At 36.7% G+C, this 521,091-nt stretch overlaps 10 protein-coding genes across 22 annotated transcripts; 7 read left to right on the forward strand and 3 right to left on the reverse strand.

The window, feature by feature from the left end:
• The first annotated feature begins 7,792 nt into the window (after positions 1-7,792).
• fkbp5 (FKBP prolyl isomerase 5) lies at positions 7,793-25,464 on the forward strand. The gene is made up of 11 exons (XM_055022014.1): positions 7,793-8,153; positions 15,863-15,996; positions 16,116-16,260; positions 16,579-16,721; positions 18,019-18,133; positions 18,218-18,374; positions 20,071-20,161; positions 20,280-20,363; positions 20,448-20,633; positions 20,734-20,973; positions 21,704-25,464. Exons 2-11 carry the CDS (start codon positions 15,892-15,894, stop codon positions 21,803-21,805), a joined length of 1,368 nt encoding a protein of 455 aa, XP_054877989.1. The 5' UTR covers positions 7,793-8,153; positions 15,863-15,891; the 3' UTR covers positions 21,806-25,464.
• A 1,762-nt stretch (positions 25,465-27,226) lies between these two features.
• Positions 27,227-45,107, reverse strand: slc6a22.1 (solute carrier family 6 member 22, tandem duplicate 1). Of its 2 annotated transcripts, none has more exons than XM_055022024.1 (15): positions 44,986-45,107; positions 35,490-35,671; positions 35,014-35,148; positions 34,476-34,616; positions 33,633-33,720; positions 33,420-33,552; positions 32,784-32,918; positions 32,309-32,412; positions 31,986-32,110; positions 31,745-31,857; positions 31,381-31,518; positions 31,204-31,306; positions 31,024-31,124; positions 30,340-30,510; positions 27,227-30,258 (listed from the first exon to the last, which is right to left on the reverse strand). In XM_055022024.1, exons 1-15 carry the CDS (start codon positions 45,051-45,053, stop codon positions 30,151-30,153), a joined length of 1,845 nt encoding a protein of 614 aa, XP_054877999.1. In that variant the 5' UTR covers positions 45,054-45,107; the 3' UTR covers positions 27,227-30,150. The 2 variants fall into 2 exon arrangements, with proteins under 2 accessions (XP_054877999.1, XP_054878006.1); XM_055022031.1 differs by lacking the exon at positions 44,986-45,107 and adding an exon at positions 41,534-41,719.
• Positions 45,108-47,094: 1,987 nt separating this feature from the next.
• Positions 47,095-55,302, forward strand: slc6a22.2 (solute carrier family 6 member 22, tandem duplicate 2). 2 transcript variants are annotated; one of them, XM_055027033.1, is made up of 15 exons: positions 47,095-47,180; positions 48,379-48,577; positions 48,916-49,050; positions 49,192-49,332; positions 49,421-49,505; positions 49,578-49,710; positions 49,803-49,937; positions 50,268-50,371; positions 50,458-50,582; positions 50,672-50,784; positions 50,877-51,014; positions 52,067-52,169; positions 52,266-52,366; positions 52,835-53,005; positions 53,280-55,302. In XM_055027033.1, the coding sequence occupies exons 2-15, from the start codon at positions 48,385-48,387 to the stop codon at positions 53,442-53,444; spliced, it is 1,842 nt and encodes a 613-aa protein (XP_054883008.1). In that variant the 5' UTR covers positions 47,095-47,180; positions 48,379-48,384; the 3' UTR covers positions 53,445-55,302. The 2 variants fall into 2 exon arrangements, with proteins under 2 accessions (XP_054883008.1, XP_054883007.1); XM_055027032.1 differs by lacking the exon at positions 47,095-47,180 and adding an exon at positions 48,067-48,251.
• A 10,488-nt stretch (positions 55,303-65,790) lies between these two features.
• LOC129352093 (green-sensitive opsin) lies at positions 65,791-69,606 on the forward strand. The gene is made up of 5 exons (XM_055020945.1): positions 65,791-66,247; positions 66,354-66,522; positions 67,480-67,645; positions 68,252-68,491; positions 69,033-69,606. The coding sequence occupies exons 1-5, from the start codon at positions 65,884-65,886 to the stop codon at positions 69,129-69,131; spliced, it is 1,038 nt and encodes a 345-aa protein (XP_054876920.1). The 5' UTR covers positions 65,791-65,883; the 3' UTR covers positions 69,132-69,606.
• Positions 69,607-78,958: 9,352 nt separating this feature from the next.
• On the forward strand, positions 78,959-81,023 carry LOC129358530 (green-sensitive opsin-like). Its single transcript, XM_055027655.1, has 5 exons — positions 78,959-79,433; positions 79,526-79,694; positions 79,847-80,012; positions 80,112-80,351; positions 80,438-81,023. The coding sequence occupies exons 1-5, from the start codon at positions 79,049-79,051 to the stop codon at positions 80,534-80,536; spliced, it is 1,059 nt and encodes a 352-aa protein (XP_054883630.1). The 5' UTR covers positions 78,959-79,048; the 3' UTR covers positions 80,537-81,023.
• A 3,446-nt stretch (positions 81,024-84,469) lies between these two features.
• synprb (synaptoporin b) lies at positions 84,470-90,870 on the reverse strand. Its single transcript, XM_055021874.1, has 6 exons — positions 90,537-90,870; positions 89,304-89,471; positions 88,602-88,726; positions 87,294-87,492; positions 86,981-87,172; positions 84,470-86,909 (listed from the first exon to the last, which is right to left on the reverse strand). Exons 2-6 carry the CDS (start codon positions 89,325-89,327, stop codon positions 86,538-86,540), a joined length of 912 nt encoding a protein of 303 aa, XP_054877849.1. The 5' UTR covers positions 89,328-89,471; positions 90,537-90,870; the 3' UTR covers positions 84,470-86,537.
• A 10,154-nt stretch (positions 90,871-101,024) lies between these two features.
• Positions 101,025-187,887, forward strand: cadpsb (Ca2+-dependent activator protein for secretion b). 8 transcript variants are annotated; one of them, XM_055027692.1, is made up of 32 exons: positions 101,025-101,610; positions 118,430-118,543; positions 120,553-120,885; positions 133,112-133,192; positions 133,497-133,730; positions 136,563-136,684; positions 141,659-141,770; positions 143,253-143,392; positions 143,781-143,847; positions 144,098-144,206; positions 144,293-144,505; positions 148,753-148,764; positions 154,618-154,754; positions 154,845-155,032; positions 156,431-156,532; positions 156,612-156,675; positions 156,769-156,892; positions 158,628-158,696; positions 159,497-159,529; positions 164,024-164,130; positions 165,255-165,284; positions 168,899-169,055; positions 169,152-169,293; positions 169,984-170,145; positions 172,350-172,505; positions 173,009-173,156; positions 173,246-173,320; positions 173,410-173,493; positions 174,431-174,463; positions 174,615-174,722; positions 186,373-186,477; positions 186,565-187,887. In XM_055027692.1, exons 1-32 carry the CDS (start codon positions 101,278-101,280, stop codon positions 186,736-186,738), a joined length of 4,068 nt encoding a protein of 1,355 aa, XP_054883667.1. In that variant the 5' UTR covers positions 101,025-101,277; the 3' UTR covers positions 186,739-187,887. The 8 variants fall into 8 exon arrangements, with proteins under 8 accessions (XP_054883667.1, XP_054883660.1, XP_054883662.1 ...); XM_055027685.1 differs by lacking the exon at positions 158,628-158,696; XM_055027687.1 differs by lacking the exons at positions 158,628-158,696; positions 165,255-165,284.
• Positions 187,888-192,948: 5,061 nt separating this feature from the next.
• On the reverse strand, positions 192,949-341,080 carry LOC129355036 (receptor-type tyrosine-protein phosphatase gamma-like). The gene is made up of 29 exons (XM_055024589.1): positions 340,315-341,080; positions 308,528-308,632; positions 259,919-260,098; positions 246,121-246,269; positions 236,680-236,775; positions 228,815-228,881; positions 225,736-225,893; positions 222,797-222,989; positions 217,663-217,847; positions 214,297-214,405; positions 214,126-214,175; positions 212,610-213,360; positions 211,204-211,342; positions 207,924-208,015; positions 205,829-205,920; positions 203,270-203,366; positions 203,059-203,141; positions 202,627-202,761; positions 202,401-202,535; positions 201,064-201,236; positions 200,797-200,932; positions 198,261-198,407; positions 197,774-197,867; positions 197,348-197,424; positions 197,107-197,235; positions 196,846-196,992; positions 196,346-196,488; positions 195,607-195,742; positions 192,949-193,687 (listed from the first exon to the last, which is right to left on the reverse strand). The coding sequence occupies exons 1-29, from the start codon at positions 340,397-340,399 to the stop codon at positions 193,541-193,543; spliced, it is 4,230 nt and encodes a 1,409-aa protein (XP_054880564.1). The 5' UTR covers positions 340,400-341,080; the 3' UTR covers positions 192,949-193,540.
• Positions 341,081-452,839: 111,759 nt separating this feature from the next.
• cfap20dc (CFAP20 domain containing) lies at positions 452,840-492,440 on the forward strand. Of its 4 annotated transcripts, none has more exons than XR_008604872.1 (17): positions 452,840-453,075; positions 453,236-453,325; positions 453,893-453,986; positions 454,083-454,155; positions 455,486-455,600; positions 455,746-455,887; positions 456,331-456,477; positions 459,860-460,011; positions 461,738-461,846; positions 464,410-464,517; positions 464,597-464,692; positions 466,009-466,322; positions 472,727-473,068; positions 476,593-476,832; positions 481,890-481,984; positions 482,080-482,179; positions 482,357-482,567. XR_008604872.1 is itself a non-coding variant. In XM_055021281.1 (17 exons), the coding sequence occupies exons 1-17, from the start codon at positions 453,055-453,057 to the stop codon at positions 492,020-492,022; spliced, it is 2,319 nt and encodes a 772-aa protein (XP_054877256.1). In that variant the 5' UTR covers positions 452,840-453,054; the 3' UTR covers positions 492,023-492,440. The 4 variants fall into 4 exon arrangements, 2 of the variants coding, with proteins under 2 accessions (XP_054877256.1, XP_054877272.1); XM_055021281.1 differs by lacking the exons at positions 481,890-481,984; positions 482,080-482,179; positions 482,357-482,567 and adding exons at positions 486,316-486,377; positions 490,950-491,044; positions 491,904-492,440; XR_008604871.1 differs by having other exon boundaries at positions 481,890-482,179; positions 482,357-482,568.
• Positions 492,441-508,352: 15,912 nt separating this feature from the next.
• On the forward strand, positions 508,353-513,447 carry si:dkeyp-67f1.2 (uncharacterized protein LOC556106 homolog). The gene is made up of 9 exons (XM_055027315.1): positions 508,353-508,479; positions 508,557-508,646; positions 508,749-508,781; positions 508,894-509,017; positions 509,109-509,167; positions 511,682-511,732; positions 511,827-511,911; positions 511,992-512,118; positions 512,242-513,447. Exons 1-9 carry the CDS (start codon positions 508,467-508,469, stop codon positions 512,341-512,343), a joined length of 684 nt encoding a protein of 227 aa, XP_054883290.1. The 5' UTR covers positions 508,353-508,466; the 3' UTR covers positions 512,344-513,447.
• Positions 513,448-521,091: the final 7,644 nt, after the last annotated feature.

A 521,091-nucleotide genomic window follows, 5' to 3' on the forward strand; every position in this document is an offset into this window, starting at 1 on the left:
TTTTTATAATGTGACAAAATGTTAAACAGCTATTAACTGTTTTACTAACTTTTAGTGTGAAACACAGTTTTAAACTGAAATGTTGGGTGTCATCTTCAGGTATTAAATTGATTGAAGAGTTTCGTAATTCTCTAAACTAATTATTGTTTTATAAAAAAATGCCAGAGTATTGCTGTCATAAAAAGACAACACGTCATAAATCTTAGAAAATCTTCTGTTGCATAGTCTGAGAAAACAGAATGAAAGCAAACCTATAAATCTCTGCAATATTAGCTTTAAGTTGAGATGAAACATTTCTCCCCTGCCCCCTTTAATTTGTTTTCAACATTTTCTCAGTTATCTATTTTGGATTCTTGGAAGACAGCCATAACAAGCTCTCTTTTCTGGGGGCAAAAGTTCAGGGATAAAAGGAATCGCTTGGGAGATTACTCCCATGTACGTAACATGGACGCCTGGAACACAAACAAAGAGCATTATGCTGCTCAGCTTTATTTCAGTCAGAGCGTGCTGCTCCTCAGACACTCTGTCCACCTTTTTAGCTTTCATATCACCAAAAAAAAATGAGGAGTTAGGACTCAATTTGTTTTCTTAGCACAGATCCTCCCACTGCCATGGGGTCTCCTTGTAGCTGTTTAAATAAAACATCTTTTTTTTTCATACATCCACTCAGGGCAGTGTTTTTCAATCAGATTAGTACAGCACATTCTGTTCTGTTTCACTTCCTGATGACTGTGCACAGCCTCTATCCCTGAATGAACTTACCCTCGTGCTTCTGGTTACAGCAAGGCACTCATTCAAACACATGTATGCTTGCAAACCGCCTGTTAGATTTCAGGACCTTGTACAATGCTTGAGAAATTTGTCAAGCTATTATAATTTTATTAAAGTGACATTGCTTATTTATGACAATTTGCAAACATGTACACAAACATAGTGTAAAAAGCTACAGATGAGGCATACATTTATAGTTATATGTTGTGTGTAAATAAAAAAGACGCTGATTTAATCGGTCATAATTTACTTTGTCTGTGTCCTTCCATGCTTGTGGTCTTCACTATATCGGAAACAAGATCCCCTCAGTGCTCCAGGAAGGAAAAACAACATCTCAAGCCATGTGTTTCTTTTGAAATCTAACCATGCGTGACAGACTGACTCAGGTCACAAAAGTTTATTTGACCTCCTCTTAAATAGTAAGACCGAGGGAGGTGCCAATAAAGCTACTGGGGCAGAGCAGGTCAAGAGTTAGGGCAGAACTCATTTGCCTCAGTTCAGAACAGCATTTCACTGTCTTCAGAATTTTTGCTTCTAATTAAGTGTGCATCTATTTGTAATAGCTGCAAAGAGGTGATGATGTGTGGAGAGGTTGTGGTTGTTTTTCTAGATCACAGGGCCATAGCAGTTCTGTTTCTGTGCTATTTTTTTTCCTTTTTTTTTTTAAACAAAATGTTCTAAAACAAGTGAGTGTGAAAACTGCTTTCTTCTGTTAACCAGATGGTCGGAGGATTACTCAGCTAGTTGACAACATCCCTGTGGGTTTGCAGAATCAGGTTGACATGCGTTATGTCACCTTTGTAATTAACAGGATCATAATGTTCTTCCCAATAGCTCCCTGTTGTCAGCCGGCCGTGTCGTCAACAGTGACACCTGGCTTCAAGACTCAACAACCGGAAACATGCTCTGAACTGTTCAAAGTTCCCATTTCATACTTGTAAGGAGAATTTCTGATTTACTTCTTGATAAGGATATGTTCACAAAAATGAGTCTAACCATTCTGTATTATCTTTTGTAAGGCATTTTATTGTGAATAGATAAATAAATAAAGTTAGTATGGCCACACAAACACCAGAATCATTAAAAACACAAAAGCATCACCAAAAGAAAAATGTTTGATATTTCACACAACTTTATTTAAAATATCTGATTAGTACAAGTTAGCAAAGACATTGTTATGAGCATTAAATAAAACAATATCAAAATAGTTTTTACTCAAACACTCTACGAGGAGAAGTAATAAAGCTACAGAGTCCGAGTGAAAACAATAAAAGCAGAAAATTCTTGGAATTTAAATATATTTCTTCATTATTGTATTACATTTACAAAATTGCATTACATCTGTTGAAAGACATTGGGGCCAAATAATTCCACTGTTATAATAAAAAAAAACCCACAACTATTTAAATTAATGCATATTTGTTTATGTATTAATTTTACAAGATAAACCTAAAAGATGAAGTACTACCATTGACCTACATGAGATCTGCATAATACAATTTAACAACTGCACAACTAATTTCTCACTCCACACATTCTACAAATGTTAAAATTATTCATCAGCACATTTAAGACCACAGTATTAGGACTAGTGCTGAACAACAAGATGAAACAATAAAAAGAGTGTAATAACACATTTATTCAGTAACTTTTGGGGAGAAAAATCTGCACTATTAATTTGTACTTGAGTAATATAAGTAAGTATTATATTAGTAAAATTTCCGAATACTCTACCCACAGTAGGCAACCTCACTGAATGACAAAACAAATCTGATTTAGCCAAAGAATCACCAAACTCAGAAACACACCTACAGAAAATGTTGAAGTGAAACTTCTCATTTTTACACCAGCTTTGTTGTTCAAAAGCCATCTGCTGAACCTGTTGTGCCATTTGAAGGTCAAGAAGACCCAGTAAACACTAGATTTGTCACTAGAAGTACTTTGCTTTACCCTCTCATTACCTACTATACGTGTTAGTTTCATAAGTTTTATATTGACTGGAAATGTTTTGAAAAAGTATTTCTCATACGTTTATGTTTTTTGTAATTAAGTTATGTATTTGTAGTAATGTTTCTTCATTCGGGTATACTATTCACCTCTGAAAACACGTAAAGAACATATATGGTGAAAATAATTATGAGAAGATGAGACTGCTATGCAGTTGAAGCATTTTTACTTATATTTTAGAAGCTGAACATCAGAGATAGTTTTTGCATAAAACACATCAGACTTTTCTTAGAATCTACAGCACATGTTTTCTCTTTCACATGACATAGTCTTTAGGAAAGAGAAATTGGAATAAGAGGTTCAGAAACCCATAATCTATATTTAATCTAGCAAAACACTGACCAGTATAATGATTAGTGTGCTAATAAAACCAAGGAAACCTTGAGACAATCAATGAGGCTTGAAAATGTTTAATATAAAATAACTTGATAAGAACACAATGATTCAGTGTCTTATCACTGAAATAATGGATTTTGATATCGTGACCCTTTCTCTTCCATTTAAACTCAGAAAGAAAATAATCTCCATCCAGGAAAGAAAGCAGGCCCATGATACAAAGGACCTGTATCACATATATTTTAGCTCTTTCTATGGTTCAAGACAGCTAAATCAAAGGATGGTTCAACAGCAGGCCTCTGCAAAACTTTGACATTTGAATCAGTACGATTTTAGTACGAACACATCTATTGCCTCGATATCACTGCGCATGATGCACTGGTCAGATTGGTTTAATATGCTACTTCATAGTTCAATCATGAGAGCTTTTACATCAGCAGTTGGAAATGTTATTTTGTCCATTTCCTTGATAAAACCAGTCGGTACAACCAATCTGTACCGCATCATCCCTGGTTCTCTTTCAGTTGTAGGTTAATAGAATAACGTTATGGTATGTACTGGGGTAGCTCAACACAATTCATTAATTGGGTAGAGATAAAAACATCACTGTTTGACAAGAACAAGTACGTCAAGTTTGTTGTCAAAGAGGTATGACTCAATGCTGGTTGTTTGTATTTGACCACTCCTGCACTGAGAGTCCTACTAGTTGAGTACCTTGTCTCCATGCATGATTGTTTGTCTTGGAACATTTGCAGGTTTTCCAAAGTCCTTACTATTCATTTTGAACATGATAAGATCTATGTTAAGCTTGGTCTTCTTGGGACTTAAGCAAAAAACTAAGCAAATCCAAGTATTTGTCTTCAACAAAAATGGGGCAGGTTGAGCCTCTCGCTTTCATTTTGTGGTTTGCTATTGGATTTGGTGCTCTCTGTGCATGAGTACGTTCCAAAACCAGTTGCATGATGATGTTAATATGTATAATTGAAGGATTAAACATTTTTAAAAATGTATTTTAGGATATTATTGGTTTCATAAGTTTTAAATTGACTGGAAAGACTCGAGATGAACACCCATGGCCTAATTGGTGCATTTCCGGAGAACATGAGTAATTTTATCCATTACGATTATTTACAGTTTAAATACTTCATGTTATTGCTTCATGTTTGTCATTGCTTCAAAAAATATATAGAAAAAGAACCCTTTGACTCACAATGAAAAAAATGTGTCTGAATCAGTAACATGGAAAGTACCTTAACCTACAGTAATGTTGAAGCCTTTCTTACTTTTTCTCATCTAAGTATTAAATAAACCTTTGCATACACCACCAAACTATTTTTTTTTAGTTTTAGGTCATGCTTATAACACCAACTATGGATGCATACTCAAAAACATTTTGATTATGTTTAATAACTAGGAGCGTGCTTTAATTGTCAGTATTTACAGGTGATTCAGTATACTATAAACATCTCAGCTTCCTGGTAGTCTACAAATTAGGCTACCAGGAAACTACAGGAACATTTATGTGTCAGGGGAGATTCCTTAATGTTTGCCTACCATTTTTTACTAAGCAACTGTTACACCTAATGTCACTACTTGATTAAAGACATAATTATATATATATATATATATATATATATATATATATATATATATTATATATATATATATATATATATATATATATATATATATATATATATATATATATATGACATGTAAATGTGATAACTCCATCGTCACCGCTTTTTTGGCAAAGTGTTTTTTGTGCCAAGTTAACATTTCAGATAAGACAAAGTTCTTTGAGTAATTATAAATCAGCTACAAACAGCAATGTTAATTGTCACTTCCACAGTCTAGAAATGGTCTTAATGATCTTTACAACTCCATAAGACACAAATTAATGCAACTGACTGTGAAACTGTCTTGATAAAAATGTTTTGTAAAATGGAAAATTATTCATTATTTTATTATGTCACTTATTGCTTTTAAAACTACAGACTCTGGACATTAAACTTTTCTTTGTCATTATAGCTAACTATCATGAACAGGCGTTACTGATGTCCGATGCATCCTTTTTATTTATTTTTTTTCCATTCATTAAAACTCAAAACGAAAATGAAAAGTTAGACATATCATTTATACCATTTTTGATTGATGTCAGGTTTATAGCATCGTGAAGTACAACACAAACACTTGGATAATGTCTAATAACTTAATTTGACTCTCTGTGTTGTGTTTGATTATAATTAGTATTTATGGGTGAATTATTCACCACTACAGTTATAAAATTTAATTAACATTTACATTTCTTTGATATTCAGTCATGTTGCCAGTCCAAAATCTTGACTTTGGTCTGGTAAGTTACACGTACAATCAAAATTAAATAAATTTTGATTAGGCAAATTTTTCCAGATTACAAGTACTTTTTGAGAATTGAAAACATGTAATCACATACTTGTCATTAAGGCTACATTTCTGAATAAACATTTCTGTATTTTTATTGGTCTGGTGTAATATTCTGATTTTCATTAACCATAATTGGAAAATCATCATAATTAACTGAAATAAAAGCTTTTCTACACATCCATATGTGTGTAATTAGTCTGTACTGTGACTATTTAATAACATTCCAATTTACTGAAGTTTCAAGTACTAGCAAATTGGCTGCTTTAGGATGACTTGACATTTTAAAGTTTTATAATAGGATCACAACAATGACATGGTTTTCTTAATCTTAAGAGATTAAAGGTTGACTTGCAAAACAAGGTAATAAAATATTAAACATTACATTTCTCAACATTACGAAAGGGAAGCAATCTAAACAATGCTTAAATATGCTTATACTGTTGTTTCAACATAAGGGAGATAAGTTAAAAGCATTAGGAAACTGCACATAAAATAAAAGTACATCCAGATTCATAACTGGGTTCACATGCATGATACATTCTTTTACCTCTATAATAATGAAGATACAATAAAGATACAGATTTACTTGACTGCATGAATTGAGTGAAAGCTTTCCTCTCAAGACAAATCAAAGTTTCACATTCTTTCATAGTAACCATACATGGTTTGTCTCCGTACTTTAAGTATCTCTCGCACTGCATAGCCACAAGTGATGTCAGCAGTCATATAAATGTTAGTATGTGCCATAAATTAGAAATGTCAACAATATGGGTCAACAGCACAATCTGATAACAGTAACAAAAAAGAGCATTTGAGAATCTTAAATATAGCATAAGTAAGTAAAGATATTAGATAAAATGAGATACTAACTTTAAGGTAGAGAAAAAGTGTAAAGGTTATCCTTTGATTGTTATAAAATATTCATGCATGTTTCTGACTCTTTGAAGATGGAAAGATAAGGAAACGTCTTTGCATTTGTATCTTCTACAGAAGAATTAAAATTAGTTTTTTATCCATTCTAACACATGGCTTTGTATTTTAATATATCAATCACCTTGCAAAGAAAAAAGTGATGTCAGCTATTAATGACTGTTAGGATGTGCTATACACATATATATCTTCTTCTGTGATGTGTGATTTCAACTCATGAGAAGAACTGAACAAACATATTTTACTTACACTTTATCTGCAACATTTTGTAAAAATGTTGGTCTGAATTTTGCGTTGAGCTCTTGCGCCCCAGTGTTTACGCCCCTGGTAAATGAGGACATTTATTTTGAAGCTCTGGATTCAGCCTATTGCCAGGGAATGTCTGTCACTGTATTTTGGGAACTTAATAGGAACCAAAGTTTTGGCGTCAAGTTGCTGGCTTAATGCGATTGCTTTATTTTCTTTCTTACATAGTAATTTCAATGCATCAATCCCTATAGACCTTAAACAATCAATTAACGCAGTTTTTATTTGCATTTATTGTCTAGCTGATATTCCCAACCCTTAGTTTTTTGGACGCTGCTGCTTGTTTCACCGCTCTGCAGCCTGAAGGCACCAACGCATTGCTGATTTATTTTCTTTAACAACCCCCCCCCCCAAAAAAAAAAAAAAAAAAACTACACATACTAAAACAAACGACGGCAATGTTGACTAAAAATAGCATTTTCTAAAGCGCTTCCTGGCGGAAACAAGGCAGCTAGTACTTTAAAAGCAGGTAGAAAACACGTTGGAAGATAAGACAAAAGGCGGGTATTTTTTTTTTTTTTACCGTCCCTCTCAGACACAGTAATCCGTCAAAGCGAGCGTCTTATCGGGCTCTGAGGTGCGCATTTATTTCGGTTCTTACACATCCCCGTGTGTGAGTGCAGGCAGGCAGGCAGTGTTGTTGATATGTGCTGTCAGCTGAGCAGAGAGAGAGAAAGAGAGAGAGAGAGAGAGAGAGAGAGATAGAGAGAGAGAGAGAGAGAGAGAGAGGACAGTCTGCTGCGGAACAGGCTGTTCCCGGCCTGGCACGGAACGGGTTACAGGTCAGGGTGTCTATTGGAACACAGTGTTCTCATCAGCAGCGGCAGCGGTACAGCTACAGTACAGCCGGAACATTGTGTTACTTTGTGGCTGCTTTCCAAGACCTGCCCGTAATTTTACACTAAACACCCTCCCACAACTCTACACGTTTCTGCTCCCCTCCTCCCCCGCCACACACTTTTTTTCCTACCCCCCCCCCACCCCACCTCTCTCTCACTCTCTCTCTCTCTCTCTCTCTCTCTCTCTCTCTCTCTCTGTCAATTTCTGACTCCGTGCGTCTCTATGTGTCTTTAGTGTCTCCACAGTGTCATTTTGAAGTCAGACAGAGCTGCATGTGGGGGACTACACCGACACAGCCAGTCATCATCAAGTGAGGACAGGAAAAAGAAAGAAAGAAAGCAAGAAAGCAAGAAAGAGGGGAGAGTGGGGTAAAAGAGAGAAAAGAGCCTACCTAAAAACCCACATGGGCAGAACACTTAGTACCCAGCTGGATTTAAGATAAGAAGAAGCGCAGGCTTGAACTGATAGAGGGAGAAGACGCGTTCAACTGCAGCGACCGGGGAACATTTTTATACGTATCATATACAACGACAAGAAAAGGCGGATCACGACGTAATGTAAGTGTATTTTTTTTTCTTCCTTCCTATTTATCAACTCTGTTGCAGGGAAAACTTGGATCAAGAAGTTGATTTCAAGCCGACCGGCTTTTCTGATTCTGGCAGTGAACGGACACTTGTTATGCGCAACGATTTTATTTCAAAACCACGCAAATAAAAACAAAAAAGAAGTGAGGCAAATTTAATGAAATTTAGAGCTATTGCTAGATTGTTCATTTTATTTCTTTATTCTTTTTGCACGCGTCTACGTTTGTGTGGGTCCCAGAGGAGGAGAAGGAGGAGGATGAGAACATCAAGAATCCCGAGAAGGCTTAGATGTCTTTGTCATAAATTACAGGTTTCATGGCTACTTCTTAGAATTATAACATTAACTCCAGTACATTGTGTGCTTCGTTTTTAAAGCCGTGATGCTTATTACAGGGCAGATTGCAAGTTCACCGAGTAACTCTAAATTTATGGCTGTATTAGATTCAAACCAGGTGAAGAGGATAAAAGTAGAGGCACAGTTTTTTCCCCCCACTATTTCTGTCTTTGAAAATAGGTTTATAGTTAATTGAGGTAATACAGATATATAATTATACAGTGTTTATGTCATTTTATTGGCTAAAACTTAAAAAAAAAATAAACTGAGAGGCACACTTAGTCATTAAAAAAAAAAAATCTGTCCACTGTTGCAACATTTCCAAAAAGTGACCTCTGTGAACTTGACTTTCCAAAGCTTTCGTGCTAAATTGTAACAGGTTGGAGCGAGGAAGGGAAACTAGACTCAGACCTTGCTTTGGGATGTTGGTGTACAGGTTTATCGCACACACAGTGTCTCCACTTGTTTAGGTATGAATCAGCAGCTGAGTATGGATGTGAGACAGAATGTACAGATACACTGCGTGCGTCTCTGGATGTGCTCTTTGGCTCATTGTGTTCTCTTCCCGCATTCCTCCGCAGGATATCTTAGTTTTTTGGTACATGAAGTCTATACTTGCCACCTTATCTGTATCGTTAGCCATATTCACACCCTGTTTATTTTTGTGCCTCACACTTGATAATACAGCAGATGGAAACCACAGCAGACGAAAACATCAAAATGGGTGAAATTGGAAACTTTTACTCATGCTGTGGGAAATGTCAGTTATTTAGAGTTGTTGCAGTTGTTTTCTGGTTCAGATTATGCACCGGGATAGCCGAAACGTGAACGTACACCCTCAGTTTGGCAATTTTAAATGGGATGTTTCTGTAGCCCCCCCAAAAAAAGATTTGAAGCTGGATCGTACGTGAGGGGGTCTTCGATTGGCGAACGCTGTCAGGCTTTGCCAGCGGGAACTGTGAATAGAAGGAACATTGTGTTCAGACACAAACACACACACAAAGACCGACACATGCATAAGTTACATCTAAGATGAAATCTATAAAATTTATAAGTCCGTAAAAAGGGCTTTGTGGCTGATGGAGGGAACATTTTGTACTCTTCTTGCAGATAAACACTTTATTTCTAAGAGAGGCACAAAAAGTCAAGGAGCAGAACGATGGGATGCAAGTCATTCAGGTCTTCATGATTTTGACCTGTGGATAGTGGGGAGGGAGGGGGAGAGAAGTTGCACTGGCCAATTTATAAGAATCATTTCAAAATTTGACCAGTGTTTAGAAAGACAATCTCATTGCTGCCTCATCCACCTGTGGTTTAATATTTATATAATAAAATGAATTCAAATTTTTCATTATGAAGGCAATCCCTGCAACAAAAATGTTTTTTTAGAGAGTTGTAAAGCAAATGAGATTCAGAAAATTGTTGCAGCTAATTAAAGCTGCTGTTGAAGTCACCTTGCAGATGTTAGCTGACTGCTGAATTGCAGTCAAGGCGTAGGCCATCCTCCTCCTAATGTTACTACCTGCTGACGTTTTAGCCAGGATTTTTACTTGCTTCGGAAAACTAGATCTGAATTGTAAGTGTTTAATCAGTGGAAACAGAGAAGCAATTTCCCCTAATCTGTCTTAACTTGAACAAAATTGAAAAAGTCATGATTTTTTTCCCCACTGAGAAGATATAATCTGTTATGTTGCAATTTGTCTAATGAGCAGAATATTTTGCATTTCTATAAGAGTCATTTGTACATGTTGAAAACAGAAATGCTTCTGTTCTTTTCAGAATATCTGAAAAAAGGCTTTTCGTCCAGTTTTAGGTCAAATATATGCTTTAAAACATATTCCTCCACAATCTTTATGCTTTTTCATATCAGATAATTGGCCAGAACAAACTTCTGATGTTGCAATTAAAAATCTAAACTAATTATTGTAATGGCAGCCACAAAAGGAAAAGATGTCACTCCCTAATGAGACAAAAATACTGTCAGATGTGGAGTATCACATTGTGAAAAAAACCTTTTTTGTTACTTCCTAAATTTTGTCAAAATCTGCAAGTGTTGATATCTCAGCTGCTGCCTGTGAAAGCACATTGGCAATCACCCTGCTCCACAACATGCTTTAACATGACCGTTCCTTTTCCATTGTACTTTCGCCATACCAGGATAATTCCATCAAAGCGGACTTAGTTGTTGGGATTGATTTGGGAAAGTGGAACATAATTGCTGACGAGATAAAAGAGTCAGCATGCAGCAGCTTTAACAGCAACGTGTCATTAAAGCTTTTATGGGTTTGGCAAACTTCTGTTTTCTCTTCTCCCCTCCGCATGGATGTCTGTGATGTTGGCAACGGACCTGTCTGTTGGGCTACATACTGAACATTTTTTCATACAGACCTGTTTCATCATCGACTGTTATGTCACTGCAAGTGTCAAATACTTCTGTAATTTTTGTTACCTCTCACTTCTGTGAGGCTTTACAGCTGACGATGTTCTCATGATAATGCCAGTATAAAGGTCAAATTTATGCAATAAAATTTTAATTGTTCTTAAGTTTGAAACCTTTTTCCTGGGGTGGCAGCGTGTTGATCAGAACAGAGCAGCTTGTCTGTAAAATGCAAAGCTTTACATTTTCTATTTAATTAAAGATTTTTGTTTGTCTATTCATAACCACAGTTTTTGTCAATAAAAAAGAATATATATATTCGAAGCATTTAATTCAAAATTACATTTTACTACGACTTAGCACGACTGTAGTATATCTTTGAAGCTCTTTTGTCTTTTATTAGTTGATATTAAAACTATTTATAAAAATTATCCAATACTATTGTTATTCATTCTAACACCTTTGGAAGACTCATTATCAAATAATAATAATACTAATAAAAATTCTGCTGTAGCGTTGTTACTAAAGTGTGTCTGAAATTTATTCTGGCATAAAATGTTGGTAGTATTCATATTTATAAACACAAGTAGTGAACTGAGGTAGGTCAAAAAATTCAAACACTCAAAACAAATTTCCTTCCTGTGTATAAATTTAGACCCATCGTTCCACACAATAAATTCTAGCAACTTAAAAACACTTCAGCTGCATTCCCAAAACCGAAGATTTACAGTGATGGCATCCGGTAGACATTTACAGCATATGACTAAATGACTAATAGCCAGAGGGACTTTAATAATTGTGCCTGTTGTTCAACAAGCTACATCCGCAACAAAAATGTTACTTACCACCAGCACAACTGCCTGCCTATTGCAATATGGATGTAACAATAAAGCTATCCAATAGACTCCCACCACCTATAATCCTCAATAGATTGTCAAACCATTAGTTTTCTATCTTCTTGTCTCTGCTCATTGTGCTGCACCACTAACAACATCTGGAACATAAACAGGAACAGCACATCTTATTCCTGGTATAGCAACTAGCTGGAAACAAAAAACCCTGAAAACAGCTGTTGTTATTGTAGATGCACATATTTATGTTAAATAAAATACTTATTAGGTTTTAGTAATTACGTTATATCTATTACGGTTTTAACAAAATGCGTTTGATATTTCTTGTAGTGTTATTTAGTGTATAAATAAAATTAGAAGTGTAAAAGTATGGAAACAGATACACACAGGGACTTAACTCAGTGTCTGTAAGTACATTTAAATTGATGCACTATGCTACAAAACACAATGTTTTACCTCCCAATATCTGTAGAGGACAGATAGTTGAAGTCACTGACACCAATTGAACATTTACAAGGCTTAGTTTTGCCAACTTAGATGCTCTGTTGTTACGTTCGGTAAGTTTTCTACTGCCTCCTTTTCAAAAAAGCGAGTCCCTCCCAGCTTCAGTCGGAGCTGCTACCTTTGGGTCCTGACTGCTAATAAATCATGCATGTGTGAAGTTGCCACTGCCTGAGCCTCCCTACAGCCAGCCAGGATGCACACATAACATCTTGTTTGTCTAGAGAGAAAATTATTACAAAGATAAAAAGATGCATTTCTAATTTTGGTTCATTCAGATTATTGATGCAGATTGTATGCCAAAAAAAGGTAACCATAATGTTGTACTGTGACCTTCAGTATTTCCTAAGGGAACCACAAGGCTAAAAGCAAAAGTAGAATTTACAAACTTAACTAAAGAAAGTAAAACTCAAAAATATGTGTAAGAGCTAAAACAAAAGTTCATAAATATAGTTTTGCTTTACTAATTTATTGTTACTTTTTCAACATTATTGATTTCTCTGCAGTCCCTCTGTCGTGGAGGAAAGTAAGTTTTTGAACACTGTCGTATTATAAAATGCTAATTATATTGTACGAACATGGTAATATAGTGTATAAACTTGATAATTATATTGTGTGAATGTGATCACTTCATCCAGATGGTGGATGATGATAGTTTCCTTTTATGCTGCATTGAAAGCAAAACTCAATATTAGGTAGAAGTTTGAACACCAGGTTAATCTGGGATACATGTGGAGAGGAATGAATGACTAAAAATATGGATAGCCTACATAAACTATCACATCTATGCCTCATAAAATTAGGCAGAGGATTTACATAAAAGTGTCGCATCAGTCGCCTACTTTGCCTTCGTTCCACGCTGGTAGGGGCCATGAATTTTAAGAAATATCTCATTGTACTCAGTCACAACATCAAAATTCAAGGTGTTGAAACTGATGCCTCCCATAACTCTCCACCTGGTCAATAAGGAGGGCTGCCATGTCTAGAGGATGGGTCAGATTGTTTCTTCTGTGCAGGGCCATTCTGTTTAGAATCCTTATTGTGCTAACAATAACTTCAACAACAATGCACAGCAACATCAGTGTCATCAGTAAATAGTAAAACTTGTAGTAAAACTAAAATTTGACTAACTTGGCCTTTGCGCTAGTCTTCATAATGAATGCAGAAAAAGCATGCTGTAGACACCTTCTAGAAAACATTATGTTTATTCAAGATAATTATCATGTCTGTACAACATATTGTCATGTTTTCTCAAGATATTGAAAAGTTTATACAATGTAATTATCATGTTACAATACAGTACTGTTTTAAAAAAATATATTTTCTTTTGTTGAATATGCTTCTTCAGCACTCTGTTATACCTTTATGGAAATGGTCATTTAAGCATCAACTAACATCTTTTAGGACTAAACGTCATATACCAGGGCTGTTAAACTCATTTTCATTTCAGGCCAAATCAAGATCATGAATGTCCTGAAAGGGCCACTTATGGCAGACTGTACTGAGAAAACACCTTTTCGTACTGAAGTAATTTAGCTTAATACAAACAACATCAAATTTGATTTAAATGATAAAAAAAAGACTTCTCAGCATTCAGATGTTTTTTTGAACTTCTATTTCTGTGGCCTTCTCGAGTTGTGAGGCCCTTTATAGCTATGGCCGCATCACTAGATCACATGGACACAAAAAATATAAAAACCCTGAGCAGAGTGACTGAGGATAAATCTGAAAACTAAAAAGTAGCAAGCACATTTCTAGTGTCCGTATAAGACTTCTGATTTTTATTTTTATTATTAGATTAAACAACATTTCAGATTTGTTTTGCAAATTCCTTCCCAGTTGACCTAAAAATTGAGAGATTATTATTAAAGGTACATTTTCTTAACTACAGAACAGTCGTCATTAAGATGTACCAGAATAAAAATGGGGGCTAGTATGAAAATCTTATACTAATACTGCTGGTACGGCAGTAGTTACCAATATTTAATGATATCATATACATTATATTTCCCTACACTTTCAGCACCTTTTAAAACCAACCATGCTGCCCACATTGCTTCTCTGCCTCTTTTAAACACTCAATAATCCTTCAGAAAATATCACTGAACAAATACCACATGGTAAAACCATGTTGGTTTGTGGTATTTATGTTTAAAAACTGCATAAAAATACCAATGTTGATTGTTTCATTGAAGTGTCTCAGAATTGGGACAAGTGTCCTCTTTTTTGGCAATCAAAATATGGTCACCCTCTTGTACATAAACAGTAACAAAGGGAGCTTTGGTTTAATCTGTGTTGTTTTTGTTGCTGTTCTTTTCAACGCCATTACTAGAGCTAGCTGTGCTGTTCTTTGCAAATATAGCATTGTTTGGTTCTGCTTGTTTAAAGCACTGGGTAGAGTCACTATGCTCTATAACCACAATAAGGCAAATGCGTCAGTGGGCCTCCATAATCATGGCGCTCCCTTCGCTCATGCCCATACAGTCTTTGTCAATGTTTTTTTTTCCCTCCATTTTATTTATGGCAAATCATTCAAATGTTCCTTTAAGTTTAAACAAATTCACTTCAGTCTATTCAAAATGCATATAAAATATTGTCCTACTCTTTGTTTTTTCAGCATCACCGTGCGCAAAGAGTGTGAATGCGATGAAGTCCCGAAGGCCTCTTTTCTCCCATGCTAATGTTGTTCGGTGCTAATAGAAACATTGCTTTATGACCCTGTGGCATAATTTATCTGAAGTACTGAATAACTGTTGAGCTTGCTATTTTGTGAATCGTTCAGTTGTGTTGCTGACCAAATGTGTGTTCACATTGGCAAAAACAATGAGGAAAGTAACTGAAAAGATCATATTTGAATTATATGACAGCATTTCATTAAGAAAATCAAAACCTCAAATTTTGAAGAGGCATATTGTGAGCGTATTGATCCATTTCAGGAATATCTGAGCTTTGTTTTTCTTTTTGAGACGGCACAGCTTTATGAGCACAGAGTGTGAGCGTGTGGCTAAGCCCACGCTCTCCCTTCGTGTTTAAGGCTCTCAGAGAGAAGACGTCACTAATAATGAAGAGGTTTTTAGAAAAAAATAGACTGTACAAACATCTGAATGCCACTCTGCTGTGTTGCAAGGTTTGGTGCTTGTGCAATACCCTGACATTATTTAGAGAGAGTCAAAGAGCACAATGCCAAATAACGTAATTTGTGAGGGAACACGGCTGAGTGAAGAAAGCGACATGCACAGAGTTATGGTTATGTAATGACCTAATCTGTGTGGGGATCAGACAAGGTGCATTATAGCGATGCTCCTCATATAGCTGTTAATGAGGCATTTTTCAGCAAAGCTATTAATATGAGCTCAACTCAATGCATAGCTTCAAAACACATGTCTTTAAAAGGTTCAGGTTATATAATGTGAAGATGAAAGTTGTTCATTCCAGCTTGATTCTGTTTAGCATTTTATTCGTGGTTTTATTCATGGTTCAGGTCACACTGTGGCAAAAAAAAAAAAAAAAGAGTTACATAATGTTTGATTTTCCATAAGCAAAGCTAAAAACATAAAAGAATCAGCAGAGATCAGACTGTTAACTTGTTGGCTTGTGTGTTTCTTTGCATCTTTTGCAGTGTTGTTGTGTGATGCCCTTAAAGCAGCAATGACCACAGATCAGTTTTTGCCCATGGACGATAAGTCAGCAACAGCTGTCTTTGCTGCGAATGGTATTGACGTAACACCAAGAAAAGATCAGGGAGTTTTCAAGGTGTGCATTATCTTTGCTTACATTTTCTGCATATTGTTTTCAACTTTGACTTTTTACAGCTGCTGTTCCTTTAGATGTTGTTTAATGGAAAATTCTTTTTCCGTCTTTTTTTTTTCCAGGTTGTGAAGCGTCAGGGACTCGGTGGGGACCGGCCAATGATTGGGGACAAAGTGACCGTACACTACACTGGAAAACTGCTTACTGGGAAGAAATTTGATTGCAGTTGGGAACGGAAGGAGCCTTTTTGCTTTAATGTAGGAAAAGGTAGCTGCCATCAGTCATTTCTGTGAAACTTCCTGAGTCCTTTGTGCCATATTTTAGTTTAAATAGTAAATAGCAGAAATGCAAAGGTACTTAGTGACAGACCTACTTTTTTAATATCTGATGGGAATATGAAATTTTTTACTTGGACAAATACCAGAGAAGCATTTCCTTGTTTCCAGTCTAGCTTTTATGCAAATATAAACTAATACTCTCTGGAAGTAGCGTCATGTTTTACAGCAAATGTATTCATAGTGAACCACATTTCTAATTTCTTTGTACATTTTTTTATGACTTTTCTGAATCTTTCTCCTCTCACAGGACAAGTCCTGAAAGCATGGGACATTGGTGTGCTGTCCATGCAGAGAGGAGAGGTGTGCACCCTGCTCTGTAAACCAGATTATGCCTACGGACCGACTGGAAATCCAGACAAAATTCCTCCCAACTCTTTAGTAATATTTGAGGTAGGTGTGCCCTGTTGCTGCAGCCTTAGATTAATTATAAATCAATCTGAGGAACTCTTCTAAAGTGGAAGCACATCTTTTGTGTCTAAAGCCTGAGTTTGCTGATCATAAAACTTCCAAGCTTTTCTATTTTAATGCCTCATTGGCCAAGCAGCTGCCTTGCCTAAGCTTTACATATTCTTTAAAGAGCTATGTGGCTCTTCAAAGACACACTCTGATGTTTTAATTAACTGAAGGTATTGAACATTTCAAGAGGAATGTAATTTTGCTTAACATTTCCAAACTTCATAGGCATTTTTGTACTATTCTTCTCAATTATATGTTATGTTACATGTCAAACATATGTTATGTTACATTTAAAGGAAAGTAGGGGAAGAACACCATCCCAACTGTTAACTATCTGGGGGCGGCAGCGTCACGTTATGTAGGAGTTTTGCAGCAGGACAGAATTGTGCACTTTCCAAAATAGATGGCATTATGAGGATAGAACATTTTATGGAAATATTGGACAACGACACTAGTGGCTTGGAGATAAATAAATTTAGCTTGGCATGCTATTCACAAAGACATGATGTAAGTGTCCAGATAACCTGTGTGTGTGTGTTTTTGAGCAAGGTTGCCTACAACACTTTCTAAATTAGAGCGGTTCTGTCTGGAAGAAAATTACAAAATTCCATCAAATTAATGTGAGACATTTATGGCAGGACACTTAAAACATTTAACATAAATAATACAGTTTAAAAGGCAGTTACACTAAAACTTAGAAAATATATGCAAACTTTTGATTTTTCAGTAGCTAAAAAGATATTCTCTTATTATTGTGCCAAATTAATGTGTAAACCCAATGAAATGTCATTTTGGAAATTACACTTCATTAAAAAAATGAATAGTAACTTATGGACCAAGAAAAAACAATCAAGTTCACAGCCACAGAGTCACTGGTTACTGTTACCTTCAGTAACCAGTCATTTACGAATCACACAGGCGCCACATGTTTACTTTCACAGATCTAGATAAAACTTCTGTACTTTTTAATACTGTTCAAAGTGTTAAAAATAACATGCCATTGCAAAAAAAGACTTGAGATGAGTTTACCATTAATTCCATGTTGTCTCTGGCAGACATACTTTTCTCCCGTTTTGTTTTAATGTCTGTTACCTGATTTATTTAAGTTCTCTCCGCCTACATTCTCTGAAATGCTGCGTTTTACAGAGATACGATGTCATACTCTGCCTTACATCATCTAATTTGAGAGAAATGGTGAGAAGAATTTCTTTCTTTTTCTTTTTTACAACAGATGGAGCTGCTTAACTTTGAAGGAGAGATACTTACAACGGATGGCGGGATTACGAGGAGAATAAAGGTCAAAGGGGAAGGTTACAGTAATCCTAACGATGGAGCGAGCGTCGATGGTAACCTCAACATTTCTGTTACGGGTCAATACCTTTCTGATTAAATTATATTGTTGGAAGTTGAGTGTGTCATGTTTCACACAGTGCACCTGGAGGGACGCTGTGGGGACCGGTTGTTTGACTGCAGGGATGTTACCTTCATTGTTGGTCAAGGTGAAGACAAAGGCATTCCTCTGGGGGTGGACCGAGCGATGGACAAGATGCAGAGAGGAGAATGCTGTTTACTTTACCTTAAACCAAAGTAAGTTTCTCACAGATCTTTAAATCATGCTAAATGTGTTACTGATCCCTGACTGTTTTGTTCTGCTGATTGTAAGTTTACAATAACTAACCAGAAGGTCGACCAGAATTAAACAGAAATGTGCAATCTATATAAATGTCCATATTCCAAAAAACGATTGAATCAAAACAATTACAGAGGCTTGTTAAATTATTCATACTGCTTACAAATTTTTACTTTTTGACGGGTTACAAACAACAACTTCAAGGTAGCTTTTGAAATTAAAGTAATCTTTTTTTGGAGCACAACTGTATTTTGTGGAATCACAAATCTTTCTTCAATCTGCTTTCTGTACAGAAAACTTTATTTATTATGTAATGAAATGACATTTCCGACCTTCCTCAACACTTTTTTTTGATTCTTTGAGTTGCTTTGAGAATGTTGACAGAGATTATGTAATTTTTTTGTCACAAGGCAGAAATGATAGGCATTAAATATTCCAATAGCAAGATAACAACTGTGTAGGAAAATGTGCTTTGCGACTTTTCAAGGGTTGCTAGATTTGTAAGTTAAATTGCTTAATAAGTCAAAAATCAAGTTTTTCATATTGTACAAATATTGTGCTAAAACAGCTGAAATTCATAATTTTTCTAAGAAAACATGAATAAAAAGTACATCACTGCTCTTTATGTGAAACAGACAATGGCTAACGTCATGTCACATTAGCAATCGTTCATGCAAATTTAAACTCTTTTAGAGAAACTGAAAACAGACAAATAACTTTTTAAAAATATCCATTTACACACAGTGACCAGTAGTGTTACTTTCTGCTAACGCATGAGAAAGGAGGTATTAGCAACATGTAGCAAAAATGTTTTGGACTCACACAGTAGATAACCTTGAGAGTCAAGGCAGAGTCAACTTAAAGAGAAACAAGTGCTTCTCAGGCTCAGAGCATTAAAGACTGGAAAGTATTGTTCATGCATGAAGCAGAGCTGTTCTTTCTGGCTCTTATCCTTTTTTCAGAGGCTCCATCTAAATCTGCAGATTTATTGTGTCGATTTGCAGCGGTCTGTTCTTCATTTAACTCATATACGTATGCATTTTTCCATCCTTGCAGTTAAGCTAAATCATTTGGTTTGTAACAAATGAAAGAGAGGCTCTAGAATGTGCTTCATATTGAAATCCTTTGGTTGCCTCAAAATGCAATGATGTCAACTTTTCTTTCACAAAGTCTTGTTAGGTTGTGGGTCATCATTATTAACGTTCTGGGATTAGTTCTGAAATGTTTGGTCATGCAGGCTTATTATCAAATGTTATTGAAGGTTGGTATGATGTGTATGATTACAGACATTTAAGCATTTTTTTGTGCCTGGCAAAAGCAGATCTTAACATGTAGCAACGTTACAGCCACAAATGTTTTTATTGGGATTTTGGCTACTTTTACGCACATAATTCACACTCCTTTACTCCAAAACACCTAAATAAAATCTAGGGCTGATAAGGAATTAAATGTACTTATATGTGTCTGTTGAGAGAATACCTAGGAGGTCTGAATACATTAAATATCTTTAGAAATTGAGAAGTTGAGGCTTTATATGGCAAAATGTGCAAAAAGCCAAGGAATATCACTAATACATCTTAGTTACTATTTGGGCCATTAATAATTATTGTTCTGTTTAATTATTAAATTTGTGTGGTTTTGATTCATTTGCAGGTATGGGTTTGGCGATGAAGGCAAACCAGAGTACAAAATTGGACCAGATAAAGAAATTGTGTATGAAGTTACTCTAAAAAACTTCAAAAGGGTGAGCGACAGTTTTTACTTTTGGGAATTTTATGAATAAAATGCAGAAATGTTGCTTTACAGACAATTAGATTAGAAAATTTTAGCTTTTTACAATACAAAATTATTTCTCTCTCCAGGCTAAAGAACCCTGGGAAATGGACTTGAATGAAAAGCTGGATCTCATCCCTGGAGTGAAAACTAAAGGGAATCAGTATTTCAAGGTATAGTTTTCAATGCTGGCGTTTCCCATTAAAGTGCTCTAACTATGTATCTGTTTAGAACTGATGCGTATTTTTCACTGGTAGGCGGGGCGGCACCACCAGGCAGTCATACAGTACCAACGGATCATTTCCTGGCTGGAGTTGGAGTGTGGTACTGGGATGGAGCAGCATCGGAAGATACAAGAATACGTTTCAACAGCTCACCTCAATTTAGCACTATGCTTCCTTCGGCTAAAGGAGTTCTCTCAAGCAGTGGACAACTGTAATAAGGTGAGCTGCTGATGGCTATGCACGTCTACACTCCTCCGGCTATGTTTTCCAGCTGTTACGTGTTAATGTTTCTCCATGTGCGTGTGTTTATGTGTGCAAGGTAATTGAGTACGATGAGAGCAACGAGAAGGCTCTGTATCGCCGAGGGGAAGCACGGCTTCTCCGCAACGAGTACAGCCTGGCCATGGCAGACTTTCAGAAGGTCCTGGAAGTCAATCCCTTGAATCGTGCTGCTCGCGCTCAGATTTCCAGCTGCCAAATCAAAATGAAGGAACATCAAGAGCAGGAAAAGAAGATCTATGCCAACATGTTCCAGAAATTTGCGGAGAGGGACTCCAAGGTCTGTAAACTGTCCATTCTTGGCTAAATATAGTTTAGCACATTTTTTCCTTTTTTCCCTCCTGAACTGAAAATTAATAAGTACATGTAGTTAAGTAATGCTGTAATGTAGCCTTTAAATACTTTCATAAACTAAAGCACTGAGAAAAGAACTTACTTGTTGATGTTTGTAAGACTTTTAAATTATAGTTATTATTTAACTGTTCATAAAATGCATCAAAAAACATATTTTCTGATATGTGCTAGTTTTTTAAAATAGTGACCACAACACGATACGTATATTTTCTCAAAAATTACATAAATAATCCTACCTAATTTTGCATATTCCTTAGGATAAAATTTGTTAAGCAGCCAAATAGAAATTATTTCAATACATTTATATACATATTTTTTTAATTTTACAGTGTTTATTTAGTTCCTTGAAGGAATAAACCATATATTGTTCTGACACGTCCTGCCTGTACTTCTTCAGTGTTATGCTGACCTCTAGTGGTGAAACATCTCATGGCGATTCATGGCTCCGTAGAAAAAGACAAATACTTGAAAAGGAAGAGAAAGAAACTGTTAAAAAAAAAATAAACATTTGATAAACATTGGAAACTTTAAAGTGCTTGGTACAGTTTTCTGTTAGATGATCATTTTTATGTGTAATCAGTGTTTCAAGTATCAGTCTTACCTCTGGCAGTGGTTTCTTCTACATGCTCATGTCAAATCCCATTTCCTCCAAACAGGCCGGGAGAATGAAGAGGATAAAGGATGAGAGCATGCGCAGTGGCATGAACGGCGAAGTGGGCATTAAACGGAGGCGACGAAGTCAGGACTGCCCATCATAGCAGGAACATTTGAAAAAGGGAGAGGAGACAGCCTCCTATCTCCAGGGAGCAGAGGCGGTGAAAAAGCTGAATAAAAGCCTCTAATCCGCACCTCTTCAACCCCAAAATCCAGCGGGACCATTCCTGCATATAAAGCAGAGAGTGAGCTGAGCAGCATTTATTTGTCACGTGTACTGTTGGACAGCCTGAACGTTCCTCCCTGTGGGGACAGTACTACAAAAATCACAGAGTGAATATTGACAAACACTTTTTTGTCCAGTGTGTTATTAGAAAAAAGTACTTTCATTTCTTCAAAGAAACCCAACAAGAATTCACCCCTTTTTTAAGAGTCATTTGGCCACTGTGCTGACATGTGCCTCCATAGTGTGTTTCCAACACCAGTCTTGCTGGTTTTCAGGCTTCTGACTTGGTATTAGGCCTTTTTAGGGCAGCTGCATGCGTGTATCACGTTTGGGAATCAGATTTGAAATGTTGCAAAATTTTTAAAATGTGCAATATGAACTTTGGATGAAAAAAAGGCAGAACCTGTTATCTCAGTAGTGTTTTAAAAAAACACACACACAATAAATTATGTTTCACCCAACGACCTTGGTTAAGCTTGGGTTAAACATGAATAAATAATAGGGACAGCTCATTTTTAGACAATAAAGATTTTATAAATTACAGTTCAAAACAAATAAAAAAAAAGCACAAACAGATGCCAAAATGGTCCTAAAGCAAAGATCTGTATTTGTAGGGCATGGTAAATTCCTGATTGACATTTGTCTGTAGATATTTTTTGAAACGTGTCAACAGCTGAAAAGGAGTGAAAATTGAGCACTTTGTTTTTCTAAACTTGTTTTGACAATGATAATGCACTAAAATTTATATATCCATGATAATAACTTTTTATTTTTTTAATTTTATATACTTCAACCTATCAGACAGTATTAAAGAAAAGCCAAGTCTGGTACTGTGATAAGTTCAATTAAATGAGGACAAACATCTGTGCGAGGTTTAGTGAAAGGCACTTATTACATTTTAAGCCACTTGCAGCTGCAAAACTGTTAGTCTGATGAAAAATACAAAATACTGAATACAAGTGTACTCTCTAAAAACTTTAACATCATTCTAAAGTTTATTTCAGTAATTTAGTTAAGACATGAAAAGTCAATGGCATCTTTTAAATGTTTGTTACTGGATTTAAAGATCACAGATTAGGTTGATGAAAACCCATTATCTTCATCAGAATATTAGAATATTACATTAGATCAATGGAAAAATATTTTCTAGGCCTAATTATGGAACTAACAATCAATCAATCAATGACACGATCAAAATTTTAGTCAGACCTCTTTTCGTACAGTGAAATGTAACTCAAAGTCCTAAAAGGTATGTGTATATACTGTACAGTACATAGAAAAAGTCCCTAATCAGGGCTCCTTTAGCATGAAGCTATCATGGCTCAGAGGTGATCAGCTTGTGGCTCTGAGGTACTGAAGAAGACCGGCCATCGGCTTACGCTGGGCGTGTCTCATCTTCTTGACATAACTCCATATTTTCTGTCCAGCCTATTCAAGCACAGCGATGTCAAATAAGTATTGGACATTTGGCATGGTGCACAGGAGCCAAGTTTGGCTGAAAAATGTTTGTCTCCATAAAGCCTTTCACCAGCTTAAACGTGAAATGAACACAAAGTTATTTGACTTCGGACTTGAGAAGTGGACCAAACACCAGCAGAAGACATGACTCCCAAATCCTCTTCACTCAGGACCTTAAGCGACTTGGATTCTGTGCCTCTCTGCTCTTCATCCAGACTCTGGGACCTTGATATCCAAATGATATACTAAATTTACTTTTATTTAAATATATGACTTTGGACCACTGACGACTGGCCAGTTTTTTCTTATTACCCCACATAAGATACTTCTGGCATTTGTGTTTCTGGAGTAGCTTGACACAATGAAGCAGTTACAGCCCATTTCCTGAAGACCTTCTGTGTGTTGGTGGCTCTTAAAGCTTTGACTCCAGCCACTTCATGCTTTGTGAATACCCTCGTCTGGGCTTTCCTTGTGCACCTTTTGGCTGTTGCAGTTTTTCCTTCAGCTCCACTTTCTTGTCTTTTGATGTGCTTGGATACAGCAGTCTGTGAGCAGCCAGCTTCTTTATCTGTGACTTTCTGACAAACCCTCGTACAAAAGGGCTTCAATTATTATCTGATGGATGACGATGGATGTGGAGTTCACGTTTGTTTCATCAGTATTTAGGCCACATAGCATTTCTCCATTAAAAATGATCTTTTTACTGGCTTTATGTAATATTCTAAGTTTCTTATGAAATTTTGATTTGCTTTAAGTCACAATCATCTCAATTAACATAAATAATTGCTTTAAATATAGAACTCTGTGTTTAGTGATTGTAGACAATATATAATTTAAATTCTCTAGTTAAATTATTGAAGCAAATAAACTTTTGGATGATGTCAGAGGTTTTTGAGAAGCACGATGCAGTGGTTTAGCACTTAGATCTCGCACAGCAGGAAGGTTCATCCTGCAGGACGCCCAAAGCCTTTCTGTTTTTTTCTTGTCATCAGTTCACTCCCACAGTCCAAAGATGTGCACCTTTGGTTAATTGGTAAAACACAATTTAGTTCTCTAACTTTGTGTTTCGTGTCAGTTAGAGTAGCTTGCAATCCCATCTCCTTCAAACCTAAATTATTGTTTACACTCTGGAGCTTTAAATACATTTAAAGAGTTAAACTGAACCCGTGTCCTCTGTAAAAATGGCACAATGTGTTCGAAGGCTTATAGTAATGATAGAACCCGAAACATAAGGACATCACCCCTGCCTTTGTGTTTGGCTTCTTTTTCTGTGTGGAAAACTTTGGAATCATCACAAATTTCTTTAATTTATTTTTCTAGCGATATGAATTATTATTTTTTTGCCTCAGCTCTGAAAAATGTTTTTTCTTACTTCATACTCAATCCATTTTTTTTAAAACGAAAAAAAAAAGTGTGTTAATGTTTGTGTAAAGGGCAATATTGCACTTTGGTCTCTGTCCAACCAACACTGTTATTCTTGTATGTCATGTCCAAATGTCTCTGGACAATAATATTGAGATGTTTTAGAAACATTTGGCTGGTTCAGAATGAAAACCTTAGCTGTCTTAAAGATTTTGCATAAAAACAAACAAACAAAAAAAAACAACAAAAAAATACACAGTGAAAACATTGTGTTTGTGTGTCTATATATTATTGTATCTTGGCAAGGTTTCTAAACAGCTTGTTGCTAAATGTTTTCAAGTGCTGCTGCCTCTAAATATTCAAATATTTTGTATAGTGAAAATGAGCATGAAGTACTTTTTCCTAGCCGTTTTAATTTGTAGACTTGGATTTACAGGCCATTTTGCAACTAAAAGTAAAATATTTCAGGCTTCTTTTCTGTCACTTCTTGGTTAATTTTAATCAAAGATTCTAGATGTGAAATAGATAAAAAGAACTGTAGAGAAAAAGCAGCTGGGTAAACTGCAGTGTGTCTGATGTGTGATTGGATTTATCAAAACTGTTGAGGCTTTTCTGTCACAAAATGTGTTTACATGTACTGAAATGATCATTGTCTTGTAAAGAAATGATCCATGTTTTGAATCGGCATTTATGCAAAAGAAATATTTTCTGACTAAATGTGTGTGTGACTCATGTCGTCTTTACACATCCACGATCACAAGCACACACACATCAGTAAAATAAACCAACTGTATCAGAGGATAATCCCCTGGTGGAATCACAGTCGCTCTTAAATATGTATAAGTCTCTGTTCAAACGTCAGGCTTTTGTGACGTGAAATAGGAGACTTTGATCACTAATTTTAAAATGTTTTAATGTGACATTCACTCAAATTCAATGGGAAAACAAGGCCATTTATTTCATCTATTTGAGTACAAAAGCAGCAAATATCCACACCCTTAAATTGCTACTCAGTTTGAAATACCATCATTTATAGTGAATTTGATGAACGTGAAATAATATTTCACTGTCCCAGAAGGATTTCTGTCACAGAGAGGCTACAAGTGACCAAAGTTAACTCATTGTGCAGATTTATCAATGGGGTTGAGAAAAGAAATTTAGAAATAAATATCTTATGACGAGCTCTTCCCACCTGGACAACCTTTAGAAAATGGAGTCTGGTAAATATTGTAAACTATGTGAGGGATACCAAAAAAAGTATGGACACTGAAATTTAATCTAAAGAACTTTAACAAGATATTAAATATGTGTATTGTAGGTTATTGTACCTATTTATGTATACAGATGTGTTTTTCAATTGGATTGTGGATAAATGTCACGTCACACGTAAAATACTTTTGAAATGATTCATCACGGCCTCATTGTTTTGCAACACTAAAGTCTGATATTTTAACAGGACTTTACTCCTCTGAGTGGCACTAAACCTATATACTTTGTGAATCTATTGTGAAGTAAAAGAAAAAAAACCCATAAAAATAAATGTCTGCATGTGTTTAATTTAAAATAACTATATGTAATACAAATAGCAATTTTTTTGTTCAACAAATAGTGCTATTGTTAGCTTATATATAAACAGTAGATTGGAATTTAATTTCTGCCCTCACATGTACAAGAAAAAAATCTGTTTATAAAAATTTATTTTGCAGCGATTTTCTGATATCACAACAAAACAGGGCATTTTATATCATGATCTTTTATCACTGGATTAAAGATTAAAATCTTGACTCACAACATGCAAGTCAGAACACAGTTTTCTCTCAACCTTCATTTTGATGATGAACGAAGTATTTGCTTTATTTATCCACTAGGGGGCAGTAGAACTAGTTTTAGAAAGCAACATATGAAGAGCCACTACTTAACTTAGATTTAGTTTCATTTTTCCTTTTTAATAAATAGCTGATGTTAGCATATCTTTGAGATGATAAAAAATACAGTTTTGCTGTTCCAGCATAAGGTTTGTATTTTATTCTTAGAGGAGTGAATCACTTAAAGTTTGAAATTACTTTTAAACTTGGAAATGAAAAACTGTGATACTGGCGTTTTTTAAAAAAAAGAAATGGGGCCACTTTCTATCAATTAAAGGAATTTTTTGAAGTGTGGTTTTGTTAGTCTGTTTTTGTTTAATTTTCCTTTTGTATTGTTTTATTCTGTTTGTTGAAGAATTTTTGTGCTTTTCATCTGGAAAGGTGCTATGTGAATAAAGTTTTACTTACGTTTTCACCTGCTTTCAGTATCTCATCTGCAGCAGATAACTCACTTACCAAAGAAAATGAATTGATTTAAAAGGAAGAACTCCAAAGACTAATCTACTGCTTGCAATTTACAACTCATAGTATGTCACAGAATACTAATTATAAAATATGAACTGTATCTTTAGCAGTCTCTGATGAACTACAAACAAAAGAGTCTGGAACTAATGTTAAGCAGTCATTTAAGACTTTATTAACATTTTTGAATATCAAACTTTGCTAAGGAAAACTGTTAACAGATTAGCTACAATTTATGTGATAACCTGAGGTTCTGAATTGTTGTTACCGGTTAGTTTGCAGGAACAGAGAGGTCGTAGAAAGACATCCTCAACAGCTCTAATGAAACCAATCACACACGTAATTGCATCGGCACAATTCTTGCTTTTGATGCATTTCCCAGATTCATAAAACCGTTAGTCACCAATATTGACACAATCTTTAGTGATACATGATAAAATCACACAAAAATAATATAAACAATAACATCCAAACAAGGATCTCCAAAAAAATAGAGTTAAAAGTAAGATTAAAAAGGAAAAAAAAGATGTCAAAAAATACATATCTGTCTACTTACAGTGATTTATAGTGTGAGAATCACATTCAACTCAAAACTGACGTTAACAGCTCATCCACTCTCTCACTGGAGTGGCAGAAAAACAAAATCACAGTTGGTCTTTCTTTACATTGTCTTTATAAGCAGCATCAGTAACAAATACAAGGTAGTTCAAGATTAAACTTGCTAAAAAAATGTTATATTTATGTACTTCAATGCCACATTCCTCTTTAAAAATCTGTTACTGACTTTACATCTTGTTGTATTTCTGCAGGACTAAATTTTAGGTCACTTTGCAACATTATATTTATTTAAAAAAATAGACTCTCTCTTTTGTCTGATCATATATCTATGGTTGTCTTAGAAATATTAAAAAAAGAAAAAAAAGACAGTCAGTTATGTTTGTAAACACAGAATTTGATGGAGAGACAATTTACGGTGCATTAACAGTTTAATGCTTTGCTGTCTTTGCTGCAAAAAGACAGAAAATCACAAGTCCATATATGCATTAAAGTCTTTGAGTCAAGTCTCGGCTACAACAGTTAAACATTTGTTGTGTTGTCTTTGTGTGCAGGATGTAAAAAAACAATGAAAAATATCATATTTTTTACAACAGAAACCATTTTTACACTTCAGCAGTTCTCTCGGGGTTTTGAACCAAACATCAGGTCATAGTTAAAGTAAAGCACATCAACTCTGGTATGTTGAATAAGTCTGCAGCACTCCAGAGATCTTTGCCTATTAGCATTCCACATCGCGTTAAATCAACAAGCATGTTAATCCGTGTTGACAAAGCGTGGTTGAAAAAGGTTGACTAGACACACAACTCTTTATATAAACACTGGTAACCAAAGGAGCTTGATAAACGCAGATTTTCTGCATCACTCAGGCCATTTGGCTATGAGAAATTGAAACACTACAAGACAATTTCACATTTATGTTTCTCCCTTTTATACTGACATGAAAAGAAACCAAAGAAATGTCATTTTAAATAATAGTAAAGAACATGTGGTCAAGCAGAAACAGCTTAAACACCCTGATGTGTTGAAGCAGGGAATATATGCCCAACACTTTCTTAATTTTTTTTTCCAAATTGTTTTTGTTATTTTAAATATTATTTTATTACAGTTTGTTTGTAGACTGCCCAACAATTGAGCAGGAAGAGTTTTTACCTTGACCTAAAACTCAGAATGACATTCAAACCCCAAATTATTCACACTCCTGGCAGATTTAAATAGCAAAGACATTGTTTCTGTTAGAAAACAAGACAGTTATCCCTTACAATAATTGCTATGCAGCTTTTTTCTTTTTTTACATGGTTTTATTGCAATTTTGACAATTTATCTCTGGTGATAAACTCTAAGTCTTCTTCCCTGGCATCAACCTCCTCTTTGGCTTCCTCTAGAGTTTCTCAAAAATTTTAAACTTACTTCAAGCCTGGCCTATATTGTGTCTATGTTGACTCTTTTATACTTGTTTGAGAAATCCTTCAATCTGGCAGCCATTTCTGGTGCCTAAACAAAGTTTCTCCTTGGAGCTTCAGTCTTCAAGTCCAGCTTCTTCCTTGCAGAGAACCCTTCCCACAAGACTCCCCCACTCAGATCACCCAGAATTGTCTGGAAATTAGTCTGTTCAACGCAGGTAAAATCATTGTTGACAGGATAATAAAGGAGTGCTGTTCTGATAACGTACTAAAGGCAGCGTGTCGGAAAGACAAGGAGCTTCTTAAAGAGACAGAGACCCAATTTCAAGCTAATAAATTGCTAAATCAAATTTCTTTTAAGTCATGTTTTATGTCTGTACAGTATTTTTAACAAGTGAAGGTAAAAATGCACTTGATTGTGCTATTAAATGGCACTATGTGCCTTGAAAATACATAATTCTGCCCCTTCAAATATATACTTTTGACATAAATTTGCCAGGAATATGAATAAATTGCAACTGTGCATTGTGTTGTTTTCGGGAAAAAATAATCTCCAGGAATATACAGGTACAAGTGCAGTTACATTAAAAACTATTCAAAATTAGCAACCAAAGCACCACCTAGATTTATTGATTATATGCCTGTAGAAAAATGTTTATTACTGTAGGTTTTGATTGCAATAACAAGCTCGTGCACCAGCTTGTTTGTGCTGACAGGATCATAATAAGAGGGTTAATATGGTTTGATTTAATGTAACAGGATTTATAAAATGTCAATTTTCTAGGAATTATTTTCCAACAAAGAAAATAATTTGTGCTTATTTTGTTTTAACAACAAATAGAAAAAACCCCTCAAACATTTTAAACAGCCTTTTAAACTCTGAGATGTTCAACAAAGTGTAAAGTAACACATTTTAAGTGCATTGGTTCTTATATTGATATCTTATGAGAGCCTAACATTAAAAGAAAGATAGAAAAACATTGCTTGAAAATTGACTAAGTTTTTTTGCATTTCAGTTTCTAGAAATAGAATGAAAATGCAAAGCTGTTTAACTCTACGCCTTAACGACGGTACGTAGGAATCAGGTTCATCTCTCCTGATCGGACAGATTCGCCTCGTCAATCCATGTCGCTTTGAGGTGGGGGCAGGCTGAGAAGTTCAATAGCTTTTTTTTCTGATTTGGTCAGAGGAAGGTCTTCGGCTGGAGTGCACAAGATAGAGAATCTCTGCAACAGAATCACATTAGTTTTAATTCAAGTTTGTTTGAAACTGCTTTTTTAATCTTTGGTGGTGTGACGATAACTTACCTCTCGCAGGGTGCCAGGAGTGATGAGCAGATTGTACAGCATCCAGAGGGGAACCATGAGTGTTGAGGAGAGAGTGAACCACCAGCCCAGCGCGTAACCCCACCACGGATACTCTATTGTGTTGTCGAACTTCAGAGGGGTGTACTTCACCAAGGAAAAAACAAAAGTCCCCTGAAAATATTAATGAGAAAAAGATAGTAAATGATAGTTAAAGTGTTGGCAACTTTTCTTTAATAATATTTTAAATAAGCAAATACATTTTATTACAAGTCAATCTCAAAAAAGCAAGTTTAAGCAACAGTTTTCAAACAGTTTATGAAACAACCTCACTCACACAGTCCTCCACAGCAACTTTAATACCAAAGCAAATATTTAATTCCACAAAAATATTTAGCTGTCACCAGTTAAAAGGTGCGAAACAATCAGATTTCCGAGTTAGTTATATTTAGAACGTGTATCTTTACAGATGATGAATCACAAACCTAATTAACATGTAACCTTGCAGCATTCACCTCTACATGGAAAATAGAAACCAAACAGCACATTTCAAGTCAGATATCTGCAGATCAAACATCTGCAGGCATGTTTTTGCCTAAATTTGCTTAGAAATAATTAAAACTGACAGGTCTCTCAGTGCAAATGTAGGAGGCTGTGCTGAGTTTTCTAATCTTAATTGGAACCCACCAGGCAAATCACTGGAGTGACGTATTTCAAACAATACTTAATGAAGGGGAAAGGCCGGTATCCAATCATGTCCTCAATGTTGTCGTAAAAGTGCTCTGCACCTGTGAAAGCATGGGAATAAAGACAATTAAGATCCACCGTGAAGAATCTGCGTAAATTTCCTCCCGGTGATGGACTCACCGTACACCCACCCAACACACACAGACTGCAGAAAGGCAAACAGAAGCAAAGTCATTCCACTGCAGGCGTAGTAGTCAAACACCTGGAAGACGTACAGTCCTCCCTGTGTGCGATATTAGATATTTTACTGTCATGTTGTTGGAAGTGTGAATTTTACCACGTGAGATTTAATCTTACTTCCGTCACCATAACAAGACCGATGAAAAAGCTGAAGACGCAGACGAACAGAAGCAGAAGTTTACGTCGATGGCCGACAAGGAAGAAGGCAGGATACAGGTCAGATATTGATGTTGTGAGAGCTTCCAGACCTACAAACTGAATCACAGACGTCTGAGTCAAAATCTCTGAAAATCTGTGATTTTCATAGTTTTTCTTTTTCATGAAATATTCACAATTTCATCACTGAAAATACAATCTAAAGTTTTCACAGTTTTCAATCATTTATTTCTTTAACAGAAAGTAACAACCTTGTTTAGTTTTATCATTTAAAAAAATAATTTTCTGATTTATTTTGATCACACAAAGCGAAACAGTGCTCCACCTCACTGTCCAGTCCCAGAAGAATGATCATAACAAAAAAGAATATGGACCAAAGTTGAGGAAAAGGCATCATGGCGACTGCCCGAGGGTAGGCAATAAATGCCAAGCCAGGTCCTGCAGAAATACAAAGGTGAACATTTCCTCAACCAACCAGCACCCACGGCAACTTTTACTATGGAACTTCAACTTGTATTTAAAACATAAAATTAAGTTTTAAGTTTTTTTATTTTTCACAAGCTCACCTGATTCTGCCACTTTTGATATGTCAGTGTTCTGCTCATAGGCCATGAATCCAAGCGCAGAGAAGATGGCAAAACCAGCAACAAAACTGGTTCCACTATTCAAAAGGCACAAATAAACACAATCCCTGCAGAAACCAAACAGGTGTTCATTTAAGTTATTTTCTTTTATATTTTATACATTTTTTTCCACATAAAATATTCCTCATAAAGTCTCTGAAAGTTTACCGATGACTTGTATAATCACCTAAAGCACCAAATATTGTGACCTTTGTTTTCTTTTTATTAAACAAATAGGGTATTTTCATTAAAGCTGCTGAACTTACTTGTAGCAGTTATTGTTGTACTTGTTATAGCTGCCCAATGCAACTAGACAGCCAATGCAAATTGCATAGGAATAAAATATTTGTGTCCCGGCATCCATCCATACCTGCCAGACAAACAGATGTCACATTTTAAAAATCTGCCTTACAATATTTGCAATGAGCACTCTGTTGCATATTACTACCTCAGCAAGTACGCAATCCTTATTGAGTGTTTTCTTTAAAAGGCTCTCTACTTGTGTGGCATGCCGAGATAGAAAGTTTTTAAATCAACAGCCAGAAGATTATTCTTGAAGTGGTAAACCAAAACTAAAAGACAAAGGCACGGCAGATTGTTTAAAAACTAAAAAATGCTGTTGTCATCAGGAGCGAAAGCCTTGACAAAGCCACAAAGAGAACGAGAATTTATTTGAAATCTAAATTTTTCTAAAATGACTTTTCAACTCAGGTACTGAATTGGTGAATAAATTATTTTGACCTGTGGGTCGGCGAGGCGGGATGCATCTGGGTAAAGGTAGAATTTGATCCCATCCATGGCTCCTGGCAATGTGAGTCCACGAACGAGCAGCACAGCAAGCATCACATAAGGAAACGTAGCTGTAAAGTAAACGACCTGTGGGGCAAACATGAAGAGATTTCTTCGTGGACGGTAGATGTTTTCATGGGTAAGATGTTTTCATGGGTAAAAATGCTAAATTATTGAAAATTCAATTTAAGAGTTACATTTCTAAAATTCTTTAATACGTTTTTTTTTGTTTTCTTTGTTTTCTATATTATCAAAAGGCAGTATAGTAGGAGCTGTTTCCACAAGAAAGGAGGAACGCATTGAGATGAGAAAGAATCTTAAATTAAGCTTTAAGAGCACATTCCTAATTTAGCTTAGCACAGTCCACATGACTCTGCCTCACCTGATACACAAAGACAAACAAAACATTTCAAAACACTAAATTCTGATCTTATCGCTTCTGAAGAAGAATCAGGGTTAACAAGTGAACATGCTTCAACATATTTTGACAGGGTTGTGGTACCAAAAAAAACCTGTTACGACAGAAAATGCATGTCATTAGATGTAAAGGTTGTCTTCTGTGTATGTGTGACATTCAAATTATTCTACCTTCCCAGTTGACTTCACTCCTTTCCACACACAGAAGTAACAGATGATCCAAGACAACAGCAGACAGAGAGCCAACTCCCATCTGACACTGCCCAACTCATTGATGCTGCCCGTGATATTTAAAACTCGTCTCCTGAAAATCAATCACACCAGTCATTTCTTCAATATCTTCATGAACAAATGTTAAACTGTGTCCCCTTTTCTCATACTCACTCCCAAAACTCTCTCACTGGTGAAGTTGCATTCTCAGGTATCGTCAGGTTGAAATAATCTGGTCTTTGATTAAACTCCACACAATTTTCTGCAAAATACAGAAATTTTGAAAAATATGTTCAAGCAAATGTAGAGACCTTGTTAAAGCTATAGACAGTATTATGCTGTTCTTTGAATAATTATTAACATAACATTGGTCACCTATTTTTGCAGTACATTCTTAGTTTGACATATTCTTACGTCACCAACATGTTTGTGACTGTTCTTATCTTTTCTTTGTTCGAGTGATTTATCTGCTTAGGCTCATAGTCTAACGCAGGGACATTCACAACTTTGCAAAACTGGTTTGCAGCAGGAAAGAGAACAACTTGATGGTGTTTTCTCTGCTTACTTATTTGCAAAAAGCAGTTGGAAGATTAGTCAACAGAAACAGGACCAGTATTTCAAGACAAAAAAAAAATCATCATAATAAAGAGAATGAAGAAAAGTCTAATAAGGTTGTGCAAACGTTTTTCTGAAAACCTTCACGTAACGAAAACATAAATCTGAAAGAGAAAAAATAATGTGCCACTTAAAGGTTTTTTAAATCAAACTGCTTAAAACCCTGTGTTTAATGGGAACTTTTGCACATCAAATGCATTGCAGCACCTGCACCAGGTCACCTTATGAAAAGCACACAGTCGCAGACAGAAGTTTGACATCCAGTTTTCTCTTTGACATTTAGTTTTCTCTTGTAAGTGAGGAAACCTATTAGAGTTCTGACTGTCATTGCAAATGCTCAAAAATAAAGTTTCTTGTTTTGCTGTCTTTTTCATCCTCCTGGTTGGGATGTCGTGGGCCTACCTGTGTTCCAGCTGTTCCTGCAGGTCGCCCAAGGAAGTTCAGAGCTGAAGGAAGAGAACAGATACAGGAATGCCCAGGCTAGTATCACTATATAGTAGATACTGGAGTATAAAACCACCACCTGACTGCCATAACCCATCCCTGAAAGAGAAAGAAAAACAAGGTGGTATAATCAGTCAGATAATTTGTTGTCTAATAAGTTGTTGAAATCTTACAACATGAACAGATGCTAATATTCTAAAACTCAAAGCAGATTATTTTCATATTGCAGTGTTATATTAGAAAATATTTATTGAACAAAATCATCAGGAAGCAACCAGCAGAGCAAACACGTGGACATAACATATTTGTCACATAGTAATCTGTCTATGTTTACATTTTTTGTTATTGCTTTTTTTGTTCTAAAAAAGTAAAAATGGTGTCACAAACACAAAGAATGACAAATGGCCATTCATGCAAACCTCATTTTTAAGATTAGATGTGTCCAGAATTACAATAATGTTCCTATTTAATTGTGCTTCTGTTCATTTCAGTTTACCTTCAAAGAGCGGGCAAATTTTTCTCCAACAGGTGATGCATCCCTGCTTGGTGTACTGGCCAAGGGATGTCTCCAACAGAAACAAGGGAATGCCGCAGGAGAAGAGGAAAAGTACGTACGGGATGAAGAACACACCTGAAAAATATTAAACGTGTCACCTTATGCCTCTGCACTAAAAAAAAATATTTGAGCCAGCTTAGAAGGAAATAATCTAATTTGTTACAAGTAGTTTTATCATTTTTGTTAAAACTATAATTCTGATTTCAGGATTATCCAAATGAGAATTATAGTTTGAGCAAATAAAATTAACTATAATAAATTAGAGTCTTTTTTTTTAAACATTTGTTTCAAAGTAACATTTTACTGGCTATATTTAGCCAGAATTGTTTGTACATTACTCTTTCACATTTTAAATTGCTAAGTAATATTGTAATTATCTAAGGAAAAAAAAAGCTTTTTGTCAATTTTAAACCTACCTCCTCCATTTTTGTAGCACAGATAAGGAAATCTCCACACATTTCCCAGCCCTATAATTTGTCCCGCCACAGCTAGAAGAAACTCAATTTTGCTTGACCATTGTCCTCTCAGGGCTGTGGGATGATCAGGGCCCTCATCCAGTCTGAACTTGACCTCTGGACTGTGGGCATTATCCATTGTGCTATGGTGGGAGAGGAACAAACTTTAAACTGGGAGACTTATGTTTTTTTTTTCCAACCAGAATAATATTTCATGTATTTAAAAAATAATTAAATGCACACAGCACATGTTGGTCTGCAACATAACACAGGACATCATGTGCCAGAGTATGTTACAGATCAACATGTGCTATGTTGTCAACTTCTGGACATCATATCACAAATTGAGAAGTGTGTAAAACATGACAGCTATTCAGCAAAGCATGTTGCTCTCTACTATCTACACAGTGTGAGCAATCTTTCTGCATTAGGTTAACAGAGGGTAATTCTTTTCATCAATGTTGCTTTTGTGTGGCTGCTCTAGTTTCACAGTGGGAGCTGCAAGTAGAGTGGAAAATATGTGCTGTCCAACATCGTTGAAAGCTTAAAATCCTGAGATGCTGAAATCAACATTCTTGAAGTCCTTTATTGATCGTTTAAGGATCTGAAGGAGTGGGAAGATCACTGATGGATTACCGCTGGCAACGCCAGGGCCTGGACAGTCCTGTTTGATAAACTACAATATTATTAATATAAGAAAGTAAATAGTCAAGAAAAATAAATTGACTATTTTTTCTATGTAAATAGAAACAATGATGATTTAAATAAAACAAAACAAAACAAAATAATAACAAATAATTTAATATTATTCTCAGTGTTGTTAAAAAAACATGGTTTCTCCTGCCACGATATGCCTGGCTCACCTACTATTAATGCAAGTTTTAATCATTTTATTGTCATGACCAATTATCCTCACAGTGATGTTTTGTGGTTATGGGAGGAAACATGAGAGTCCATGCATGTGCAAAGAGAATATGCAAAGTTCATGCAAGACTACTGGCCAGGATTTGAATTTAGGACCTTCTTACTCCAACTCTGCCCCTATACAGCCATAATGGTTTACTTTGTGGATTAAAATTGTTTATTGTAATAGCATAATGCAAAACTTCCAAACTCAGTTATCTATAAACTCGGGGGACAGAAAGAACAAAATAATACATACAGTTTTTTATACTGGATATTTTTCAAGTAGAAGAAAGAAATATCAATTAGGTCTTTGGTTTTTGGAACTTCATATATAATGGGAAAATATATTTCTTGATTGAGATCACCCAGAATACTTTCTTTAGTTTATTGTTTAAACAGTTCTAAACTCTCGAGGCATTATTGTCTTGTTTTCTTGGTCTAACATTTGGCCAAATTTGCAAATGTTGTTTTCACTATGAGGAGTTCATTTCCTACAAGTTGTGTGCTGAAATAAAGGTTTGCCTGCCGGTTCTTCAGAACTTTGTGTTTTTGTTTATGAGAGGAATTCCTCTCTCTGGTTCTTTGCTTCAAAAGACTATTATACAGACACACAGCATGTAGCTGCCATGCTTAGCATCTGCTCAGTTCATGCTCTACAAAAGACAACATTGTTGTCCAGGGAAAAAACGCTGTGTGAGAACAGAACCGCTCAACACAGGAAGAGTCTTTTCACAACTGCTGTGGGTCTAGTGTGTTGATATTTATCTGAATTATGTCAGCGAAAGAGTTCATGAAGCTGCCTCACACTTTCTAGGTACTAAATAACACAAGCAACCATGCAGATCAAGACTTTTATATATTTATAAATAACATAACCAGTTCAAATAATTTCCATGCTGTTAAATTTAAATCATTTTTAAATTTTTAGTTTTTTTTTTTTTTTTTTTTTTGCCCACAGCTATATGCTTTACATGAACAACAGGAAATTGAGGTTTTTATTTTTTGCTAAGCATCAACATTCACCTCCTGACTATCTAACATCCTACACAATAAACTAGAGCTCATTTTAAATCCCATTAATAGGAGATAGGAGGACATTTTGCTTAATTTCAGGCAGTCTTACTGCACTGGGCATATAAGCATCTAAGCATAATAAGCAACTTTATGATAATTTATCACTTATACTAACGTCTTAGAAAAACCAACATTAAACTACAACATGACTGAAATGGTTTTTCACATAGTAAAAATCATCCGAATGACCAACTGGTGAATGATAGTTTTCATTTGCTACATTTATATGCACTGTTCACTCAATTATATAATACTAGAAATATCATAGCACACAAAACCATGGCTACCTATCTCAACTAATGAACTGCATATTAACATTATTAAAAGAAGCAATTCATTGTAAGTTTTGAGGAGCTGCAGAGGTCTAAAAGCAAAGCGTTTCACTAAGCTGGCCTTTATTGGAACGTGACAAAAAGTGAGCACTCGTTGAAAAAATTAATTTTCTACTAAAACAAATACAATGGACATGTGGAGGAGTGGTTAAAATTTAACTCCAATTTGAAGCATTTGCAAAGTGATGCAGGTGTTTATCATTGTTTTAGTTCTTGATTGAGTTTCAAATTTTGTTGGAACATTCCCTTTGTTTTGCTTTGAGTATGACGATTGCATTTCAGAAGTTATGCCATCCTTTGATTTGATCCAATCAGTCCATCCTTGAAAACTGACACTGAGACAGTCTAAACATATAATATTCATAGAAAGAGACATATAACTGTGTACAAAGAGTAAACTCAAACCTAAAAGAAACCCGATATCAGTTGAAAGGATAGCTGCCAAACTAACTAATAGCTCTCTATTTTTATCTGTCATATGACTATAAAATTGTGCCTTGGATAGAAAACAACTTTGATTGAGTGGTGCTTTATTTTATATTTTTGCTTATTCAAGTTTCTTTTTTAGTGCAGCAACAGGTTTGATGGGGCAGAAAAATGTTGAGTACATTGCAGGTCCTGGATCAACACTCTCCTGGCAGCAAGTGGATGAATTCCTTTAAAATATTTTCCTCTACCGTTTCAGGGCTTGTGTAAAAAGGGGATCAGATAGAGTAAACAAGTTGGGTTTGTGTGGTGATGGGAGGGCTTTAAAAAGAGAGTACATAAGCTGTAGTGCAGAAAACAGATGTATGGTTAAAACCAGATGTTCACATATGCTGGATGAAAAGAAACACATATTTTTTTCCTCATTGCCTGAAGTGAAATCAGACCAAACTTCTCCTGTTCATTAGAATCATCCAAATTATTAGTTTTTCTTTGCTAAATGCCACAGTATTCAGAGAATCTCTCGTATATTTATTTATTAATATCTTTAAAATCAGACGTTTACAAATAAAATGTCTGACTTGTGCCAGACATTTTGAGTTTCCTTCCACAAGCATCTTAAAATTGTTTTCCTGGAGTTCTGGCCCGACCCTTCTGACAAAACGGCTATGACTCAGTCAGCTTCGTAGGCTGCCTCACCTCCACACACCTGTTTTGATCTGCTTAGAACTGATATCAGGGCTTTGTGATGTGAAAACACTGACTTTGTTGTCTTTAAGGTATTTTATAATCAGACTGTATGTTTATGGATACTGTCCATCCGATAGATCCATTTGAGCCTGAGCTAAACGTCCTGCTGTTCCATGTCCCAATATTTCTCATGATGCCATTTACTTGCACCAATTTGTCCAGCAACAAAAAAATATGCTTGGGATGGTGCTCCAAGTCTTATAATCGTCATCCAAATGTAACAATGGTCATGAGACCAAATAGTTCCACTTTAGTTGCTTTAGACTACAGCACACGTCTCCAAAAAAGAAGGTCTTTGTCCCTGTGTGCATTTGCAAACTGCAATCTGACTTTTTTTTTTTTTTTTGAATAATACCTTCCTCCTCTCTGAGTACTCTTTCATGACAGTACAGGGCAGGTTTCACTGTGGATAATGACACTGTCTTACCAGCTCCAACCAGCATCTTCACAAGGTCTTTGTCTTTTGTTCTGTGGCCGGTTTGCACATTTCAGACCAAAATACTAGGACACAGTCCCTGTCTCCTTTCTCAGGGCAATGACGTTGAACATTCCCTTCATGTTTATTCTTGCTGTGTAAGTGCTTGAATCATGGCTGGAGGGTTTAGGACTGGTTTTATTGTTCTCTGCAAAATCACAACAAGCTGAATCTGAAATAACAGCAAGATGATAAGGGTGCGGCTACATAGCATCAAATAAAAAAAATATTTGTTATTATTGCAAAATTGTGTTGCAAGTCAAGTTTAAAACAGTTTTTGGTCCTTTGATTTAATAGAGTGCTTCTGTAAATTCACATGCAGTGCAGTAGAGCTTTTGCTGAGCAAACATATGCAATTTGACCGCAGAAAAATGATTGCCCTTGCTTTTCAAAAACATAAAGAAAGGAAAAAGGGAAAGAAAATAAAGCTAAGTAACTTGTATGTTTGTTAACTCACATCAACCTTTGGGCAAAAGTGACAACAAATTCTGAAAACAAGCAACCCTAGTGCGACACTACCTTTGGCTACACAAGCAACCTCTTTGAAATAAGGCACAGACTTTCTTTCTAGTGGTATCAGTATCACCACTCTACATGAAAACTTCCTTAACCAGCAGCCAATGATTATGAAAAATTAGGCTCATCAAACTAAAAATGGAAATTCAGTCTTATCTCCAATGTTCTTTGGTCATGATCCTTGTTAGAGAAAATATTTCCAGTTGGCTCCTAGAATTTGTTATTCCTACAATGCAATTTTTGAAAATCCCACAGATTCTATTTTATTATTTTTAAAATATCTTTTTAATATGGCAAACTTTGATTTACCGACTATTAAAAGTATTATTAGTAGGCTAATAATGAGACTGATACAGTATTTGACTTCCCATTATCATACAGTCACATGTTTTTTACTGTGTCATATTACTATTGTGAAAGTTGATTAATTCAGTTTAGAGAATGTATATCAATGTATGTAAGTAGTAGAGCATTAATTGCCCTACTACTTAGGGCATTTAGATTACAATGTTATCATAATAAACTAATAATATGTGTTCGTATATAAATATTATTATAAACTAATCCTATGTCCTGACAGAAGTAGAATATGGTTGCGTAATTTTTCGTGATGAAAAACAAGAAGTTTGGTCTGACTTTACTTCAGTCTCAAACAAAGTGTGTGGGTTTTTATTTGGTCTATGTAAACTTCTGGTATCAACTTTACCAAAGACCAAACAACTTTGTACAAGCTATTCAGCAAACTGCATATCATGTAGAATATGTATGTCAGACTTGTTGTGAGAAAAGGTTAATCACTTGTTCACAGTGTAAACTTCCTGTTTTAACAGAATAACCAGAAATCCATTAGCAGAGAAGGTGAACTGCCTCAGCAATGTGTACAATCTGAGCCTTGACAGGACATACTTGTATCTTTGGAAAGTAAGGCATCATTTACCACTATTGCTTTTTGAAACACAGGGCCATTCCTTTCTTGAAATTATGAGCTCATGATTTCAAGGACATCTGTGGAAACTTTCCACTAAACTTTCAGTTTACTCTTTGTGTGCAAGAGATTCAGATAAGTATAAAATAAGTATAAGTATGTTGACCTGCTGTTAGTTAAGTACATGCGTCAGAGCTGTAATAAAACATATTTACACATTAGAAAACAAAAGAGCACAATTGGTCATGTAAAACCTATTTTCCTAAGACAATTAGAAACTTAGAGGAGATCTTTTTTAGAGCTTTATGTGAAGACTGTTGAAATATTTTCTTAAGAAGAATAAATGATTTTGTTTGGTTTTTACTGCCGGTGTAGGGTGTTGTACTAAACAAGAGAAGTAACCGCCTCACTGCAGCATAACTAGTAACCTTTGGCCTACATATTCCAAGCTCCAAGCCTCACTGTACCGCCGAACTGCCAGGGTATCAGCTATGACTTTTGCTTTGCGGAACTGAAATAGCAGAAGACTCCACTTGGAAAAGTTATAAACTGAACACAATATGAAAACCATGCTGAGGCAAGAAAGAAAAACAAAGAGTACCTTAAAAAGATGCCACTTTAGTTTTGAGTCATGCATCCATTGCAAGAGACTTCATTTGGTGCCTCCAGAGCAAAAGACAAGTGCAGAACCCCCAGCCTCACGAGGATACACTTTATACCCAGAACTGACCATGAGTGAGTCCATGAGGAGGTTTGAGAGAGCTGAGTGGTGTGATAATGAGTTGGAGCCACAGAGTAAGAAGGACAGAGGAAGGAGGGGGTGGGACTGTTTCTGAATGAGCAACTTAAGGCGGGGACTGTGCAGGCAGCAAAAGAAAGAGCTCTTTGGCCACATGGTCTCAGTAAAGAAGGAGGAGATTCACTAGTGAGTGAGTCATTAATTGCTGCTTACTTGCATTCATGTTGGCTCTCTGTATGTTTGAACAGTTTTAACAAAATACTTTTGATTTGCTGTACTAAAATAAGAAGATAATTTTTTTAGAGGTTTTAATAGCTTTTTTAATAGAAATATCTAATATTTCCTTAAGATTTAGTAGTTTTGCTGTATGACTTTGAATAAACGTCTTGTACCTTCATACAAGCTTCTCACAATAATTCCTCCTGAAAGACTGCTGAGAGCATTTTTTGATATCCACTCTGAAACTTTAGTTCCAATTTATGGTTGAAGTGTGGTGTGTGATCTGTCAGTTAAGAAATGAGCCAGCTTTTCTTTTCACTGTTTGTAAATGTAAAAAAAAAAAAAAAAACGTTTTAAAAAAGAAAGGGGGGAGTTGGCGCCACCTGGTGTTTGCTGAGAGTAAGAGAAATATTTTCTGATTTACCTGCTCCAGAATTTAGATTAAAAAATTGATTTACAAACTGGAACCACAAAATGAAAGCATCTGCAGTAAATGACAATTGTGGTTATTTCTAGTTAGGCAGATAAAATAAATGTATATAAATTGCAATAATAATAATAAAAAAATCTTTCTTGAAGTTTTCCTATTATTTAATCAATTAGTTTATGGTAGTGAAAATATTTTTTATTTTCCTTATACAGCATAAAGAATATACCATTTTTACTTAAAAAAGCTTAGCTGTGCCAAAACTGTTAAAAGTTTAAGACTTATATGTAATTTTGTTCATAAAAATGCATAATATATACTAAATAAACTGAAAATGTTGGGAAAAATATACACAAAATTGGCCTGCTTTCAATGCACAAAAAGCTTAAACTTTCATTGGTCGTATTAAATATTAAATAATAAATATTAAATGGGGAGGTGATTTGGCGCCCTCTAATGGTTTTTGGGAACACGGAGAGCATTTTAAGGATTTTTACCAGGTTTTCGTTTAGTGTGCTGTATGCTTGAACCCAAATGTTTATTTTCTTTTTGTGTTTACAAAATAGACATGAAGGACTCAGTAGAAGCATTCAAGTCAACCATAGAAAATGTATTTATTAATTTATAACACCCTTTGTTATAAGCTCTGTTATCAGTAATATGACATTCATTAAGCCATGCTTGAGTTGGCAGATTACATAAAGCAAGATAGCATCATGAGACCTCTTTCTCCCACTTAACTGTACACTACATCCATCTTGTAATGTCACAAAAATAAAATGTGATGTTCATTTGTGTGTAATTTCTAGAGAATACAAGTGTTCCATTTTTACAGTTTTAATGGTTTATTGTTCACTAAATACAGAACACTGAGTATCAGACGTCAGTATCTGTGAACTGGAATGTACCCTGGCAAGATTTTAACCTGAAAAAAGCTCGCCAAGTCTCAATAGTTAAAGACTTTCAAACTGCTGCATTGTTAATCGAAACGTAAATATTACTGAGAAAGAGATCTTTGACCTGTTGCAAGTTGAAGTCCCACAGTTGTAAATAGAAACATAGTCATAAAACACCAATCTTAAAATTTATTTATGCAGATATACGTAAGCTGTTTCGTTTTTTTCTTTTTTTTTATGGTGCCCAGGAATTTAAAGTAATAAAAAGTTGTCACCTTTGTTACAACGTTGTCGTCACTGCAACAAACAATTTGCAAAGAGGAGCATTGTTTCAATAAATTTCATCTTGATCAAAGTCCTACAGAGCAAAGGCAAAGACCTACTCAAACAAAGGGGGTTTAGCATGGCTAAGTAACCTAATATGCATGTTTCTGGGATTTACTAACCATTACTGTGCATTCCAAATTCAAAATCAGCAATTCAAAATGAGTGATTTCTAAATAAAGACCAAAAGTAAACAAACAACAACAACTTTATTATGAAATGAAACATAAACCCATACAGAAAACATATTGGTGGCAGTATAACAAAATATTCTGCTGCCAAAATTATCAAAATTATTTTAAAACAAAAAAGAGAGGTTTTTTGTGTTGGACTTTGCTTGTAGTACAAGTTGTACTTTAAAGCCTTTGCAGAAAGCCTCTAACATGTAATCAAGGTGTAACTTTACCCTCAGCTTTGAGCTCAGCCCGCCCCACAGTATTACTCTGAATACGTAGGAAGGAGTACATATGTCTGATAACATTTACAAGGGTGTAAACGTGATTCACGACCTTTCAACTAAATAGACTGAAGGCAACTGTGCAAAGCTCTGCTTTTAAATGAAACACCTTTCACCTTCAAAATATATGGAAGCAGACAGAAAGTAGGTGAAAAACCAATGAATATGTAGAGCTGTATCTACTAGAGCTTCCTGTTAATGATCTAGTAGCAATGTCAGATTTAATATAATAGAATTTAATAATGCACAACAAAACTTGAATGTGAACAAAGTATTTTGGTTATAAAATGGTGCAGTATTAAGAGAGCGGAGGCCTTATTAGCATCAAAATCATAATTTTTCACCTTACTATTTTTCAATTCTAGTGGAGTCAGGCACTCTGAAATAACTTGTGTTTATTCTGTTTCTAAAATAAATCTAAAATGAGCTAGCCCACTGCCTGGAATAAGGTGGAGGACATTGAAAATAACTACAGCATGCCCAGGTGTGACAAGTTTACCCAGAAAGAGGGACTGCAACTGACCACGTGCCACAGATTTAGTCGAAATGATGTAATAGCCTACGTTTTCTCAGATAGCAAAAATGGCAATAAAAGAAAGAAAAAAACATGGTTATATTTTTCTGTATGTCTATTGTAGCTCTTTGTCTTGTAGAGAGATGGGACTTGTGAATTTCTGCTCCATCAGTAACTTAAAGTTGAATTGAAAGTTTGAATCATGAATCATAATGAGAATAATGAAGATGACTTTTGTTGTCAAGATGTTTACATATAAACAACAATGTGAATATTTACATGTTTTGCTGACATGGAGCTGTTTATACAGGCAAAATGAAAAAGCATGAATGATCTGTTATTTTCATGTGCTTTTTATCTATGACTTCAGATATGAAATTGTTAGATAAAGCTTGACAACACTGAATGACTCATAAAAGTCACAGAGAGATGTTTCTTTAACAGTAAATATGAGCATTAAATGGTCAGTGCACTCACTCATTGCCGCCCTCTGAAGCCTGATGATGTCCAGGAAGTTTCTCTGTCTTTGTTTCAGCATTTTCCATCTCAAAGCAGGTTTTCTTTCTTCAGGGCCACTGCTTGGATGTCTGTTGGTGAATCTCTGACTGAAGGGCTTGCAATGATCACAGGACAACAAGTTGGACAAATCATTACAGGGTTGTAAATGAATTATCTTTGGCAGTGCCTTTCAAAGGTATGCCGCACAAAGTTATATAAGTAATGCAGTTGTGAGCAGATTTAACAGGACAATATATTTTTCTTTAGCTCTTTTTAGTCACACAAGAAATTTTGTGATGGGTTTTATGTCAAAATTCTAAAGTACAATACAACAGGTAAAGTACGCTTGTAAACATACCCTTTGAACTTTATCACATTTTGTCACGTTACAGCAAACTCTAATCTATTTTACTGGTATTTAATGCAATGGACCAACACAAAGTAATGCATAAGTGTTAAATAGAAGGAAAAGGATACAATTTTGTTTTTATTTTTATTTTTAAAAAGCATGTCTGAAAGTGTGGTACAGATACATACTTACATATTTAGTCCCCTTTACTTGCATTCCCCACAATAAAATCTGGTGCAACAATTGTCTGGTGCAAAGACATCGAGTCCACCTGTGTAATTTCACTGATGATTTCTTGGAAAATATTGGCCAAATAAATGCTATGATGAAGATAGAGCAACACAGCAACACAATGGGGAGAGTGTCGTGGTGAAGTAAAGCAGCGATAGATTATGAAATCAATTTTCCAAGCTTCGAACATCTCACAGAGAGAAGCACACCTCAAGAGATGTCGTCCCACCTAAAGTGACAAGCCAGGCAAGGAGAGTGAATTAACCCTGATAGGAAGTGAGGAGTTTTCAGCTGTTAATTGTGCGGCCAACAAATTTGTGCTTCCCCCACTAACAATCCCTTGTAAAAATTACAAGAAAATAAAAATTTTTGTAAGACAGCTATGAAAATTCAAAAATTTTAAGTTAATTGCAATCCTGTAAGTAGATATGTTGGAGGCTACAAGAGTCTTCACCTTTCTTCAGGACAGAGAGTCCAAACATCAATCAACCAACCAACCAATCAATCAATAATAGGGAATGACTACTATAGCGTTCATAAATACAATTCATTTTGGCTGACATGACAGTAAATGATACATTGATAATGTTATAAACCAGTGGAGAATTGTATGGAAGGAACTGGCAAACGTCCAAGAGGATTTGCAGTTTGTTGGAAGGAATGAGAAACTGTAAGTATGAAGAACAGCACTGAGAAGTGTGATTCTGATCAGAGAAATTCAGCAAAGCAGTTGAAAAAAAAAAAATCTGTAATGTCGAAAGTTATGTTAAATACTGACCTCTTGTGATAAATAGAAGAACTAGCCTTTTAAAAGGCCTTATTGAGAAGCTCAGTGACAAAATTTATTACATTTTTATTTACATTTAGACTTGTTACTTGTCATTGTAAATAAATATGTTAAGTACATATTATTTAAATAATTTCTGTGAATATCAGCCACAATGTCACCAATTATTACGTTGTCTGATAATTTTAGCTCATTTTGGGTTTTTGATGTGTCTTAAAAAAACTTTCTGTGGCTTTTTTTGGAGACTTTTTACCAGATTGTTTTGTCTGAGCATGAATTACCAAGAAATGTATCTAGCATTTCTGGGAATACTTGTTCGGGTTATGCATTGCATGCCCTGAAAAAGTATGCACTGCTTGTCTGTTCAGAGTGAATAGACTCCAGGAAGCCTCCAGATTCAACAGTTTGACGTGTGTGAAAATAGCACTGACTTTCCATCATTTTGAGTCAAATGATACAATGATTGACTAATAAGTAAATGCACTATTGTTTGAAAGAGACTAATTTCCTTGAATTAAAAAAAAAATCATTAAAGACAGTAAGAGGGGGAAACAAATGTTCTACATCTAAAGCCTGTAGCCCTTAAGATAAGTTTGAGCCCCTGCATAGGGTCTGAGGCGATTATCTGCGTTATCTGGACAAAACAGTCACTGACAACTGTAAATGTAACTCTGGTCTCTGTTGGTTCTGAGAAAATAGGTTGTGTTAGTCTCAATGGGCACTCCTCCAGAAACCTCCCTCTATGTCTCATAAAGAATCAGGTATTTGATCTTCTGAAGCCGCAGGAAAGAACTTGTTCTGCTCAAGGTAAGACGGAGACTTGATTAAATGCACTAAAAGTTGTTTCAAATTTGACCTTTGTATGGACATGATACATAACAGTTGCAATATGTTAGTTTCTTATTAAGGAAAAAAAAGAGAGCTAATTTTGTTAGTCTGTGTGAAGACTAACCACACCTTATATGTGTGAAGGTGTGTGTTACAAAGATGGATAGATTCGTGAATTTTTACTTAACAATTATGATATGGAAGTTAATGGAGACACAGGAACAACAACAACAACAAAAACAAAACATTTAAAAATATGCACACATACATGATTTGTGTTTAAGCATCAAGCTTGTTGTCGACAAGTTTTTCCACAACAAGGGGGAGCTAGAGAGTCAGAACCCAGGGACGCAGTGACCGGTTTAGGTTTGAATAAATATATTTATTCCCAGCAGGAATATAAAAGGAATAAATCACTTTGTTTTCAAAACTGTAAAGTAAAAATTTCAGGGCTTCCAAGTCCTGCATAAGATTGTTCTCTATTTTCAATTAGAGGAGTCTTAAAAAGCTGGAAACATGTCAGTCAAATCCAGGAGAGGGAACCTCTTCGTTCCACCCCGAAGCCGTCTCGGTATTGGTTTCGTCGTGACGCACACCGGGCTGTCCTCAATTTGCGCCTCGCTGGCCAGCGACCTCCGCCGAACCTCCGCCCTGTAAAAACAAACACGCCGTCTATAAGCGTTGCTCCTGGAAGCAACCAACCTCCTCTTGAGACCCTCCCAAAGAAATAACTCGCAGATGCGGGCAGGGTTCCACCAAACCCCGATGATAGTTTGGTGGAACTGGGGTAACTGTCAGAGCAGTTGCCCCGGAAAAAGCGCGAAGATTTTCAGCTTTTCTCGAACGTGAATAACGTCATTCACCATGGCAACATGGGGGGAAATAAAGAACCCAGAAGTGCCAATCACTCGCCAAATTAAATGATTACTTATCCCGCTTTCTGAAACGGAGCATTGCCGTCTGAGGATTCCACCTTTGACCTTTAGGGAGTTTCTCTGGCAGGTCTGCTGCTTCCAGCACAACCACAATAATAATAATCATAAAGAAATGGTAATATTGGCAATGGAAATTTGACTGATGGAATTTATGATCTCATGCTGTAAATGTTATGCTTTTCATTTAACTAGTAAACACTGCCCACTGCATACCTAATGCTACTTATCTAATCCTGACCAAGGCTAAAATGGACCCAAAACAAATCTCCCATGTGAAAACCAAACCAAACCCTGGGGACGGACCTTTCTGCATTGAGCCAAAAACTCATGTGAGGGACCAATGGGCCACAAAGATGGAGTTCATCCTGGCGGTGGCTGGACATATTGTGGGTCTTGGAAATGTTTGGAGATTTCCCTACCTTTGCTACAAAAATGGAGGAGGTAAATCATTGTTTTTGAGAGCTGGACATTCAGTAGCTATGTCCGAATGAAATGTCAGTTGTCAAAATGCAGTGAGATTTGCATGATTAATGTGAGAGCAATATCAGAAGTTAAGGTTTTCCTAAAGTTACACCTCAATACCACCATAAAAACTGGTCACAGAGAAGAGTTGAGTAGTATTGTTTTGTAGAGTATTTCTTGATAAATAAGAATGACTAAAAATATTCAGCACTGTTGACATTATTAAATGTCAGAAAAAAATGCTAAGGTGTGATAGTCATTAGCAACCTTGTGTTGATATTTCTGAGATACTAATCACTGACCTGTTTGTTTTGAAGGGGTTTTCTTCATTCCTTATATTTTATTTTTATTCACCTGTGGCATTCCACTCTTCTTCCTTGAGACATCTTTGGGCCAATTCACCAGCCAGGGTGGAATAACATGTTGGAGGAATATGTGCCCTCTTTTTGAAGGTATGTGCTAAAGCTGTCACAATACTGATGCTACCTGGGTGGAATCAACTACTATCCAGTTGATGAAATATATACATACATAGCCTTATCAGCTATAAGTATTACACATATCTTGCTAAAGACATACCTGTCTCTCCATAGGCCTGGGTTATGGAAGCCAAGTTGTTGTTTTGTACACTGGAGTGTATTACATTGTCATTCTGGCATGGGCGTTTCTCTACCTGTTTTCATCCTTCAGAACGGAGCTTCCATGGGTGAGCTGCAATAACAGCTGGAACACAGGTAAAAAGCAGGTTCTCAGGATCTTTTACGTCATCGGTCACCTAATTTTTTTTCCCCTCTGCTAATCACGTCTCTGCTTCCTTGTCAGTCGCTTGTTTTGAACATGGTCACAATGACACATCCTTTTTCCACCTGTACGCCAACACGACATCTTCAGTTGTTCAGTTTTGGGAGTAAGTATCAGGAAGTGAAACATTATTTCGGATTGTCTGTTTGTGTGCGTTACTGAATAAAGTCCGTCACAGGAGGAGAATACTGGGGCTGTCCAGTGGAATTGATAACATCGGAAGTGTTCGTTGGGATCTGGCTCTTTGTCTGCTTCTTGCTTGGGTGTTGTGTTATTTCTGCATCCGGAATGGAATTAAATCCACAGGAAAGGTACAGTACAGAACTAACAGATTTTCTTTCTTTTCTGATTTCTTGTACTATCTTGTATCTTGTACTCAGTCACTGTCATCTTTGTGTATTAGGTGGTGTATTTCACGGCTACATTTCCATACGTGATGCTGGCAGTGCTGCTTGTCCGTGGCCTGACATTACCAGGAGCAAAAGACGGGATTCTTTTCTACCTCTCCCCTGACCCATCCCGCCTCGCTGACCCAGAGGTAGCACTTTAAACCTGTAAAGCTGTTTTTTTTTTGTCTTCTAAGACTTAATTCATGAAGTGTTATTTGGTTTTGTACCTATCTTTTGTAGCAAATGTAATTGATTCTCCGCATTGAAAGTCCTTATGATTCAAAATATTTTGCAAAGGGACCATAATCCAGAGAATCCGTGTCATACCATGTTTCTAATATGCAAATGTTGAGATTGTCTTCTGTTTGAATAAGGGAAGGGCACAAGGTGGGTTGCACCAATAAAATAGGCATTGAAGGTTAGTGACACACAGGTAATTATTCTCTGACTGGTCATGTCAAAACTTTGTACATTTTCAGGTATGGATGGATGCAGGCAGCCAAATTTTCTACTCCTATGGAGTTTGCACAGGTGTTCTGACATCTTTGGGAAGTTACAACAAATACAACAACAACTGTTACAGGTCGATGTGATTTTTTTTTTCACTCAGCATGTAATTATTTCATTATGATATAATTAACACTATTTCTTTACACTTCCTCCAAGCAGGGATTGCATTTACCTATGCCTGATGAATAGTTTAACCAGCTTTGTAGCTGGCTTTGCTATTTTTTCTGTGCTCGGTTTTATGGCAAAAGAGCAGAATGTGGAAATTTCCATGGTCGCTGAATCAGGTACTGCAAGTTGATGATTTATGTTTAACAGAAATTACAAGTGATAGTGATAAGACATACCAAATAAACTTTTTGATGTGATCTAACAGGCCCAGGCTTGGCATTCATTGCTTATCCTCGCGCTGTGGCTTTAATGCCTCTGCCTCAGCTTTGGGCAATATTTTTCTTTGTCATGATCATCTTCTTGGGATTAGATAGTCAGGTAGGAAACATAGCAATTTTTTATTTAAAACTGAAAGTCTTATGCGAAAGTACAACAGTAATTTTACTGAACAATATCTCTTTCCTCAACAGTTTGTATATCAGGAGTCCTTGGTTACAACCATCTCCGACTTGTATCCCTCCTTCTTTCAAAAACCCCTTCCACGTAGATTGCTTCTTCTCACAATTTGTGCTGCAGGTTTCCTGGCAGGTCTTGTGATGGTAACGGAGGTGAGTGGTTTGAACAAATGCAAACAAAGGTGAATTTACTTTAATGCTTTACTTTATTTACGACTGAAAGCGGGCCAGAATCTTGACAGATGCTCGAGATTATGACATTGAAAATATTGATATATGTACTGTTCTGTTATGAAAACAAGTCTTCTATTTCCTTTCTTAATCAACAAAGTGATCAGTTCATATGATCTGAATTGTATGAACACCTCACGTAATACACACCTTAATACAAAACTTTGGCATCTTGGGAGTTTTAGTTATTTTTAAAATTGAGCAGTTTAAACAAAAAATGTTCTCAACCATTAAAAACTCAAGTCGCATTCAATGAACTGTAATAAAATGATTGACTTGAAATGATGTGTGTTGACTTGATTAATGACAATAAAACAAACAACAAAAAAAGAAGTCACACAACACTGATATTAAGTGACAACATCTTTGGAAATATCAGTAACATTGTGCATAACATGGCCAATGAATACAGTATTTACAGAGGTTAGGTTAAGTACCTGAACCACTCATGAATAGATGAAATCCACAAATACTTGAGACACTCTTAGGAATGCTTATGTCTGTCCTTTCTAATAGTTCAAGCATCAAATATACCTCAATATGCAATAATATGCATAGTAAAAACCGTCTTTGCAGTACCAAAGAAGCTAATTGCTACAGTTTTCCTTCTTTACGCTATTGGGGTACAGCCAATCAGCTCCAAGGAAAATGAATGGTGTTCTTTGATTAGTTGCTTTTCAAATACCAAGCCAACTATGAACATTGCACCTAAATATTTCAGATATTTTTTAACAAATTTTTGATTTGCTATATAAAACAATCTGTGAATAGACATTTTCCGGGAGTTATTTGGAGTCATGTTACGAAGAGGCATCTGTAAAGCTCAAATGAGAGTTATTATAATAATAATAATAATAATAATAATAATAATAATAATATAATAATAATAATAATATAATGTGTTTCTATAAAGATTTTCTATAGTTTGTATACAGCTAGAATACTTTGAGTGACAGAAACTGTGTTTTTTTCAGGGAGGCCTTTATGTTTTCCAGCTGTTTGACTACTATGCCTGCAGCGGGATGACACTTTTATTTATTGCTATTCTTCAGTCTATCTGTATTGGATGGGTTTATGGTATGCGATCAAACACATTCAATTACCTCAAGTTTTCAATGGGTTCCTCCATTGTGCTGCTGCATGTCAGCAAACTAATAGTACCTACTGTTTCAGGTGCAGATGGTCACTATGATAATGTGGAGGACATGATTGGTTATCGTCCCTGGCCTTTGATGAAATACTGCTGGAGGTACATCACACCAAGTGTCTGCACCGTAAGTGTTTATTTTGTGATATTTTGCATTAATTTATTTCTTGTGCATATCAGCTGTCCAAGTTGAGCACAGCTCTGAACCAAACCAGCCATCCCTTGGACAATGTTTTCTCTCAAAAGAGGAGCACTCTCAGGGTCAGGGGGGAATGTGAGAAACGGGGAAATCAATGTCTTGATTGTTTCCCTCGATCCCATATAAAAACTGTAGTTTTTATATTTTTATATTTCGTATGTATCATATACAGATATGTATGTAAGCAACAGACCACCTCACAATTTCCTCTCGATTAATAAAACACTGACTAACCAAACCTACAGTGGTACAGGGAACTAGATGCTAGAAACATCCTTGTGCATAAGGATGCACTGTAATATGCTGCAGTCCAGCAAATTTCAAAATGTAGAAAATTCTCTGAAGCTTTAAGGTTGCAGTGAACTGATGTGCTTTTTTTGTACCTTTTTCTTCTAGTTCACGTTTCTGTTCTCTGTGATCAAACATAAACCTTTGAAATTCAACAACACGTATGAATATCCATGGTGGGGATACGCCTTGGGACTGTTCTTCACTCTCTCTTCAACATTACTTGTTCCGCTGTGGATGGTGTATGCTGTGAGCATCACTCCAGGGACACTGAAACAGGTAAACATATTGAATTTTGAAATTATTCTATTAATTAGGCATAAAGGTTGAGAGGACACAGGAGTATCGATGTAAAAAAACAACAAAAAAACTTTAATTTACAACAAAAACTGGCAAACAAAATCAACTTTTGCAGGACACCATCTTTGTCTTTAATATATTATTTCTACCATTTCTACTTTTCTAATTAGTACATTGCACCTGTTGCTATTATTTATTATAAATCATCTTAACATACTAAAATAAGAAATGTTTGTTCTTTCCTTCTACACAGAGGCTGAAACGTCTCTGCACTCCAGCAAAGAATGTACCAGCTGGCACAATAAAGAAAGCATCAAACCCTGAAGCATTTCAGTCATTCACAGACTTGTCCACACTGCGTCCAGCCAGTCACCCACAGGAAGCAGAAAACACGCTTCTGAGGTCATCCGTACTTTAATCAGCCATGTCTGTCTGTCTAGTCAAAATTATTCAAATTCTTGGCAGATTTAGATTTAAAATCTTAAGCAAAGAAGAAGAGTATCAGCTTTGAATAATAGCAATTTATAACTCTTTATTTCTGTTTGATTAAAAGATGGCATGTTAAAAAAATAAATACTTTTTTAATAATCAGTTGAAATTTTCTGGCATTACAGTACCTATTCTTACATTGCTCATCAGTTATAAGCATGCTGGTGATGAGCTTCAAGTATCTTACTTAGGAATGCCTCCTTGTGAACATACTAATCCGTGGCTGTCCAACTCTACTTCTTTAGTGCTAAAAAAATTACATTTGAACTGAAAAATTAGGTCATTAGCATGAACCCAGTAGAACTTGATGGGATGGTGAGGAGACAAATTGGACCTGGGACAAATTTAAAAGCTGTAGGACTTTGGCTCTGGAGGAGTGGAGTTTGTGGGATCTTTAGTCATCTCCACAGATTCTCCATCAAATTCTAGCTGGGCTGCTTCAAAACGTCAATATTACTTCCGGTCAGAACAAATGTATTGTTAAAATGCAAATTTAAGTTTAAATCTAAATCTGCCAAATATATGAATTATTTGGGACTAAGTCTGTTTACTAATCCCAAGATGAAATGTGACATTATAGTTTTTGCTGTAATAATAGCTAAGTTTAGGTTCCTTGTAAATAAGTGGATCAAAGGTTTAAACTAATCCTACCTTCTAGAAAGATCGCAAACCCCTGGAGCTACATAGTCTTTTTGAAATACTAATTAGTCAATCACTAGTTTGGTTCTGAAAGTTGAAATTGAGAAAATAATTGAAAGCAAGGGAAAGCAAAATGAAAATATATTTTTATAAGAGTTAATCGCACATATAAAGATTTACTGGAGCGTGCTGAAATAAAAATGTCAAAACTATGTTAATTAACTTTATTAAGTCTAAAGATTTAAAGAATAGCTTTATAAAAGAATAGCTGTGTTCTGTTAGTGTACAGAGGTTTTAGGAAGTGCTTCAAGAGTTACTCTGATTCCCTGTAAGGTTCAGGGAAGAAAAATAAAAAATATATATCAATTGGAAGAAAATCAGCTTAAAGTTTTCTTTTTTAATTTCATTTCAAATATATATTATGAAGCAATGAAAAGTATTTCAGTATATTCAGCCCAGCACTTTAATTGCTGTAGCAAACCAGCTCTTCTCTGACACTTGAAACTGTGAAAAAACTGGCCTGAGGCTAGAACAAAACTGTTTACACTGTCATGACATATTGCACTGGCATGGTGCAACATTCATGTCATGTTGCACCAGGTGCAGCTGGGGCAATATGAAACCTTTTAAGGAGATCCAGACTGAGAACCAGTTACAAAAACAACAAGTTCAGTCCAGACTCTAAATACTTTGAAACACAGAAATCCAGAAATGTCTCTGTTCAAATGAAATAAAGCAAAACTGCCCTATTGAATATTTGATCGTTCTTTAATTACAAACGACTGCTCAGCTCAATCGGGTTGTTTCTTCTATCCATAATTGAGCAACATAACTCATTCCTCATTTCATTGTTTTAAGTTTGTTTTCAGATTGCTTCTCTATCATTTTTGTAACTGCAAACTTTTGGTTTCAAGCACCTGTTTCTGGCATTACAGTACCTATTCTTACATTGGTACTGTGATGTTCATTGCTTGTCTCATTTTCTTATCCTAAACTTCAATATGTCTATGAGGGTATCATGTTTAATTTCATTTCAGAATATATTATGCTGGGATTAAATGGAGCATTAAAAAACTCTTTTGGTTAATGGAAAAAGAACAAAGTTTAGCTTTTGGAGACATTCCTGTGCTAATAAAACTCAAACTGTTCCTGTTTTTGTGCGTATTTGATGGTAAAATAAAAAAAAAAGAGGGAAGCTTACAAAACCCTAGGAGGCCATATCAAATGTAAAGTATGAAGGTGGAGACATTATGCTGACAGCAAATATGTCAGATTTTATAAAGACAGACACACAGAAATAGCTTTTTAATGTGTTTTGTTAGACAAAAGGAGGTGCTAAATTTAAATGTTTTACAAAGAAACAGTCCCCCTCATAAGTCAAAAAGACAATTATGTCTCCCATCTATTGAAATAAAGTTTCATAGAGTTCAGGTGAAGATATCCTGTTAACACAGAACTGTATGCCTCACATCATACACAAGACAATAAAAACATTTAGAGAAATACCCTGAAACATTAGGGATTTTCTTGGGCTATTTCCATCACAAAAAAAAAGATACTCCAAATCTGTGGGCATCGTTAAAGGTTTTGTCTGATTTACCAGAAGACAGAACATAATAAATAACCTTTTATTTTTTTTTGCTATATGTAAATAGAAATGATTCAGAATTAAATGATTACATTTCTTTTACCATTATGACAAATGGGTTGAAAACAATTCCCCATTGTGGGATTGTAGATATTTGTCTACAACCTATTTCTATTTATTATGTTTCTATTCTAGAACTCTTGAGTGAGTTAAAGTTTGCCTCTAGAGGGCACTTCAGCCACAATGGAAAACATTTGACATTTCTTTAACGCTACAGTAAAATAATCCTTGAGTTTTTGCACACAAAGGCATTTTGTGATGGTAAAAATCAATCTCCTTACTTGTCTGGTTTATCTTCAAAATATGCAGTAGGAATCCAGGCATGGTAACAACGCTCAGCATTTTTATTTTTGAGCATGCTCACAGTACATCCATATATGGTCAAATATATACAAGAGGAATAGGAAAGGTGAGGAGGAGAGAGGGTGGCATTAGGGAGTAATCCTTGCTGCACGACTGCGAAAGCCACTGTGAAGGCGGAGATTACACAGGACTGATCACGTCATCAGTCAGTCTATGGCAGCAGGACCTGACAGACTTCTCTCACATCAGTGTTCTTCCCATCAAACAACAAGTGGATTGTTTGATATTGGCTGACTTTAAATTGAATATTTAAAAGTCGCTGCATGTGACTGATCTACATGTATGTCCAAATTAGTCCTAATACAGCTTCTGACTGAAATAGTTTGGTTTCTTATGAGTTGGTTCGGTTTCTCTTGTACTTTATTTAGTACACCATGTTAGACTTTCTGCAGATCCAAAACAACCTGACTTATCGTCTGGATGGCGGATCCGTTTTCTGGGAATCCAAATAAAAAGTTTGAGTTCTCTTTATGTTTTCTGTGGTTTTCTCAAAAAATGCAATTACAAATTAAGATTTATTTCAAGAATCCTGTCATTATAAAGTTACACAAGATAAAGCAATTTATTTGAAAATTAATTGCAGCAACATCCACCAAGATTTATTTACAACATTTTTTTTGTGTGGTTTTAATATATTAAAATCAAAACTGTTGATGTGGTTACATAGACTTTTATCTCATTTGTGCGGATCTGATCACAGAAAACCTGCCATGTTATGCATGTAATGTGTGCTCTTTTTCCTTTAAAGTTATATCTATTACTGGTTTTAACACTTTTCTCATTAACAGATCTTTTTTCAAACTGAAAATGTTTCTCAGGCAGATTTTTTTTGAATGGCTGTTCTTTCTTTTATAACTAACATTCACCCCAGTGAGATTTCTATTTATAAATAAAGTTTAGATGCTTTCACCCATTTTACAATTTTTGTCGTGTATTTCTTATGCACTCGTTTATTATTTAAACATAAAACTATTTGCAGTAGTTCAACTTGATTTCGAGGTATTCTAGATCACTGTTATGTGTCTTCCTGACCGACTAAAAGATTAGATGTAGTTTCTGTTTGCTTCCTGTCACAGTTTCAGCACACTTCGGCCCTACAAGTGTGCTAAGTACTTGTTGCTGCAAAGCAGAGAGTTAATGCCAATTAGCTGTTGTTTATGTGTGACTGTAAGCATGTAGCATGGCACCCCCGTGATCTAAGCTTTTTTTGGACTTCTCACCTTGCTCAGGCTTTTATGTAAATCTCATTTAGCGCTCAGCTCTGATATCCTTATTACAACAGATGTCACATATTTGTATATCTATCTGAAATTATTCACATTTTCGATAGATAGAATACCTTAACACATAGTTATATTATTTACCTTAATATGTATCGTATTCTTATTTACACAAGTCAGATTATGAAAATGACCAAAACATAAAGACTGCAAGCAGAAAAGTTGACATTAACAAGACTTTTCAGTTCTCAAGCCCTCCACTTTATCTACTTGCTTTGATGAGAGGGTGACAGGACTCTCAGGAAAGGCCTGATACCAGGAGAGAAAAAATAATGGGTCAACTGGGGAAGTGCAAATTCAATCTTTCCAGGAATAAGTTCAGTTCACACAGGTTATAAGTAAGTTATACTCATCATCAGTGATGTTTTTTGATATTGACATCGTGCACAATTATTAAGGGCATGTTTAAAAGGGGGCACATCATGTTTAAAACCATTAAAACGTGTCTTTGTGTTAAACACAATATTTCTTTTCTTCACTTTTTTTGCAAATACATTTAGTGAAGATTTGGGCCACCCCTGTGCTGAGAAGGCTCACCCTGTTTGGATCTATTGAATTCTCTGCTGCTGTCTTTACCCATACAAACTCAAAATCTCTGTTCTCATTTACTTATTTTCCTGTATTAGTTATTTGAAGCCAAACTGAATTGATTGTCAAAGAAAATTTGCCTCTGCGGGCTATGCTGTTAAAGCACTATGAGGTCTGTGTTCCTTTTTACTGTAATAAAAACACAAATCCTATACAGATAAACAAAGGCAACGTCAACATTATCTGCAACCTGTGAACAGATGTCATGTTCGTATGAAGAACTCTGCTCAATTCAAGGTCAGATGAGTTCAATATCCTCCAACAAAACTGACACCAATCATGCACTCATCTCTATTTTTTCTCCACCTTGGAGGGCTACATTTTAAAATGAAATATTCTCTGTACAGCAAGTGAACAAAATACATACAATATTTTAAATGTCTGCCATTAGATGGAGTTGATAGTTCAGTGCATCCAAATGACTGACTGGTTTTCCCCAAATATTCAAGCTCTGTGATTTTTAGCCTTTAGCTAAAAAGCAAGAGGCGAAGATAATCTGAAAACACAACATTTTTTTTAAGTAACTAGCTTGAACACAAGTAATAGTTTAAATATATTTCGTATGAAGCATTAAACTTCATACAAATTTTGATGGTAATTTTAGGAAATGCTGTTTGAACATGGCTCCATTCTGCTTGTTCAGTTTTACTGGTAGTGATCCAGAGACTGCTTTTCTCTCCAAATTGAGACTTTTCAAAAAAATACATTTATATCTTCTGTAAGATATAAATATATCTATATCTTAAGATCATTCTTAAATGATCTTACAGAACCCCAGCAGGAAGGGGTGGGGCTGATACTCAGTATTGACAGGCCACCAAAGAATAACACAGATACTACAAAATTTAAGCCTGAAGGTATGTAGGGTATATGTGAAAAAAAGTAGACATGCACTGGGAAAACGTACTAAATTCAGAATGTTCACAGTTAATGATTTATATTACAGTATTTCATTTAGAAATTCTACCAACAATGGCTGCATAATAAATCTTATTGTAAATAAGAAAAACAAAACCACAGAATACCGATTCACTCTTTGATCCCAGTGTTAGGCGAGTTGACCTCTTTTCTGTGAACAATTCAACCTGAATGTAATCACTTCACATGAATTACAGAAGACAGGTGTCACCCCTAACGTGCACCGTGACTCCTAGACAACCTACTTATCACCTCTGACTTGCGTAGAAGGTGTGAATCCAATTTGTTAGGATTGAGGATTAAGAAGGGCCAAACCCCTCCGGTTTAACAGCTTGCTAGTGACAATTTTTGGATGCTAAGCGGATGAGCGCAAGCTCCTTGGTCTAGAAATCCCACTTGTGGGAATTGGCATTCTTGTGGAAACTCTGCGGCAGATGGCTTCCTGTGGATGCATCCAGGGCACTTCCATAAGTTTTTGCATTACAATAACACGTATCACTTTCTTTTTTGGATTAAATCTTTAGTTACAGATTTTCTCTTTATACATTATTGGTTGATCACGTTCATTAAACAAAGAAAAGAATAACCTATTTCCAGGAATCTCAAATATAAAAATAAATTGAAAACATTTGATCAAACTACATGAAGTTTAGCTGTTATAGTAACTGAAGATTTATCACCCATTTAGAATGATGCAAAATTGTAATAGTCATCTCATGGCAAACAAATAATAACAAATATTAAGTTTCTACACAAAGACAGAAAAATATCATCAAACATAATGAAATTAATCAAATAGAATCCAGTTGCTAAACATGTGAATTTGAGGACACCCCAATGCTAGTTATAAAACTAGCATTGCTGTCAAATACAATTTTCCAGGCATTCAATGTCACTATGGTGGTTTTGATATTTCTATTTTCTCTGCAGTAAAATTATTGTGATTAAAATTCACAATAAACCATTATTTTTTATGTAAACAATAATGATAATTTATTGTTTATAAATTATCATTATTTATAAATGGTAAAGCTCCTTTTTACCAGAACACAACTTGTTGATTCAGTGGAAAATGTTGTCAACGTCTCATTAAAATCCAGCTAAATACACAATTTATATAAACAATAATGATAGTTTAGTTTGTGCAGAAATAAAAGACGTCTGGTTACTTGGTGAAAGCAACTTCAGCATATTTAGTTTCATGTACAATGCACAGAAAATTATGTAGTGATAAACTTCCGATTGTGTTTTGTCAAAAGTCAATATTTCTGTACATTTTAACTTTGGAATTTAATCTAAATCCCATTTCATCCTGATGATTTCTTACTTCAGCCACTGATTAGGCAATTATTATTTAACCATGAGCTGGGAATGACCAACAATCCTGAATCATCACATATTGCCAAAGTCCGGATTATGTTTTGTTGAATACATAAAATATATATATATATTACACAAGAAGCATATAAGAACCTACTGAGCTATTCATTAGGTACAAATCATAAATTAGTACTGGAAATTAGTCAACCTGGTCATATCAGCTCCTCTTTACCAGAACACATCTTGTTGATTCAGTGGAAAATGTTGTCAACGTCTCATTAAAATCCAGCTAAATACACATTTTTTCATTTGAATGTTGGTTTCAGCATCATTTTCATTCATAAGAAAACTGAATTTACGGTCTAACACAAAGAAAAGGGGCTTACTATAAACTATATAAAATGTATTCAATAAATGTAACAAATAATAAAAACTAAAATGTATTTGCTCAACATTTTTAATTGATCTGAGGCTTCTGATTCTTTTAAATTGGTAGAAAACTGCTTATTTTTTTTTGGGAGGCTTGTTAAGTAACTGCCCAGAAGTAAAAAAATCTTTTTCATTGGCTAAATCAGCTCTTTAAAAAAAGATTAATTTAGCGAACAGTAGCGCATGAATATGTGATTCCAAATATATGTACTTTTATACAAAATCATTTTTTTCAGTGCATAAAAATTACATGAATACTCCTGCTTCAGTGAATATCCAAAGTGCTGGTTTCTTTGAAAGCAAGGGGCTCATAGAGATGGCTTAAAGTAATTTTACAATTTTGTAGTGTAAAAACAAACAAACAAAAAAAAAGAATGGTGTAGTAAATATAAACTCTAATCTTTGCCTCCAAAAATCAGGACTTGCTTAATGTAATTTGAAATGAAGGGCACTTAAAAAACTACAGCTGTAAAACCTTCTGTTTAGCTGGATAATAAATGAATTATTTAAAATCTTAATCACTTACAGATTTTAGGGCAACCAAAGTGTTTCAGTCAGTATTTATTTTTCTTAAAATGTAACGATTTAATGGGATTTTGAGCATCAAATGGTGTAAGATTACATGTCCACAGACAGGACTTGCATGTAAAGGGATTACCTCAGGTGCTCCCAAACTTTATTCATCGTGAGACGGGTCGGGTAACCCCAGCCAGTAATCTAGTTATTTAAATAGGTATTAGAAACTCAAACAGTTTCTGTTACAAGTTTGTTGGGTGAATGCTCTACATACAATTTTTTAAAAATGTATTTCAAGGAAATATTGAATGGATATATTTATTCTGCATTCTATTAGAAGCTTTAGCTAATGGGTTTCTTGCATGTATCGTGTTGCTCTAATAACTGTATTGAAAATATTGCATTAATTTTCTGGCCAGATAAATTTAAATGATGATCCCTCAGGAAGCAAACAGAAATAGCACAATTTTAGGACACTTGTGAGTTTTTATTAGTATTCATAGGTATATTTCTGTGATGCTCAGCATTAATACACAGACATAAAGATGTGTAGAAATATTTAATAAACTATGAGGCCTTTTCCTTTTTTTAAAGTTCACTTGTGAAGCTCCGTTCACTAAGTACTGAAATCTATGGGTATCAGGCATGTCAATTGGGGTTGTTGAACCCCAATTGACATGGGGCAATTGGAGGCTCCACTTCCGCCCCAAAAAGGAAGTAGAGCAAACCTCCTACAATCAAACAATATTCTAATGGCGGTGGGAGTGAAATGCAATGTGTTACCCCAAAGACTTTTTTGAGTGATTTTTGTCTAATCAGCCAAAGGTCACAGTTTATTCAGCTGGCATGAATATGAGGTTGGCTGCAGGACTTGATCAATTTCTTGTGTTATTCCAGACTCTGTCTGGGTTTTGGAAATGTAATAAATTGTATTCCGCCCTCTACACGCCCTGGATAATGACTGTCTGGATTGCATGTTCCCCACTGACAACACTGGACCATAACTTCTTTTTATTTTCCTCAAATTCTCTATGACCGCAGCTTGTTAGCAGAGCAATGATAAACCCCAGCAATGCTGACGGAAGTTCATTCCTCCAGATTGGGCCGTGTTCTTCGGGACAAATTGCAATCACCGATTGGTCGGTTGCTGACAAACATCCTGGAATGAATGACAGGTGGAGTTATGTCTTCCCTTTATAAATACATGTATACACATTAGTATAATGTCAATTTCATTATTTATTTTAAAATACTAAATATGTTTTTAATTAAAGAGGTGTTTTTGTGAATCACTTTGTGGTTCATTAGAAGACCATTGATATCCACAATGTGAGCCATGTGTGGTTCTTGAGGTGCAACTTAACAGAGCTATTATCTTCAGTTGATATATGTTCTCATATTAGCAAATACTGCTAAATAGTGGCACTCCTGTCCATTAAAGGGTGTAAGCATTTTATTGGACAGGAAGTATTTTCTGCCTGATGTTTGGGTTTGCGAAGGAAGTTTGGACACCATCTTTTTAACTGATACAATAATCCAGCATTGAAGATTGAGATATTGTATTTGGTGTTTTATGGTATAAAAATGATCTTATCTTATTGGGTTTAGGTAAGTTTTGACAGTGTTCGATTCACTGATTGTGGTATAAAGGTTTTTGCAGTGATAATGGAGGCATTGTGTTTTCATGCTTGTTCTCGCTACGTATGTGTGGGTTTTACACCAATTTTCTTCCACAATAAAAACACATGTATGCTAGGTTCAAATAGAGTATTTTATGAAACAGCCAAATAACATAAGTGTTTTTCAACTCTACATACATTTATTTCAATGAAAATTAAAAATTTTCAAAAACTTTTAGCATAAAATAAAGACTCCATAATAAAATTAAACAATTTTAAAGCTTCTTGAACGTCTCTACCAGGGGTGCAGGGAAATATCCATGATTTTAACTGAAGACTAGAAGCAGAAGTCCGTAATTCTACTTTGTTTAAAGCAGCCGGATCTCATTACATCTTTACTGTTGGCTTGTACATTACGTCCGTTAATGGTAAACCAATTGATGCTCGTCAAGAGGATCCGGAGCAGCTCAGCTGTTTGCCTCGGGCCAGAAAACGGGGATCATGTTCTTATTCAATTAGACAAACCAGAAACCGACTTCCTTGTTGAATGATTTGCAAATTGCATCTGCTCAAGGTAAGCATTAGCTGGCCATTGGCTAGAGATGCTCGTTTTAAAGACAGCCAGTTTCAATGTCTGACAGAGTACTGTTTCTTTCAGACATTTCACAGCTTTCTGCAACTCCCATAAATTAGATTTTTCACATCCTGTGATGTAGCTTTAAAGATGTATGAAAAATTAAATTTTGTTTATATCTGGGTCAAAATTTCTACTTAGGATACTTGATTTAATAAATACTTATTAAAACTTATGAGTGGAAAATGAGTTCAGTGAGACATAAATGTGCACCTATCCAGAGTGTTGTAAATTTTAACCAGTTTTAGTCGGGGACATGCAAGGATAATAAGCAGACTTGCAGATTTATTCTATTTCTGCTTTTTTGACACATTTCAAAGTTTTAGATCCTCAAACAACATCACACAATGATAACATGAGTATATATTGTTTCTTTCATGATTTATTCACTAAAGGGAAAAATCTATGCATTCCAGATTAATAATAAATCAAAAAATTTTGCAATTTCAATCTATAGGTCTCATTACTGTCAGATTGAGACAGTAAACAAAATGTTCACACAAAGCACTGATTGTTTCCAGGAATGTCACAGAATTTTCAAATGCCTGTGCTTCTTCCTTATCTTCCAGTTCACCATAATCCTCTAAGCTTAATTAGGAGGCAAATGGACATCTTCTTATGATTAGTGAAGATCTCTCTCCTGTCATTTGAATAACTGGTGTAAATGCATTTTATCATTTCCACTAGAAAAACCTCTGAACTGTTCAAAAGAAGAAAATAGTGTCTGTCATGAACTCATTCGAGTTTGGCAGGAAAACAATCTAACTGTCTCACATTGGCAGGAGTTTTATTTTCAGCTGTTGACAATAATTTAAAGTTAACGGACTGATTTAGGTATTTGACATAATGTGCTTTATGCACTATGCTTTCAGTATCTGCTGAGCAGAGCTCTTTGGAAGCTTTCAATTGTCATTTCTCAATTGATGACTTTCAGTGTGGGGTGCTGAGATCAGACTGGTGATAGGTGCTCGTGATGGAGGCTTTACTCCACAGTAAGTGGTTTATGTCAAGATGTATGACTTGTTCCCCAAGTTGTTAATGGGAAGGCTATGATAGTGATGAACATGTACCGCTTTTGACTTTTTATGTCTCAAGATGTCAGGATGAGGAATAGGAGCCCGCAAGGCATAAAAAAAAACAGAATACTAAATATTGTATCATATCTGTTAGACTTAAGGTTTGTCTTTTCATAGTTTAATACAACAATACCTGGTGGTCGGTGAAAAGGGAAAATCAGGACAAATCTGTAACAGTATTTCTGGTTCTCAACAGTTTGGAAACGTCGTTCCCTGTTGACGCTGCATGTTTCACTGGGATAGAGTGCTAAATGGAGTCTGGATGCCAGTTCATTCAGAGTCCTGGGTCACCCTTTGACTACCCGAAGGACAAAAGTGGAAGTAGGTCGTAGAAAGCCTGGCATGCATATCACTTAATGCCAACAATCCCATGTCTGACACAGCAACGGTTCCAAAATCTGTCTTCAGTGATTGGTTTACACTTTAGCAATTTGTTCAGAGAGCCTGACTGGGATGCTTCCTTCCTGTACCCTAATTCCAGACCTACTGATAAAGCAGACATTAAAGCTTGTTCACTTATTATTTTCATATTCTGTCTTACATTTCAAGTTGATATTTGTCTTCCTTTTACTACAAAAATTGTTATGATTTAATTCCCATTGCTTTTTACTTTACTTACTTTTGGACTTTGCCATTTTGGATGTTAATATAAAACTTGTTTCTTAGCTTTCTAGCTCCTCAAGGAAACAAACTCAGAGATTCAGATTTACAGTGGACACAGACCCGTACTGTGAAATCCTATTTGGGAATTGTTAGCTGTAACCCTTCTAAATGGATAGTGACCCAGGGTTGTCAAACAGGGTCCACCTTTAATTCTGTTTAAGTCATAACCAACAAGTTGTTTTGCTTTGTTCGATTTAAATTGTTTACCAACCTCATGTTCGAGGGTGGGCGAAGCAACTGAAGCCACAATTAGAGTTAACTAAGTTGTTATATACACATATTTCCTGGGAAAATTTGTTTACCACTGTTTTTTGTCACTTCGAATAAGAGAATGCCTGTCGAGTTAGATCAGAAACAGAACATACTCGAAAAACAGAAAAGAAGAAACCTGACAGATCTTTCTATCATCGACCCAATATCAGGAAATCGATTCTGTGACGCCATTTGTTCTAAAACTTGCCCTAAAATCTTGAAAAAAGAGATCACTGATTAACGAGTGATTATACGAAGAGATTATGGGCTGAATTCCCAGATCCTCTTAGCTCATCTTCTTATAACGTGCCTAAGGGGTATATAACCATGGCTCCATGTAAGAAGTAAGAGAGCAGAGACAGCTGCAAAGACAGAGCTTTAGGTTTTACTCTATTCTGCTCATTCAAATCACAGCCTGAGAAGATGGAGAATGGCACAGAAGGCAAGAACTTCTACATCCCCATGAACAACAGGACGGGCCTGGTGAGGAGTCCCTTTGAGTATCCACAGTACTATTTGGCAGATCCATGGCAATTCAAACTATTAGCTGCGTACATGTTCTTCCTGATCGTCACCGGCTTTCCAATCAACGGTCTGACACTGGTGGTCACAGCTCAGAACAAAAAGCTTCGGCAGCCTCTCAACTATATCCTGGTGAACTTGGCGGTAGCGGGATTGATCATGATCATCTTTGGATTCACAGCCACCATTTACTCTTCTTTGATGGGCTATTTTGCTATGGGACCCTTAGGCTGTGATATGGAAGGTTTTTTTGCTACAGTTGGAGGTAAAGTTCAGAAATATGCTAATCGTCCCTAAGTAAATGATTCTTACCTCAATTACCCTTTGACTGGTTTTACATCACAGCTCGTTTTGTTCTTTGTCTACTACAGGTCAAGTATCACTATGGTCTCTTGTGGTCTTAGCTATTGAGAGATACATAGTGGTCTGTAAACCAATGGGTAGTTTTAAATTTACTGCCACCCATTCTGCAATTGGCTGTGGATTTACCTGGATGATGGCTCTCTCCTGTGCGACTCCTCCTTTGGTGGGCTGGTCGAGGTGAGAAATTTACAATAATGGATCCAATAGCATATCCACGTCTATAGGGCAGGATAGCAAAAATGAAACATTCCTTCTTGTGATTCTTTGTAGCTTTATTTCCTTTCAAGTCTGCGTTGTAGATTGTGGATTTTAAAATCTTTGTATAATTTCATGTTTGTTATTTTGCTAGCAAGTAACCTCAAAAGCTGCTGTTCATGCAAAAGAGTTTATTTCCTTTTAGCTGGGTTGTTTCTATAACCTGCAACCAAACCTAGGGAATCATACTCTGTGCATCGCTGACAACCAACTTGGGATTTGTTTTCTTTAAAGTTCCTGATCATAATAGTAGATGAACACAACCAAGGAGAATATTATTTATTTATGGATAAATAATATTTATCCATAAATATTATGTCTCATTCAGCACACTGGCAAGGGAAATGAGAACTTTTGCATTTGGCAAATAAATAAATATATGGAAAAAACATTGATTATTTACCTGAATTTATGTTAAAATATATTTGTCTCAGACGAGGTCTCCAAGACCTTAGCGGGGAAGGAGGTGATGCTGAAATGGAGAAATTTTAGACAAAAAGTAATTGTTTTCAGCATAATGTGATTTAGCTATCTTGTAATGAGACTAAGTGAAGTCAGCAAATTTCTCAAAATATGTCAGATTTTCACAGAAAGGCCTGGTTCCCCTTTCAGAACAAACAAACAAAGAAGGCAAAATATCTTAAATATCAAAGTGAGATGACATTGAAATGCAACTTAAACACCGTTTTAGTTCTTAAACACTTGATTTAAAAATGACTTGCTCACTCACAACTTCACTTTAGCCACAGCACCTTGTAATGTCTTTTTTATTATTATTTTTGTTTTAAGAGCAAGTCTTTTCTTTTCATACATGAACAACAACTTAGAAGAACATAAGCAGAGACAACCAGTTGCTTACATTGTGTCTTTTGTCTCTAGGTATATTCCTGAGGGTCTTCAGGTATCCTGTGGACCTGATTATTACACTTTGGCGCCAGGTTTCAACAATGAATCATACGTGATGTACTTGTTCACCTGCCACTTCTGTTTTCCTGTCTTCACCATCTTCTTCACATATGGGAGTCTTGTGATGACAGTCAAAGCTGTAAGTGTTGAAGTTTAAAATACAGTCATTCATATAAATTTCATGTTTCTACTGTTGTGTTACTACAGAATATTACAAACTGACAGCTAATAGATTAATTTACATTCATCAACACCAACCAGTCCAAATTGCATGAAGCATGTGAATGACAGTATTTTTGAACAAATGTATTTTCTCTCAAACTCTTAAGTGAGTTTCTTTTGAGATTTGTATTGAAAAATAACTGCTTGGTTGAATGTCTCCTGGAATGCTTGGATTCAAGATCCTTCAACAGTATAAGGTGCAAATTGCAAGGCATGTGCCATGAAAACCTCAGATTTAAAGCCATGATAATGGTTAATGAAAAACACTAAACAGTCTGTTATTTATGGAACGCAATTACAGTTTATCTCTTATCATAGTTATTAATGTTTTGAAGTTTTTAAAAAATATATTTCAACAGCTTACTTTCAGGAATTGGTAGCTTGCAAGCTGTCTTGTATGTATAATGGGATTCATTCAATTCAAGTAATTAAAACATCATTCATATTTCACATGAAAATCATTGCTTTCTCTGTCATGTCTGCATCAAACATTGGCATGACTTGTTGTTGAACTCATTTCCAGGCTGCAGCCCAGCAGCAGGACTCCGCTTCCACTCAGAAAGCTGAGAAGGAAGTGACACGTATGTGCGTCCTGATGGTTGTCGGCTTCCTTCTTGCTTGGGTCCCCTATGCTTCCTTCGCTGCGTGGATTTTCTTTAACAGAGGAGCTGCCTTCTCAGCTACAGCCATGGCCATTCCTGCCTTTTTCTCCAAGAGCTCAGCATTATTTAACCCAATTATCTACATTCTGATGAACAAACAGGTCAGTTGTTTTTACAGTGATTATGGGTAGAATATTGCATCTAAAAAAGATCAGAAAAATCTATACATATTTTGTTTTCCTTGAATTTCAGTTTCAGTTTATATTTTTTCTGTGAAAAAATTAAACATTGTAATCATTACTGCAAGTTTGTGATATGTCCTTTCAGACCTACATAAAATGTGTCTTTAGTACAAGTTTTTTTTTTTAACATGAAGTCAAGTTATCATTTCATTTTAAAATGATGAGTTTATTTGTATAGCACTTTTCAGCAAAAAGGCAGTTCGAAGTGAAGAGCATTAGTGTCTTAGAAAAAGATTAAATATTATTGCTGTGGAGAAAAACACACACACACACACACACACACACACACACACACACACACACACACACACACACACACACACACACACACCCACCCACCCACCCACCCACCCACACACACACACACACACACACACACACACAATATTGCCATAATATAGTTAAATATGATTCAAAACTTGAGTGATGTTTCAAATATGTCTTCATGTTTATATTTCAGTTCCGTAACTGCATGCTGGCAACAATTGGAATGGGTGGCATGGTTGAGGATGAGACCTCAGTGTCAACCAGCAAGACAGAAGTCTCCACTGCAGCTTAATGATTACAGCTACACGTCTTCAGACAACCTCCTTCCTTATGTTTTCCTAATTCTGTGTGTTATGGACATGGAAATAAAGAAATGGATTCAAGGCAAACTTTGCTGCAACAAAAGGACTTTAATCTCTAAATACTGGCCTGTGACATTTTGCTGCACACATTTATGAATATTATCTACATTTGGGGAAAAAAATGATAAAAAAAAACAACAAAAACAAATAAATATGCAAAATAAATAAACAAATAAAAAAAGGACTCTCAGATGAGACACAGCCTGATGTGTGTTTCCTTGTTCAACTGTGTTGGTAACATCTGCTTGTGAAATGTTCAGATGGTGAGTGGGTGAGATTCACCTATGTATATTTATGAAATGTGAAATTTTGCATTTGTTTCAGCCTCTGTCGTAATAGCCTGTAAATATTTTCTAAAAAAAAAAAAAAGTATAGAGATACAGATTAAATGCATGCATGAAAAGACGTATTGGTTTGTGCTTCCTTGTTATACATGCAATTGAAAGATGAAAAAAATTATCGGAGCAAGTAAATTGGGAACTGGATCATTCCCACTTGCATCATACCCAGCAGTAAAACTATGTTTTCTTTCAGTAATTTTTTTCTTGTCAGATTTTCTACTGGATGACCCAATGATACCATGAAATCAATGATAACGCATGAAATGTAACTCCCATTTATTTGCAGAAAATTTGCCTATGGGCAGATTATTTCGTAGAGCATTTTTGAAATATTTTAAATAAAATGGAACTTGGGAATTTGAAACACAATTGCTAGTAGATACACTGCTAGTAGGGTAGTCAATGAAGGAGTAAGATTCATTTTCCTTGACACCAACTGGCTGTTCCCCCAAAACTAGAGGGTAGGAAGACCATGGATGTTAAATTCTAAATTTGTATACATTTGCTATTATATATTTTTAAAAGGTGTTTTTTCCTAAACTGTCTTAAAGCTACTACTATACTACTATATAGAAGTTTGCATTTTTTCCCTATGCATTTGCCTCATTCTAAAAAGATGATTAATTGGTCTCTATATTGTTCTTAAAAGTGAGTGTGTGAGTGCATGGTTGATGGGTATTTTAACCTGTACACATGAAGAATCACACAGAGAGTAGTATCACTTCAACCTTTCCAAAGGGGGAGAGTCTCAGTGGTGCCTGAGGACAACTCCAACAATTCATCTACTTGCATCAGCGTGTTTTATTGAATGCGGGGTGGGGTTGGTCATAAAATAGAAATTTATAGATGAGTAGAGAGATCTCTCTGAATTAGCTGAAACAGGTTTCTCCAAGAACAGCATGGTCCACCTCATCTTGTTTCCAGCTTAGAGTATAGAGACAAACTTATTCATGAGATAACTATCGCCAAAACTCTTGGCAATGGTTGTTTGCCCTGAATGGGTTGACAGACAGACAACCCATTCAGGGTGTACCTGCTTCTCACCCAAAACCTGCTGAAAGTAATCACCAGCCCTATTCTCCATTTAGCAGGGATAAGCAGATATATAACATTAATGGTTGTATATCTAGAGCACACAGCAGTTTTTCTCAGCTGAGTTTTTCTCAACATTTGCAAAAGAATAAGTTCATTTCTTAAAACAATTCCTACAAATAGCAAAATATCACAAAGGCCAGTCTCTCTCTCAAAATCTTTAGTTGATCTCTTGAAAGTGGATTCTTGAAAGTGGATCCATACACAGTGACACAATGACTGATTGAATGAACATTTGAGGGGTGTTCTGTTGCAAACTATGGCTACAGTTTTGATGACATGTTCAGTAAATTGTAATTGTGGGCAATCAATGGCAAGAGATTGGACAAGATTCACATTTAGCCTTTTATTTCAATTTGTTAATGGACCATCTCATTGGGAAATCAAAGGAAAATACAGCACTTCAGAGCACAAAAAAAAAACAAAAGCAGAAATGGGAACATAAGACAATCTCCTCAAGGCAACTGTACATGCAGTGCTGTAGAAATTACAGTGCAGTCTTCCTACACCTCCTGGCTTCTGTGCCTGTTGGCCAACAATCATTCACATCACAACAAATTTCTTCTCTGGTGATATGGTGCAAAAATAATCTTTTCAGCCTTTGCAGGCATCTGAATTCATCACCCTCTGCACCATGGCGCATTGTAGGACCATCACTGTATGTGGCTGATATTTTTTAACTCCATGAGGGCATAAAAATTCCTCAATGGGGTCAGAAAAGATTGAATAGTGGGTTGAGCGGAAGTCCACCAGCATCTTGTTGTGCGTCGTAAAGCATTGCCTGATGATGTTGGAGCGATGGAAACTGGTGTCACTCTGCATCTGTTTAGCCTCCTAATTTCTCTGCCACAGCCTCACTCCTCTTCATCATCTTCTTCTCACTGGCTGTTGACCCTTTCCAAATCTTTGTCCTTCCACTGTCAAAAATTTAACATCATGCTGTGCTCTGGTTACATACACTATATGCCTGACAGTTAATAGTTCATGACGTATACCTTTGAGCCATTTAAAAAAATTAGTTGGTTAATATAATGTTTCACACATTTGCCTCCAGTGGAGAAAATCAGGATTCAACTGGACCGATTTACCAATTCAGGACAGATTTAGAAAAAAAAGATGAAAGCAAATTTGTAGAAATATTCTTGACATATTGTAACAACTTATTCAAGCATTTTTGCATGCAAAGACATATACAAAAAATTATGCTTACAATTTTTCTTGATTACTTTGAGTTGTCAACTCAAACTCCACGTTTTCAAAACAGTTAACTGTGTTAACAGTTTAGACACAAATGCCTAAACAGTGGCAGTCATGGTCAAAATTACTCATTTTGTTAGCAAAATGCACTATTTATGCCAAAACATTTAAAATATGAAACAAAAACGAATACAAATCAAAGCACAACTGGCAACCAAGAGTGGGAACTATGGCAATCAATCATTACATAATGGACAACAAGAAAAAAACAATACTTGCTTGACAGTGTACAGTCAAGCAAATCCATTAGATCACTTTCCTGCAAGGATACAATTTAAACCTGGAAAGACTCAGAGAAAAAGCAGCATCACGGCCATCACATTTAAAATATTTCAATATATCCTCAAGTGTCCAAAATACATATCAGAAATTCTACCATTGCAAAGTAAAATCTTAAAAATAGACAATTTAAGACAACCAATTGAGAATATAAAGAGGAAACCTTTCTTTGTACTATGACTAAATCATGTGCTGAAATTGACTTATGTAAAGACATTGTGTCATTTTGAAATGCTTTATGCTTCAAACTTTCTGCTATTCCTTCACACATTTTAGATAATGACACATCTATATTTCTTGGAACGATAAGAGAGCTTTTAACCCAGTGCAGCTGTATTTTTATATACATGCAGATTAGGAACAAGTTTAGATGCATTTTAATAATCTTTTGTGTTCTTTATTTTTAGAGTTCAATTTAAATGTACATGCTGTGAACTTTAATGCTTGTGCTATAGCTTAGTTACATATGTTCCTAAACAGGATCAAAAAGAAAATAGCGTAATTAAATTTACTACCCTAATTTGCCTTACCGGACTGTAACAGGTTGGCCTTTTTCAGTGCAGATAGATGATATGAAGCGGAGTTAGGTGGAACAGCAGGTTTATTCCTCTCAGCATCACAAACACAAGTCACAATCTCAGTCTCACAAAATCTCAGTGTCTGTAGCTCAATCTGCATCACAGGTGAAAATTGCAATCTTAAATAGTCCCAGCTGTGATAGATCAAACCATCTGTAAATTCAGAAGGGAATCCCATTTTACCCTGTTCCACTTAATTAAATAAAATACATTTTATTACAAACACATCATCTTCCTTTTTATAAATATTTTTTATGTTTTATCCTTACCCTTACTAAAGCACCATAAAACAGTACACCATAAAACAATACACCCCTCTCCCATTCTTCTCAATGGTCTCTCTCAGGACCTATATCATTGTCCAGCCCCTTAAGACAATATTTGTCCAAACATCCTAAGGACACAGAAAAGACAGGTGAGTCACTCTATATTAGCACATTCCACACCTAATAAATTATGCACATCATTTACTTAGTTTTATCCACCAATAGCTCATTGCTCTGAGTAACAATTATCCTCTCTTCACAATCAACTACCTCCACTGGCCAATGAGGAGCAGCTGTGCAGAACCCAGAACAAAGGTGACACACTAATCCCTAAAATGCTCAATAAATACAATTAAAACTTCCTGTGTGCAAAATGTTATTCATTTATAGATCTACTTCAAAAGTGCAGTGCTAAATAAAGTGCATTGTGACAAAGTGCAAATTTATTTTTTACAGTGCTATACAATACATTGAATAAATTAACTCCGTAATGAAGGTCTCTTCATTACACGGACAAAGTGTTGTTTTTATTTTGATTCCACAGTTTGTTTCATTCTTTCTGCAAGCCTGTCTTAAGAGCCTCAATGGTCTATCATGTTCTCAGTCTAATAGACTTATTACTCCTGCTAATTGGATTTGTCTTTAAGTCACACTGAACATTTAAAACCTTCGTAGATGCATGCCTCCACCGCTCAATCAAGTTGTCACACACATCTGCTTCCCTTTTCTCATCTGATGTTATTTTTATCTTTTAGAGCACTTTGGAAAAGCTGACGCTGCAAAACTAAAGGATTTTGGCATTAGCCTAAGTGTCTGGCCTGTAGAAGGCTGTTATCTCTGTCACTCATAAGCAGGACATACAATTTAAAAATGCACAACTGATACAGAGGGATAGAGAAAAGGAAAACCCTTTAAAAACAAATAAAAAAAACTATGAACTATGAGGTCTAAAAGTATTTCAGAGCAGAAAGCAAACAACATTCATGTTACTTTGCGTGATATTGTCTGTCAAGCTAGCACTCTGGAAACTTTGCTACTTCAGTCTTGTGCTCTTAATTTGCAGATTGGAGGGACTGTTGCATGACAGCTAGATCTTTTGCAGTGGAAGAGCTGGTTGCAGCACCTGCTGCTGGCTGAGAAGAACAAGAACAATTCTTTCACAAGTCTCCAAAAATAAAATCAGTGCTAAAGAAATAAATCAGGTATGTTTTTTAACCAAAAACGCGTTGAGCATCTTTTTGCCTGTTGAAACAGACATGAATTGAATTATGAATATTCCAAGTGACAGGGATTTAAATTGAAAAACTCTGTGATTCCAGGTGAATATACAATATACGGTTGATAACAACAAACCTAAATTATTACTGGTATGTTGGATGCTTTTCCCATAGGTGTAGTCATAAAAATATTCAACCAAATGAACCCTGGTATTATGGCTTTTGCCCGTTGTAGTAACCAGGAGAGCATTTCACACACTTGTTGTAAAAGACTGGAGTGGTGATTGCAAAGGTCTCTGTGTGAGAGACACCAAATTTATCACAGTCGGGTTACATATGAGATAAAGTAGATCTGGGAAAAATTATCTTCAAAATTTCTATTTTTTTTTTAATGACTACTTGTTTATGACAACCTTGTTCTGTATTTTCAAAAATACAAATCACCTGATGTTGACTAACCCTCAATAAAATACTCAAAAATAACTAAAAAAGTGTCGAAGGAGTGTTTGTCTAATGTGGGATTCCAGTAAGATATGTGCTTTTCTCTGATCTTGCTTTATATTTCTCAGGTTTGTGTTCAGAGTTGTTTGAACAGATGGTCTGATTCTGGAGCATGTTGTGTGGGAAGCGACACCCCCTGCTGGTCAGATACAAAAACTTGTTATTGTAACATCAAAAATATTTACTGGAGTACCTCAAATACTGTGCTGAGAGAGAGATTACAAGTAGAAGCACAGGTACATAAATTAAACTCCTCATGCAAAACAAACATTTTGAGTTGCTTTAAAAATAAATTCTGATCAATCTCTCATCAGACAAAAAGGGAATTAAGTCCCACTGTTACAGCTTTTTTATAGTTTGCTTTTTTACCTTTACATTGTGAGGTTATCAGCTCTTACGGTACCATAAACATTCCCCTATTGACAACATAACATGACTAAAGTGTATTTAAGAAGTGAATAAAGATAAATTGTGACTGCACTGGCTTACAAAAGCGCCAAGCTACAAATTGAAATATTTGAACTGTCACATCAATCCCAGGTCTCACTATTATATATGACATGTAACTTATTGAGTTAATTAACAGCTTACTTTCATTGCATTTACAAAAGAAATTTCATGCCATACAGAAATAGAAAATGCTATATATAAATATAAATGCTATATATATTCCAATGTTATATATTCCTGTATGTGTAGATTATATATATAAGAAATTGTATTTATGAGTCAAAATATTTAACATTTGTGCATCAAGTACAGGACTTAATATAGATTATGGTGCTACTAACAATCGTCAAACAAGTTCAATAGGTACATTTTATTAGATAGATAAGTTCTTGTTAAAAATAATGTAGCATAAATTTTACTAACATGTGTAACTATACATTGATGATGATGAAGACATTTAAAGAGACAGGAACAATTATGGTTGACTTGCTGTTCTAAGAAGATGTAATGCTGAAGACAGAGGTTCACTATTTCAGACTACATGGAATAACTATCATGTAGATATATTGATTGATGAATTAGCGATTAATAACTTCTTTTTCTTTTCAAATAAAACTCATTAGATTGTCATTTTTTAAGGGTAGAAGTTTGTAGAAGAGTGTTTATTTATTCATTTATTTTGTGATAATCTTACGTTTGATCTTCGTCCAACCATTCACACTCTCAGTGTCCATCACTGCTTGAAGAAACTATAACTGCCTCTGACCTGATTGGATTAACCTTAGTATCCCCTTGTCCTGCGAAGACCTTGCCAAGGTTTATCAAAAGCTTACATTAAGAAGTGGGGAGTTTGTTTTTCACATCAACACATCAGTGGTTAAGAACACCTATTACTTGGTCACCCTATGTTTAATGAGAAGAGAGGCAGCTAAAGTGGCAAGTAAAGTGCAGGGTTCATTTGGTAAAAGTGTCTGTGATTTTGTGTTTACCTCTAGATGAAAGCATAATTGTTTTCTTTTTTTTCCCCACAAAAAAATATTTGAGCAAATAATAAAACTGAACAATGGTGCAGTTGGTAGCATAATTGCCTTGCAGTAAGAAGGTCCTGGATTCAAATCTTAGCCTTAGATTTTCTACATTTCTTCATATCTAGGTTCTCTCTGGGTACTGGCTTCCTCTCATGGAGCTAAAACAAGACAGTAGGTTAAATGGTTGTTCTGAATTGTCCTGAGGTGTCAGTGTGTGCGTGTATGGTTATTTGTCCTGTGCGCCTCAGTTTGCATGTTCTACCCATATATGCCTGAGTCCTCTGTGTTTTCTTTACACAGTCACAAAAAAGCAGTGGTAAAATTGTTACTCCTGTTGAGTGCTAGCATTGTTTATCTTGTGTACTTCTTTGTTGTCCAGTAATTGACTGGTGATCAGTCACCTAGTAATACAGGTGAATGTATGTAAAAACAACCTTTTTTTTAGCTTTACATCATGTTAAAATGTTATTTGCTCATAAAAACATGCCTCCAGTGTTGACTTGATTCTTTCATGCATGTTCAAGAAATCCTTTAATGTGCCAGGGCACCCATTCTGCTGAGTGAAAAGCCTTTTTGAACCCAGTGCCACCGTCAAGATGCAGCTCCTTCTCGGAGTTTCCATCTCACAGACAAGCCCTCCCCCATTCGGTTCTTTCAAGCTAGCTAGCAGCAATTAGCAAACACCTGGTGAAACTGTGCATCTGCTGAGCTCATTATACCAGTTACTTCTAAGTCCAAAGCTGATAAAAAACATTAACGGGTTAATAGAGGAGCGATGGCGTCATGACTTTCTGAGACAGAATGACTCTGTTTCTGCCTTCAGAGAGTAAGATGTGAAATAACAATGTCAAATTTTTAAAGTAGGCTGACCTCTAATCTTCCAAAAATTTTAAAGTGATCTTACTTAATAGTCCAAGCTTTATATTGGTTTTTCTGGTTATATCAGTCCTTGTACCTTCCCATAGCAGCAGATGAAGTGTAAGCTTATAAATTAGAGAGAATGGAAAACAAGGAAGGTGTTTTAGGCCTCAAATTATTGATTAAATTCTCTACAGAAAAATTTAGAATATTTTCCTGGATTTAGAAGTTTTAGTAGTTTTAGTATTTTAGTAGTTTTAAAATAATGATACATGTACTATGTGAAAAACAACCTATTCATACCAACCTAGCCCTATGCAATAAACAAATTGCCTACTGATTCTAGTAAATTATTATGCCACCCTTATTAGCAATAATTACCATCCAGCATTTGCAATATGCAAAGCTCAAAGCTACTTATTGTACAAAAGTCACTTTGAGATTTCTTTTGTAATTTTTTCATTAGCATCCAGTTGACTTAACTTAATATTATATGAAGACTTATTGATGGTGGTTAAATATATTTGTACCAATGTTTGTTTGTTTTCTTGTGTGTAGGGGAAACACAAAAAAAAAAAAAACAATATGAAGCCTTGGTATCATTTCTTACTGTCTGTGTGCAGTGCACTTTGCTGTGGTAAAGTAGATAACTTGGATGTGCATATAATCATACCACAGTTGTTTAAATATTGTCTATTAGGGTACAATTTAACCTCTTTTGTTTTAGATTTTATAATAATCCAACCAATGGATGTTTTCCCAAAGGCTGAAAAATAGTTTGTCACAAAAGCCAGGCTGGTTTGAATAGCTTTTCAACCTGATAAAGAAGATCTTGATTGAAATTGAACAGGTTTAGCTGAGTTTGTCTGATATACAACTTGGTTTGAAGATGTAAAACATTTACATATGACAAAAAGTACAACATAAGAAACCTGCACTGGAGCACTTTTAAATGGCATTATAGCTAGGATATGCTTTGGCCTCCTTCTGCCTCCAAGGTAATAAATTAACCAAACAAAATCGTTAAACATGGAGAACTCAGCACTCTTTAAATTAAAGATTTAATTACAGTTCAAATGTAGGTCGATGACCTACATTATATATGATTATATATAAATATTTATAAAATCCTTTATATAAATTTGTGGATGTACCACATTTTCTTAGTTATACGAAGCAGGTCGTGCACTGTTTATAAAACCATTGGACAAAACGTTCTCTTCCTTCCTTACCGGATGAGGAGCGAATGTTTGGGTGAAGCCGGACTTTGTCTGATCCCTCAGTCTTTCCTGCATTTGTGCTCACCGGGGATTAAAAATGCAAAGTCATGGCTACTTAGCTCAGCTGAACAACTCAGACAAACCTTTACTGTCTAAAAATACTGTCTTGTCAAAGAACATGACTCATGCGGCAAGTCAATAAAATTTCCAAGTTTTATAAATTTTTCCACAAAGTATGTCAAAGTATGAAACTTTTATCAGTCATGCGTCATCTTTAAGAATTTTACAACAAACTTCATTGTAGCTCTATAATGATACATGTGCCATATTTTAAATTCATGTGTAAATTAAATCAATAAAGAAAATTTCTATGTGGCATTTTTAATTGACATTTTTAATTGTAATTTCTGGTCTTCGAAATAAGATCTATATTTCAAAACAATTTCCAAGAATGAGTGACACTGAAGAAGAAGGACAGTAATTCATCAGGAAACATAGGCTGTGTGTCAAGCAGAAGAGAGACATTTAACCTTAAGGTCATTACCCTGCGGTGCTTTCTTAAAGTCAATTATCCATCAGATTTGAGCTGGTCACTTCCTCACAATCCTCCTGTAATCTAATTTTGCTAATGTGGAGATAACCCTGAGGAGGTATAAAACATCCACGTCCACATTAACTACCAGTGGAGGGTTGGCATTTACCACTCTGAAGCTTTTGGCACTTCTCTCAGCGAAATCTCCTCCTCACAAGGAAACTAAAGATGGCTTGGGACGGTGGATACGAGCCCAATGGCACAGAGGGAAAAAACTTCTACATCCCAATGTCCAACAAAACTGGCATCGTCAGAAGTCCCTTCGAATACCCGCAATACTACATGGTGGACCCAATGATCTACAAGCTCCTAGCCTTCTACATGTTCTTCCTGATCTGCACTGGAACTCCCATCAATGGCCTGACGCTGTTCGTAACTGCTCAGAACAAAAAGCTGCGCCAGCCTCTCAACTACATCCTGGTGAACTTGGCTGTGGCCGGACTCATCATGTGCGCCTTTGGTTTCACCATCACCATCACATCTGCTCTTAACGGTTACTTCATTCTTGGACCCACCTTCTGTGCCATTGAGGGATTCATGGCAACACTCGGAGGTGAGATGAAAGCAACTAAACTTTTATCAGAAATCATGCTTCAGTGGCTTGTCTACAGTTAGTAATATAATACATTTGTTTTGTCTTTGCAGGTGAAGTTGCTCTCTGGTCTCTGGTTGTTCTGGCTATTGAGAGATATATTGTTGTATGCAAACCTATGGGCAGCTTCAAATTCACTGGAACTCATGCTGCTGCTGGAGTTCTTTCCACATGGATCATGGCTCTTGCTTGTGCAGCACCTCCACTTTTTGGATGGTCAAGGTAAACCTTTGCTTGATTCAAAATGATTTTATCGAGATTTCTGTAGCTCTTCTTTTACTACAAGTGAAATAACAATAGAAGTGAATCACCATAAATAAACATATTAACTACTGTCTTCTTCAAATAATGTTATTGTTTCTTATGTTGTACAGGTACCTTCCAGAAGGCATGCAGTGCTCCTGTGGACCTGACTACTACACCCTGGCTCCAGGATTCAACAATGAATCTTATGTGATCTACATGTTCGTTGTTCATTTCTTCATTCCTGTTTTCCTAATTTTCTTCACCTACGGAAGCCTCGTCATGACAGTCAAAGCTGTAAGTGAAGTTTACATATGTTTTCATCCAACTTCTTCTGAGCTCACTGAAAGAGTTGCACAAGTGTTTTATTACCTTTTACCTTACTGAACTCTGTAGGCCGCAGCTCAGCAGCAGGACTCGGCTTCTACACAGAAAGCTGAGAAAGAAGTAACACGGATGTGTGTCTTGATGGTGTTGGGCTTCTTGGTAGCTTGGACGCCATACGCAACCTTCGCTGGCTGGATCTTTTTGAACAAAGGAGCAGCTTTCACGGCTCTAACTGCAGCCCTGCCTGCTTTCTTTGCAAAGAGCTCAGCCCTTTACAATCCTGTTATCTACGTCCTGATGAACAAACAGGTTGGCATATTCTACAGACACCACAACCTATGTTTTTATGTATTTATATGCAAGCTCTTAAATATTCCCCTTTCTCTGACTTTCAGTTCCGTAACTGCATGCTCACCACTATTGGAATGGGCGGCATGGTGGAGGACGAAACCTCAGTTTCAACGAGCAAGACAGAAGTCTCAACTGCTGCTTAAGGACCATATGTCTTAATCACGTCTTCAAGTCCGTGGACAAGTTCCTGAATGATTGCTTTCTGATTTCAATAGTCCACTCAAAAGAGAGAGACTTTTGCCAAATAAATTGATGGATTTAACAACTGTGGACAAAGGAATTCCATCTCATTTGGTTATCCATGTAAAGCATCAAATGTAAATTTTACCTTAGAATTTATCTTGTACAGCAGCTGTGTGAATGTGTGAATGATATGCGAGCACATATGTTTGAGTATGTGTGGCTGAACTTGGATCTCTCTGTACACCTCAACTACAAAAACACAGGCTGTGAACTGCTGAAAACCTTTCATTGCTGGATGTTCAAAGCAAGTGTGGGGTGTTTTCTTGTAATTATATGAAGCAAAGTGTTTTACTGGAGCACCAGTGGAATTATTTTTATGCATTTTGTGAAAAACAAACAAAAAATATGTAGTGCTGAGTAGATAATAAATACATGCATCAAAATAAACATTGTGGTGTGTTTATTGAAATCTGATTTTGGAGGTTCTTACAATAGAAAACGTTACTTAGCTCAACCATAAACACGTTTCAGAAAATAAAAGTTATTTAATTGTAAGCATTGCAACATAAAATAATTTCTCGATTTGAGTCTAATCATTTCAGTACTAACAGTAATATAAGGGTGATAAGAGTCTCATTAAATGCAAATCCCAGTCTGAGCAAGCAATGGATCAAGTCTTTTTTTAATTTAATTTTTTACCAGAAACAGAGCAGAGATACTTTTCTGCTTTAACAGTCTCCAGTTTGGAAGGATAGAAAAAAACTAGTAAATTCGCCAATGTATACCTGGCAAGAGAATTAGGTAGGTATTCCACTTTGACCTCCATCATAATGTTAATATACACTATGGTATACAAAATAGAAATGTAAAGAGGCGTTGTTTAGAGCAACATACAGTAAGATAATAATGTTAGGGTGAAACACCAAAACTAGCAGCCATAAAAGAAATTCAGGAGTGTTTATTAAGCCCCTGAAAGGCAGAGCGAAGAGTGGTGGGCATGCCAAAGAGAAAGGACAGTCAGAAAAGGTTGCTATTCTTTTAAGGTTGCTAGTCCTCCTGCCTTTTAAAAGTACACCAGAAATTACAACAAAATACAATTAAGATAATGGGAGTCAGTGGAAGAGGTAAGGAAACGTATATAATGGGTCATTGCCCTGCAGATCCACTTTGATGGCACCACTGGTGGCTTTTCAATGACACATTTATTGTAGAAAATTACATTTATCCTCGTTAATAATAAATGGAAGAAATTTTGCCAGCATTTTATCAATCAAAATCTTCCTATAAATGCTGACCAGTTTGTTTTCATGTTTTCACTCTTTTGATAATTTGTCGTTGGTGTAGATCTTCAAGTTTTTGACCTCGATTCACTATCCTAATACTCTATTCAGTTCCCACTGCAGATTCTCTATCATATTCAAGTAGAAAAAAAAAGTCAGTAAGTAGTTAAGCAACGACTTGCTCAAAATAACTTGTATGTAAGACTTTAGACTGCTCATCTTAGAGGTATGTCGTAAGAACCATGCACTTGTTTTCATAAACCTAATTCAATTTAAGTCTCTGCCTATAAATTCTGGATCAATATCTCAATAAGTTTCAGTTAAGATCAAAAGAGGATTTAGAAGAAAGGCTTATGGGAAGCTGTAAAATAAATGTGCTATTTTAATTGTTAATTTGTTGTGAGAGACCTGAAGGAACAAGCTCATGTGTTTTCCATCGGGTGCTGTGTTATAGCACCCCCCTGAGGTTGAGCTGTTGATGTGCAGCTATACGCTGACATAAAACCTTTGCAATATGACATCATAAACAACATAAAATAAATAAAAACGAGGCATGGTTTTACAACTAAATAAAGAAAGAAAATTACACAACTTGAAATTATATTGGTGCTATTCCTTTAATAGCACCAATACAATTGATATATCAGCTGAAACCCTTTTTTTTGGAAGGGTTTCAGCTGATATATCAACCAGATGGTGCCCCCTGGAGGTTCCCACCGAAACTGAAAACATGGCCTCTGGCAGCACTATTAATGGTGAATATGTTTCACATTATGGAACATCTGAAAGTAACAGTAATGGCTGCTTCATGCTCTGCAGCAACTACCAACAAAATCTACACAGCAGTCTACCCTGAGAAACAGATCTAAGGGGTTTAATTATTTTCAAACATGCATTTCTTTCTTACCCAGAGAACCATCTATATCTTGATGTACCCCTTTATTTCCAGCTGATAACCCGATACTAATTATCATGCTGTGGCCACATGCACTGTAATTTTCTTCAAAGAGCCTGCTCTGGACACCTGTGTGTGCTTAGTCTCTCTGTCAGGGGGCTGGCAGAGGCGAGTGTCGCCTTTCTTTGTTCTAATTGCTTGGATCAGACAGAATGGGCTGCATGTAGAGGCCATAATAACAAACTCTGGGATGCATGGAGGAAAATCTCTAGGCAAAATCAGTACTGTGAGGCAGGATAGAAGAAAATTACTGTTCTGATAGCTACAGCATTTTTCTGTGGTTTGCAGTGTTTCACGAGCGACTATGTCACTATATATTCAGAGAGGTTCAAATTTCAAATGAATCATTTGGACAACCCTCCAAAAAAGTCAATCTAAGAAAACAAAGTCCTCAGTGGGTCTAAGTTTCCTTGTTTCAAAAAAGCATTTAAGTTTAGGATAAAGCTTTTATGTGACAATTAATAAAGTTTTTCTTACAGTTTTAAAACAGAAAATCAAGGTGGTACAAAATTGCGTACATTGCATGATCAATAGATATTGGTAGATGTTTTTCCCTTTTGAAATCTTTCCAGAGATTTGCTGCAATACCGCCACAGCAAAACCTCATAACTTTTTATTTGGTCTTTGTTTCTTCCCTAGGTATGTTCAGGAACCTTTGTCTCTTCACACCAACTCCTTTCTGCTGAACAGCTAGGTTGGTTCACTGCAGTTAAAATTATTTTATGGCAGAGTATTAGTTGTTTGCAACAAGGATCAAAACAAACCACTCAGCTTCTGCTAACGTGGTTCTGATCTGAGAAAGTTCAAAACCTTGGATCTCTTGGTTTTTTTCCTTCCCAAACTACTCCGCTTTGCATTACAGTTAGACATTGTAAAGCCACATTGGGTGCAAAGCACTTTCTTCAAAATCCAGAAAGAGCCCAAAAAATTTATAAAAGTAAATTATTTCCTAAACTTTATCAGCTTAGGTAATAATTTTAAAGTTAATTTCTTATTTAGAGAACTCTGCTCTCTAAATAAATCCTAAGTGAATGTTGTGTTTAAATTTTTGTTTTGCTGTGTTTGTACAGTTGATGCACAAACACAGCAAAGGCTTTTTAAAAGGTTTTCTCAGCTCTAGTGTCCTTTGTTTTACAGTTGTCAAACAGGCAAATGAGTAAGGAAAGAGGAGTAAAGCATTCAGCAAAAATGTAAGGAATCTTAATTGAATTAATTTTATTTTTGAGAGGTGTTAAGAATGTCTTTGGGTCTTATATTTGTGGTAGGGATCAGTGAATACAGAGGAAAAAATTCAATGAGCTGTTAATTTCAGGATGCTGGACCTTTTCTATAGAAAACCTGTCACTAGGGGAGCAGTCTGTGACTGTTTGATCAGTTTAGGCGTCATTTTGATAGCTTGAAGTTCAACCAAAACTCATTCAGTGTCAATTTTGTGCTTTGTCACATTTAAAGAGTTAGATCTATGACAGTCAATGAGCTAAGCCATCTCAGGTATTTGGCCCGTATTATTTTAACGTTCTTAACAGGATAAAATAGATTCAAGGAAGGATTATCCCTCTGGCCTTGCAGACAAGATAATCCTAATACACTCTGGATTGCACCCTTTGACAAAAGTTGGAGTTGCGAAGAAAATAAGTCTCCATTATGGCTTTCAAATGTAAACTTCTCACATTTATTATTTATAGAAGATTTTACATCAAATCGCCTCTGTTTTGACCCATTTACCACAGAAATAAAGAGGAACAATGCATTCTCACATAAAAGTAAATAAGAAAAAGCATTAACACCTGCTTCAAAGTACAATTAAAATCTAAATGTTAAGTATTTAATGAGTATGTAAGCAAAAGATAAAATAACAATTATTTTTAATTTTTCAAATAAATGAAAACCTGCAGTATTTTTTTCAAAGACAAAAATCCTGACTTCTTGTTACTGTACAAGGGTTTATCTTTTTACTTCTGACCTTGAATTAACCTTTTTTTTAAAAACTGCAGGATTTGCAATCAAGAGAAATACAACATTTCAGATCTCCAAATGAAGATAGGGAGGAGATATGCAAATTAGAATATCAAGAAATCCACCAATACAAAAAACCATGCAACAAAACGTCAATGCCAAGTCACAGATATCAGTCACACATTAAACACTTTCTTCTACTGCTACTGCAATGTTCATACACATACCATATGACCTGACCCAAAATACAAATGGAACATCCAGGAATATCAACTTTTATAACACAATCCTAAAGCAAAGATCAATAATTTCTTTGTATTTTCAATCTTAGAGACATAGACTTTCTTACAATCTTTAAAACTAGGCTTTATCAATATTTCATTAGACTCTATGATGGTCTGTTCAAAGTCCTTTTTATCTTCATATTCATTTCCTCTGTCAGGGGAATAGTTTGGAGTTTGACATAAACCATTCTGGCATTTAAAGGCTCCAAAATGCAACATTTGAAGAATAAAATGCTTTCACATAAACTGAACTAAGAATCGGTGGTAAAAAAAAAAAGAAAAAAAATCTAAAAGGTTCAAACTACAAATTTGAACTACCTTTTAGAAGTCCTGAAAAATACAAATCAAGATCCCTTCAGAATATTCCCAAAAAAGCAGGGCACATTGAGGGAACTGTGTAGAAATGACACCTAGGGTAGATTTACAGATTTTGGAAAACACTTAAAGAAATCTGAAACAACTAGATTAATAGCAAGATGTAATTTGAATGTTTTTTTTTTTTTTAAACTGTTTTAAAAAGCCTTATTACGAGATCAGTGAAACGTTAACATTAAAAATAATTTTTCATTAGACAGCAAAACTGCTCACTAGAGATTAACTAACAAAATCTTTCACTTGCTGACTGAACCAAACATTGACACTAACTTATTTTTTAGTGAATGTCCCATAAAAAGTCATAATAATAAGAATCAATTATAATTCATTGTGGGAGTATCAGAAAGCTTCTTTGAGCCATTTTAAGTATCACTGAGGTATTTTAAAAAAAAATTCAATTATGATTTATTTCAGATTTTTACCTCAACAATGATCACCAATGGTGCTCCTTGTGAAATACTGTACTGGGATATTGGGAGTTTTATTGGGAAATATTAGAGTTTTCTATTTAGAGAAAATACATGAGACGTATGACTACAATTAGTAGCTATAATCCTACCAATGGTGCTAATCCCTATAATAAGACATTAAAGACTGTAAAGAGACAGGTCTGCTATAGTTTTATTATTTATTTTAAAGTGTTTGAATTCTTTTGGAGAGTTGTGGCAAAATGACTGCTTTCACAGAGATCTTGTACCTAAAATCATTTCATGACATTGTGTATGCAAAAAAAAAAAAAAAAAAGTTCATGAACTATTTTGTTTTAAAGAGTAATTGAGATGAGGTTTAATTCTTTTTAGTTTTGTTTTATCTGTATAGATGGCTATTTTCTATTACCTGGAGGTTTTTACTGTATTGTGTTTATTGTAATGAATTTTCAGTAAAGCAAAGATAAATTGCTCTGTAGCTAAGGACCTCACTAAGGTTACGTCCTGAGTGACCTTACCTTGTCCTTGAAATCTGACAACTGTTAAACTTAATATTTTTCCAATAATATTTTTGTATTACACAAATTTTAACTCATACATCTGGAAAATTAGCTGATTTCTAATTATCTTTGTGAGTAGTAATATAAGAATACAGCACTACTTTAGCTCACATTATGTTAAGGTCACATCTCATTAACAAAAATCACAGGTCCTTGAGAAGCTACTTTATTCTCTCTCTCATAAATCACTGCTTTGCCCAGATATGTCTCTGGTAAGCTGAAGCTTACTTGTGATTGGTTGATGCTAGCTTGTCTCACAAACTGTTTGTCGTAGTCCCCTCTTGACTCGATGAAGCTGTCCTGTCTGAAGGGGCCAAAACTGTCATCTGGCTGGTCAAAGCTGGACTCGCTGTAGAGTCGCTCTCGCATTTCACTGGATCGTTTCCTGGAAGAAGTCCTACTTGGGTATCTCTGGCCGGTCTTGTACCAGCCTGTCTCTTTAAAGACAAACCAAATGTTTCCAGACCAGAGGATTGTATTAAGAAAACCAAAAACCTGAAAAAAAAAGGAACCATCATAAGTGAATTATCACATCCAGACAGTTTCATTTTTGATCAAATACCTACAGTGGAAGTGTTTAGACGAGACCAGAGAGGCTCCTGCGTGGTCGTACATCTATTTTCCTTCTCTCTACAGGAAGCAATGAGAAGGAGTACCTCTGTTGGGTTTGTGGCTGCCTTGATATCAGTGAGGCTTTTAACCCAATAGCAGCTGCTGAGCAGCCACAGCAGAGAAAAGGTAACAGTGACAAGAAAATCCTGTTGCAATGTTCAGGACAGAAACACAGAAGTAGAAGAAAGTCACAAAAAGTCTCTTATTAGTGTCATTTTAACACAATGCTCCTGATTTAACTAATCGTTGAAATCAAATGTCACTGACCACCAGAGGGCCTCTGTTGTTCTTCAGATACTTGTTCTGGTAGAAAACGTAGACAATTGTTGCAAAGAAGGAGTAGAGAAATGCCAAAACACCCACAGTTACAAAAAACTGAGCTGCGGCAGAGAAGTCGCCATTGAGGAAAATGACTTCTTCTCTGCTTGTGTCGCATGAGGGAGCTTTGAAGTGAATCTGCTGCAATCTGCAAGACATAAAGAGACGGCAGAGAGCAACAAGTAAAGGTTGTCATTAACTCTGGAGGAAGGATGTGTCTATCAACATTTCATTGGTCTTTAAAAGCATATTCATTAAGATGAAAACAAGAGCTCTGTTAGGATACTTAAGAGAAATGTAATCATTTCTAATTGAATAATTTTTATTCATATTTTTACTAATATGTTATTAAAAAATATTAATATTTGTAATAATATCCACAAACTAATTGATCTTAAAAATGCACCCATTTGTCAACCACAAATTCTGAAAAAAAAAAATCTGAGAAAAATTATCTGCATTAATATGACTATTCAATGTCCTACCAACAACGAAAATCTAAGACAGATAATGAATACCAGGATATTAATTAGGTACGGGAATAATGAATCAGCATGTTACAGGTATTTAGATTAACCCATTTTGTCTGAATGCAACTCACTCACATTCCAACCTGCCATAAAAGGGTACAGAAAAGGTAAGGAGAATGGAGACTGTGCAAGTGCAACAATGACTGTTTTGAAATGTGACATTTGAGATAAAATATTATTAAAAATGGACCTCATCCCTAAAAAAACAACACCAAAGTCCTTATCGCTTTAGATTTATAAAACCAACTTCTTTAATCTGTACCCTGGTTCCATCAGTTATTTATGTAGTTTGTGTTGTCAAAGTAATACTTCAGTTTCCATCTTCCATTGCCTAAAATTCTTGCATTAAAATGGCAACATGCTTAAAAATATGCATGAGGGACCAGCTGAGGGGACCGTTTTTACTGCAAGCACAGTTATGTAAGAAACACTGAAAACCTAGAGATGTTAAAGTGGGTCGGCATATCCACTCAGCCTGATTTAAAACTGGGTGAGCTTCAACAGAGAGCAGCTATGCTAAACTGGACAGCTAAATGTTAGTCTCTTCACAAAACTTTACAGTAAGACACTGTTGATCCAATATCTAAATATTTGAAGTTTTTGGTTGCTTTTATCTGAGACAATTTGTCATACAATTAATAATTTTGTATCTCCTCGACTTTAAGATCCTCTGTTTTCACGATAAATCTCTTTTTTAAGAGTTACAAAAAAAAAAGTCCTGATTTACCTGAAAGGATAGCCAAAATCAATATTGATGCTGAGGTTGTTCTGTCTCTGGGCAGAGCAGTCCACTTTAACCTGAAGATGGCCATGGTATCCTCCACAGGTGGCAAATGCACAAATGGCAAAAATCTATAAAAAGAAAATGTTTAAAAAAAAAAAAAGTTTTGAAAGTGTAACCATCTGTTGGTGATTTCCTTCAATGAATTCTTCTGAAGCACCAATTGATTGTGTGAGCTTGCTGCATAATGAATGCACATCAATAAATCAAGTGAGAGATTATTACAGTTCAAAATGAGTTTGAAAACAAAGCCTGAATAATTTAAAGGAAGGAAGATAATTAACAGAGCTGCGTACTGTGCCCTAGAGGGAGCCCACAGCGGTAGAGTCAGAATCTGTTTGTTCATGTACCACCAAATCTGGACTCTGTTATTGATTTGTCTTCACATTTTTCAACATCCCTAACATAAAGATGAAGCCAAAGACAGCTTTACTGAGTCAACAACTTTTTCTTTTGATACTTTTAAACAAGAAAAATGCCTTTCATCATCTTTCCAAACTATCAGATACAAAAAAAAAAAAAAGAATATCATCATGTGAAAGTCTTGTTATTAATAAGTATTAATTTGCAACCAAAGGCAAAAAAATAATTAGATTTACAGTCAATAATCAGAACACACTTGAAAAGGAAGAAAGAAAGGGGACTTACCGGCGCAAATATAACCATACACATTTAAAGACCAAAGAGCCTTACTCCATGCAGCGCCGGCAGCTGTAGTCATCAGGCTGAGATGTAACTGATGCAGACAGGAAAACCAAAGCCACTCTTCCAGGAGAGAGGGGTGGGCTGACAGGGGTTGTCTCCCCTGAAGAGGAGCTGCAGATGAGGTCAAACTGCATTCAATCATCAATGCTCTTAACTGCAACCTCAGACAAATATTTGCAAAATATAATGTGTTTTTTAAATTTTTTGATCTGGACTACAAATGAATCAAAAATCTTCTTTTTTGAAGCTCTGTAGCAAAATCTAGAAGAAAAAAAAGTGAGGCTATATTTACAACATGAAACAAATCGAGGATCTGGGACAGATTTTGATCATATAAATAATTTGGGTGGTCACAGAGTCATTGCAGGATGCACAGAGCTGAAGTGTGTAAATAGAGATCAGTGAACATAAGATCCATATTTGAAATTGACAATCAAAACAGTTATGTTTCTGTATCTGGTAAATTTTCTTGCAAAACAAATGGTTTTGTTGTCAGATTAAGCATTAAGTTGACTCAAGTTTTAATTGGGAGCCCTTTATAAGTTGATTAGTGCAATTTTTAGTGCAGTTTATCACTGCCTATCAAATACGAACCTACAATCATTTTTTTTAAATTCCATAAATGTTTTCTCTATGTTTCCTAGAAAATGTCTTGGCGTATTTATATAATGATTAGTTCATGTTCACAGCATTGTCTGTCAAAAAGCATGTTGCTGACCTCTTTTGGTGAAAAATCTGTATTACACATTCATGTTGAAGCTTTTGCCTGCATTTCAACCAAAGCTTAAGCCAGGATGCCTGAACATGGTGTTTGGTTATTCACAAGTCTATTTGCTCCTTTTCCTTTTCTACTCAAGGGTATTCACTTTGCTCCCAGGCAAATTTTTTAATATCATTACCTAAAGTCAGGACAAATTTATGTGAGAAACCATTTCAGACCTCCGTTTTGTATAAATAAACCACAAATTGACCTAAGGGTAATCCGTAGGTCCCAATTAATGTATTTAAGTACGTTTTAAAAGATTTAAAGGCACAGGATTTTTTTTCTTTTTTCAGGTGAATATATTGTTCAACTTAAATTCAGCTTAAGACAAAAAAAATAAATAAATAATAATAATAATAATAATAATAATAATATTTTTTTCCAAAGAAAACTGAAATGTGATTGTGACTCACATGTTCAAAGATGTTTTTTGGGTGGTCATGTTGTTGGCAGTAAATATTTCCTGTAGCAGTTCATCTTGTGATGAATGTCAGTTCTGTTGCTCTATGGAATCTCACAAATATCATGGGATGATAACATCTCAGCTTCCAATCAGCAGAGGCAATATTTCACAGTAATATGTGTACTGCATGACCCCATTAAGTATTGGCAATCCACCTCATCTAATCTTCTTTAAATCTCTGTCTGGCCTGCGATATGGTTGGACAGAGAGACATTGGAGTCTGGGATATGATTCTTCCCCATTAGGATGGATGGAGGAGATGATTTGAACTTCGTCTGCCCCTCTTTGCTCTTTGGTTCTGCTCTGCATCCATGAAGTATCTTTTTAAACTCCGCTGGAATTTGGGGTCATAGTTCATACATTATTTGAGCTTTTTGAGATGCCAATCAGCATCTGTCAGTTGTAAAAACAATCTCCTGTTGCATGGCTGAACAAAAGCAAAAATCTTCCTGGCTGCACAGCGACAAAACCAGAAGGTCCATGAGTCATATAGGCCTATGTGTTTCATTTTTTAATTCTGAAGATTAAACCAACTACAGCTCACTGTTAGAGTTAAATATGTTATCTTTTTTAATAAAATGTTGTGCACTGACGGAAATCCTGGCCAGGTCAACCCCTGCAAATAAGATTGTAAATCAAAGTCGGGTTTTCCTACTAAATTGAAACGAATAAATACATTTCATTTTAATACATTTCCCCTGTATCCACTTGTCCATGCAGGGTCATCACCTCTCTCCAGGGGCAACTGGGTAAGAGGTGAGGTTGACAATCCACCACACGGTAACACAGAGCTACAGAGGATAAATAGCCATGGACATTCACACCTAAGGATAATTTAAAGAGACTAAACAACAGTTATGTTTTTGGACTGGATGAGGAAGCTGGAGAAACCAGAAAGAAACAGGACAACATTCAAACTTCAAGCAGAAAGATCAAACACAACACCTTCTTTATTTTGAAGCTCTATGATAGTCTGCTGAACTTCATTTATTGCTTTACATTTATGGCCAAAATTCATACTGCTGGCAGATTTGGAATTCTTTTAATTTCTTCAACATTTTCTGACTAGTAAAAAGACAGATATCTGAAGTGGAACAACCTTGAGTCTGACAGAGAATCTGTGGAGTTAGCTAAAGATTCGAGGGATGGTAAACAGACCTTCAAAGACTTGCAGTTCATCACTAAAGATGAGCGATGAAAGATGATTATTTATCAAAAAAGAGTCAATGCAGTAACAAGTGTTTCAAAATTCATGTTCTCTTTGCATTGCTTTATTATCTTTTGATAAATGTTGGTCTCACTTTCTAACATTGATTTAAAGAGAATGATTTGTAATCAAAACATATCAAGAGTCTGAATGATTTTAAGACTGAATGTGACTATTTGTAAGACCTAAAATAACTGGCGTTTTATCTCAATGGATTTTCAACATCTACAAAGTGCTTCTGATGTTCATTACTTCAATCTATATTTCTCTGCGATTGATTTATGGTGATGCAGGATGAGGAAGTAAGGACAGAAGCAGTTTAATCACAGGTGCCAGTGTGAAGGTAAAGTAATTACAAGTATTAACAGGATTTGATTAAAAATGGGAAAAAAAGTTTAAAAAAATTAAAGACATTTTCCAGCTCATATCATGATGTGGTAAGAATCGTTTTAATCCTTTTACATGTTATTAAAACAGGAAGGTACTGAGACAAAACACTTGAACAGATGAAGTTGTGTAACCATCAGCATCAGCAGGCTATTTATACATGAAATTTAGGTTTATTGTTTTCAATCACTGTGATGGTAATTACATGTGACTGGATGCCTGCTGTTATTTAAAGCAAATGGATCTGTGGAGGTGTTTGCCGCAGGAACGCTGAAAAACAAGGAATGTTACTGCTAATCAGTCCAGAAAAGGTTACAAAAGAACACATGAGGGCAAAGAGCTCACAACTTTAAGACGCATCACAATAACTGAACCTGATTAAACAGCGCTAAAGATACATGCTGCTCTTCTCAAAAGGTCACCACCAAACCTTATAAATCCCAAACTGTTGCATCAATCTGAGCTCCAACCTGAACTGTTGTAATCCAAGGTTAGTTCTGCTTAACTCTGACAGATCATATAAGTTTAACTTGCATATATTTTCTATTTATTTTCTATTCAGGCTGGCCCAACATCAAATAGAGCTTATTCTGATTAATCTAAGTCTTACTTGTTTTTTTTTAAATTATGATAGCTTGATAATAATATACCTCTAGCTTTTCCTTCTTTCAGTAGTAAAGCCTGTAAAGAACATCAAGGATTACAACAAAGTATGTTTTTATTTTATCTCTTAATCTTTGCTAGTGCACAGTTATCTGAAAATAATTAAAATTTTATATTTTTGATCAATCACTTCCCCACCATGCCAAGTAGAGTAGATTTCTAACATCAATGAATAAAATCAAGTGAATAAAATCACATTTTCTCACCATATTTCCATGCTCACACACCCAACTAGAGCAGAAACAAACAAGATTAACACTTTCTATTCTGTTCTGTTAATTGATTATTTTATTTTTGCATCATACGGTAGATTTTGTTGTATGGTTTTTATGCAAAGTGCAAAACTCTGATTTCCACCCCTTCACCTCAGACCTGTGTTCTGACGATTGTCTCTTCAGAGTATTTTTTTTTTTTACCTAACTAATCGATTGAAGTCAGAAACCACCAAAACATTCAACAACCTGGACCAGACGTGAAAGCTTGCCAGCAGATTACTTATGTTTAAGTGAAAAAAGGATTGCTTAATACAAAATGTAATAAATAATCCTTCAGACTGATACTGAAATTACGAGACTGAGGCAGGAGAAGTGCTTTGCCAAAGGAAACAACGACTGAGACAGAAGGTAGATCTGGGCTTCAAATCAGCAAACCACCATTGTCTTCCTTTTGACACATTTATTCTGAATCAAAAAGTAGATAAAAGGAGTGTAGGTAAATAACACACAAAACAAATATAAACCCATGTCAGCAATAGCCTGCAAAAGTAAAATAGAGTAGAGTTTTTCTGTGGAATGAGAGAATGGCCTTTCGACATGTCATATTGAATGTGTTTAAAATCTTGATCGAATTGACAGACACCCAGCGAGGGAAAATGAAGACACATGACATGAGATCTCTTTTAATACCCGTTTTCTTAATGCTTGGGGCCAACGGGGATATTTAACTGATGTGGCAATCTTGATGAGATGAAAGATGAATCCTGCCAACCCCCAGGTGTGGCCAGAAATATGAATAAGCTCTTCTTCTTTGCAGGACAAGGATCTTCCTAACATGAATTTTTATTTCATTGATCTCTTTTACTTTGGTGTGCAAAAAAGTCCAGACCTACTGTGCTTTACTGTATGTTTTCTTCCCCGCTATATTTTTCTTGTTGTTCTACTGTGAAACTGAGGTCTCTAGAGCAATGAAATTTGTACCAAATGCAAGAAAACCAAGCCAAATTGTAAAAAAAAAGAAAGTATGTACAAAAGTTAAACACAGTAGAATGTATTCTAGCAGCAATAAGTTTACATGTTCATTTTCTGTAAGTCTCTCACAAAATTTCATTTTAGCTCATTCCTTTTTGTTGTAGATTTGCTGTACTTTGTTGTGCTGCTGAGCATCTGCAGCAGTACTTTATTTCCTCACTGTTTACTCAGAGGAGGAGCAATAAAAAGGAACTAAAAGGAAATAATAAAACTATTTCAGATTTATTTCAGATTTTGTATCATTTGGCCCCTGATAATTTAACTATCCACAAGATTTCTCTTCACCTAGACTTTTCAGTTTCACATCCATAATATTAATTAAAAATAATGCAACACTTACAACTTTTGGCTCCTCCACCAACTTGGCGTTACTTCACTGAATAAAGAACCAGAATGTTTTATCAGACAGGCACCAGAAACTCTTTCAGTAAAATTAACAGAGACAATAATTTGCACTAAATATATGATTTTGGCCTTCCTTTTCTTTGTGCACACCCAAAGAATCACGTTAACATAGTACTTTCTTGATTACTCTGTACCAGTAGTTTAGTGCGGGCTTTTCACCAACAGGGGGCAATACTGAGCTGTTCTGAATTAGAAAAAAATTATGAATCTGCAGCTATGTTCTCTTCCTACTTTCTCACTGCACTTGATGTTTCTCCTCGCTGCAGAGTACGGTTGACAAATGAGTGTCCTACATGCGGGGTGAGTTAAATACCCAGCTGTCGAGTGCCATCGATGGATAAATCATATTCTGCAGTTTCTCAGAATACTGTGCTTCTTCTACAGCTGAGGGGATGCTTTTTTTTTTCTTTTTTTTTTGTCATGTGAAAGTGGTGAGGCTCCAGCATCTCGCCGCATTCATTATTAATGAATCTTTTTCTGGCATCATCTTGCCTCTCTACCCTGAAAACTGTTGGTAGGGAAGAGATGAGCATAAATCTGGTGAGAGTCCTTGGTACCACATATCAGTCTTACTGCCTGGTGTAGATTCTGTTTCCTGCTTTATGGGACTTGAACTCATTCCTAATATGTAATCAGGACTAAAGATGAATAGGTTTCGCTATGAATATGTTTAGAATTAGTCGATGTTTGTAGCCTGGAGTCACCCAGGAATGTCCTACATATAGGCTTTGGAAATAGTTGGATTTTTTTTTTTATTTGTTTTTGTTTTTTGTTATGAATAGAGAAAAACCTGCTGAGTGTTTGGGGATTTTACCTCAAATTCAATGTGAGATTAATGTCAAAAAGGAAACATGATGAAATAAAAAATATATATATTTAAAAATGGTTGGGTGTGGGTGTTTAAGACCGTGTTATATAAAAGGATTTGTAGATTGTAAATTCTTCAAAATAGATTTTTCCTGAAGCCATGCACAACGTGAACCTATTTCCATCTATGAACCTTTTTTTTTTATTTCCCTGAGGCTCCATACATTTTGAAGCTTTTACAAACAAACAATAGCTCCATATTACATATCACAAAGTATCAGACCCCTCTGGATCCAAACAAATTCCTGGTGAAAAGTGTTAAACGTCATCCTTTGCCGGGTGGGAAGTCCTTTTCTAAGACAGCGACATAATAGCTGCAATGCTGACACTGACCCTATTCCATCAATCTCACATTAAAAACGCGCCCGGCATTTAAATATTTCAAAGAGCTCCCCAGTAAACTTCTGAGAGGCTCTGACACTCTCCCTCTCTTTCTGTGTTGTTCTTCTGACAAGCACTTTAATGCAGTTAAACCTGCAGCTTACTGCTCATGACTGAAGACCAAGCACTTGTCTATAATGAGGAATATAGATCCAAACGTCCTGAACTCAAGTGCAAAAGATAAATCTGTGACTGGGAAAAAACTTTGCACCCTTTGCGTCACACCCTCCCACTTATGCTACAGCAGTCTGAAAAAAATCCAGCATGGAACCGTAAATAGAAAGAATAGCCAGGAGGCTTCATAAATGAGGGAAAGTGATGGAGGGAAGTCATGAATATCTTATTATGCAGAGTCTGTGATGTTGCAGCTGTTTGGTGCGTTTCTATGGCATGTAAGACAGCTTCATTGTAGCACACATGTTAAATCAATAATTGTGTCTCATTGATCCTATAGGTTGTGCCCGATTTTCTTTTATTTATTTTCTCAGATCTTTTTATCTGCATTTTGCCACTAGCTAAGATGTAATGAAAAGAGCATAATTGGGTCAAAAAGACTTTCAGATCAGCCTAAGATAGGCTATTTCTGACTGAGTATAAGAGTGATTAAAAATGAATTCCTAGCATAGAGGTCAAAAGAAGTTCAAAGCATTTAGCTCATCTCTGAAGTCATTTTTCTTCTCGTGCAGTTTTTTAATTTCTTTCCTCTGAAGTCCATGTGACAGTTATGTCTAAATATGTGCATACATCTAAAGAAGTTATTAAGCTCCTTTCAGCTTTGCATGTGATGTCTAATCACCAGAAAAATCCCTCTGAAGCTGACATACTGGACACTTTTGTTTTCCCTCCAATAAATGTTGCACACATTGACTGGTTACTTTATTAGGTACACAGAGCGTGACCTATATTTCGCATTAATTCTTCATAGCACAGATTCAACATTTTCAAATGCCAAAAACATTCCTTTATTGTCCATATAGATATGACAGCATCACTGCAAATTTGTCCGGTGTACATACATGAAAATAATCTCCTGCTCTGCCGTATCTTGATTATTGTCCTTTGGATTTAGAGCTTGTGGGGTTTTCTGCTGCTGACTTAGAAAACCAGACAACAGTGACGGAGGGGATCTAATAAACGAAAGGCAGAACAGAAAGGAATCACACTGAGACCAGAAAATTAACAACAAAGCATATACAAAACATGACACAGCACGAGAAAGACTCAAAACACAAAACCAACTGGAGACAGGAAATCCAGGAAACAGTAGAAAAAGAAAACAGGAAATAATTGTTTGTTCCATCAACCACAATGAGCAAGGATCGTAGATAGGTCAATGTTATAACACCTCTCTGGCCAGTTTTCTAGCGATATGTCGAGAAAGAAATTTAAATGGTGGAGACAAAAGCAAATGAGGTGGATTAGCAGTGATTGCTAACAACTGAGTGATGTCATCTAGGACATGCTACTGCTTTGCTGTCCAGAAACTGAGCTGTTACCATATTGTGACAGTCATGGGACAATCAGTCAGAGACCTCTTGAGAGTCACTGCATGACTGACGGCTATTGGACATCCATCTTGCCCAGAGAATAACCATCCACAATGACCTGTTAGAGATAAATAGATGATAAGAGTTATGACAACATTTAATTCCCTTTGGAGTAAGTAATTTGTAATAGAATTAAATTGAGTTGAATTGACCTGAATTGTAAAGAGAACATGGAACAAAAAGGATCAATCGCAACATAATGCAAGAATACAGATAAGAAAGCCTTTGAACAGATATACATGAAGATTGTGATCTTAGCTGCTTGCTTAGCTTAGGATAACTTCCACATTAACAAGACAACTGACATGTACTTTCCTTCAACATACCAACCAACAACTCACAATTTTTAAAGGGAAACATTTGATATTTGTACATTTTGAAGAAAAAAAAGGTTTTGTTGCTCTGTAAGTGTTCCATCTATTTGCTCCTTTATCTGTGTGTTTTTCCATTAGGTGAATGAAGCATGGTTCACTATGTGCCAGCGGTCTAACAGCAAATAGAGATCATTCAGTGTCAGTCTCATTCTCTGCAAAGTGAAATGTTTTGAACATTCAACGCCTTCCAACAAGTACTCACTCCTCAGCACCACCACACTACGGACAATTAGCATGAGAATACAGCAAAACAAATGATCTATCAATCCATTTTCTACTGCCACATGATCTTTGTGTCATCACAGGGGAGGTGGTGCTGTTTTCCTTCTGTCAATGGGTTAGATAAGATAAAAGATAACTGAACATACTGGAGAACAATTTAGAGTGACCAGTTCAACTCAGCTATGGGAAGCAGGAGTACCATGAGAGAATCAACCTATACAACGGCCCTACCATGCAGCCATGAATGTACTTAAAACAGAAAACAATGCATCTAATAATTTTGTCCTAACCTCTGGGATTCATATAACTATGAAACTGATTCTTACACATTACAAGTTCTGTATTTTCCCAAGCAAAGCAAACTCATGCAGATTTACATGAGTTCGTAAGTCTGCAAACTTACCATTGCAATGTGTATCAGGGTACACATTGCAGGGTGTTGGTCTGCAATGTTTACCATGAAGAGCACCAACAGATAATGTGTTCACAATCTACTTTGAGCAGAGAAGCAGGAGCAGAGAAGATCAGTCAATTATTAATGTTTAAAAGGTTTAAAGAGCTCTGATGCAGGGATTAGTGCTTGTCCTCTCCAATGGAGCTAAATGGCGTAAAACTGACAACAAACTAAAACATGCCATCAATAAACCACCTCATCAAACAGTGACAGATATTGTTCTATTAAATTGTCCCAAAGAAAACATCTACAGAGATACAAGACAAAGTTCAAAGCTTTTCTTACTATTTTTTTTTACCTTTGTGTACCTTCCTTTATTTTGTTATTTTCAGTTTGTTTGATCTTGGTGCAGGATATGAAACACTTTTGAGGAGCTGAAAAAAATACTTTTATGAAAGAAATTCCCCATATTCCTCCATAAAAATAAAACAAAACAATCCCCCCCCCCAAAAAAATAACAGGCTGTCTGAAAAAGAACATCTGGAGTGACAGCCAAGTCAGAATCAATTTAATCTCAGAGGTAAAACACACAGGCCTCTTCATCCACTCTGCATGATGCTGCCACTGCTATGCATGACATTGGCCTAATGATGAGACGTGCAAAGTTTCCTCCAATTATGATGGCTGGCATTCGAACAAAGGGTTCAAAATTCGTCTCATCATACCAAAGAACTGTGTTTCTCATGGTCTGAGAATCCTTCAGGTGCCTTTTGGCAAACTCCAGATGGGCTGATATGTGCATTTAATTAAGGAGTGGCTTTCATCTGGCCACTCTACCACACAGGACTGATTGGTGGATTGCTGCAGAGGCAGTTGTCCTTCTGGAAATGTCTCCGCTCTCCACAGAGAATGCTGAGGCACTAACATAGTCACCAATAAATGTGATTTTATTGGTTTTCTATTTTTAATAAATTTGCAAAGCACTCAAACAAAACAGAACATAAAATATCCAGCATCAAGATTGTACTTGAAAATGATAAGAGCTTTCTACTTCCAGAAAACCAATGAGACTTCACATTTACTACTGATTCTTAAAAAAAGACATTGGGCAAGACTCTCATAACACACTGTTCTCACTGTTTTTCCTTTTGAAGCAACAGTGTCATACTCTTTAACATTTGTACCTGGGTTTTATTTTTAGAAACTATTTACTCCAACATCCTATCATTTCTGTAGGACTGGTAACATTTCTTAATCATTAAGAAATAAATGCCTGTTGTCACCTTTAAAGTGAGACGGTGATCTTAATCAGTAGTTATTCTGTTTGTGACTTTTTTGAAGTTTTTGAATTTTTTTCTTACGACTTTATCTGCTTTTTGGCTTTTTCTGTGTCCAAATAAACAAAGTTACTTTGGGCTCCCTTTATTTTGAAAGGACACCTGCATCTGAAAATTGATCGCTGTTCTGCTGGTAAAATCCAAGAAAAAATATGCGCAACTTGAATTTTTTTCTTTTCAGAACGATAAATTTAAAAAAATGTGTAGCGTGTTTATATATATTACATTATGCTATGTAATAAAGCAACATCCTGAGTTTTGAACATCTCACAGAGCACTGTTCAATAATTCATCTGAAAATGTAAAGAGAATGGCCAAACAGCAACCTGCAAAGATATAGTAGTCCACCAAAAATAATAGTCGTGCAGAAGGATAATAAATTAAAGAAGCATTTGTGTATTGAAATAGCTCAGTTCAAGTATAGAGGGTGAACATAATGTTCACCTACATTTCCCATTCAGTCTGCTAATGTTCAAAGATATATATCAAGAAAATAAATGACAAAATTTTTAATTTTAAGAGTTACAAAGCTGGCAGAGACACATGCAAAAACTTGGATCCGTAAGTGCAGAAAAATGTAATTCTGAAATGTAGTTCTAGTCCATAAACTCCAAATGTTTCAGTTTTGTGTAAAAATGTCAAAAAGTATTCATTTTTATTCACCTTTTTTATCATTATGTACTGCAATGTGTTCTCTGGTTCTGATTGTATTTGAAAAATATATATATTTTAAAAAAAATCCAGAGGTACAAACAGTATTAGGAATATTATTTTGATTAACAATTAAATATCCTAAAAACAACAGGAAATGTAGATGTCCCTCAAAGGCTGGCTTTCAGATTAAGGATAATCAGTTTTCAGCAAAATGTAGCACCAACAGTTGACATTTTTGTCAACGAGCGCTGACTCACACACACACACACACACGCACACCCCACCCCTCAACAACACACTGCATGAGAGCAACATTTAGGGATCATTTTTGACATGTTACTCTCTTTGCTCCCCCCTGCTGTGTTCTGTCCTTGCTTTCAAGAACGTTTCCCCCATTCAAGCCAGTGAATTCAATCAGTGACAGTGTATGAGAAACCCTGTGGCAGCCATCTTAGGTGTACCACCGCAGAATGACATGATCTCCAGCACATGACCAGCGGTGCATTCTTCATGCAGCCTCTCTGCGCCTCTTCACCGATCAGCACCACGGACAGCTCCTCGGCAACCTCGGTCTCTGGAGGGAGAGGCCATCTCCCGCTTTCACCAGAGAAAAGGCAGCTCCAGTTCCCTCATCTGTAGCTACATTAAACTCCCCTCCTGCCCCTCCCCTCCCCTCTGCTTCCTTGTACACCGCCCCCTCCCCCCTCTATACTCCCCCCACCTCACATCCGCAGCACCGACCGACCAATAAAACAGGGCAAACGCGTAAGCATCGAGTGCTCGGCGCAGGCGGAGAAAGCTGAGAGTGGAGCAGACTGAACCTCCTCCAGCACCACTCGTACTGCTGACATCTCTCAGCTAAGTACGATCAGGGCCTCATCCCTGTCTCCACTTCGGAAACATTTCACCTTAAATCTCGGCAAGGGATCACAAGGAAGCGACACAGCTGCCACCTGGGAGATCAGTCTGCAAGGTTGTAGCAGGGACGCATCCCTTCTAGAGCAAGATGTTAGATCCGTCGTCCAGCGAAGAGGAGTCTGATGGGATAGTGGAAGAAGAAAGCAAAGAGGCGATGGCACCTCAGACCGGGTCCCGCATTTCTCCCAGCAGGACCAGCGAGAGCTCTGGTGGACTGGCACCCAGTAGCAGCCGCAGCAGCGCCCGTCCGACCAGCCCGAGCCCGTCCGCCGTCAGCGAGGAGAAAGAGGACCTGGAGAAGCTGCACAGAGAGGAGGAAGAGCGCAAAAAGAAGCTGCAGCTCTATGTTTTTGTCATGCGATGCATTGCATACCCCTTCAATGCAAAGCAGCCGACTGATATGGCAAGACGACAGCAGAAGGTAAGGCCCCTCCTTCTCTACTGAAGGCGGCATTTGTAACTACTTGATGATGAATTGACTTCTTCCAGGCGGCAGATGTTGTCATTGATGACCTAGATAAGCTGGGCAACAGAGGGGGAGGTACGGCCACAAGGCCCGTCGGATAGTGCGTGAAGGCATCACTGTCCCAGTGAAAGCACACTTTTTTTTCTTTTTTTTTTCTTTTTTTGGCGCAAAAAATTGTTTGCAATTCTCGAAGCATGACAGGAACATGGAAGCAAAAGCTCGGATAGTGAAGGGACTGGTGGTGCTGCAGAGCTGCACACTCACCACACTTCATGTTCCTCCAACCCTGCAAGCTCATTAACAGAAAGGGCGTTCAGGATTCGCTAGATGACGATTTACAGCAGGACGTTGTCATTTGTCCTACTTGGCCTGTATCTTCCCTTACATATGCGTCCATGCAGAAGCCACATGTCAGGTTCACTTCGGAGCCATTTACTTGTCTCTTTAATTTGGCCTCCCAAGGTGACTTTAAGGCACACACCTTCTTAGGATGCCCCCTTTCTAGCTTTCTCCCTTTATGGATTAGCCTTACTTCTAAAAGGTATCCTGTCATGTATTTGCCTCGAAATACTCCACACATTATATTTTAATACTGTTTTCCAAGCAAAACATAGTTGGATAAAAGAGATAAACCCCTCATCCTAGTATACACTCCTGCTGAGTTCCTCCATTGATGCTGGAGCCAGTTTTGGGTCAACGAGCACTGACTCACACACAGACAGTAAGGACAGTGTTGTCCTTACTGTCAAAGTCACAGGCCTTACTGTAGGGGAGGAGCCTTACATATATTGTCACTGTTCTTACTTTTACACCAGAATAGGTGGATGCCTGTTTCTGTGCTGAATGCAAACGCGCACATGATAGTTAATGTCACGTTTTATATAGCAAAAACTAATGTTATTTTCTACATGAATCTGAAAAAGATTAGTTTTGGGTATATTCTCACATGGTTTATTATTATAAATCACTATAAATGCAATTGAAGCTGCTTGTTTTTTGCTCAAACTGCAGATCATACTTCCCTTACTCCAGACACTGTTGAGCCATACGGTCTGGATTTTCTGCTGACTCACACGCAATTGCACGTGGGAAGCAGAAACCACCACGTTTCCATGTCTTTGTTTGTTTGTGGTCCAGTTGAGTATGTAGGTTATTTAGTAATGCACTCTGGTTTCTGTGGCCAGTCCTGTGCTGTGGGTGAGCAAGAATCTGGATAACAATTCGAAACTCCATGTCAGACCAGTAAATCAAAGAGCTTCACATGTCTGCTCCTTGCCTCTAAACAGGTTTGCAAAATCAGCTCTTAGTCTTATACGTGATTAGATCTTGAAAGCCTTTTCAATGAATGTGAAATGAGTTGAGTTATGAGGTTAATCAGGAAGATTGAATTCACAGAAAAAGTTTGTGTTAATTACATCACAGAATCGGTCTGCATTTTTAGTTTAAAGCTAATGTGTAGATATCTCTTATTTTTGTATTCATCTTATGATTACGCAGGGCCTGAATTACTTTGGAATAATTTACAGTAAAATTGCAATACTTTCAAGGAACTAACAGAGAAATGTCTGTATGACTGATTAAGTTTTAGCTTTGATCACATCCTAAAACAGCTTAACACTGATTACTGATACAATAATATTGCCTTGAACAATATGTATGGTTAGTTTGAAATCTAACTAATCATAAAACTTCAACAAAATATTGACATCTGCCTAATTTGATTATCCAAATCATATCCTGAACTATACTGTCAAATCAAATTAGTCCATCACAAACAAATTATACAGGCTGATTCAAATTTAAAACAATATGTATAAATTCAGTCCTGTAAATCAATCCCGTCAAATACAATTTTTAATGTAAATAAGTTGAAAGATATTCATCTAAGTTTCCTAGCTTTTCAACTGTAGTCATAAAGGAGCTTTAAGTTTTTAAAGGTTAAGAGTGGCACTCTTCCATCATGTCACAATTTGTGATTTTTGCGACAAGAATCATTTCCCCACTTGTCTTTTCTTTGAGTGATGGATTATTGTAGTGTTTTTTTTTCAATGAACAGGAGCAGGTGTGTGTGCTTGGGGTGGGGACAGTTGTGGAGTCGGAGAAAACAATAGCTTTCTCTTCCATCTCAATAAAAACAATTTAAATGTTGAAACAACTGAAGAATATGGTGGCCTGCAATTTATAGCTTGCCGACTGTATTTGTAAACCAGTGTTACCTGTATAAGAGTGATAGTTATGATATTTCACACTTCCACACCCTTAGTGTCTGTTTTACTGTGACAATAATAGATCCAGGCAGTCAAATATGTCTTGAAAGTGAAGAGAAAGGGTAGGAGCTTTCTTTTAGCCAGCTGACTGGCAGTTTGCAGCAAGATGCAAAGAGTACCTGAAACATAAAGTGTTTGATTCTGAGTCTTTTTAATTCATTGATGATGTTTGTGTTTAATTTGTTGTGATGAGAACAATAATAATGCAGTTCAGCTTTTTAAAGAACAAACATTCACCCTGTAGAATCATCATTACGGCTCTTCAGACGACTGTATGCAACAAATCATCATATAAAATTCTCCCTGCATTGGATCCCCACTTTAATATGTGGCCTTTTTACCATTTTGGCTATTATAGATTAGTCACAGAAATATGATGAAACAATTTATGTAATGAAAAGACTTAAAGGGCCTCAGTGAAACATGTGGAGCAGCTCCACAATAATCCTTTATTAGAAGCTCTGGCACACAAACTGCACCATCGATGGGCTATCACACAGAAACAGGCCAGGCTGCAAACTATGCTAGCTCTGCTGATGCTGCCCCTTAAAATGTATTGCCATAACCTTGTGGAAGGATAAGCCATGGAGGAGGCGGGGTGGGGTGGCAGGAGCAGTTGCCTCCTTTTTGAAGGGCAAAGGAAAATGTTTTTGTTATTTAACGTGAAGGAAGCAGTTCGCCAAACGACGGATGAGTGCTCATGCATAATTAACTGGTGGCATGCTTATTTGAACACAAGGCTAACCATCTTTGGGCGTACTTACACTAATGCCCTCGTCACAGTGAAAAGGAGTAAATTATTGAGATTCTTTGCACGTGTATAGATTTGTGTTAGTGCAATCATTGTGATTGTGCAGGAGGCGACAGTTTATTCAGTCTCAATAATCTCCCGAAGTAGCTGAAGCAGAGGTAGAAAAAAATATATAAAAACTCACGGGAGATGAAATTTGAAAAATCTGAATTATTTCTGAAGATTTATGCTGAGAATTTTTTTTTAATTATGTCCATTTTTCTAAGGACACAAATTTGTTTTTTGAAATGTTTGCGCAGTCTCGTTTGTCTTGAACATGTCTTGTTTATTTTGTTTTTTGCTTTTCTATTGTAAAAAGCTATTTTATAAGCTTGAGTGATTTAGTTAAGACACACAACACAGGGATTTTCTCTTGAGTAATGTATTTATAAATTAAATGTAGAGCTATCATAGCCTTATTTAACTTTTGCAAGTGAGAATTATAAAAGAGAAACTTCTATTAATTAATTAAATCTGATCCATAACACCAATTTGTTTTACAAACTACAATGTAGCAAATTTTCAGAATGTAATTTGACCTACTTATCTGCCAGCAGGTTGAATCAATGCCTTAATGTAATTAGTACTGTTGGCAGATAAATTAGTGAGTTCCATCTTTAAGGTGGCCTTTGTTTATTAATATGTTAAAGCCCAATAACAGCTTTGCAATGCACTCCGCTGTGACTCTGCTGCCTTTGGAACAGACCTGTCCATATGGAAATTTTTCTCACCTCCAAATTGCCATTTGGTCTGTAAAAGTGGAAATCTGGAGTAAGAACAAAAAGTGCTATGAGTTGCTGCTTACAGATTACAAATTGTAAATTACAATGTGGACAAAAGCAGAGGAAGCTGTTCTTGTTGCTTTAGCTGTTTAGAGAGAGATAGAGAAGGAAGGATGCTCTCATGGATAACTCAGTTACATTATCTGTGGTACCTTGTGAAGCAATGTACATTAGCTCACTTTCTGATATTTGTCATTTTGCAAGCACAAAATTTTGATTTTGAAAATTGATGTTGACAGATATTCTCCATTTAATTTGATTGAGCTTGAGTTTTTCTTTTTTGTGCAAACCAATGTAAACCTAATGCTAAATTCAACCCCATATGTTCACATTTTACAGCCTGGATGCTTATTACCCCTCTATTTTCCACGTATGGATTTATACATTTCTTTTGAAAGAAATCGAAAGTAAATGGCTCAAATTACATATAAGAGACAGAAACAGGCCATTCTGCATTTGTTGCAGCGAAGGGACAATGTGACACTGAAATTATTTACATTATTATATGTCTTAATGGTGTTGTACCTCAAAAGATAAATCAACCAAGCATACTGTGGTAGCAATTGTTAAAGTCAGGTTTCCAGTTAACGTTCCTTCCTGTTTCACAGGCGATTCTGTTGAAATTTTTTGTTGCGGTTGTTTTTATGGCATGGCATAAATACTAAAAAGTGAAGGTGTTCCACAATGCTACAGATATGAAAGTGGATTCAAAAAGGGTGACAGCTGAAAAACAGCAGGTGAAGTACCCCCTCACCAGCAATCTGTGCAGTCTCCTGAAAAATATCACAGCTTCACAAATTACACATCCTTCACTCTCTCAGAAGCAGCCAAAAAGGGAAAACGGCAAGATTTAATTTTTAATGTTTTTCCTTTAAAGATAAATGGATGTGGAGTCCATTTGATTCATGTTAGACTAATTAAAGTATTCTGTTGTTGCTTGATTCTCTCTGGTCAATGTAGTGGTCACAGAAATAGCTACTTACAAGCAAAAATTACAGCGAGTCTTTGTGTTAATGTGCAGGAATATATTGGTTGCACTGTGTAAGGATTTTCTCTACTGATGAAAGCAACAATAATGAGTTATTTGTTTTGTATGTGTTAATTAGAATGTGTTAATATAGTCTAAAGCATGTGTCCTTGCAGAACATTTTTATAATTAACTTCACTTCACATTGGTAGTCTAATTTTAGTAGCAAGTGCAAAAACACCTTCATGTTTTGTTGCATCTAGATTTTGAAAAACCCAAATTCAGTTCCCTGCAAAAAAAATAAAAAATAAAAAAAAAATACTATTTTCAGTCCAACTCTGCTGGTGAGATGTTTAGAAATTCCTTAAAATCCTGCACAGATATTCAGAAAAAACTAATTTACTCAAGTATGAGAAATAAAATGAAAAACCAAAATACAATTGCACACCAGTGTGTTTCTGCAGATCACCACTCCTTGAAAGGGAAGCAGATTTATCTTCTAGAGAACAGTTGTTGTTTTCTTCACACTCCCTTCAGTGGCTGAGACAGATAGATCTACTGTTTCTTATGATTTTATGTTATAGGCTACTAACTCATAAGAAACAGTATGATATCTGGTGCCCATGCCACACATTACAGCAGTACTAAAGAGAAGCAAAATGAGGGCTGGTTCCTTGAAAGTAGATGTTAAATTTTTAAAACAGCACGAACCCTTCTAAAATTGCATCCATCGATTTTACACTGACTACTCTGCACACACATCCTCTTCACTTACAGTTATAACCATGTACTATGAACAATTTCTATCCCAAACCATAAAAACTTGAACACATACCACGATATACATACTTCCTCTATGAAAGACATTCAATTTTAGGAATGAATAACAAATATTAGAAAGCTTCGTTATCTCAGAGACATCAGCCTACATGTGAGATTTTGGATTTATTCAACATGCTTAGGCTGCACTGTTGAATAAATTCTGCACTGTTACCTTGGAGCAAGAAGGTCCTGGGTTCAAATTCTGGCGGGTACCTGTGTTGATCATACTTTTTACAACATTATTTTTGACGATTCAATTTTGCATAACCTCTCTAGACTAGACCATCTAGTCCTGGATTTCCTTTTATGCTTCCTTCTTCTCACCTCAGTCTACATTTTTTCAAAAGAATTTGGGTCTAGAAATTTTGTTGAAAACACATAGTTTTGCTTTAGGTGAACCAATTTTGCATTATCCAAAATTATTCTATGACAACCTATTTTTTGTTTTCTGGCACAAAAGATTAATGATGCCATTGACTCTAACAAGTTTGCAGGAGTCTTTGGAGGAGGAATTGTACCACAGTATTGCAGACCCTCCACCTTATTTGGTTGTTGGCATAATTTATCATGTCAAAACTGCATTGTTGGTTTCTGAGAAGCTTAATCTTGTTCTCATTTGGCAGAAGCACACATATCCAGCTAAATTAAGTGTTTCTGAATAGCTGGAATACAGACATTTGAATTTAATTCAAGTCTACCTGTAGAGGTTGTAACCTTCCTCTCGCCCGTTGACCACTGGAGAAAGCCACCAGCCCCCCTGACAAGCCTTCAAATAAGAGTGTTAGATAACGGATAGCTAATTAAAGTCCTAAAAGAGATTTTGAGGCATCTGAAGGTTGTTATGTAGACATGGTAACCACAAGATGTCTCTCTTTGCTTTGGTTCACTGACAGTGAGCTGTGGAGATTTTATTTCCTCTTTAAGTGTCCTGCTCGCCTTGTGTGTTGGAAAGATAAAGGAGCAGCTCAAATAATTGGGCCTCTTTTTTGTGTTTTTTATCTCATGTCATAGCCTAGGGCAGTGGTCCCCAACCCTGGTGCTCAGGGTCAATAGTCCTGCGACCACTACAGCACAATTATTCAAACTATTGCATGGCTTCTGTAATAGTCATGTAATAATGAACTTTATTTTTAATGTCCTTTTTATGTCAAATTGAAATCTCAAATGCATACATTCTTAGCATGTCTTCAGAAGCTTATTTACCCATTCATTTAATTCTCCTGTGCAGCAGGTGAACTCCTAAAACATGCAGAGCAGTGGGCAATGAGGATCAGGGGTGGAGACCAACAAGTGTACAAGCAGTGTGTCATACCTATTTCTGTTTTCTGTAGTGCAAAGCATTTGATGAGGCCAAGAGAAAGTATCCATCTATGTAACGTACAGCTTCGCTTAGCAAGCAAAGGCCTCAAAGACCGAGGAGTTTCCTGATCGTCTTTAATTACATTGAGTACTTGAGGGCTCCTATCCAAAGTGAGATTTACAGTGAGAAAGGAAAATACTCCTCTTTAAACAACACAGAGGAGACTTGATTGCTGATTCAACAGATGCTGATAGAGAGCAGATGAAAATAAGACAGCTCTGCTGGCGAATACAGCTAATGGCACCTATTGAAAAGATGGGGCCTTATATTAGTCATGTAAAAAAAAAAACTTGAATTAGTATAAAATTAGTGTTATGTTAAATTTTTTATTATTTGATAGAGAAAAATGTGATCTTTTTTTTTGGGCAGTGTGGTATTTTGGTTTACATAACGTAATACACTGGTTTCTCGTTTTCATAATTCCTGATTAATACCGCACTTACAGAGGCACTTTGTGTGTATTGTTCCACAATATCCCTCTTTGCAAGAACTAACTCACAAAATGTGATACAAGTTAACACTGAATTAATTAGTGTTCACAGTTCACTTTATTTATATCTCCAAAAGGATCCAGTTTATACTCATTTAATTTGCATTTAAATTATGCTTTCTGTCAAATTTGTAATAGTTGTTTGACTTCATATACGTTTCTCATATATATTCCTGGGCACATGTACTCTATTTTCTCAAGAATTCATTATTAAACAATCACTTTTTTACTTTTTTAGAAAGGGCAAACCATCTGATATTGTGTGAATGTGTTTGTATGTGTGGGTAAAAGTGACTTATTAAGACTACAATTTAAGTATAGTGGGAGTGATGCCCTTTCCTGAAAAAAAAAAAAAAAATCCAGCTTCAATCAGCACATCAGCTGACTACATTTGCACAAATTTAAACTAATACATAAAGTGTCCCAATACTTTTGCTGTACTTAAATGTACAATGGTCCAAGACATAAATTTGAAATGAAGCACTCAAGATTTTCTTCATACTTCCCCCTCCTTTTCTCGGTATGCTGAGATCTGGTTGGACCACAGTCAAGAAGGTTGCTTGCCATGCAGGCACAACTTGGTACAAACCACTGAAATTGATTGTTCAATGTCCATCATCAAACTTAATGTTACACAGAAAATTATGCAATTCCACAAAGTTAGTGGTCCACAGAGATGCTTGTGAGCAAGACTAAACCCTTGGCATGCATTCAGAGAACAACCAGAACCTTTTTTTAAGAGGACATTTTTAACAATTTTCTACTCTGGGAAGAGTTTCATTTTATGCAAAAGTGACTCATTTTACAACACGTGTTGGGTATCCAAAGGAAGGTCATTTAATTTCAAAACAGTGAGCTAACGCTTGCCAGATAAAAGAAAAGGAAAAAAAAGAGGAAAGCACGTTCAACAAAAGGTTTCTTAATGGATACATTTGGGTACAACTCGCAAATCTGTTGGGAATTTATGTCTCTTTCAAGTTGAATTTCACCTCGCTGCCTTTTAGGGAAAATTAAAGGCTCGAGAATTATTTTTGCGATCATGGGCAATGTTATGGAACACTGATTCAAAAGAAAAGCTGCTAACGCCTGGAAAGTACAGGACAAAGAGGAAAGAGATTGCGAGGGAGATTTGTTGTGGTGATTTTCCACATTAAAGACAGAGGAGTCGGGACATGGCCATTACTGCAATCCTCTCTGCCTCTCACTCTGATGGCTCTCACTGAGGCATGAAGAACACAAAGAGCGGCTGCCGAGCTGGCACGAGGCTGAATGTCAGGTAGACGCTCAGCAAGAGTCATCCGTCCTGAGCTTCACATGTTCGTGTCACAACTCCTTTGAACAGAGTCACCAAGCAGCACTCTGTGTCTGACAGACTTTTAACATAACAGTGCTCCAGTTCAGAGGCTCTTTGATTTTACTCAGACTCACGGCTTTGATCTCCAGCATTGAGTGAGGAAATACTATTGACCAAACATGTGTCCAAGAACACACAGGAATAACGATGGAGAGAAAAGGACGAGCGAAAGATCAGATCGTGAAGATTACTCTTACAAAATAAAGATGTAAATCTATTGCTTGAATTATTAATCAGATCTTGTTGTCCTTTTACCTTAACATAGCTGGAAATTATAATTTTGGTAAGATTTAATGTTTTTTTTTGTGAAACATTACTTTTGAAATATCAGCATTACCTTTAATAGAGAGTTACATAAATCCCAAAAAAGGTTTGGGATTTAAAAAAAAGGTTTGTTGTCTTTTTTTTTCTTTATGGATTTTCACAATCCGTAAAGAGTAGGAATGTCCTGCTAACTGATAGAGAAACTTCTGAACATAAAGTGAGGAACTTGATATTTCCAATATGTGGTCAGTGGGAAAAGGTTCAAGCACTGATTATGATTTCACGAACATTTTAGAGGCGACACTTTTACAGTCCATCTTTATGGACAGCTGAACAGGATTAAATGTCATGGTTTTGAAAACTACAGCCTTATTTTTAATCACAAGATAAAACTGTCTTAATGTTTTATTTCCAGTATGTAGTTCTTATTATCAATAAAAAAAATCTGTTTCCCCAACAAATCTAAGGCTGTCAGAGAGGTTTTTTTGTTCCAACAGATCTCTTACTTCTTAATACTCAGTCATGAACCTTTTTCACACAATCCAGCAACGACTAGAGAAAACAGAGCACAAGAGGGGAAAGATGGAAAATCAACTGTATTTTAAAGAAAAGTAAAAAATGGGAGGATGGAGTAATGTGGTAGCGATGGAAACAAGAACTTTATGCCTTACTGAAAAATATAGTCATATAATTTTTTATGTTTCATGCAAAATTAAGCAAACTCTTCAAGGGGCTGTCAGGAGAAGTAATGTTATTAAATCAAAACGTTGGCATAGCTCAGCAATTATATATATATATATACCTAAGGATTTAGGTTTATATATATATATATATATATATATATATATATATATATATATATATATATATATATATATATATATATATATATCACCTCCTAAGTATCTGAACAAAGAAATGTTTAATTTATTTTTCCCATTAAGAAAATGTTCATTCACCTGTGATTTTTTTTCATCAAGTGTATATAAAAGCAATTTTTCTATGTTATGCATTCAGAAAAATGATAAAATTCTTCCTTCCGGCAGAACTGACTCAGTTGTAATGAAGGAGCCACTGGCAAAAAAAGAATAGTGTGCTTATTTCTTTGTTTTTGTTTTTATTCCTGATATTTGCACCAGCGGCAGCTTTCTGCAGTTGCTCTGCTGATGTTTCATCGTCGGTATGCTCCTGAAATGTTCCGCCCTCCTTTTCTTTTTTATCAAAGGAGAAAAATGTTGAGACATTTTCTGATGTTTGCTCAGAGGCTTCGCTGCTTATGGGAATTTAACTGGTAATGCTTGCACTTTCAAAAAGTTGCTTGCATACATCGGGAGTTGAACTTTTCAAATCTGCAGGCATTTCTGCGAAACCTCAAATCCACATGAAATAAAGAGCAAAAAAAAAAAAAAAGAAAAACAGGTGAAGGACTGGAGCAAAGGGTGGGTGCTGCATAGCTCAGTGGTGGATCAGACACATGATATACAGCGGCTACAGTCCACAATGCAGTTGTCGCTGGTTTGATTCCCAGTCATTACTGAACGCTTTTCCGTTCTCTCTTCCTGTATTCTTGTCCATCTACTGTTGGACAAGAATACAAAGGCCAACTGTTGCCACAAAAGCCTTTTAAATACTGTAGTAACCTTTTTCCAATATACTTTTTCCTTCAACTTAATCTTTATTAAACTGCTTCAATATAGCATTCTCTGCACAGCCAGCTAGCAGTGACTGCTTATTGCTTCAGTCACTTTCCATGGGATAACAGTTTTCTAAATCTTCTCTTTCTTTGTGTTATTTATAAAATGTTCATAACATAAAGTTTCTGTATTACAAATATATATTTTTAATTGGTCCAATGTCATACTCTAAAAAAGAATACATTTTGGGTTTTTATCAGCTGTAAGCAACATTCATCAAAAGTAACATAGATGAATATGTAGTATGTATGAACATGTTTTACTTTGGTGAGCAAATTTATTTTGTACAGGCAGCCACTCAGTGCATGACTGTGTGCTAGAAAATTCTCTGGCTACAATATCTCATTTGCATATGCCAAGTTTGCTACAGAAAGGACAGATTTTACTGTTTTAAACCAAATTTGTGCAAAATTTCCTGCAGATTTTCATTTTACAACTCCGTAAACTTCTTTCTGCTTTGCACGCTGTCACTGAGTGCTGATAGAGAGGAAGCCGCTGAGCTCCTGGCAGCAAGTCGGTGGTGTGATTATGGATGACTGTTATAAGACGGCACTTTGCTTGATATGAACACAGTGTTCTCCAGGATATAACAGCGGTGCCACAGTGACAACGATGACAGTAGTGTGAAGGCTGGTTGTAAAGCGCCAGCGTTTCTCTGTTTTATCCATGCTTGCAGTGTATCAAGCTTTGCTCAAAACATGCACTCGGCTGTTTATTAACCAAACGGACAGGTATTTGCTCTCATTGCATTTGTGTGCTTTGTGAATGCTAGTTTGACTCGGGATAATAGCTTGTGCATCTGTATTTATACAATACTAGATTGCAAAAGCAATCACTCCACAATCCTGGTGGTTTTTTTTGTGTGTGTTTGTTTGAACAGACTAGCTGCTGGTGGACTTTTTGCAGCTGCCATGCAGCACTTGTTCTGATACTCAGTGTGTAATCAGATGTGGGCCTCTGTTATTGTCTACAATAAAATGCTATTTGTTTGTGTGGTCGATCCAATGACAACCATGTTTGCTGAACACTGCCAGTACAGACTGATTTACACACAACGGGAGCAGTTGGTTTGTAAGTTACCTTTTGGATGATGTTAATACAGATAGTATTGTTAGTGTTTTCCCAAATAAATTGTGGAGGTTAACCTCCAATTCTACCTTGAATATTTTTAAATATATATTTTTTACTTTTAGTCAGTAAATGCTGTATTTGCCAGTGCAAACCCAAGCATCTAGACCATTAATTTTGGAAAACAGCCTAATTTAACGTACCCTCTTAGTGTTATATAATTCCAGAAGAACCTCAAGTGTGAGTCAGCACAGCAGAGGCTTTACTGCACCAGCATGCAGTTGCTACAGCTCCCTGTTCGCTGCATTCAATTAGCTAATGACTCTACTCTTCACAGCACTTTAAGGGCAGCTGAAAACGCTTTCTCACAGGTTCATTACATGTGGAATCAAAACCCAGAAAAAAAGGGCAAAATATTAAAGCAATTTTTATCCTTTTAATTTACAAATCAATACAGAAATGTATAGTTGTGCACCAAGCTTTACATCTGTATCATAAGGATTTAGGTTTAAATTTCTCTAAACTAAAATTGTGTGAGCTTAAAACCAGATCTATATTGATATTACTGCAGTGCACTGTGAAGCAATGTTCAGTTTTTCATAGATTTTGCTTCTCACAAAAAAAAAGAGCCATCTGATATTCTTCAAGTGCATGCCGCTTGAAGAATATATTAAACTCAGCGTGAACGAATCCACGGTTCGGCGTTGGAGCTGCGTCCTTAATAATTCCAGCAGATTTATTAGGATTTGCTGCGTCCTTATGGAAAACCGAGAGTGGCGGATATACCAACGGCTTATAAATGTACATTTAATTTTTTTTTTAACTGTAAGTGCGGCTAAAAGTACGGTGCGATCTGTAGTCCGGAAAATACGGTACTTTTAGCCTCAAAAATGTGTCGTTTCACTGTGGTTTGAAGCTTGCATTTTAAGCATAAATGGATAACAATCAAACAGAAAGTGGGAGAAATAATTGCGTCTAAATATTTCCCAATTTAATGTGGTATTATAATAAAGTAAAAAAAAAAAAAAAGTCAGGAACAATATAAAATCAGAAGTTAAAGGAGTTGGTTTCCCTTGGGAAGCATCTGTTCATTTCCAGCTTGGAGCGGCGTTTCGCACACTGGCGATGGACTCCAGAGAATAGCGTAGACATTTTCTGTGGAGTGATGAATCATGCCAGTGTTATGAAGGACTTATCAGGCACAAACAGTGAAAGCAAGCTACCCCTCACCTCAGTCTGAGGCATGTATTCCTGTGAGTCATGCAGCTGTTTATTTATATGAAAAAAAAAAATCTGCCAATAGTCAGCATGTAATTATGAAGTGGCACTCAAATATTAGAAATGTAAAAACACCTCACTGCCCTGCTGAGTGCTGTGGATGTGGAACATGATAGAATGGAGAACAGTTTAAACACAATCCAGGATTTAGAAAAAGGTAAGGGGTGTTGAGCATACTATGCACCTTTTTTGTTTATCACACTGTACCGTGCAGGGCTTTGAGACAGTATCCACACCTCTTGCACATTTGCACATTATCTGAGGTTACAACAGACTTCTGTTTGTTTTATTGGGTTGGCACTTCAATAGACCAGTTGGAAACCATGCATCTTTTTCCTTGCAATTGACAACATGTGTGGATGTTTCACATTAAATCCCAATAAAATGCACTAAGATTTGCAGTTGCACGAGAACAGCTTTGAACATCATGTAAGATATGACAATAATGCTGTATATGCCAACAGAAAATAAGTTTTCTTTTTTTCTGTTTTTTTTAATGCAACTAAATTTCAGGATAAAACTTGTTTGTAATAAAAGGTCAATAAAGGGGCATCACAAAAATTTCAATCAAATTGACATTTGAAAGCCAATAAAGCTAAAAGTTGGAATTATAGAAATGAGAAAACCTATATTTCCAAGTTAAATAATAAAAACTATTAACAAAAAAATATGTGAAACAAATGCAGCATCTTAAAGTGTGGTTCACATATAATTGATACATCTGCAGTACATCTGGACAAATGGAAAATATACATATGTTACTAGACAAAGAAAATACAAATAGTAAATAATTCATTACCACATTTTATTGCGCAGCATTTTGGCTATCTCTGAAGTTCTTTATAAATAAAATGATATGGTAGAATGGTATGGTATAGTGGAATTTCTCCACATATACAATTATTGGAATTAGATACATTTTTTAACCTGTATGGTGATAAACTGGTCAGAGGGGATTGTTTTTATAGTGTTTTTACATTGCCTGCACGCTGCATGGCTCAGGGCTGATCTCCATTTTAATCCAAAGCCACAGAGGTGTCCTCATGAAAGTGCAACAATAGGTCTCAGTCTGTCATAAAAGGCTGGTGTTCTGCAACTTTTAGATGTTTAACGCACCTGAATCACAGAAATTACATCCTTAACATCCAGTGAGGATGTTAATTATTTAATTCAGGCTTGTTGAAGCAGAAACCTTTATGTGGCTGCAGGACCAGACCCATAAAACCTGGAACTTAAGGCGTCTGACTTAGCTAGAATGACATTTCTAACAAGTTAAGTCCTAATTGCAGAATATTTTATGTGAAAACTACTACCTGATACAAATAGAATATTTTATGTGAAAACTATTACCTGTAAGGTGCAGCCTGAAATCCACTGATAGTGTAAAGTGAAAAGAAATTACACTACATATGCATTGCTTCTCCATTGATACGAGAAGGGTGATTAATGTCTACTTCATTGCAGGCAAATGAATCACTTCGTAACACTGCAATCTTGATAAGAGCTACAGAGAGTCGATCAATATGAGCAAAGTCCTCTGAGTCTGGCTTCCCAGATGAAAATGAAAGCATTTTTCCTCATCTATCAGCTTGGTTACTAATCACCACAGTTCTCTAATTAGCAGTGAAATGAAAAGCACTGAAGCTGAAAGTCATAAATACTTAATGCATTTGAAGTGTGCTTTGTTGAGGAAGTGCACAGTATCCACCTGGCTCATTGCAGTGTGCTGCTTGAACTCTCATTCACACAATCACACGTTTAACAGCTTGCTGTGTTGTCACATAAAGTCAGTTTGGTCAAGCGAAACTGTCAGCAGAAGTCAAATTGTTAATAGTTTTGACCTTTCATCGTAAAACTCGCTGGTAAAACACAAATATATTCTGTCAGTGATGGAACTCAAAGTGCCATCTATTTCATGATTTGACTTACACAGTTTTATAGTTATTTGTCACCTACATGTGAACAAAGTTAATATAAGTAGAGGTTATACCAGTCCACTAGCTGTAGAGCTAAAGTTGGAGCTGGATAGTTTTTCTATTAAAATTATGTGAGATTTTTCAAATTCTTCTGCATAACTAATCATCTGTCTTACTCAGAAAAGGGAATCATTTTGGTCACATTGCTCTCACAGCCAGCAAGGAGGCTGATACTTGATTTGTCCCACCCTGATTCTTTCCTCATATAGTCTTTCACACCTGATGGTTACTCTGGGTTTCATAATTTCATTTCCAACCATATGCTTTATGTAGCCCTCCCTATTTGTTAGTTCTGTGTCCAGTCTCCTTTGCCAAATCTACATATAGTAATAATCTACAAAATCCTCAAGTGAGCTTTTAGGGCCACTTCAAAACATAATAGTAATTTGTCACACTGCTCCTGTGAACTACTTTGCTGAAAGGGGTGCAAATGTTTGGAAAATTAGATGAAAAGCTACTACATCAAGGAAAACACCCCTCAGAAATATGCTTTTCTAGTCATTAATTATTTATGAGCATAGCTTTACCTTTATGTGTACATTTGCATAGAACCCACTGACTACATCCAAAACAACTTGGTCCTTTTTGTAATTGCAACTGTTATTGAATTATGAATATAGCAGGCTGGCTGCAAATATTGAAGGCCTAATCAAATTTATAAATTAACTCTGTTTGAGATGTTATGCTGTGACTGTAAGTCTGTTCTTTCTGGAAACTCTCCAAACCTCTAATGTGGCTGAACTAAAACAATTTTTTCAAAAAAGAGTGACCAATGGTCCTCTTACCAGTTTTGATTTTTCACTTTTCACACAGGGCCAGGTTGGGCCAGAAACTCATTTATATTCAATTATGATTTAAAAACTGAAAATTCGAACATTAAATAATAAGGCTTTTTTAAATCTTTAAAAAAAGTCTTATCATTTAAGTTTGACTAACTAGCAGATTGAATAAACCACCATCCAACATGGATTAAAGTAAAAAATGGCTCAGCGGTAATAGAATAAGTCAAAGTATTTGATGTGTTTGCTCTTCTCTCTGTCTTGTTGAGACTGCTGAGCAAGACGACTTCCCATGATTACAGTTCTCATGAGAAGAAAGTCAAAGTACAACTGAGGCCTGGAGGTTTTCAGGAGGGTGACGTTAGGGTGGCATGTCTTCTATTTCTGCCTTTTTTTCAGCTTCATTGGACCATGACATAAAATGCCCAAAATAGTTGTTTTCAACTGAGCATCACATGTGTAGACTGTTGAGTTGCTTAGTTCAGGCGAGAGTTAAAGAGGTCACCCATATGGATGATGTCAGGCAACTTGATTGTGTGACTGTCTGCTTTAAAAGACAATATGAAGATTCAGGCTTATAAATGATAAAGGATGAAAAATCATTTCTTTTATTACTTAAAAAAAGAGTCTTGGGGTTGGAATCTGCTGAAATTAGCTTCATAAACTTTGCACAGTTTTATAGCTGAAGGCAATCCATTATTCAAATGGTGGATTATTATCATCTAAAATTAAATATAACAGGTTAATATAGAAACCCATTTATGGGCCAAAAAGCAAAACCACTTGCTGTTTCTTAAACACTTTTAAATATGATGTTGGATTTTTATTTTAAAGAAAATAATTCTGACATATGTTTTGTTCTGTTTTCTCCTTGCTTCCAAAGATCTCCAAGCAGCAGCTCCAGCAGACCAAGGACCGCTTCCAGGCCTTCCTTAATGGAGAGACGCAAATAGTAGCTGATGAAGCATTCATCAACGCCGTTCAGAGCTACTCTGAGGTAGAAAGACACATTGTACTCCACTTAAAACCACTTATTGAAGCACAGCAACTTAATGCTTTAAAATTAGTTGTTGTGTTTTTACATTGTTGTTACACATCTCTCTTGATGTAGCATTCTATACTTTTGCAATAAGACAAATCTAATTTTCTAATATTTTAAGCCATTGTTAATGTATTTCATTATTGATTTATTTTCTTAGTAAATGTTAAAGCATTGTTGAATGAAAAATGTCAAACAGAACTCTACATCCTTCAGCTGTTCCTTGTCAAAATGCCTGAATTGAGAGGGGCCGTGTGGTAAAATGGTGGCAGAAGCTTTTCACTGCACAGATTATGAGTCAGAGCGTGTGGTTGACACAGCCATTTTTTTCCAGCCTCACAAGTTGATCTGCAAAAGTCATTACTGCCATGCATGCGACACTGAAAAGCACGGCATTAAAAACCTTAACAGCTAACTACAAGATAGAAAAACAAGCCACTGAATTAAACTAAATGATGAGAGCTGGTCACTGTTATTGTTTCTTTTTTGGAAGACAACTAAAGAGGAGCCTACCTGTAATATTTAAAGTTTTGGTGTGACGAGATGCAGCAGGGAGCAAGAAAGGAGACATACAAAATGACTGCAGTTTAATATGATTTATGGCAAACTGTGTAAATCACTATCAACCTGAAATTAAACTTAAAGAGAAATATACTTCTTTACATGGTTGAACATGGTTTCTGCTTGAGAGCACTTTCTTGGAGAATATGATAAAAACAAAATTAAAATGAAGCAATCAGCATGAAATTCTGAAATTTATTGAATCCTGTCAGTTGCATATATAACCCAGTGTTTGGGAAAACAAAATCCACGCAACTGCTTGACTTCAGATCATAACACGATTTCATCAAAGGTTGAAATTTAGAAAAGATCTAAAAGCCAGAACATTGTGTAATGTCACATAATGTATTTTTTTATAACAGTGTAGTGGTTTCTTGGTTAATGTAACACAATACAAGTACCACATTACATCTAGAAATCATCACAAATCTACAGGTGTGGGCGTGGGCAAGTGGGTGCTGAAAAAGACTATAAGCAGTGCTAAATTGCGTTTATATTCATAAGTAGGACTCTTCATGTGCAATGTTCTTGCCCGCAATTCATGGAAAATCAGATTTCTAAATACACTATATAAAAAATTCAAAGTAATGACATTATGGCATTAGTTAGGTGTAAATGTATCCTGTTTTTTGGGGGGGGTTTTTTAAGGTTTTTGTTTGATAAATACCAGAATAATGGGGGAGATTAATTTTTAGAGATTATTTTTTTTCTGCTTTCTTTAAATGCAAAAGTTTGCATGCAATAAAAATAATTAAATTTCTCAACAAATTATGATGGCATCATGGTGTCACAAGCACTATGATGCCAATAACATAACAATAACAATAAACTGTTATTGTTAAAAAACTAATGTTTCTACTTTTGTGTGTTTTATTTTATTATTATTATTATTTTTTTTAAATGTACCTTAATAACAAAGAAAATCAAAACGGCTGACTTAACATCTATTTCACACAGCAAACCTTTGTTGTTTAGTGAAAAGATGCTTAAAAACAACGATAATGTCCTCCTGCGATGTGATGTTTCAGAAGCTGCTGCTTTGTAGCCACAATGGAAGTGAAGAACAAAATGTGACTGTCACAGTGACAAATGCTGTCAGCTTGGATGGCTGCTTCCCTTGATGCAGTGACAGTATTGTCTTGCCTGACTCTGTCTGTGTTAGCTTGTTGTTACCACAGGCTTTCCGCCTCTTACTAAATCACAACATGCACACACTTGCCTACATGGTCCGTTTTGTCGTTACCTCTGCACTGAATGTTTAATTTGGGATGTGTTGTCTCCAAGTTTATTGAAACATTAACTTTATATATGCAAATCAGAGATCGTCTTCAGAGACAATCCAGCATTTATTTACATATATCAGCAAGACAAATATTAAAAGTCTAACTGTGTCTTTCACATGCCAGGTGTTCCTGAAGAGTGACCGCGTGGCTAAGATGGTGCAGAGTGGCGGCTTCTCAGCTAACGATTTCAGGGAAGTCTTCAAGAGGCACATCGAGAAACGAGTGCGAAGCCTCCCGGAGATTGACGGTCTCAGCAAGGAGACAGTTCTGAGCTCCTGGATGGCCAAATTTGACACCATCTACCGTGGTGATGAAGATCCACGAAAGGCTCAGCAACGCATGACCGCCAGCGCCGCCTCGGAGCTAATCCTGAGCAAGGACCAGTTATATGAGATGTTCCAAAATATCCTTGGCATCAAGAAGTTTGAGCATCAGCTGCTTTACCAAGCCTGTCAGGTAGGCTATATCTATTCTATGTGGCACATCCTACAGGGCTGCAGTGCAATGCAAAACAGTTATTTGCATTTTGACACATTACAACCACAAACATCAATGTATTTTGTAGGGATTTTATGTTAAAAGAATGTGAAAAGTGTTGCAAATATTTTAGTAATAAGACATTCCAGACTTGTAGATGTAATTGTATCAAAATGTGGTTCTACAAAGTATTGACTCTGTGGGGCTAAATACAAAAGTACACTACACATACTTTTTCTTAGATGCTCCTTTCTCCAGTAATTTCAGTACCGCTTTGGGTTTATTAATCACCCAAACGATCAGCAAGATTCATTGAAGTTTTCACATGACAAAATGTGAAAAAGGTAGGAGAAATAAATACTTTTACAAGACACAATGAGCGCCTTTTCGAGTAATAAATGATCCAGTCAAATGATCCCAAATCTGGCCAGTGTTTGCATCATTATGTCCTGTTTCTAATTTATTACATATTACGTTCCTTACTTTTTCTCCATCTTGGCTGTGATGTTAAACAGAGATACTATAAAATCAAACTAGTATCTTGAGATGCATCCCTTTACTACCAGGCCAGTAATACTTTATCATGGGGGACATATGTTGAGATTACTGGAAGATAATAGTGGACTCTGGGGTGCTTGTGTCAGACATAACTCTCCTTCGCTTGCTGTCTTTACTGCTCTCTGTGGGTGTGCTGAAAGCAGCCCAACTGTTATCTTACTACTACGAATTGATTAAAACTCTTATACAAGCAGGATGCGGAGAAAACCTCTGACACCTTAACATTTGACACACATTGCAAGGCCTAGTTTGTTGTTTTTTAAATTGCAGATTTTTCTTGTTTCCTGTCAGCAGCTGATTATATTGAAGTGGATGCCACAAGCTGCTGTTAAACAAATTAGATGGTTGAGTATTGTTTTAATGTCTCAGTTGGCAAAAATCAATATAGGTTCTGTTCTGCATGAGTGTTCATTAGTGTGAACCTCCTAATGCAGAGGTGCAATACATCACCACAGCCCTCATATCCATTGTGCATTTTTTCTCACAGTCCTTTGAGGTTGCCTAACCTAGTTTTCTTTGCTTCCTTTTGTACGCTGGCTGCAGAGTTGTTACCACAGGTTAGGAATCTGGATGCAGAACACAATACCATTTCTCTGAACATGTCTTCCTCTGAGCAATGAATAATGCATTATATATGGTGCAAAATGTATGTGGAGTGTTGCCATATGATTTTCCCAATGGCGTAAGAAATGGAATATGGATCATAACTGTGAGAAGAAACACATTTATATCAAAGAGAAAGAAGAGACCTCCTTTTTTTTTACATGTAGTACTTCTCCAAATGCTCTAAGTATCATCTCAATTTAAATTGCTGCAGAAATGAATATATCAGTCTTTACTGGTGATGATATCTTTAAATAATATATTCAGTCATATATGGGTGTCTCAACTCAGTGGAAAAATGCTCTTTATATAGGACATGTGACATCCCCCTCATGCTTGCGAGCTGTTCCTGGATTGGCTTTCACTCACAGGCCAACTTTCTTAGATGTTGTCTCTGGGGAATTACTATTTTTTGCAGTTACATCCTAAATTGTCAGAAGGAAGCACTGTTCTATTTCTGTCTCATGCTGAAGTAAAATCACCCCTGGAAATGACTAACAGTCTGATTAGACTGGTACAGACAGCTGCTGTGCCAACCAGCCGCTACTCCCTGATGGCTCCATGCTTGCTTTTTGGTGCAGAAAACTGTAAAAATATGTTGATACACTGAAAAAAATTGTCAGAAATATGTACTTTTGAAGCAGTTCTTTTTAAATTACATTTCAAAGCAAAATGCATCTTTGAAAATCTACTAAATCCTCAAAATGGTGTCCCACAGTTTTCCTATGTTGGCATGACTGCTGACAAATTGAAAAATATGTTATTTGTGAGAAAATTAGGGGAATTTTGTTGAACGTAAAGTCTTACCATGTCTTTTAAAATTTGTGTGTGCTTTCATTCTGAATAGTACACGTCTGTTCCTTAAAACATGTGTACCATACAATCAAACTCCAAAGTGAAGATGTAGCCTGTTGTATCAAGACCAGGACAAAAACTACTAAGCTTTTCCTTAATCTGAGGTTCAGCAATAGGTTTAATGATGATCTTTTAGTGACTGAAAGACTCTTGCTGTCTATAAAAACAAGGAGGACTGCCAAACTTGGTTGAGCAATCAAGTTTGTTACTCCACAGGTATTGTCCTTGAGTTTACTCCAGGACTGTAGAGACATGACCACCATAAACTCCAACAACATCCAGAGCTTTTGGCAAAGTCTAACATCAGCATTGTGTATATATTTTTATATGTATATAGATATAATTTTATCTCTTCTTTCTGTAATATATCTCAATTTACTTCTACTTACTGCAAAGAGAAATATTTAATTGTTATTGATCACCATTTTTAAAACCATATTCCTCTGGAACATTTATCTGATTTTTCATTATCAGCCAGATTTAAAGTGAAGTCACTCCTCTGCTCACTAAATGACTTCTCAATGGAATGCTCTCTTTTAAGATTAGTGGTTCAGGTATTCTTTTTTCCGACCCACTTAATTTCATTCAGAGTTGTGGGCTGTCTCTGCCGATCAATGGCCAAGAGGCACACAGACAGTAGTCCATCACAGAGCCAACACAGAGACAAACAGTTCAGACAATCATTCCTGCCCTCACACCTGAGGGCAACTTAGCATCCTCGCTTCACATAAAGTGCATTTATTTGGATTTTATGAGAAAGCCAGAGTACTTTTAGAAAATCTGTTCAAGAAAACTGAGAGCAAAAATTGCCACAGATTTAAACCCAGGATCCGGGGCTGAAGTGGGGTAAATTTACAACTCAAGAGTTTGGTGGGTCATTATTAAAATTTTCCCCATGTGTGTATCAGAGTATGTTTTTAAAGTTTATTTGCAATTGAGTGGCTCTATGTCAAGACATTTTGATGTCCTTTCCTGTTATAGCAAATGCATAATGGTGTATAGCTGGGGGATGTTCTCAGCCAATGCTAAAAGGGTCATGGGAGCTTAGTTGCTAAGACCACATGTTAAGTTAAGGGGCGAGATAAGTCTGTGAGGGCAGGATCATTCTGTTCTTAGGTCATACTGTAACAAAACACTGGTGGCATTTGCTGACTGTGTTTAACAACTTTGCTATTATTTTTTTATGTATTGCATCTTTAAGAAATGAGAAATAATGAAGCCCTCATTGCAGAACTGATAATTATTATAATATTTTTTCTCTGATGACAATCAGAAAGCAAGTCATGTCAGATCCAGTAAAGCAAAATCACAAAACCATCTAATGAGATTTGAGGAACAACAATGGCAGAGGCATTTTATTTTAAACAACTTTGAAATCATTTTCTATGAGCACAGTAAACAATTCTCACAGATTTTTATTGTCAGATTTTTTTTTTTTTTCAACCTGCGATATTTAGTCACACCATTTGACTCCTCCTCAGACAATCTCTCCTTCGCTCATATAAAATTATTCCCGGAGTCTCAAATGGGTGATTGAATTACCCAAGCCTGAGTGTCAAAGTAAAGCACATGCACATCGGGATCACGCTTTCCACCTTTCACTACACGATTTATGCGACAGCCACAAATCATGGTCTGTCGCACATCCCAAACTGGCAAACCATCCTCCCATCAGCACTGAAAGAAGGCTCCTCCTCTTCCTCTATAATTTGTCTTGTCAGCAACTGTTAGTTGGGAAATGAGGCCTGAGTTCTCCTTGGCTTAGCCTGTAGCTGATATAATTGCGTAATGGAGCCTCTTCACTGCACAGAGGATTGGGAGAGGATGAGAGCATTGCTATGCCTGCCGACCTTTCTTCACTGAAAGAGCAGTGGTGCTACACTGTATGGAGAAACTGCCTCTGACTCTGGACAATGTTTGCAGTCATAAACATTTAACTGAAATGTATCCTTGATCACTGTACCGTAAATGAAGTCCTCTACAAATATGATTAAAAATCACTGTTAACACAGTTTAGGCAGTTTTCCATTATAATTGAGTAACAGCTGTAGTGGGCTGGTCGTCTTATAGTGGGTCGTCCCAGAGTCCAAAAAGTAGTACCAGGTATGAACATCTGTTTGAACAAAAATACAATACAACAATCAGGACAGGGAAGCCATGTTGAACAGTCTGCTCAGTTTGTTGCTTTTTGTTTGACTCAAAAAAGAAGAGAGCCAGAAAAGGCTGTAGGTGGAGAAGTACAGGAGAGTGTGAGAGTCACTTTGGTGTCACATCTAATGACTCCAACCCCTTTCTTTTCCTTTAGACTAGCCAGCAGCAATTAGTCTGCTGATCTTATTATCGGAAACTGCTCCTAAGAACAGGACCTTTAGAGGCCAATTTCAAAGTGACAAATTTCTTTATGTTTGATATATATCCTGTATTTGAGTACATAATGCTGCCCCTTTAAGAGAAAATTAAGATTTTGTGTGTTCGGCTGTCTGGTTTAAGGGCAGCCTCAAAACACTGATGTAAAAGCTCAGTCCTTTGCTACTTCACATTAAGTAGCATTTTAATCTGCAGTGCAAATAGAGTAGTGAAGGTGATCAAATATTTGTGCTCCACAGAGATGAAGGGAAATGCGTGAGTGATTTTTTTCTTAGATTTTTTTGTAATTGCATAAGTTGTCATTTTATATCAAGAAATATTTTAGGCAGCATTAAACTGTTATAAGATGTAGAGAAATTAAAACGTATACTGAGAAAATCATGCAGAGATGCTACATTCACACATGCATCCTCTATCCCACACTGCATATTTTAGCATACACACATGCACTCTCAACACATCTAAATATAGCTCTTTGCCTCAGCTCCTCCATGTTAAATCATACCCTGCTGTCCGGTCTGTGTTCTTCAGAAAAATTCACCCGAGTCATGTTTTCTGTCTGCTGCTAATGTCCCAGCAGCCACCTGGGAATGTGTCATCAGCTGGGCTGTTAAATACCCACCTGCTTCTAACCTGCTGTCATCTCGGCTAACACTAAAGTAATCTAACCTGCGTTACATTTCTGCAGCTCTAATCAGTAATAAATGCACATTTTTAGATACATTTTTGAGTTTGTAAGGCACCGATGTGTTCCTTACACCGTGTTCCAAATTATTATGCAAGTGATATTTTCTCAGATTTTCCGAAATGGTCAATGGAAATGATGGTCAATATAACTTTCAAGTCATGAACTATTAGAGTATAAATAAAATTCTACTGAACAAAGCTCCCCATGAGAACAGTGTTTTTTTTTTCAAAAATAAAAAACTCAAAATGCACTGTTCCAAATTATTATGCACAGCAGATTTTCTAAACATTTTATGGATTATAAAGAACTGGAAACGGTCATTCTTTGAATGTGCAGCATTAAGTGATCACATGTACCAAGATCAAAAGCTATTTAAATCAAAAACATCTTAACGTAGGACGCCTTCTTGGACATCACCTGCACAATTGTTGCATCCATTGAACTTGTGAGTTTGTGGAAAGTTTCTGCTTGAATTTCTTTGCGGGATGTCAGAAAACCTTCTCAGAGCTGCTGGTTTGATATGAACTGCATTCCACCTTCAGATCTTCTGCTTGAGGAAACTCCAAAGGTTCTCAATGGGGTTGAGGTCAGAGGAGGATGGTGACCACACTGAGTTTGCTGCTTTGCAAGGGCATTTTAACAGCTGCTCTGTTAATCCCATGAATTTGTCTAACAGAAACCTTCCTCATTATGCCTTTATCTGTACAAACCCATCTTTGTTCTGAATCAGCCACAAATCTCTTCACAGTACAATTGCGCTTCAGTTTTTGTTAAATATAAAATTTTTTCATACCCTGTCATACGGCACTGCACTATTCGATGATTTTCGTCAGCAGAAAGATCCTTTCTCTTTCCCATGTTGCTTAAAACCTGCTTAATAATATGCAACATTCTTGTTAAGTAGATTTCCTTTAATTGAGCTCACCAGACAAATTAAACAACCATCTCTCTGAAATTAATTATAGTGATTCAAAGAGTCCTGACACGCAATACCATCAATAAATTTAATAGCGCAACAGAAAATTTTATCTTTATGACACTTAAATCCAATTTGCATAATAATCTGGAGTACAGTGTATAGAGAGCATTTACCTTTCAGTTTTAGAGGGTCCTGTGAGGTTCCGTACACTGAACCAGGTTTTTCTCCTCCCACCCACTTCCGTCTTAAGTTTTCTTGGACATATGGTCTTGGGTTTGTCATGTTTGCTAGAGAGGGAGGAGCACAGATGGGACAGTAAAAATGCACTGTCAGATGCTGACAGGCCAAGCTGCTGATCTCCAAACTTGGTACTGACAGTTCTTATGGGAGTGCACATGTCAGATGTCAGTTGCACCACAGTCCAGTGGAGTTCTTTTATCTTATTTTTTTTTTACACAAGTTTGCTAACAACAGTGGGATTTAGGCAGCTGAGGCAGAACTGAGGCAGGAATTCAATTCGCCCCAATATTTCAGTATAAATTTGTCTTTGCGTTCTTCCTTTTCTGCCACAATCTGGTCTTTATTTAAGCATCACTCTGTGATCTGTGCTGAATACCACTGTGCTTCCTATGCAGACATTCTGCTGCTGCTGGTGGCAAAGTCTGATTATGTGCTCTACTAAACAGGAACTCTGGGTTATAGAGCAGGGTGGCTGTTTAGTGGGCAGTGCTGATAGTGCATCAGACTTAACTGTCTATCCTTGCTGTCCTTTATTTAAGAGGCATCTGGCTAACATAAGTTCATATTCTGCAGACCAGTGAACAAAATCAAGCCCGAGGTGGTAGATAAGATGATAATAAGAACATAATTTTCTGCTTTTTACGTAAAAAAATGTTGCACGTGATCTGGTTTTGTTCAGTTTCAATAAGATCCAACACTGTCTCTATTTGTCTTTTTTCCCCTGTGTTTGTAACATACTGTACTCCTCCCCTGACTGTATGTGCACTTTGGCTCATTCTCTCTTAAGAGGGATTGCTGGAATGGGCAGAAAATCAATATGGTAAAGGTTGAGAGACAAGGCCCGTTAATGTAATAGGAATGGGTGAAGTACCCAGAGGCTGAGGGAGGTCAGTTCTGGCATGTGTCCCACCAGCAGGAGACCAGAGGAGTTTAGAAAATAAGAAGTCAGTAGGGAACATGTAATCCCAACAGCTGAAATCCAGAGTGTGTCAAGGGCAGAATATAATTTATTACATTTCCAAAACCCAAATGGAGTCTGGAATAATGCAAGAAATGGATCAAGGCCTGCAGCCAACCTCAGGTCCAGTTGAATGAAACCTTAACAGCAACTACCACATCTTCATTTGCCCGAAGGTAACTGGTTGTAAACATCTCATTTTCTTTCATAACGACAGGTATTGATAGACAAATCAAAGCTCATGGAGTGGGCATAGTAATTTTTTATTTTATGGGTGTACATTTCAATGGCATTTCTATGGCAGCATGATAACATAGGCTGCAGTAAGTGTAGTATTTTCATTTAAGCAACTTTTTTTGCAAATATTTTTAAGCACTTTCCGGAATGTGGATTTTCACAAGCATGTATTATTTAACTCACGTGGTTTGTCCGTCCAAAATGCATCTGACACAGCTTTTAGATTAGCATCCAATGACACTATGTGCTCCTTGTTTTTTTCTTTGGTTTTTAATTGATGTTTAACATTTGACTTCTTTGTTGTTTTTTGCAAACAACTTTACAGACCTGAAGTAGGACTTGTAGGAGAATTTTCTTGTCTGTGTCTTTGCCTCAGTGTTGGCTTATAAGACAAAATGTCTTGGGTAAGGCATTGAGTTCCACAATCTTTGCTATTATAACACTGTTTCTTTATCTGAGATTTGCTCTACTTCCGCATGGGGGCAAACTTTTATTTGGGCTTTTGTGGCAATGAAATATTTCAAATTAGCAATTCATTACATATTTACAAAAAAACTACATAAAATGTGTTATATGTAGAGGTCAGTACTCTCTGCAGTCAAGTCATGTTTTTCCCATGCCAAATGCAATCATCCACGTCTTTATTGAACTTTGCATTTGGAATAGAATGGTCATAAAATGGCATTTGTCAAACTTCACTGACATTCATAGAAATTCAAAAGCACAGAAAAAGTTTAAACTTATTCTATATTATTTATGTTCTTTCATTTGAGAAAGAATTTAATCAATATATACACCATTACACTTAAAAAAGTAATCACTGTCACTATCGAGGTAAAATTTCTGTTTTGCATGTACACTGTGAAAAATAATTTTTTGACTGCTTTACAGGTAATATAACAGAACAAAAAACATAAATGATTTCACAATTTTAACACAAGCCACAATTCATTTTTTTAGCGTGAACTCAGACCATCCTGCTCTCTGAAATGGTTCATGTCTCCTTAGGTGCAACTCTGGTGGAGATTTGTCCTAATCATCTCACACAGAAGTGTTGACTGGTGACTCACAGCATCAAATGTGATAGGAATGAGATGTTTTGGCTGAGAGAACAACAGAAGAAATACAAAACATAGAGAAGTGGAGAGCAAAATACAGACATCAGGCATCCACTAGTTCATTGTCAGCTAATCTGAAACACTTTTTCAGATTGAAATATATTTCAATTTCAAAGGGAAGATTTTAAGCTAAAAATCAGTAAACATTGTGCCACAGAAAATAATTTGAAGTAGCGCACAGTAATAAACACTGACTTCAACTCAAATCCAATTGAAGTCAAAGCTTTTCTTGTTTCTATTTGTTTTATTTTTAGTGGTTGCTTCAGCTTGGCCATTTTTGAGAAATTATTTTAATTCTGCTGATTGAAACCAATAAGAAAAGGGAAAGCTCAAAATACTTGACACTTCCACAAAAAAAAAAAACCCAGTAAAATGATGTGGTTCATTCAGGTTGCCTGCAGTGATGGCAACATATTTTCTATGCACCAAGGCAGACATTGCTTTTGATTTCGATCTTTTCATGTGCGATGCCACATCGTGCTTCTGTGATTACAGTCGGTTGGAAAGAAACTGGAGTGCTGATTGGCCTTTTTATAGTCATGCTCCACTATTTTTTATAACCGCTAATCTGTGCGAGACTCTTTAAGACTGCACATCATATTTACCTTGACCGCCTCTTTTCAGTGATTTTGATGACAGTAATTCTAGTCACTATGCTTTTATAATGGACCCTTTTAAGCCATTAAATCATTAGTTGCAAAAAGCCAGGTTGCCACTGTTAAAATGCCAGCTGGAAAAAAAACCCTGCAACTAGTATTTTTTTCTTCTGATAACAAGACTAGTCTGATTGAAGCATTTAAATCTGAAAGTTTAAATAGAATTTAAAGTTAGAAAGTGTATGAATCCAACCATTCATGGATTTTGAATCTGTGAATGCTTGGTAGTTGTATTTTCTTCTCAGAAGCCAGCTATGAAAACCAAAAGTGAAACAATTATTGATTTTCATTTAAAATACAAACTATCTTTCTTCTCTGTGTTGCAAAAAACGGATATGAGATTACATTTTGATTGGATTTCCTTTTCATATTTAAAATATCAAAATCAAATCCTGTGGGAAAATAATATTTTTGCCATCCTATTAGATGCGTTTCTGCACTGCAGTCCATACACTGTATGGACTGAGGTGTACAAGTCATAGTTATTCAATTACATTTAGTAACTTTTTGAAAGAAATGTACTTTTAGGAGCAATTTTGCTTCAGTGTATGTTTTACTTTTACTTGAGTAGCATTATGAGTCGAATTATGAGATATAATTCTTCTCACTTAAGTAAAATGTCTGGATTCACTGCTCTCTATAAGTAGGCTCAGGTGCCTCAGGTGGTAGGAGCTCGTCTGGCTGTTGTCTCTGTCTGTGTCTGCTGTGGCAAGACACTTAATCTGCTTTCCCTCCTGGTGTTGGTCATAGGACCTGGTGGTGCCAGTGTGTGGCAGTTTAGCTTTCTAGTTTTCTGGACTAGATACCGACCATTTACTTCACTGAATGAGGACAAAACAAATAGTCAAACATGCACGAGACATAAACACACACTTTATGTTGAGGTGAGACTTGTTTGTACAGGAGGGTTGTGCATTTTAAACTGTTTTTAAACACTTTCTGTATGCCTAATGAAACCCATAGAACAGCATGAAAGGGAAAGGTACACTTCAGCAGGCAGCAGCATGAATAGAACAATGTTGTAATTTTTATTTTTATGCTCAGCTTAACCGTAAGGTTTCCATATTTTCTTAAACAGATTAAATTATTGTATGGTGTGCAAAATTTTATTTAGTAAATTACCCAGAGTCCATCCTGCCTATCCATACTGCATATTACTAGGTTTAGGTCACTGTGATGTTACAGGCTACAGTTCTAGGTTTACTTAAGTTTTCCTACCATTGCTCTCTCATTTTACTTCACCACCCTCTCATTTGTGTTACCATTGTCAGTTGATTTTATGACTGTGAACTGGTAAGATCTTGCTGCAGCAAAGTATCCTCTTCGGTGCTTCGTAGTTGATAGAAAATTCTTTTGCTGGAATACTGTATTTGGTTTATGCCAAACATGTCTTATGTTCTGATGGCCAGATTATTCAGTACAGACTATTCTGTATATGAACATCAGTCCAGAAATCTCTTTTGCTGTCTACTTTCTCTACTTTCGCTACTCCCCTGAATACTATCTGTGTGTTGTATTTTATTTGTTTAAGAACAGAGCTTGCAAACAACCTTGGTTGTTTGCAAGCTCTGTTCTTGCTTTTGGTTCTTGTTAGCGAAAAAGCCTTTAGTTAAATCATTGACCTGTGTGCCTGTTTGGTGTGTTGGAAAAAGAAAGAAGAATATAAAATAATAAAACACTATTCTGAAATTAAAAATTAATTGTGAGGAAAATTAGATTGTTTTATGAAGACTGTTGTCATTACCTTTCTTGCATTAAAAAAATTGGTTATTATAAATATAATAAACAAAGAAAGATTATTTTTACAGATGTAGTAACAGAAAGATTTCTTTGAATAATTAACTAGCACATGAATAAGTGATTCAGAATCATTTGCACAGCTGCTGGAAGGAAAAAGGCGATACACTGAATATGAAGAGGGGAAAACTATTGAGTTACTCATGTATGAACTAATTGCTTTTTTGATGAAGGGCTTATTTCTCTTGTACGAGTTCAGAAGTTTCTTCAATTTATTTCAGCACCGACAGCTGCAGATGAAAACATGAGTGAGGTTATGGAGACATTGCCCACATTAAGGTTACGTCATTAAACATTCAAAAGCTCCCAAAGATTATTGTATATTCTCTGAGATTCAATGGTCCTCATTTTTTTTTATTTTTAGGTCTAAAAAATCCAATTTTTTGTAATTCAGTTCTATAAAGCCATTATGACTCTATTCTGCTCAGCATACAATTTTGCTTCAAAGAAAAAACTAATGATTAATAGTAAGTGCTCAACAACTTAAAAAGAAAAATGGGTTTCAAGGCTGCAGATGTATTATTGTATAAGGTGAAACTTTGATCCTTCTTCATGAAATGTGAGTAGCGTAGAGATATTTATGTAGGATCGTGTTCTTGCTGATTGGGGTTACATCAATGTGGATTTGAGTATGGGATACACCCAAGTCCCACACCAGCTCAAATTGTGTATACAAGATTAGGTTTTTGTGGAGTTATGATTCCATATAAAAAAGCTGTCTCAAATAATTCTGACACACCCTCCTTCAGTTTCATGTCCAAAGTGTATAGCCCACTGTGGATTGTAACTTCAGACAGTGAAGAGAAAACAATCTGCCTTAAATCTGCTGTACTGACCAGACCTTTTAGGTTTGTCCATTTGTGCACAACATTTTACCGGGCAATTTGAATTAATTTGGTACAAAAGCATTTCTACCCTGTGACTGTGAAAATAATCAATTTAGGCAGTATCCTATTGAAATTTTGTTACTACATAACTTTGTACAATCCCTGTGTAAAAAGCTAAACGTTTATGAGCATATTTTAGTACATAAGCTTTTGTTTTCAGTCAAAATTGATGAAATCTTTATATCAACAATATGTGTAGATAAAGATTTTATTTTATATTTGATGCAGACATTATTTCTGTGGGAATAAAGCTTGGGTTTAGAAAGTATTGCATCCTTCTTGAAATGACCCAAATAACCTCTTCCTCTTTGTTTATCAATAGCTGGACAATCTGGATGAGCAGGCTGCACAGATCAGAAGAGAGCTTGATGGTCGTCTTCAGATGGCAGACCAGATTGCCAGGGTGAGTCAGACTCTGCAGGGAGCACTCAGATTGGTTTTAATATGCTTTGTTATATAGTTAATATTTCAGAAATATGGTGTCACTAGTATGGACACCATGGTGTGAGCTTCAGGCCACACATAAGGAAAAATTAATGAAAGAATATTCTATACTTCAGTAGATGTGGATGACTGTGATGGGGAATTTGTGTTATGTCATTTTGAAGTGAAATTATACGACCTGGTCTTAAGAAGCTTTAAATTGTCAAGTTTTTGATTTCAAGCTGTATTAGAAATATCTGATTCTTTCCTGTTCTCCCCAACAGGGCGGCAAGTTCCCTAAATTTGTGTCTAAAGAGATGGAGGCCATGTACATCGAGGAGCTCAAGTCCTCCGTCAATCAGCTTATGGCCAACCTGGAAAGCATGCCTGTGTCCAAAGGTGGAGAGTTTAAACTCCAGAAGCTGAAGCGAGGCCACAACACCTCCATCATCGATATGGGCCAAGAGGACGAGAACACTCTCTCCAAGTCCGATGTGGTTCTCTCTTTTACTTTGGAGGTACTATATTTTTTGGTTTACCAGCTTTAGCCAAGTGCTACAAATATTACTCCTTTACGATGTCCAAGTCTTGTGCAAATCTACGTCTGCCTCTGTGGAACTGGAAATCAAAACTGATGAGAAACACTTCCCTGCTCTATACTAAGAATAGAAACAGACAGCACACCTGTTCAGACGGTCCACCAGACGCTGTGTTAGGAACAGACTGATGCACACACACGTGCATAAAAGCCTATTTACCTGCTCCTTAATGGGAAATGTGACTCATCTTGTTATCAGCTTGTCTCAGATGAGTTATCACCACAGAACAGAGAGCAATCACACCTCTCTTCCTTATGATGCAGTGCTATTTCAGAGTCAGTGAGTTCATAATGGCCTCTGACTTACTTCAATACAATGTTAAAACAAATATTAATAACATTAAAAAAAAACATTATATAATTTGGTGGACAGTTTTGTGCTGACATCTATTTGATTCATAAATGACATAAGCAGATATTCAATAATTTTGGCTCAAAAACCATAATGTCAGGCTTAAGACCTAGCTGGTGTATTAGATGCACAAAAAATATATAATATTATTTTATAAATAGTTTTCTTGGTGTGTCATGACCAAAATTAGGCCAATGTATGTTAAAGCTGTTAATTGATGCACAAAAAAATGACAAAATGTGCCCGAGAGCATTCCTCTGTTGTAAAATCAACATGAAATTGTTACAGAAATTTGGCAAAATTTAACATTTTGAGAAGCAAATCTAAATTAAAACACTTATCATTCCTGATAAGTGAGTCAGAATAATTGTTTTCTGAAAAACAGTCTTTTTAATATTTATGGAATATTTCTGTGCTAGAACTTCAGAGATGTATTCAGTAATTTGTTGAATCTGAAATACAAAAGCATCCAAGTTTCAGCAATGTGAACGTTTTCAAGAACTTTTGTATCGCAGAGTACTTTCCTGATGCATCCAAAAAAACTTCAGAGACAAGAAACCGTGTGACTGAAATCTACTGAAGTTTTGTTCCAAGTTGGAGAGCTATGTAAAACAGCTGAAAACCTTCAGGCTGACCTGGGGCAATGTTGGTTACAGTCCACATCTTGCACTACTCAGACATCTAAGCAAAGCTCCATGAGTAACAACTAAGGGTCTCACCTGTGATGAAACGCATATAGCAGCAGACCTGCTCTGTATGTGTTATAGAGTACATATTGTGTAGCTCTCAACCCACCTTTTAATGCCAACATGGTGGAAATTCACAAAGCAATCTGATATTTTCTTTTTGCTGCTGCCTTGCACGAGCTATTTGCTTGGATTCTGCAGTAGATTCACAAAGTGCGTTACACTAAATACATGCCAGATCAAATATTCACCTGATGGGAGCAATTTGCATCAGGTCCCAGTTAGCCTTTCTTGAGCTACAAAGACAATAGATTAAGTGAAGGAATACATAAAATGTTGTTTTGCTTTTAATTTTTAGTTCTATTTATTTTTCCAAAAATAAATAGAACTAAAAATTCTATTTTACATTAACCGATGAGACATTTCTCAGAACTTTGACTCCAGGGTCAACTCAAAGAACCACGTCTAACTGGAGTGACTTTCTCAGATTGTGTTTTCTAAGTGAGTTAGGATTTCTGATTTTAAAAGACATTAAATATTACCATTAAAAGACATTAAATTAAATTTTATTGAACTGACGAAAAGAAAAATATTACAATATTTGTACATGCACTTTATACTGTGATAATTTGTAAGCAGTGATATAATAATGATAATAAAAATTAAGATTATGCACACGGTTGGATTATCTCCCACACCCGTCAAATCCTCAGCCCTCAACCCTCCGCCTGAAGCCACGACCACATTTGACTATTCTAATCAGCTCTAAAATATATATTCTAGAGTACCAAGTAACTTTCTGACTTGGTATTTTACCTAAATATTGATTAAATGGACCAACCTTCCCCAGAATGCATGAATAATACCTAATTTAAATGTAGGCTGACTGCATCATAGCAGAGATACACAGACGGCTCAATAAGATTAGTTTAGAGCTGCCTTTGCTTCTCGGTTCACATTTAGCCAACATTTACCCCCGTAAATACTCTGTCTGTAATTACAGTTGTGTAACTTAGAATATGACATTTAAATTTCTGATTGCATTTATTTAAACAAAAGAAACTGAATATTCTACTCTAACCTTTTGAAAAATTACATGTTTGTGTCAGAATCAATGTGGAATTTTCTTGAAGTAATATATTCAAACTTTTATGGTTCTCAAAGACACTTGTACTTGATCTATTGTCACACACAGTTGTGTCTGTAGAATGGTTGAACGGGATAATATTCAGTAGCAGGTAACAAACATTGCAGGCATCACATCGACAGTATTGAGCTAAATATTTTATTGAAAGTTGACTCCAATCCTGACAGCACATTTTTTCGCTTCAGGCTGTCCCACTGAATTTCATGGTTGCAGTATTGCAGTTACCCTGGGCCATGGCAGAGCTGCAATGTAGGCACTGAGCTTATAAAGAGGAGGTATAAGACTTTATGTGGCAGATTATGTCTGCAAGCAGTTTTGAGGATTGGGAGTTGCAGGCTCCAACGTGGATAGTAGCAGTTTTCACAGTCTATTTCAGTGGAAAATCATCCAGAATCTATTGTGCACCAAAGACAGAAGCTGTGAGTATAAACACTCATTGTTGCTCTTGTAGTATTTCTGGATGGATTTTCTGCCTGCTCCTCTGCTTCTGACTCTCTTGCTCTCTGACCTCTCTAAAGAGATTAGTCACTTCTCAACAATCTTCTCTAAGGCTATTCTTCTTCCCAGGTGGTGATCATGGAAGTGGTGGGGCTGAAGTCTCTGGCTCCAAACAGGATTGTTTACTGCACCATGGAGGTGGAAGGAGGCGAGAAGCTCCAGACCGACCAAGCAGAGGCATCCAAGCCGACGTGAGTGTGCACACATGGATGTTTGTTTACCACGGGCATTCAACAAACAATGATGTTTGCAAAACACACAGTCTGGTATTGTCAAGAAAATCTGACATCATCCCACTTCCCCATGCTGGAGATTTTTGTTTTACAGTCACAATAAATAAAGTAAACTTTAAAATTAATCACACAAATGACATCCAGACCCAACAGAAGACTTAAACTTCAATAACATAAATCTGGTTGTGTGTGTTATATTTGTATCCTGCAAACTTTGCTTTAATTCCACTTCTTTTTTCTATCTAATCATAAAAAATTTTAGTCAGGCAGAGAGAGTGTCATGAAACAGGAAGAGCAGGTTTCCTTGAAAAAAAAGGAAGTAAGTTTCCACCCTGCTGATGTATAAACATAGTTGAGACTATTTCTCATTTCAAAGCATGAAAGTTTTAAAGAATGAAATCTAAACATTTTGAGTAATTAGATAAGATCCTAAAATACTTACATTAATATTGGTTTACTTATAATAATACTTATAATAATACTTACAAGTAACTGTAACTTTGGTATCAAACAATTACAATAATGAATTATTCTTGGTTTCTTTTCATAAAACATCTGTAATAACTCACATTAATATTATAATAAGAGTAACTAATAAGTCATGGTTATCTTAATATTATAAATGCATGCTAAATCAAAGAAACTAAAAATTGAACTTGAAATGGTGTAAAAGGTGTAACTGCATTTAAAGATCACTGATATGATATGCGAAAGGATAGGAGGGTGGGGCATTTGAATGGAGGTTGTCAGAAACCAGGCCAGTCTTTCTTGACACCAGCTTAAACAGAGTTTACTTCAGTTCTGCACAGGGTAAAGAGAGAGCTGGTAGCACATCTCCCCTCTCAGAAGAGGAAGTAGAGAGTAGAGAGAGAAGGGTGTGTGTGTGCGTGTGTGTGTGTGTGTGTGGGTGTGTGCGTGTGTGTGTGTGTGTGTGAATTTTGGGGGGTTGCGCAACAACACTATTTATATTTCATTTCGAGACTCACAACCGTTTGTTAGTGCAAAAAACAAACTCTATTTTCATGGAAGATAAAACAAATTAAATTGCTGACTATTGCTGTTTTCTTTCAATAAGCCATTACAGTTTTGTGAATAAGATCCTAGAAGAATCTTATCTAAAGAAATTGGCTTTTAAGATGCACTTAAAACTTAAACTAAGCCTCTGTTGCCAAACTCTCCCACATCTCAGTGGTTTCTCAGCTTGCAGCGATACATTCCCAGTGCTCTTCAGGGGCTCTCAGATGCCTCATTTCCTCTCAAAAGCACTTTGCATGTAAATTACGACATTTAAAAGAAATTAGACTGTGTACTTGCACAAAACTTTTTTTTAAAATTAATTTCCTTTAAATATTTTAATTATTTGGCCCAAAGCAGAATAATCTGTTGTAACTGACACACATACTCTAATTTTACCCTAATTATTCTGGTACTAAACATGTTGTTTTAGGTGGGAATTTCTAAATATTTAAAGACAACTCTTTAATAATCTTGATTTGCTTAAGCAGTTATAAGTTCTGAAATTCTCTATCTGAACAAAACTATTTCAGCTGGGTCATTTTTAATCAGAAAGTGGAAATTGATTGATTAACTCTGTCCAACATTGGAAAAGTATTCCAGTTTCTTTACATTTTCCTCTTTTGTCACAATATAATCACAAATGTTTATCTATTTAACTGGAATTTTGTGTGACAAAAATAAAATAAAAAGAAACATAAAGTTGTGTATAATTGTAAAGTTTATTTAAGGAGGAGCATGATTTCGCATCAAAATTATGCATTTTATTGTGTTGGTCTTTAAAATTCTCCCGAAATCCATCTGTATTTCTGGATGTGATGTGATAAAATGTGGAAAGGTTTTGCAAGACACTGTACTGGTTAATAATATAGCTCATCGGACTTTGTGGAGGCCAAGTAAATGTAAAGTAATATTCAGTTACTGTTAAAACATTATTTGTTTAGTATGTAATTTAATAAGTGCATTTGTTGAGGATTAGGTAAAATTATTAGTACTGCATGCAGCATGTTGTAATGTTTGTTGTCAATGAGTGTTTTATTTTAAGTTGTATGTTTAAAGCTTAAGTGTCTATTTTGCGATTTATGCAAATGAAGTGTGCATGCTGGAGCGTTAACGAGGGAGAAAGGAAAGGCGTTGCAAGTTATATCTGCAGAGCCACACGGTTTTTTAACCGAAGTTGTTTGTGGAGGTTAGCTAAGATACAACTGCTCTTGTAAAGGATAACACGTAAAACTGTGGAATAAATTTTTGCTTGGATCCTTATTTCGGAGCGCTGTGGAAGTTTTTATTTTTCCTCTTCAAACACGCGAGTGAATACAACGAATGAACCTTGTGGCAACACAGACTTCATTCATCACATCTGCAATGTCCAAATTTAGATAAATCTATTCTTTCCTTAAAATAGCTTCTCCATTAATCTCAGATTCCAGAATCATACAACTCAAGCTATAAAAGGACCACCCATGAAATATTCATATACAGTAATATTAGTTATTTTTATCCCCAAACGTCTTCTATTGAGACACATTTTTTGGAAGGGTTAAGACAGCGATGAGGACAGGAACTAGAAGTCAAAAGACAAAAGTGAACACGCTGTGATGACAACCGCTTTACGCAAACTTAAATTACTGAATTGAAAGATGTAGCAAAATTGTTTGGATCTACGCTGCATGTACGGTTCAGCCTCTGGAAAGCAAATGTTACAAACTTCGAATGACAGTTTCTTGACAGGTTGTATGATGGGTTGAGTGTTTCTATGTACATGCACCTACACACACACAAATGAAGTCACACAGGATGGATGTTACCCTTCAGACTGCTGCTGGTTATTCACAAACATTAATTAAGCGTGCTCATCCGCCGTGCACTCAGGCTGACATTCAAATTACTGTTATGAATTAACATTGAACTTTGATGACTTGATGGAAGGACTGATTGATTTTATTTTTTATTTTTGTATACTCAGTACAACTGCAAGCAGATTTAGCATGCAGAGTATCTGACCCATTTAGCAGGAGGAGCTTCAAGAACTGCTGTCATGTCCTTTATTAGACCTTCCATTCAGCGACAAGGTCACCTTCATGCCAGAAAGATATTTCCACGTGAAACCAGCACAACTCACCACTGACTATCCGCTGTCTGTCAGCGGTCTCTCTGCTCCCTCTAATTTTCAAGAGCAGCAGCAGTTGATTGTGAAAGATTTTGAGGGAGGAAAATCTTTTCTTTGGATAGAAATTATCATGTTAGAATCTCCATTTGTTGTGACACGACAAGATTTTAAGCATTTAACCAAACTGTGAAGGCTGCAAAAGTTTAGAATTACAATGCTGAAAGCTTAATATTGAATATTTTTTAAAAAAATCTAGTGACTTAAGCCCTCGTGGCTATACAATATTGCACATTTCAACTTGTTCTCTGTGGATTTCTGTGTTTTAAGTGGATCTGAGGAGCTAGACTATTCGAAAATGTCTTTGTTACTACTTCATAATCCCTCAGGTACTGTGTTATTTTTTTGTTTGTTTGTTCATTTTTAAGATGTTGTTTACTCCAACAGACACTAATAAAATAGACTGTCAGATTTTATTTAGGGCCCCCTGGAGCCAAAATATGTTGTCAATTTTTCTTTCTATGCAGACTTTGTTATTAAAATCTGCATAGTTTCCTTCCTTCATGTCCAAAAGTAGAGTTGATTGTTCTGTCTGGTCCACTGCTCAAAAATAGGGGAAAAGTTTGATTAAAGCAAACATTTTCAAGAAAACATGAACATTGTTGGGTCATTTTGGTTAAAGAATGATCAGTCTTTCTTAACCAAAAGAAAAACTAATCTTCCTTTTGGTTAATAGACCTTTTTCACGCTTCCGGGTTTGAAAGCGGATGTGGGGTTGGACAACTTCCGGTAGCTATAGCGTTAGCATTAAAAGGCTAGGAAAATGGCTCAGTCTCGGCGTAGTTGTTTTTGTTCAGTCCGTGATTGTTCATGTGGGGGCAAGAAAACAGCCTTATCTGTCATATCATGCGTTCCCGACGGACCCGGACCAACGTAGGCAGTGGATCCAGGCGATCCGAAGAGATGAAGGTCCGGACTTTTGCATAAAGACGGGGAGCACTTTCGTATGTAGCCGCCACTTCACACCGGAGGATTTTGTTAGGGGGTCCACCACCAGCCACTGCAATCACTAAGAACTGCCTCAATGGATTATTTATACAAATAAATAATCCAAACACTTCACTCACCTTGTCTGCTGGCGGTAGTGTGTGAATGACAACCTTGCTTCTGTCAGTGTACCTGAGGGCAGCTGTGGCTATATTGTAGCTCACCTCAACAATGTGTGTGGGAATGATTGAAAGTGGTGTGAATGTCTTTAGAATCCTCAGACTTCATAAGATGCTATACAAGCACAAGAACTAGAACTACTAGTCTCAGGCAACCATATTGTTAATTTTCTGTGATCTATAAGTGTGCCTTATCTGTCATTATTGTTGTGAGACGTTCTGTTTATAAAAAATACAGTGTTGTTTCCCTGCTTCTTCTGAAAGCCATTTGTTTACAGTCATTTTCCTTCAGCCAACCTTTTAGCCCTGCAAGCCTCACTTTCCACACAAATGTTTTGTTATCATTTGTGTGGAATTTGAAATCATTTGAAATACAGCAATAGTGCATTTCAAGAACAATCATTTGTGTGTTTTAAGCTATTTAAACTTTTAACCATCTTTTTTCTTTGATAACAGAAATATGTTTCAAATAAAAATTTAAAATTTGGAATGATATGCCCAAGCTTGTTGTAACTGTTGTAAATATTCAGGGGCAAACAATGGAATGAAGACTTGCTTTTTTTATCAACTGTTCAACAGGTGAGATCACTGTGTTATACTGTAATGGAAAATAACCTCTTGAGTGTTTTCTGTTTTGTCTTTCAGCTGGGGAACCCAGGGGGACTTCACCACTACACACCCTTTGCCTGCTGTCAAGGTGAAACTGTTTACAGAGAGTACAGGCGTCCTGGCGCTGGAAGACAAAGAGCTGGGCAGGGTAATACCTCTGTTTACTCACAATTTTAGCAATGACAGAAGATCAAGGATCATGGTGGTGATAACCAAAAATGAAAACATACAGATAACAGTACGCTTAAAGTCTCGGAGTACAATCACCTTGAATAAAAACACCATGGTTTCACAATAACAGACTATTTATGCAATAATTAACATCAAAGGTTTTCAGTACATTTATCAACCAGGAAGATGAGAGTTATTCATACAACTTCCAAAATATTGGTTAAGAACAGTTTTTTTTATATATTATACATAAATATATTGATAAATAGTATCTTAGTTGGATAATTAGATGTTAGTAGGTTCAGCTCTCAGCTCAAGTAGAGCCTACAGTCGAATTTGTCAATTATTTGCTATGTCTATATTATCAGTTGTAATTTTAAAACAATGTTAACTTAACCCGAGTGATAAATGGTGCTGATGCCTTTTTCTGATGTCCATGTTTTGTGCTGCCAGAAATATTTTCAAACAGTCAAATTTATATCTCATTAAGCTTTCTTAAAGCAAGCTGGAGTGACATGAGGGGAAGGGGAAGCTCTGTATTACTCCGTGCTTCATTTTGCAGTGGAAAAACTCCTGTCCAAGCAGTTTCATTTGGTATCATTTAACTAAGAGAAATATTCTCTCAGCCAACTGATCAGCAATGCACAGCAGCAGCAAGTGGTGGAGGGGAAGTATTGCATTGCCCCATGATCCATTTATTTGTATATGATGTGATGTCTTTTTTTTCTGCGAAGTGACAGATTGGTCAGCAGCAGGTAGAGGAGGGACAGCATTACTTTATGCTCCATGGAGACGAAGGAAGTTGTGGTCCATTATAGCTTTAGAACAGTATGATAAAAAAACTTTAATTATGCCTTTTTAAAACCTTGGTGCATCTTTACATTGTTTCCTTTTGAATAAGAAACATCTTTTGTAATGAAGTAAAATCCACTTATTACAAAAGAAAAATTCTGGATTCAGTTATTTACTTTATTTAAATTTCATTTGACTCAATTTGATATAAACATCATGAAGGAATGTGTAAAACTACCTTGTATTTTTATGCCTAAAACTGACAGATACCCAAGGGAGGTAGTTTTTCTGTTATGTGTTGGGCCAATGGCGCCTCGGATGTCCCTGTAGTGAGAGTGACCTTGTCTGAGACAAAGTTCTTTGATCTCCCACTGCAAGAGAGTTGGCAGGAAAGCAGGCTTCCTCAAAGCTCTTTAAGTCAGCAAAGAGAGATTAGGTCTCCTCTTTTTCTTCTTCTTCTACTTTGAGGCAGAGAGAAACAGTGTTCTTCTGTTGCTTCACCGCATCGCAATTTAATTTTCACTAGAGGCAAACACACATAATCACCAGCCTCTGCAAAGACTAACGATTGCTGCACAGAAAGATGAAATAAAGACTCCAGCAGAAATTCAGAAGAGATCAGTAATTAACTTTTTTTTTTTGCCATTTGTGGTGTCTTCATATGCAGGTTGTCCTCCACCCAACACCTAACAGTCCCAAACAGTCAGAGCTCCATAAGATGACTGTGACAAAGGCTTGCCCTGACCAAGATCTTAAAATAAAGCTGGCTATACGCATGGACAAACCACAGAACATGAAACACTGCGGGTAAGAGAAAGTCAGCAACTAAATAAGACACAAAGGGATGTTCTTATGAGGATTTAATTTTCTGTGCCTTTCCTGTAAAACTCCAACCCTTCTCAGCTCCTTGGCCTCATTTCTTTCCACATGCTGTGGAAAAATACTGTGAAGTGCACAACTCCCCCTGGTGGATGACAGTGTGTAGATTATATATGCATATCTATCTATGTGTATGTTTGTTTTACTTATTTTTTTGAAAGCAAAGCCAAATTCACACAATTTTTATCACTATCATTTTTGTTATTCAGACTTGTCGTATAAAAGATCTTATGTTAAAAGGCTCGTTCAAAGTTTCTTCATATTAACTGTTAAGTGTTTTCTGATCTGTCATCAACTACGTTTACTGCTGCCACAGGTATCTGTGGGCGTTTGGGAAGAACGTGTGGAAACGCTGGAAGAAACGTTTCTTTGTGCTTGTGCAGGTGGGCTGTTTCTGAAAAATTATGTTATTAATTATGTTATTATATATAAATGCTTTACAAGTTGGATTTTCAAGATTTTTGCAATATAAGATTATGAAACTGCAAAAAACAAATTTAAGTTTTGGACTTATAAATTGGTTATAATCAAAGTCAAACTCATTCTTGATGCTGTTACCCAGCGTGTAAACAGCAATGAAAAATTACCAGGTTTTTTGTCTACTCACTCTGAGCTCTTTAACTTTGTCTCTAGGTGAGTCAGTATACCTTTGCCATGTGCAGCTACAGAGAGAAAAAATCTGAACCACAGGAGCTTCTGCAGCTGGATGGGTATACTGTGGACTACAGTGACCCCCAACCTGGTACGAACGCACAAGGGAAAAAGAATAAATATGCAAGCAAACGTAAGGTATTTTACAAATTTCTAATGTTCTTTGACACCTCGAAGGTCTGGATGGAGGCAGGGCTTTCTTCAATGCCGTGAAGGAGGGCGACACTGTGATCTTTGCCAGTGACGACGAGCAGGACCGCATCCTGTGGGTCCAGGCCATGTATCGTGCTACTGGCCAGTCCCATAAGCCCGTCCCACCCACTCAGGTCCAGAAACTAAACTCCAAGGGGGGGGCTTCAGCCCAAATGGATGCTCCCATTTCTCAGTTCTGTAAGTAACCCATTGCGCAAAAAATATTTGGTTAGGCAGAAAGCAGTTTCCGAAGCTCTAACCCATAACTGTGTCACACCATGTGCTCCCCACCCCTCCTGCAGCTACAAAACATTCCTGTAGAGCTAACACACAAGCACGCGCACAAATGCATTGATCTCTCACGGGTTTTCCTCCAGCATCTGATGGACTTCCACTCATTGTCACCACTCCCTCCGTGTTTAACGGCGCACCTCCATGCTACTCCATCAGTCGGTTCATTAGGAACAACCAACCTGAAAGAGAAGTCAGCATCCAGATGCTCTACACCTGTAGAGTCATCACACATAGGATTCAAATATTCAGACCAGCCGCCTGGTTAAATCAAGTTTTATCCAGACATGAAATAGATTCTAATAAATCTGTGACTGTACTTGCATTCCTAAGCGGTCTCCAGGTCAGGTAGCAAAGGGAAGGTAAGGCTGTCTAAACAGTGTGCCGTCTGTACCAACTTTTGTTTTAAATGTCTCTTGTGTCCTCCCAACCCCCACCCCAATTTGAGAAGGTAATTGATTCTAACAGCAGCAATTTCCTTCCCTAAGTCAGAGCTTACTCAGGTTGGTTTTGACCCTTGCACTCATTGTTTTCTTATCATTCTAATCCACAATAACAGCACTAAACAGACCTCCTACCTATAAGAATTAATGATACATATTAACAATCCCCCAATAATAGATCCTGCTATTCAGAAAAAAAACAAAACTTTTTTGTGTGCATCATTCTTTTTCAAATGTATTAAATATAATTTTTATCAAGAGGAAATGCAGAAAAATAATTGGCTAAGTTTTGCACCAATATTAGTAGTAACAATAAAAAAACATGCTTATTCCAATGTTTTTGACTGTATAAGACGCAAAATATTTAAGTTACACGAAATCCTGTCACGTAAGATTCTCTGTTGTTTCTCCATTGTTTATTTTTCGTCCAGTACGTGATCCTTGTTGTGGTTAGTTGATTCCTCTGCTGCCAGCTGTCTGCCATTCAAAAAGCCTCCTCACAGCGGCACAGACTCCCCTTCTTCCCGAAACATTGTGGCAACACCACCACGCGTACATGTTTCACCCCCTGGTGGTCTTGAATGGCACTGGGACCATTTTACATGCACAACCCTCCTTACCCTGCTGCAGTGGACACCTCAATAAAGAAGTGAGAGTCATATGAAGACTCCACAATTTGTATTTATCAATCTTCTGGTGCACTTTGCACATCAAAATTTATCTGTAGAAAAGGGAAATGTTTGTTTTCTTCATCTAATTTCGGCAAAATATTTACATCTTTTTACCACAATGGCATAACACAGTGTTATTTATAAAGTTAATAGAATAAATACAATTTTCTTTTTTAACGTTCAGAAAATATATTGAAAAGAGACACAAAACAAATGGAACAAAGATGCAAAGTTTATGTTTGATGGAAATAGTCAGAGCAACACACCGCATTTAGTTTCTGTTTTAGTGCCTCTAAACGGTGTGCACGTATTAAAACATATCTTCCAACATTTTTGTGTGTTTGATGTGACACATTTTCTATGCTATTCAACTGAAATAAACACATTTTATCTCCAAATCTTTTTGATTAGGCAGACGTCTCTTTTCGAACTCAGTTTTCAGAAGAGCTGACAGATGTTCTGACAGTTTTAGTATTGCAGTCTGTTGCAAAACATTACTGTTTTTCTGGTGAAGTTATTATTTTGTTAATTGAGATGCATACTTGGACTAGCAAGTGCTTAAAATATGAACATCAAAGCAAATAACTCTCAACCAAGATTTCACACATATGTTACATTTTCTTGGAGACCTGGAAATTTTAGGTCAGAACTGACTGGCTGCTTACTATTTCATCCACCTTGATAACTGTGGGCTATTTTTTTAATGCTCTGCATTACTCATGGTCAAAGAACACATTTTTTTGTAACTGTGGGCTGACAAGTTCCAATTTGGTTTCTTCAAGCCATAAAACATTCTCCCATAAGGTTTAATTAGATTTTTCTGTTGAGGAAAAGGCTTGTGTCTTTTAGCCTTACTCCTTAATCCAGACATAAGGAGAACTTATCAAATTGTTGTCACATCTACAACACAACCAAAATTGGTTGAAAATTCATGCAGCTCCTTCAGTGCTCCAATTGGCTTCTTGATGCTTTAGCAGCTACTCCTGATACCTTTGCACAAGAAGATTATTTTGATCCCTTCCATGATCTTCTCAGACCTCTGCAGCCTTAGTTACAGCGCATGCATGAGAGAGTGTCAGAAAAATCCTACTGAGAAATCAAAACCTTTCTTTAGTTTTACCAGATTCACCATTATTGATACTTACTACACCCTTTTTAATTGTTATATGTGCTCTCCTAACACTTTTGTTTGTTTTCAGTTGAATTGCATGAGATATATGTCACACGACGGGAGTGGGATGCTTTAAATCCTACCTATACACATTTAAACCACCATAATGTATCAGTTATTGGCTCAGACTGTTCAAGAAGCCACAGCCCTTTCAGTGGGTTTACAAAAAGATTCTAGTTTGCTTTGAGAGTTTGGCGCAAAGTTGTTCTAGTTGGACGGCATCATGACTGACTTTCAAACACAGAATAAGCAAATAGTTCAGGAGTCTATTGCTCTTCATAATGTTTCGTTCAGATTGTAACATCTGACTTTTCTTTTCATTAGAAAGGGTGAGTTTAATGGTAGTATATCTAATGGATGTGCTGCATTAAGAGCAGCAATAGCGAGGGCAGTCCTGTTACACGCTTCAAAAACACAGATTTATCAGTTAATTATTTCACATGAAAGCTCTGAAACTGGCTGCAGTAGCAGAGGCTATATCGATCCATTTTTCCAATCTGCAGGATGGCAGTCCAACTACATACTACTTATGAAATATTATGATCCACCAGAGCGTGCCAGGATAGACAAATGCCAGGTGCTTTTGTTAAAATAGAACAGTAAGTAGTAAGGATTTCTTGATTTAGATCTTATGTCTGAGTCATTGGAGATGCTGTATCTGCCTTAAAGGTCAGCGTAACAAGCAGTTTTTTAACACTAAACAAATAAATAAATAAATGCCTCCAGTGGTCTTACGAAGTTTGGTTTATTAAAATCACCAAAATTTAACGCATCATCTAAAAAACACATATTTAAAATTTTTCTATGTGGTGCAGGACATTTTAATAAAGAAAAATGTAAAATAAATAAAAAAAATAAAAATAAAACTCCAGAAGAGGAATTTAAAAGGTATGTGCTACATTGCAGTAGATTGGAATGTTCATTTTCATTAAGACACAGGAGACTAAATAAGATATAACACTATTTGAAAGTTTCAATCAAGTTTAATAAAACTGATTGCCTCAAAGATTGCCCAATGATGACATACATCTAAATACATCTTTTTTAATTACTACTTTCTGGATGCTTTTCGTAAGTATCAAAAACATTATCTGTGGAATAAATAATGACTCTGGTTCAGTCAGTGTCCTACAGAGCTGGATATGGTCAGATTTATGGGATTCCATATACCTACAATACTTTAAAGAAGTAATTCTAGCCTTACATGTGCATTTGGGGTGTACTTCCTACAGCTGGAAAGGAGAAAGTTACCTGGTCCAAAGGATAATCCACATGTGTTCAAAAGGTGCCGAAATATGATAAAAATTCTTAGATATATACTGGATCAGCATATTAAATATCTCCCATATTTTGCTATTTTCTAAGATAAATGTTTGACATAAAACAAACTACCTTTTGTTGATACTTTATGTTCTTGTGTTCTTGCCAGTTTCCCTTTTTACAGTAACATTTGTGTTTGATCAAACTGACAGTACTTAACATACAGCTCTCAGCACTTTTAAGTACTCGTCTTTTTTCCCAGAAGAAACTAACTGCAGTGGAGTGATGAGGATCGTAAACTGTCTTCTCTCTGTCTCTCTTCTTCTTCTCTCTCTGCCTGTCTTCCTCTTTGTCTCTTTTAATATACCTGGACATCTGTTGTTCACACATCCTCACATGTGCTCACACACCACCGCCCAACACACTCTCGTGTTAGTTTAGGCTGTTGTTTTTTCAGTTGTGTTTTTATCTTCTTCATGCTTTGCCTGGACCCTTCTTTAGTAAATTGCAGCTGCTAGGTCAGGGTCTCTCGTGATTTGCTCTCCTCCAGCCTTGTTGCTAGTCTTTATGTTATTCTGGTTTGTCCCTTCTTACCCTGCTGTCTTCTAGCTGGACTCAAGGGTAAGTGCTTCCCTTTAGCCGGCATTGCTCAGATAATCCCCGGCGATTATCTGACAAATGCAACGTTCTTTCTCTCTTCTCTCCCTCTTCTTCTTCCTCTTCTTCTCCTCTTTCACGTCTCGCTTCATGTCTTAGACATTAGCTGATTAATTTTTTTTGTTTTTAATAACCTCAGCTTGAGGATCAAAGTAGAAGCATCCATTCGTGCCCGTATAGGATGCATGTATTTTATATCTAAGAACTTATTATTTGACTCAGTAATGATTGACGTTTATATTAAAGCTGTTTCTGCATAATTGCCTTCTCTCTTTTTTCTTATTGGTGGCTGGATCCCTCAGAGTAAAGCTACCCTGTAATAAAACTTGATTAAAAGATTAGATGGCAAGCTATTTTGTGGTTATGAGGAAGGGAAAGCTGGTGTATTTATTTGCCGAGCAAAAACATATAAATATATCCGATTGTACCTTTAAAACGATTCAAAGTTTATATGTAAACTCAGCAAAAACGAGTCTGGAAATATTCTTTAAGTCAATAATTGTAAAATTTGATTAGTCACCTTTACAACAAGATACAGCTTGAAATGAAATGAGCTCCACAGGTAAATGTTGGGACAGCGTACCCCAAACATATGGCAAATTCCAATGCAATATTCTATCACTGGTATTAACTTGTTCAACTTCATTGCTAACATGCTAACGTATTGACTGATCCGTTCATGGGACCAGAAGGTATAAACATGCTATGTTTATACCTTTAGAATAATACGGCAACTGTGAGTTGCTACCAATGACCAACTTTTATGAAACTGATCAGGTCAAAGTCAAACGTCCTAGAGTTGGGAATCCAAAAAAAAGCCCAAACAGACTAGTGCATTTACTTCTGTCAGAAAAAAAATACAATAAAAAACTGTAAGCTTTGTTTTTACAACAGCATCACTGATCAGGAAAACAAGAACGCCCTTCATCATGTCACTTTTTGCAGGGATGACAACTGCACCACCAGTGGAACGAGAGAAAGAATGTGAGGCAATGTCATGTTAAGTGATGAACTACTCAAAGTATTGAGATGGCATGGAGAATTGCTACACTGATTGTGTGACATCTTTCAATGAGGAAGTGTCATGGTGTGAGGAAATGTCTTTCCTACAGTCAAATGCAAACCTGCCCATCAGTGACTAATGTCTCCACGCACTGAGAAATTGCAATAAAATGCTGCAGCCAATGAAGATCTTATACCAGGACGTGGGACAAATCAGTTGTTCTAGCGTTAACTTCCTTATATTCTAACCCTACACATGAAATAATCTCGTTCTACATGTATGTACTCTGAATAATTTTGAAAAACGTATTCAGAGAACTTGAGACACAGTAGTTTTTTAAGGGTAGCATTACTTTCTAAATAGAGTCTACAGTTCTGCCCTGATGCGGAAAGAGAAAAGAAATGGCAGTAAAAAATTTACATAAAATATAAAAGATATATTTTATATCTTTTATTTTATATCAGAAAGTGTCTAAAAGAGAAGAAGACAGGAAATGCCAAAGCCACAAAGTCAGGATCATAACAGAGTATGTTCACAAGTGGAGGACATGGTAGGAACGGTTCAGGTCCGCTTTATGTGTGAATGAGCTAAACCACAGGTACATTCAGCAATGTTAAGATTACACAATATAAGGAAAATCTGAAATTGCAATATTATAGCTGAATGATGTGATGTCTATCATGGTTAACCAGCAAAAGATTTTATTTTTTTTCACCGTAATTAACTTGCTAACTTAGACCAATATCAGATGTATGTCTTTGGTCAGGAGGTTTTAATACATTGTTCTTGAAGTACAATAACATTCAAAATATTTCATCAAATGAGTCTTTTGTGATATTGCTCACATCAAAATATTAATGACCTTTGTACTCTACTTTGTATGGATCTTGTTTGGGCTGTTGGAGTTACTGACAGAGTAAAATAAATTAAATATTACAATTGACCAATATTTATGCAGAATTTTCCTTTTTCCTAGAAAAACAATCATCCTACTAAAAGCAGGAGAATATTGCAAGAGACTTTTGCACATTTACCCTTCCTGCTTTTGGTATTGTGCAATTTCTTTACAAAATGCAAAAGAGGTAGAAGTAAAGGTGACTAAATCTGATTTAAACATAACCCATTTGTTTAGAAATGATTGTCTTAAATAATATTTCCAGACTATTTGGGGAAATTTATTTATGTGAGGAGAAGCAATACTGATGCAGTTTTGTTTGAAAAATGTATCCGGTGCATAGTAAGTGTTCATTTTTATGCTTTATTTCTGAGGGCTCAATTACTTTTAATTATCTTTTCTTTGAGCTTTTCTTGATGAGAGTTGGCAAATATGTATGCGGAGTATTCTGAATGCCAAAGACAAGGAGTAGCCACTGCCGCCCCTTCTTCCAGTGAAAATACTCCGGACCCCCTCCTCCTTTCTCCCTCTTACTGTAGATGGGCCTGTAGACATAGAGGTTAGACCGGTGTTACGCCTCCCAAAAAAGGAGAGGTGTCACTATGATTTCTTTTGACTGCCCTTGTTTTGCTTGATATAGGACAACACCCGTGTCATGTGTCCATACTTCTGTCCAAAACGAAGAATTTTTCATCCATTCCTCCCCCCATCTCCCAGAGAATGATAACAGTTCTGCCTCTGTCGGCTTCATGCTATATTTACCCATGTACTTGCACCAAATTGTAATGCTTTTACCCTTTTAGAGTTCTCCGGTAGTGGTATGCCTGTTAGTGTGCTCCTTAGAGATCATGAATACACTGCAACATACTCAAGTATTGTCAACTTGCAGATGCGTAGAGAACAGGAAAAAAAGGGAATGCAAATTAAAAAAGAAAAGAAGATAAAATGCAAATTTCAAAAGGGGTCTGCAGATGTGCATGACGATTACAAGCGTATTGAAAACTCCGATCTCCAGCATGTTGAAACATATAAATGTATGCAAAAGTAATATCATATTCACTTTGGTGATTTTTTTGTTTAATTTATTTGTGGTTGAAGTTATTATGAACACATTTATGTGAGTTATGTTCAATGTTTTTGATTTACATGTCATTTAACTAAACTAAAAGAGAATGAATCCTATTTGATGTCTCTCATATTTCAACCTTGCATAGACTTTCATAACCCTCTTTGATGTTTTCTCACCATTTCATTCTTCCACTACAAGATCAATTCTCTTGTCTTAATGTGATTGTTGCTTTCACACTTTAACAACTTGTTTCTGTCTCAATATTCCCCTCAAAAAACCTTGTCCAACCAACCAGATTCTCTTTCTCACCTCCATTGCATCTCCTTCAGTGTTTACAAGCATTAAGTGTTTCTGTCCAGATATTTTCTTTTTACATTATGACTCACTATGTATTTTTCTTTTTTTCCCCCCTCTGTCTCCTACTACCATTTCCAGTTTCTACTTGTCTCATGTTTTCCTTCTCAGACTGAAGTGAAAATGACTTAAAGATGAGTGTAACTCTGTAGGGTTCCTTCATATGTCAAGCCAGGATGACACCCTCTCTCTTACCGATAGGGTGACAGTTGTGCCCTGTTGTGTATCTCAGACCTGACCTGACAAGATCAGGTCTCCACTTCCCACATCCCTCCACCGAATTGCCTTCACTCATTGTCAGTGTCTCCTGAATGTGAAACCTGTCACTCCCACAGAGGACATGACTGTACCTCTGGTCTCCATCACTGTGTCATTGTCTCTCAGCCTGTTACAGTATTTACAAGATAAAAAATATATATTATTTATCAATGCAGTATGTAAACAATCCCAGCAGCGGTTAATTCCCCCAAATTTACTCAGCTGCAATGCCTTGCAAAAGTATTCACACTCCTTGAACTTTTCACATTTTGCCACAAACTTCAATATAATTTCTTTTGATTTTGTATAATGGACTGACATGAGGTAGTGCATGATTGTGAAGTGGAAAGTAAGTAAAATTTGTTTTATATGTATTCAGGTTTATGGAGTCAGTACTATGCTGGACTATTCTCTACTGTACTTGTATCTGGTTAGCTTGTTGTCTCTTGGAGTTTCTCTCAGTTTTGCACATCTTGAACAGATTTTTGCCCATTTTGTCTGCAAAGTACATCAAATTCAATCAGACTGAATTGAGAACATCATTGTACAACCTTTTCCGTGGATTTTGAATAACATTTTGACTTGGACTTTGACTAGGCCATTCTGACAAGGTTAGATGATTTTATCTAAACCCATTTGCTGTGGCTCTGGTTGCATGTTTAGAGTGATTGTTCTGTTCGAACTTGAACCTTTGGTCCAATCTCAACTCTTCTGTAACATCTGAAGAGCTTTCATCCAGGATTGTACTGTATTTAGCTCCAGTCATCTCATCAAGTCTGAACAACTTCCCTGTCCTTGCAGAATAAAGACATTCTAAAGGCATGATGCAGCTACCTCCATGTTTCACTGTAGAGTGGATATGCGAGGCGTCAGTTTTCCCCCTCACCTTGCTTTTGTCAGCCAGAAAAAAATAAGTCTTGACCAGAGCCAATTATCTCACTTCTTTTGATTGTTTGAGCTTGTGCTCAAACAACGGCTTTCTTGTCTTTCATGAATGCTAGATTTGAGACAGGAAGTTATCATATCATATCGACACATTTTTTACTGTTTCTCTGATTAGCGCTCACCTTCCTTAGTCTGTTAGTTCAGGTGGACAGCCATGTCTTGGTATATTTGTAGCTGTGCAATAATGTTTCTTTTTATGATGACGGACTGAGTCGATGAGCTGTTCCAGGGGTTCATCTTGCTTTAAACGTCTGCAGATCTGATAATCCGATCTGTCCGCTGTTTTTCTTGGTCTTCATGACGCCGTTTCTTCAATAATGTTCTTTAACTTATCTCAGAGACCTTCACAGAACAGTTGTATTTATGCTGGGATTAAGCTGCATCCAATTTACTCAACCCAACTTTCAGATATTTGTAAAAACTTTGAAACCCATTTCTTTTCCAGTTCACTATTGTGTGCTTTCCTGTGTTGACGTTTTGCATAAATTTCAGAACATTAAAGATTGTAAGCTGCCAAAATGTGGAAATTTTCAGGGAGCATTTAAAACTTGGAAAAATAATCTTATTATTTTTTTTAGCACATGTCAATCTCAAAATGTTTTTGTATTTAGCAGGTTTCACAAACCAAGCTTAATATTTTAGTGGTCTTTTTTCCTTTTCTAACAATTTTTAAAAATGTGTATGTTTCTCTTGAAAACAGCAAGACAAGTTCATGAATCCATTTTGCAGAATGAACAACAAATTCTAGATTTGTATAAATTTAAACAATATTGCTCTTGTAATGTTTCCCTGTTTGTACCACAACTTAAAATAATGAGTCTTTCTGGCTTTTTGTTGAGGTCTTTTTCACTAGCACACATTTTTCAGGACCTGGGTGGCAATCTTTGAGAATGGCAGAATCTATTGAATGCATATAGACAAATTGTTTATTAAATTTCATCTAGTATTCCTTCAAACATCTTTTAAATCTTAAATGATGTCTTTCTTCTATAAAACAAGAGGCAATGTAACAAAGCCGCATGCATGCACAAGTAGTCAAAGCACCATCCCTTTGAGCTTAACTTTAGATTGATAGATATATCCACTAATAGAAAAATTGTAGACATTAATGCACTCTTTACGCTGTCCAACACAATGCAAGTTGACAATGTTAGCTGTAATTGTTATAATTTGCCCTTAGAAGTAGCTGAACAGTGTTGTAGAGCTGTCCTGAAATGTCGCTGTTTTCCTTCACCTCACTGACATCATCTCCTCTGAACCGTGTGTTTTTCCTTGTGCCGTTTGGCTGGATAGACGCTGACAGAGCTCAGAAACATGGCATGGATGAGTTTATCTCCGCTAACCCCTGTAGCTATGACCACGCCTCGCTTTTTGAGATGTTGCAGCGGCTCACACTAGACCACAGGCTCAATGACACCTTCTGCTGCTTGGTGAGTGACTCTCTGTCAGGTATCATGACAGTGGGGGGAGAAGTTTGCTGTTGTGTAGTCTTTCAGTCTCCACATGCTTGTGTTTTACAGGGATGGTTCAGCCCAGGGCAAGTGTTTGTCCTGGATGAATACTGTGCAAGAAACGGAGTTCGAGGTTGTCACCGACATCTGTGTTACCTACGTGATCTTCTGGAACGGGCAGAAAACGGAGCTATTATAGACCCCACTCTTCTGCACTACAGCTTTGCTTTTTGTGCATCCCATGTCCATGGGAACAGGTGTGCACTCTTCTTTTGACCTGCAAGCCACAAGTTTGGCAGTTTAAAAAAAATGATTTTTTTTTTATTTCTAAATGAAAACTTGGAATTATATTATTACTTATTTGATCAAGTCTGGTTTTGGATTCCTGGATCATGAACCAAATATGTACTTCCTATAATGGCAACACATTTGTTTCAAATAGAACTATTCATGATGTAAAGGTGTTTTATAGGAGAAGGTAGAGTTTGATGAATGGGCTTCTCTATCTCCAGTCAACAACAACATTCAGAAATATTAGTTTGGATAAACAGACTAAAATGTTTTGACCTCCACATGCATGTGCCAATGCAGGATAAGTGGCTGACCCAAAACCGTGTCCTGTTTTTGGGTCAGCTGAATCATTCCGCCTCTTAAATCTTTTGCTGTAACCTTGTAGGTTTTAGAAAAGAAGAAAACAGCAGAAATAAAACCTGGAACTTATTTCCTTCTCTTGTGATCTGACAAAAAATAAATAAATACATTTTCCAAGTATTATATTGAAATTTCAAATTGACAGCACATTAAAAAAATATATCGGATCATTATTTGCTTTAACTCAAAAGAAAATGCTAACTAGTTATTTTTTCCTTGATATTTAGCCGAGTGAGTTCTTTGCTTCACAGACTGACATGCTAACTCTTCTAGCATGTTGCTAACTTCTCTGTTAAAAATGTCTTTGCCCTTAAAAATACTCTGATATAAGCCCCTCTGATATCAAAACTTTTTTTTTCTTGAAACAACATATTTTAAGGAGAATAGTTGATTTCTTACAAAACACAGCAGACAACTCACAGCAACGGCTGGGGAGAGGGGTGCTACTCTCCATGAGCGGACAGAAACCTCCACCTTTTTTTTCCTCTGGTATATTTTTTGTCATCTTTAAGTTCGCTTATATTTAAGTTATTTTGTTTATTTCATGTATTTTATGTTATCAATTTTGTGTCTACATATATTCTTGTTTTCTACCATTTTCTTTGTGTTTCCTTTCTTCTCTGTCCTTTGTTGCATAGTCTCTCACTGTCCATATTATTCATCCTCCCATGCGTCCGTAAAAGTCAGAGAGGGCAGCAGTTACTGGGGGCCGCTGGGCTACGAGGCTCTGGTTTCGCCACAGAGCGCCCAAAGCCCAGATCCTCAGGGTGCTGCTAGGCGAGCATGCATATTCAAGTTTAAGCAAAGAAAGAAGTCCTTTCAGAACGAAAAAAGGTGAGATTGGAAAGAAAAGTCATCTCAAAAAGCTTTGCTGTCGGCTTTTAGAGAACTGGTGGTGGTCCACCAACGTTTTATATCACTAAAGTCAGATGAGAGTATGCTTAATCAGTGGAACATCTAAAGGACTTCAGCTGGGTAAAAGTGGATGGGTGTGATCCTCACAGGCCGGACGGACTGAGCACAGTGAAAGTGGATGAGAAGGAGCGCTTTGAGGACATTAAGGAAAAGTTGCGCGTCATTTTGGAGAACCACATTGTACATTTCAGGTGAGTAATAGTTCAACAATTGAACAATACCTACACATGTTTTTTGTTCTCTCATTAAACATTTGGTCTTTCTTTGCAGATATTTTTTCCCCTTCGGTCGTCCAGAGGGTGCACTGAAAGCCACTTTGTCTTTGCTGGAGAGGGTTTGTAGATGCACAAAAATCACCATGTAACAGAGAAATAACAATTATTATGTAATTGATGTGTCTGGGTTGAATATTTGCTTTCTCATTTAGGTTCTGATGAAAGATATAGTGACTCCAGTTCCACCTGAAGAAGTTAAAGGAGTGATTCGCAAAAATTTGGAGCAGGCTGCTCAGCTCAACTACCAGCGGATCAAAGACTATGCTAAAATTGAAGGTATACAGAAAAAAAAAAATATTTGAACAAAGCGTAGTGGCCTTTGGAGAAAGTAGAAAAACACATTGAACACACATGGTTTAATTCCCTTCATCTTCCATATATCAAGTGAATTCAACAAGTGTAAATAATAGTCCATATCCCAATTGATTCATGGCACACAGATGATTTTTATTTAACAGTGTGCCATCACTCTCTGTCTCTCCGTTCAATAACTCTCTCCTTTGTTTCAGGCCTTCTTTAGCTCTGTGCTGTTCTGTAGGTCAAGTTGGCTTTTGTGTAGAGGTGTGTGAGTAAAAATGCATTCAAATCCAAAGCCCTGAAATCTGTTGATGTGCTGATTTCTCATTGTGCCTTGAGTATTCTAACCTGACATTAGATGGCTGGACCAGTATCTCAGCTTGACTTAGTGGCCACTCTGATTCCCAGTTCTCAGCCGATGCATCTTCCCCATCCCTCCCTCCCACTCCCTCACTTTCTCTCCTAATATCTGATTCCTCAAGCTGATTTTGCGTCCCTCCCCCCACCCTTCATCTTTGTCCAATGATCCTGCTTAAGATCACAATCTTCTGCTCTCTGTCTTTTGCTGTCTGCTATGCTTTTCTCTCTTCTTCCACAGATATAACTTTAAATAGCTTCAATAACATGTTTCATTTATCTTATTTAAAAGAAATGCTGGGATTGCAGAGAAAGTGGTGGTTTCAGAGTTTGTCAGCCCTGCAGGAGTTTTCCAAAAATATATAAGTTATCTGGATTTTCTGTTTGCCATTGTTTGCAATATAAAACTGGACAATATCTCTTAATTAGAATATTTTGTTTAATAAACTGAATGTTTTAAGTCAAATGTAAGCAGAAATGTAAAAACTTATGAGGGGTTTACAAACATTTGAACAACATTATCCAAGCCAGCATCACCCACCTGCATGTGCTTTGAGACATAACAATGTGACCTTTCTTTATTGGCATGAGCTATTATGAAGAAAGACAACATTAAGGCTTAAATTTATCAGTGCTGTGCAAAAATTATGTCAACCCTCATTTCTTTATATACTCCTACCAAAGAACCTGGCTTTCTTGTTATATATTGAAGTCTTGTTCAACTGCAGTTCTTCAGGTTTTCCAGAGGTTTATCCAAGTTTCTCTATGAATATTATGTGATGAGTAACTTCCACGAATATTGGTGGTGAACTTTTTTTGTTTACTAAAATTACCTTTTTTTCTGATATGCAAATTTGCTTATTCACCTATGTGAAATTTGTTTAATTAATATGATATACAAAAATGTAAAAATGGAGAAAGTAAGTAAAGTGAGAAATACCTTTTCACACATGAAAGCAAACTGCAGCGTCTTGAAAATTAAATGTACAAGCAGAAAGAACAAATTAAGACTTTTGCACAGTGGTGACTTGCAGTCTCTTCCCATGTCAAACATTTGACTTACACATAAAAAGTCAAACTTTAACATTGTTTGTGCCTTGAAAGAAATCCCCCAGGGTGCTAAAGATAGTAAGGCTTCAATCCTTACTATCTTTTCATGCTGTGTGTATTTATTTCCTCTCCTTTCCTCGTCAGATGTCTGGCTCAAAATAAACCAGATGTTTCATTTAACTGCCGGGCTTGCTGCCCAGCACAATGCCAGTTTCACCTGGACAGCCCTCCTCCCATTGGCTTCTGAACTCCAGCCCTCCCACTTCTGACCCTAGCCTCTTGCATGCTACAATCCTGTTTTTTATAGGGAAAAAGAGGGAAATGTATGAGCACCCTGTCTTCTGCTTGGCCTCTCAAGTGATGGATTTAACCATCCGTGAGTACCCTGATCATCCTCTCCCCGCTCTTTCATCCCTCTACGGCCTCCTCTTCTCCTTCAAAGATGCTGCTCCTACCGCCATGCTTGCTTTTATCTGTGCCTTTATGTGTCAGAGTGAGTGGGGAGCACACCAGTCCAGAAATCTGTGAAGTGTTGCACTGAATCAGTCGGGGGTCCTCTTTTAGGCACCGTCTGTTTGTGATGGAAATGAATGAGCAGTCTGGTCTGTACAGCTTCTTTCTTTTGGTTGGACGCCCATTCCTTTGACTTGAATGCATTTTTAGACTGCTTACATTGTTATCTCCTGCAGTCATTTGGTCTGATCATGTCAGTGCTTTGCCAAACAGGTAGGCTTCCTTTTTTCTTTCCTCTCGGTGGCACCAGCTATAGTGAAGGAGCGTCTGTCGACTGAGCTTTCGAATGGGGAATACAGTCCAATGTGTGGATTCAAGAGCTTCACTTTTATCTCAACTTAACTCCAATCATATCAAGTTGTCTTTAGTGTCCTGTCTGTGATCACAGTACTTTTACATGTGTCCTGTCTGTTTACAATAGTTCACTCTTTGTCTGGTTAACAAACATATTGCCACTTTTTTAATTTCCTGTTTTCCACAGGCTTTCTTTGTTTCTATTTTTTATATTTATTTTTAACTGTGTGATGTCTGTCCGTCTCAGAAATCTCACTTCCTGCAGCTGAAACACCTGAGTCCCAAAGTACCGTGAAACTAATCACAGAGATGTACTGACTCTAAACATCTGCTTTTTATCTTTTCTCTCCCCTTTTTTTCTTGCCGAAGTTGAGAAAGGTCAAAAGGATCAGAAGGATCCAGGTGATGCTACGTTTAGCTTATGGTTTAGCTACAATGCACACAAATACAGACACACAATCTCTTCTCTTAGACATATATTTTCATTTCACGTGAACTATTTACTATTTTATCACATGAAAAACAAAGAATTCTCAATGTATTTTATGTGATAAACCAAAGTACAGTAGTTTATAATTGCGGTAGGTAATGGTACATGTTTTTCAACATTATTAATATCTGAAAAGCGTCACACTTTTTTGTTTTCAGCCCTCTTTCTCTCTGATCCCACCAAATTAAAATCAATGTGACCAGTAGCCAAAGATGTCAGCTAGTTAGTAAATGTAGTCCAGTGGGTTGCGAATTAGGTTATAAAGAAGTTTAAAGCAACTTTTTAGTCTATCATAAAGATATTGAAAGTCTTTCAAAACTGCAAATCTTGGCTGTTCATCTACCAACAGGCTTTTTTCAAAGACAGGTATTATTTTTGGAGCAGCTTTTGAATTTCACAACTACTTTAGAGACTATTTTGACACAATAGCGATTTGTCAAAGTAGGAGTAAAGCTATTATTCAAGGAGGTCATGAGAACTGGGTTTGATAGGAAGATAGTAGTTGACGAGGGAAGCTAATTACATGGGAGACCTTGAACACGAAGAAGTCACAAGCTGCTAAAGACTTGACCTGTAGGTTATCAGTCTAGCTGAATTATAAAAATACGGCCAGTTTGAAAACAGGACAGCTTAATTCAGAATAGATTCAACTGTTAGAAAGGTCCAGTCCAGGGCTGCCTAAAGTCAGTCCTCAAAGGCCAGCATCCTGCATGATTTAGTTCTCTCCCTGGTGCGTTAATCCAGGGAGAGAACTAAAACATGCAGGATGCCGGCCCTTGGGGTCCCACTTTGGGCACCATAGGTCTAGTCAAAGTCTAGATCTAAGTCCAGTTTGGGACTTAGATAGGTGAACATGTTAGTATTTTGAGTTGGTTCATCACATACCTACCTATAAGATCAAAACATTTCTGAATGTAATGCAAATCATGTAAAATATTAAATGAAATAGTGAAGTACTTTGTCAAAAAATCATTCATTTGTAGCACATCAGTCCTGTAGTACTTCACAATATCCGAATATTAGTATGCTTACATCAGTTTGGTTTTTTTATTGAGCAAATATGGTGATTGCAATACTTTATATTTCAAGTCTGAACCTTTCCAAGACACATACAATGTTCTCATAACCTGCATCTTGGTTTCAGATGCATTGATTATAGCAAAAGTAATACATGAATATTATGGTTTAATTCTTAGAAACCATGAAAATCATAACAAAAAAAAACTTTCAATAAAGGTCTTACTATAAATACAATCTCCAATACATTTTCTCAACGCAAATCTGAAAAAAAAAATACAAACAGTTTTCATATGATATAATACTCTGGTCATATTTTAAATTCAAATGTGCTGGTGACTTAGAAGCAGTGGAAGATTAGTTGTTATTCTCAATATAAACAAACAAAACCTTGCTCCAGGCCTTGAGATGGTTTCATTGCATTTTCAGCCTAACCACAGTGAGGTTTATCTTGCAGACTGCAGCCATTTGTCTCATTCTCAAGTGAGATCTACATTTAAAAATAAGACACATAAAACATCCAACCATTTGCAGATAATTATCACTTTTGTCAGTCATCACAAAATGTCTGTGGCTCAGTAGATAGATTGGTTGCTGTTTGATCTTCAGCTTTTCCAGTCTAAAAGCTGAAATGCCCTGGGGAAGGATACTCAGCAGTTGGCAGAAAAATACGCTGCCATTTCTGGAATTTGGAAATACGCACAACCCTACATTATATGTGTAGGTGTATGCATATCGAAGAGGGAGGGATAGAGAGAGGAAAGCATTCCTTCTATAAAATAAGATAGGGAACGTTATATGAACGGTTAGGGAAATATCTAAATCTGACTTTTAAAATGGCATGATAAAAATGATTTATACCTTTCTCTAAATTATTGATTAAAATATTTACTGACAATGAAGCAGAAAATAATATCTTAAATTTACCATCTTTATGTTTCTTCTGGTGTTTTGACTATTACATTTGATGATGAGCTCCAAGTCTTCGAGACTGCAACACCATCACTCTACTCTTTAGCTCCTTCCACTCTGGCTAGGCTAATCTATAAAATTAATATTACTTTGAGTCAGGAGAAACATGTTGGATAAATTAAAAAGTTGCTTTAAACCTGGAGCCGCCACAGAAATAATTAGCGTTGGGTTTAAATGCATCTCAGAACAAGCAACAGCTCTGTAAAACACTGACCCAAGCCAATAAACTTTTACAGCAAAACGCTTCCTGTTTTATGTAGTTACACATTTATGTGCTTTTGATTTAAGATTTTTGTTACCATTCAGTCCCATGTTGAAACTGTATCCATTTGAGCAAACGTTGTTATGCTGTTTTAAAACTCCATTTCACGACTTGTACCCGTCTTTTTAGACTACGTTGCCAATAAAGGTACATCAATTTCGTTAAGTCTTCAAGTGTTCTGAAGATCACTGGTTGATGAGCTAAGGGATACATAAAAAAAAACACAAAGAAACATCAATTTGTTGTCAAATCCAGCACCAGCACACTGTAAAAATATTGGTTAAACAGCTCTGAAGTAACCTCATCAAGCAACTAGGAGCCGCAATTTAAATCAGGATTTTAAATATTCATTGAAACTAAGGTAAAGAAAAATCTGAAAATCGGACAACATTCAGCAACAATTAGAAAAGGATGATGATGCAAAAATAATAAAAAGCTATGAAAGTTATTTAAAAGCTTTCATGTTTATACAAATATATAGGTTATTATTTGCATGTCATTTCAGTCACAGCGACTCCAATAATTATTTGTAGTAAGCATTACGTTCCTTACAATTCACAGATTTAGCGTAGAACATGTTGGCCTAAAAACCCTGTTTTACTTGATGGATAACTTCTAGGAGAACTGAAACATTTTTACAGTGTGTTTATGGAGCATTTTTAAGTAAGCCGTGCGACAGCTCCTTATACAAATGGCTTATTCAAAACCTGTTCACAAAATGCATGTTTTTGATGCCACATTGCACCGCCATCTCAGTGCCACTATTCTTTTGTCTGATACTCCTGCAACATAACTCTGACTATCCTGCAAACACATCAGCTTTGTTGCTCCATGTCATGCATCCCACACTTGCTGGTACCCTTGGTAAAGATGTTTTAAAAGCTCTTATTGCAGTTGCATAATCACACATTAAAATGGGAAGACATTCACTCTGAGTTGAAAAAAAATCAGTCTTACTTTTACCAAATACTGGTGCCGCACCAATTCACAGTTTTTATTACTTACTTTGCCAGCCCCTCCTGCTACTAAGACAGTGTTAAGACTTCTCCCCTAAGATTTCACAAGTTTAGAGGATACAAAGTCCATTCCTCTTAGCACAAAATCTTCAGGTCACCCTATTATTCTCTTTCTCCTCAGCCCATGGCTAAGGATCACTCTACAGTTTTGGTAATTCAGTCTGTGCCATTATGCTACGAAAGACCCAATAAAATACAGCAAAATACTCTTGGGTGAAATCTACCATTTCAAGTAGCACTCCAAGAAGGTTCTCGAAACTTGTGGAACTGAAACAGCCCGTAGCAACACAGATCATCCACGGTACTTAACGGGAGACGTGATGATCTTTTCCAGATATTCATGATTTGTTCTCTGAGTCCCACCAGGCCCACCTTGAGTGTTTGATGCCAAAAGCTCAGTCAAGGTTTAATCTGACTCCAGCACACAATTTCAGTTAAAGTCCCAGTAGAGTTTAGTAGACACCATATATTGTAGATCACATATAATGGCTTTGCGACCCTGGAGTGGCACTTTTTACTGTAGCCGTGCAGTACAAGTCTCTCTTGCAGGGAGGTTTGTCATCTTGTAGTTTCTTTTAAACGCTACCAAGTACAGAAAATCTACTTTTTTAAATGACATATTGTCTTGTCCTTGTTTTGATGAGGAGCTAGGACAAATGGGATTTGTGCCATATTTGTAAAACAGAAAATATGAAGTTTCATAGTTATCAGAGAAAAAAAATATAAAAAATACTTTTAGATATTAATCTTAGAAGAACTGTTTGGATGTTGCACTGGTTAACTTAATAAAAAAAAAATTCCCCTCGAACAAATAGACTTACAACATATCAAAGTAATATTTTCTTCCAAATTTAGTGTGAGATTATGCTGCTTTATCACAATATAGTTTAAGGCTTTTCACACATCTTCACTCGGGGAGACAATAGGGGTTTAGGGTGCTGTAAAATGGAAAAATCTATATATTACTTTAAGGGATATAAGTGGGTAAACATCACAGTGTAAACGCTGTGTTTATGCTTTTTGCTAAATTGAATAAAATAAAGGGAAAAAAATAGCCCATATAGTTATAAAACCCCCCTTGGAATGCTTCTCTTTGCTTGACTAACCGCTCATCCTTCACCCTCATCCTTTTGTCTCAGAAAACGCAGGCCGCTTAGTCACGCCTGCCAAAAAGCTGGAGGAAACAATTCGCCTGGCGGAGTTAGTCATAGAGGTCCTCCAGCAGAACCAGGAACACCATGCGGAGGTGAGTGAGAACCCTCTCCTCCTCCTCTCCTCAAAGCACTTCCCCCTCTTTACTCCTCACTCTTATCCCACTCGTCCCACTTCAGAGAGTTAGTGTCATAATAGTCAGCCATAAAATAAAAGCTTTTTGTGAGTGTAGCAAAAAAAAAAATCCTGCATGAATTTAATAGAGCGAAGCTTTAATTAGCATTGAACAGAATAAGACTAAAATAATCATAGCTTCAGTTTAGATGTATTGTAGATTAGTCATATTATAGTAGGTGATGAAAAAAAAGTTACAAAAATATATATACAGTATATATTTGCTTTTGAATATGCCAATTATAATGCTCTAGCTTTTTACGGTATCTTTTTTAAAAATATATAATTATTAATACCAAGTATCTTTTTATCCAAAGAAGTATTAAGTAAGAATAAATGATAGAGATTTTGCTTTGTTTAGACTGATTTAAAATTATTTAAATTAATGGTTCTCTAATTGTGATGCAGCCTAATTTGTGGATAAAAAATGTTTACAGACCTTTTATCAAGCTTTTTGTTTATCAAATTTTCTGCAAAAATGCATTTTTAGATTTGATCTCTTTATATTGCAGGTTTTCAGAAATGTTTGTTTTGTATTATTGCTGTTGTGGATTTAGGCTACTAATATCCTGTCAGGATTTTATTAAAAATAAATATATTTAATAAATGAGTACTTCCGAGAACAAACTTAAATTTGTGGGGTCATCTCGTCAGCTGATGGCTGCAGAAGGACAAATTGTTGCATTTGAGTTGCACATGCTTTGTCAAAGTTCATCATAAACACTGATTATTATGCCACAAAAAGTATACAATAAAGATGAGAATAATAGTGTGTCTTTACTAGAGGTAGTTTTAATCTGACTAGCAAAAATATTCGAAATTAAAAATTACAGTATTTCTCAATGCAATTTCTAAGTATGCGACAAATATTACTGCTTTAAAACATCGAATAAGCTTTATTATTGTTCAACTTTTTCTTCTAAAATATTCTGCTAGAGAACAACATGACTATGTGTAGCTGTGTAGATCTGCAGGTGATCCAGTATGGTCTTAGAATATGCAGATAAAGCAGATTTATTGTATCTCTCTGAATATGCTTGACAGGCGGCAGTCACAAGTTCTGGAGATCAATCGGTACAGTATTTATATTTCTTTCTCCTCTTCAGTCCCCATCACAACCCCCTTTGTATGGCATGAGCCACTATGGCAAGAGGCACGTTTCAGGCAGAGATTGAACTCATAGCTGCTGTAGCTCTGGGTGGGTTTTAAGGCAAAGATATGAGAGCAAGCTTGTATAAAAATCTAAAAACTAGAAGCACATTAGCTTTTACAACATGATTGTGATCATTAAGCATGCTCATCAGGCCATAAAGAGGTTTCCTTTTTCTCCAAGCATGCCAAACCAGAAAATTTCCCAAAGTATGCTCCATATGAACCTTTGAAGTTTGATCCACCGTGAACATTTGTTCCCTCTCCATCTGACAATTGATTTCACAGTCCGCACTTGTTCAAGCATTTCTTTTCCAGCTTCTCCTCCTCCATCCCTTTCTGCTATCTGTTCTTAACATATAAAACCTTTTCAAACAAATGACTCAAAGCACATTATTGTTCTGAACATCTTCCTGTGTCTTTACTGTATAATGATTGGTGACTGTCCGAGCAGGGAAAAGAGGTATGTAGCCAAGCTCCCCCATAATGCTCTGTGCATGTCAAAGCAGATGATTCCACGTATCGTACCCCCTCAGCATCTGTACACCCCCCTCTGGACTGGTCCTTTAACACTGTTTGACTGATACAGGATTGCAATTTTTGTGCCTGAACTCTCAGTATGACACAGACTTCTCAGAGTCCTGTTTGCGTCTCTCAACCACTATCAAAGGCTGGAAGCTAAACTTACCTTTCAGCTTTTTCCTCTCCCTAACCTGACAAAAATTTGACCATCCTCTGATTCAACTTTCACAAGAGTATTTTTCCTTGACTGTGGTGGAGAAAGGCTTGTTTGCTGCCTTTTTTATTTCTAACAATAGAGCTTTCATGCTTTTTTATTCTAGGAATGGGCAGGTAAGTTGGTGGGTAAGTGGGTCTGTCTGCCATTGTTATTCCAGGTGGTAATTTTACATTTACAGTGAGACGTTAAAAGTAAAGCATGCAGAACAATTTGAAAGGATTAAGCTTCTGAATTTGGCAACATGTTATCCTGAATGATAAGCAAATAAACCAAGACTGCCAGCTAAGCAACTACTGTCAAAGGGTGAGGAGATTCTGACCATGCCAGAAAATTGCCATCTGAATCTCAAAGACTTTACTTAACTAATTGGAAAAGCAATTCTTCAAGTGGGGACATGCTGTGGGCTGCAGTCTTTGGTGTGCCTATATATAAAGATGTGCATGAGTCACATTCACATCTAGTGGGTTGTGAGATTGTTGCTGATGTGAATGGTGGACCCCCTCATTTTCTTAGCTTCGGAGAAAAGCATGCAGGGAGATCCACGTTTGCATGAGAAAAGCATTTTTGCCTTTGATACATAGAAGCCATCCTGAAGATAAGGTACATACAGTCCTTTGCACAGGTAGTCATACCTGTTGAACATCGTGACATTTTGTCACATTAAAACCACAAACTTCAACTTATTTTACTGTCACTCTGAAAAAGTTGGACATGATTGTGAAGTGGAGGGGAAAGGATACCTGGTTCTCTAATGTTTTTACTATTAATCTTAAAGAGCATCCATTTGCATTCAGTGCCATTTTACTATGATACAACAACAAAAAATCCAGAGTAACAAATTGTATTCAGAAGTTACCTCAATACTGAGTAAATACTGGCTCGATGCGATTCTCAGGGATAAACTTGTATACACCAGGATCAGATTATAAAACTGTATCTCAAACTTTTAACATTAAGCCATGGTCATCTGCAGATGTTTACAGGCTGGACAAGAGTAGCAAGAGTGGTAATGCTGGTAAGACTAAAATCATCTGTTCATGTGCAACATTCTATCAACAGTTAAGCTAATTTGTATAGCACTTAAGCAACAAGGCCATTGAAAGTACTTTATATTATAAAAACACCAAAATACAAAGTTATAAAAAAACATAAGGTTGTGTTTTTGCTTGAGGTTGCAGAATAACATACAACCTCCAGCTGTTTACAAATCTTGTTTTGATTAAGTGGCAAGAAGAAAGTCACTCTTGACAGAAAGGCGTATGAGGTCCCCTTACAAATTTAGCTTCAAGTTAAGTGTTACAATGCCCCAGATAAAGTCCAGACCTAACTCCGGGTAAAGAATATGTAATAAATAAGCTTGAAAATATGTTTTTCAAGCACGTTTATCCAGGCTTGAACAATAACTCTTTGTTGAGCTGCATGAAATTGAGCTATTTTGCAAAGGAGAATTAGGAAAAATGTGACTGTCAAGACCCTAAAAGATTTACAGGCTTTATCCTGCGCCACCCAAACCTCTTCAAAGCTTTATATAAAGAAAATGTTACACAACATGTGTCTCTTTCCTTCCACTAACCGGTTTTGTATAACTCTGTGAATGGTGATTTTGAAAAATCTTGGTAAGTGTGAAATATAATATGACAAAATGTGTTCAACTGGTGTTTATATTTTTGCAAAGCACTGTTCATGCAACACAACTTTGCAAATCTGTCAAATATTTTTGCATCAATAAATTCCTACCAGATACATTGGAATTACTCATGCAACATGTAATGACAAGCATTCTCAATTTACCACACATAAACCAACATGAGGGTTCAATGAGCAAGGTCAAGTTTTTTAAGTTCATCTTCAAAAATCAAACAATATTTGAGGAAGTTTAAACAGCTTAGCAAGACATGCAGTTAGATGTAAAACAAATTACACCAACTTGGCTGCATACTGTTATTAGCACCTTTTAAACCACTTATGTTGAAAGATTGCTTTTCTTCTCAACATTGTTTGCTGTATTTAACTTTATATTGTTAACCTTTCAGTTAGTATTAGTATTTTAGTCAATACTGACCATACCTGCTGGTAACATTGTGAATAACACATAAACTACTTTTTGCTGAAATGATTCTAGTTGCTTATTTGCTAATACCAGAACATTGGAGTGAAAATAAGACGATCATAACTGAAAATGTTTGCTGTTGATAGAAACACAGCTAAGTGAGGGTCTTTGCTGATATTGAGATAAAAGTTGTGCTATATTTCTATGTTTGATTAAGTACAAAAATATCTACACATTTCCAAGCCTCAAACCAAAGCATTTTGGGTCTAATTCAGAAATAAAACAATAGTGCTGGTCAGTGTACACCAAGTGGCACCTGTTTAGTTATTTGTGAGAGAACAAGTGGCCACTTATAATTGCCTGTTTAGTTAAAATTTTTCTCTAACTTTTACTAGATGACTCAACAGAAACATGATTTGAAGGGCTTCCAGATTTCAGCATGTTCCTTTAAGCTTAACAAAAGTTCAATAAAAGCTGGAGAAGTTAGCTGAACTGACAGTGAACAACCATGTTATGCTGAGCAAACCAGCTGCTGGATTTAATTTTATATTTGAAGAAGAGAGATGAAAGAAGTGCCAGGTCTAAGCAAGAAAGCTCAAGGAAGTCCCAAAAATGTCAAGTTTAATCAGAAGATACACATGTATTTTAACACACCTCTGGTGTTTTCACTTGAGAACCTTTGTTCCTCCTCCTTTAGCTCGTTCAGAGGCTGTACTCACCATGTTTCTCATCCTTCTGCTGTGTCTCTAGGCATTTGCATGGTGGACAGACCTTATGGTGGAGCACGCTGAAAACTTCCTGGCCCTCTATGGCGTCGACATGGATGCTGCCTTGGAGATCCAGTCACCTGAGAGCTGGGACAGCTTTCCTCTTTTCCAACTCCTCAATGATTTCCTGCGGACAGACTGTGAGCTCCAGACCTTTGCTCATTTATCTTTAGACACTTCTATCTAAATTTAAGCTCCTAATACTCTTATGTTGCATCTTATTTCCCCCGTCTTAGATTATCTGTGTAATGGAAAGTTCCACAAACACCTCCAGGATCTGTATGCTCCTCTGGTGGTTAGATATGTGGATCTGATGGAGTCCTCCATTGCACAGTCTATCCACAAGGGCTTTGAGAGGGAGTCCTGGGAGCCTGTTAAGTAAGGAGCCTCTGTCTTTATTGCAAGGCTGTAGGATGCTTGCACATGCAACGCTTTTATATTGAGACAACAGAATGACCGTGTGGAGGCTGAAAAATCTCAAAGAGCAGCTATAACGTTCCCTCTGACTTCCTTTAGGTTCACTGTTAAAGAATGAGCCAAGAGTGGGCTGAAAAACCTATTTTTTTCTTTGAAAGAAATAGGTTATTTATTTTTGGAAGTAGTCTTTGATTAATGCATGTGCCATTAGTCGTTTTTCTTTCAAGCACATTGGGATCAGAACAACATGTAATATTTCTGTTTTGTCTTTAAACTAATCTTCATAATATGTGCTTTTTCAGTCTGTTTTGTTTCTGTTATAATTTCTTTGCTGTGGCTTAAACATATTAAATGTTGCATTTTATCGCTTTAAGCAAAAATATTATTAAATAAGATATTTTCACTTTTCTTTTTGTTTCCTTACTTTTACTTGCTTTTACGACATCACATGTTTGTGTCCAGCTCTCTTGACTCATGGGTATTTCCGTATATTGTCTCTTTGATATTAGTTTATGCGTTCTACTGTATGTTTCTTCCTTCTCCTATTTTCAGATTTTACTTTTATGATGAGTGTTACATGGCTTTTTTAAAGCTCCCACACCACTGTTATGGATTATTTTTTTTGTTTCTTTTTGTCTGTCTTTTCTGCAGGAGTTTAACAAGTAATCTGCCCAATGTGAATCTACCAAATGTGAACCTCCAAATTCCCAAAGTACCAAATCTGCCAGTGCCAGTAGCAGGACTATCAGTTAACCTTCCACAAATGCCTAGCTTTTCAACCCCGTCATGGATGGCTGCTATATATGACTCCGAGTGTGTATTCAACTAGTTCACTCTAGTTTTGTAGAGCAAGCAGAGAGCAACTTGGTATGAAGATGACTTTTTTTCCCCCCTCTCGATTATATTTCAATATGCATCAAACACAAAATTAAAAATTAAATCTGTTTTTCTGGATGTCAGTTCTTTTTGATAAAATTCATGTTCATGCCAAGGTACCTCTGAGTTAGAGTAGATGGGATTCTGCTTCCTGAAATGAGAGGTCGTAAGGCTCTCATTTGTCTCAACATGCATGCTGCTGAGCTGAGGTGTGGAGATGAAGACGAAAACAAAAAGAAACATGGACGTGCAGCACTGTCCACAATTACCACACTTAGTTAAGATTAATTAGGCCTTAAAAGAAATTGGTCTTTTATTGCAGTTGCATATGCTGAATTTGAGCTCATTTACTTGGTGGGGGCAAAGTGTTTCTATGAGTTGCATTTTTTTACATTAAGTGTTATATACCATAGTTATTAATAATGACACTGCACAACTGCTTTGTGCCAAAAAGAAGGTGCTTACTCTTCACTGATGATATTTTATGAAGCCGGAGAATGCTGAAATGCATTTGACCATTCCTCAATAGATGAAAAGATTCCCTCCCTTAGTGTCTTCACTCAGCTCATTCCAAAGTTTTTTTTTTGCATATATCTGGTGAAGCTATTCTGCGTTGATTTGCACGTGTTACAAATAATTATCTTGTTGAAAGCCCCAGGGATGAGTCATTTTCACTACACTGGCAGAGGAAACAATATATTTTTTAAATGTCCTGGTGCTTTCCAGCATCCCTTATTTTCCACTGTTGCCAGAAAGTTCACACTCACTTAATGTAAGCACATACTTCATGTGTAACCCTAGCATAAAATTTTATTTTTTACGTTTGTGGTGAAAGAACAAAAACTCATTTTTTCCTTCCTGACATTTTACTGCCATCAAGCCACACGTCTTTCTTACAGTTTTCTTTGCGTAGTGGACAGATGAACAGTTAGGATTGTTTGTTACTTTTATAAGTACTTTTAAAATATCTATTTTGTTAAGCAAAACAAAATAACTGTTCCTTTGTGGGGGATTTTTTTTTTTTACCTCACTGAGTAAATAGACCCAAATCAAAGGTTGGATTTTTCTACATTTATCAGCTGCAACAAAGGATTATTTTTTTAAGGTTTTGTTTCTTTATAGATCTTTAGCAATATGTCTATATCTGGAGGATGCTGTAAATTCAGGATTTACAATGCGTGCAGAAACAAAGATACCAAAGACAATAAGTCTAAATCTCTGCTCTATAAATAACATTTCTCCTCTAACGTGACATCCCCCCCAAAGACTGCTACAACATGGCTCATGGGCTGCTATGTAAAAATTAAACAAGTCCACAATTTATGAAACTAAAAGGTGTATTTAATTAAAAAAAAAGTACTATCCACAGCAGCCAGTTAAGACAGGTTGTAGCAAAAACTGGGGCTCATCTGGGATGCAGAGGAGCATAACAGCAATGCTCAGCAACATGGCCATAGGTCCATCTCTGACCTTTACCATCTGCTAGTGGTCTGATTGGGATGAAGCGACAGAGTTATCGATTGGAGATGATATAGCAGAGAGGCTCTGAGCCAAGAGTTCAAACCTCTTCTTTTTATCACATCTCCCTCTCGCCTCAAAACGTTTCCTGATTCCCAATCAGTTCTGCTCCAGAACAGGAAGGTCTGCATGGTTTGTTTCAGGGGCATCAATAGTCCAGGGTAATGGATGTTGAGAGAGGGCCTCTGATAACTACAACTTCAGTTTTTCTTTTTTTCTGAACATTTTCTTGCCCTCTCTCACATCTACATTTCCCTTCCTCTATGTCTTACAGTGTTAACAGCGGCTGTATCTGCAGTGATTTTACCTGCATGTTACCTCTTCATATATCAATCAATAATCATGCACTACAGTGTGGTCATTGATTTGTTGCCGTGAACCCTACCCACACCTTTTCACCCATACACTGACTGTCCAAACACATCTGAGCCAGCAGAAGGTGACGTAGACATCTGGATGGAGCAGTCGGTGTATGGTGAGAGTAAAATCTTTGGATGTACAGGAACAACATCCTCCTCTGCACCTGCCACAACAAATCCCCTTCCGCTTGTCAGTTTTAGAGCCGCTTGCTGCAGCAGCACGTCCTTTACCTTCTGACCGATGTGTGTTTGGCTTGATGGCAGTAACGGCTCCGGGACGTCAGAGGATCTCTTTTGGAAGCTGGATGCCCTTCAGACTTTCATCAGAGACCTGCACTGGCCGGAGGATGAGTTTGCCAAACACCTCGAGAACCGCATCAGGCTCATGTCGAGCAACATGATAGAGAACTGCGTCAAGAGGTAAGAAGACTTGCAATGCTTTATAAAAATATGCTATTTCATTTAACAGCAAAAGTGTGAGTTTTATTGGGATTTAATGGGATGGGACAATAAAAAGACGTTAACAACTATGAAGTGAAACCAAAAGTTATGCATGATTTCTGGACAATTTTTAGCATTTCTGTTTGATCTCCCTTTGCAAAGATTGTGTAACATCAACTTTTGCTGTTCGTCTGATACTATCTTTGCACTTTCTTTGCAAACTAATGATGATTTTTCCTCATCTTAGATAATCCATGAGACATCCTGCTTTGATTGAGGAACAATTTGATTGAACTTTGGTTAAAAAAACAGCCAAAGTCAAACAAGTTGCATAAAATCTAAATACAATACTTAAAATAGAAGTTTGTGGTTGTAATGTAACAGAATGGAAAAGGGCAAAAGGGATTTAAACATGTTTGCAAGGCACTGAGTTATACACATCAGCATATTAATTAATTACATTGTTTTTGCTTGCATTTCAGGACCAGGATGGCATTTGAGTCCAAGCTGACAAAGAGTAGTAAGTCCACAGACTTCCGTATTTCTCCATCTTTATGCACCATGTTCAATGTGATGGTGGATGCCAAGGACCAATCAGCCAAACTATGTGCCATGGAGATGGGCCAAGAGGTAAAACCTTCTACTGATATATTCATGAGATGTTGAAGAGTCCACTTTTATTAACTTTTTAAAAATTATTTGTATTTTATTTTATGTAGAAGCAATTACACACCCAGATAGATGAATTGATTGAGGAGAGTGTGAAGGACATGATCCAACTTCTGGTTGCAAAGGTGCAGAATTCATTTATTACTTTTTCTATATAGAAAAAGTAAGAAAGTTGAAAAAAAATTATTTGAAATCTTCTCTTTTTGTTTGTCAGTTTGTTGCTATTCTAGAGGGAGTGTTGGCCAAAATTTCCAGATATGACGAAGGAACTCTTTTTTCTTCTTTCCTCTCTTTCACGGTGAGATGAGGCTCTATCTGCAACACTTCAAACTGTTTTACTCCTCACAAAGAATAACATTGAAAACATAGATGCCTGATTTTATTTTGCAAGATAAAAACACGACATATTACATGCAAGAAGTTATGTCCAACATCTAGTCAATAAACTATTTCATGCTCTGAAGTGTAAAGCACAACCAAAATTATTAGTTTTTTTTAAGTGTTGTTTTTAAACTGGATACATCAAACATAATGTGGAAAATCAAGTAGCAAACCACATCAGGAAATTATTTCACAAGTAATGAACCCACTATAGAAGTAAATTAAAAGCTGTTCAGTGTTCAGCTGAATTTAGATGGGTTTATTTGGGGTGTTTTTTTCTGTGGTTTTGGGAACTGATGGTCTGATGGCAAGAGAGAAAGCAGAGAAACCATAACACAAAGCTAAGAAAAACTAAAAGTCTAAGAAAGACTTGGGGAAGCAAAACTACTTGGGACAAATTTGTGTGAGAAAATGCACAAAGTGACAAACTCTGTGTAGGAAGGTGACATATCTAACCAGAAACAGAGTGTCTAAAGAATTTTTGATAGGGGAAAATTTTTTACAAACAAATTATACACAAACCTAATTTTAGCAGTAGCCCTGGCAGGAATTTCAATCAAGAATAAAGACAAACACTGCACCAATAGTAATTTCTTCAGGAAATATTAAAAAAGTCACACAGCTCTTCCTTCCAGTTTTGTCAATTGACTGTCATCAATTGTTAATTGTAAATGAGACCAAGTGCTTAAAATAAGATTTGTTGCCCTTTGTAGATATTTGTAGAATCTCTGTTATTTGTTGTTAGAGAACAGAAAGTTTGTTAAAACTATGTTCGTAGTTCTCAAACTAGTGCAACACAAATGATAATGTAGGCATTCTCAAGTAGTATCTGACATATTTTGTTCTTATTTCAGGTGAAAGCTGCCTCAAAATATGTGGATGTACCTGTAAGTTCAGCAGCATCACCGTTTTATGTTTATAAGCTGTTATGTTGTTGTGTTGTTGCTGCCTCTCTGAAAACCGTCCAGTGGCACCCGTTGTGTTCCAGTGTGGAGTCGTCTGCTGAGTCATGACAGTGTTGTGCCTCTGTTTTCACAGAAACCTGGGATGGACGTGGCAGATGGCTACGTGACCTTTATGCGCCACTCTCAGGACATGCTCCGTGAAAAGGTCAATGAGGAGGTGTATATAGAAAGGTTATTTGATGTAAGTAAGATGCCGTCTCCTCCTCTCAGTAAAGGGAGGGACCTACCAAAATGTGGCAAAACAACAGGGCAGAGAGGGATAAGTCCCATTTTGAGACCAGGAAGTGTCCTTCAGCCTGGTGGAAGAGGCTTTTCTGATCCTCTCTGTCGCTCTTCTCTACTTCTCTCTCTTTTTCTGTCTCTTTTCTCTGTAAATCACAGCTGCCCTCTGCATTCTGATGTGCATTGCCACAGTGCTTTTGGGCCTTTGTGTATTTAAAAAAAAAACTTTACTTACAAAGAGTCCATAAAAGCATCGTCTAAAAAAGGATTATCTGAAGCAGTGCTCTCTGTGGAAAAAAAACATTAAAAAAACAGAAGTCTCTTTCGTGCTCTAATGCCAGAACACCAACTAATAGATACGATTTTCTTTCACTCCAACACTCCCAGGTTTCAAACATTATGGCACGAATTATTTTAGGTGACACTGCAGGGTGTCTCACATAATGGTGGCCAATTCAGAGGCTAACATATCTGACAGCCTTTATCTGTCAGAGCAATGGTTCCCAACCCGAGGCTCCAAATACATTATAGAAATGGTCATTAAAGCAGGAAATACAAGAGAAAGGAATGCAGGGTACTAGTGAGTCCCAGTCTGATGCTTTATAGAAATCAGTGCCATGTCTAAAAACGTAGTAGCTTTAAAGTGCAGTAAAATTTCTAAATGTTGTCAGTTTTATATTTATTATATTTATGCTGTAATTCTAGAGCACCTGGCTTACTCTACCATAACATTTCTAATCCTGTCATCTCCATTTATATAACAGTGACAACATTTTTACTTAATAGAAGTTTCTTTCTTAATCTTCTGCTGTTCAGACAATGCACCACTTAAAACAATAGCTCATAGGTTCTTGATTTGTTTCCAAACATAAAAATGAAAGCTAACGTGCAGTGGCTCAGTTCTAAATTCATTTCACTCGGGTTGAAATAAAAAGATATTTACTTGGTCTTTGCCTGCTTTTTTTTAAAATCTGTTTATTGGTTTATATTTTCTTAGTTCACATAAGTTCTTGTAATTCCAGAAGTTGCTCTTAATCAGATAATTTAATGTGTCTGTCATCAAAAAACAAAATAAACATAAGGAATTCATAGCGTAAGGTCATCCATTGAGACTACATTTGTAGTTCTTATCAAACTTAAAGAGTTCTTTCATAAAATCTTAAAAAGACATTCCAATAAAATCTTGTTTTTTGAAAACACGTCAGCAAACAAAATTGCCATCAATTAAAGACGACATAGGTGGTGTTATACTGATGTGCTTGATCCGTTTTTTAAGACAACTCATGAATAATTTGGCTTGAAACATATTTCAGTGCAGTCCCTGTTAATGGTTTGTGAAAAAAACATAAGGAAAATGTTCAGCTTGATGAATTTAGCATTTTTCCCCGAATGTTGTGTTATGAAACATTGGTAGCTATCGCATGACCCTGGGAGGCGAGAAGATGCATCAGTTTACACAGTCTCTATTTCACTCCAATTAAATGAACACTAGTAGTTTGTTTTTTTTAAGGAAAACACAGATTCATTAAAATGTACATCTTCTACAGCACAGGTATATAAACTGTGTACACATAAATACGGGTTTTAAAATTTTAGCTACACAAAATGTAGCTGTTAGTTGTGCATAATAACACTGCTTGTGTTAATGATATAAAATGAAAGATTATACACCAACATCAGGTTTTGAGGTTAATCCAGGGGGAAACATAGATAGATTTAAAAATGTCTTTATTGGCATCCTGATCCACTTTATTATGTGGACAGAGACAGTGTGAAATATTACGTACCCTTCACGCTTACTCCAACTGTAACTGAAAACCAAAACAAACAATGAAGACAATGAACCAATGAATAAAAGCATCTTATGCAACACAGAAAGTAAGATACACACTCTTGATGAACTCCTGTTTGTCTCAAAATATTTGATTTGACATTTGATACAGCCTTCCCCTGAATAAACACAATTTAAAGTGCAATAAAATAGTTTCCAGAGTTCCCTGTTTCACATTAGTCAGCTCACTCTGAGCTGAAAGCCCTCCTCTATGTTTAGCAGCTGGCCTCTCACCTACTCACTGCCTGCAGGTTCCAAATGAATAAATTATGTGTCCACAGAAAAACACACCTGTTGCTCCAAAGAGAAAATATTTCTATATGCAAGACCATATAGCACGATTATGTAAATGTTTATTTAAGAGCCAGTTGAACTTGATCTGCTGAAAGAATGTTCCAGATTTTAAATTCTGAAATATATGTCCATCCATGCCCATAGATATGTTTATTAATAGGTACAATTAAGTTTCAGAAAATGTGTTTAAATATTTACGTGTGTGGTTAATCCAGTCAGCCCTCCAGGAGCTGCTGTCTTGTGTTTTGGCCATTCATCAGGATACCAGGGCCAGTAAGGAGATGTCAGTCGGTTCTACATTTTTAACTCTTTTTCTCTAAAACTGTAAAAATATTTTTTAGCATTTCCAGTTTAGTGTGAATTTTATTGTAACATTATTTGGTATTTTTAAGATTTCATAGTGCAGAATATCAAAAGAAAGGCTGAGTACAGGTCAAGGCAGTTTTCATAAACAGTTTAGACCGCTATTTATTTATGTTTGTTTTTCATAAACTTTTTGCTATGATTTCTTTAAAGTTTTTTGTGGCTGCCCTTTCCCTGATTTACAATCCAAGCACCTGAATGTGGCAGCATGTCATGCTTAAAAGAATAAGACAATCTGACAAATGGAGAACAAAAAGAAAATATGTCAGGCATAAATGCTAAAGCAGATGAAAAGTATCTGAAGGGCATGACTTAAAAAAAAAAAAAAAGATATAAATCTCCAGCGAAGATATTCTTCATTCCACAGACATTTGTCAAGATTTCAGCAAATATGGCATTTAAGAACGACCTTGTTGGTGTTAAAATACTCCATTATGTCTGTCAGACTTGTTTACTTCATATATTCAACTAAAGAAATAGGAATAAAGTGTGCTTTTGTGACAGGCTGCTGCTAGTCTAAAGATCCAATTTAAACTTGACTGTTTGTGAGGTTTTCTGTGGACAAAATGTTGGTTCTTCTTTCAATGCCTGAATGATTCACAGGTCAGAGTTGAGTGCCTTAATAACATAAATAAATAAAAGGGTCAGGTGCTGAGCTAAACACGAAAAAACAGAGAGCTATTCAAGACAAACTGGAAGATTTTCGGAAAGCCAGAAGAAGTATTGATCTGAAACACTTTATAAGATTACATGAAAGTCTGGCTCCCTGGGAAAATATAAAGAGATTACTTTTTTCTTTTGTTTTGAACAAATTGCCCCACTGGACCCAGCTGTGCTTTAAAATTAAACTAAGGCCATTTGAAATGGAGCCCACACTCAGATTAAAGATTATAAAACAGAACAGACTTGTACTAGATACAGTGACTTGTAAAAGTTTTTATGCCTCTTAAATTATTTCACAATTTGTCACACTATGGCCTCAAAGCTTCATGTTTTTATAATGGTGATTTATTACGCACAGCTACGTAAAGCTGTACGTAGCTGGGAGAATCTGTTGGCAGGCCAAATGCTGGTCATCCACTCCACAACTTTGGCCTTTATGGATAAGCAGCAAGAAGAACGACAAAGAACATTGCAAGAGCTTTCTTCTGCATAGCAGCCAAGAAGTTCTTTTACTTTCATCTAACTGGATAAAAAACATACCCATCGCATGATAATGTCACTGGCATGCAATACATTGTGATGGTACGTCACAATAAACCCTAATAAAATAAATCAAACTTTGCTGTTGTTATGTTACAAAATGTGGAGAAGGTTCAATGGAAACTCGCCAAATGCCGAATGAGTTGGGAACCAGTGTCTAGCAGAGAGAGCACTGTCTTAACAAACATAATCCTGACAGGATACATTGGCAGAAATGTGTCCTCCATGTGTGATTTTGGTTGACACATACTGCTGTGACGTGTGTGCTTCATGTCATTCAGTGACTGTTTGTACAGAGCGGCGTCTGCTCAGGTGTGTGACAGCTCTGTGGGTAGACACTTTTCTCTGTGAGGAAGTGGAGTGGACGTTTAATGTCTGACAGACGCTCAGAAGGCCCCCTTTGGTTTTCTATTTCTGTGTTGGCTAAAGAAGAAGGAGTCCTGTGCCAGACAAACTTGATTGTTTTTTTTGTCTGTTTTTTTTTGTTGTCCTGGCACAAGGCATAAAGCTGTTGTGAAGTGGGTCTGCTTTTCGTCTTTGAGGTCCCCACGGGGTTACCATGTCTCTCTGTGTTTCATCACTGTTTTCTTTAAATGTGGCATTTTACCCTTTGTGTCCTCTGTGTGGCCCCAGAGTGCTCTGAATTCCCACCGAGCACCGTCATGTTGAGTCAAAAGATTTCTCTAAGCTGTGAACATGTCAGTTATGGCAAATTTAAACTGCATGTTAACTAAGCTTTTGTGTTTTTTGCTCCTCTTTTGAATTAGATGCATGCCTCTCGATTCATCTGCATGCACAGGAAAGTCATTCCTTGTTGCTGCAAAGGCTCTACTTTATCTGTCTTTCTTTCACTAATTTATTTCAATCCTTTTTAATCTCCTCTTTTCTGATTAACACCATCCTGCTGCCTCCTTCTGTAAAGGAAAAAAAAAGTGGCACTTATCTCTAGTGTTGCGTTGCGTTGTTTTATCACATTATGTTGGTTGGCATGATTTTTAGAGTCAAATAATCTTCCTGTGTACATCTTCTAGCATGACCCTCCTCCTCAGAGCTCTGCCTCATTTGCACATAGAGCAGCCTTCCTTAGCACGTATTCTGCGAGGTCTGCATGCACTGCACGCTCAACTCGACTGTGAAGTGGACAGGCATCTGCACCTGATCTAAACAAAACCCTCAGCTGAACAAAAACATGCAACCTGACAATTTGTTAACTCCACACACTTCTAATTTGGGCCTTTCCGCTCCTGCCATTCCTGCCTACTCACAGGTTTAAAGTTGATTTTTTCTAAAAGGTATGATTTACTGTTTCTATCAGAGATGTGTGCTGTTCTCTGGGAAGCAATGAGCTGAAGCAAACCGCAGAAAAAAAAAAAAAGCTCCAAGAAAACAGCACCCTGCTCCCCTCTGCCTGCTAACCATTTACTCACTCTCATCCTATTTTCTTTCGCTAATGAACTCCTATCGCGAGTATAATTTCATTTTCCCCCGCAGTTGTTTCGTAGCTGCTGTGTCGAGCGTTTCCGACGCAGCTCAGCATTTCCACTTGAATAAATTATAAATAAAGGCTAAGTAATTGCCTTCAGTAATAGATGGGCCATGCAGATTTTTTTTTTTTTTTTTTTTGCAAAATATTGATTTCATCATTTTCTAGGAGTTCAAAAGGTAATTGCCTGTTAAAACACATAATTCTTTCAGCACTTTATGTCTTCCTTTTGTTTTGCTAGCTCCCTCCTGCAGGTGCAGAATCAGTGAGCACCTTTAAGAAGCTCTTTCTGAGTCAATTGTGAGGATTTCTTTGGGAAATAATAACTAGAACAACCAGTTTTATGTGCAGTATTGGCTGATAGACATGTTTTTTTGTAAGTTGTCTCCAGTTAACCTAGAACATTCTTTACAGTTGTTGACGACCCTGGAAAAGATGTGAAAATCAGTTTTTAAACTTATATTGCAGTATTTTTATCTTCTTTTACTGTATCTGAGTAATCTTATATTAAGAAACATAATTCTTTCAAAATATCAGATTATGTATACACTATGAACATGTTTCACGGACGTTTTTTTTCATCAGTGACATTTCACAAGGTGGTACCATAAAGCAGAGATTTATTTTTCGCAAATTGACTAGATTGACCAGCAGCCTGCACCTGCTGTTAAGCTTCCTGTTTCTCTGCAAGATTAAAGAAAAATAAATGCTAAGGAAAAAGGTTGATTTTATGTCTGGGGAAGCATTTTCATCATGATTTGGATCACTGCATTGTTAATTACTCGATAATTACCTGCTTTCAGCTTTTCTTTTGGAGTCCACCAGAACTGTTTTTAAATTCTCCTGGTATTTCAAAAAGCTCATGACGCCCTGGTAAACAGGCCCACAGCATCACAGATCCGCATCCATGCTTAACAATGAGCATTGGAATCACGTAAACATTTTCATCTTTTGGATCCAATCTGACCCACCAGGGCTAATTGTCCTGGTGAGCTCAATACCTTTTATCTAACTCCAAATGGTTTTGTTTGTAATGGTCAGACAAAGAGAGTTGTTTCTTGGCATGCTTACCAATCCAGTAGATAGTATGGAAATAGTGTTTGGATACTTGGATAGTATGGAGGTTGTGTAAATTTCAAGATGCCACTTTTTGCTGCAGTTTCAACATACCAGAACATGAACCGGTACTGTTTTAGTGATTGTCTGTTCCACTGGAAAAGAGGCTTTTTATTTATTTATTTATTTTAAAACCTTAAGGTATCCATAATACAAACGAAGGGACCCCACGGACAGGAAGCAAGAAGGCTTATTGTGGAGGTGTCCTCTAAAAATCTAAACTAACTTTCTGCTTTTCCGTCCAAAAGATTTTAGTGCTTTAACAGTGAGATTTGAAGATGTCTTTAACCTCCTTTACGTTCCTGCTTACTGTGTGCTATGGAAAGATACATGTGGTTTTTTGTCCAGCCTTGTTTGCCACATTCCCTGTTTATAGATGTTTTAATTATTGGTCTAACGGTAGAAAAGGGCACATTTGGATGACATTTTTGTCATTATTTCCTGACCCATGGTGAGCAACACACACCTGTCTTACTTAAATAAAATGTTCTCCTGTCTTTCCCAATTTGAAACTTAGCTTGATTGCATAATAATCTGCAACATGTCAATGTAATTGAATAGTGTGTAAAAATTATTAATGAATCAGTTCAAACTCTAAGTGAAGACCAAATTACTGACAATTATTCAGTTGCATTTACTATACAGGAATTATTAGGGAGGCTAATAAGTGCTACCAATTTTATAAAAATTACAGTGGATTTTCTAAGGGAATTACTGCACTCAAATTAAATGTTTAAAGTGTTATCATTATGAAATCATCATACTGCAATTAAAGATGAATTCATTTTAAGGTTCTCTATTCATATCCTTACCAGGGACGTCAATAAGTGTAGGTGGTATTGTGACTGGATAATTTTCCAATGTTTTAATTTTGTACATTTCATTGGTATTAGCTAAAATCTTCAGTTAAATAATTTCCAGTAGCTGCTCAATCGGACTTTTAAGATTTAATGAAAGAATCACTTTGACATTTTAAAAATGCACATATTTCTGAGCCGGATTATATGTACTCTCCTCGACTTCTGTCTTATATACAAGGCTGGATCCAGGACACACTGGCTTAGTTTAGCATACATACATAAACAAGAAAATGGCCAATCTGTCTCCACCCAGCAGTAACCAAATCCTCCAACTGGGCCGTAAGCTCTTATTGTGTAATCACTGCTGCGCTGAACTATTTCGGAGTAACAATCTGGAGCTTCTTCCTTGGAGACTGTATGGAGTGGATCAAAGAAACTGCAAGCTTCTGGAAGGATTTTGTTACTTTTTGGGCAGAGTTGGGCTCAAGCTAAGCCACCTAAAAGCACCAGGGATCAGAGCTTCAGCATCTTCTAATTCATCAAAATGAACCAAACATGCTGTTTCTTGAAATACAGCTAATCCTGCGCTGCAAGTTTACAACAAAGATGGAGTAGGTTCAGCAGTTTCCTTGAGAAATTTCTGTCATGTCGCTACAAAGTGAGCAGTTTTCGCATCTACCACTCAGTGTGCTGATGCACTGAATTTTAACCCTATTCATCTAATAATAATTTCTTTGCTACTCAAACATTGCAGCAGTGATAGTGAATAAGTACAAGTCATACATATAAACAGATTTTATGATTTGTCCATTTTGAAAGCAAATGGAGACAGATGTTGATCTGAGACTTAGAATCAGCAGGCGATATCTCAACTGCACTATTCTTTGGCACTATGCCTGAAAATGTGGTTACCTACACTAAAATTAATATTTAATGCAATATGTTACTTTTCTTGGATAGAAATCTTTTCAGGCATTTTGAAATATAATTTCATTGGAATCAATCTGGATTATTTGATCAGAACAGAAACATAACATGGAAATGAGTTGTAGTTGTCATAAGGTACCTAAACTCTGTTCTGGAACTAGCTGAACTCTGATTAGCCGTTAGCTCAATTCTCCAGGCAGAACCTTGTGATGTTTCTCCAAACTCAGATGGGAGTTGCTGCTGCAGACTCTGATGTTATTGAATAACATCAATAACATCTATCTTGTTTAGCAATTAGGTAAAAATTTGATGATCCACAGAAATTGCTGATCTTCTGTGAGAAATAACACTTACCCACTACTACAAAGTTGGTTCAACATAACTCTCAATTTTTTGAAGAGATATGACAAAACTAACGCGAACAATGCAATCAAATGAAAATTCTCTGTCACTGCTTCACCAGGCACTTGTCACCGCAGAAGCTGAACTGCAGCAGATATTTTGGGATATTTTGAAAAGATTCTGTCACATAAACTTCGCAGCTCTCGCATGTCATTTGCATCGCACATGTGGGATCTTTGCCACATCATTTACAAGACTGCCCCTGACTAAAAATAAGACGAGAGAAATGCACAGTCTCTGCTGGTGAATATTAATTTACCTCATCATGCTGGATGCTTGAAAGTGGAATTAAAACTGATAACTTTATTTGTTGTGGGTATTCATTCTAAGACAGCCAGTTAATCTTTTAAGTAAGAAAAGAAAAGAATGACTCAGTGATGTCACAGCAAGAGGAACATTTTGACAGAGGAATATGATGAATGGTGCTTACCCAAATACACCACTCATAACGGGAACACGTGAAAAGTGACTCTTGTATTAATTCCGGCTGCTTTAAATCTTCTTTGCTCACAGGCAATAGATGAAAAATGGCTTTTTGGGTAATTATGTCCTATTTAGAAAAGATGTTAATTAATGTGCATAATCTCTACAAAATAAATTAACTTCAATTCCAACAAAGGTAAAACCAAAACAGTCCAAAAAGCAAATGCATTGTTTCTTAGTTATTTTTATTGCCATCCCTACTTATATTACATTTAAATTGCCTTGATACAGAGTAGCTTACTTACCATAGAAACAAAGCCATCTAAGAGGTGAACCAATGGTGGATACTGAAGATTCTGACTTTATCTGGATAAACTACTAATTCTGCTTTGAAGCCAAGCTCGCTGATATCATCTCAGAACAAAGCAACAGATTATGAAACCTTTTTTCTCAACCTACTGAAGATGACAACAAAAGAGACACAGCAGCTAACTTGAACCTCTTGAGTTTCTTTACATTTTTTCTAAGATACCATTTGTCCCATTTTTGTTATTTACTTTAGTTTTGGAATGTGTTGTTTTTTTTTTTTAGTTTTCTGTGGTTTCTTCTTGTAATGATAATGTTGCATCTAATTGTGGCTAATTTGTAATCAGTTTCCTTCATTCATATTGCACCAATTCACAACAATTTTTTTTCTAAAGTTGGGCTGGAGGACATTAGAAATCTTGCAATGCAAATTATATTAGTAAATTCGCCCATGTCAATGTCAGGTGTGGAAATAAGCCTATTTTCTTCTTTCCTCTCTTTCTAATCTGTGCTTCCATCACTCTTCAGCATTTTATTCAATGTCCATGTGTCCAGTTTAGTTGGCTAAGTTGTCCTTATGACCTTTATGTAACATAAAATTATTTAACAGTTGGAATATCCTACACACAACAATTATTACACTTCAAACAATCTTTTGTGGCATGAATATTGCACTGATGATATTTGCAATATGTCGTCCAACCTTGATATTAAGGAACTTTAAACATATATAAAACTATGTAGTGAAACTGAGCTCATTGTTAAATGTGCAGAACGTTGGCTAAGTAAGCCTGGTTACAGTCAGGGAGGACTGAAGAAAGAAAGAAAAACACAAACAGCGTGAGAAAGGAGTATTGTCTCTGATGAAGAGTAATTATGGCTTATTGTAGTAACAGCTTTATTCAGTGGCTTCCTTCAGGAAAGTCACAGCTGAGCACAGAAACACTACAGTAGGTGAGCCTTCTGTGCAAAGAAGCACAAAGCCATGATATCCATGTGAAATCAGCAATAATATCAAATAATGTGCATAAAGAGGAGAACATAGTAAAATGTGGAATGTGCACAGTATGTCTACCTGTCCTCAGAGACAACTCAGAATAAACTCTAACAATAATCTTTATCAAAAGTGAACATGAGAGTCACTTGTTAAATATATTGTGCAAATTCACCTCAAACTGCATCCAGTCCTCTTGCAGCCAAGGTGGTCTTAAAGCCTGTTGATTCATATTCTACATGTATCAAGAATCAGACTGGAAACTCTGTAAGTACGTGAATCAGAAAAACCACAGTTATCACCAATCAGGCATAATAAATATGCAAATTTACATACATTGTAAATTTGCTAAAATTACAATGTATGTAGAAATTTGTTATATTTTCAAATTAACAATCTTTACTCAAGTCAGCTTTAGCTTAAAAGCAAAAATATAGCTTTTCAAGTAATTGTAAATCAATTCAAATAGTAAAGGTTTAAGTCTTATATTTTTGGTAATAGATTAAGAGTGAGTATATATTTCTTGTAAGAGTCCTTTCTTTTGCCTTTTTCACTATTGACAGTCTAAAGTTTTATTAAAGCACATAAAACAAATTGGTGGCCTGCAGAAGTATTCATACCCCTTGATTGTTTCAGACTCTGTCACATTACAACAATATACTTCAATGTATTTTATTAGGATTTTAAGTATCTTGGAATAATTTTATTCTTTGAAGAAAAGCATCCCTACATCATGATTTTGCCTCCATCAGGAACCTCATGGTTCTGCCAGAGCCATAAGGGAAGCCCAGTAAAAATCTGGTAATTCTGGTCAGAGGAAACCAATCTTAAACATTTATGACTACATGTGCACAACCTTATGAATGCACTATCCCCATGGTGTAACATAGTGGAGGCAGCATCATGCTCTAGGGATGCTCCTCTTCAACAGGGATAGGGAAGCTGTTCAAAGTTGATAAAAGATGGATTGTGCTAAAGGTGTTCGCAGATGCTAAACACTTGGCACAATTGCAAAGAAAAATCACCAATAATTGTCTAGTGCAAATTTGTTAGAAACACACCCCAACGCCTTGGGCTGTAATTGCAACTGATGTTGGTTCTACAAAGTATTGACTTGTGGGAGGTGAATGCAAATGCAAACAACACTTTCTATATATTAACTTAGCTAAACAATTTTGAAATTATACTTTATTTTCTACTTCACAATTGTCTGCTTGTTATTGGCATATTTATCAAGTCGAGACAAAATACATTGAAGTTTGTGCTTATAATATGGCACACTGTAGAAAAATGTGAACTAATAAAAATGTGTGCACTTGAACATTAACCTTGTAATAATGTGCACTGTATGTGTATAGTTGTAGATGTTTCCATGTGTCTTAAAGGTTAGTTCTACGTCATCCTGGTGTCTTGAGCATGTGTGTGGGTGTGTGTTTTGCTGGAGAGTGTTGTGTTTATGTGTTTCAGCAATGGTACACTGCCACTATGAACCTGTTGGGGACCTGGCTCACCGAACGCATGGATCAGCAGCTCCACGTCTACCAGCTCAAGATCCTCATCAGGATCACAAAGGTGAGACCAAAAACACCTAGTGGGGGTTGGTGAAATGCCTGGAAATCAGCGGCGCTCCGAGCTGACGAATCTCTTTTCGCCCCGCAGAAAAAGTACAGAGACTTCCGTCTACAGGGCGTCTTGGACTCCACCCTGAACAGCAAGATGTACGAAACGGTGCGCAACAGGCTGACCGTGGAGGAAGCCACTGCTTCAGTGAGGGAAGGAGGCATGCAGGGCATCTCGATGAAGGACAGCGACGAGGAGGATGAAGAGGACTAGAGGCTGCGCACCGACCCCCCCGCCCCCAGCCCGTCTGTCTGTCCAAAATCACCCGTCTCTCCCGTCCACCTCCCTCCCTTTCACACTTTTGACTTTAGCCTGGTTACTGATGCATGTACCAACTCAGATAGCCACTCTAGGACCTCAGCTCGACTTGCCTCTGAAGGAAATATTAAATATAAAGATAGAAATTATACAGAAAAAATGTCTAAAGAAAAATGTTAAAAATAAACATGATTGGCAGTTTAGCTGTGTCATAATAAAGATAGCACCTATCTTTGGTCTTCATTCATTTCTAAATTCATTTCTATGTGTTAACTAAGCAATATGGAGAATCATTTGTTTGACGATGTTGAGTGAGATTAATCGGTGTGTCCCTGTCCAATGCAAACCTATATGGCGCTTCTTTGTCGTATTCTACATTCATTAATGGTACGTTGTCGTGATGATGAGTGTGTGGACCCTTTTCTTTGTCTTGTCCGTTTTTAAGTGAATGCCAACTGCTTTGAACTGAAAATACGAATAAAAAAATAAAACTGTATTTGTTGACGGCTGATCCAGATGAGGTGTCGTCCGCTCACTGTTGCTACCACCGACAGTAAGTCCAGACCTGCATTTCCTATCATGTGTCGACGCTACGTGGTCCCGCCTCGATTACTAAATTAGACGTGGAATCTTGAATTTCGAGTGGGTGTTCAGGAGATGCAATATGCCCATAGATCCATTTTGATAACTTGGAAGATTCTATTTTTATTTCAACACTAAAAAAAGGCCTAGAAACAAGTTCTATTTTAATTGAGTTGCACTTTTACAGACAAAAAAAAGAGCAAAAAGAATTTTTTTTATTGAAAAAAAAAAAAGTTGGTCTGTCTTTGTTCTGTAATTGTGTAGAATGAGATGTCTGGCATTTGTTTGGGTCTCACTGTTGTTTTGTATATATTATATAAATATATATAAATATAAAAATGCTGTACATTGCATTCTGAGCCATCGCTGCATGCCTGTGGGTTCCTACCCTCCCCCTAAATGCTTTCTGTTTTCTGTGTGAACTAGCTGGTGGATTCATTCTTGCTTTTTTGCCTTATGAAAGCCAACAGTTGTAATATGCAAGAGCTGTGGCCTCTAAATAAAAATTACTGTACATGTGCATCTTCTGTCCTGTTTAACAGCTTTTCCAAACAACTTCAGACTGAACCAGTTATACAGTTGTACGTCACTACATTAGAATAGCTTGACAGAAAATTGAATCTTCTAAAGTAATTTATTTGAAAAAGTGAAACTCATTTGTGGGGAGTCCAGACTGCAGCCAGGGAACATTTGTGGCCTCAGGAATGATTCTGTCACCACACATTTATCAACAGTTGGACAAGTTTTGCCAGCCATTAAGAGAGATGGACACATTTTTTTAGATTAAGATTGCTACTGATAAAATTATTATGCTTAATTTAATAATAATAAATTAAAAAAAATATTTTAATTACATAACAGGCTTGGTTGCATAAGTCTGCCAAAATTACAGCTAGCATTTTTACTGTGATCCATCCCCCACTTCTATTGGTGAACATGGACTAAAGTTTGCTCCATCACATTACATATTTGGTGAAGTAAAAAAAAATCACAAAATAAATGTTTTTGTTAAAAAAAAGAAAAGATAAAGAAAGAAATGTTTTGTCTTGCCAGTGTTTTCACTTTGGTGATGCTGGCCAACATGCCTCGTGCTCCACTCTAAATCCAAACTCCCGAATGTGTTTGCTTCACATTCATATCAGGACTGTTATTCATTTACCTGTTACTTGGGCACCTTTTTCTTCTTTACAGTGTTTTTTAAATAGACATATCAGCTTACATAAATTCTGCAAATCATGCTAAAGGTTGGGGCTGCTTTTCATGAGTAAAAGTGCAACAAGGCATGGAAGTGATTAGCATTTATGTCTGCTGAGGTACTGAGAATGTACATGTTGCTTTAATAGCAGCTGTCAAGTTTGTGCCTGTAAGCTTCTTTTGAAAGAATTGGTCAGTTTAGGTTAGGGAGACCAAAGTAATTAACAAGGTGTGTGTGTGTATATATATATATATATATATATATATATATATATATATATATATATATATATATATATATATATATATAATGTTATGGAATGTATGCAGGTCTCTACTGTAGCCTTGAAGCACAGGGAAGCATGAAATAATTTTGCTAGAAACCTCATTTTCTGAAACACTGCTTCCTTCCACTAAACTTTTTATTGATACGTTTGGATACTGCACTTTAAGTAGCTACCTTTTTCATCAATTATCTTTTTCTGGTAATTGATTGTCTGCTGAAAAACTGCCACAATGATGCAGACCAGGTATGAGCAACCTAGACAACCGTAAGAGGCATTCTTCCCTCTGGTCCAGGTAAATACAATTTGTATGGAGCCACAAAAAAAGCATCACTTAAAAAAAAAAAAACACTTTAGATGGCTAAAGATGGATTTTTTTTTTTCAATTATCTGTTGATTTTAAAACATTGCTCAGTCATTTAGCATTTTCTGCCAACGTTATTCTGAGCTACAGTGGAGGGTCAAAGAGCCAGTCCAATCCAAACGGAGCTTCACATCGTGAACTCCTGGTGTTGATCACAGCAGGTCCAGAAGCCAAATTTCTGTAATTGTACATAGATAATTAATTCCTATGAGTTTCACTTTTTGAACTGGATTATTTAAAAAAAAAGACTTATTAGTGGTTTTCTGATTTACATAATGCAGCGTTAGATTGATTGTGACTTTTTCTTTTTGAAAATATATTCAGCACAAATCAGCATAGAGATCTAGATTTCTGATAGACATTGTGAAGTCCAGAACCTTCATCACACACAAACTCAGCGTATCTGTTTAAACTGTTATGTATCTAAGTTTTGGTCTATTTTTTTTGGCACTTTTCAGCTTCACTTTGCAAGATGATACGCATGATAAGTTAGAAGAACTGTGCTTGTAAAACAACACATGAAACACTTGAACTGTGCTGCACTGTGAAAAAAAAAATGCATTGACCCGTTATTACACCACTGTTACATGGCATTTTCTATAATTTATTTTTACACATAAGCGATCCCAGTTCTCTGTCAGCAGGGGGCGATAAGAGATACAGGATTTGTCTTTGACTTTAAGTCAAAGCATCAATCTTTGATGCAGCACAACCGACACCACACTTTAATCATTTCTTGATACCAGAGTAATAAAGTAGGATCCTGAAATACAAACATGACATGATGGAAGAGAACATTTATAATTTCTAAATAGATTAAACCACTGACCAAGCCAAAACGAGCCAATTCCGTCTCCCTGGACCACAAAGTAAATGTCAGGAAGATCCTGTCAAAATCCTGTAGGGATTTCTTTGCAGACATTAAGAGAATACATTTCTGGAAGAAATGAAAGGTAATGAAATTTGTTCCAAAAGTAGGTTGGAACATGAGGGTTTCACTGGCATTTTGAAAGTGAAGTATTGTTATTATTTTTCTTTAGATATTTCATAAATAAATAATAACAATAATAAAAAAAAACCCACACAAATAAACCAGAGACTCAAGTTCAGGGTTGAAAAGGGATTATAATTATAGCCACAAAATAACGCAGAGACGGAATTTCGGCCTGGATAAAATACAATTTTACAGTTTGAATTTGTAACCTTGTTTACTAGAGTGAGGAAAGCATCACAAAAGTAAAATTTCTCCGGAAGGCAAGTTCCTGAGGCTCGAACAGAAACATGCTTAAACTCTGGTTAAAATTCACACCTCTGACACTGGAAAATCTGTACGGAACAATTTGATTTCAAACGCTCGTCGATTAAATAGATTTTAGGACAAAACCACTTAACATGTCGCAAACTGGAACCACATCTTTGGTTACAAATAAAGCATCAACCCACCAAGAAGGAAAGTACAGTGTCTATAGAAAAGTTTTCACTTCTCTTGGATTATTACTTTTTTTTTTCGTGTTTTATTTATTCACAGAGTTCTTTTTTTTTTGTTAGTTTTTCTTTTATGAGACACTGATCAGCAGACGCTTATGTCAAGGTGAAAATAAATTCTACAAATTATGGATAAGTTCAACAATGTCAAATAATTTCTTTATGTGATTAAATTTGGATGCATAACCAAAAATTTATATCTGATGACCGCAAAAAAAAAGAAAAAAAAAACTATCTAAATGTGCCACTACATAAGCAAGGTGGACCCAAAGTTCAATGGGGCCACAGGCAAAAATTAATTTAGTAATTCTTAATTTAACCTACCATCTTGCATGGTTTTGTAGTAGAGTGCTGTAAAAAGCATTCTCTCCTTACAAATTTCTTCTATTTGAACATTTCAGATCGTCAAATACATTTTAATACTGGAGAAGAGGTTCCAGACTAAAGTGAAAAAACAGCTTTCAAGTAACAATTTATTTTAAGGGAAAAAGATATCCTTAAAAATCACTTAAATAGAACCTATTTAGTGACAAGTAGGTTCAATGATTTTACAAAGCAATGCATCATGCACCAATGTAACGATACTCAGAAACAGAAGAGAAACAAAGTCATAAATCTCTGTCTTTCTGGAAAGAGTTACAAACTACCTTTCTAACCATGTAGAACTCCAGTGAACTCCAGAGAGTGTTTCTACCAAAATTAATCCTCAACATCAACATCTCAACCAGAAAATTACAGAAGAAACTTTAACATCTAACGCATGGCAGATGGTTAAAATCCGTGTTCATGGTTCAACAATAAATAGCAGTCTGAACAAAAATAACATTTTGGAGAAGTCCAATTCAGTGGACCTAAATTAACTTGAGATGCTGTGCCATGACAGTAAGCAGGTAGGTAGTTTGTTCATGCTTCTTAAAATTCTAAAACACATATGAAATAAATGGAGTATGAAAAAAAAAAATCTCAAAGGATAAAAAAAGGAGTGATTTCCAGTTAACACAACCATTTGATGGTAGTTTTTGCCACCAAGAATGTCTCAACCACTTATGCCAATTTTTTCTTCATGATGATTTGGATGCAAGGCATGATAATAATTAATTGAAAACTACATTTTGTATTTACTAAGTCTACCATTGTCTGTTGATCTAAAACATTTGAAAGTGTGAGAGAAAAAACAATATTTTTTCTGTCCTATTTATAAACGTACCAGTATTGTTCCTTTAAAATCTAAATCATTTGAAGGTTCCATTTATTCAGTTTAAGCAATCTACTATTTTAAAAAAGAACATACCAGATTTAAAACTTATCTCATTCTTGTCAACACCAAACAACAAGAAAATAATGTTTGAGATTTATTAATTGTGAGAAATAAAATGTTCTTGGGGGTTGGAGAACGTATGCAGCAGGTTATTTTGCTTATGCCTCAGATTGGCTCTGAATTTAAACCTAATTAACATATTAAAATATATGTAAAAAATACAGAATTTCATGGCAACATTTTTGCTAAAATAAATGGACCAGTTAGAGACTGGGATGACTTCCAAGGCACTGAATTAAATCTTCACAGGAGGATCAAGTGAAGATGCTCATCTTCAGTAAACTGAAATAAAACCATCAAGTATTGCTGCAGTTGAATTTCTGCAGGAATGTCCTAAAAATAACACAATATGGAAAAGTCTGTGACTCATAGCAGCTTGGCAGGAAAAACAATCAGAGGTATCAACAAGCCCAAAAATGCTTTGATCAATTGAAACTGATATGGAAAGTTTTTGCTAAAACCCAACAAAATAAATTTGTTTTCACCTTGATTTTAAAATGACTCCGCTTGTTGATCAGTGCCGGGAACAGATTCGAATTACATTGCGACAAAACGCTTCAAAATAAAACATGAAAAACTTTGTGCAGAGTGAATCTTTTTTGTTTTTTTTTGTTTTTGTGTTTTCTCGTAGGCATTGCATTGTGTCGGTACAGATACGCGTGTTAACCGCTGAGCTGTGACTTGCTGAGGTTAGAGAAGCAACAACAAAAGTTTTGAAAAATGATATCAGGCTGGAGATTTGCAGGCCATACATGACAAGCTACAGAACCTCCTTCAGGAATATGGATCTAGTAGTACAGAAATAAACATAACAGGGCTATTAAAGATAATATATATATGTATATATATATTACAAAACAATACAACAATATAAATCCCTGTAAAAAGCAATAAATGTTCACATTAGATGTTGCCACATGTTTTAACAAAAAAAAAAAAAAAAAAAAAAAAAGCCATAAGTACATTTTACAGGACAGCAGTGTGATTTTGGGACATTAATGTAGAAGCAGCTGAAAGTCTGTTCACATGATAAAAAGAGGGGTGGAGCCAGAAAACTGTAACCAAAAAAATACATGCTGGGCTATGAAACAGTGTGATGAAGTGGTTTAAGACTTTACTTTAGGTGGATCGCCTCAACTCATCCTGGTCTTCATGCTTCAGGTTTTGTCTCGATGCGGTCCGAAATCCCCCCCACCCCCCACCCCGAGGTTTGTTCCACTCGCTGGGTGTAGGCAGTAACACTGATAGTTTAGTGCAAAGTGGACAGAGCTGCTTTTTCCTCATGTCAACTTAAACAGGTGCAAACGCTCAGCAGGAGAACATTAAAGACAAGAAATAAAGGACCGAAAAAAAAAAAGAAAAAACATAAATATCAAAAAACCTTTTTTATCAATATAAAAAGTAATAAGGTTATTCGTTTAATCAATAGTCTGGCAAAAAGGCCTCAGAAAAGTTCTTGGATTGGTGTTTTTATTTATTTTTTTTTGTTTTGTTTTTTTTTTTACAAATTAAGTGCCTGCAGGAATGTCCTCAGACGAGCGACTCCATGCTCTCCGCAGGGTCCGACTCGTCTGCAATCACCACAACTCCATTAGTGTCCGTGTGAGTGGGACTCAAGCTGCACTCTCTGTTGCTGACCAGGCTCAGCATGGCTTTGTAAAGGTACTGGTACTGCTCCTGTGCAAACAAACAGAAATATTAAAAAGTTAACAAGGCACAGTCCCTGTTCAGAACATTCAACGTGTCCAGGTTTGATTTAAACTGGACTTTTACTCTGAAAAGCATCTTTCTTCTAAGTAACACTCTGACCGTGAAGACCCAGAGGTCAGGCCCCCAATCAGTCGCCACAGTCTACAGTAACCTCAATTTTTGCTCTCTTAGTCCTGTGATCTCCAGGGTGAGAAGCCTCACTTCTTGATTGATTCTCATGTTGAGGATCAGCAGAGGGTCTTTCTGAGACCTTTGGACTGGTCTCCTGCTCCGATCACCAGGTGGTCTGCACAAACAAGACTAATCGAACTTCTTTTGCTCTGCTGGCAAACAACGTCTGTTTTAGAATAACCCACAGTAGTTGCAGCCGCACACGTAAGACATTAGCAGAAATCATAAGCAGCACAAACAAAGCACAAAGTAGTGCATGATTGTCAAGTAAATGCAAAATAAATTTCATTTAAAAAAAATAAATGAAAAAAAAAAAAAAACTGTGTGGCTCTATATCGTGTTCTTCATTTTGTAGATGGAGCTTTAGCTGTAATTACTGTGGCAGGTGTTTTGGGTATCTTCTGCATCCAGAAACAGACAATTTCCACATTCTTTTTCTGCAGAACAGTTCAAACAGAGTGGATGAAGAGCGTCTATAAATACCAGTTTTCAAGTAATGCCAGAGATTCCTAATTGAATTTAGGTTGGGACAGTGACTGGGCCATTCTAACACATGAATATGCTTTGATCTAAACCATCCCCGCTGTGGCTCTGACTCGATGTTTGGAGTCGGTGTCCTCTTTTGTAGACCAAGAGATGTTCTTTATGAATTTCTTGCCCTGCATTTGTCATCTTTTTTCATGTTCACTAAAGAGAAACATCCCACCGTATGATGCTGCCACGGTAGTGTTTCAAAGTGATGGGTCGCATGGTTCCACATGTGTGCAGAGTCCGCCTCCTGACCAGTGGGAACTTCAAGCTGAACTTCACCCTGATCGCGACTGCTTTTGTCTTGAAACTCTTTTTTCATTTTTTATAAAGGTTATGTTGAGTTGAGAATGAGTTTCTCACACCTGAACTGTGAACCTCTGCAGAAGGTTTCCATCTGAACAATCCTCATTTCGTTTTCAAAACATGGATTTAACAGTGACCTGTGAGATGCTGAGAATCTTGGGATATTGTTTTAAAAACATAATTTGGTTTAAACCTCTCCTCATCTTTTTCAGCTACCTTCCTCAGTTTTCTTGATGCTGTTTGTTCACCAACAAACCTCTGAGTCCTTCACAGAACAGCTGTTTATGTGAGATTAGATCACATCCAGGTGGACAATTTAATCAGCAAACATCCGGCCACTGTTGGAATAACTTGATGCTATCTCCATTTATTACAGTAATAAGGGCTGAATACATATGTCACACTTTTATTTTTGAAAAATACAAAATCAACACATCATTTTCCTCCCACTTGCCTTTCTAACTGGTCTATCACTGATAATTTCAGCACAGAACAAAGTAAGAAAAGACGGTCGTTTTTAACCCCCACAAGATGTTGAAGCTAAAAGAAATTAGCTTTAATATTCATGTGTGTAGAAACCAGTGGCCAATTTACAAATGCTTTACTATGGGGTTACTGTGACCCAGAAAAATAAAATACATATGTTAAACATAGCTTGGCAATAGTTATGTTATAGCTTGTAAAATGCAGCACCTGCTAATATTGGTCACAGTGAGCCTTTAAGCGTTTATCAGACCATATGAAATGGTGATTTGGCCACTTGAGGGCAGCAGAACAGGCATGAACAAGTCCAACAGCTTCAAGAACAAATGTGTCCAGAAACGATCTCTCCACACGGTGAGTAAGAAATGAAACAGAAAGTTTCTGTTTGTCAAACTTACTATATCAGTGAAGACCCCCGGCCTCATGAGATTGATCATCTTGGCCACCTGATAGATGTCAACGACGCCCTCGCTTTCCAGCTGCTGGGACAGCGTGGTGAGGGCGCAGAGCATGCCCGCTGACACGGCTCCACACCTAGAAGGAGACGTTCACTGTGAGATCGCAACAGCTGTCAAGTGTTCTTCAACAAGGTTACGCCAGGTGTTCCTCGCTTTAAACAGGATGTTGGATTGTAAATTTTATTTCAAGGCTCTGCCCCTTTTTCAATCCCGCACAAATGAGCGAAGGATGCTGTGTTATTTACTGTCACGACTTCTGAAAATAATTTAATGAGCTGCAGACAGACCGAGAGATACGTCCCATTAATGGCAGATGAGATGCTGCAGACACTGGTGCATGTAGGAGGGACATCAGCTGGGAATCTACAAGAGTTTTTGGCTTTTTTTTTTCTTCATTATGGGGCATTAAAATGATAAGTGCTGATGTACACTTAAGGACTTTTAAACCCAGAGGAACGAAAAGCACTCAAAATTTACTGCATTGCCTTTAATCTTAATCCTACTTGTGCTAAACCCCCAGAAATTAAAAGAAGATAATTTGCTTCCCTCTAGTCCAAGATACCAACAGGTAAGATCAATATCTTTCTTAAAATTAAGCAGATTCTTCATTTCCCTGGACAAAACATTTCCCCTACAAAACTTCTCTTGTTTCTAAACTTTGGGAGGGAAGGTAACATACTCATCATGCACAATGGTGGGGCCATCTCGAGTCCTGGCTTCCTCCTTGATGACATTGATGAGTTCGAAGGTGCTGCTGAGAGGGGCATCTGGGTTTGGCCATTTTGGGCACTGAAAGTGTCTCACCTCCAGAACATAATCATCCTGATGAGAACAGCACATGACGTTTCTCACATTTCCTTCATGTCCAACAGAAATATTTTATCAGACACATTATTTATTTATTTTTTTAAATAAATGCAACGCTGTACTACAAATGTACGGCAGCTATTTCTTCTTCAGTCAGATTTTAACATGGAACCTGCAAAAGGACAATGGATGTTTACATATAACATTTATATATTCAAAAGGGTCAGAATACTTTTTTTATGAATGGAAAATTGGATGAATAAAATTCCACTTTTCCAGAGATTTCCAGACTACTAACCTTGACTTTATGATTTTAATTAAAGCTTCCACTCACAGCGACTGAACAACTCCTCATTAACAATTATCAGGTACCTGCGTGGCCTCCAAGATGAAGTCGTGGATGATGATTTGCTCCTCATTGGAGAGGCACAGTCTGTCCTTACTGATGAGAGTTACGGTGAAAGCGATGCAGTTCATGGCCTCTTCTCGGCTCGGCCAGTAAACAAATTCATCCTCGGCCTGAGGGGAGAGCGGTGACGCGCGCATTATTTAAATCCTCCGCTAATTATTCATCAGCATTCCTTCTCCGCACAAACACTTAAATGATTCTATTTTTCATGGCCGCTCACTCACCAGCCCCTGGTTGTCAGGCAGCATGACGATAATCTGAGCATTGTGGTCCCAAATCATCCTCCAGAAGTCTGTGGTGGTGTGGGGCAAAGGATGCTGGGTAATAATGAACTCATTACTTCTGTAGTAGCCCTGAGTAGACAGAGGTGGAACAGTTAGCCTTTTGCTCAACCCATCATTTTCTCAGCAGAAGCTTAATGGCTCAGGATACAGAAAAGCAACTCATTAATTGTCAACACTGTACCATTATGTAGGATGCATTAATGTAATCTGTTCCTTTCATGCCAGGAAGGGTGGTGAGTCCAACCCTTGCTCTTTCCGCTGTTGAGGCACAGAGAGGAAAAAAAAAAAAAAACAAAACAAAAAAAAACAAGCTTTAAATCCCAACCCAAGCGTCTTTTATATCACGCCCGCTGATAATGCACACACTCATTATCAGTCCTTGCTGTTGCCATAGCAACAAGTACCTCCTTTTTCTCCTGACAGGGTGCTGAGAATGCACAGAAAGATTAACTTATAGGATTATGCAAATGGATTCTAAATTTGGAGCAGGAATTGTCTTAATAATTCACAGGCTGATAAAGGAAATAAATGTGCATTACGGAGTGACGTGATTGGTTATTTGCTCAACCTACGGGTCCAGAGCGAGGAGGCTGCGGTAAATACTCACAGGGAACAACTGAGGAGTTGCGGTTCTTCTCCTTGTTGCAGTCTTTGTGAGCGCTGAAGCACTCGACGAACCGTGTGTTGCACTGACTCAGCAGCTGGGAGAAAAAAAAAAAAGTTATTCAATATCAGATTTTGGCTCTGGAAGTCAAAGGAAGTCCAGCGTAAGCGCGAGGAATGACACACAACTCGAAATTAACAGCGCCACTTTTATTTTAATTACAAGTGTGGAAACTGAGATATAAGTGACTTTATGTGAGCAATTATTTTCTTGCGTCTCTTGATGTTGAAAGAGCCGCAGCTTGATGAAACATTCATCAAACTTTGCGTAACGCAACAGAGGTGACAGACATGATTTTATGAAGCTAACATCAAAGTCACTTTCAGTCTAGTAGCAGAAAAGCTGTCGAGCGTGTTGCTATTAAGTTTGTGATCAGCGGACCACCTCAGATCCGGCTGATGGTGAGACAGCTCAGGCTGCTTCCACTCACCCTGAATTGCTTCTCCAGCCGTGTGCGGCCAGTCGAGTTAGGCGTCAGGATGCCGTTGACGTAGCCGTGCAGCTTCCAGGCCGGCACCTCCGTCTCCCTGCTGAGGATGGCCTCCATCAGCGCATCGTGGATGAAAACATACTGCTCCTGAAAGGAAAGTAAGTTATTTAATAGAAGGTTGTTTTTCTATTAATTTTAGGTTTCTAAATTTTAGTTTCTACAGTACAGGTCAAAAGTAATACATACCTTGTTTGTTAGGTAACTTAATGTATCGTTATATATCTTATAACGCTATTTGGTTTTAACTTGCAATAACCACTCGTGGACAAACCAAAGATATGACAAATTACCACATGATTACTTCAGTGAACATTAAGGTAGCTGGTTGTTTTATGAGAACAGATGTGGGTTTCAGGTATTAAAATATAACAAGGTTTTAGAAACGTACAATTTCAGAACTGTGTAATTTGAAGTCGAATCTAGGGATGCCAGATAAACTGATTTTTTTCCCCCTTCTGTACTGACCGAAAAGTAATTTACTAAATTCTACAGAAATCCTCATGAAATCAGGGTTAATGTTAAGATGCAATTAAACTGAAGAACATCTTTTCTGGAGCCAGGGTAGTATTCTAGGATAACATTGTTTTCCTCTGTGGCAAATGTAGGTTGAAATCTATCCAGAAACAGGAATGCTAAGAAGTTAGAGCTTTTTTGATGAACTGTGAACTAAAGGTCGATTTTTGTCGTGCGTGAAGGAGGCTGAAGATGTATCGTCAGTTCAATATTTCCAGCCTTTTGCTTCATCCAGTTTATCCTCCTCTGCAAGTTATATTTTCGGTTTACTTTAAATTGCATGACCAGAGTTCAGTTTTTTTTTTGTTTTGCCAACAAGACATCTAAAACCAGCCACCCATGCTGGTTTTAGATAAATATTAGTGTTTTACAATCGAAAAAATCCACCAGCGAAAGCGTGAACTTTTGCTTTCAAGGGTCTCTGTAGATACAGAAACATTCTTACCAAAGCATTTTCAGGAGATTCTAACTAGTAAAGTTTGAACATATACTTTCTGTGTATGGCCTAAGATACCAACTAAAGAAACCACAATACCTCAGGATTGTTAACCATCAATTTTAGTTTGAATGGCTGCTGCGTAGTTACAACAAGAGAGATCTTGGAGGGTGTAACAATTCAATAGCTTTGGATTATTACAAACTGCCTCAACATCAGAAATGGTTTTAATGCAGTTTCAGAGTTTAGCAGCTATGAAAATCCAATAAATGATCTCATAAGATGGCAAATTGTAATCTAAATTTGGATCGGCAGAGTTCATTTTAAATCAACTCAACCTGCACATTTTCACTGAGTTTGGAGAGGTTTTTAACTGCTTTGAAAACAATGCGATGGTATTATTTCTGTATTAGTTTTATTTTACTGACTTTTTTCGCATTCTAAACTCCAGAGACGTGCATCCCCAGACCGCACAGCTAGTAGGATTGCATTCTGGGGACGCAATCTTTACCAAAGTTTTTGAATAAAACCTTAATGGCTGGACGAGCACAAAATATTGCCTTTTTAGAACCAATACAAATACTGAGGTCCAGGAAGCTATGTACACATCGACTAACTCCTAAACCCCCCCCGAAAACTTCAATAGAAATTAGATTGAAGCAGATGTAAATTGGTGAGTACACTGGCCTCAAAGTTTAGTTTTTCTCTGTCAGTTATTGGGCCTTTTTGCTCACAGCATCAAAAGCAAACACTGTACAAAACACTAAGAGCAAAAAGAAAGAAAAGTCATCGTTCAGCTACGGGATGTTATACAAAACACTTATTAAAGACTTAGTAAAGAATGTTATTAGTGGAAGTTAATGTTAAAGTTACTGGTTACTTGAACCTGTCATCCTCTCAGTGATATGCTGCAGCAACAGCAAAGAGATAATACACTTTTACAGCTTCATTAATAGCTGTTTAGATGGCCGCTTCATTGTCATTTATAAGGGGTAATTGTAAAGTTGGGATGATAAAATATTTAAAAGGCTTTATATGAACCACGAGTCAGTTGAGAAGGCTTTCTAGAAATGTTTGGAGAGGAAAATGAAACAATACGTGTTTTTCAGACTTTAATTTAAGATTTCCATCTCTACACATAGGAAAAAGTAGCAAAAGAACATTTCAGACCAATCAGACAATATGTAAATCCATATTGTGGATTTACAGTGTGCTGTTTTTTCTCTGCAGCCTGTTTTCCATTTGGCTCATGCTGTAAGAGTCCATGATTTGAGGAGTGCAGTGTTCAGCCTGAGAAGAGCCAGAGTGGGCCACCTCCGGTGTAATACAGTCATCGTTATTATGAAGAGTGTGTAAACGCTTGAACTCTGCAGTACACTGAAAATTGCAGTGAGCGTGACCTTTACCTGAGCTCTGAGTATCAAACTGAATAAACTTCATAACTGCTCTCCCATCTTAAATCACAGTTGACCTTTAAAGGGAGAAATCCGGTTTTCCAGACTTCCCAGACAAGTTCGGCCACCTTACCTCTGTCTGGACAAGGTAGTTGCGTTGTGTGCGTATATGTTTGAGAAAATCCAGGACACTGGCTGTGCTTTTGTCCTTGATTTGCTGCAGCATGCTGTCGATGACGATGTACGTTCCCGTGCGCCCAACCCCTGCACTGAAGAGCAGAGCGCAAAGTGGTGTGAGTGGATTTTCAGAGGGGAAGATTAAAAGCAAGTCATCATTAATGAGTCTGACTGCCCATCTGGATCACTCATTCAGCCCTGGAGCTCAGTGCTGAGGATATACCTGCAGTGAACCAGGACGGGACCCATGTCTGCAGTACGAGCCGCTGAGGAGCGGTTGATGAAAGTGAGGACAGGGAGGGTATACTCCGGTACTCCCATGTCAGGCCACTGAGTGTAGTGATACTGGATCACGATGCGTTCATTAAGCTTCCCTTTCTGGTTCCCCTTCTGACCCTGAAGTATGAAAACAAGCAAGTTAAGTAAGGGGAAAATGCAGTTCTGAAGCTTTACTCTGTAGCCATGGAGCAACAGAATCCATGGACTAGAGTATTCAGCCTGAATGGAGCCAGACTATTTGAATAATAATAATGTTTATTTTCATTATTAACATATTTAGCTAAATAGAAATAGTTTAATCTGCTTATTATGATAGTGCATTGTGATAGTAAAGTTCACGCAATCTGTCTCTACTAATAATGCCCTTAGAGTTGTACTTAATAATGAATGGATGCATGGATGAATAGACAAAAGTTTGAATGGATGGACAAACAGATGAATGCATCGGAGGACAATAGATGAACAAATTAATAGAACGATACATGGATGATTAGATGGAGGAATTTATTATCTCTGCAAAACTAAATGGTCAAAAAAAGGAACATAAATTAACTAAATTTGAACTTAAAGCAAAAGTTCAGGTTAAAAAAAAAAGAATCACTCTTGATGTATTGTGTCCAACCACTAGTCAAATTTTTATTCACAGTGTTTCCTCATCTTTTAAACGACTTGGAGGACAAAAACAGAACAAAGCACCTCCTTGGCAGAAGTAAGACAGGCAGAAATGTATAAATAGCACATCAACCAATAAGCCCACAAAAGCTTCAGAAATAATTAGATAAATCCTTCCCTTTGTATTTATCTCTGCACTCTGAGGCTGAGGGATAGATGAGCAGCGATAAATCATACATAAATGTAAAAGAGAGACGCAAAGCAGTCATCAGCTGAAAGAAAGCAGGAGAGGGCAGCTGGAGGGGTGCACAGAGAAATAAAAAGAATTTAAAAAGTTGCCTTTGAATATAAATTTTAATACATTTATAAGATAATAAAAAAAAAGGAATAAGTAAAAAAAGTAAATAAAAATGTAACAAAAAATTTAAAAATACAGGAATGAATAAAAAAGGCAGATAAGTGATTTAATAAATTCAATAGAATAGTAAAGATACTAAAAGTTAATTACAGCAATGATAGAGGAAATACTGCCATTTCTTGAGTTGAATAACCGATAATTTTGTATTGAGACATTTACGCATCTCTATCAGTCTTTTAAGGGAAAAAAAAAATGAACACTTAAATCTTTAGATACAGAAAGGTTACACGTTTTGTTCTGCACTGAGTTACCTTTTTAACTTTCGTATTCCTTATGAGAAACCGGCGCAGAGTATAGCAGGCATGCACTTTGGTGCTTTTCAGCGTCACCACGATGTTTCCGTACTGCTCGCTGCTCTCCGTTGGCCAGTACTGGTCGCATTTCCTCTGCAACACACGAGAGCCAAGCAGCAGTGTGAGCAGCGCATGTATGAGAACCAGGACGTCTCTGGCGTGGGAGTAAATGGGGTGACCTTACCCTCCCTTTTTCCACAAGGTTGGTTATCATGACAATGATTCCTGTGTTCTGCTCCCACACCATCCTCCAGAAGTCCTCGAACGTAGACTTGAGAGGACCCTGAGCAGCGATATAAGCCCTGGGACGGTTGTAGCCCTGAAATGGGATTATTTGCTGATAAGATGCAATCCTTATAATACATTATTCCCACGAACTAGAAGAAATATGTGGCCGATTTGATATCAGAAATACATGGCGGATACAATTTTGCAGCTTTGACACCTTGGTTGATATCCTAAATAAAACTGCCACATGGTGTTCAGCAGGGGGAATGATTCTTTCACAGCTCATGCTCTGATAACCAAGCTGAAACCAGCATTAATAAAAATGTTTTTAAAAAACATCTAAAGTAGCCATGAGTGAAATGAAAAAAAATAAATAAATCTAACTCACATCCACATAGTTGGCGTTGATGTAATCCGAATGTTTGGCATCTTTTCCTGCCAAAGCTCGCAATTTCACCCTGCTGTGGTCATCTGAAGAAAGTAAGAAGGAGGCATGGACATTTTTATTTCTTATTATGAAAAGGATGAAAACCTGGAATAAAAACATTATTGAATCCCACAGCGGCAGACGTTCTAATCAGATTTCACAGCCGACTCACAGGCTACAATGTTGATGTATCTGTTTTTGTGCTTGTTGTCAGGATGATTGGAATGTTCTGCAGTGATTTTTAAGTCGACTGTGGAGCGCTGGACCTCCTGGGGAGAAAAAAAAATAGACAGAAATGGATTTTATTAAGCAAGAAGAGAGGAGCTAATAGTATTAGCTTGCTAGGCTTCCAATAAACTGTAAAGACTGCCTGGTAAGAACAGGAATTGTTGGGATACTGTTCTTGTTCTTTTGAAAGAGGACATTATACCCTCAAACGCTTTGCATATATAAATGAGATTCCCGGAGTTCAGTGCCTTCATGGTCAAAGAAGCTTCAGCAGAGCAAGAGTTCCTTATTTTCCCCCCCACTACACCGTGGTGTGATCACCCACCCACAAAATACAGTCACTTCCAAACAGGGCTCCATCCTGGTGCATTTAGAAGCCATGCACACCAGCCTCACACCGCCTGACCCCAATTAGAGGGAATACTCTGGGGGCGAAGCTTTTGCCTTCTTTCTTAACCTAGTTACACAGAAAAAAATGTGTTCCCATCCAGAGAACCAGCAGAAAGAGCCTTCTCTAATTAACCTCCATCCCTCTGATCGCTCTCTCCCGCTCTCTCCATCTTTCTCCAGACCATCTGGTCAAATTTTGTGACTCCACATACAAACACAGGAATACAGTGATCTCTAGCTGTTGTTCACGTGCAACCTGGCTTGCAGAGCTTGAAAAATTCACAAACACAATCTGGACTCAGCAGTTTGTCAGACAAAATCCAATTGTCAGCTAACAAGAAAACCGAGTCCATTTGTGTGTACTTTAGTCTCACTTTCAAAGCAGCTGGGAAATGGAAGGATGGGTTAGAGAAGAAGGTGGCCATGGTAACTCTGGAGGAGCTGCTGAGGTGGGAAAAGGACAACTTATTTGTCTTGCTCTCTATAAATATTGCTTTCATGGCAGAGAGGCAAGAAGAAAGCCATTGTGAAAAAGTTACAGTGCAAATTACAGTGCAATCGTGGAAGAAAACCTTGACAATAAAATATCTGAGATGAGGGCAGAGGCTCAGTTTCCAGCTAGATGGTAGCCCTAAAACACAGCCAGACCAACAATAAAAGGGTTTAGATAAAAACATATTTATACGGCTCACAAAACGTTAGGTATAGTAGGCTTTCAGGTGAAATTTCAGGATGAACCTAAAATGCAGCACAACTTTTACAGGTGAATCTAATTTGACAGTCTCTAAACTTACGAATGTACATGTTCAACTATTCAATGTTTCACTACTTTTTGATGCTTAATGACAGAATTCACAACAAGTATCTGATCAATGAATCAACCACTACATTTCCTGGTTCAATAAGACCTCCTTCATCATGCTGCTCATGTTTTGATATCAAAACAAGATGAACCTAACAACTAATTAACAGTTGTTAGGTTAATTAGTTGTTAGGTTAAGGATTCAAGATGCAAGGATGCAAGATGAATCCTTGCATCTACCAATGCAAGGATTCAAACAGGACATTCTCAAGTTGCAATAGAAATATAGCAAGACTGGGAGAGTCACAGAATGGCACAGATGACCGTTTCACCGTCAGCGGAAGATTAATCCCACTCAACTCTTGACATATTTAATTGAAGTGAGAGACACCAAAATGTTGCAACAGCCCATTCCAAATCATTTACATCACTGAGGTCGCCGTGCTAGATGACCTGCAAGGGTACCCAATCACACCATTTGGCACAGGCATCTTCGCCTTGCATGGGCCACGGAGGAGCTATGCTGTTCTCTGAAAAAAATCTGAGCAGAGATGATGGCTGCCGATGATGTTTGAGACGTTAAGGAAACATTATGTAGCAGCCAGATAAAGATGAGGCTTTGGCGGTGGTTTTACAGTGTAAGTGTGAACTGGTGTGTTTTTTGTCAATACAGAATTTGTGATTGGTACAGTGACAATCCCAGACTACCTGACCAACAAATTATGTTCCCATGATCAACACAGAACTAATTTCATATTCATAGAGGCTGATACTGCAACCTGTCTTTATAGCCTTGACCATTTTCATTGTGGCATACCCACCAGTGTTGCTGTTTCAGCACATCGTTTGAGATGAGGAAATCGCCTTTGCATGCTTCCACTTAAATGCCCTACATTCATAGTATCATATTATTGTAGTGTGAACTTATCACTGTAGAATGACCTAATTGGAGTCAAGTCATAAATCTAACTATCAAGTTGTTGGAAACACTTCAAATATTATTGACAAAATATACATTCCATTCAATCTGTGAAGTCTTGCAAACAAAAGTGAGCAGGAATTTCAGACTTTATATATAAAAGGCCAGCAGAAACAAAACCCAAATCGCTTCTCCAGCTGTACTTGCAATGAAAATCTCAATAAGATACATTGATTTTTTTTAGGTTGTAATGTGACAAATTGTGAAAAATCTAGGAAGCCCAGTTTGGTATCTGTAAAGGCTCTATTTGCATCATCTGTAAATTCACTACTGTATGACATAAAGGTTAAAGTAAATAGCAACGGCAACATTGATGAACTGTGAAACTTTACCTCAAACTCCTCTGCAAAGCCTTGCATGTTGCTTTTGTAAAGCTCCATGACGTGTTTCACAAACTGCTTGACAGGAATGGCGTCCATATCATCTGCAGGAGAGATGTACAACAGATTTAGCCCATTACATGTCTACTACAATCAGGAACAGATTTTTAGAAAATAGGCATCAATCTTTTAATCTACTCACATATTGAAATTGATCAGCTATGTTAAACTACTCAGTAAGGGTTATTTTTTTAATGAGGAACTATCATTTCATTTGGCAGAATAACCCCACAAACACCTATGTCCGGTTTTAGGAGCATCTGTTTCATCTGAGCCAAATCAGCTCCAAATCACACATGAGGGATCTGTGATGAGTCCAGTCGGCGTTGCACTGAACGTCGCGGGGGGACTCAGCTGTCATGGCTGCTGAGTCGAGCCAACGTCTTAACTAACACACCCTCCCAGCTGAGGCCTGTGGGGCCCTCACGTGCTTCAGTGGTCACAGCATAAAAGGTGAGTTCTGAGTTATTATTCTGGTCATTCATCAAAATGGCTCTGGTGCAGAAAAACAGTAAGACTTAAAGGCTGATCTCAGTATTTAAAACTTATCTCATGGGTCGTCACATTTATGGTTAAATGACATGTAATGTTTCAAATCTGAGGATAAAATAAATGTACACAAACAGAGCAAATAAATTCAAAGTTAACCAAAGAATAATCAGTGAACAAACGATGCAGAGCAAATGCTGGCATAAGCTGTGCTCTAGCTCTGCTATCACTGCCCTGGAATGTCCCTGAGCTTTAAGAGACTGGGAAAGTAAAGTCTGATATCGACAAGCTGCCACCGCACGGCTGCACGGGATATTAAGTGCAAAGAAAAGCCAGTCACTCAACTTCTATTAAGCTGCATAAAGAGTCACTTCACATGTAAATGAACAGAAACTCTGCAAACGAAGGTGTCAAGGTAATACATGAAGCCCTATATAAACCGTTAATGAGACAGTGTAGAGGTCTGCCTTTATCAGCTTGATGGGGATTTTTAAAATGCGAGTCAAAACTCTCATGGGATATCTCAAGTCCACGACACTCTCTATGGGTTAAAAGAGGAAAAGAAACATTAGATTTCATACAGCTGATTTGAACACAGCTATCCCCCTTACTTATTTTTATCATGTATAGTTCCTTTTTACCAGCTTACAAAAAAATTATTGTTAGTCATTTCACCAACAATTATTTTAATATTTTACACACTCTCAAAAATGGAGGTATTACAGATAGTGCATTACTCTCATTCCTATTACAAAATTGGGAATTTGTAGATTCAAGGTTTCAAATAACTCATAACATTGTCAGGCACATATAAATGGCTAATGTGATATGTATCATTTTATTTGTTTAGCATCAATGTTTTTTAGGCATTGAAAGCTCCCCATACAGAAACAGCATGCTTTAATCCCAGTCAAACCTTGAATAAGTGCAAGTTTTCAGTAAGTGGGTCAAAATCCTGATTTATTTCTTATGACTTACATAGACACAATTTGCCCACTCTAATAACTAGAAATAACCTCAGTTTTGAGCTCATTATGATTACTTTAGTATTATATCATTATCTCAAAATAATATAAAAATTATCTCAAGTGTGATATTAAGTGATTCTATTTTTCCATCATCTCAAAATAATGATATCTCAGTGTGAAAGATCAATTACATTACTACCTTGAGAGACTGTGCGCCAGAATGTAGCACTAATAGTTGCTGTTTTGCAATATGGCAATAATGTCATTATTATTTGTGTGTGTGTGTGTGTGTGTGTGTGTGTGTGTGTGTGTGTGTGTGTGTGTGTGTGTGTGTGTGTGTGTGTGTGTGTGTGTGTGTGGGTATAGATATATTATTTTCCATATGTCTTCAGTGTTAGAAAACGCCAAAAGCAAATTTCATGCTTTTCCATCCATTTTTTCAAAAAGCTTTATGCACCTTAGTTTAATCCATTATTTTTATATTAGCATTACTCTAGTATACTTGCTTTGGAAATATCTAAAAAAAAAAAAAAAAAAAAAAAACTTGAATTACTATTTTATATTTTCAAGGAAAAAAAAACATGTCTTACCTGGTATAGGGATGATTGGGATATTCTCATTGGCCACCACCCGTGGAGAGCTGCTCTCCTCCACATAGAAATGAGCCGTCTGGAAAAATCTCCTGCAGGGCCACAGAGAGATAAGACTCGTAACCACAGCAAAGTAAATCCACACCATCATCACAAATGATGCTTTAAAGTGTATTAGGAAGCTATCCTCAGATGTGCTCTGCCAACATTAGCATAGAAATGTTGAAGAAAGTGACAGGTGCTAATGAAAACCCAGGAGTAGCTGTGTCATGGCTGATCGCACATAGCGCAGATGGGTTAAACTACGTACATTCAAGCCTCAAATATACATTTCACTCTTGACAATAATTAAATCAACGTTGAGGTGCATTATTTTGGAATCCAATCTTATTTGTCAAGACAAACAGAGCCTTCAAAACTTTTTTTTTTTCCCCCCACAGTTTTAAAAGAAACATTTTAAACAATCCAAGATTGAAAGTTTGCAAAATGAAAAAACTGCCACAAGTCATGATCTTTTAAGAAAGCCTACATTATTTAAGCAGCTGATGTTTCAGCTCTCTGAAAGGGCAATTTTTAGGGTTAATATATTCAATATTCAAGACAGCCTTCTCCACCATAGGAGACCAGAGGGAAAAAAATCTACAATTCTAACAGTGAAAGGGGAATAATTGAGCACACCGTGCAGACCCACAGTTTCATATAACACATAATGTATATCAATAAATTCACAAAAGTCTTAAGATTTTCTGCTAGTATTTCCATAAGTTAATCCTACCTGGACTTGGAGTAGAGGAGGGAGCAGATGCTTGTCATTGTTAAGGAAAGATGAAACAGAAAACAAACAAAAAAAAAAGGCGCCCTGGTATTCAGATGATGGAGGGGAAGAAAAAAGGAGGGGAAAGAGGAGAAACAATTGGGGGAGGAGAGTTTACGCAGATTTGCGTCACTGCCTCCCCGTTTAATGGCTCCCTTGGAGTGCAGATGTGGTCCAGCTACCTAAGCAGCATTGTCAACATCTCCTGACTGACTGGCTCCCAGAGCTGCTGAGGAGTTGACTTAGAGGGAGCAGGAACTGGGATTAAACAGAGGCCCTCTGCGCAGGAAAGGCATCAGCCGCGGCGAGGTGCTAACAAGGGCTGGGATTTGTTCTCGTTTCGACATATGTCAGAATCTTCTACAGGCACCTCGAGCACCAGAAGCTTCCAGATGTGCATCCTAACCTCAGCAATTAATTCCACTGTGGATAGGTCTATAACCTAAGACTGACTGAAGAAAGCTAAATTAAAAATAAGACAATGCTGTTACAAGTCCCTAGCGTCTGTGCTGTGAAAAAGTGCTTCCCCTCACAGATTGCTTTTGTTTTTGCTTTGACGCATTCATCATCAAACAAATTTTTATATGAGGAAAAGAAGACCTGAGGAAATACATAATTTTGAAGGTATGGTTTCATTTATAATGGAGCAGAATCTTTTCCAGTAATATTTGCTCTAAAATTCAGGTAAGGTAAAAAAATCTTACAGCTGGATTGCTGCTTCAGGACCCGGATGATTGGCCATAATTGATGGAGCAAGGAATTCTGCTCTACGGCAGAAAATCTTGAAATCCTGAGGGAGGATGTCCAACTAAAATGAGGATTTTCGCAAAGGGATTAATAAAGTATTTCTAAATCTGAGGCATCAGTTTGTGACTTTAAGCTCAAGTGCACTAGAGTTACAGCAGCAGAACAAATATCCAAAAGCACACCAGCATGTGCACCTCAAAATCGCTTAAAAATTCCAAGAGAAAGGCAAATTGAAATAGGATTGGCCTAGTCCAAGTTCAGACATAAATTTGATTGAGATGCTGGGCCCTTAAACAACTCGCTTGGGTTTAAAAATGCTTAAAAGTGGTTGTGTTGGAGCTCTTCTGGAAAATTTCCTTCACAGGAATGTAAACAAGTAATGACCAGTTATTGTGAATACTTAATAGCAGCTATTGTCACTAAGTATGGCACAACCAGTTATTAGGTTCAGGGGCTAATTACTAGATTTGATTAGGTCTTCTGTGCTTATTCAATTAAACCATTTAAAAACTGCAATTTATATTTACTCAGCTTATTATTGTCCAATATTAAAAAGTATTTGAAGATCTCAAACAAGGAAGTTTTTGCTTTTCAGGACAAACCTGCAGGGAGTGAAGACTTATTCACAGAAGTGCTTATTTTTCAGTTTTCAAATAATTATTTTTGCATTTGTGCAAAAAAACCATCAGAAGTCTCTGTGATCCAAGTAACTTTAGCTTTAATCTGCGCTTCATCACCAAGAGGCTACACTGAAGATGAAGAGTTAAGAGAGTGTGAATTTTATCCTCCATCATGGCCTTTTCCCCAGGGGAAGCAGTCATTGTCTGTGAACTGTCGGAGTTGTCACAACAACAGCTGCTGTAATCTCAAAGCTGCCCCTGCGTTTCTACTCAAATACCACAACTCACACTAATTCATCCACCGACCGAATCCGCCACAGTCGCCTCCTTTCCAGCTGTCGCTTTTTTTTTTTTTTTCTTTTTTTGCACCTCCCTGGAGCTGATAGCCGGGCTTTTATTTATATCACAACTTTATTATCTGCCACAGTAAGGTGCTATAAACATTTAGTGTAGTAATCTAACAGAGCAGTTCTATCACCCAAAAAAGAGAGAGTAGAAACAAATATAATCCTCCACAAAGTAGCAGTAGTAAATATGTCTGGCACCGACTGAGGAAGTGGTCCGCAGCGCTATTTGTTTCTCATTAACCACCATCCGACATGTGCTAGTGGCCTGGCCTGTGTAATTACTGGAGCTCCAATGGCATGGCTGGAAATTAGCCCAGCAGATGAAGACACAGCTGGGACCTGGGCTGGAGCTGTAGGGCCTTCAGGTCTCTTTCCCTTTCACCCAGTTGGGTGATGGTGCTGTGTGTGGAAGGTGAAGGCAGCAGTGGGGTGTTTTCAGCCACAAGATTGATGCATGTGCCTTTAAAGAACACGCCCAGACTGCGCTGTGCTGATTGGAAAAACTCAGGAATGCATGAGGGGCTGTCACTCTGCATAATGTGTGAAAGGATAGTGGAGGCAGTGTGGGTGAGGGGCCGATCGGTCTTTCATACCTCTGAAGAAGGCATGCTTCAGTCAGCCTTCCATCAAATCGAGACAAGTGTTGTAAAAGCACTTGATCACTGAGACGTACGTCTTTGAACAAATACTTTTCTCAGAATCACAGAGCCTTTGTAATGTAGTTACGTAATGCTTATTGAACTGTGCCTTACCTCCAGTAGACCATCACGATCAGCAGCATGACGAGGCACAGCAAAGTGAGAGCAGATACCACCACCAGGGGAACGATCCACACCATCCGGCCCATTCCTGGGTGAGGAGTCCGCGTCATGTTGGACAAGATGGTTTGATCTAGGAAACAATAAGAATGATGAAGCCACAAGCTACTATCTCGCTGCATGGTGTTTAGTTTAACTTCAAATGTACACATAAATAAGGAATAGATGTTTGACCAAGTTAGAAAATACACAACATCTTATTGAGAAACTGTATTTAGAAGAACTTTAGTAAGGAGTGGGATAAATTATCTACATCTATTATAATATAAGCCCAAAAACAACAATCCATAGAAATGTTACTTGTTTTACGTAGATAAAAAAAAGAAACCTTTATTATTAAAATATATAAGTACCAGTATGATTTAATAGTACTATTAAAATAGTTTAATGATCGGACATTGCTTGACTGTCCAATAATTACCGGTATTAGGGCAAACTAAGCTTTTAAAATTTTAAAGTACTTATAAAATTTTGACATTAGCTTTTAATTTTCTCTGGCCACTTAGAACATAAAAAATGATAAACTGCCTCTCCAAGACTACAAAAACAAAGCCACAATGAATAAAAAAAATCTGTGCTTTTATTATTATGATCCAAATCTGTGTGAGGGTAAATTTACAATGTTTGATAAACATTGTGAATAAAATTATTATTGTTATTGGTTTCTAGAAAAAGCATGTCCAAATCCCACATATACACAAACTCTGTGACAGGAGGCTTGTGATATCATGGGGAGGTTAAACACACATCTTCAGAAATGAATAAACAATGGGGTTAATTAATAATTAATAAAATATTTGAACCCTAACCTTCTGCTTTCCCTCTTTAGATTCAAAGTCACGCAGCGAATTGTTTCGTACCCTCATGCAAATCGCATTATTGAGAAAACCTCGTATGCAATCGACTTTCTGACATTCTGGGATTCAAGGAACTTATCATTTCCAACACTGTGATAGAAAAAAAGATAAAATTTTATAAAAGCTCTGCCTTGAAGCGCACTCTTTTGAAATATGCTTAAAGGAATTCCTTGAGGCAGAACCCTCTGGCAGACAGCCGTCTTCTTCCTTCAGGCCTCTCTGTTGTAGTGACACAAAAGCCTGGAGCTTTGTTTTTAACTGAGATGGTAACTAGTGTATTTACTGTCTTGTGTCAAGTTATTTGTTCTACTAAATTGGCCTTCGTAGATGTTAGCAGTGTTTGCAAAAGTCTGCTTCGGAAAAGTCTCTCCTTGTAACGAAGCTGGCTACAAGAGAAACAGACTTGATCAAAGAGCTTTTTGCTTTCAGCCCTCTCTGTTTAAAGGGGTTTCAAAAGTGTTTGGAAGAAAGAGATGTGCTCACCAGTGTGGACGGAAAATGGCCATTGACCCTTTCCATCACTTCTATTCTTTGGAGATACAGTGGAGCTCTGAGGAATTTGCATCTCAGCGCTGTCATTATGTGGCTCCTTAGTGGAGAGCGTGTTTACTTCAGTGGGTCTCCTCTCCTCGTTTACCAAGCGGTCATCACCAGAGCTCGAAGGCTCCGCGTCGGCTTTGGCTGTCGAATTGCCCTTTCCTTTCTCTTTGGCTGTGGATGCGGGGGTAGGGATTAAAGGCTCTTTGGACACTGTGCTGTTGGCCTGCTTCTCCTCATTATCAGATGAATTCTTGTCCTTTTTCCTTTTTTCAAGCTCTTCTTCCTCTTCTTCTTCTTCCTCTTTCTCACCGTTCTCTTCCTCCTTCTCCTCCCCCTCACCTGTGGCCGGTTTGTCCTCGGCCTGCTTCTCGCTCTCGGCACCCTGACTGGCCGCCTGCTCAGTGCTGGGCTTCGAAGGTGGGGTGGATGGATGTGTCGGGTTCTGACTGGCGGGAGGAGTCTGCGTGGGCCAAACAGAGCTGGGCAAGGAGGAGATCACCCCACCACCGACGCCCAAGCCTGCCAGCAAGGTGCTGGTCACCACTGATGCCACTGTGGCCTGGCTGCCGCTGGAGGAGGGGCCCATCCCTGTGGCCATTGAGACGAGGGAGAAATGTATGCCAGAGGACGTCCAGGTGGACGAGCCGGAGCTGATGGGAGCCATGTCTGCAGATGACGCTGGGGATATTGTGGGCTGAGTAGGAAAAGCAGAAAGACAGATGTGGTTAAACATCAACAGATATTTTACAAGGTTCCTTCACATTTTTATGACTAAATTTCAGAGTTTTCCAGCTTTTATTTGGCTTATTCTAAAATTATAAATACAACTGTTCAATCTGTATTAATGGCAAATATTGCTTTATATAGTTTGGACTCTCGTTAAGGTAAGTACATAAAGGATCAGCATATAAACAGCATGAACACAAAAGTCTGGAATTGTAAAAGTCTTGAATTATAAAATTACCTTTTATTGATGATGACATCTAAGATAATGCTATAAACTAGATAAATTAATTAGTTGGGGTGTTAATAACTAAATATATAATTTACAAATGGTTACTTTTTTAAGTTAAAAATGTTGAAGAAAAAGATAGGCCAAAAAAAAAAAACATTTTTCATTTGATTAGAACAGATGAAGAAGGGATGGAGGCATAGATGGATGGATGGAAGAATGAATGGGTGGACGGCTAAGATGGACAAATGTTTGGATGGATGGAGGTGCACGGATGGATGAAAGTTCAGTGGGTGGGGGGATGGATGGATGGATGGATGGATGGATGGATGGATGGATGGATGGATGGATGGATGGATAAAAGAATTAGACAGATGAATAGAAGAATAAATGGATGGATGGATGAATGAGACAGTAGAACATAAAACAAAGTCTGGAAGTACAAATATCTCTTGCCAACGTTTGACATAAACATCAATTTGCACAGGCGTCTATGGGCCAACTAACCATCCCAGTCTTCACAATGCGAGATCCTTCAAAGATCCTTGTTGTATTTGCTAGAAAAGAAAGAATGAAAGTTGAGACGCTTTTAAAAAATAATCACATGTGTTTGACATCAGGAAAGTTCAAATCTAGCCAGCAGAGCGAGCGAAGCTTTTTAGAGATGAAACTGCGAACCTCTGAACAGCAGCGTCTGGCTGAAGTCACTGCGTAGGTCACGCTGACACACTGCCTGCACCCTGAACAGGTAGAGCAGGTCTGGCGACACGTTAGAAATGACTGCTTTCTGCAAAGGGACAAAACAAGAACACATTTGCAACAAGAAAAAATTATTTTGAAGAAATAGCTATATTACATTTGAAAGAATGGAATCTGATCCCTAAAGTGAAAATATATTATGCTAAGCTTCAATCATTTTTCTATCTAATTTGATATTGTTCACAGATGGCTATAGTTACAATAAAATTGTCCACAAAATTGGATGGGTGATTGCTTATGCTGTAGCAGAGCCAGTTCTTTTTTTTTTCTTTTTGTGGAATAATTCAGATTAAGTTTCCAGAGACAGAAAACAGAAAATTGAAATGGAAATGAAAGTGGGCACAATAAGAGACTGCCAGCTGAGAGAGAAGTGAACTAATATAATACTGCCACACAGCACCGCATGCGAACAGTAATGATTCTTTTAATCATCTATTTGAAGCAAAGTTATAATATAAATATATAGTCAATCAAAGATATTTGGGAAAAAATTGATTTATTAAATAAAAGTCTGCTTACAAGAATAGCTCAAGTCAGAAACCAGCCTGAAAATCCTCCAGTCGTACCACTGTGTTGTTTAACTCGCAAAACAACCTTCAAATGTAAGCTTTAAGAACTGACTCTCCTTCATATCTTACGCCTACACAAGCTTCTCCATGGTATAGCAGCTCTAATAGAGAAGACTCTGCCTCCTCGTGTTCTCTGACGAGGCCCCGAAAAACAGAGGATGAAGACCAAGACTGCGGAGATATGACGATTGTGCCAGACAACCTCCGGGCGCAGCGGGCTTGATGGAGAACTAAAAGGTCACTAAATGTTGCCTCAAATTGCCGCTGGTAGCGAGTAACCAGCAGAGGGAGATTTAAACTGAAATGTTATCTATGTTTAAAATCAGCCGGAGCCATTCTTGTGGCAGGTTTCAGGATGTGTTGGCGAGCGAGACAGACTTCTGAGGGTGCACAAATCTAAGGGAAAGGAAATAAATACGAATCCATCTTTAGCTGAGCAAAGCATTAAGTTAATTTATAAGGCCATCCTTGACAGCAAGAAGCCTTTTTGTATATTCATTTTAACTTAGTTGTCCATCATTTCTAAGCTTTAGTGACTAGATTCGACGTTAAAGATCCCCGCTAGGCATTTTTTAAGACATGCTGCATAAATATGAGCAGCATAGAAAAAAGCTGTGAGTAAAATCCTCCCTAAATAGTTCAATTAACTGATTTAAACATTTTTCTAAATTACATCTCCCTCACTTCTCACCAAGAATCTATAAATATTCAAAACTTTTTCCCTTTTAGAATAGAAAACATGGACATGGTATAAGAAAAATCTCCAATGCGTCCATCAAACCTGGAATCTGGATACTAATCAACAGATTTCCTATAAACTTGTTTCAAAACATCTTCTTCCTTTAACAGAAAAAAAACAAGATTATTAGTTTACTGAAATTTTGCCCCATTCCTCCAGACATAGCTCTTGTAACTGAGTCAGCTGTGAAGGCTGTCTTGTTCAAACACACCTTTATATCTGTGCCTGCCAATTTTCTATGGGACTGACATCATGGCTTAAAGACGGCCAATCCAAAATATTGACTTTGATGTCATTAAGCCACTGGATAACTACATCTCTGTAATTTGGCAAATGTCACTGCTCAACTTAACGACAAGATTTACGTGCCCAAGATTTAAACTTTCTGGCTGATAGAAGTGTCTGCTAAAGAAGATTATGGCTCACAAAATGATCTATCAAAACATATCAATGGAAAGTTGAGTGGGAGAAAGGTGCAGGGTGAAAAACCTACTAAAAACACAGAGATAAGACATGTTGAGCCACTCCTGAACCAGAGAGAACATCATAAGTATCTGTTTTAGAGTACAGAGGAAAAGTTCTCTTTTAAGATGAAAGTGAAGAAGAAAAAAGAATGAATTTTGTGTTTCATTTGGAAATGAAGGTCCTGCATGGCTTCAACTATAAGGGATTATTGAGCGCATTCCTTCAGATCATAACCTCTCTGTGCAGCGTTCCGAACCAAAAAGGAGTCACAGAAGCAGCAAGTGTGCAAGATGCCTCAGCAGTATCCAACCTGTGGCAATGGCAACCATGTATTTTGAAATGCATGACCAGTTTGGAGGTACCCGTGTCACCAAGGAGCTGATCCCACCATTCTGAACTAGTGGGTGCTTGTTTTGACCTGGCTCTGTTTATATCTAAAGAGGCAGTCATGCAAACTACGGAGACAGCTGGGGGTCAGAAGGCCTTGAAGAAAGGCACAGCTGGGCTTTTGATATTCAGAAATGGAAAGATGTATGACTGGAGAGAAGGCTATATTGTGTGAAAAAGAACATCCCAGTAGGTGCAGCTTCCAGCAGACAGAAGATTTATTTCTGTAGACATAGCAAATGTCTTAGAGGAATGATACAGTAAGAACTAAAGAAGTATTCCAATGTTTAAGGCAGCAGAGATGAGTTAAGTGATCAGTGGATCACAGATCTTAAAGACTACATTTGCTCTGCATTTGTTATTAAACAAAGTCTGTGGTGAGGTGCCTCTGAGGCCAGAAACCACTGCAGATTTATTTATTTTTCTTCTCATCGGCTGTCCGCATTGGTAAAACAAAAGTGTAAAGACTGCTTTTGTTTGCACGGCTTTGGTCTGGATTAACTTTCTGACCCTCCTACACAGCGCCCGACTTCACAGTCTGCTTCAAAGATTTGAATTAATGCAAAAACAAAAACACAAACAAACCAAAACAACAACAGGGGACGGGACAAGCGTTGCATCTGGGTAAAGGCCACAAGGGCTTTTGTCAGCTCATTATACGTATATCATTTGTGACGTGTCAACGTCTGCGACAGGCCCGTGTTTCTATTGTTAGACAGGTGAGTGACAGGGGAAGCGTCTGGGTCCTCATATCAAGCAACAGCCACATGCAGAGTTCATCACAACCTGTCTCCCCCTTTACACACTGTCACTGATCCGGCCAGCGTCTCATCCTGACAGATGCATCTGAGCCTCTGCACACAAATCAGAGCTGTTCGAGCAACAGCTACTGAAAAATAAGATAAAACAAGGCAGAATAAAACTAAAAAGTATAAAAAAAATACCCTGAAATTGTGCCAATAATAAAAAAAAAAAAAATATTAATAATAATAAATATTATTGAAATAAATCCAATTAAATAATTGCAGAATAAAAAATACAACACAAGCAATCATGATAATTTAAAAATAAAAAATAAAAATAAAAATCTACTAAGGTAGAAAACAATTTGGTGATAACTCTTACCATGCTTTGGTCTCCTGTCTTTACAAAAGTCTTTTCATCTGCTACGTCCCGTTTCACCCAGCTGTAGGAGACCATGTAGCTGGTGATGGGGGGGTGGTAGATGGTCAGCGGCCGTTCCCAGCTCACCATCAAGGCTGTCTCATTCAGCGGTTGGATCTTCATGCTCACTGGGGCGCTGCTGCACACTGGTCCACAATAAAAAGAAAAATATGAAAAGAAGGCAGCATTAAAGGAGCCCAAAAAAGAAGAACAGGAAAGAAAGCACAAAGAGATAAACAAAAAAATAAACATTGCAAAATGAGTTTTGTGAAGGGACTGAGTAGCTTGACTATTTTAAAAGAGAAACCTCTAAATAAAAAATAAACAAAACACATATTTCAAATCTAATAAAAAAAAAAACACTTCTATTGGCTAGACTCTGGTCAAAACAAGTCTCCAAAATGTATATTATAAGTCCTAACTTTGTTATGTATTTTATACATTTCAGATGCAAATACTCCAACAGTTTTAATGCTACAAACATACAGAGTAAACCTACTTTTGATTATTTCCTCATTTGGATGTTGCTCTGAATAGGTCAAAGCATTTCATTTTGCGTGAGAAGAATGAAGAAAAAAAAAAAAGCAAGCATTGTTCCTCCTCAAGGTGGCAGTGTAGGCTGCAGCATGGACATTGACAAGCCCCCATCAGTATGAGCAAGGGACAATCTGGACAAGCCTCTCTGCACATCAGGGCAGTAGCAATCAGAAACTGGTGTCAAATGACTATGTGCTCTTAGAGTTTCTGCCAAATTGAAATTGTCACCACAATTTTCCCCATTTGCACAGTGAGACTGAGACGCAAATTATGCACCATGACATGTGAGAGATGAGAAGAAAGAAAGACAGGGAGGGAAGGGAATCAGTCAAAGGCACACAGGGGAGAAGAAAAAAAAACAAGAGGAAGAAAATCTCAGGGTGTTGATTAGGTGTGACAGGTGCGAAATGCATCATAACCTGTCGGATGTTCGTTGTCAGGTTCAGTAGCTCAAGAACAATAATTTAATAGCAGCTGAAGATGTCACTATGGTTTTGGAGGCTGGATCATTACTGTCCTGAAAATCACCTCTCTTTTTACAATTAACACCAGAGTATTAATAACTCTCTGGAAAGCTTTTCATTAGCTCCTGTTTTGCATTTTAAAATATATTGTTGTGTTGCCTGCATCTGGGAAACAAACAAAAAAAACAAAAACACAACTTGTGTTGAATTTATCAGTGAACACGACAGCAACGGATTAATTTTAAACCTCACTGATCCACTGACATCACTCATTTTCTGATTCCAGGAACTGTTGCAGAAGATCTATTGAGGCTAAATATGATTAGCATAAAGTAGTCAGTATGAGGAACCAAAAATGTAAATCTTTTATCAGAGTCAGTATTACAAAAATGCAAATTACATCATACCATTCATGTGTGAATTTATGCAATGCATACTCTAACCTTACAAAAATAATCTCTAAAGCTTCAATCTCCTCCTGCAACACCACTCAGAGCAGAGAAGAGGAAAGCGTGAATCTTTCTCCTGGCAGCATTTACAATGAGGAGGATGAAATGACTGTTGTCAACAATGCTGCTCCACGGCGTATCGCTTCTGAAAACTGTACGATATGTTTCAAAGCAGACCGTGAGCAGACGCGGGAATGATGCAGGGAACATGAACTTATCTGAAAACGCGAAGAAAGCGACACATCTGATTTAAACATATACTAGCATTTTTCTAAACTTTGCAGCGAAATCATCTAAGGGATAAACACCAACACAATAACTGCAGCACCTGTTTTATGGTAATATGAAGCTCTTGCTGGAGATGCAACTTTAGTCTAAACTGCCTGTTTGAGTCATTTTTTAAAAAAATACAAAACAAAATACCAAACATGCTTTGGTTTTAAAAGCTCTGAAGTCAGAATTTGCTGCTTCTCTTCACCTACATCTTTTTTGGAGCCAACAAAGGCAACCCATCTAATAGCAAGACGCTCAGCCTTGGAGTCTTTTAAATTGTGCTTGGCATTTCCACTATATCAGACATTTTTTAATCAGTCCGCAGATGGAAAGAACAACAAACAAAGTGACTCATACTAAAAACATAAGCATCTACTTTGACAAAAAACATAAAAAAAATAAAAATCTGACATGGTTGCAAAAAACAACAAGGCTTTAGACTTAAAAATTGTAGCTACGACCACATCTAAATTCTGACCTTTCATGAAAATCTTTACTCTTCTGCCGAAACCTCTCTAAGACGCCTCCGACAAAATTCGAAGGAAACGTTTTCTCCATCAAAGACGCCAGAGCCAAAGCTAGTCACAAGGTTTGATCAGCCTTAATGGACTGTGGTTGTGATAATGCTTGTTTTGATTCTGCAAGACAGCGTTGTTCTTCACGACTTTGACAACCTTCTATAATTTCTGTCCAAGTGTGCTAATCAGTTTCAAATCCAAAGGATATCTCTGGAATATTGTAAAAGCTGTAGAGGAAAATAAATCCATACCACTGATCTATACTAAACTAAAACCCATAGCTGGAAGCAGCCACTATCCTATTGGCTGCCATCTCTTGACAAAAACAGATTGTCCTTGTGGCTTCGAAGGTTTGGGTTCGTCATGTTTCCCCCCTTTTAACCTATTGTCCTAGATTTAAATAAGTATGAATTACACCATTAAAATAACCCCCCTCTATTTTAGAAACTACTTATCTTTTGATTAATGTTAATACACAAAGTGTATCTTAGATTTGAAAATGCCTGCTTATCCTGTAGATTAGTGGTCCTTGACCTTGTTATTTTCTTTAGTTTTTAATTAATTCACAATAGACTTGAGTCTTTGTAACATTAGATGTAGATGTGTTTCCCTGAACTCCTTAAGATATGGTTGCCTGTTGGTTCTTTCAATATATGCTTATCCTAAAAATATAACTTCCTAACTGTCTTTGTTTCATTCTCACTGCAAAATGAGCAATTAAACTTCTTAAGTTTTGGGTTTCTGTTGCACTTGAATGATGCAGCTTACGAGATTTAATAATCTAAATGAACATAAAAAGCATCTTAACAAAGTCTTGTGAGAATTGTGCCTTTGACTATAAAATCCAATAGGAGATATCTGGCAATACATTTGCTACTTTAAGCACAAATTCACTTTTTGCAATGCAGCAAATCAATAATCCACAGTATACCAACAAGTCCTAAAAATTGCTTGCAAAATGAAGGCTTAGAAGTGTCCTAATCCAAGTCCCTACCAAAGTCTGAGATGACATTAAAAAAAACCCATCCCCTTCAATGTGAGTAAAATAAAAGAAATATTCTGCAAAGAAATTGGGACAAAAACCTTTAACATGAATTTAAAAGAAAATAACAGAATGTTTGAATGGAATAGCTGCCTCCAATGGTGGCATAATGCTAATTTGATTGAATATCCATTCAATCCCTTATTCCGTTGAAACTACAAGCCACAGTTTATTACATAAATAACATAAAATATTCCACACATCACGACCTCAAGAGATATCACTCCTAAAGAAAGAGAAGACTCTTTTACACCTCAGAATGCCAAGAGAGTTTTACATCTGAGACCAAAGAAACACGACTGGTCGACATAAAAACCAGAAAATAACCAAAGAGAAAAGAGAAGAAGAGAAAATGCGAGATATGCTGGCCCACATTCATCCTGCCCAGTGACATAACACCACAAAAGCAATTTCACAACTTAATTTGTATGGGTCTATTTTAGCAATGCCACATATTAATGATGATTACTGATCGGCCCTTTTAGAGAGCTCCAACTTCATCACAAGCATTCCCAATCAATTCTCCCCACCAGACACCAACAACACCAATTTAGGGAGCAGCAGCCTTTCTCATTAGTCTCTTCAGTTCCTGCACTCTCTGTTAAAGAAAGCGCAGTAAGACGATCACATAAAAGAACAAAAGACAAACAAAAATGCTCTGATCAGGGCTCGGGTGCGGTCGGTTCTTTGTATGTTCTTTCTTTATGTGTCATGTCAGGTGTCGTGATTAAATGCAACTTTGATTCATGATGAAATGTGTTCAACTAGCAACTTCTACAGTATGTGAGTGAAACAAAATTCATTCCCAAAAATTTAAAGATGCTAATGTTAGCATTATAAGCTAAGAAGTACTCGCAGAAATTTACTACTTTCATTCAGTATCTGATTTCGAGTAGCGACACAATGTTCTTAAAATGACAAAGGAGATTTCTTGTGCTTTCCATTACTTTGTCCCATCCACCTGGTGTTTTTGCTCCAGGTGGAGCAAAAGCACCACCTGGAGAAAACTTTTAAGTTTAGTTTAGGCATTTTTTAAATCAAATGCTTTGAATAGAAAAACTAAACACTGTAAAGTAGCCTACCTCTGATACTGAATTTGAGCTCCTTTCCATTTGGTTTTCATTTTTGTATGAAATACAAATAAACTAGCTGTGGTGTTAGTGCTTTTTTTTAGCTAGACGATGTTTGGGGGCCAGGCCCGGATTAACACAGGTACTAGAAAATTTGGCGAATCATTTTGTGGAATACATATCCCAAATGAATCTTATTTAATCAGAAATAGCTTGCTAAATAAAGAACCAAAAAATGATTAGACCAAAACTGTGAGCCGCTGACTTACATGTGCTTCTTAACTTATTTGAAAAAGGAAATTTTACTTGTTTATATGGAATAACTTTTTTTTTTAGTTTAAAAAACTACTGCCTTTTTCTTTCTATTTCCTTATTCCAATCTTTTCTAGTGCAATGCATCAAAGTGCTCATTAAACAAAACAGAGGGGCCCATTATTAATGTTACCATGAGCTCTCATAAATTTGCATGAATTTTTAATGAAATTTAATTGGAACTTTTAAACTGCTGCTGAAACAACAAATTAAGGAGGACACAAATAACAGAAAGTTTACTGGATAAGAGTCTTTTCCGTCTTACAAAGAAAACATTTCCAATTTTGGAATCTGCAGACAATGGCAGACACTGGCAAAGACAAGTCAGTGTGAAACACATGACAGACAATTTGTAGCGTTCTAAAAAAATGATAAATAAATAAATATAAGAAAATTAAATGAAACATATCTTACATAAAACAAATCTTACCTCTAGAAGCCTCTGTGCTGTGTGGGCTTCCTAATATCTCAGTCAAATCTTTCTGCCATGCATCTTTCACAGCCGACTTAAAAATCTTCCTATTATTCAGGTCCTGCAGGGGCCTGAAGTTGTTTGTCAGGTACTCGACAGACTTGACGTGGTCCTGTTGTTCCGTAGTGAAGATGGAGTAAAAAGCATCCAGCTGAATGGAGAAAAATGTAGAATAGCTATCAAGAAAAATTTAAGAGCTACCGTTCCTGTGTGTGCGTGCATGTACAGTATGCGGGTGTGCTTGCTGTGCGTGAGTGAGTCAATGTTCACATGAATGTGTTAAATATAATATATCATGCAGCACTGCAATTGTAGTCACTTGCCAGTAGCTGAATGTTCACAAGTGGAGAGCAGTATTTGCAAGAAACATTTACACCACAGGCAGCAGCAGGCACAGACTTCAATCATCACCCTGGCTACCTGCTGGGCTGTAACTTCTCAATGGGGCAAATTTGTGGCCATTGATTGCCAAGAATGATCTCCTGCCGTGTGCTGTAATGACTACACATTACAGATACTGTGGAATCAATGTGTCCTATGGGTGCTTGGAGAAATGAATTACAGGTTCATAAAGGACTATCTGTGAGCGTCACAAACATTGTAGAGGTGGTCAATAATCTTGCAGCAGAAGTCATTTTTGAACAAAAGATTTGTCCTCATGCAAGTTCATAGAAATTCCACTGAGCCCTGCAAATTTCTGTGGAACAGAATGCACTAGAGAATATGCAGCTGGGTAACCCAAGAATTGTATGTATAAAAGATTCTGCAAAGCACCGTAGAAGGGAGGAGATCAGCAAAAAAAGAAAAAAAAAAAGCACAGGGCGTGATTTGGCATATATTATCTCTCAAAATCACAAACAGCAATAACAGCTGGAGGTAAAATGTTTTAAAGCACACAGGCAAGTGCTGCAAAATGCAGCATTTTTCACAATCACACACTGGGTGGATACTGTAGAAATACAAATTATTTAAATTGATTAACTTAAACAACCAAGATTACATGATGACTTGCTTCAGTGTAACACAATATTATATACAACAGACAATTTCAGTAAAACAGGTATTTAATACATTACCTCAGTAAATATATTTTTGTTAGGGCTATAGAAATGAAATTAACAACAGATGTTGGTAACAAACACAGTAATCTGCATGTACAAATAAATAAACGAAACAGTCTGTTTATTGAGTGAACTGTAACAAAGTTAATTGAAACAGCAATATACACTGAACATTGAGTGAAGGAAATCGAAAAAAGGCATATTGAGTCAAGAAAATGTCTGAAATCTGTCAGAATTTAGAAAGCAACCCTGCTATATAGAGAGAATTTAATTTTATCTGCTTTAGTCCTAATTAATGACCTATAAAAAGATTTCTCATTACCAAGATACAGGAAGCCTTCTGTGATGGACAAAAGCAAAGACCTTGGGTACAGGCATATTTCTAAACCTATAAATATTCCAGTGAGTGAAATCCACAAGCAGAGAGAAAACAATTTCCCCATAACCTGGACACTACCAGGTGCTCCTCACTGGATTTCTCGTTGAGAAGTAGAAAAAAATCAGTAGAATCGTCCAAGGGCCAAACACAACCCACCAGTTGCTTAAAATACTTAAACAGCATTGCTAAAATTTGCTGCAGAACACCTGGACAGGTCACAGAAAGAGCAAAATTTAACTCCCTAACTATAAATGCACAGTTCATGGTTGGAGGAGTGTTACAGTCATGGCTACCTTAGCCAAGACAATTTTTAAAATCATAGTAAAACCAAGATTTTAAGGGAAGGGAGGCAAGACCAATTCTAAGCCCATTTTAAGTCTCTACTGTCACCACATTAATGTTGCTGTCACTGCAAACATTTTAAGGACATTCTTCTTGTGGTACCTCATTAGCAAGCAAATGTTTGCTTGCCAACCCTTCGTCAGTCGTGCACCTTATTTTTAGTCTGGAGCATTTTAGGTGGATCCAAATTTTCATGTAAGCATGTAGGGGTCACCAATGTCAGTGTTGAAAGTTTTAATTAAAAAAAACATTTATCAGATGCAGTTGAATGCAGCAAAATTGCATTAAAACAGTCAAGGTCCTTTGGTAATGCATATCTAAAACTTTAGAGAAGCGTATGTGGTCTTTCCACTGGTTTCTCCACGTATCCAGACATGATCCAAAAAAGCATAGCCTTCGAAACTCTCAATTGATTTCAGAGAAAGAAAGAAGTGAAGTGAAGCTGCAGGAATGGGCCAGTCAAGCACTCGACTTGAATCCAAAGTTAAAAGAGCTGAAGATCGTATAAAAGTCGCCCATAAAACATTTATTATTTGTGAAAAAGAATGGGTAAAATGTCATACCTGAATAAAACATACAACTTTCTCCGTACAAGACATAATCTGAACCTGGTATTACTAAACGAGGATTTTCTGCTGAGTATTAAATGTATCGCAGCAGGCATTTGAATATTTATATTCATAAGAACTTTATAAACTATTTTATTTGGATTTTGTTTGTACTGTGTGAATTACATCAGTTGTTACCAAAATCTGGTTTAAATTTCATGTGCATAGGCCAGCAGAGATGCATTAACAGTAAAAAACTAACAATGTGTGCTCAATACTTATTTTCTTTGCGATATAAGAGTAGGTGCTGTCAAATGCCAGTAATTGGCTCAACCGTCCTGTTTAATCATGCGCTGCATAGGCAGTCATGGTTTTATATGCAAAGGAGCTGGAGAGAAATGTGCAAAAGGGACTAAGGAGGTGAGGCACATGAGGGAAAATTGCTTGTGCGTTCACAGTGGTGGACTGCGACTGATCCACAAATGGGATCTTAGTGTGTGAGGCGAATACAGCAGTCAAGGTCTGTGAGGGTGTGTGTGTGTGTGTGTGTCAGTGGACTTAACGTACCTGTGAGTGGGACAGATACACGGGCCTGGAGAAGATGATCCACTCCACTACTTTGCTGCAGGGCGGAGTGGTCAAAGAGCCGGTGTATCGGTAATAACTGTCCACCGACGAAGGCAGCAGATCCCTCAAGATGAATGACCTGAGGTTGGTCTCCTTTTCTGGATGAGGCATAGGATTAAAATTTGTTAGTACACAGATCTTTAAAGCTTGGTGTTCTGCACATGGCCCCATTTCACCCTTCTTGTGGCGTTTTTACAGCTTTCCTGAAACCTCCTCTCATGCAAGGGCAGTAGTTAAAAGCCTCAGTACTTGTTATCACCCAGGCCAGATCTTTGTAGTGAGATGGGCTGAGAGAGGCGCAAAAGCAGGGAAGTCTGATAAGATGGCCAACCCTGACAGCTGATCTGTGGCTGGGTGGCAGTGTACTCTGCTCCATGTAACAACTGTGACTAGGCCACAGGGATTAAGGCAGATCATTATGATTAGCAGATTTGTTCTGTTGCGTGATTAAAACCTGGCAAAGCTGGGCAGAAAAAATACAAACAAACAAAAAAAATAAAAAAACATATAGAAGAAGATGTCTTCATCTATTGTAAAAATGCAGTGTGGGTTATGGAAGTTGGTTTATTTTTTCCAAGAATTATGATGACAGGAACCTAAACAAAGCTGAATTTACATCAAACCCAATCTCTCACTGCCTATGGCCTTATCTCTAATGAAACAGAGGTTCAGGGTGTGGTTTGCATTCAAACAACCGTCGCATGGGAAGCTTCGCCCCTTTGCCTCATCTGTACTCTGAGTCAAACTCAGTATGCACAGCCTTTCTTCTCCCTGTCTTCAGACAGTGTACGTGCCCTATCGCTCCTGGGCCGCCGAGATGCTGATGGATGGATGACTGTGGGATAACGAGCTAGTGGAAAAGCAACCATCCTAACAGGGGAGAAGGCAAAGAGCATTTAGCAGCTAGCAGGAAGGGAGTCCAAAAAGCTGCAACGTTCATGCCAAATTCTTTGTCAGCTGGGAAAATGGGATTCTGTGGTGCTAGAACAAACATCTGTGTATGTGCACAGCCGAGACTCGTGCCAGGCAGGCTTTGGCTCAGGAGGTAGAGCAGGTTGTCTACCAATATTCAGGGCTCACTGTTCAGTCTCTGACCCCTCCAAATAGCATTATGTCCCTGAGCAAGAAAATGAACCCAAAGATGCTCCTACAGGCACAAACCCTTTACAGACATGCAGTTATTATATGTCTGTAAATGGATAAATGAACATGTAAAATCCTTTCAATGATAGAAAGAGTGGGAAAATGTAATAAAAGTAGGGGCTATGCATGCTTTTTATGTATGTTAAAAGTAACTGATATATAGTATCTTGTTTTTCTTAAAGCTACAGAAAAAGCATGGGTCACTAGTTGGTGTTAAGGTATAAAGTCCCATAGTTAACAGACACAAAGAGGCAAACATTGAGGATTAACACTCCATGAAAACTGGGATTTTTGACACAGTGTTAGGGGTTTGTGGAATATACATCATGAGGCATAGATTTTTTTCTTCTGTTGTTTGCAAACGATATTTAGACATGAAATGTTTCTCCACTTATTAAGGAAGCTGCCTGAGAGAGACATTTGTGTCAAGAAGTTGTCCTATCCAAGCAGGTAGTTCATCTACTGCAACCAACTAATATCACTGTGCTTTTCTTGTGATATTTTACACAGAGCAGAATTAAAAAAGGCAATAAGCCCTTAAAGATATTTGTATGATGTATAATTTCAGCAGCTGTAGGGATGATGCCTTTGTTTTCTTTGGTAAAATAAAAGCAGTTCGATAGTGTTATAGATTTTTGTGTTAATGGTATTTTCACTTATAGTTACCACAGTCATGTTCCATCCCATACTTACTACAATACAAAAGAGGCCCTCCAGTTTTCTTTATTGCATTTACTTCAATTTAAAGTGACCCATTTTATTTTCCTGAGGCTAAAAAGCATGTGGTGATAGTCTCTAGAGATGAGAGGCATTTAACCAAGAATATTTTTTCTATATCAAGAAGCACACATGTTCATGCAAGTCCAACACCAAATGTCCATCTCCTTTAAAATTTTAATCAGATTCAACTGCGTGAAGCCGCCATGAGACTAAAAAAATAAAAAAATAAAAAATGCAATATGCTTCCAAACATCATCTTGTGAGTGTACAGTAATGCCTGCAAAATCACTGCCACCATCAGGTTTTAAAGGAGTCAAACGTTGAGCCTCAATCTGCAGTAAATATGCATAGTGATTTCAGCCCAGTAGTAGTAAGTTTATGGAACGAGCAATGCCATTAAGACTCGTGCCACAGCACATAACAAAGAACATTAATAGTTAAAAGCGAGTATGAGGCTTTGCAACTGCCACAGTCCATGAGAGGATATAAAAGACAGAAACTGGAGGTGGGGAGGGGGGGGGTCTAAATGAGGTTCAGATGTAATTAATAGTTCTGTGTTTATGAGTGAAACTCTGTGGATGTCTCCTCCTGCAGAGTTTTCCCACCAAGGGATAAGCAGTATCTTGCAAATTTATTCTGCTTTTGAAGTTAAACTAGTTTTTTTTTTCTTTGCCAGTAAGACTAATTTAGAATATATATATATATATATATATATATATATATATATATATATATATATATATATATATATATATATATATATATATATATATATATAAGTATGTGTATGTGTGACATCATATTTAAGCAGCTGAATCTGAGCATATCAATATTTGTTTGCCGGGAGCATGTCGGAATCTGTACTGCCAGAGAAATGTACCTCTTGGATCACCCACTGTCAAGTACGAAGCAATGTCAAAGGGATTTTATAAGGGTCAATTGCTTTTTGAAAATCCCACACAAATTTAATTCGTACTGTAATGCTTTGTGATAAGGAGATTTGGGTATGAGGCATGACAACATATAAAAAAATAAATACAAATATTTCAGAGAAGCAAAGAACAATCCTTTCTCCAAATATTAATCTACCTTCACGGATATACTGGTGTTTTTACATGAAGCAAACTTTGCATGAGGGTACTTTTTCATTACTTACCATGGTGCACCACTCCTTTCAATCCCTGGATGATTGGGTCCACAGCTGGGTTGTCTTTTTGCCCAAGCTGCAGCAAATGTCCAAAGACAAAAGGGGATTATGGAAAAGGATTAGGAGAATTGTACAGCAATTTAAACAAAGAACTAAAATGACAATCAACATGAACAAAACACAGGGAGAAGGCATAAGAGCAACATATAAAACGTATTGTAACCAAGCTGCTCCTAATACCATCTAGTAACATTATTGTGTTTATATTGTTCCTGTCGTACATTTTCGGTTCGAATTGTTCTACTGCAAAATAAAAATGGTCTTTAAGTACTGTTTTATTCATTATAGTCACAACTGTACCGAATATAAGTGTCCTTTTACTTGTAAGTATAAACATTCAGGTCCTAAACTGATGTGCAACCAGCTTCTGTGTGTAAGACGATGTAATCCAACCACCAAACCCGACATCTTATGAAACACTACAGCTTGGAGGCAGTGCCTGGAGTCTCACTTCAAGACTGCTTGTGAATCCTTTTATGAGAATCCCTACAGTTTAAAAGTAACAGGAAAAAAAAATACAAATTTTTAGTCAACACCTACTTTTTGGCCAGCACTCCCAAAAGTTAATTATTTGTGATTTTAAGGCCAGAATCCATAGATTATAGTCATTTATTAAATTATAGACAGATAAGGTGAGAAAGATTTTGATTAAGGAGATTGTCATAAATTAAATACAACGCATCAACGTTGCTCCTCATTATTTTTCTATAATCAACAAAAATCAAGTGTAATATTATGACCTCCTGCTTTATAATGTGTTGCTTTTTTTTGTCAATAAGACTCTACTAGGATCTGTAGGCAGGATGTTAGCAGCTTCAAGTCCTGCAAGTTGTGAAGTAAGATCTCCATGCAACACATGTCGAGCATATTTAACAGACTTTCAGCAGGTGTCGTTATCTATTCCCGTCTTCATTTTGTATATTTTTGCACATTATTTATATTAGTTAGTCTTACTGGAATAGAAGAAATACTGTGCTTCTTACACTATTCCTGAGTCTTTTTTTTATTTTCTTTGCTGCAGGGCACACAAAAAGGCCACAACCATCAGGGAATACTGCATCCATTGAAACGTTCTACAAGACCTGCAACAATACTTGGATAGATTATATGTTTCCAAACAGAATATTACCCAAAGCTTCAAACTGCTTCTGCTGGCTTGGCTTTTTCATATGCTGGTGTCATGTGTTCCCCAGCATCCAGGAACCAGACCAGCCCACCTGGTTCCATTCCACCATGGTCCAGATCAGAAGTCCAAGTGTCTGTTTTCTATGGATGCTTACCACTGCAGCCTGGGAACGCCTCATAAGAGATGCAGTTCTTAAAAGTCTCTGACCCGTTGTCTAGCCATCCCAATTTTACACTTGCTCAAACTTTGAACCTTCCCAATTTCTTGTGCTCCTAACCCACCATATTTTGTGAACAAAACATTTGCTTGCTACTTAATGTACTATAAACATTAAGATTTACAATTATGATGGAATCATCTTGTGCTAGTTGAGTTCACAATGTGATCTATCCAACTGATCATTGGTTGCTTCTTTTGGTGGGGAGATAATCAGTTGAACTACCACAAAGCTTTGCTACAAATTATGCATTCGTGTCTTGTTTCTTTAAAATGACTGAGAATCTGTGCTGTCATCTGCTGTTAGTGTGTGGTTTCTGGCAACAGCATCTAAAACTGGAGTTTGCAATGGTAACAGACTGTAGTGGGTCTCCTCGCAGTGAGAAGTGTAAGTTTTGCAAACAGCAGCAGCCGTGCAGGCAGGCAGTCTGTCCAGACCATAAGTGTTTGGATAGTTACACACTTTTTGTACTTCGAATGATACGCTTCAGTAGATTCAGCCCAAAATACATAATGGATAAGAAATGATCGCGCAAAGTCTTGAATTAGTTTTACTAATATATCAAAAGAACTTTGCGAAAGACCTAGCTCTTAGCACACTACTTAAAATGCAAGTGTAATAATTTATATCAATGTAATATTTAAAGTGAGAACATCCATGTTTCGTACGTCTGCTATCTAAGTTTCTCCAAGTTCCACTTTTTTCCAACGAAAGCGCTTCACATTCTCAGATGGTCTCTGTCAGCATGATTTATTGGGGTGGTATTTTGTGAGGAACCATTGCAGTGATGTAAAAATTACAGGTTAAGCAAGTGGAAAACCTGCTTGCACAGGTGTGAGACAGCAATAGAGCTACAGAAGATTTCATGATGTAACAAAACACAAAACGAAGAAATAATGAAAAAAGCAGCACAATATGTGTTTGCTGAAGTACAAGTTGTTCCAGATATAACACAATATGTTGAAACAGTTGAGCGTAAATGATAAAAATGAAAGTATATATTTTCTGTTTTTTTCAAATTGCCAAATACTTCTTGTGCATTTGGGCTACAACTGCATAGTATTACAAAAAAGTACACAATAGTGCAACTTTGCAGGACATTATGGCAAATATCCAGATTCCCTTGGTTGTGCAGTTATAAAATTGTATGTCTTTCATTGGGATTTGATATGACAAATCAAGATAACAGTGAATATACAGTATAAGATAATGTGAGATAAAATCCAGTCTGTCAGTAAAGTGAAGAAGAGCAATATAAAGTCTGCAAGAGGCCCCTCATAACTCTGGCTGTAACTCTGGAGGAGCTCCAGAGTTACAGCTAAATCTGTTGACAGTACAATCTTGAGTTGTATACTAACACAAATATGACCATCATCAAACAATAGCTTGAGGAAGGCCCATGATGAAAGAATGTCATAAAAAAAAATCCAGTGTATGTTTGCCACAAGCCATAGAGAAACACCAAAATTACCAAAGGATGTCATATGGTCAAAGTTCAAGTTTTGGGCCCATTTTGTAAAACACTGTTGTATAACTAACACAACACATCACCTTGAAAACTCCCCACTGAGACACAGTTGCATGGTGGCAGCATCATGTTATAGAGATGCTTTTCTTCAGGAGGAACAGAAATCTGGTTAGAAAAGATAGCAAGACTCCTGGAAGAAACATGTAAGAGACTGTCAGACTTTATATCTGAGTCAAAGGTTCCCCTTCCAGCAAGACAACTCTATAAGTCCATAAAGTCCAGAAAGCCAGAGCTACTGCGGACAGGTTCGCATATTGAAATGTTACAACAGCGTAGTCCATGTAAAAACCTGACAAGGCTTGACATTTTCACCCAATCGCTAACATTTGATTGTTACGATTGGAATGCACTAGTTCAATGCTACGAATCTCACCAGAAATCGCCTAGACTGTAAACGGTCATGTAAAGAGAGAAATGCCAAGCTAAATGAAATGGTCACTAAAGTTAAAACATCACAGAAAATCAACATAATCGTTCAGAAATCCACTTACTGTTTGCTTATTGACCTGATGAAATTCAACCTGAGAAATTGAACTCAATGGGAGAAAATACAGATGAAGCATCGAAGGGAGATGGGAATGGAGCGAAATATTGTTGGAAGGCATTGGCTAAGTTAACAAAATGTAGTCTCTGCGGGATGAGTACAAGGTTTCTATTTGCAAAAACAAACAAAAAAAAGAAAAGGAAATGAAAACACTATGTAATTTATCCACTTGAGATGCTTCAGTTTGTGCTGCTCAATCACATGAAACCCTACACAAACACTGAGGTTGGTGGTCGCAACAGGACAAAATGTATCACAAGAGTAATAAGTACTTCTGCAATACTCATCGAACCACATTAACTTCTATCTCAGTGTTCTCTCCGCGCTGTGGTTCGCTGTATATAACTACTCTCACACATGCACCGCACATCCCTTAAATGTAACAGCAACTGAACGTGTCAGTGTCACGCATGAATTCCCACACTTCTTCTGAACATTTTGTGAAATTGTGTGGTAGAAAAACGTGACTAGTTCAGAGCTAGTAACACTTATCGCTTTCAACATAACAGGAGTCTGAGCTGCAGCCCCAACATTAACAGGCTTCCATACAGAGCAGCGACTGTTTGATCTGATTTCTGATCGGCAGTTGAGAAGAATCCGACAGATGACTTATTAAATAATAAAATAGCATTGCTATCCAAACTGTCCTCTCCAATTGGATAACCAAGGATAATTAACAGCAGCCAAAACGTGTAGAAAATATATTTTTTAGCTTTTAATCCACAACAGGATACATAAAAAAAACCCCAGAAAATACAATGTCTTTGTAATTCTGCAATATGTAGTAATGGTGAATAATGATGTAAAGATTTTTTTCAACATGGTACATATTCTGGGATAAATAAACCTTTACTAGATGTAAGGGTTTTTCACCTTCAACAAGAAATGTGTCAGGAAAATTAACAGCAAAGACACCAATGTGTGAACAACTTTAGATTTGACAAACTGATGTACCGATTAAAGATTCATGATTCTTCCCAAAGATTTCCAAGAATCTCTTTAAATTTTATGAAGTAAAAACTTTTAATCTCACAGCATGTTCAGGTCTCTAATGATCATGCAATCCCTTAGAAAGATTCCTTTCTAATCTGTTCAACTTATCCTTAATTGTTGGTAGTGACAAGGATATTTTTTTACCCAATAAATATCTCCAATGTCCTACTTAAAAGACGAGACTGGACAAAACAGTGTTGGGACATGGGGACCATTTCCCCCACCGTTACGCAACATTAATTCAGGTCAGTCTGAGGAGAATAATTGTGTGGGACTGAATGCTGAATGTGGATAATATGCACACCTTAGAGGCCTTTAATAGGCCTTTTGGGAGCCCAGCAAGAACTCCCGTCATTGATTAGAAATGGTAAATCTGAGCCAATGTGTGTGTGCCTGCTTAAAAAAAACAAAAAAACTCACGCACTGTAAACTGCTATTCAGCGGATTGTGTATGGTGGTGCTAATTGCAGTAAGCAATAGGGCTGTCAGGACCCAGTGGAGGCATTTAGGTCCTCGCACACACGCGGTTCATCACTGTCTGAGAACAGACCTACATTACGAAACACCTGTGTCCCCATTCCAGCCTCCATCCAGCAGATTTCTGACCCTCACCGGTATACTATTAGGCTGAATGGTGGGATGCATTGATCACCTGCCGATACTTGTAAAGGAAACGCTAATAGAAATTAGTGTAACACAGAAGAAGTCTCACAAGTTGTGAGTGCAGCTTCTAAGAGTTCAAACAATCCCTGCGGTGCTTTTACACTAACCAATAATGCGGACCGATCTTACTAATCAAGACTGAATGTGTCTAGAGTGCCAGGGGACAATTTGTGCTATCTACTAAGCTATTTTTCAAATACCAAGTATGAACTCAGGGTTGAATAGATTTCTGCAACTAGGTAGTGAAAGATAATTTAGATCACAAATCTAGAATTTAATGATCTCAAAGATGTCGTTTATTTCCCCATTATTGAAATAACATGAATATAGCTTCACATTTAAATGTTAAAGTGGTAGCTAGATATTATATAAGAAAAGTTTTGTTAAAAAGCTATATTAAGATGAATTTCTAGTCTTTAATTAGTTAGTCCAGATTAGTTGGAGTCAGAAGCAGACTAAAACCTAGACTGGTAGAAATCAATAACAAAGCAGACTTGTACAGTCTTTAAAACCATTCTAATCTCAAGAAGTGTTTTAAGGGAAATGTTTTATTTAAGAAGCTTTAAATTGTTGTATGTTGAAAATGTGTTTTACACTAGAAGATCATTGTTATCCTACCTTTATTTCCAGTGAAAATATTATTTGGCTTCTTTCAAGATGGGGATTTGAGCCCACGACTCAGACTCAAGTAAAATTTATTTATGGTTTATAACTAGTTGTGTCATAATGCTCATAGTAATGAACACAATGATGTTTCTCAAACTGAACTCTGCATTACATATTTTTGGGCTGTTTAAAAATATTTATTTTCTCACTTTCAAGCTAGTAGGATTGCAAAGTTAACTTTTATTTTCTGAAAAAAAAAATTATGAAATGGTTTTCCTGTTAACAAATACTATTTTTTGACAGGGAAATAATTTTAATGTATAACCTACAGAAATCCAAATATGCAGATCTATAATTAGATTTGCATAGGCAGATTAGATGGCATGGAGCTAATGCATAAATGTTAATATCAATTATTAGAGACTTAAGACTTGACTTGAGGCAAAAGGCTTGCAACTTTGCTTGAAAAAATAGAAACAAATGCATCTGGTATTTGTGTAAACAACCAACTAATGCAATCCCCCTGAAGGTCTAAAGGCACAAAAGTTGATTTAGGATGACAGCTGTCTGCTTTGGTCTGGACATTTTTCAGGAAAATAACTGTGCATAACCTTTTAAAACTGCAGTTAATTTTTTTTTATTAAATATTCATTTAAATGTTATTGATTTCACTCCCTTAACTCAATACATCAGATTTTATTCTTAAGTTTCAAGTTCTAAACTCCCGTTATGCAGATACAGGTGTTTTATAAGCTTTTGGATTAGGATATTTTCCATAAGTGCTCCAAGCAACTAGAGGCAGAGCTGTTACAAAGGAGTTATCCTCAAGAGTGGAGCAATTCCACTGAGAAAACTGAACTGTGGGTAGGAAAATGAACCCTTTATGCATGAGGATGTTTTAACATATTGCACAGTGCCACTGCATAGACCACACTTGCACTAGCTGAATGCTAATGTCTCTGTGCAATATTTGGTGAGTTCTTCAAGATGTATATGCGTCCCCGATGTGACTACTTAGCTTGCCTGCATGCTGAAATGTACTAATTAGTATGAAGCACAATTAACCAAAATGTGAGCAATTTACCCTCAAGGAGAAACAAAATTTGACCCAAGCAAGAAAACTGTGGAACTTGTGAAAGTTGTTTTAGAATTTGTACTGGCAAAAGTATCTTTACCTTTTTACATGTTGAACTTTAATATAATTTGTTGCCATTACATGTGATAGACCAACACAATTACTGTTTTGATCTTCTTTTCTAAACAAATCAAGGAAATCAAATTTGTTTTATGTGTATTTGTACTGAGTCTCTTTTCTCTGAATCCAGTAAATCAAATACAGCACAACAAACTGCCTGCAGGAGTCACTTAGTTAGAAAATAAAGCCCACCTGTGTGTAGTTTGATCTCAATATAGATAAATACAGCTGCTCCTTTCAAGGCCTCTGAAGTTTGTTAGATTATAAATGAACATATAGCATCATATAGAACAAGGAACAAAGCAGGGAGGTCAGAAATAAAGCTGTGGTGATGTTTAAATCAGGGTTAGGTTATAAAAAAACATCCTAAGGAGAGCAATAATCACAGAGACAGCTATGAGACCCGAGGTACCTCTGAAGGAGCTGCAGGGATCCACAACTCAGCTAGAATAATCTTTCAACAAAACAACCAACCACACAGATTTTTTGAGGATGAACTCAAAAAATCTGAATTTTAAAGAAACTACCAAGATCAAAGCTAAACCTAAATAAAGTAATAAAAAGCACAACTTAACACTCTTTGGGACACATAGCAAAAATATAGCGAGAAAGACCAAAATTGAACACTCTGGCCAACATTAAAAGACAAACTTTAAATGTGTGATGGAAATATAACACTTCAGTGTTATATTCTCAACAATAAGATAAGATGTTAGTGATATTTTGTATAACTGCTCCACTTTGTGTTGATCTAACATGTAAAATCACAATAAAATATTTTTGATTTTCTTGTTGTGACATGAAGACGTAAAAAAAAAAAAATTAATTAAGTCAAATTCCTTTGCGGAGCAACGTGGTGATGCAGCTTATACCAACAGAGGTACGCCTCTCTATTTTCTCAGTTTGTAAGCAAACTATAGATCTTTCGCTTAGATACTTTACCTCAAAGAAGACAGCCATGGCGGCGATGATGCGTCTTTCCTTCATGGCCGCGTTGAGGCTGTCAAAGTCGTCTGAATTGTAAAGGTAGATCTGCATCTGGGATGGGGAAACAGAGCAAAGACAGCTTTAGGAGTGGACAAGGAGAAGGAGGAGTACTCTCATCAATCACCTTGGACGCACTGCTGAGAAGCTGATGAAAAGCTGTTTTGAGGGGCAGAAAAGAGGGAGTATTTATCACTCCTATAAATCTCTCATAATCTGTGTCAGTCTTTTCTTGTGTGCGCGCTGCCACTCCGGGAGGCTGCCAAAGAAATACAGCATCCCATTTCTTAGGGCGACCGTCCTCACAGACACAGTAACGAGGCAAGAGGAAAAAGTGAAGGGGGATGCCCACAGCCCCTTCTCGTGCAAAGATCTAACAGAATGATACGCCTCTAATCATGACTCCCAATTACCTTAAATCACCCACAACATTGCTTCTGATTTCACAACAAAGCTTGAGGATCATTTAAAAGACATCATACACAGAATATATCACATACCTGTCATGGTACTAGCTTTAGTCCCAGCAAAAAAAAAAAAAAAAGGAATAAAAAATAAATAATCCCATTTCTTTCATTTCAAGGCAGTCATGTTATGGTGGCACTGATCAAAATCAGCAAATTATTCTAAAAGTAGCAATTGGAGCTGTCAGTCATCTCTCTGTCAGGCCTCTATAAATTGAAAAAAAGCCTTTCATGTCACTGAATCAAGTTAATTGGCAATAAGAAAAAAAGGACCTAGATGTTGATTTAATTAAAGGCTGGGGTGTCCCTTTCTCCCTTTTCAAAGGAAAATCACAGGGCACCGCCAGCCACAATTGACTGCGCTGACAACAAATTTAAAATAAATAAGTAAATAAGCATATAATCAAGGATAAGTCCCATTTACACAAACTCTTCAGGCCCGAACCAGGTTCAAAATGACTCAATCCAAATAATTTCCGTTAATCAGCTTCCTTCAGAGTTCCTTTAACTGCGGCCTTTAATGGGACTAATTTGTTGTCTGAGAACTCAGCAAGAAAGAGGACTGGCCATTCATCACCCTTCAGATGTTATTAACTACATTACCACATTACAGCTGCCCCCCTTAGGCTTCATTTACTCATTGATAATGACTCATGTGACCCGTTCTTGTTAACAACACTTTATAAAACTTGCATTTCAATTATACACTTCCATAGGAGTCAATAAAGGAATCCTGTATCACTTGATTACTCATTTTCTTAATGTATGTTTGGAGAGAGCTGGAAAACTCTCAGCGCTGGAGCCGAAGATAAAAATGTTGATTTAAATAAGAACAGACAGGTGGTCTGACAAATCTTTGAGCTCCCTGAAAAGCGCAGGAACGTGCTGTTCACATCTCCAGAATCGCTCTTTAATCTCAAGTCGGTTCATACCATCCTTTTTTTTTTCCTCGCTCTTCATTTCCAGCACAAAGTGAGCGCAAAAACAAAACAAAAAAAACCTTAAAGTCACTGTGCATTTCCATGTCCCATTTAAACAGCAAAGGTGAAAAACAAAGTCAGGTTTGGCATGATTTCCCAAGACAACAAAATGTAGAGCAAAGACTGAAAAAAACTACTAAAATATAAGTTTCAGCACACAGAAATGTTAAATCAGGGAAAGGCAAATGTGTTTCTCCTTCACCGCTGTGTCACCAAAGAAATTCATTGTTAACAGATACATGTTCACGCTTTTCTATCAAACACAATTATTTGTCTTCATTGTTTTTCCAAGCTCCTCAAAGAGTATGAGCAAGAAGAGGTGAAATTACGAGTCACTTTAGTATAACTGAACAAACATATAAACATGAATTTTTGTTGGAGAAAAAAAATATGAAAAGTTAACTGAACAGAAATAACTTGAAGACATTGTACTCAGTCTTATAACTACATTTTTCTATTGTAATAGTTGACAATAGCCAATAGTTGAAAATCTTATGTTGGAATCTTGACTTGGAAAAGTCCCCAAATAGTCCCAAGGTTAACATTAGAGCTGCACAAATGTACTGTTTTTGGAAAATCACTGTAAGCAATATTCATTTTGGAAGACCATAATTAGTTCTAGCTTTATATTTAAGTATTACACATTCAGGTTCTCTAGTCCTGTAATAAACTTTATGAAACTCTCTGTCACACCAAAATGTTCTAGAAGCACTTTCAATAAAAATTTTGTATGTTTTCAGTAGCTGGATATACTTTTTACCTTCAAGGAACAATGTTCTGCTGAAACACAAAGAAGAAAGACACTTTGTACTTATTTATCTATTGCAAGTTATTGTGTTTTTTCCCCAATACTGAACTTAATCATAACATAGTGACACACATCATCCTGTACAACCAACTATTTGAGACTATAGTCACTGTTTTGAGCAAAATGCTATGCTATTGACTTGTGTTGCTGATCCTAATAGTTATCATCATAAGAATGACCAAGCCTAGCTGGTTACAGTATTTGTACTAGAACACGCTCACCTTGGGGAAGTTCCAGTTTATCCCTTCCTCACCTCCATAAGAGGACAAATTGAAGGTTTGTAAATAATCTGGTTGTAGAATCTTGCCACCCATCATTCTTATTAGGAAAAAAAAAAAAAAAAAGATGTAGGCATAGAATGGTTGCTGCTTTTGAAATTCTCAACATTTTCTCTAGCGAGATGCTAGAGAGTGCAAGAGTGATTACTTGTCTCTGGTTGTAAGGAGCAGAGGGCAGATTACTGAAAGAAGACTTTTACACTTTTCCCTCACTTAAAGCTAAATTTTGTATGTTAATATATATATATATATATATATATATATATATATATATATATATATATATATTATATATATATATATATATATATATAATAACAACAAAAGGCAGTGGATTTCATGTTCTTTTTGTTTTAAATAAGCAAAATTGGATCAAGTTATACATTTTTACTTGGCAGTACTGCAATGCTGTGAAACTGTGGTAGTTTTAATCAAGTTTTAATCAAAAACTGAGAATCTCACACAGGCCCATGCCTACTGATGAGAACATCAGAAGGATGTTTGTCGGGTGCAGAGGCTTGCTCCATGAGACTCTAGCACAGCAGAGGAGGGCATCAAACCCTAATTTCTCTAAACACATGTTAGGTTTTAATTCAGTGTATTGTATCTACATTTTCATATTTTCTTTCCACATGCACATATGTAGAAGCTGGTGATTTTCTTTCTAAAAGCAAAGGATTTGGAGCGTGCAGCTAGTTTTCATTTTCTGCATGGGTTTCTTATAGTGCACTGCATTTAGCTCCTGGGCTCTGCCTGGGTCAGTCTTGACTCATCCAACACTCTTCTATTTCCTACTTTTTCCTTGCTTTCACTGGAGCTTTTATCTTCCTTACTGTATGCCCACAGTAATACTTATTCATATGCTCTTAGTGCTGGTTGTGCAAACGTATACCCTTCCAAGGTGTGATTTGTAATCCATGTATAATTAATCTAACCTCAGCGACAACCTAATACATTATAGGAAAAGATCTCCCTGAGGATCCCCGAGGGGAGAAAAAAAAAACTCCACACTTTCATTTGTCATAGCGCTGTTTGAGTGAACAGGTGGTCCATCTATCGATTTCCCCACTTCACTCCCAAGAAAAAGAACATAGTTAGATTAATGTCGAGCTCAGGGGCCACAAGCCAAGCACTCCATTGGGCACTTTCTTTTTTTGGGAGGAGTTAAAGATATCTAAGCTGAAAAGCCAGATCTGCTCCATAACACGGCTCATTGAAACTAAATTTGTCTTTAGTTTCACCTCTTGTATACATGCAACCAATCTGAGTATTTTGAAGCTTCAGATAAAAGCCCTTTCCTCTGCTGTGAACAAAATGCTTGACATCTGACTCGAGGCTGAATGTGACTCATTTGTAGTGAGAGATAATTAAAAAGAAAGCTTGGAGAGCAGTTTTAGTTCACAGATAAAAAAAAAAGTCTGGGAGATCAGGCTTCTTGGTCAAGCTGCACATATCTCGAGCAAAATACACGTTACACAAAACAAAAAATCGACCTCTGCTATGAAAGGATACTGAGCACAAACACTGAGCACAAACATTTATACAAGCTGTATAATGTACACAATTCAGCTGCACACATCCTGTCAGATTTAATGTAATCTGAAATATATCAAATTGTTCAGCGTCGTAAATATGAAAAATGAAAAAAGCAACTCTTACAAGATGAAGCAGTCAAATGGTTAAGGGCTAGCTCCTACACAACCACATTCCCCTTCAACCATTCATCATTTCATTTTACTTATACCTTCTGCTTCACACTGTGGAATAATACATCATGCTTGATTTATGTATTCTGACTTATCAATAAGAGACATTTTTTAAAAAGCAGCCTTCCAATTCTGTTGCTCCTGTGGTGTGTCATTAGTATCTACATGTGTAGTTAACAGCTACAATGTCAGAAGTTGCTTTCTTGTTCCTCTTGTATGAAAAGTCGTGGTAATGATTTTTTTTTTACACTCTGGTGTGATGGAAGTTGCCATGAGAGGTGTTTGCTGACCCACTTTTTTCCTCCTCAGGCATCATCATACTCTGTGCAATAGAAATCCCATCTAGGATTGCTGTTCTTTGTGTGTTGCTTGTAAAAAGAGTTATGACACAAGAAGATGGGGACCAATCAAGCTGGAATAATGTAAGCAGATCTTAAACAATGATCTGAAACAATAACGACACTAATACAAATAACAACAACAACAATAATAATAATAATGATAATAATAATATAGAAAAATCTGGTAAATAATTAAGTCATTGGCCTCATGTGTGCTTTTTTACTATCAGGTAAAATAATTCTCCCATTAGTCACAGAATACTTTGAGACAACATAAAAATGTGTCTAAGCATTTTTCTTAAAGGGATAGTTTGGATATATTGAAGTTGGGTTTTGTTGACATTAATGGGCAAGTATGGGATGACTACTATTGTAAAAATAGATATATTTTTTTTAAAACTACAGATTCAAAACTACTAAATATTTTTGTCATAAAAGTGTACGTTAATTTTAATGAGACATAATACAAGTTCTTGGAGTTACCCAAGTCTTCTGCTATATGCTGTATGAAGCATAGAGCAACAAAGCACTGCTCCACTCCTCGGTTGACTGCTGAGCTACTAGCACAAAGGGACACAATATTCTTCCTTGCTTGCAAAAAGGACAAAACAGAATTATTAAGCTAACACAAAAACAAAAGCAGAACTAAAGCTGGAAAGTTATCCATTGCAGGTCTCTTAGGCAGCTGACCACTGTAGCAGACAGCCTGACTACGGTAATTAACCAGCTGATATCATCTTGATATACTAGCATTAAAAAAAACCCCAACATATAGCACAACACTCATTAAAAACTGCTGCTAAATTGAAAGAGATTTTTGTTTTTGCTTTTTCCAAAATCAGTGCAGAGCATTATTGCTATGTGTAATAGTCAGAATGTAATTATATAAATAATTGTTAAAGTTTTGTTTTAAATAAACATTCTTTGGTAATGTTTTACATTTTTATTTTTTTTTTGCAAGAGATTATTATAACAAGAGAATTAGATACTGCATGTTAAGACTATTGTAGTACGAAATTATGTGTCTTTTGCATTCCTTGTTCATACCAACCTATGTTTCATTATGAGCACAGAACAACTGATCTGCATCAAAAAACTCTCTTAGCACCTTAACTTTGATAATGCAAACTAGTCCCTCAGCTAATATCTAGTCAAAGTGAGACAAAAGGAGAGCTCCTTTTGTCTCACCTCCACTCTCATAAATGTCAAAGTGGTTCATGCAAACACTGTATTATATACCTTTAAACCACAAACACATTTGCTCCTGATGCTTACTCCTGCAGTGGTTTATGGGTATTTGCAGAGGGACCATGGTGGGTCGCAGTTTGTTGGATTGACCTCCACATGCACAAGCAAATATTTCAAAATGGAATGCGTTAAGCATTAGACCAGAGTAACTAATAAAGAAGTGCCAGGGGATACAAAAACTATGTAACATTTGCATTAATATTAACAATTTAAACACCAATTTCACTTTATCATTTCACCCCTCTGACATTTACACCTTTTGGTTGTGGTGTTATTGCTGCAATGACTGTGTACATTCATACCAGAGGGACTTTTCCCGCCTGCTTTGACAACCAGCAAGAACGTGTCCTGTATTCTACTCAAAGCAAATGCATCTTTAGCCTATTTTGGGTTGATCAGTGTGTCATAATCTTCCAAATCTTGTACTCATATTTTCTTTAAATTAACTGTTTCAAACGGAGATCACAAGCAAACCAAATGGGAAAACTACTTATAGATAATTACTAGTTCTAACCTCTTAACAGAATTCTATAAAATTTTAATTTATCCCAATTATATTTGCAGGTGTAACAGTGAAGTGAGATATCTGGTCCTTTATCATGGCCCTTTTTTACTCGGTGCATGTAAATATCTGGCTTCAGCTGTATTTAAGTTCTGCCAAAGTAAGTGGAGCCTGATTTTTCTGAGTTTCCTAGTGAGTTCAGGCTGTGGGCTTCAACATTGTGCTTCAAAGGTTGCTGAATACCAGAGAGGCAGGCCCTGTGAAAAAGCTTCTTGGCCTAATGTTAGAGGCTCTGTATGCAGGTGTAAATTAAAGTCTCAAAAGGGATGGTGTTGCATGCTCTCTTTCAGTGCTACTTTGACTGAAGCATGACACCGACATTTTCTTACAACCTCAATAAATTGTATCAACTTGTAAAAAAAATCAAAATTAAAAGGAAAAGAGCATATGTGTCCTTTAAGGATGTTTGGTCAAGGCTTGCCGTCTTGAAAACTGGCAAAAGCTGACTATTTGAGTCATTCACCCTCCTCCCAGCGCTTATGCTTGCTTACTTTCTTCTGCTTGCTGACTAGTTTCTATGCAGTCATTTGCAGCATATGGTGTCCAGGTGTTAAAGCTTACTCAGGCTGTTTAGACACATTTTCTATACGGCTATAAAAAGACACATCACAGAGATCACCATCAAGCGAAATTTAGTTTGTTTCTCTCATACATAAAAATTGTGTAGCTTTTTTTATTCTCCCCCTTCTCCCCTCTTGAAACAAGCTGAGCTATTTAAGCCTTGACATCTACCCATTTGCAGGTATGCATTATGCTGCTAATTTATACTGAGAGAGCAGATTAGCTTTGGAATCCGTACTTCTTCACAGAGAAGTCACTGCAGAAACCTTGGTCTACACACAAAGACATGCCTCGCAACAGAAATCTACATTTCAGATCTATGAATTATGTACCTGGAGGGCATAATTTTCGTCTTCTCTGCTTTTTCCTCCCCTCCTTTCTTAACAGCAGCCAAATTGGCCATTAAAGTAAATTCCATCATATTATTTAGAACCACACCATCAAAGGCGCCATATGCACAACAGCTTTATAATGGCTGTATATAATCCGATGCCCTTTAACACTACGCTGAACACAAAATGATGTGGCAAAAATAAATCTAATTACCCAGCCATTCAGCATCAAAAAGCTGTGGCGGAAGAGAAGGCTCCAAAGAAGAGGGCCAAGAACAAACAGAAAGACGCTGCTTGCCTCATCTTTGGATTTACCATGGATCGGAAGAAAACCAACAATTTCCTGTTTTCATACGCTATTAAATGTACACTAATTAATCTGATTTTACATAAAATTGTTGAAAAAAAAACCTGACAGACTTTAATCCTACTGAATTTAAAATGTATGAGACATATTCAAATTCAATTTAGATAAGAAATACTATTGTAAATTCTATAAAAAAAAGAATAAAAGGCAGTTAGAAGTTATTTCCTGCAAGACATAAAAAAGAGTGAGATTTGTACTTTAATCCATTATTCAGAATAAATCATAACTGAGGATTCCAGGACTTTATACCCTTTAAATCTCTTTTATAAGAGTTTTTGATGATTTTTGTTGCTTTGCCTTTATTACTGGCAATCTGTTCCCCTGTTTCTCAGTCAGTTGTATACTGCAGCTTGAGTGATTCCTGTAAAAGCCTTCCCGTCTGATAACTTCTCACATCTTTTAAAATTCCACAAACCCAATTTGCAATAAAACCCTCGTGCAATCCAAAAAAGAAGAAAGTGTTGTCAAAAAGAAACGGTCAAGGCTAAGCATTTTTTCACTCATTTCTGTAAGAGGTCGTCTTCCAGTAAATCAACTGTAATCTCTGTAAAAATGATTAAATTAGAAATTAAAAATATGGTGTAGTTTATTAACAATTCTCAGAATCCACTAACCAACACAACTCTAAGGAGGCTGAGTATATTGCACTTTTGTTAATATGGATTATCTTTCAGTCTTTGAGCTTTTTACTGTATATTAAATCTTATTTAAATATGTCAGGTCTTAGTATTGACATACATCGATGATTATTCACAAACTAAATGTTCATCATGCAAAAATGACTGGCCAATGCACTCCAAGAATTATGAGTTTATACTTTGCATGCTAATAGAAGAGTCACCCTGTTGGATATGGTTTCACCATGGTGGATGCCTACAGCTGGCACACAGATTACAGTACCAAACATGTTAAAAGTCACTGAGAGTGCTGGGAACATACATAAGAAAGAACCAGAGAGGAAAATGTGAATTTATTGGGTTCATTTAAAATCCTGGAGCACTTCTGTCAATGATATCTGTTGGACAGCATCGCCTGGAATCAGCCTTCCACATGAATGTGAAGGCTGTAAGATTTCTATATTTAAATAGCTGTTTTATTGGGTAACATTCAAATGATCTCAAATGATATTTTATCAGATGAACACCTGAAAAATGTGCCACTCTGTGTTTTTCTTTTTGAGCTGAAATGCTGAACTAAGTGTAAATAGTGACATTCTAATTCAATGATACGTACATAGATAAAATGCATATATTTTGCTTATTCGTTTAAATAAAAGTGAATTGAAAAAGTGACCACAAATAGATTTTTTCTACTTCCTGTTTGATACAGTCACTTCTCAATCATTTCTATAAAAATAACCACATTTCTTGGCTTGGCTACTCTGTGAAATGGATTTACTTTAAAGTCCTCTCATGGACTTTGTATAAAGTTCAAACATTTGAGTATCTTGGAAAAGAAGTAAAACTGTGAAAGGCATCCAGATATATTCTCTCAGTTCTGACACCCCTGAGCTTTTGAGGGTTTAAATACCAACATTTTTAAAGCACCACTGAGTTCACGACTAAAAGGTTTCAGTGAAATCTACACGCCAAAAACGTGCCTTAACCTTTACTTTAGGGTTCATTAATTAAATAGTTTAGGAGGGGTATTAAGTTATAATCTATTTGAACACCGCACTAACGATTCAGTGCTGACCTTCAGTACTGAACCATGGACATTTGTCAAACTGTGTGTAGCAACATGACGTTTTACCTCTACGGGGAACCTTCTGCCATTTATGCTGTGCTCTGAGCCTGCTGATCCATTACTCTGGCCCCAGTGAAACTCCATCTTCTCAGCCTTAAAGCGCCCTGGCAGTCCAGCGCCTCTTACAAAGTAGTCATCCTTCAGCAGCACAGCGACTAGAGACAAAGAGGGATGGAGAAATTGAATCAAAGACGGATATTCAAGCACACTTCAAGAAAGGCACACACAAGAAAATTGTATTGTGACGTTGTGTTTAATTAGCAAAGAAGCTCATCCCAGGATAATGGCAGCTTTTGTTTAAACATTTATTTTTCTGAAATTATTTTTACATGGATCTTTTAAGAGAAAAAAAAGCCACAATTTGGTATCGTGTTAGCTTAAATGTCTATATGCTTACGCAACTCGGTTTTTCAGCTTTCTGTATTACTCATTGTTTTCAGTTGAACTACAGGAAATAGTTCAATAGTTGTCTTGCGGGTCAAAAGTGACCCATTACCATGTTTAGCTGTAGAAAAAAATACCCTAAACATTCTTTTTTCGACTTGAAATTTTATGACTTTTCCTGAAAGTCAAAACATTTTTAGGAATATATATATATATATATATATATATATATATATATATATATATATATATATATATATATATATGTATATATATATATATATATGTATATATATATATATATGTATATATATATATATATATATATATATATATATATATATATATATATATATATATATATATATATATATATATATATATATATAAACTACTACAACATTCCGATCAATCTGCTTTTCTTCCTTGTACCCTTCATGGTATAAATGACCTAACAAGCTATTGAATCTCAAATATTCTTGACTTTGTGTGAAGTGAGGACCCATGGCGGCAGAATCGCTTGCAGAAATCCAGAAACCCGACATGGTATGTGTCTTTAAGCCCGTGTGAAAAAAATCGTTAAATGCAACATTAGTGGCGTGCACCTCCACAAAGATGCTTGTGATGTGCTATTCAGAGAGATGTTTCCCCCCAGTGTCCTTGAAATCCCTGGTTGACTGCGAGAAGTGCAGTGCACAGGTTCAGTCAAAGGCACCATCTCTCTAATTGTTGCATGACTTGTAAGGAAGACTCGATGGCATCCAGATGCCTTGTGATCTTTATCCACATGGCAGCTTTTTACGAGGCTGTAATGCCACTGGCTCTGCCTCTGCAGAATAGCAGGCATTTTTACATTTTCTCTCATCTAATATAATACCCACTGCTTGGTATAAGAACTTTTTCAGAGGATTCTTTTTTCTGTTTTATATTTAATTACTTTTTTTCCCCCCTTGATTTGGTCGAATGTTATGTTGCTTCTGAGTGTATTGACATTTTATTTATACAATTGCTATATGCGGATAAATAAGGCTTCAAAAATAGTGTCCAACAAAGATTATAAGCAAACATACAGTTGACATCTATTAAATTATTCATTGTCATGCAAACGACTGCTAATTATATCTGTGACTCCCAATGCGTGAAAACTTCCCAGGCTTGTAAAAGAAAAAAAGAAACACTAATATAACAGGCCTGGTTTATTAGATAAACATGGGTCCTGGCTAACAAGATATGATGCTAAAAAAAAAGTCATGATCCCTTTGTTTTCATAAAATTAGATTTAAAAAAATCCACTCATGGCATGCCATCGCTGTTTACATCACAATTCAATATGAGAAGAGACATCAGCGGACGGGAATAGCCTGATCTCTGGACCCAACAGTAAGATAAATATGATTTTGGTCTGAACTTGACTCGGAGCCCGGTGCAAGTGCTCCAGACAACACAGAGGACATACTGGAAATGTAGACAAGATGATGAAGATCAGAGATCAGGGAGGGGTGGAATGGAATGGGAAAGTCTATAATGCCTGAGCAAGACCTGCTTTTCAGTCCAAACAGATGATAGCGTTTAATATCCTGTATAAAACCCAGCTATAAACAGAAAACACATCGTGGCAAGCCCGGGGCTGGCTCTTTGAATGTTGACAGTTTCACGCTGGTTAGTGCAAAGACGCATGGAACTATTAAGTTCAAGTTCAAATTGTCCATTTGTGATGCAATTGTAGCTCAATTTTGCTGTCTTTGAACTTGAATGTTACGCTTTCCACGGCTTAGATGACTGAGAACAGGGTTAAGTTAAAAAACAATGGGGGACCGTGACTGAGGGTTGCGTGGAAATCAGTGAGAGTTGGTCACCGTTTGCTGATGGGGGGTGGTACCTTATGTAGCTCCCAAGCACACCACAAAGGGAACCATAGCGGTGATAATCCTGCTGAATTACACTGCTGAGAGTATTTCCAAATGGGGTCCGACATAATAATAGACACGACATTCTGTTACAGTTTCCCATTACCTCAAACAGCACCTGGCAGCACTTTTACATTAGCACAATTTGACAAAGGTATCAAAAGAATGTGGAAGGACATGGCGAGAAAACAGACGTGAGTCCTTGGGAAGCCATATTTACTCCCTGTATTATGTAGAAAAGCTGTCTAAATGTTTGTTTCCTCACTTTCTTTTGAGGAGAAGCTGTAAAGGGAGAAAAAAAAACAAGCATCATGTGGCACTAAAAAAGACAATGTTACTGCAGCCTGGTAAAAGATTTTACTTACTAAAGCTAAAAAGGTGGACAAAGTTCTGAAAGAATTGGACAAATATAAGAGTATAGTTCAAAATGGATCAATCAATCAATTGGGCAGGGATCTGAACAAGTCAATTTTCTCTAAATCTGTGTTGCTTTATGAAGGAGAAGTGAAAAGGTGGGAAAAATTTGACATTTCTCCCATCAATTAATTAAATGCAATAAGGCCTTTATAACCATTTTTGGTATACAAATGTATTAACCACAGTATTGAGGTACACTTTTTTGAGTTTAAGAGTCATTGCAGTCAAACCAATCAAGAAACCTTCAGCTCAGTTGTTTCTATTTTATGTGAGAGTCCTTGGCTACAATCTGAATCGATAAATCAGAGACAGATTAGAATCAGGCAGGTGATTGGCCCAATCAGATTTTAATTTAAAAAGTGAAATAAGTGAGGATATTTTTACCACTCCATAATAGTAAATCGAGATCAGTAATTAAAATAAAAACTCCTTTTCATCAACACAGTGTCTTTGCCACTCTCCTTAGCTTTCAAATCTCAGTCGCCTTGTAACAAATATGTAAAAAAATAAAACGAGACTATGAAAATCAAGCCAACTACCCAAATAATTTATATTTGTAGTAGCCAGAGGTTGAATGCATGGTCTCTAAAATGTCACCAAATAGCACATTTGAAAATGTGATATTTTAAAATGTCATATTGAAGTAACACTAATATTGTGATGACTACTGTTATTTGATCTATTGTACAGCTGTACAAGAGGTGCCTAAAAACTGATGAGTCGAAGCTCAAGAGTCTCTATTTTTTTTTCCCCCCTGAATCTCAAATATTATATTTTTTTGGCATCAATAAAGTCACAATAGCTTGGTCGCTTGACAAATGTTACTGAGGGAAGAAAACAGAAAACTCTATTTGCATAATTTCTGAAAATTATGAAAATGAAACAATAAAAGACACCCTTAGAAATGAAGATGTATTTCCACTGCTAATACTAATAAATCCATGAATTGTTCCCTTGGCTTATATACAATGTGAAAGATAGTTTAAAATGTCACTTCTGAAATTACAGCAGGATCTTTTGACTTCAAAGTGGAACTATTTATGACAGAAGGCTACCTGTAAGGCTTCTGTATAATAGCAATAAATTAATTAATTGAGTCATTTGATGCATTTAACAATAAGTGAGAGCCAACATTTACTTAGAGTGGGGGTGGGGGGGAACTACACCTTGTAATTTTGTGTATTTGAAAAAAATAAACCTTAAAGAGCAATAACCTGTCTTTGTCAAAGAGATGGAATCACTGTAGTTTGTTCAGATACTTACCCCTAACCCTAACCACATGATATATCTTGAGCGATGATAACTGTGGAGTGAAATCAAAATTCTATAAAATCAGAAATCAATAAGTGTTCACAGTCTAAACTGCGCGACTATAAAATTATTAGTTGAGGAATTTATTCAAGACCTCAAAGCAAGTCAGAGAATCATGTGACCTAATTACAATTACAATACTGCAGTGGGACTCTAGTTAGCACAGCCACTGAAAATTGATCACTCTCACATTTAAAAGGTAGATTAAATAAAGCTTTATTTCCGTGGTAATTTATCTGTCAGCTTGCTGTTTCTATTCAGTTTGTTATGCACCTTATGTTTCAGCTCCCAGGGGATTGCAATGAGAATTTATTCCCACACTGTTTTCTAAATAAGAAATAAAAAAAACCTGTCCACCATTCAGATGCTGACTCACAATTGAATACACAAGAGTGTATTCAATTGCAGCACAGCTTTGTATACTGCTGCAATGTGAAAATGAAGGTGGAGTACGAGGAAAAATACAAGTTCAATCTCAGTGAGAACTGAGAGAAATGAGCATTTATAATGTGACATATATTAGACCAAAAAAGCAGTGCGTAGTTGTGAGTGAAAGGGATCCAATTATTTCTGTCCTCCTTTTATCTCCTTTTCCTTTAATCAGAAAGTATGGCATTCATGTGTATTTGCCTCCTCCCCCGGCTTACTCAGATGCCCCAAAATATATACTTTTGCTAAGAAACGTCGAACAGTCAGGGAATCAGCAAACAGAAATTTCCTTTCTGAGATTAAATTAGAGACAGAAAATAATTCAATCTAAGTGACAGACCTGTTTAAGATATGCTCTCATTGTGAAAAGCTCACCAAAAAGGATTTAGGCATAAGGATCCCAAGATCCCTAGGAAGCCAACCAAGCAGATTTATCCCAAAAAAGAGATTCTTCAAGTCTTTAGAACTTGAAGAATCTGTGTGGAATTTAATCTCAGAAAGATTCAGCTTTTCTGTGTAAGCCTTAGAGGTTAAAGATCATAAACTTTGAAAATCTCAGGCATACTCAAAACAATCAAATAAAAATGGAAAGAATATGGTCCACTGCAAACATACCAAGACATGGCTACACTGAAGAGATGGAGGACAAAAACCTTTTAACCAACACACAAAATGCTATAGTTACGAAAAGTAACAGTGCAAATCCACATGACAATACATTCCTCACAACAAAGCAAGGTGTTGGCCAACAACTTCTCCACAATGAAGCATGGTGGTGGCAGCATGAAGGGAAACAGGCGCTTTTCTTCAGCAAAACCAGCAAAGCTGGCAAGAGTTGATTGGAAAATGAAGGGAGCTAAACATAGAAATCCTAAAAGAAAGCAAGAGCTAAACTGGAGTGGTTGAAATTAAATTAATGTTATAGCTCACAGAAACCTTTTTACCTCATGTAACTTTCAAAGCCTTTTCCCATTTGTTCATAAAGCCCAAGTTAATTACTTGATTCTTACTTGAACCAAGTAAGAGTGAACGTAAGACTTGAAAAGTGCTATTCACAAATGCTCTTCATTCAGAAATACTGAGCTTAACTATTTTGCAAAAAGGGCTTTAAACTCTAGTATTTGTGAAGAGACGTAACATTGAAAGGTGGTTCAACAAAGTGCTGAATCAAGACATGAATACAAATCCACATAGATTTTTACTTATAAACAGTTTTGAAAAACATGCATCACTTTCACTTAATCAAACATTTATGCAACACTTTGTGTTGGACTTTAACATGAAATCCCAACCAAGTTTTTTTGGCAATAATGCAAAAAAAAAAAAATGTTTTAAAAAAAAAGCTCAAGGGTTTGTGATACTTTTGCAAGGCACTGGAGATACATGACACAGATATATATTATGAAAGGAATGTTAATGTATTTTTTTTTCAAATCATTGTGGTGAACAAAGTCCCCCGACTGCAAATGAGCTTCTTCAAGATGCTCACCTAACAGGAGCTAGCTGGGATTCAGTGTTTTGCCCTTGGGCACTCCTACATGTGTTCAGTTGGAAATGTGGCCTGATATTATCTCTTTTTAATGTTCACACCAGTATTGTGCCTGTTTTAATGTTCTGTGTCTCTCGAAACAACATGACCAGGGCGTTTCATAATCCCTCTGCTGTCCTAACTGAGATCAGATGAATCAAGAAGCCTTTTTACCACGTCTACATTTGACATCATTAGCCAGATTATAATTGGTGCTCTGTCGGCTGATCCCTCGCTTTACATGAGGATTTAGTCAGCCTGTGAATGAGGACGGCCCACTTTTAATCATCACACAAAGCAAACCAGGGGGGATTGAGTGTGTGAACAAGAAAACACAGATTGTCAGTAAACACATAAGATAATGAATAAGTTGTGACGGGAAAAAAATGAAAAGAATTTAAAGTAACTCAAACAGATTTACGGATTGGGAGAAGAAAATAGGTGTGATATTTTGATAAACAAAGAGAAGAGAAAAGAAGATTTGAAGAGAAAGGAACCTTGTGTGATGAGGGATGAGCTGAGCTCCTGTCGCGAGGCGAGAAAGAATCTGCCAGAAGTATTAACGTGCCAGCGCTACTTAAGCTAAAGGCCCACAGCATGAAGACGACAAAATGATGCAGGAGATTTTTCAGACTGAAAGCATTAGGTCAGGAAATAACTATCCATCACATTATCATAATTGTGCAACTCCTTTGCAATAGAGCAAAAATCCCTGATTCTGCTGTTGTTGAAGCGGGGTAATCCTGTGTGCAACACAAGAAAAGCTGGGGAATGGAGATGCTGGCTGGCCTTGGGAGTTTCATTAGAAATGCGGCCCTGGGTGTGTGTGAACCCTCAAACAGCAGAGGAGGAATTAGAAGCTAAGCCAAAAAGACCTTGAATCACAGCCTGTGAAAGAAGGGGAGTGTGTGTGAAAGTAAATCCTTGATCAATGCAAATGTCTCTGGAGGCTTTTGATTCCTGCTGAATTTGGTTTGAAGTTGTCTGAAATTTTACTGAGACGTGTTTTTGTTGAGGAACGCGGTCCGAATGGCAGCTAATCTGCTCGATCTCAAAGCAGGCCGAGGCACAAGGGAACGTCATGTAATCAATAGCAATGAACTTTTTAAGATCTGTTCACACAGCTCTTAATTACAAAGCTGACTTTTAAATAGTGTGAGTGATGTTAATGCCCCTTTTGTGACAGATTTGAACAACTCAATTCTGGCACATCCCCAAGAGGCATTGGTGATCTGAGGTTAGGAAAACATAAGACTTTAAAACCACAGAAACCTTTTTAGCTCATGTAACTCTTAAAGCCTTTTCCTGTTTGTTTATAAGGTTCTAGAGGGACTTTTTCCATTATTGACTCTTACTTCAGAATGGAAGGTATCATAACGCAGCTGTACGGAGACTAGTCGAAACACCAGTGTCCTCATGTAAGAGTTTTGAGGGTGACAGTTAAAGGGCTAATTAGCTGATCTGGGTGTGGCATCAGTAGTTCCTATTTATTCTAATTTTCCGAGACACTGAATGTTGGATTTTTATCCAACATTCAAGCCATGTAAGTCATGACAACCAGAATTACAAGAAATAATGTCTTGGAAAAGCTCCCTATGTATGATATATTTCACTTTCTGATATGACTTACAAAACATATAGCTTCTTTTCAGCAATGTTCTAATTTTTTATGTACTAGAAAAAATTATTATAGGGTTCAGAGTATAGTCAAGAGTACACAAGGTTTTATATTATGGCTTCTGTCAAGAACTGAATTGGATTTCTTCCAATTCAGTTCTTGACAGAAGCACACAAGTATATGTGCACACAAGCATATGTGCACAATGCTTTTCCTGAGCGTATGAGTTACCAATAATACAGAAAACTTTGAAAATGCTAATGAAATGTCAGCAATGCAAGAAAATGAAATAAAAAAAAGACCTTGACAAGAGAGCTGAGTTTAAGTGTTTAAACTTAATGCTGAAGTTTTGTGATTTTTATCCAACTGACATCCACCTGAAGGCCGTTACTTCATCTCAACATTCATACTTGTGGTATGAATGCAAGAAGAATAAAAAATCTCTCAAAAATGCACCTTAAACCCTTGGAGGGCTCTTAGGATTGCTTGGTTTGAAAAAGTTATAACACAAAAGATTTCTAATAAAGAAATATATGAGACTTTGAAAATTAATGACACACGTAATTTAAACGTGATCGACCTTCATCTACATCTTTTTAACTGGGATTGTGCACAGTATTGTCTTTTCGCTGATTTCCTAACTCAAAACTTTACTGTTTTTTATCAGTCTTTCATCGTTCGGTTCTTAGCCTCAGCAGGCAACAGTTTTCTGAGAAAAAGCTGTAACATGCAACAGCACTCTGCAGGATTGTCCCCAAATGGGAAAGAGACACAGTTGGTGGCGGGCTGGTGAACATGACGGCTCCTGAGAGCAAGACATTTCCTTTAGGACATCAAAAACAAGTCAGGTCAAGTTATACATCAGCTTCAACCTCAGGCACGGCTACTGAGGAGGAGGAATCAATTTCCCAGGATGTACAGGGATGCGGAAGATGTGTAAGTATAGATAGAAAGCTAAGATTTTAAAATACAACCAGGAATACAGAACAGACAGAAACGCATAAATTACGTCATCCTACTTTTTTTTATGTATATCCTTTTAAAATAGAGAGTCAAGAAATCCAGGAACATGAACTCACAATGCCATGACATCATATTGATGATATTGATAGAAAAAAAACAAAAAACAGCATGAGGCAGGAAAATGCAGCAGGCTAAGTACAGCTGCATAAGACATCAGTGGTGTAAGATAAATGGGAGCCCATTAGTGCTGAGCTTACAGCACTACCTCAACCACAAACTGATGGCCAGAGTGCTTAGACACACTAATGTTTCACATCATCCTTAAAAACAAGAGATGCTCTGAGAACTCAGCTGATGATCAGAATCAGACAATTTTACACATGACCAGCTCTGGCAAGGGGTCAGCTAGTTAGAAACTAACAACCAGATTTCTTTGTTTCTTTTTTTTGTTGAGCCCCGAGGATATTATAGCATTAACTGGCTACACTAATAACATTATATGGTCTAAAAGCTGTTACTGAGAGAATTATTATCCATTTTTAATATCAGCGAAATAAAAAAAAATAGAAAAAGAAAAAAAAACTATTTTCTACTATCAGTTATGTAGAAAAAATGGTTTCTACATACTGCAACTACATAATAGTGTTGTTAAACAGAGAGTGAGATTTCAAGCCAATTTATAATGGAACAGAATTGATTTCTAAATGTTGCAGAGAATTGGGACTGTGCAACAGTCTGAATAGTGACATAACATCAGTTACAATTAATTCACACATTCTCAATTCTTTTTCTTTCTTTTGCATTATTGCAATTTCACCAACTCTTATTCTTAACTCATAAGTCTTAAAGTGTGCATAAAATGCAGTTAGACATATAAGTGGAAAAATACTTTAGGCAACTTGAAATATATGCAGCTAAACATTGCATAAGTACATACTAAATAATTGTTCATGATGGAAAATGATTCCATTTTCCATTTACTGCAGCTCCTTTATAGCTGCAATAAATGTATGAATCATTCTTGCCAACTTCTCAATAAGAAAAGCGGCCATTTCAAGTCTCAAATGTTGCTAGAAGTTGCTTGATAGAGTCACTGACTAATTTTCATTTTTGGTCATGTCTGATTCGGGAAGCAAAAGAAAGAAACATACTAACTACAAATAAATTTTTTGGAAATCATTTAATAATGTCAATTTGGTAATATGAATATTTTGCCTGAACCCACAAATATATAATTTAAGCAAAAGACATTTCATACACAGTGAAAGAGGTGAGAAACTGACTGAGGCAGGAATTTATTTGAGTGTGTCATCTTGTTTATTATTTTTTTATTTTTTCAGGGGTGGGAGCTTGGGACATTAGGCAACATAATATATATTTTTTCCAAAATATTTACATTCTGTATAAATCATAGCAGGATTACTGGTAGCTTTGCACGTGCGAATTAATTGCTGTGTAGAAACGAAATGGAGTGGGCCTTCTTTCTGTCCTGACAGCAGGCTGGGTTTGCTACATAACGCTGCCGTCAGATTGACCACCTGCAAGTTCTTCAGAAGTGGGAGGGGCTCAAGGCAGCACTAAATGCTTGCTGTAACTGCAGTATGATTGGATGTGGTCGCCAGTCTCCATTAACTTTTGCATTATTGCAAAAAAAGTTACTAAATACGTCGTTTGCTTAAATAGATCTAAAAAGTTACAAAAATAAAAAAAAGTTGCTAAGTTGTCAACACTAACCCACTGTTAGGTGGAAAACAAAGAGCAACACTAAAAGTTGCCAATAACTGCAGAAGTATGGTGCAGTTGCTGCATGTTACTATGGAAATGTACGAACTCATATTCATGGAGATAATTTTTCCACCAAAGAAAAAAATTCTTAGTTGTGAAAATCGTTTGTGCAGGAGGCAGAGTGGAATTTAAAATCCAACACTTGGCATATTTTTGGGGATTTTACAAAAAAGAAAAAAAAAAGATAGTATTGAATTGAAATGCATAAAATATTGAAAGTATTTGAACTTTTTTTCATATCTTTATAATTCATCACCCTCATTCTGGATAACAGATATTTTACTGAACAACACAAACAATTTGCACAGAATCGTAATCACTACCTGTAAAAAAAAAAAAAAAAGTGACCAGACTGTGTGGAATGTGATGTTTAAATTCATCAGATGAAAATATCAATATTCAATCTGCTTGCAGGCAAACAAGTTTACAATTTATGGTCAAAATTGGTAGCCACAAAATATCCCACTGAATATTAATGGAATATGGTCGTCAAGTGTTTATTCATTTTGTAGGCAGTGTTTAATTACTATTTTAATTGATTTTAATTAATGTAAATATAATTAATGTTGATTCAGAGTAATGCTGTCTTTTATTTGCCATTTTTCCTGTTCTTTTTCTCTGTGTGTTGTTAAAAATTAAAAAATTGAGATTTTATGAATTTTGAAATTGATGACAGCCTGGAACCGTAACTTTGAGATTACGTACATAAATCTCACATTAGGTTTGTTCGTTCAGGGTGGGGGGGACAAAAAAGTAACTATTAGGGAGGCTCAAAAATGAAAAATTGGACTGATATTGATGTCCGACAGTAACCCAGAATCCTACATGTGACAAAATGTAGCGCATGATCATCTTCATTTTAGGTGACAACAACTTTAAAAAATAGCCACTGTGCTGTACAAGATACACCCCAGAAGCAGGCCACCTATATAACAAATTATTTCAGGGGAGTCGAGACCACAGATACGATCTGCTATAGATGTTTGGCGATACCAGAGAGTGGAGCAGTAATGTGACAGGAAATTAACCTGCAGAGACCGCACAGCATTCAGCTGTTTCAGTTAGGCTATACATAATTTCAGGTCGTGTAGTCTGGCTTCGCAAGTAAAATGGAATAAGAGAATTAGAAATGTCACAGTTATGGTTAAGGTCTCCTGCAACTGGAGCAATGGGATGGGTTGGCAGGTTGATTAACTCTTATTTTTGTAGACTGACCTTCATACAGTAATGGGTCACGTGTGTGTAGAAGTGCACAGCAGTATAATGAGTCGCCTACATCCCGATCCACAATTCTCATGCAGATACAGTTGTAGCATGAAAACTGCTGTGAAAAACTATTTGTCTTCCTTACAGCAAAATGACAGATAAAAGATAAAAAATACACCTCTCTCTTCAGTCGAACTAAAAGTGAATCAATTTCAAAATACGTTGATGTGAATTTGTTGCATATTAAGTTGACCTTTTCAAAAAGCTATTGCTCTGCATCATTTTGTGGTAATGCGACACCACTTTCCTGACTTTCACGGTACTTAGAGCCATTTAAATCTCCCTCTTGTAGTGCATGTTCCCAAGTCATGTTACTTTCGACTTTGTAAATAATCAGCCTGCTGCATTGCCGGACTGTGTCAGTGGCCTTGGTTGTCATGGAGGCTAACAACTCTCATTATGATCAAACGCAAAAGATGACACTGCTCTGAGAGAAACGGTGCCAAAAAGCAGACAGATCAATTAGGGTCAGAGTTTTCAAACCAGTGGTCCATGGATTTGTTGAATTAAAGAAAAGAAAATGGGGCAGTGATTTGAAATAGCAGCTAATTGAGTGCGATTCCAAATGTGTCCGTAAACAAGGTTTGCAAGCTGCATACAAAGAGAGGAAACAAGCAAAGGGCGAGAACAATGAATACAATAATAATGGAATAAAAACAACTCATAAGCCTCTTTCAGTCACACAAATCATATAGCAATTGAATGTGTCTGTGTCTCACTAAATGAGCATAATTGTGCTTTTCTGTAACATGCTGTGACAGGAATTTGACTAGGTCTGAAGTAATAACATCTATTTTCAAAATATTCAAATATGCTGCAGTCAAGTACTACATCATGTGAGTCTGAAGAAATTTCTCTGCTGTGCCTGCTGCTTGCATGTGCTTGTTCGTAATCTTTTTTGATTTCCAATTTTGACTTCCAATGATTCACTTCCTGCTGAAGAGCCCCCTGGTGGCTAAGGAAAAATGCACAGTAAAGCCGCACCGGGCTATAAACCGCATGGTTCAAAGAGTCGGAAAATAGCAGCAGTTGTAGCCAGAAAAATACGGTAGATATGGAAGAAAATAAGATGAGGTCTAATTCGCAAATGTATTAGTAGGATAAGCTTGAAGGTCATAGCAGTACCGATTCATACATGGCTATCCAAATAAACCAACAGTATCATTTTCAAAACTGTCAAAACTTACATGAGTCGTGTTCCTTGTGATTGCGTATTATGACTATACTTCCTGTTTATTCTTCAGCTAAAAAATGTGAGTAGCGGATTTGTATATAGGTAGGACTTATGGGACATCATAAAGTCAATCAGCTAAAGGGAGTCTAAAGTTAGCAAGTTAAAAAGATCTTTCTTTGCAGTGATGAAGAGGTTCACAGGTCTGACATTTTAACCCACATTTCACCTCAACATAAACTGTCTACTGAGTGTTATTTTGCACTTTCAAGGTATGTTAACACATCATTAATTCATACCATCAAATTCACATTTTTATGTAGTTAATGTTCATCATTAAACCCTATGACTACTTCTGAATATTTGAATAAACAGGAATAAAAATACATTAATCGTTATAATCCTTCATTTTTATAGTTTTTGAGGAGTTATTTTGTGAATTTTTTTTTATTTTAAATAAATAATAGAATCTATTTGGCAATTAATGGCAGCCTTTGAAGGTGAATGGGCAAAATTAAAGGTTAGTCTGTGCAAAGGCAGTGGTGAAGTAATAAATGTCAAAGACACATAGTTGTCAAATTCTTTTTAGCAGCCAATAATTTAACAAGGGTCCTAAAAATTAAATACATTGTTCAATATCTTTGCAGAGATAATATCTTCATTTCATATTATAGAAAAAAAAAACTTACCGGTTACTGGTTAAATAATTTAAAACTTAAAATTGCCAGGTATAACTTGAACATTTTTAACTTCATGAATTTTCTATTGGATGTAAATGTAGAAGTTAAGAGCATGTTAAGTGCAGTCGGTGGCTGAATGATTTCGCTGTTGGCATTATGAAGGAAAGGCCAACAACAATGTGTTGGTCTGTAAGTTTTCTTGGATCTGGACCTCCAAATGAACAAGGCTTTCCAGAATAATTTATTTTCAACAGTTTCTTGATAAAATACATTCAATTTAAAATAATTTATATTATCAACATGTTTATTTGCTCATAATCATTATCGATCATTCGAGATTCCCACCTGTCTTTCCAGTGTTTTTCATGGTGGTCTGGTTGGATGACTCTATGTTGAACTTGTCGAGCTCCAGCATCTGGTACTCGTCCAGCACCAGAGCTTGTTCATCTGCAATATCCACAGGAGACTGGTCCTTTGCGGCACACTCTGGGTAAGAAGCTGCCCAGCCTCGAGGCCCATGGCTTCCTGCAGAATGAAAAGGAGACACAAAATGATATAGACCATCCAGAAGTTAGGCTAATGGAGAATCCACTCTAAAGATACGATTGCTGCTGCAGCGATGAAGGCCACATGGTGAAGAAACAGTTAAATGGTACTTTTTGTTAATTATGCTGAGATTACAAAGAAAACACATCAACTGAGTGTGTTTAATCCCAGTCTAGGCTACCCATATAAAGGAACATCTTTGTGACAGTCCCTAAAACAAAGGTAGGAAATTAAAACCGCGTTAATGCACTTTCCTTTCAGTTGTTTTAAAATAAACATTAATCAATAACATTTTTAACTTCATATTAAATGTTTGTGGATGCTATATGGAGCTGAATAACTTTCAGTGCAATCCCTATTCACTCTCTGCTCTTTTAATCCTCTATCCCCAACAGTGGCACTTCAACAAAGGAATAATCCACAACCGACAGGGGTCCCCTTGATCTCTTCCAGGCTACAATTGGCCAACGCAACAACAAAAGCCAAGGGATCAGGGGAACAAGAAGGCATGCGTGGATTTCAACTTTTCTGGGTTAACACAATATTCATGATCTCATTCCCTACAGATATAGGACAACTTTGCCATGAGCTCATAAAAGAGATATGAGAACTCCCAGTCACTAAAAAAAGGGGGAATCAAGGATGGGTTTATGTCTTGCTATGTATAAACACCTTGCAGCTAAACAGACTGTGCACAACTCCTTCAAAGAGACAATGTGATCCAGGATTATTTTGAAACATGCAGATTTTCACCACCTCAACCAGAGAACAGCACACATGGATGGGGAGTGAATGTATACACACATACCTCGAAAGGTTCTTTATGATTCAGTGAAATACTTACTATAGAAATTAAGAAAATTAATCAAACACTGCAACCAGAAAATATTCACACCTGTTGATTTTTTCACCTTTTGCCACATTTTAGAGTTCTCCTAAAATAGAGTATGTTTTTTTTGTAGGTTGTTTTTCTCAAAGATATGCTCTGCTGGACTCTGAAGGACTTCTTGATTTAACAATTCACTGCGTTAACCTACTTCAACAAGAAGAGGATGAGTTTCAGGAAGGAAATCATGTGATATCATGGGAAGTTAAAAACCCTACAAGTAGGGAAAAGATATTCTCTCAACGCTGCATCAGGAGAGGATCTCCTCTTGGACCCGTCATTCATGTGGATGAGGTCAACGACAAAGGGTGCCGCCTGCCTTTCTTCTTTCTTTTTTTTTTTTTTTTTTTTTTTTTGTATTTTTTTGTTTCAAAGGTGTTTTCCAGCCCTGGTGGCCTTTATTTGACAATTATCAGACAGGAAAGCAGGGGAGGGGGGGGGCATGCAGCAAAGGTCAATGGGCTGGGACTCGGTCCTGTTGCAGACTTGAGACCTCCGAACATGGGTCACATACTTTACTCCTGCACAATGGTTGCAGGAGTAAAGTAACTTCTGATCCAGGATCTCTGGATCCAACGCTCTTCAAATGCAATCCTTGGTCTTTAAATATGTACAGCTCTGGCAAAAAAATAAGAGACCATTTTATATGATCAGTTTCTCTGATTTTACTTAATATTTTTGAGTAAAATGAGAATTGTTCTTTTATTCTATGAACTACTGTCAACATGTCTCCAAAACTCCAAGCAAATTGTTTTAATTTATTTGCAGAAAACGAGAAATGGTCAAAATAACAAAAAAGATGCAGCACTTCTATAACTCAAATAATGCCAAGAAAATGCCAAGGAGATTTGTAGCAACAGTTACATTTTGAGCACTGGAGAAAAGGGTGTGAATTATTGTGTGTGTATTTATTTAAACATTCAGTTTATCTTATAATCTAAGGTGCACCCCTCATAGCCCCAGAAGGGATAAGCATGTTAGATAATGGATGGATGGATTACCTTATAGATGTAAAAAAAAGAAAAGTCTGAAAACAAAACTCTCTGTAGACTTTTTAAACAAAAATTATGTTCAAATGAATTTGAGTACAAGTCCATATTGTAACAAAATGTGTAAAAATTCAAGGGAAGGGAACACTTTCTGGTGGCACAATGTCTGCCCTTCGGTGTGCAGACAAAATGTCAAAATCGTGTGACACATAATTTGCAACAGTGAACTATAAAGCTCTGAATTGGGATGAGTTTTACAATGTGTTTGAGCTGCGTGTAAAACTAATGACTGCATTAGAAAGCAGGATTAACTTTGTCAGCGAGGACTACAGATTTAATAATTCTGCACTAGCAATGTCACAGTATCTCATATACTGGGATACAACACATTATAAATTAAACATTAATACTACGAGGCAATTTGAAAGCCGCTTGCCAATCATGACAACGCAGAGGATTTACATAACATAGAGCAAATGTTTACAATTTTCAGATAAAAGCCTTATGCCTCCAAAAGTTTCTATGAAGGCTTTGTTTACAAAAATACATCTTAAGTATATTCCATTCGATTTGATTTGAGCTCACGTTAGCGACAGCGCAGCTTATACAAAATAGAAACTGTGAAGCCCAGTTAACTGCCTGCGGCACTGTTGCACGATATTTTGATTCAAAGATGAAAGCTCTTTGGAGCAAAATATATATTTTTTATATCAACAATGAAAGAAATGACTCACTCTTATGTAATAGCCTAGCTTCTATGAGGTTAATCTCACTTTGAATCAACAGCCTCATCAAAATGTAACAGCTGAAAAAAAAAAAAAAGTCAATCATCTGGCAGCAGAGGCAACTATAAAAGCCCAAAGTGTGAGGTTTGAGAAACCAGGACTAGAAGGGATGGGATCGTAGAGAAGGTGATTCTACTGCTCCATGGGCACCATCCAATAAGATCAAAATCACTTTTTATGTTTATATCTTAAAACTTCCTGTTCTTTAACCATGTTAGGTATGCATTGATGGCCAAGCGTCTTCATGGTGGAATAAACATACATCTTGACAAATTCTTCAATTGGTTCATATCAAACATGTGATGCTGTTGCTCCAAAAATGCTCTTCTTTGATCAAATATTAAGTATCTAAACTAAGAGTGAACATTTCTCCTGACTGAACTGAAGCTCAAACTAAAAAACTGGGACATGCTTATTCTGAAAAATACTACAAATAAACTAGTCTAAATCAATTACTAAGACTATTATCAGTCCCAATTATTTGTTAAAGAAAATGCATTGTGTCTCCAGCAGGGTAGTTTGGATTGTATTTCCAACAGCTTTGAAATTGTTTCGCTGACAATTTATTTCAATTTGATCAAAGATTAAGGACTTTAAAACTTGTCACCTTTTTATTCAGTCATACATTTTCATCTCTGCTTTCCGTTTCCGTAATGTTTCCACCAAACTTTTGAATTTGCTTTGTTTGGTGTGCAATAAATAAGTATTCAATTGATGTAAAAAAAATTTAATACTAAATAAATAAATAATAATAAAATTTACTATTGGTTAGCATCTAGAAATTGAGTTATAAGACTTTTAAATTGGCCCTTTTTAAATTGCTATAAAAACAAAAAAACAAAACAGAAAACCCCAGCTGTTTTAATTTCCACATATTGTTTTCCAAAATCAAAGAATCAGATTAAATTTGATGCAGATCTGAAGCTTTTTGTTTTTCAAACTCCACAACACTGAACAAGAAAAAATTCTAAATGAGCACCATTAAAATTCAGAGAAGTGAGTAAAACTAAAATAGAGATTTGGAAAAAAAATTATCTTTTGGAAACTTTCCATTCAAACACAAATTACATTCCATTTAATGCTAGAGGGATCTTTCTGCCTTTTAGGAACAGAGAAGGAGGTGCAGTCCTAAAAATCAGATAAGTAAGGGTTTGCACAGCAGTCGATTAATCTGCCTCATTGCCATTCATCAGAATCAGAGTATAATTTCAGGGTTTTAGCCTTTCCCACTGCAGCCAGAGCTCTTTAAAAGGCCGAGGTGAAGAAATTTAAAATAATTACATGTTCCAAAATGTTGTGTGAAACATTACCTAGTACATCAGTCTCCAGCTGCTTCTGGCTTTGGTGAAACACCATCATGTTACCTATTTAATGTGCTTAAAACCTCTTATAGATGCAGTGAAACTACTACATTTAGTAACTCAGAAACATTTAGAAAGTGTTGCACAAAGAGATGTCTGATTGCAGTGTTTTGTTAGTAGCCAGAACACAATTGAGCTCAAGAAAATGACACAGGTAAAATGTCTGAGAGAATAAAAGAGACAAAAGATCACAGCCAACCGTCCAACGTTCAGTCTGAGGAGATGCTCAGTCCAAATGATGCATACAGGAATAAATCACTTGTTTTTTAACAAGCATTACAATTCCTCCCCTTTTTTACTTTACCTGCTCTCTGCACTTTCTGTCAACCCCAAAATCCAGGGTGGGAGGCATTAGGAATTAGACAGGCTGCAATATTTTGGTGAAGAAATGGTCCAGGAGCCCTATATTTACTATATTTACTGCCTCTTGTTTAGGATGAGCAGAAGCCAGCAGTTGTTTTGTTTCTTGGTTTTTATTTGGGCAAACTTATCGATGCTACAAATAGCAATTAACAAAACTTACAAAATACAGCATATGCAACTGCAACATATTAAAATATGTGTTTTAATCATTAAGTTCTGTGGGTTTTTCTTTTTAAATAAACTATAACTGCCTCAATGTGGCCAAGGCAGATTTGAGTACCTGGCCCGTTGACCTCCATTTCACAACCCGCTTTCCTGTATAGCAGATTGTACCTCTATATACATTTTTTGTATATGTATAAATCATCCATATATTGTAACATGAGAAATTGTTCTTCTCCTCTAGATTAGTTTGTTTTCACAATAGTTTCAGATTTTAAAAAAAAGTAAGATAGCCGTTATGTATTACGTGGAAATGATCATCCAATTCAACCCGGCTCCACCTGCACAGTATTTACTCCCAAAACCTAATAACCTAATAACTCCATTGGTTCTGCCACCAATGGAGGGAACAGCCCACTTTATTTTAATTAGTTTAAGCACATTGTGAGGGTTTTGAGGTCAACACTCCAGCACTTTATTTGGAGCAAAGCCTCGACAAGCATCTTCAAAATGTATTAGTGTTATTTTCAGCCAGTCAGAGGTGGATATGCTGCATTGTTTTGTATTATTAACCTGTCATCAACTGAGAAAAAGCATCTAGGTCCAGAAAGAGACCAGCTCATCACAACAACATAATGTTTGACTATAAGTTTAATGTTGTTTTTTCTGAAATAATATGCATTATACCATTTGTGGAAGAACACAAAAGTTCTATTTTTGTATTCCACAGAATAATTTCCTACAAGTCTTAGAGATCATCAAGATGTTGTTTTCACAAATGTGAGACAGATCTTTGCATTATATTTACTGTGAAGTAGTTTTGAGCTGGAATCTTTCCCCTGAATGCCAACTTTTACCCAGTCTTTTTTTTTATTCTTCTTAAATGATGAATGCTGCCCTTAACTGGGGGAAGTGAGGAGATGTTGTTTTGTATTTTTTCTGACCTCCTGGATAAGTTTTTGATGTTTCATTGATTTGTGGATAATATTTCTCACTGTTCTACACTGGATTCCGAAAGCATTAAAAATGACAAACCCTTTCCAGACTGACAGATTCTGGCTTTTTATCCATTTTATTTTCTTTTGATGAGTATTTTTTAAGATCTTTCTTGTCTTCTAATTGTCCTTGTGCTAATTTCATCCCTAGAGTGTTGCTCTTCTAAAGTCAGGAAACTGATGAAAGAATGTGTCCCCTGGCCTAAACCTGCCTGTATCTAGAGTTAGAGTAATATTTTCAAAGTTTATACCAGCAACACTGCATGATGGTCATATGTATTTTTCCATTCTGCAATGCTAGAAGGGATAGTAAAGGAGCTCTCTTATAAACAACTGCAGCATTTTTTTTTCAGACTGAGATCTTGCTATTGCAATGAATGATGCATTTATTTTGAGCCTTTTTTTCCACATGTTTAGCAGGGATGCCAATAAATGTGGAGGGAACAGTATATTCCCTAAGGCCTCTTTCTCCCTTTATAGTTTGCCCTACATCTGCAAGATTCTCTGTTTAACTTCTCTGGGCTTTGGGGTCTTTTTTAGAGCTTAGTTGTGCTTTAAAAGTTCAATCAGCTGCTGTTACATAAAAAAAATAAATAAATAAAAATAAAAAAACTCCAGTTGGCTGGATACTCATTCAAACAGATTCTAAAAAGTACTAGAAGTACCAGCAGATAGCAATTAAGCTGTGCAGCATCAAAAACAGCATAGTAAGAACAGCATGTTTTAGTAGAAAATTCTCAGAAAAGATATGAGAAATATTTAGAGGAAACAGAATGACCAGAGCGACTTCAACAGGGTGTCACTGAAGCAGCACCATTCAAGAATGGCTATTTCACTTTGATATTCTGTCATCGGATAAAATGAGTTTTCTATTGTACAGTGATGTTCTCCTTCCACATTCAGCAATACAACTCTCATTTAAGAAAAGTTATTCATAGATTATAGTGTTCTTGCTCAAAATATGGGAACTCTATTCTGTTTCTTCAGGGAACCAAAAGGGTAAATCTCCCTTTGTTGAGCAGTAGTTGGGTAGTAGTCAACTGTATTAATATATAATGTGTTGCAAATCTATTCATGCTCAGTGAAATGCTTTTACATGTTACAACTACAAACCGAAATGTATATTTTATCCCATCATTGTGAAATAGAAGGAAAATGCTAATCTACTTCCAATGTTTTTTTTTTTTTTAACAAATCAAAATACTAAATGTGTTTTGTGTGTTTCCACTCAGCCCCAATGAGTGAATGTTTGCAGCACCGCTTTACACTAAAACTTTGCCCCAGTCTCAACTCTTCATCAGCTTCTAAGAAATGTTTTTCTTCAGGACAGTCCTATATTTAGCTTCACCCATGTTCCCATAGACTCTGACCAGCTTTCCCACCTGTGTTGAAGACAGCATGGTGCTGACGCCACCATGTTTTATTGTGGGAGTGTTATGTTCAGGATGATATGTAGGGTTATTTTCTCTTCACATGTAATGTTGTGTATGTAAGCCAAAAAAAAAAAAAGCTTAATTTTGGCCAAACCACCTTATTCCCCAGATTTCCTTTGGCAGAGTTTAAATGGGCTTTTTTTACCTTTTTATTTTTTTTCCCCCACTCAACTATTGTTTTGCTAAAGTCACTCTTCAATAAATGTCAAATTTTTGTAGAGGACAGCTTAAAGTTGGGTCAACAGATTCTGCCACCTGAATCTTCTGTCATCTAAAGTTGCCATGGCCATTTACACTACTTCTCTTATTTACAGACCATTTTCTGTAAGCTTACAGGTACTAAACTCTACCCATCTAGTTAAATTCTCCACAACTTAATTGCTGACATAGCTGACATGGTGTGTTGAGTTTCTTAAAACTGGTTTATAATCTGTTTCCTAATCAGGAATTATTTCTAGAGATCATTGATTGCAGTGGATTTTAATAAAATGCTTAAAAGTAAAAGTTAGCTTAATATAAAAGTGTATAATATAGTAAAAATAAAACCTGTTTTTTACATCACAATTATGCAATTTTGAAGTATTTCATCATAGAGCATCTCAATAAAATACAAATAAGTTGTTGGTTGGAGTCAGACAAAATAGAGAAAAGTTTAAGGGGTGTGAATACCTGTAGAAGCCACTGTAGACATGACATTAAATATATTGCTCAAATTCTTACATGAGCATTAGCTACGAGACGTGAAAGGAGTAATTTCCACACAGTAGCTCATAAATTTAATTATATTATAACCTGTACATAGAGTTTGAGTCAAAGAATAAATGAGTACAGTTGTAATCAATAAATACCAAGACAGATTGATTATTCGGCTTGTTGAGTTCCACCAGCTGTAACATGTATGTATTTAATTAAAAGTTTTGCTAAAAGTTGGATCTTATGGCTTTGAAACAAATAAAACTTCCAGTATAAGGAAAAACATGAAACTGAATTGTGGGAGGAAAGTTTCTAAATAAATCATTTAGTGCGATTCATCAACTCAGCTGTTTACAAAAGGAGCCAGCAGCCTCTAACAGCAGAAGATGAGTGACAAGTGGCTTATTTATGCGGTCATGTGTCCTTGACGGATCCACACAACACTGCATTTGTAAATGCATATTGCATACAAAAATAGCTCCTATATGAATTTTAATACAACAGGCGTCAAGTAGGCAGGAAGCAATTCAGTACACTCATCTCAAAACAAGCAGCCATCGGCTACAAGAAACGGTACAAGGTAAACTCATTTGGATTCTTGCAGGCTTACGGTAGTTTTAAAACCTTCACTTTCATTTCAATTTAATTCATAGATTAAAGCTCTTATCTGCTGCTATATCAGTCGCAGCTCATGAACTTGCAAGCGTCATCTACTAATCAGATATTTAAAAGAAAATTAAATCAACCCCTCATCAAATTTTAATACATACTAGAGGTAAAATGGGTGATGTTAGTAAAGTTATATGTTAATTTTGTTATTCCGACCTGCTCGAGGCTTTCCTCTGAGTGATGTGACACCACTGCCTGCAATCTAGTAGTTTTAAATAAAACAGGCACATGTTTCTCTCAATCTGGCACTTTCAGTTCCAGACGTCATCCCATTAACCTTGGGATAAACAGCCATGCCTGTGCTTCCATGGCAATGCTGACAGAATGGCAATTGCCTTGTCATTTCCGTTTTGTCCCTCGCGGTGAAGGCATGCATGCTGTATGCCGGCTGGCAGACCTCCCAGAACTGGCACAGTCGCACTTGCAAAAAGAAAAAAAAAATATATCCACGCTGATCAGTCCATATGTATGAGTAGCACTGACAGGAAAACATGGCCGGCACAAGACCACGAAGAAGGGTCACAGCGTTTGCATGGACAGAGTAATGGTAAGAAGATTAAAGGCGTGTGATGCTGTAAAATAACATCACCAAATGCAGGAGCACTGGATAACATTTTGAACAACATCCCCGCTGTCAGCTTCAATATGCTGTCAGCACTACAGATGGTGGAAGCAGCCGCATGGCAGCACTGGCTAATATCAATCGTCCAGGTTAGATAACTGATGTTTTCAAAGAGATTTACAAAGTTTAGACAGGCGTTGGCAGAAGGGCTTTTTGATGATCATTCAACTCCTTGCAAACAAAGACGGGGAGAAAAAATATGAAGGATTGCTTTTTTTGTATCATCAAATCACATTAAAGACTGTTCCACCTACAGTGGATTAAAAAGAGAAATGTGTTTTAGATTACATGGAACTCATCAACTGTATAAAGCTACAAAAGAATGCAGGATGCAGCAACATGCACTAAAAATAGGCTGGCTTACTATTCATTTTAAAAAAACAGCTTAGCTGCGGAAATGAAATAAGGAAGAAAACCAAATTACAAGGATGGTTTGAGATAAATCTCACAAGATGATTTCTAGACTGAGCCCTGAACTTTAACCTACCAAATGGTACAAGACTGTCAAGAGTTTTCTGCATAAATTGAATACAACATTACAAATCCTTATTAATGCAAATCTAGAACACCAGTAACAAAAAAAATGAGTTTCTCTTTTTTAAGATGATCATTTACAGAATATCTGAATTCGTTTGGTTTCAAGTTTGTCAGCAACAAGGACATCTAAGTGCTCAACATGTACCATAGTAATTAGGTGGATTTTTTCATAATCCACACTGTCAGCAGTCAGAAATCCTCCAACACAAAGAAGTGAAGAATAGTCAATGCATACACTTATGGGATAGAATGACTGCACTCAGTTGCCACAAACTTCCTGAATCAATTTTATTCTGTAACACAAGATCCTCAATTTGATGGGTTTTACACATCCATCGAGGACAAATCAATGTTGATTTAGTTAGTATAGTTTCAGTTACAATACCAATATTGCAAAAAAATAAAAAATAAAATAATAATAGCAATAGCTTCAATCTCATCTCAATACATATCAGTTAAAGCAGGAATCTTGGGCCCCAAGACAGCAGGCTGGGTTGTTGCTGACTGACTCATCTGTTGTTAAGTAGTAAAAGGTACAAGGAGAGTTGAATATATGAATATGTTGGTAATTTCTTTCCTTAATTCATTAAATGTTAGTAAAATGGAGGCAAACAGTAGTCTGTAGCTAACTATGCTGAATGGTTGATTATCTGTCAATTTATAACCCAATTTAAAACTGGGTTATAAATTGACACTTTTACCTTTTTCTCTCTCTGTCTCTCTATTTCTTGAAAACCTTACTTTATAATTTTCCTTAGCAGCATAGTAACTGCTGCAGTCATTCTTGCAAATGTGTGTTTTTTGGTCTGGGAGGGATAAAATTTAATTTTTACTGCTAAAACAATTTTAGAATACACAATATAATTAATTTTGTAAAAAAAATAATAATAATATGGAGGGCCCCTTGTTGGTCAGGGGCCCTGGGGATTGTCATAACTTTCTCCCCTATATGGTGCCCCTGAAATAATGCCATTCTGAGTCATTTGGCCACCTCTGATGAAGATGTCTTATATTAAAATAATTGGTTTTGGGACAACCCAGAGATGCCACTCTTTGTTCTTTTGCTTTCCAGATTTTTTCCCCCATAGTGTGTGGTGCTGAGATAACATTAAGGCTTTGTCCAGCCATGTTTGTCAGAGTTCCATATGTGTTAAACTCAATAATGGCTCTGATCACAGATAAAGGCACATTTAGGAAAACAACTATTTTCCTGCAGTCATTTCCTGAAATATGACTGTCGACACACACCTCCCTTGTTTGCTCAATTCAAATCCTGTCTTTGGGTTTTTCTGCATGGAGTTTGTATGTTTTCCCAGATATCCCAGCTTCTCTCCACAACCTCAAAACATGACTTTACTGGTTTCTCTAAATTGGTATTAAGTCTGTGTGCGTGTGTGCGTGTGTGCATGGTTGTTTGTCATATGTGTTTCTGTGTTGTCCGGTTGCCTGTATCCCTTCAAATGCAAGCAGGTTTAGATAGTATGGAAGCATTAAACTATAAACTACTCATTAAAAGCTCCTGAACTCTCTGATCCACTTGGAAAAAATAAGTGCCAATAAAAAAATGCTTCAGCGCACTTTGATATCTGAATGTGAAATATCTTCATCAATGACTAAATGAACTCAAATGAATGGTTTATTTTTTTTTATATTTAGATTGTACTGCTGCAATGAACCATTATGCTTTCTAGATTTTTTTATACTTCAGTAGATATAAGAGTAACTTTATTTACATCTAAACTTAATGCTGTAGAACAAAATCAAGAACTAAGGCAAACAAATACAGAATAGTCATGTGAAAGCCCCTAATATCATGTTCAAACAAAATGGAATTAACCAGTAATTGAAAGTAGAGAATAAAAAACAAACATCTTTTTTCTCCCCCTTTTCATTCCCTGCATTACATTAAAAAAGCCATTTTCTTTTAGTTTGTCAACGCATCAACAAACAGAATTCATTTTGATGCACTTTGTTATAGCTAAAACCATAAAAAGATAAGGGACATATGTTTTAAAGAATAAATGGGGGCAATGCTGCCATCCAGACTTATTTAATTCTATTTATTTTTCTATTGTAAATTCAAAACAAATGTCATATAGAGGCTCTTTGTTTTCAATTCTACAGAAATTCTAATTTATCTGAAAACAGAAAAATCAAGTAGTCAGATATGATTGAATAGCTCATAGACAAATGTAATCCCAAAAGTAATATGACTACAGTAGCTCATATTGAGAAAGCATGTGGCAACAGTGGAAAGAAAATAAAACTTGCTTTTAGCAGGAAGAAACCTGCAGCTCAACCAAGAGTGAGTATCCCTTCATTTTGTACTTCAACAAATGAAGCCCCCCTATCTACTCCTATCTAGAAACATGCAGGACATGTGGTCCATGATGAATGGTAAAAATTATTTTTGAACAAAAATATTCTTTTGTACATGAAATCTACAAAAGAACTGTAGATTTCATGTGTAGAAACCTGATAAATGCATCTGTAGCTTTGATCTTGTGTGTTTTTGAGATTGTAAAAATACAAGTAAGTAATAAATTAATAATAAATAAAAAATAAATAATAAATTAAAGATAAGCAGCGCTGCTTATTATAATTCATCTTGTATAGCATACTATCCACCTGCTGGTATGTTTTTTATTCTACTGTTCACTTTATGGGACGTTAATATTTGATATAATTTGTATCTAAAATATTTTTATAAGCATGCAGAGAATGTGCCATCTTTTCACAAAGTCAACCGTGTCCATTTACAAATAACTCCAGAAGCAAATTGCGATCCTGTCTTAGTAAAATGCAAAACTAGATGATGGAGCTCCTTTGCACCAAACACGCCAAAAGACTTCATCCCTTCTTTCCAGTGTCTCTGTGTCATGCAGATCTTTTTACATGCTTCCTGGCAGCTCTGTGACCTAATGGCTGAGATGTGACAGAGAAAAAGGAAGAGAGCACAGAGCAAGTCGAATCAACTGGGGAGAGAAGAGAGCAGATCCAGTTTACTGAAGGATGCTGACTGAGCTTTTAGCAGCAGAGACGGAGATTCTTTCCACGTTGGGCAAAAGCAACCAGTCATAGTCTACAATTTCATTATCACTTCATGGATTTGCTTATACTTACACAGGCGCCCATGTCCTTCATTTGTATTGCCAGAGCCAACTGGAGGTCAAGCAGGGATTTTAGCCACTCACACAGAGGCCTCTTGACAACAAAAGGAGCAGTGAGAAACATACATCTAAGTTAATAAAATCTGATTTGGTGTATCTGAAAATGTATCAGACTGCATGCATCTACAACCAAAGTCAACAAACTCATCATGGCAAAACTAGGGCAGCTTGGTGACTGACTGCTCCAGAGTCTAAATGGGGTCACGCTGCTAAGTTTTAGCAAAATGTTGAACATTTTGCTAAAACTACAAAATGTTCAACAAGGATGAAATAAGTGACTTAACAACAATGCAACTAAGAACATTCCCCGCCTTTGGGGAGATTACCGCTGTTCTCAGAAAGTTACTATCAAAGCAAAAATAACTAATTAACTACTGAAGAAATCCATTTCAACGGATTTCTTCAAAATAACTGAAAGAGTGTTTGGAAAGAGAATCAAACACTCATCAGCCACAACAATTACAATCCTACCTCAAGTGAGTGAGTTTTGTATTCATAAGGGACTCTACTTTCAAAGGAATTTCTCGTCAGATTTCTTTGCTGGCCAAACCGCATAAGACGACTCAATTATCAGTGAACCATGAAGGTAGAACCATAACGCCCTCAGTGGGCGTCAGCAGGCTTCAGAAGAGAAGTGGAGGAATATGCAATGAAGATCACTGAATAAATTTCAACAACAGAATCATAAAAGGACAAAATAATAGCAGGACTTGCTTCCTTGCTGTTTCAAAATCCGTTTTCTCCATGTTGTCCTGCATTCTTAGATCTGAATGAGATCTGAGGGGAGAAACAGTACTTGACATATCAACGCCGTTTGAAAGAATGAAAAAAAAGGCAATCGAGGGTCACTGTGGGATACACTCTCACGGATGCATGAGTGAGTCCTACACTTCACCAAATTAAATGGGTCTTTATGTGGCCTTGTCAGTTCAGAGAAAAACGAGTACACAAAAAGTAATGTCTTCATTCATGGCCTTTCAGTGGTAGTAGCACAACACTGAGAAAACCACAAAAAGAAAAAGCTGAGAAAATGTTTGACATGTTAAGAAAAGAGGAAAGCTCACCACAGCCACATTTCCATGAAGCCAATTTCTGACTGCACAGTATTTCCTGTAGCTGTATTGTTTAATCAACATACTGTGTACATAATACAGGGGAAAAATATTTAAAAAATCCAAAATATAGTCCAATTTTAACAGTCAAATTTCTAAGATTGAAACTGTTTATTCAAAGTGAAAGAACAAATCAAAACGAACTTTTTTTTCCAGAAATTTGCTACATGACTCCCCTAAACACTGCGATAAATTATTTTCTACATGTAAACGAGTAAGGAACAGTTAAAATTAACAGTTAACCCTAAATGATCTAGCGTATCTAGATGTAATACAGTGTGCATGAGGAAAAATTAGACAAGCGTCTCTCATATGATAAAACTATTTTATGGAGTGTCAAATTATTTAAAACCTTTTTAACAGTCCATAATATATTACCTTCATATATTAAAATAAACAAACCAGCAATCATACTGAAATTTAGTAGAGTTGCACCAATAACTTTACTAAAATTATAAAGTTGTAAAATTATAAAGTTTACAACCAAAACTTTATCATTTTTGGTTGTAAAATTTGTACCTGAAGGTAACAATTTCACCTTAATATCAAAGCAAAGTATGAAACAGGGAAGTCTCGCAGCCTGAATGAACCACAGACAAGTCTTGGCATGTCGCTGAAAATACAGTTTTCTTTTAAATAGCATCTTACATCTCTGAGCTTCTTTTCACTTCATTTACACCCTTAGTGTTATAGAAAAGTATTCTTTCCTAAACAACATTCATTATGAAAAGTGTTGGCATAGATGTAGTCATCATTGCAGTATTGTACTTATTTTCCTCATACCATATTACCAAGTATAGATGGATAAATCAATGGAAGACAATCCAATTCTAACGTTTCCAACTGTTCACTCAATAGTCCAAGCTGATCATACTGGAAACTAGCCAATAATAACATCTCCAAAATATCTAGCTTCCAATATATTGTATCTCATCAGTGACTGGACCATTTTGCCAAGGCTCATAAGTTATATGAGTGTCAGATGTTCCACCTGCCTTATAATGCTATGCTTCAGTCTGTACGTGCAAACATCTGACTTGGGTGCATGGCTTAATATGAAAGCACCAAAATCACATAATAACATAAACAAACATTAAGGCAGATGCAGACTAGCTACTTCAGCATTCAGGAAGGTATAATTACTGTTTTTCCTACGAGGAACTTGGTCTGTGACAGCAAGGGCATCAGTTGCTTGTTTGAAGCAGCTGCTCCAAAGCAAATGTAGCAGAGGAAGTAGTCTAAATGCAGAAGACATTTGATTTTTTTTTTTTACCCTGTCTTTTTAAGTTACATTTAGTTGTCAAAACATACCACGGCTGCTATATTTCCATGAGCTTTTCTAAACAGGAAAAAGATGTAAAACTTTTCCTCCACAGGCTGTACAGACAGTAAGGGTGAACACCTTTTATAACTACTTGAAATAAAAAATAAAAAAAAAGATCTTTGATGGCTCTTGTGTTTGCCCCCACTGCCAACAGTAGAACATTATGTGTTTTCTAAACAGCTAAGACCTTTCAGAGGTGCACTGGCAGCTCCACTTCTACCCACTTTGCATTCGTCTCGGTGGTTTGCTCGGAAATAGGTGGCCAGCAATGGTGCAAATTCTCATCTTGATAACTACTGGTATAACAGCTTTAACACAGACACTACACAGAATCCAAACTCTGCTACAAAATTTTGAGGGGGCAGTCCTGTTACACTGAGAGCTGGAAGATTGGCAGTAGTAGACCGGTTCTAATTTTCATAGCTGGTGTTTTACACCTCAGAGGTCGCAGAACTAGCAAAATTAATTTCACAACACAAGACCTTTAGAAACCTCGCGTCTGTCTTACTCGCTGAGTGCCATCTGCACATTCACCTAAACACAGAAAGTAACAAAGTCTGAGAAATTATTTGAAAACTAAATCTACCTGGAATCATAGCACATACAGATCAAATGTGATGTGAACACTCTGGCCACTTTAATAGGTACATCTGATCAATTGCTGGTTAACACAATGAGTCAATGAGATGACAGCACTCACTCCTAATAGGCATTAAGATGGGATGATTTCCAGAAGCTCAAAGATGGCATCAAATTGGGAGAAATGAAGTTTAAATGACTCTGAACATGGCATAGTTGGTCAGAGTACTTCAAAAATTCCTGATCGGCTGTGACTGTCGCATACAACCATCTCTGAGGTTTAGTGTGAAGGAAATTTATTTGCTGTATGGGCAGATTAATTCAAAACGAGAGAAAGGCAACCGCAGCTCAAATAACTACCTATTATAACCAAAGTATGCAGGATACCATCTCTGAACATGTTGAACCTTGAAGCAGAGGGTCTCCATGACCAGAAGGCCACATCTGCTGCCCTTGTCTTAGGTAACAAAAATGGAATAATAATGGAATAATAAAAGTCTAGAAAAGAAAATTGTCAAGTCCAATGAGATTTTTAGCTGCAGGATTCAGATGGTGGGGTCAGAATGTGGTCTGAAAAACGTGAAAGCAAGAATTAATCCTGCCTTATAACAATGCCTCAGGCTGCTCTTGGTGGTCTAAATTTGTGAAAAATATTTTCTTCTTATGACTAAATGAGCATCATTTAAACACCACAGTCTAATGAAGTGTTATTGCTAATCTTATTCATCTCTTGATGACCACAGGATACCCATTGTCAAATGGCTACTTCTGATATTACTTGAACCTCACGAGGTTCAAGTAATATCAAACTTGTTTCCTAAATATGACAATGATTTCTCTGTGCTCCAATTACCTCTTAAACTAAACATCTTTGGAATGTCATGAGAAATCTGCGGAAATTGCGTAGTGCTATAATGTCAGTATTGACCACAATTAGTTAAGTATGTGTTTTTCATCAACTTGTGGAATTATTTCAGTTCTAAAAGCAAAATGGCTCAGACTTCACACAGCTGAGGTGTTCTGAAAAAATGGTGCTTGCTTATTATAATCATGCCATCATGTGTTCAGATGTGACAGTCTTGACAATCATTGTGTTGTCCAAAGGTAGAAACCGAAAAGAAGTTGTATTTCTAAATTAGCCTCTGTTGTAAGCTTTAAATTGTAATAATTGTGATTAAATTGTCAAAACCAAACTGGTAGGTCAGAGTGAATATCCGGATCTACATGTCCTTGATGATTCTCTCAGTGCATGTGAGCTCTACTACATGACAAATATGCTCCTTTTACCTGTCAAGCACTCCTTCCACTTTTTTTTCCTGATCTATTTTTACTAAAGCTTTGCACACTTACCACACAGTCGAAATTTCTATCATTTTGTGTGAAACTAGTAAAGTATTAACTTCCTTGGAGTTACTGCAGAGACATCAGCTGTGGCAGATGATTAAAGGTCTAGTTGGGATAGCTGGCAGGGGGTACAGATAAGATAAGTACTTTCATCTAAAGTGTAATGTCAAAGCCAGAGTAACATAAAAATCAGACAAGATCCAATAAATCATCAGATCCAATGGATCATCACTAATCCTCTGCTATCTCAACTATCAAAGTAAAAGTGCTCCAGCGACATTTGGGAAGTTGAACTTGCCTTTTGCCAATGCGGCACATAAGTTATTGACCCATGTTACACAGGTTTAAATGTTCTTTTTATTCGCAACAAATTACTTCAGGATGCAAGGATGACTAATTGGATGCAAATCTTGGTAATTAGTCTGTTCGTTTCACTTTTAAATTATGACCTCCATTTTAGAGCATCTGTGCTTCCAGGGGTGGTCTAATGTGGTGCTCCACATAGATATTAACAATCTGCAACTATTATTGGGAAAAGATCTGCATGCATCCATCAAAAGTAGAACTACAGCCAGAGTCAACACTGTGCCTCAAGCCACCAAAGCCGTTTTTCTCCTTTTTGACTATCTGCCACAGACTTTGTAGGCCAAATTAATATCTTGTACAGTAACAGTGAATCTTCCAATACCAACAATCTTCCTGCCACTACATCAGACACAGAGTGTTTAGGATTTAACATGACTTTGTGTGAAAGCTGAGCTCTCCTAAAAACGGTCTGTTTTTTAGGCACTACACATAGCCATGTGATTCAGCTGAAGAGCACCATCCAAAAGTGGGCTTTCCTCCTCATCTTCAAAAAAAAAACAGCAACTTTCTTCTAAGTTTCTAGAGAGAATCTTATGGCATTATAATGACTAATTACAGTATGAAAACAAAACCAACCGAGACAGATGTGTCGGTGAGATGTCTCCTCTCCTGAGAAGAAAATACGTGAAGCCAATGAGGCTTTAACAAAGAATTATGGTATGCTAAGACTGTAAGTAGTGTAACCGAGACACTTTAATAGGTTAAGGCCATTATTGCCATCTATCCTCTGTAGCTAAAAACAGGGTTAAGACAGTGATTACTAAGGATTTGATTATTTTTTTTAGCAAATATTGTTATTGTCATTGCTACAAACAGCACAAAATACAGGCACCTACAATTGGTCAAATGCATGTAAATTCATGAAGTGATTTAGACAATTTTGAACCGCCCACAAACCACAGTGACACATTTGCTGATTGAACAAGAAAACACCATTCAATTTCTGCAAATGACCTGTTGGGAGCAGCAGTGGGCCTGAGTTGCTACTATCAGCAAAAGAAGCACTGAACACTATTGTGACACTGCAATCCTGATGTAAAGAGAGTGGCAGAAACCACCCACTTCATAAGGATGAACCTAAATTTAAAGGAACAGTGGATGGTAATCAGCCCAAGGCTATAATGTGACACATTTACACATAGACGCTCATTAATTTGTGCCATTCTTATTATCCATCGGTCTGTCCGTTGCTTGTAACTTCATCCTTGCAAGGGTTGTGTTGGGGGGTGGAGGATGGTACCTCAGTGTACCCCAGTGTACTCCAACATTGGGCAGAAGCCGGGCGAAACCCCAAACATGTCGTTAATCTATCCCAGAGCAACACAGAAAAAGACAGGACAAACAGTTTTGCAGATAGACACTCATTCCTGAGGGAAATTAAGCCAGACCAATTAACCTGGATGCTTTCAGAGTGTGGGAAGAAGCAGGGGTACCTAGAGAGAACCACTCATTCACCTTCCTGCTGGATAGCAACAGTGTTACACCTGCGACCCCTTACTTATCACAAAAAATACTCCTTCCCTTACCCCACCTCTTCACCCCTTCCTTTAAATGAATACATTTGGTGGTTTCAATAAGAATGATCAAGAATGCCAGTGAGGTTATTGCTTAGGTTTTGATGAGAGCAGTCAGTCAAGAACTTATTTAAAAATCTGAAATAGTTATATACTTTTGTCAAACATCAGCATTTAAAAGTACATCTTTATGTTATTGTTATATTTATTACAAGTACAATTCTTGTTGCAAGAAAAAAAATAATAATATTGTGTTTGTCTTTTTTCATTTATTTTGTATTATTATTCAAAAATGCAGCCAGAAATCAGATCTTATTGTAATTAGCAGGTCAAATACAAACATCTCTCATTTGTTTGCCATTCTCATCAAACACATCACAACTAAAATCTCCCACCACTTTTGGTCAGTCAACATTTTACCCAGCAGCAAGTGCTGCTGGATAAAAGGTTTTAGTTTAATAAAAAGCCTCAAGCATAATAAAATTGGCTCTGGTCTTACTTCTGTCTTTTTTGGGAAGGATTTCCTAAACAGAGACAGAATACGGTTTCTTCAATGCTAGAAAATATAGATGTCGCCGCCGGCTCAACACTCAGACCAGATAAAAGGTATACACAATATATACACAACATGTCCACCTAACATGCAACAGAGATGCTCTGAGATCACAAAACACCCAATGAGGAAGTATCACTTTGTTCTCTGCAGGAGAGACTATCTGCATGGCAAATAGTTTTTGGCTGCTACAGCAGTGTTAAAATTGTCATATTGGAAAATGCCACAGATGTAGGCGGCACAAAGGTGTGGTGGTTGGTACTCTCGGCACACAGCGAGAAGACCTCCGCCTGAAGTCTCATCTTTGTAGGCCTTTGTGTGAGGAGCAGCATGTTGTTTCTCTATCTTTTTTCAGGTTCTCTGGCTTTCTCCCACAGTTTAAAAAGCCGTATGTTGTGTCAAGGGGGGTCCAAAATTGATCAATCCAGTGAGTTGTCTTGTGTATCCCTGTGTTGTGCTGTGATGGACTGCCAACCTGTCTACTGTCCACCCTGCCTCTCACCAAGTGACAACTAGATGAGGCTGCCTTCACCCCCACAACCTTTAAAAGGAAAAAGCAGATCTGAAAAATGAATTAATTAAATTCTCTAAACTGCTAAAAATAATAATAAAAAAAGAAAAACAGTAAAGGAAGTGATCTCAAAATATAGCTTGTAAGCATTTTGTGTGTGTGTGTGTATGTGTGCGTGTGCACGAACCATCTTCCTGTGATACTTTAAAGGACCTGACACTGACTGACAGGTAGCAGTGAGTGTGCTATCACTGCCAAACACAGCAATCTCATTTACCTTGAAATGAGCAGTTCCTGCTCTGCCACTTTGCAGTGGAAAGAGTGTGTGGTGCGATCAAAGTTAAGACTCTTTAGACTTTACCTGTCTGTCAGAGGTTAATGTTGATTTTATTTGATTCTGTTAGGGTGTAAGGAAACTGCAAGAGCTTTGCAGATTAAGAACAGTAAAAGATTCCAGTAAACATCCTTCACCTACTGTGCAAACATGGAAAAAAAAAAAGAAACGTGTTGAAAAACAATTCACCAAAGTATTTCAAATTAAAATTGCTTATTTAAAAATATTATCATAGAGAGAGAAGGGAGCAGTCCATAAGCAATCAGTTGCAGGGTTGTATGATGGTAGGAAATGGATGCAATGGTGGAATTATTGCTAAATATTGCTGTAAATATATTGGTTCCAGCAAATCCACAATGTCCTTCTCAGATGTGCTTCCAACACTCAGTGACCTTGAGTATTTTGGACACTAATCTGTGTGAGGTAAGGACATCTATGGCTGTGAAACAGGCCTCAAGTTATTTGGACTAAACCATTAATTCAATTTTAAAAGTGAAACTCAAATTTTTATCATCAATACATACAAAAAACATATTTGAAGCATTTAATTCTTTCAGTTTTGATTAGTATGACTTACAACAACTAAAATATAGAATAAATTACACAACATTATGTCAGGGCGTTGTCATGGTTCATACAATCATTGAAAATATGGCTTACCTGACAGTTATCTGGTCATTCACACAGTCCTCAAGGAGGATAACTCCTGAAATATTACTATAAAAGCTGACTCTTGCCAAAGTGCTGCAAGCTCCAAGCATATTTATGGAAAGTTGAGTGGAAGGAAAAGATGTACAAGCAACTGAGATAAAATAAGGGTTACATATTTAGGCTGCACTTGTCTATAAGCCACATGTGTCCACAATGTACCATAGTATAGTTATACAGAGATATTGTTTAATTAAATGACAGCAGCAAACAAATATGTTGTGTAAATACTTTTTTTCCAAACAGTGCCTGAAATGTGGCTGTTTAAAAAAAGGAAAGTTTTTTTGTTGTTATTTTCATCTTTGTCCTACTCACTAAAACCGCTCAAGTTATCCTCCTCGGTATCGGAATTGAACAGCCTCACACACTCTTCCTCAGTCTTTCTTTTGTTGTCGCACTGAATGTCACTTTCGTCTCGCAATTTGCTTTTGAGCTTGTGCAGGCCTCTTCATTGAGCAGGAGTCTAACCTTTAGACTGCTGCATAAAGCAGTTTATTAACAGCATCGCAGTGCTTAAATTGTGTGAAAAAATTAACAGCCTAGAGTCTGGAAATTATGACAATTTTTTAAAAATACATATGTAATCATCTACATTTCTGCGACGCAATATTGACAACGATCTGGCTTTTCACTAATTGTATGCCATAATTGTCAAAATGAAAAAAATGAACAAAGACTTGAAATACAAAATATGTGATTCTGTGTTCTGCCGTCAGCACCAATTATTGAAATAAATGAGCTTTTCAGTTATATTCAGATTTCTTGAAATACACATAGATTTTTTTGTAACAGAAAGTGATTTTACTAAGTTTTCTTGTAAATAAAATGTGGAAGTTTTCTCACATTTGAACATTCTCAAGTTTACATATCCTGAGCAGACACATCCTGCTGGTGCTTGGTGGAACAAGCCAGCTCCATATTACTTGCTTCAGTAGCTTTTGCCTTCAGTCTGGTCATCAGCATGTGGAATGTATTCTCTATTGGATTTAGGTCAAAGGACCTGGTCAGTCAAAAGCTCTCTTACTACTTGCCCATAAAAAATGTTCCTTGTCAGCCTGTTAATTTCAGGCCATTGTTCCGATTCTGCAGCCCTGAAAGTCGTGGATGATTAACACAAAGAGCTTCCAAGTCCAGTATAGTCCACAGAAAACAGAGACCGTCAAACATGCTCTTGCCTAAGGAAGCAGCACTTAAGCCGGAGAGCAACTGTTACATTTTATTCCAACGTGCTTGAGCAACAAATGTTGAGACTATTTTCTAATACAGTCTCAAAGCGCTGTACATTTTTGATCTAATTGAATTTTTAATCTGCTTTGGTTTTAGGTTACATAATACTTTCTTTTAAGGCATTTTCTAAATGCTGACGCGTTTTGTTACGCAATTAGCAGCGCAAGCACAACATCATATAACACGCTCCACCCAGCCATTCAAGATCCAAGCTTCCGCTTCCAGTCTAAGTCTGCAGGAGAGGGTGGAGGCAAAGACAAACAATCCATTTCTCTCCATGTAGACAAGTGTTTATGTAAATGTTTTAAAAGACAAAGGACTATTAATATGCAGCCAGCGACTTCAAAATACTGACTATGCTGTCTAAATTGACTTTTTTATGTCTTTTAAATGACATTTATGTATTTTTGCCTTTAGAGCAAACAAACTCTTACAAGTCAAACTCTCGACTTTGAAATTCACTTATATATCTCGTATTGCTAAAAATATTAATTATACTCTGGTGACAGCCTTTGGCTTAAGGAACAGTAAAGTCTGAAGTAAAAGCAGCCCCAGAATCATCCGTTTCATAATGAATTGCTTTCTGCAAAACTGATGATATTTCAGTCCGACTTCAAATGCGTTTACTGGGAATGGGTGAGAATTTAAAACCATTGATTTCAGGCGGTCTTGCTGAGTTCTGAGAAGAAGGCATCTGATAAGAATGGCGCCACGGCCGTCTCAGAGCCTGAGCTCAATCTTTAATCAAGGGTCATTGTGTTCCACACAGCAGCCCCAAACACATAAAAGCAGGTAGAGGAAGTGGTAAATCATACAGGCATCGGGGTCTAATTGGCCACCAGAATGAGCCCCAGCCAAAATATTGTTTTCCCTTGGCGCTATCTGCTTCCATCTCGTGGACTTTCATAGAAACTGTGGCTTCCTGTTCAAGGGTGTTGGCCGCTGCATAAGTACAACATCCCCTAGTCTGTAAAAATAATCTCCAGGACCTTGTATAGAAAAAGAAAGAGGGACAGAAATACATTCTGTCCCCGGAGGAGGAGCTTCCCCTCCAATTCAAAAGGTCTAACAGCTTCCTCTTTAAATTGGCAGACAGCCAGAATGCAAACAATTGTTTCTGAAAGAATCTATGGATAATCGACAGATCGACATACTTAACTGAGTCTTACTATTAAAATTGTATTAAAAAAAAAAAAAGAAAAAGAAAAAAAGGAATTCAACACATGAAAAAAAGGCATTCTTCATTTTAAAGCTAAAATTTATCTTATGCTCTAAATATTCAACAGGAGGAAGTAGCCTCAGGGTAGTAAGAGGTCAATTTTATTAATATCAAAAAGTTCATTTATTTCAGCAATTAAATAAAAAAAAGCATGGTACATAGACTCGGTAAAAAGGGATTTCTTCAAGCTTATTTCAGACAGTCCTAATCACAATGGCTTAAAGCCAGCTATCATCTTCATTGTACTTATTAATTTGCCTGTACCTGTAAGCTATAAATGAAACCGTAAGATACTTAAATACAAAAAGTGTTGCACAACAAATGCCACCCAACGAATACTGGAGAAAGACAAGATTGCTTTTGGGTCACCACTTTCTTTGTGTTTGTTTTGTCTCCCAGTGCAGCTGCTGCTCAGCAACAGGCAACACAGGTGACTGGAGACGCAGCAGCAGGTGGACAGCTCCCAACATCATCCTATCAACCAGCTGTAGACTGGAGTGTGTCAGTAATTGTTTACGCACTTAAGATAATTTGCTTAGCTGATAAACTTCTTGATGCACCGCCGTAAACAGGAGTTCGCAAAATGCCAGGCATGTTCATTGTTTTCAAAATGATGCCTTACGATGTGTTTGAACAACGGGATTATTGCGCTAATTATTGTATTGTTTTCGTCAGGTTGTTGAAGAATGAGATGCGATCCTGATTTGCATAAAGCAAGCAATATGACACTTATCAAAGATTACATAAATAGTTATGTTGTTAATAACCTTTTGTTACATTGTGAAATGAGGTGGTGTTTTTCTGTATGAAAGTAATCATGAAAAAAATCTGAAAAAATCGTGTAGACCTTTTGTCAAACATTTTAAACACAAGGCGACAGGTGATAGATCGGTCAGTCAGTTTATGCTGACACTAGCTCTGAGAGTCCCCAATGCACCCTTCTATTTTTATAGCACAGCGCAGACTTTGGATTAAATCTGACCCATGTTTGAATCGAGAACACTTGATAATTGTAACATTTGTTATATGTTCGTTTTAATGGTCCAAGAAGATTAATTTGTTCATTATTTTTGTGCGTTCACCGTATCAATAGATGAGCCTAACAGAGGCAGTCCTAACATCACCAAACTAATACAAAGCCTGAAACAAAGCTTGATTTGGTTGATGGAATATCGGAACAAATAACTGACCAGTAATCGACTTAAAACCACACATAAGATGCAAACATGTTGATTTGTAGATACTGAGAGGCATAACAGCTTTTGTAGCCCCAGGATATTAAAACATCTAAGCAATTTAAGTGTGCATGATTCCATTTCCATTACATTGCAATCGAATTGAACAATACCACACAATTCCTTTATGATCGCCTAAGAAATTGCCATGGCAAAAGAGGACACTGTAAAAGAATAATCTGAACAGTAGTCAATTTCACTTCCAGGCTTTACCTCATTATAAATCAACATGCATCCGCTGCTGTTAGACAGTAAACCACACACAATCTCTACCAGGAAAAAAATGTCACCAGTTAGGAAAAGAAAGACTCATTCCTGAGGGCATTTAATACAGTTAGAAAAGGGCAGCCAGACGTTTGTTCCAATCTACAAATACGTGCACAACATCACCTATGCGTTAAGTAAAAGCCAGCGCTGTGTTAATCATTTGGACTTCCCCTTCTCTCTGCAAACACAGTGAATCAAACAATTACACTTTTCCCTGCAGAGACAGATATTCCTGTTTATTGCCTTTCAAACTCCACCTTTATTATAGCTTTTGAGAATATATCTATATTAAGCGCCCTGAAAAAAAAGCATATTGCGATACTATAGCAAGAAATTATGCTGATGCATTTACTTTAAATGTCAGAGCATCACCACCTTTGTGTACTTTTGGTGAATCTAAGACTGTAATAAATGCAAATTGTTTTTGCTGACATTTTAGAGTCATATTAGGTGCACTTAACTTTAATGGTTTATTTTTAGTTCAAAAACACTATTATAGCTGAAATAAGTTTGAAAGAGTAAGAATAAAATATTATTTCAACAAATATTTTCTGTCCCTGACACTGGTTCAAATAATTTAGGGATGGATTTTCAGACAGATACGTCTCAAACTAAGCCGCTCTGCCAGGGTTTATTTCAGCTAAATTTTGAAAGTCCAAAATGTTTAAGGAGGGGAGTTGAAGTAGTGATACTAAAAACAAAATCTAAAGATAAAGTTTGTTGCTCTTAGCTCTCCAACAATGAATCCTCTGCCCTCCAGTGATTGTTACAATTAAATATTAAATGTATATGAATAATTATGCAAAATGAATGACAATGTCATTGCGAGTAAATATATGTTTTCTTTGCTATTTCTATTAAGGTGAATGGAGATGTTGACCAAAGGAAATAACAGCATTCATACCACTCTGTCTTAATTGTGACATGCCTGAAGGAAAATCTTTACCCTCCTACATAAAATACTAAACTCCATAGATCACACTGCACAGCTGTAATGTGTACTTTACTCTCTGTGCTGCTGACAGGGCTAAGAAGGTTGTTTGTGTTGAAGATGGATCCATTTTCTGAATAAATATTGATGTGATGGTTTGTTTCTTAGGCAGCCAAAACATTTTTTTTCCTGGTTAATGTATGTTAAAAGGGTGCTATTATGTAAAATGAACCTTTTTTAGCTTTATATCACGTTATCATGTTATTCTCTCAAAAATACTTAAGAGTGTTGTTTTGCTTCTTTCTTGGTGTTAGAAATTTTTTTACATTTTCTGTAGAGCCAATTAGGGCGCCTACATTGTTGCTCTCACAAAGCTCTCTGTTGCTTCTCCAACTATGCTTCCACCTCACAGAGTACCACACCCTATGCCTTCACCACTCAGCTCCACCAGACTAGTGGCAGCAGGAGTTAGAAAACACCTGAACTGTGAATCTGCTGAACTCATTACAAGAACTATTTCCCAGACCAACGCTCCAATGTACAGTTCTAAATGGCATAATGCAAAGGCATTGTTGTGATGACATGCTGAAGGTAGAGTAGGAGCTTCTTCAAGTGACAAGTCCAATTTCAAGGCGTCAAATTGCAAAGTCATTTTCCTTTTAACTTATGTTCGATATAGACAGCCTTTTTATGACTCAATGTAACATAATTATTTGATTGTGCGATGAAATAGCACTATGTGCTTGGAAAATACCGCACCTTAAAGCTAAAGTTTTGTGCCAATACACAAACAGACCAATGTCAATACAAGTTTACTGTGCAAATAACACTACAGAACCAATTGGGCTTACAACAGCTGTAAAGGAAATCTAGACTTGTTTACCTAATAATTTTAATTGACATTTACTGAAAGAGTCTGGTCCCTGAGACTCACAGGAACTATACTGCATTCCTAAGATGTCTTTCAAAATATTTTCAGCTAATTTACTCAATTTAGCAAAGGATTAGACACCTTATGTTTATCTGGATAAGGACCAACTTTGAAAGAGGAGAGTTACGCACAACCAACCAAATAAATAGAAGTTATTTATTTATTTTCTTTGCTTTCAGCTTTGGAGCTGGCAGTTTTCCCTGCACATTTAAAAGTTGTTTTTCATACACCGTCTAAAGGAGTAAATGTTTCCTCTCTGGGTTTTGCCCTCTGAGTATCGGTGCAGACCGACATCAATCCGACGCTGCATCAGTGGAAGGAAGCCTCTTGCTAATTGTAAACAGGAGAGGGAGGTGAGCAGCCTGTCGAGCAGAACACAGATCTCCTCTGCAGAGTTGCAAAGTGAAACACTGATTAGTGACGCTACATTACTCTGCTTTGTCCAAGGGCAAATGTTTCATATCAGCGAGCTGTCGGAAAGTGGTGCACACCGACATCAGCACTCATAAATGTCCTGCAGCTTAGTGTGATGGACGCTTTAATATCACAAATTTTGATTCCACTGACATCACAGTCAAATTATAAGCGAGGAAAAATGAGTAAATTGGCAATTTTTTACATCCCTGAAAGATGCAGATGAAGATGAAAAACTGAGACTTAAGTAAATGAATGCAATAATGAGCGAAGCCATCTGTACTCTATGCATTTACGTGTATTATTGGTCCTCTGAGCAAACACTAAATAATAAATTTCTGTTGAGTTTAGCTGTGCACCGTCACATAAAAGCACCTTCACTAATTTTTCCCATCATCCTTTAAACCTGTTCCAATTGTTATGCTCTTATTAGAGAGCACCCCTTCTCAGTCTGGAGCCATCACCTCTTCTATACCCCTCATATTCCATTCATGCAGCTTCATCCATTAGTTTAATTAACTCTTTGGCTCTGGGAACTTGCACTAAGCTACGGCTTCAGCACCTGGCTATTAGAGGAGGCATACTGTGACCACTTTCTCGACTCACTAGCGAGAGCAGAACTTTAATGATGATAATGCCCCGCTGGTCAGTCTAAATCACTTCAGTCCAATTAGAGGAACCAGGATCTATACATGCTGTTCTCTTTGTCTTGTGTCAGTTTTAAGTACACATTTGGTTATGTCAGAGTAAAACTCCCCAATTATGCCCAGGAGATTAGGGTGTCTATATAGATATTTGTCAAATCTGTGCTTTTTGAATCCTATCCTTCCGTCTTCCTTTGTACTGAAATAACTCTTAATAACACAAAGTGTTTTTTATGGCATCTAAGCTCTTTAATTCACTGATGCGCCAATCAATCAGCCAGTGGTCACAGTGGGAGAAACTTCCCTTGACCATCTTTGACCTGTGATCCACATATTCTATACTGATTAATCAGATTTCTTCTTTCTTGTTTATGAATATATCACAAGTCTTGACACCGACACCGAGTTGGATTTAGTTCTGGACTTGTCTGGGTCACAGTCACAGTGTAGTTATGTGCCTATGCAAAAGCATTATTCAAGCCACTAACATGTTTTCTTTTTTGGATCTGGTACAATAATCTTAATCTTGCAAATTTAAATTAGTTCCATTATTCTTAACAATGGTGTTCTTTAGTTTCTTCTTTCGTAAAAGTCAGATTTTCAGAGTGTTCAACCAATAATGTCAACCAGACCTCTCTCACCGGGATAGTGAAGCTCATCTGGAGTTATCATGAGCCTATTGACTCCTTCTCAGATAGATTTTAAAGTAAAAGTAACTGACACTAAATAAAATACAAATGTGCTTCCCCGTCAGGGAAACTGCAACGGTAGTCATGAAATGTACTAGCAATTTAGGAAATCAATGAAAAGATATCATGATGACAAGGAGAAAGGCAGTGTGCATCTTCGCAGTGGCTGCTCTCAGATCTTTGCAACAAGAAAAGGCATTTAGAATTAAAAAGGCGGTTCCAATAGATGATGAAGAGAACGATGAACAGCTGCAGATCAACCTGACTAAGTGTGGATGGTCAGATTGAGCCATGCTTTGAGGCAGCGCCAGAGCACCATAGCAAGGTACAGCTTGAAGCTGACCTGCATAAAATAACTACACCACTGCTTTTTTCTGTTCATTCTGGATAACAGGGTGGAGTATGTATTGCTGCAGGTAGACACACAGCATGGGCACCCACAAGTTGGAGACTGCTGTGATTTGGGTTCTGATCCATTCCATAGCAAGTTCTCTGAATACATCTGGAGGAATTGCTGCGGACTGGGAGGCACAGCATGGCCACAGATGGGAAAAGGGATGGTACAATAAAATAAAGACAGACTGCCACTCAAAGCATTAAACGCATTATGTGCAGAATGCAAACGCTTGCAGCAAAGATAAAATCCATCAACATTTTTTGCATCCCAGTCTTTTTGAATCTACAATATTTAAAGAAATAAATTTATACAGTGTAATATGCCTCTTAAGATTCATGTAGCTATGTAACATTTAGGCATTTTTATGATCTTTTAATTTTTGTAGCCTCTTTTTTCTATTCCCCAACACAGCTGGTTGGCCCTGGGAAGATAAGCAATTTTTTTTCAAGTTACTAAAAGAACATTTTGCTTTATAGAGCTTTATTTCAGTAAGTTAGCATAGTGATTACATATCATTTCAGCAGTGGTGAAGCATGTCTTCTAACATTTGCATGATTATCAATATTATCTGTACAAGTGTATTATTTACTTACAGTTCAGTATTCGCAGGTTCACCTATTTATGGAAATAGTATTTATGGAAAACACACATATTTGTGGATCTTGATGTAATGCATATCTAAAATATTTGGAGAAAAAAAAAACGGCAAATTGGGAAGTGTAATGCTACCTTACAGACTATTGGCTGGGGTTTGCAAACCAGCCAGTCCAGGTGTGCCCTTCAATTTCCTGGGAGATGATTGGTTGTAACCCCAAAAATGGAAATAGAGAAGACTGTAGATACCAGTAACTGTGGTAGTGCTAAGCCTGTTTCCACTGTATGCATTTATGCTAATTACAGTGTTTATAACTATTAAAATGGCAAGTTATGCATTTTTAGAGAGGATCTCAAGTAATCTAGATTTTTGGCTATTCACAGGCAACTCGGGTCTCTGAACCTCACATGTATTGGGGGTCCACTGTATATATTTTTTTCAATACACTATATGTACTTATATGACATCTCATTCTTAACCCTGCGGTATTTAATGTCAGCTCAGAGTTGCAGGGATGACAGCTTCAACTCAACTTGGAAGGCTTGCCACGAGGTTTAGGATGTGGATTTTTGTCATGTCTATAAGAACCTTGCTTGGTACACTAGAGCACAGTTATGCTGGAACAGAAATTCCCCCTCCTCAAACTGTTCCCACACAGTTGGGAGCATGAAATTGCCCAAAATGTCTTGGTATAGTAAACTAACAGTTCCTTCGAGTGGAACTAAGGGGTTGAGACCAACTCCTGAAAAACATCCTTACACCATAATCCCCTCTCCATCAAACTTTTCGCTTGGCAGAATACAGTTAGGCAACTTCTTTTCTTCTACCATCAACAATAAAAAAACATCAATTTCAACAATAACCTCAAAATATTTGAAAGTATGGTTGATGCAGTGTTTTGTGCTGATTACACCATTGAATACAATTGATTTAGTAAATAGTTCAGATTAATTAAATTTATTAAAGGGTACTTTTATTTTTAGATAAGTATTGTGTTAGAGCAAAGTCAAAGCAATCTCTATAAAACATATGCAAATTTTATGAATCCAAGTCTAACACTGAATTGCTGTTGGAACTTTGGCCAAAAAACAACAGAGCAATTGACTTTGCCATCCCCAAATTAGAGCAACTACAAACTGCTAAAACTGTGAAAACACATCCTGGAGACTCCGACTCCAAACGTGTCATCATTCACCCAGCAAGCAGCTGGTCATTAGCTATGAAGGGCAGAGGGGGCAACGGTAGATACCTGCCAGAGGGGCCACATCCTAGGGACTGAGGGACGTGCTGCTAGGAGATCAAGTTGACTGTGGGTCACTGTATAGCGATAAACCAGGACAAGCATAAGGAGGCTGCTGTCTCCCAAGGTGACAGAGGTTATGAGGCAAACAGAAACCTCTCACATACCTGTCTGTCAAAGCGCCAGCATAAATCCATGATATGAGGCTGTGACTAAGGACACCATTAGCTACATTCAGCTGCTAAAGGTGAAATATTTCCTCTCGCACAATGACCCTCCTCAGATGATACAATGCATTGAATTTTATTCCAGTGGGCTGAATATATTATTTTGTCAGAGTCGCTCATTGAATTGTTAGGGCCTTCGATGTAATTTTATGCTGTAACCAGCAAATGTGGGGATAATCAAATCTCCCTGGCCCTGAAAATAGAAGCACATCTGCTGTCTCACAGGGAACTTACTGACAGTATAATCCATGTTTGTTTTATTTGATAAGTGTGAAGGCGGATCTGTGGATTGTTTGTTCTAGAATGGATAAAGTTGTGAATGTACCTTAAGAAACGCATGGCATGCTCAATCAGAAACTCATTTTTCATTAAAAAGTGGGGATCAATTAAATAAACAATGTGCACAAGCAGCGTGAGGTTGATAACCACCCATGCACCTCCCTGACATTGTAATTACCTCCTAGAGGATTATGAGCTATTGTATTTCTCCAGTGCTCCAACAATAAACAGCAAATATGAATAAAGAAATACTAAGACAAAGACATTTATAATGAAAAGAGAGCACAACAAATAATAAAATGACAGCAAGTCCAAAAACCACTGAACACTAAACTGTATCCAAAATAATTCTCAAGGTATCAGTTATTGCTTCAGCGTCTGGGGAAATAAATACTGCAGAACGGCTGTGGAAAGCCTATGTTTGAATGATAATGATTGCATAGAACAGGTCATGGGGTCTACACATTTAATAGCTACCTTCCTTTTCTGTGCATGAAGTCCAAGCTAATCCAGTTATTAATGTGAGGTATTTAGGACAGAGACCAAAACATATCTTAATATAACCTCCAAAGCAGAGGAAAACACCAGCTCGAGCCAAATGAGCTTTCAGATTTGCATCCGTACACTTTGACCTGAAGTTAGCAGACACATATCCATTTACTCCAGCAGTGACAAACTGGTGGTACAAAATAAAAATGTATTTCCACATCTTAAAGCAATAATTCTCTCAGAGGTCCTGTCAAAAGGTTATACATGGTTAAAACCTTACTGTGTATTAACATTTAGCCGCAGTAAATAATGTTAGATGCCTGGGCTTAAACCATCTGGTTTAGGTGAAACTGGTCCAACAGAAAAGTTCCAAGACCAAAGAAGACTTCTTCAATCTCACAACTCACACTTGAGAAATATTACACATGACTAGGTGAACGTGGTTACAGAAATCTTTAAAGATGAAGGTCTTCAAAGGTTTCCTGGAACTACAGATTCCAAGCTTCCACCTCACAGAGCTGCCCTTCCCCACAACTCCCCCTCTCAGCTCCTTCAGACTAGCCAGTATAAATTACACAAGTTACTTCTTAGTGCAACACTGGTAAAAACGTTAAAGGGTTAATAAGAAAACTCTTACAGATGACTTCCTAAAAGCAAAGTTTCAGACAGAGCAGGATTTTTTCAAAGTGAAAGAGGGCCAATTTTAAGGAATCAAATTACAAAATCAATAATTATTTTAAGTCATATTTGACTTATGTAGCATTTTATCACAATTGGAAGTAACATTTACTTCATTGTGCTACAAGATGGCTCTATGTACCTGGAAAATACATAATACTGTCCTTTCAAACATTTTTAACACTCCTAGAACACTAAGACAGGTGGAAGTGATTATTTTAACAAGGAGGAGGCAGTGTGCCACAAATGTTCTTTCTTTGGGAAGCATATACTAAGAACAGAAGATGTTAAGCATTTTGGCCAGAGTAACTATTGGGCAAGGTAGTAAAATGCAATGACAAGCAAATGTTTTGTAGCAGTTTAAAGTAAAAACATTTTATTGTATTTTGTTTTTTACTGATTATTAAAACAAACAAAAAAAAACAGATTATCATAAAGATTTATAAAAAAAGATTTATAAGTTTATAACTCCTCCAGTCTATAAAAATATAAACTGGAGGAAGAAACTAACAAAAGACAAAACAGAAAAAAGACTAACCTTACTTGTTTTTCTAATTTAAATCTCAGGGCTCAAGTCAGCTTCAGTAGTTTTTCTTTTGTAAATCTACTTTTGAAGTTGAAATGAAGAATCACAAAAACTGGCTCTAAAGTTTCAACATCTACATGATGTGTGGCTTAAATGTTCTGAACTTTTCTATTGTTTTTTTAATATAGCTGTTTACACAATGCCTCATCTGTACATAAGACTTTGCAAAAAAACTTTACTTACTCTTTTTTATAATTTCTCATCTGGCAACTACTTATTTTTTAGCCACTTTCCTATCAAGTCTAGTTCTCGAGAGCTACCATCCTGCAACTTTTAGACGCATTCCTTCTCTAGCATACCTGAATCAAATGATTCAGGTATGCTCATTTGACATTTGCTAGTTAGGGAAGTCAACCTTACGACCGCGATAGGCTCTACTACTGTAGTAAGAGGGCTACAGTGGATTTTCAGGCACTTTGTAGTTTAACTTTGTGATATCCTTTGGTTGAAATTCAGGTGCTCCATGGCTGTTGCTGTTGGCTCACCATATGAGATGCAGCCACCTGGAATTTGCCTGAAGGGCTAAACTATTTGCTATGTGTTTCTCTTATTGTCTTTCTGCTGACCTTTCTATGTATCTACAGTAGATAAATGCCAATGTCACAACAAAATACACACCTTTCCACCCCCCAAAATAGAAAAATAATCTGGTAGTTCCCAGCAAAAAATATATTAATGCTTCATTTCTGGGTATATGTTTCACATAGAAAAGTCTTTGGTGCTGCACTGCATCCAACCATGAACTCCTATGTAAATAAACAACTTCTGTGCAAATACCAACCAAATGCAAATATGTCAATTGTTTAAAGGTTAAAAAAATGTGTCCACATAAACCGTTATGCAATTTTTGTAAATGGAAATTGTTTTAAAACCATTGAAGTCCAATTAGTTCTTGATTCTTGTTAGCTTCAGCCGTCATGGCTAACTCATCTGGATTTATGTCAAATAAAGACACCATGAAAGCCATAACCGTGGGTCACAAAACTACTGCTTCAATCATTTTTACAGAACCTCTCAGAGCTATCCCTTTACCTGTTCTACTTCTATCATATACAAATGGTTTAACAGTCGACGAGCGTTTGGATTTTTCAAAGCTTGTGAGTGGTAGTGTGTTCTTATGGGACTTTTAGCCTTAGGTAACCCAAAACTGCTAATTAGGCCACAAATCACAAGACTGCACATGACCACATCCCCAGATGAGAGTGGAGCTAAGCACAGGGAGAAGACATTTTACATCAAACCTTAATCCAGACTGTGTCTCACTCATACTCTTCGCTGCCCAGTAGCATCCACAAAGAAGAAAAGCCCCCTCAGAGCTGGTATGTGGCCAGCATTAAGAACAAGAGATGAGGGGGAAAATTAAAGAATAGAAGGGAGGGGGGAGCTCACAAAAAGCAGAAGAAAATTGATTCCTGGGGAGAGGTGAATGCTGGTGAAGATTGGCCAAATTCATTTCAAAATTAAAGATGCTGGAGGCTGGTCTCCATCTATGAGGACTAATAAAAACACACACACACATACTCACAAATACAATTCCTAAGAAACACAATAATTTTAAATTGTCAGTTGCCCCTCAAAGATCTTGTTTGTCATACCTTCCTGCAGACTAAAGCTCTAAGAAATAGAAGCTAACTTTATTTTATGTTTCAACATACAGAATTGGAAATATGAGCTTACAAAAGGAGCTTACGGTTGAAAAGGCAAAGACAGTGTTGTACACATGGATGACTGACAAAGTAGCCCTTTGCCTTCTGGCTTTCAAGTTTCTCTCTTCAACTGAATGTTAAAAATATACTCCAAAAAAACAAAACAATAAAAAAAATTGCTCAATTTATTTTCAGCTTACTTTCAAAAAGCTGGACACAACTAAATCAAAGCTTCTTTTGTAAATCCTACTTAATGCATGTGTAACATTTCGATCTCTGAGCCTTGAAAAGAGAAAAATAACAAGAGATTGGAGAGTAAATTTAATACAGCATGAAGGGTTTAGACTGGCGCAGATTTTAGAATGCAAAGAACAGCTTCTACCCCAATAATTTTGTGATACATCTACATTATTTACTATCCCTCGCAGGTATTTGAGCTCGCACTTAAATGAGTCATGAGACTCTAGAAGACAAAGGACAACCAGGCTGAGTGATCTTTCCTTTACCTGTTTGAGAGAGTATGAGGTTGAATTAATCTGAATTAATGACAGCATTTTTATTGTTTGGGGAAAGATTTCAGTCGTCGTTCTTCTGGATTTGAAAGTCTTAATCGCAAATAATACAGTGTTAGAAGTTACTTAGGAATAATTATGAAGGTTTTGTTAAAAATAAAAAAAATTAAATTCTCTATTAACAAAAATGTATGGGTTTGTTTAAAAAAAAAAAAAAAGAAACATATCACTCACTCCGCAGGCACCATTAACCTGGAAGCTAATTCAATACAAGACAAAAAAAAAAGAAGGCCCAAATCACTCTCCTCTATTGCAGTCTCTGTTCTTGGCTTTCCCACTCAGCAGCTATTATTCTTCCAGTTCTGTAAATGAAGCAGGGACAACAGCTACCTGTTTGCAAAACAAGCATCCTTAAAATTTAGAATCCAGACAGAAATCAATAGCAGCAGTGTAACTGACTAATCCACGGATAGTAGTATCGGATAAATGATGTAACAAGACCAGGAAAGTATAGGTGATGCAGCACAAACTACTTCCATGCAGTTAGCGGATGGAAGTACATCTTTACACACATACAATGCCTGTGTTGTTTTTCATACAGTGCATTTTATTTTATTTTCAGTTTTTTTTTCTCATTTTCTGCCTCCAGCCATTTTATTTTCCATTCACCGTGGCTGTAATCCTGTTGAACCTAGCAGCTGGTCTTTACTTTTGAATTATCCTGGATTACTTAACGTGAGTCAGGGTTACACGAGAAACTTCAATCCATTTCTAACTGAACAAGCAATTCTAAAAAAAAACCTTGCCTCATGACATAAGGATAAGCTTGCACACCTTTCCAAACAGTGCCATCATGCCACCATTACGACCTTACCCCCAACTGTTAACTCCTCACCTCTCGGGGGATGTGTACTCATTATAAAGTCAGTCATCATGATTATGAGTTTAAAAAATTTTGCTGAGCCGCTCTCGAGCTCATTTCAGCTCATCAGCATAACCACATTAGAGCGGGAACCTGTGGGCTGGCAATCTCGCATTTCCTCAATATTGCAGTCCCAGCAGGCTGAGCATGTCCACATCCATTAAGTTGGACCTAAGCCACCAACGAAGCCTAATATAGTGCCACGAGGCACACTAACACCACGCGACACCTGAAATTTAATTAATTAGCTTTACACAACAAACTGTCAGTTCAACACATCAATCTGCCCTAAACAGGGAAACTGGAAAATTTGGTTACACTTATCATAGCAATTGTGCTTTGGGGGTCTTGTTTTTACACATATCAGAAATGAGGACCCAGGATACCCATCCTCTGGACATGCCACTGTAACAATACAAACAATCAAGTCAACAAAAACTCAGTTTACCCAGGGTGCAGGAATCTCTAATTTATTTCCTTCTATAATATATTTACCTAATCTAGGAAAGGAAACAGATTGTCAGAGGCAGTGGGAAGTAAGATGATTTGGAGCTCAATTCTGCTAAATTGGTTGCTGCCAGCGTGATACATCATGGAGAATTAAGATGCCTCTCCCCAAGCACAGAACTTCAGCAGCCATATTGGCACATCTGTCAAGGGCCCACCCCTGACAGAGACAAATTGACCAATTCTGGCACACAAAGGCTGATCCAAAGTGCTAGCAATAACCAAGATGAATAATGAGCCAGGTCTGGCTCCAGCAAAATTCATTTTTAATAATTAGTGTTCCTGCACCTCTCATTTTCTCAGAAAATGAGTGGAGGTACATCTACAGGTTTATACAACACATCAGCAAGACTGGAGGGATACAGATGATGTTGTGTGTTAAGCTTCCATCATCACATAGAATGACTGCAACTTGAAACGCGGGGTGGAAGATGGATGAATCTCTCTCTGTTCTCCCAGGAGCCGGAAATTAATCAAGTCCAGAGAGCTCTGTGGTGTGGGGCGGCTGTAAAGAAATGTTTCAGGATGAGCAGGATAAAGTTCAGAGGGTCAAAATAAAGGAGGGCAGAAAGGAAGGAATGTTTGGTGGCACCGAAAAATGCATTTACTGACAGCAACAGTCCACGCCACAATTTTCTGCTTGCAACGAAGAGGAGCTCGAATGCCAGTGAAAGGGTGAATATTACAAAATGTGTGCTTTTCTCTGTACTTGACATCTGGCAGTGAAGCTTGTTAAAATACTACCAAAATGAAAGTGGGGAAATAAATAAATAAATGCAGGTGTTCTATGATTGTAATGGATTGTGCGTTGCATTCGAGAGCTGCTCCAACTAATTGATTAAGAATATAATTAGTACTCAGTAAAACAGTCAGTCACAATGCTTTTTGAGTTGCTATTGTAGAAACGTCTACCAACTTGTGTTGGAGTACACAGAGGCCCTTACTGTAGTATGCAACAAGAATTCCTAATTGTCTGTTGAGTTGAACAGATTGTAATTATATGCAAATGAATTGTGGTTGGAGGATAAGAGCAGACTCTCTGCCTTGGCTTATGGAGCACCAAGCACCTCAGATTTTACCTCTCACCTACCAGCACCACTTTCCTCCAGGTCCCTTCAAAATACCCTTGACAGACTTGATCCCGCAGGTGGCACCATAAAATCTCTAAAATACGAGAAGTGTAAGACCTCATTAGTTGCATTGCTAATAAGAAGTCTAGTGAACATATGCTGATGTTCTCCTTTCGAATGATCCTATCTCCGTTATTTTAAAGTCCAGTCAGGGTCAAGTCAACCATTTACCAATTTGTACACACTTTTCATATTTGCGCAATACTATTTCATCACTTTCTATGATATGTTCATATCAGTAAACAAACCGTTACTTAAGTATTTTAATGGATTGTTGTGATAAATTCCCACAAAATTAACAAATGTCTTATCAATTTTTAACAACATTTTTCCAATTGTATATCTACATGATTGACCATATTGTTCCCACTTGTGCATGTTGATTCTTGTGACCAATAAGGATTTAAAACAGAATCATTCAATTGTATTAATAACTATAATTGCTTTTCGAGTCAAAGAACACATTTTCTAGATCAAAATAAAGTACCTTAAATCATCAGTACAAGATATTCTGCAGGAGACAGTATCATTTGGTACTAGCTGAAATCACGTTATCAGGTTTGTTGGGAGGGAGAATGCGCTATTATGTGCTTTCCAGCACATGCAACCTTTGGTTATTATGGAAATGTTTCATTATTAAAAATCATTTTAAGAACTTTGACTTTGCATTATATATACTTTGCTGCCTTAAAATTGGTCTCTGTCTCTTTAAGAAGCTCCTAGCCTTTCCGACACCTCCACTTCAGCCAATTGCTGCTGCTGCTGCTAGCCTGGTGGAGTCTGTGTCAGGAAAGGCGTTAAGTAGGAGGAGCTGCAGTATGCAACTCCCTATGTTGTGACAGCATGGTATGAGACAGATGATCTATAAAAAAAATTTGCTGCTTTGTTTTCTCTAAGTACTCCCAGTAGTAACTAGGAACAACTAATCATAGCCCAGAGTGGAGTTTTAGTGTTTGTCAATCACAATCTTGTGTGGCGCCACTCATTGCCCTCCCCTTTTAACGTGATGGAAAAAAAAAAAAATGCTGAATAGAATACTGAAAGCAATTCAACCTTGAGATTGACTCAACAAGATAATGAGACTGACTGATTGTTTAATATCTTAATCACAGTACAGCATCAAATGAGCTAAATCAGTATAGAAATCCTATATTCTTTCACTGGACGGCGTGATAAATTAAAATTAAACTAACTGTAGCTGGCAAGTATTTTATGACGGGGTTTAGCATAAATTGCTCTCCAGGTTTAGATCCAATAAGACGTTATTGTCGTAGAACAATGAGGGCAAAACTTTCAAATAAAAAAATGAAACAAATCTTATGAATCAAATCAGAGCAAGCGCTATCTGAGGTACTTGCAAAGGCAACTGGTTTTAGCATATAAACTAGTCTTTCTTATCTAGGAAGAAAAAACAGTTTTTATCTTTATCCCAGAAGACTTCTTCCCTGCATCCCTGGATAGAAAGCCCCATGCTTTACCCTCCAAGCTTGTCCCCGGTGCTGCTGTATAGTCAGGGAGTTTTGCTTTAAACTCAAGTGCTTCTCGTACAAGGAGGTCTACTGGGAGCAATCCTCCTCTCGATTCATTACCTCCAGGAGTCAGGGCTCCTTCTGCTGGGCACCATGACAACATGGCATTGCTCTTTTCCCTCCAGCCTTTGGAGCTGGGGGGGGGGGTATTTTGGGGGTTTACAACATCAGAGACAAAGTGCACTCCTTTCACATGCACCAAACTAATTTAACATGAATCCCTAGGTCTAGCACATCCCACCCAGCTGGACAACCTACAAAAGAATAGAGACATTTTGAAGTTAGTCTGAAAAAAAAACTTTTCTCCAAAGTCATTCAAGTGTTTTATTAGAATTTTTCACAGTAGCAACATATGGGAAACCTTTAAAGATGCCTCCTATAAGAATAAAACTTCTTTTCATGAGAAGCCCGGCAGTGCTCAAGGAGTTTTTTTCTCCCGGTCATATGAAGACAAGTCGACAAAGAGTCCTCCTGTCTTACTTGCTGTCATTCAGCTGCATACAATGAAAGAAATACATAACTTGCAAAATTTATGTGATGGCTCAATTACACTGTAACAAATACAATAAACTGCTAACTGAATCAAGGCGTCAATTAAATAAATCCATGAATAATAAAATTGAGAAACAATTAAAAGACATGTTTCATAATATGATAAAAATCAAACAAATTTCTAATACTTATTGGGGCACAGTGCATCAAAAACAAATTTCAAACAATTGATTCAAGAGGTGCTGCAGCATAGAAGCAGGCAATAATAAAATGAATCAATCAACTTGCAATGTCAAATTTTAAATCATGACTTGCACAAAAATTGTGTGTATTTTAGAAAGAATTTGAAAAAATAAATGACTATTAAAACATTAAAATTATTGTGTGCAATTCTAAAGATATTTCATCATCATCGTAGTTATATTTTGTAAATGTTCTTTTCACAATTTATGTTTTACATTTTGATACTATCACCCCAGGTTTAGCAATTAGCATGTCTGCTGGTAAAATATAGAAATCGCTAGCTCGCTCTTTTGCTAGACTAGGGCTAAGAAATAGGGTGTTGGGTGCAGACCTCTCCATATTGCCCAAGCTCAGCAACTCCGTTTACTGAGGACCTGAAGGAAGCAGGGAGCTTTTCAGGCAGCAGCTTGATTGGAATTCCCAGGCTTTCAAAACAAAAGCCTGGGAATTACATTTAACAAACAGAGGAAAGAGCAAGCATCAACTAGAAAGATAGGGATTTATAATATTATCCAAGTTGGTAAAGCGAAAGCACACTCAGCCGGAATGTCAATAATGACTGCTTTCACGTTTGAACCTACTTCAGACTGATTTAAGAGTATGTCAAGAGTGTTTGAGTCAATTGTGCAAGAACTATACAAATAAATTCAACTTACATCTCACATAAGGATTACTCACAGTGAGTAATCCTCAAATACATAGTGGCTGTGAATTTTCTTGTGTGGGATTTCTTCTCATTTGATTTTACCTGCTCTCAAGTTAAATAATTTTTTTTAAGCAGAAGGTTTATGAAAGCATGCTCTATCCCACTTTAAAATGGCCTTCAAAGCTACCAGTACATTTATCACTTGGTATAAATACAATTAGAATAAATAATAAAATTAAATTTTTACAATACCAAAGTACCAAGTTATGAAAAATCGACATTTATCTAAGAACATTTATTCAGTGTCCGAAAGGAGGAAATACTTCTATTCAAAATCACAGGCATCATTATCATATCCTATAAAATAAACTTTACTGAAGCACATTTAATGAACAACTTGCCTTGCAAGATGACGACGGTTTCAATAAACGTCAAATTCCAAACTTCCTATTTCTCTTTCTTTGCTACTATTTGAAATAGGACATGCAAGAAAACATGTTATTCAATAAAGCAGATTTGTGTTGATATTTATATGTGAGGAAACGTGTGTAGGTTTGTTTTGTTTTTCATGCGGTAGCAGATTACCTCTTGTCCTGGTCTTCCTCAAAAATAAAATCCGTGCTTCTAAGGACTTGATGATAAAATAAAGGCTTTATCAGGTTTTAGTAGCATTTCTATGAGTGTGATTATCCAACTCCAATAAAAAAGGATTTAAGACTTTGTATGCATATTTATTAGAGGTGCACCAGGACAACACAGCATACACATAAAAAGGATTAAAAGGAGTAAGAGCTGCATGCCTCTTCAGATGTGCAAGCTAATTAAGTAGCTTACATTTCAAGTTAGGTGCTATTTTACACAAAGAAGAAATTATGTAAAAAACTGTGTAGTCTGCAAAGTGTTTACTTTCTCTGTACCTTTACCGTTATGGGTATAACTACTTTCTTGCTATTTTTATTTTTGCTTAGTACTTCCTCCACTTTGAACATCTGCAAAATATTCACTTTAATATGTATTTTTTTTCAGCCAACATGTTTTAAATGTTTTCCAAACCTAATTTTTTTTTTAAGTGCATGAACACACTTACCGGTGCTTCACAAGAATTCTTATCTCTGTGCAAAAACCACACTAAACATGACAAATAATGTTCTAGCTATCACAATAAATATTAATATGCATTTTTTTTATACCAGCAAGTGCTTAAAATGCCAATATTTATAATTAACTTTTGTTCTTCTGTGAAGAAAAAGTTTGAGCAGGAGCAGAACTGAGGGTTAATTCAAAGCCAAAACAAACAGCTCTGGCAATCGAGTACCATGAGTTACCTAATCTTGTTTTGTATCCTCTAAAGTACTAATTAAGTTGGATCAACATAGCAGTTGATTGAAAATGACACTTCATTCACTTCATTATGTGAGACATGAGTGGAAAGATTGCTAATGATCACGGGCAACCTCAGTGAAGTGGAATAAAACAGTCGGGCTGAGGGGAAATATAATCCACACGTATCAGACAATTGCAGGCTCTTTTGGTGGCTGCAGCAGCTTGTCAAGGTGGCTTCCATCCAAACGAACACAACTGCTGCATGAAAAACAGACAGCAGGAGCACTATCTCTGTGAGGCACTGCACTATTAGTGAGTTGTTAATATGAAAAATCACCCAGATGCAGCGCCTTAAGCTGTATAATCAATTTGTGGAGGTATACATCATTAATTCCTACATTCAACCTTTAGTTTAAGCAGTGGAAAAACACTGAGTCTTAATTTCAATACAGCCGAGCAAAACTGCAAGAAATAATCCAGAGAAATGAAAGTGCCCGCTTTTTACAGCATTTTTAAATTTCAATCCATTTTTTTCTGATCAATACTATATACTTGCTGAGATTAAAGTAATAAAATTAATCTTTTATTATGGATTGACTGCTTCACTTCAGTCTAAATGACGCAAGTTAATTCAGGTGCAATCTCATAATGCAAAGAAAATGAAAATCAACTCATCTGTGGGATGTTAATCTGCACTTCTTTACATCGAGAGCTGGCATGTTTTCGTATTGTTTTTTTCTTCTTCTTCCATTCTAAAGTGCCGTTAGAAAGGGATCAAACTTAATGCTTCTGCAAAGGCACATTAAGGTACTCCTGACTGCTGTGCTGTAATTAAACCAGAACAATAAATCAACAAGAAAGCGATCAGCGGCAAAACCAGCCCGGGTATCGGCAAAAAATATAAAAGCAGCGATAAAAGGAACGAGTGAAATGAACAGAGATGATGCGAAAACCTGCAGAGATATATAAAAAAAAATAGGGGGGAAATGATGCATAGCCCTGTTCCTGTGGGAGTCTTATGGTGAGTATGATATCATCCCTCTTATGAAAAATGCCTCCACATGTGCACTTGCAGACACAGACACACACAAGCTCAGGGCCTGCCTTAACCCTCCTGTTGTCCTCGGCTCATGTCGACCGAGGACAAGCCCTTAAAAAATATGTTTTTCAATTGCAGCTGCATACAGAAACTTTAATCTAACAGTCCTGCATCAGAACTACGGTGTGCACAACTCAGGGGGAAGTTTAGGCTCAAGCAATTCAAATGTGAACTTTACAAAAGAAATAAAAATAACTAAACCCAGGCCTCAGGTCAGACTGACCGGAAGACTAAGGAAATCACAGCTGGACAGGCAAACAGTATGGAATGGCATCACTGATCTCCGTAAAACTGATATCTTTTCAAATTTCCCCCCCCTCCTGTTGCCCTCGGGTTGACATGACCCGAGGACAAGCCCTTATAAAACATTTTTTAATTGCAACTGCATACAGCAACTTGAAATCTAACAGTCCTGAATCAGACCTACAGTGTTCACAACTCAGATGGAATTTTCTGCTGGAGCAATTCAAATGTGAACTTGACGAAAAAAATAAGACTAACCTCCTGTTGTCTTCGGGTCAAAATGACCCGAAGACAACAGGAGGGTTAAATAACTTTTAATCAAGTTTCAAGGTGTGGGTTTCAGGCCTCCTTGCATGGAGGTTCATAATCAAAGCACACAGGAAGGAGACATGTCATGGACCGATAAGAGTTCTCACCGCACTGCGTGCATTACACCTTTATGCTGAGGACTGTGTGACAAAAAGGCTCTGAAACCCTAAATAAAGTGTTGCTGCTAAACATGCAACACCTCTAACAATATGTGTAATAGATGGACAAATATAAATTTGCAAACTTTGCAGTAAAAAAAAAAAAATGAAGAATTTCAATCCAAAATAGACCTGAACTAAATGAAGGACTCAAAACTTACTCTCTCGAGCTCATGTTGCTCCACATTCTTCAAACATCTCTCCCCTGCAGCAATTTATGCTGGTGGGCTACACAATGAGTAGAAAAGAGAGGCTTGCTCTTCTATATGTTATGTGTGTCTAGCTCTTAAGGGTTGAAGCCTGTCTTGCACAAGTACGTTCTAGCTTGAGGCACACGCCCGCTGCGTGCATTTCTGTTACACTCACTTGCACAGAGCAAATGCCCTTAATAACCATTTAGCTGCTAAGGCACGCTGGTCTGTCTCCCAGTCACAGCCTTAGCCGCTAATTACATTCCCAAAGTAATGGACAGTTCTGTGTTCCCTCAATGCTTCCCTTTTTTCCAGAGCACAATCAGCCAGCTGCCTTCGCGAGTGGGACTTGGTGGTCAGTGCAGACATGAAATGAATGTCCAAAATTCAACTCAAGACAGGCAGGTTTTTTTTTCTTAAGTTAAAGTTCAACATTGAGTTTTTTTTTTTTTTTTTGTTGTTGCTGTTTTTTTAATAAGATGTTGTTTTCCTAAGACTTTCAGCTCATTTATTGCTAAGCATGCATTCTTCTCTGCACACAGCAAGCACAAGTGTCGAATATTAAAAAAATAAAATAAAACTATTAAGCCAGTCTGCAGCCTGGTCTTCACACATACGTCTTCAAATTATTGAATAAGAAATATATCATTTACATATTAAACATTTTATTTATTTCTGTAATCAAATTCAAAACCTAAAATTTATTTTAAAGATGTTCAACAAATTGATGTATTTGAGAGTTAAGATTTATTCAAGAAATATAAAGTTTATTTTCTCAGAAAATAATTTAAAGCCAATAAAAAAGATACATTTTTACATAGAAAAAATTAAGTGATGGCCAAATTATGCATTATGCAATCACGAAGACTGTTGTCTTGATAGTTGTCCAGCAGACATTCACTGATAATTTCCACAAAATAGGTTAGCCATAGAAGGTCATTGCTTAAGAAGTTGGCTGTTTACGACTGTATCCAATATAGTTGGAAAGTTGACCAGAAGGGACAAGCGTGGTTGTGCAACTAAATATTACAATCCATCAAAATAAAAAAATATAACTCAACTATTAGATTCAGCACACACACAGTGATATATTGCAAGTGTAATTATGACAGCTAGTGAAAACTCCAATTTCAATTACTCACAACACTTAAATACTGTTTGTGCACCTAATATTTTTCCAGGCTAATTTTGCAACATTTACAGTATCATTGCAGCATGGAGGCAATCAGGTCTGGCTCAGCTTGGTGTTAAGGAATCCCAGGTTGCTTTGATAATGGCCTTAAATTCAAATCTATTGTTGGGTCTGGTGTGCATTTTTGACAATACCCCACAGAGTTTCTATGGGGTTTAGGTGAGAAGAATTGGTCAATCAAATACAGGATTACCATAGTAACTAAAGTTCAGTCTTTTGACATTGAGGGCTGGTGTAAAGTCTTTCTGAATATCAAAATCAACATCTTCATAAAGCTTGTTAGTGAAGGGATGAGTGAAGTGCTCTAAAATGATCCCTGTTTCTTAGGAACCTTTTGCTATCACACTTTATCCTTTCACTTGACTTTCCATTAATATATCCTGCTTCCATAGATGCAGCTCTGTGAAAAGGCATCTTCTTAAAAATAACCATGTGAAGGGTGTCGAGGCTGCATTGTAAACATCCCAGAAGTTAGCAATCATCCCTCTGATTGTGTAAGCTATAACATAGTTATGTCCGTTAAATCAATTTTAAATATGTCTTATGCTAGTTTCTTTTATTTATTCAGAATGGCACTGGGGCTTATGTTCTCTTCTAGAAAATAAATTTATCAAATAAAAAATACTGTCAAGTTTTTGGTGGCTCACTACCTCAGGTAATTAACTCGATCTGCGCCAGCTGCCATTTTTATTTTAACCACAGCCACTCGCCCAAGCCAAAACAAGTTTACTACCATCATGTTGAATCATTAAAAATATCCCTTTGATCAATTCAATCCTCTCTGGGATAAGAGACATGGCAGAATATAAGGAGGTCTGGTCTGATCATCTCCACATACGTTTTGTGCATAAAGGACTTGAGGAAAAATAAAAGCGTGTTTGAAGTGATTAAGATTCTTATTATCGAGTCCACATACCTTGTACATAGTGAGAGAGCTGTCATGGTTGGATAGCCAAAGCAGACAGTCTTTCACTGCCTCTACCAGACAACTGAGGCAGCCGAAGGCCACTGTTAGGAGTGACGTGAATACCAAACAAACATGAGTTCAAACTGAGCATACCTCATTTCTCTACTGTGAAGTGCACAATTTTCTTCTCTGAAACCACAATTTTCTCTTTTTTTCCTATGTTACTCACAACTGCAGCACCCTAAACAAAATATTCCATCAGTGTAATAATTTTCAGAGCTCCGAAACACTCCAGTGGCAGTGGGACTGAGCGCATTATTTGCAATGTGGTGTTTTTGGACCTGTAAATACAAGTGCTCCTTCCCTGAGCTGTTTCAGAGAGGTGCCCTCAACCAGAGCACACAACCCAGATTTCCCATCGGCACTGCCTGATAGTCGACCCTGGACGTGTTTGCATGGCTGTGGATGTTTGTGATTGAGAGAGCAGAGGTGTTACCACATGAGCTACCTAGAAATTTAAATGTTATTTAAACTTAATTTAATTTTAAATTTACATGAACAAACAGTGATGAATCCACATAATTACATGCATTGCATAAAAAGGCACAACAATTTGCTAAATGTCAAAACAATGCTAGAGAAATAATGCTGTTTTTTCATTGCAGATGTAGAAACAATACAGGGACAACACATTAACCTGTTTAGTTTTTCTAAATTTTAATAAAACATTGTCACAATTTTTTATGATGAAATGACAATGGGAGATGAAAATGAGGAAAAGTGGGTCGCAAAGGGTGTTGTTGCTAATCTCCAGTGGTCAATGGGCGAGAGGCAGGGTACACCCTGGATAGGTCGCCAGTCCACTGCACTTTTAATAATATACTAATACTAATATTATCACTGTTTTGTAAATTGTGTGTGTGGTTTTTTTTTTTTTTGTTTTTTTTTATTATTATTATTATTACTGGCTGTAGGTAATAAACCAAAGGTGGAACCAGGAACAAAAATGTACTTATCAACATAGGTATTATTTTCAGAAGTGGTGGTATGTTACATGTTAGCAAATTAGACAACTGCTCATTATTAAATGACATCCCAGAGAAATATGTGGCTATAAAATTGATATAAGCTGTTTAATCAACTTAAACAGCTTAATAAGAATTGAAGTTCAGAGCAACAGTATGGAGTTTTTAACATCACAGTTATCACACACAGTACTAAAACAGTAACTTTATTTCAAAACAGTTTTACCAACTGGCTATAAAGTACAGGAATGACAGCGCCGTGTCGCTGTAAGTGTGTTTGTGTTGAAGGGACTGGTGCATTTCACACAAACAGATGGCAGCAAAACAGGAAGCAATACTAGCAATGTTTTCTTGCTAACATTTGGAGCAATAAAAGTCAACATGCATCAAAATTAGCAACAAACTGGTTGTAGGACAACAAGGACTCCTTTTCTCATTCCTACAGAAAATAAGTGGCCAGAGCTGAAAAGGTGTGTGCAACCAGGGCGGCTTCAAATCCTGATATGGTTACAGCAGTTTTGTCAAGAGGAATGGGTGACAATTAAACCAAATCATAACGAGGCACTGTGGAAGGCAATGTTACCCGTTATTGAAGAAATCTATATAAATAAATATGACAATAAATCACCTTTTTAGCTTGAACTATTATGACTATTCTATTCCAATCCTCTTATAGTTTTCTCAATACAATAAGAAAATGAATGAATATTTAAAAAAGTATCAAATTCTCACACAAATTCTGTTCACAAACAGAAAACCTTTTTAATTGTAATTTCCATGAGGTCTGAAGTCTAGCTTAATCTAATACCAGACAGTGAAAAATAAATGTTTTATGTGTTTCATCCAGTGTAAGAAAATACCTTGTTTCAACTGCACATGCATACATTTTTTACAATTTACATACCTAATTAAACGTGCAACAAATCCTTTTTAACAGAAGTTGATTTGTTATTCATAGTTAAACAGGCTACAACATAATAACACAGCATTAACATTTGGAACATTAAATCACTTTGCCATATGTCTCAGTTTCTCTCCCCAATGCATTAGTTTAATTACGGTTATTAGGAGTGATGAAAATATACACCTAAGGTATGCATTATGTGAATACTAAAACACCGAGATCAGCCTCTCTAGATATAGCAATAAGAATGGAGCAAAGGTCTCTGCCAAAACAGAGGACAAAAACAGGGATGTGAGAGAAAAGCCAGAGAGGTTGGTGAGTTATTTTCTCTCTGTTTCAGGCTCTCTGGCCAGACCAGGAATAAGAGCTCACCTGAATAGGACCAGTAGGGGTCACCAGCTGTCCTCCTCTCCCTCATTACGCCGGTGCTCCCAGGACGGCTGCCTCCAGTGAAGCGAGGTTGGTCACCCGATGCAACTGTGGGGGACAGAGATGGAGGTCAGGAAATCCACTGGGACAAAGGGAAGTTTACGAACAGTGGTGAAACAGAATCATTAATCCACTAAAAATGTCTGAATAAAGCATCTGGTGTCAATGGAATCAGCATATGTATCTGGATTTAGAAGGAATAAACAACCCATCACCAGCATCATCAATGACCTTGCTCACACCTGAAGCAAACAGACCCCAGCTCAGAGATAAACCATACAGTTATTGTTGGAGTAGAATGACTAATGTAGACATACAAATAAGCAAAGAGTCACAATCACAACGACAGAGGACATGATTCTAGTTCCTGAGGTTACAAACTCCCCTCCGCCTGTCCCTATGTTCCTAATCAGTTTGGGGATTAAAATATTCCACTGAGGGATGGGTCAAAGGGTCAATTCCCACTCATTTCATTTTTACCTAGACATGCGCGACTTAACATGCTCATGTGTGCAATGTAAAATATTACTGAGCCGAGAGAACACTTCAGGACGTTCTCTGAAGTCTGATTGTGAAGAAAGCACAAAAATATGGTTTCACTGATCATGAAACTAAACGTCATGTAGATTGATCACGATGTCAAGATGATGGGGGAAAAAAAAAATAAAAATCTCTGTTTCAAATTCATCTAATATTGTGTGCCGTAGAATATTTTTTATAAACTTTAAAAATGATGCAGTTTTCAGTCCATCAACAGTAGTTGAGGCTGAATCCCATTCCCCTCCTCGACTTTTTGGAATGCGGTAGTAGTTGGCCGATACCTCCTCACTGTTATAAGTTCACACCTTGCATGCCAGCACAATAGTCAGACTGCTGGATAGCAGTGCCCAAAATGCTAAAGGTCATAGAGAGTGTTGAATGTACACATGAAAAAGACAGCTCAGACGGAGGAAAATATGGATTCATCATAACTGATAACATCAGTGAATTATTTACTAATGACATTGCACTACATTATTTTCTCACTTTTGTAAATAAGATAACATACCTGCAAAATTAACTAAAAAAACTGATTGGAAATTGTGAAACCTTTGGCAAAGGACCACACTGATGCTACAGTTTGAGATAACAGTTTATAAACCTATATTTTAAATATACTTCCAACACGTTTATGTGCATTGCAATCTTTCTGCAGAAAATTTTGCATCTGCCTTTAATTTTTTTTCCTCTAGCGTCTTGAAATAACAGGTAAGATGCTTAACTATAATCTGTGATAATGCTCAACTAAAATCAGTGCTTATAGTTAAGCATTTAATTTTATATATAGTTTAAAAATTAATCTAATTGCTGAGTTAATCAGAAAAAAGAAGCAATGCAATGCATAGCATCACAAATGAAGCAGAGAGAGAAGCAGCTCTGAAAGAAAAAAAAATCTCAGTTTTCAACCCAGGTGCCATTTTGGCACAAAGCATTAATGGGTGATAATTACCACCATCAGGGCTTTAGAGCTCTGCAGAAAACAAGTGGAGCCTCTTGAACAGCATGAATGATTGTTTCCTGCGTTTTTATAGTCAGAATCCAACACAACCTTTATAGAAGCACTTCAGCCGAGAGAAGAAAAATAATGAAACTGGCTGGATGGTCAATATATATGAATAATTGTATGAACGTTTCAACAGTCTCCATACAAAAACTTCAATACAATAACTAATTAGTAAAATGCAGGCCGCCTGTGCAGCCAGGGGTGTAAGCAATCATCCTCAAGTCTTTTAGGCACAAATGTCTCTTTTACTTCGATGAAAAAAAAGCCCCCTGAAATCAAACATTGTCAACAGAATTACAGTGAGTGCTAGAGGCACAAATTGTCCTTTAGCATCCACACTCCCGAGAGCGTAGCCCGAGACTTGCAACAGTCAAACTCACCGGGGAAAATTCACTCTGCAAAGGCTGAAGACAGTGCCAGTGGAGAAGAGGCTGTCTAGCTGTTGTCATTGTCAATCAGGTGCACAAGCAAAACAAGAGTGTTCTCTGTCGCTCTAAGCAGTCAGAACTTGCAGTTGCATTTAAAATCTGGACATCGGCTAATATTTCCCCCTGCTCTTATACGAGGGCGAGCAAATGTGAAAACAGTTTTTTTGTGAAGAGAAAGAGCAAAAAAGGCAAAAAACAAAACCAAGTAATCATCTATGTTTAAATGGTTGTAATTTTTTTTCCATTGCTTTTTTTTCTTTTCTTTTTCTAAGCTTGACTGGCTACAGATTTTACTACAAAACTGTGGTTGGTCTGTGAATCTTCACAGTTACCTTCATAAACTTGCAGCCTGGCACAAAATATCTGATTCTATTCAAACCACAGAAAAGCCATTTTAACAAGCTATCTATTTGTGTCTTAGTTCATTGTCACACAACTCTAGCTCAGTAGGATTTTTGTAAAAATTTGCTCCAGGTTTAAATGCTTCAAAATTGCGCACCCCCAACTTTGTAACCATGACGACTGTTTTCTATCACGCTTGGCACGAGTCTCATGAGGGTTAATGGAACTTCAGAGCGGTAGAAAACCCCCCTGGACGCCTCTGCTACCTTTATAATGCAGGTTATATTTGAAGTTATCGGCTTGTCAACACATTCAGAGTACTTGCAAGTAGATTTTCTTTCATACATTGGTAATCATTTTCAAATGTTAAAACAATTGTTGCACTATACAAATTCAGTCCTTTTATTCATCAGCTAAAAAGCTGCATAAATTACCAGAAGGTGGCAGAAATGCACAAAATGTAGTATTAACCATTTGGCAGATGTTATTTCTTATAAAGCTAAGAATAGTTTTTGCCTCCTGGCCCTAGATGGTTATTTCTTAGATCTTGGTTTCTCATCTAGCTATATCTGTATAAAAATGTGTTTTAGAACAATATCAGAGGAGTAGTCAAGGATGAAGATCACAGGCTTCAAGCAAAAGGAGGATCAGATAGATGGAAGTGTGGACGGAGTAAATGAGCTGAACACATTCTTCAATAGGTTCAGTTCAGGAACAAGCTCATCGTCCTCCGCTCCTGCCCTCAGAAAAGCAGACATCCTAAACTCCTCTGACCCACAGCTTTCCTGTCAAGCTAAAGATGTTTTATTCTCCATCTCAGTCATGGACTTTTCTGCTTCTACAAGTTGGCCATCAACGAATGATGAAGGGCTTCAAGAAATACGAACATAAAACGGCTAAACAACTTGATAAAGAAGGCCGTTTCTGTTCTGGGGATTGTTGAGTAACCACTGGACATAGTGGCGCAAAGAAAGATTTTACATTAAATGAAGAAAATTATGGATAACAAAGAGCATCCTCGTCATTAGATCATGATGATCATGATTCAGGCGGAGGCTTCTTCAGATTTGCAGCAATATAGACTGCAACAGCATGAGTTACCTCAACATTTGACTTCCCTTGGGATCAAAAAAGTATTTTTGAATTTACTTCTCCTAACCTTTAAGTAGAAAATTATCACATCTAAGTGAAGTAGACTTGAAAACATCCCTCTGTGTGTAATTAGTTCCTGAAATAAATAATCTTTTAATTAATAATCTCATTTATTAAATATGAATTTGCCAACATTGCAATCAAAAGTCTCAAGCAGGAACGTCCATGGTGGAAAGGATTTTTTTTTTCCAAGTTGAAAACAAAAATGGAACAGAGCGTAGCGGCTGATTAGTCATATTCTTTTGTTTCAGCTCAGCAGAACTAAAAAAGAAATTGATGAGCTGAAATATTTGCTTTACACTTTAAAGCAACTTTCTTTCACACAAATTTTATGTTTTATATTCCTTGCACCCATGCCGATGGTTTGTTGTGATGCTGGATTTTGATATATTTTAGTAGCCGAATAAAAATGTGGGTTTTCTATTTAGCATTTTATTTTCTAGGAATCACTATATTTATGATTTTTAAATATACATTTTTATAGAGTGATCTACAGTTCAATAAACTATATATATATATATATATATATATATATATATATATATATATATATATATATATATATATAATATATATATTATTTTGTAGCTTTATTTTTACAGGTAAATCACATTAAGACACAGGGACCGCTTCACTTTCACAATATGCTAAAACAGAGGACAGTCAGTATAATGTTTAAAATAACACACCTAAAAATATAGTAAAAGAAGTTAAATAGTCTCTGGTTTTCTGGCCCTTAAAATATATTTAAATGCCTTCAGTTCAATTAGGTATCACCGCTTCAAGTTAAGCTGAGGTTTTGCTGGAAGTGCACTTCTTCACACTAATGAAAGCATATGATCATAGGTTATAGTAAGGAAAGAAGATACCAAGAAAGTTCACTGTTTTTTGGCTGCAGTAGATGTTATACCTACCCGGAAAAAAAAATCAATAAAACCATTGGAAATAATCTTGATTTCACCATTGACCAAAATGCTCAGGGTTATAGTTGTTGGTTGTTGTTTTTTTCATAATCAGGCAGCACTAATGTTACCTTTACTTCCTGGTTGGTGACAGCTGGGCTTGACCAGCTTATTGAGTTTATCAGGTCAAAACTCAACAGTCTACCTGCATCTCAAGGACACACTTTGAATGATGCTGATGAAAAATGTACAAACAGGGGAAAAGTGTTTTGGAACGCGACTAAAGAAAGCCATCGATAGACCTTTTGACTCCGTGGTTAAACACTACAGTATCGACTTGCTTTATGACTACCCACTGATCCCCTTTGCTAATTCACCCAGATCAAACTGAGTTGGGTCAGCTCTGCACTCAGAAAAAGAAGTCAGAAGCACAAAATCAGCAGAGTTAACAGACGGGTTTCTTGTAGCATACTGTTGCATGTGCCACCTCCCACTTTGCACATAAGCAAAGCTGCCTCCCCAACTACTTCTTTTACAGGCTCAGAGGCATGTGGGCGGTGGATCAACTTTAACCTCCAATCCGCCTCTGTGAATACTATGTTGATGCGCAACAAAGGTGTAACGGGACTGGGTCGAAAGCGTTGCACGAAAAAGGAAACCTGCATTTAATGGAAAAGACTTAGAATAAAAGAGGAGCGAACTTAAGGTGTCATACACACTACCCAGCCTTGACTCTGCCTCTTTTTATTTTCTGGAGGTTGAAGAAAATTCTCAACATTTGAGTAGAAAATATGAACTGCTTGATTAGTAACTGGGTTTTATTGGTAGATTCCACAAATCCCGAAACAAAGTAATGCGACGGAGGGCCATTTCACTGCTTCTCTGGTATCTGAACAAAATTATATCTGCTTCTTTTCAAAATACCTCCTTCTTGGACTTCAAAATACTTCCAAATGAGGACTAGAGTAGCATTATTCCCTTTTTAGTTTTTGTGAAAGAAAAACTCCTTTGGTTTTGATTGGCATTCTAACCAGTCTCAGTTAAAGAACCACTGGTCCAGTTGTCTAGACTTCAGAAACGTGATGAAAATACCCATTTTAGATTTCTGAATATGCATGCATTGTTAGGACAAAAACTAAAGCACTGATTAATAAAATGTCAAAATTCTATGAAGTAAATCAAGGATAAAATGAAATTTAAATACAAATAAAGACCTCTACAATATAATTTTTGTACTTAGGAAAGGAGAACAAGGGAAAAGGTCTGTAAAGTCCAACATTTTGCCACTCTGTTGGATTTTTTTTCCACACAATCCAGGTTTGGAAAATAATCAAAATAGATTCCATACTTTTCAAGACAGGCTAGGAATGCTAGGAATGAGCAAACTATTCCAAACTCACTTCTGCTCTAACAGTTAGGATAAGCATGACCCGCAAAAATGAGAATCTACACTGACATCAAATATAAACTCAATCCTCTCTCTCTCTCTCTCACACACACACACACACACACACACACACCCCTTCACGCAAACACTTCCAGCCCATTTAAGATGAGCTGAGCTCTTACTAATAGTTGCATCATTACCAAGGATTAATTAAAGTAAGCACAACATCCAGCCAAATCTTTTCTTGCACTTTAAGTCAGCACATAACTGTCTCCAAAAAAATGCCCTCTACCGAGCCACGAGACACTTGCACCCTGTTTCCCCAAATCAAATTCACTGCTTGGAGGGAGGTCACCAAGCCTCTTCCAGCACAGTCATAAATGGCTGCTTTATTATCAGATGTAGCGATTTATTACGGCGATACATGGGTTAACCTGAAGTGTGAAACGGAGAGGGAGGGAGGCTTGGAGACTGAGACTTGGAGCATATTTGAAGGCAGGTTGTGAAACAGGAGGGCTGCACAGTCTTTGATCAGAGAGCATAGGAGACAGCACCATGTCAACAGTTTACACACATCCATGTCAGCCGTCCCCTGTGGGCAAAGGATTAAAGCCACAGCATTTCTGATGGAGCAGAGCAGACAACGAAGTCGGTGCTGGGCCTGAAGGAGACAGAGGAGCTCTGCTGCACTCAAACAAACACGCATAAATCTGAAAACACTGCTGAATTATGTAGCTTAACAAGTAGTTTAAATGAGACAATACATACAGCTGCTTTGGCCTGGGTTCTTACTTTGATATAGTTTTTTTTTTGGGGAACCAGCAGACAAAACAAAAGGGGAAAAAAGATTTCAAAAGAGCTACAGAAAAACACTTTGTACACTGTATATTCCTGCAAAATCATTTTCCTTTTCCATCGCCCCGAGGGCTGTTAAATCATCTACACCACCATTAAGCCCCACTATTTGTTCCATAATATCACACGCAACAACAAGCCAAGAACCCCTGAGAGCCCTTGAAAAACAGCAGCCTAACTACAACCACAGGAGCATTTAACTTGCATTAGTCATTGGGGGACAGCGTTGAAATATCAATCACTGGTTTTAGGATCAGATATGTGGCACATTTATGTCACAAGCAGGACTTTTTTTTTTCATACTCTCAAAAGCAGCTGATTCCTTACATTTTCACTCAAATTACAGGTCAGCGTTCAAAAATGTGAAAATTATAAAAAAGTGTATTTATTTCATCAATTCAATTCAAAAGTGAAAGTGATTTCAAGATTATAATAAATACAGTCACAAATTTCAGCTATTTATGTTGGTTGAATCCTTGAAATATTTCCTCATAAACATACTTTTGAATAGAATTACAAAAATTAACTTTTTCATGACATTCTAATTTGTAGATATGCATTCAATAAGAGATGCACAAAATTCAAGAACCCACTTACTGTGGTCAATTAATGCAAGTGTAGGATGGAACAGCCCACCATGCTGACCCGGTTATTGTTAGAGAAAACACTGTAGGATCTGATAGGCATAAACGATTCACAATATAAAAAAATGGAGGACCTTCATATGCAACATTGAAAAGCCTTCACACAAGGAATAATCAGCTTATCTATTATGCCAACATGTCCATAGTCAACATATTTGGCTTAAAAGGATAAAGCTTTCAATATTCTAAATGTTTGCATATATTTGCAGGAACCCCTGATAACATTGAACCCTCCTGTCTTGTACAGCAGGTCGCACTTTTATTCAATTTGGATTTGTTTATTTAATTTTTTTTTTCAGAAAAGTGGGAAAAATACAGTTTTATTACAAGTATCACTATTTTGAATTAGAAATTAGACACTGCTGTTCTAAAGCAAACCCGACACATTAAAAGGGGTAAAAAGTGGACGTGTAAAGAATCATATTTCAAATAACCACCACTGATCACATTTATTCTTTGCAGCAGAGTGACGTATGCTGGGACTTACTTTAAATAAACTGGAAAGCCGATGTCCATGTGAATGAAACAGCATGTGATAGTGTAATGATGTAATATTAATAGAATTTCATTAAACTTGAGATTTCCAGCCCAGTGCTCTATGAAGCTCATATCAACACGTGTGTATGATATACTGCTCCCTCCACATTTATTCATGGTCCTTATACAAATGGGTAAGAAGCTTTCAAAATAAATTAGTATTTTATTAAAATAACATGTAAAACTGAACATTTTTATACTTCTTTTTAAAGTGAGCATTGCACCTCCATTACTATTCTTCTCACAGTGCATAGTAGTAAATTAAACTTCTCCACTTCTATGGAGTTTTTTGTCATATTCCAGGTGTTCAATCTTTAATCATCATTATAATTAGAGATATTAGCAAGCCTGGATGATCTACCATTGTCTAGGAACTTTTTTTTGAAGATTAGAACATATTTAGGTCAAATTAAATGTAATGATCTCTTGTTTTGTCTATGTTGGAGAGGAGCTCAGATAAATGTCACAGGCAAACAGGAAGTGGAGCTCACGAACGCACTTAAAAGAAAAGTGCATGTTGGTATTGGGTAAGGTGCAATAATTAAATAGGATTTGGATTTAACATGCTAATGAGTAGAGAATAGATGACTTTACCAATGGAATAAATGTACTCAAAGGAAATGCAGACTTATTCAAAATATGTATGTTAAGTGATGGTGTACTAAAAAAGGCAAGTTTGTCTGCAGTTTGTGACTCAGAAAGATCAACACACGCATCTTATTAAATGACATGCCATCTTGTCTCATTACACTCGTTGTTTTGTGTACCTACAATTACGTATTGTAGGTACACAACCACAATAAAGAATAAGTAAAAAATTCTACATTTTGACTTGTGTTGTGATTTATTGCCCATTGGGGCGAGTAATTTTGTCTTAAATAACATTTTGGTAACTTTTCATTTACTAAACTTATAAGAAGTCAAGTTAATAGTTGAATTTTTTGGGGAACAATTTTTTTTAGTATAATTTCCTACTCAAAAATAATTTTAAGGATCTCCCATGAAAGGTTTTGCTTTTTAATCATGTGTGATTAAAAAGAACGGACTCATCCTTTAGGAGAGTCTGTAGCTGCTATTGTTTTTCCCTTTTAGCTTTCAATTTGAAAAGATGCAAATAATTCCCTTGTTGTGTGCCAGCTCTGGTGTTACATTATGTTCCCCAAAATCCATTATCATTTAAAAGAAGATCAGTGCATTACGGGAAATTACATACGCTCACTTCCATTATATACTGAGGCACTCTCACTAGTTCTGAAAAATAAAACAATAGTTTATAAAAAAAAAAAAAAAAAAAACTGACATCTCAAAGAGCATTCATTTTATTTAATAATATGTTTTCCCATTATCTCCACATCTCTAATAAAGTCAGCATGATTAATTGTGTGTTTATGCGAAGCAGATACTTCCAGGCCCATCAGTGTTGTCACAGTTTTGACGTTCCGCCTCAGCATTGTCCTGCTTTACATTCAGGCTACATACGGCCATTTTGACAGCAGTTGCTGCTGGAGAGGGCAGCACAGCCCACATCCGTCACCCATCTCTGTTTTCGCAACTCGTCCCTATAATTAAGTGCGGGAGAGAATGCATTTCATTAAACTTACTAATTAGACAAACTACGGTCTAAACCGCGCTCACATTGCTCCTTCTGAAATCATGTAAAGCAGAAGTTTTGCAGACATCACGAGTGCATGAAGGGAGGAGTTATGATCTAAAATTGCTATGTATGAGGAGGGAGGAAGAGAAAAAAAAGTGCATACAGCCAGAGACAGCTGCTGTCTAGGACAAACTCATCTCCGATGCAGAGTGTCAACTGTGAAATATAAGGACATCTGCTCCGTTTGCTTTAAAGTCATATCTTTACGACAAGTACACCTAAATTTCAAATGTGCTCTTTTTAATGCCAAATACTTCAGTCTATCTGCAGTGCATCAAGATTGCAAGCCAAAGTGGTAAAAATGGAAGGAATAAAAATCGATGCCCCTTTTAGGCAGAAAAGCTCTGGAAGGAAAAATAAATAAATAAATAAATAAAAATAAGTGCAGCTTGATCTTGTAAGCACACGCGTTTCTCGTTCCTCAGCAAGTGGAAAATGTTGCAAGATATCCCCCGGAAGTGTTCGAGTCACACCAAGGACCTCGGGAACACGAGAAATGCCAAGATCAGCTAGAGATATGGCACAGAGGGAGCCGGGCCTCGGGGCAAAAACATCAAACTATGAAATAATAACACAACAACTCAAATCCCAATGCAGATATTTAGAGCGGCACAGCTAAACGCAAATGAGCAGTTTCAGCAAAGAGGCATCCATCGGCATCCCTGGGCCAGAGAAATGGAGCCGTGTTACAGTAGAATTAAGCCAATTAACTTGGTGTTAAAAATCATTTTCCTCGACTGATAAAATTTAAAAAATAAAAACTCCTTCACATCTTCTCGTTGTCATTTTTTTTTTTTTTTTTTGTTAGCAAGAGCATATCTGTGTGCATGTTCTCACACCTGTCAAGGCTTTTTGTTCATCGTGGTAATTGACAGGAAGTGCTACTGCATGTTTGTCAGGGCATCAGAGGGTGCCAACAGCCTCAAATACTAATTCATATTGAGATGTAGAGACAAGGAGACACAGTGAAGAGGCAGAAAGTCAAAGCTAACTTTTCAATATGTCCGGAAACAAAGCCAAATATACACGATTGTGAGCACTGTGTGCACTGCTGCCTTGAATTTTCTCCCAAACAAAAAAAAAAAAAGCAAAACAAAACAGTTTTGTTTGTGTTTCATTATCGAACTTGAACAACAAAGCAGTAGAATAAGAGGAAGGGCAAAGGAGGCACAGTTGACATTCTCATTATGCCACACTTGCTCTGCAGTCTTTTGTCTAAACTTATCTGGTGAAAAACTCGATAAGGCCATCTCATTATAATCAAATCCGAACGTGTCAGCAGCCCTCAACGTGCCCAGAGGTCAGCTGTCTGCGTTCATAAGGAGTTTTTTTTCCGCTTTCAGAAGAAGGTACAGTGCAATGGTAAAGAATTTACTTCCTTACAGATTTTTTTTTAATTTTTTTACTCCACCTAAACGTCTCAGATGAGTCAAATAAAATGACATATAGACAATGTTAACCTGAGGAAATACAAAAAGCAGTCTCAAATTCATGGCCCTATTTATTAAGGGGACTAAAAGTTTTTTTTTAAACCAACTTCCACTATGCAAAAAACAAATAACCCTTGTAACTAAATCATGACTAAACTGGTAAAAACTGTGGTTCATAATTACAAACCAGCCAAGTCTGATTATTGCAAGACCTATAGAATAAAAACATATCATACAGACACCAAAGATGGTGTGATTTGTTTTGCTGCTTCAGTATACAGACGACGAGATACAATTCAATCAATCAATTTTTGTTTTGTATAGCACATTTCAGCACCAAGACATTTAAAAGTGCTTTCCATCATAACAAACACAAAAAACACAAAGTCGTGCAACACAGAATCAACAATCAAAACATGACATTCAGTCATGAGCCGTCATTAAATGTGTAATTGATTCCGTTTCGAATACAATTCTAAACAGGTGGTGTTTTAGTCGAGATATAAAGGCAATCAGTGTTTCCAGTGTTTCTGGAAGTTTGTTCCAAATTTGTGGTGATAGACACTGAATGCTGCTTGTCCTCATTTGGTTCTGGTTCTGGGTATGGATCACAATTGATGAATCAATGAATAAAAATTAGCTTAATTGTCTGAAACAATTAAGAGTGACAAAAAACAAAATACTAATGTAGGCTACCCATGCTAAAGCAACACACAAGCTGTGGAGTTGGAAGGCCTTGAGTGGAGCGACATGTCGTGTATTGCACTCTTCCTAAACCTTTTACCACAAGGGATAAGTGAGACACACAGTACATCATGTGTCAGACTTTGATGGAGAATGTGGGCGAAAAGGTCTAGATGAAAGTCTCAAGTGTATTCCGTCTTCCTTAAATACAAAGAAGAAAGAAAAGGGAAAAGAAATACGCACATCCTGCCATTTATTCCCCGTTTATAAAGGATCCTGGTAAAGAACAATCACTCCATTGTCTGACCAACTTCTGAATTAAAACTGCATGACTTCCTGCTGAGAAGTAAATGTTTAACATAGCCAATTACAGACAAGCTGAATCTACAGCCGATAGCTAAGCTACTCTTGAGAAAAGATGAAATTATACAGTAAATCTCAACCATGTCAATCAGCTGGTAAGTGTACTTGCAGGCTGTTGCTTGTACAGTGAATTAAATACATTAAAAAGCTGGACCGGTTACTGATTGAGTGCATCAGGAGCCCTGATGAAAACCATTAACAAAATTAAACAAAAATCAGGCTTGTGATCTCCACTCGACCAGCTAAGGCTTGTACTTCTCACAGTCTACAATAAACAACTCTCAAATCTGCGTCAAGACGTGAGACTGGCAGGACTGTACAGCAGCCCGGAGAGAGTCAAGAAATTTTACTGACTAAAGTGAGTTTTCAATTTTCAATATGTGGCTATTGGATCACTTAAGTGCCAAGAGCTTATGAGGTCATTCTTCAAAAGCATAGTGTGCAGTCCTGCATGAATTGTCTAGTTATTGATTCTGAAATATATTCAGCAGCCTCTGGTGGATACATTACACTCCTAACACATTAGTAGGGGCTCATGAGTGGAGATGGTTGATTACTGGCAATGTAAATGGGTCCATCTAGAAGCAAGACACTGATACTAGCAGGTCAGCTGAGCGCTCGCAGCACAGCGTGGCCACCCAGCCTGAAAATTTATGACAGCGGAGCTACTGTAACATGATTTAGAAATAAGCATCAGCAAAACAGTAAAGCATAATTGTCAGACTGTGAAATACGACTATAGTGCGGCTGAAAATTCACTGAAACGTTTCGGTTCAAATTAAATACCAGTAGAAATATGCCTCAGTGAAAAACGTGTGTCTGGTACTGATGAAAAATACCTAACCTTTAGGTCAGTGTTAGCAATAAATAAAAAAACACTGCAACGAGGCCTTTGCATGCATCACTTCCAAACAGACTCGTCATGCCAGCCCAGGGCCATACGTGCAGTAAAAACCTCCTCCCTTCCTCTTTAAATGCTCTTTGATGTCAGACTCTAATCAATACTTGAAGGCTGGATTTAGAAACGACAGATAAAACCATGATGAGTACTGCACCTGATACTTTTCCTGCATCCTCTTTTGTAATCTCACTAGTGTTTAACATCAACTATAACCAGGACGGAACAAGGTTTGAGACAGGACTGAGAAGGGGAAATTTCTTATATTTTAAGCCGGAAAATGTAAGAATTTTTCAAATTATGAAACATATATAAGTCAGAATCAGCTTCTCCATCAATTTGGAAAAAGGCATTATTCTGGTCAAAGAACAAACCTTATACCACGATGACATATTGCTTTGATGCCTGTCATTTTCTGTGGTTGTAGACAGAAAATAGATACTTTTTCCTGACAATAAACACCTTACAGGAAAATATCAAATGAATGGTCTCTTACTGTCAACACAAAAACGGATGGAGTGAGCACTTTTGCTTCAAAGATAATCAATGCAGGATACGTGAGTGAGATCCAAAGAGGTATACAAATGAAGAAGCATTTGTTCTCACCAACCAAAACCTAGTCTCTCTGTTGGAGATACTTTCTGCCCCAGGATTAAACCACAAAGATGACTACAACTGTTGTTTGTGAGCATAAAGTTTATTGTGTAAGAAATACTTCATGGCATTTCAACTATTGTGTGCTCTGTTAATACAAAACATCTGAAGATACCTGAAGAACTCATTAAATTGAAAACAGCTCTCTCAGAAGGTTGTTCTACATGTTTATCCATAGGAAGTTGTAGCAGAATTGCTATTACCTTAGCCAAATGAAAAACATTCAACGGCCTTAGTTACAAATTGTTTGCAAACAATATATTTGGTTGTTGGGGCAACTCTTTACTTTGATACACTATATTATCATGTAACCCTACCTAAAACTACTTAACAGTCCTTTCAAGAAACATTGTACGAATCTGTCATAATAACACATTGTTTTCTGCTACATTTAAACTTGAAGGAGAGAGAATAAAATCTGTGCTCAGAAAGTTGACACTGTCATAGGTGACTGTCCCAGCATGAACTGAGCATCAGCACCCTATAGAGTCTGTACAGCTTATGCCATGTCTACTTTCACCTTGAAAAATAGAATAATTTTATCTCCCTCTGCAGCAGAGTAAACCTGATATGAACAAGGTATTTTCAAATACAAAAGCATCAATAAAAGTAGTTTAGATGATAAACGGTTGTGAAGTTCAAATGTATAATTTTTATAATATAAATTATGAAAAATCCTGTCTTTTACTAAAAAGGTCTTATTTTCCTGTAGCTAATTAGTGTCCACTGTTTTATTTCTAACTGACTAAATCTAGTAACTACTGGCAATTGGATCACTTGTCACATTTTTGTCAAGTAAAAGAAAAGGTGACCGGTCAATACATGCATAAATCTACGCTTATATCACTGAGGAATATAAAATTTCAAACGTATACAAAATTGTTGTAATTAATTTGGGACAAATAATGATGGGGAAAAAAAATATGTGGCAAGCTCTAATGAGGTGCCCACTAATTAACCAAAAGGGATTACAAAATTATTACAGTAAAAATAATCTCCTGCACCGCATCACTCACAACAAACAAGAACACCTGCTCAGATCACAACTCCTTGACATTCGCTCCCCAGCCCTGTACTTCGACTCACACAGAGCAGCTAGGTTGTTTTCTGATAAACCATCAAGAGACACTCATACGTGTTTCACATCAAACACACAGAGGCCACTCTGGCACTGATCTCGTCATCTCCATGTAGTTAAATTTGCAGAAAAACAAATTCTAGCCTCCTAAATATACGAACCGGTGCACACAGGAGCAAACAAAGACTGAAAAGCAACATTCAATTGAGGGCCACTTGGCTCCAACTCAAGGCAGTGATTCAAATCAAATACCACACCACAGCTGTGTGGTGAAGCCATCGTCCAACCTGGGCCTATAGCTGCCAATCTGTCAGACTTAACAAAGATGGCCATGGAAAAATCATGTGTTTCAGGTTCAAAGTTAAAAAAAATAAAAATGTTTAATGTGCCAGCTGTTGTGACATTTCTAAACAAACTAAAGTAACACACTTTGTCCAGAGCAAAAAAATGCTAAATAAATTTTAGTTTAAACTGAAAAGTAATCTTGTCAAACAAGAAATACTAAACAAACCATTTATGTGTACAGATACTCAAGTCTTGTTACTACGTAAAATCTGCTTTTATTGACTCTTACCTTGATGCATTTCAAAAGATGCTTTATGAGGGTCTAAATACAAAGAAATAATTGACACTTTAGAGTTATTCTTACAAATAGGATAACCCTGTTTGTAAATGCAATAGGGTCATCCTGTTGTATTTACAAACTATGAGTGCCATGTTGATTCACCATCATTTTGAATAGAGAATGTACATTGGGATAGAAATTGTAAGTATAGATTCCTTATAATGTGTACAGATACTCAAGAAAGTCTTTTTACTACGTGAACTCTGCTTTTATTGACTCTTACCTTGATGCATTTCAAAAGATGCTTTATGAGGGTCTAAATACAAATTATTCTTACAAACAGGATAACCCTGTTTGTAAATGCAATAGGGTCATCCTGTTGTATTTACAAACTATGAATGCCATGTTGATTCACCATCATTTTGAATAGAGAATGTATATTGGGATAGAAATTGTAAGTATAGATTCCTTTTTCTATACTTTCTGTACCATACTTTCTATGCTTTCTAAGTAATGCTCGGAATACCATCACATGGTTAAATATCTATGAGGTTAAAACCATATTTTGTGAATATATCTTCAATGCAATATCAGTGTGTGCAATATTCATTTCGCAAAGGACTGTTTGAGTGCAATAATTGTCTGCTAATGTATTCTGACTCTTAATGAACTTACATTCTACGTTTAGCCAGGATAGAGTCTCACGGCAGCAGATGTTTACATTGGATACAATGCAGAAGGTCACAGAGTATCGGAAGCACAGAATCATGGGAAAGAGAGAAAAGAAGAAAACAGACACATACTGCAATTTTTCAAACACACTTAAATAAATATTTAGAATAAATACTGCCTGAAATTAGTAGCAGTTTTCAAGTAAACTTTCCTATTACAGAGACCATTATACATTTTTACAATATTGTTCCTCATTTAATGAAACAAGCGGCTATTATGCAGTTAGCTTTTTCCTTAACATGCTTCTTGTAACTTGCCAATTGTCATCTTAAAATTTTATATGAGTGTTGAAAGTAACAACTGTAGTTTTTACATGTCTGTGTTTTCTTTATATTTGTGTATGTAGTGGCTTCCTTTAAGCCAGAAGACCAGCAGTCCACAGACTCTGGTCTGCGAACTGTACAATTCTTTTTAACTCGCTTCCAATTAAAAACACCTTAAACCATAAGAATGTTTGATTTTAAAATAGTAACAGTTGAAAATGTTGGTTTATTTATCTCTAGTGAAGGGCATGCAAAGATGTTAGGACCCTAACAGATCTGTTTTTTCATATTTGGTTTTGCATACCTACTCAACTTTTACCTTTGCAGTGACAGACAAAAAAAAGTGAGATGAAGGTCATTCAAACCCTTTAACTTTTAGCATGCAAGCTACACAGATAATTGTTTTTAGACCCAGGAAATTGGTGCAGAAGAGTGGCTGCCGTCTCCTTCTTCTTGACCCTTACTGATGGGCATGTGGAGCAATGATCGTTGGGATCCCTGAGTGATTAGTGGCTACCTTGGGATAGATCTGTTCTGCTGGGGAAAACACGTCCTGTAGGTGTAGGCCGGCTTTGACAATAACATATGGCAGCTGCCTCCTTACTTATAGTTAACACCAGCATTTGACAGATAAGCACACAAGGAGGAATTTGTATGACAGCATGGCAGGAATTATGCAGGGATCAAGTGGAAGGTGTTTTGTTTGGAAGTGTTCAATAAATTTAGCTGTTGACTCGTTCATCGTAAAACTTCACTGACTGATAAATACGAGGGTCCTCTTTGTTGGGAAGCATAAAACAATATGTTTCTGAAATATGGAAATGTCAAATGGAAAGGCCATGGTATTCAAATATCAAGTTAATTAGGGTTCCACTATGAGGAAGGTTTGGATGTTTGTGTTGAAGAACAGAAACATTTGCATTCCCTAAAGGGGAGCATGTCAACAGGATCGATAGGATAGAGTGTGAACTCCTGTTCTTGCTCCCAAAACAAAAAAAAAGCATTGAACTCAGCAGATCCTCTTCACTGGAATCTTCAGAAATTAGCCACCACCAAAATCTAATCACCTGCTTCCTCTGTTATTTTCACAAAAAGAGCAAAAAATTGTTCAAGATGAAATGATAGTATGTGATCATTTCAAAATTTACCTAACTACTTGATAGATGCCTAGAATTAGCTGAGATACGATACAGCTTTTACGCAACGTAGCTAAACACCAATTACCCTTTTCCTTTCATTGATGTTTTTAGTGCTTTCTCTCTGTGAGGTAGCCGAAGTGTGAGAGAAACAAACAGAACATCAATCTCACTCGAAACCCAAAGCCTCAGGACTGATCTCAAAGAGTGTTAAGGAGGAGGAATAAAAACATTTGACAAGGATTTCATGCAATCAGGACAATAGAGAGGACACAAGTATGTAAGTCCTTAACGACAACTACATTTCAGTGCTGAGGATGTTTGTCTTTACAGTTATTTACAAATACCCTAAAACTAAGGTATTTAATGGTGAACAAGGTGTTACATTGTATGTAAGCACAGAATGGGTCATAAACAGTGTTTTATATACCATAGGTTGGTGCTTTGCAACAAGACCATCAGACATACTGGAATAAATAATAATAATAATAATAATTATATATATAAAATTCTTTAGACATTTTCAGTTAAACATAACTTAGGCAATAATGCTTTTAGGCTAATAATATATTATTATTATAGGAAAATCTTTTATCCTCTGTCATTGGAGGCCATGCAAACTGGCCTTAGCATTTCAAGACGATCTCTGCTAATGGGGGGAAGCTGCATCATAGAAGAGCAAGGTGTCGGGAGGAGTGAGTGGCGCGTGCATGGGCATAATTGACAATGGTCCTACCTCTGATTGGTTGTTTCCAGTTAGTACTAGAAGCACTGGCAGAAGGCAGAGGTTCTCAATTTTTGTTACACAAATTACCTGTGTCATACTATAAATAATTAAAGTTTCAACAAACATGTAAAAATATATATTTCTCATAAATGTCACATAAACCAGCTTCAAGCAGGGTATAAAAAAAATTATGGTTTCAATAATAATAATAAGTCAACACAATATTATACCTGTGATAATCAGCACATTTAATTGTTTTTTTTTTGTTTTTGTTATTTTGTGGCACTACAAAAAACTTGTTACTTAAATAAAAACAATTATAATTTTCCTTTTTGTGGAAAATATTGCAATACTGTGGTGATTTCACTTCAGGATATCATACATTAAGGATCTCAGTTCGTTCCAACTCTGGACCATTAGAATCGTCAGCAGAGTCAATAATAATTAAAAAAAGACTGCAATTTGAACTCCTAATAACCAATTAATACCAAAAGGTATACCATTGATTTACAGAAGAAAAGGCAAAATTATGTTTCCATACTTGTTAAATTTGTGCAAACATTAAACCTTAAATAAAAAAATAAAAAAAACACTTTATTTTTCATTCAGGCAGCTCATTTTGCATTCAGCACAGCCCGAGCAACTTGATAAAACATGTGTCGCCTAATCACAAATATTTAAATAATTTCAGCCATAGTTCATGACGGGCAAAATGAGCTTTGTCGAGGAGATTGAATTCGTCTTTCCTCACATCAGAAAAAGGCAATCTTAAATGACGTCAACAACAAAGACTTGAGCACAAAGAAAACACACATGGTGCATTGACCCACAATAACACAATAAAGGAAAAAGAAGCCTGAAGCTTCCATTGTCTTCGCTCTCTACAGGGCAGCAGTGACTGACAGTTCAGCTGTAAGTAAAGCTGACACAGTATCACATCGTGGCAAGATTGTTAAGGGGAGAGCGGACATAGCAACTGAAGGACAAAGGACATTTATTGATATGGCCAAGTCCTCCAGTGTAGGAGATGTCCTTTAGTGAAAGTGTCTTGTTGCCTGGATATTAATCACCATTGTCACGTAGCACAGGAAATAAGTACACTAGCTTCCCCAATGGCAATTTTCTTCCCTTGTTTCAAACCCACCTGGTCAAATCCAGTTAGTCCGTGTGTGTGTTTTGGGCTTAATGTCTCAGAGACAGATGAAATCTGTCTTGATCTGGAGTGAAGTGGCTGTGAGTCATCCTGAATGATTAAAATGCTACTGTGACCAGCTTCTGAGTGTCTTGGCTGAAAGACTAAGTGAACTCAACCGTACACATCACGTAATGAAGTGATGACTGATCGCCTCCATTAACATAAGTTAGGCAAATAAACAGCTTAATCACTGTTAATGTCAACTTACTGAGATTATTTTACAAAATAAACTGAGTTTCAACAATTTTAATCTCACATCAACTGAAATATTCCACTTTAAAAAAACCAATTTCCGTATTTCCAGGCAGTGCGATCACACTGCCTGTGTCAGTAAGGGAGCTAATATTCAGCAGGCACATGACGTTCTACTTCACTCCAGGCTCTACTCGCCATCTTGCAGTGTATTTATACTACGAGATCTGCCTTTGCCAGACTGCTTTCTCTGAAGCATAAATTTTAACAGTGAATATGTAAATACACATCGACAAAATGAAATGAATGTTTAATGACATTTTTCATTTGTTATTAATTTTTTCCACACAAATATGAAAAGGATGAGAGCAAATGCCGCAGTTGTTCCCTCAGATATTGGCAGCTGTAGTAATTAAAGCAAGTAAAACACAGTCCCCAAGTACTCCTGGCTAGATTGATTAGATATGAGCTGGGAATCTGTATCTCCTATAAGCCTGTAAAAACAAAAAGAAAACCCTAAAGCAACTGCCAACATCTTTGGAAACATGGCTGCTACAGTACAGACTGCTTGAGGGTGCTCCATTTCTGAAAGTTATGAAAATCCCAAAAGAGATATGACAAAGCCGTGCCACAACTGGAAATCGATGTAGCCGGTGGACACATAAGCCGGAGAACTGTTCTCACATATTTGTTCCTTGGGCTTTCATGAAGAAAAGAAACACGCGCAAAAGTAAAAAAAGAAAACTAAGCAAGTGCTCGTAGATTGAGGATCTGAAAAATGCTAGTGTAATTGCAACAAAAAAAGGAGGTTACAATAAATTTGTATCCAATAGTTTTTGCTGCATATACTAGTATACCAGTACACCCACTAATCAATTGATCCCAGTCAAAGAAGCAATATATGGAATTTAGTGACATCTACCTCTGCACTCATAAACTGCAACTGAGACCTGGTGTCATTGAATGCAGTTAGTACTTTACTCATATGTTTAGAATGATTGGTCACATTACAGTGCTAATGTAATGATAAATGTGAGTGAAAAAAAAAAAACCATGAGTAACTTGGTTGCTTCTTAAGTGCATTGGATGCTAAAAAATCACAGAATATTAAATAGGTTTCATCATTCTAAAAACAAAAGCCAACAGTGGTGTGTGTCCCCACGCAATGATAAACTTGCTATTATAATATAGGGCAAAAGTCAATAATTTGTAAATAAATTCTAACCCAGGGGTACTCTAGAGTGGGGCTGCTGTGATATTATTGCTTCCAACATGCTCTGCAAGCTTTAGCATAATCTCTGAGATGTGGTCATCTTGGCAGTGAGACTATGTCCAACAAGCTAAATATCTTATTGGCATGCAAAGTGTGTACTCATGACAACTTGAAATACCAACCAACAAACACTGCGTTCCAAACTGTCCTTTGCAATATTGTTAATGCGCACACGGATATTGCAATGATGATTTATAGTGAAGCTTTTACTTAGGAATCCAAAAAGTGTCTGTTTCTCGCATAATCCTCCATTGTTGCACACACACAAAGATACACCAATAGGGGCTACAGTCTTTAACAAATCTGTGCTGGGTTTGATACCCGACCCCAAGCCATTTACTATACGTCATCCCCTTTCTCTCTTTCCACTTCTTCATGCCAGGATACTAATAAACAAAGGCTACTAGTGTAACAAAATCTTCTTAAAAATGAGAAGAAGAAAAAAACAGCAACAAAACAAACAGTGTTGGCATTCTGTAGACGACTAACCGTCAGCTTGGAAAATCTAATGTCCCTAATGTGGCCCCTAGGTCAGAAAAATGCCCGTTTATGGTTTTTCCAGTCCTACACAGCTGCAAACGCCAGTTCTTTGTCTGGCTAGGCAAAATAATTTGTTTGTTAAACCACCTAAGATTTAAAATGGTATTAATAAATTAAGCTGGTAGTTTTAGGGCAAATGTTTGCACTGACGCTTATATAAATATCATGATTTATGAAGTTATACTGATTTCAATTGGATTTGATCTGCTGCTGAAATTCAGACACGACATTTACGTAGATTCACATTTTTGGTGATGCAGTGAGCTGTTATTTCTGCATGTGAAACTGGATTGTTTCTTGACTGGTCCGTAACTACATTTAGCGTTCATCATATGAAAAAATATTTAGCAACAGCTCAATTTAGAACCACAGATCATTACCCATTACAAAAAATGCATGTCTATGTAAAATTATGTGGTAATAATATGTTTTCTAAAGATATGTTGCTAAAAACACCATCATGTGAAACAAAAGGTTGTTGCATACACATTGATTGATTCATATAGTACTTAATCTCAATCCACTAAGGAGACTGAAGAACCTTAAGGTAAAAATTCCATTACCAGAAAACTATAAGTAGAAATTGGATAGAAAACTAATAGAAAAAGAATGATAGGCACAATGCCACCATGCAACATGGTTTTATTAGTTTGCCTGAAAAAGTAAGTTTTAAGCTTAGACTTAAAGTTGCCCTAGTCAGAGAAATACAATGCTGTGAAAATATTTCTTTTGTCTACAAACAAAATTTTTGGCTTTGCCATTCATAATGACATGATAGAAGGAAATAAACATATAAAACTTTCTGGGTAAAAAGCATCAAATTTGGCAGTTTTTTTTTTTTTTTTTAATCAGAAGAAAAGAAACTTCTGCTGAAAAAGGAAGTTCGACACCTGTTCGACAAAGTGTAATATTAATAAGTCTCATGTACAGAAAACACTCGAAATAGCCAAATGTATTTATTAGAAAACAGGTTTTCAGAATTAATATTTTTTCCAGTGACAGTGTGGGATAAATTGGCAGCTGAACTGATTATGTTAACTGAATTAGCAGTGCAATTCCACAGATGCCAAACAATTACTATACCACAATATATATTAGCAAACATTTTCTCTACCTATTGTCCAGCAAAAAGAACACTGTGAAATTATGTAATATCCCCAAATACACTCTTGAATAAATAGAAAGTTAGCAACATGTTGAATTAACAACAAATTCTGCAAACTAAAATATACACTTGCATAGATTCTTACTTTCCTTACAGCAGAGAGATGATAAAGGCTTTTCACTGCTTTATATTCCATCTGCAGGGACACTAAAAGATTTATTCTCAAACCCCCAAAAAGGAGAAAAGAAAATCATTCTCTGATTGGGGCAATAATCTGAAACCCTAAATCAAATCTTTATTGTCTTCATGAAAATGTGTTTTAATTTCAAGGCTGTTCACATTTCTCTTATCCCATTAGGAACTGAAGATCCTTTGCCAAGGATGTACAGGTGCTAAGTGAGCTAAATTTGCTTCACAATAAACTTATTTGTGCTGTCGCATAAATAAACTTAACTTTTAATTTGTTAGCAACTACAAGCTCTGAGGGAAGGTGTGGAATAATAATGGGCATATCTCGTTTTACAAGCTGTTTCAGCCAAATGAAGCACATTTTTCACAGCTGATCAGTTCGAGGTAAACATGCTGGGGTGTTTTTTTCCCAAACCACAATGGTGATCACTGCTTAACCACCATAATAAGGTACGAGTTGCGTGTTGAGTCTCAGATCTCTGAAACCAGGCAGCTGTTATAAAAAATACAAAAAATTAAATATAAAAAAAAACAACAACAACAAAGTTATCACACTTACAGTTTCCAACCTATCACAGTTAAAAAAATGTTACTGGAAACAGTAATGCATTGTAGTGTGAAAAGTTTCACCAGTTTAATTAGAAAGATAAATAAGCTAGTCATTAAATGTGAAAGCAGAGAAGGAAGGATGAGCATCACCAGTAAAAAGGATCCACAGCAAATTATATACACACCAGTGAAAAGTGATTACAGTTGCAATGTTTCCCCATCGGACTATTTAGTGGGTGGCACAAGCAGCTGGTGGAAAGACAACACGATAACGGCAAGCTGAGCCCATATATGATTGAGACTAAGCAGAACTTAGTGAGGCTATTTTAAAACCACAACTGTTCCCTTTCGAAGAGCTTTTGCCAGCGTGTTGCACATTGTGCTAATTACCAGGAGAAGATATGAAGGACCTGGATGATAATGATGGCGCTGCCTACATCAGTGAGATCCAGACAGCTGGCATCCTGCTGGCACAGCAGGGTGTCCGGACGTCACTTAGTAAATTAATAAAATGTTTGCCCACTTTGTATCCAGGCCTGTCATGGTTAACAATCAATCACATTATCACAATTATTGGAGATAATCATGATTCCATTATGGTCATAATGCCTTTCATTGACAGAAACACATTTTTTCTGGCATTTAATGATAACTGGCAAAGGATCAACAGTCTTCTAAAACTCAATTCACACCTGCCCAGGTCTGTTGACATGGCATGTCTACTATTTAGATTTTTTTGTTACCAGTTCAAAAAATATATAAATTTTTAAATAAAAATCAATTTGACATGTTCTTTGAAAAGCAATTTTCCCTATTAACAGTACCATAGAAATAGCCATTACGTTTATTGAATAACTGACTCGTTTTTTCTGTTTTGTTTGCCGAGGACCTTGCATGCTTAAAATGAATTGCCAGTAATATAAAAGCCCATTCAGTGTAATCCTTTTCTGCATTGCTGTATTTTCCTTGAATGCTCCAAACAGGAAGATGATCATTGGCTTTAATGAGCACAACAGCGCTGTAATTGCAACACTGTCAATTAAAAAAAAAGGAAAGACGTTTGTGATTGTCTAAAATACTGTTATCAAAAGCTGAGAGGGGGCGTCTACAATTTACCTACGGTGAAGTCACATTTCAAACTCTCCCTTGCGCTTGCTTCCACGTAAGAGGCGTTCAGAAGCAGATTTTTTTAGGGATTCTATTGAAACAAAAAGGCATGAGCTAAAAATCACATTTACTAACTTCTGCATGTTCAGTAGTAATAAAATATAACATTGCAAAATTCTTGTTCAATACTAATGTAAGGGTTTCAGTTGCAAATAAACCACTTTTTCTTCACCTCTCTATATATCATGTCCATATCATATTTATATTGTGTCACTTGTTATTAAAACATATTGTGTAGCAATTTTATTTCCTCTGTTAAGAATACTTTTCATGGCGTGTAAACCTACTGTCTGCTTTGATGTTAGAATGCATCAATAGATGTTTTTAATTGAGTTTGTCCATAAGCATAAAAAAATAGTGTGATATTTCTTATTTAAGATATTGTCACAACTTTTTATACATAGACTTTGCACAAAATGTCAGTGTATTTGTGGTTAGCCATTTTGTTATTCACTGTAACAATGCTTCTCAGCAAGAAACTAAACTTTTATTATTGGAAATAAGTCACCAAGGATTATTCTTTATGCCAAAATTAGATTAGTGTGCATCTACCTTTCTATTTCAGTGGCAGAAAAAATCCAAATGTCATTTTAAAAAATGCTGCTTTGCATTTGACACTGTTGGGGTTCAGGCTGCCATGATTTTTTTTGGACAGGTCAAAAAGAAATCTTCAACATAATTGCTCATATGTCACTTATACCACACACGTAAACCACAGTTACAGAATTTAACCCATTGCTATTCAAATATCATAGCGGTTAATTTCCCACTAAGCTCTCTTCCCCAATGACACCTTACTCACCTCAACTTTCTGGATGCTTGAAACTGAATGTAAAACGGCAGCATGACCTACTTTTAGAATCCCTACTGAAAGCTACAGTGTGTAACTTTTAACAAAAACGTATCTGCCATCATCAATGGTCATGCTTGGCATTCATGACAGGCTCAACTATCGGGAAAACACTGTAGTGTAGCAGACAGTAATGGGAATAGAGTGAGCGGCACATAAGTATGATTGACAGCACTAAGGCCCTTCTCTTGTCTGGTTGTTTTTGATCAACCAGTGTATTTCTGCAGCTAGCACTGGATGAAGGCAGAGGTAATTGATTTGTTCACAAATTATGTGACTAATACAACAGTGTCAACAAATATGGAGAAAAAAAATGTTTCTTATAAAAGTTGCACACTCTAGCTTGTTAGGTATTTAAATGCAACACAACACATAATATACTGACATAGTAGTCCTGACGTGGCAGAACATTGAATTCAACAGCTTTTATTCCTATGCACAAAATGGCACAAAAATATCAGAGAAACAACAGGACTTTATAAAATCCCCTTCATTTTCTCCCCATCACACCCAAATGACAAATATTTTGTATGAAACACCTAGGTTAAGACTTGGATAAGTGTCACCTTTATTTATAACTGATTCTATGATTCTGTTTGGTAAATTTCAGTCATCCATCTTGAGGTATCCTGTCAGCTTTATGCGCATGAAAACTCTGGCCATGATGATATAACCAAGCATATAGCAATATAAGCTACCCCATATTGCAGGGTGGCAGCAGCTTAACAAGAATAAAAAAAATAAATACAAAAAACATTAAATGCCCAGTTTTGTTGCACTCCCTAAATGCAGCAGGGACAAAATTCTAGAATTGTGTCTCTTAATGTGCTTCTTCCCACTTTGTCATGGAATATTTACCCTTTATTCTATTTGATTCTCAATTTAGTACCAAAACATAACACTTGAAACAAAAATGGTTTTAAACCTTAAGATAAACCTACTAGGTTGCTTAAATGAAGTATGTATAATTTAAGATGAGCCATTTCGTCTTTGAATTTACAACATTTCTATTTCAGCTTTACATCCAGTACTCCATGATGGAATTTGAAAGATTCATGTCAGTCTGCCAGAAACGACACTATCTATCAGATGGCAGTGTTCAACTAAATTTGTCCTCTACCACCTTCAAGCTGGTCAGCTGGCCAGTCTGTATTGCTTTCCCCCCCACCCATTCCTCCTCTCTGTGCAAGACGTTTGGTGAGACAAGCCATATGAGAAAACCCAGCTTTTAGGGGCTTGTAAAGCCTCCAGTCAATAAAGCTGCAATGTGAAGACATGAGGACGTGGAAGTTTAGAAGTAAGGGATTTTAAAGTGGTGGTGAAAGGGGGGTTGTCTAGGAGAGGAGGCATTCCACCATTCCGGCTTACAGCTCACACACACACACACACACACACACACACACACACACACACACACACACCCACACACACATATAATATATATATATGTACATATATATACATATACAAACCACTGATAAATAGATGATCAAATGGAAATATGTATTTGAGATTAAGTGAACATGCAGCACTATGAAAACACCATGAAAACTGTTCATAAAAAGAACAGAAACTTTAAGGGGGAAAAAAATCCTTGGCAGGTGATTGGATTAACCATGTTTGAACTTACACCAGTAAAGCCAGCTGGTAACTTAAACACTTGCCAGTGGGGAGAGGAGCCAACATGTCTTTTCAGTCAATAAACGCCTTCAGTGCAGCCCTCTTAATGACAAAGTACTCTCAAAATTACTGACTGGGTTTAGAGGAGCTGCCACTGTTGACTGTAATCACACCTAAATCCAACTGAGACTGTAAATATTAATCAAGTCAAACATTTTTAAATCATATATCATGGCTATCCAAATTAAAAAGATACCAAATTTTGAAACTAAAAAGTTTCACTTGAGTATTTTTTTAATGCATGTTTGCTTTGCATTTGAAAAAAGAAGTAGCAGCAACAGAGTCACAAGAGGAGATGTGTAATGCAAAGAGGGTAAAATAGAAAACCACAAAACAAATTGCATCTATTCCTAAGAGGTCAATAACATGAATTGGTATCAAGAGATCAACTCAGAGAGATTGGCTGAATAATAAAAAATCCCTGTATTCAAGTGACGAGATCTAAATACAAAACTGAAAGGTGGTGATCTGTGGGTTTTCAGGCGACACTACATGTAAAACAACAACCCTGGAGTGGACTCAGGAACTCTCCTAATAGCTATTGCTGTTGAGAATATACAATTGTAACATAAACACACAAGCAAGGTCAACTTCTGCATGCACAATAGAAACCGTCTTGTCAATTTGCTAGATTAAAATTTTGAATAGATGAACTGACCATTTCAAATATATTTGTTCAAGCCATCAATCTGGAATAAGTCAGGAACAGCAATGTTAGTCACAGTTAAAAAAAAATAAATAAATAGAAGGTCTTTAAAATGGATGGACACTCAGAGGCTCCAGCTGTGGAATCTTGTTTCTTAAATGTTTCTCATCTACCCCAAATTTTTCATCTTGCTCTTTATTTTGATATTATTTTCTCTCTCTCTAATTCATGGATTTTTTTTCTGTTTATTAGTGTTTAGCGTCTTGCTTTTACAGCAACACCTGGACTTCCAAAGAAGAATGAGCATTGGTGGGTCAATTGCACAATTTTTCAATTCCTTTGGCACCAAGGTTACTACTCACCGGGTTTCACTCAATATGCAAAGCTACTTTAAACAGCATACTGCAGTATGTTTCTAATGCATATGCATGATTTATTTAGATTGTCTCAAAAATAAAAAAATATGGCTAAAAGAACCTGAATTTGTTCGGATATTCAAACACTCAAAAATCTACTTTGTGCCATGTTCAGTAACTAATTTCATATTTTAGAACCTGGTTAATACATTCCAATTAAAAATCCACCTTTCAGGCTTTTGAGTAAACTTAGTTCTCAAATTCATCAATTAAATGTAACAAGCACTGACCATAAAGAGACAGGAAAAAAAATTGCAGGTTCTTTGATAAGGGTAATAGTTTTGAATTCCTTCACAAAAATGAAGGGATTACGAGATTATCCTCATTTATGCATCAAAGCGTACGACCATTTATTTTATTTTTATTTTTTTTTACAAAACTCAGAACAAAGTGCATCAAAGAACATTGTGCTAGTTGATGCACTTACTGACTGAAAAGACGAAGACCTATTCTAATCATTTAATTAACAGAAGGGCGGGAAAAAAGTAACAATTTTCTGGGAGTCACAGGTAAAGATTGGTCACAGGAAAATTTGCTAACTTTGATCTTTAACTCCTTGTCTCATTGGTACATTATTAACCTAAATCTATAATTATTCATTTGAACTTTAATAAAAAAAACTAATAAATCATTAAGCATAAACCCAAACTGAGCAAAAATATATCTACTACTTTACCTTACTCATTATCTTTTATTCATTATGTTTATTAAACAAATGTTTAACAAATTTTTAACAAAGTTAAAAATTTCAAATAAATACATAAACATTTTTTAATGTTTGAATAGCAATTTTTTTTTTTTCCAAATTCATAGGCAGTGTGTAACATATGAAACTATATTTTACACAGTTTGCAAAATAAACTTTTGCTCACATTGTTTTTGATGTGAGCCTACATAGGCATTTCTGTTTGGACACAATTTACTTGTGGTTTCCAATTACATTTAGTCCAGTTGATTTTGTTTATTTTGTTTTGTTTATTGGTATGCTTTCTATGATTATTCAACCACCAAATATAATAAATTTTGTCCTATTAAAATTATAATTTACTTACATTACTTTCTAAATGTAATTATTCTGTTGACAACACCTGTAAAGTAATTTTAAGCAAATTTGACAATACAACAATCACTAGTATGAAAAGTAAATGAAACTGGGACGTGTATGGGACCTTGTCGGCCCCTCGTGATCTTCCAACATATCTGATTTTGCATTATTTAGCTACACACAAAGTCACGCACACACATTATCTTTCATCAACATAATTCTTAAGTCGCGTGCATCCGACTCCTGAAAACCAGATTTTCTCTATTTTTTCCAATAACGTTGCAGTAAAATGTTTTAAGTGCTGCTTTTGATGTGGAAAACATTTTTAATCTACCAACACTCCTCTTATATAACCCTTATTTGTTGCAGTTCCATCAACTAGATTAGTGTCTTTATTGTTGATATTCCAAACCAATACTCGCATTTAAAAATTTATGTTTTTCTACGAGAGTCTCATGATGCAACCTTGAGTGAAAAGACAACAGTAATTAATTACATGAGCTAACTGCTTTTGCTTAAAACCTCACTGATAGTGCGCAACACGTGTCAGAAGGTCAACATCACGCTCTATACAGAACCAATTTCCAAAGAAAAATGCTCTATGAGCCACTATAAAACTCTCTGAAAGTGATAATATTCCAAACACAAACCTAATTCTGGCGCCACTGCAGGTTTCAGGTGCTCTCTTCACGCCTCCTTCTATATTCAAGTGGATGCTTAACATCAAAAAAGAGAGGTTGGCATTGTTAAAATATTGGGTCTCTGTTTTATAGTGATGAAGACATTTCTAGAAATGATGCTAAGCCTTTTAGAAAGTGTCCTGAGGCTAAATTCTTGATCTTATTCTTTATAGCTATAAGAAACATTTTATTGCCAGTTTTGTATCGTGGTGCAGGTTTCCAGGTGTATGTTGATGACACTGTATGTACCGAGTAAGATATTCCATCTGTTTCAGCACAACTGTCTTGGTATTTGGAGTCTATTGCAGGAGGTTTATAATTCATGTTAAGCGTTAAAGGTCAAGAAATCTGTGTGTGTTTTCTTCTTTCTCCGGACTGGACTTTTATCATCAGTAATTTATTTGATGGATATTTTGTCTTTATTTTTACAATACTGTTGGACTGAATAGTTATTTTGAAATTAGTATAAAATTGCCTGTTTTGCTGTAGTCCTTACATGTACTGGAATCGTTTTTTTGAAAAACTATTTAAATCTTGTAATTTGCATGCATCAATGAAATGACCAAACAAATATTATTTGGATGAAAATACATAGAATCAATGTCTAAATCATTTATAAACATAAAAGGTAACTTTTACAGATTAGTGGTTTAAGACCGTTACAAATCTAAAAGTGAACCTGCATTGGAATAGCTCCGCAACAAAGGCAACACACACTGATCTCCAACACAGCACCACTAACTAGCTGTTTAGAAATATGTCACCGTATCTTGTTATGTACAAGTCACTCCAGGACTGTTCCCTTGTATTGGTCAGACTTTCATTATGGTTGTAAATGTTTTTTCAGATGTTCGGTGTTGTACAGATAATAGCTCTGGTTGGAACACTGACTTTTTTTCTTCCCTGGACACAATATGTGATGTTTTAGAGGAAACATCTTGCTGTCAGTACATAACCTAAAAAGGTTGAATGCTTAACATTGCAACATTGGAAACATTGCAAATTGTTTCCATCCCTTAATACAGCATAAATAACAAAAAAAGTCATACTACTATAATTCTCTCTTTTTTTGCTACCTAATAAGAAGAGAGTATTCTTTCCATAAATAGTAGATGCAATGTTACAATAGAGAAAAGCATGAAATTAGTTTATAAATTGTAAATCAGATAAGGCTGTTTTTGTGTTTTGGCATCTGCTTTCTGGCAATTTTGCATTATTTATAGAGGTTATAGAGCAGTTTACATATGTTCAATTCTACATCTAAACCGAGACCACTTTTGGACTCATCTTACTGGGTCTGAGCCAAGATGACATACAAAGTTCTAAATTAGGGCGACGCATGGACGCAACAGTCACTTAGGTGCAGCTTCAACATTGAAAAAGGTGTGTTGCTCAGTGGGAATTTGCATATTTAAAAAGAAACTTGTGCGAGTGCGGCACCAAACTAACTCGTGGGTCTGTGTCTTCCTAACCCTGCTTATTGCAGTATATAAAGACAACTAATAAATTCAGTTTACCAGGCCATCGACGTATGCAGAGGGGCATTAATCGCCCCTCATACACAGAACAATCTATATTCTACCCAACAGCGCTGACTGTCGCCCCGCCCCCCCTCCCCTCTCCTCTCTCTACCTCAACACATGACCGCAAAATTACAGGTCGACTTGAACTGGCCACAACTACAGTAAGCCGGGAATAAAACTTGGGCCACCTCATATGGCGGCGTCCAAACTACCAAAACCCCGCGGCTTGTCAAACCTGATTAATTCCACGGGGACGTGAATAATGGGAGTGATGCCTTAAAGAATAACCTCTTTAACAGATCCCTTGATTGTGTTTAAGAAATTACGCTTCGACTGAATAAACCGACGCTGGATCGCCGAGACGAAAAATTGAAGAAGAAGAAGAAGAAAAAAAGAAAAGGTCAAAGAGCCGGCGGACACAGATTCAGCTGTATCACGTTGACGCAGGGATAGTTTGCGCCACACTCCAGCTGCATAATCAATAACATGCACATAAATCACGGCGGCTGAACGCGTCCAAAACGTCGGACGGTGTTTCAATGTCGGCTCGGCCCAGAGACCGAACAATTCAACAAAGCGTTACCCATACGGGGGGCGGGAGGGGGCAATCCGATTTCGTCCAGCAAAACTGGCGTCAACAATAGACAGCGACTCTATAGGCTAAATGCATAACAGCTGAAGAAAAACCCTTGTTGCAAGTACTTACCGGGTTGACAGTCTTTGTGTTCGGGCAAGGTTAAAAACAGCAGGGTTAAAATCCACCAGTGACTCGGTTCCCGTATTTTCCGCATGTTAGTCTACTCATCGAGAGCAACAAGAAAAGGCAACGGGTGATTAAGTTAGTCCTTTTTTTTTTACCCCCTCTCTCCTCTCTCCTCTGCCGCTGCTCGTCCTTTAGAAAGAATCACACGCACACACTGAAGCCGAAGTTGGCACGGCCGCCACGAAGGCAGAGAGCATCAAAGTATGGAAACGGTTTGACGGTCACAGGATACAGTCACTGATTGGAAAAAGCCAGCTTCACTCGCCTCCGGACCGAGCACGGGCTGCTCTCCGTCGCTTCGAGGAACAGAGCGGCGAGCACGCAGAGGCTGCGCGAAAACAATTCAAAATCTCTTGTTGTTGGAGTCCTCCGTGTCTGCAGCGGGCTTCCACATAGCGACATTCCCGAAGTGCAGGGGGGGAAAGCAGGAGGAGAGGGAGAAAGAGAGAGAGGGGGGGGGGAGTCAATCGGCAATCAATCGCTGTCTTTAACTACAGGAAAAAGTGGTCGAATATTATTGATCATACGCGGTCATTATTAAGTGATTATCCGCGGCGTCAGCGAGACCGAGGTTGAAGGAGAAAAGTGTTGCTGGAAATGTCCCATTCTTTTGGTCCAGGAAGTAGCCTTAGCGGTCAGGCGTGCACGGATATGTGGCTACCGCTCTGCTCTGGTCCCATCCTATCCGGACGGACTGTGTGTGTGTGTGTGTGTGTGCGAAAGAGAGAGAGAGAGGGTGTTGGGGGGGCATAGGAGAGGGAGTCTGGACGGGGCGGGCGCAACGGAGGCGGTTCCTGGATCTGCTGAATGCAAAATGACAGGGAACGGGCCCAGAGAGGTTATAGTTTCGAAGATGTTATGATAGGAAACACTTCAAATAAATACATAAACACATTACTTGTCTAGGACTAAGCACAATTTGCACTGGATCCAAGTGGCTGTCTTATAAATTGCAGTTAAAAAAAATAAAATAACGCAGCAACATCCAGATTACCACTGATTTAATTGCAACGATTTCAAAGTGTGAAGTTCTGCGTTTACCTCAGATTACTTTAGTCCCCAGTGCTAGTTAGGATTATTGGTAAAACTATACAAGCAGGCACTTTTCTTCACTAAACAAATGAAAAATAAAACAGCTTAAATATATCAAGAAACTAAGGCTAACTTAATTATTCTCAGAAGAAAACAGTTTGAGTTACTACATTTAAATTACCTTTGAGATTTATTGTGTTATTAAAGGTGGATTCTCCAAACTCAACACAAAATGCCAGTTTTGATGAACTGTTGCAGTCTAGACACATTTCAACTCCTTCATGCACCAGCTAGCTTTCCATGCTAGCTTTCCATGCTAGCTGGTGCATGGGGAATCTTAGCCCACTTTTCAATGACAAAGGGTCCTTTGGTCTCCATGCTGCAACTATCAACATTAGTTTGAAAGTACTATAATCATATGGCACTGTCACACTTTTTCCTATCTGACATTTAGAAAAAAGACACATGTTGTAAGTATGTGTGCATTTTTTTTATTCACTTCCAAAAACCTTGATAATGGTGGAGGTCAGTGAGGTGGAGGTCAGTGTCATGACCAGGTGTATTACTTTTTCATGATGCGATCCTTTTGTTTTCTTTTTCATAATTAGGGATATTCTTGGAATTGAATTTCAGAGAACTGTAATTACACCCAAGTGGTTCAGTAATTATTAGGTAAATATTTCAGATGGTAAATAATGCCTTAGGTTTCGGATTCAACTGAACCACCTCCCAAGGTAAATAAAAACATACATATTCTTGTGTGGGATTAAACAATGGATTTAATGGGTTGTAGCTGCAACTTTTGAGTTCATTATGTAGCACTAATGAATATGAAAATGAATTTCATTCAGACATAATGTATGTGAGCTGGAGTGCTCATGTTGAAGTACTTTTTTCAACATGTAAAAAAAATCTGTTCCAGACAGGCCCTTTTCTTATAATCAAATTGTTTGTACCACAGTTAGTGTTGCAGTAAAGACCAGACGAAGCTAAGGATAAGATCTTTACTTTGCAGGAGGGTACACCAAGATAAACCTAACAAGAGACCATTTTCAAGACCATTCCTCTGATGATCACAAAATAGATCTTCATGCAAACACTAGGAGATAATCGGCCTGCTGAAGCTCACCATTACCTGTTACTGGACTCCAGAGCAAAGTGGTGCCTAACTAAGTTAAATTATGTTTTATTGGCACAACATTTAGGAGAATGCACACTTGTATGTAAGCAAACCCAACTACATACCACTTGACCAATAAAACTGACAAGGTGTTGACTCGTCAAACAGATCAAATACTTTGAAATGTGCAAACAGACAGTTAAACATTAACTTCCTTGGCTGCAGTAGGTCACTATCTACAAAGGAGCAGTAATCATTCAAGTATTCATGTAACATGTGAATATAACTTATGAATTTCATAAACTTTAAAAAAAATAAAATGTAATCTTTAAGGAGTTCCTGTTTTGCTAGAAACACAAATACATCAAAAATAAGATATGTAGAATGTTTGCTTATTTCTAATAAAACCCAGTTTATTAAAGGGTTTCAAAATAGCAAATCACAGCATAGTTAGTATGATATTCTTTAATACCTCATGTTAATCTAAAAAGGTAAGGTGTAAACTGTAGAGCCTACAGCGCTGAAAGCATGTTGGTTATATATCAGCACCAATATTTTCCACAGTGCATAAAATCTAAATATTTTATTGTTTTGGACTGGATGTAAAGTCTACTGTTTCATACTGAAAAGGAGAGAAAAGTTTATCTTCTGTTTCAGTTTTCATCTTGTTTCTGCCCAGAGCAGAATGTTTTTCTTTTCCAACAATGCAACTTTACATTCATTTCTTGATGATACCTTGACTTCAGACATAAGTCTTTTATTTGTCACAGTACTTGCAGTTAACTGTGGACCTCCTCTTACTGTGGCATGCCTGTAGACACTGGCTGAACCTCTGCCATTCAGGCTCTGCTTTGATCCATTTGAATAGTGGTTTCTTTCTTGTTTCACAACTTTCTGATTTTGGTTTCCATATTTCAGCACGTGAGATCATTTTAGCTGTGCAGTCTTTTTTTTTTTTTTTGCGCTTCTTTTTGTATTTTTTCCTCTTCAGCAAACTTTCTGACCAAAGAATACAATTTTTCTGAGCAATTTCTGCAATTACATATTTTACTTTACAGTGAAGAGGCTCTATAATATTTGCTGACTCCATCCTTACATAACATCTGCATATTTTACTGCTGTTTGGCACTCAGTGAATGACCTCTCTGATTAAATATCAGACTGCTGATGTTTTAAACACATCCACATTTCAATTAATGAAATCAGTAGTGTGTATATCCTGCTAACTTCTTATAAAAACAGTGACTGATGTGGTTAGGGATGTGGGACCGCTATTATCTCGAGCATAACTACACTGATTTAAACATGATGCAATATTTGTGTGTGAAAACCCTGTCTGGGACTCTGAAAAAAGCCTCCTGCAAATTGTTGCTTCCCCCCAGCTCCCATTATTAAAATGACCCTTCTGTGGCCACACATGATGCCCCTTTGCTTCCTGCTGGGTGAATTGTGAATGGAATACTTTTGCAGTAATCATCACCTGGAATAGGCTATCATCGCGTGGCAAGTGTGTGCGCGCGTGTGTGTATGTGCCGATTGGAGAATTACGCATCCATACTGGTGATACTCCCTTAGGTAAATGTGTAGTCAGTGGTGTTCTTGCAGAACTATCCAGCTGGACATTTAATTTGAGGAATCTGATTAAATTTCTCATTTAATTACCTAGTTCTCTACAGGGCCATTGAGGACAGTCACAAGGGCCCTTTGCTTTTAATGTGGGCCATCTGCTTCCTCTCCAAAATGCCTACCTTTTCAAAGACCACACAGCCTCGTGGGCATCCTCGACCATGATTCTCCAGGCTGCGCCACCTCCACACACACAGTGAAGCATCACCGTGCTTAACAATGGCTTCGTACCTGAGTGTTTCCTCACCGATCATGTGCAATTAACCTGAGCAGAAGTTTAGCAATACTCCTCCTCAGATTCATTTTCCATCTTGTTCTGTCAGATGCCAAAGAGCAAGGGCAACTCTCTGATTTATCAGACAGACTCCAAAAGTGTTTTGTGCAGTGGACCCAAAACAGTGACCCCTCATGTAGCTGTAAATCTCTTCAGACCAATGTATCATCAGAAAACATCGTAAACAGCTCACTTTTCAGTGAGCCAAACCAAAATGTCACATGGTATTTTTATACTCTGCTAATCAGTTAGCATTTTTTTGTTGTTGTTGTTGTTGATTTTGGGTTATCTTTTTTCTCACTTTTGCCTTAAATGGCACAAAACAGTTGGTTTTAGACAGTTGGATTGGCACTTTAACTATCTTCTCCTTTTAAAAAAATGAAATTAGATGAAAGGAATGCAAAAGTTTAGAGAAAAAGAGATAAATCACTGTAATGAGCTGGTTAATAAATTTCAATATTAAATTCAGGGACACAGAATTGGCTTCAGCTCAATTTGTTAGAATCCATTTTCCCTTCAACAAGAAAATTCATTTTCATACAGTCAATGTATGAACTCTGAAAAATATTCTACTGTTGAAATGTGATTATAATAAAGGAAAATAAAGGACCAACCAGTCAAAAGGATTCTTTGTGGAAAAAGTTGAGATGTTCAGCAGTCACCAGTGCATTCCTGGAAACTGATTGTACAATGCTTTACAAAAGACTTCACTTTTTTCAGAACAGCTTCATAAGTGATTTCCACTGAAATCAATGTTTTTTATTGGGAATTTATGTGATAGACCAACAGGATGTAAAAATAGAAGAAAAATGCTTTTTTTTTTATAGAAAGCTCAAAGGTATGGGGTTATGGTACTATTTAACCCCTGTGATCAGTAACCACCTTTCATTGTCAGTTCAGTCTTCTGAACTATCTTCCCCAGACATAAATGTAGATCCTTAATCATCTTTACAAAATACCTCCAACTTAGTCACATGGAGCTTTGGTGGCCATGCATTTTTGAGCCTTGCCACAAATTCTCAGTAGGATTTAGGTTTTGACTTGCACCAATGTCTCATGAATATGCTTGACTGCATCTTAGTTAGCTCTGGCTGCATGTTTAGGGTGATTGCCCCAGGGTCACTGCCCCTGTCTTAATGCCTGAGGCAGTTCTCTGGTATTCTGCCCTGTGCTTAACTCTATTCTTCCCATTTACCTGCTTCTTTGTCCTTAATGAAGAAAAGAATCTGCACAGCATGAAGCAGCCACCACTATGTGGGAATGTTGAGTCGTGTGGCACACAACATTCTGCATGCAGGTCAAAAACCTTAATTGTTTTTCTTTTAATTTTTCATTTGACTAATCATCCTCCTCTGGTTTGCAGTGTTTTGTGGCAATTATTTTTTGTTTCAACAGCCTTGTCTTGAAAGATTTTCAGCTGTCCCAGGAGCTTTATATTTTGCACTATGTATTGAGATATAACTATGAAATCTAACTAGTTTTCATATGGGAAATGGCTTGTTCTTGTATGTTGCTTTTTCAAATCCAGAGGACCCCAAAGTGTTTCACACCACATTCAGTCATTCAATCATTCACACACAGCTGGTGGCAAGCTACTGGATAGTAACCACAGCTGCCTTTCCAACACTACCAGGCCTTCTGGCCACCACCAGCAGGCAGGGTGGATGAAGTGTTTTGACTAAGGACATGATAGAGGCAGACAGAGCGGGAATCAAACAGGAAACTCACCAATTGAGGGACAAACTTAAAACCGTGGCCACCATGATCCAGTTTGCTATGAATCATCAAAAACAAACTTTAACTGGAGTCTGTTTACTTTTGAATGCCCAGAGTAAATTGAGCTGATTAAAACTGTTGGCATACTTAAAATTTCAGCCAATATTTTGAAATATTGGCTGTAAAGTAAAACATTTTACTTCTCTTTAACTACCATGCACTACTTATTGTTGATCTATCACACAAAATACCAATTCAACAGAGGAGTTTGTGGTTGTATTGTGACAAATTGGAAAAAACACAGTTGAACTTGAGCATTTCAGGGTTTTTGTGAAACATTAAATACTTCTTGATGTTTTCTCTAGTGGCAAATAGAAGCAATTCTCACAGAAAGGCTCAGCTCTTCATATGTTTTATGATAACAGAATTAATCAATAATCAGAAAGACTCAATGAAAAACTTGTTAGGACTATTCCATGTTTACAAGATTAGGAGCTTTATTTACCCACTCACAGCTGCTGAGCACTCTAAACATTGAAATATTTACTGCACTAAAAGCAGAAAAAACAAGGAGATGACAAACCATTTCCAGTTAACTGTTCATTCAGATTAAAATGAGGATATGTCACCTTTAGAGTGGAGATGCGGTTCTTTGAAACAAAGAAAACAGTCTAAAGGGAACCGGTCCTTGGTTTGCGTAAAATAACTAATGAATCATTCAAACCCCAGGAGAATGGAGAAGAAAAATGAATTCAAGTAAATATCAACATGATGTTGCAAAGTTGAAGTGATACTGGTTTCTAAAACAGGTCAATGATCCTAAAAATAAAACCCAGAAAAGTCACCTTTAGGTACACCAAATTTTCCTTTTGCTGTCTGAACAAATTGCAGAGATTAACACTGATGCTTCACAACAAGGTCCTAGGTTCAAATCTCACATGGGGGTGCACATGGAGTTTGCTTTTTTTTCTGAGTACGCTTTTCCTCCCCTATTTATAGTCTATATTAAACATGCATATCAGGCGAATTTGTGATTCCACAATGTCCTTAAGTGCGATTGCGTGGAGGAATGGATGTCTGTCTTTGTGTTACCCTGTGATGTACTGAAGCCCTGTTCTGAACATATCCCAGCCCTCGCCCATTGCCAAAGGCACCAGGATCCCCCTGGGAACCTGAGCAAGATTAAGCAGCTTTAGAAACAGGATATATGGCTGCAACTCAAACAATCCTGGAAATCGCACAGAGCTGTTAGACTTTTGTAGGACTAATGAGCAGAAATCTTTTGAAAGGTATTTGAAAAACTTATAGAGGGCAATAAAAAGTGTTTACACTCAGGGGTAATTGGCAGATGGTGTGTTTTCACCATTTACTATATAATTAAAAAAAAAACTTTAGGCCCTTTCTCATCATTGCAACAATAACCTTTGGATATTTTTATCTTAAAAATCTAAACAAACATTATACTTTGTATAGGTCTGACCACAAAAAGTCAGACCTATAAGCTTTTCATTTAGAGAAACAGATCTTCTGACCAAACCTTTGCTTACTATTCATTGCTGTTCTCCACTCACAACACTGCCTTGCAGCTGTTTTGAAATCAACTGCAATATAATCGCAGCTTATAGATTCAATAAAAGTGGTGTTAGTGTTCCAGCTTGTGTGTGTGTGCGGTTTTAATCTTAAGTAAATAGTTTTCAAACAACAGTAAAACAAAACAAATGGGTGGCAGGCTTCTTGCGGTAACTCCTAATATGAGAATATTAAAAACAATATGAGTTTTTCCATTGGATGAGTGTTTGTTGTCATAATTTTGCATCTCAGTCCCCGTTGAAACTTAATTTTCCTCTATATAGGAACATTTGCACCCCCACATTGCATGTTGTGCACTGTTGTTATTTGAAAAAAAAAAAAGTAAAAAGAGGTGATCAGGCAATAAGTTGCCATCTATGTCATACTTTTTCAGTTATTGCATAACCTGGATGTCTGACTAGAATGTTGATAGCTTCGAACACACAAAAGCAATCATGGGCAATATAGGAGCGACAGAGTCACAACCATTACATCTTCTTTTTCCTATCGGTATCATGCCGAGTTTCATGGCGCAACCTAGAAATATCAAAGGAGCGACAAACTAGCCTCTGCTTTGCACAGTGTGCCTTGGCAGTTCCCAGTAGTTGTATGAGGCATTTGTAATGTGCACTGCGACATTTGACATTCTAATCTTTTTTTCACCCATAAGGAGCTGAGACCCCAAAGGCATCCTAACACTCTCTCTGACACTTCAGTTGCGCCTTGGATTAAAGAAGCAAAGGAAAGCCGAGAAACAGTCGGCAAATGATTCATGTGAGTCCAGCCATGACACCGGCATTGTCCCACAGCTATTTCCTTCTTCGGTGCCATTAAGTGCTTTGAGAATCACACGTGTATTATTTTTTCAAACATATTTCACATGTTGACAGTCGCTGCATAATGTACGACCGCGTGCATCAATTATGTAATGCAATTCAGGCTATGACTATATATAATTTATTTGATTCTCAGTCTTTTACATAATTTAATCAAAAGCTATTTTTATAATTATTACTCTTCCCAAATATCTATTGTTGCTCTGTCCTCTAGTTTCTCTCATCAGTGTGCCGTGTCCCTGCACCGAATCTTTGCCACATTAATGCTTCAGGAGGGTGTGATGAGTGTCTGTCAGCTGAGGCAGGACACTTCAAAAAGGATTGCACTCAAAAAGTGCAAAGAGGGATTCAAATTGTAGCCTCAAGCAAGCCAATAACAGTTTTAAAGAGGACATTTATTTATATAAGTATATATTTCCAAATGTGGCATTTTTGTACTGGAGAGCTCAAATTTGTGTCTGAAGTCACAGCTAGCTAAAAGAAATTCACAGAAAAACATAACTCTTTTTCTCTTTTGTTTGGGGCACCCTGGGATTGAAAGTAAGTCATTCAGTGAGCTGTTAGGATTTGCAGGGGGCTGGAACATCACACGCCAAGCTCAGGAAAGAATTACAGAGACTCCTCCTTTTTTTTTTTTCATCTCCGCCAAAACTCAACTTCAAACAATGCCACTTCACCCAGACGGCAAAGGTAGGAAGTTGAAACTCTGCTATTACCTGCAAATTCTAACCTGCACGTGGAGCCATGACAAAATGAAAGAGTGTCTTTGCCAAGTGTAGCGTTTCGTGTACAGTCATGTCAAAATGTTTGGACAACCTCTGATGACTTTGTTCTTGCAACATATTGTGATGTGAGGATAATTAGTATAAAAATAAAAACAGGAAGAAAAAACAAAATTTTCCATAAATCTGATAAACAATACACTGTCTGTTTGAGAGCTCAATTAGAAATAAATTTCCAATTTCAAATGGATACAATTGCACAGAGATGTATCACATCATGTTTACACAATGAGAATAAACAAGTTTGGTGTGCTCCTACATGTTAAAGTGTGAGAGAACTCAATGGTGAGATTGAAAGAGTTTCCTTCAACCTTCAGAAAGAACATTGTGGCAGCTTGTGAGTATTTCCAAAGATCTCAGAGCAATTTAAAATCAGAAATTCATGTGAAAGGAAAAGTTTCTCAACATGGAGGACATTCAAATTATCTGCCATCTTACCTACGTCTGGTCATCCAAGCAAGTTTACAGACCACAAAATGCTAGAAAGAGCATCAGAGTAGACAGACTCTTGCTGCTATTTACATGAAAGTGCAAGTTAGAACAATCAGATAGAGATTGCTCAAGTCTAAAGGTCATGAGTGGTGTGAAAGGAGTGCACGTAGTCCGGAAAAAACAAAAGTAAAGACAATGACTTCAGGATTAATGCTGTTGAACAGACAAGTCTGAAAATGTATTATCCTACTCACCAGAACAGACGCCACGGTTGGCATGAACCAAATGTAGGTTTCAAATAATTTGTAGAACCTGCATGTGCAAGTTTTATGGTCTTGATATTTGTCTGCAGCAGAACTTGGCCAATTCATAGAACCTTTTATAAATTATCCTGTGTATCCAAGGATGTTTGAGCATGTGAAACCGTCTGCAGGAACAATTTTAGCAGAAGCAGAACTGGACCATCGCAATGACCTAACCACAGAAAGAGCGGCTCAAAAGTGAAAAGTCCTGGAAATAGTCCAATCCCAGATCTTGATCTCATAGGGATTCCTGTAAGGTGACATTACAAAGGCAGTATATGCAATAAACCACTCAAACATCTCACAGCTGACAGTAAGGAGTAGAGGTGACTTTCCTCAGTCTGACTTCTAGATACGGTAGCTTCAGAAAGTGTCTCACTGAAGGTCATTCAGCCAGACAGTAGGAACCAGCAAGTTCTCAACATTTTATTCCGTTAAAAACATTTTTGTTTATGTGCTTTGTTGCAAACAAAATAAAACAACATCGATTATTGTTATTTAAACTCTGCTGACGGGAAGAAACTGTAGCGTAGCAGAGAGCAAGTGGGAGGCTGTGAAAAGCAAATACACAAGGGTGACTGACAGCGCTAAGACCCTCCTCTGGCTGGGATGTTTCTGAGTGAGCTGTGTATTTCTGTATTTCACTGGGAGAAGCCAGAGCAGCTTAATTTGACTGTGGTGGGAGCTCGTAGGATTAATACAAAAAGGAATAACTATAAAAGGAAGGGTGATTGCAGTGGCTCTCTAAACTACAACTGGCCGATGATAAACAATATTAAGAGAGAGCAGTGGAACTGTGCTTTTGTGGTATTTTGACAAAATAATATTAGACACTTCAAAAAAAAAAAAAAAAAAAAAGAAAAAAAAAATGGAAAAGATGGAAATTTGCCTTTTCTAAACCCAGCATGTCAGATATCGGATGCAATCCAGGACTGAAGTGTGTTTCTTGCTCCATCTTATTCAAATTTATTTTGACCATATTCCAAATTGCTTTCATAAAAAAGGCTGAGCTTTATTTGGTTTTGAACTCATTATTAAAAATAATCCTCATCGTTCCATGAGTTTCTCCAAGACAAAATTTCTGACCCAATAATACTGACTCGGAATGAATAAAAAACTCAAATATCATGCCTGTGATTAAACCATTTAAAATATTAAAGGGCCATACCTATGTTTGTGCTCATTGTCTGGAGCCACATTATTTTCACATTACTGCCAAGAATTTTTGATGTGTTTTGCTGCTTTCTTGGCAGTCACTGGTTTCATTTAAAGTCTGCATGGAATGACAGACAACTTAATCCATTACAAAGAACATCATGTCTGATTTTATTTTCGTCAAAGTCATATTATGTTGTGCTGAAATCCGTGGGGAGATTTGAAAAAGTCTGCCTGCGTGATGCATCCGCGTGCCTCGAAAAGCCGGTTGCCAAACAGGGCCGCATTCATGATTTATGCTGACAGAAAGCTGCAAACACAATCAATGAGCAAACACATCCAGATTGCAAAAAGAAAGTATGATTTAGTTACTTTATCAGCCACCAGCTAAGCCCTGGATGATGAGTACACTCGTAAGACATTAAAGCCACAGGTTTTGCTTTTACAGTTATGCATGAAAAACAAGTTGTGCCATGGAACCGATAGATGCTAAAAAAATAATCCAATAAGCAGTATTCCCTGGGAGCAGAAGGATCCCTCTGAAGTGTGAAAACAGGAAGGTAGTGCTCCTTTGTGGCATTTTGTCACTCCATAGTCCTTGCACCGATTATTGATTAGATCCTGCTCGTCATCTGTTTTCCCAGAGTGTGAGGATGTCTCTGCCAGGCGGTCTTAAAATAAATAAAATCAAATCTGACACTCCATGTACTCTAAGTGTTAGCTAAGCCACCTCAGTTCACTTTTTCACAGTTTGTTTTAAATCATTAGAAGATCATACATTTGATTCATGCGCGCAAATTGCTTCATTCATCAAAGTAATGCTGCACTCTCAAATGCAGAGAGGCTTTGTCATGATGTAATGCATTGGTGCGGCTGACCCAATTTTGTAGGCCAGAGAATGATTTTCTTGTAATGCAGAGATAACGAGGAAAACGAGGAATGTTTTAGATATGGGTGGTCACTTTCACATCAAGTATATATAAAAGAAAAGAATGAAAGTAAGTGTTAAGAATGAGGACGGGGGCAAAACTAAAAAAAAAAAAAAAAAGAGTTGACGTGAATTATTTGAGGGTGTAGTAGTTGCTATTTGAAGCCAGTAGAGGGTGTGTGCAAAATTCATGTTGCCATTAATCAATGCAGTTCTTCAAACCACCTAGGACCATCAGTGAAGCTCCTGAAGAATATAATAGACTCATTTTTCACTGAAAGGCAACAAAGCCCAGCATCGCACTTGTGGATGATTCAATAGCCTCCCAAAAAATAAAAATGAATGGAGTATCAGTGTGCTTAATATGGTGTATTGATGCCATAATAATTTACTTGATGGTGTATCTGTAAAGCCCTGCATACTTTGTGTAGTTATTTCCACCCTGGGCTGTCTAATGGCTTTTTGTTTGTGTGTATATGTAATCTCAACACATACTAACACCATTTTTTTTCAACACAGAAAGAAAATAGACAGCATTTTTCATCAGCCAGTAAAAAAAAAGACCCAAATTGTTAAACAAAACTTCTTTTTTTCCCCCTTCTTCTGGTGATAATTATTTTACAGCTAACTGTACTGAGGATCAATTCCTATTTCACTAAGCGCCATGTGCACACATTTTCAAATCACAGAGGGTTCTCGAGCATTATCGCCATCACCTAACATAACAGCTCCTAAATTCTTCAACAAAAGTTCACACATGTAAAAATTGGCCTTATTCAACTAAAGTTAATGAAAAACTCTGTTGAGCAGTGAGTACAATGCTTGTTGAGACAGATGCCTTTGAATCGAAGCGCCAGTTTTGTCACACATGAAGTCATAATTCCCTCACCTTGACTGTTAAAACAAGGCTTAGTGTCAGAAATACAGCACCCTCCACAATTATAGGCACCTCTGGCAAAGATGTGCAAAAAGCCTTAAAATAAATTCAGCTTTTATTGCAGTGGTAAAATTCCAGACTGAAAATCAAGCTGCAGTGAGCTTTATATGAGACCTTTTTTTTTAAACATGCCTTACCATCTCTGTCATTGTGTATGTGGTGGGCAAACTTTTGTCCTCATTAGGCCTTATTTGTTTTTTTTTTTATCATTGCCTTGACTATAGAAATAGGTCGATTTAGATAAGTAGGCATGTACTTGATGCCATTTCCCTGTAGAAATCAACACACATCTCCCTTACCTGAATCGTTGCTCTGTGTTCTCTTGTCTTTCCCATGTTTAAAAGTGGGAATAGGGTTGCAAGTTAAAAATCCCCAGACATTGGGGTCCTTTTAAAAATAAGCTCTAGATTCAAAAGATACTTTTTAATCCAGTTAATCTGATGGAAGTATTCTTTAGTGAACTGGGTTTGGTTTCTTCCCACTGTAGCAACAAGTTTAACTTTTTCCAAATTGGCATTTTAATGTAAGTTGACTGAAATTGAAATACAAATTATGGTCATGTGTAGCTGATTTGATTATGCACAACATTTACACTTTAACATCAATCGTGAATTAACCAATCTTCTAAGATCATTTCAATGCATTTAGGCATCTATATAATAAAGATGACTTGCCGAAGGAAAATGGGAAAACTGGTTTAAGGTAATAGAAAAGTCAACAGCAGCTCAAACATCCACTTTCTACAAACAAGGTATGGAGAATGGCATCCATAAATGTTCACTTTATCAAGCCTTGAACTGGATGGGATGCAGCAGTCGCAGCACTGAGTGCCACTCCTGTCAGATGAGAACAGAAAACTCCGACTACAGTACACACAGAGTCATCAAAACCAAGAGAATATACATTTTTGCTGGGAAATTGAGATTATATGGTAATAGTAAAAATAGCATGTGTCCATCCTCCTTGTACCACTGGATCAGATGAGTTCTTGTGGCAGTGTTATGGTCAGGGATATTTTTTTTTGGACACTTAGTATCATTGAATTTTGCTTAGATGCCACGCCCTACCTGTGTACTGATGCTACCATGTTAGTGTGGATGAAAATATCAGATTAATCCATGCAGTGTTTTAAGATCACAACTATAAGGAATCAGGACCCAATAAAGTGTGAATGTATATTTCAATCTGACTGGACGTAATTTGCTTGTCTTGTAAAATGCCTTGAGATGACATTTCTTTTGAATTAGCTCTGTGAAATTAAGCTAAATTAAACTGGATTAATATGGATGCCAGTAACTGAGGGGATGGTGATTTTGGAAACATTTATTCCTTAACACGGGTTCCCTGCCCCTCCCCCATTAAATAAATGTATTTAAGAATAAAAGAGATTTTTCTAAATATTTCAGAGTGGAATTCCTCCAACAATGGAGGAATTTATTTTAATGGTTTTTGTTTATCTTTGCCAGGCTTACTTGTAAATCAGGAGACTGCTTTATGCTTGGTGGACTGTGGTTGCCAAATGTCAGATCCGATTATATCTGCTTCAAAATCCTCAAAATCTGACAAAAAATAAAAAAATAAAAAATAAAAAAAATTCTAAAACAAACTCAAAAACGCCCAAAACAAGGTAGCTTTTCATAAAAAACTAGATTATGCTTTTACCTCCGTGCTCTAATTGAAAAGAGCAATAACAATCCCTAAATTCCCCTCATGTCCAAGCTCATTAAAATTAAAGTTGCTCTGACTTTTGTCAATTATTCAGAAGTGGCAGCATTTATCTCCCTCCTGTCTCCAACTGACGTCTTTTTAGGCACAAAGCGACTGCCAGAGCTGGCAGATGTTTGTACACATGGCCACACAGCACAGAACAGAATAAGCTGTCACAGTAGCACGCCCTTGTGCAGGAAATCAGCTTGTCAGCATTATGGCAGAGAACTGCATCATCTGTGTTGTACGCTACATCCATAACGTGATTTCAGCATGATGTCCCACTTCAAGTGTTTCTGCTCGTGGGCACGTTTAAACCTTTTGTGTTAGTTAGCAACTATGCACATGAGGCGGGCAGATCGTCATAGAATTACAAGTTCAAAATTTTATACTATAAATTCACACCAACAGTGGTGTCCTCATACCAAAAATTACAATTTATAATGAGACTCACTTGCCTGATAAACATTTTATTACATCAGTAAAATGGCTAATGTTTGCACTGTGCTACACTTAACAATAAACAGGGACTCCCTTTTAAGAACAAGAATTGCAGATTTTCTGTTTTTCTAAATAGATTTTTTTCAATTGTATCAACTTAGCTTGTTCTTCAGTCTGCTTGAGGGAGGAAAGTAAGTTTGTTCCTCAGTTCGTCTTCACAAGAAGGTTTCTAATTGCTCCTGTTGGCTCCATCTATTATTTAAAATGCTCAATGTTGATGTAGTCTGAATTCATAACAGCATAAACAACGGGACAGCCAAAATAATCTTACAGTCAGCACTGAGAGTACGAAGGTCTGTGGCTGGAATTTCAACTCCTGTGAATCTCCCATATTTTTCCAGCCTCAACTTTCTTTGTTTTTTTAGTTTATGACTTTGCAGTCATATCATTAAGAACATTAAATTGTGTGGATTTTGTTTTCAGTTGCACCGTGAAAGTCATAAACCTGCGTTCCCATTCATTATTACAGCAAGAAGTTAGTTTAGTGTTCACAGAAATGTAAAAGCCCATCAGTTAAAGTGGCTGAAATGCAACACATGTGAAATTCAGACCAGTAAAGACATTTAACAGAATGCTTATAAGAAAAAAAATTGATGCCTCACCTTTTTATTGGTTTTTGAATAAATCTTGATGAAAAATATTGGCCTTTTGACAAAATTGTACCAAAAAAGACCTTTTAATATCAAGGTGAAAGTGAAGGCAATCCTGGAAAAAGATTTGAATTGATGTGAAGTGTTGTCTTTCTGCTAGATGACTCTAAATATGCAGGCAGAGATGAATTGGAATTATTCAGATCAAAGCATATTCATGTGTTATCATGTCCTAGTCAAAGTCCAGTCATAAATGAATTAAGGAATCAGTGATAAAGGATGTGAAAGTGTCACATAATCCTGCTTTGCCAATTCCCATTCCCAAAACATTTTTGATTTTAAGTCTTTTCGTAAGCCTTAAATAATTTGAATCCAAAATACAATTGAGATGAGAATGAAACAGCTAACAGCTGATCTTAGAAATAACTTTTCAGAAAAATGAAACTTGCAGTAAGTAAAAAAGATAGGTGAGGGAAGAAAATCTGGCAGCATCTGTTCCTACCGTCAAGACCTCTCCCAATGCAGCAGCAGTGCCAAAATAAAGCTTGAGTGTATTTCTGAGAAGCACTTCAGTTTTTGACAAAGTGACGAGGGAATAAGGATGTGGTGAAATCGAATACTTTTTTTTAATTTGTTTTGGTTGAACTGAATGGAATGACATGGAAGTATCTAAGTAGCAGCCATGGGAAGACTTGCATGAATTCACCTGAATCATAAGAAATGGCACTTCAGTGCTTTATTCATTATTTCTTTCAGTACAGAGGATCCTTCAGGACAGAGAGATTACAGCCCCATATTAGTTTTCTGAACTAGTGTTATGTAAATTAATGAGCATTCATTTAGATAGAAATGTTTGCAAGAGGGTGATGGCCGGTGTTTAGCACTTTTTTTCATTCCCTTCCAAACAATTATAAACATCCCACCTGTGCATGGATCGTATTAAGAAATCAACATTTTAAGGATGCAAAAACGTTTAAACATTTAAGTGTTTAACTTCAGAAACATTTTAATTCTCCCAGCAGAATTGATTGCGAACTAAACAAGTTTTTTTAATGAGGCTAAAAAAGTCTGCAAAAAGTCTCTGTAAGTAATTCTTTTTACCATTTGGCTGTTCTCCGGATTGGTTTGCCGGACCTTTGGACACTGCATTTCTGCCAAAGGCGTAGAAGAAGTGGACATATGTGACCCACTGATTTGTGGACTTTAATTTACAAGCTGCAGCTTGACAGATGGGATATCATGTTAAAACTGCATATTAAGTGAATAGAAATTGGAAAGCATTGACAAAATAAATATTTACTTAGTGGGAAAAAAAAAACTGAAGACAGAATCCCTCGGGGGTTTGTTTGTCCAATTATAACCAAGGAACAAGCCATGATTATGGTGAACCAAAATTTGATTAAAACAAGCAAACTAATAGAAAAACTGTCAATTCAAAATAAAATGTTTACTCCACCAGCAAATTATAACAAAATAACTCACTGGAATCAAAAAATAAACAAAAAACGTGTGTGCTCAAATTCACAAGCAAATTAACCTTCATGTTTGCCTTTTCTCAAAAAATGCAAACACATAAACCTCTCTGAGAAACTAGCAGACATGACAATCACACCGGTCAGATTCTTGATCATAACTCTTCCCAAGAATTAATGTCCATGTTGTTTTTTTAACCTAAAAACACAAGGGACTTATCAGACAAACTAAACAACCCAATAAAATATTAATTAACATAAAGAGAAACAAAAACACTTTAATTTCTATGTAGAGACGGTGACATTATGGTAATGGGCTCTTGGAGGAACCAAAGGGTTCTGGGGTTTTATGTTGCATGGCTGTATAGACCTGAGGCATACTACATAAACCTAACTATAGAATAATATATTTTTCCTCTGGCTTCTAATGTTATTCAGCTGTTATTTCCAGGAATCGGTGAAATCTTTTCTACCTTAAATCTGGTAGCTGATAGAAAAAGCACTGTCTAGATGCACGGAGCGACTAAAATATTTAAGATAAATTTGGGCTTTCTTGCTGTACTATCGTAGCACAACAAGAAGGTCCTGCCTTCGAAATCTGGCCTTGGCTTTGCTATGTGGAGCAGGGGGAGATTTTAAGACAGGCAATATAGCTCACTGCTAATGGGGTGCAGGAAAGACAGCATGAGCCCTATTTAAAAAAAAAAAAAACCTTCTCAATCAGTCTGATCTTGAATAAATTTCTATTTGTCATTTTCTTCTTTCCTCCAATCACACAGGAAAAGTAACAGATCCAGGAAACTTTACGCAGACATTCCTCCTCCCAGGGAAAATCTCCAGCTCATTCTGAAGGAACCCAAGGCGTTTAATGGCCACAAGGGATGTACAGCCATGTTCAGAGATTAGAACACCCTGTAACAGCCTGTGTGTTCTGCTAACTGTGATGGAAGCTGAGCAAGGAGGAAACCTTTGCTCTCTAAAAATATCATGAAGTCCAGACTAAAGTTTGATGGAGAGAACTTAGACAGAACTCCAGGAATATTATTCTGTAGAGAAATTAGTCTAAAATAGAAAAATCTTCACATCATCTTTTTCACTCATTACCTGCTAAATAAAGGTACAAAGAATATGTCCTTCCTCAGCACCTGTAAGGACTGAGCAGGTATAGAAATTTGATGGATGGATGTTTCTTTTCCAAATCATCTCCCAGTTACTCCTAAAAAAATGCATTTTTAAGCAGGAACTATTTTCCTTTCAATCCAAGGAGAATTTATGGTCCATGTGTTTGACATACTAAACAAAAGGTAAACATTTGGCAAAGCGAAATATGCATTGAGAGGCTCACTTTCCCTTTAAGCTATTTATACATCGGCTTCACTTTTCATACCCCATGGCTACATCCATCTTATCCTCAAGGTTACATTGGCTTCTACCAGCCAGCATCTCAAATTGAAATGTCTGCGACTGAATCGCTTTGTAGGTGACGTAAGCTCCAGGTTGTGACAAGGGAGAATAATGCTTGAAACAAAAAATGACATTATCTCTCGTCCTGATGATTTTTCCAAATGTGAAAAAAATAAGTGCAAGGTTAAATCAGCTCCATGGCCTCTCGAGAATGCTAATAATGCTGTGCGCCATGCTTGAATGATGGAAATCTACTCTAATTACTGAACAGAAACTGAAAATCCTCTCTGGTTAAAGTCGTGCGGTGAACATCAGAGGGAAAGAGGCGTACATGATACAAAAAGAAGAAGATGGTGTAAAGAAAAAAAGAAAAAAAAAAAAAGAAAAAATGTAAAAAGAATGCAGAACAAAAATATAGATGGAACATAGTTCAGGGTTTAAATTAATCACACAATCCCAGATGAAAGTGCTGTTAATAATGTCTGTAAAAGTATGCAGAATGTAATTTATGCAAAACCAAGGGATGAATATTTTACCAAGTCTTCTTAAAAAAAAAATCTCTCATGCAAGTATGAAAAATCACTAGCCAGAATCTGAAAGCAGCATAAGGGAAAACGCAGCCAAATAGTGCTGCTGGGCAGGTGCCTGCAGTTCCATTTGAGCAAAGCAATTATGAAAATTGAAGTTATGCAGATGAACAAAAGGATTACTAATGGGAAGCGTGTCACTGTCCTCGGTTCATGTTGCACAAGGTTAAAAGAATAGAACATAAAACCAAAAGCTCAACTTTTGTTTTGTTGGCTTGAGTGAACGGGGTGGTTTAACTGGAAGTGACTAATGTCCACACAGTGCTGTGAAAAAGTATTTCCTCCCTTAAAGATTTCTTCTTTTTCTTTTCCTTTCAATGATTTTTCAAATGATCAAGCACAATTCAATATAAACAAGATAAAGAATATTGCTTCCAAACAATTGCTTTATTTATGAAGGGAATAATATCTTGTTGTGTTGCCCTTTTTCTGCCAACTCATATTTGCCTATACAGGCAAAGATGTTTGTAACAATATGGAGGAAAATGCACGACTCTTCTCTGCATTAATGTTTAAATGCAGCAGCAACGAAGGACTTTTCAACATTTGCAGACTGCTTAATGTCAAACCCCGATGACTCAGTTAAATTAAAATCTGTCTTTTTACTAGACCACTCAGATTCAATTGTGTTTTTGATTATTGTCCTGCTTCATCTCTAAATAGTGGCCAGATATTCTCCCTCAGAAATTTCTGCTGGAAAGTAGAATTTGCAGTTTCCATCAATTTCCATCAATCTGGAGCCCTTGCTACATCAGTTAGAAGAACACGCAGGCTGTTACAGGGTGATCATTTCACTTTCAGTGCCATGTTTGACTGCAGATATAATGTTTATTCAGCTTTACTTCAGATGTACCAAAAAGTTCCACTATTACCTGGAAAATCCACTGAATATCTTCCCAAAGGACTTGGGAACAATCAAGATTTTTATTTATTTATTTTTTACCAACTACGAGATAGGTCTATGTGTTCTATTTGGTCAGCGGTAAATCTGACTTTTGATGACACAGGTGAGGCCTTTCATGCTGAAGATGTTCTCGGTTCTTTTGTTGCTTATGAATTGTTTATGTGGAACAGTTTGGTGGGCTGGCTAGTCCTGGGAAGGTTCACCACGGCTTCATGTTTCTCCATTTGATGATAGTGACTCACTGAGATTCTCTTGAATCCCAAAGCCTTAGAAATTGCTCCAGAGGAATCTGTTCTTGAATTGCTTTAGATCACAGCATGATGCTTCCATTTGCCTGTCACTTTGCTGCTGGTGCACCTGAATTTCTTTCTATTCTATGTTATGCTTTTTGAAGTGTTTTGGCCTACTTAATGTTGTCAGGGAGCTTCTATTTAAGTTTAATTTATTTATTGATTCTTCAGAAATGGCAGAAAGTATCCCCGAGTGTGGCTTGTGAAACTCAGCTTTCCAAAAGATTGTGTCATACATAATTGTTTGTGATTTAACAAGGAATAACATGTTGGTTTATAAAGGAATGCATAATTTTTTTTGACCAACTTTATGTACTTTAGTTATCATTTTTATGTATAAAAGTTTATCTAGTCAAGTATGGTTTATTTGTATGGCACGTTTCAGAAACAAGACAAATGAAAGTGCTTTAAATCATAAAATTATAAAAATAAGAAAACATTTCACAATTATCGTGTCATCTGAAAGATTTAAATGTGAGAAAATTGCAAAGTCAGAAAGAATTCACAAGGGACAAATAGTTTTTTATGTTATTGCACCTAAAAAGGGTTTTTCCTAAAAAATGTACTTAAAAAAAGGAAATAGAAAAGTAAATCAGGTTATTTGACAACACACAGCAAGGTCACAACACATTCAGAAACTATACCTTTCTGCACAGTGGACACAAAAGTTTCTTCAAACTGAGTTTATCTATTTCAGTCTAAACATTTCATGAATGCAATAGTAAACAACAAATTCTCCTTTAAATGGCACAAACTTCCAGCCTACGTCCTGGGCGATAACTATAACAGAGTCCTAACTTTTGCGCCCACAAGGTGTAGGAGCTGCTCTTCCAGTTTGTTAAACAAACCGTACTGTTCCTGTTATCGATCACTTTTGACTTCACCTTCCACATCTGTTTCCGTTGTTTCTCCATCTCCCTGTACTTCTCGATCTCCTCATGCATCTTCTTCCTCAGCTTACTGTCTGCTGGGATTGTCACATCTGTCACAACCTTGCACGTCAACCACCACCGTGTCTGCTTGGTTGGCCAGCAGCTGCTTGTCAGTCTGGAAACTTGAAGTCCCCCCGGATCTTCGCTTTGTTGTTCTCAAACACTGTCAGTGGTTGTGTCCCAGCGGGACTCAGGGACTTCTAACCCACACTCAGCACAGATGTTCACGTACAGAATCCCAACCACATGGGTACAGCTCATTTTGGTTAATGACTCCCTTTATTTCATTATTATTTCTGAGAGCTGTTGCAAATAAATTCAAATTTTATTGTTGGAAACCTTGGAGCTGTTTAATTCCCAATCAAAGGAGATTTGATTTGAACATCAGCTCACTGAATACCAAATTTTCCAAGTACCTCCATCATGGTAGATATTTTGAAGAGGGAGCACAACTGGACTCTGATTTTAATTTTTTTATTTTTTTAATGTTTTTTCTTTACTATGAGTGGATTTCAAACTTCAACTTCAAAAGTCTAGATTTAATTTGTAGATAAGATTAAAAGGTAGAGGAAAATAGTGATTAGCCACTCACATTTATTACATTTTCTTCTCTTAAGCAAAACAAAATAATATTTTATGCCTATAATTGTTTGTTTATGACCCCAAGCCACTCTAACCTTTCACAAAATAAAAAATGAGCAGTTCAATTTCATAAGAGTTTTCAACTTCAACTTGATCAATTGTTTTACATTAAAGTAAACGTTTGGTGCAACAAGATATTTACTGTCAGAATGCATACCAATATTGTGTTTATTGTGTAAAATTATAAACCATATTTGCTAACATTAAAATATTTCACCTCAAATCTGTAATGTACAAAGATTCAAGTGAAAACAAACTTCTCACAAAACTCCTCTGAGTTATGAGACGAGTTAATTTTATTATTTCTTAATGAAGGACTAAAAGTCTGCACACACATTTTCTTAAATGAGCATATTTTGTCAACAGTTGCAAGAAGTGTTTTGATGTTTAAAATTATGTACAATATTGCTAATATTATATAGTCTGATTTCTGAGCATTTTTGAAAATCTAATTTTTCTCATTGATGATTTCTTCATATTTTGGAAAGCTCACTGCAAAATGATATTTGCCTGATGTGACAAAGGGAACTATTTTCTGATTAATTAAGATGATAAACTATAACTCCTTTTTAGTGTCGCCAATAATACCAAAATGTATTTGAGCACTTGCACCGCAGTTTGAAATATTGAGACCATTCTCACAAATGCCATGACGTATATGTGTCAAATTCATTTATGGTTACACATCATGTTAAAGAACACATCACTTATTGTTGACTGGTGCTGTGTGAAAGAGGTATTCCAACAAACTTTAAATGTAAAAACAAAGTTACAATAACACCTATTCCTGCCAAGTTAAAATCACACTGAGATACTTTAAGTTAGTATACACGTTTAGTTTGCAGCCTACATTCCGACTTCATAGTGTCTTGATACTAATAGTATTTATCATTTCTTTTACTCTCTTCTGTGTCTAATTTTCTCTTTCATGTCTTCACCTCCAGAGTAAATGTATCCATGTGGGATTTATCTTTGGGATTCCTGACACGCTGAAGACATCTTATTCCTCACAGCCAACGTGTGACACTGGTAAGCCATGTTACCAAGCAGTAAAGTGTGAAATTAGTATATACACTCCTATTCAAAAGGACAGAAGATGTGCTATTATGTGAACATGGAAGAAGAGAAACCCATTTCACCGTCATTGCTGCTGTTTAAGCCTAAAATGGTCTCGTATTGAATTATAACTCTGATAATCTCAGTGAATTAATTAAAAAAAACACATGAATTTGTTACATATGCAAGACTGGCAGCTTTGATCCGATTGCATTTCATACAATATTTTTTTCCGTGTGTTACAAACATTAAGCACAATATAGTTAAGTATCTCTTACCGTGATCCTCATTCCAACCAAATGCAGACGCCTGGAGCGACCATCCAGACACCCTAATTTGTTTGTTTTTTTGCATCGAGAGCGCTGCAATCGAGCTCCACTCAGAGTCTCCCCACCTGAATCATTCCCGGATTGATGCATGCTGAAGATCATTTTCTAAGCTACTCATCTGTGTGGTGGCGCACATCCAAAACACGCTTTGTTTTAGGTCCCACAGAAAAAGATTGATCTGAATCCAAGAGTAGACAAATAGAAGCGTTCCCTACCTCGGCGCCAAGATTAAACTACATATTGAATGCACAGAGTGGACTGAAAATAAATCAGGCTTTGTTGTGTGGAAGAGACGCATACATGTCCCACGGGAAAAACCGAAAGCTCAAGACATGCAGAAGAATTTTAAATTTAGGCAAACACACTGAGGTGCAGCAGTTTTTGGTACAGAATGAGGATTTTTTTTGTTCTCTTAACTATGTTGTCCAGATGTCTTACAACTGTAGACTTAGCAGTCAGGAGACGTCCCAAGTGGAAATATGTTACGTAAGATAAGGAAGACAGACACACATTTATCTAGTTTGAGTTCCTTTCATTGCAGAAATCACTGAATTTCTTTTGCACGCTGCTGCAACAACAATAGTGCCTTACTCTGCAGATATATGATACAGGCCTGCATACAGATTATAGATTCAATACAAACTCATGATGGCAGGCCTGACAGTTGAGAAAACAATACACTCCTGCTGCCTTTGTTTTATCGACCACCCTCCCTCCGCAGTCATTGTGAAGTCCATAATAAAAATGCATCAGATGCATCTCCCTGTCCTCAGCAAAACGTCACTCAGGGGACGGCATCTAGACCTTTATGAGAGCTAATGACCCACGGCTTTTAGAGTCCCACTACCATCAGCATGATTAGGTTCAATGTCTGCACTCAACCTTTCGTTTATGCGCCCTTGAAGGAAAAAAAAATGGCAAGTGATATTGACAAATGAACAAAGAATCTGACTCGGATAGCAGGGATTTTATATTCAAGGTGATGTTGCCAACAACACTACCTCCACCTTGTCAAGAGGATTTTCACAGAAATTAGATTTTGGCCAACGCTTCACTCTTGACACCTCCTGTTAGACATTTTCCTGCAGTATACACACAGGATGTGATTGTGAGCTTCTATAACAACCATATAAAATGTTGGGGGAACCATTTATGAACACTAACAACACCAACTTTTTATGCATTCTTAAATATCCTTGTAATGAGCATTTTTAAATTAGCTAATTAATCTGAGGTCCTAATATTTTTGTTTTTAATTAGATACTTTGGATGTTTGGAGAAGGTTTTGGATAGCAGCCAGGGTCCAGCCTGTACACCCATCTTGACAAAATAAAGTAGCAAACTTTCAGGGAAGAAAAGTGGACCTCCACAGTTGGACATCCATGAAGGAATTTACATTTTTTTTAAATTTTACATTTAATATCTACTATCTTTTGCAAAAAAACAAATCTTTAAAGAAAGATAATTTTTGGGGTCCCATTTCAGCATGGCCTGGTAAGAGATTGTTTTTAATAAATTACTTTATTAATCCTGTTAGAGAAGAGATTGACATAAATGCTACAAAGGACAGTGTAACAAGGTCAAAAGTCACTCCACACAATTGCCAGTTTGATCTAAATAGGAACTACAAAGTGAAAATAAAGCAAAAGGACAGGTACACATCTATGTACCTTATTTATCTAAAAAAAATGTCATTGCAAGAACAAAGGACATTGCCAATAACATTGAGTCATCACAAATGTTTGTTGAATAGCTAAATGCCACAGTTCAACAACAAAATTAAATAAATTGATGTAATGTCTTGTATTTATGATAAAATAATGTGCATTGCATGAGGCTTACATGTCAGGTTAAAAGTGCCTTTTGGAATTACATGCTTTCATGAGGTATTGGATATACTTTTCTAAAATCCCACTTTTCTCAATTGAAATGTTTTTGTTACTGGTCTGATGTAATAGTTTAATCCTAAATGTTGGATTTTTATTAGCTGTAGGCAGAAAATCATCACAATTAACAGAAGAAAGGATTGAAAACATCATTCTGTGTGTCACTAATCTGTATAACATGCTTTACTTAGTAAATGGAGTTGCTAAAATAGTACTGCTTATTGTTTTTGACTACATATGTAGTAATGCTTTAGAATAAATGTGTTTTATTTATTGTTTTTTTTTTTACTAGACTTAATTAAATACGCTAAATTAAGCCACTAGTTATGGTTTAGTTGTTTACTCTGCAGATTTTTTTTTTCTGTTCTTCTCTTTATAGAGTAACACAAGCATAACAGACTGAGATTAGCTGATAATCTCTGAATGCTAAGTGCTCAAACCTGGACTTGGATTTTAAACAGATGTTGCTCGCAGCTTGCCGACTGTAAGTTTTAAAGAATGTTACGTTTTTGTGGCCCAGAAAGAAGCTATCAGAAAAAGCAGACAAAACCAAATATATTCTTAAGAATAACATTACCCAGTATGGAGAGAATCGACAAGGAGGATGTGATCAACAAGTAAAAAAATAAATAAAAATATGATCAATCAAACTCACCCTCTTGGTCACTGCTTCAAACTACTTCCATGGTTCTCTGTGCCTCTTTTTACTAAAATAGATCAAAGGTCTCATTTGTACCAAAGAATGTTAAGCTACTAAATAAATTATATTTATGCACTGTAATAGAGGAAATGCCTAGATGGTCTGTATGTAGTTGAGATTTATTCTTATATTTTGTATCGAAACCTAAGTGACTCAGGCAGCTATCAGTCAAATCGTTTCGGTGCGGTACTCGGCTCGGTCCGGCTCGTACTATGTATCTAAGAACAGCCACGCAGAGCTGCATTGGATTCGCTCATGGAAAATGAATTTGGCCTGGGCGGACCGAGACCATATGGGTTAGAGGTGGTCTAGTGGAAAAGCGCATTTGGATGCACCTGTGCTAATACCACAAATTAATTTTCCCATGGGGACAAATAAAGTATTTAATTATGTAAGAAAAAGTTATAGTACTGCTGTTTTGATAACCTATAAGTGAGAGAAGAGATTGTTTCAGCCAAATGACTGGCAGTGTGCAGCAACAGATAAGGAAAGAGCAACACATTGACGTTAAATACTGCATTCAGCTGATTAGTTAAGCGATTTTAAAGCTTTGGTATCACTCAGTACTAGCAATCGGCCCAGGCATTGAATCTTTGGGAAGCTCTTCGTAACTATTCTGCTATTTTTATATATGCTCAAAATAAAACAGGGTTGTAAAAATATGCTTCTACCTCTATACAAAGAGACTTGCTATGTATGTTTCTCTCTTTTGACCTTGGAAGATTCTTGGGTGCCTCAGTGCTTCAGATCAGAGAACAGTCCAGTAACAGGTTCATTAAAACACTTTTTGTTTCATCCTAACCTGGGTCAAGGATGTTGCTCTGCAAGTCTCTGTCCTCATTTTGCTTTTCCTGTCTTTGTATTAAAACAGTAAAACTCAACCATACTGGGCTTTCTGGTTTCATCATTAGCCTAAATAAAATAGAGCATTTGGATGGTACTGTCACTATTTCCAAATAATTTCCTTTTAAATTATTATTATTTGTAGCCTGGAAAGTTTTCACCCTTACATTGTTTTTACTATGCAACAGGTATGACAGAGAAATTTCTTGAAATTACACAGTCAAATATTAAACCCATGCTAAAAAATCAGAGCGAGATTCTCCAGAGCTCAGATCCAGCTCAGTCTAATATGATTGCCTGGATCAATATTTTTTGTCCCTGATATCAATCCAAGTAATTTAAGATGAGGCATTTAGAGAAGCAGAAAATGCAGCACACATATTTTGTCCCAACTATTGTTTCAGCAGGATAGCAATAAAGGGATCTATTATGAAAAATAATACGGTGGTACAGAGGTACACCTGACATGACGCCACTCCAGCCCCATGCGGATGTAGAACAAACCTCTGACAAACAACCGCGGTTATAAGATGAAGGAAGTGAAGCTCACAGCATCACCTGGTGAGACGTTTTTGCCTTATCAGACATTAGCCAAAGAAGATAGGCAAATTATTTTGAACAAGTCATCTGGCCCATAAGGTCATTTGAGGGAAACCCTGGAGAATTTAACGTTAAAGCTCAATGGTGTGAGGAGCAGTAAATTGCTTCTGCAAAAAATTGAATGTTTCATTTAAGTGGGGGGAATTCTTTTTATTTGTTTTATCTTCAATATCCTGTGATGGATTTTTGATCTCTGACTGTTGAAATTCATTTTTGTTTGTTAAATAACACGGCAAAAGAAAAGTTTAATCATAGTGTTTTTATATTGCATAAAAATTGTCAGCAGTCTGGCGGTATCTTTTGCCCGCATAGCTTTCAGGCTTTAGACCGAGAGCATCCAGACATAACGGTGTTGGTTATTCCACATTGTGATGTTATGCTGCAATTATTAGGCTGTTTTTCGTCTTAAAATTGGCAACGCTGAAGGATATTTGTCATCTATCTTATTATAATATCTGTTCAGTCTTCAAAATATTTGACCAGCCATGTTTTCTGTCATTATCTCGGTGCCTCTTTCTTGACATAGTTGTGTCGAGCGCGACTGTGTGAGCAGTTATTTAATAGTACAGAACTATGTTTTGATCATGCATGTCAGGCTATGTATGAATATTTGTACCACATGCCTGAAAAATTACTGCCTTTCTGTGGTTATCCATTTGTAACCACAGCTCACAGTTTTGGACCCAACTTGACACATTATTTCTTTGATTGAACCTCTAAGCACACAATACAATGATGACAAAAACCTTCATACGAACATGTATTTATACCGTCAATTACTGTGTTCAACCACTCACGAGGTTGTCCACAGGCATTTTTTCATTTTTCATTTTCACAGGCTCAGATTGAATTGTAGCTGTAGCTGGCCTCTAAATGCTCTGGGTAAAGCTTACCTTAAGTGCACATTCCCCACTGACAACATTTAACAATTAAACCAGATTTCTTTCCTCCAAATCTCTATGATTTCAGCACATTTGTAATAATAAACCCCGGCACTTCAGTTCAGTTCAGTTCAGTTCAGTTCAGTTCAGTTCAGTTCAGTTCCTCCAGGTGGGGCGTTTTATTTGGGACAAATTGTGGCCACTAATTAGCTAATTGCTGACAAACCCACTGGATTGATTGACACAATGAACATGACAGGTGGCGTCATGTTCATTGTGCATCTATATATGCAAATAGATGCATATATGAAATTCAAGTGCAAATGTTGAGTTGTGGGGCATGACCAGCATCAGTGTGACAAGAGGCCCTGAAACAGCTCATTCTGAAATGAACTCAAAATAGTTCATTTAAGGCACCTATTATGAAATCTGAGAATGATTTCAAGCAAAAATGCAATGAACATATAGCCCTTAGTAACTTGTTCAAGAAAGCATAGATCGCCTCTAATATAATCCTAATTAGGTTAAGACATTGAGGATAATGTTATAATTCTATTTCACCATTTGCACAGCTTTATCACTTGCTTCTAAATTATTGTTGCATAATCCAAGCCAACAAATGTAGGACAAATACCATGTTTGCTTGGGAGAATTTAAAATATGTATGATGTAAGCTAAGATTTTAATGTCATAGAGATGAAAAAATATGTTTGTTTTAAGCACAACATTCATTTACCAGTGTGTTACATTTCCCAAAATCCAACTGCTAAAGTTTCAAAGTTTCAGTCCTTCCAGTCATCAGTGAGTCTGACCCAGTTACCACAGAATAACCAGCTATTATGCTAATACAGTTATTGAGTTCTTGGCTTTCACTCCTTTTCAGTAACAAGCTGAAGTTTTTAAGAGGTTATGTCATATGATTAATGGAAAGCTCGTTATTAAATTAAGAAAAAAATCATTACATTTATATCAAGGACACATACTGTTCATTTAGTATTTCTATTTGTCCTTGGGAAAAAAAATAAAAACGTTGTGGCTTTTAAGCACTTGCATTTTAGGCAGTTCAGTAAATTATGAGGTATGAAAGGACCATCCACTAAACCCAACCAGTGTTTTCTGTTTCCTTTACGTCTTCACATTTAACTTTCTGACCTAAATTGAACTGATGAACTTTACTGAAGCTATGAGCAAACAAATATTTCACAAAACAAGCGAACGCAAATAAAAACACTGTCAAGGTGCAATAATAAAAAGTATTGACTCAAGGCCTTGTCCTTTGTTACAATCCAGTCATTCCACACATACAGCGCTTCAGTTCTATGGAAAACTCTTGTATGTTGTATGTTAAACTATTAAGTCTCATTTTAAACAACTAGATCACCTGGTCTGAACGAGAGATGGAAAATACCCACAGAAACCCACGTTGTTTATGAATAAGCCGTTTCTTTAAATTCTACCTGGTTTTGCGGAACCAGAGGCTGTGAAGACAAAGATAGGTTAATATGAGCTGCTTCCCTTGGGTGACGCTTTGACTGACAGCAAGAGAAATATAGAGAGGGAGAAAGAATTTGAGAGAAAGAGAGAATTGTTAAAGAAAATTTTAAAAATTCTCTTTAAATTCAAAATTCTCTTAAACTGCTGCGTCAAACATTTGGATACCCTTTCAACCTCCAAGCTTCTCATGAGAACTTGGTTGAATTTTGGCGATTTCCTTCTCACCAGTATTGTAGGCTATTTTGCTCACTCACACTTTTTTTTCTTCTTTTTTTTATCTCTATCCACAAATTCCTCATAAGGCTCATATCCAGGATTTGTGGTTGCAGTTCCAAAACATTGACAACCTCTGTTGACTTCCAGCAGCTCGATCATCATCACTATTGGTTTTATACTTGCTATCATTTCCAGCCCTGGTAATTCTCCAGAGCATATGGTTTGCTGAATTGCTAAGCTAACGTTGGCATGTTTACTCTTTGTTGTGATATGACCTGTTGATTTTTAATTCAAGTTAGAACATATATATTATGTGTCTGGAAATAATTCACAGAAAAATGAAAGCCTTTTGCTTTCTAAGACTACATGTCTAATGCTTGAGCTGTGCTCCGAGTTCTACAGCAGACAATGCGGTTATTTTGAATGATTTATATTTTGTTAGATCAACAAAACAATATATGAGGCAACTCAAAAATAGGCTATTTTTAAGCAGTTATACAAACCACACAACTGTATGAGTACTTACATAAAACCACAGAGTGCACTAAACAATGAGCTGTCAAACTGAATATATAATAATGCCATTAATGACAAAAATCCTCCAATGAAATGCATGTAATAAATGTATCACACAGTAATTTTGTTGAACTGTATTTTTTGAGTTGTTCCTGTATTGGCAATAGATAGTTGGAAGGTATGACTAAAAATATTAGTTAAAAACATTTCTTAAATATATGACCATATTCAATAATGTTTAAATCGGCAATAAAAAACAATAAAAACTATACCTTTCAGAAAAGGCCTGCAATTGTCTCCTTTTTCTTTTTTCTGTAATGTGAGAAGTCATTTGAATCTCACAAAATTCATCCTGCTAAGTGTTTATAACACTCAGTCAAATTTTCTTGGGTTTTTACCATAAAACTAAAGTTGTTATAAAAAAAAATAAAAAGATAGGAAAAGATATAATTGAGGTGTTACAGAACAAGCTCATTAACAAGTTGGTAACAAAACAAAGCACTTAAAAAACAGTGTAGTTCAACAGACTTAGAGTGTGTATACTTAGGTCTGCAGGGAAAACAGGCTCATTATAATGAGCATTTGTTGGCATAAGTGGAAATGGTGATCTTTTAATCAATGAAAAAACATCCTTTACGCTTTCATCTGATTTGTTGATATTCCAGTTGCACAATGTCCATGCATATTAATGCTGCAGTTGTTTGTTAAATGCATCTTAGTGATACAAATTTATGGTAACAGAATGAATTATGGATGTGATCCCTCATGACTGGTAATACCTCCCCCTGACAAGAAGCCCATGTAACAATTAGCACCTCATACTGATTTGGGAGTAACAAAGTGCTTTGAAATGCAGCAAAATATAATGATTATTGCCTCATTTGCTACCTTATTTCCCCTTTTCATTAGACATTATGCTCAGTTATTGTAATAATAAAGTGAAAAGCTTTTAGCCTTGTGATAATGCTTTTTGTTTTTTTCCCAGGTTCAATTTAACTTATTTTATTGATTTTAGTCAAGGGCCCGTTATTCCTAATGTCTCGCTACTAGGGAAATATCAGCTTTTCTTCCACAGCTTGAGATATCGACCACTATTTAAAGTGTATTATTAACAATTAGACCGTCAGTTCAGATTCAGATATATTTTATTTGCCAGATGAGGGAAATCTCAGCTGCAACAGTTTCCCAGCCAGAGGGGATTAGGAAGAAAAAACAAAAAACAAAAAAAGAGTTCTTCCAGCAGCTCGATCATTCTGAACCTTGGAGTGCAAAAACGTCAACCAGATGGGAGTAATTGGACTGAAGGAAAGGGTGGTCACTCTCTCCTACCTCTTTCATTGCTGTATGATCCAGACAGTTCAGCTGAGACTCAGAGGTAACTGGCAGATCACCAGGGCACGCACACATACAGCTCCCTCCACATTTATTGGCACGCCTTGTAAAGATGAGTAAAATGCATTAGAATAAATTCCTCTTTTACTGCAGTGATATAAACTCAGTGGAACAGTTGCTGCAGTTCTCAGTGATCTTAAGAGGTTTTTTTAGTACTTCTCTTGTCATCCTCCTCACTGTGTGAGGTGGCAAGATAAACGTGTGCCTCTGTCTAGCCTGGTTTGTCACAGGTTCTACCTGTCTGTAAATATTTGCTCTGACTATAGATATTTCCCACTTAAGGTGAGTAGCCTTTTTCCTGTGGCTCACTGACATAACTTGCACATTTGCTATCGTCTGTCTCTAAAAGCAGCAGGCCTCAGAATCACCGCATATCTAAAGATACATAAAATCAATTAGAATATTGCAAAAACTGTTTTCTTTTTTCCACTCTCAGAAAGTGAAACTAATATATTGTGTAGCTTCTTTACACACCGACTGAAATATTTCAAGCCCTCGTTTATTGTAAAGTATTGAACGGGCAAATTTTATGAGCAAATTCGCTCCAACTCAAAATACCTGCTTCTGAAGTTTCTAAAAGGTTTCTGAAGTTTCTAAAATGTTTCTGAAGTTTCTAAAAGGTCTCTCAGTCTGGGTCAGCGGGTGACGTCATGGAGAAAATTGCTGACTTAACACTTTTCTAAAAGAACCAGAAAAAAAAAAAATGTCTAAAGGTCACAGAATGTTGAAAATCAATTTCCAAATATAGTTAACTTCACAAGGAGTTAATGCACATATAAATCCTATTTGAACCAGATACTGTGTCAGAGGCGGCTCACCTGGGCTCAGGAGAAATAGATTTGGACTGTTGCTCAGCGGTCCTAAGTTCTTGCTATAGATGAAAGCAAACTCTGCATTTCGTTTGGAAATCAAGAACGTAGAGGCTGGAGGAAAAGTAGAAAGGCACAGAGTCCATGTTGGTTGAAGTCCAGTGTGAAGTTTCCACAGTCACTGATGATTTGGCAGCATTTAGCTTGTAGCCTCCTCAGCTCTGGAACAAATTCTCTAAAAACCTGAGACGTGCTCAAACTGTTGGTTCCTTTAAACCAAAACTAAAAAAAAAAAACATAGACTGTTTACTGCAGCATTTGATGAGAGTCTTAATAATAAACTATTCTCCTGATCACTGATTGAAACATTAGGCCTAAGGTTATATTTGCATTTTAACATTTTTTTTTATACCTGCCAAAGAGTGAAAGTTTTTGTTATTTGGATGCTTTTCTTTTGATGTTAAAGTACTTTAGACTGCCTGGTTTATAAGTGGTTGTCGATAAAGACATTTTAGTACCTGGTTTCAACTGCACATAAACAAAATAAATATGGAAATGTTTAGACATCATGTGAGAAAACTGTCCCTGTTTATTTTACTCTTGTAACTGAAAATGCATTAAAGCAGTCATACTGAGGAGTTTGAAGGATATGACAAGAAAACCTAACAAAATCTGTTCCTATTTAAAAAGCAGACTTTTTTTGTAGCAAACATGCTGAGTAACAGCTGCTTCAACAAAAACTTACATGTGAAAATAATTTCAAAGGGAAAATCATATTGGCATTCCAATAATATCAAATAACACCCCCTCCCCAAAAATAGCATATTAACAAAAAAGTAAATAACTATCCCTTTCTTCTTCTCATTCACCTAATCATAGTCATAAAATTGCCGCACACATATTATTGCCAAGAAAAGAAATCATCATGCCCTTCATCTGAATAGAAATCTGAGATTGCCTGTAGTAATTTTCTGTCTATTTTCAAACATCTTCTCATTAGTTTTGAATTGTGGAGATACGTGTTGTCACCACACTCGAGCTTTACACCCCACACTGTCAAATTAAGTCAGTGAGTTTGTGGGTGCTGATACAATTTCAACACTTTTCACTGAGTTCAAAGCTGGACTCTTGACAGTGAGCTATGGTACTGTAATGGAGCCAAATCTGATACGAAACTCACCGTCCAAAGTAATGAGAATAATGGCGTAATAAGCAAAACGGCAAATATGACAAATAAGTTCCCAGTTAGCCTTTAAATTACAAAGAAACCCCCCCAGAAAAAACACATTTTACTGTTATTTAGCTGCTTCTACAAAGGATGTGAAATGAACGGTGCTGACTATTCATCTGTTCATTTACAGAATCGCTCAGACTGTAATGTACAGATAACCAGATTTTATCAGAGGTGGCCAAACTTAGAAGTGATTAAATTTAGATGCTGATCAGAGTTTGGATCTCGGTCCAAGTATTTCTTATTCAGCCTTGGAGGAAGTCTGCATTCTAAGCTCTTTGCTTGTTCTCCATTTTCAGATCTGCTGAGAATCATAATGGCAGTCACACTTCCATTCAGGCATAATGATATGCACTGTAAAATAACACTAACGCTGCTTTTAGTGATTAACTAAATTAGCTTACAATAAGGCCCCGTGAACAGGAGCAGAGAGCAGTCTATTTCTGCTATCAACATTTAAACAGTCACATTGCAGCTGTTGTTTCAGCTTCGACGTTTAACTTGTTTAAAATGTATAGATTTAAAACTGTGGTGTTTTGAGAATATACATTAAGAAAAAAAAAATTGTTCCAGATGAACAGAGCTTATATTCTCACATAGGTTGTGACACAAAATCATTGCAGTTCTATTTTTTTTATTTTTTCCAGGATTTGCATGATGACATTTGAAGATGCTCCTTCAATGCAATCACTTTTTGCTTGTCACAGGGTTTCTTGTATGTAAATGAAGTGTAGTTTAGTTGAACTGATCTAATTTCACAGTGTTATGATCACTTGGCTTCCAGACTATCTGTCTCTTTACTGCTGCTTCACCAACCCTGGCATCCCAGGTTCTGGCAGGAGAGCCAGAACCTGGTATGAGGCCGAACAAGCCAGACTCCTGACCCCAGACTCATAAACTTTCTTTGGATATTGGCTTATTTTTTTTGGTTTCTTGCTTTCCTTCTGAGGCACCCTCTGTCAACCCTGGATGGGTTGGGTTTTTACAAATGTTTTCTGGACATTGTTTTAAGGCATTGTTTTAAGCCGTCCTTGGGGTTGGTTCTGCTATGATCCCATGTTGGTTGGACAGTTGGCTTGAGTTATGATCTTCCCATTTTAGTTTTTTTTTTTCTCGAGACTCTTGTGTTTTGGATTTGTTTCAGTAAATTAGTATTCATTTGTTTCCTGTTTGGGTTTTCTTTTTCTCTTCCATTTTCTTTGCTTTGTTCTTACATTCAGTCTTCCATTTGCTCGACTTCTCAGCTGTTATTTATCTCATTTGCCCTACCTGCTCCCTTCCCCACCTGCATTCATTTACCTGCAATTAGTTCTTCTGTCATTCCCACTCCCACCGCCATATAAAGCTCCCTGATCTCATTACTCGCCACTCGTTCCTTTCGCAGCACTCCAGCTAGTTCCCATGCCAGCTCTTGGTCCTGTGGTTAATCCTTGTAAATTATTGTTCTTTTTTTCATTAAAGGAAGTGGTTCCATCTAGCTCTCTGCACTTGAATCCTCTGTAAACTAAACACTGTGATGCACTCCTGCTGCAGCTGGGTTTTAAAGCACGTTATAACAAAGTAAAACATTTCCGGCACACGTTGTACATTTTGTATCTACTGTGTGTTTCTACGTCAAACAATGACTTAGAGTAAATGACTTTCCAACACATTCTGCTCTTGATATTGTAGCTTACATTAGGTGATCTGTCAATAAACAGTGTCTGAATGTGGTGAAAATATTGCAAGAAGCACACCGCCGAGCATGCTGCCCTGATGTCGTCGGGACAACTCTGAGACAAACCAGTAATATCTACACGAACAAGGAGGAAGGAGAAGCACACAGTTAGTATCTGAATCTTTAGACACAAGATTAAAGACATATTTGAAAGACATATCTAAGAATTTGTGAATAAAAGATGAGTTTAAAAGAAATATGTGAATTTTACATCACAGTTTAGTCTGACATCAGTGCCTGCAATGTGAAGGTGATTAATGATACTTTTATCAACACCTGATGTCCTCATTAACATATTTGCGTCCCTTGTGTGCCCTGCTCAGTACTTTTCCGTCCTGCTTTCAACACTGTAAATGTTGCCTTTTGTAAATGCTTTCCAGATAAACACCACTTTGACAGAAATGCATTTATAGAGAGATTTTGTAAGTTGAGATATTGCAATATTTTGTCTTCTCAAGACTCAGTAGTACGAAATCTCGCCACACCCCTGCGTCCCATGCAGGGACCATATTTCAACTGCACCTGGATATAAACTATTTAAATGGGATGAATAAATCAGTGAAGACAGTAAAAAATGTGGATTAAAAGTCATATTTCTAAATTTGCTCCACCATTTCACAACATAGTGCCTGTATTAAAGAAACAAAACAAAAAAACAAACAAAAAAACTTTTCAAGTACCTACATTTCCTCCTATAGACCGAGTGTAAAAATTGCATAAATGTTTTGCCTTGCTTTCACACTGCCAGAGCTATACTCCAAAAAAAGTTTGTTCTTTTGTGTCACTTATCCTCACCACATTTTCAACGACATGGTGACACCTTTGTCAGAGACTCAGGCCTATTGAGTTCCTTCATTGTTGTGTTTTCAGAATTTACAGCTAGAAGGAGCATCAGGAGGCTAAGAGATCTGAAAAAGATGTTTTCTTCTTGTTGTCAAAGAGACCAAAAGAAGAACAAACTGAAGCATGCATAAATATATCTAATTTTCATTTTCAGTAACAGACATATAGCATGTTACACTGGGAAATCTACATTAGTATGAGAACTATATATATGGCTCAAAGGGTTTATTTTTAGTTGTTTTTTTGTATGCAATGCATATTAATTTAAGAGTGGGTGATTAGTAAGAAAAAGAAACAAATCTCGACTTTCCTATATATCATTTGTCAAGATTTCATACTTATTCACACCGAATCTTGTTGTGAATGTATTCCTAAGGATTTAAATCGAGAATCTGAAATAACAATAAGGAGATGGATTAATGGAACGGTTAAAAAAAATAGGATGTGGAATACAGTCTAAAATACAAAACCTTTTAAATACTCGGTTTTATTTAAAAAAAACATATGGAACACAAATTTAAATTTCATACTTTTTAAGGCATGCTATTGTTTCATTCTCAGTTTTAATTCAATTTTGCAAAACAATTGCTAGAACAAAGTGCCTGTTTTTCGAACGCCGCCTGGGTTAATGCATTTTCACACCACGGTTGCTTAAATCAAGTTTTTTTTTTTTTTTTTCCTGTGGCACAAAAGCTCACAAAGCCTACATCTAGCTTCTTTTTAAGAGTGTGAGCAAGTGGTCTTTCTATATGAACAAGTTGATCCGTTTTTGGCTTGAGCATGGAAAAAAGTTTGCATCTAAACAATCACATCCCCTCACAGATTCATGCCTCTCTATTGTGCTGAGATAATACCAACTGTGGAGGAAGAGCTAAAAAAACCACCCTAAAACAGTTATATAACCATGAGTGACCATGGTTCAACAATGGAAATTGGATTAGAGGGGATTTTTTTCAATGTTGTTATAGAACCTAAAGCACACAGGACTTTTCTACCATATTTTGAATCAGCATTGCCAGTACTTACCATGCAGGGAGAAATAATCAGTTTACAGACCTTCTGCTCTACAATTAAGCACTGCTGAGTAATTATCCTTGTTGTGCTTTGCCTTTTTCTACTTCATCTGATTAGGAGATTGATCCAGGCAGTATTTTAAAAGTCAGAAGAAATATTTCTGCATTCAGTCCAAACAGGTTAAACCTCAACTATTCATATTCACAGTTCACCACCTGACATACAAGACTGAATTTTCTCTCACGGCATGAAAAAAATTAACAATTTATATGAAGACATGTTACTGGTCAGTTAACACATCGTGTCATCACAGAAGTGATTGTTGTTCAATGTTCTCTTTATTAACAAAAACTAATTAAAATTTGCTGAATTCCTACTTAAAGAGCCCTCTTTAGCATATGCACATGTTTTAGTTCTCAGAAAGCAAAATGGGTCAAAAAGTCTGAGTGAAAATTTTATTATTCACATTTTAAACAGAATGAGATTGGAATTGATATTTAAGAAACTATGAACATAATTGTTTGCCAGACATCGGAGCTGTAATTTTTAATTATACTTACATATGATGATTTGATAGGAAGCTCAGAAATGACAAAATGCATTGAGATGCAACTTTATGACTCGGGTTGTCTCTGCTTAATGTGGAAAACCACAGCTAATCCCAATCCCTGGCTGTAGCAGGCTCAGCATAGAAACACCTGAAAGAAGATGCAGAAACAAGTGTTCATGGTTAAGGTATGAATCTGTACATGGTAAAGTTTAAAGGAGGATTAGAGAAATCATTAATTGTGTGCCCTGTCATGATTTGCGGTTGAGAGGTGGCGAGGAATTCGCTGAGGACCCAGGTTGGAATGAAGAAGTGATGATTTAATGATCAAAAAACACAATAATGCAGGCAGCACAGATGAGCTGAAGGCTAACGCTCACAAATGGTAGCAACTGGAAACACATTCAACTGAAGATTGACAAGACGACTTGACACCACCAGATGGCTTGATCTGAAAGATTAGACAAGACAAGACGGGGTCCCGACAAGGAACACAGGAGGATTTAAACACACAGGGAGACAATCAGGAGAAACAAGGGACAGCTGGGGACAATCAAGAGGTGGGCAGGACAACACGGAGACTCAATTAACTGAGAAAGACACAAAAACCTAAATCAACACAGAGAAAAACCCAAATCCTTACTTGCCCATAATGATTGATATATGTGTATAATAACCTGACTTTCACTGGAAACTGGAATCACTCACCAGCCTCAACTTTTGAGGAGAAATACTGCTTCCTTTTTCTGCATGAAGAAACTAAAACCTACCTGAGATTATGTCAAGTCTTTTGTTCACTCCTGAAATAAATGCCTGTTAATCCAAAGTTTATAACGGAAGATAAAATAAGACATTACTTGAAGGCATGCACTCATTTGAATGCGTTCATGCACCACACTAGATAAAGGTAGATGTGTTTATGTTAGTTGTTCTGCAGTTTATATTTACTCTATAAACTGGTGGGGCTGGGAAAACATGCAAACTTGTGGAGATTACAAAATTTATGTCAGACCTTCGAGTGGCCCCCCAAAAATCCCATGAATTCCCTTTAACTCATCCAGTTGAGGATATTCCACCCATCCATCCTGAGCAGTTCTTTGCTTCTGCGCTTGGGATTGTCATCCTGCTGAATGATGGAACGCCATGCTGTGAGTTTTGATGGATTGTGCCGAATCTGAGCTCACAGAGTCACTCCCATATACTGTGGCGTTCATCCCGTTGATTCTCTCAGCAGTGGAATCACCTGTAAATGTCATCAATAAATCACCAGGTGTGAACAGTGAGGTGATGTGCTATGGATCATGCTCTTTGGGTTTTTTTTTTTAACTTCACCACTTCCTGCATCTGTTTTTTAAGGTGCATTGATTCATCAGTCCTTAGAACTTTGTTCTAAGAACAAAGTTACTGCTGCTGAATAAAATAATATTTTAACATCTTAGAATTTTGTTCAGTGACTTGTCTTCTGAGAATTTGATAAGAAAATGTTTACTCCCTGTTCAGTCATGAAAATGATTCTGTAATAACATGCAAATTACTTATCTGGTCATCCATCCATTTGTACTTATACTTTTTTAAAAGCATCCTCAAATGATTTCGCTACTGCTCTGGGTTGTTGGAGGCCTGTTTGAAGTTCAAGTTGGCATCCAGCTGAGGCGCAAAGGAGTTGATCAAATGCTGCAATACTTAAAGTATGTAAGGCTGAGTGGATAAGTAAATTGATAAGCCCCATTCCCAGCCAGCCAAAGAGAAAGGAGAAAAGTGAAGATGCAATCTCAGTAATATGATCTCACTGCTTAATGCTACACCTCTCAAGTAATACTATGTTACAAGTGCTTTACTTTGGAAAAGTGGTCTTTGTAGGTAGAAGCACACATCTACAGCCACGGTGCTCCCAGTGTAACAGCTGTTTCTGCCCTGGTGGAGTTTTTCTCTCATGGTTCGACACCCCTTCCCAGATAAGTCATTCCTTGGGTGTCTTTCTGCAGCCAAGAGCAAGAATGATGCAAAGGTTATTGGACTTTCATCGCTCCAGACGTGATGTGAATGCAGCAAGCCGCGTACTGAAGTGGTAAGAAGGTCAAATGATACCTTCATATATTACATGGCCATCCGTCAAAAATCTGCAAGCAACTGTAATCCTGTTCTCTTGCATCTCCCACCACTTGGACAGAGTTGGAGATAGAGGCTTGCAGAAGTGACAACTGCCTCTGCCAATGTCTCAGTAATCACATTCCCTCCCCCAAAATTTGTCATCCGACCCTCCACTTTCTCTCCCAACACAAACGAGCGCTCACACGGGATGTGCCGTGATATATTCATGGTTTCCAAACTATATTTCTGTGCTGCTAAAAAAAAAAAAAAAAAAAGGCCCACTCATGCTTCGATGTATGTTACATAAATGCATGGGATAAGATTCTTTTTCCTCATGATGCATGGCTATATCAAGGTTAAGATATAAAATAATTACTGTGTAGTACACAAATGTGATAAAAATAGGTTATAATCTGCCATTCATCATGTGCTGGCATGTGTTGATCACAGTGAGGCTCAACTCGCTTTAATGAGCAGAGTTAATGCTTGCCAAAGTCATTGTGCCTGCCATCGCTAAGTGAGGCTATTACCGTGTCTAATGAAGCTGATTTGGTTTTTAATGGAGTTCACATTATTCTATTCTAAGCTGTTATTCTTTCTATATAAAATTAAAAATGGCTTTCATTGTGCAGATTCACAGGGAGCAATGCTTGTTAGATGGGATCTAGGGTAGCTGCAGTCCCCCTCTGCTTATGCTCAAGCATCTGAAAGCTATTCCACTGTTGACTATCCCCCTGTGAGAGCCCGTGCAATGCTGAAATGCAGGGAATTTGCAATAGAATACCATTAGATTGATGGTCCCTCCTTTTTTTGGTGCATGTTTCATTTCCCTGTTGTTTGCCACTCACGGCAAGGCTATATCTCAGTGCAATTTGCCTGTGTATGGGTGAAGTTTTGCAAGTCTAATTTCTGCCCTTGAAGTGAATTACAAAAAGCGGTTACAGCCCTACAGTGTATTTGCATTTGAATCATTTAATATTTCACCGTCAAGGGTCGTTAATCATGTTCCTGTTTCATATACAAATTGTGCATCAGAAACGTGAACTGACAGGGACATGGAGATGTAGGTCACATGGGTGATCCTCTCAATTAGTTGTGCAACCAGTTTCTAAAACTCAACAGAAACTTAAAAAATAGTCACACATTTTGTCTGTCTGCAGGATCCAGCAAAATGATTCATTATCCATGAACTTTTTTTGAATTTTTTGACAATTCATCCACAAACTTCAATTTTGTGTGATAGGCCAACACAAACTAGCACATTAAATTAGTTTTCTTTATATATTTAAATAAAAAGCTGAACATGTTAAATGCAAACCTGAGTCTAAAAAATCACCTTGCACTTTCTGCAAATCATTTGGGGATTTTTCGCCTGTACTAACTTTTCACATCTAGAAACAAATGTTTACCCTTTCTTCTTTGCAAAGTAGCTAAATCTTAATCAGACTGGATGGAGTAAGTCGTGAGCAATTATTATGATGTTTTGCAAAAGTTTCTCAATTGGATTTTGATTTAAACTTTGACGTGGCCATTTTAACACATAAATATGCTCTAAGTCTAAAGTTTTATTTCAAAAGATATTTTCTTTCCACTCTCTTTTTTAACTCTAAGTCTCTATATCTCCTACTGAGCCCAAATATGACTCTTTTCTGTTTCTCTGGCTAACTCTCTCCTGTTAGCACGTGTGTTGGCATGTTGGTGTTTCATACAGTTTTCAAGTTAATCGATTAAAAGGTGGTCCTTCTGATGTTCAAAGTGTGGATTACTGCTTTATGAGGCAATCCTGCTATAATATTCTTTCTCCCTGACCTGTCTGCTGTAGACCTTGGTCTAAATGATGCTATTTACTAATTTTCTCCAACTAACCTTTGACAGCCAAGTGGTAAATGTACTGAAGCTAAAGCACAGGCAGGTGAACTACTAAAACGTTAATTAGTTGTTAACAAATAGGAAGCAACGTGGGAGGAAAAGTTGCACAGGCAACATGAGAATTGCCAAATAAAAGCCACTCAAGAATTTAGGAGAATTTCACAAGGACTGAAATCTCAGCGAATCAAGAGATACCATGCACAGATGAAACCTACAATCAGGCCATAAAGTTCTCGAGCTAAACTTTTTCAGATAAAAACAAATTTTGCATTTCATTTGGAGATCAATGGCCCAGAGTCTGAAGGAAACTGTGTTTTCTGAAATCCCCTGTCAATGTAGCTGTCTACAAAGAAATTTTAGAGCAGTTTATGATTGCTTCTGCAGACAAGCTTTATGGAGATGCTGATTTTGTTTTCCAGCTGGACTTGGCAACTACACACACTGCCATAGATACCAAAAGCTGGTTCACTGACCACGTTGTTCCTGGTGCTGATTGGCCAGCAAATTGGGCTGACATGAACCCCAGATCATCTATGAGGTAGTGACAAGATGATCTGATTGATCTTATGCAACATTCTAATTTTCTCAGACACTGATTTTTGGGTTTTCATTTTCTGTAAATTAGAATCATCATAATTACCAGTAATAATAAATCTATGAGTTTCATTTTCTGAAATGAGGGACAAAACCATTTAATTACTTGCAATATTAAATTTGTTTTAGATGCTCTTATTTAAGATACACAGTGCGGTAAAACACTGTGGTTCGAACAACAGACACAAATGCTCTCATTTGTAAGTCTCTGGCTTTAGATAATCACACAGTGTGCAAAGATGACAGTAACATAACAGCAGCCTGACACTGGGAACCTGGAGCCAGCTCATTTAGCACCACGCAACACCCACAGCTTAATTAGCTCTGTCAGTATCATCTGCAATTCAGAATGTTTTCACAGCATCTTTTTGATGCTTGGCTGAAAGACACATTTTGTCTGTAATTTAGCTGGCTACTAATCTAATCATTACTATATCTTGGGAGTGTTTTCTCACTTTAGCGGGCAGTTAGCTGTGATCTGACGACCAACATTAAAGCCTGTGACTGCACTATGCTAACTGTGTGACACATTTGAGAAACTAATTGTGGGCGATGATTAATGCTCAGAGTTGCATCATACATTTAATTCAGCTTGATCCTGTGAATAAAAAAAAAATAGGAAGTTTTGTTTTGAAAGGTTTTTTTCTTGTTATTTTTACCAAGCTGTTTTGTTAGCCATTAAAAATTAGAAATTTTTATTTATGTTCACTCATATCCTTTTTCATCATTCTTTGCAACAAATTAACTCAGTGTTGGGGTTATTTTAAACTGGTATTGTGGGTGTTGGAACATTTAAATTGAAATTGAAATGGGCCACACCGATAGTTATAACTAGATTTCTACATGCATTGTGTGTCTGTTATTGAATCAGACTAAATTTTGTCTTAGGTCTGTCAGAATCATCAAAATCCTTTTCAGTTCTAATGAGAGAACAATTTTGTTTTTGAATTGCATTTTTAGGTTGTTCAATATTAGGATTTATGCAAACTGAAATTATTCAGGCTAAAATAATTTACAAACATGAGATGTTGATGTCATGGCTTTGTGAGCTGAATTTAATGGAGACACATGGATGTGTTTAAAATAGAGCGCCTAAAACACTCAGGTTCCTTGCTTGATGTTATGGAAAAAACGAAAGAAATAAAGCAAGATTTGGACTAATAAGAGGAAAAGACATCACTCTGAAAGCCAAACAACAAGCTTCATTTCAACTTGGAAATCACTCAGTGAACAAAAACTGAATTTTTGAAGACATGTCCTGTGGTCTGATGAAGCTAAAAACAACCATTGTTACATTGACACAAGGGTTGAAACTAGCAAATATGAAAACACATGGCAGCAACTTGTTGTTTGAACATTTTGATTCAGGAGGTACACTTTGATGGCGTCATGTGGTAATAATGAAGGTTGTTAAAGCGTGGGGCTAAATCGATTTTCTAACTGGACTGTGACTCATAAGTATACAGCCAATTTTGTGACTGACTGACATTCACTGAAAGACAAACCAGTGATGGAGAACCCTTGACTTGTTAAAGAGGATTAATCAAAATCCCAGCAAACTATTGAGACAATCTGGTGGAATGATACCCAAATCATTTAACCTTAGTTACACACTTTGAAAGGATTGTGATCAGAATATTTATGAGAACTGACCTTCAATATGACCTCATATGTGTCAGACAGCGGAAAAAAAGTTCTTTTCAATATTGTGTAAATATCAGCTTCTAGTGGTGCTTAGAAAGGAGAATAGCCAACATTTCTCAGCAACACTAACAAACATCAACACGTGATTGATAATGCTGATACAATATTCTGCTTGGAAACCTTTGGTCCTTTCATTAATGATATCAGACATTCCCATATGCTAGCAGCTCTGCCAGATACCATCATCCTTTAGCAGCAGGACAGCATGGCCATTGCATTACCCAAAACTGCTCAGAAACAGTTCCAGAAGCAGAATATTGACCATTGACCCAGCTTCCTAACTCCCTAAATCCCATTCCAATTGAGCATAGGTGTAATGTACAGGAACAGACTTAATCCATAGAGGCCCCACCTGGCAGCCTATAGCACCCACAGGACCCACTGCCAACATTAGATGCCACAGGACACTCTTAGAGGTCCAAAACTCAAGGGAGGCCGATGTGTTATTAAACAGGAATGTGGTTTCAGTGTTGTACTTAATTAGCGTCTTTTCACATCAAACGGGAGCATGGAGATTAAAGATGTTACACTTGCTTTTCAACAAGGACTGCAATAAGAAGGTAAACCTTTGCTTTAGCAAAATTAAGTGCTCTTGGTCTGGATCAAAGTGAAGTTCTGTCCTTTTCTAGAGTAAAACTCTTTTTGGGGGAAGGGAGGGTTAACACTTTCAGACCAATTACAGGAAGTTTCTGCAGGCAATCATTTGGACCAGCAAAAGAAAAAAAAGAAGCACACGGGGAGTGGAGGAGAACTTTTTAACTGAAATATGTCTGACAGTCTGACAAAAGCACACACACACACACACCCACACACACACACCACACACACATACATACAACACATACACATCGGAAGAGAAACTCAAAAATACAGGTACTTTTCTGGTATTTCTGTGGGGGGAAAAAAAGGGAATAGATGTGGAAGGAGAGGAGCGCTCTGCCAAACAAGGATGAGGAAATTGTTTCAGTAATCCATAAAACGAACACATCTGTGTAAATATATCTGGTTAATCTCTTTAGTCTTTCAATGTAATTTATGATTGAGTGACAGCAAACAGCTAGAGGAGGAGTCTCTGACCTACTCGCTGTTCTTGAGTTGCTGTGGTTACAAATCTTTGCAACATGACAGCCTCTATTGCAAGAGTCGGGGGTTTGACAGCTGAGCTCAGGCACGGCGGAGAGCGAGGGGACGGATCCAGCATGTAGTCATTTTTAACCAAAGTCAAATTTCTTTCAAGGTTGTAAATAGATTCTGTTTCATTCGCAGAGAACATCAATTTGTTGCATAGAAAATGTAATGCTAAAAAAAAAAAACTATTTTTTTTTCTCACACACACACACACACACACACACAGAAAGGGGCATTTATTTAACCACCTTACCGCTGACACCCCTAAATAAAATGTAGTGTCAGTTTTGCCAGTATAAAAACAGCAGTTCTCTTAAGGATTCAAGAGGCTTATAACAGAAAATACTGAAGGAACAACAGGGCAGGGCAAGTAAGGCTAGGTTATAGAACAGCGAGCATCATGCAATGGAGATGCTTTTCTTCAGCAGAGGCAGGGAAGCTGGTCAGAGTTGATACTAAGATGGATGGAGCCAAATACACAGCAGTATGGGAAGACAATCCCATTTGGCTGCTAAAGACCTGGACCTGGGCAGAGATTCATCTTCCAGCAAGACAGCTCTGTACCTCACATCTCCAAAAGAATGAATTAAATCAAGATTGTTACATTAGCAAGGCCTGATCAAAGACGAGCCCAATTAACGACGAATAGCAAGACTTTAAAAATGGCATTCACACCTGCTCTTCAATCTAGAATAGCAGAGTGTAATGGGTAAAAATGCCTACATGTGCAAAGATTTGCAGCTGTCATGTGGTTCTCCAAATTACTGACAAAGGTGGAGTCAGTAGAAATCCACAGTACATTTTTTCTATTTGAAAATTGCATATATTTTTTTTCTTCCATTTCACAGCCTTGCACTTCTATGAATTGATATAAAATCCAAATAAAATTCATTGAAGTTTGTTGTCATAAACCGTGTACAAATTCAGGGGTTCAGTTCCCATCAATCTTTCCATTCATCAATTCTTTCATCTGTCCGCCTGTCAAACCTCTTTCTTACAGTCTGGGTTTTTTTGGCGGTTCGATGCTGAAAGCCTGTCCACGGCAGTAATACTTACCCTAAAATCAGAGTCAAGTTTAAAATTTATACTTTATAACTGACTTAAAGAAAGGACTGAGAAGGCTTGAAGTCTCAGTCTGGAAGAAACTGGAATATTGACATGAAAATGTAAACAAATTATGCTGGTAATTCTTACATTACACCACTTTTCACACACCACCAAAAGTCACGCAATCCAACGACGACTACCAAAAGATCCTGTACAATTTTTGCCGAATCTTTTTCTCCCTAATTTGCAAACCAATAAAAAGTGGTGGCTGCTGATTCACTCTGCTTTGTCTGAGTCAAGTGCATGTTTGCGGTGTTTTTGCCTCACAAGAAACAGAGCTTCACACTGCTAAATTATGGTTATTTACCGTTAATGATCAACTGACAGCAATAAATGTTCATTTGCTAATGAATATTTAACAGTTTCTTCATAATCATTACTGAACACAGGAAGATACTGCTGTAAAGCCGCAGTAAATTCACAGCAGTTTATTCCTGCTCCGTTCCTTTTTTTTTTTTTTTTAATGATCCGGGTCAGCAGATGTATTCAGATAGCAAAATGACAAGCAAATACCAAGAATGACAGTTCTCTGACAGACAATCGAAGACAGACACACAATGGTCATCAAGCAAACATGTCCATCAAATTCAAAGAGAGATGAAGCCAAACTTGTTCCCAGGAGATCCTATTAGCAGGAAGGTCCTGTTTTATGTGCAAAGCTTCATGTGGGTGTTTAAGTTTAAATGAAAGTTTTATTGAGACGCTTACAGGAAATTAAAAAGAAAATGCTAATTTTTCACCTTCAACTGGTTGATAAGAATATTATGATGCTACAGCACTTTACACTTACTCTGAATAAATGCATAAAGAATAAATGTACATGGAAAATTTTCATTGTTTTGGTATATAAAAACAAAAGTAAACAATCTTTTGCATTTTGTCTTTTGTTGTTGTTGCTAGAATTTGGGGTGTGAATTTGAACGTTCGATGAAAAAATAGAAGTACAATTTTCTGTTGCAATGTAAAACACAAACCCCAATGTTAAAAAACTGATGGATTTCCAATTATATCCAAATAATCTAAACCAAAGTTTAGCTCTTCATTGTCTTAAAATCACCTGTGATATAATGACTCTTACAGTCTTCCTCTGAAGTCAATCCATACATACAGCTAAAACTAGACATCTAAATACAATGAAATAAGAGAAATACACACCATTTCTTCTTTCTGTTTGGAGTTAAATCAGACAAAACTTTTTTTATTTTGGCTCAGATGAAATTGCCAAAAATAATTTGTATTTGGCAAATGCCAGAAAACATAGCAAGGATATGTTTTAGAGATTTTTGTTACTTTCTTGGAATTCAGAAGTTTATTGCACATTTGGTCAGTATCAGGAGAAATTATCTCTGACCAGGAGATGGTTCAGCTCTATCAAACCTTTTGGGTTCCCTCCCACACGTTTCTCACAATAATTTATTGGAGTTCTGATTTTCCTCCTGAAAGAACTGTCCCAGGTTTATAGGCCACCTCGGTTGCACATGCCATTTCAACTAACTTCAACTTCTCCGTCAGATTATGTTTTGATTGTAGATAGATAGAGGACCCAAATGCAAAGCAGAAGAATGAGTGAATGATGCGAAAGTTTTAATGAAAACAACAGAGATGTACAAAAATCCAAAAGGAGTCAAGGAAGAGCACAAACAAAATCCAAGGACTCAGAAGGAACAAAACGAAAAATCCATTTTTAGTTATTCAGTGGTGCCGCTTTTAATTTTCCACTGCATTGATGGCCTAATCATTTCCACTAGCTTAGCACTTTTTCCCCTTGTGAAGCTTTTAATACTGTATAATCTACTGGGAGCAAATAATGGGTTAAAGTTGCTGCCACAGGTGCATGTTTCTTTTCCACTGAGTTGATTCCTAGTACAGGGATGTTTTGTATCAGTTTTACTGCTGAGGGAAGATATTTTAATGGCCACCATTACAAACATTGTTGAGGCTCTCTGAACTCCCAGTTATGCTCCAAGTGATGTGAAACAAGACAGAGTTCATATGCAGTACTGGTTTTCATCCAATGCTTCGTCTCCCACTTGTTTGTTGTATTCATTGGTTTTCATAATGCTGCTTGTTCACTCATGTTTTCTAACAGGCCTTTGAGGCATTCGCAGAACAGCTGGATATGAGCTGAGATTAACCTGCACACAGATGTGGACTCAAGTTATTATGAGACTAGGAGCTGAGTCAGCTTATTTGGATTTTGGAGACAGTTGTAAAATCATTTTGAAAAATACTAATCTTTCAAGAAAGAAGGATACTGATTTTGTGTCAGTATGCTGCCAGATATGTGGGCAGTAACTGTGCAGGCTTAATTCACTTTGTGCAAACCTCATTTTATTCTCACCTGTTTGCTAATGAGCAAATTTGATTATGTTCGAATGATGCAGAAATGTAAAACTTTCTGACTCTTGCAATGCATAAAATTAAAAAAATTGAAAATAATAGGATGGTATCTTGATATGACGGTGAATGAGATGGAAATACTCTGCCAATGTTACTCAGCTCTGCTCTCTTACAACTGTTGCCCACGTTTTAGGTCCAGATAGTTTACATATTCAATTAATACACACATAAAGAAATGTAGCTCCACACCATGGTTCTACCTGTACCATGTTTCACCTTGAGGAGGATTCTGGGAGATCCTAGTCAGGCCCATATGTTGTCTTTGACAAGAACAAGGCTTCACTCTTGCAAACCATCTCCTATCCAAGACATATGGAGGATACATGATGTGCTTGTCACTTGTAGAATATATGCAGTTCTCGCCAGAATTTCCTGCTGCTCCTTCAATTTTGCTGTCAGCCCCTTGGCAGCCTCCCTGACCATTTTCTGTCTTGGCCTTTCATCCAATCTTGACAGACAGTATTTTTTGTAAAGTAACTGTTGTGTATACAGACTATGAATATAGGTGTGGAACTTCTTTTGCCCGCTCCTCCTGGTGGATCTTGTCTTGGTAACCTCTCTGCAAATTCTATGCAAATGGACTACTGGAGGATATCTGAACTGTAGTTTTAGTCAATCAAATTTACTGTGATTGATGTCATGTCTGAATGATATAACTGGATGAAAACACACATTACTAAAGTAATAGTTTTAATAGTTTTTTTATGTAGTAAGGTTCTTGCAACTTGTTTTTTTTTTGTACTTGTGCTACATTTGAGATGTTTCAAAATATTTTGTACACGTTTGAAATCCATTGTACATGGAAGAAACTCGCTAAGACACTCACCCTTTCAACTTTATTGTGAGAAGCAACCCGTCAATTTTTTTTTCAAAGAAGCTATAGTCCTGGCATCACAACAAATTATTAAAAATTTATCTTGTCTAAAACTTTAATCCTTATAGAGAAAGTGAGTTCAAAATAAAGAACTTCACTGGGTTTACTGGGTTTTATCCAGTACCAGCTACAAAATAACAACACAACAAAACAACACAAAAGTTCAACCATCACACAAACTAGAGGATGAAACTGAACTATTTCATCACATATTGTTCCTAAGCTGTTTAAGTGAACAGTTTTGATGTTCACAAGTCAATCAATCAATCTCATTATGCCTTAAAGACCCATTCAAAACCAAATACTTTCTTTCCAATTCTTTTCCTATTTTCAGTGTGAGTCGTTGCCCTTTCTGAAAACCTCACAGGTCTCTATGGACCATAGCTCTGCACGTCTTTACCAACAGCTGTTCAATTCAAGCAGGCTTTCTTTCACAAATGATTTTGCTGGGACAGGATATGAAAACATAGATATAATATACCTTCCTTAAGATAGGTGTCTCCACTGTGGAACTGGAGAAAAACAAAACCCATTGTTGAAGGAACTATACCAAACATTAAACATACAGTTCTGTCAATATTTTTTGTCTTTAAGACCCCAACCCTTCCCAACCCGCACAAAATCAGCACATCACAAAACAACAGCTACATAGTCAAAACAATATGGGATTAATATACCACACATTTACCCACATTTTTCACCAAGCAGCACTCCAGATGCTTTCTATCAAAGTTTTTCCAATTTTATTCAAAATTGAAGTAAGTGATCACTGAAATCTTGGCTAAAAAATCTTGAAACCTATTTGTGGTGTACATGTGTGGAATGAACATCCAGAGATTATTTAAATCAATGACACAGAGGCCTGTGCTCTACATGCCCACTTTAGTTTCTCAAATGAGTGTGAAGCTTTATCTTATGGATTATTCCTCATTTGTTTCTCTTTGCCATACATCTGTTCCCACTGAAATTCAAATGTAAGATGAAAAAGTTAATGACCTGGGGGAAATGATGTCAAATAAATCTTCACCTATTAATGATTTACTAGGTGACGCATTTCTAGGAATGCTTCACAGAAAAGCTATAACTGCATGTTAAATTAAATATTCTTTTTTGAAGTAACAGTTATATGAAAATGAGCGACCAATCACATGTAAACTTGGGAGCACAACAGTCTCTCTCTTAGTTTTAACCATTTTCTGCCTATACTAAGTAAATTTCCTTGAGACATAAAAAAAACTCTCAAAACTCAGCAAATTATAACAAGCAACACAATTAATAATTTTATTTAGATTAATCTCTATATGTATCTACAATAATAAATATATTCACTTCAGTGACATGCAGTGAGGTTCACAGCTGGTGAAGCACTGACTTAATCATAATCAGATTTACAAATATAGATAAATATAGACCTCCTGCATGTTATTGTTTACATAAGGAAATTTTGCGCATGTGGACAACGCTGGAGGGTAAAATATTCTTTTGTCGTGTACAGCCGCGCTGCCGTCGTAGAATAATTACGTTAACTCAATCAAACTTGTACATGTAGATATTATTAATTTCGTGTTGTGCGCCACAGCAAAGGGGAAAAAGTACAACTCAAAACCACTTCTTTCTCGCTCTCTGCATCAGCGCAGTCATAGCAACTGACAACAAACTCACTCCTTGTTCTTTGAACGCTCTCCATAAGCATTGCTCCCCCTTACAACATTGGACAGGATTAGGGAGGTATATGAAATAGATGGATGAACACTGTAGAGCCAGGTTGTCACTTAGCTTCGGTGATGTTTGAGACTAAATTCTTGTCAGTTCTCTTTTGACTTTATGAGAAAAGGTGGTTGGTAACTGCATGACGCAGCTCAAAACATTTTGAAGGATTTTTCTGCAGGGCAGATTTGTTCATCTTACAGGTAAGACTGACGAATGCTTAGAAGGAAGACTTCTAATTACATGACGTTCATAAAGGCAAAAGTTATTTGTGGATGGAAATAACTTTTTGTGAACAATAACCACTTCGAAGTGTCCTCATTCGGTTCCATCACTTCTCACAGGTAGGTGTGGCGCAGCCCCTCCTTTCAGTTTGTGTCCATGGGAACACAACAGGAGGCAAACTGGAGGAAGTTTGTTGCTAAGAAAATCTAAATGACGAGTTATTATTCTCTGTAAAGGTCACAATTACTTAGAATCACAGTGGCATGAAGGAGTGGAGCGATTTTACTTGGTAAACTTGATATAGCCCATTACATTTGGTGGAGGCAGCAGGCAGCAATTTATAATATTGTGCGAGCTGCCAAGAGAAGCCTAAGTCTGTCTAACAGTAACAGGTGTGTGAGTTAGATGTGTTGAGCTGAAAACAGCTTGTGTTCATTTCCTACCACAGCAGATGGAGAGCAGCTTACTCGAAGTGAGCGGGGTCATATGTGAGCATGATTATTCAGATGACAGTGAGGAAGAGAGGAGATGGAAAGGACTCGTTTCAAACCCACTTTGTATAAACGTCCGCATTTATTGGCCAGTTTGAACATTTAAAATCTTGTCACGAACACAATGAGTCATCAAGGAGAGCTGTAAGTGCAGTTGCCCAGATTTAGATCATTACTTTTAGTTATGGCATGATGCTGCAGTGGTAATTGCAGCATAATGGACCATTAATGTAAAAAAATGTGTGTGTTGGTAATTATAGCGGTCTGGTGGAAAACACACAACAGGACAGTAAGCATATTTTATTTCGGTGGTGTTAAAATGATTTAGTTTTGTGTGTTTTTTGTTTGTGGGTTGACATTGTGTAACTTTGCATTTTCTATAAAATCAATTACTTTTTCCCCCAGTGCTCTAAATGTGCCAACGAGATGAAAGGGCGAAGTGTGATAAATTTGATAGGTGGTGAAAATGACGGTGAGTGCTTTGCTGTTGACATTTATGTATGATTGTGTTTTGGGGATTTATTAGGACAGGTCAGTGTTTTTAGCCCAGAATAATCAGCAAAAACCTAGCAGGCAGCGTTCGCGTCTCAATTAGGCTGCAAAACACTGCGTTTATAGGAAAAATCAAAACAACCAGTATGATAAATAATTTAACACAGCATGCAGTGCTCTGCACGGTCCCCACATCACTATCTCATTGGAATGCATAAAATAAGATATGGGCCTGCCTGTATCCTCTTCTTCACCTTAGCATTAATTGTTAGACCAGATAATGACTTTGACCTTCACTGGTGGGTTGTTGGGGTGTATTGTGTGCACCTCCCTCATGCCTGTGTTGCTTTAGTAGACTCAGAGGGTTTTTGGAACACCTCAGATAAAAAAAATAAAAATGCATGTATATATATATATTTTTTCCTCCACTCTACCTGCCACTGTTTTAAATCTTTTAAACTAAGTTGCTCGGAAAGCAAGAGTCTTCAAATAAATCACTCCTCAGGTGGGGATAATGGAATGTGTTAGCACTGTGAATACATGGTTACTCTCTCTCTGTGTATTTGAATGAGGATTTAGTTGGTGTTAGTCTTTAACCACATGCATAGAGAATGTTTGTCTTTCATGGATGTTCAAAAAAATCCTTTGACAGCCATTTAGGGATGCCTAAACGCTTGTTCTCACAAAGTGCCACCTATTTCCACAAACCACAAATAAACCCAGCTGAACATCCCTCCTCTGCATCTTCCCCACCCACCTCCTCCAGACTAGCGGCAGCAGTATTTAGCTCGACAGGTAGATACGGTCAACAACTACACTCACATAAGTTGTAGCATTCAAATTGGTTTTAAGAGAGCTCTACAAAATATCTGCGAGACAATTTCACCACCAGCATCCAGAACCCTTAGGACACAAGGTAAGATGGATCCCTGTGATGATGTTTTTGTAAAAGAGGGTTTTATAATATGTAGTAGATCAGATTTAATCAAATTTCCTTACCGATTGAACAAAATATTATTTTAAATCAGTGTTTGTCAAAGCCTCTGTAAAACACTGTCTTGTTTAATTAAAATGAGGTGTTTGTAGGTCAATTTATACTGAAAGAGGAAAAAAAAACAACCAAAATTGAAAAGTGTTAAAATAAGCTCATCCAATTACACTAACTTCTATAATAACTTTCCATAATTATTGATACTCAGTATCAGACATAGATGAAAATCATAGAACTTAATCAGCTAAATATGACCAGTTAATACAAAATTTACAGTAAAATCCAGTTTGTGGCTAAATTTTTCTTTCAGTGTATTTTAATTTCCGTTGGTTATAAAGTGTGTAACACATTTAATGTGAACTTCAATACTTTTGAAATATCCTTATTTTGAAAGTCACTGGCCTCGCAACAGAAGAAACAGGAGGCTTGTCGCTGACTGGTGTCATTTATTTTTTTCCTTTGACATGTGGCAACTAGCTACAGATAGTGTTGGCCACCTCTTTTTTTTTTTTTGTCCAACACACCGACTTTTACTTGCACACAAACTACAATATGCTGCCCTGTTCAGGTATCCGGACAGAGAAAAGCCTGAAGAAACAGAAACATGAACAGAATACCTAAGAAACTTGGAATCAAGACCATTTCAAAGACCGAGAAATCCTGATTCATCAATGGCAGCAAAAAGAGGAACTACCTGCAGTTTTAAATGTTTCACTGTTCTACAGATCTATGTAGAAACTGTCGTGAAAGAACTCCATCTGTCATTTCTGACATCCTGTCAACAAAAAACACAGATTTCCACATTATTTTTGCATCATGCTATGCAAAAAGAATGTGGAAGAAGAAACCTTCCTTTCAAGGAAGAGGTTTCTTCTCACTCAGTCTTCTGCAATGAAGGGCATGCATTTACAGCAGCTCCACCAAAATATTTTTAAAGGACATACTTACTGTAGAAAATCTATAGTGTTCATGTGTGAAAAAGGCTTTCACTTCAACACCAGGAAGAAGTAGATGAAGGTGACATCCAAATGCTACAGGGGACATTGTTTGGTTGAACCAAATCCAGTCTTGCATGTCACAGTTTATAACACAGAATGTTTATCCTTCATTGGACAAGCAGCTTCTCCAGGCAACATTTCACCAGTGGCTGTAACCCAGTTTTTGGCTGCATACTGAAATTAAAGATGATGGCTATCTCCCTTCAGTCATCAGTTGCAAAGTTGCACCCTCATACTCTACTCCAAAATAAATAGCTTGTCATAAATATTGCATTGTATGGCTATTTATTTTCTCTTTATGAATTATTTGTAAAAAAATTACAAATAATTCTGTAAGAAGACATACTTTATATAAAATGTTAATTGCTGCTTGACCTGAAATCAGCTGAACCTCTATTTCTTCTTGAATGTGTTTTTGGAAGTTCCATTAAAGTAATATTGTGTTTCCTCCTGATATTCAGTATTTCTCCTTAAACAATAATGCTCATGTTTTATTTCTAAACTGATTTTATATATTCCTCAGAGTGTACATGTTTTTGTCCTGTTTGTCTCTCTGCTACAATAGGCTGGTTACATGTCCAGAGGATATCCTTTGTTTTGTTTATTGACTGCTGAGATAGGCTTCACCACCCACAATGACCCAAACTAGACGAAGCATGAATGATCTAATATCTCCTTGTAAGATAATTAGTGGAACATGTTATGTTGCCATTAATGGACTTGTCTCCTTAACTGTTAAACTGAGAAGAAAAGGTTCAATCCTTTTTAAACACATTTCCAGGTTACAAATTAAGATGTCAATTCTCCTAAAAACACTTTTTTATTTATTTTTTTTTTACATTTTATATTCCCTGCATATAAACTGCACAATCTGGTCAGTTAAGGAAAAGATACATTGAAATTGTTAGCACATAGAGCAATGATGAGCAAACAGATTTCTCAAACTCACTGTATATGCGTTGCTACTTGGACATTGGAGCAATGACCCAAATGATAACATTGTTCAATCTCATGTAACCTCGACATGCTGGATGGTTGAAACTGAAAGTAAGACTGATCAATTTGGATAATGCTACATGTGGATGCACTACACCCATCCATTATTCAGTATGCATATCCCTAATAGGGTTATGAGTGGTGCTGGTGCCTAACTGCAGTGGTCAATGGGTGAGAGGCGGATACACCCTGGACAAGTTGCCAGTCTATCACAACCTGTCTGGAGACAGACAGGACAAACAATCATGCACACACATCCACACCTATCAAGAATTTAGAGAGACTGAGCATCCTGACAGTCATGTTTTTGGACTGTGGGAGGAAGGTGGAGCATCCAGACAGATTCCACACTGCTGCTTCTAATATGCAGGACATATACTACTAAGTTATGTCAAAAGTGATGCACATTCAGTTTGTCAAAGATGTGACAGGACTTGGATGTTCCACAAAACCTCCCTTATTTCCTTACATTCAAATGCATGTGACAGTAGTGTTAGTCAATATTCCAGAACATGAACAAGAAGAAATGTCATGCTAAAATGGTTCACATTGTAATGGTCAAAATGAAGTTTGGCATGTATATTTCTTGCAGAAGCAGATGGTCAGAGGGGTGGACCAAAGAGTGATCTGGAAACATGGGGAACAGTACTAGAGAAGCTCAGAAGTAGAAAACAAAAGGGTAAGAAATGCAAACTGTTCCTACTTTGGTTGTGATGGAAAGTGAGCCTGGGATGGGCTTGCTGGTCTCTGATGACTAAGGGCGGACAGGTGGATGAGTTATGGAGGAATGAGCTGAGATAAGGGACCAGCAGAAGACTCCTGGAGGGAAGGCTTAATAATTTCTTGCTGTTGTCATAATAATACATTCATAAATTACATTGAGAGATTATTTGTTTTTACAGGACTGCCAGCAAAAAGGGGGATAGCTCTCCTGTTTTGCAGCAAAAAGGTTCAGACCTCAGCTGGCTGGTGTTCTGTATCTAGTTTGCCTGCTCTACTTTTTTGTTTTTTGCATAGTCTGTTTTTTCCCTACATTTGGTCACTGTAAGTTGCTGTTTTTGCATGCTTAGATGTATATCCAATTAGTCCCTGTGTTGCTGTTTGATGCATTGATGACCTGCCCTTGTTATCCTTTCAGCACCAAGAGATGCTGAAAGGATAACAAGGACATACAAAATGGATAGTTGTCATTTGGACATCATAATACTGGGAAGACATTTCTGAAAGTAATAGTGACAACATATAAGGGTCTTGTATTACTCAAGATAAGGTTTAATTTAACAAGCTTTACTCCAATGGAAGTTTCAGGAGGAGTTTCCAGGACAAAAGGAGACACACAACAAGAAGGCTTAACAACCACAACCAATGTTGGACAAACAGGCACTGAGGAATTGTCTGGCTGGTGCATGAAAGCTATGGGACAAAAGACAACCACCACAGCAAAAACTATGAGGTTCCATTTGTAAATATTGTAAACAAGACATTAATCTTTTCAATCCTCCCAACCACACTGTCAACCAGGTTTGATGAAAGATCACTATTGGTTTTATTTTGGAATTGCTTTCAAAAGTCTAATCAGACAGAAAGACTTGGAATTACCTGCTGACACCATAAGGACCTGCTGGAACAAAAAGATTGAATACGTCCTTAAAGATGCTGACGCTTGACTGGCAGTCTATTGCAGTCAGAGGTGCTTTGGAGCCAGAGCTTGGAGGCCATTAGGGGTTTTAAAACCGTAACACTATTCCATGTTTGGCTTTTACTCATGACTCCATCTGTCTTTTATATGCCGTCTATGGGAAAAAAACAATTCCCAGAGAATTTATGAAATGGATGATCCTCAGCACAACAAACTGCAACACAATCTGGATTTAAATCAGCTTTAAATTCATCCAGCTCTGCTCTAGTGTTTCAGAGGTGTTTGCTGTTTTTTTTTCTTTTTCCCTGATTTATATTCTGATTGTATCAAATAGATAGCATTAATATATAAAGGTCACTTATATACTCACTTGTGAGCTGCAACTCTCGTCCACTGACGCGCAGTTGCACCAGTAAGTAGCCTGATGGTTGTTTCTAAAGACAAGGATTGCGTCAGCTGTACTGCTGATTAGATATTGACCCCCTTTGCTTTGTAATGACACAGACTGAAGCAATGTGCTGTTGTGTCCTTGAGCAGAACTTTTAATCCAAAGACTGTACACTTGGTTAAAATTAAAACAGTTTCACTCCACTGTGTACGCTGTACAGTATACTGTAAAAAAAACAAAAAAAAACAACAACAAAAAAACAGCTCTAATTTACAGTAAAATACTGGCAGCTGTTGGTTGCCAGAACTTTATATGGTAAAGTTCTGGCAACCAAAACTGGCAGTATGGAGTGGCTTGGCCTTCCAGAAATCCATTTTAAATGGAGTTTAACAGTTCATTTTGTACTGGACTTTACAGCTCTGGTATGTGTTCAGTTAATATGCATATTTTATAACATATTTTAAAATCTTGCATTAGCGATACAGTGGAACAGCTGTTCTCCTAAAGCCTGAAGGGTTTAGAGTCGACGTTGTTGTAGTGGACTTTAAATTGCACAGATACAGGCCTGTTTACTGCAGTCTGGAATATAAACTGAATGTTCCAATCATGTTAAAATACTGGCAGCTGTGGTTTCCAGAACTCTACCGTCTTGATATTAGTGTATTTCCCAATATACGGTAAAATAACATATTTCCTAAAATATGGTAAAATAATGAAAATGTGGTTTTGCCATAGTAAATACGGTTGTACTGCCTGAGCCATAATATCTTGGCAACCGTGACTTTAGCAGTTCAGAACTGTAAACTTTTTTGTGCAACTAACCATAAAGACATATGCAGTAAAGATTAGTCTACGTAAGTGAAAAACATGACAGGACTTTATGATATATTGATATTTTATTGTAAAAAAACAAAACAAAAAGCAAAATAGAAACTTTATGGAAAATTACAGGTAGCTGTTACAGTACAACACACAAGTGTAATTTGACCACATTTCAATACGGAAAGTTAAAGAAAACAAATTAAACAAAAATACAGATTACGAGTAATCCACTAAAAGAAATAGAATAGAATAGAATAGAATAGAATAGAATAGAATAGCATTTATTGTCATTGAACAGGATTCAACGAAATTTCTATTGCAACTATTTCAATCTAAAAATTCTGTTTAAAAAAAAGAACCGATTCTGTTTCCTGTCCAGTGTCATCACAGTATAACTGAGATCTGGAAAAAACAAAACAAAATAAACAGCATGTGTTCATATAAAGGGTGACCTATTATAGAAGAAAAAATTGTGTTAAAAGGATTCTTGCTCTAGGTTGACAGTAACAAGTCACTGAGTTCAGACTTTGCTCAGGATGGAGTACATCATGGATATGGTCTTCTCAGTCACAGGCTGAGCTTGAGACTCATACCTTCTCAATAAGGTGTTTCCTCTCTGCTGGAAAAAACAGAAGCAAAGCAAAAGTTAGAATGATGCACTACATGAACATCTTATAAACTCAGCATTTACTTGGATGTTTGTTTCACCCTTGTTGACTTGCACATGGAGACTCGTACTCCAGCCAGGTGGTGTGATCATTTTTGACAGAAAATTCATAAGTTCATAAACCTTTATTTGTTGTCGACAGGTGTGGTCCACTCTGCAACCAGACAAAAAAACAAAACAAAAAAACATCAGACCTGTTGTTTCAGGGAATTTTCTATCTTCATCCTTCCTTTTGGGAGAAACATGTTTCTATTTACAATTTTTTTCCTTTTTGACCAATAATTCAAGATAGATGACAAGATAAATTCAATGCAGAAAGTCGAATAGAAAGAAATCACCAAAAATTCAAAAACAAATTTAAAAAGTGAACAGTCCTTGTTTGGTGTGTATAACACCATCAACTGATGGTTCATAAGCTGCACCTTGAATGTGTTTCAGAAAACTGGTTGATTGTTGGTTGAGCTAATGGTTCATACATTGACTTGTTAGAGAAACTCATGACTCACTTGAGAGGAATTTACCAATTCATGACAAATTTAGAAAAAACCCCCGAATCAAATACAAATAAATTAAAATACGATTGACATTATGGCAACTTTAAGACTTATCCATGTTAAGACTTACACCATGAACTTAAGCTGTTTTGGTATTTGAGACAATTCAACAGAGACACATTTAACATGTTTTGATCAACAAGATTAAAGCAAATGAACGTTTTACACATTTTGATCAACATGATTAAAGGAAATTAAAATGGAAGAAGAAGCAGAGAAGTGCACATAATCAGTATCATGATCTACAAAAGCATTTGCAACTTGCTCAAAGGAATAAAAATCTCCTTTTTTGATGTGCAGAAGTGACACAATGACTTGAAGACCGAAAAAGTAGTTTTATTTTATTTAAGAATAAACATTTATCAGTTGGTTAAAATAAGCTAACTTCAGTTAAAACTGTGAAAGGAACTCACCTTTGATGCAGAAATGTGTTGCCCTTCTACTTCTTCTCCTGAACGGGCAAAAAAAGCAGAAACTTGATTTCAAAGACAGTAGCCGCATCCTGATAAGGACCAGGCCTACAGGGCTCTCAGCACCATGAGCCAGCAGCACCTTGAGCTAGTGCACTGTTAATACTGTGGTGAGTTCAGGACCAGAGCCATCGCTCACCTGCCGGATCAGTTTAAAAAAGAAACCAAAGTATCACACCACCATTATATTCTTTGTAAAAAATTACTTTTATGGTCTGGTTTACGGTTTTACATTGTAGATTTAAATATCGGCAAAATTTGTCATTTTAGGCAATTGGAAATTTTAGGGTTCTTAACTGCTGGCAATATTACAATATTTTCTCTAAGAATTGTACAATTACTTATATTTATACAATATATTTCTGTGTTTTCTACATTTCATAACTGTCAAAATTACTTGGAGTATATGTTTATGGAGTTATTGTAATTCCATGTATTTTCTACAGTGATACAATGTTTTGGATATTACAGTCAGTAACTGTAACATTTTCTACCATACATTTGCAGAGTGTTTCTGCAGTGCATTTTTACCAGGTAATGTCAGCCAAATGGCAATTCATTATGAAAACACACAAGATAAGCATCTATTATATTATCATTTGTTTTGAAATGCTAATTAGTAGACATTTACTCAATATGCATGGGCATGTCTGTGAAAGAGAACTGGAGATGGCGTGCATAACATCAGGAAGTTATTTTGTTTGTCAAGGAGGTGTCTGGAGTGAATAAAAATGTAATGCTCATTTGCAAACATAATTCAATATAAGATGCAGGAAGGTTTTTTTTTTATTGAGGTTATATAACTCCTGAGTGAATAAGCCAACCTTGGATCAACTGGATTTTGTATGATAAATCTTGATTCACCAAATTATCACACAAACAGCTTTACCTGATAGTCTGTGTGACCATTTCGGTGAGAAACTATCAACTTCCCATCAATGATGTTTTCATTTCTGCTTTTCTATTACCCTCGGCTGCATTATCAATCCTCCGAGCAGTGTGTGAGATTGACTTTTTTGTCACGGCGCTTTCACAGATGCAGCAAGCAGCACCGTCGCCTGTCCGCCATCGCGGCTCATTCAGGATCCGTGCCCGTGTCATATGCCGCCTTCTCGAGATGTCGGCGATTAGCACGGGCTGGCCTCATTGCTAATGACATTTCAGAGCCTATACTCTAATGGCAATACTCGATACCGCTTTCATTAACATTCCTCCCACAGCAGGACTGGGTCAGGTGGGGGATGGAGGGGGCTGGCAGGCAAGCGAGCAACATGTCTGAAAAAAAAAAAATGCCAAAAGCAGTACAGCTGTCCACTTTTCCGACGACTTTGAATGCCCCTTCAGTCATCTCAGAGTCTCACCCTCACCGCCACGGACCTACTGGCTCCATACGGCGTCCACAGACGGGTTGCGGTGAATTTGCAGAAAGATGGGAAGGGGGAGGCGAACTGCAAGCAGGCAGGTCCCTTCTTCTATCTCAGTTATTTTTCCTCCGGAGATACAGATACAGAATATGTGACGTGAGTAAAGAAGTTATATACAGAGAGAGAGAGAGGGTGGGCAGCTGGAGAGAAGTGCTATTATGATACTCTTAAAAGAGCTCTTTTCCTGCAGCAACAGCTCCCTGAGAAACAAAAAAATGGAACATTTCTTTTGATGTGAGAACACAATGGGAGTGAAGACAGAAAAACAGTCGAGGACTGACACATTTAAAGGAAGCTCATCAGCCTGTTTCTCTTAATCTCCCTGTCATATCATGTCACAAAAGTTTCTTTAGAATACTGTCTCTCCTCCGTTTCCCGGACACAACGCCATAATAATAATTGCTAGACAGTCACAGTAACAGATGCTGACAGGTAAAGTCGACAGATGGCTTTTTAAAGTCCACCAAGCTCGGTCAAAGAAAAAAAAAGAAGAAGAGATAAATAAATAACGCTGTATCATGTCAGTGATTAGGTGCGGCTGTTTGCGGCAGCATCACAGTGAGCAAAACCATTAGCATTTATTTTCACCACTACGATGGAAATTCACGCTGGCAATGTGCCCATCAGAGTGGCATTTAACTCGAAACAGGTGCATGAAATGCTGCTTCTGATGTTGAGCCATGGAGACACTTTAAGACTTTAAAAATGAAAACAGCAAACCTGTCCTTTAAAACTGACCTTCACTGCGTGTGTATGTTGCTGTGTGTGTGTGTGTGTGCGTGTGGGTGGGTGGATGTTAGGGGGTGGGGTGATACTCAAAATGGTAATCACATATCTCATTGCATGTATAATGAATCACTGTGAGTGAAATGGGCAATCAAAACAGCGGGCGCCTTTTTTTTTTTTTTTTTTTTCCAGCTTGTGTGGATAAAACCGATTGTCTGTTTACATTTGTACGCATTGGGATTAAGGTTTGGCTTTTTTCATTAAACCGAGTCTAGCAGGAATAACTTAACTATCATCTGTTCAAATATGTAAAATAAATAAATACATAAATAAAAAGACCCATGCTTTTGATCCGATCAGCATGTTCTTTGTTGATCACAAACAACTGAAATCAAAGGAGAGTACAAAGAGAAAATTAACTGATTTAATATATTTTAAATGTTGATTGACATGGGCGCTATTTATTAATCCATTCAAATATATTAAATGTTAATGCACGGAAGCCTTTTTTTGTCTGTCAAACACTCCAAATGCACCAAAGATATTAAGCAATGCTATTTTGCTTTACAAAGAAAAAAAACCTCTCCACTGACAACCAAATGGGCTTCATCTCCTGTAACCCAGGCAACGTTGGATGATGGAAAATGGAGCATTGTAAAATGTGATGAATGTTCTGCAGGGGCCTATGTGAACCCAAGCCATTATGTGTTTCTTTTTTTTCTAAATCCATCCAAACAGCGATGAAAACAAAGGTAAACATTGTCTAAAATAATATAACTGCGAGATAGCACAGTGATGTGATAATAGAAACTGATGTTAAAAACATGGTAACTATGTCAAACCTTTTTACTGAGCTAAACGTCCTGCAACTGAGGCTGTTCCCCGTTTCCTCCCTATACTCTTTAAAGCTTAATATAAAGCAGCAAATGCTCCGATTTAAAGAGGATTCAATTCTTGTTACACGCTGTGCAACCTGTATAAAACATAAAGTCACTGTGAGGTTTTTAAAGTTTGCTTTGACATTAAGTTTTAATTCATAATTTACCTGAATGAAATCCAGTCCTATAACAAAACAACTTCTTGAACCTGTTCACATAAAACGGAGTCGACAGGCTTGAGCCGCCTCAAGAGAGTAGTTCAGTACTACTAGTGTGCCCAACGCAATTTAGATTTAATTTACTTTTGTTTTTTTTCTGTGTTTTGTCTTTTGGATTACTGCAGAAGAACATCATGTAACATGCTATCCAGTGTTCATTTTGGTTCAGTAAATGATCAAATGAAAAACCTTGTGTGCTTGTTCTGTTTATTTTTTTTTATTTTAAATGAAAAAAACAACCTGCCTGAATGTACACACAAAAGAAATATACCATGAACTTCCCTGGTAGGGAAGAAATGAACAGAATGGACTCTGAACTAAATGTGGGGTTTTGTAGTGGGAGGATGTTGAACATGTATGTCTGGTTGATTATTCCAAGCATATTGTTTGTTTCAGTTACCTCCTAGTTTAATTATATCTGTTATACACGACCTGTATTTTGTAACGTTTTTTTTTTTTTGTTGTTGTTGTTGTTTTTTGGAAACATGTCCATGCTAAATATCAGTGTTTTTACAGAATATGACCAGGACAATGATAAAATAGTCTAACCCTAATGGAAATATTTAATTTAATACAGATTGTATTGTTGATTAATGTATTAAATATCTTCACAAAGTCTTCACAAATATGAATTTAAAGATGTTTAAGAGATTTCCAATGGTGAAGTTTGAATATTGGTCAAGGTTAAAATTTTAAGATACAAGAAAAGAAAGCACAATCTTGACTAATTACCAAATGGGGGTAGAAACATCCCCAGCATTTGTGTGTATGTTGGTACTCTTTCTATATGACACATTTAACAGGCTTCAATTAATAAAGATCAATTGATTATAAAAAAAACTAGTGTTCATATGTTTTAAAGGTTAACTATTGTAACGTTGTCATAAATTATGCATTTGCATTTGGACAGCAGGTTGGAATCCCAGTCAAAACTCAGCTTTATTTCTTTCCCCTTGTCATGAATTAGAAACTGCATTTATTTTAATATTTATTCAAATTTCTTTTGGTCTGGTTTTATTGTTTTTAATCACACTCTGATGCAAAACTTGCAGTTGGAACGACTTCCCTGTCAGATCTGGAGTTTGCCTCCAGTAAAAGGTCCATCTGGCTGCATGCAGAAGCTTCAGAAGCCACGTTGTAATCTGTCTGAAGTTGTTTATCATGCATAAACAACTTCAGACAGCTTTAACTTCGCTAAAGCTAACAGATCATCCTGAACCTCCGATCTGAGTGATTTGTTCTCACCATCATCTTTACGGCCAATTATTTATTTCTGGTTATTTTCGAGAGCACTTTTCAACATTCATATTTGATATTTATTGCTTTGTTTTTTACTGATTGTGTTCATAAATAATTGCAAAGTTGCTGACAAAGAAACAGATCTTTGTCAATTTCCTTAAACTGATTCCACTTCGGAAAAGGACATTCCTTTAAGAAGCGGATATATCTTGAGATGGTTTCATATCCATGTTGTTGTGTACAGATCATCATAGTGATCAGTATTGCCACTATTTTGTAAAAAACTGTTGAATGTATGCAAGGATTGATATTACAGTATTAATTTATTACACAGTCCCTAGACGAGTTTATCCAGTTTTGACTGCTCTGTACCAACTTGAGGATAAATGCCTTAAAGTTTTTAAAAAATATATATTTTTCTTACAATCTTCTGTAAAGTGGTTTCACAACTGTAGTTTAGTCTAAAATCAGAAGCTCACCTAGTTATTTTGATTAGAGCAGAGATCATAATGTCACATTTTAATCACATTTTACTAAGTCCTTAAATAGGACTTAGTAAAATTAAATTATAAATGAAATTATATATGAAAGTTAATTGTTTCAATTGCTACTTATTTCCATGTTTCTTAATAATTAAATAATTAACTAATGAACTCTGACCATTGCTTAATTGCCATATGCTCAGTTTACAGATATTGATTGGAATAGGAAGAGACAAAACGTGTAAAAATTGGTCACAACAATAACTGTGTGTGACTTATACACAATGATGAGTAATATAAGTACATCTACAGTATATATTTCAACATTAAAAGACAGAGGGTATGTATATCCTGTTTATTTTAGAAGTATATGAAGGATCTTATGCTCTTGCTGAGCGAGTAGAGAATGTTAGCAACATTCTCATTAGCACAAAGACTTGAAGCATCTAACGTAGTCGTGTTCATATTTAGAAACCTACCAGACGCCGCTGTAACCTTTCTGATTTTGTATCAGTTTACAATAATACATGAAAAAGTGTTAATTAGCAATCTTCAGTTTCCCTCAGATTGCATTTTATTTTGCAGCCTTTTTCATCTGCAATTCATGGTAGGATGAGAGCCGATAAAGAAAGATCCAACATACCTAGTTCTCACTTTGAGATTCTTTTTTCACAGAAATTCACAATACTTTTCAAAACTGCATCTTAGGGTGATGTTTATCTGTGAGTCTTGAAACCTTGAACTCAACGCCAAAGTGTTGGTGTTGTGGCTGTGAGACAAACTTATTGGTAAGACTTCTGAAAATGCAGCTGGACCTTGATTGAAGATCGACAGGCTGACCCACTGACCCATTACCAGAACAACTTTACTTCATAAACAGTCTCCACAGAGGGAATATTTCACCACAGTTATCCACAGAGGAAAACTCTGCTGCACCAAGCTCCACTGACAGCAAGCAGGATAATTGGCTACTGTATGCCCCAGCGGCCCTTCAGTGGTGTTGTCTTGCTCCACCAGAAATTAAGCAACAAAAGCCCTGAAAAAGAGGAAGACTCTCAGTTTTAACAAAGTCCAACCAAAGAATAAAAGGGTTGGAACTGAAATAGTGCACAACAGTCTTACTTACTATTTTTCAAACAGATGCATTTGATTTGTTTTAAAATGCATTAATTGTTGTATCATTAGCCACAGCTAATTTCCTTTAGATGTTTAAATAGCCATATTTGCATCTACTTGATGAGATTTTGACCCTCCCATATAAGCTTGAGCTCAGATGTTCATAAAATAGTGCTGTCAAAGTCTTTGATACCTAACAAACTTTTCTTTATTTATTTTTTGTACTTTTTTTTCCACACTTGTCTCAAATTTCAAATAAATTTAAGAACAGATAAAGAAAACCTAAATAAATACAAAATGAAGAGATGATTTTATTATTAATAGAAAACAGGTAAAATAGACCCTTTGTGAAAAACAGCTTCTCCCTTAATTTAAAGACAAATTTTGACCAAGATGTCCTTGCTGAACAGTTTATTAGTCACAATGCAGGATTTTTGAAGATGACACAGCATTGCAATTAGAAACAAGTCCAAACTTTGTCTAGGCCATACTAAAATCTTTCTTTTGCTAGGGATTTTCCTTTTAGTAAAATATCCCTATTTTACTAAAAGGCTGCATTGGTTTTACACCACGTGTGGCAGGAGAAAAACCTTTCAAAAGGCACAACTTCTGTCTCACCAGCAAACAGAATTTTTTCCAAAGGTTTTCTGGGTCTTTTGAATGTCAATATTGAATCGTCGACACTGACCATAGCATTTGTTCTGCTGTGCCTGTTCATGTTCTGAGTTCTTACATGGTGTCTTGGATGAGTTGTCTTTGAGGTATCCTGGCAGGCTTCATGACTGTTTGCTTTCCTCCATTTCTTTGTGGTTTGCTGGAGTCCAAGACTGGTTTTGTGTCATTTTTCAGACCAATGGATGTAAATGACCTTGTTTATTTGCTCAATTTTCTTTAGATCGGAATACAAGAGTGGCGCTTTTTGAAATCTTATAGTCTATTTTATGTTGTTTGAAGGTGCTTCAAGTAATTTATTGATTATACAAGTTTGGCAAAAAAAACATTAATGATAAGTGGTCTGTACTTGTATAGTACTTTGTCTAGTCCAGGGACCCGATTAATTAAAAAGATTAAGACAGGATTATTTCTTTGAAATGGTGCAAGGTTGGTTTATATAATTGTCTCTCAATTAAATAAACCATTTAAAAATGCATTTTGCATTCACTCAAACTCTCAGATTTTCAGAGAGTTTCAAAAATGAAACAGAAGCAATATAAAAGTAAAACATTTAGTTTCAATACACTTTGTTTATATGTAGTATTGGGTCCTCCTTGTGTAAAATAGTGGTTCTAAATTGCCTCCTTGGAGAAGTCGATTTCTGCGTGTTATCTTGACAGCTTTTTAAAAAGCTAACTAAGATTTCTTCTCAAACTTGCTTTTCCTGTCCAGTGACCACAGTGCATGTTGTCATTTCTAACATCTACAGTATGTATTTCTTTAAAAAGATGTTCAAGTTCCTTCCCATAAGCATGCTATTAACTTTGTCCCATTGTGAACAGATACTTCAGGGTAATTATTTTTGCCTTGACATGTATAGAAATGAGAAGAATCTCATAGGACGAAGCCCTGCAGCAATGAGAATGCTGCATGTAGCAAAATGCTCACAATATTATTTCAACCCTACATAGAATACTGATTAAATATGAGTAATCATTTGCGGTATTCAAATAGTAGTTGGCTTTTCTTACAGTTGTGTTTGATCTTTAGCTGTCAAACACCTTTAAACAATTAACTGATTTCATTATCTACTCATTTGATATGCGGAGCTCTTTGTTTTGTAAATGCTCATTAAAACCTCGCCTCGGGTTATGTGCGCAGGTAGCGGGTTTGCTGCTGTTGCTCAGAGCAGAATCTGTATGAGAAAACCTGAAAAAAAAAAAAATTCATTACCGAACCCCAAGCGACCCCTTTGATGCAGGAATCTACAGCTTGGGTAATGTCTGGGGGATAAAGTCAATGTGCTAAGTGAGGTCCACTGAAAAAGAAATATTACACTTCAGAAACAGTAGCATGATGACAAGTCAAGAGGGAAAAAAAATGCATCTCTATTTTTTAAAGGAGCGCTGTTTTTGTCTTTGTGTTGGTCACTTTAAAATTCTTAAGCAAGGAGAAAAAATAACTTTTTAATCCCAACTCTGCAATTGCTAAGAGAAATGGGTGAAGAGCTTTCATATGATTAAACAAGTGTTTGGCATAACCCAAATGCAACACACTCAGGAAAAAATGTTTTTAAAGATTTATAATGTCATAGGTTGAAGACGGATGATGTCAGGAGGGCTGAAGGGTACTGGAGGCTGAGAGAGGTGAGTGAACTGCTGGCTGACCAGCCGGAAAGCACGGAGGTTGTTTTGGTTAGAAAAAGGGAAGCAGTTGATAGGAATGAGCAGGCAGACCGGAGGCTTGGAACATGCCGGCGTGGGTATTATAGTGGGATTCTGAGGCATGAGAAAAACAGGTAGCGCAGGGTGCTGAAATAGAAATACCAGGCCATGAACAAATAGGGAGGACAGTGAGAGGACAGTCTTAGTCAGGGGTGGAAACCCAAGGATAAATAAACTGCTGGGGTTGAGAAGGCGATGAAAAGAATCAGAAACTCAGGGAGAAAACATGGTCTTTATGGCAGAGACCATGACAAAAAGCGAATTGATATAAATCATTTCCATGCGACCAAACTGCTTTACTTTTTCACACAATACAGAGCAGCAGACGCCAAAGAAATCAAGTTATATTCAAAATTTCCGTCTTATCTCCCCTTCTTATCTGAAGGACACAATTATAATTCAATTCGTTGGGAGATGGTGGTCTTTTGTTCAAATCCCTGCTTTAATCAGTCTCTCATGCGTTTAGCCAGAAAATGTTCTCCGAAAAATAAGGGTCATGGCAAACCTGCCTTAATGAAGCATTCATCTTTCAACTGCAGATTCACAAGAAACAAATCGCAAAGAAACCAAAATCCAACAGGAATATTTGTAAGAAAAAAATCTCACTTTTAAATCTAACCAATCTAACAAAGAGTAATGCGAGTACATCTGATTCAAAATGAGTTGTAAAGTACTGGTTAATTTTGTTTCATAGATGCAAGCGTAATCAACAAATCAGGATTTGGATGGTGACAATAGCTGCTTATTAAATTCTACATCTACCGCTTTGTGCAGCCGTGTCCCCAACAAATACAGATTAATTGTTTTCCAAATTACATTTGAGTGCAATGTTATCTCCGCTTGGATTGTGTACAGAGGGAAATTTTCTTTTGAATGAATGAAGCTCCGCATTTATGACCTTGTCCGACTCAAAGCGGCAGTTGATGGAGCCGCATTGTGTTTGTTCCAGCAGCCTGCAACTCTCCCAGCGGAAACTTGGGTCTCCATCCAAACTCCCATCTGTGAATAAATTCAAGTGATAAAAAACACACAGGTTGAGGTTAATAAAAGATGTGTGTGTTGATCAAATGTGAATAAACATATGTGTGGAATCACAGAGGATTCTTTTTATATCACAGCAGAATGAAATATGTGTTGAATTTCTACATATCTCTATAAAACAAGATGCAACATTTCTGTGTAATGTGTCTTTTTTTTAAAAAAATGCCAACTAAACTGAAAGCCTTTAATACCGTGTTTATATTAAATTATATAGATTAGATTGGCTCTGATAACTGGGTGTATAGATGCATATTTTCTTCCTGTGACGCAACAATACTTGAGCAGCAGTGTTGTCATGGCAGTGTGTCCAAATGAGCAGAGCTGGCCAATGGCTGACCCCAGCTGAACACCTCAGACCACATAGGTTACAGATGATCTAATGAGCACCCTTTATGAGCTGCCTGTGCACCAGCTGCTGTGTGTCCCTTCACCAGGTCCAAAGCCATGGCATGCAAAAATTAAATTAAAAATTCTTTTACGACAGTGAAATTAGATATAGACCAACACATATATATCCCACCAGATTAGCTTGGATTACTATTAGTGAGCCATATCCATGTTTTACTCATGGTGGTCTGTCTATGCTACTGTAATGTAGCTGTCAAGATGTTATTTAGATGCTGCCATCTGCCACACCACTCAGATTCTGTTTGTAGTTGGCTTACACACTTCATCATGTCGTTTGGCCCTAAAATGTCATTTAGAGTCATTGCTACAAATGGTGGATGAAGGGGAACTTAAAATACTGACATACAGCTGCAGCTAAGCATCTTCTCATTCATCTGCCTCAGAGACTGAGAAAAACAGAAAACAACAACCCTGCCATTATTGTGGCTAAACGTGTTACAAGATCATTAGGTTGAAAGAGTTCTTTATTCGATGTGAGTTTTGAGCTAACAGAGTCGCTGTTGTCACCATGAGTGTTTTTAAAGCAGAATCAGATAACTGATCATGAAGAATATTAAAAAGATTTTGGATAAACTTATAAAATCACAGGGAACACAGGGAACAAGAGCTAAAGAAGAAGAAAAAAAATGGAATCCAGGCTGAAAAGACAGCCAGGCTCCACAGGAAGAAAATGAAGAAATAAATAGGATTTAAAAGGAGGAATCAGCAAAGGGAGAGAGCAGCAGAAGTGTTGGGGAAGTGAATGAGGAACAATGGACCTGGACTGATTGTCTAACTGACTGCAGGTGTGAGGGGGGAGAGAGAGAGAGAGACAGTGGCACAAAGGGCAAGAGAGAGTACATGGAGGACAACGAAATAAATTGAACGCTAAAGAATAACTAGACCTAAGAAACATAAGAAGGAATAACTAGAGACACGAAATAAACTAGAAACACAAAGAAGGACTTTAAAATAAAAACAGAAACAAGATTTATCAAGTCAAAGACAAAGACTGAGGAACACAGAATAATAGACAAACCTCAAAACAATCCAGGATCCTAACAGTTGCGTGATAAATAATTTTCTTAACAACTAAACTTTGCTTACAGCAGCAAGTGGTGCAGTCTGTCAGTTTGCTTTTATGGCGTTTGCTTATTCCAACAGACCAGTTTGACACACTCTGTTAGAAATTCTGGAAGGTTTGCATCCTATAATTTGTTGTATTACTCTTCAATATGCATATACTTTATTCCAGTTTCCATTTTTAAGAAGATGCAGGTAAAAATATACTCAGACTTTAAATCAGGCGTGTCACACTCGAGCCCTCTTGGCGTGACGTCCTGCATCTTTTGGATGCGTCCGAACTGTAGCACACCTGAATCAAATGACTGAATTACCTCCTCATGCCCTCAAGTTCTACAGAATCCTGCAAATGATCTAATTATCTGATTCAGGTGCGTTGATGCAGAGACGTATGTTAAAGTCAGATGACTCTGGCCCTTGAGGATTCAAATTTAGCACTTATACTTTAAGCTTCTTTTATGATTAGAATTTTGATTGCTTTCAGCCTATCCTCAAAGAAATATTTAGATTTATTTTCATAAGATTAAATGAAGGATTCACAGAGTTTCGGCAAATGATTCAAAAGCATTTTGCTGCAGCACTCTTGAGGACAGAGAGAGATGGCTACAGTCGTGTATTTAGGCGAAATGTTGATATTTTGTAGACAGCTACTCCACTGTTTCCTTGTAAATAAAGAAAACTGCACATGAGACTGTCACCTTTGTTGCAGTGCCCCCATCCCTCCTCTCTCTCTCTCTCAATATATGTGTGTGTGTGCGTGTGTGTGTGTCAAAGATTTAGCGGATTCATCTGTATTTAAGTGTTATTCTGTTTACACTAAGATACAGTATCTACAAAGAAAATCATATAAGATTTCTTATTTTCTACCTCCATAGAAAAATTAAACAATAGTGAAGATGTGTGAAATAAATCAAAATATTTTTTTTTCTTCTAGTACACAGTTTTCTACAGGACTGTTTTCTTCTTGCTGAGCATGAGTCAATTTGCCCTTGGGAAAAGTTTGCACCAGTTTGACTTCTGACAATTGTATGAACTTTTTATTATCAAGCCAATGCACTGTAAAGAAATGTGGTTATGTAACTATAATAAATACGTTCTGAAAGCAAAAGATTGATTTTAAAAAAGAATCATAAGTCCTAATCTCTTTTTATGTCTTATTTTTTATCTGACATGTTAACTAATCCAAGTGTGGGTTGGAACTACAGTCTATGGAAATGCAGTGTTGTATGAAAAATGAAGAAAACTATATATAATGTATTTTTGGCGAAATCCGAGTGTGACAGCTATTCCTCCTGTCACACATTGGACAAGTTATATGAACACAACTTGTCCGATGTGTTCATATATTGAATCTGTGTTTTATTTACGGTGTATTTTTCTATTTTCCAGTTTTTTAAAATTGGTTTACTTAATGTTCACCACTGGACATTCCTATACTATAAACTATAAACCATTATCTTTATTTATGAGCCTCATTTTTTTAGTTGACCGCTTGAAGCGCACACATTTTGTTAAATTTGTCAGTTTTCTATAATTTATTTAAGCAACAGATTAATGTGCCTTTCAGTTTTTGAGTTGTGAGTAACCTACATTGAGTGCCACAAAAAATGCATCCCAGTTGGATCGATTCATCTTCAATAGCATCAACCACTAAGCAGGTCATGCAACTCTTCATGTAGGGGGGCAGGACATTTTCTGTTCATTAGTTGTTCAGTTTTTCTTCTGCTTTGAGGAGACTGCTCTGACTCTTTAGTATGTGTGTTTTATTGGTTGCTAATTAGTTCTATTCTGTCCTAGTTTTGTCAGTTTGTTACCCTTTTCTGTCAGATGTGTTGTGATTATCCTCTATTAAGTTTCTCTCATTTTTCCAAGGTAAGTTTGTAATTGAGCTCCTTGTGTTACTTCCTGAGCTAAAATCCATGATGTTGACCTCTGTTTTGGGTCCAACATAAAAATTTTTAAAGTATCTTTTTTCTCACATATTGTACACATATTTAAATTATTTTTGAAAACTCGTAGAATCAGTGTGCATAGTCCCTGACACTGAGCACATCTTATCTACATTTCTTATTTACATAATTCATCAAAAATATTTAACCCCCAAAAGAAATACACTGATGCGCAATAAGCCTACGGCTATGAAACAGTTTGATGACTGATCCAAAATTAAATTTGGGTGGGATGAAATGGGAAATCATGAGTAAAAAGCCATGAAGCATTTATTTTTAGTGGAGTTTTGTGAACTTTTACCAGCAGAGGCAGGAGAAAAATCTCGGCTCGATGAAATAAAAAGAAGTTCTGGTCACAATGTCAAGCTAACTACTCATCAAAGTGGAACCAGTTGACAAAAATGTTTCTGAGATCGTAATGTTTATTTATTTGCCAACATTCTGATGCGGAACAATGTTTGTTCAATATAAAAAAGTTAAATGTGCTCATTTGAAAGGTGGATACTTATTCTGCTATAGAATTTTACTTGATAAAAGTAAAAGGTAATGTTATTTTTATTTGTATAATGTAACAGAAATCCATTAAGCATCCATTAAGTATGTATTAAAGAGAGTTTGTATGTGGGCTTTGAGCTCTTTTTCTGGTTTTTAAATGCTTTTGTTATTCGCGGGTCAAAAATGACCCATAAGACAATCCTTGTACCCTCGTGGTGTACGGCCAACATGAAAATATAAACAAAAACAAAGTATCACTTCTTCTGATGACGGGGTCAATTTGGGAGAAGTCATAAAATTTCAAGTCGAAAAAAATAGTTTCGGTTATTTTTTTCTACAGGTCAACATGGTAATGGGTCATTTTTGACCCACAAGGCAACACAAGGGTTGGTACAATCTTATTTGAATAACCCCTATTTGTAAACTACATTGGCATGTTGTTTTCTGCTTCTTTTTGACAATTTATAATGAATAACACATAAAGAGATTCATGAAGAGAACCATAGCAGGCTGAAATGACTGGATTAACGTTTTTGTAATGTGTAGTGAGATGACATGTGGATTGAACTGGGATTCTACAATTGAATACATTTTTTCCAAGAACCAATTAAATATCAGATAGGAGCCTGCCAGACAAGCTCATTATAAGGTGTGACTGCAAAGAATAATCATGAAGGAGACATGCAGATGATAGATTGATTCTTTTTTCTCAAGTGAAAAGGTCTAAATAAAAATATTTAATCAATATTGGAATCTGGAAAGTTGCTTATTGATTACAGTGTTTATTAAAGCCATCAACTTTACTTGAATCTATTTACGACACAGAAAGATTTGTTTTGCACATTTTTAGAAAAACCTAGCATTTGGAGAGATCTTGGAATGGAAATGTATGGTTTTTAATCTTAGTTCAATTAAAAAATTAATATAAGAAAATGAGAGGAAGAGGAAGTTCTTAAAGAGGAAGTACACCTTTCCAAGAAGAGGTGTGCTTCCTCTTCACCTTGAAGAGGTGCCAAAGCACAAAAGTGCATTTACAATCAATTGTCTTTTGCTTAATCAGTAAAAATAAAATCAATGTCAGAATTAATTTACATATAAATAAGAATTTGTAGCATAAAAATAATATGCTACAAATAATAATAATATGCATAATTAAAATATGCATAAAAATGTTAGTTTGACTGGACTATCAGTCAAACTTTTTCGCAGTTTAGCTGGTCAGGAGTGAATTATATATGATTTTTTTTTTTTTTTACTCATCATAAGTCATTTTTGACTTATGAGTTAAATATTAACTCATATTGACTGACATGAACCAAAGAGAGAACATTACCATCTGCAGCCACGAAGAAAGCTAATAGTGGCCTGAAAACAAGATGGCCAAAGCTGGAGGAACATGTCCACAATTAGGTGCTTGAAGAACATGCTGCTGGGAGAGGCTTATTAACGGAGCAGTTACGTCTCCACATCCTGGTAGTTGCCAAGGAGATGAAAATAAAGGACTTTGCAGACGTGCCTTTTTCATTTGCAGCTTCATGAGACGCAACTGTCTCTTTTTCAAAGAACAGAGATCAGTGCGTGAGGAACTGGGAAGGTTTGATAGTTCCCATGAGTTTATTGAAAAGCAGGTAACTGAGCACAAGGTGGTTGTGTAATTAACATGGAAGAAGTCACCCTAAAAGTTTGACAAATTTCTAAATGAGTGCCACTAATATTGCTGTGTGGCTCACACATGATTGTTTTTCTCATTATGACGCATGTTTTGAATCGTATGACCTACAGTCCAGAAAATATGAGTGTTTTAGTCGAGCAAAATTCAGACCTAAAGATGATTACATTACAATCAATAGACAAAGAAATCTTCCTTCAGTTTCTATTCTTTGTCTGGAAAGTGACCCAAGGCCTAGATGTTTGTGCTCAATTCCAAAACAGAACTTTTATAATAAAAAGAATGAAACTGGACACTATTTTTTCATAAATAAAAACTATTCACAACATCAAGGATAAAATTTGGTTTATTAAGTTTATCAAGCCTGGTGTTTGTTATAACGGATTCAGATTAAAGACAAGTACTTCAAAAAGACTGTAATGTTTTATTCAAGAGCATGAATCTAAATATCTTCAGAGGGAGTGTGTTTACTTATTCCACTGTCATTGTGCTCAAAGTGGTCACACACATTTTCTGATCAAGCATGGTTCCTCTGCTGCAAGCCTTGTTTCATCACGGGAAAATCACAATTCAATATAAGACCTTTTCGATTGGTTTGACTGAGTCAATGTGTCCCTCTGGTAATAAAATCTTCCCACCCTCCTTAGTTAATTAGCACTAAAAAGTACAGAGGCTCTAAGCTGTTTAGGTTTTATCGCAATAAAGCAAATTATAGAACCACTAAAGATACAAAGCCATGAATTTTCTTCTGTTCAAATTCAGCTTTATCTGCATAGCACCAAATCATAACACAAGTCATTTCAGGGCACATTACATTGTAAGGTTAAGGCCTGGCAATATTACAGAGAGAAAAAAAAAAGTCATCAGTTTTTCTTTGAGCAAAGCACCAAGGGGGAGGGAAAAAGGCTCCCTTTCATTTGAAATAAAAGTCAGACAGAACGAGACTCAGGGTGAACACTGGGCGGCCATCTGCCTCAACCAGTTGGGGTGAAAGGAGAAGGGAGGGATCAAAGTCGTAAGATCCATTGTGTGGGGCTTACAAAAGACTGCAAAATGTTTCATCAAAAGACCATTTTCATCAAGTCAGAACTGAGCGAATCCAAGAACAGCAAAACAAGCTTGTTAGAGCAAGCAGGTATTACTTTTAGGTTCTGACTTTGCTAGGGTCAAAAATTGATCAGAGTTTTATTGTACAAAAAGTTAATAAACAGACAGGAATTTCTGTAATGCTCACTGAGCTGAAAGTGGGGGAATCTAAAGCCAGGAAACAAATTGCACCTTTATAAAGGTTATATAATATATTATTGTTGTTAAGGTGTTAAGAAGTGGATTTGGAGGTTTTATTTAGAAGATATTGTAAAGGGTAATTTTACTTTGTGTTATCAAAGCTTGAAGCTATCCTCAAGTCTATTTAACTATTTTAATCACAGGAGTCCTATTATTTTGGCTTAAAAAAATACTTTTTGCCCTAAAGGTGCATTATGAAGGTGTTTGACCGCGTGTATATACAAAGCTTGAAACTCTTTTTTTTAGGTTAGTCAGGGGAAATTAGTCATTGTTTTGTTTTTCTTTTCTTTGCTCACTGTAGCAACATAATCTGCAATAAAATTCACCCTCATTTACTTTGATACCCTTATATAAAGTTTAGAGTGACATCAAACCTGTCAGAAGCTTCAGTGGACTGGAAACTAGAATGAAGGTTCATCTTCCAGGAGGAAAGTGACTTCGCAAACATCCAGAACTACAAAAGAATTGTTGGCTTAGTTAAAAGCACTTTTATATTTAAGGATGGGTAAAAACAAGAAGATGCATAAATATAACTGAACATTTGTGCCAATTAATGCAAACAAACATGTCTAGCTTGACTAACTATGAGGTTTAAGTATATCTACAACAGCAATTAACCTATCCTACAAGATTGATGCCAGGTCTTATAACAAGCCAGTGTTCAAGCGTAGAATGCAAAGAAAAGAAGAAAGTAATCAAGACAGAAATTTAAAGAAAAGAAGAGAGATGTGTGAAGGTGTACAAGATTGTCTTTTAAACCAAGGATACCAAGGACTTTCCTTGTCTGTTTGAGTTGCTTTGCAAGGAAGAATTGGCAAAATGCCAATTTTGCAAAGCTTGAAGAGATAACCACCAAAAGAATTGCAGCTGTATGTTTCAGTGAAGGATGGTGGGCTGCCTAATTCCTTCCACACTTTTCAGAAAAATTTATTTGCAAACTGAATTTAAAGCCATATATGCTTTTCCCCCCATTTCACAATGATGCACTGGATTGTGTTTTTCACACAAGATCACCATAAAATTCAAAGAGGTTTGTTGTAACATGAAAGTGTGGAATTATTTAAGGGGAAAAAACACTTACAAGGCTTTGTACCGTATATAAGCTTAACTGGAGTACTGTAGATAACTCTTCTGTCTTTAAATCTTACCTCATTTGTGGAAAGACTCCTCTTGATCATTTAATCGTATGGATTGTGCAATTTTGTTTTTCTTTTCCTCTCTTACAGTGGAAGTCTGCTGGCCTGTATGTCAGCACACCGTGACCATGGCTCATTTGCTCAATGCTAATGTGATGGAAAAAAGATGAGGTCAGCAAGGCATCAAAGTCACCAAAGAGAGATTGATTCCAGTTCAGAACTCACTTACATGAGAAACATGGATGTAAACGTATCGATTGTGAATGCTGAGAAATCTTCAGAGCCGCTGGTGAGATTAAAGCTCCCAGAGTTGGAATCAACCTCGTCCTCCTCCTCTGGCCTCGTCCGTCTCTGACAAGGTTGAGATTATCGGGGATCTGATCCTGACAACTCTTCCCACTGTTGGCTTCGCAACATTAACCACCGGTCAGCATTACTTCACTGGATATCACACTTGGTGAAGGTGTTTAATTAATTCCTACAAATTCTATTTGCAGGAGAATTCCCCCCCGTATGACGCCTACAGGGCAGAACATATAAAACAGTTTAGCTTAATTTTTATTTTTATTTTACTTGACTGTGACTTAAAGTCATTTAGATGTGCAGCGGAGAAATACAACAATTGCCAGACTTCATCTTGATGGTCTCTCTTTTTGTTGGCATTTCATTTTTTTCAATCTAATTTAACCAGAAATTTAAAGCCACTGGAATGAAACAGCTTCTGTACAAATATCTAATCATTCACAAGGTGACACTTGCAGACCCCAGAGGCGGCCCTCCTTCACAAGTCTCAATGATAATCTGCACTTACTTACATCATTGATTATGTCTCTGGAAGAGAAGGTCCAGTGGGCATTCAATCCTGCTATTGCACAGAGACAGAGAAACACGAAACAAACAAGATTAATAATAGCCTATGGTGCTCATCCCTGGGGCCATGCAGCTAACAACTCTTGACAAAACAGGGTTTAGAACAGCAGATGGATTGTCTGTAGAAATGAAGGAAATGTGCATTGGGAGTGTAATGAAGAGCGCTGGGTGCAAGCTTTTTCTTTTTCTTTTTTTTTTTCCAGAGTCACTGAGAACAAGTCTATGGAAATTAAATCAGCGCGTGACAGTTCCCATCGACTGGCTCCACCTGGGGACAGTGACCACAGATATGAATATACACTAATAAGCCTTTGTTTTATCAGGAGAAAAGAGTGCATTTAATGATCACAAAGAACACTCATGTGGTTCAATAAAAAGACAACCAGTCCTTGGGAGAAATAGCACTGGGGTGACCAAAAGAGATTGAACATGGGTATCAACATCTTTCACAGGCTGCAAGACTATCCGTGACATGCATCTATTTATCACAAGGTTATGCAGCTCCAGAAGGTTTGGTTTTGCATTTGGCAGCAGTTATGTCTGATAATGCAGGCGCTGTTCTCACCAAATTCGTGCTGCTGAGGTCCTTTCGCAGATCAACGAGATAGGAAAGTGGAAGTAAGAACATAATACAGGTAAAAATAATAAATTATTTACGTTTTCTGTGAAAACAAAGATGCACCGCAAATTTGTTATGCAAACTTGTTTGTCACGCATGCTTTGCTGTGGGTGCATGCATAAACAGGAAAGACTTATTTTTATTTGAGATGTCCTCGCTTCATTTTTATTAGACAAAATTATATTTTGCATAATACATGTCTGGATTAGGCTTACAGGAGATCGTTTAAAGCTAAGTCCAGATCCCGGGAGCCTGTTATACTGTTCATTGGACCACCTGCTGTCCACTTTCACTGCTTCTTCTCAGGCAGTTCTCTTGAACTTTCACTCCTTGTGTCAAGTGCTAACTTTAAAAAAGGAACAGTTCTCACGCTCTGCATGGCAGCTGCAACATGGTTAAAGAGGCTTTTTTTTTACAAGGCTTAAAAGAACAGGCTTGCGCGTTTATTGCTCACAAAACATTTTATTTTATGTTTCGCTTTGCTGCAGCAATTTATCACCTTCTGCAAGGGTCAAACTCCTGCTTAAAAAGGGTTGGAAGAATGAAAAACCGGGTAGAAAGTTGTATTCACAATGAGGTTTCATTCAAGTGAATTTAATTCGTGACAAATTTCTATCATCTGGGTGATTTGCACATTGTTACCCAATTATTCAACAAATACACCAACCAAAAAGTATGGAAAAGTGGAACCAAACACACAACAGAAGCGGCAAAAATCAAGTGAGAGTCACACAAAGTTTTATTTGCCGAAAACAAAAAGTGCTGCACTGGCAAGAATATTAAATTCTTCAACAAAATTTAAACCAACACAAGAAACAAGATTTGACCTGCAGGAGTCAACAGAACAAAAAGCAAAGGGACAGTACAACAGTGACGGGAATATGGAGAGTAAGTAGAAGTGGGACAGAGCTGCTGTTCGTTTTGCCCCTTTGCCCTTTTGCAGTTGTGGTTTTTTATACCCAACTTTTTTCAGGTACACAAAATATTTCCAACTGGTCTTTAAAAAAAATAAATAAATCAGATTATGTGAAAACTATATACATAATTAAAATAAACAGGTCACAATTTTAATTTAGGAGTTGCTAATTTTGCTAATTTTCCCCGTTGCTTTTCTTTGTTGTATTTTTGTAGTTTCATTCTTTTTTTAAAAGATTGCCATCCGCTGAGGGATGTTTTGTATTGACCATGCATCAGTTCATGATTGCCTTGGGGACATTTTGTGCCTGCTTTAACAACAAATGATTTAAAGTAATTTTGCAACCTATTCGTTGTCTGCAGAAGGAATTTATTTATTTGTGATTCAAATAAATAATATCTACCGGCAGGTTGTATTATTTGGATAAGCTGATAATAGTCAGCTCATGCAAATAGTGATCAGAGCCACACCACAATCATTGAATCATTGAAAGAAGTAAGCAATATTAAATATTCAGTTGACTACATGTAAATAAGTTAAACTGTTCACTAGCATCTTGATGGTTGTTTCTTTTCAGAAGTTATCACAATGCTTAATTAGTGAGTCATAACTCAATTGTATTGATTAGGGTGAACCTGAAATAAAGTGCTGCTGTCCAAGTTACATTTTTCGAACTTTTCCACATTTGCCTCTTTTATCTCATACCACAGTTTACAGAGAGGTTTCATACTGATTTCATTGTAAGAATCTATTGGAAAAAAAGAACTGAATAAAGTTCCGCAGTATTTTTCTTATACTCGACAAATTTGATTTGTTTGTCTTGTAAAGTGCCTTTGGAGGACAATGGTGTGAATTGCCACTAAATTGAATTGAACTTTTCCATGGCACAGTGAAAGATATTCAGCAAGGTTGCCAAGAGGCTTAAATGCTGGTAGTGTGCTACATGTGACAACAGCCTCCTGTATTCACTATATGTCCAAGGCTGAGCATTAGGGCTGGGAGGAAGAAGCTTTGTGTTTCCACAGGTCTGACTGAAATCTCCACAAACCTTGAGGAATAATGCATTATTGGAACCGCTTTACTGACTTTCCTAATCAAATACGGTGATTTAATTTCAGTCTTTTCGTAATAGGATACTGGAGTGCTCTTGACCACAAACACAAGGGGAAAAAGAACTTTATTTAAATTGTGAATAGCAAGAAACAAACAAGGAAGACAAACAATTTGTCATATAAACAAATGAAAAAAAAAACAACCTTAAATCATTGTTGTTGTTTTTTTACCACTATTTTTTCATTTCTAGAACAGCTAAATCAAATCTCTTCAGATGTTTCAATCCATGACAGGTATCCTGAGGAGATATGAGAATCCACAGTTCCTACCAACTCAGCAGGCATTGTGAAGTCTTCATAAATAGGCTCTTGTGTCAAAAGTAACTCATCACAAATTGCACAGCAGTCTGAAATTATGCATTTATTAAACAAACATTTAGTTGCGCAACACTTTCAAATTTATAATAAACGGTTATTTTTCCCCCCTTTAGTTATAGTCCAATTTTATTGTACTAAATAGAAAAGAATAAAAAATAATCAGCCACAAGCATGAGGAAACAGGAAATGTGTTTCCATATTGCTGTGGACAGAACACATACCTTTGCAGAGGAGTGGACATGCACTACCTAGTCAAGATGAAAGAAGCAGATAAACTCCAACCACAAAAAGCTGGATGTTAAAATTGAATTTAAAGGTGGTTCAAGAAAGTATTAAAGGAGGCATTAAGTAAAGTCAACTTTTGTGAGCTTAACATCATGTTTTAATGTTCTTCTCTCATCAAAAACATGCCTGGAGTGTTGCTTTGAATCTTTCATGTATGTTTGAGAAATCCTTTAATCTCCTGTTGTAACCATTCAGTGTTGAATTCCTAAGAAATTGCTAACACAAACATTGCATTTTTCCATATAGCCCCTCCGTGAAGTTGCAGTCTGCAACTGAGTTTCCACCTCACCGAGCATCCATGCACTGCAAATCCTCCACTCAGCTCCTTCAGACTAGCAGCAGCAACAGTTAGCAAACATCTGGCAGAGCTGCACATCCACATACAAACTACTTCTCAGATCAATGATCACAAAAGTGACTGTGAAAGTCTCAGTGACAAAACACTATTGTGATAACCTGCTGGAAGAGGAATTTTGGAAAGAGCAGTAGGTTCTTAAAGAGATAGAGGCCAAATTGAAGAAGTCAAACTACAATGTCAATCTTTTGAGTTATGTTAGAGCATTTTTTATCAAGTGAATATGCCAAAGTTACTTGATTGTAACCTGGGATACTGCTATGGGTTTTGAAAAGACATAATACCAGCCCTTTCACCGTCAATAATCAAAACCACGTGTCTTTAATTTAGGGTTGTACATTTTTTCTAATAAATTTTTTGTCTTTAGATCAGTAAACTTTCCTTTATGCTTACTTTCCTTTTTAGTTACATCTCACAAACCTGAGTTCCCTTTAAAATCCACTGTGCTGCTATTCAAGTGTTTTATTTGAATATAAATTTTTATAATTTATATTCAGTCATCTTTGCAAACCCTTGATGCTCCACAAATGTATGGAATGAGAAAAAAAGACAATTTACTGCAAAAACATCAGGAAAAGGACAAATACCAGTTTGTCATGTGATACAATTAAAATTATGCCAAACTGAGACAATCTTCATGTCGAGGACTCTCGAAGAGGTCATGAAGGCACAACACTGTAAAGTGGCCAGCCTGTAATTAATTATGAAGGAGGCTACAAATGCACAGATCGCTATCATCTTGCAGTTTTATCTGGGCTGAGACAACCTCACATGTCTGTTTCTCTGCCTGCGGCTGATTTTGGCAAATGGCTCTGAAGAATCATGATGCACACCAGCACCAATCAACACATAGATAAAACTAGTAGATGATCAAAAACTCAACATGAGTTTCCCTTAATGCCAAACAGATCAGGTCTATGAAACTGAGTTAGGTTATATAATCACAAGGTATAACTGTTAATTTTGTGCTCATGTCTTTTAAAAAAAAGAAGGAACGAAACAGAGATCAGAGATCAAATCCAGAAGCTGTCAGGAAACTACACCCACTGGAAGGCCCCAGGCAGCTGGCAACACGGCGCTGATGTGAAGACCAACTGCTCCCGACACATTTAATCAAGTGAGAGGGTCTACATTTAGACAGGCACGGCCCACAGGGAACGTGCAGAAGGTTCTCACGGCAAAATGAAGAGAAAGGGAGAAAAAGACCAACCCTGTCTGTGCTGGATTGATTCTCTCTGTGGCCTCGATTGAGATTCACCTGCCGCTGTTTAAACACGTCAATAGAGAAAAGGGATTTAGCTTTAGAGCTTCAGATGAAACAGTGCCTCAAAGTGTGATTTAGACATTAATGAGGAAGTGACAACAGAAATGTATAGATTGAATTGGTAAATTAATGAGGACACAATCAAATTTGGCTTGGATTCACATATTAATAACTAATTATATTAGATTTTAAATAAGGTACTCTGCTCTCAGACATTGCAAGAGTGATTAAGACATATTGAATGATAATGAGGTGGCATGCATTGTTACACTTTGCGCGCGTTCTGGGTTATGTATGAAATAAATACTTTAACTTCTTCATCTTATGTTCATCTTTGGAGAGTAATAAAAGTGCAGATCAGTCGACTGAAAAGTGTTAATTATGTCTGATGTCTGAAGGTTTCTGAGTGTTTTTGAAGACTAACAAAAATACAGATACCTTAATTGTGGCCTTAATTAATTTGAATTAATTATCTGCAGAGTATTTCAAGCTCTTGCATCACTGCCGTCTTAAAATAGAAAGATCTATTTTTGCTTAATTTTGATTTGAATATCAATGAGTTTAATTTGGACATGACTTTAGGCTTTAGAATCAAACTGTGAATGCAGCATCAATGAGGAGGAATTCTCCCAAGAGACATGGAGCATGTACGCTTTGAAACCCTGGGAACTGCGTCTCCGATCTGGGAACAAGAGCATGTTGGGTTGGGACATAATGTTTTGGAGTTTCATCAGAACAGTGGGTTTGATTATTTTTAAGCCAATTAAATAAATATAGGCTATAGAAATGTAGGCTGCTATTGAGAAAAGCATTTTTGCTTGTTTTGCACTGAAATATAAAATTGCTCGGACCGTAGATGAGGTCTATATAAATTCAGATATTCACTGTCCTCTACTGTCTTGCCTTTAAACTGTCTTAATTAGATATGTCTTCTTTGCAAATATAACTCAACTTGAAGATTGGATGGGACATTAAAAATCTAAGTTTTTAATGATTCTCGATTTTGTTTAGAGCTGGACTAAATAAAATTTAAATTATGGTGGCAGTGTACTACAGCAGCTCTGGCCTGTTTTGTTGAAGGATGAACTCCGACCTCAGTTGATAGACACAGACATTCAAACTTTATGTGGCCTCAGATTTGTTAAAAACAGTGGGTGAACTTTATGAAATGAGCTTTCATGATTGAGCAGCTGGATCCAAGCTTTGGATTAACCCTTACCTGATTGCAAAGTTTAAAGTTTGGTGCAGAGGGGATTATGTTATTGGGGAAATGATACGTATTTAGGACATGTCCCCATCTTTATGGGAATAATTTGGGAAAGGCCCCTCTATTCTCCTGAATGAATGCATCTGGCTTCAAAATGGAAGAGCCATAAAGAAATGGTGCTTGATGGAGAACAACTTGGCCACGACAACCACCTATAGAGTAGTGCAATAACAACAAACACAGGACAAGGTTAGGGATTGGATGGTGACCAGAAGCGTCAGCAGATAAAATTCTGACTTTCTTAGTCCCCTCAGGGTGCTGAAGGAGAAAGCAAAACAGATCCATGAAAGTGGTCAAAAGTCACCAACGTGATTTTCAGATGAATGTTTTGGTTGTGTGGCACATTGTGGTGACAGATTTTTCCTCCTGCTCATGGCACATTAGAGAGTGAGCAGCCTCGCTGAACGAGTCCCCAGCATGTTGCTTAGCTGGAGTTATGTGGCAGGAGGGTGTTGTTTCAGGCTTCATGACTGACTGGAGAGTGATTAGTGACTCAGATGAGTATAATGCACAGCTTTAGGTTGGCAAGTTAACAGCGAAATAAACAGTGTTTACATTCCTCTCCACCCAGGCACTGAGAGACAACTCTAGTATATGGAAATCAGTTGTTTCATCTATTTAGTATAAGCGCACACACACATTCATGTCACAATTATTCATTGTTGTTGCATAATGAGAATGTTTTTCACTACATTCATATGAGAAATATTGTTTTCTCTTACCCTCAGGTGAAGCTTCATAAATTAAAGTGCGAAAAGCACATTTCTCAACCCTATCAGGTCATGTTCATTATTCAAACAAACAGACGTTGGCACAGTTTTCTTAGCCTACAGGTTCTATAGTTTCCCTGAAATCAGTTTAAGAAGTTGCATCAAGACAAAAAATAAAAGAAAAAATAGAACAGTCTGACATGACACTGTTCAAAAGTGAACTCTGTTAGTAAGTTAGCAAACAGCACCGTTGCATAACGTGCATATTTGCATCTTTGTTGGAAGTTTCCAAAGATGTAAAATGACTGATTTGCTTTTATTTTTAACTTATGTGAGAACATTTTCTCAGTTATGTTAGTTGATGAACTTGGATATAATATCGTGTAGCAGCTTTTTTCATATTATGCGTCGACCTCTATCACAGGATCATCTATGGTGAGAGCTCTACCCATTTTTTCCATTTAATGAGGCTTTGGCAACATTCACCAGTGATGGGGTCTTTCATCACTCAAGTGACTGCACAATGCTTGTACTCGTGTAGCTGAACATATGGAGAGTGCTATCAAAGTCTCTTCAGTGGTTTCAGCTGAGACACATCTCATCTACCACCCTAACACAAATGGCATCAGCAGCGGAAAAAAAGAATCAAGCCAGGGGAATCTGTATTAAATGCACTTTCCCATAAACACGGCTGGCAGATGAATCACTGCCAGCAGCGCCTGTGAAATGCACTGTGAATTTTTAGCTTCAAATGGGAGAAAATAATTTCGGAAATATAGCGACGGATAGGTACTTGTTAAAAGACCTTTGTCCATTCCTGCCCCACTGCATTATTCTGTTGAGATGAGCATCCTGTTCTTTTTTTTTTCCTGTTATCAGCTGTTATTTTTCATCAGTAACAACCATCAGACCAGGTCCATAATGCACATTTCACCTTGGCACATCATTGATTTTCATTTTGTCTTCATTTGTTTTCCTTTTTTATTTGCTTGGCTGTCCACAATGTCATAATGAATACACCTTTGAGACTTTAATAATGACTGCAAACTTTAGTGTGACCTCAGCTGAGGAGGTTTTTATTTATGTAGCATATTTTCTATTATCTTTTATTAGAAAAACACATTTTAGCAGAATTTGGTACAAATGCAAAATTGGTTTTGTATTTAATTTCCTTATTATTCAAAAATGTGTTTTCCTCTGAATAAAATAAGTGACATCTGCACAGTATTTGTCTTGAGTCAACTCTATTGAGACAGCCCCGTTCTTCGTACAAGGCCCTGAAGGCAACCAGAGCTTTGATGCAGTTTTATTTTATTACTTGACCTTAACTGGCACTTTGGACATTGTAAATAATGGCATCTAACTATCCATCTGGCCTAAAATGTACATTTTAGTCATGGAGGATTTTTTTAAAAACAAATCTCAGTGGGTATTCATTCAAGTTCTTACTAAAAAGAAGAACATTCATATTCTGTCACCTTTGCACTTTTGTGCCTTAAGGCTTAGTGCTTGGAGCCTTTTCTCTTTTGTAATATACATCCAGTCCTTAGGCCAAGTCATTATTTCGCATGACTCTTCATATCACTGCTGCACAGATGATATCCTACAGTACTCAAAAGTTTTACCCAATAACCCTAAGGTCCCAAATCTCAAATTTTCTCTCAGACACATCTAATATATCTTGGTTATTTTTGCTGTGTGCTTTATAGCTTCAGAAAAAAATTAGCCTACCTGAACCAATAAGTCTGGTTTTAGTGAAGGTCATGGTTTCTCTTTCTTTCTTACTATAATGCTTCTCTTGCAAGTTCTTCTATTATTTAAAGGGAAAATGGCAGTGTTACAACAGCCCCAAAAGGATAAACAAACAACTGCCACATTCACTTGTTTACATTTTGAGAAGTGACCACTTATTTACTACACATGTAAACAGAGTGAGGTACTCTCAGCAGCACAAAACTTAATTGACAATATCTTCATTGGCCTGCATATTAGTACAGGATGTTACATAAATTGCAGCAAATAACACATTTTATTTGCAGCAGTAAATAGAAAAATAATAGATGTATAATAGAAAGCTGAAGTAAAAAAAAAAAAAAACTGTTTGAACCAAAGCTGTTCTTCCAAATTTTTATTCTTGTTTACTGCATAGATGACTAGTGAAGAGGACTTTTGCTGTACTTTACTTTGATAAAGCAGCATTTCAGCATTAAATGCTACTTTTGTCTGGCAATACATTTTTCTTATCCACTAAGTTTGTTCATAATGTTGACGTTAAAATCAATCCCTTGAATTTCCATTATGTTATGTAACCAGTAGACAGTCGCATCTGGTGCTTGTTTTCCTCCAAAGTGTCTTGAGAGAACATCACTTTTATATACTATTTAGAACCATCTCTGATCGTTGGGGCTGCCAATTTGTAGAAATTGTAAAATGGCGCCTGTTTCTGCCATCACAAGAACAATGCAGCAAAAACATTGAGAAGACACACACTGAGATGTGTAAGTACAGCAATTGAGTCAGATTTGTACTCTGAGAAGAAAAGAATTGCTAGATGTTTTTAAAAGAAATGTTAAATACATTTTAAGATATAGATAATTTGAAAGTTGTGTTGTATTTGATTTCAAAATGTATAAAATACTGCAGATTGTCAGCAATTTTAAATCTTAAAAATAAAAGAACATCCCAAAACTAGAAAAAAAAATCTCAACAGGTAGTGAAGATTTTTTGAGTTGCATTTAAATTGAAACAATCAAATAATTACAGAGAATTATTTTTGACCGAAGGGATACCTTGGATAATGCATTTTCTCCCTGGAAAAGCAGATACTAAGTCATTGATTAAACTCCTTTTACCCTTTACTTTGATGGTGATCAACCAATTCACTCCCTTTAACCTTGCAATTAACCTCTTTGGTTTGATATATGAGCATAAAGTTGAACATTTCATTTCTGCAGGTACTTTTTTTATTGGGTGCACCCAGGCTAAATCACCTCAAGAGAAGTTGAACAAAGGAAAAGGTGAATGTGGTCAGTGTAAAAGAACAAAATGAATTCAGGAGCAAGTTACACCCCCCACTACCTTCACTGAGTGCTTCCCTATTTGGTGAAATTCTGCAGTGTATCTGATATTCAGCAATCTGCTTCAGACTTTGAGCCAAAACCTGACTGCTTGTTGTTTCTATGCAATGTGAAAACACTAGAATTGCCCGTGGGATCACTTAAAATGGTGCACGAGTACAAGGTGTTTTGTGTGTCGACGGTGAGCAAAGCAACAATTTTCCCCTCCCTGGAAGAAAACATTCTTGAAGTAAAACAACTGTGATGCTCTGGGTCTCAGCAGAAATCTCCATCCCCAGAAGAGACGTCAGAGCAGGCAGACTTGTTTTGGGAAGAGAAGCGTCACAAGGCCTGCAGGCTGATGAGTCACTTTGAGGCAGATCTGAGAATGCCATTATGGTTGCAGGGGCTGGAGAATTGTCAACCACACGGTCTTAAACCTGAAACACGTCTCCCCCTCACTTCCTCGCTAATATTAAGCAACAGTGAATAAATCATGTTAAAGGTAGTTCATGTCTATTTAGGATATGGTTTATGGTTTATTGAATTATTGTAGTCAGGCTGTAACACCTGCCAAGATGCAGAGGTAAAATTTCACGGCAATGGTAGTGATATGCTTCATCTGCAAAACGAATGAGACAACAACACTGAAACAATCATGAATGCATATGCGGGGAGTAGAAGTCTCCAAAGTTGGAAGACTTACACAGACAAGTGTAAAAGATTGTGTTTTAAGTTCAAAATGCCATGAAGGAGAAAATGGAAGCTTTTTCTAGCCTTATCTTTGTATGTACTAGAAATTACTTTTTTATCTTCAGTAGACTGTAAAAAGTGATGAACTAAATGCAGTTCATAAGGTCTCCTCTAAGCAGTGCAAAAGATTACCTTAATCTATTATACCGTAATTTAAAAAAGAGGTAAAGGTTAATGATGAAAAAGGGGCTGCAGTCTGTGGGCTAAAACTACAACAGTGGCTTATAGAGGATTATGCTTAAATATTTCACTGAAATGACTTGGGAAAATGTTTCACTGATTAGTTAATTAGATGCATTAGATTTCTTTATTTCTCATATCATTTTGCTTTATGAGACAAAGTACTTTCTTGAACCCTGATATTGTGTGAGGTGAGTTGTTACATCCAATGTGTGTATGTCAGTAAAGATTTTGACAATTTATACCTCGAGGAAGAGAAGTTCTGTTTGATATAACATTTGAAAAGGGACAAGAAGAGAAACCCTCAGCAAATTTACAGTAAATCAGATTGAGTTTAAAGTATTAAATATTAAGATGATATTTATTATTAATAGGATAAGCCTTGTTTGTATACTTACATGAATAATAGATCACATTTGATAAACACAGATGAACAATTGGTAGACAGATAATATATGCCACAGACTACAGTTTGCATGTTCCTCTAGATCTCAAACTAGTCACAATGGCAGATCTGCCCCAAACGTAGTAATTAATAGCAAATGGCAACTTTGTGCAGTGGAACAGTTTCCCTACATTTAATTGAAGCATTAAGCATGCGTTTTGGGGATAGTTAATCTGAGTACTTGCTTTGGATTTTTATATGGATCAAAGCTTTTCTATTGAAGATTTCAAGAAAAGAAATACCACTTGCTGAAAGTTGGTGACTTTTTTTAATGGAAGAGAATAAAAATTGACGCAATAAGCCACTGTGTCACCTACTTTAGAAAAACAGAGCAGGACTGTCACAGCAGACAAAATCTCCATTATTTAGGTGTGATTAATTAATGTTTAATCAATTTTTACTGCAATGAGGTGAACTGCTCCATCACCTCCCAATTTAACTGTTCCAGTTAGGGCAAAAAAGATTCTTAAAAGTAGGCCACTAGAAAACACCTTATTGATTAAAAAATGCCAAACCAATACATGATGCAGCCAGATATTATAATTAAAGGGGATGTATTATGCAAAATTCACAATTTGCACATTTTTGTATGCTGTATTTGTGTTTGCAAAATTGCCTCAAACTGTTGGACTAGACCAACATGTTTGCATTTGCATACATTAAATGCAGTCTTATGCAAAAAGAGAAGTGATAGCTTAAGCAAAACAGTCACATATAAATTCCCCCTACGTTTCATTTTTCTATTTTTTATTTTTTAATTTTCAGAAGAGACAATGCCATAACTACACTACTCAGGCAGTAATGTGAAGAGCACTTGGTTCAGTTATGTCCTCAATAGTGCAAATATAACCACAAGCCAGCAGAAATAGTAAGAACTTACAGCACACAAACAAAATAGACTCGGATGAATAATTTATGTGGTCAAGACAAAGAACAGCTAAAATTGCCTCATTGTCTTCATTATGCCAACAGTAGATGAACACTTGTTTAAAGCATCACTGTGGGTTCTTTCCCAGCAGGGAGCAGGAAAGTCGATGATGTCCAATTTTTTTTTTCTTGTCTGTTGGCAGAACCAAATTTCAAAGAGTTTTTGGTTGCAGGTTAGTAAATTTAGATTGAGGAGGAGAGATCCACTTTAAACACATACACAGGGGTGTCTGGAAATCCCTTGGAATGAAATATTCAGAGTTGGAAGTTTTATTTTTTTATATCAGTTCTTGAAAAAGTCAAAGTGGGGATGTGCACTTGATTGATTTCACCTCATTTGTGCCATATTGCTTCAGCCACGACCACCTCAGTATGCGCTTGCAACTTGCATCCAACTGTTGCACCAGGTAAATGTTGCTTTTAGGAAAGATTGTTGAATCCTGTTGGCTTAACAGCACTGATAGTTGAACTTTACTTTTGGTTGGGAGACTGTTTTTTTTTCTTCTTCATTATTTCAGGTATAATAAACAGGGGACATTAGATGACAAAAATGAATGTATGGAAACAAACTATCCAAATAAGAAAAATAAAGTTGCATTAAGCATTGCTTTAAAAGCTTCTAAATTTGAGTAACAATCAAAGTTGCACATTTCTGCTGGAAAATTTCTGATCATTATGTTATTTGTCCTTATAATTTCTTGACATATTCCTTTAATATTTTGGATGTCTTATCTAACACTTCAGGCCAAGCAGTTAACCAGTCTAATGTTTTGGAGCAAGTAATTAATCCCAGCACCCATCTAAATCCTCAGCCCATTTTACCTTAGGTATCAACAGCAATCAGTCTAAGCATTTTTAGTCCATGTAGAGTAATAGCTTAATATGTCTACAATTAACTGCAGTCTGTTAATGCAACATAAATACACACCACAAAAAAAAGTATTTGTGCTCTTAGCTGAAACTATGCTTCTCGACAATATGTCGTCTTATATTATTTATTTTCCTTTGAATGTGCCTTATTCACAAGGAAAATGCATTTGTGAGTTGAGCAGTAGAGCTGGTTAAGCATACCACATAGCTTATGGTATTGCTGACTGCTTTTTAGTGTTGCTTATTAGATTATTGAGGTTTAAAGAAGCAAGATGCATTGGCAATTAAAATTGTAATAACAAACAGGGACCTCACCGGTGCATGGAAGAACTGTGCACCTTTTGGTCACTAGCTGAATCAAACACTGCTGTGGTATAGCATTCCCTTTTTCAACCAGAATTTGTTACAAGTCAGCAAGGTTCTGTTGGTCATTCTGGCTAAAACGGCTCCACAAGTGTTAAATAAGGACGTTTTCAAGGGTATAAGATATATTGCAAAGAAACGTCACAAAACAGGATTAATTGACCAAGCACAAATTTCATTTTTTGTCTATTTTGTCCCTGATTTCAATTTATTGTCTCCAAAGTAAAGCTAAAAAAATGCTTTTGTTTTCAGTCATTTGAACAAAAGCACTGAAGCTATTATGCACAATTAACCTTTTGCATGTTTTTGTGCTTCTGTTTGGGTCTCTACTGTTTCTAGAAACAACTCAAGTATTTAATAAAACATCCCGCTGTTTTTTTTTGACAATAAATTCATGTTTTTTGCTGTTTAGAAAATAAGCTGGGGAACTGGGTGACTCAGTTGGAAGAGTGTGTGCACCAAGTGGTGTAGTCCTCTATGCCAGAGGTGCCCAAAGTCGGTCCTGCATGCTGCATGTTTTAGTTCTCTCCTTGGTGGTAGTAACAACCTTCTCAGCATATCAATGTTCTTCTTAGGCCTCCTTATGAGCCATCATTAGATCCAGGTGTGTTAAACCTGGGAGAGAATTATAACATGCAGGATGCTGTCCCTCAAAGACAGACTATGTACACCACTGCTCTACATAGTTGCCTTGGTTTCAACTTCTGGTCTCAGGCCATTTGCCTTATGTCTAGTATCTCTCTTTATTCTGTGTCCTGCTAGTGTATCATAAAAGCCAATAGTACCAAAGACATGAAACAAAAACAAAAAAAAAACAAAAAACGAGTTGGTTCATAAACCTCCCATTTTGAAAACCCATCTGTAAATGCATTTGGGGTTGGCTAGCCTCAAACTTTCACAGAGCGGAGTTCTGCTCACAACCTTGTTTGGTTACGTTTGAATGTGTACAATGGCTGCTGAAAAAGAAAAAACGTTTTGTTGCTACTTTAACCTTGATGTTTGTGCTGGAGACTTTTGTTCTGATTCAGGGTCAGAGATGTCGTTGCACAATTTTGCATCTGTTTGCAATCACTTTCATGGATATACAGTGTGTAAATTTTGTGTTGGGTGACACGGCCAGCAGCAGCTTTTTTACATATTTGACAGAGCCTGAAAACAGTTTATTCTGAAAGGAGCTCAAAATAGGAAGAAATTAGCAAAGTGAAATCTCATTATCTACAAATGATTTTGAGTAAAAAAAAATTGAAAATGTTTTGTATAGACCATAGACTGATCTTGTCTTGTTTAAAAGGAAGCATAACATAATAGGTCCCCTTTAATCATAACATCAGTTAATAAACAGACACAACTCTACATATTTAGTTTTCTGTCAACATCTCCCCTGTCTTATAATCTTATCTTCATATTTGCTTTATGAATGACTGATTTTTTTTCATGTACAATAGATCAGTGTTTGGCAATCTTTTGTCTTCATAAACTCCTTCTTGCATAAAAAAGGCTGCATTTAAGCTCAGGTTAATACATGTGCATATCTTGGCATGCAAATTGTGATGTAATAAATTGCTAATTTATTACCTCCCTATTTTTTGGTGAGATATACAGGGTAATTTTTTCTTCCATAAAAACATACCTTGACCCTTCCTTCCTTTGTCCAGGAATCAGATGTCAGTCCTGCTTGTTACAGAGTTCTGCTTTTATTGTCACTTAAAGGCTGAATGCCTTTTCATGCATGTAATGAACTGTGGAATGACTTTAATCTTTGTGTTTAGTCAGTCTGAGCACATTATCTTGTCCTTTGAGAATCTAGAACTTTTCTGTCTTTGTCCTACACCAATTACTTTTTTCTGAATCAGCTTGAAAACTATCATGTTCACCTTAGCTGATAGTTTGTGTCCTAAAATGAGAAAGTACAACACTTTCTAAATACATCGTGAACTGTACATTTATTAAGTACACATGTTCAATTGCTTACTAAAGCAAATCACAAAGCAGCAATTTAGTTAATTTGCATTTAACATGTTCAAGTTTGAAACAAAGCCACATATAGGTTACATCAGCAGATGACCCTGGGCTGCCTGTCCTTTCAGGTCAGAACAGGTGAATTATTTACAAAGGCTAAAATAATAGGAAAAAAATGCCTTGTCTGATGAGTTTCATTTTCATCTGCAGTTCAGTTGAATTCAGGGATATAGGCTCTTGGTGCACTTTGAACTTCTTAGTTTAACTGAGCATTGTTTACACACCACAGTTTATCCGAGCGTTGGAACTCACCCCTTTGTGAATACTGTGTACCAAACTTCTCACGAATGCTTCCAGAAGTCAATGCACCATTGCAAAACATCAAATTATTGAAAAGAGTTATTTTGTACACTGAACAAGTGTATGACTCTAGTTATCTCCACCAGATTTCAACCCATGTACATGTGCCTTTCAAATCTGCAGTTGTGGCATGATGATGTCTAGTCAATATGGAACAAAAATTTATGACATTTTATTCAACCTGTGTTAGGAGTAACTGAGGCAGTTTTGAAAGTGAAGGGGGTCCATACAGTACAATGTGGCTCTAACAGAATAAACCATCAAGTAACGTCTCACAAATAAACAGCAAATGAGTGCACAGGGATTTCTGTACAGAGTCACCTGATTTTCCTTTTGATTGAAATGTTAGTCCCAGCCAATTATTTACTTACCCTGTACTTTTGTTTCTTCATTCACTTGATTATCTACATCTATTTTCTTTTGAAGTCGTTAATTTCACCTTGTTGTGTTTTCAAAAATGGGAAAATATTATGATCAGGCATCAAGGAAGCAGGGTTTCTCCCATCAGACAACAAGCTCACAGCAAGTTTTTCAGCTGCAACAAAGTACTAGTTAGTTAATTTTTTACACGATTTGTTTTTAAGGTTAAACTGCATGTGGAGGGTGCTGTATATATTCTACTTTGTCTTTTTACTATAGTTTTTCATACATACAGACCCTTTTTGTTCCTCCATTATTTTGGAATCTCTTCAGTCCACTGCCATCTGTCACTCTTCTTTTCTGATGCACTTCATCATTAGGATGCCACCGAAGACTCTTGTCCTTTCCTATTTTTCCTCCTGCCCTGGCGGCCGCCCTCCCATCGGTGAACTCTCTGCCATACAAGATCCCTATTTTCTCGAGGATTGCCAGTGCGTCGTGGAGTCAGAGAGCAGATCATTTTTGTTACTATTTTGGATACATCCACACTGAAATAAACTCAACAACACAGTCATCATTACCAACAAGCCAGCAGTTTTGCACAGCATCCTCCCGTGCTTCCTGTGTGTGCTCGGCAGAGGTTTGAATGCCTCTTGCACTAGCAATCTTATATTGTCGGTGTATGTTTGAACAACCTGACTCCGATGTCAATATACAGAGCTAATGTATGAAAACAGCTAAGATTAAAAAAAATGCTGGCACTAACAGGGAATCTGCTGTCTTCTGCATTTGAAGTCTGTTTTTCTATTTGTCTAACTATTTCATTGATGTAGTTATCTTCATTATAATTTCACCGGTCGTTCATTTATTGTGCCTACCATAATTATTCTGCTGTCAGTCTTTGTTTAGAGCATGCTGGATATTTGTGTGCATGATCACTAAATCAGAATTGTTTAACGAACATTTATAGTTACCTTTTTTGCGAGTTAATCAAATATGCCTTTTTTGTCTGTGCACAGTTATAATCCAACTACTGGTGTGGCAGAATAGTTTAACATAAAAATTCTCTTTAGTTTCTGCCTCTAAAATCCTTTTACAAAAAAATAATAAATTTGTTATTTTTTTTATTTTATTTTTTTTTTTTTGTCATAGTTAAAGCTCAAAGCCAAGCCCCTTAGCTGGGTTTAATTATAAGTCCAGGTAAGTTGAAAACAATTTTTTCAACTTCAATTTTCAGGAAAAGAATCCTTTTTCACAGTCTCATCGCAATGACTCCAACACAAATACAATGAAGTCTACATTGAAATACAAATGAGTTGACCTCAAGATATCACACATTTTAAAGGAGCCATGGTAACGCTGTATCTGGCTGTAAATATAGAAGAGAACTGTCTTGAAACTTTTGAAAATTATAACAAACTATCGCAACCTTGAAATGTTTAATCCAAGATTCAATTCAATGAAAACTTTTCTTTGTGCTATGCACTGCAGAGGATTAATACACCTAAGAACTAAGACCTGCTGAATGTTAGAAACAACTCAATACAGCTACAGAGTGAATGGGGGGAGAAAAATGGATTTCATTCTATGTGCTTCAGGCAGGGAGCAGCCTGTGTTAATTTAGCGATGGCCAAAAAAAAGCTCTTTATTGCACCATATTTGCCCAAACAGCAATTGTTGGGCTGAGTTAAGAGCCAACAATAGTCAATGTCCTCCACCCAGAATACTTCAGTTCTCCTTTTTTTTTTCTTGTGGGCAAACTTGGATAGATAGGTAGGAAGACGACAGCATTTCAGAACTGATTCACCATACAATAAATATTTACACTTTGAATGCACTTGTCCAACACTAGTGCTTTGCAGCATGTGTCATTGCAGGTAGAACTTCCTTCACACTGGCAATAAATGTCCCATTTTAAAGAAACGTCCTCTGCAGAAGTAACATTGAGAACTACAATAATTAAGTGTTTAAATGACTTCTGTTCACAAAAACAAATCATCAGCTCACTAGTCCCACAACTCATAATACAATAACTGCCATTTCAGTTCTTATTTTCTAACTTCCTACTGTAATCAGTTGTGATGTTCTTATGTGTAAATTAGAACATGTTTGTTAGTAAACTGTACATGAGCAGGATTAAGAAATTAACGTTCTATTTCAGTTTTCTTTCTTTTTTTTTTTTTTTTGTTATGTCTGCAACCTTTTGATTAGCAAGATCTTACTTAAAAAATATTTTTGCAAGTAACCGTGGATTTACGAATGGGTATGAGCATGACAGTATATTTATATAAATATTTAAGCCCCTTACGGAAAACTCTTCTTTAAAAACCTTGACTACTGTCATATTTTATTTTATTTTTTTTTTTTGCTGAAACGTTTGATGACTAATTTTAAAGTTTACATCATTCTAATTCTCAGTAGATACTGCAACGTCCTTATTTTCCAACTTATTGCGTTTTGGAGAAAAATGCAAATTGTCATTTCACAAAATTATTACCTACACAAAACGGGTTATAATAAGGCAGCCACTACAGAGACACATCAATGAGCAGGTTAAGCGTCAGGCTGAAATCAGTTGTATTTATGAAAGTTTATATAATAACTGTGCATGAGGTATTATTGAAGGCGCTTTACTTGTCAACATTGTCTGTTAAACTAAATTACTGTTTTTAGCTCTCTGCTTTTGCCCTAATTTTTCTCTCTCTACTCTTATGTAAATATTTTAGCAGTTCTACCCAGTGCAAGCAGACTACAGCACCAATATGTGAAAAGAAAAATAACAAACCAGAGAATTATGAAGACTGCATACCACAGGCTTGAAGTAAACTTTAGGCAAAATGTATGGAAAGCAGCTATAGTGGGAGTTGAGTGGGGAAGACTACTTCTGTTGTTTCTTTCTGCATGTTGCAGGACACAAACATCTTCAAAAAGCTTTCCTTCCACCATTATAAAGTCCAAAATACAGCTGCTTTTCCCTCTTGGTGGGAGTTGAAATATTCCAGCTTCACTTTCACTGCCTTCTGCTTGTGTTTGTGGTGAAGCCTCAGAAAAGTTATGTTTAATGGACAGTAAATAAAACTTTATCAGGCTGGTAACCAAGTATAGTTTTATTCCAAAAGGACATTGTTAGAATTGTTATTATAGCAATCATGAATATGGTAATTGTTTTCATATTTTAAGTTTTACTGTTGCTGCTTTGTTCATAAATGATTTCTTGTCTGGCTGTCGTTTCTTGTTTACATTACATCTTGATGATATTGGATGTGATGGAAAGGTTAAGATGCATGTCAGACCACACACAGCATGTTCCTCTGCAATTATACAGTTATTTCTCTAAAAAGGAAGCTGATACGGATGTTATGCAAATATGTTTTCATATATGGTGCATCTCTGTAAGTCTTCTAAATGCAGAAAAGTGACTGTATTTCAGAAATAATTACATTTTTCTGTTTTCTGTTCCTTCTGTTTGCTTATTATTGCTGTAATGAAAAATTCAGGGCATTTTTCGAGACTTCAGCTTTCTTTTCTTACTCGCTTGTCATTTGCAGATTGTCTTTTGTGCTCTGTATCACTGTGCTGCTTCATAACCCAGCCACATTTTAGCTTTAGGTTGTGTCCTGACATTCATCTTTATTTTCTTGCGGAGACCAGAATTCATGGTTCTGTCAGTTATGGGAAGTCTTCCAGGTTCTTAAACAGTGAATTAGCTCCTAACCATTACACCAGGACTGCCATGTTTGACTGTTGCATTCATAGCATTCAGAATGTTCTTTTTCTGAATGTTATGTTAGTTTTATCCAGATCTAACAGGACTGATAAGTTCCCAAAGCTTCCAATTTTGTTTGATCACTACACACAATATTTTCCCAAAGGTTTTTAGAGTTTTAGAATCATGTAGCGTCCCAAACTGAGATCAGCTCAAGTTCAGAAAATGAGCTTAATCACAACTTGATCTGTTATGTTAATTTATGTATGTCAATATGGAAAATGTAATTAAAGAACAAAACAAAACAACAACACCAAAAAAAATGTGAGGAAATAAAAGATGGTGACAGCCAAAAAAAGAAATGAGCTTAACCACATAGAAATTATTCACAGAAATCCAGAAGACTTGAATATTTTATTTTCTTCAAAAAGAAGTTAACAATTTGGAAACTGCTTTTTGTAAACATTGAATATATTGTGTGTACATATATACACACATACTGAACATCCGTATGCTCTATGTAGGCAGTTGGAAGCATTAGCAGTTGACAAAAGTAACGTTAAAGTAAGTCCACAAAAGATAATGTTGCACCTTTTCTTAAATAGTTTCCTGACAACTGTTTCTTCCCTCTAGCTGCTTATTTACCTCTATAAATAAATTAGAACGTGAGCTGTTTAACACCTTCAGCATTCATAAAGTTAACTAACATAGAGAGAAAATAAGGTGCAATGAGTCCATATTTCATGCGTCATGGAAAATTCTGTACCAGTAAGGTAGAAATCTGTTACGTTCGATAGCTGTAGTTTGTGGCAAAGCAAGCAAATTAGCTGAATAATTTCACCCAGTGGAGAGGAAATTATTATGTGCAGGCATGTGCTCAACATTTTGCTTACCTCAGCAAAAGCCTCAAAGTCAGCAGTAAATTAACTTAAAAATGACTGGTAGGGATTACAGAATGACTTGAGCCTTGGGCGTGATAAAATATAAATCAACCCCAAGCTACGATACTTCAGTGAAACAACACCAACAAAAACAAAATTCTAATTGAACTTCAGTCGAATGACTTTTTTTTTTCGCTAAAATAAAAGTGCTACCCATAAATCATGACTGAGGGCTTGCATATATCCGATCTAATGAAGACTAAGCTACAGTGCTGTAGTTGCAGGCCACACAACCTTGTTCCACACAAGCACATACTTTGCATATTTTCTTTGTCGACAAGCAGATGCAGAACAAATTCTTCAACAAAATAAATCCACAAAGTCCTTGGCAAATTTTCTGATCCTTCACATTTTTTATGGAACACTAGATAAATGTTGTTTCTAAAGGGAGTGGAAAAAAAGCATACACTCTGTTGCAACAAAATATTTTGAAGTTTGGTCTCTTTTCCTCTGATTCTTACTTTATTTTCACTTACCATACATTCACAAAAACCATCCATAGTGCAGTAATAATTTAAATTCAATCCAGCTGTGCCATGCAAAGTGTATATGGATATTTGTTTGCTCTTAGTGCCAAAAGTTTTATCTGCCTTCACACCCTCCTGCACTCTTACACACCCAAGTTTGGACAAAACTCACGGAGAAAAACAAACCATCATGCTGTTCTTCAGTGCCACATCCAGATTCACCTGGACTCCCCTGAGTGCCACCATCCACTGGTGAAATGGTGAAGTAATAATAATGATCGATCCTCACTGTTGTCATACTTGCCTTTCACCAAACCATTGTGTCTCCTCTCACCTCCTCATCAGACACTGTCTGCTGACATAGACAGCAGTAACTGAACTGTAACATCTATCTATCTATCTATCTATCTATCTATCTATCTATCTATCTATCTATCTATCTATCTATCTATCTATCTATCTATCTATCTATCTATCTATCTATCTATCTATCTATCTATCTATCTATCTATCTATCTATCTATCTATCTATCTATCTATCTATCTATCTATCTATCTATCTATCTATCTATCTATCTATCTATCTATCTATCTATCTATCTATCTATCTATCTATCTATCTATCTATCTATCTATCTATCTATCTATCTATCTATCTATCTATCTATCTATCTATCTATCTATCTATCTATCTATCTATCTATCTATCTATCTATCTATCTATCTATCTATCTATCTATCTATCTATCTATCTATCTATCTATCTATCTATCTATCTATCTATCTATCTATCTATCTATCTATCTATCTATCTATCTATCTATCTATCTATCTATCTATCTATCTATCTATCTATCTATCTATCTATCTATCTATCTATCTATCTATCTATCTATCTATCTATCTATCAGGGCCAAATTGTGATTTGTCCCTTTCTAATTAAAAAATGCCAAATTATTATTATTTTTTTTTATGATTTAAAGAAGAGCAAAAGTAAATACTCTCCTATGTGAATGTGTTTCGTGATGTTACTCAACGGATGCAGAGCTAGAGATTACTGGGGCTGCGTTGTTTTGTGTTACTGCTTCATTTCACACAAAGGGTTGCACCGCTCTAGGGGCAGAGTCCAGCAAAATAGCTACCACATATATCCCCCACCCCCTGTGCACACACAGTAAGTGATTCTACATTACTGACCCTCAAGGCTACATGTGCACATTGTTGGAAGGAGATGCTTTACACAAGGGCTGTATTTTTTCTAAACGTGGCACCATGTCACAAACAACAGGGGTTATTTCACAACAACAAAGCAGCCCATTGGCTAAATTACTTGCAATGCAGATCTCTGTATTTTTCTCTTCCTTCTGTGTATGTGAACTATCTCAACATGTAGGAAGTAACTAACAACCACACTAGCGAGCTCATCTCACAAGCACTCAAACTCAAGATGAGTTCCACGGAGAGACATGTCGAAATAAATATGACATTTGAAACACCATAATCACTGCTAAACGGTGGAGCACTGTTTACTGGCAGGTATGCTGGGTAGCCAGTAATGTGCATCTGTCGGCGCCGCTGAGCCATATCGGGACTCAACAAAACCACCGCTGTGCTCTCGGCCCAGCTATGCCAACTACAACGGGAAATAGCCAGCTCTCTCTGTCAGGCTGTCTGGATGTCTGTCATTCTCCCTTTGTCTCCTGTTCTAACACACATGCCTCTAAAAATCCATCGTTTTTGCAAAAAAAAAAAATATGGAGGAGGGTCGGATGAACCAGTCCTTAATCTATTCACAGCTGTCCAACAACATGAAAGGAGTTGAACCAGTTGGAAAAATTGCTCTTTCCTTTACCGCTTCTTGGTCGTCTTCGCTCTGCAGCGGCGGGCCTACCTCTCATTAAATGAGCACAAAGACGCCTTACAATTACAGTTTGATAGACTGCTGTTTCAATTAATAAATTTATCTTTAACATCAGTGGGACGAACGATTTCTCATTTTCTTTTTTTTCAAACAGGTTCTAGACCACAGCGCTGCGGAGCACATTGTAGCATTTTTATGCTACAATGTGATTTTTAATCAACTCTTGGTCATGTGAAATCAAACTTGCTATGTATTTGGGTTTCGCAGGTAGATACTGAAGCACAGTGCTGGAAATTAATTTTAAGTGCTAGAAAATTATACACACAGAAGGTGAAAGACTATCTTCAACCAACTGTATATGCGATGAAAAAAATGTATGCATGTGGTATATAAAAATTACAGTTAGCTTTGAAGTAAAATTTTGCATATTCTCATGCATAATTATTTCCATCTATTTATACCACTAAAAATACATTCCAGTAGCTCTGAAACTGTTTTCAATATTAAAGAGATTGTTAAACCAAGTGCAAGTCTTCCAGTTACACATTGTCACCACAGACATTTGCAACACATAACTGCAACGGACCTGTCTGCAACTCATAAATATACTTGACCCATTTTTATTTAATCATTGGATTATCCAAACCTGACAGTAACGCAAGCAGCAATATGCTGAGAAATTATTGCAAATGGCTTCATTAATCTAATAACAAGCATTATTTAACTACAATCATGTAACTAACACATCTAATTTCCATCGAGAAAAAACAAAATGATCAAATTCAGCAGCTCCGATGAAAATATTCAAAGATGGCAATTAGAATGGAAGTAAATGAGGCCTGCTAATCTTTTATTTTTTCTCTCTTGCTTGCCACTTGTCTGCCTTGCCAAAACATTAACATAACCTGCTGACAGATATTACCAACATACAGGCCTTGGTACTGTCAGCTGTTGTCAGTGGGTGTGGGTTTTTGCTTTTACAGTTCCTATTTAAGTCACTAAATTCTGCAGGTGAGTTAGCTTTTTTGTCTTCTAATATGAACAGCTTGAGGCCAAATCAATCAATTTGATTGAAAAATAACAAATTATTTTTTTTTTCTGTGTGTGATTTTCATTCTGAGAAATAGCTTGAAAGCAGTACAAGAACTTCCAATTTAACTGCACATATTCACTGATCCAACTTAAATTTAGAAAGCATAAAGAAATTTATGAATTTTCTTGCTTTAAAACAAAAATATAACCAACCACAGCTTCCTAATGCATATGTTTTACGTTTTGGTTTATCTAATCATAAACAGTTTAGGTCAGAGGTGAACAAAAACTCATCATGGAGGTGGATGTTATATTAACTCTGGGCTTTTAGAGAAACTACTGTTATGTGAAATGACTGAGTTGCTTCTTACAGAGGCTCCTGTTTGAGGTGTTGATCTGTGAATCCTATGCATCATAAAAAGCGCAGATGATTTCAGTCATATATCCTGGCAGCAAATGCCATATGTTCATTTTCTTGTTGCAAAGATCAAACAAAATATAACTTTTATTTAAAAAAAAAGAAAGTAGAATTAAAGTGAATTTCTGAAGGGCCAAAATTATATGCTCAGATACATTGATACACTTTCTCTAATATTTAGTTAAACATTTACTAGCAGGTCATAGAAAACCATAGTGGCGAGCAATGTTTCCAAACTAGGCTAGGCTGATTCTTTATGATAAAATACAAGTACAAACTTCAATGCTTTTATTGTGATTTTATGTGCTAGAGCAACAGAAAGTAATATCTAATTTTTAAATAAAACAGTTAAACTTTGAAGATGTTAAGCAAGTCAGAATTTCAAATCAGACACCTTCAAACACATCTGGAAGCTGCAGCTTCCCTCATGGACAAATGGGAAAGCTTTCTGTAGAAGATATTTATGTTCAGAAAGACAAAGTTTGAACTGACTGTTCACAATAACAAGAAAATGTTTGGAGGAGCCAAGATGTTGCAGTAAACAGAAGATCATTGTAATAGCTGCTAAGCGTGGTAACAGAATCATGCTTGGTTTCAGTTTCACTACCTATAAGGTTGTGGAACTGAACAAAGTTAATAAAACAATAAAAAAGAAGGGATGTCTGGAAATTTTTCACCTTCACCTCAAATCACCTTCTATTAGCTGGTGTTTGGGTATACTGCTTTACAAATACAATGGAGTACTATGAGTAGAGCAGACTAACATTATAATTCTGGAATGGTTTTGACCTCAACCCCATTGAAAATTTATGGAATATACTTAAAAGTGGAGTTTGTGCCAAGAAACTGACAAAGTCAAATGAGCTCTTCTATTTCTGACAAGGAGAGCAAAATGAATGAGATTCATGCTAATGATAAATGTATGTAAACTTCAGCCTAGAAGTGTGTTGTGTAAAATCACAGGTTGTTTTAATGCCACAACTGTCATCAGTAGTCTCTGTGATTCATCATGTGTCAAACACAAGTGAAGCGTTTCCTTTAATAAGTCAATGTGTTCAAAGCATTTCAAGTGTCAACATCAAGAGGAGTCACTCTATTACATCTCAATGTGTAATTCAGAGTTTTGCTTTTGAAAGAGGATACTATTTGGGTGTATATTAAAGATTGAAACAAGTGCTTTGGAGAAGATTGTAGGGCGAGAACATAATCAGAATTGGGGAGGCCTTGTGGATCCATGGTAACTGCATGATTTATGCTGTATGTTTTCATCTTCCTGGGCGGAAAATAACATTAGACCAAGGGGTTTGAGGGGGGGCTGAGCATATGGCGTAGTACATTTTTCATCATTTCCTTTTAGGAGAGTTTCTACTGTAACCTGCAGAGCTCTCCAGTTACTTTCACAAACATCAGAAAGGTAATGCATTTTCATCATGTGTCTTCGTGGTCCCGGCCAATTCAAAGCCCACCAGCCTCGTGTCTGCATTCAACAGACACATTCATCACTCTTTGCCGCTCCAAAAAATTGTCTCGGGGCGGGGTCGCGTTGAAGACAAAAACACACAGAGAACGACGGTGTTCCAGAGGCGCAGACGTGTGTTCCGGCCATTTTATCTGCCTCATTTCCAGCAGAGCTACACAGCTCATGACGAACGTGACTGTTATCCAGATTCAGAGGCTCAAAACCTTAAATACAGAAAACAGCATGTCTGTCTCCAACCATGCGTGTGAATTATCACCTGTCATTAGAAGGACCCACGATTTCTGAGCAACGCTGAAATGCAATTTGGAAACAGCATACTATGACAGCTTAATCAACCCCCCTTTTATGACTTCACTGACTTTGGTTTATGTGCCTAGGGCTAATTTTACTGAATGACAGTCCTCTTCCCATTTTCTGTTTCCGGCTCACTTTCTTGTACGTTTTCCTCTGGGTCATACTTGATTGGATCACACTAAGTTATAATCAAGAATGGCTAAGAAAAATGGTAGAAGATAAAATACATTTATGACATGATAATTACCTTCTTGAATTATATCCACTAATTTCATCGTAAGACATCACAGCAGTGTCCGTGATTCATCAAAAAGTCATTGGTCCATGTGAAAAAACATATAAGTTCAATCTTTAATGGCATAATGGCGCTAAAACTCATTTTGAAACAAATTTTCCCTGACAAAACTAAATTATCACCTGTCAACTCCATCAATTGACCACCATTAGGCTTTTCTCTCAATAAATGTTTTAACGTTGACTTGACAAGAAAATTGCTGGTGTTACTAATAATAACATAACAGGACAATTTTAGTATTTTTTTTTAAATAAAGAGCTTTTATTGCAATATATCATGGTTGAATGAAAGGTTTCAAAAAGATTGGTAGTAAAAGTTACATTTCCAGGAGTCATACAACAGGGCTTTGTAATGGCTATGGGTTCATTTAGCCAGTGGTAATCTTGACATAGTAGCTGAATACATGCCCATAAAGACTAAAACAAAGAACAGCGTGACCTAAATATGTCTTCAGATATAACAGAAGAGTTGGCCTTCAAGGTGATAGCGTTTATTAGACCATAGGCCGAGTCTTTGCTCAAGCTCCCAGTGAGCCAGTGGAGGACTCGCTGTGAAACCTGCCATTGTTTGTAAGCAAAGTTTGACTGAATCTGGGGAATAAGGAAGAAAAAAAAAAACATTTACAGAGAAAGAGATTAGAAGAAGGTGGAATTTGAGAAAAAGACTGTGGCTTATGATGTGTTGTGTTTGGAATACGATGTAAAATAAAAACTTTTTCACAACATAAATAAACAGAATTACGAATATCTGTGATTTCTTCATATCTGTGGACTCAGGAATAATAACTTTTTTGGAATATAAAAGGTCATGAATCATTCAAATAATTTCCCGTCAGCAGGAGCAAAACAATGTGAAGAATTGTTATCACTGCAGAGTGACAAGCAGCAGAAATGGTATTCTTCTGCAGCATGTCTGGGCTCTATGCCTTTGAGATAACGTCGAGTGGAGCCGCTGCTCTTACACATCGAAAGGAGTCTGATGAGGTGAGTCTAATATATGATCTGTTACCTCCTGGTGCTTTGCTTTGTTGGTGGTTCAGAAATGGTCCATAATGAAAAGACCTTGGAGCAGAACCACAATTCCCTGAGGGACAACATTTCCTGGTTTTAGAAGACCTCAGGATATCTCAGACGGACATAAAGAGTGGTAGTAGGAAGACAATGTAGGTATGGGTGGATGGTTGGATGGATGGATGGATGGATGGATGGATGGATGGATGGATGGATGGATGGATGGATGGATGGATGGATGGATGGATGGATGGATGGATGGATGGATGGATGGATGGATGGACTATTTTTCACTAATGTTCTCTTGACAGCTGTTAAATATTCAAAGCTGAGCATTTTAGTTTGATTCAGTTTAGACAAGACACAAAAATGTTGTTTCATCACATTCAGACACAAACGGGCTCAATTGAATTTTAAGAAAGAGACAGCTAAAAAGTAAAACATTCAGTCAAATGTACTTTCTTTGAAAAAAATACAAATAAATAAAGAGACTAAACAAACATAATGGCACCAGTGTCTCAGTCAGAATCTCTATTCAAGAACAATAAATGGTTAAACAATGAAGTGCCCACTACCTTGAAGTATATCAAGGTAGTGGGCAGAATATCTCCAATATTGGCTTATTTGAGGAAAGACACAGTTAAACAATGAAGCCTTGTTTATATATTAAAGTAAAAGCAATAGCTCAGATAATTCCTTCATCAAGGAGAGAGACTTGTCTATTGACTGAAGCATAATGTAAGAAAGAGAAGCAACTTCTTCAATAATAATGAACACAATAGCTTATAAAATGTCTGAACACTGAAGTCCATTCTGCTGGAAAGAAAGAAAAAACTACATAACAACTATTCACATTTGAGTCCTAAACCATGAGTACTTTATATATGAAAAAGAAATAGATTATAAATTATACAACTAATGGCAGTAGTAACTCTGTCAATGACATAGTCGAGATAGAAGATACGGCTAAGCACAGAAGAACTAATCCAGGAGTACTCATCAGTGAAGTAAAGGAAGGTAAAGAACACAAAGTCAATGGCATCACTAACACCATGAATGGCTCTTTCCAGGAACGAGACAATATTAAATAAGTAAGACATTTTCTATGGAAAAACAAAAAAAGCGGTATATAAATATATTTATATAATAAATAGACGTGGTCTTTTATGTCAAGAACAGTGACACTCAAAAACAGAGGCATTAAATAAATAGCACTTCTCGATGTGAAAGAAATACTAAGAAAAAGTACTAAGTAAATGGGCACATAAGCAAGTTCAATCCTCCATTAAGGAAAACAACACAGATAAACACATGTAGTCATAACCTAGGGGAATTTCTGGGGAAAAAAAACAAAGGAAATTTTATATATGAAATAAATGACAACAGCAGCCTTGTAATGGCTTCATCAAGGAGACAATTACTGCTACACATACAGAGTTGACTTTAAATTGATTCCATGTTTTTCTTATATCCTAAAGTCATTCACAGCCATTCCCAAAATGTCTTGAAAGTATGCATTTTATCAAATGATGTGCTTCTTTTTTAACAAAGAAGTTCAGAAAGACATCTCATTGAAATGAGGAAAAACAAAACCAAAAAAAATAACAGAAAAATAAAGGCCATCTTATAAGTTGTAAAATAATAATTAAAAAACAAACTATAATAAGATGAGATCAATCAGTTTTTATTTAATTAGTAACAATTCACACTGCTGAACATGAACACTCGGGTTTACATGACTATGCCAGATTGTACCATCTCAGCTCATGTCAAATTGCAATGTGATCAGGAGGCTATTAAATACACACAAAAAAACAACATATATAAAATATAATATACCACACAGGCCAAAAGAATTCAACACATCAAAGTAAATACACAAAGACCAAAGCAAATTTAGTCACTTAAAATTTTACACCTTTACCACATTCGCTTCCAGCTTTCAATCAATACAAAAGTAATGAGAAAAACCAACAAACACATGAATCTTCTTGCAAACTATGAAAGTTCTCACAAGAGGATTGGGTAATCTATTTTTTATCTTTGCTATGAAAAATGTATGCTCTTTGGTTGGAGGTTACAAAAGTTATTTACTAATGCATGTGCTAACATTGGATGCTTTTCAATGGTAGTCTTTATTAATTCCCACAATAGTTTAGACTGGGTGAAATTGGTAATCCACTCAAACAAGGAGGTGATTTTACCTTTGGCAGAGTGGCTTTTTAGCTCATTGGCCTACTGGATTACACTTTCTGCAGGGTCTTGTGGTGAATGGTTACATTTTTTATGATGTAAGAAGCTTACGCTTCAGCGTTGATGAGCGTTTGGAAGAAAAACCCAGACTGGATCGATACAAATGGCTTTAAGGTAGAAGACTGCTCCTGTACATGCACTGAGATGCATTAGTTTCTCAACCTGCCTGTAAGGGTCACTGCCTGCATTTAAATGCCATCTGCATTCAAATGCTATGTAAATACAGCACTTGGTCACAATGATTCACCTGTGAAGCAAAATTATATGCATCCATTAGTGCTTGGAGGACATAAATATGACCATTTTAGCTGTAAAGCAAAACACCTAATGTGACTGTCCCTCCATAGTATGTCATAACAAACATTGCCAACTCTAATTGAAGTGTTTTGATTGGTCTAAATTAATATATTCTTTTGAAAATAATGAGCAGATAATTAGTTATAATCAAGTATGCTAACAAGAGCTGATTTATTAACTGATTTCTCCATACCGGCTTCGTCAGTGTTCACTGCATGCCAGGCTTTATTTTAATAACGCTGTCTGTCCCAATCATCATCAAACCACTTTTTTTTATTGCAGAGAGAGAAGTCAGTTATGAAGCTTTCAAAGTGCCAGGCTCTGCTGACGCTTTTTTTCATCTGACACACAATGCCTCGTTTTAGTGTATAAATGCAGCAGGTATTTAGAGAGAAGGGAATTCAGAGTGATTACAAGTCAGTTGGAGATGTGTAGGTAATAGTTTTAGTAGCACACTTATTCTGTAGTTCAATGAAGAATATATGTATCTTTAGATGGCTGCAGCTTCATATTATTAGCATACCAACCATCTATTCTGCCACTTGTCCTTGCGGGGTCAAAGTGGTGGATGCCAATCTCAAGCAATCAATGTCCGAGAGGTGGGGTACACCCTGGGTAGGACTCCACCCCAATGCAAGTTATTGCTGTGAAGTGCACAATTCAGAGATTGAGATCTAGACTAAAGTCAGGGAGCATAAACAATCTTTAATACGTCTGCAGATGGAAAGCAAAAGTACACTGCATAAGGAGAAAATCTAAATCTGCTCTAATGAACTCAGTTACATAGTTGCCTTATTCACCTCTCTCTCAGCTAACAGAGGCAGAAATTTAATCTTCAAGGACCAAACAAAGGAAAATAGACAGACGGAACAGTTCAACTTTGTATGCCCATTCACTATCATGTGTACGGGATGCGAAAACTAAACACTCTATCTTCGTGTAGGGAAGGCCACGGGAAAAACAGCAAGTTCCCAGACGACCCGTCTGGGAAACTTCAGCAGACACATCTTGTTCAATTAGTTTGTACACCCTCTGCAGCTGCACAGAAAAACATCTTGACTATGATACAATTACATTTATGTGATACATAAAGGAACACTGTATGATCCAAATAAAACATTTTCTCTTTAAAGAAAAATCTACTTCACATTGTTTTATAGTGTCTTACAAACTAAATGAGTTTTCACATTTTCTCACAAAAACCACCTGCTTCAATATATTTTATCACATTTTTTAAGCTAGATCAAAACAATATGTATACATGTGAAGTGGAAAGACAAAGATCTATAACTTTCTTTTTTTTATTTTAAAACATATGTAAAGTTTCTCATGTATATGTAATCAGCTCCTTTTACTCTTTCAACTAAAAAAAACATCAAGATGTAGGCAACTGCCTTTAAATTTCATCTAATTAGTAAATGTAATACAATATCAGAAAGAATCCAGCTTTTCTACAAAGCCATCAGAGATTTCTGAGAAAACATTTATGAACAAAGAAGATCATGAAGACAATATCATGGTGCTCAGATATATCACATATATTCCCTGTAATATAGATGTATCCAGGCACAAGTTTCTGGCTCCCAGTGCTGCACTTGTGAAAAGTAACAGTCAAAATTCAGCACAAATAGGTATCAACTTAAAAGGAAAAAATGGCAAAGAAACGTCAACCAAGAAAGTTGTAGAAACAAAGAGCCCAATATCTGTAGCAATTAATTTCAAGTTCAAGACCGAGCTTTTTTGTCATGCCAACTAATTTGAGTTGAATACTACTGGCCTACATAGAGCAGGAGGATTTAATATAATTGTTGTGATCCCACATGTGAACATGACAGGCATGCCAACTTGAGAATATAATAGACCCTGGAGGCATAACTTGCTAAGGCAAGGAGTTACATGAAATCAGGTCATTATGTCCTCCACTTGTACTGATATGAGTTCTAAACTGGAAAACATCCCAAAACTTTAAAACAAGATTCTATGATCCATTGTGCATGACCTCATACCAATCGTATTTTACTTACAATCAAAACGAGTCATAGGGAATCTGAGATCTGCTTCTTAAACCCTTTCTGAACAATGTCCTATATGACTGTTTACCCCAGCTAAAACATCTCATCTTTTATCTGAAAACTGAATCAACTCACAGTGAAACATTGACAGTAACAGACTCTGCAGCAGCGTTTGTTCTGGAACAGTAAAAACTTGCTATAGTCGTAGGTGCGACTGAAAATATTTCTCTTTGTGTGGCCTCTTTTGTTCTAAATCCGTAAATAACTGAGACCACCTATGCTTTTGAAGTGAGATGTGCAGAAATGTTAATAAGCAGTAAGACATACAGTCGTACTTCCGGATTTATTCTCCCTCAGTAGCTAATTAAAAGACATCTTTTTGATCTTGTAATAGCAGTGCTTCTTGGGTAAACAAAGCAAGTGACAATGACACAGTAATGGATTTTAGCATTTCAAGAGCAGATGAAACTTTTTATCCATGTCTATTTTTAACATTTTTGTCTTGAAAAATAGGTATAAAAATGTATTTCAGTGCTTCTCCGTAAGAGTGAAAAAATAATTTAGATTCTGCCACTTTATAAGAACACTTTTATATAAGTGCACTTCTTTGTTTTTCACCACAAAAAGCTCCAATTTGACCCAACTGAGGCCTTGTAAGCTGAAATAGAAAATGAAATGGCAATGGGAAATAAATACAAATTTTGAGAAGGCTGACAAAACAGATGCTGAAACTATAACCACATCTTTTCTTAAGTGCCTTGAGAAGACATTGGCTATGAATTGTTGCTATATAAATAAAGAGAGTTGAATTTATATGAATTTCTGAAGGCTAATGGAATATTTTAAAAAGAATGCAAAATGGACTTAGTTGGCATTGTGTTTTTCTGCTTTATCTGTTAATGTGCTAAAGTCAATAAATATTTTCATTGTAGGTCATTTCCTGTGTAAAGCAAACTTGTTGGTTCAATATGAGTCTTCAATGGATAATGATTTTGAGCTTGACTTAATTTGTTGCTGTGCTGTGTCATATAGATAGAATATGAAAAATGTTCATATTCCAGTTACAGCCTGCATGCACTGGTTGTTGCCCTTTTTGCAAAGATTACTGCAGCTACATTGCAAGAGTTGTGTGGAGGAAATTAGTTTGTGACTAAAAAAAAACCTGGGTTGCTTAAATAGCCCGTCTGTGTTGTCATAATTCTGCATAGCTTATAAAGGATTTATATCAGATGAGGTTGGTGACCAATCATGCACAGTGTTGTAAGTCATTATACCAAGTAACACAAAGAATGCATAATTTTTCAATGAGGTTTCCTTTACAATCCCTTTAAGGCTGCAACAGTTAATTTTGTTCTTCACGTTTAAACCAAATACACTTTCCCTTCCTTTAAATTTCAAAAAACTGTAGTCTGCAAACACGTAGTTTCTTAAACAATTGCATGTTGCCATCCCACCCTTATGCCAATGATAATTGTTAGATTTCCGGTTTTCTTCTTGATTATGGGCAGCAGGGCAGGTCGTTTCTGTTATTAAATTATTTCGTTTTTTCTTTTTTGGTTATGTATAATATTCTTCTTTCCTCAGAAAAATGCATTTGGTTTTGCAATAGCTGTAAGCGGTATAAAAATATATATTATTACTCTTTAAAAATATATATATTATTTAATAAAATTCCGAATTTGAGTGTCTTCTAATCACATCAAATACCGCTTGAGGGAAAAAAACAAAAGACCTACAGATTAAGATCCACTGAACTAGCCTATGAAGGGTTTAGATTTTCGTCACCTTTCAAATTTCTGGCGGTCTGGTTACGTCACTGTTTCTAAGCAGGTGGTTGAAGCACATCTCGCGAGCGCTGGAATGTAACGGCTTGGAGTCAGGTAACCATGGAGACGTTTCCCGAGTTAGCTAAACAGCTCTTTGTCTCCTGTGCTCCACTCTGACTCGTCAGCTATCGTACTTTGAGATATTAAACACTTACGTACCCTTATTTGTTTTTGCTTGATACGATTCGACCTTCAGAAACAGACGAACCATAAACGAAGAACTTATTTTGAGCAAAGTCTTTGGGTGCATTTGGCTGATGTGACGTGTCATTGAAATGTTCAAGAACAATTATCAGGTATTTGTTAGGCTTACATAGGTCACAGGTTGTTTGGTATTTAAATGTTTGCAGGTTGTTTTATTATTATCATTATTATTATTATTATAGAGTAGTAGTAGTGGCAGTAGAAGAAAAGGAGAGGGAGGAGGAAATAATGAATTCCTTCTATTTGTTGCAGGGGGGAGCTGTGTTTGATCTCTTCAGTGGACAAGGAAGGGACCCCGTAGCCAAATGGAAGCTTTGTGGGGGACCTTCGGCTATACATAAAGTGAGGTTTACAAGCAAGCTTCTATTTCTGCTTTTTTATTTACACCACAATCAATTTTAACAGGCCTATGTGTCCTCTAAGTCACGTAATTGTCACATCCACACTACAGGGTTGCAGAAGCCATTCATGCAATATATATGGTACAGTCTAATGTAGCATAGTGGAACAAAATACATCAGTGAGCACTATGCTGAGAAAAAAAACACAAAAATTTATACAACGGCTCAATAACATAGTGTTCACTGCATAAGTGCCATATGGTGTCGTCCTGATAAATCATATCAGATGTTTGCTACACAGTTTTTGTGGAGGTCAGTTGCTTTTTTCATACAGAGCTGACAAATATTCTTACCTTCATTACAATAGACGCCAAGCAATACTGCCAACTAAACACTTTTACAGCTGGAATTGATCTTGACACATAGACTTTATAGCTGAAGCCTCTTATATATGCTCCCATAAAAACCATTTGTTATCCCCTAGGGACATTTACACAACAGGTATACAGTCATACACGGAAAGCCCTCAGACTTAGTAAGACCTCTTCTGAATTATGTTCTCTCTTAGGAGTACAATAAAGAAGTTAAAGGATTTGTTTACTGTCTCGAGGGAAGCAGCCACATTGTCAAAATGCAAATGCCGAAGAATGCTAAGATGTCTCGTAAGTCAATATCCTTTTCATACATCCGTTCATAACATTACTTTCGTTTGATTTTTAAATTTACATGGTAATTAAAACTTTGTTGCTTTGTCGCAGTTGGGCTTATTCAACGATTTTTGATCATTCAAGTAAATATTTCAGAGCGGCATGACTTTTCTACTGAGCTTGTGTAAGTATATGTGTTTGAAATTATGTTTGTATATAATACATCAAAAATTGTTTTAGAAGAAGAATGTTTCAGGAAAAGGATAACTTAATTTAAATAAAATAAAATAACAAAATTCATTTCAGCTCTTCAGTTAGGCTCACACATTATAGTTTTATTATTCACAGAATTATACCTTTGAAGCGTCTACATGTTACATCTACAGCATCTTATTTTGATGATTATAGTTGACAGCTAAAATGCTATTTCTTAGAAAATTACAATATATCATGCAATTAAAAACTTTTAATGCAGAAATGTTGGCTGTCCGAAATGTGTGGTCAAGTATTGGACATTATAAGCACAAAATACTCAGGCTCTTCTTGCATTGCAGTGTGGCATGAAGAGGACTGACTTTGGATCTGATAAACCACAGTCGACCATTACCAGCAGATCAGATAGCTCCCCAAATATTCAATATCTGTAGAAATATCCCACTGTATTTGATGAAAGTTGGATTCTGTTCTCTCCATACCTCCTACAGACTCTTAGACTTTAATTTCGAAATGAAATGAAAAGATCTACTTCAAAAAATTAATCTGGAATAGTGCAGTCATTCCTTAGCCTAGGTAAAACTCTTTTGATGTCTATGGTTTAGGAGTAGCATTGAAACTAGGACTAGAAGAGTTATAGCCTATGTCCTGGATCTGTCTGTGTGTTGTGACTTTTAAAGTGCCAAGTCTGGCTACAGTCCATGCCTTGTAAATTTCCACAAAAATTGTTGCTTCACAATCATCTCAAATGTTGGTTGTCCCAGTTCTATGTGCCCCTTTTTTGAATGAACTGTTTTCTTCCACACATGTCTTGATAGTGATGACCTTTTTGGCTTACTTTTCTTATTTGATGTGTCAGCGGCTGTCTGCTGGACCACCAGAGACAATGTGTCCACAATCTTCCTATGTCTGGAAGATTGTGGACATTATGGCCCATACATAATATTTCTAAGTTCAGATTTTTTATTATTATTGCTTGGTATTTTTGGAAAAACAAAATTTTGGTTTGTCTGACCTTAAGACATTATCATCAAAGTGAACAATACAATGCTCACTCTATGTGTACTTAGTAAATATAACATAAATACAGTAAATAAACCCTCTAATGAAATTCCTCTTGACTGAGATGTACCTGTAGCCCTAGAGAGGACCAAGACAGCTGCTCTATTAAAGTGAAGACATCTTTAAGAAGTCACATACCATTACCAATAAAGCTTAACATTTGTATAATCTGTATCTCCTAGTGACACAGTTGCAGCGGGTGATAATTTATGTGCTGTTGTGTTATCTACTTTAAACAGAATAACGGATTTACATCATCTTAAAAGAAGACTTTGCTTTTCAACAGTGCATAAAGAGATGTCTGCCACACTTTTGCACGCAAAGATACCTTTCACAGAGCTGAAGCGCAATACTGTGAGTATGTAATTCATGCTTTATGCATTCATTATGAATTTTTAAAAGCACTTTTGGCTATGTACTTTTTATCTTTTTTTATGTTTAAATGTAAGCTGAATTGTATCACTAAAAGCCTAAAATTATGTTGTATCTGTTGTCTCAGTGGTCTACTTTATGCATCGACCTTGAATCTTTCGCTAGAGGACTTTTCAAGGGATTTTCGAGTCTGGATGGCATCACTTTGTTTGCTACCTGTAAAGTTCGGAGGATCTTTACTATGAAAACAGACCCTAAAGTCATATCAGGTGATACTGATGTGTTTGGTTAGTGGTTAGAAATCATCTGGCTTCATCAGCTAGCCCTAATGCCATCTGCATATCTGGTTATTTGACTAACCGCTGTTCACTGAAGGAGTCCAGTGTTCCCACCTTAAAGCATGGTTTTCAGTGAGTGTGTGAATGCATGCACATCTTGTGTATTTATGGTGAAGTATAAGAATAGATTTGGAAACAGTTTGCTGTTTTTGTTTTGATGGTTTGCTGAAAGCTTATTGGTGGCTTTAGTGAAAATGCACAATAGTAGCAGGTGCAAAGATGTGGCTGGCCAGTACTTTTTTACACCATGCCACTAATTTGTTTTTTTGTGACATAATAATATGTCACAATGATATATTTTGGCCTGTTTTGCCAAAAATATCCCCACATTTTGTTAGATTTTTTCCGACATTGCATATTTTTTTCTATTGCAGACACATTTCTTAATGGGGCTTGTCTCATGGAGATGATCCCTAGCAGTTTCTGGTACCCTTCAGATGTGAACCAAATTACTCATCTGCTGAACTATGAGAATTTGCAGAAGGCCGAAGTGAAGACTGATCCTCTTAGCTCAGCCTCTGGTAAGAAAGACAAAACCCCAGAATTGAAATGAGTCAGTGCAAAAGCAAAAGCTCTAAAACAATCCATTTCAATTAAAAATGACATTAGGTTATTTAACAGGACAAAAAAACACAATAGAACAGATTATGCTCATCGCCATAGTTTTATGTGCTTTTGTGGTGGACTTTGCCTGCTCAGTCAGTGGTATTAGGCAGTTGGCTCTGCAGCTGCAGTTTGAGAAGGCCCTTTTATTGTTTCAGCTTGATTTTACCCCATGCACAAAGCAGGTGTAAGTTTTATGTGGAGCTTATTTTTCTTCCTGAAATCTTAACCTAAACCTTGTTTTGCTATGAACTGGCGGTGGATGGAGAGATTGGCCCTTATCTTGAGCATCAGTACCTGAACACATCCACTGCTCTAGTGAAAGAAATCCCTGCTGCCTGAAGAGATTTCTTAGAAGGAAAAGGGATGTTATTTCAGAAAAATAGCAATAGTGACGTGCTCAACATCTATAACTAATATGATGAAGGTATTTCCATGATACATCTAACCATCTTACGTAACCGAAATCCTTGGAGCACCATGTGGGCAGGTGAGGGGTGCTGCCTTTTGTGGTTATTGGTAGAGAGTTAGTACAAATTGGACAAGTCAACAGTAAATCATAGAGCAAGACACCCAGGATAGTATGTGCACAGTCATATTTTTATAAAAAGGTATGACTGCAAATTCATAAGACAAGACATAGCAAAGCTTGTCAAATTTATTTATTGTGCAACATTCAAGATAGTGCAGTTCTTTTCAGAAAAAATAAACACTAGAAATCACATAAGGCAAGAAATGTAAGAATTATAGCAAAAATAAATACATCACATGAAATAAATGCTATACATTATGCCAATATAAACATAAATAGTTCAGGTGATAAAAGTGAATTAAGGAAATAATAATCTTAGACATAAATGGGGAAGCTGTGACTCCTTTGCACACCATGTCAACAGTTTTGCACATCTTAGATTGTAAGGCATGTGTTGTACTTGTTTTCGCTCCTCCAAAATTGATCAAAAAATATAGGACGATGGCCTAATAGAAAACCATTATTTGATTCAAGTTTGGGGAGTCAGGAAAAAATCTAAAAATCATAACCTGGTTTTGTAATTGACTTCATTGGGATGTTAAAACATATGGCAACACCTTGAGCCTCATTAAGTTAAGAGCTACAGTGAAGTCCAAAATTATTAAAACCCTTCCCTGATTTACATGTAATGTAATGTAATCTTTTAATTTTGTTAACATTCTTCTTTCGACAGAAAGTAATATTTGAATTCCTTAAAATATTACTTTACTATTTGAAGTAATATTACTCTAACCTAAACTGTTCAGCTCTTTACCAAAGATGAACCATCAAAATATAAGTTGAAACATGAAAAACTATGTGTGATAATTATAGCAAGGGTTTTCTGTGGTGCCATACATTTTTTGTATTGATTTTTTTCTATATTATAAGACAATGTAATGTCAAACTGCTGAAATGTTTTTTTATTGTTATTGTTATATTCCTTCAGTCTCTTTTGAGAAATATATTTGTTCTATGACTAAGAATGTACCGATTGAATGAAAATAGATAACAAAACTTGATATGTGTATAAAGAATTTTGGTTTAATCTCTGCCCTTGTCTTTTGGTTAAAAAACAATGACTTTTTTCTTGTTTGCCTTAACCTGGAAGAAAATCTGACCCATCGAGTTAAAGATGTGATGCTTCTAGACTGTAAAAGACTATTTTCATTTGGTGACAAAAAATATTTGAGTAATTAAAAGAAATATAAGTCAGCAGTTCACATATAGATGTTGAATAACCCTATTATGAAGATGTAATTTTCTTTTGTTTCAGATTTCTAATTGGAATTTAGGAAGCAGTCCAAGTATAAAATAAAGTTGTCAAACTTTACGACCTTTACATTTTCTGAACCACGTGACTGGCACATAAATCTACGGGAGATAGACGTTGCTTTTAAAAAAAAAACATTCTGATGATGTCAGTTTATGTCATTAGAGTAAAGCAGATAGACAGTTAATACATTTATATACAGGATTGCATGTTTATAACACTCATCATAACCGTTTGCGCTTTCTTGTGTGAAATTTCTTTATTTCTCATTTTTATGTTTATTTGGATCTTACCTGCTCTCGAGACGTTGCAATTATCTCCTCATACCGAAAGACATGCACCAGTAATCCAGTTCTGTTGCCTTCGTGGCCTTTTTTATCAGCGTGTATTTATTTGTTCTGACAGCTGTCCAAGTCATGTTGAATCAAGCAGTATTGCCCTTACATGAGAGCAGAAACCACACACGGGAAAAATCTTTTCATAATTACCATCTATGTCATTAACACAACACACCTAATCATAATTAAAATGATTGCTATTAAAGTAGGTGTCCAATTTAACTAGGACAGTGTTGTTTGTTGAATGCATTTCCTTCAGTACCCAAACTGTCAAAAACTGTGACTAGGAAGGGTGTTTTTTTTTGTCATGTGACAACAAACAATGCCTGTTTATCTCAGTCCTACACCAAAGACTCTTTGTTGCGCTGAAGGTCAATGAATTTTCACAGATCCAAATCACTGTTGAAACTACTTCGCCAGAGCCAGCTATCATACCTATATCTCATTGTAATCCTTTCTGTTATCCCATTCTTTATGGGCTTTTGCAGATTTGAAGCACACTGAAATTTATTCACACAACAGGTACAGCTCAGTGTGTTCCATCTGCTGTATCAGAGAAGTGTGATTTCCTCTTTCCTTCTTAGATCGTCCAGCTAAGCTCGGTCGGTATCATGTTGTCGATCATGTTTGTCTTGCGGACTGAAAGTGTTTGCTCTGCGCTTTGATGAGGATCAGATAGAACGTGTGTTTTGCTGTTAGCTTCAGCAGAGGTGGTCCTGATTAGCCCTGGCACAGATACAGCAAGGTCAGGTTGATGCCATATCAGAACAACTCCCACTTCAGCCCATTATTTTCACATGATGAAATGGCACTGATAGCCAGAAACACATCTTTCAACTCTATTAGATAAATTCCAGTTTAACTGAAATCCAGTTATTAGGTGTTTATGTATCTTTATAAATAAGTGCTATTTAATAGAGCTATTAGTTGATGAAGACAGGCTCATCTGTATTATGAAATGCTTAAAGTTTAGTAGTTTATAATATCTTGCATCCTAAACATACTCCTGTGTATAAGCTAAACATGTCTGTTTAAAAGTTTTTTTTTCTTCAGCTACAGTGAAAAAGAAACTTTTAATAGGCCTTGTTACCAAACAAAACACTGCTTCTCTTTGACCTTAAATAGACCGTTCTGTGCACCAATGAGATGTGGAAATTTCTTTTTTTTTTTTTTTGCAGTACCTGATCAGTCCTCCACTGCCATATCAACTAGTTATCTGAGAACCAAGCCCCAGGGTGTTTTACAGACAGCCGCGGGCTCCAGAGCTTCTTCAGCATCTCCAAATACTGGAAGAACAAGCATTGCAAACTTGGACAGAATGGAGAGAAGTGTATGGTTTATTTACATTACTGTAATCTATCTTATGCCAGAGGAAAAAGACTTTGCTAAAATAACTAAGGTTCTCTTTGTGCTCTCAAAACAGCTGTGGCCCTAGAGGCATGTACTTCAGAAACCCTGTTAGGATGCTCAATTGTAAAAACACCCAGAATGTAGTTCCTTAAAAATCTGTTCTGTATAATCTGAGGGCTGGATTAGTGTCACTTTTTCACCACTTAACCCACCCCTTAAAAAGCTCTGTTGGAATAAAATGTGGAATTGTTGAATACTTTAAAATGTTCAAACTACTTCAGAAACATTTTTCAGATAAAAGAGAGAACACTGTAGAGAAAATTGTTGTCATGTTATTTCAATTTGGAACAATGTTAAGCCAAGTAGTAATATCAAACATCAACTTGCCTGCTTGCAACCAATGTTTTCCATCTTAACATTACTTAGAATTCAAGATTAATATTTTTCAGTCATCTTTACACATAGTATCCCTGTTTAAATCTAAACCACAGTTGTATGCTGTCTATTTCTACACCCGGAGTTTAAGGGAGATCGATCACATCCAACTTCTGTTACTTCAAGATCGGGTTTAGAGATTTATGTTGTTATTCTGGTAGTTAACAGACACGGTGTACTTTGTGGTCAGCTTGTGAAAGTTAAGTCAGACATTGTTTGTCTGAATAATTTGGAAACCAAGACTCCCATATAGGCCAATTTTAAAATTATTTATATTTGAACTATAATATTTGCAATCCTAATAGTTTTATTATCTTAACATGCATTTTTTAATGCATAGAAATATATACAACCTAAAGAAAAATAACACTCTAGTGTTGCCTGTTGATATATTGGATACCCCAGCATATACAATGTGAGCTGCATCTAATTCAAGCTAACATGGATATTTTAAACATGCAGAAAACTCTTGAGGCGTTGTACATATCAAAAACCATATTTTCCATTACGACAACATTTAAGTGCTGCTGAAATGTTATCAAGTCTCATTGTATGCCATGTATGCCAGGGAAGCTTTCCAGGAATAAAGAATAACTCAGTCTGGCCTGTCGGATAGTTGGAGTAGCTAATATCAGCAGACTTCACTCTGTCCATTTGGTAATTCATCTGATAAGTGTTTCCCTTCTTGTGGGCACACATTGATTCTGTGTAGTGAGCAAAAAATACTGTCCAACATGCATTGGACAGTATTCCATGTTGGACATATCTAAAATGCTTTTAGATATGTCACCATATGTGGCAAATTAAGAAATAAGGTAGCAGAATCTTAAGTTTCAATCCAAACAATGTGTTCTTCAATATGCACAAAGACTCCTTTCTTCTTTATCTAATATTCTGTATTTCAAGAATGACTTGCTGCCACCAGAAAGTCCTTCCATTTTTAAAAATGGGTCATGTGACCATGTCTATTAGAGTTATAAGTAGTGTTCCGAGCACTTTGTAGATTAGTAATTCTAACTACTCAGACAAACCTTCACTGTAAAACATGTCACAGAGCCTCAAACCACCCTGACCCTTTGAGAAGGGAATAACCATCTCTGGGCAGCTTTTAGTAGGCATTAAACATGTAATATGGTTAATCGCCTGCATTTTTGCATAAGGCTTTGCACAATGTAGATGTAGATCTTTGTGAATTATCTGTGTCATTAGAGTACAAAAGTGTAGAAAAATTGTGTTCTTTACCATATGTACCTTTTGATATTGTACCGTAGGTGTCTCCATCATGTAGACTGAATCAAAAGGAGTCCACTGAGAGCCAACACATTACCATGTTTGGTGAGCATTTCTCCCAGGGTCAACAGTCCCTTACTATGGTAAAAGGTAAATCTGAGTATATATAAAATTGTTTTTTTATTGTGTGAACATTTTTAAACAATTTTGAGTGCCCTTGTTCTGCTATTTCATTTATCAAAATCTCTGTTTCTTTTCTTTTTTTCTTTGTGAGCGTTGTTGTGTACTAACCACTCAGGATACAATAAAGTTTGCAACACAAAAATGGGGAGAATGTAGATCTGTCAGGGCACAGTAGGTTGTCAGTAAAATGAAAAAAATAAGAAACAATCATGAAAGGTTTCACATGGTCCTTGAAAAATATGCATACTCAAAGAGAAAAGGAAATAGTTACTGATATCACTGATGTTGGATTTGCTGATGCTTTAATTTATTTATCCTTAGTAATTTATCCAGAGTCTCAAATTAATGTCTTCTTACCTTTCCCCACAATACAACAAAAGCAAAACAACTTTCTCTGAGAAAATGTGAAACTGGCTAAAGTTTGATAGCAAGACTTAACAAAAGCAAGCCTTTGTATTTGATTATAGGTTAACTTTGGTGTTTAGTTAACTTTTTCAAATATTTAAACAGGTAGTAAAATACAGTATCTTTATTATTTTGTGGCAGCATTTTTTGCTGTAGTCACTGTCTTAAGTGTTCTCTGTACTTCACAACATAAGACTTGATTTGACTTGCCAAAGAGCTCCAGTTTTTATTGGAGCTCCAGTCATTTTCATTTAAAGAGTACATATACCCCAGAAACTTTGGGCCTTCTCAACATGCATAATAGCAGATGGCATGTATGTTCTTGTAAGTGGTAAAGCCATTGTAGATCTTCTTCAGTGCTACTCATTATGGATCAGAACGCATGAGATGATTTCATAGCTTGACTTTGCCATTTAGCTGGGCTCTTTTCTACCATTTGGACTATCGACCCAACATTACATTTAGTCTTGCTTTTAGTAACAGGATCATGTTTTATGCTATAGCTGTCTAAGATCTTTTTGTAGCCCTTAATAGATCTTTTGAGCTCTCTCTGGTTCATGTCCAGGATGGTGCAAACAACAGAAAATATCTAGCAGCACATTTGTTTCTTTTAAAATGGCTCCGTAGCTAATAAAATGCTTAATGGCAAATGTGATAGTACTCAAGGTTAAATACTGAGTTTAAAACCTGACTGTGATAGAATTATTCATCGTTTCTTTTGGGGAGCTTTTGCATCTCTAGCCAGAAACTATACTGAGACTGATGGTTCCTAACTTTTTTGGCAACTTTCTTTAGAAGCACACTATAAGAAGTAAAAAAAAAAAAAAGAGAACCCAATAAGGATTGCAGAACTACTGTACACATTTCTCTTTTTATACAAACTGATCTTAAATTTTATTGCACTGGGAATGCAAAAAGAGAAAACATTGATAAAAATGATATAAATGTCCATATGTTGGATTTTATTTTGTGATTTTCTTAATATATGAAAAAAAATCCAGTCATAAACTGCATTGGGATAATAATGCATTTCTGACTTATCAGCATCACTTTTAACATTTATTAAACATAAACAACTGCAGCTTGCAATACAAACAAAATGGCTAGGCTAAGCTAGTTGCCAAAGGTATACATAATGGGCTCAGACACAGAGAGGCAAGGCTAGCCCAGTTAATGGCTTTAGTACATTTTTATACAATGCAAACACACTTTCACATGGACAAAACACCATATTTTTTTATTCCATAAGAACATGCTGTATGCATCCTCTTTATTAAAAAATTCTTTCCATACAGCTTAATCACCTCTCAAGTGTACTGGGAATGTACATTTTCTTTACCATTTTTAAATATCTATATGCCAGCTTTTGTTCCTCTAAGCATTATATAAAATATTTGACTTCAATACAAAAGCCCATAGTATAATTGCTAAACTTAAGATAAATAAAAAACTGCATAGAAGGTATTGACAGTTTCAATTAGTACTAATGATACCAACAAGTGTCTCTATATTTAAATATATAGTAAAACTGTGGACTGGTCCTTGAAAAAGAAAATATGAGCATAAACTCATTCCCTGTCATTGTTGGAGCGCGCATGTACACCCTTGACATATCTACAGTAATAGGATGAATGTAAAAATATTAGAAGAAAGTGTCACTGACTTTGCCACTGCGAGGAATCTAGATAACTTTGGCTCATTACATGGCATCTCCTGTGGCAGAGAATGTTTCTAAGAAAATGATTCAGCTTCTTCCAAGCTCTGTGCCCTTTCAGAAGTATTACTTATAGGGCAACAAAAAATAAGCCCTGTTTCTGCAGACTATGAAGTCTCTCGAGCATCCAATAACAGCCTTTATGATTGGTAATACACTATCCTTTCAGCACGACTGAATGCAAAATCTGGCTGATTAAAATTCCTTAATTCAGCCGAACATAATGCAGCTGGATATATTCTTTTTGCAATGAATGAATGTAAGAAGCTCAGTTGCCGAAATGCCTTCATTATTAGGAATTTTCACGGTGCATAATCAGTTCACAGAAATGCTTCTGGCAAGCTTTAATAACATTGTTGTTTGAATCTATTGTTATAAACCATTTTCTGATGTTCAAATTATTATTTGTAGGAGAATCTTGCAAATTACAACCCCACCCGCCCAAACAAAGGGTGTTTGGTAAGCAGGGATCTAAGAAGTTACGGATCCTGAGTGCTGGAAGAGAGAGGGTATCATCAGGTAAATTATATAGACATATCAACCCATTGTATTGTGTTTTTATTTGGTTAAGAATTAACTTTTTGCTTATATCACCCAGATGCTGAATTTGGTGGTAAAAGTAGGGATAATAGCCCTTTTACATCCAGCCAGCAGCTTCAAACTCAAGAACAAAAGTCACCCGACGTAATGATGGGTAAGGTAAAATTAATAATGATGTGAATTTTAAGACAAAGCAAAAGTCACAGTATCATAATAAGACAGTGAGGGATGAGAACATAAAACAAAAAAAAAATATATATATATGCAAGTTGGATTGTTTTGCATCTTCTGATTTTCCTACACAGCTACTTTATACTTGAGAAAAATAGTCAGTCCCACTCTTTAGATAATTCATAAATTAGATCACTTCAAAATATTGCATGAATTTTAATGCTTCTATGCTGCATATGTGCTTTTGTTCCCCCTTTTAAATTTTACATAACCCACATCAGGGCCACTTGCATGACCCTCCTCTCTCCAACCTGTGCTCTCTTCCCCACCGCCATCCCCCCACGTAACCCTCATGCGCACACACCCACACTCCCATTGTCCTTGCAAAATGAGTGCATGTGTTCTGAGAGCTCATTTATGGAGGTTTCTCCACAAGCAGTAAGCTCCTTTGGTGCAGCCCTGCCCACAGATGGAAAGTAGTTAGTTCATTAATGGTAATGTGGCACATTAAATAAAAGTCAGAGGGACATCTCCTGGGCCCAGGGTTTGCCACACAGTGGGCAATTAGAGGAAGTGATTATACTGTCGAGAGGTTCAAATGTGCTCACTCATTCAGATTTAGGTGCCTCTGTCTTTTAACTGAGGTTTATCTTGGAGAATAAAGATTCATCGTGTCTTATTTGCACTTACACATTGAAGAAACTTTCATTTAAGCTTGTAAAAGCTTTTTTCACCTTGATTATGCGTATAGTGCCTTCCAAAGGTATTCATATTCCTTGATCTTGTTTACTCTACATCCACAAGCTTCTGGGTAATTTTTTATGATTTTATGTGATAGGCGAATGCAGAGTAGTGTATTTTTTATAAATCCTAATTAAATACTTCTATTTACAGAGGGTCTTTAGCCCTCTGTACTTGGACACCCAGCAGTCAAACTCAAGACAACCAACTGTGAAGAGCCACTTAGTGAGGCCTAATACATACTCAGCACACACCATAGCTGTAGTCTGATTTATATTTACATAGTTACCTCATTCAGAGATTTCTACAACAAATACATGGAAGGAATTTAACATATCATGGCCACAAATGCCAGGAATGGAGGTAGACTTTTCCAGGCAGAGAAATTAATTACAACTATGAATACTAGTATCCAAGATTGCTAAGTGACTACTATCAATAAGAATAGCATCACACCATCTTGAAGGGGATGTGCTGTTCATAGAGAAATTACTCATCAAAAACAGCTAAGGAGTAAATTTACTTGAATGCAGGATAAATGTGTGCTTATAATTCTAGATGAGCGGAGCTGCAGCCCTGCCAGTGCAAGTATGGAAACCACCCCCACACCAGCGGAGTTTCAACTTCGATCAGGTTTGTCTTTTGACCCGGAGGTCTGGAACAGCCAGGAGAGTAATGAGGGGTCCGAGCCCCAGCTCACTTTGCAGAAGGAGGTGTTCACTTTCTCATCCCAGCCCCACTCACCCAAGCGAGGGCAAAGCCAGGGTGACCAGGAGAAGATGGATCTGGGAGACGGTCAGGTCCAGAGGACTGGTGGGGGGCGGCGGCAAGCGCAGCCTGAAGATGACTTTATTGGCAGTGAAAGTGATGAGGTACGTTCGTTTCTTGTGAGCCACAGAATCACAAAGGTTTGATGTGCTTTCTATAATACCAGATAACTAATTACAAGCAGAAGAACATCTGCTTTATGTCACAGAAAATACTATTTTTGACAGCAGTGCAGTAGATTTTAAAGCTGCTCTTGCCATTTTTTGCCATGCAACATAGTTTAATTTTTTCTTGCACAAGTGACCCGCATTAAGTCCAACAATATGTTTAAAGTTAAATTTAGTTTACTTTGATTAAATTTAAGACATTGACATCATCAATTGTAAGAATCGGAATTAAATGTGTGTTTATCTTTTGAAGTGAAGAGTTTACTGTTGCACATTTCAGTTCAAAAGTCAAAGTTGTTCATCATATTATATATTAATCACTCTGCTATTTGTATTAAAGAGCAGGATTTTTTATGCTAAGCAGGGAAATTAAAACTGTAGAAATAAAATTATGAAGATCTATCTTCAAAGAAATGCTAATTGCTTTTACTTATTTAAAACTTGGTAATAAGTCTAATAATTCACAGTTAAGAACCTTTTTGTTGTGCAGCTGGTCTTTGTCATGACAATACAGTAGCTGGTTTACCCACACAGAAAGGTTCTAGAGCACATGCATACACCAGAAATCAGGCACTCACAGTCTTTGCTAAACCTTTAGTAAGACATTTTAATACTTCAAAATAACTGAATCTTTTATACTGACCATTTTGAACTGCAGGTATAACATTTTTTCCATAAAATGTTTTACTGAACTGACATTTACTTTTAGAATTTCCTTTCTAGTCAGATTTGAGAAGGTTTTTACACTGCCTTGCAAAAGTATTTATTCCCTTTTATTTTTTTCCAGTTTGTCACATTAAAACCACAAGTTTTAATGTATGTATGGGGATTTTACATAATAGTTCAATACAAATTAATGTATACAGTAATTTTGAGATGGGAAGAAAACTATACATGTTCTCAAAATGTACAAATAAACATTTGAAATATTTATATTAAGCTCCCCTGAGTAAATCATTTATGGATTGATTTTTTACTAGCTGCAAGCCTTTTGAGATTTTTCTTTTCCAAACGTGCTTATTTTTTTCCTATTTCTCTTTGCAAAATAGCTCAAGTTGAGTCAGAATAAATAGAGTATACAGTTGGAAGTCTTGCCACAGACTCTAAATTTGATTTAGGACTGGAAGTTTCTGGGTTCATTCTAACACGTGCATGTGATTTGATCTAAGATGGTTGTTTTGTGAGATGGTGTTACGAAGATTAAAATATGCACCAAATGAACTCTGCTAACTTATTAGTTGATTTCAGAAGGCAATTAACACAGTTGGATTAGATTTCATTTAGGGGTATTTGAGTTAAGAGAAGCATTACTTTCTGTTGATTTATTACAAATAATCTAATATTGTGTCTTGCCTTACCTTTAATTATTTCTGAAAAATATTAATGGGAAATTAATGCTTTGGCAAGGCACTGTACTGTATATCTAATACCCCTGCATCTAGGTGGAAGTGGCCAGTCCTCCTCAGAGTTACATGTATATATAAATATATATATATAATGGAAAGCAAGCTAAAGGTATAAATGCAAAGAAAGAGATCAGTATAAGTGTTTTCTTTGTATGCGGGGAAGAATCACGTGGTATACTCATGCGCAAACTCATTTTGCACACCCACATACCCTCTCACAAACACACTTACGCACCCACATGGAGACAGGTTGTTAGAGGAAAGCATCTTTCTCTCTATGCAATCAAATGATCATGTAGCCTCTTCGTTGAATCTGTCTGAACACTTCAAAAGAAAAAGAGCACTTCAAAAGAAACAAACACCGCTGTATGAGTGGACACCCTGAGGTTTTCAAAATACAGTATCGTGTTTTGTATGTAATTGTTTTTATCTGCTGCTGTTTTTGTATTGTTGATGCATTTATTATTGCAGAAAACATGCCATAAACATCTAGAAAAACACGGACAATGCCTCCGAAATCCTAACCGATTTAGAAAGTCACTGCTACTTCATCAATCATTGTAAAACTTTGTGTCAGGTATTGTAATTTTCCACAAGATCATTTAAACACATTTGTGCTCTGTGATGATCATTAGCACAATAAAAAAATGTATTAATACTTCCCAATAAAATTAGACAAACTAAGTGTTTGACATTGTTTTAAGTCTGTGTTTAAATTTCAAATTTTTGTAGCTGGCAAAATATAAAACTTTACACAATTTTAATAAAATTAATGAAACCTTTCTGGATTTGGCATATTGTAACTGATAGCCTGTTTTAAGGGCTTTTGTTTGCTTCGTCAGTTAGCTTTGTTACAGACATGTAAATGAAACAGTCTTGCTTTTAATGTAACAAAGTAAAAACCCAACATTTCTCTCATGCACTCAGAAACCTTGCTATATTGGTCTAAGTACCTTTCAGTCCTACTCATCTAGTAATTCACATGCAACCTTCCTGAGCTTCACTGATGGCTACATAAGCACCTGCGAGTGAGACATAAGAGGATCTTGATAAAGTCACATAAAGGAGATTTTTTAAGACCAGTATAAGAACAACACTTACAATTCTGTGGAGCTGGTTAAAGAAAACGTTGAAGTATTTTGACAATTGTGTTTTTATTTGGTTAATAAAAAACAAATAAAAACACAATTATAAAGTTATAAATTATACAGAAGAGAATTAAATAACTATTTGGGGCTATTTTTTGCTTATAGTGATCATGATTTAGTGAAACTTGTAATAATATACACTGTAAGTAATTCAAGACAGCTCTTAAAAAACTTTAAAAAATTGCTTAGGCTGTTCTTTTAGAAAGGTGATAATACACAATATGAACATTATGTTGTTTTTGACCAATAGCCTTACATTTAGTGACTAATGTCTTAAATTTTCAGGCTAAAGATGTTCAAAGTTACTAATTTATTGATGCCAAAGCTTTTCACAAAATAAAGATTTACATTTGTAGTTAGTACTTCACACATTTCAATATAATGTGGGTATAGATGTTAACAGGACATAATATTTCACTCTGATTTTTTTCAGTTTTCACCTTGTGCATCTGATATTTTTTTGAGTTGAACATTTTTACACTAGTGTTTTTGTATGTTGCCGTTTTTAGATATTTTATTTCCTGAAGTTTGTTTTTCCTGTTTATTTTTATTTCATCTTCTACAATGCTTTAGTTTTTCTAGTCCTATTGTTTGTTTGCTATAACTTCCATTGGTATACTTTTCATTTTGTCTCTATCAGTCAGTGTTATGGTGCAGTTCTAATAAAATGTATTTACTCTTGTTATCCTGCTTTCTGGGTTCCTGAACTTTCTGTTGTTACATGCATTAGGTTTTCTGGTACTTCGGTCCTGTTAGTTTGGAGGAGATATAAGGCAGCTGATAATGCTTATTTTGACTTCCAGCAGTGATCTCAGCTTGTTAGTCCTGGGTTTTGGTCATCAACTTTTCACATTTTCTTTGAAAAGAAAAATTGTTTGTTTCATAACAAGAACAGGCATAAAAGTTTAACACAATCATAAATGCTCACATTTCAAAACCATAAGAGGTGAGTACTTGAAACTGCATAAATAGAAAAATAAGACACCTTTTACTATATCTTCCAATAAACACCGCTTCTGGAAAAGATTGTTCTCTAACTAAACTTGATTTCTAATCATCAAAAAGCCAACTAAAGCCTACGCTTGACTAACACGTTTTACCCGCAGCTATGTATTTTCATAGGAATCCACACACTGTCAACAACATTAACTGAGACAAATATTCTTTCCTGTAATACTGCAAGTAACTGTGTTGCTACCCTGTCAACATTATTAAGCTGTACGTTTATCCATCCAACAAAGGTCAGCCTGATTTTGATTTTTATTCATTTATCGGTTGCTTTTTTCTGAACTTGGAGCATTATTATCTTTCAAAGTGTTGCATCAGATTCATGCAACTCTCTTGAGTAGACATTGGTTTTTAAACAGAGAGAAATATTAAAAGCAGAACAAAGCAACAAACTTTCAGCATATGAAACACTTTGAAATATATCAGAAACAATGGGCCAAGGTAAAGTTTGTTATAATTTCAGCGGAAAGCAGTTGTTTTGATGTAAAAATACCTCAAACAATGGACAGCGGAGCAGCTCAGTAAAGCTCATTCATGTTTGCAGACACGCCCATATCTGGCCTTTCAATAATACATGTATTTCATTGTTTATTCACCTGAACTTATGAAAATGATAAAGCAAAGAAAGAGAGTAGAGAAAATAATATGTGGAACCACTGAGCGTCAAACCTCCAGGGGCTTATGATAACATTTCACCCTAAACAATCCTAAGAGATGAAGGACAATCGAAGGAAGCGGTACAGTGCTGAAGTTACACTAGGAAGACTTAATTTGAGAAAAATAATGCCTATACAATGAGAGTAATAAATGTGCATATGCTAGCAATCTGTCTAAATGCATGCAATAGCTGTGACTCCCTGTTTTCTGAAGAACTTACAGAGGCTGGAGAGAAAAATAAGAGGACACATAATTAGAGAAACATTGGTTTTAGGCTGGGAATTTTCAGTATCCCTGAAAACATGGTTTATTAAAATATAAATAGAATTTGATGCATCTATTCATCAAGTTAGGATATTAAATCAATGTCAGTTTGTAACCAATAGTGCAGAATAACACTAAATTAATGCTCCACAGAAAATCTATGCTTTCGATATGAAACATTCATGCAGTGTAAGCTTGAACAGTGTGCCTCATGTGTGTAGCTTGCTCCTTCGAGAACGACGGAAGCTGTTGTCAGCTTTGTCTCACAACCCTGGCAATAGATTTTTTTTGTGGCGACCCAGTTGTACATTGAGAAAAAACTGTCAATAGAAGGGAGAGAAATTTTTCATAACCCTTTCTGCATAATTACTGAGGGTTTGTCCAAATAAAGCATCTGTATTTAACATTTTTTGGCCTAGAATGAGTTAAAGAGTATCTTGTCATGGGTTTGCTAACCTGTGTTGCTACATATGTGAATAAACAATACATGCTGGACTTCAGTGTACGGTTGTACAGTGGTCAATGGATGCAGATAAAAGTTTTTGAGAAAATTTATGTCAGAGTTTTAATATCCTTTTCTTATGCTGTGAAAGTGGGTCACATTTTGAGTTCTGTGCTGTTAATTCATCTACCATCCCCCAGTATAGGAGCAAATCTCAAACTTTTTAGCATCATGCATCTTTGAAGCTTGCTGGGATAACTTTTGGTATTCAAAATTGTGGTTTTTATGAGTTTTTGTTCAGTGCAGAAAAGAACCATGCATTGCCTTTATAACATCCAGTGTCCTATATTACACAAGTTGCACAGATCTATTGCTAGAGTCTTGAGAGCTAACTCTAAATCTCATAGTTTCGCAGATTAGCACATTTTAGTCTTTTGAAATATGACATCAGCTGAAAACAATTTTTAAAATGAGATTGTAATTGTATTTTTTTTTTTTGCCTATTAATGAGCGCAGATTTTATTGAAAAGTTTGAAACACTGAATGAGCTTTGTGAAATTAATTGTCATTTATTGAATATGAATCCTCTAATTAGTGTAAAACCCATGTACATCTTGTGCTTATTGTTGACAGAGAGAGAGCTACCGTTAACAAGAGTGGTTATTGGAGTTATGCAGTTGTGAGGGCTTCTCAGCTGATTGCTTATTAACTGAAAAGGGTCATAACTTTTGGATTGTAGGCAGTTAAAGCTAGTCTCTCTGGTTTAGAGATTTTCCGGACCCGTTAGATGGAGAGCTGGTCAGTAGTCAGTCCATTGGGAGTTGTGAGGTTTAGGGCAGAGCTGGCTATTGCACAATAACAGTTACCACATGTACAAAACCTTATTGGTGTCAGTTGTATGTATCCAAATTAGTGGATGACTGATTCAGTCTCATAACTATCAACACATTTATATGAAAGCAATTAAACTTTTTTCTAGCATGCTGGTGTAGAAATGGAGTAGGAGTTATGCTGTACAAGGAAGAACAAAGGTGATGAGGAAGGGATGTACATGTTTGGTATGCAGCGTTTCATAAAACCCTGAATACCAAAAACCTCAGAAAATCCTATTCTCTTGCTCAATACACATATATTTCTGGTTCTTCAAAAATAAAAATTTTGTGAATTCAGATATGTAGCATTAACTGATATCATCCTATTTATGTTATTTTTCCCTGAATACAAATATTTAGATTTCCTTTATATCATAATTTTATAAATGCATTATATATTATGGATAATTATTTTTAATTCATGACTTGACTGCAATTTAGGGAACAAAAAAAAACCGAACAAACAAAAAAACTACTTCATTCTGACATACCAAAGCCATAAATGTAATATTTGCCTGACCAAAACCTTTTTTTTTTCTTTCAGGATGTGAGCTACATCAAGTTCCAAAATCAAAGTGTGTCTTATCCTTCTACACTAAGATCTACTGATACAAGCCAGCATGTGCAGCTAGAGAATCCTCTAGCTTCTGAATCTCTGCATACAAACCCAGCATCACCAAGACAAGATTTAACTAACACCTGCATGCAGTATCTATGCAGCGGGAGAGCTGAACCAGCAAGGATGGTCCCTGCACGTTGCCACTCACCCAGCAGAAGCAGGCACAAGTCTGCAAAAGCAGATCAGGTTTTGGGTGAAAATATCAGCGTTTCACTTTGTAAGAGCCTTCTCCAAGAGGTTCGCTTCAATGACTCCAAACAGCATAAGGTAGGACTCAAAGACCATCACTCACTTTACACTGTATCTCTCAAAGTAGTCTTATGGATAATATTTTCCTTTCCCTTGTTATAATTCACTGAATGGATGTAAATGAGATTCTGCACTTAGTTACCCCCATTGCGTGCTCCCATCTTTGATGCTACAATGTATAGCTGCAAAACAGTGCTTTCCAGATAATATTGTCAGCATTCACAAGGCATGCATCCTCAGTAAGATGACAATTGAATCAGGTTTGACTGTAGTAGTTCTTCAGTTAAAAACCAAACAAGTATTTTTTTTAAGTTCATTGGTCTTTTTTTATAATTTTATTTAGCTGTTCAAGCCTGAAATTTTAATAGAATAACTGAAAACAATCAAGTGAGATGGGCATTGAAGAAGCAGAAGTTACAACCTTCTTTGAGGACATTTTTCTGTCAATATATTTAACAGTCAAAACTTGAGTCTGAGCCACTGTCAGCAGAGCCTGCAGGCATCCGATCCTCTGTAAAGATGCACCGTAAACTGTTTGTCCTGCATCAAACATCATACAGAGGTGACAAAAGAACAGCTGAACGCAGAGCTGGCTCAATCAAACATCCAAATGCTGGAGGAGAGTTGTGGATGCCACAGTGGGATAAGACAGACAGCTGTTGTTTAATTTCCACAAAAGTTGATTAATGAACCAAAATAAACATAATTGCCTTTATGCGGGCTGCCTGTGTGTTGGAGAACTTCCAGTAAATTTATTATTTATGCTTAGCTGTGCTGTTAAAACTGAGTTTTGAAACCTCATAAGAAACAGTCATCATATTAAATTATTTTATGATCGTTTTACTACAGTGCTTTTCAAAAGTTTTTAGGCATCTAAAATATCTTTCCACATTTTGTCATGTTACAACCATAAACCTTTGAGTATTTCATTTGGATTGTATGTAGACCTATGTCTATTGTCCTAGTATGTTACATCCATCCATCCATCCATCCATCCATCCATCCATCCATCCATCCATCCATCCATCCATCCATCCATCCATCCATCCATCCATCCATCCATCCATCCATCCATCCATCCATCCATCCATCCATCCATTTTCTTACACCCTTGTCCTTAGTGGGGTTGGGAGGTGCTAATGCTTATCTCCAGCTAATGTTCCAGGCAGGGTACACGCTGGACAGGACGCCAGTCTATCGTAGGGCGAGTTTCTATCCTGCCAATTTAATACTTTTTAAAAGTACCTTTAGCTGCAGTTGCATTCTTCTGGGTTATGCCTCCACCAGTTCTTTACATGTAGAGACTGAAATTATTATCCTTTGTACAGTAGCTCAAGCTCAATTAGATTAGATGGTGGTGAGCTTAATGGGGCCAAGTATAAATGAGCCCTGCACTTTTCAGACTTTTATCTGTGAAAAAAGATTAACATGGTTAATTTTCCTTCCACGTCATAGCTATGCTGGCCTGGGCAATGCCTTCCTACTCAATTTTGCTCTATTCTCATTTCCCTTCATTTCTCCGTCTGTGTTTGCCCCATTGAGCTCTATTTCTCAGAATGCATTTCACCCTGACCAATCAGCAAACAGAAGGAGGAGTTATGAGCAATGACGATGAGCTTCTGTACTGTCACTGAATTGTAGTTTGCCTGTCTGCATGTTGGCCACGCTTTCAGATATTGAACTTTTAAACTTGGCGGTACGGTTGTTTACAGTGCACACAACTCAAAGCGTAGCTTCCTTCACAATTGAGCTGGCGCGTTATAAATGTAACGGCCAAATGTTAGTGACTGGGCACAATCAGATCCAATTGTTTAAATTTCAACATAGTTTACGTCCCCAGCAAGCAATCGCTTCTAAGTAGATGAAGTTTCAGACCTTCTGTACGAAGAAAAGCAGAGAACAAGGGGCTTTTACCAAGTTGCAGTTATGTACTGTGTTGTGCAGATCTGTCACATAAATTCTAGTAAAACACACTTTTGTTTCTAGTTTTAACAAAATGTGTAAAAGTATGAAGTGTATAAATACTCCTGTAAAGCTGTCTACCTGATTCTACTTCAGGACTATGATCACTCTTATTTCAGACAACTAAAGGGGTTACCAAAAATGTTTTTCAGGATTAAACTATAACAACAATTGAGGGAGTCCCTTGCTTATATCGAACACATCCAGGATCTGAAAGGAGTCAGCTGAAGTGATCTCAAGGCCTGAAGCAAGTTCTGAATCAAAGTTGTTGCTTTTTGCATGTGCACAACTCTCTGTTGAGTGATATCGCAGCATCCTTCATCAGTGCAACTGCTCACCGCTGATTTGTGGCAACTCCAGCAGGCAGCACACAGTGATGACTTTGAGTGAAGTATTGTCAGAAAAATATGACAAGGGGTGTGTGTTTCCTCTCCTGCAGCTCAAGTGTATTGACTACCATTGATTCGCTACCAAAGTCCCTTACACTTTGTCTGACAAATCAAGTTACCATAGGACTCTCCTAAATCAATAGATGCACTGTTGAAAGAGGGTTAAAGCAACAGAGCAAGTCCAGCACAACCTTAATGTCTGCCTGGCATCCCAGCTGCAGTTAAGTTTTTTACTCCTACGTTGACTGCAAAGAATACAGTACTTACAGATTCATACACTTTGAACCTTTTTGTAATTTGCCACATTACGATCACAAATGTCAATGTTTTATTGTAATACTCATAATAGACCAGCACAAAGTGGCCAATAATTGTTAAGTGGAAGGAAAATTAATGCCAAGAACCTAAAATGTCTCTGCCCTTATACGCCTAAAAAAATGCAGGTCAGGTCACTTAATTAGTAAATGAAATGCAATTGTGTCTGCTTAGGCCTCATGGGTTCGTTAGAGAGCATTAGTCAGCAAACAGCTGAGGTGCGTGGATCTGTTGACAGGATATCTATGAGTCCTCCAAAAATAAAGGATTTGTTAAAAAAAAAAAGGGAGTGTAAGGTTGTTGTAAATTAAGTATCGAAGTTTATGAAAGGGGCACAAACATCCAAGAACATGCTTGAATCAGTTAAAATCAAGTTATTTTTTTTGTTCTACATTAAAATTGCAGTGGCAGAAAACTAAAAACCCAAAAACACCATCCTCACTGTATGACATGGTAACGGCAGCATCATGCTTTGGGGATGCTGTTTTTCAAGAGGGTCAGAGAATTTAGTCAGCAGTGAAGGAAAGACTCGAGGATTTAAATGCAGAGCCATAAGAAAAGAGTTGAGAAAGTTAAGATTCATGAGGATGAGTAGTTTATGTCCCAGCCCAGTTAAGAGCCTGTAGTGGAAAGTGTTTTTCACAGACATCCTACATCAAAACCCGCGTTGTGTGTGAATTCTGTTTGGTTTTATTGGTAAGCTATACTTTGAATTTTGTTGTTGTTGTGTTACAATATGTGGAAAAGTACAAGGGGTATGTAATAAACAGGGACTGATTGTCAACTCTTTGAATTTAGTGTGTAGTTTGTAAAAAAAATAAAATGGATAGCCTCCAAATAAGTGATCTCTATCTTTTATGGGTAATGGATTTAAAGGAAGAAGAAAATGAGATGCTGAGAACTGTTGAATCGAGTAATTATGTCTCACAACTCCACGCCAGCACAAGGATGTGTGAAGATGATGATGAGGAACTCCAAATGCTGGCAAGCCTGAAAAGACAGCAGGACGAAGATGAATGTAGGGCTCCTGTTCTCAGCGCATCTCAAGTCCACCAGTGTGATGTCAGCATCAGCCTGAGCAGTGACGATGCCTCAACCTGGACCCACATCTCACAAGTATGCGCCATCACGCTCTGATACTTTCCATCAGTCCTCGTTAACTCTTTCCTAACAATCCCTGCTCGGCAGAGTGATGTAGTCATTACTAGGTTGTCCTTCTGTCTGAAATATTTCCTTTGACCCTGGTTAACCCTCACTCTTGCTAATTTCCATTTCAAGCCCCTACATATGCCATCCTGAAGTGCTAATGCATCTTCTTCTCTACAGTGCTTTCTGCATTACAGAGGATTGAGAAGATAGCACTTTTATTGGGCTTTTCTTGCTTTTAAGAGTACACTGGCATCATATCCACAGCACCCTCGGTGACTGAAAATTATTTAGGTCAGTTGAAATTATCCCCAGAAGTCTTTACAGAATTCAAAGATGGTGCAGTTTGCTCTTGGCTACTGAAGGTCATTATATTATGATCCATTAGCATATGCACAACTCTTTTATGAAGATAGAACACTGCTGGCTTCACTGTAGAATCCCCAGTGAATAAAAATCATCACAAAAGCTCAGGTTCTGGGGCTGTTAGCAACTCTATACATGCAGGTTTTCTTTAAAGTACTGGGATTCTAGCTACACATAAACAGAAGTGGTACCAAAGGGATTTTCATCTTCTGGTTTAGTTTGAGGACACACAAATATGGTCACCAATAATATATATATTTATATATATTAACAAGTTCCTGAAGCCTTTAATAGATTCAGTTTTCACTGAAAGACTGAGAGAGATTTACAGAAGTGATCTCTAGTCAGATGCATTGTTTAATAGTCTTAATATGCACAGCATGACAACAGCACCACCAACAGTATATAGGGAAAATGCTTTTAAATAAAGATAAGATGGAAACACAGCACAACACATTGTGAGAGCAGACATAGATTTGGAGGCACTGTAACGTATAAAGCCTCCAACAAAAATGAAGTGATGCATTTAGAACCAGAAGATAATCATGGAACCTTAATAGAAAAGGCAGGCACTCACAGGAAATGACAAGCCATTTCTTGTCCCTGGATGCTGTGATTTCAGTGATTCCCACTGCTGTCATTCGTGCCATTGTTGCTGGTTTCACTGCTTCAGCAGCCACTGTAAGAGCCCAGACAGAAGTTCTCCCCCGGGCGATGCTGTGTGAGGCTTGCATTACTAGCAGTCTACTTGTAGATTAAGTAGTTGTGTGAAATTAGGTGTCACATTTACATGTGGTCTCAGACTTTATAGGTAAGGGATTTTATTTTGGCAAAAAGAAGTCTTACATTGCCTTTCAAATGTATTCCATATTTTTCCTATCTTATCAGGACTCTGCTCTGTAGTTAGACTGTGAAAAAACATATTTTTCAGAAAAAGAGTAGCTCTTTTTTTTATTATTTTGAACCCACCCCCCTGTTGTCTCAATGAAACAGAGAACTAAAGAACATAAAATGCGATATGATTATGCCTAATTTTCTGTGGCATTTTTTCACAGTGCCTAGCAAAAGTTTTTGTGCTTCTTGAATATTTTTCTCATTTTCTCTGAAGCAGATTGATAGAAGTCAGCTCTGTTGTGTAATAAGATCTCAGATTCAATATTTTGAAACCACCAGGCTGCCTCAATTAGAGTGAGAGAAGTTGAAGTTAGAAATAACGATGCATAACCTTCAGTGGATTTATTTACAGCAACTTGCTAGAGTGATAAGTAGTAGTGAACAATTGTAAGATGGAAGAAAACTGTTTCTTAAAATGTCATTTGCATTTGTGTTCAGTGCACACTGATTCAATACTTTTACCACAACTACATCTAGAAGGTGTTGAGGTCTTTGCTATCTTTGTACTTTCAGTATGAGACTAAAAGTATATCTTTTAATTTCAGACATAACTGAGACTAAAATATAATGATGTTTTTTAGTCTCAGTATGCTTGTATGTGTAGTGTTGTTGACCTGCTGGAAAGAAAAATTGAATCCCAATCTTAAGTCTTTTGAAACTTGTATTCTTCCAAGATTGCCCTGTGCTTACCTCCATCCGTCTTCCCATAATTTCTAAATAATTGTCCCTTTCCTTGCCAAAGAAATAATCTAAGAGTGTCCCAGTCATGTGGGGCTCTTGTGTTCAGGGTGATGTGCAATGTTAATTTTTTGCCACATATTGCATTTTTAATTTATGTCAATAAGATTTAAGTTTGGTCTCATCTGACCAATAAATTCCTCTTGTAAGATGTTTTCTACCTTCCAAACATTGCTTGTAGCAAAATGCAAATGGGACTACTTATGAGCTTCTTTCTATTCTGGTTTTGTTGTTACACTGGTCCAAAATGACCAGACTCTTGTGTCCACAGCTAACAGTTGACAGATTCTCCCACTTGAGTGGCAGATCTCTACAGCTGCTCCAGAGTTATGGGCCTTGTGGTTGCTGATTTCTCTGTTTAATGATTTCCTTCCCAGTGCTGTTAAGTTTAGGTGGATGTCTGGATAACTTTGCAATTCTGCCACAGCCTGCCCATTTCTAAATTATAGACAACATAGTGCTCTGTGACATGAAACATGCGTGGCTTATTTCAAACCCTGCTTTAAGCTGTTCTATAATTTTCTCCCTGGATTGTCTGTTGTGCTCATTGGTTTTAATGATGTTTTCTTTTAGTAACGTTCTCTAACCTACCTCAAAGGCCTTCACAAAAAGCTGGATTTATACTGTCACAAACAGAACCCCAAAAATGTCCAAATGCCAAAGAAATGTTTTTTTTTTTTTTTGGTTTGTTTATTTTTTTTTTTTCAAAAATGTATCTGTTTTTTCTTTCCTGCACCAAAAACATTTGCCAAGTTGACTATGACAGTTGCTGTGAAGAATTTAAATGGTTAAGACACACGACTAGACTCCGGTATTTTAAATGCCACAAAAGCGTTTGTAGAGAGCTTCATCCAGTCGCCTCATCAAAAGAGCTTTCTTACATGTCAGTGTTGACTAAACAGCTCATGACAAGCCTGCAACTTGCACGATGATAAAAGCTCAACAATCACCAACAACACAGAGTGCCCTGACAATCTTCCCCAACAAATGGGGCATTCCTTTGTTTGTTGTAAAAACGCCTTTCTGACCGATCCTAGCACGACTCAAGACGGACTTACTTCGGCTCCATTTTGCAGTTGCTAGGGTGAGGTCATTTTTTTATGTTTATGGCGAGCTACCTGTGACATAGCAACAGTGATGACATCAGCGTCTTTTAAAAAAGTTCAGTTTTTTTTTTTTTACCTAAAATACTTGGATCAGCTTGACAGAATAAAAGAAGAGGAAGCTCTGAAACAGCTTGGCACAGCACTTTTCCTATAGCAGGTCACATGCTCCCACAAACATTTTCTCATCATTGGGAGGAATAGATAAGAGATTCCAGTGTTCAGATACAACACTATGTGGATAAAAGCACTTAAAATAGAGGCTATGCAGCCTAACCCTAATGTAACCTTTGTGTTGAAAAAGTCCAATTTACTGCTAACTTGTTAACACAATGGTCTCATTACTTATACTTCACGTTGGTTAAAAGGTTTATGAAAACTTACATTTCTTATATAAACATTAATGTAAAAATTAAACCTATACATCCATTAGTGGTATGTGATTTATCTTTTAAGAGAGAGGCTGGATCTTTTCCCAGCTTTTTTTGAGATGGAGGTGGAGTCTACCCTTGGCAGGTTGGAACTCCATATCAGGGCCAAAACGGTGACCTGACACCCACTTGTTCGCACACCCAGTTCAGAAGCAGTAATTAACCTAACATGTTTGGTTTTAGATTTGTGTTGTCTGTAGCTGCAGGCCAGTGAGAAAAACCCACACACATGGGTAGAAAGACACACCAGTCAGATCCAATCTGCATTTGTCCTCCTGAAGGGAGAATGTATTGACTACAACATGTAAAAAAAAAAAAAAAAATCTAACTTTAAACTGTTTTTAATGAAAATAAAAAATAATTTAAAAAGTAATGAAAACACATGAGAGCCTATCAAGAGTTGTTGTCAATTATTGACCACAGATCTTTTTAAGGCATTTACCTGCTAACGTGGCTTCTAGCTGATTCTGGGTTCTCTTCAGCTGCCAGCTGATTTTGGTTTTGCTATTATTTATGACAGCAAAAGCTTTTAGAACTTTCGTTTTCTACATTACTGAGACTTTATAAAGAAAGGACAGAGAGTCATACATTTCCCAGGCACATAGTGTCATATTATAGTATAATCAAGTAACTATGCTACCTCCACTTGTTATGAAAATACTGCATATATCAAAAACAACTTGAAAGAAATTTGACATTGCATTATAGTTGTATCTGACACTTTGAAATTGCCTGTCTCTTTAAGAACCTCCTTTCCTCTCTGACACTCTGACACTCCAACTTCAGCACCTGCCACGTCAACTTTTCAGTACGGAAAATGATATGAAACAGTTTTTCTTTTCTGTTTTTTTTTTTTTTTTTTTTATCTTTGTAGTGTTAACACGGTTTTTCTAATCTTACAGTTTGACTTTTCTGTATTTCTTTAGTAAACCCCTGTATACTGAGGCAAAAGATGTTTCATGAATAATGGTTAACTGATAAGCGAGTTAGAAAATAGCCTTTCATATTAATTAATACATCAGTATTACATTTTCCTTTACATCAAATAAAGTTTTATTCACACTGAATTTGTAATATACTTACATTTGAAAGCCATGGCTGAGCAAGATTTCAATTAGAGCTACACAATACGCATTTGTTTCACTTAGGAGCAAATATTCATTATTACTGCCTCGCCTGTAAATTTGTTTGGGCAGTAAGCAGTGGAAGTAAACACTTGGAGCTGCATATATAGAAAATGAAAGAGAACAGCCAGGAGACAGAAGTTGGACCACCTTTCAACTCCTGAAAACAGCCTTGATTAAAAGAAATGCTCTTGAGGTAGACAGTAATTTTCTGCTGCGGTTTGTTTAAACATGTTTGCCTATGGGGCTGCAATGCATGCTTTTATTAAAAGCTTCTTCCTGAATGTTTTAATTTTTTTTTTTGTCCTTCCAAAAAGTCCTAATTTTACCAGAGACAAACACAGCTCTAAAGGTTTTCTCTGTTTTTGCAGGGTCGCATTACTCTCATGCAAGATCCTAATGTACAAAAGTGGAGTGAGGTGGAGCGATAATAAACTACAGCTCCATGATCACTGATGATAACACAGTGAGACAATGCAAGCAATTGAGATGTCAGCTGTAAAAGCCAGTCGTCTTGTATGTTTTTTTTTCTGAGAAACTCAGCAGCAACTTGTGTGTCAGGCTTGCCATCAGTGCATCAGCCACAGCTGCTGAATTGAACTTTCAAGCCACATTTTGCTGTCAGGCAAATGGAAAATAGTGTTTGTTCAAGATAAATGATGTACGTCGGAGAACAGCAGATGCACTTTTGTGTTCTGTTCAATGCAAGTCCTTTGTTTGAATTTCCGGCTTATTTAAGTTTACATGACGAGATGTAGGGATGTTTTTTTTTTTTATGTTACAGTGGAGTACTGAAATAGTTCCTAACCTTCAGTTTCTGGATGATTTTCTTTCCTAGACCTCTCCAGGCAACATGTCATCATCAGTCCATTTTACCTGTGGAATTCCACAGGGTGCAATTTTAGTTTCTGCTCCAAGATTACATAAAGGAAGTCAGTGGGGCAACTCAGATAGACCAAATTAAATCAAGCAATGCAAAGACTAAAGCTCCAGTGTGCCTGCTTCTTCATCAAAGTCTTCTAATAAAATAGCCCTTATTCTCAAAAGCACCCCTGAGACATTAATATGGTATTTAGCCTCAGCAAGATCTGTCTGTCTGTTTGTCTGTCTGCCTTTCTTGCTGTTGTTTTAGTTTTGAATTATACATCAGATTATTATTTTTTTTTTTTATGGATGCCTTGATCTCGTTGTGTTGACCTTTCACAGCCCACCTGTTTATTCTGATTCTTAGATCTATTGTGTGTTTCTGTTTTTTTTCTCTTTTCTTTGGTTTCAATAAAAATCCCAGCTTTTTTGACTCACTAGCCTGTTACAGAAGAAGTTGAAAAAGAAGTTGAAAACAGAAAACTAGACAATATTCTCAAAAGTGAAAGAAAAAAAACTCAGTGTATCTAATAGTTTTTATCTACACTCAAGATTTATTAACTTAAGACAAGCTCAGATGTCTTACTGAAAAGTTACTTGTACATGAGTTTATTCTTAATTCAAATGTACTAAGATATTTGCACTAAAAACTAAGACAATAACAACTGATAAGATTGTGTGTTTTGGCAGTGCATCTTTGTGTCGAACCATTAAATATACTGGAACAACACAAAAATAACTTTTTGCCCCAATCTGACCAGGCAGCATGATGCATACATAAATTACATAGAAATGTGGGACTAAAGAACTGTAGGCTTTTGTAAGAATTCCCTCTAGGTCTTCTTCATTTTCTTGTGTGCCTTTGTGATGAGTAGTTCCAGTGGTACAGTTTGTGTTAGAGACGTGAGTTGATATTCTGAACCGCGTCTCCACAAGACACTTCTCACACTGAATATAATGCCTACCTGTGGGACATGGTCCAGAAATACAGATATTACTCCATTGATAATAGGAGCCACACTGGCATGTTTTAATTCTCAGACAAAAGTGCAATGAATTGGTTATGGTTCTCCACAAATGTGAAAGGAAATACGGATCATATGGCTCTATATGCATTTCTCAAGGATGCCAGATAGACTGTAAAGCAGAGAATAAATCAAAGTATATCTCAGCAGATGAATTCAAAGCTGTCTTCCTCTGGTTTGCCCTCGCTGCAGGGCTGCACGTGCACCTGCCACAAGGCAGCCTTTTGAAGACCCCATGTAAAACATGGGTGGGGCCCTGTCAGAAGAAATGCGATTTCCAGAGTGCATGCTCATCATGCAGAAAGGTCAGGGACCAGATGGACTGGTTTATGACTTTAAAGCAAGTGTGCACTGCCTTCTAGATTTTATACTTTTAGGGAAACACAAAAGAAATGTATTGTAGACGTTTTAACTCTGACACATTTGACTATTTTTTTTCACCTTTTTTTTTACCCAAACATGCTGAAGCTGCCTAATTTCAAAGCTGTGATTCTTAACAATAATTTTATAATAGGTCATAGTGAAGTATATACTCAAGGGCCACTTTATTAGGTACACATGCTCGATTGCTTCTCAACACGAACAGTGTATATGCAAATCCAATGACAGAAACTCAATTTAGTTAGATATCAATTCAGTTAGACTTCTTGCTGAAGTTCAACCCAAGCATCAGAACGGTAAGGAAAGGAGCTTTAAGTTTAGCTGAATGGCTGGCATGGCCGATGCTGCCGATGCACTGGGATTTTCACACACGACCTTTTCTCAGATTTACAGAGAATGGTCCAAATGAGAGGAAACAACCAGAGAGCAGCAGTGTCAGTGCATCAAAACTTGAAGCAGATGGCCTACAGCAGCAGAAGGCCACACAGGTACCACTCCTGTCAGCTACGAACACAAAACCGAGGCTTTAACTCACACAGCTAGCTGAGTACTGCTGGTTGACCATCTTTTTTTTTTCACCAGAGAAAATCCATTCACTGCACGGAAATGTCACAAAGCTCAAGTAATCTCAAACTGGTTTCTTGACTGTGACAATACGTTCACTGTACTCCAGTGGCCTCCACAGTTGCTTGATCTCATCTAGCAGAGAACCTTAGGGATCTGGTGGAGTGAAAGATTTGCATCATGGATGTGCAGCCGACCAATCTGCAGCAACAGTGAGATGCTCATGCTGTCATGTTAATAAGGACCAAAATCTCTTAGGAATGTTTCTAACACTTAATTGAATCTGTAAAGAAAAGGAGTATTAAAACAGTTCTGAAGGGAAACATGGGGTCCAACTGAGTTGTAGCAAGGTGTACCTAATAAAATGGCTGCTGACTATAGCTCTGTAATAGAAAGAGTCCTTGATATACCTAAATTTTATTTGTTATTTTATTGAACAGGAGAAGGGCCCATTGATTAACTGTTTAATTTAACATATATAATATAAAAGCATTTTTAAAGTCTTAACATTATATCCTATTTACTTTTATGGTTTATCAAAAGAAACATTTTAACAGCTTTCTTTCATAACAGTTACCATTATAAACACAACACAGTATAATTAGAAAAAAGAAAACGTGTTTAAAAAAAAAATACATTCAAAAAAACAGTTATTTTCAACTGTGATAGTTTTTATAGATCGCACACAACATTTGTTTGTTATTTGTTCATCACTTAGGGAAGAACAGCTATGAAATTGATGAATTTGCATTTGGAAGCTGTTGCTGCAGACACACAATATGTAGTCAAACAAGCTCTCAGTGCGAGTTTAACCAGCCATCCTTAGGTTGCAGAAACAAATCAAAATCTATCAGAGAGACAGCAGGAACACTGAGAATGAAAAAAACAACAACAAAACAACAGTATAGCCTGGTACATTCTGTAATAGAAAAAAGTGCACTTTGAGTTTAACAACATTAAAGGACCTAGAGGTCAATAGGAGACAGCTGTGGTGGCAAAGCTTTCAATATCAAAGACAAAGCTCCTCAGAAAATCTAGTTAAGAGAAGAATGCTCTTGAGTAGAATGGCGGATCGTTATCCACATCTGTCATGAAACTTCATTAGTGCAAATATTGAGAGTTTACCCTGAGGTGCAAATCATTCATTCTCAAGAACAACATTCTTTAAAGGGCAAAAGATCGACATCAACCAATATGCTGAATACAAAATAGGAAAAGGAAATGTTAAAATGGGTTATGATCTGAACCATATATCATCTTCGAAACATGTGGAGAAAGTAAGATAGCAAGGACACACATGGCTTCTGTTGTCACCGGGTCACAAGTGTCTGCTGATGATGCGATGGGCCAAATCATTCAAAGGTGTTATGTTGGAAAAGAAGATGTACTCTCTGCTCTGATAGACCCAAATGCAGCAAATCGGATGACATTGTTTCATTGAACAGATAGGCAGTGACCCAAAGCATTCACAGCAGCATCCAGCAATTTTTTGGGAGTAAAATGGAGCGAAGTTATTGTGTTGTGAAGTGAATCTCATTCACACTGATGAAGATCAGCTGAAAAGTGTAACACAACAGCAGTAAAGTTTAGCAAAATCCTTCACACCTCAGTATTTTACTGGAATACTATGCACTTCCTACCCAATTCCTAAGTTCAATCCTGCCTAATATACAACTGCTACAAACATCTGATTTTGTGAAATTCTCTCTGTGCAGAAGAGAGGCTAAATGCCCTGCGACAATTATCTGTGTAAAACTGCCACTTTCTGTTTATAAGCATCAATTTTTTTTACAAACAGTGACCTTCATTTCTCCTTTGGGACAAAAAAAAGAAAGATATTTCTCTCTTGATGCAGATATTTTTCTTTTTGGCTCTAAATCACATAGAAATTTCTGGAAATATGCTGAACTTGAGCATCCGTGACATTTTAAAACAGCTTCTGACATTTTTTTTTTTCATCTAGGCAGTGAATCAAGGACATCATTATCAGAAGGAAATGAACCCCTTGCTTCAATCAAACCCAAGGTAAAAGCATATGTCTCACTACAGACGTGTATTTTTTTTATTTAAAATATAATATAAATGGGGTGTGGTCTGATGGTGCAGGGGCTAAGCACAACCCACATATGGCGGGCATAGTCCTCGACGCAGTTGTCGCAGGTTTGATTCCCGGCCTAGCGACCCTCGTCGCATATATTCCCTTTCTCTCATTTTCTGTCAATTAACTATTGAAAGACCACTAGAGCCAAAGAAAATCTTTTTTAAAAAAAATCTAATATAAACTACAAACTTTTCGGGATAGACAGATTTTTCATTTTTAATTTTTGCACGCTCAAATGCGTTGCACTCCAATGTCTCACTGTGAAAAGACTAGCTCCCATTAAACAGAACTGACATGCTGTCTAACCTCTTTGCACATTGGATTATTAATAGCCTTGGTGAAGAGAAGACAATAGTTTATAAAATTGTAAGCACCACTGATGCACATCATGCATTGCCTTAGAAACAAACAGCCTTGGAGCCCAGAGTTAAGCATTAAAAAAAAAAAAGAAAGTTAGAAAATCATAATCAGATGGTTACCAGTGACTGCAATATTTACTCTAAATGTCAACTGTCAGATGGATGTGTAGGCTGGGGCTTATCTTGCTCTCAGAAGACTCCAAATAAACTTGGAGTATGTCAGGTACTGTGCTTTCTTTCTCCCAGAACTGCTGTTGTCATTTTCACAATGGCATTTTTTGCTCTTTCTTTTACAGATTATTATGCTTGACAGGCTTGATATCTGGGAAATATTTGATAAGAAGTTTAATTTTGTTGGGAATTTGAGGCTTTTGAAAATTAAAAGAGCCAGTCTTTTGCTTTTCTGTGTTGCAGAAGATTCAGTTGTCTTCGCTGTGGAACAACAGTTGGATATGACCCACATTGTTTTACTTGCCTGCAGATTAAAGTGAAATTCAAAAAGAATGAAAATTTAAGTAGTAGCCTCTTATTACTGGAGGAGAAGGAATTTAATTCCAGTCTTCATTTAAGTTTAAAGCTGAACTACATTCTGGTGCAGATAACAAAAATCTTGTTACTGGTGGGAAACATGGTCTGAAATGTTTTGCACCTACCATTTATATGTGCCATTTTGTTATTTTTCACAAAATGGTGAGAAAAATTTGATTGCATAACCCTAATGCAGAGTGGATTAAAAAACTGAGAACAATGTGAAACATTTAGAGTTGCTTTCAAAATTGTTGTCCCCTAAAGCAACACAACATAATTGTTTGTGGAAGACACATTTTTGGTGCAAAAATAATACGGAGCATCATAAAAATAACTAATTCTCAAAGTAATGCATGGTGGGAGGAGCATCTGCTTTTTGTTTCTTCACCTCAAACTAGGACTATAAATCAATGTGGAGGGAATTATAAGCAGTTTCAATTGGTTTTGTTGCTGCAAAACCAACAGGCTTTTGTTAGAAAACTAAAGATGCAAAATAATTGTGTCTTTCAACCTTCTGCAAAATAATTTCCAAAACTAGATTCCAAAACTGTTCAACTCAGCTATAGAATTTGTGGTTTCAACAGAAGAAAAATGCATCACCATCTTTAAGGTATCTAAAAACAATCTTTTACTTTCTCTGTTTTTTTTTTTTTTTTTTTTTTTTTTTTTTTTTTGTTAAGTTGAGCGGAATAGGTTCTAAGTCACAATAAAGGCATAGAAAGTTTAGAAATTATTTATCTTGGCCTGAAGTCTTTTCCATCACAGAAAATATGCATTCGAACAGGGCTGTGCTATCTCTTTATGCTCACTGTCTGTCAAATTTGTTTTGGTCCTCGGAGAGAGAAGCAAGCTTAGCGAATTGAGTTATTTTAAAATAGGTTCAAAACCTCCTCTAATACATCTGTTGCTTTCATTAAAAAAACAATAAAAAACAAAGAATGATAAATAATCTAGCACTGAAAACATGTCACAGTGTACCGCTCAGTCTCAGTGAGACTGAATCCCAGCCTTTATCTGGGCTGTATTGTGTACTATTTATCCATCTGAGCGCCCTGCTGTGGCAGTGTATGAATGGATCCAGTTGTCCTGGGAGGCTTCTGCAGACATTATATCGCGCCAGCACTCGCTAAAGCACAGCCGCGTCTCTGTGCTTGTCCATCTCTTTATGGGTGTACACAACCATGTGATGTGTTACAAAGGAAGACAAAGGGGTTGCATCACAGATCCGCTACTGAAAATATGCAACTCCTTCCAGCCACCCACCCAAACGCTTCTGATTTATTGATGAAAAGCAAGGTACCCTGGCGAGAACGCGTGTTGTCTCCCATGTGTTTAAATAGTCTTTGTGGTATTTGTAAGAACAGATGTAAAATATCTCCTCGGCTGCAGGAACAAACACGATAGATGTTTTCCTTTTTGTTGTATTTCACCAACAAACTGTATGACTGCTCAGTGAAGGGATGTTATTTGATAGGATGTCCACTGAAATGGATATTAGTATTGACTGGGAGCTCAAACACGCAGCTCTACAGCATCTACAGCTGCAATGCTGAAATTAGACTTAGAGGCAAGTCATGATTTACATATTAAATAGCAGCTGTGCAGGATTTCTGCTTGTTTTCTTTGTTTTCTTCAAGGCTTTGCATGCTCATGCACCCTTACAGTGAATACTATTATAATGTTTTTAGAGCATCCTGGCACCATTGCAATTCTTTCTCTCTGCTAAGAACTACAGCTTCCTTGACAACAAATATGCTCCAGTCTCTGAGCTTTATGTTGCCATGGCTTCTTTTTTTTTTTTTTTTTTTTAACATGCGATGTATTTTCTTTGGCAGCTTATTTTAAAATCTAATATGATGACATGTGTTTTGTTATTGTCTCTCATGTTGGCAGGCGCACAAATGAGAAAATGCAAATAAGGATATTAGAGGAAGACTTAAATGTAAATTAGAATTGTGAGATATTTAAACAAATACAAGTTTGAACTTTTAGTGGAGTTGCGAAGGTGTAAAGCAAACAGTCCTTTTTTTTTTCTGGGAGCTATTTGGATTTTCAATACATGGAATAACTTTGCAGAGGCAGCGTACCTGCACACGTTAAATGAAGAGGAATTATTCTCTTTATCCTACGCCTGTATTTGGAGTGTAATAAATTAAAATTCCAAGAATTTAATCACTCTTGCCAAGTCCCACTTAACATTTTGAAGTCCAATTTACACTTCGGTTGCAGGGGCCCTTGTCCTTGAAAATTGCTTCCATTAACTTTTATACAATGCTCCTGCCCATCAAACAGTCAAAGTGGGTTTGGAAAGAGGTAAATGCTTCTGTTATACAGGAAAAAATCAACTCCTTAGAACAGTTCACTTACATTATTGCTTAAAAGGTATTAGAACAAAAATTTAAAAAAATTAAATAATTCATTTTCATATACATGGAGAACAGGGCTGTGCTATCTCTTTATGCTCACTGTCTATAAAGGCGTAAAACTATATAAATTCAACAGAATATTTACTTTGGTGTTGGTGATTCACTTTTTTTGTCCCTTTGCAGGTTTTCAACTTTGAAAATAGAAAAAAGAAGGGACAAAATGCTAATGTCCATAGAAGACTTGTAAAACAATTCAACTGAATCTGAGATATTTGATTCTTCCAGCAGCTGTTAGTCTAAATTGGTGGATGTTTGCTTTAGTTGTTTCTTGTATTATACTAGCATCATTATGGTGCCATTAATCAGGCAAAATTCTGTAGTAATAAATCTGCTTTGTTCATTTTTTTGTAGATTTAAAAAAAAATCTGCTTTGGATTTATGCAAACATTTTTATTTTTTTTTATTGACAGCAGTCTTAAATATGTCATGTTGCTGGCAATGTGCTGTAAAATATAGCAGTAAACAAACCATGAAAAATTTGCCTCCTAAGTGGATGAACTGTTTTCAGGAAGAGCGACAGCAGCAAACATTGCACTTCTGGATGAGAAGGCAGACCAACCAGAGGCAAACGCTTGAATCTCCTGCTGCCAGGCGAATATTGTGCAGAAGATTATACTGTAATTCCACATTAAATATGCTCTGGTTTGCTCTTATCCAGAGGCGCAAGATGTTAATGGTTGATTGCACAACTGATGTATTGCCCAAAAATGATTATGGATGCTGTTTAACAAATGAATCTTGCATCTCTTCCGAGTAATAACTCATCTTGCGATATTTCCTCCCTGGCTGCAATCATTCACGCCGTGCTAAAGGAGCAGTGTTTTCATTTACTGGTAAGTGAAAGATCTATAGTTGTACCCTGCGTACATCACAGATGGGGAGATGCACTCATTTGGAGAGAAATGAAGTCATGCTCCCACAGAAACAGGCGAGGTTAGGACCCTGACTCGTAGTCACAATGTGATGATACTTGGAAGTCGCAGCTGGAGTCAGAATTTAATAAGTGATCCTTCAGGTAAATCTGCAAGGCTGCGGGAGAAGTGGCTCAAGGACAATGGAATCTAAGATGGGCTTCTGAGAGTGCATGATGATGGGACTCCATTGTTAAAATGTCATAGGGTAAGATGGTGAGTGTAATGGTATGTGTTGTCATGACTGTCTGGCTTTATGGTCTTTTCCCCAGAGAGTGGATGGACGTGCTCAGCCCTCCTATTATGCCTCCCAGCCAGCAGAGAAGGTCAGGCAACACAGAGAACAATTGGGAAAGTCTACTCAGAGGTATGGTAACCTTCATTTTAGTCCTTTTACCCCCGTTCTGCTTTTTATGTCCTTGGGAGACGGGAAGATGGCAAACAGTCTGTTGCTTTAAGACTGGTTACACGAAAGCATTCAGCTAATGGAAACAGTTGTTGCTGAAAGAGCTTTTTCAGAGATGTTAAATTTCCTCCAAGGATGCGAGCAGGAAGATGGGACAGCAACTGAAAGTGTATCTAATTAGGCCTAAGAAAAAAAAAAAACAGTCATGAGTGGCGCTCTCTGTCCTTCACATAACACCATAGGTCAGAAGAGACAGGCTCATTACAGGCCTGTACCTCCCCAGACACATCCGCAAGGTTAACTGATGAAACCTTTCCAGTTTACTACATCACTTTTAAAACTCTCACAACGTGTCACATAATTAGTTTTCATTATTGTTGCCCACGTTGAAATAAGATAAAATGCTCATCTCAATGCGTTCCATAACCTTTTTAGCATTTAACTGCCTGTCAGTTTAACAGCTCAGTTTCTGCACTTTAAGGTAGTGGGGGATTACTGGGAATCTCTTTACGGCTTCATAATTTGGTTCTGCGTCTGGGTGTCTTAGGGCTTGATTGATTAGGGAAAAAATGGCAGCGGCAGAAAACTTTTAAATCCACCTGGGTCTGAAGGTCACCATACAAGCTGTATTCTATTAAAAGTTGACAGAGTAGGCCTTTATTCGCATCTGGCACTGCAGTGCTACTGAAAATACAAAAAAAAAAACACCAAAAAAAGCTAAAAAATCTGTGCAATCGTGACTGGAATCAATGCTTTCTTGTTTCATTTTGCATGTTCTAAATATGAGGTTTTCACTGTGATTTTCTTGGCTTTAATACAGGAGAGGGTAGCATGGTGAAAGAAGAGGAGAATGGAGATGAATATTTGAAACTCCTCTATGATCCTTGCCTCAACTGCTATTTTGATCCTGAGTCAGGAAAGTACTATGAACTAGCTTAACTCAAAGCCCATTACCATCAGAATGAATAAATCACATTAGATGGAGATGAATTGCTTTGAGATTTTACTTTTTTTTTTTTTTTTGGGCGTTGAGCTTTATTGATCGGAAGTGAATTCCCTTTTCACCAAAACCCCTTCCTGTGTTAGCTCCTTTGTTCCTGGAAACTAACTTCAGCTTTGTTTTGCCATGTGTGGTTAGTCATGCTAGATTGTAAGGTATTGGGGAACTCTCTAAATCAAACACATGGCCTTTTGCAAGTGAGGGCTCATTCACTTCTGATGACAAAGAAAGGCTTTTCATAAGTCTTGGCTTAACAGTTAATATGGAAACCTTCTAAAAGAATTTGCCGGCACTTCTTTTTAACGTTACAGTGTCTTAACATTTAAATAGTGAAAAGATTCATGTTTTTTTGTTGTTTTTTTTTTTTAATTGAATGTATGCAAAAAAAAAAAATCCATTAAAATATGTTGATGTTTTCATAGTGTCTGAAATAAATTTGATCTGAAAAATGTGGTTCCAGTCTCTTGTGTTTGTTTTCTTTCTAATTAGTCAGAGCTGTCCAAGAATACAAGAATGGAATGAAAGATGATTGATTTTAATACGTTCAACTGGATTTAAGATACTCCAGGCTCTTTTCATGGTGTTTAACTGTAAGTAGGAGAGGCAGCTGGTGGGCTGCTGATTAGACTGGCAGGTCTCACCAATTCCCTCCACCCCACAGCACTTGTCACACCTGAAGCCACGGGGTATTGATTCGGCATTTTTTGTGGCTGATAAAATTACTGCACAAAATGAATCAAAAACTGGAAAAAACACATAAAAAATCTCTGGTTTTCTATTCAATTCTAATTACACTGCAGTTCATTCAATAAGCCTGAGCAGAAAGTGATAGCATGTGCGCAATTGTTATTTTAATATAAAGTTCTAGTAAGAAGCTAACATGCAGTCATCCTCGGCATGATGACAAGTTGCGATTTCTTTGAGATTTTCTCTTATTAAAACAAGTTTACAATTATACATCCTGGCTGAAATATCTACATACACTTAGTCCACATATTGATATAAATGTACTTTAGCAGGGTTGAGAAAATGCAAACACATTTTGTAGCTGTCAACAAGGACTTGTTATGATTATTTCTGGATATTTGACCTTTTTTTTTATCAATCAGTGCACAGCAGGAATAAAAACAGTCAGCCTAACATAGTGACATGAGACATAAAAACATATTGGGTCGTATTAGATCATTAAGCAACTTTGTGACTAATAACAAGTGAGTTTTTAATCTGTTTGCTCCATACCTATGTAACCGGGTGGGAATTTACAACTTTAAATAAACAGCTAATACACCACCCGGTTACACCTAGGAAGAAGATACCAGCATCCAGATGAAAGCAGCTGGAAGTCATTATTGAGAGGGTGATCGTGTTGCAATAATATCAATAATATTTTTCTCTTATAGCTGGCCTGGTCTTGTACATGTGAGTAAGGTCCTTCAGGTTTATTCCAGCATTTTTAGCTACATAATTTAATAATATTCTAGTCTAAACCCTGTAATCAGAAACGGAAGCACTCAATTAATCTGTCTGTTTCCTGGCACGGACCAGGCATTTTTACTAAGTTTATTAATTTACATTAGGATTGAGGTGGGTGTAGTTCCACTATCTTAATCATCAACCTTCTTTTGTTAAAACCAGCTTTGTTGTTTGTTTTTGGATCTTTATTGTTCTCCAGTTTTAACCTTTTTGGTTGTTGATTTAAAGTGAAATTGAAAAATTTGATGACAATTCTTTGGGATTCCATCCACTTGGTGAAAAGCACCAGCTAAGTTTACAGTGAGTACTGTACGTCATTCTGGGTTTGAAAAACTTACGTTGTCTCCTCACACAGTTCCTGTCATTTTGCTCAATTGGGCCAAGCTTTGTCTCTGTCTGATCATTAAACTTTCCTCCAGATTGCGTTTGACTTGTCCGTGGGGCAGCTGCATTTTTCAATTCCTCTTTAATTTTGAGGAGGCCTTTTGCTATCGGCACCCCTATCACCATGTATTAATGTTAAAAACATTTCGCTGTGGAATTAATAGTAGGCTTTGAACTTGGCATTTCTTGAATTGTTGTTAAATAACATGCACAGTTTGCCTGTATCTGAGGGAAATTGAGTTAAAACTGGGAGACGACTTGGTGTACAAATAATTCAATGATCTTCAGAATGTAAAATAAAACATTTTTTGTAGGAAAAAAAAAACATGTTAAGGTGCTCTGGGAATAGCTCTAACCTTAACCTGATTGAAAAAGCAGAGATTATATTGAAAAATAACAGGCCTTGAAACCACACCGTTTAAATTATTTCCACTATCTCTGATAAAAAGTGTGGTCAAACATCTTCTCCAAAACCTTAATGATTACAAGCAGTTTGTTTTCTCTGCAACTTACTGATGGACATCTATCTAAATATTAATGCAGCATCATGTATATATCTGAGCCGCCATTTTTTGTTTGTTTGTTTTCTTTTGTTTTTATCATGTGTGGATTAATGAAAACCCACAATAAATTCAAACTAATTCCTGTTTTTAAAAATTGTTGATGTTATATACTAATTTCATCGTAATATTATTGGTAAAATCCATTATTAAAAGACCCAGTTTAATGACTTTGATGCCCATAATGACTGCATGTGAGCTTCCAACTGGAAATATATTCAGCGCAACATCCAGGATACAATATTCAGTTTAATAATTCATTGTTTAAAGTTAATAGTCCTGACCTCTAACAAAACCTTGGAAACAGAGTTCAGCTATTTTGATTTCTAATGCTCTCATAACTTACAAAATACAGGTAGTGGAAATTGTGCTGCGGCATGGATGTAAAAAAGACATTGAAAGCTTTATAGGGAGCTGTCATAAATTAACTACAAGTCATACATTTTAAACATAATCTCAATGTTTTATGTCATAATTCATGACTGAGTGGGATATGTCCAGGGATTACCTGCGAGTTTGGCTTCCTTCATTTCAAGCATAAGTTTGGGGGTCATGATAATGATATCCCATAGTTCTCAAACTGTGGTACAGCTGCCACTGGAGGTAGCTGAGTGCCTATAGTGGTACTCACAAAAAGACCGATACATATTATTTGGAAATATATTATAATGCATGTAATGTCGAACTACCATGCACCAATGACCAAACACTTGACTAATTATCATTCTTGAATCTTAAAATTGGTAAGTGGCAACATTTTCATTTACACGTAAACTCACTTGCATAATTCTGTGAGCTTGTATGACTGTGATAAATGGGTGTTCAGACTGAGCTGCGGGTTTCTTTCTGTTCCAGATGACAACCACATGATCGTTCATTCACGGCTTGATGGAATCTGCTGGGTTTCTGTGATAATAAACTCTTTTACTATTTGGCAAAATAAACTTGACTCTGTTGTGTGATAACTAGGACTTAATTGTGCATGTAGCTAATTGAATTTGAATCCGTCTAAAGGACTGAACTGTTTTGATTTTATATTTCAGAAAATGAATTGCATGTGTTTGGTTTGCACATTTCTTTTTAGATATTTGGTATTTGGTACTTCTTGTACTGTTGTTTGAAAAAAATACATAGATGATGGTATAAAACTCAACTGAAGTGGTGCAGAAGTTATATTTTACTTCTATTGCAAAGGCCACATCTCAGAGTAGTTTTACTGCACAGTGCTTAATTACTTCTACTTCCTGAATACTATTGCAGTCACTCTTATTGTAAAATATTTTTCGTCTAGTGTAATAACTTCTGCTCACTTAACTGGATAGTGAACAATCATGTTTTAACCAACAATGCACAGATACACCCACACAGCATCTGGCGATGCAAGAATCCTGGCGTGGACAGAATGTTCCTGGATCTGAGGTTATTTTCTGTCAGCCAAGTCTGCTGTGGCATTTAGAGAGCAAGCAAGTATCGGAATATCTTGTCAATGGGATAAGTCTACACCTGAGAGACTATAGGAAACTTAGATTTCCAGCTACATTATGTACTTCACTGAAAATGTTTCAACCAAATATTCATCAAACATCTGACACACATCCATTAAAAAATACACTCTGTTCTAATAGGAACTACTTATGTTTTGGTTTGAAACGCCTTTTATTGTGAGTGAAATTAAATTAGAAAAAGGGTTTCTTTGAAGTTTTTTGTTTGGATGTTATTTATTTTTACTCATTCTGTTTTTTTTCTCCTACAAAATATCTGAATTTGAGCTTATTTATAGTAGCCAATTTGTCTGTCCCAATAAAATCCTTCTTATCAAATTAAATCATATGTTGTGATCAAGCAACATGTAAAGTTGTTCTATCAAATACTTTTAATTACTACTTAAGCCACTTTTTTGGACCCTTACATTTTTACTTCTTTTACGTGAAAACTCCATTCCAAGGTACGTCATTAAGGGGCGTGGCACCAGGTGAGCGCCTCGACCAGGAACCAGGAAGTAAACAACGATGGCTGGCTTCGAAAACGTTACGTGCGGACTTTAAAAGAAAACATTTTCACTTGCTAGTTTCATACTTTAAAAAAAAAAAAACAACAACTGTTGGGACGGCGTTCTCTTTCTCTGTTGAGAAAGTCAGACTGCATCGCGATGACACAGTTTTAACGCCCAACTTTGAAGTCCTCCAGGATGTCATCGCAACAGGTACAGCTTTTAAAGTCTTGACCTCCCGCTGCAAGCAAATGACCTGAATATTTTGTCGTCGAGTTCATAAGTCTGGTACTGAATTCTGTATAGGTCGTTTGTTAGAAAGGAAAGCCACACTCTATTCTGGATCACACGCCAAATAGTCATTGTCCTCTCAATGTCTGACTGACTGAGCTGTTATTAAAAGTATTTTTGTTTTTAGGCGCAGAAACAGAAAGTGTTGGGATCCTTTCAGCAACTTTAGCTGACTCAGATGGAGCAATTACACGTTGCAGCCTCAAATGAGGAAGTGCAGCTGCTTGGTTGCTTCTTGTTAAAGCTCTAATTCTTCGCATGTTCGGTAAATGAGTTGCTGAATTAAGCAACAATTCATACAAATTAAGGAATTCGTGATAAATACTCTGTTAAGCTTTACTATGGAAAGTAAATTTGAAATTAATGAGAAGATAATGAATTAATCAATCATTAAGTAAAGATTACTACTTGAATATGTGAAACTTCCATTATGTAAGCCTCCTCATTAACTCTACTGTTGAGCAACATTTAAGTATTAATGATACTCATTAATAATTACCCTTACATCAGTAGTGTTTTCTCCTTCTCTTGATAATACTGTTACCAAGTAATTCATTACTCCAGAGAATACTCCTCCTTATTTTTGACCCCTTCAAGCATACATGTTTCTGTGCGCTCTTATGTGTTTTGGCGAAAAACAGCTGCTTTGTTGCAGCTAAAAATGCATAAAATCCCAACAATCCATTTTTTTCACTTGTCATGGCCTCGCTGACTAGGCTTAAGCAGCATAGTTTCATCATGATTCAATCAGTCGCTTTTATGACAACAAAATTAGCAAAGACCTAGAAGGGAAAACTAAATCATGCATTGGAATATTTTACTTGTTGAGTATAAATTATAAATCCAAGTTGCAGTCTAACAAGTAGATCAGTCATGATGATGTAAGGTTCGACATACAGCAGCTTCTCATTCTAACGCAGCACTTTGCTTTAAAGACCAAGTTGTCAGTGATGTAATGAAGGACTGCTTAGTATGCATCAGGACTTTGCAGAGTTATATATTATTACTTAGAGTGCAGGGAGATAGTACTTAGTTTGTCCAGATCCATTTGAAAGCATTATGCAAGCTCCTTGGTTTAAGCAATTATCAAGCCTAATTCCTAATTTGTGTCCTTCTTCATTTTTAATTAGCTCACCATTAGCCTATCGTTAGCACAATTGAATTAGGGGGTACACACCAAGTAATGTTTAACCAGCACTAAGTTCCTCATTTGTTTCTAATTTGTTTTCTGGTAAATACTCACAGTTTACTGTCCCCCATTATTTGTCTGCAAATACAGATGAATTATTGGTAAATGGTAAAGCTTTATGGACATATGTTTAGACAAGAATATAATCTCTGAAGTGCCTACAACTTTCGATCTGAATGAAAACATAATGCCCGCAGAGATAAAATTGTACCCTAGAGTTAATCTTACACAAGTGTTTTACAAATATATATATATATTTAACCTTTCAACCACAAATGTCAGTATGTTTTACTAACATTTTATATAATGGATCATTGTTGTGAAGTGTAACATAAATTTAATATTAGTTAACTATTATTTTGCCATTATTGCTTGTTGCGAATTATTAGTCACAAGTCAGGTCTGACAGCGCAGACATATTGAAAGAAGTTCTCTTCTAAGGTGAAAACTAGATCTGCACAATATACTGAATTATACTTGACAACATGTACAATATCAATTAATTAAAAATCACACTACCACCTTACAACATTGGCTGTACCATTTCAAAATCTATTCATGAAAACTGCTTTCCAATGATATATTTATCTAAGCTACTGCAATGTTCTTCTCTTCACAACTCACAGATTGGTGAGGATATCATGATGCTGGAAAAGAAAGAAAAAATAAAATAAACTTTGGGTTGATCATAACTGATATCCATTTGCCTTCATTCAAAACGCTTTTGTGGAAGAATACTAACATAATGTATCAGCTTGAACACACCATTTCCACAGTGACACACGGTAGTGGCGGCATTATTACGTGAAAATGTTTTGGTTCAGTTTACCAAATTGCATTTTCCATCTATAAACATAGATTACACTTTGATGAATATCCTACAGTTTACTTATTTAAAATACTTTATATTGTATTCTTGCATCTCGTCATCCTAATGGAAACACCAACAAAACCCACGTACAAAAATTCCCCACACTTTCTTATTCCATGGCCTCTCGGAACCTTTAAATGGTTTCCAGACCTCCGGGGAAACATTTGTCTTAACACCCTGGAGAGGAACAGAAAAGACAGGGGAGTAATCACATCCTAGCATTTTTAAGCAACTTCTTTGCACTTCCCCTTTTACCTTTAGACTTTACACAAACATTTGTCTGGGTTTTGCTAAACACTAGACCTTATTTGCTGCAAGTAACAATTCTTTTCTCCTCACAGACATCCATTCTTCCTAATGAGGAGCAGCTGTGCATGTAGCCTGGAACAAAAGGCTACATGCTAATTATTGAAATATTCAATAAATGGTTAAAACCTTTAGTGTGCATATTGTTATTGTGTGCCAAACCATTACTAAGTGCAGTGCTAAACAAGGTATTAGTTAAAATGTTTTTTTGAAAAGTTCAAAGGTTCTTTCAAAGATTTGTACAAGTTACCACTCTGGATTTGGTTCCACTAATTAACTTCTTCATTACAGGTGTGAATATTTTTCCAAGACCAATTGGAAAAACAATGCTCAGTGATGCGTTACAAGTGTCATACCACCATCCAGCCTCATCTTTGTTCCACTGTTTCTCGTGTCTGACGGCGCCACACGTGATAAATTGTTCCTGCCGGGTCTGTTGTGGTTCGGTCACGCTCGCTGTGCTTTCTAATTATTGCTGCAAACCCTAATACTCACAAAGTCCACACTACAAAACGATCCCATGCACAGCCCCCTGCTTTAAACACACCAAGGAATAATAGATGATTTGTATGATTAGTGATGGTCCAAGAAAGTGTCACTTTTTTTTGTGCTTACTCAGAGATTCACAACCCTGCTGCGGAGCTTTCGCTATGATTTATAACCCATGGCTGTTCAGCTGTCATATCTCCTGCGTGTATTTCCTTTTTATCTGTGCTACACATCATGAACCGAGCTGTTAGGTTTATGGGCTCTTTAACTACCCCACTGTTACATCTTATTGGATTCATTTGTCTTTTTAGGCCGGGTTAAGGCTTCACCCTGGCATTATTGCATCGGTGATCCTGGTCTGCGCGGCGGCAGTCGCTGCTGCCGTATTGATCATCCGAAAATACTGCTTCCCAGTCAAGTAAGCAGGCTTGATTAATGAGCCGTGGCATGATTATTTTAAACCATTAACGCAGGAGAAACTCATCAGCCTGTACTGTCACCTAACTTCATTCCAGTGAGGCGACATACAGATACTCTTTGCTGAGGCGCATGGAGGATCAGGAGTCGGCGGTGACAGAGGAAGATGGCAACAGGGGGCCCTCCACTGTGGGAGAGGAGTCAGACGAGGTCAGTGCATTGTGGCATCTCTGACTGTAGCTTTCACTCTTCTCTGTCCCCCAGCACAAGTCAACACAGCCATAACCTACCTCATCTCATGCAACCTCCCTTTTTTTTTTTATCTTGTGACAGGAGCTACTAGAATAAATCTCCAACTGGGATGCAGCCGCACTGACTGGAAAGGAGTTCATTATCGACGGATTGTGCGGTACAAAGGCCTGCAGCTGACTGTTATTTACAGACGACCATTTTAACTTCCTGCTGTTCATCTTAAAATGTGAGATTCAATACAGAACAAGACAAGACTATGTTACAAACTTCCGTATTTGAGAAGCTGGAATCATCTAGTACTTATTTATTTTTTCTTTGAGATTTAACTTGGGTCAGTTAATTTTTACCAACACCTTCTGATTGATCTACAGAGGATCAGATAATAGACTTGTTTCACCTGCCCTGTGGAGTCATCATTTATTTAAATTCCACCCAGACTTTTATCTTTTGTTTGATGTGAGGTATTGATCCCCGGTTGCATCGTAGACTCCCATGAGTTTAGTCAGTTTGTATCAGAGAACAGATACAGCTCAAGTTGACGCCTTTGAAGTGACACAGAGCTGTCGATAAGCATTAATCCTTGACCTTGTTTTTACCTCCGGCTACTGTAGGACCTTCTGATAGGTGAAGGTTGTTCCTGCAGGCATAACCTAGGGCTTAAAGAAACTAAAGGCACCATCTGTGTCTTTCATTGTCAGTATTCTTCTAAAATGGGCAACAATAGAACATAAATTTAATATTTATTATCAGCGGTGGCAAGGAAGAAGGGCAAAATATCAGACTGCCTGTATCTTTAGTGAGTTTATTTCTGCAGTTGATTTAGAAGAAACATATTTTAATCTTGTACTGCTCATCAACTCAAATTCTTTTAACTTTTGCGCATTTTTTGTTGTAGGCATCCACTTACAACAAGGCTGGGTTTTTTTCCTGCTTTTGTGAAAAATAGATAAGTAACACTCCACTGTGCAGATTCTTTATTTATTTTTTTAATTAAAACATTTGTCTGTTGACCAGGGAACTCATTTTTTGTGTATCTTTAGTGTTATTGGAATTATTTATCTTTGGTGAGACTTCAGCATCTTGCCTACTGAACTGTCACACCGAAGCTGTTCATTGAAGATGAATGTAGCCACTGTGACAACATCCCTGCTTTGCAAATTGTCGTATTAAAACTGAGAGCATACAGAGAGAGACACCGCAAGCTCTAAAATTAATTTAATTGGGAAATTGAAAAGTAAATGGCCTTAGCACACTGGTGAAATTAGCTAAGGATATTAGGTACGAGTAATGCATTTTTAAAAAAATATATTAATTGTTAATACACCAAGTTGTTTTGAAACTACTTTTCAAGGCCAGAGTACCTTTTTGCCATTCTTGCTAACTATTCCTGTACTGATGTCTGCCATCATAGTTTCATTAGAAAAAAATTACATAATGGACTTTGGGGCCACAGACGAGCTATGTTTTGATTTTCAGGACACATAACCTCTCAACCTCATTGATTTATTGCCTTGGTAAACAGATATTTACCAGCAATCAACGTTAAATCAGTGTTGGCAGCACCAGGATTTGTGGTAGACAATGTTCACTATGTGTCTTCCTCCCAAATGTATGACAGGTTCTGTTTTATGCCAAAAATATATAGTTTCGGATTATGAACTTAAAACATGTTTTTAATGAATGCCCCCCACCCCCACCTATTACTAAAAACTAAGAAAATTGAGATAATGGTTTGAATGGTCTTTTCTATCTACTGGTACTTCTTAAGGTAAAGGGTTTTTAATAAATAACTGTATACTTTCCTGCAATTTTCAAACAGTATATATTATTGAATCCCTTAAACATTCCTTCAATAGATTTAGAAGAAAATGTTTTGTTAGTTAATAGAGAGAAGCTGTCGTTTCTTGAGTATTGTATCACTGAGGCAGTTATATTGTAGAAGCAGCTTCCATCAGTGGTATAACACTTCAAATCCCTGTTGTTGCCGCTTCACGTATGTCTATCTCTTATATAAATTCTGAGAGTAGTCCGCCGTTTGCACACCTCAAGTCTAAGAAAAGCGGACAGGATTACCTGCATGGCCACAAAGCAATTTTCTGCTGTGAATTGGGGTCAAACCCAAAACGTGCTTTATTCACTTAAATCACTACAACCGTGTACTACACATAAGTGTTTCGAACTTGAACATGCAAAATAACATCATTTTTACATTTCACTGTCAGAAGAAGTAAGGGAATTAAACTAAATCACATGATGGGTTAAAAATGGCTCATTATAATCTGTTTCAAGAGTATGCAACATTTAGACTATTTTCACAGTTTCACAGGAAGGCGGCTGTTATATTGCTCTCTTCAAACCCACCAGACTCCTTTGGAAAGAGTGATAATTTTACCTCACAGATCACATGGGTTGCATCTCACACAGAGGGAATCAATCTTCAGATCTAAGCCATTGTGTTGGAAATCTTAGTTGTTCTTGACACAAATGATCTGTAAATTATAGTGGCATTCCTTCCCCCATGCGCACATCAGGGTACAATTGTTTTCTTATCAAAGGAACATTTTAACCTTGATGATTTATGATATAATGATATGATGGGGGGGGAAAAAAATAAATCCTGAACAAGTTGACATTTTTCTTCGTAAATGTTTTTCTTATTGGGATCTTGACATGAAATTCTCACCAAGCATCTGATTTTCACACACAGAAACACAAAAATAACAAATTACTTCATTTCCTAAGTTATTGGACAAGTTTATGGATTTGTGATAAATTGTTAGAAATGCAGTTGTTGGTAATGGCGACTTCAGGAGTTTTCAGTGTTGAGAAACGAATGCCTTGTATTCCACAGATGTCATAAACTCTCCAAATCTTTCAGATTAAGTTTTCATTTTTTATCTCTGATTTTAAAGTTATTTTCACCCTTTTACAATTGGATTGACTCGGTCCTTTTAGCCACTTTATTTTCTTTCTCTGCAATCAATTGAGAGTTTCCTTGGCTGTGTGCTCTGGATCATTGTGTTTCTCACCAAATTTCTAAAATGGGACTTTTTAAAGTCTGTCAGTGTGTTGATCCCAGCCCCACACTTCTCTGTTCAAATGGTGTCTTTGTCACTTTTCCTTCAAAATGTGAATGCTGACATCCTTTTTCTTCAACAGTAGAGTTTTGTTTAGTGATAGAGGCAATTGCTGTTGTGTATTGCATGTTGCATTCATGGCAAAAAAAAAAAAATATCCATATGATCCAACTATTTCTGAAACTCACTGTAAGTGGTCTTTGAATCTTGAGAAAGTCTTCTGATTATCATTTTATCCCCTTTGTTGCAAATCTTGTGAAGAACCACGCGGTGTGGACAAGTTATGTTCTCTCCACTTCAACATTATGGCCTCAGTGCTGCTCACTGAAACATTAAGAAGATTAGAAATATGTCAGCAGCCAGAGCCAGCAGTATGTTTTGCAATAATATTGCTGCAACGATCTTGATTGCTCTCTTTTCTCTCTCCCATGATAAGATGGTTTTGTGATACCTTAATAATTAGGAACATATTTACAGACCATCACTTAGGACTAACCCAGCTGATGATGCTTTGAACTGATGTGGAGCAGGATTGCTTTATAAATACTGTCAGCTGTTTTCTTGGCTCTCTGTGGCTTTTTGCTTTTCCCTTTGCTTAATGTGTTCAATCATTTTTCGATCACGTTCCACTTTATTGCACGTTATGTAATTAGTTTTGATATCTTTGGGAATTATTTGGGTTATTTCCAATACTTGATGTGAATTTAATGTCAGTAGCCCCCAGTTAGAAATATATTTACGGTGAAAAATATTTGTCTTCAGTGCTTTGATTGAAAAGAATTGAAAACAATGCTTATGTACAGTACAATGTGTCCTCAGCAGTGTTTCTGTGAAAGTATTTATAAGCTAAGCTAAAACTGAATATTTTAAATTCAAACAATGTTACAGATAACAAATATATAACTTGTGGAAGAAATAAAATTACAATCTCTCCCAAAGTATCGCATCTAAATTAGATGTTTTAGTTTTTTTTTTACTTAAAGAAGGTAAATGATCTTCAGATAGAAATAGCTGCATTTAGAGGTGATCACCCACCAACTAGCCAGTTCTCCTTCGAACCTATTCTTGTTTCATTAACCCACTACAGGTCAGTTTTCTGCAGAGCTGTAAGCCCGACGACTTTTAAATGGACGTTGGGATTTTGCATAACATTTTCTGACACCTTATCCAACAGAGAAGAAGGGAGAAAAAAAAGAAATTGCACCTGTCGGGGAGTTTGGAGCAAACAATGTGATGTGGTGAGTGTCACAGGATGCCGGTGGCAGTTCATAATGAATAATTAATCAGAAATTGCTTCACTGTGTTTTTGTTTCACACTCTGTATTCGCTCATTGTCCATGTGATCAGCAAATGAGAAAATAAAACCAAACAGGTCTTCTGTCTCTTCTTTATTGGGTTTGTCATGTTGTTTTTCTGTTTAACCATGAATGTGAATTGTTGTAATAATGTGAATACTAAACATGTATACATTGGTGAATTATTTGAAATATTGCATTGCTTATTAAACATATTTATCTTTTTAACTGTGCTCAATGGCGTTTGGCTTGCACTTCAAATTTTTCTGTTAATTATATTCCTTATGAGAGACTATTCCAAATGTTTTTTTAATGATCATGAATTGTTTGTCTCACTTTTCAGTTGTTGTTATTTCATCTTCAAATTTTAATTAGAAATTGACATTTCTTTCCACAGTTTTGTCTTTGACTCTTCGAATTCCCCTAAACCAGTCTGGCAGTACACAAGGGCCCCCTTCTGATTCTCTGTGGTATTACACCTTAATTTTGTCTCATTTTAATTTTATGATATAAAACTAAATATTAAATTAAAATGTAGTCATTGCGGAAAGGTACTTGATTACATGAGGGAACACACAATCTAAAAGATAAATTAAATAAGGGATGCATCCTTAGTGCCTCTCTAGAAGACCAGCTTTTCTCTGTTGAGGACTGAGAGTAGGCAATTTCACAGATTAATGTGTTTGCAAATATAAATGCTGTTAAAGAAAAAAATTGCACAATCTTGAGGACTTATTTCCTGGAATAGTGTTATGTCCAATTCTGGTATTCCAATATTATATTAAAATAAATTCTCTTAGTTTCTGTTCAGATCAAAGATGAACACGGCTTCTAACTGCCAAATGTGGTTATGTGTTCTGTAAATGTGTGACAATATTTTTTGACATATTTGGCCTCTTTATAGAGTAACTAAACATGTCCACAATAGCGAATGCTTTTTCTGTTTTTTAATATGTTGTTTTACAATCTTTTGCAGCAGCTGTATTGGCACCACTGGTAAAGATGTGCAAAAGTCAACATTTACCACAGTTTCAAACGGCACAGTCCAACGCATAAAATGAGTTCATGTTTATATATATATATATATATATTATAAATATATATATCTATATAGATATATATATATATAGATATATATATGTATTTTTTTAATACATGACACCTTATTCCTGATTATAATAATAACAGAACTCCAAAAGTAACATGTTGCACTTAATCTGGTCACTGTTTAAATTCCAAATGAAGAAAATAGAAACAGTAAGAAAGTCTCACCAAAGTTTTATTATGAGCAGATTGGAAACTGGGTTCTCATCACTTTGCATTTCTTGGTAGTGTGTTTCAACTCTTCATCAAGATGTTGACTGTCAATTGTTTCTGTAAAAACAGAAACACTCCTCGTCTGAACACACTGTCGTTTTCTCGCTGTCTGCATTTAGTTTTTGTTCCAGTGTTTTGCCATCTGTACATAACTTTCTTTGCACTGCCATCTGGAGTTGCAGATTTCCATTTTACATTGTGTGCCGTCATTCGTATGCTTCTTTGCACGTTTAAAATTGTCTTTCTGTCATCGGTTCTTCGAACTCACATTTTTGCGTTTCATCTAGTTTTATTTATCTAGAAGATTGTCACTAAATGCTCATGCTAAATACAGTTACTAGGTGCACAGGAATAGGAAAAGTCCAGTCCCTCTACTCTGGGGGAAAGTCATTTCTTTGCAAGCCACAAGAAAGTCTGGAGGCCAGTTCCAAGTCCTTAACTTTGAATTTTAAGTTTTAAGCAACTGATTTGATCAATAATGCAATAAATTTGTATTTCATTCAAAATACAAATTTATTTGACTGAACAGGCAGAAATTGAAACAGCATTTAGCTTAAGAATATCCTCACATTTCACATAGCAATACAACAAATTAATCATTAATTGTGTAAATTCAAATTTTGAAGAAAGTTGAACATCATTGCCTGTACATCTACACATTTGGCATATTTTGTTTTTGTTTAACTACCTCATAATTTCTGTAAACAAATGCAGTGACCTTTTATTATTTTTTTTCCTCTAAAGCCATAGAGCAAAATATTGTGTCTAAGCATGCTTCTCTTCTGCAACTTCACTGCTTGGATAGCTGGATATCCAAGCAGTGAATAGTTTTTGTTGACAGTTTATTCAGTTTAATTTCGATTCAAAAGATGTTTAAGGTATATTGGTGAACATTTTCAACATGAAGTGAAGTCACAGGTGTTAAAGTCTGAATCATGTTCCAAGTCTTTAGGGATATCATCAAGTCGAATATGGAGTCATTAAATGTGTTACTCAGATTTGAGTTGATTCCAGCTCAGACGATTCAAGTCCACACGTCCAGGGAACTGCAGCAATCAATAATGTAATAACCTGCCACTCCTGTAATAAGGTATCAGGGCCAACAGGGTGATAACATTTCTCCAGTAATGTGATAAGTTATTACATTTTTTGGCCAGTATTCTAAAGATAATTTAAAAACGTAGGTCACATGATCTCTTCCTGCGTTGTCGCACATTTTACACTGAGATTTAAATACCAAATGAACTTTGCATCCATTAATTAACTTTCCCTCTGTACATGTAGAAATGCATGTGTATGCGTGTGTTTCAAGCCAGTTGTACAACACAAGATTCTCCAACAGTGATTACAATTGTTAATTAAAAAGACTGAAGGTTGAATAGTATGTAACCTTGACGAATAAATATGAAGTTTATGTCAAAAAAGCTTTCCAAGATATTCTGTCTTGTTAGTGTAAGATGCTTTCTGACTGCAGCTGCTGTATTTTCAAATGTTTTTTTTTTTTTTTTGACTTATCACACTACTATCAATAGGTTATTTCATTAATGGTTTAAAAATCTTATTACACTATTGGCTTTAACACATTTAAAATGGACAGAGGAATGTTATTGGCAGGATTTATGTTATTACAACAAGGATTTCAACATTAGTTATGTTGGTTCTAATCAAAACCATGAACCTAAATACTAACATGATGTCATAATCCATTGTCATATTTACTTCACCTTCATAGCAGCCTGCATAGACCTCACATTTATGTTTTGAGTTTTATTGTTTTGCTGTAATTAATTTCACATATGATTCCATGTTGTGTTTAGTTTCTTATCACGAAATGTGTTTTCTACGCCTCGGTTTTAATCCTTTGATTGTTTTTTTCCTTCTGTGGTCTCCAGAGGTTTTATGCAGTTAGGTGTGTGTGAGCTGTTTTATGCAGATATTGGTTTTACAAAAATTTACATACAAATAGAAAACTCTGACAACTGCTACAATGATTCTTTAAACCCTTTTTTTTTCATTCACCCATGCAATTTGAAATATGAGGCTTTTGCCCCCTTTTTCCACCTCCATTTTAATGTTCTGCATTTTCTTTCTTCAGCTGTCAGATGCCTATTTGCACGATAGATTCAGTGCACCCGGTAGTTTGATACTTGAGTAAACCTTCTTTAGGTTGAGAAGGGAAACTGGACCATCTTGTTCACACTGGGTGTGACACGTGTGTGTGTGTGTGTGTGTGTGTGTGGGGGGGGGTGTGTGTGTGTGTGTGTGTGTGCCACGTCCTGGTCTTTCTGTAATTCTAAGAGCTTTGACACGTTTTTCTTTTCCCTTTTGTTTGCACAAATGCGAGAGTTGGTCGCTAGGAATTTTTCAGGGACACCAACGCTGTACTGTACCAGTTTTATTTGCGTAATGAGCGCATGAAGAACACCTGAAAGGATTCATTTCGACAGATCCATCCTTTAGTTTGTTGCTAAAATGAAAGATCAAAGTAAGGCTTTATTTTAAAGCTGATAGGTTTGCTTCTGAGACTCGTGATCTTTACTTGTCTTTCTTTTTTCTTGGCAGCGCTCCTGACCCTCACCGCTGTGGTTGTGCTCCTTCTAATATTTTTTCTGACTTCATTTGATGCACAGGAGAAGGCACAAAATGTTCTTGGTGAGATGATTTATTTCTATCCTTAAATCTTTAAAGCCCAGTAGTCATCTCTTGTCAATGCTATGCATTCTATTTTATTTATTTTATTTTATTCTATTTCAGGGTTCAATAAAATTCACAAAAAATTCGCAACAGGTAAGTCAGAAATTCACATTTTGCTGCTGGATTATTAATCAAGTCAGTTTTATACTCAATTTGTGTTAAAGTGGTAACCTTGTTCTTTCTTGTGTCTAATTTACATTTTAAGGTACAGCTAAAGTAACACCAAAGTGCAGCCTCTCTGCAGTCTGTCCCTCGGACCACTTTGCTTTTAAAATCTGGAGTGGAGCTGCTAATGTAGTTGGTCCAAAAATCTGCTTTGATGGTAAAAAGTATGTAAGAATGTGGTCGGAGATTCACTTACTGAACCGGCAAAAGCTGCGACCCTGCTGTGAAAATCAATTTCCATCTGTGTCTCAACAGCATTATGAGCAACATTATGAACAATGTGGGACCAGGACTAAACATTGTGGTGGTAAATGGTAAACACTGATCATAAATATAGAAGTCAGCACACTGATAAGCTGTCTGTGTACAGTCATGATGTCTAAATGTTTAATGTTGATTGTTTTTAAAAGGATTAACCTGAATGGTTTCAGGCTTGTAGGTTTATTCTTGCAGAAATATAGTGCTTTGCAAAAGTATTAACACCCACTGATTTGTCACAACTACAAGATTTTACTTGACAGATCAACACGACGTAATTTATGGTTGTGAAGAGAAATAAATTCCAAATATTTTTACAAGTAATCAATGTTTTATAGAATCACATTTTGCTTCAGATCTAGAGACCCAAGGTTGAGTGAAAGGTGTGCGTAAGCGTGAATTTTCAAGTTTTCCTGTAGTGAGATTTAAGTAGAATCTTTGATTAGGACAATCTAATTCATGAATATTTTTGCTCTCAAGTCTAATAGGTTCTCCTTCAGAATTTCCCTCTATTTATCTCCGTCTTGCATCTCATCAACTCTGCTTTTGAAACATGCATCTCCACAGAATGATACTTCCACCACAATTCCTCACAGTAAGGGATTATGTTCAGGGAGTGTTGAACGCTTGAGAGCTCAATGACAAGCTCCTAATCATGCTGTTATAAGCTTTTTCGAAGACTTTCTTCTAACAACAGCCGTCCACTCAGAGATCTATGGTTTTCACTCCAGCCTGTGAGAGGACAATAATATGTTAACTAATATGCGTTTTCTGCTAAGAGGAAGAGAAGAAGAAAGGAAAGGATCAAGTGACGAGAATATTAACCCGGCCTTGTCCACATGACAACAGATTTCTCTTCACTGTATTTCTATAAAGTAAACATCATTGTTGTTGTTTTTCTTCTGGTTTTATGTCTTATATCCGCTGTGGATTTGGTGTCACTGTCTGACTGAAGTAATTATGATCCCTGCTGGCCCACATTGCCAGACTGTTGTGGACAGGTTCAGCTGAATTAGATGAGTTAGATTCATTTACATGCCAGATGGCGGAGCGAACAGGGCTGAATTAGGCTTTGGTTTTTATCCACACATCAGTTGTCGCCTGCAGGTCAAGCGGTTTAGTGTAGGTTTCATCTGAGCAGACTACCGCCACATATTTTATGCGTAGTAAACTTTAAACCAGACTTACAAAGACTTTCTTTCAACAATGGCTATGTAAAAAACATTATTGTACAAAAATAAAATAAAAAGTCTGAATACAAAAATACAACAAAGTTTGTTGCACTTGAAAGGTTATTGCATGTAAAATGTTTGGTTGTATTGTTGTAAAATTGCCTGTTGACCCATGGAAGTCATAGTGGTGAGAGGGAAATGGAAGTTGGTGCATTTAGGATGATAATGGCTTGTGGGAAGAAACTGTCCCTGAGTCTGTTTGTCCTGGTTCTAATGCCTGGCGGAGGGCAGCAGGTCAAAGAGGTGGTAGGCGGCATAAGTGCTGTTTTTGATGACGCGCTTTGCTCTCCTGAAGCAGCAAGAAGTATAAATGTCTTTCAAAGAAGGCAGAGGGCAGCCGACGATCTTCTACACTGTCTTGATCTCTCTCTGGAGCTTCTTCTAATCTGCCTCAGTTCAGTAGCTGAACCACGTCGAGGAATAGTGGGTTATGATGCTCTCTGTGGAGGATGGGTGGAAGGTTAGCTACAGCTTCTGGTAGATGCTGTTCCCTCTAAGCTTTTGCAGGAAATGCAAATGTACCTTCTTGATGACAGAGCAGGACAGAGGAAAGATTTTGGTACCCTGACTCACAGACGAGTGTGTAACATAAATGAGCTTCTGCGTCTGTGCTCCAAGTCATTAAGTAATGTGTTGGTATGTTGGTAATTGTGTTATTCTCTTTTCGTTTTTGTATGATGAAATAGAAAAAAACTCCATGTTCAAAACTTGAAATGTAATTTTTTTTTAATCTAACTTTGCTTTAAACTTCTCCACAACTTTATCCCTGGGCTGTCTGACGTGTTCTTTGATCTTCATGATGATGCTTGATCACTAACATTATCTACAAAACCTATGAGGCCTTCACAGAAAAGCTGGAGTTATGCTGAGATTAAATTGCACACAAGAGGCCTCTATTTGCTATCTAGGTTCATTCTCAGGGCAGTTTAAGTTTAGGGGGTAGTATCAATATCCACACTGCAATATTTAAAATTTTTATGAGAAAAAAGTTCAAATTGTGAATCATTTTCCTTCCACTTCAGTATTATGTGCCACTTTGTCTCAGTCCAGCACAAAAAAAAATCCCAATGGAATTTGTGATTGTAATATAAAAAGGGTGAAAAGGGGTATAAATACTTTTCTAAAACACTATATATATCTTCAAGGCCTTCCAATAATAGTCAAGCAGTCAATGTGTTTCCGACTTAATTATAAAATGGAGTCAAACAGGAAATGGCTACTTTAGCTGCCAAGCTGTTTAATCATCTCATGGTTGTATTCAGACTATTTTTCCCACTACTGTAAATAAAATACTAAATAATTTATTATGTAATATGTTTTTTTTTCTATCACAAATAGGTGAGACTGGAGTTGTAGAAAAATTTGGCTATCTTAACATGATTAGTGGAAGTAAGTAATGACAATTTGTATCACACAGTTCAAATGTTGAGCTTTACTGAAGCTCCAAAGTTTGTTTTCTTTGCAAATTTTAATTTCAAATCAGACTCGGCAGACATCTTGGCATACCTGAAGGGGATAAAACCAGGAATGATTGTGTTGGTGGCCTCTTTTGATGATGCAGCAACAAAGTAAGCCTGAATCAAAACTTTCCAACATTTAAAAAAGATCCAGTCACAGAACAGTGACCTTTTCTGCTCATTTGTTGCAGGATGACAGATGAAATAAGGCAGATGTTTGTTGAGATGGGAAGCACTTTGATCAGCTCTGTTAAGCAAAGAGACAACTGGGTGTTTGCTGGAAGAACGGGGACAAAAATCAAAGGCTTCTTTGAGCAGGTCAGTGGACTCTGTCTGTGTCACTTTATTTGTTGTATTTGTGCCAGAAAAGACTTTGATAATATGCAGAAAAGCAAAGCGGAAAACATAAAACAAGTGTTTTTCTCTTCCTGCCGCTGTAAGCGAGCTGAAAATGATAAGAAAACAAATGTTTTCGATGGATGGCCAGAGATGGTGGAGGTGGGCGGCTGTTTCCCAAGAACCACAAGTGTCTTGAAGACTTGAAGCTATGGAAAGTATTTTATTCTTCAGAATTAAACAAAACACTCTAAATGCATGCTTACCCTTTCTTACATAGTGGTCGCTGCAGTGGGCAGCTATTCAGAAATAGTCTGCTTGCGTTATTGAACTCCTGCATGTCACTTCCTAGACCAACCACTAAACATTATTAAAAAACATAAAATCATGAACTAGGTGGAAAGTAATGCTGGGCACTTGGTGAATGTTTTGGCTTTCCCTCTGTTGTACAAAATCCTTGCGGGCAAAAAAAAATATATATATATATATATAAATAACAATCTGAATTAATTGTCAAAATGTTTATCTTCTCATTTTATACTTGGAGGATTGGAATACATTACCTGTCTAATGAAGTGGACATTATGCATCAATGGTTATGTTTTAGCAGTACTGGTAATGTGCTGTTCCTGGAAATACTTGAATAGCAGCACCTGTTCCTGCATCAAAAAACAAAACCAAACAAACATATTTTGGTTATTAGCCTGTACTTTTGATGTTAGTTCAATTGTGCATGAAGCAGTTGGTGTATTTTACTTATTTTCAATTTTTTCCACTATGCAAGTCTACAGGTGGCACAGAGGAGCTTGGTCAAGTGAGCAGAAAGTTAGTACCCTAAAGATTTTTCTCAAGACATAAATGAAGGATTAGGAAATAATAGACATAGTCATAAAGGAAGTACATAAAACTGTTGAGGATTTGACATTCACAAAACTTAAGGACATTATAAAGCATTGGATTTCAGGATGCTCAAAAAAAATCTGTTGTTTCAGTGTGGTTGCCTTGTGGATATGTTCCTTAGTCGTACCAATAGGTTGCTGGTTCGGGTCATTTAGTGCTCAGAGGTTATTTGTTAAATTCTGGGGTTAGGTAAAGCAGTAGAGCTCCCAGAGGTATTAGTTTGAAGGGTGAAAGGAGCATCTAGAAAGACTCTGTATAACACTGAGACCTCTTTCACTGTATTCAATAATACTAGAAAATGGGAAAATGTGTATGATAATGTTTTTTGCAATATTTTAGTTTTTTCCTATTAAATATTATTAGTGTTTTGTAACATTCAGCTAAATCCAAATGTTTCACACCTTTGGCTGATTTAGGTTTTATAGCAGCATTACCTTTTGAAAACATTTCCCTACTGACTGTAAATATAATAAATGTTTCTGATTGGAAAAATGAGAGTCTTGGCTTGAATCTGTGGTTTGATTTAAAGATTAAGGTGATGGCTGGAAGTCCTTCCAACCTCAAAGACTTGCTCTCCAGGAAATGACATCACAAAGTTAAGATTTCTGCAATAACAATAAAAGTTACTTTCAAGTGAGTGAGGACAGAAATCATTTTTGAAATTTCAGCTTTTATTAAAATATAAATAAAAAACAATTACTTTGTGTAATTATCTTTTCTTAAATCATGTTGGGCTCACGTGTGCCTATTTTAAAAATAAAACCCTTTTCTCACATGAGAAAAAAAGTGAGAAATGAGTGAAATGTGGGGACGTCCAAAAAGGCAAATGCTTAAAAATTACATGGAAAGAAAATATTTAATGTATGTTTGTGTCACAAAGACAAGTATTGGCGAGTTTTTAACATGTTGAAACTTCATCTTAAATAGTTTTCACTTTCACAACAATGATGAGAAAATATAAGACTGCAAGGGACATTGAATCCCTTATGGACTAGTTGGCATTATTATCCAGAAAAGATGAAACTTGTGTTTAGTGCAGATTGTGATGAATCATCTCAGAAGGCTTTCGAACAGCTTCAGGCTGACCTGAGGCTGTCTCCTCTGTCTGTCTGAGTCTTGTGATGGATGAGCTGTGTACAGTGTGGAGTGGAAAACAGGAGAAGTTTTATGAGCAAAAGCCAAAGGAGACACCCTGTACAGTAACAGCAGCCCAGAAATGTGAAATTAATGTTTGTTTTAATGAGCCAGTCTTTCTGAAATGCCACAAAAATAGATCTCTTTGGGAATAAAGAGCATCGGTTTGTTTACAGTCAACAAAATGAAGTCCATGTGGGAAAGCGTTGTCTGTCTTTTGTTGCCCTGTGTGTTTTCTCCCCTAACTGGTTTTTGGATAGTCTCTGAGTCATACTTTGATCTTTTTGAATCGTTGTGACTTTGAACACTTATCTAGATGATCATTTTTGGACTTCTTTGAAGACAAATATCTTTGAGTGAATTTTTTACACTATGTAACTGGGTTAGGGGTCTCAGCGAGACTTTTTGAAGGATCGTTTTGATGTTTTAGCAATGCCACGCAGTTTTTGTGCTTATAAGATGTCAAAACATCTTCAAAACCTAACTCTGAAAGATATTGCATGGCCTAACTTTGCCTCTTTTATAGATTCAAAAGATCAAAGTCCATTTTCTTCTGAATTTATTCAGATTCTGACATCATCCAATATTTCTGTATGTAACCTGTTTGTTTTGAGTGCTGCTTTCCTGGGAGGATAATTATTTCTTGAAAAAGTTTCTATTTATCTCTTTTGCTTGGCAAGTGGAGCAAAGAAAGAATCGCCTCAAGTAAACTGCAGAAACTTACTTGCTGATACAAGTGTTTGAAAAAGGTTCAGAACACAATAAAATATATTTTTTATTTATTTCATTTCTCCCTTAGTTGAAAAATGCAACTTTCTAAGAATTGATCCATTCAGAAGGTTGGACCAGAGACACTTTTCAGGCAGTTCTTTTCTTCTGCTGGATTTGTGGACATCCTGCAGGACGGAGATCCCGGGTCGGATCCAGAACATTTTGAATGGATTATTTTTCCCTTTTGGCCCTTGAACAGCGGTGGAGAAGAATGCCTTGGGTTCCCCACCTGGACCCGTGGCTCCTATGACTCAGATAAGCAGACAAAGATGAATGGCTGAATGGACTCTGTCCACCCTGAGACCCAGCAGGTCTCTGACCAGTCACTGAATTCCTGATTCATGCTGAGAACGTGGCAGTGACCCATAGTGAGGTGAGTTTTCTCCTGACTTCCTCGTGAAACACATCATGTGAGTCATGCTTCAGGAACATTAGGATAACCAAGCGAAGCCTGTGGGACAAAACATCTTTCTCAAAGTTATAAAACAAACGCTTTAGGTTCAACTCACATTTTTCGGTTTTCTGTGTCTCACTTCTACTTATTTCCCCAGAGGAAGTGAATAATCGGACCAAAAACGGGTCTTTATCAACTGAAAAGTTCCCCTGAACAGTGGGCCTCAGAGACTGTTTATGCTGTCATGTCCTATTAATTCCTCTCAGCACAATATCCTCTGTGTGAGACTGGCCAAACAGCAGGACTCCCCCTTCATCAACCAAACAGCTGCTGGCACTGATGCCACCATTAAAGACCTTTCTGCGCTTTTATAGATTCTTTTTCTATTTAGATCATTTGCTGCTGTCTCGTGAAATCCAACTAATGATGTAAAGTAGACACTGCGGAGCGTTTGTGATGGTAGCACATTATAGAGAAAGAGGACTATTTTCTGCGTCGTGTAACTCATTTTGCAAGGAAGTTGCTGTTTATGTACAGGCGTTTATAACCGCGTTTCATCATGCCTTTCTTTAATAGCTCTTTGGAGCCTTTTGGGAAGTCGGGAAGACAAACTTTTGCAGTTCTGAAACTAAATGTTTTCCTTCAATTAGTTGATGATGGATCTCAGCTGCCCAGCAGTTCAGAACCTTCTCTCGCGCTTTGTTCTGTTTGTTTTCAGCGCACAATTAGTTCTGCAGTCATGTCTGTGTATCACCTAAACTACCTTTCTATGCAGCTGTGTTGTTTTTTAAAAGAGTCTTTGGCGCTTTGAAGCACAAATCTTGTCATATGTGTGTAGGTTTTGATTTATTAAACAGTTAGTGCACTGGTTTTCTTAAAATAAACCAAGCGAATCGATGAAACTGATAGAAAGAGAGCTTAACATGATCTGTAGACTGATGACAGCCAGCTGAAGGTTATAACTCGTGCTAGTAAGTGAGTACGCACATGCATTATATTTATCAGATAGTTTTAAGAGAAAAAAGCACAAAGTGCCTCACGCAAAGCCAGAGGAAAATTAATAAAACATGATGAAAAAGACAAACTTTTCCGCAGAACCGATTTACATGTTTTTCAGTTGAACTGTGTGTTATACCCATACAACAGATCAAAGCTGAAAAAAATGCTGATATCATTTATAATGATCTCATTAAATCCGACTGAAAATGTAGCATTTCATCAGGGAGCGTGGACACTTTTTATATCCACGACATAAGACTTTAAGATTTGGTCAGGAATGAGGGGGCTTTAGATCCTCTGGGATTTCCTGCTGCTGACCGCAACCGCTGGGAAACCTCAAATGAAGCCGATGGTGATGGATGCAGCTTTCTGAGCTGGCAGCAGCATTCAGAAGCACGGAAAGAGGAAGGTGAGAAATGAATCAGAAGTTGTGGAAAGTTAATGTCTCTGTGGTGGAACGGGCATTAGGTCTCTTGGGCCCGTGACCCCTCAAACTGAGCGCAGAAGAGGTGCAGAGGTAAAATTCTCGGATGTGAACTTCAAGACCAGGTTTGAGACGGAAACCTGGTCTTGAAAAAATCTTCACATTTATAAAGCTAATGATGCATCTATTAACGTGTTTCTTCAAATCTCCTGATTCTCTGACAATTAAATGACAGATATTTTACAATTTTCTTTCAGGAACATTGTCTTAAAAAATGTCTTTACAGTCTTTAATTCGTAGCTGTAACTTAACTTCTCTCACTTAATATTCATAAAATATCCCACTTTTCAAGCCTAACACAGATTTTTTTTCCCCCCTGTCAAACTTAAAATGAATACAATCAAAATGTTCAATTTTCAGAAATCATTAACTTGCTTTTCCAGTTACATTTTCCACAGTGCCCTGTCTCTTGCTTTTCCATTGTTACATTCAATGAATTTATTATCAGACAACAAAGGCAGAAGGAAACAGTTTATTCAGCTGGCCTGTCTGAGTCCCACAGGGGGAGTGATTCTTCTCTCGTCAATTAATTCTGCTCAAACTCCATCAAATGAGGATCTCAGTAGGAATCGGACTAGTTCTTGTTTGATCCCCTCATTAATGAGGTAGCTGTTCACCTTGAGGGCGCACGCTTCACTGGACATGTAGCACACCAATGGCTTCATTTGTATGTCATCATTATAACACCGACATGTGTTGCTGTTGCGTGAAATTATTTATTTGTTTCATCGGTTAGTTTATTTAAAACATTTTTGCACACTAGAATTTTGAAATATCCAAAGATATGAGTGCCTGAGGTATTTGGCACTCAGGTTAAAAAAAGAAAGATATTTAATGTGTTTGTGTTTTTAAGTGATTTAATATATATATATTTTTATTAATGTTAATGTAATAATGAATACTATCATTAGCATCAATACTAATGTTATTTTATTTATATATATATAAATTTGTAATAATTAAATTAGTTCATCATTAATTACTTAAATACTAAAATGGATGTTTCTGTTTTGACGTGGTGTCAGCTGGAAGTTTGGTCTGAAGAATCCAACAGAACCACATCGACTGCAAGAGCCAAAGCTGAGATTCCTGAACCAGACTCCCTCCTGTCCCTGATTCTACCTTGAGATCCTGTCCATAAACACCACAAACAGGATCGCTCACAATTAGACATTTTTCACATTTTCCAAAAAGGACACAACATAAAAACTAAGTCATTGATTACTAGATATGTGTGTCTAGACACTAATCTAAAATAAAAACATTTAGATGTAACAAAAACTGCAACATATGATTTTCCCCTCCACACTGAATAAATGTACTTGATTTAAATGTTTTTTTGTAAAACTTTCAGTGTGAGTTTGTGGCATTACAAACCGAACCATTTATTCGTTGAAGGATAACTCACCCACACAATTTTACAACTGCCTATTTTTAAAGACAAAAAAAAAAAGGAAACCCAAAACAACTGTGAACTCGTCATTTTTGGCATCTTCTGCATTTGCTTTTTTAAATTGAATCTGAAGAAGCAAGATAAGAAACATGTCATCACTGCTTCATCACAAAACTAAATCCAGCTCTGTCAACCAGCTTCATCTCCATTTTAGCATTTTAAGAAATACATACAGTGATAGTGGGTGTTAATAAAGTCAATAAACATTTTAAATATTGTATTTGTCATACGGATAAACTAGTTAACTTTAAAGTATCACTGAAACTCCACTCAGTTTTAAATTTTTTCACTTTTCAAGATTATTCTCCCTTTCAAAACAGCTTCAAGAGATATGTAAAAAAAAATCTGTTTCAACAGCAAGCCCAATATGATATTACATTAAAAAAAAACAATAATAGTGAACATATTGCATTATGGTGCAGATTCACCTATGTTAACATGTGACTGAATACCAAGAGTTTTTGTCTCTTCTTTCTCAGCTCCACTGCCGGGTAGAAAGCAGTGATCTTATCAGACCCCACAAAACCTCCCTGTCATTTAACAACCTGCAGACACTCCACCAATAACCGTGGATGACCCACAAGAGGTTGGACAGATACACACTGAAAGTCATAAATACTCGCAGCCAAGTTTTATTATTTGTATAAATCCTGGAATTTGCTGTCTTTTCGGAGAGGAGAATAGGCCAGGAAGGACACTCTGGTCACTTGAAAGCTTTGGAGAGGCGAGAGCAAGAGGGAAGGGAAAGTGGGGGTCGTCTTCCTCCGTGGAGGCCAGTGGGAAAAGAAGAGATGGCTAAAAAATAGCAAGACTTTTTATGGAGCTCAACATCTGAAATTTGTGGATGTATGTCCAATGATCTCAGTTATTTGAAATCAGTGCTTACATTTAAAGGGCTAATTGTGTATTTGTGATGATTAAGACCTACAAACGTTTGTAACACTCATTTATGACCCTTTTGAGACATTTTTTTCTCCAGGTATACTTTAGATCCACAAAACTTATCCACAAAATTATTGTTTTCTAGTTTTTGCACTGCTTCAGGTAGTATACCCATTAAACTATGTTTGTCTTTCCTAAATTGTACCATGAAGGAAGAAAAATGCATATGTGGGCTGAACGAAGAAGAACTGGTCCCCGTCCCACCGCAGTGCGACAGGCAGGTGACCTCCATCAGGAGGAGGTTGGCGTGGTGTACATGTATGGTTCTCTCATGCACTTCTGATGCCCCTGCTTGTTCAATGAATGAAACTGTATTTAGGAGGGACTAAAGAAATTGGGACTAAAGAAATTGTGATGAAAGATTGTCCTGATTGATTGTTGCGTTTTGATAGAGCTCTGACCTTCCTGGGATTCACGACCTACACTATTTTGGAACCTGCAAATATCAAATGGGTTTTGGAAAACAAATGAATTGATACATTGATTGTGCAGCATGCTTTGTAGTTCCGTATTCAGTCAGTGGAGGGCATCCCAACCAAGTCTTTGTCAATGTACTGAATTTAATCGTGCATGACATACCATATCTGATTTCTTTCTTTCAGTTTCCATGGAAATTAACAGAGATGCGTGATGAATAAGTATCTGTACTATAACTGTACATGATTTTACTGCCTGCTTTATTTTTATGAATTTTGCTTTTTCATCAAGCAGTCTTTTTTTATCTATATATTTATGTGTTTCGTGGATAACCTTCCTTTTGAAGGGGGTTCATCTCAAGATCTCAGGATCCCAAGATCTTCATGTAATTACATAAGTTTTGCTTCTACTAAAAAAAAAAACAAGAAATGTAAGAAAAACCCTCAATTAAAATTCCAAATTAAAGTGTTGTTTAGAACCTTTGTTCTCAATAATACAACAAACTGCTGTGAATCCTGAGATAGGTGACATTGTGTCTATCTCTTTTAGATATTTTGCTCGCTTGGCTTATAAACCCAGGATCATTGAGTTTGGCTAAATAATAAACAGGTATTACAGAAAAATACACAGTTGAAAGATTGTCAAGCTATAAAAAATAGGTATGTGTCTTAGAATCAGTGTCAAAAACTTTGGTTTAGATTAAAAGCCCCAAACAATATGAGTTCAGTCAATCTAAAAGCTTATTATAACAAGTTTTATGAAAAGGAAGCAGAGTGAACAAAACATTCTTTCCCAATTCAGTCTGAGCAAAAGGGACAGAAAGAAGCAGAAAATTGTGTGAGCGAAAAGTACAACAGTCCACAATTCTCAGTACAAATATACCCTGGCAGGAGTCCAAGTACAGCTTTGTAAATAAAACTCAACCAACATGATTTCCCTCAGGTAGCCGTCACAGTCTTGAGTATAAATCACAGTGATACAAATATATACTTATGTCCTTTGCACACCACCAAATTAGTTATGAGGTTGCTTAAGGGCGAAAGGTCAATGTGTTGGAGTGACCATCGCAAAGAAAATCTGTAGTCTGAACAGAAGAGGTGTTTGTGAGAGAGACGGCCTATAAACTTGACTCCGTTTATAGGCGGCCCATTCTTTCCTGTCAGGAGAAATGGGCCAAAATTACAACGATCCATTGTGAGAAGCCTGTAAAGAGATTCACAAAAGATTTCATCAGTGTAATAAAGTTTAAAAAGCAACCCCACCCCATTCAGAGGACGTATTTAAACCTCTGAATTTAAAGAGAAGGAAATCAAATTTATCATTCTTAACTGAAAATAGGAAAGGTTTATGTAATTTAATGTCAGCCAATGGAAAAAAAACATACACAGTGTAAGAAACATCTGTGTTTTTATGTTTCTAGTTAAATGTCTGATGTGACAGCAATGTTCCCTATTAGTGGTA

Source organism: Poeciliopsis prolifica, unplaced genomic scaffold (genome assembly GCF_027474105.1).
Source record: "Poeciliopsis prolifica strain line A6 unplaced genomic scaffold, Auburn_PproV2 SCAFFOLD003, whole genome shotgun sequence".
NCBI lineage: Eukaryota > Metazoa > Chordata > Actinopteri > Cyprinodontiformes > Poeciliidae > Poeciliopsis > Poeciliopsis prolifica.

Coding starts and splice junctions, on each gene's coding strand:
- fkbp5 (XM_055022014.1), top strand. CDS start 15,892: ATGACCACAGATCAGTTTTTGCCCATGGACGATAAGTCAGCAACAGCT. Junction 18,134..18,217: donor CGATGGAGCGAGCGTCGATG/GTAACCTCAACA, acceptor TGTTTCACACAG/TGCACCTGGAGGGACGCTGT. Junction 20,634..20,733: donor CAGTGGACAACTGTAATAAG/GTGAGCTGCTGA, acceptor TATGTGTGCAAG/GTAATTGAGTACGATGAGAG.
- slc6a22.1 (XM_055022024.1), bottom strand. CDS start 45,053: ATGGAAAATGCTGAAACAAAGACAGAGAAACTTCCTGGACATCATCAG. Junction 34,617..35,013: donor AATTTGCCCGCTCTTTGAAG/GTAAACTGAAAT, acceptor TTTCTCTTTCAG/GGATGGGTTATGGCAGTCAG. Junction 32,413..32,783: donor CCCGCCTCGCCGACCCACAG/GTCAAAATAATT, acceptor TTTGTCTGGCAG/GTATGGATGGATGCCGGGAC.
- slc6a22.2 (XM_055027032.1), top strand. Junction 48,578..48,915: donor TTGCTACAAAAATGGAGGAG/GTAAATCATTGT, acceptor TTTGTTTTGAAG/GGGTTTTCTTCATTCCTTAT. Junction 50,785..50,876: donor TCTTGGGATTAGATAGTCAG/GTAGGAAACATA, acceptor TTTCCTCAACAG/TTTGTATATCAGGAGTCCTT.
- LOC129352093 (XM_055020945.1), top strand. CDS start 65,884: ATGGAGAATGGCACAGAAGGCAAGAACTTCTACATCCCCATGAACAAC. Junction 66,523..67,479: donor CCTTTGGTGGGCTGGTCGAG/GTGAGAAATTTA, acceptor TTTTGTCTCTAG/GTATATTCCTGAGGGTCTTC. Junction 67,646..68,251: donor TTGTGATGACAGTCAAAGCT/GTAAGTGTTGAA, acceptor ACTCATTTCCAG/GCTGCAGCCCAGCAGCAGGA.
- LOC129358530 (XM_055027655.1), top strand. CDS start 79,049: ATGGCTTGGGACGGTGGATACGAGCCCAATGGCACAGAGGGAAAAAAC. Junction 79,434..79,525: donor ATTCATGGCAACACTCGGAG/GTGAGATGAAAG, acceptor TTGTCTTTGCAG/GTGAAGTTGCTCTCTGGTCT. Junction 80,013..80,111: donor TCGTCATGACAGTCAAAGCT/GTAAGTGAAGTT, acceptor TGAACTCTGTAG/GCCGCAGCTCAGCAGCAGGA.
- synprb (XM_055021874.1), bottom strand. CDS start 89,327: ATGTGTATGGTTATATTTGCGCCG. Junction 87,493..88,601: donor GATTTTGGCTATCCTTTCAG/GTAAATCAGGAC, acceptor TATGTCTTGCAG/ATTGCAGCAGATTCACTTCA. Junction 87,173..87,293: donor ACAACAGAGGCCCTCTGGTG/GTCAGTGACATT, acceptor ACATTGCAACAG/GATTTTCTTGTCACTGTTAC.
- cadpsb (XM_055027692.1), top strand. CDS start 101,278: ATGTTAGATCCGTCGTCCAGCGAAGAGGAGTCTGATGGGATAGTGGAA. Junction 141,771..143,252: donor AAGACAAAGAGCTGGGCAGG/GTAATACCTCTG, acceptor CTTCATATGCAG/GTTGTCCTCCACCCAACACC. Junction 159,530..164,023: donor AAAGGATCAGAAGGATCCAG/GTGATGCTACGT, acceptor CTTTTGTCTCAG/AAAACGCAGGCCGCTTAGTC.
- LOC129355036 (XM_055024589.1), bottom strand. CDS start 340,399: ATGCGGAAAATACGGGAACCGAGTCACTGGTGGATTTTAACCCTGCTG. Junction 228,882..236,679: donor CCATGGCTGTCTTCTTTGAG/GTAAAGTATCTA, acceptor CATTTGCTGCAG/CTTGGGCAAAAAGACAACCC. Junction 193,688..195,606: donor CGGGGGTCTTCACTGATATA/GTAAGTTTGACA, acceptor TTGTTTGCACAG/GAGCAGTACCAGTACCTTTA.
- cfap20dc (XM_055021281.1), top strand. CDS start 453,055: ATGTTCAAGAACAATTATCAG. Junction 453,326..453,892: donor GACCTTCGGCTATACATAAA/GTGAGGTTTACA, acceptor GTTCTCTCTTAG/GAGTACAATAAAGAAGTTAA. Junction 454,156..455,485: donor GACTTTTCTACTGAGCTTGT/GTAAGTATATGT, acceptor TACTTTAAACAG/AATAACGGATTTACATCATC.
- si:dkeyp-67f1.2 (XM_055027315.1), top strand. Junction 508,647..508,748: donor GAAGGCACAAAATGTTCTTG/GTGAGATGATTT, acceptor ATTCTATTTCAG/GGTTCAATAAAATTCACAAA. Junction 512,119..512,241: donor TCAAAGGCTTCTTTGAGCAG/GTCAGTGGACTC, acceptor TGCCGCTGTAAG/CGAGCTGAAAATGATAAGAA.